The sequence below is a fragment of the Choloepus didactylus genome, chromosome 12 (assembly GCF_015220235.1).
Source record: "Choloepus didactylus isolate mChoDid1 chromosome 12, mChoDid1.pri, whole genome shotgun sequence".
In the NCBI taxonomy this organism is placed as follows: domain Eukaryota; kingdom Metazoa; phylum Chordata; class Mammalia; order Pilosa; family Megalonychidae; genus Choloepus; species Choloepus didactylus.
This window is the reverse complement of record NC_051318.1, coordinates 61,817,638-62,394,353: the sequence shown is the minus strand read 5'-3', so window position 1 is coordinate 62,394,353 and position 576,716 is coordinate 61,817,638. Positions and strand designations below refer to the sequence as shown.

Below are 576,716 nucleotides of genomic sequence, written 5' to 3'. Positions count from 1 at the left end.
GATAAAAAAAACAGCGGCATGACAACATGTTCTTTCATATCTTTACTTTCTTTATCTTTTTCTTCCCCAAAATGTAATGAATTGTATTTTTGAAAAAGATATGTTCTTGATGATTTCACTTTCAATAAGAGCATAAAAATCCTTGAGGTGATTTATGGCAATTTATTTTTTCCATATGGAAAAGTTCATTTGGCTTGAACGTTTTTTCCAGACCCTGGTAAGACTATTAATGATTTAGTATTTTACTAGAATACAAACCCACAAAACCCATAACATGGGAAAAGCTAATTATGATAATAAAAGTCAAACATGCATAATTCCATTAAGAATAGTCACTGCTCTTCCTGTCAATGGGGTGTCTCAGACTAATGACACAAATCCTCAAGTATTATGACACTTTACTTTTTTTTACAGCTCCTGTTCATTGGGAGAAACTTACCTTTTAGAGTGAAGCAGACTATAGATGCACTGTTTACATTTAAAGTTGAAAAAAACTAATCTTCCACTTCTCATCAAAATGATTATTGCTATTGATGTCACTTCACTGTATTACTTCAAACAGATGTGCACATGAAACAAAGCCTTGCACATGCTGTGTCATACTGTGCTTCCACTGGTAAAAAGTTTCCCCTTTTTTGGCTTTTAGGGGGTGACTTTTTAATCCAGGCCCAAGTATGGGACCAAAAAAATTATGTTACTGGCTCTTCCTTTCTACAAGGGGCAGGTGTTTTCTAATTATACTCAACTATTGAAACAAAATTTGTATCCACAGAACAAACAGGAACCATGGTGTAAAATGTTTTGTACAGAAATTCAGAGGTATCCCAGGGTTTCATCAGTAAAATGGACAGTTAAAATCATCTAGTCCAAATGCTAGCTACTGAGGAATCCCCAAAGACAGAGGCTTCCAGCAGGAAGAGCACTGCCTCGTAAGATAACCTATTCCACTTATGAATAAACCCAACTGTCAGAAAGTTATCTGTTGGCTGAATTACTTTGTCACTCTTATCTCTTGGAATGAATTCTTCTATCTAAATATAAATTAGGAAGGAGCAGGTAGACATAGACACTTTGATGCTGTCACAGTGGCAGAAAAATTAAGCAGATAGAGCAAATGTCAGAAGAGAAATAGGAAATACATCCAACAAAATATTAAAAATTGTCTAAATTTTTATTATCAAAGAGATGAAAATTAATATAATAAATATCATGTATCAGGTCTAGAATCCAGGTTTTCTATATCACACTAAGGGACTCTTCCCACATTATAACTGAATATTAGGAATCTACGGTTAACATGATCAAAAACATCCCATAGCTGTATAAGTACTGCTGTGCGTGCACATGTGCGCGTGCGCACACACACACACACACACACACACACACACACACACCCCTCCTTGTAGGGAAAGTGGGAGGGAGCAACAAAGGATATAAAGAAAAGGGGACAACAGGGGGTACCCCAGGAAATGACATCAGAATTTACCCATGTGACCTTGTTTAATTCAAAGGAGAAAAAGGGGTTCTCAGCATCAAGGTGAGTTTATGCTAGATGCCTGAAGCTGTCCTTTAAGCCTCTAGAGAAATCACTTTTGCAAAATTAGCCAAAACAAGTCCAGAAATTCACAGATGAGCAAAGTAGGAAATCTTAAATTCCCATTAGGAACCATTCTCCTTTAAATTGGAATCTTCAAGAAATTAGCAATCTTCACAATAGCAGTGAAACTACCAATGCCTTCTTCTTACTCACAGTGTCACCACCACTTTGAGACTCTTCAAGCAGAGCTCCAAAACTGATTTCCAATAAAACAATCAGGAACATCCTGTATATCATTGGTACCTAAGTACTTGCAATCCTATTTAACACTTTAATGTGGTCTGCCCTACAATTTCAAGAGGAGCATACTACTGAAGATACTTTTGTTATCATTACCTTAAACTGTATTAAAATTCTTAACTGTTTATACTATGTATTTTACCTTTTCTTTATGCATAACTTAAACTTTCCCAAAAAATGACTTAAGGAAAAATTTTTTATGATACTGTGTGATCTTTTTCCAATCTTTTAAGCAGGAAGTAGGTGTCCATTGAATAGAATGGAGGCTCAAGACATAATAATATATTCATGTATGACTCAATTTAGGTTAGCTTAATTGAGAGTACACAGATTTTCATTATTTGGGTTTGCTCACGGTAAATGATCATAATCATGGTAGAAGTCATGCAATAATAAAATTTCTTACAGAAGAAATTTCTTAGGTACTAAGTATTTCTTACTACCTAAACTAAAAATACTGTACTACCTAAATTAAAAATAGGAATATCAATGAGGAAAAATTACTTGTTGAATACAAAGAGCATAGTGTCTTTCATCAAGTTCCCTGTGTGAATGAAAACGCCCACATTTTACTTTAAAATCAATGTAAATAAAGTAGAGCTAAAAATCAATATAAGCCGAACTAAAGAGACTGGAGAATTGTGCCTCTGCAATTGTGACTAGATGTGTAATAACCTGGGGGAGTAAAAAATAGACATTTCTTTACAGGAGGCAAGAAAAAATGTGACACAAAAGCCAGAGGCTATGCTGAGTCAGTGAAATTGTCCATTATTTAAACTATAGGTGGTGACACTCATATAAACTGGTGTAGCAAGATGCATTCAAAGCAAGTGATATAAGTGGATTTAATGTGAATTCACTATGGGATTCTGTACAAGGGAAGGTACAGCTGTGTCCAGCATTAGGAAAATATGGTATGGAAATTCCAACCTTGAAAGAAGACAGATTTAAGAATTCTTACATTGAATCCACAATTTCAATCCTGTTTATAGGTTATTAACAACTTGGCAGAAAAATTTGGGAACTGAGATTCTTAAATTAGAAAGAGAAGAAAAAGGTGGCAGTGGGAAGGAAAAGAAAAAGGAGACAAGAAGATGGAGAGGAAAGCAGATGTGGTGGAAAGGGGAGAGAAAGAAGGAAAAATTGAAGACTGTGGAGACGGGAGTTCCCTAGGAGATGGTGAAACAGATAGAAACCAATGTTGCCAGAAAGTTGGAATTACACTAAGGGAAATCTCCAATCAAGTCTTCCTGATTCCAGACAAAAATGTAAAATAGAGGATGATCGTGTTCACCAAACCCTCATAAAGCCCCTTATCAGCCTAGATGAATCTAGCCTATATTTCAGGGATTGGCAAGCATTTTGTAAAAAGGGTCTTAACGTAAATATTTTCAGCTTTTGTGACTACTCAACTCTGCTGTTATAGTCTGAAAACAGCCACAGACAATATGGAAACAAATGGGTGTGACTGCACTCCTATAAAATTTTATTTACAAAAACAGGCAGGAACTGGCCCACAGTGTTCCAACCATGCTGTATTGCTTTGCTCCCTCTAACATTTCCCACTAACCATTGCTTCATCACCAGTGGCACATTGACTCTTCATTTTTACAATTATGCTGTCTTCAAAACTTACCTCCCCTATATCTTCTCATCTTTCAGTTAAGCTTTCTGTATTTCAGGTAGCAACTAGATACTAATAAAATGTAATAAAATGTCCCTGCTTAACAGCTCATGGAAGATAGCTATAATCTGGAGGATACCCTGAGATCATTCTATCACCACCAGAAACATCTTAAGTGAACTGTGCCCTGCTCCCACCCAACTCCTACATCGTTTTTCATTCAGTCTCGGACTCTTCCTACCCAATTCTCCTCCTACCTTCCCCCTCTGCTCTCATAGGTGTCATATCTGCATTGCAGTCTCTCTCAGCCTACTCTTTCTCTCTCTCCCCTGTATCTTTCTCAAGCATTTCCCCCCTAACAAATCTCTTGCACTTGGAATTCTGTCTTGGAGTCAGCTTCTAAGAAAATTGAAACTTTCACAGCTGGTGCTGAGAGTAGTCCAAGAGAGCATGCAATAAATTGAGGTTATGGGACTGGATCATTCACCCTTGACTCACTGGCAAGGAGGACCCCAACCTGAGTGGAATATGAGACCAGGATAGTCCCTGGCACAAGCTGGCAGCCCAATTGCTGAAGAGTTCACCAGTGGTAACCTGTAAAAAGGTCCCAGTAGAGGATAATACCCTTGCCAATGTGATGATTTACACATTCAAAAGATACAGGGAAATAATATATACAAAGACAGTGGAGATGGCTTCTTATCACTAAATCAGATTGACACCCTGCAGAGGGACAATGAGAAACTGAGGATATTTAAGAGGTTACCAATGAGGCTAAGTTTAAGGCAAGAGAGGACCACTGATAGCTTCCAGAGAGGCTACTATCTCCTGGAATGAAAGTGTGGACATAGCTCAGAATCAAACTCAGAGTCTGATAGTATAAGGCAAGGTACTCCAGAGATGTTTAAATGCTCAGGCAAGCCAAGTCTGTTATACTCATGTCAAGGCACCAGTGGGGAAAACCTGGGAGCCTGACACATGGGATGAGAACATCTGGGGGATGTCCCCTAGGATTTTGGCTCTAGATTCCTCTAAACCCTTATGACTGTAGGTAACTCACCTTTTCCCTTTAAGAGCTAGCACTTCCCCTCATGCAGAAAAACGATGCAGAGATTGCTCCCCTGCAAGGCACGAGATAACTCCATAGAATCTCCCCATACCTCCTCACCTGGATGACAGGCTGAGTTCAATCCCAGCATCACTCAGCTTGGACAATCCTGGGTCTGAGAAGAAAAGAAAAGAGATTAAATCCTGAAGGAAGCTGGAAGAACTAGAACATACTATCAGGAGCCAGAAAATTATACCTGGGATTGAATATTGAGGGTCCTTGATCAAGAGGGTTAAACAGAAGAGTGGATACATAAGAACTGAGGGTACTTTTCTTAACATACAGAATTTAACATTCTGGCAAGGACCCCAGGGAATGGGGCAAATTTTCAGGTAGGGTGACTCATAGAAATCTGGAGAAAGAAGTGATACACACTGAGCAAAGTTGAAATGCTGGAGAAACCATGGCAGACAGTAGAGGAAGAAGAGACTGAGGAAAGAGAGCATAGCAGAATGGATACATTACATGAAGTCAGAAGGTCCATCAGAAGATTATGTTCCATGGAAGGTCCCAGGTGACTCTCAATTCACCAAAGACCATAAGAAATGTGCTGGTGAGAGGGATACCTGCCTCACCAAGAAGATGCTTCGTTGCTCCCCTCTGCAGGGTAGGGATGAAGATAAGAGAGTAGTCACAAAGTGTCACTTATTAATAACCATGAGATGATGGGTCCTGAAGCAATAAAGGCAAGGTTGTAGCACCTAACTGTGAGAAGCCAGGGGCTGCAAGTATCATAACAACTGGTAAGGTCACTGCCTAAATGGCTTGATTATAAGGATAGAATGACGGTAAATCTAAAACAAAATTGCACACTATAGATGCCATTTTCAAAGATCCAAAGGATGCAAAGAGCAGTGGTACCTGTCACATCTTTGTTTAATTTCTCAATCTAGACCCTGCATAAATGAGATGGATTCTGGGGAATAATTTTAAACTACTACAAATTTACCAAGTAGTAAAATATAACATATAGCATTACATAGCATGTAATACAGAGATCTGGACATTCCACGGAACATCACTTTGATGACATCATGCTTATCAAACAAAATGTACAAGAGGTGGCTAGCCCACTGGAGGCCTTGGCAAGACACATGTGATCCAGTGTGGGAGAACAACTCTATGAAGACTCAGAAACCTACCATTGCCACCCAAGTATGTCTGTCTATGTCCTAATCTCCAGAACCTGTGGGAAATATATTTCCTTAGATGGTAAAAGGAATTTGGCAGATGTGATTAAGTTAGACCATTTCAGATGGACAGATTATCCTAGATTATCTGGGTGGCTCAATGCAATCACAAGCTTCCTTTATAAGAGAGAAGTAGGAAGTTCATGTCAAAGAAAGAAAATGCAGGGATAGTACAGGCCGGTTTGAAACTGTGATGAAGAGCCATGATCTTTTTTTTTTTTTAATTCATTTTTATTGAGATATATTCACATACCATGCAGTCATACAAAATAAAATGTACATTCAATTGTTTACAGTACCCATTATATAGTTGTGCATTCATCACCAAAATTAATTTTTGACATTTTCATTACCACACACAAAAAAATAATAACATAAATTAAAGTGAAAAAGAACAATTAAAGTAAAAAAGAACACTGGGTGCCTTTTTTTTTTCTTCCCCCATTTTTCTACTCATCCATGCATACAGTGGACGAAGGGGAGTGTCATCCATATGGCGTTCCTAATCACATTGTCACCCCTCATAAGCTACATTTTTATACAATCGCCTTCAAGATTCATGGGTTCTGGGTTGTAGTTTGATAGTTTTGGGTATTTACCGCTAGCTATTCCAATTCATTAGAACCTAAAAAGGGTTGTCTATATTGTGCATAAGAGTGCCCTCCAGAGTGACCTCTCGGCTCCTTTTGGAATCTCTCTGCCACTGAAGCTTATTTCATTTCTGTTCTAGTTTGCTAATGCTGCCAGAATGCAAAACACCATAAATGGATTGGCTTTTATAAAGGGGGGTTATTTGGTTACATGGTTACAGTCTTAAGGCCAGAAAGTGTCCAAGGTAACACATCAGCAATCAGGTACCTTCACTGGAGGATGGTCAATGGTGTCCAGAAAACCTCTGTTACCTGGGAAGGCACATGGCTGGCATATGCTCCAAAGTTCTGGTTTCAAAATGGCTTTCTCCCAGGACATTCCTCTCTAGGCTGAAGTTCCTCAAAAATGTCACTCTTAGATGCACTTGGGGTATTTGTCCTCTCTTAGCTGCTCCAGAGCAAGAGTCTGCTTTCAACAGCCGTCTTCAAACTGTCTCTCATCTGCAGCTCCTGTGCTTTCTTCAAAGTGTCCCTCTTGGCTGTTGCTCCTCTTCAAAATGTCACTCACAGCTGCACTGAGTTCCTTCTGTTTGTCAGCTCATTTACATGGCTCCACTGATCAAGGCCCACCCTGAATGGGTGGGGTCACGCCTCCATGGAAATATCTCATCAGAGTTATCACCTACAGTTGGGTGGGTCACATCTCCATGAAAATCTAATCAGCACCAAAACATCTGCCCCACAAGACTACATCAAAGAATATGGCTTTTTCTGGGGAACATAATACATTCAAACTGGCACATTCCACCCCCTGGACCCCAGAAAAACATATTCTTTCCAAATATAAAATACATTCATCCCACAACAATATTGCAGAAACTTAAATCATTTCAGTAACAATAGTTAAGTACAAGATCCCATCAAAATCTATTATAGGCGTGGTCGGTCCTAAGACATAATTCTCCTTTAGCTGTGGCTCTGTGGACTTAAAACAAATTATGTGCTTCCAATATACAAAGAAGGGAAATTCATAGGATAAACATTCCATTGCCATAAGCAAAAACTGAAAGGAAAACAGGGTTCACAGGACCAAAACAGTTCCTAAAACCTGCAGGACAAACTCCATTAGATTTCAAAGTCTGAGAGTCATTAACAGAATGATGTTGCATCCTTGGGGCTAGAGAGAGTGGGAGTCTAACCCTTCCTAAGGGTCTTTTCAGCAGCCCTTTCCTCTTCAAATGCTTGGGTGAGTGCTCCAACATATCCATACCTTGGGGAGACCACCTTCTTGGCCCCACCCTCCTCAAACATTGGGGCAGCACCTGGATTCCCTTCCATCTCCGGGGCACAAGCTCAACCCCTTCAGAACAGTGTGGTGGCAGCCAGGCTCTCCCCAATTCCCTGGGAATGTGCTCCACCCTCTTAGGGCTTGGGGTGGCAGAACATTTCCTGAGCATAGAGGCGGAAGGCCCACCCTCGACCTCCAGGGCAAACTCACCCTTTCCATGCATGTGGGCTGCTCCGCTCTCCCAACCTGAGACCTTTTGACTCCAGACCTCAACCTCCATGGCTCTGTCTTTGAAGACACTTTTCCTTCAATTTGTTCCTTTTCTGTCTCCTCCAGTCCAGACCAGCAATGGCTCTGTCTATAAAGATCTTGCAAAAATTCTGTTGGCTTTGCATGAAGCACACAAGCATCAAAGCCATCTGACAATAGGACTTTCCACAAATTCTTTCTGCTTAACTCCTTTTCCAATCTTGGCTTGTACTGAAATGGTGGCTGGGTTCCATGTTTGGTTACATCCTCACGTTGGGCTGTAGCTTCTGGGATTCTACCCCCTGGAAGCCCATAATTTTTCCAAGCCATCAGCTTCTGGTTTCTTTGAACCCAAGAGTTTAGTTCTAAGTTTATCTCTCTCCGCTTGCATTTTACTATAAGCTGCAAGGAGAAGCCAGGGTACCTCCTCTACACGTAGCCTGGAGATCTCCTCAGCTAAGTATTCCAGGTTGTCACTTTCAAATTCTTCCTTCCATCTGACACCAGGACTCAATTTGGCCAAATTCTCTGCTACTTTAAAACAAGGATCACCTTTCTTCCAGTTCACAACACCACATTCATCATTTCTGTTCAAGGCCTCATCAGAAGTATCTTTAGAGTCCATATTTCCACAAACAGTCTCTTCAAAGCAGTTTAGGCCTTTTCTATCAAGTTCCTCACAATTCTTCCAGAATCTTCCCCTTATCCATTTAAAAAGCCATTCCAACATGTTTGGTATTTGCAAACTCAGCAGCAAAAGCACCCCACTCCTGGTACCAAAATCTGTTCTAGTTTGCTAATGCTGCCAGAATGCAAAACACCAGAAATGGATTGGCTATTATAAAGGGGGGTTATTTGGTTACATGGTTACAGTCTTAAGGCCAGAAAGTGTCCAAGGTAACACATCAGCAATCAGGTACCTTCACTGGAGGATGGCCAAGTGTCCAGAAAACCTCTGTTAGCTGGGAAGGCACATGGCTGGCATATGCTCCAAAGTTCTGGTTGCAAAATGGCTTTCTCCCAGGATGTTCCTCTCTAGGCTGAAGTTCCTTAAAAATGTCACTCTTAGATGCACTTGGGGTATTTGTCCTCTCTTAGCTTCTCCAGAGCAAGAGTCTGCTTTCAACGGCCATCTTTAAACTATCTCTCATCTGCAGCTCCTGTGCTTCCTCCAAAGTGTCCCTCTTGGCTGTTGCTCCTCTTCAAAATGTCACTCACAGCTGCACTGAGTTCCTTCTGTTTGTCAGCTCATATATATGGCTCCACTGATCAAGGCCCACCCTGAATGGGTGGGGTCACACCTCCATGGAAATATCTCATCAGAGTTATCACCTACAGTTCGGTGGGTCACATCTCCATGGAAATCTAATCAGCACCAAAAACGTCTGCCCCATAAGACTGCATCAAAGAATATGGCTTATTCTGGGGGACATAATACATTCAAACCAGCACAATTTCCTTTCACATCCCCCTTTTGGTCAAGAAGATGTTCTCCATCCCACAGTGCCAGGTCTAGATTACTCCCCGGTAGTCATATTCCATGTTGCCAGGGAGATTTACTCCCCTGGGTGTCAGATCCCATGTAGCGGAGAGGGCAGTGATTTCACCTGCCAAGTTGGCTTAGCTAGAGAGAGAGGGCCACATCTGAGCAACAAAGAAGCATTCAGGAGGAGGCTCTTAGGCACAATTATAGGGAGGCCTAGCCTCTCATTTGCAGCAACAGTCTTCCCAAGGGCAAGTCCTGTGGTAGGGGGCTCAGCCCATCAAACCACCAGTGCCCTATGTCTGTGAGCACATCAACAACCATCAAGGTGGGGAAGCCCAACACCCCTGCATTCTCCACCAACTCCTCAAGGGGGCTCTGCATATTGTTTTCATTGTTTTTTTTTTTTTTTATTATTAACTCTTTCCTTAAATCAACTATATCAAAAAAAATTCTTTTAAATATACAATAAAAGAACATTTCAGAGACCATAACAAGGGAGTAAGAAAAAGACAACTAACCTAAGGTAACTACTTTACTTCCAACATGTTCCTACTCTACCCCAAGAAAGTAACCTAATATAGCAACATTTCTGTGAACTTATTCCTACCATACCCATCAGAAATTAACAGACCATAGTCATTCCTGGGCATTCCCAGAATGTTAAATTTACCCATGGTAGTTTACCTGTTCTTATTGGGTTATCATTCCCTCTTCCTTAATTGCTCTGTATCACTAGTTCCCCTATATTCTACATTATAAACCATTTGTTTTACATTTTTCAATGTTCACATTAGTGGTAACCACTCAGCATTATGTCTTCAAGGTTCATCCATGTTGTCACATGTTTCACGACATTGTTCTTTCTTACAGCCACATAGTATTCTATCATGTGTATATACCAGAGCCATGATCTTTTAACCCAATCTTGTTGGTGAAAACTTTTGACTGAGTGTTTCTATGGATATGTTACTCACCCAACTGTGAGTGAGAACTTTGATTAAATTATTTCAATGGATATGTGACCCTGCCCATTTGGGTGGGTCTTAATTAGATCACTGGAGTCCTTTAAGAGAGCCCACAGAAACAAGGAGCTCAGAGAAGCTGAGAGAGACATTTTGGAAAGAAGCTAAAATATGTAATCCAGAGTTTGCCCATGGGAAAAGCTAACAGCCAACACAGACCCAGAAGCTTGGAGACACTGGGAGATGCAGACAGAAGGATGTCTGGAGATGCAAAGCTAAGAGATGAAGCCCAGAGTTTGCCCTGGAGAAGCTAAGAGAGGAATCCCAGACATTTTGAGAGAAATGTCCTGGGAGAAAGAAGCAGGGACACATAGTTGCTGAGAGAGAGGAGCGAAGACAGAAGGCCAGAGATATTTTGGAGAAAGCCATTTTGAAACACAACCTGGGAGCAAAGGACCAGCAGATGCCGCCCACGTGCCTTCCCAGCTGACAGGTATTCCAGACACCACTGGACTTTCTTCAGTGAAGGTATCCTCTTGTTGATGCCTTAGTTTGGACACTGTTATGACCTTAAGACTGTAAACTTGCAACCTAATAAATTCCCTTTATAAAAGCCAACCCATTACAGGTATTTTGCAAAAGGGCAGCTTTTGCAAACCAGAACAGATGGAAACGGGTCAAAAAGGAGAAAAGATTTACATCACTGGCCTTGAAGCTGAAAGAAGGGAAGGGGCCATGATCCAAGGAATGCAAGAATCCTCTAGAATCTGGAAAAGGCAAGGAAACAGTCCACTCCTAGAGTCTCCAGAATGAACACAGCCCTGCTGGCATCTTGATTTGAGCTCAGTGAAACTGATTTCAGACTCTAACCTCCTGATCTGTAAGATAAGAAATCCCTGTTGTTTTAGGCCATTAAGTTTGAGTTAATTTGTTACAACATCAATTGGAAACTAATACACCATCCCAAGTGAAAGACAAATTCCTGCATCTTACATCCCTACTCTGAAAAAGGAGGTACAACACCTGGTGAGTGAAATAAGTCAAACACAGAAAGACAAATATTGTATGATCTCACTCAAATGAAATAATTAGAACATGCAGACTCATAAAGTCAGAAACAAGACAGGTTACCAGGGGTAGGGGGAGGTGGAATGGGGAGTTAATAATTAATCGGTACAGAGTTTCTGTTTGGGCTGCTGGAAAAGTTTTGGTAAGAAAAGTAGTGATGGTAGCAAAACATTGTAAATATAATTAATACCACTGAATTGTATGATAGTGGATAAAATGGGAAATATAAGGATGTATATGTTATGTATGTTAAATGAATGGTGATGGGTGTATGTTCACTGTGTATTTGGATCCCACTAAATATATTTGGAAGAGTAAGGCAATCATTTTATGTCAATATTGCAATACACTGGATATTTTGCCCTTTGTAATAATTTCACCTTCTGATGCAAAACTGTAGATGTCATTTTTAAACAGAGGTGGGGATACATGGTTTTTCAAAGTTCTTTTAGGGGGTATATGCAAAATAGACTGAAGATGATGGTTGTTATGGAGTAGCAGTCCCATAGCCTTTCTCATTGGACACATCCTCTCTGAATGTTAAGGGGAAAAAAAAAAAACACAGAAAAGCAGGAACAGTTTTCCTTTCTATATCTACTGACCAAGAAAGACAAAATAACAAAAAGCTAGTAGGTCTTGATCTTGATAGGTGAATTTACTGAGGTTATGTAAATGAATATCCTTGTTCTTAATAAATATATACAGAAGGATTAAGTGTTCAAGTAGCATTATATATGCCACCTACTCTCAAATATTTAGAAAATAGATGACTGATCAATATATCGATAGATGATAGACAACAGAGAGAGAGAAAAAGAGATAAAAAAAGAATTGTGGTAAAATGTTAAAAATTGGTAGTTCTGGGTATTTGGGTAGGGGCATATTGGAGTTCTTTGTATTGTTTTTATATTTTTTGCAACTTTCCTGTAAGTTTGAAATTATTTAAAAAGAAACAGTTAGAAAAGAAAAGAAAGAAAAGAAAAGCTAGTAGGTAACCAGTAACAAATTAATGGATATTTTTTATATTCATCAAAATAGCATTTACAAGTAACTAAAGATTTTAACCCATATAGACTTGATGTATCTTATCTGCTCACCTAGAATGTGTGCAGGTCACATAAGGATCCACAGAAATGCTTTGCACAAACATCACAGCTTCAATCACAGAACCGCACAGTGCTGGATAGGTTCCTTTGACCTTTCCAAAACAGTCTTTTGCTGTAGTGTGACTAGGAAAATACCCAAGAAGCCCATTTAAATAGGACACCTGGGAAAGGGTATGTACCTTCTTGGAGCCAAGAAGGTAGCTTAAATAAATGAACCTGCCTAGGGGTTAGACCAGAGGGAGGTGTTGGAACTGTGGCCAGATGAAGGCTGTGTCCTCTGTTAAAAAGGGGCAGCTGCTACTCAGCTTTAACCAATTGCTGATGTAGCCCATGTTGCCAGAAACTTTTCACTTTTCAGGAAAAGCTGGATTTTTAACGTGAAATGTTTGAATTTTTAATCCAATTCTAAATAATCTGCAAGCCAAACTAAACACAAATATGAGCTGAATTCAGCACTTAGACATCTAGTTTGCAAGCTCTACTACACTGCCACTCAAAATGGGTCCCAAGTCCAGGAACTGTTACATTCCACAATGAGATGAGATGTAAAAAAAAATTTTTTTTTTTTTGGTAGCTCATGAGAGGTGACAATGTGATTGGGAAAGCCATACGGACTACATTCCCCTTTGTCCAGTGTATGGACGGAAGAGTAGAAAAATGGGGGCAAAAAAAAAAAAAAAAAAAAAAAAAAAAAAACACCCAGTGTTCTTTTTTACTTTAATTGTTCTTTTTCACTTTAATTTTTATTCTTATTATTTTTGTGTGTATGGTAATGAAAATGTCAAAAAATCAATTTTGGTGACGAATACAGCACTATATAATGGTACTATAAACAATTGAATATATGCTTTGTTTTGTATGACTGCATGGTATGCGAATATAGCTCAATCAAAATGAATTTAAAAAAATGGATCAAATTCATAGGCATAAAGTTGAGAAAAAAAAAAAAGCCAGAAACAAAAGGCAGTATATTGTGTTTTTATATATAAAGTTTATATTTACATAAAACATATTTATGGCGTTTAAAATCAAGATCATGGTTTCCATTGAGCAGGCAGTGGGGAGATAAGCTGGATGCTTCTAGAGTCCTGGTAAGGTTTTTTGTTTCTGTTTTTTTTTTGTTTTTTGTTTTTTTTACTCTGGGTAAACGTTACATCAGTACATGTTTGCAGCATTAAATTCATTAAGCTGTACATTTCTAAAATGTGCAATTTTCTGTACAGATGCACCAGTTGAAAAATAAAATGTTAGAAACAAACAAAATTCCAAGTGTACCATAGTAAATAAGAAATAACTGTGAGTAGCCCTTTAAAAATATCAGCCAGTCATAAATGAGATCCTGATTTAAATGCTTTGCCCAAGATTCACATTATACCAAACTCAAAATTGAGACTTTCTCAGTAGTGTAGCCACATTCCTCAGGAAGCTGAGAAACGGTATTTTTATCGAATGCTTTGTTTTGCAATGTAGCCAACAGCTTGTATAAACATGGCAAAGTGCTTCCTACACGTGAACTTTTGGAATGTTTTGCCAAGCAAAATGGCTGCAGGTTTCTAATAGTAGAAAAGTTTTTCCTAAATGAAAATGCATAATTTGGGTTTAATAAGACTTTTCAATATAAGCTGTACATGCAAATATGAATTTTCTCCTTCATTGTGTTTACAGCATAAGATAAGCTGTAGACCAATTTTATATAGCTATTTTATACGCAAATAGGTTATTTTTGCATGTCTTTGGTTTTATAGGAGACAGGCAAGAAAATTTCAAATAAGGCAGTTTCCACTCTAGTCAGAAAATTGACTTTGCCATTTAGTTCATTTTGCTTTCTGTGGGCATCTTTATCTCTTGACAGCTGATGAAAAATATTTAAACATTAAAGGTTTGATAAATCAATACAATTTATAAGCAATCTTATTCCAAAGTGAAATGGGCTCATTTTAGCTTTGGGAGCACAAGGTGAGAAGGTCAGTTCAAGTTCATCCTTCATTAGAAACAAAAAGCATCTTCTATATGGATAATTCCCAGGCTTCCCACATGGACAGATATGAAAATGCTCCTATAGTAATGATACGTCAGGACCATGGGAGGATCCACCTCATCCATGGGGAGGGGATGAAGAGTTTATGATTGTTGGCATTAATGGTCACTAAAGGGGCTGAGAAGATTCTGACATGAACAGACTGATACCTGAGCCAGAACTTTGTCATTGGCAAGATGGGCAGATATGAAAGGACCTATAGGCCTGGCAGAGCCAATACAGGGAGCAGGCTTAGATCCAATGATGCCCCAGCAGGGACAAAATCTGCATTGGCCAGTGACACACTGAAGGCAATAGGCAGAGACTTAAGTAAGTAGGTAGCTTGTGTCAATGGCTGGCCTACAAGTAGGCACAGCAGAGCACAGGGTGGAGAAGAAGGCAGTAGGTCCGCAACAGGTAGAGGTTCAGGCAGGCAGTTTACCTGGATGTGACGTGGCAGCAGGAAGCTGAGATGACTGAACAAAAGGCAGTATCCAAAACCAGAGCAGATAAAGTTCTAAGCAGAAGTTTAGAAGTACAAGAACTGTACCACTTACTAGAGCAATATCACCAAGAATTCTTAGCATGTGCTTCATACTCAGGGCTCTTCAAATCCCTCCTAAAGAGGATCAGGTCTGCCAAGGAAGAGATGGCCAAGGGGATGGCTGAAAGACCCCAGCTGTGAATTTGGTGGGACACTGTAGCAGGAAGTCAGACATGATGTTTAGAAGAAGGAAGAATGTTGGAGTGGAAAAGAAAAGGTACTGTTAAACCTCAATATCTTCATCTGGAAAATAGAGAATACCAACTTCTAGTGTTTTTAAAAGATTGAACATAAATTTAGAACTCCACAGATGAATATGAATCATACTTTTCAGCTACTCATGAAAATGTGCAATGACTGAGGACATTCTCTGAACTTGGGCTTTTTCCACAGATGAACATTCACTGAGTCCTTATCATTGGCCAATCAGTGTCTTAGGTCTTCTACACATATTATCCCATTTACTTCTCTCAACCTGCTGAAGTAGGTTGTAGTATCAACTCCATTTTACAGTTATGGAGACAAAAAAATAGAGAAGTGAAGTGAGTTGCCCAAGGTTATACATAGTAAGTGGTAGTGTCACCATTTGAACACAAGTCCAGGAGTCCACACTAACAGCTTAAACATAATATCATATTGCCCCTGTGGGAAAAAAATTTAGTGAAATCTACAGAAAAGCAAGAGTTGGTCCATTCAATACCAATTTTGAATATCTGTGGTAAACCACAATGAGACACGTAGAGAAAGTAGTCAAATGACAGCACCCTATTCAATGAGATTGTTTTAGCTAATTGTTTCTATGGCTGTGCTTCTGTCATGGAGCTATATAAACACAGATGTGCTGGAACGGGAAGTTTATGGACAGAGACTTTTTATTACCTAGCATGAACAATGATGGTGTATGGTGGCATCATTTCCAGGTTGTGGTCCTCCCTGGCTTGTAGCACCAGAGGCATCAATTTCACCTTTTTGTAAGTTCCAAGACAGCCAGAGTCCACTGGATTGTCTGTGATGAGCTGTTACATTGTCCCATCTGTTGTCCTCTTCTATGAAGATACTCTATTCATAGAAACTTTAAATATCAACATATGGCCTCAGAGATGTAGAAGGTTTAATGTGGTTTCCAAGGGCATCTACTTGATTAGATTTTTGATGATAAGTCATCAAAAATAAAATAAAAATAGGAATGTGAGCTTCCTATCAACCAAGAAGGCAGTGTAACATGCTTCAGGGTGCCATTCTCCCTCAGAATCTTTAAACAATTAGCAAAAACTGGCAGAACCATTGTGATGGTTGGCTTCACGTGTCAACTTGGCCAGGTGATGGTACCCAGCTGTCTGGTCAAGCAAGCACTGGTCTAACCATTGCTGCGAGGAAGTTTGTGGCTGGTTAATAAACCAACAGGCTGGTTTATTAAATCATCAGTCAATTGGCTGCAGCTGTGACTGATGACCTCAACAAAGGGCGTGTCTTCCACAATGAGAAATGCAGTTGGCTGGATTTAATACAATTAATCAGCTGAAGACTTTTAAGTGAGACAGATAGAGGACTTTCACTTCTTCTTTGGCTGACCAGCAAAGCGTTTCCTGAGGAGTTCATTGAAATTGCCAGTTCGTTTCTTGAGGAGTTCAGTGAACACATTTGTCAAAGATCCCAATTCATTTCCCAATTCATTTCCTGAGGAGTTCGTCAAAGTTGCCAGTTCATTTCCTGAGGAGTTTATCAAACATCTTCATTGGAGTTGCCAGTTTGCTGCCTGCCCTATGGAATTTGGACTCGTGCATACCCACAGTTGCATGGGTCACTTTTGTAAATCTTATATTCATATTTTGTAAATCTTATATTCATAGATATCTCTCATAGATTCTGTTTCCCTAGAGAACCCTAACTAATACAACCATATTCCTCAGAACTCCAGAAAAGTTAAAGGGCTTCAATAACTGGATGTTAAATTTAACTCCCAAATTTAAACACAAAGAAAATATGAAAAATATATACAGAATGAAATGAGAAGGGACACAAAATGGTATAATACAAATGCCTAGAAAAATGCAAACATGCACAGAGTCAAGAAGAAAAACAAGATCTCAACAGACCAATAACAACTAAAGTTACTGAATCAGTAATCTGAAACCTCCCAACAATAAAAACCCAGGAACAGATGGTTTCACTGGTGAATTTTATCAAATATTTCAAAAAAGAATTAAACCAATCCTGCTCAAACTGTTCCAAAACACTGAAGAGCAGGATAAGACACTTCCTAACTCATTTTATGAGGCCAACATTACCCTAATACCAAAGCCAGATAAAGATATCACAAGAAAAGAAAATTACAGACAAATATCCCTCAGGACTATAGATGCAAAAGTCTGCAACAATTCAAGCAAACCAAATCCAACAGCTCATTAAAAAAAAAAAATTACACACTATGATCAAGTGGGATCTATCCAAGGAACACAAAGATGGCTCGACATAAGAAAACCAATTATTGTAATATACCCCATTAATAGAGGAAGGAAAAAGCATATGATCATCCCAATAACACAGAAAAAAAAAATCTGACAAAATCCAGTACACCTTCTTGGTAAGAGCACTTAGAAATCCAGGAATAGAAGGATACTTCCTCAATATGGAAGCTAACACACTCAGTGATAAAGGACTGAAAGCCTAACCTCTGAAATCGGGACAAGGATGCCACTGTCACCACTTTATTTAACACTGTACTAGAAACTTTCGCCAGAAACATTGGCAAGAAAAAGAAATAAAAGTCATCAAAATTGGAAAGGAAGAAGTAAAATTTGCCCTATTTACAAAGGTCATGATCCTTTATATAGAAAATTCTGAAAGATCTAATAAAGAAATCCTGTAGAGTGGTAATGTACAAGATCAACAAGCAAAAATCTGTATTGATTCTATATATTAATAATGAACAATCTAAAGAGGAAATCAAGGAAGAAAATCCATTTACAGAAGCAACTAAAAGAATCAAATATTGAGGAATAAATTAAACCAAGGATGTAAAGAACTTATACATGAAAAACTCTAAAACATTGCTAAAAGAAATAAAACAAGGCCACAATAAATGGAAAGGTATTCCATATTCATGAATTAGAACACTGAATATTTTTAAGAGGTCAATTCTACCAAAGCAATTTACAAATTAATACAATTCCAATCAGCCTTCTTTTCAAAAATGGAAAAGCTGATCATCAAATTTATATGGACATATAAAGGGGCCCCAAATAGCCAACACTATCTTGAGTAAGAAAAAAATGGAGGACACAAATTTCCCTATTTTAAACCTTATTACAAAGCTATAGCAATCAAAACAGAATGGTATTGGCACAAGGACAGACATATAGAACAATGGAATTGAACTAAGCATTCAAAAATGTACTCTCACATCTATGGCAAATTATTTTTTAAGGGAATTTTATTGAGATATATTCACACACCAAATAATCCATCCAAAGTATACAATCAATGGCTCACAGTATCATCATATACTCATGCATTCAACACCACAATCAATTTTAGAACATTTTCATTACTCCAAGAAAAAAATAAAAATAAAAAAGAATGCTCATAACATCCCATACATCTTATCCCCTCCCATTATTTATTTATTTTTTTGTCTTTATTTTATTACTCATCTGCCCAAACACTGGGTAAAGGGAGTATCAGTCACAAGGTTTTTACTATCATATCATATCATGATAAAAGCTATATAGTTATACAATCATCAAGAATAAATTCTACTGGATTACACTTCAATAGTTTCAGGTATTCCCTTCTAGCTATTCTAATACTCAAAAACTAAAAAGTAATACCTATATAATGCATAAGAATAACCTCCAGAATGACCTCTTGACTCCATCTGAAATTTCTCAGCCACTGAAAATTAATTTTGTTTTATTTCCTTTCCCCCTTTTAGTACAAGAAGGATTTCTCAAGACCACAGTGCCAGAGCTAGGCTCATCCCTGGGAGTCATGTCCCACATTGCCAGGGAGACTTACACCCCTGGGAGTCATGTCACACATAGGGGGGAGGGTAGTGAGTTTATTTGCAGAATTGGTTGAGAGAAAGGTCACATCTGAGCAGCAAAAGCAGTTCTCTGGGGGTGACTCTTAGGCACAATTGTAAGTAGGCTTAGCTTCTCCTTTGTAGGAATAAGTTTCATAAGGGTAAGCCCCCAGATCAAGGGTGTGACTTATTAAATTGAGAGTCCCCAATGCTTGTGAGAATATCAGGAATTCGCGAGGTAGGGAAGTTTAATATTTCCACATTTTTCCCCAGTCCCTCAAGAGGACTTCACAAATATTTTTTATTTTCTGCCCAAAATACTCTGGGATGGTATCAGGGTATTACATTAACCTGTACAGAAAAACAAGATCCCATTCCCTATTCTAAATTAGATTTAATTATGTTGTCTAAATAAACTGAACATACAGGTTAAATTAGTGTGCTACAGAAAATATAAACATACCAAATAAACATATTGTCCTTTGGTCTCACGCAGAAGTTGAAGTTTTAAAATAGAGTCAATATCATCCATTACCCTGTACTCTGATTTACCTTAGGCCTAACCAAGCCCATTTCATTCATATCACTAATTGAAGTGTAATCTCTTTTTTCAGCTTCGTTAACAGTTGCTGTATGGAATAATGTTGACTTTCAAAATTGCAGAACTCTAACTCTGAGTCTCAGGTGTTAAACAGATACCCAAAGTTCCAGGGAACTACTATATTATACACAAAGAGCTCAGCATCTCAGAATTTAGAAATAACAGCTAAATCTCAGAAATTGATGTGACTGCTGTAAGTGCTTTCAATCTAGGAACCTTTACAATAAGCCTTATTGAACATCCTGTACTCCTTAATCGCCTATTGCCCAATCTCTGCCCACATTTTATCCCCTGATAGCTATGCTCTCAGGTTCAATTCTCAGTGTTTCCTAATTATAGTTAGTTTATATTAGTGAGAACTTACAATACTTGTCCCTTTGTTCCTGGCTTATTTCATTCAACATAATGTCCTCAAGGTTCATTCACCTAGTTGCATACCTCACAACTTCATTCCTTCTTGCAGCCACTGGATATTCTGTTGTTTGTATATAGCACAGTTTGCCCTTGCATTCATCCATCAATGTAATGTTAGGCCACCTCCATCCATTGCAAATCATGAATAACTGCCATAAACCCCACTGTGCAAACGTCTATTTGTGTCCCTGCTTTCAGTTCTTCCAAGTATATATCAAATAAAGGGACTGCAGGATCATACGGCAACCCTATACTTAGACTCCTGTAGAGCCACCACACTGCCCTCTAGAGGGGCTGAACCATTCTACTTCCCCACCAATGGTGATTAGGTACACCCCTTTCTCCACATTTTCTCCAGCACTTGTATCCCTCTGTTTATTTTTTAAACAATTTTATTCACACAACATGCAATCCATCCTAAGTGAACAATCAATGGCTCCCAGTATAATCATATAGTTATGTTTTCATCACTACAATCTATATGAGAACATTTGCATTACTTCCACAAAGAAACAAAAGGAGAAGAAAAAAATAAAGTAAAAATTTTTAAAAATAAAGAATAAAAAAATGGGAAACAACAACAACAAGAATCCCATATCCCTCCCTTATATCCTCCTCTTATTGACATTAAGCTTTGGTAAACTACTTTTGTTACAATTAATAGAAGAATATTACAATATTACTGTTAATTATAGACCCTAGTTTGCACTGATTGTATTTTTTCCATATACCATCCCAATTTCAACACCTTGCAATGGTGGCATTCATTTGTTCTCCCTCATGTAAAAACTTTCTTGTATTTGTACCTTTAATCATCATCATTATCCACTACATTATCCAGTCCCAGTTTTTATCTTCTATCTTTCCTTCTGTTGTCATACAAGCCCTTAGCCTCCCTCTTTCAACTATACTCACACTCAGCTTTGTTCATTATACTTACATTATTGTGCTACTGTCACATCCTATTGTGCTATCCATTTCTGGATCTTTACAATCAATCTTGTTGAACATTCTGTACTCCCTCAGCCTCAAATGCCCAAACTCTACCCTCTTTCTATCTCCTGATAACCTATGTTCTTAACTTTACTTCTCATAATTTGCTCATTATATTTAGTTCATATTGGTGATACCATACAGTAGTTGTCCTTTTTTTATGACTAATTTCACTCAATATAATGTCCTCAACTTTCATCCACATCATTGCATGCATCATAACTTTATTCCATCTTATAGCTGCATAATATTCCACCATATGTGTGTGTGTGTATACCATAGTTTGTTTATCCACTCGTCCATTGATGGACATATAAGCTGTTTCCATCTCTTGGCAATCATGAATACTGCTGCCATAAACATCAGTGTACAAATTTTCATTCATTTCCTTGCCTTCAGTTCCTCTGAGTATATACTGAGTAATGGGATTGCTGGATCATAGGGCAATTCTATACTTAGCTTCCTGAGGAACTGCCAAACTGCTTTCAAAAGCAATTGCACCATTCTACATTCCCACCAACAGTGAATAAGTGTCCCTTTTCTCCACATCCTCTCCAACACTTGTAGTTTTCTGTTTTGATTTTTTTCATAATGGCCATTGTAGTAGGTATGAGATCATATCTCATTGTGGTTTTGATTTGCATTTCCATAACAGATAGTGAAGTTGAGCATCTTTTCATGTTTTTGAGCCATTTGTATTTCCTCTTCAGAAAAGTATGTTTCTATGTCTTTTGCCCATTTTTAAAATGGGTTGTTTGTCCTTTTGCTTTTGAGCAATTATTTTTGACAAGAGTCCAAGTCCATTCAATGGGGAAAGAATCCTCCCTTCAACAAATGATTCTGGGGAAACTGGATATTCATATGCAAAAAACAAAGGTAGGCCCTGCCTCATACCATATACCAAATTCAACTCAAAATGGATCAAAGATTTAAATATAAGAACCAAAACTATTAAAATTCCTAGAAGAAAATGGGGCAACATCTTCAGGACCTGTGTTAGGCAATGGTTTCTTAGACTTTATACCAAAAGTATGAGGACAAAAGAAAAAATTAAAATATGAGACTCCATCAAATTAAAAAATTTTGTGCATCAAAATAAAAAGATAACCAATGGAATAGGAGAAAATATTTGAAACCATTTATCCAGTAAAAGTTTAATATCCAGAATATTTAAAGAAATCTTACAACTCAACAACAAAAAGACAAAAAACTCAAAAAGACTTGACTAGATATTTCTCCAAAGAAGATATACAAATGGCCAAAAGCACAAGAAAAGTTGCTCGACATCATTAGTCATTGGTCATTAGAGAAATGCAAATCAAAACCACAATGAAATTCCATTTCACACCACTAGAATACACAAATCCCTAAAATCAGAAATAAAAGTGGGGATAGTCCTACCAACATACAGGGATAAGATGGATGATGAGAGGGTGATGGACAGCTGTACCCCAACAGATTAGATAACCCAGATGAAATGGGGGCAGATTCCAAGAAACAAAATGCCCAAACCGACCCTCAAGGAAAAGGAATTTTAATGGAAAATAACAAGTATTGGAGAGGATGTAGAGAAATAGGAACACTTATTCATTGTTGCTGGGAATGTAAAATGGTGCAGCCACTGTGGAAAACTGTTTTGCAGTTTCTCAGAAAGTCAAGTATAGAATTATTCACAATTTGCAATGGATGGAGGTGGCCTAATACTACATTGATGGATGAACGCAAGGGCAAACTGTGCCATATATATACAACAGAAGATCGAGTGGCTGCAAGAAGGAATGAAGTTGTGAGGTATGCAATTAGGTGAATAAACCTTAAGGACATTCTGTTGAATGAAATAAGCCAGGAACAAAGGACAAAGAGAATTACCCAAAAGAATTAAAAGCAGGAATTCAAACAGATATTTGTGCACCAGTGTTCAGAGAGGAATGATTCCCAATTGCTAAAAGATGGAGGCAACCCAAGTGTCCATCAACAGATGAGTGGATAAACAAAATGTGGTATACACATACAATGGAATATAATTCAGCCATAAAAAGGAATGAAGTTTTGATACTTGTGATAACATGGATGAACCCTTAAGACACCATGTTGAGTAAAATAAGTCAAACCTAAACTCAAAAAGACACATACTGTATGATCTCACTGATATGAAAAACTTACAAATTCATAGAGCCAGAACTAGAATACAGTTTACCAAAGGCCAGGGTGGAGATAGGGAATGAGGACTTAATGTTTAATTTGTACAAAGTTTCTGTTTGGGGTAATGGAAAAGTTTTGGAGATGGATGGTAGTGACATAGCAAAACATTGTCAACATAATTAATACCACAGAATGTGGTTAAAAGGGGAAATTTCAGATCATACATAAGTTATCAGAATAAAAATTAAAAAAAAAAAAAGCTTAGGACTGTACAACAAAAACAATGAACCCTAATATATACTATATACTATGGACTATAGTTAATAGTATAATTAAAATAAGATTGTTTTATCAATTGTAAGAAATATACTACTCTAATGCAAAGTGTTTATAATAATAGGGAAAACTGTGTGAGGGGGGTTATTTTGAGAACCCTGTATTTTCTGTATGATTTTTCGGTAAACCTACAACTTTTCTAACAAAGAAAGACATAAACATATAAACAAATAAAATGCTAATAGAAGGGGGAGAGCAGCAGCCTGACAGCCATGATATATCCACAATGTATTTAATACACTTTGATGTAATTCTTTTCAGTTTTACATAAGTAATTCATGATCATTCCAGGTGAATCAGAGCAAAACTTAAAAATCACCCAAGACATTACCAACTAGAGATTATCATAAGAAGCACTTTATTGTTTAGCTTTCCAGAATCTTAACCTATTCATTTAACTTTTAATAAAAATATAAACATACTTATCACATTTTACAGTCTTCTCCGTAACTGCCTTTCTCATTTACTAGCATTTTTAATATCATTCAGTGTCAATGATACAGAACTACATTTTTAATGGTGACATTTTTATGTTATGGGTGTTCAATAATTTATCTTGCAGTCCTCTATTTTGGTTATTTAGGTTATTCTAATTTTCCTTTGTTATTTATAAGAGCTCTTCTTACATTTACCCTGGCATGGATAAATATTGTTATTCGGTTTCTAGTTTGTCCTTTACCATGTTTTATTGTTGCTTTGCATTGTTTTTAAATTTTATGTAGTAGAATTTCATGAACATTTCAATTGTGAATTCTGCCTTCAGTGCCACGCTGAGAAAACCTTTCAAGAAGCCCTCAGGATTATATAAATATTCATAGACATGTTCCTCCAATGTTTTTATGACTTCATTTTTTTTTCATTTAATATGGTTTTTGTTTTTGTTTTTTTTTTGTGACTGGTTGTCTATTCATTTTTCTTATTGAGATTGTTCACATCCATACAATTATCCAAAGATTGAAAGTGTACAATCCATTGCCCATGGTACCATCATACATCTGTGCATCCATTACCACAATTAATTTTCTTTTTGAATTTTTAGGAAATTTTCATTACTCCAGAAAATAAATAAAGACAAAAAAAAAAAAAAAAAAAGGAAATTTAAATCCTCCATACCCCTAACAAACACCCCTCCCATGCCATTATTGACTCACAGTATTGGTATAGTACAATTGTTACTGTTGATGAAAAAATGTTAAAATACTACTAACTATAGTATATAGTTTGCAATAGGTATACTTTTCTCCCTATATGCCCCTCTATTTTTAGCTTCTAGTTACAGTGTCATACATTTTTCTAGTTCATGAAAGAGATTTCTAATATTTGTACAGTTAATCACGGATATTGCCTACCACAGGATTCACTGTTTTATACATTCCCATCTTTTAACCTCTAACTTTCTTTCTGGTGACATACATGACTCCGAGCTTCCCCTTTCCACCACATTCACAGACCATTCAGCACTGTTAGTTATTCTCACAACATGCTACCATCACCTCTGTCCATTTTCAAATGCTTAAGTTCAACCTAGTTGGATATTCTGTTCATAATAAGCAACCGCTCCCCATTCTTTAGCCTCATTCTATATCCTGGTAACTTATATTTCATGTCTATGAGTTTACATATTATAATTAGTTCATATCACTGAGACCCTGCCATATTTGTCCTTATGTGTCTGACTTATTTTACTCAATACAGCATTCTCAATGTTTCTTCATCAACCATTTTTTAAGATGGTTTTGTTCACACCCCATACATTCCACCCTAAGTAAACAACTGATGATTCCCTGTACAGTCATGTATTTATGTATTCACCACCCTCACCACTATCTATATAATGACGTCTCCATTTCTTCCACAAAGAAGGAAGAAGAGTCAAAGAAGGTAGAGAGACAAAAGAAAGAGAAAAAAATGACAGCTAGAAAGCAACAAAAGGAAACTTAGCATTAAACTAAAGTAGAATAAAGAGTCAGACAACATCATCAATGCCAAGAGTCCCATACTTCTCCCTTTTGTCCCTTCTTACATGCATTTAGCTTTGGCATATTGCATTTGTTACATTAAAGGAAGTATAATACAATGTTTCTGTTAATTATAGTCTCTAGTTTAAATTGATTGAATTTTTCCCCCAATACCACCCTATTTTTAACACCTTGCACGGTTGACATTCATTTCTTCTCCCTCAAATAAAAACATATTTGTAGATTTTATCACAATTGTTGAGCACTCTAGGTTTCACTGAGTTATAGAGTCCCAGTCTTTATCTTTCCTCTTTCTTTCTGGTGTCCCACATGCTCCTAACCTTCCTCTTTCAACCACACTCACAGTCATCTGATGTGAGCAGCCACCTTCCGGATTTGGCCTAGTAGACAAGCTGCAGCCTGCCCTTGAGTTCCCCCCGCCCATCGAGTGGTGCCAAGATGGCGCCCACATCCTGCTTCCGGCTTCTGATGTATGTAACCACCCGCTGTATTCACCAATCATGCTTGTGTGCGTGGCGTTAGCCCATTGGATACACGCAAGGTTTATAAGAAAGTTCCCGGGCAAAGCTCGGGGAGACAGCCCACAAGGAGCCGTACCTGACGGCCGCATCGAGGTTGTTCTCCCCCGAGGTGTCTCGCCCCGGGTGGAACCTGTAAAGATGATGATTGCCTAGTCCCATTAAAAGTTTATCTGCTTTACCACCGCGAGTCCTGAGTGATCACAAGTGCTCCGGGTAAGACGTTGTCCGCACCCTCTCTCCCCTTATCTCTCTGGTCCCCGTCGCCGGCCGACCGAGGACTCGAGGCGGGGCGGAGAAGCGCCGGACAAGTGGTGGCCCGTACGGGGAACTTCGAACCCGCAACCTCATTTGCGTTCCCCTCGCCCCGACGGAGACGTGCTCCCGGGATCCGTGGTTTGACCTCCGCGACTGATCACCGCGAGAAGGTAAGCACCCCCTTTCCATACGAGGACTAGGGCCCGTGGGCGTTCAGGTAGCCCCGGGGACTCGGAAGAGCTCTCCGAGTGATTACAAGACAGTGCCGGCTGCAAGCATGGGGCAGTCCGGGAGTTCACCCCTACTAACCCCCTTAAAGACCCTTTTGAAACAGTGGGGTATCTCAGTTAAGAGAAGCTCTCTCCAGCGATTTTTTGATGATGTGGCCACTTTTGCCCCCTGGTTTCCTTGTTCTGGCAGCCTTAATCTGCCCTCTTGGATGAAACTTGGTCGTGATATAGACCGAGCGCGCCAAACGGGTGTCTGTTTGGACCCGATTCTAGTCCTTATATGGGAGACTGTTCGTGCAGTACTTGAGTTAGAATCAGCCACAGGCCTAACTACGCCTACCGCCTTGTTGCAGGCGCGACATGCACTCCAAGAGGCTCAGTCTGTTTCATCTGCGGAGGGCTCCCATAAGGGCAAGCCGCCGGAGTCGAGTGCTAGTTCTGATAATTCTGACTCAGAATCTGAAAGTGAGGCAGATGAAGGGCCGGAAGCGCCTCCGCTGATTGACCTAGAGGGGCCTCCTGTCTCACCCACGCGGCCCTCCGCCCCACCAGCAACGGCTGCTGCGCCTCAGAGGATGCACCTGCATCCGGTGGATGGTTTCAGCGGTTCCGTAAAGGGCCCTTATAGAGGGCTCCCTCTGGCGGACATGCCGAGTACATACCCTAACCTTCCCGCGCAATGCCCAGAATCCCCACCCGACTACGCGGACCCTCCGCACCCTTCACCCAATAGGAGGCATTTTTGGAGGTGGAGCCCTTTTACCACATTCAGACCTTTTGGCGTTCTTGGCGGCTATCGACCGCTGCTCAATGAACCCGAACCAGCCTCCGAGATGTTCCCAGTCATTATCAATCAGCAAGCTCGTAATCATGAACCCTATGATTACAAGCTCTTGAAGGAGCTGAGGCAAGCCGTCCATCAGTACGGCCCTAACGCCCCTTACACCCTGAATATGGTTGAAAACCTCTCCGCCCTAAATCATACACCTGCAGATATCCTTCAGCTGGCTCGCTCTTGCTTGCCTCCTGGCAGGTTTATCGATTGGAAGGCGTGGTTTGAGGAGTTAGCTGAGGAACAAGCCGCAAGAAACGCTGTGGCAAGGCACGGCGGGTGGAATGCGGATATGCTTTTAGGGAAAGGTGCTCACGCCCAGAATCAGACAGGATACCCCCAGGAGGTTTATGCCCAAATTTTTCGCTGTTTCATAGGGGCTTGGAAAAAATTGACAGGGGAAGGAGAGGCGCAGGCTTCGCTTAGCGGCATACACCAGGGTCCCACAGAACCTTTTGTAGATTTTGTAGCGAAAATGCAGACTGCGGCTGAGAGGATTTTCTCAGATCCAATGGTTGCAGAAACTGTGGTTAAGCAGATGATTTTTGAGCAATGCAATAAGGAGTGCAAGGTTATCCTGGCACAGAATAAGGGAAAGAGCTTGACAGAGTGGGTTCGGCTTTGCAGGGACGCTGGCAGCCCGTTAACTAATGCGGGGCTGGCTGCTATGTTAGCCAGCTCCTTACAAGTAAACACAAAGGACCCCAGAGCTTTAGAGGTAAAGCCAAAAAGATGCTATGGCTGTGGCCAGTCTGGGCATTTTAAGAGAGACTGCCCCAATAAAGATCAACCGCCTGCCGTTCAGCACCTCCGCGGGCCACGTGCAGTCACTAGGCTGTGTGGCCGCTGCCACAAGGGGCCTCACCACGCCGAGGACTGTAAGTCAGTCTTCAATGCGCAAGGAGTACGCCTTTCTGGTCGTCCTGAGCAAGATTCAAAAAACGGGCAGGGGGGGTCCACCCTTGCGGTGGGCCCCCAAACACACCAACGGACGATGCGGCCCCCATCCAGACCCGCGCATCTCCCGGATCAGCAGGATTGGACCTCCGTGCCACCTCCGGGCTCGTGCTAACCCCAGCTATGGGAGTCCAATTGGTGGGGACCTCTTTCAGGGGGCCCCTTCCAGTAGGAACCGTGGGGCTTATATTAGGGAGAGCATCCATAGCGTTAAGAGGATTAACAATTGTGCCAGGTGTTGTAGACTCAGATTTCACGGGTAATGTCCAGGTTATGGTGCAGTCTCTGCAGGGCACTCTGGTCATTGCAGAGGGCGATAGGTTGGCACAGCTTCTGCTCTTGCCCAGCCTGCATTCAGTCTTTCCAAGCAAGCCAGGACAGAGGGGGAATAAAAGATTTGGGTCCTCCGGAGAAGTTTTTGAGGGTCTTCAGATGTCCCTAGAGTCTCGACCCATGCTGACTCTTAAAGTACAAGGCCGAGCCTTCCTAGGTCTGTTAGATACTGGAGCCGATAGGTCGATTATAAGACAGCAAGATTGGCCCCCCGCTTGGCCAACGAACCAAGCGGAAGACACCATCAGAGGGATCGGCCAAATCTCAGCGCCCATGGTGAGCGCCATTACTCTCCATTGGGAGGATGAGGAAGGGCATCAAGGCAGTTTTCAGCCTTATGTGCTGGCCCTGCCTGTTTCGTTATGGGGAAGAGATATTCTAGCTCAAATGGACGTGACTTTAACCACTGGTTACTCTCCAACTTCTAAACAGTTGCTGAATAGAATGGGATATGTCCCGGGCAGGGGGCTGGGAGCCTCCTTGCAAGGGCGCGTGAAGCCCATTCAGGCTGACTCTAACCCCGGTAGACAAGGCCTGGGTTTTTCCTAGGGGCCACTGAGGGTGCATACCCGCCTACACCTATAAAGTTAACATGGAAAGTTAAGGCTCCAGTCTGGGTACCTCAGTGGCCCTTACCTCAGGAAAAACTTTCAGCATTGCATGCTTTGGTGTCAGATCAGTTGGAGAGGGGGCACATCGTCCCTTCCACGTCACCCTGGAACACCCCTATCTTCGTCATCAAAAAGAAATCAGGTGCGTGGAGGCTTTTACATGATTTGAGGGCCATAAATAGTTGCATGGAGCCTCTAGGACCTGTCCAGATGGGGTTGCCCCTTCTCTCAACTCTGCCGGAGCGGTGGCCTGTTGTTGTCATAGACACTAGAGATTGCTTCTTTTCTATCCCACTTCACCCTGAGGATGCCTCAAAATTTGCTTTAAGACAGACAACGGCCCGGCTTACGTTAGCAAAGCTTTTCAAAAGTTTTGTGATGTTATGGAAGTTAACCTAAAACACGGCATCCCATACAACCCTCAGGGGCAGGGTGTCATCGAGAGAGCGCATAGGACCATTAAAGAACTATTGCAAAAGCAAAAGGAGGGAATAGGTCATGGTCTGTCCCCCAGGGCCCAATTGTCTGCCGCCCTATTTACATACAATTATTTAAATGAAAACGCATCAACCATGACGCCTGCCCTACAACATACCACCCCAGGTCCTCCGCATAGAGGCCTGGTCCGTTGGAGGGATGTTCTGTCGGGGCAATGGAAAGGTCCTGACCCAGTGCTCAGCTGGGCCAGAGGCTCTGTTTGTGTCTTTCCCCAGGAACCAGGACGCCAACCAGTGTGGGTACCGGAGAGATTGGTGAGAACCGTGCAGTCGCCTGAGAACACCAAAGAACTGCAGCCTGACGGGTCGTTAAACCCCCAACGTGACCTGTTGGATCCAGTCCTCAACTCGCGTGATGAGCGGTCAAATGATGTCGACGGTGTCGACCACTCCCCAGCAGACCGGGAAGAGGGCCAGGAATATTGACCTTTTTTCCCTCCTGGTTCTCTTGGCCTAATCTGACCAACTGGGTTCTTCTTGCTGTGGGGTTATTAGTAGGTTTGATCATTGTTAAGAGTTTGCTGGAGCGTTTGTTTCAAAGACAACAGCAATTACGTGTTACCGCCATGATGGCCATGTCCTCTGCCTGTAACCCTCCTGATAACTATAGTCCCTCTGCCCAGCACCCATCCCAACCACTCGAAGCTGGGCATTCGGGGGTAAGGTTCGCAGCTAAGTATATGAAAAAATCTCGTATATAAACATTCGGTACCAGTGGCCCTAATTTTTGTCTCAGGTGGACCTCTTACGCAGAGTCCTAGTTGTGGCCAGACGGGACCCTTGGCGTTTGCACAGAGGCTCCTAGTGACGCCCTCGGCACTGGCTACCTTCTCCTAATCCTCCTGTCCCCCAGTTGCGAGACTGAGTACTGCAAGGAGGGCCACGTGGTTTCCGGCTCACGGGTTCTCCGGTCTCTATATGAAGTGAGCATTCTGGTCGGTGCCAGAGGTCCCACCTTGGTATGGCCGGGACCTAGTCCAGACTCCCCAAAGCACCAAAAAATACGTTGTGGGCCATCTTGGTCCACGGGAGCACATTCATCACTGGAGACACTGGGGCATAAAAAACAAAAAAGGGGGAGATGTGAGCAGCCACCTTCCGGATTTGGCCTAGTAGACAAGCTGCAGCCTGCCCTTGAGTTCCCCCCCGCCCATCGAGTGGTGCCAAGATGGCGCCCACATCCTGCTTCCGGCTTCTGATGTATGTAACCACCCGCTGTATTCACCAATCATGCTTGTGTGCGTGGCGTTAGCCCATTGGATACACGCAAGGTTTATAAGAAAGTTCCCGGGCAAAGCTCGGGGAGACAGCCCACAAGGAGCCGTACCTGACGGCCGCATCGAGGTTGTTCTCCCCCGAGGTGTCTCGCCCCGGGTGGAACCTGTAAAGATGATGAATGCCTAGTCCCATTAAAAGTTTATCTGCTTTACCACCGCGAGTCCTGAGTGATCACAAGTGCTCCGGGTAAGACGTTGTCCGCACCCTCTCTCCCCTTATCTCTCTGGTCCCCGTCGCCGGCCGACCGAGGACTCGAGGCGGGGCGGAGAAGCGCCGGACAGTCATCTTTGTTCAGTGTACTTACATTGCAGTGCTACCCTCACCCAAGATTGTGTTCCAAACCTCTCACTTCTGTCTTTTCCTATCTGTCTGTAGTGCTCCCTTTAGTATTTCCTGTAGCACAGGTATCTTGTTCACAAACTCTCTCATTGTCTGTTTGTCAGAAAATATTTTAAACTCTCCCTCATATTTGAAGGACAGTTTTGTTGGATATAGGATTCTTGCTTGGCAGTTATTCTCTTTCAGTACCTTAAATATATCACATCACTTCCTTCTGCCTCCATGGTTTCTACTGAGAAATCCACGCATAGCCTTATCAAGCTTCCTTTGCATGTGATGGATTGCTTTCCTCTTGCTGCTTTCAGGATTCTCTTTGTCTTTGACATTTGATAATCTGATTATTAAGTGTCTTGGTGTAGGCCTATTCACATCTATTCTGTTTGGGGTACGCTGCACTTCTTAGATCTGTAATTTTATGTCTTCATTAGAGATGGGAAATTTTTGTTGATTATTTCCTCTATTATTGCTTCTGTCCCTTTTCCTTTCTCTTTTCCTTCTGGGACACCCATGACACATATATTCATGTATTTCATGTTGTCCTCCAATACCCTGACATGTTGCTCGTATTTTTCCATTCTTTTCCCTATCTGTTCTCTTGTGTATAGGATTTCATGTGTCTTTTTCTCCTGTTCCTAAGTGTTTTTTTCTGCTTCTTCAGATCTGCTGTTGTATGTCCCCATTGTGTCTTCCATCTCTTGTGTTTTGCCTTTCATTTCCATATATTCTGCCAGCTGTTTTTTCGAACTTTCGATTTCTACCTCATATTCACCCAGTGTCTTCATTATACACTTCATCTCTTTTGCCATAACTTCTGTAAACTTTTTGAATTGATTTAGCATTAGTTGTTTCAATTCCTGTATCTCAATTGAAGTATAAGTCTGTTCCTTTGATGGGGCCATAACTTCATTTTTCTCAGTGTAGGTTGTAGTTTTCTGTTGTCTAAGCATCTGGTTTCCTTGGTTACCCCAATCAAGTATTCCCAGACCAGAATGCACTCAGATCTCAGAAGGGGGCAATATTCAGTAACAGGTCTCCCTAAGGGTGTGTCTTAGAAGACTGACACACCTTGTGAGGTCTCAAGCCACTGTGCTTTTCCTAACCTGCCCAGCAGATGGTGCCTGTCAACCTGTAGCTCCTGACTGGTGGGAGGAGGTGTTGCCCACTTAGTCCTTAGTTTCTGTTTTGGCTGTTATCCCCCAGGCTCTGGGGTCTGGTTCTGAATGGGAGGCCAGTAGTAGGGCTGGGCACCACCTCCTTCCTCTTAGGGAAGATACACCCCCTAGGAGGTGATCATCAGCATTTAAATAGGCTCTTTGTTTCTCTGACTCTGCTATCTCCACCCTTGTCTGGGTCAGAGAGCTGTGAACTGAAAATGGCTGCGGCTTTCTCCACTGAGCTGCCCAGGTTGAGAGAGAGAAAAAAGGACAAAAAGCCCACCTTCAGGGCCAGTCCACAGTCCCCCCAGCTTCACCCACCAGCCAGAGATAGCACCCGGTCCTCTGGGCTCCCCTTCTCAGCACAGAGAAGTCCACCAGCTCTAGGGTTAGTCGTCCCTAAAAGCCTCTGTCTGCTTGTTGGGGATTTGTAGCTTGTATTGAGCAGTCCACATTTGTTAATCAAAACCCCAGTTGGAGCTGGACTGAGGTATATTCGCTTGTTCAGAGAGTGCTGCTATCACAGTGAGATTTTGCAGTTTGGGCTGCCATGGGGGAGGTGCTCTTGGCAGGGGTCCGCAGTCTTTACTAACAGATTTTATGCTGCAATCTCAGGCATTCCTCCCAATCCAGGTTGGTGTATGATATGTGGACAGTCATGTTTGTCCCCCAGCAGTTATTCTAGATTATTTATTAGTTGTTCCTGGTTGTTTATTAGCTGTTCCAGGGGGACTAACTAACTTCCACGCCTCTATGCTGCCATCTTCTTTCTTCAGTTCCATTTAATAAGTTTTTGAAAGAGTAGATACTAGCATAATCTTGGTAATTCACATATCCCAAAATGCCAGAAAGCTTGCTTTCTAAAAGAATACTGATATGATTCTGCTTTGCAGCAGACAAAGGCCCTTATATATTACAAAAACTCAAAATAGAATAGGTTGGACTTTCTTCTATATAATAAACAGTGTGGATTACATTTCTACAAAAGTTGATACATGTGCATAACATAAAGACATGGAAACACTATTTATGGCACAGCTGTTCAGACTGGACTGTCTGTTACTGGAAGCATATCGATACCTTGCTCCAGTTGCAAGGACTGGATTCAAATGTTCTGTTCTCTGTCCTGTGCCTCCCAGTCAGGACCTCTGAGGAAGCCACACCTTCCCACCAGATGATTCTTATTCTGAACTGATTGTCTCCATAGCTTCACCCATTTCTTCAGAGGATGTGAGGGATAATTTTACAGCAGGGAATACATGGGTCCAAAAGAGGAAATAAATACCACGGCTGCTACTCCCATGGTAGGGTGGGCTACATTTCCAAACCATACAATTTGGCTACAGAAATTTTTTAAGAAGAAGCTAAGAAATCTGGCATGTCATGTGGAGATGGCAAAGCCATTAACAAGAGTCTACATGCCTCTCCTATCACTTATTTCATTCCAAAGCAATTTTTGAGGTCCTACAATGCCTTCGCGATTAAACATCAGTAACTTTAAAATCTGATTCATTAATCCATGGCCACCTTTAAGATGTCAGTCAGTGAAATCACTAACTTCTCAGTTTAAAACGTTTTTCCGCTTAGAAGAATCTGTTCATTACAGTAGTTAACAACCACTCAGTTAGCAAAGAGCCTTAAGACAACACAGAGGACAAGTTAATGGTGTAACAAATCAGTTGTTAAGCTAAATGGTCAGTTTGCACCATACACTATTATTGCTTTATTGAACCCAACTTAAAGATTTACAGCAGTTACATTTTATTCCAGGTACAAGATGCACAAATGAAATACAGAGGGGTGCAGTTTTGTTTTATGCTGCTTTCATTAAGAACCCAATTGCATGGCAAAATCAGTTAGTATATATCTCATTCCATGTGACAGCCAATTTTCCACTGAGATTGGAAACTCTTAGAACTTTTTAATCCTTGATCTGACTGGGAGTACAAGGGATGGGAGTTATAGCATGTTTTTAAATTGTTTAAAGTAAAGTATCTGTAGGGACAAGCACTTATTCCTGGCTCCTAAGCAATGAAAATTCTGTGGTTGAATGGGGCATAGCCTCAACTCTAGATCTACTTTGATGATGAAATCTGTCAGGGACATATTTATTGGTCCCACACACTAAGGCATCTTTTTTCCCTGTGAATTTCTTTTCAGAGAAAATGTGTAATGTTATAAGCATACATGTCACCAAGATAATCTGTGACACAGTTCGACCATCTAATGGCCCAAAGCTGATCTCATCATGATTCATTTAATAAATATTTTTTGAGCCCTTACTATATGTCAAGCACTTTTCAAGGACCTAGGGATATAGCAGGTACCAGTCCTCATGGAGTTTACATTCTTGTGGAGAAGACAGATTTCAGCAATAAATAAACATACTAAGCAAGATACTTTGTGCAAGTAGTAAGTGCTATAAAGAAAATAAAATATGCTCAAGAAGACTGGTTGGATGGATGTCAACAGCCAATGCCAGGAGTGGAAATCTGTTATTTGGAGGACTGTAGAAAATCAGTCAATCAATCAAGGGACCCACAAATAAAAAAAAAGAAAAGTATTTCACTGAACACATATAAAACATTCTTTCACATACTTTCAAAGCTCTGCCTGTTACTTTTTCATTTCTCTTACCAAACTTTTGAAATAGCTGGGGTTTTGGAATAATTGCTTGGTTCAGATCTAAAAAAAGCTATTAAATCAATCCTCCAGAGGATAATGCATTTTATTATGCTATAAGGGCATAAGGTAGAAGTTCTTTAGCTTATGAACTAATTCTAGACCTCAGCTTAATATCATTTAATATATTTATCTTCTACAGCTACAATACCATGAACTGACTTTAAATTTCTTTAATGGCACTGAAATATCTCAAGATAAACTATCAGACCTTGAGCATTGTGTTTAAATACCATGTGACAATCCTAACCTTCCAGACTGGGTCCTTACAAGCTAGAAAAAATTGAAGAAGAAAAATTTTTAAGCCTGTGTCCAAAACTATACAAATATGAAACATTTTAAGAATGAACTCTTTCAGGTTTTATTTTATTTTCAGATTGTGATTGGCAAGCTAAACCTTTGCTTTGACCATATAAAGACTATTTTTGTAAGACTTACTAGATCATGTGTAGTTCAGAACATATGGTATATTTGCATATATGTAAATAACATCCTGTTAAGATTCTTTCGTCTCTTGTTCCAATGGTACTTTTCCCAAATACGGAATATAATGTTATTACACCAATTAATCCATTTATAAAACAGGCACAACAAATCAAAACCCATTGTCCTTGCCCTCATAGGACTCACTGAAAATTAAATGAGAACTTCCTGTCATCATTGTCATGGCCTTGGCCTCAGCATGAACGAATATCAGCAGAGGGCAGGAGGTCTATCAGTCAGGAGCCCAGCAGGAAACAAATGGCATACCCTAAAAGATAGTGTAATAAATGGGACATCTTAAAGGTGGGAGCAGGTTAAGGGAGACAATAAAGCATGGTAAACAACTAGCAACAGCAGGGAACTATTTCCACTAGGTTTGAAAGGGCAAAGGAAGCATATTATTTACCTGTTGCTGCTTTACCAAATTGCCATAAACTGAGTTGCTTAAAACAACATATATTTATTAATCTTAGAGTTTGTGGGGCTACAGTCCAAAATGAATTTTACAGGCTCAAATCAAGGTGTTGGCAGGGCACACGCCCTTCAGAGGCTCTAGGAGAGAATCCATTTCCTTGCCTTTTCCAGCATCAAAGAGCTACATTGCTTGCATTCCTTGGATCATAGCCCCTTCAATGGCAAAACATCTCTGTCTGACTCTGTTTCTCTCTTTTGTCACATGGCCTTCTTCTCTTCCATATGTAGTCAAATCTCCACCTGCCTCCCTCTTAAAAGGATACTTGTCATTGCATTTAGAGCCCACTGGGATAGCCCAGGATAATCTCTCTATCACAAGATCATTAACTTAATCACATCTGCAATGACCCTTTTCCCAAATAAGGAAATAGTCACAGGTCGGGAGATACTAGAACTAGAACACTGATATCACTGGGGGTCATTATTCAGCCTACCACAAGGAGCGGGCTGGAGCTGTTACTGGAACCCAAGAACACCTGTAAGAGTAGAAAAAGGCTGCCTGGCAGGAACTGTGGCTTTGGGAGTAGAATACTGCTACTTCCAAAGAGAGCCAAACAAGAAAAGAGTCTGGGAAATAAATACCCCAGTATCTCTCTTGTCCCACCTTCCAATCTCCTGCCTGTGTGTCCCACAGGCCAACACTACTGGAAACTAGAGGGCAAGGGAGGCTAGCTGATACAGTCCATAAACATCAGCCACTTAAGTAGAGAAAAGGGCAGAGAGGGACAGAAGTGTGGATCTCACAAATCAAATAGAAAATATCCAGCAGAGACAGAAACCAGGAAGAAGCTGACAATAGTTCTGAGACCACATGTAGGAATGAGGACTCCCTCAAGAAACTAGAGATGGACCAGATTACCGTGCCAAAAGAGCCAAAGCCAAGCAACCTGGATCCAGAGAAGTGAGATTCAGATCAGTATCCACAGTAAGGAATCAGCCTGGAAAATTATTCTGGAATTAAGGAATAATTCACAAGGCACCCATGGATTTCAACCAGGCATTAACTCTGCAAGACTCAAGCCAAGATGTGTGAACCTTGGCCAAGATTTTTGACTCAGAAGTTGGAATTTATAAAGAAAATAAAGAATGTATTGGTTTCCATTTTTTTTATAAGAACCCAGTGCTTCTCACCTTGGTTTAGATTAATACTGTCATAAAACAGTGTTTGGGGCCTCCTCTTTATTTTCTGGAAACACTTAAGCTGAAATTGGGGATGAGGGATTTAGGGAAAGGACAGCTTGGTTCCATTTGACGTAACATTGACTTTAGGGCCAAGAATCTACTTGCTTATATCAAGAACTGGATGACTATCATCTCCAGGCTCTGCAGAGATCCAACTGATGCTCCTAAAAGCTATGAAATTCTGAGGAAGATTGACCTGGGTGGTTTATATTTCAGTAGCAACAATATAAAGACCCAGAATAAGAATACCAACCCCTTAAGCAAGGGAAGGAAATGCTATAGTACAAAGGCACTCATTATAATAAATGAATTAATTATAATAATAAATGAATTAAATATTAACCTTTTGAAGAATAATAATCATTGCAATTTATTGCTGATAGTAGGAATTCTAGAGACTACCTTACCACATTCTACTTTAGAAGTTAAAAAATTATTTGGGGATTAAAGAGTGAAGAAATGTGACTTATGGATGTTAGCTAAATGATTTGGCCTATGGATCCAAAAGATGTGCCATTTAATCAATAGAGTCCCAAATCACTTCGATTTTATTCTTTCCAAGTTGATCACTGTATGACTTCTTACACAGAGAATCGTAACCACAGCGGGACCCTCCCGACCCAACGCCTGGATAAATAGTACCATTATTATTTGCAAAGCCCCAAGAGAACTGTGGACAGGGACTCAACACTCAACTTGCCACACAATAGACTCCTCCCTCATCTTCTTCTGCTGCTTGTGTTTGCATTACCTGCCATCATTTTGTTCAAATGGAGGGCCTGGACGCTATTATTAGTGGCCCAAGATCTTACAACAAATACAGACTCAGTAGAAGATTCAATGATTAGAAAGAGGTAGATGAAACCACAGATTTGGTAGGAGGAAGAAAAAATATATCTGGTGAACGTGAAGCCTCACCAAGTGCAGACACAGCTATCCTATTTAGAAAAGAGGAAGCAGCAAATAGTGTTGTGAGGTTCCTGACAGGCTTTAAAAACAAAGGTACAGAGATTTTCCAGTTAAATCCCTAGATGCCTCATTCCATGATCCTTAGCCAGAATATCATGACTTTTTCTCTAAAAACTGTAGTGCCACCACAGAGACAACTTTTGAGTCCCCTTCATTCCTCCTTATGAGCTCATGGGTGGACGACCTTTTGATCTCATCATGAATCTGAATCATGAATTTGAACTCAAGATTTGAATGGCAATACATTCCAAGATGCCATCTTCAATCAGTTACCATTAATGAAAGAGAGGATAGGTTTGATGAAGAAACTATCTTTACATACATGTTGCACACTGGTCTTGGGCTACTGGTTATTGTTGGAATTAATCAATTCCTAGAATGCAGACAGCAAAAAAGACCCATGCAGAAAACAGAAATGGATGCATCAAATCAGAACGGTGTTGCTATGATATGGAGCCCTCACAAAATTTTGATTCAGATTGATAAAGTTTTACCCAGAAGACTGTCCAGAAAAGGGCACAGCAGAGATCAGTGTCTTCTGTTGGATAAGTAGTCTTTGGGGCAATGATTCAGTCCTTCCTTAACTGCCTGGTATTTTTCAGTTTGGAGGGAATTAGCAAAGAGGAGCCCTACGACCATAGACAGTAACTACAACTGATATATGGTCTGAGCAATGGCCAATGGCAGTAATATTGTTGAAAACGCACCGCATTCACTTCTGTAAGGTAGCAAATTTGCAGTTTTTAAATGACTAAAATCTGGGTGTGCATATAATGTATGTAAGCAGTGGGTCTCATCAGAAGCATTGCTGTATACCTGGAATGTGCCCTTAGAATACTAAATATAATGCCTTGTTTCTCTTCCTTATTGACAGTTTCTGATATTTTCTTTTCCAAATACAATGTACACTTGTCCAATGTGATGGTAGATTTCATGCCTAGATTTATATGAAGGAAGACAATTTACATCTCCCTACAAATAGCTACAAATCTGCGTTGAGGACATAAATTATCCCTTTGTCACGGCGGTAGTGGTTGTTTTACAACTAGTATTTTAAAGGCATAAGCACAGCAGCCGCTTCATAGCAGTAGAAATCCTGATTGTTTTCTCTTGCTGTTTAGTTTAATATGCACATTGAGAAATCTTCCCAAGTGCTCAAGAAATTTGGGGACCCTTCTAGCAATAAAATTGTACAGTATGAAATTTTCTACTGACTTTGCTATATAAATTCCATCTTTTTTTTTTTTAACAGAGAAAACAATACTAAAATAATGCACACTGGAGACAAACTCTGGGCTAAGTGGAAAACATTCAGGCTCATGATTACATAAAAATTAATTAATGTACTTTTTTTAATTTCCAGAAAGTATTTGTTAGTTTTCATAAATAAATATTACACTTTTCTCCCTCCCACCCTCCCCCCACCACCACCAAGTAGACACAGGGGAACTGTCAGACAGAAATAAGTGCCTCCACAAGAAGTCAGTTTAAAGACTTTGTGTCTAAAATAGAGATCGAATCCATGTGTTTAAATCCATCCTCCCCTTACAGATTACTACTCAAATATCTAAAGAAACATAATAATCAGTATTCATCACTGGAAATAGATGCCATCCACAAGCCAGAAGTTCTAAGGAATTTTTATAAGGTATAATGCAGACTCAGGCAAAGACTTATCAAACTATAGCCCACATCACCATAGGTAATGAAAAAGCCTGTGCAAGGAATAAATGAAAGAATCCTCCAACATAACTTAACCACCTTCCTCCCAATTCAAAACTAAACAGGCATAAGAGCCTCCTCCCAAATGCCTCTTTGTTGCTCAGATGTGGCCCTCTTTCTCTAGCTAAGCCAACTTGGCAGGTGAAATCACTGCCCTCCCCACTATGTGGGATCTGAAACCCAGGGGAATAAATCTCCCCGGCAACGTGGAATTTGACTCCCGAGGAGGAATCTAGACCCAGCATCATGCTGATGGAGAACATCTTCTTGACCAAAAGGGGGATGTGAAATGAAATGAAATAAGCTTCAGTAGCAGAGAGATTCCAAAAGGAGCCGAGAGGTCACTGTGGTGGGCACTTGTACACACAATATAGATAACCCTTTTTAGGTTCTAATAAATTGGAATAGCTAGCACTAAATACCTGAAACTATCAAACTACAACCCAGAGCCCTTAAATCTTGAAGATGATTGTATAAAAATGTAGCTTATGAGGGGTAACAATGTGATTGGGAAAGCCATATGGACCACACTCCCCTTTGTCCAGCGTATAGATGGATGAGTAGAAAAATGGGGGCAAAAAAAAAGGCACCCACTGTTCTTTTTTACTTTAACTGTTCTTTTTCCCTTTAATTTTTACCTGTATTATTTTTTTGTGTGTGGTAATGAAAATGTTCAAAATTTAATTTTGGTGATGAACACACAACTATATAATGGTAATGTGAACAATTGAACGTACACTTTGTATGACTGCATGGTATGTGAATGTATCTCAATAAAATTGAATTTAAAAAAAAAAATAGAATAGGCCTGAGCTAAAAGAATGTTACCAGCTCACAGAAGGTCGTAATAATTCAGTCACTCTAAAGCTTCAGGAAGTGGCCAGATTCCAAAATCTACACAGATCATGCTGAAACATCTCTGGCTTCCACCTGGCATGTGCAAAAGGGTAAGCTGAATAAACAGGAGGCACTACTGTTCCTAATTAGGGTGGATTTGTCTGTTGAAGAGGGTAAGTACCTTCAAGAGAAAAAGGAAGGAAAGTGAGAGCTGCAGGAAGGAATTTTGCCTTTGGGGTTCTGCCTTCATAGGAAATCTGACTTTCTGCCTGAGTATCAATGGATTTCATGTTTATCCTGAAAACTCAAAAATTTTAATAGGTTTTATCTAAATATAGGTCATCTTTCTTCATTTTGCTTTATCCATAAGTCTTCAACATAGTGATTTTTTTTAAATTTCCTTGATTATTTCCCCTTTGGTTCCCATTTCACTCATCTAATTCTTGTTATACACATATTAGATGCATAGCCTCCACTATTTCTATGAATTTTTGAGGAATTTTTTGAGTTTATCTTCTAATAGGGCAATTTAATTTTCAATAGGATACACTCTAAATTCCACTGTTGCACTTTTAGACAATCACACTAAAAAAGTCTTTCCTATTCTTATATTGCTCCTTTTTTTATGTCACCAGCTATTGCTTTAGGAAAGCAATGTCCACTCTCTCTGAGAAAATAAAGTATTATAATATTTTTAAATTTTCTTTATAAATTGTATTAGTTTCCTAGGGCTGCCATAACAAAATACCACAAACTTTTTGGATTAAAACTTGGAAACCTATAGTCTCACAGTTCTGGGGGCTACACAGATGAAATCACGGTGTCTACAGGGCCTGCTCCTTCGGAAGGCCTAGGGAAGAATCCTTCCCTGCCTCTTCTTATCTTCTGGTGGTCCCGGCAAACCTTGGCATTCCTTGGCTTGTAGCAGCAGCATCTAACCGCTGCCTCCACTGTCACTTGGCAGCCTTCTTATAATGACACCAGTCATTGGACTTAGGGCCTACCCTGATCCAGCATGACCCCATCATAATGTAATTAATTATATCCGCAAAGACCCTATTTCCAAATAAGGTCACACTCCGGGGTTCCAGGTTGTTCTAGTTTGCTAATGCTGCTGGAATGCAAAACACCAGAAATGGATTGGCTTTTATAAAAGGGGGTTTATTTGGCTACACAGTTACAGTCTTAAGGCCATAAAGTGTACAAGGTAACACATCAGCAATTGGGTACCTTCACTGGAGGATGGCCAATGGTGTCCAGAAAACCTCTGTTAGCTGGGAAGGCATGTGGCTGGTGTATGCTCCAAAGTTCTGGTTTCAAAATGGCTTTCTCCCTGGATGTTCCTCTCTAGGCTGCAGTCCTCAAAAATGTCACTCTTAGTTGCACTTGGGGTATTTGTCCTCTCTTAGCTTCTCTGGAGCAAGGGTCTGCTTTCAATGGCCATCTTCAAACTGTCTCTCATCTGCAGCTCCTATGCTTTCTTCAAAGTGTCCCTCTTGGCTGTAGCTCCTCTTCAAAATGTTACTCTCAGCTGCACTGAGTTCATTCTCTTTGTCAGCTCATTTACATGGCTCCACTGATCAAGGCCCACCCTGAATGGGTGGGGCCACACCTCCATGGAAATATCTCATCAGAGTTATCACCTACAGTTGGGTGGGACGCATTTCCATGGAAACAACCTAATCCAAACGTTCCAACTTAATCCCCACTAATATGTCTGCCCCCACAAGATTGCATCAAAGAATATGGCTTTTTCTGTGGGACATAATTCATTCAAACCAGCACATAGGTAGATGTGAATTTGGAAGAGATACTGTTGAACTCATGTCCATGTCTGATTGTTGAGCAACATTCTCAAACTATGTATATTATATACATAATTTATGATTAAATTCACATATTTGTTTACATTTAACTATATGTATCTATGTATGTGTGTGTATATAAATATATATAAATGATCATGTATTAAAATCTTATCAGATATACACCATTGTTTTGAATTATAAAATCTGTATTTTGTCAGTAGTGTTCCTCTGTTTGATCATCCTTGCCAGAGGATGAAAATGGGTAATGAGGTTTACTGACTTTTACTTACATAATATAGATTCATTATCCTGTCCTTTTGTTATTAAATAAGAATGAAAATAAGAGAACAAATTATTAACTTCAAAATTTTAGAAAAGATAAAATAAACTTAAGAAAACTACAATGATGTTAATAAAAGACAAAAGTTAAGATGAAATAATTAGAAAAGGAATTCAGTAAAATCAATTAATTCAAGAGCTGCTACTTCGAAGCAGAGAATAAAATAGATAAAACTGTGGCAAGGCTAATGGAGAAAAAATAGAAAAACAGAAATGTATAACCAGAATTATATTTGATTTTGTCTTTGAAATAAAATTATTTAAATTTAATCTCAAGAAATTTGAAAATAAAGAACCTTCTAGAAAAATATGAATCACCAAATGGACTCAGGTAACTCCAAACAGTCCCAATAATAATAGAAAACATTTTAAATGTTTTCAGAGAACTATCCCTCCCCACCTTCATGCATCAGATGTGGATATTTTAATAGTTTAAGAATCTTTTCATTACTGTACTGTTTAAACTGTTCTGGAGCATGGGGGTCAAGAGGGGGGAGGAGATGGTTTCAATTAATTTTTTATTGAACTAGGTAAACCTACTATCGAACACCAACAAAGCAATCACAAAGCAAAAAATACAGACCAATTTTATTTGTGAATATAGATAAATATCCCCAAATATAATATTAGCAAATTGAATACAATAGTAAGGTAGGTATGTTAATTGATAAATAGGTTTACTGTTAGTAGAAAAGGTATACATTCTCCCAATAAAAACCAAACAACACAGAAAAGCAAAAATCATTTGCATTTCCATCACTAAGATATAACCATTATAAACATTTGGAATAGCATTCCTCCACCTTCTCTTTATACACATATATATATATATATATATTTATACACACATATATATATATAGAGAGAGAGAGAGAGATTTAAACGTGTGAATTTAATCACAATATATGTATATAATATACGTAATCTGAGAGTGCTGCTCAACCATAAGACATGGACATCTGCCATGTCAATAAATATAGATCTACACCATTTGTAATGGTCTCATATGATTCAACAGTGTTATGTACCATAATTTACCTAACCAATTTAATGGGTGTTTGGGTTGTTTCCAATTTGGTACTATTATGAATGGCTCTAAAATATACTCCTTGGACATAAATCTCTTCCCATTTTGGTATTACTTTCTAAGTAGGGCTGCTAGATCACACAACATGCACATTTTATATTTTTTTTATTACTTTACAGAAAAGTTATACCTATTTATAGTTCTACCAGCTATACTTGAGAGTGCAGTTGCCTCACAGCTCACAAGCCTGACTATTGTCAGCTATGTGATTTTAGACAATGATTTGACAGGGTAGAAAAGACCAGTTATCTAGTAAGTTTTACTGATCATTTTTACATTTATCTATTCAACAAACAACATACTGAATGCATGTAGGTGCCAGATGCTGAGTTAGAACCGGAGAATTTGAGGATCAACAAGAGAGATGTAGTCGCTGCTCTCAAGAACCATTTTTTGAGGGGAATGAGTCAGACACTAAACAAGTAAGTAAATAAATAAATAAACAAACAAAATAATTACATATTGAAATTACTGTCCACAGGAAATAAAGACATTTCGAAAGTAACAGGAGGACCAACTCTGGGTAAGGAAGTTAGAAATAGCATCTCTAAAGAAGCGGCATTTTACCTGAGATAAGATATAAGGAGTAAACTGTATTACAGGCAGAGGGAACAGTATGAGCAACGACTCGAAGGCAAGAAAGACTTCAAGGTGTTCCAGGAAAGAGAGGATGTTCCCAGGAGGCACACAAATATTCCACCTAACAGTGTCCCATAGCTGCAAGGGCAGGAGAGGGAATCCATGCTTCCCACTGAAAAACTGGAAACTTTCCTTTCTCAGGAAGAAGATATAGCACTGGGCATCATAGCACAGCATCTGGATTTTCATTCCTGAAAGATCCTCACAGAGAGCACAAGCAACTGGTAAACCACAGTCTTTCCTGATGCTAGGAAAGTTACTATTAATCAGCTTTTGTTTTTCCTCATTGACATATAATTGGGAAAGGAGAGCCCCAGGATTCCTGATAAGCAGCATTAGTCTGCATTATAAAAAGAGGTAACTAGAGACAATGGTACCTGTACAAGCAACTCCAGACTTCGTAATACAATAAATTACAATAGAGCAGCCAAAACAACATTTAAATAATCATTAATTCCTATTATTGTGGGTCAAATACAAGCCCCAAAGAATGGAAGATAAATTTATCTTTCAGTGGCTTGTGTGAGTCCCTTGGATGAGGGAGGGGGAGGGGACGTGAAATATCACCAAAAAAATCAATATCTTTATTGATTAATCAAGCCACTGTGATTTATTGGGCATTCATTCATTTGTTTGTTACAGTTATTTCATGCATTGCCTCTGGCTGTGATAAATGCTCTGGCCTCCTCTTTGGGAAAGAGGGAGGTTTTTTTAGCAACTCTTCTTGCAGCAGGGGCTCTCCAGATGCCTGCATATTTGGTTCCATGGCAAGTGAAGGTGTACAGATTCCTGCAAAGAATGTTCTTAAAGAATCAGATTTATCTGATTTGAGGAGCCCAAACTTCAGTGTGCACACATATCATCTCTGGATTCCTATAAAAAATGCTTACAAAGAAGCGCACAAAGCTAAACAAAAGCATGCTTGAGATCCACGGCATAATGATATGTATAGCCATGGTTAGACTTTACTGCTCTAGAATGGACCTGGCATTTTCTGTATGTGCATGTTCTCATTAGGAGACCAATAGCCCAATTCCTAAATCTGCTAAGTTTTACAAACATTATGTAACTTTATTTTTATTTCCCAAGATTACTTTAAACGTCATTCAGTAGACATAATCCTCCTCTGCCCCTGGATGAAAACTCTGTTTGCAAAGCTTTATTGCTTATTCTTGGGCAATAGATAAACTCTGTTTATTTTAAAAGGTTAACATAGTAACAAAGTCAGTAAAAAGAATGTCCAGTCCAAGGTATCAAAACGCCAGACTTGAATTATTACATCTTTTGCCTCCCTGCAAAGGAAGGAAGTAGGGCCCTTCTTCTCTGTAATTCCTCCTGAGGATTTAAACCCCTAATTGACTCGATACTGCTGTCTGTCTCCTGGCCAGAGATGAAGCAGCAGGGAAAGGGAATGGCCAGTTTTTCCTTGGCTGGGCAGCTTCCCATGCCCTAGGCCTGCCAGATGGTGAAAGCTGACATCCCCAGGGAACCCAGCAGATTGCTAAAGATGACTTTTTTTCTGGAGTGTTTTCCTGAGATCTCCAAAGATTCCCTGCTAAATCCAGCTTGCCTACAATTGCACTTGCCCAGACCATATCAATATCTACTCTAAGAGGCCACTTGGGCTCCCTCCTCAGTCCCTGGTGCACTTCAAAACACTTTTGACTAATGCTCTCTCCTCCAGGTGGTCCTAAGTAGAGAGAACCCAAAAGGACCCCATTCCTACACTCTCTGCCATGTGGCTCATTTCTGGACCACAGGAAACATTGACATCTCCCTTCCCTGGCATATGCTGGGAGTGCACACCAATCCCAACACAGCAGCTAGGGTGACAGTCATCTTACTTTGCATGAAACTGTCCCGTTTTTAGGACTGAAAGTTCCACATAATGGGAAAACTCCTCAGTCCTGAACAAACTAGGGTGGTTGTTACCCTTCCAGAAGCACTTTCTTGGCTATGCCTCCAACTCTCACCCTCCAGAGTGCTTCAATCAGACGAACCCAAGGCTATAATCTACTTGTGATTTCTCAGGCAGAAGCCATGCACTAGTCATCTATGTCTCCCAACCATAAGGGATGCCTTTCAAGCTCATGCTGTGGTTATGATGAGGCCACAGCTAACATCATACCTAATGGTGAAAGACTTAAAACTTTTCCCCCAAAATCAGGAATAAGACACGGATGTCCACTTTCACTACTGCTATTCACTATTGTACTAGAAGTTCTTGCCAGAGCAATTAAGCAAGAATAAGAAATGAAGGCATCCAAACTGGACAGAGCAATTAAGCAAGAATAAGAAATGAAGGCATCCAAACTGGAAAGGAATAAGTAAGATTACCTATATTTGCAGATAGCATGATCTTATATAGAGAAAACCCAAAGGAATCCACAAGAAAACTATTAGAGTTAATTAATGAGTTCAGCAATGTGACAGGGTACAACATCAAAACAAAAGCAACCCCCCCCCCCAAAAAATGTGTTCCTATATGCTAACAATGAACAATCCAAAGAGGAAATTAAGAAAGTCATTCCATTTACAATAGCATCAAAAAGAATAGACTATTAGGAATAAATTTAAGGATACAAGACATTCAAATATTGAAAACTACAAAACCCTGCTGAAAGAAATTATAAAAGAACTAAATCAATGGCAAGACATCCCATGTTCATGGATTGAGAGAGTTAACATCGTTAATACATCAGTATTACCCAAAGCAATATACAAAGGCAATGCAATACCTATTAAAATTCCAGCAGTCTTTTTTGCAGAAATGGAAAAACTGATCTTCAATTTTATATGGAACTGTAAAGAGCCCTGAATAGCCAAAATGATCTTGAAAAAGAAGAACAAGTTCAGAGAATTCACACTTTCCGATTTCAAATTGTACTACAAAGCAGCAGTAATCAAAACAGTGTGGTACTAGCACAAAGATAGACAAATGGATAAATGGAAGAGAATAGCAATTACAGAAATAGGCCCACAAATCTATGGCCAACTGATTTTTGACAAGGGTGCTAAGTACACACAATGGGAAAAGAATAGTTTTTTCAACAAATGGTGTTGAAAAAACTGGGTATCTACATATGGAAGAATGAAGTTAGACCTCTACCTCAAACCATATATAAAAATCAACTCAAAATAGATCAAGGACCTAAATATAATAAATAAAACTATAAAAGACTAAGAAAATATTACAGAATCAATTCTTCATGACCTGAAATTTAGCAATGGATTCTTAGATATGATGCCAAAACCATGAGTAACAAAAACGAGATAAATTTGATTTCATAAAAATTCAAAATATCTGTGTATCAAAGGAAATTATCAGGACAGTGAAAAGACAATTTACAGAATGGGATAAAATAGATTCAAACCATATATCAGATAATGAGTCAACATCCAGAATATACAAAGAACTTTTACAATGCAACAACAAAAAGACAAACAAGCCAATTTTAAAATGGGCAAAGGATTTGAATTAAAATTTCTCCAGAGAAGATATAAAATGGCCAATAAACACATGAAAAGATGCCCAACATCATTAGCCATTAAGGAAATGCAAATTAAAACCATAATGAGATACTATTTCACACCCTCAAGGATGTCTAGTATTTAAAAAAAAAAATGAAAATAAGTGTTGGAGAGGAATCAGAGAAATTGGAACTCTCAGGCATTGTTTGTGGGAATGTAAATAATATAGCCACTGTGGAAAGCAAGTGACAGTTCCTCAAAACTTAAATATACAATTACCATGTGACCCAGCAGCAATCCTACTTCTAAGTATACACCAAAAAAAAAAAAAAGAGTGAAAATGGGGTAGCAAATAGATACTTGTACACTAATGTTTATAGCAGAATTATTCATAATAGCCAAAAACTGGAAACCACCCAAGTGTCCATCAACAAATGAATGGATAAACAAAATGTGATACATACACACAATGGAATATTATTCAGCCATTAAAAATGATGTTATGAAACATGCTGCAACATGGAAGAACCTCAAAAACATTGGGCTCAGTGAAATAAGCAAGACACCTAAGGACAAAAATGTGTGATATCACTTATAAGAGATGACTAGAAATAGCAAATTTGAAGAGATAGAAAAGCACACTAGCGATTACAGTGCGAGGGTCAATTAGGGGAGGAGAGTTGGGGGGAGTGTTTGTAAAAATATATATTTTTTTAATCTCACTTGAAAAAAAAAATGACAAAACTCCCCCCAAACCATCCCCCCAAAAAGCTCAATTAAGGACCCTTTGAAGACCCTTCCCATTGTGTTTGGGAATAGAAAGTAGCATCCCCCACCACTCACTCAAGGGGACACATCTCACACTTCCCTAAAAAGTGTTCATCATAAGCTCAGAAAACCCGTTTGATTTACAAGATTACTCTGGGAGTTGAACTGATGTGTTAAAACTGTGAATTTAATTCCATTTCAGTTCATTTAAGTGGAAACTTTTCATCTTGTTTCATTTCTATGACACAGATTCAGTATTCACATTCAGCAGGACATAAGCAACATGAACTTCTTTGCCTCACTTTTGACCCCCTCCTGAAAAAGCCTCCTGCTCTCTGAAGTTGTACTTTCTACTTTCCAGCTATCTATCAATAGAAATGGACCAACCTTGAGGACTGAAAATGTATCACTAAGACTCCAATCAAAGGGCCTCCACATATGACACAGAATGACTCAACAGACCCCATGGGTCATCATGGCACTAGAATGACCATGGCTAGTGGCTGGACATGGAGGTTGAAATGAAACGTGGCCCCGGGACAGAACAGGTAGAGACACTGCTTATGTGGATAACAATTTGTTGCCCCATCCAGAGTTTCATAAATAACTTCTACTCCATAGACCAAGGATTAACAACACTTCACATTCACAGTGTTACTCTGCTCAGTTGAAGTTGTACTACAAGAAAAGAAAAATGTCTTTCAGCTACTTTTTCTCCTGTGTCTGGTAAAATAGCTCTTCCATAACTGTGGTAATATTCGGGTCTATGGGACTAACTTGCAAGTTCCCTTAACATTCTACCCTCAGTCAAAGGTTGTACTATTTCTTGTAATCATTCTTAATATAGGTATGAGACTGTTTGTCCCATGAGCCCCAGAGTCACACCACAGATCCAGTCTGAAACAACCCCTGTAGCTGTTCAAACCCCAAACCACAGCATTCCTCAGCTCTCTCTTATTCTGGGCTCACAGCCAACTTCCTACATTTCATGACTTTTTCCTTGCAACCCTACACATCTGTTTCTGCTTTAAGATTTTTTTTTTCTAATGGGCTGATTGCCCAAATTCTTCTAATCAGGACAGAACAATCCAATCAGGAAGAACAATTCTTGCTGATTTTTCCCAAGTTCTCCTTGCTTCTGCTTAGAAAAACCTCAAAGTTGGTTTCTAACTATTAACTTCAGCATCATTATCAAGGGCTCCCATTTGCTTTTCCAACATTTGCACCTCCTCCCTCAGGAAGCCACCTCTCCAGACATCTTATTTGGTCACATAGTTCTTTCTGGGCAGCATTAACGCAGAACAGGAAATGAGCAACTAAAATACATTTTCAATTCTTCTGGTCCCAGTCCAATGAAGATCAATTCAATTTCACATATGAGTTTATGAAGGGTGTAATATGTAAAAGACCTCATGCCAGAGTTAATACGCATAGTGGTAGAAAATGATTCATTTTCCTCCAACCATCATTAATACAAGCTGATGCCATAGTAACCCCAACCTACTCCTCTACTTGACAGGAGAGAGAGTAGGACTCTTTCCGTGCCATACACCTCAATATGTGAAAAGATAAAAGAAAATGCCCCCTGGAAAGAGACTACAAGTTAAAAACAGTGGGTTACAGAACTTTGGTATAGATGGCATTGCTTATTAATGACCTCTGAGTGGAAACATCTCCAGTAACATGAGAGGAGAAAGTGTGGACTGCAGCTGATTGGTGGGCCAGCCTATTTACTCCAACCCTATACGCTCATTTCCCTAGAGAGGGCTTCCTTGACCACCCACCACCCATGGACTGGTCTTTATATGTCCCTTCCTATATGTTCCTATAGCAATTCTACTTGCCATATTACAGGATCTATCATATTTTGTTACTGTTTGTTTAACACCAGTTTACTCAACTCCGGTATGGCCTTTGAGAACAGGGCCTCGATTGCCATTACATTCCCCACTGCTGTGCATGCTTCCTGAAAAGTGGTACACATGCAATACTATTTGGTGGATGGATGAATGAATCTATGACTGATCACCCTCACATGTGTTTAGGATGCCTGAACCAAATTTTTGCTTCACCATGATCATTTGATTTTGAGGGTAGATAAGTAAATAATATGCTATTGAATTTATCCAATTATCCCTCACATGCTTTTTTTTTATTTAAAATTCAGTTTTATTGAGATATATTCACATACCATACAATCATCCATAATGTGCAATCAGCTGTTCACAGTAGCATTATATAGTTGTGCATTTATCACCCCAATCTATTTTTGAACATTTTCCTTATACCAGAAAGAATCAGAATCAGAATAAAAAATAAAAATAAAAAAGAACACCCAAATCATCCCTCCCATCCCACCCTATTTTTCATTTAGTTTTTTGTCCCCATTTATCTACTCATCCATCCATACACTGGATAAAGGGAGTGCAATCCACAAGGTTTTCACAATCACACTGTCAGCCTTGTAATCTACGTTATTATACAGTCGTCTTAAAGAGTCAAGGCTACTGGGTTGCAGTTTGGTAGTTTCAGGTATTCACTTCTAGCTATTCCAATACAATAAAACCTAAAAAGTGTTATCTGTATAGTGTGTAAGAATGTCCACCAGAGTGACCTCTCAACTCCATTTGAAATCTCTCAGCCACAAAGCTTTATTTTGTTTCATTTCGCATCCCCCTTTTGGTCAAGAAGATGTTCTCAATCCCACAAAGCTGGGTCCAGATTCATCCCCGGGAGCCATATCCTGCATTGCCAGGGAGATTTACACCCCTGGGAGTCAGGTCCCACATAGGGGGGAAGGCAGTGAGATCACCTGCCAAGGTGGCTTAGTTAGAGAGAGAGAGCCACATCTGAGCAACGAAGAGGCACTCAGGGGGAGAATCTTAGGCACAGTTGTAAGCAAGTTTAGCCTCTCCTTGCAGTAACAAGCTTCATAGGGGCAAACCCCAAGATAGATGGCTCAGCAAATCTAGCCGTCAGTCCCCAGCATTTGTGAGAACATCAGCAACAATCCAGGTGAGGAAGTCCAACACCTCCGCATCCTCCCCCAGCTCCTCAAGGGGGCCCCGAATATATATTTTTCTTCTCCACCCAAATTACTTTGGGATGCCCTCACATGATTTTTTAAAGTTGCTTGTTCTATTAAATGAAATAAAAATAAAACATGAATCAAATTATTATGCTGAATAAATCCTGATACCTGTATTTAGTTTACAAATAATCACTTAGTTCGCGAGCCCCCTAAAAATCTAATAATTTGAAGTTAAATTTGGATGAGTATAGTTCTCCTTAGACTACAGTTTCCACCATATTTAATTTTGAAAATATGCTGAAATAGGAGGCACAATTAAGAACCAAGGTGTAACTACTTACCATTTTCTTAATGAGTGGTTTCTCGAACATTTTATTACACCTCTTCAAAATTTCAACTATTAATACTTTGTTTCAACATGTTCTGAAAAACAAAAATTAATACTGGCAATCCCATGAAAATGAAAACAAGAGGGCCTTCCACAAAAGTTCAGAATCTTTTTAGACTCACAACATGTTGCATTCCCTGGCTGTGTCCTCCAATAAGCCAGGCATCTGGGCCTTTTTAGCATCTCTACCCGCCTGACAGGAAAAGAATTACAGCCCATGCTCACTGCCAGAGTCACTCCATCAACAAACAGGACAAAACTGCTTTCAGAGACTGAACATGCTTCAAAAGAGGCAAATGTACTTCATTACCCCTTTTAATGTCTTTTTCCACGTTTCTTTCTCCCCACTCTTTCAGAAGAGCTGAGGAAATTTACCCTAACCCTAAGGCATTTGCATGTTTGTTCATTTTAGACCCTGTCCTATACTCTCAAAGTGTCAGGAGCAGCCAGCATTGATTTGAACCCATTTTATGAAGATACATTTTCTCCCTGCTTTTGGTTTAGAAAGGCACTACTTTCCTTTAGTGGATGGATGATGTGTTTAATGACCTATAGCAGATGGTTTAATAACATCAGCTTCACTTGAAGTTTCCTCACATGTTGAAAAAGCCATCCTAAAGACATTTTTTTCTCCTACTTTGTTTGGATCTAATCTAGCTAAGGACTGGAAGAATTTCCTCAAGATTCAGGTCAGTGGCTACCAACATTCCTCAGCCAACCAGAAACAGTCATCCTTGATTGAAATTAACACTGTATTTAAAGATTAAAAGGTGTTACTCTTAGGAGAAAGTTGTTATTTACATTTGTTTCTGGATTGGATTCCCTCCTTCTGGTCTAAGAGTGTTTTTAACATATTCCTCCATGACACTTCTCATTCCCCAAGTATGTGCCTTAAAGAACCATCCAGCTCTCACCTGAAGGTACTTTCAGTATGTGGCAGGCAACCACTGAATGATTTTCTACTCATCAAAGACATTGCTTAAGGTCATAAACCACAAGTATGTGGGATTTGGAAAACCATCTGGTGGCCCCCACAGATATGCCCCCATCGGGATGGTAAAATTTATTTTTGTTACTAACTGTAATAATTATCTGTATGATAGTAATGTGAAATCAATAAAAATAGATTATGTTGAGCAGCAATCTCATGATATAGTAGGGAAGGTCTTTTTAAAAATTCCTGCATCATTATTCTAAGAGCCAAAGAACAACCAGCCTGAAATCAGTGCATGTCTTACCAAAATCGTTGAGTCAGCAGGATCAACTTTAGTCCAACTATTATTCTAACGGCAAATGATATTCTGTGGAACAGGATGTCCTTAAGAGGGAGTCTGTACATTTATGATGTAAGTTCACCCATCTCACAGTCTGAGAGTCTCCATTAGCAAAAATCAGGATGGAGTCCCAGAATGCAGAAAACCCTCCTTACCCACCACTCACAGTCTGGCCACCATCAACTATCTGGGATCATCAAAATAAGTTTCATCATGCCCATCCCCTCTGGATGCCCAGGATGTCCATGCTATCACTCATCTCCAAAATCTAATCACCATTGACTCTCTTCTACCTTGTCTCTCCTCAAACTTCCCAAATCTTTCTGTCATTCTCATTCTTAGGAATGACCTTTCTTCAGATTTCGCTGAGAATTGATGTCATCTAAAGAGAACACCACAAGCTCCCACAACCACATCTACCCAATCTTTGGCATTGAGTCCATTTATTCTGCCTTCCCTCCTATTCCTGCACTTTCCTATGCCTCTAATGGAGGCAAATACCTACACTTCTGTACTGGATCCCATTGCCTCTCATTTATCCAAGATAATCACTCTACCAATTTTCTCCTCTTTCTTCTGCATCAATTTATCACTTTCACTGATTTTTCCCACTAACATATAAAATACTGTTGTTTCTCCCACTTTAAACTCCAGCTACTGATTTCTTTCCTTCCCTTTACAGTAGAACTCATCCAGTTAGTTGCCAACTTATTGTCTCTAACACCTCTCTCCTGTTGGCTCTTAGTTCTACTTAAATGAGGCTTTTACCCCAACAACTTCAAAAAAATTGTTCTTATTAAGGTCACTGTGGGGACTCAGGGCCCAGGCTTCCCCTCCCTAATGGGGAATGAAGTCCCATAGCATAGAGCAGCCTGAGTGACCAGGACAGAAGTTGAAGGTCTTCAGACCTCCTCAGGGAAGAAAGTAAGTACAAATGGTATCCTATACAAAGCATTGAAACTCCCCTCCCCTGATCATTGTTAATAACAAATCTCCAGAACCCTGTGTCACAAGACCCTGCTAAAGCTGTTCTCATAACCAATGGAATGTCTTTGTCCTAAACTCTTACAAGCTGTCCCATCACACCCCCACCCATGTGTAGCACAGACTTCCATTTTCCTTGGCCAGCCACCACTGGGAAGAATCTTCTCCTGTTCGTAAGGCCTAATAAACCCATGTCTATCTCTGCCTGGTGTGTTCTTTGGTCTTAGGGCTATACCAACCCAAGTCCAAAAGCTGGGTGGAACAGTCACCTACCCATGTGTTCTATCATATGGTCCAAAGCTTTGGGGATCATCCTCACCAGTAAATAAGCCTTTTGTGCGATTTGAAAAACACTGAAATAATTCATTGCCCCTCTTCATAAATTGAAAATTACCTCTCTTGCACCTCCCCTCTATCTGTCATTTGTGATCTTTCTACAATTGTAATTTCCTGTACAAAAATGTTACACAGATTAGCAGATAAACAGATCAATGAATATCACCCTGAAAAACAGAAAAATGAAATTACCCCATCCAGTGCTTATTAGTGCAAATACACAATGAAGGTTTTGGTGGGGCACATGAGTCAGCCTATGTTGGTGTATAAAATTCTTCCTGCCATATGGGACAGTCATCAAAAATGCAACATTAATTTATTTGAACAGATTTGTGTCATTTTCCCTCTTAGAAAAAGGACCAGAAAAAAAAAAAAAAAAAATACCTCTTTTCTCAAAAATATCCCAGGCCTGCAAATGACTATTATACTAAGGATTTATCCTTCAGGGTTAAACACCATTATCTAGGAAGGACAATTAGTTACCTAGCCAATATATTGACAGAGATTACTTAAAGCAATTAATAAACCATTGCCGCCCATTAATACATATCAGAGTGTGGGGTCAGAGGAAGTAAAAACAGTTTGGGAGAAGGGAAGAACCCAGTGGGATGAGACCACAGCGTGTGTGTGGCAGCATGGCAGGGGTGGGAGGGTTTGGCTGGCAGGGTATTTGAGGGACAGACACCTTGAAGGGAAATGAAAGAGAAATGTTGAAAGAAGTGGGCAAAGAAGCCCTCAGCTCCCTGCACACCTTTACCCAAGGGTAATTTTGCTTGTAGGATGTTTGACCTTTCATTTTTTTCCTCTTAAGACGATCATCACATTTTTGTCATCTGAAAATACTAAGTTTAGACAGAAACTACATCCTCCAAAATCCTTCATAATGTCTTTTTGAAGAAAATAAAGTGATAGTAAGAGAGGTTATATTTGTTGACTCAAATTGGCTTCCAATTATCCTTTTTCCCTTTCAAATGTTTCTTGCCTAAGTTTTAAATGTATCATTTCCCCCTCTATTTGTTCTGTTAGCCTCACCTCCATTTATTTTGTGCAAACTTTGTCTTTTTCTTCACTTTTGACAAAAATTCTCCACCTTTATCTTAAGCCTTCTCTCCCTAGTTTAACAAATTCCCATTTATTTATATATATATTTCTTTTTCCTAAATTACCTATACTCCTTAAGCAAGTGCTTGCATAAGGTCAAGTGGTCTTAATTGTTGGTATGTTGACTGTTTTCACCTCTGCTGGTCATAATAACTCCTGAAAAACTGGGTGGAGGCATTACAGACAACCCTGGGATAAGGGCAGGGGTTAGCCTCTGAGGACTGCAGTTCTTGCCCTAAATCCTAGTAGAAATGTTAGAGCTGAGATCTTACAATGGCAAAGGGGAAGGGAAATTTAAAAATCACTATCGTAGGTCAACTGCTTCATCATGCAGTTAACCAGATCCACGCTCAGAGAGAGAGAGAATTTTTCCAGAGTTTAAAAGCTAATCCCTTACTAAATTGTTACTAGGGAATTTTTTCTCCATCAAAGACCCGAGAAGCAGATTCTGAGACAAGGATTCCTATACAAATGATAAGAGTAAGGAAATGTTCTCAGGAGAAGCTGGTGGGGTCATTAACTCAGTTCCTCCTGGTGTGGATCTCCCAGGCACCTTTGGCTCTACACATATGCCCAGGGGTGAGTGGCCGCAGGAGCCTAAAGGCAGTTGGAGATGACCTGCAGGTGCAGGCTACTAGAAGTTAAATACCCTGGAGCTGGGGGCAAGGGCACACAGAAACAGTAAAAGGGATCCAAGGGGATCTGGGCAGAGCACCAACAGTATCTGCTACAAGAATTCTCTAACTCCACAAGTGTCATCCCATAGAAACCTGGCGAGAGATGGATATTTTTCCACCTTCCTACCTTCAAAAGGCTTTTGAAATTACCTTACAGTATTTTACTTTTTAAAATAGTCATACTACAGATACAAAGATGGCAGCATAGAGAAGAGTGGAAGCTAAGTAGTCCCCCTGGAACAACTACAAAAAACCAGAAACAACTAGTAAATAATCCAGAATAACTGCAGGGGGACAAACGAGACCATCCACTCATCATACACCAACCTGAATTGGGAGGAATGCCCGAGAACACAGCATAAAATCTGTAAGTAAAACCTGCGGAACCAAGTCGTGGGACCCCCTCCCCCATAGCCCGAGCTGCAAAGCCTCGTGGTGCCAGAGAGAAGCTCTCTCCCAGCAAGCAAATATAGCTCAGCTGAGCTCCAAATGGGTTTTAAGTAGCAGGTGATCTGCTCACTACAGGTACGCATCCCCAAAAAACAGACAGAGGCTTTGGGTGGCGACTGACCTGCGAGAGCCGGAGGGTCGCCTTGGACTGGGTCTGAAGGGGACTATCTGTTTCTTTTTCAGCTCAGTGGAGAAAGCCCCAGTCATTTTCAGTTTTCAGGGCTGTGAAGCGGAGAAGGGTGGAGACAACACAAGCAGAGAGAGAGACTATTGAAATGCTAATGACCTCCACCTGGGAGCTCTGTCTTCTCTAGGAGGAAAGGGGTGGGGCCCTTTCCATTCAGAACCAGACCCCAGAGCCTGGGGGAACACGGCCATACCTCCTCACACCAGACAAGAATTATAGGCTAACAGGCATCACCTGCTGGGCAGAAAAGCACAGTGACCTGAGGCATCAAAGGGTGGAGCAATTTTCTAAGACACACCCTCAGGAAACCACATACTGAATATTTCTTCCCTCTGGGACCTGAGCCTGTTCTGGTCTGGGAAAACCTGATTTGGACAACCAAGGAAACCATGCCTAGACAACACAAAATTACAACCTACACTAAGAAAAACAAAGTTATGGCCCAGTCAAAGGAACAAACGTACACTTCAACTGAGATACAAGAATTTAAACAACTAATGCTAAATCAAATAAAAAAGTTTAGAGAAGATATTGCAAAAGAGATAGAGGCTGTAAAGGAAGCACTGGGCATGTATACGGCAGAAATCAAAAGTTCAAAAAAAAACTAGTTCTATGGAAATGAAAGGCACAACACAAGAGATGAAAGACACAATGGAAACATACAACAGCAGATCTCAAGAGGCAGAAGAAAACACTCAGGAACTGGAGAACAAAACACCTGAAAGCCTACACGCAAAGGAGCAGATGAAGAAAAGAATGAAAAAATATGAGCAACATCTCCGGAAACTCAAGGATGAAACAAAGTACAATAATGTACGTATCATTGGTGTCCCAGAAGGAGAAGAGAAGGGAAAGGGGGCAGAAGCAATAATAGAGGAAATAATTAATGAAAATTTCCCATCTCTTATGAAAGACATAAAATTACAGATCCAAGAAGCACAGCGTACTCCAAACAGAAGAGATATGAATAGACCTACGCCAAGACACTTAATAATCATATTATCAGATGTCAAAGACAAAGAGAGAATCCTAAAAGCAGCAAGAGAAAAGCAATCCATTACATACAAAGGAAGCTTAATAAGACTATGTACGGATCTCTCAGCAGAAACCATGGAGGCAAGAAGGAAGTGGTGTGATATATTTAAGATACTGAAAGAGAAAAACCACCAACCAAGAATTCTGTATCCAGCAAAGCTGTCCTTCGAATATGAGGGAGAGCTCAAAATATTTTCTGACAAACAGACAATGAGAAACTTTGTGAACAACACACCGGTCCTACAGGAAATACTAAAGGGAGCACTACAGGGTGATAGAAGACAGGAGTGTGTGGTTTGGAACACAATTTGGGGAGATGGTAGCACAACAATGTAAGTACACTGAACAAAGGTAACTATGAACACGGTTGAGAGAGGAAGGTGGGGAGCATGTGAGACACCACAAGAAAGGAGGAAAGATAAAGACTGGGACTGTGTAACTTGGTGAAATCTAGAGTATTCAACAATTGTGATAAAATGTACAAATATGTTCTTTTACGAGGGAGAACAAGCAAATGTCTACCTTGCAAGGTGTTAAAAATGGGGAGGCACTGGGGGAGGGATGCAATCAGCATAAACTAGAGACTGTAACTAATAGAAACATTGTATTATGCTTCCTTTAATGTAATAAAGGTGATATACCAAGGTGAATGCAGATAAGAGGGGGGGATAGGGGAGGCATGTTAGACACTTGACATTGGTGATATTGTCTAATTGTTTATTCTACTTTGATTTAAGGTTATTTTTCCTTTTGCTGCTTCCTAGCTGTCTTTTTTTTTTTCCTCTTTCTTTTGCCTCTCTACCTTCTTTGACTCTCCCTCCTGCTTTGTGAAGAAATGTAGATGCTCTTATATAGATAATGGTGAAGGTGGTGAACACATAAATGTATGACCATGCAGAAAACCATAGATTATTTACTTGGGATGGAATGTATGGTGAGTGAACAAAACCATATTAAAAAAAAATGGGTTGATGACAAAACCTCGAGGGCAATATACTGAGTGAAATAAGCCAGACACATTAGAACAATTATTGCAGGGTCTCACTGATAGGAACTAATTATAATATGTAAACTCATAGACATGAAATATAAGGTACCAAGATATAGGATGAGGCTTAAGAATGGGGAGTGGTTGCTTAGTATGAGCAGAATGTTCAATTAGGGTGAACTTAAATGTTTGGAAATGAACAGGGGTGTTGGTAGCAAGATGTGAGAATAACTAACAGCGCTGAATGGTGTGTGAATGAGGTGGAAAGGGGAAGCTCAGAGTCATATATGTTACCAGAAGGAAAGTTGGAGGTCAAAAGATGGGAATGTATAAAACTGAATCCTATGGTGGGCAATGTCCATGATCAACTGTACAAATACTAGAAATCACTTCCATGAACCAGAACAAATGTATGACAATACAATTAGAAGTTAATAATAGAGGGGCATATAGGGAAGAACTATATACCTATTACAAACTATATACTACAGTTAGTAGTATTTCAACATTTTTTCATAAACTAACAAATGTACTATATCAATACTAGGAGTCAACAATTGAGGGGGGTTGGTTAGGGATAGGGGAGGATTAGAGTTTCCTTTTCTTTTCTTTTTTTTTTTCATCTTTCACTTTATTTCTTGTCTGGAGTAATGAAAAGTTTCTAAAAATTGAACAAAAATTAAGTGTGGTGGATGCACAGCTGTACGAGGGTACCCAGGGGCAAGTGATTGTACACTTTGGATCTTTGGATAATTGTATGGTATCTGAACAATCTCAATAAAAATGGAAAAAAAAATAGTCATACTACAATTTCATCTTAATCATAATATTTCTCTGCTGTGGCCCCCCTGCTGCTTAGAGATTTAAGTCCAAATTCTTTAGCCTGACATCCAAGGCCTTTGAAAATATTACCCTAAAGGCCATTTAAAGTCAACTTTACACAACTCAGAAAAATGCTATATTTGAGGCAAGTTTGTTTGTCATCCCTTTTACATTTGACACTATTCTGCCTCCATGCCTGTCTCATGCCAACCAGCCTCCCCGCACTGCCTCCTATACGTCCATCAATCTGAATCCATCGCTCAAAATCTCACTCAGACTACGTATTCAGCACAGTCCTTTCCAACCACTTTAGTCTAGACATGTACCTCCTTCTGAGTTCCCATTACAAGTTTTATCTCAACTATGCCTTTGATAAGACTACTCTGAAATCTTTCCTCTCATGTTTTTCAGCTATTTTTAAATCTCTCTCTACTGTTCAAAAGTCTGGAGTTTCTGTCTGGTTTCTCCATATATACAATAAACTTCTCATTATATTCCCATTAGCATCTGTAGAGCCCCACATACAAGATCATAATAAGTATTGATTTTATTTGAATGAAAATGACATTATATTTCTTCCTTTAGGAAAATTATTAAAATACCTACATCTTTTTTTCATTGTATCTTTTTTTTTAATTTAATAAATTTTATTTTGAAATAAATTCAATCTTACAGGAATAGTTGCAAAAACAGTACAGACCCCACACATAGAACTTCATCATACCCCGACCCCCCTCCCCCGATACCCCGATCCATCACCTTTAAGATCCTGTCACACCACCATTTCTTTCTTCCCTCCCTCTCTCCCTCCCTCCCTCCCTACCTATCATCCATCATCTATTGCTCTGTCCTCTGAACATATGAGAGCAAGCTGCACATATCTTTGAACAAACAGTATAATTCACATATACCTTTCCCATGGACAAGAACATTCTTTTATGCAATCTCATTAAACGCAGCTAAGAAGTTCAAGAAATTCAGCATTGATACAAAGCTTACATTCTACATTTTCTTTTTTTTTTTTTCCTTGTGTCCCATCTGTGTCCCTTTGAGCCTCCTCTCCTCCATCCTCAGATCCTATCCAGGATCATCCTTGGCATTTAATTGTCATCTATTTAGACTGTTTTTTTTTTTTCAACTGTGGAAACATATATATAGCCTAAATCTTCCTGTTCCACCCCCTCCCTAGCACTCCATTAGTGGGATTAACCACATTTAGAATGTTGCAATGCTATCACCTTCCCACCATCCATTACTAGAAGTTTCCCTTCACCCCAAACAGAAACTCTACTCTCATTTCTTAACCCCTCATTGCCCCTTCCCCCACTTCTTGGAATCCCTACTCTACTTTTCATCTCTATGGTCATATTCTCTGATACTTTCTTTGTGTTTACCGTGGGGCTTAAATTTAACATCTTAAATCTATAACAATCTTGTTTTTCTTTGATACCAACTTAACTTCCATATGACACATAAACTATGTTCCTATACTCCATCATTCCCCCATCTTTATGTAGTTCTTGTCAAAAATTACATATTTTACACTGAGTCCAAAACCACTGATTTATCATTACAGTTCATGTATTTCAGATCCTGTAGGAAGTAAATAGTGGAGTTATAAATCAAAAATACAGTAGTATTGGTATTTATAGTTACCATGTGATCTTTACTGGAAATCTTTGTTTCTTCATGTAGTTTCAGTCAATTGTTTAGTGTCCCTTCCTTTCAGCCTGCTCATTCCCTTTAGCATTTCTTATAGGACTGATTACTCATGATGAAGTCCCTCAACTTTTGATTATCTGGGAATGTTTTCATCTCCCCCTCATTTTTATCCTCCAGGTGTTTGTGAATTCTCTAAGACACTGATGGTTATTGACTTCTATTTGTATTCCATTGTGGTCAGAGAATGTGCTTTGAAGAAATTCATTTTTTTTTAATTGAGGCTTGTTTTTATGTCCCAGCATACGGTCCATTCTGGAGAAAGATCCGTGATCACTAGAGAAGAATGTGTGTCCCAGTGACCTGGGATTAATATTCTATATATGTCTGTTAAAATTCTCTATATCTCTCTCTCCTTTCTTTGTTTCTCTGTCAGTAGTGCTCCCTTTAGTATCTGAAGTAGGGCAGGTCTTTTATTAGCAAAATCTCTCAGCGTTTGTCTGTAAAAAATTTAAGCTCTCCCTCAAATTTGAGGGAGAGTTTTGATGGATAAAGTATCCTTGGTTGGAAATTTTTCTTTGTCAGAATTTTAAATATGTCATGCCACTGCCTTCTCACCTCCATGGTGGCCGCTGAGTAGTCACTGCTTAGTCTTATGTTGTTTCCTTTGTATGTGGTGAATTACTTTTCTCTTGCTGCTTTCAGAACTTGCTCCTTCTCTTCAGTATTTGACAGTCTGATCAGAATATGTCTCAGAGTGGGTTTATTTGGATTTATCCTATTTGGAGTTTGCTGGGCATTTATGCTTTACGTATTTATATTGTGTAGAAGGTTTGGGAAGTTTTCCCCAACAATTTCTTTGAATAGTCTTTCTAGACCTTTACCCTTCTTTTCCCCTTCCGGGACACCAATAAGTCTTAAATTTGGATGTTTTATTTTATCTATCATATCCCTGAGATCCATTTTGATTTTTTCGATTTTTTTTCTCCATTCTTTCGTTGTTTCATTTTCTGTTCTGTGGTCCTCGAGGAGGCTGAGTCATTGTTCAGCTTCCTCTAATCTTGTATTATGAGTATCCAGAGTCTTTTTAATTTGCCTACAGTTTCTTTAATTTCCATAAGATCTTCTATTTTTTTATTTACTCTTGCAATTTCTTCTTTATGCTCTTCTAGGGTCTTCTATATATCTTTTATATCCTGTGCCATGCTCTTCTTCATGTCCTTAATATCCCGTACCATGCTCTCGTTGCCTGTCTGTAGTTCTTTGATTAATTGCGCCAAGTACTGTGTGTCTTCAGATCTTTTGATTTGGGTGTTTGGGTTTGGGTTCTCCATATTGTCCGGTTTTATCATATGCTTTAAGATTTTCTGTTGTTTATGGTCTCTTAGCATTTGCTTTACTTGATCTTTAATTTGTCAGAATTGCAGCTTGGTGGCGTACACTTTCTCTAACTAACCAGCAGAATACGTCTGTGAGTCACCTATTCCCCTCAAGTCAGTTCTCCCCAACTTTGTGGTGTGTGGGGATCTGATTCTTGTGGGGTCCAATTGGTGCACTTAATTTGGGTGTGTTGTTGGTGCTGTCTGCCCTGAATGAGGAGTGTGTATCTGAACAGTTAGGGAGGAAGGGCAGCTTTAATAATCAAACTTCCCAGGTGTTTCCGGAGATTTAAGGCTGTTCTCTGCTGCTGACCCAAAATTCCTTGGTATTGGCATAGGTTCCCTGGAATTTCTGAGTGGTTCCCCCTTCCCTGATGTTCTCTTCCAGGACCTCTGCTGAGGGAGGGAGGGACGTGCCACGTCACAAGTGCACGCCGGCCTCCAGGGAAGCCCTGGGATGCTGGGCTGTGCAGGGGCATTTCCAGCCCGCTTCAAAGATGGAATGGGACGTGTTAACTTCCCCCTTTCCGCACAGCTATGCCCTCCCAGCTCCGGGACAATCAGCCGTGGGTGTAATAAAGGCCACTGCCCACGGCCGATATTGTGGCATGTGAGCGGTGCTGCGGGAAAGACTCCCTGTCATGCTGGGTTTCTTGGCACAGCTCTGTGCTGTGGGTTCGGTCCTGGGCAGAAGTGCCCCTGCCTGCCGGGGAGATGGCTGCAAGTCGTGCATTTTTTTTTCTCCTTTTGGCTCCCCTTTGCTCCCCTGGGCCCGAGACAATCAGCAGTGGGTGTGGGAAGGGGTATCCTCCACACCAGACACTGAGGCATTAGCCCAGCCCACTCCCGTCTTATCTGCAGCTGCTCCCAGGCTTCTTTTTTTTTTAAAGAACTAGTCTGTCTCCAAATGCCAACCCACCATTTCCCCACACCGCAGCGTGGCTGAGGGACTTTCAGCCAACTCACTCACTCATTTCAGAATGCAGACTCCTGGTTTCACCAAATGCATGTTCCCTGTAGATTTAGCAGACCTTGTCTGGCTGGTGCTACACTGGAAGTGGTGTTCTCGGTCACTTTCTGGTTTTTATCTAGTATTTTTCACTGAGGTGTTTGTTTGCCCTGTCTCACCTAGCCACCATCTTAGGTTCTCCAATACCTACATCTTGAAGAGGAGAACTGTCTTTTCAATATGAGACAAATGTAGGTTGTTAAAGACTAAGAAAAGTAATCCTACGAAGAGAAACAACTGGAAAAAAATGTATTCATATATAAATAAGCACACAAAAGCCAATACCTTTCCATATGCCAGGAATAAACTGATTCAAAAATATAATGGAAAAAAGATTGTGAATAATCTTAATAAGAAATTTACATATCTTAAGAAAATTGTGACTATGACATTTTACTGAGAAATGTGAAAATAGATTTGAATAAATAACAAATGAACCATGTACCTGAATGGAAAGACTCAGCAATACAAAGAGCTCTGTAATTCCCAAATTAACTTATGGCTTAATTTTTGGAACTTGACAACATACTTCTCAAGTTAATCTGAAAGAAAACATGGATACAATATTCAAAAAAAGACTTTCAAAGAAAAATATGAGCATCTGCCCTGACAGGTATTAAAATATACTTATGATAAAAGTTAAAAGGTTATTTAAAATCTAAATTGACAATATGCCTTTATGCCTTCTAAATGTGTCAAAAGCTAAAATATACTGTACAATTTAAAAGAATAATAATAATAAAGTGAATTAATGAATAGCCGAAAGAGAAGAAATGAAATCCAGAAAATAGAGAAAATGTCTCTTGGAATTAATAAAGAATACTAATACTTATATTAACACCAGATACAGTGGCCAAAAACTCTTTATGGAGAGGGCTATTAAACATTTAATTTTTTTGGCATTCCTATGAAAAAAATCACAATAAGTCTTCAGTAAAATATGCCACATAGATCATGCAAATATTCCACAAGAAAATAATCCTGAACATTTGAAAGAATAGGTGCTTATCAGTCATGTTGCAGTGCAGGAAACAGAAACCACAAGATATTTCTAGCAGAAAGATATTTAATAGAGGATATTAGGCCCCTTTGAAATCTTTGGAATGGTTGGGGAAGTAGAAATCAGAGGACCACAATTAGGTTTTTTATTTAATTAAGATCATGCCAGAGCAGGGAACTTTGCTACTGACATTTTACATGCCCACATCCAGGCGCTGCCAGCCTCTACACATGATGGTGTCCTGTAGTCCAGCAACGCCACTACAGAGTCCATCAGCCCCCTCCACATTCCAGAGCTCAGGCTGTGAATCTAATTGGTACAACCCAATTCACATGCAGGGATCAGGGACTCTGTACAGAAGGGGGTAAAATGGAGTTGGAAAGATCCTTTGTAAACATAACCATAAATAAGACAAGTTCCTAAAGAAGAAAAATGAGTGACATATTTTTATGAAAAAAAAGTTCAATCACACTTCTCATTAAAGAAATACAAATTAAAATCAGAATAAATAAATTTTTCTTCTAATTTTTTAACAATAATTTCTGAGAAGAGTAGTGAGATGAGAATTTTCATGCACTACAGAGGATAAATAGATAGAACTCATCCAGACAGCAATTTGGCAATAGGTATCCAGAGCCTTAAAAATGATTATAACATGAAACAGTAATCCACTTCTAAAAACTGACCCCAAGGAAACAATGTGGTATCTAATTTATGATCAGTAATATTGGCAATGGAAGAAAATAGGCAGCTTTATTTATTGCAAGTGCGAAAAATTAGAAAATAACTAGTGCCCAAAAAAGAACAATAGTTAGTGAGTTATATAGCATTAATAAAATAAGTTCTTACATAGCTCTGCAATGATATTGGAAAATGTTAAGTGAAAACAAGTAGGACACAAAAATACTTATAAAATATTAACCTAAATTTTTAGCTATTCACAAACTTAATGTAATAGAGAGAAAGGACTGGAAAGAAAAACATAAAAGAGCTCATTTTTTTATAGTTAGGGGATGAGAATGATTAAAGATAATCCTCATCTTCTTTTCAATGCTCTATGTTTTCCAAGTATTCTACAAAGCAACTACCATTTCTTCAGAACCATTAAAAATAAATGCAAAGTTATCACTGAAAAATGAAATTAGTCCTTTAAGAAGCTAACTTTTGGTTTTTCCTCTTTCTATTTAGCATGAAAATGTTTAAAGATTTTTTAAAAGGTTAAGGATTTCATCTCAATTTCCAATTGGGTCTTAACATGCCCTTTTTCTTAAAATGTACTTTTGAACATGTGGTCAGGAGGGAGGAAAATCTGAAGCTTGGCAAAAATACTGTATAAAGTTCACTACTGTTGGGCTTCAGTCATCAGAACTCCTCACAGTCATCTCAATGTGTGGTTCTTATCAAGTAGCAAAAACTATGGTCAGCAAAACTAGCAGACACATTTCCTTCCACATCTATTTCACCAACAATGTCAAGAAATAGCCCAATTTAAGTTTCTACAAAAATTTGTAATTTTTTTCAAGAAAGAGAAAGTAGATTCCCCCATGATAAGATCATACTTTCTTCTTATAGTAAAACTCCCATGAAAATATGAATCCACAAGATGTCACATTTTGTTAAGTGATCTCATTAAGAAAAAACTTTGAGAAAATGGTGACTGGTAATCCTTCCATTTTCAGAGATTATTTCACACGAACTGGGTGGAGGGAGGATGGTTGAACAAGAAACAAAAACAAAACTGAATAAAGAACATTGCTTTATGCAAGAAGCATGTCATCACTAGAAACCACACAGCTCACCCACCCCCTTGAGGATTCAAAGCCGTTTCCTTCTTCATTGCAGGCTTTCCCACTCTTGCCATCATGCGTTCACAGTGCCCTCTGCAGTTCTGTATTTCCCCTGTAGCACCAGAACTAGAAACTCCACATACTCATTCCCTTCATTCCTGGTGTCCTCACGATTGATCAGTGTCCAGCTGGTTTTCTTCAGCCCTCCAAGTGCCTGCTACGGTGTGGGCTCCCAGGGAATCTCAAGAAAACCTTTGTCTTTCAGCCATATCTTTATCAATCTCCAAGGTCATGGCTGAGCCTTTTCCAGGCCATTCCTGTTTTTGGCCTCCTTTCGTTATTTACATACCAATTAATTCACATAACTAAAAGAAAGACAAGAATTTCATCCAATTAATTACATTTTACTTCATTTTCTTAAGTTTCTTTTAAGAACTGCCCATGTGATATATTCCAGAGACTCTGTCTTTGGCTGAGGCAAGAGTCTAATAAACACAGAGACTCAGTTACCAGCCTGGGAACAAGATGGATAAATTTGCTCTCAACTTCAGTCCTGGCATAGGTCCAGAATCTGTTCCTGTAGCATTCAGAGAGTTTGTGTGTAGTTTGGCTTACGATTTTGCCTTTCGTAAAAAACTGAGATGATTTTTTCCATGTATAGTGTTACAACTGTGAGGACAAAATGTAGTTTTCCAAAACTTCAGTCTTCTCATTTTCTAACATACTTCTGAATTAAACCTTCATAGTTTATTGATCAAAACCACTCTTCCTACTTATGTACAATTGTAACTATATATTGCTACACTAACGAAACTTAAAACTATGGTATAGTCTCATTGGAACAAAAGAAGCTTTCCTCGTTGTGTGAATTTTACCTCAATAATAAGCCTCTGTGCACCAGACTGATTAGATTTCTTTAAATAAGTGGCTGCCATTGCAAATCCAAAATAATAGATGGCTGACATGTGATACTAATAGTAGCCAATAAAACAGCTACAGAAAAATTTTCCCAAATGCTTTATAAATTGATTATCTATAACACCCTATGATAAATTGACCCATAATGTCATTTGATGGCTATTTATTTAAGCAGAAATTCAGCCTGGGGAATTTGAGAAAGAAAATCCCAGCACTGCAATTATGAAGGTAATACATTTCACAGTCTGCTAGAATGGCAGATATTAGTGTGGTTTCATATGCCCCATTTTAAGCCACAGGCCCTAAAAGAAGACATTTACTAACACTAGTTTGGTCAGGAGATAAACCGATTCTGAGTAGAAATTTGATAGTTTGTCTAGCAGCACCTCAAACATCAACCAACTCCAAATCAACCCATACACACACACACACACACACACACAAAATCATCAATAGGACCAGCATTTTCCCAGGCTCCTAGGGTCAAAATGAGTTACCCTTTTCAGTGCACTCACAATTCAATTATCACCAATTCCAGTTCCTTCTTTCTTCTTCTTGTCTCTCTTTTATATCCCTTTTATTGCACTCCCATTGCCCTAAGATAATCCAAGCCATTATTCCCCACTCTCAATTCCCCACCTCTTCCACTAGGCCTCTCTGCTTCTAATCTTTCCCTCCATTCTCTGACTTCCACATGAATTTTCTGTAAGTTCTGCTTTACTTCAGTGAGTCTCTATTGCCTAGAACAGCCATTTTCCAATTGTCTTTCCGCTGGGACATTCACATGTGATATACTCTCATGAGATGTGTAGTCTGGGCATGTGTATTAGTCAGCGTTCTCTAGGGAAATAGAACCAACAAGAGATATCTGTAAATATGAGATTTATAAAAGTATCTCACACAACTGTGGAAGGTGCACAAGTCCAAATTCTGTAGGGCAGGAAGCACAAGTCCAAATTCCATAGGACAGGCTGCAAGCTGGCAACTCCGATGAAGGTCTTTGATGAACTCCCCAGGAGAGGCTGGCTGGCTGAAGAAGAGATGAAACTTCTCTCTTCTCCCTTAAAAGTCTTCAGCTAATTGGAATAAATCCAACTTAATTGTATTCTCTCATTGAGGAAGACATTCCCTTAGTTGATCCTAGATGTAATTAGCCACAGATGCAATCAATTCACTGACGATTTACTAAACCACAAGGCTGGTTTATTAACCAGCCATGAAATATCCTTTCAGTAACAGTTAGGCCAGTGCTTGTTTGACCAGACAACTGGGCACCATCACCTGGCCAAGATGACACAGGAACCTAACCATCACATCCTGGTACTGTGTTCTTTACCTCTGTACTATTATGTCCTCCCTCTGCCTCCCACCATAATTGTTTCCTCTAACTTGTGCACTCCTCTTTTGTTTTACTTTCATGGTACCCCTCACCTATAGCTGTATGTTGATATTCATGTATATATTGTGACAGGCAGACTTCAATGATTCAAAGATGCCCCCCAGTGATTCCCGCTTCCTGGTATTCACATACTTGTATAAAGGTTGGACCTAGTGACTTGCTTCTTCTAAAGAATAGAATAAAGGAAAAATAATGGCATGCCATTGGTAATTAGGTTATAAAAGACTGTGACTTCCACCCTGCTAGCAGACACTCTCTCTTGCCTTCTTGGCTTGCCCACTTTAATGAAGCAAGATGCCATTTTGAAGAAGCCCACATGGCAAGAAACTAAGGGTAGCCTCCACCTAAACACTAGCAAGAACTGAAGTCTTCAGTCTAACAACCCTCCAGGAATTGAATTCTGCCAACAACCAAGTGAGTAACCTTGAAAGTGAATACTTTATCTAGTTTAGCCTTCAGATGAGACCACAACCTTGGCTGACACCTTAACTGCAGCCTTATGAGAGACCCTGAAGCACAGGAGCCAGCTAAACCATGCCCCTAATTCCTGACCCATAGAAATCTTACAGTTTATCATACAATAATAAATGTGTGTTGTTGAAACTGTTAAGTTTGGGGGTAATTTTTTGCACAGAAATAAATAAAATGCATTTATTTTAATTTGCCCTGCTTATCTATAACCTCTCAAGGGCAGAAACTCTGGATGGTAAAACTGCCCAATGTAAATGCTAATTTCAGAGGGCTTGGATGAGTGATTTTATGAGCTAATCTTCCCAACTGTTTCAGAGAGTATATATCATTTAACTTTCTCTAAATGGATTAATTATATACAAAAATTATACTACTCTTTAATGTCAGATCCTATGTTTTGATATTTTCCTATTTCTTCACACATTTGCATTTCTTTTTTTGTCTTAGCAGAAATGTGTTCCTGTCATCTGACCTTGATATTTGACCCAACAGAAATAGCATTATTCATGGGAATGTTAGTGCTTGTCTTACTCCCACCCCAATTCGTCTCTATTCTTACCCTGAGATACCCACACAAATTTATTCACATAATAATCCTTGCCTAGTTGAATAGTAATTTATCTCTTATTCAACACTCTAAAACAGTACCTGGAATTTAAGTCTCTCAATATATTTCCAATTATATCTTATTAACAGGAGTTAAATAATAACACAATCATGCAAAAGATTATGTAAAGTAGTATATTAGCCAAAAAAAAAAAAAAAAATGTATTTCTATGGATTCAACAGAAAGAACAATGATTGTCACCTGGAGTGGTTTGGGATTACAAAGAAAGGCTTAAAAATGAAGGCAAAAACCATTATCCATCTAAAAAAGTTGTCTACCTTTTCAAAATCTTGTTTATTCTATCTGAATAAAATTATTCAACTTTGCGACTAGAGTAACAGTGCCATTGGTTCTTTCTGTTTGGTTAGTCTTTCAGTTCTTATTTATGGGCCAATATTATGGTCTTAAGATTAATTTTTTAAAGCACTATAGTAGTGGATCTATAAAAACCCATAAAAGTGTAATAAATTTTGAAACACTCTTTCCTAGGAAACCTGGATGATAGAAAATTAGCTCTTTAATTCCACATGCTCTTAATTTCTCAAGGTACTTGGTTAAAACAAAAGAATAGAATGGGCCTCCAGAAACTTGTGTTCCAATTGAGAGGCTTCTGGGAGGGAAGTGTTCTCTGAGATCAGATAAGTGGCAGGTTTCCTTAATGTGTTTGGTTGCCTCACTAAGAGGCAGTACATCACTGGTTGTTAAGAACATGGGATTTGGAACCAGATCTAGTTGTAAATCTCAGCACCACAACTTACTTGGAATATATGGCCTAACCTCTCTAAGCCAAAACTTTTCCATCTTTAAAATGGGGATCATCAAACTGGCTCATGGGTTTGTTGCAAAATTTAAAGGAAATAATGTCTCTAAAACACGTAACACGACTATACACATTCAATAATTCTTAGCTGTCATTATTATTTTAGCTGTTCTATCTCCTCCACTGTCTTCCAGGGCTGTTCTATAGGATAAGCTTGGGAGCTGAGCTCCACCGCAGAGTAGTGGGATTGATGTAACCGGTCCCTGGAGACTCACTGCCCCTCTCCCTTACTTCACATAGGTTTCAACAGACCACTTCTGTCTCCTGCTGGCCAGGAAAAAGAGGCAAGACAAACGTGAATCCCTGTTAACTAATATCACTATTAAACAGATTGCTCACATCTTGGCCTATTAATCCCCTTCTGGAGGGCTCGGATCTCCTTTTTACTTCACTCACTGGCCCCCTGCACACTGGGCTTTGTCTTTTCAACTGGGGTCTGTTTCTAAGTGGCTTCCATTCACTGACCATGGACGCAAAAAATGCAAGTGTGCATTTGCTCTGCCCTGTTCTCATTCTGGAGCTAGCATAGCTGCAACCATCTTTAAACCTTAGCATATATTTAATTCTGTGATTTCTTAAGCTAAGTCGTATAATCCTCATTGAACACCGAATAAGGCAGAAAGACAAAGGACTTGAAAAGGCATTTATTTCTTTAGCTTTTATTCAGATTTGCAATTGAGTTTTTGTAAGTGATGGACATACTCTGGTAAAGCACCTTTACTCTACTTGAAAGGATTCTAATCCATTCAAGGCCCCTTCGTGATTTCAAATTCAACGAGTGAAATTGTTTTCACCCAACCACAAACATGGAATCTGATCTTGGAACCTACATAGCAGGCTGTCAAGAGCATTTAGTTGAAGCTTCTGGGAAGTTGTATAACATAATCCCCAGCTTGGCTATTAGGGGACAACATTTCCTGATATACTTCTATTTCTGTTAATTTTTTTTGTTCCAATAGCCATCTCCTAATTATCTTTTTATTATACAGTATTAGTATACTTGGGTTTGAAAGAATCATCGCCATCCATTTTCTAAAGTGAAAAGTAATTTTGCTCATAAATACAGAAGTTAAAATCAGCCTCTTGGGACTCTATTCAATAATTCTCTTCCTTGCCCTGTCATATTGGATCAAAAGACTTAAGCAATTTTTAAGCATCATGCACTGAATTAGCAGGATAACACATTTTTCAAGGATCTAATAGAAACATTAGTTAACATATGAAAATTCTTGGAGAACCTTTTGATAAAGAACCTAAAAAAAAATTGAAAATTAGTGGTATTGGTGAGACATGGAGGTTAACTTGGGTAAAATACACAATGATGCTTCAGTCTTAACTAAGATGGGTGAGATCTGACACCAAGATTTTTTGAAAATTTTATGAGGAAATATGTTAAAAGATTGAACTACAACTCAGATTATTGGTATCCCATACATGTACCATTCAAATATGACTAAAACAGGTTTTGCAAAATGTATTGATACAGACTTTGAATAGTTGTCTAGCTGGAAGTCAAACCAAGCTTTTGAGGATGAGACTTTCTCTGGAAAAAAAAATTCCTACTGTCAGTCTTCCCAGGAAGGAGTTGATCATGGGATGGGAAATGAGAATTCAGTGCAGCTTGGATTGGAATTCTGTCTCTCTGGGTCTGATAGTCAGAACAGCTGGTAACTCTAAGGCCTGAAGACACCTGGAGTACTGCTAATGAAAGAGAGGCAGGTGGAGGTGGAATGCCGGCCCCCACAACAGGGACCCAAGGCAGGAGTCAGTCAGAGTGTGGGGTCTAAACCTGTGTAATTGTTTTACATTATTATCTGTCTTGACTCTCCTTTTCCCTATCCCCACAACTTCAGGGGCTTCAGTAAAGTTTAAGTTTGATCTTTACTGACAACTATAGGATAAAGAAGCGCTTTATTTACATTATGACAGAGCTTTCTAAAGAAAGAAAGGGTCATGCCCCTACACACACACACACACACACACACACACACACACACACACACACACAGCAGAGGGATTGTAGCAGAAGTGATTCCAGTCAGAGAAGGAGCAGCAGTGAGGAAGAAAGCAAGGAGGGTGGAGCCAAATAACATCAGTTGCCCATTAGTGAACTTACATGAGCACATACAATTTTAACTGTTGTTTTGACTAAGTTAATCAGATGATTCAATTTAAACTATGACTTTAATTTTCTTTTCCTATTAAAACTAACCAATTGTTTACTCAAACTTACTGTAAAGAAAAAAAAAAAGTCATTTTATGTTTTGTGTAGACTTAACCAGTGAAGATCATGAATTGTAAAGAGGAGATACCCCTTAAGCTTCTGAAGGTTAATCACACTTTTCAAGTCCCTCACACCCCAGGGCAAGATTTTTTTCCCTGAGGTTTTAACTCTTTCCACTGCCATACTTCTTCTATCATTACCTGAGACGAATTTAAACAAAGTTGGTGAAATTGCTATCTTTGAATTCCCAACAGGAATTCAGTGAGAGCTCAAAACCTATATCCAAGGAAACTGTCCTCCTGCCTTGAAACAATTGAAAGCTTACGCTACTTTTTCACTCAAATTTCTCACATTTATTATCCCATTTTCCCTCTCAACATGAAACATATTTGAAAACACCAAAACAAAGATATTTAACTTATGTTCCCATCTTATCTCAAAAAATCTATTAGGGAAGAATTAGAACTTCCAATACTTTATAATTAAGAATAGTTTATTTTCAGAAGATAAGATGCATGTATCAGTTTGCTTATGAATCTAGTTTAGATTAGTAAAAGCTTTCAGCCAGGACAAGAGATAGAAGGATGGAATGAAATATCTTACTCAGAGGGGTTTATATGTTGCATATGTTTCATCTTATTTCTTGTACTTCCCAGCCTACAAAATCTGAATTAAAAATACATGGGCAAAATTTAATGTAATGTAAACCAAAGATTTTGTAGACATCTTATTATTTCTCTACATATGCATACATGGCTTGTTCCTCAAAACATAATTATTTTAATATGTTCAATAGCCTGCAAAATAAAACCAAGTTAAGCATTGAAATACTGATGGAATTAGAAGGGCAATCCAATTCTCTGTATCAAAAATTAAATGTGGTCGATTGTTCAGATGTTTGGTGCAACTAAGAAGTCCATCCACCTTTAAATTGCTTCCTTCTTTCAGGTGCTGTACTTTGTTTTGTTTTGTGTTTCCTATCTAGAAGGAATAGCCATTCAGTGGATACCAAGCCTCTCTTTATGTTTTGCATCAGATCAATTGCATTCCCAGCACTCAATAAATAATTCCTCAGGAATAATTTGGCAGTGAATGGCACCTGCAGGCTAGGACTCTTCATTGTATAGTAAAGCTCAGTGCCGAGTTAAAATCATCTTAGATCCTAACATAGCAGTATCTGTGTACTACTAAAGTTTTATTTTCTTAAATCTTAACTTTGGGAATCAATTCCTTCTTGCTGTCCTAGACAACAGTTAGGGGAGACTAACCTGTGTAGTACACAAATTTGGTATAAGTGCCTTGACATTTCAGAAAGTGAAGGAGAACTACCAAGCAATAACTCAAGTCCTTCCTTCTCCCAGGTTATATGCCTATATTCAGATTAAATCTCACAGAGAAATCTTGTTTTGGTATAAATGATCACTTTGTTACATTTGTTGCTAATTTACCCCTTTCTATTTTGTATTTGCAACAATTTGAAGTTTTTGTAATGGGCTAGATCATCCAAGTAATTATGAAAGCCCAGTATGTAGCAAGCACTGTAGTAGAAGCCAGAGAAACCTACCAGACAAGACCCTTTCTCTAATAGAGCTCACATTCCACAGAGGGGAAGACAGGCCGCAAATGAGTAAACAAAGAGCAAAAACTAATGTTAGGAAATGTTAATGCTGTGCAGATCACAAAACAGTGCAGTTGCAAAGGAAGATTGGGGCAAGGCATTTAGGACGGGCTTTACACAAGGCCTCTGAAGAGCTAAGACCTGAACGAGGGAGAAGTGGAACCAGCGAAATCAGAAAAGAGCAGCCCACCCAAGGAGCTGATGCAAAGGTCACAAAGTATGATGCAGTGGTCAGCCAAAAGAAAGATCAGAGGAGGTCCAGAGGGCTTGGAACATGGTGGAAGTTTTGAGCTTAAAAAAAAAAAACGGGAATTTATTGACTCATGATTTTGAGGCTAGGAAAAGTACAAAACGGAGGTAACAGCAAGGCAATGCTTTCTCCCCACAGTTTAACATTTTGGTGCTGGCTGCTGGCGAACCTGGGGTTTCCCTGTCTTGTATCCCTGCTTCCAGTTATGTGGTGCGGTTCTCTCCCTTCTCTTCCGGGATCTGTCGACCTCCGGTTTTGGTTCCTCCCCTTGACTTTCCCTTACCCTGGCTTCCAGTTTCTTTCTCTTTATAAAGCCTCCAGTAAACTGGATTATGACCAACCTCATTCAGCTGGGCCACACCTTAATTTAAAATAACACCCTCAAGAGGTCCTATTTACCATGGTTCACACTCACAGGAATGCAGATTAAGATTAAGAACATGTCTAGGTCACAGGGACCGGAGCAAGCTGAGCAGCTTGCCTGTGAGATGTGAACTCAGGCCACCGCCCTCAACCTTCCCCCTCCCCTAGAAAGCATGGGCTGCCCTGAGGGGCCCAGGTTCCCTCCCAGGGGGTGGCTGTGAGGGAAATGGAGGTAAGAGGGAAAAGCAAGCCACTGTCTCTTCACAGCCCCAGAGGGTGCCCGCCTCCCCAGTGGCCTTTCAGGAATCTCCATGCAGGGTTGGAAGCCACATTTTAATGGTCTCCAAAGACAACTTCATATCTATATAATGTAACAGAAAGGGTGAGAAAATATTAGGCAAACAGAAGTGTGCAGTATATTAAGCAAGACGAACAGCTCTGGAAGCTGTTGTGGAAGCCCTAGTTCTTCAGGAACTTTGGACAAAATGCAAAGAGTATCTTGATAAAGAAGTACAAGGTTTAAGTAACCAACTGAAAAAGGAACAAATTTTAGATGCACAAAGACCAGAACAATTTTTCACCAAGAACCAACAACTCAAAGAATAACAGAAAGTCCTTCATGAAATCATTGAGGTTTTAGAAGATCAGTTAAGAGCAGGATTAAGCGACCACTGTTCAGTAACTGAAGAACACATGTGGAAAAAAACAGCAAGACTTTGAAAATATCCAGCAGCAGAAACATAAACTTATCACAGAGCTCATGGATTAAAAGAATACTCTACAGAAGAAAATAAAAAGCTTTCTGAACAACTGCAGCAGAAAACTTGGAATGATCAATAGCATCAAGCAACTAATCTTGAATCTGAGGAAAATGTTATTCCAGATTCATCAATAACAGCTTTTTCATTTTCTAGAGTTAACCAGCTTCAAAGAAAGGAGAATCTCCACATCTGATATGTAGAACAAACATACTGAATTGGAGCACTCTGTGTGTGCAAATGAATTGAGGAAAGTTCCAAAGTCTTCAACTCTTTCACAATATAACCCTAATGAAAGTGAAATTCTGGAGGCTGACACTTGTGATCAAGGTCCATCTTCCACAACTAAAACTTACGGAACAAGCAGTTATCCCACTGATAAGTCATCTTTTACATTAGCTATATTTATTGCTGAAACACTTGGACTTAGTGTTCAAGAAGAATCTGAATCTCAAGATCCCATGAGTTCTCTTGGTGATAAGCTCTACTGCTGTCTGGAAGAAGATCACAAGAAACAACCTTTTGTAGAATCCACAAGAAATAGTGAAGATGTTAAAGATTTTCAGATTCTACCTCAAAGAAGTATTCAAAGAAGAATTAACTACTCAGGTATTATCTCCTGTAGGTGAAGCTACCTCTAATGTGAAAAATAGTCTAGGTTTGAATGCAAGCTTCTCTTTTAGAGATTGTGAAAAAACAGCCCCTTACTGCAGAATTTCTAATTTACAAAATTTCAGAATTTCTTTCTTTCAGAATTTCTAATTCCAGATCAGAGAAAACTAAATCAAATTCTGAAGATAACGTCTTTTTCATACATCATAATTTACGGTCAGAAGTGAACACGATCATTAGCCAGTCATTTTCTAAGAAGAAGATGCTTATAAATAAAAATATAAATGAGTTCACACATGCACAGGATAATATTGATAAACATTTGGTAGCTCCGAAACCACTGAGAGGCAGAACATCCAAAAGGAAGAAAACTGAGTAAGCAAGTGAACAAGAAGTAAGTTGCCCAAAAGGCTCTTTTAATAAAGAAAATGCTTTTCCTTCTCCAAAAGAGTCATTTTTCCATCAATGGAGACTATGTGATGGATCTGTACGACTGGCTTTCAACAATTCAACATCAGGAGAGAAGCCAAAGAAGTGAGACTTCTAAAAACAGAACTAGGCAAGTGACTCTTTATGAGGCTTTGAAACTCATTCTGAAGAGTTCTTCCTCAAGTCATAAGGCCTTGAATGGGAGCTGCATGTTAACCACAGATTCCCCAGAGGATCCCTGTGTACAAGAATGCATCCTCCAGTCCTTGAGTAAATCCTCTCCAGATAATAAAACACCATTACAAATAAAAGATTTTGTCTTCAAAATCCCTCTATGTCCACATGAATGTTTCGAGACAGAATCCTTTTGATGACATGAAGAGTGCTGCTTCTCATGAGCCAATAAAAATGAAAACCAGGTCAGTCCAGGGAGCATTTGCCTTCAGTTAAAATCCACATAGAATTTCTAAAACAAAGTCTATACATAACCATGAAAATAAATCATTTGAAAATATCCAGAGGAGTATAGACCCAGTAGCAGACATTTCTCAGTATAAAATTGATATTACTATAATTGATGTAAGGGATGGCAGTCAGTCAAAGTTAGGAGGAGGAAAGACAGTGGACATGGACTCTACATTGGTTAGCAAAACTGTGCTTTTAAAAATGAAGAAACAAAATCAGAAAAAAGAAATGAGATCAAATGGAGGAAGAAAAATGAAGGACAGCTTGGAAGATACATTTGAGCAGACAACACATAAAGAATATTAAACCCATTTGGCAAATAGGTTCCCCCAAGTAACAGATGAAGAGGAGGAATTGTCAGCAGCCCCAAACACCCACAGTGAAAAACATGATGAAGTCAAACAGAAAGCATTTGTGGAGCCATATTTTAAAGATGATGAAAGAGACACTACCCTACAAAATTTTCCCCATGTTGAAGAGGTTCCAAAAAAGGAAGAGAGAAGAAAATTGCTTGGACATACATGTAAGGAATGTGGACTTTATTATGCACATACACAAGAATGAGAAAAGAAGTTGGCTTCCTGCTCAAAACACTAATTCTGCTACATTCCACCCAACATATCAGAGAATTTCTGTGAAGCTAGTTTTCCTTCCACTCAAACCTTTACGGAGAGGGGAAGATCATGATCCTTGCCTGTTCCTGTTTGCTAATGCTGCCATTATACAAAATAGCAGAAATGGATTGGCTTTTATAAAGGGGATTTATTAGGTTACAAAGTTACAGTTCTAAGACCATAGAAATGTCCAGACTAAGGCATCAACAAGAGGATAGCTACACTGAAGAACGGCCAATGGCATCCGGAATACCTCTGGCAGCTGGGAAGTCACAAGGCTGGCATCTACTGGTCCTTTTGCTCCCAGGTTGTGTTTCAAAATGGCTTTCTCCAAAATGTCTCTGGGCTTTTGTCTTAGCTCCTCTCTCTCAGCTCCTGTGCATCCTTGCTTCTTTCTCCCAAGGCATTTCTCTCTAAGCATCTAGGGGTCCTCTCTTAGCTTCTCTGGGGAAACTCTGGGCTTCATCTCTTAGCTTAGCAACTCCAAACATCCTTCCATCCACAATGCCAAGCATCTCTCAGTGTCAGAAGTGCCCATGTTGGCTCTTGAGTTCTCATAAGTAATCCAGTGAACACAAATCAAGACCCACCCTGAGTGGGTGGGTCCACACCTCCATGGAAATAATTTAATTAAAGGTATCATCCACAGTTGGGTGAGTCCCATTCCCTTGGAAACACTCATTCAAGAGGTTTCACCCAACAAGATTGGGTTAAAAGATCATAACTTTTGTAAGGGACATAATATATCCAAACCAGCATATTGTCTTCATCCAAAAAGATGGCAGCCTTACAATGCAAGGTTTTCTCCAAAAGGGAAGGAACAGAAGACATAGATGTAAGCAAAAACTTGAGGACAGAGGACAATTTTTTTTTCCTTTTTAGTTATTTATACTTAAAGTTGGTATTAAACCTGATTTTTTTTTATCTTCTGTTAAAAGAGAGGGGAGCATGTCTAAATTGAGGTATACAAATCAGTTCACCACAACAAAAAAAATCAAGATTTCAACCATTAAAGGAAAAAAATATATCACAGGCATTTCAAATACAAATAGAAAACAAAAACATGGGAACACTTCTCTGGGATGAATAAATGAAAATTAATATAATTTTGAGAAATAATTTTACACTGTTTACAGAAACAATGATAGAACATTTGGTGAAGTTTTGGTGAAATTGGTAATACTGATTCAATGCCAATGAAATGAATTAGAATATTCTCTTTGTGGAAAATAAAATTACAGTATGCAGTAGAAGCCCTGAAGATGTTTATATTACCTGAGTCAAATTATTATTTGAGAGAATATCAAGAGAAGTAAATGATAAAAACATACAGACATTCACTGCAGCATTGTCTATTAAAATAAAATAATAAAAACCTACTTATTTCCTTAACAGTAAAGGAATAGATTAAGGAAACTATACGCATCAAAGTGATAAAATATGCGGTCACTAAGGATGATAACTTGAAGAATTCTTTTAAAAACTTGGAAACAATATAGCATAATGGTTGAAAACACAACCATTCAAATCAGACGAACCAGAGCAGGAGTTGAAGTCTGTCTTTGTCAAATATAAATTCTGTGAATGAAGTTTTTCTCAACTCTAAAATAGAAATACCACCGTGGTAACAGTGTCCATTAATTGAGCACTTGCTGTGTATCATGTATAGTTTCTAAACATATATACGGATTTAATCCTCTCACAAATCCTCTGAAACACTGCTGAGATCAAAAGTACAGGAAACAGCTACCTCACAAAGAAGTGCAATCAATCACCAGAACCTGGAACCTAGGAGCTTGGAAGAGAGCACTTGGAGTTGGAACTCCAGTTGTTCAGGTGGGGCTGCCAGTCAGCTGGTGCCACCTCTGGGGATATGATAAGCCTGGTTTGGAGAATGCTCAAAGAAGCTGAAGGCTGGAGGCTTTAAACATGGAGTTCATTGCCACTGCTGTGACCACACTGCCAAGAACAGGAAAAAATAAGAAACCTCTTCTTCCCATTTTCTTATCTTCTAATTTCCCTCTAGTCTTCTTATTGACCAAACCTATAAGCAAACTGGCAAAGGCATCTGGGAAATGTAGTTTACAGGGTCCCTGCCCCAGTATCACAGGAAAGAGTAAAAAAGTATACATGGAGCTGAAAGATTGAATACATTTATTAGCATGGGTTCCTCAGAAAGCAGAGCCCAAGGCAAAACTTATTTACTGCTATTTTATTAGGGTGTTTAATTCCAAGGAAACCAGAGTGAGGGAAAAGCAGAAAGAAGCACAAAAAGAGGGAGGAGTGTAAGGAGGGTGTTTCCAAGCCGGCTACCACCCAGTATCATATGCACCTGGTTACTCCATCTCCTGGACTGTCTTCCAAGAAACCTCATGAACTACTGTGTCTCGGGGGGGGGGAGGGTGGAATTTACCAGCCAGCTTCTGTCCCCTGTTGGTCCCCATTGCTTATTTGGCATAAATTCCCCCACATTCCACATCGTCCACGCATAGGGGCAGAGTGGGTCTGCAGAGTCTCACTCCTCAAGGGCAACAAGAAAACCCAGGACAGGAGGGGACAGGGACATGGTGCAGGCATGAGACGAGGTACTAATGGATTGTGCTCGAGCACAGACAGTGGCTTCAGAGGGGGCTAGTTAGTGCCACACAAATTCAGTTTCACAGTGGCTGGAGTAAAACAAGTGGCCAAAGGCTCAGAAGACAGTTGAAGCCAAAAGAATACCAGGTGGCTCATCTGATATATCTGATATAGAAATAACAAGGAGCATGGATTCACATAGGTGCATGCTATGTAACATTTGAGTATATCCAACACCAGGTTTAGCTAAGGGAATCATATAATTCATCACCCAAACTGGACAATTTTGTCTAGGGATAACACTAAGATGGACAGGCCTCTGGGACAGCTGCCATAAGTTGGTACTGCCCCTAGCCAGTATGAGTGACCTCTCTAGGCACAGCTAGCATAACTATGTAAGAATTTAAAAAGTAGGTGAACCATAGGAAAGGATTTTTTAATAGGTACACTATTGTTTTTTATAAAATTTTAAAATTTCTTTTAATTTATTAAGCTTAATTTTTAAAAATTGTTATTAGACAGATAAAATTGGGGAAATGGCATTCCATATTTGCAATATTCTGTATTTATTGACATCCTTCGCCTTTATATTAAGAGTTGTACAAATATATCTTCTTGCTGTGGGTATAATTCAGGAACTGTCCTATTTTCTCCCCTCCTAGTGATCATCCCTCTTAGCTCTTACTGTACTGAAATTCTAGGGGTTTCTGAATTAGGCAAAGGAAAAACTAGCATAATCTGTTCAAGGCATTCCCCATGAAAACACTGTCCTTTTTACCTCTACTAATTACAACTAAGCAAAAAAAGAGCGCAAGCAGAGATTCCCAGGGTAGCAATGGTAAATCAAAGAATTGAGGTGGGGGAGCAATGTGGAAGCCCTCCTGCCCACAGGGCTAGTTCCATTAGCAGCTTTGACTAAATAGATGACCCCATCCTTATTAATACTTTCCTGTCCCTTCTAAATTTGTTCTTTTAAAGGCCACACTTGGCCTTCCATGTTTTCATAGGGGCAGGTGTTCCTGATATGATTTCAGGGAGTATAAATCCCTTTTTTAAGTAAAAGAAGAATAGGCCTGGCTGGAGCACTAACGGATTTCAGTAGGAAGCCTCCAGCCCACTATGCTGCCTGAACAGCCCTCAGCTGGGCAGCATTCACAAGCCCAGATGCCAAGCTGTGGACAGTTGTCTCCGGGAAGCACCATCTGGTTCCATGGGAATCTCCCCAGGCACTTGGCTGGCACCTTAGGTGGCCTTGGGGTCTGCCATGTTGGGAGGCTATCTAGATTTTCTTGACACTTCAAAGCTCATTTTCCATCAGAGTTAGCATTTGATTAGATTTTTTTTCTTTGAGGGCAATGCTAGACAGTTGAGTTCTTTTTTAACAGGAACTTACCAGAAGTAATATTGAGCTCAATTATCTCTCCTCACTGTTGGGAGAATCACATTTCTCCATTAGGACAGCCAAACACAGTTCTTCTCAAAGTGTATGTTGCTGACTCAAGTTTCCAATCAAGGCTTTAAGGAAAAAGGACCCAATAGTCACATAAGTTTGGAAAACGCTGCACATCACATCCCCTTCTTAGATATTCTCCAAACAAATTAGGCAGCCAGGGCTCTGAGAACTCCTGAAGTTAAAAATAATTACTTTAGCAAGTTTTAACTCAGCATGTCCCGTATTCAGGAGAACATGGATTCCAATTTAATTCAGTTGCATTGTAACATTGTAATTGTGTAACTTGCTCACAAGAGGAAATCATCAGAATACACCAAGTTGCAATCAATCATCACAGGGACTTGGCAGCCTCAGGGCAGCTAGCGTGGGCTACACCAGAGAGGACAAATATCTTTTACTTCTTTTATTTTCTATTGTTGTCAGGATACCACATGTATTTTATGAGCTGGGCAGAATTCATTTATTCTTTTTCTCCATTCAACAAACATTAACCATGTCCCTGCTAGTACCAACATAGTACCAGCTACTGTCTTAACTTGCCAGGGCTTCTGTAACAAAGTAGCATAGGCTAGTTGGCTTACACAACCAGAATCTACAGTCTCAAAGTTATAGAGGGCACAAGTCCAAAATCAAGGTGTCAGCAGGGCAAAGCTTTCTGTGACGTCTGTGGCATTCTGGTGGTGGCTGTTGGCAGTCCCTGACTCAATCTCTGCCTCTGTTGCATGGCCACCTCTCTCCCCATCTGTCTCCTCCCACTGTGTCTAAATTTTCTCTTCTTATAAGACTCTAATTATATTGGCTTAAGGCCCCCCTGATTTTGTTTGGCCTTATCTGGACTAATAAGTTCTTAGAAGATCCTATCTACAAATGAGTTCACACCCAGGACTGGGGGGCAGGAATTGAACATGCTTTGTGACAGGCATTGTTATGTTAAATCCATAACAGATACATGGAAGCAATTCAGATAAACTTTGCCACTGCCCCCATGGAGCTTATACTCAAACCAGAAAGGTGCACATTAAATAAGTAATATAATGAAATACAATGTTTATTATAACAGAGTTAGGATTCACCACGGGGTGTTTCCTTTAGAAGGCTTCAATGCTCAGTAGTCTAGAGATGAGGTAAATCCTCTCACAGGAATCCAAGGGCTGTGATAAAATCCATCAGAAGGTAGGACAGGACAAAGGAAGGAGCACTGAAGCAAAGATCAAAGATAAGGAATAGATCGTGAGAACTTGTTTGGAGTCTAAACACAAAACTCATGACAGCCCACCATCGGGTTTGACAACTCAACAAAATTCTGTGCAGCACTAGGGAAAGATTATCTTAAGAACAGCAACCATTTCAAATAGCACATAGAAGATAATGTTATGAATTTTAAACAGAATAACACTTTATTTCACATAGGTACTAGTAATAATGCCTTATTCACAAATTGGCATTCAATTAATTGGATAAATAACAGAATATTTCATCTTTGCACATCAAGGATCATTCGCAGTTTCACAATTTTTAAAAATTAAAAAAAAAAAATCCACCAGATTCTATAAATTGAGGAAATAAGGAAAATAACATTTGTTGAGCTTGTTAAATGCCAATAAGCTTTCTAGGAATTATGCATTCATTTAATTTGTGCATTCCATGAGAGTAGTGAAAAAATTTACTTAGATTGCTTAATATATCCCTAGTACCTGGCACTGTGCTGGTACTAATAGGGGCATGGTAAATATGTGTTGAGTGAAGTAAAGGAAGAATAAATGAATTCTTCCCATCTCACAATTTAATCCTCAAGATAAACCCCTGAGGAAGAGACTGCACCCCCAAATGTTTTCATGAAAATTACTGCCTTGAATTTTTTCTTAGATTATGCAATCTTTGACAGACTAGTGGTTTGTGATCAATTAAGTGTTCCTTAACTTCTTGTAAACCAGCTCTTAGATAAATGTTTATTTCATATCTCTATTCTACATGAAGAGAGCATTTATTAAGCACATCCATTATCACTTGTCAATTGTTTCAAATTTCTAAGAGACTATATAAATTCTTAGCAAGGATATATAGAGTCCTAAATTAAATGCAGACAAACAGTGTACTTTAAAGTTAATTGTGAAAACACATAACAACTCTCTTACTCCAGGCCTTAGGTAATACCTCACCTCTTTCTTCACTTGAGCTGGGGTTGAGCCACCAGCTACTGTGGGACTGGACTGACAGATTCAGTGCCCAGGTTAATGGCTGCTCCTCCCTGCTGGCCACAACCTACCCTTGCCCATCCCTGCCCTAACTACTTACAAGAGTGGTTGCACACATGCACACACCACTTCCCAGTTACTTTATTTTAGGCAAATCACTTAGACACTTTAATTCTTAATCTTAAAATTAACCATAGGGATTCAAGGGAAATCAATGAGTAAGAAGGGAATTGTTATAGCACAAAAATAAAAGCAACTCAGTGAATAAGTCAAGTCAATATCCTGCCATATTGCTAGTTAACTCTCCTGGTTTTATTTTAAAGGCCTCTTGACCTTATTTATGTAGCAGTGTCTCTCCATCATACTACGTCCTTAATGAGGTTATTTCTCTTGCATACTCAATAAGATTGTGCCTTAAGTAACACATCCTTTATTCTGAGAAATGCCTGAGAAGGCAACCACTTTGGTAGTTAAGGGAATTACCCTCATAACCACAGAAGTGGGACTTTTTATTCCCTAGAAACTTGTGTCCATATCTCAAGCTTCAGAGCTTCCTGAACACCACAATTAATGATGGATTATTTAGCAGGTATATTAGAATCCTTGCAAATAACTGTACACCAGTTAATTATGTTGAATACTTATAAAGAAACCTGGTTTGACTTTCTTAAAAATCCCACTACAAAAATTATATACAGGGGATAGCAATTAAGTGACCATATTGTATCAATATATACATCAACTATCTCTAGAGTGTCAAAATGACTGGTTTGAGTAAAATCTCTTATTTTCTCTGTTCTGTATGAAAGAAATGTATTAATGAGCAGTGAAATGACTCAAAGTCAGGCAGCACAAAGACAGGGGGAAAAAAACAAAGGATAAGGATAAATCCAATCAAAGTTATTGCTCCCTGAAAATCTGAGAGTTGACAGTATAAAAGGCAGGCTCTGGAAAGACTGTTTTGTTGTGGTTGTGGTTGTTGTTGTTGTTTTCCCATGTGTCTTTATAGGACTGCTCAAGATTAACAAGAGTATAAAGATTATGACGACCATGATTATGAAGATCACTCTCCTTTGAATGAGGGACAAAGAAACAGAGGTGTAGGGGCCTCCCTGATCCCCTCTTCAGGGCAAGCAGCAATTCCCCCTGTGTGAATGTGAGTTAGTCGTGTGAAACCCATACTTCAAGGAGAATAAGGCAAAAATCCAGGTTATTTCCTGCAAATTCGAAGTGTTCTCTGTCTTTTGTTAAACAGTGCTGATCAGCAGCGGCTGCAGTCATCTCAGTCGCCTCCCATGGGGTTAGTGACGTCCCCACGATGAGTGCGACGCGGTGCACAGGAAGACGAGTGCATGGCTGGGTGGAAGCCTGATGCTCCAAACCCAGGAGCAGAGGCATTCATGGGCAGGAAAACTGACAGCTATAGAAAACCGACTGGTTGTGGAGACAAATCAATAATGATTTCATAACGATTTTAAGAAAATTAAACCCCTATTAAAGCTCTAAAGCGCTAAGTAGCCATGGAGGGGCCAACCTGCTAAATGAACTCGTGGGTCTTTTCCCAGCCCTGAGCTTCCTGATTCTGCATGACCATCCTCTGACCTCTTATCAGCTCATTATCTCAGATGACAGGGTTGGGGCCTTCACTGTGTAAACAATTGCTTAGAGAAGAGAAGAAAATGGGGGTGGACCGGGATATCTTTTATTTGTGTCTCAAGGCTCTGGAAGGATTACCGAGTGAAAGTTCTGGGACTCTGGCAGGGCCCTGGCACCAGCACAAACAATGTAGCCCAGGGGCATTCTCACAAAAGAAGGAATGACACAAATACTTTGTAATCAAGAGTGAGGCTTTTCCCCCTCCACATGCAGTTATCTAACTTATCTCCTTCAGTCCCCAAATGGTTATTTTCAAGACATACGCTGGACAAGTGAATTTTAAAAAAATCCAAACAAAATTCGACACTTAGCTACCTCCCCAATGGACATATGAAAGACATTTAATAACATTTTAATTTAATTAACATGCTATTGAAATCCAGCCTCATGAATTAAAGCCTTTGTTTTTATCAGAGCAGAGATCTTAAGGTACATAAGTGTCTTTTGGTTGGAAAATCTTTTCATTTTTTCCATCCAACTCCACAGTGAGGAAATGATGTAACTCCCAAAGGCAAAGGATAGAAAAATATATCCCTAATTGTCCTGTCTATTCAGAGACCCTCAAGATGTCAGAGCGTGTCCCTTCCCATGTTCACAGCTGTGCTGGCTCCAGCTGTGTAGGGCTTGGAAACTCACCGAGTGCAAGGAGGGAGTGGGATCAGGACCAGAGAGGATGGGGGTGCTGACACTGTGGGGGGGGGTGCTCTTTTAGAATACTGTATGATTTCAACTCTATGACATTCTGGGAAAAGCAAAACTAGGGAGACAGTGAAAACATCAGCGGTTGCCAGGGGTTTGCGGAAGGTGGAGGTGGGGAGGGAGGGATGAAAAGGTGGAGAATGGGGCATTTTTAGGGCAGTGAAACTCTTCTGTATGTTATTGTAATGGTAGCTACATGACATTATGCATTTGTCAAAACCCACGGAACTGTAAAAGACACAGTGAACCCGAATGCAAACTATGGACTTCAGTTAATAATAAGGTAACAATGTTGACTCATCAATTGTAACAAATGTACCACAATATATCAAGATATGAATAATAGGAAAAGTGGACCAGGGAGGTAGAGAGGGGATATATGAGAACTCTGTACTTTATGCACAATTGTTTTGTAAACCTAAAACTGCTCTAAAATGAAGTTTACTAAAGAGAGAGACTGCATTTGTCCTGCCTGTGCCTGCTCTGGTCCTGGGTGTTCTGCATCAAGCATCCTCAAATAGGATGCAAAGACAAGCATTGAGATCTTATGTTATGCCTTTCACACCTTACAAAGCATTCCTCCTGTGTTACTCCTCTGATGAACACAACAATCTTGTAAGGCAGTCAGGACAGGTATTTTTTGTGTGTGATGAACTTATACAGGCATTTTTTAAATGCTAAGTTATTTGCCCAAGATACTACAGCTAGCTAGAAAGAGGCAGAGTGTGTGCATGAACCCAGACCTCTGCTGCTTGGTCCAGTGCGGCTTCCACTGCAGGCTTGCATCCCTCACTCCTCTACCAGTGGAGGCTTGAATCATTTCTTTTGAAACAAATGAAAACTGAGTACTTATCATGTGGTAGGATGAATAGTGGGCCCTCAACATGCCCCCATCCTGATCCCCAGAACTTGGAAAAAGAAGCTTTGCAGAGGAGAGATTAACCTGGATTATACCCCAATGAAATCACAAGGATCCTTAAAAGAGGAAGGCACAATAGTCAGGGAAAGCAGAGAAGGCAATGTGACAAGAGAGCAGAGGCAGGAAAGTCCATGTGAAAACAGAAGCAGATCTCAGAGAAAGGGAGAGAGACTGGAAAATGCAGCATTGCTGGCTCTGAAGATGGTGAAAGGAACAATAAGCCAAGTTACGCAGGCAGCCTCTACCAGCTAGAAAAGGCAAGGAAACAGATTCTTCCCTAGAGCCTCCAGAAGGAACACAGCCCTGCCAATATCTTGATTTTAGCCCAGTGAGACCTGTGTTAAACACCTTACCTACAGAACTGTAAAATAATAAATTTGTGTTCTTTTAAACCACTAAATGTCTGGGATCATTAGTTCAGCAGCAGTAGGAATCTAATACGCATAACATGCCAGCTATGTTCCCATAAAACTGAACCCACAATTGTCATATTGACCCACTAAATTTGACAAAAACTGCCAAATGATAATATTTTGACTTACTATAAATATTCAGCTAATATTTATTGTGTGCTAAGTATGTGACATTTTCTACATCCTTTATTTGTGCATCTGTGTTTACGTGTATCTCATTTTACCCTCACAATAATCCTAATTATTTAACCTGTTAGTGTCTTACTTTCCCCAACTGTAAAATGGGTATAATGAAAGCACCTGTCTTATACACATTGTCATGGTAGCTGGCCTCCAAGATGACCCCCAATGATCCCTCCCTCCTGGCATTCATATCCTTGTGCAGTCTCCTCCCACATGAAATAGGCAATAGGATATTGCAGAAATGGCATTACAACTTCTGAGGCTGGGTCATAAAAGTCCTTGTGTCTTCCCTCTTGCTTTCTTGGATCACTTACTCTGGAGGATGTCAGCTGTCCACAGCCCTAAAGAGAGGTCCACATAGTAATCACTGAGGCCTCCTGCCAACAACCAGCACTAACTTGTGAGGCATGTGATTGAGCTGCCTCAACAGCAGATCCTCTTGCCCTGGTCAGGCCTTCAGATGACTGCAGCTCAGCTGTCTCACCTGTAATCTCATGACAGACCCTGAAACCAGAACCACCCAACTAAGCTGCTCCCCAGCTCCTGACTCTCAGAAACTGTGTGAGATAATCATTGTTTACTGTTGCTTTAAGCCCCTAAGTTTTGGGGTCATTTGTTACACAGCAATAGATCATTAATACAGAAGTTATGAGAATAAAGTTCATTAATATTTGTGAAGTGTTGAGAATAGTGCATGGCACGTAGTAGATATTAAGTGTTTGTAAAATCAATTCCTTCATTTAAAATATGGATAATCTACTTAGAGCTGAATCCTGATAGGGAAATAGTATTACAAAGATGACAAGCACCATGAGCCTTGCACCCAAGTAGCTCACACTGAGGAGGAAACAGGAGAGGAGGAATAAGTACATGAACAATTGATACGTTCTGCACACCACAGCTATAAATGCATTTGGAAACAGTCACATGTATAGAAGACTTAATAAGCCATTAAAATTTACACATTTCTGTAAATTTATATCAACATAAAATTTTGCAACAATTAGAATGAATGTGGTGAGTGGTTTAATTTTTCTGTAATTGTTTTTCTCCCACTTCTACTTACATATTCCCTTAGTTTATACACCAAATAAATTAAGAAAGGGTTTTGTATCCATGTAATAATAACTTGCAGTTAGTGTTTTCAAAGAGGTTTGAATATTAAAATTGCCTTTATTAATTTATACTATTAATTTCTGCATTCTCTGTCTTTACCAACCACGTGTTGAAGCCATTAAGAAAATATCCTAAATCACTGAAGAGGTAAAATAAGAAATCTTTTTAAAGGAACTCAAATTTGTACTTTATTTTCCTTTTACCTTATGAAGGATTCAAAAGAGAATTCACCATACCAGCCTTTATCAAAATGATGTTGGAAAACTTAGACCATCTATTTTTCTGTGAAACATGGATCAAAAATTATCCAGGTGCTTCTAAATGAGATGGAAACACCATCTCCATATATCTCCACTCCTTCTGTGCCAAGATACCCAACAATTTAGAACATGGATCAGTGCAGTAATACTTCAGGGTTGTTTTTTCTTTAATTCTCTGCCACTGAGAATCTTTTTTGCAAATTCTGCAGTTGATAGAGCCAAAATTTAAATATCCTTCGAGCTACTAAAGAGTATATATTGAGTACTTATTTCAGCATGTTGAAATGCTTTAAGGAAAAAATAAGAACACCTGTAACTCTACAAGGACAATCTCTGGTTTCATGGAACACTGAGAATGTCAGAGCTGTTGGCTCATATAACATGAGCCTGCAGTTAATCTGATGTCTCCACTCAAGTTAAAATGAATTGCATAACTGAGCACCCAAATACTTTCCGTATAATTAAGCCAATGAGTAAGTCATACACTGTGCCCTTCCAGTCATCCTAACTGAGCTCTCAACTCACAGCCCAAAGCTTTTAATTGCATAGCTAGCTGCTATTTTCACTTGCGGCCCTATGTTGAGTAATTACAGAGAAGATACTTAAACCTAAGAGAACTCTTGCAGGGCTACACTCTGCCAAGAGATGTGCAAATCATCAGAGGGGTGTGTGTGTGTGTGTGTGCATGTGTAGATAGAGATAGAGATGCCACCTTAGCCCTATAGACTCCCAGATACCTCCTACAAAGCTGAAAATTTAGATCAGTGGAGAATTCCTGGGCAGAAAAACTTGACCCTAACCAAATGATGGAGCAATCCACATGCAAAAAATAAATACAAAATAACAGAGAATCGTGAAAAGGTCTGGCATATTGGAGAGCAGTGGGACGTTGGGAGGCAGGAGCTGGATGTATGGAGTGGCTTCAGTGGGACCGTGATGACTGTGTGTGAAGCCAAGGAGGCTGGATCCTAATGTGGATGTAGTGGCAAGGCAAGAGTGTTTAAGCATCTGTGTCTGTCTATTTGACTGTGTGTTGGTAGGCAGATCAGATTTGTTTCTTGGAAAGATAATATTGGCAACAGATGTACCAGGGAAAAGAGAGATTAGAAGGTAGAGTGAGAAGTAATGAAGTCTTAAGCTGACTAAGTAATCACGAATGGTATGTAAGTAAATAGAAAGAAACTATATAAATTCATTTTTGGGTAATGAAAAAGTAGGCCCTATTAAACTAAATAAACCAGAGGAACTGGAAAGAAGAACGAAAGGAAGAACGAAAAAAAGTGAAGGAGGGAGGGAAGGATATCAATGGAGAAAAAGGAGAGAATGGAGAGAGACATTTCAAAATTTAAAAATCAAGTATATTTGGTGGTCAGTGTACTTTGAGAATAAGTGAGAAGACAGAAGCCAAAATTATGCCTTGATAATCTGTTTGAGACCCAGCCCAAGAGAATAGTGAAGGTATCTGAAGGAGATGTAGTTGGATGTGTACTCAGCAGTTGAAAACGTGGGCCTGGGCTTGGGAAAGATCATGGTTGAAAATAAAAGTTTTATTAATCAACAGAATATAGAAAACTACATTTATTAAGCACTCACTCCCTTCCAGGAGTTCTGCTATGTACTTTACATGTGTGGTCACATTTAATAAAAAATCTCATTAATAAAAAATTACCTTTAGAAATGAAGGACCAAGACTCAGGAGGATAAGTAACTTGCTCAAAATCATAAAGTAATTGGCTATGTTTGGATCCAAAATCAGTAGAAATTCTGTTTAATTTCCACTTATTACAGCTAAGCACTTCAGAAAACCTATTATTCCTTCATGATCAGGGCAAGTAGTTGCCAGTTAAAGCAGGGGATTATCAAAAACAAATGATGCATATAAACTCTAACTATTTCATTTATATACATGCATATTTATATGTATATGCCCAAGCATATGTATATGTATTAATGTATGTAACAATCTTCAGATGTTGCTGCTCTTTTTGAATGTGAGCCCACTGATGGAGACCTGCACCTTCTTTCCCACTAACTCACACCCATAACATATCATCTATGATTTCTAATTTGTGTTTCTTAAATAAGAAAAGAGAACCTAAAAGCATTTGTAGAGCAATATGACTGCAGATGTGTTTTCCAATATTTTTTCTTTCATTGACCACACCTAAATTGACAACAATTTTTAGGAGCTCATTTTTATCAAGTCTTTCCAAAGCATTCAACTTAATTTTCATAAGAAACACTGCTTTTTTGTTTTGTACTTGAAGTTTACTGGTTTATTTAATGTTTAATTAAATTATTTCACTACAGCATTTTCAACTTGGATTAGCCAGCTTGGAAAATAATTCAACTATTAGGAGCAGAAATGTGCTGGCATGCATGAAAATAGTAGCCTGCAGTGAACAAGTAATGTTCAGTATTGCTTGGGCATTGGTCCTCATGCACGGCAGGGAATCAGAGCATCAGCTAATCCGGTGAGGCAATTAATCAAAGATCTGTTAAGAGAGCTCAGACTGTAGTTTTATGCCATGAGAATTAATATATGGGATGACAATCCTAAATTATTTCAATAAACATTTTTGAACACATAAATCATTGTGGATGAAAGAAGAGCAAGACCTGACTCTGGCCTCTTGGGGAGTTTAAAATCTAATAATTGAACCAAAAGACCCTCAATCACAAAGGAAGTCAGCAAAATGATACTATTTTTTGCATATTGTGAACACTGCCAGGCACTATGCCAAGGGTTGTTCATTTGCTATTTCATAATACACCTTGTATGAGGTACTAGTAACACCTTTGCTTGTCATGCAAGGAAAATGAAGCCCAGAGAGATTAACCGAATTGCCTGAGGTGACCTACTTGGTAAGCAATGAAGGCACATTTCAAAGGCTGACCTCTTCATCACAATCATGTGTCAAGAACCGACCACATGCCAGGAACTGGATTGTGTCATTCATACATTTTATCTAATTTTGATCCTCAGATAATCCTTGAATATGTATATTAATAGTCCCATTTTATAACGTAGCCCATGTCACCAAAATATGAAGTGGCAGAGATGGAATTCAAATACAGGTGCTGTAACATTAGATTTCATGTTTTGACTCTATCACAGTCTCCCAATATTATTTATAAAGAACCAGTTACTAATCTGTGTGGGAAAACCCTGAAGGTAACAGAGAAGCAAATAAATTTTATTTATCTAACTAAAAGGATCAGTTGTGATGTTTCATAGAATCATGGGGTGCCGTAACACTCACATTAGTTATCCCTATTCTAAATACTGCAACATGAGTTCTCATAAATAAAAATAAGTTTAGACAATTTTGCTGACATGATTATTACCAAAAAACTAAAAAAAAAATTATAAAAGCAAAATGGAAAAAGTAAAACCCATTTGTAATTCCATCATCAGATATAATAGCAGTATTTTCTTATATTTTCTTCCAGATTTTTGTGTTCTGTTTGCGTGTATACAGGAATTTCTTCTAGAGCTAATTTTGTAATGTAAATTGACAATAATATAATTGAACAATTAGAGAACTTCATTATACTATGTGGAGGAGTGTTTTAGTGACTTTGTGCTTTGTTTATCATCCTTAAGGGTGATTAATGTGAGGAGAACTTGAAATAAATTCTTATAGAGATGGGAAACATTTCTTGGCTTCCTTCCTGTATCTTTCTGGCTGCTGCTGCTGATTTTCCTTGGCGCATTCCTCTTCCTCTAACAACTAAATGTTGGTTTGCCTCTGGGCTCTGAACTGAGCACTGGACTCTTTTTACTCTACATTTTCTCTCATCCTCTCTGACGTTTTCCATATTACGTATGATCTGATCTCCCCCACCTTTGTATTTCTAGTCCATTGCTCTCTTCTAAGAAACAGAATCGATATTGACAAACATCTCCTTGACATCTCTACTTGGCTATATCAAATCCATCTCAAAAGCAACTCCTGATACTCCCCTCACACCTGATCCTCTTCTTATCTTCCCTCACCCACACCATTCATTAAGCCAGAACACTGAGAGGCATTTGTGACGTCCCTTTCACTTATATTCATAGCAATCCATCACAACATCTACAAGTAATTCCTTCAAAATCCACCGCTAACTTGCCCATTTCTCTCCAGCTCTACTGCTTCTCCTTTTGTTCAAACAACTATCATGTCTCAATCTAGGAGACAGTCATGTCTTGTCATTTCCACTCTAACATTCTAACACCTCTTTTCCATGTAGAAACTGTAGCGATCATTCTAAAATACAAAACAGATCAAGTCTCCCATTGCTTAAAACATTACATGCCTTCCCATTGCACCTAGAATAAAATCCAATCTTTTTTACGTTTTCAAAAACGTTTCATTGTAGTAACCTATACAGAGCACAAAATTTCCCATTTTAGCCACATTCAAGTGTACAATTCAGTAGTATTAATTATATTCACAGTGTTGTGCTAGTATCACCAACATCCATTACCTTCTTTTTCATCACCTCAAGCAGAAGCTAATCACTCATTAAGTTATAACTCCCTCTCCTCTCATTCCATAACCCATAAACCACCATTTGTCTCTATGAAGTTTGCTTCTCCCAGGTATTTCATATAAGTGAGATCATATAATATTTTTCTGTCTGTGACTGGCTTTTCTCACACAGTGTGATGTCTTCAAGGTTCATCCATGTTGAAGCATGTTATCAGGACTTCATTCCTTTTTACAGCTGAATAATATTCCATTGTATGTATGTATCACATTTTGTTTCTCCATTCATCTATTGACAGACATTTGGGTTGCTTCCACCTTTTGCCTATTATGAATAATGCTGCTATAAATATTGGTGTACAAATATCTGTTCCAGTCCCTGCTTTCAATTCTTTGGGGGTATATACCAAGAAGTGGGATTGCCAGGTCATATGATAATTCTATTTTCAATTTTCTGAGGAATCCAAACTGATTTCCACTGTGGCTATGAGCAATGTGTAAGGTTCCTATTTCTGTGCATGCTCACCAACACATTATTTTCTGGGTTTTTTGTTTTTTGTTTTTTTTCATTATAGCCATCAAATTGTGGGTGTGAAGAGATATCTCATTGTGGTTTTGATTTGCATTTCCCTGATGACCAGTGATGCTGAGCATCTTTTCATGTGCTTATTGACCATTTAAAAAAAAAAAGTATATCTTCTTTAGAGAAATATGTATTCAAGTCCTTTGCCCATATTTTAATTGGGTTGTCTTTTTGTTGTTGAGTCATAGCAGTTTTTTTACATATTCTGGATATTAAACCCTTATTAGATATATGGCTTGCAATTATTTTCTCCCATTCTTTAGGTTGTCTTTTTACTTTCTTGATGTTGTCCTTTGATGTGCAGAGGTTTTTTTTGACAAAGTCCACTTCAATTTTTCTTTTGTTGTCCATACTTTCAGTGTCATATCTGAGAAATCACTACCAAATCCCAGGTTATGAAGGTTCCCCTCTAGATTTTCTTCTGGGAGTTTGATGGTTCTAACTCTTACGCTTAGATCCTTGACCCATTTAGAGTTGATTTTTTTATATAGCATGAAGCAGGGGTCAGCAGTCTTTCACATGTAGATATCCGGTTTTCCCAACAACATTTTTTTGAGATCACTCTTCCCTCAATTAATGTACTTGGCACCCTTATCAAAAATCAGTTAGCCATAGATGTATGGGTTTATTTCTGAATTCTCAATTCTATTCCATTTGTGTATGTGTCTATCTGTATGCCAGTACCATACTGTTTTGATTACTGTGGCTTTGCAGTAAGCTTTGAAATCAGGCAGTGTGAGACCTATAACTTAGTTCTTTCTCTGCAATACTGATTTGGCTCTTTGGCACCCCTTGTAATCCCATATGAATCTGAGAATCAGCTTTTCCATTTCTGCAAAAAAAGGATGCTGGGATTTTGATAAAGACTGAACATCCAAACATGATCTAGAATGTTTTGCATGATCTGGCTTCTCCTGTGTTTCCAACCTCATCTCACTCCATATTCCCTCATTCACCCATCTTCAAATATCTTTCCAGTTCCTAAAATACACTAGGCTTTCTACCAGGAAAGAGAAAAAGCAATTTTATATTATCAAAAGTTGAATGATAAATTCCCATATGTTCAATGTGTTATAGACCCATTTCTTTCTCCCTACTCCTTCTATGATGAATGATAAAATCCTGAAAATAATGCAAAAGACAACCACAGAAGAATTCTGAAAAGTAGTAGGAAGCAGGCAAATTCATTTAGAGCCCCAGGACTGGAGGAAAAACTTAGTGGCAGGGCTCCTTGTGTACCCCCAATGGAAGATGGATACCCAGACCTAATGTTTTTAGACCCCAATATGGCAGCAGAAGCCAGTCCAGGTAGGCTCCATCCTGCCTCAGGGGCGAAATGAGTCCTTTTGACAACTTCAGGCAAGCTGGGAAGAACAGGCAAGGGGGGTTCCATCAGGAGGCCCATTAAAAACATGCAGCCTGAGGATCTGCATCCTTCCCTGGCTGGGCCTGAGACCCTGCCCCCCCCCCCACCCCCACTCCCACTGAGAGAATCCTGGTGGCCCATCCTGGGAAACCCCTTCCATTCCCTCCGGCAGCACCAGCAGGTACCACCGGAAGCCCCTGTAGCAACAGAAAAGCAGGTCAAAATAACACCACAAAGGCTCTGAAAATTAAACTGTCGTTAGAACCACAGCCTACAAATTTAGGCTAGGCGATGCATACTAAATGAGATAATAGCTTGTTAAAATAAAATATTTAAATAGGAACCTGGACATGTCCAGGATACAGCTGCATTCTTTGGTTCATGGTTCCTTCTTCCATCTTCAAAGATAGCAGCATAGTATATTCAGATCTCTCTCTGACTCTCCAATCCCTGCTTCCTTCATTACGTCTCCTTCTCTGACCGTCTGCTTCCCTCTCACGAGGACCCTTGTGATTACATTGGACCTGCCAGGAGAATCCAAGGTAATCTTTCCATCTCAAGATCTTAAATTTAATCACACATGCAAAGTCCCTTTACATGCCAGGTAATATATTCACAGGTTTCAAGGTTTTGGGGGAAAGAGGGGACATTTTGCCTACCGCACCAATAGACTCTGAAAAATCATATATATTTATAATATACTCAGAGCAACCTCTATGAAAACTATCCAAAAAGATACACTCAGAAATACTATAAATTGGGCATCTATAGGTAAAAAAAAATGAACCTTGATCTAAACCTCACACCGTATACATACAAACTAACTCAAAATGAATCATGGACTTAAATATAAAACCTAAACTATAAAACTTTTAGAAAAATTAGGAGAAATTCTTCGGGATTTAGGGCTAGGCAGAGTTCTTAGACTTGAGCCTAAAACACAATAAGAGTACAAATTGATAAATTGGATCTCATCAAAATAAAAAACTTTTGTTCTGTGATGGCTTATGGGAAAAGGATGAAAAACCAAGCTAAAGACTCAGAGAATATATTTGCAAGCCACACATCCAACAAAGGACTAGGTATCTAGAACACACAATGAATTATCAAAACTCAACAATTTAAAGAAATCCAATTAGAAAATGGGCAAAAGACATGAACAGACATTTCACTAAAGAGGATGCATAGATGACAAGTACATGAAAAGATTTTCAACATCATTAGTCCTAAGGAAAATGCAAATTAAAGCAACCATGAGATATAACTACCCCTCTATCAAAGTGACTAAAATAAAAAAAATAATGACACCAGCAAATGCTGGCAAGAATGAGGAGAGACTGCATCATTCATGATTTGCTGGTGAGAATATATTTACCGGTAGTTTCTTACAAAATTGCATACACAAGTACCACATGACTCAGCAATTGCAATCTTAGACATTTATCCCAGAGAAACGGAAAACTATGTCAAGCAAAACCTTGCACATGAATATTCATAGAAGCTTTATTCATAATAGCCAAAACTGGAAACTTTCCAAATGCCCTTCACTAGGTGAATGGTTAAAGAAACTGTAGAGTCCATAGAATACTACTCAGCGACCAAAAGAAACAAGCTATTGGTATACTTAAGCTGGATGAATCTCCAGGGAATTATGCTGAGGGGAAAAAGCCAATCCCCAAAAGATACATAGTGTATGTTTCCAACTAATAATATTTTGAAATGGTAAACTTTCAGAAATGGAGAACAGATTATAGCTGCCAAGAATTAGGCACCTGGGTGTGGGGGATGGGCAGAAGGGAGCCAGGTGTGGTTATAAAAGTGCAACAGTTGGAAGTTCTCAAATGAAAAAGATACAAAATTAAGTAGAAATTATTGTTAGAAAAGAAAAACATTCTGGATAATTTAACTCTTCAGTGAGTATTTTGAAGTGATTTTTTATCAGTCTACTAGGTAAGTTTTACTAGACTGTGACAGCCAACCACCATTTTGCTCTATAGACAGAGTGCATTTACATGACAGAGTGCATTTACATCTGTTAAATTCCTTCCAATATATGTGTTTGCTCTCAAATAGAAGCAAACCTTAAATAAAAGTTGTGAAAGATATTCTTCTGAAACTCTCATAGCATTTATTATATAAATATTAATACTGTATATGCACTTTAATAAATGATTTTTAATTTAGAATCAAATCCAATAAAATGTGTCATTTTTGCTGCTCCAGCCTCGGAAATTGTTCGTGCAGATCTGAGAATCCTTATAACCACTGGGAACTTATTTTACCTCATGCTCCACATGGGGAATACTTGTTCACATATTCCCTTATGCATTTTTTGTATTATTGAATGAATAGCAGTTATGTCTATGTCTTTAATTATGTCAAACTGAACAAAAATATACTGCCTGTACTGACATCATTACCGGACTCGTTAATTAATCTGCTACTACTGTCACAACTCTATATATGGATGAGTGCCAGTTTAGAAATTAGTTATTTAAACATACATTCTTCTAAAATTGTAGAATTTCAAGTCTTTTATTAAATGAAGTCTATTTTTAGCATAAAACAATAAGCTCTCATTATAGGAAATACTGATAAAAAGATGAAAGTGCAAATAAATCCATAAATTTTTCTAACAATACTGCATTGATCTCTATCATTCAAGACTGTTTTATGCATCTATGTATATGTATCCATAATTATTTTAATAAAAATTAAATAGTATATTACATTTGATAGATTATGTTTTCAAGTAACAGTACATTATAAACATCTTTCCATCTGAAGACAATAATTTCTGCACATCCTCATTAACTTATTGTATAGCATTCCCATTGTGTGAATGTACCTTTTTTTATTTAACCTATTTTAAACCTAAATTTTACATTTAGATTTTTTCCAATATTTTTCTATTATTAAAAGAACCAGAGCTAAGTAGTTTACACAACAAAATTTATTTCTTTAGTATGAATTCCTGAAAGTGGAGTTGCTTTATAACTTATTGACACAATACCTAGCAGAAAGTGTGTAGCAATTTATAATATCAGCAATGAAGTTTTTAAAAAGGCTTGGAGGATGCTGGACTCTGTTCTTATCATCACTATATTCTTACTGTCACTGAATATTATACATTTTTTCATGTTTGCCAATTTGCACGTTAAAATAGTACGCTTTGTTTTTATTGCCATTAACTATTGATTAAGTTGAATATATTTTCACCTGTGTAGTACTTTCTCAATACTGTTTTAGTGATTTGTCTGTCTTTATGCTTAAACCATTTTTTTAGTGACTTTTAAGTGTTTTATGTAATAAAGGTATTAACCTTTCATCACATTATGAATAATTAACTTTCAATTTTAATTAACTTTTAATTTTCATTTTCATATTTGTATATTTATAGTGTACACATATATTTTCTATTTTGTGCTGTCAAATTTGTCAACCTGATCTTTAGATTTCTTCTTTGGATAAGTAAAGTCCTTCCTCACATACAGGTTATGTGAATATTCTCCTGCATAGAATTGGGAACTGGAATCTGCACTGAAACATCACATAGCTCAAAGCCATCATTTTACAGTTAAGAAAAGTAAGATCGTTGAGAGATTTCATTAATTTCCCATGGCCACACCATTAATTTCTATTCGTGCCAGGACTAAAATCTAGGCCTTTTGATTCCTCCAGCTATTAGAGAGTTAAGTAGATAAATCAGTTCTTTTCCTTTTCAAAGAGCATGAATGGAAGCACCAATTAAAGGAAAGCCTTGATGACCATTTCCCATACTCTACATGAAATTCAGGCTACACTTCTAATCCTCTGGATGGTCCCTGATTCATAGAGACCTGAGCATACCACATAGTATTTCATGGGTAAAATAGGGTCTCCTGATGGTCACTAAATTGTGCCTATAGCTACACATGGGATTTTGTGAATGACCATCTCAGCTCCCTCAAATCAGGGGAAAAAAATAATAGGACAACTTTACTAGTAGTTGACCACCAGGCATCTACATGAATGTTTGGTGGATTAAGTCTAAAGTAGAAAAAGCAGGGTATTAGTCAATAAGGAGAAGGGGGTTATAATAGTAGAATAGAAGCAGTCCTTAAGGAGTGGCAAAACTGATGTGTTTACAGGGCTAACACTTGCTCATTTGGTCTTGGCAAGCTACTTCTCCCAGATTTCAAACCACTGAACTTCCTTAAGGCTGGTCCACAGGGAAGTACTTCCACGTATCTTCTTTCCTTCAGGCTAATAATTTTAAACTGCAGGTCTATTCTTGGGATTCAGGGATCACCTGAGGCCAACCTCCTGTTGCCCTTGCCAACCAGCTACACAATGGATGTCAAGCAAAGACTGCATGATATTTAAAAACGAGACACACATTAAACACCAAGAACAGTCCTATTTTTCAACCTACACATCTCTGCGTTGTCTGAAAGCTTTGGTGATTAAGATTTATTTAATTTACATTAGAGCAACTCCCTCAGTAAAAGCTGAAGGAATTTGAAGATAATGACAGCACTGACAGTTACTCCTCACTGAAATCATCTAACATGAACAGTCTCAATGTTTAAGTGCTTTTCTGAGGAAAAGAGCTCAGAAGGTCAGGGTCAGAGACACTTCCCGTTTATCAGGATTAGCCACCCCTGTCCAAGAACTTGACTTTAGAGCGCTCGATTATCCAGCCAGAGAAGGAAATTCTCCAAAAGACTATTATGAAGTGGGAAAGTGTTTTCACTGTGACCTGGTTAAAAACCGAGGCCAAGTGAAAGGCACACACAATGAATAGAGAAAGGGCCAAGATTGCAATGAGTTATTGGAAAGAAAGAAGGGGACACCAGGTACCAAACAATTTAAAAAATAAAACAGGATGAATCAGGTACTTTTTTGTTAGTATACTCTATGTGTTATAAATATGGGGCATTTTTAAACATGTTCAATCTCTGAACCAAACAAATTATTTCCTCCTTCCCCCAAAATACTACACTGAAAAAAAAAAAAAAATCCTTCTCTGAACCATTATCTTTGCACATCTAATTATAGTATTCACTACTTAGTGCTGTGATCGTAACCATATTAAGGAGATGAAGATCCTTTTTGCTCTGTAGGGAAGGGACAAAAAGGTCTGTTCTTTTTTTTCAGGAAAATATAGATTGCCAAATGAATGCGACTTGCAATAAAATACAGCTTTAACTCTGCTGGAAACTGGCCCTATGACCCCTTGCCTCCCAGATCTGCACCACCACACCCACAGGCATCCATTTCATGTTTCACCCTGGCGGGCCCCCAGGATACCACAGCTACAGAACTCCCTCCCATTAGCTGCAGGAATCCAGAATATCCATGGCAACCGGTCTCTAACCCCAGGGAGAAGGCTGCAGAATTGAAAGGCTCCATTCTGTTTCTACATCCACAGCTCAGTGAATTGACAGCCTGGTGGTTCCCTTGGTTCCATTAGATTAGGATGCACTTTTCTCCCTTCATCTTTTTACCTGTGTAGTTCTCAGCAGAGGTTAAAGAATTTTTCAAATGAGTATATTCCCCCTCTCCTGCCACCTCTGCACTCCTCCAGAAGCAAACTGCTTAAACATTCCTTGATTTACAGAATTTTTTCAAAATAAAACATCATTCTGCTATTGGTCTTTTTTGCCCTCCTACCAAAACATCCCACGTTTGCTGTGCATGTTGTGCAAATTACCAATAGATATCTGAATTCAAGCAAACCAAGTCCTTTGTGTGACAAGATCTTATAAAAACTGGCAGAGAGATAATAAATACATATAATTTTCTCATGAAATTAAGTTGTAGCATCAAATAACTATAATCATGTTTAAGTGATTGTTTGTGCCACAGATATTTAGATGGGGGAACAGATTGCACAGCACTCTCGCTGTTTGCCAATGGAGCCTGAATAACTAATTTGCACTCCATGCCCTGGGGAATGGCAGCTGAGTCCCCAGTGGATATGGGGAAAACGTGACAGAAGCAGACCATTTGGTCTGCAAAATCAAAAAAGGGGCAGAAATATCACCAATCTAGGGTTACCTGTTATATTCATAGCTTCTTAATAATAGGTTGGCAAAAGGAGTCCATCAATACTTCTTAGCCCTTTTGGGAAAAGCGAACCCTTTATAAAGCCAATGAAAGCCATAGATTCTCCTCCCAGGGAGATGTATAGATGTGTGAAATGGGCAGTTTAATGTGACATTCCCTGTTGTTCAGAGTTTTGGCAGAAGCCTCAGTAGACGAGAATACAGTCAGTATCAGGAACCCCACATCCTAAAGTAAGAGGTCACCCCCTTAAACAGTAACTACTGGAGAACCGGTATCTCCGAATGAACCTAAGGACTTCCTAACGACAAGATCTTATAAAAACTGAGACCATGAGCAAAGATGGTCTTAAGAAATCAATTTCAAAGTTCTCAACTTCCTCATATATTTTTTCTTAAAATTATTCTGCCTGAGATAGTGCCTTCCCTTTCACAAAAGCCCGTGCCTCTTGTTTCACAAGAAGGGCGAATGTCTCACCCATCCCTAACTCAACTCCAATGTATTGCTTGGGTTGTGAGCAACTCCAAGATCCCAAAGAGACGATACGCATGTCCACATGTGTCAAACTGTTTTTGGTCAAAGCCTCAGGTTTGAGTCATCACAGCCTAATTTGTATGATTTCAAAAAGGAAAAGGTGAAAAGTTCTAAGTATACTGATAACAGAACATTATATTTTGAGTAAAAGTAATATATGGATATATATTAAATAATATATATGTATATATTATATATATATTTATATATATATAAAATAAGTCAATTATATTTTCTTTAACATTTGTTCCAACTGGTAGGAGAAATATGTTTTACCTTTTGCCAAAAGTTTACTGAATACTCTAAACCTCTATTTGATTTTTACTACTTACTGTCACTCACTAAACCTCTTCTTTCCTCAATTATTCTCTGATGCCATGTATTTATTTTATTTGGTATTACTTAATGGAAAGTTTTTGTAGATTTTACTGCAAATAATGCACTGAAGCATTTTAGTGCAGATTTTGTAACTCCTTACAATAATAATCATGGCCCAATACTTTTTCTCTTCGCTGTTAATTTCCACTCATCCTCCAAAATGGAAAAAAAGAAGAAGAAGAAAATATTCACCTTTCTCTCTTTCAGAGGCATACTTCTGAAAAAAATTTTACTTTTATGGCTAGGAAATATTTTTTAAAATTTTTAATGTTTTTCTGTTTTGATCAAGTATTAACCACTGTTGTGATAACACACTTGCTAAGAAATTTTCTAAATATTTAGTACCTTGTGATCACAGGAAATTTTAAAAATTAAGATTTAAATGTGTGTTTTTTTCTTCATTAGAGAAGTTGTGGGTTTACAGAAAAATCATGCATAAAACTCAGGATTTCTAGACACCATCCCGTTATTAACATCTTGCCTTAGTGTTGAACATTTGTTACAATTGATGAGAGCACATTTTTATAATTGTACTATTAACTATATCCATGGCTTAACTTAGAGTTCACTGTGTAGTGTAGTTCCATGGATTATTAAAAAATCTTTATTCTGTTACCATATTTACAATCTTACATTTCCCCTTTTAATCACATTCAGACATATATTTCAGTGCTATGAAGTATGTTCACAATATTGTGATACCATCACTGAAGTTAAGGCTTAAAATGTACAGGGTTTCTATCTGGAATGATAGAACTGTTTTGGCAATGGATGGTGGTAAATACATATTTTCATTGAAGGAAAATGTGACATGGAAAAGACTTGCAACTTTCAAAATATGTTCCATGAGAAAAAATTATTTGGGTAAAGTGAAATGGAAATAAGTGTTCAAGAAGGGAAAGGAAAACAATGTAAATTTTCCGTTAAAAAAAAAGTTTTTCATTTTGTTGTGATGCAGATAAAGGGTGGTGGTGGTTTATTTAAAATATGATAGTGGGTATCAGATCATAATGGTATTTAAATTCTATCAGGTACATTTACAAGAATACTGTAGCAGTTTTATTTTAAAATATTGTTATTTAGAATAAGTCAGAATACATCCTTTGTAACTAGTTAGATTTATTATTAAAAATTTTAGTTATCAATGTAAAAATGGGGTTCACAAATTTCCAAATAAATTTAAGGGCTCTGCAAGCCAAAGAGTATGAAGATCAGTGCCATAAAAGGTTGTGAAATCTCTCTCAGCATCAGCCCACAAGCAACTGCCAGGCTATGTAAGAGAAAGCAAAGAGACAGAGAAGTAAGGAGTCTTGGGGGAGAGTTGTTGGAGTGATGGGCTTCTTCCCACTCATCCCCATGGAGGAAGAGGAGAGGATTTTCCTGACCTGAACAATTAAGGAACTAAGGTTCTGACTGCTGCAGAGAAAAGAGACAGAGCAGTGCTGGGAAGGACGCTCTCCTAGAATTTGGCAAAGCAAATGCCGTGTGAATTCTCTATGGTCAGAGGTAGACCTCACAGGAAGGATTAGAGCTAGGTGACCTCGTGCTGTGATTTAATGACATACCCCACAAAAGAAAAGTTCAAGTCTTAATTCGTGCTCCTGTGGTGTGAACTGATTTATAAATAATATGTTTGAATATGTTGTGGTGAGTCAGGATGTGGACTTATTTGTGAACAGGATCTTCGAGGATCCCGTTCAGGTATAGCCAAACAGAATCAGGCTTTATAAAAGAGGAAATTCAGAAGCAGTCCCCAGAAGCCAAAGGAGGAAGCTGGAAGTCAGCAGAAACCAGCAGAATAGATACAAGGAGAGAGATGGCCCTATGATGAGAGAAATTGATGCAAGGCTAGGAACCCAAGGATTACAGCAACACTACACCCTTCAGGGAGAAAGCATGGCCTTGCCACTCAGGGAGAAAGCATGGCCTTGCCAACATCTAGATTTTGGATTTCTAGCCTTCAAAACCACGATACAATAAAAGCCAATGTGTGGTATTTTGTCATAGCACCTCTGGCAAACTAAGACACCTTGAGAGAAATTCTACGAAGAGAACCCCGGAGGAGTTACAGAGTGGAGCAGATGACAGGAGCCACAGGGTGATGGGGGAGTGGGGGGAAATGAGCCATATGTAGCTGCTAGAGGAGAAAAGCCCAAAGCCAAGGGAAATTCACCCAGGCAGTTTACAACCATGGGGAGGTCTCTAAAAAATACATAAAAGAATCCTATTAGAAAAAGAGCCAACTTTTCATATCTCTCACAGCCAGAGATCATTAACGCTAGATGATAATGAGCTATAGGTAAAATCACTTTTTCTCTATACCTCTTTTCAAAAATAGCTGGCCAATGAATGAAAAATAGAGAAAAAACTACTCACTCTTTCCACGGGAGGCACTAGTTGGGATGGAAAGAAACTTTAAATTGGATTGGAATTTGGTGTTATATGACTATTAAATTGGACTAGACTTTTTATTATTTAAGTGCAACCAGAAAAACCTTGAATCCTACTTCAAACTTTTTTCAAGGAGTGGAGACTAAGATGAAGCAAATGAAGAGGTATTGGTTATTGGATTATGGCCACATCTCCCATTAACAAGTAGGAAGCAGGAAAGGATAGAAGTGAAGAAGGTTATATCTATATGTTAAGTGTTGGCTAAGAGGCAAGATGGCATCTAATTTCTCTTTGAGGTGGAAAGTGAAGTCACTTGATAAGAGTCAGAGGAAGGAAAGATAGGGCAGGAGAGGGAAGAGAAGTAGTATTTCTAGAGCAGAGAGAACATTTTGATTTTAAAGATTCTGTAAACAACCAGAGAGAAAGCAAAACATCAGTAAGCAGTATTGAAGATCAAATTGAGGTTGGTGACCATGAAAAATGTTGTGGCAACAGTATTCACGGTTGTGCGATTCTTCTCCCAGCTCTGCTCAGCACACAGATGTAGGAGTCGGGGTTCCACCAGGCATGTGGGATGGAAGATTCACCAGTAAGAGACAGAGGATATTGGTCAGACAGCTTATCCAGTTTATCACAAATATCAGATTTTTATAGTTGTCCTTTAGTTTTCCTTTTAATACTGGCTGCCTCGGTGTAAATTATACACTAACTCCTTTATTCTCTACAACAACCATGGGGTTTTTACTTTATAATTATAGATAAGGAAATTGAAACTCAGAAATATTACATAATTTGACTAAGGTCACCCAGCTAGCAAGAAACAAAGTAGTAATTAAAATCCATGTTGTGTTATTCCAAGTTCAATGGGCTTTTCACCACCACATCACTATTGCTTCTCCCTGTGCTTGCTCTTTCATTCTATGCCTCTGTTAAATACCACAGTTTAGGATTGAAATAGCCTGTAATAGAGAGTTGCAAGGAGAAAGTCCAAGTTGCTGATGAAAACTTAGAATGACCAGCTAGGATTTCTAATTTCTTCCCTAAGTTTTATGAATCAAATCAAATAAAGACTTCTAGCCTTGCAGACTCTTAAAACAGAAGCCTGGTGGTTTACATTCCCTTCCCTTTCCTTTGTCTTACCCCACTTTCTTATCCTTGTAAGTGTTCTTGCTGAAGAAACAGAGGACACAAAGAACTAAATCCTTAGACGATCACTTTGAGTTGCCTGCTTCTGCTATGAGCCCTTAATTAAAAAGAACAGGGTCAGGTCTCAGAGTTGGAAAATCCCAAATGACAGCAGTCAGGGCTGCTGCTGTGCTGCACGATTTCAGGGGCACCCCTCCTATCTTCCATAGGAATGGTGTTCCCTGGAGGTGTGTAACATGACAGCAACCCTACTGATCTGCCTTGGCATTACTCAAGTGTTGACATTACGGATGGGAGATTTCCCAGATTGGTCAATTGGAAAATATTCTGATCCTCCATTTCCAGAATCTGTATGTTCTTTTTTCCTTCTTGATCCATATATTTTCCTTTCATAACATTTACCTGATATAAAATCCCTTAATACCTATCCTCCTTTGGCAGCTATGGAGTTATTGATACATTGTCCTTAATTAGGCTACCCCAAAAGGGGCAGAACTGCTGGCTGCCCTCTTTCTTTCTTTTCTTTCTTTCTTTCTTTAACTATAGGATTAGAGCCCCCATGTTAGTTTTTCTTTTAATGCTTATTTTTTTTTAGTCATGCACATCACCACCCAGAAAAAAAAACAGATTCCCCAGCTCTCCTTGTAGCTAAATACAGTCATATAACTAAGTTTTATCCAGTAAGATAAAAGTGGAAGTGTGGTAGGTGACTTCTTATTTAAAGGAAGATAATGCAAATTGTCCTATTATTTCCTCCTGCCTGGAATGTGAAGGTGATGTTCAGATCTCCAGCAGCCATCTTGGACCATGAGGTAATCTTGAAGATGGAAGCTATGCTGGTGCCAAAGATGGTGGTGCCAAAAGGAGTCTGGGTTCCTAGGAGTTTCATGAAGCTGCCTCCCCCAGAATTCTTTTATGTGAAAGATGAAACCTTTGTGTGTTAAACCCACTGTGTTTTAAAGTCTTTATTACTTGCAGTTGAACCCAATCCAGGTGATCTCAAGCATAGACTTCCATTTCACTAATACTGACTAAAACAATAAATCTTGTTTACATCTGAGATATGTTATGAATGTTTCAAATTTAAAAAACATATGTGAGAACAAAAACTGAACAAGGCATATCCAGAGGGGGAAGTATTTTCCAATCATTTTATCGAATAAAACTCTCTCCCCACAATTACCTAAACACTGCTTTGGCGTTTCTGTCCTTGCCCTGGCTCCTCCAAGCTATTTATAACAAATTTCCTTTTCCCAGGTCTTTTCTATTTGCTGAGTCCTACCCCTCAGCTGACAGCTCCTATTTTTAGCATCCTTTCACTGACTCACTGACTCACTGACTCCAACCTGCTCTGCCTACCAACTTGTATTAAATTTTCTTTCTTTCTGAGCCAAAGTTCCTCCACCTACCTTTCTTCTCCTCCCCAGCTTTACTGCTGGTCATTATGTATACACTAACTAGATGGTATTTGATCCTGAAATTAGTATTTCTAAAGCTCACTTTAATATTTGATAATCTCTTCATTAATTGGGATTCAGGAGGTACAATTCAATACTCAAAATAAATTGGCGTGAAAAGTTTTTCTCCACAAGGATTGACCATCCTTTCAGTTGTTCTGAACTGTTTTATTTTGTTTTTATGTCTTTGCCTAAAATGCTCAAACCAGTTGTTCAGAGGAGTCTGTCATGAACACTGGCATTAAAAAAAGAGGCTTACTAAATTCAAGACATTTTCTCTAGGCCACTTAGTAATTTAATGCTGGAACAATGTATCTAAGTATAAGCATATCTGTGTCAGGGGTCCCCTAGATAAGGTCCAGATAATAAATGAGCAGTTTATTATGAAAATAACCACAATAATCAATATAAGTAATATAAACCCAACTAACCTCTCATTTTTCCTGTAAGCCTAGGATGGGTACAGATTCCCTTCTCTGGAGGACTCTACTTTTAACTCTGTAGCCAACCTTACCCACAGCTGAAGAGGAGAAAGCAACCGCTAGAAAATACTCACAGACAGGAACTCTATATTTAATTTCTGATTTTCTGAAAACTTATAACTTCTCTAATTAGAAAAAAAATGTAAATCTGAAAACAAAAATAGGGTGGTATATGGGAGCTCTGTATTTTATGAATGACTTTTCTGTAAACCTACAAATTCTCTGATAAAAAGAAAGTCCTCACAGAGAACATACACATCCCTCCCCATGGAATATAACAGATGTCACCCTCATTGCCTAGAACCACAGCTACACTTCAGCCCCAACCTTCCTTTCTAAGAGCTCTCAAATCTACCACTTCCCTTCCTTTTGTCAACATTCCAGTCCTTAAATGTGAATGTGCCCGGGCTCCTTCCTATTGATTCTTAAAATATCATGTTCATAAGCCATTCCTCTGTGCATAACCTTGAAAAGGCTTCCCGTTGCCTAAACCCGAATACCTTAACCTCCCATTAAAGGCTCTTCCTGGTTTGATATTCTTCTCTCCAGATTTATCATCCCCTATTCCATTAAAGAGATCCCAGACTTTGACCAAATTGATTTTCTTTCCCTCTAAACTATTTCTACTAGAGTCATAATTTGCTGCTGCCTGGAAAGCCTCTGATCTTTCTTCTCACTCACCTGATATATTTGAAAATATTTGCTATACTGGGAAGCATCTATATAAATAAAAGAAAGGATTTGTTTTACTTTGTTTTATTTTAGGTATAGTTTTGTGAGAAAAACACAGGTCTTCCCAATCTACCACTTTGATGCATACATGTTCTCCCTAATAGCTTGTTTAATTACCTGGCTGCTCAACTAGACTTCAATCTCACTAAGGATACGGTTTGTATCTGCGTGTTTATTGTTGAATTCCTAGTACCTGAGAGAGTGCTTGACACATATGGTAAATGAGTAAATGTTGAATGTCTGTAACTGCTTAATAAGTTGCAGAAGTAGAATTAGAACCTAAATCTTTGACACAATTTCCTTAGGTTTGTCCCTTATCTGTAAAATAGAAAACTGTGTTTTCATATAATAAATATAACTTCTGCATCCAACCTGTACTTCCTCCATGAAATTTCCTTGAAATATAGTAAAATACTTCTATTCCCCACATGAATGATGACAACAAAAAATAAAATACTGGGATTATAAAATATTCAATACAGCTCCTTGTATATACTAGGCCTTAAATATTTGGGGAAGGAATGAAGGAGAGGAAGGAACAAAAGAATACAGGACAACAAATAAATTATGGAATAAAGAAAAAAAGATGTAACAGACTACTTGTTGTTCCCCATACTTACTCTTGCTTATTGCATAATTATAGAATTTTAGCTGGGTACATTGCTGCCCATTATAGACTAATTCTAGCTTTCTTGAAGCTAGGCATAGCCATGCATTTAAGTTCTGGCTCATATGTAGACAAGTTTTGTGGGACAACTTCTTGGCTCCTTCCCCAAGAAACATGTGAATATCCTTTGCTAATTCTTCTGCATCCCTGCCTTTGTTCTGCTGTTTGGAGGGTGGTGCCACCATCTTGGACTACATCTTAGGGATGACAGAGAGGTGACTGGATCCCTGAGGACTTTGTGAAGCAAAACCACCACATCAGCCCAAGATCACTTACTTCCAGCCTTTTGTGTGAAAATATACCCCACTTTATTTAATAGTCTTTATTTGGCACAGAGGGAGGCTCTGCTATGCACAGGAAAGTCTAAATCTTAACCTACAAAGAAGTCAAGAACAAAGGGATAAATGTAGCAACAAGTGAAGGAAAATAGGCAGACACACAAATATGATCCCTGCCTTTGAAGAACTTATAAGCAGTCTAGGGGCATAAAAGCTCCAGAATCCAGAACTGCTTACCTTATGGGATAATTATGAGGTTAAAAGGAGAAAATGGCTACCTAGATGGTGCTTTCCCAAAAACAGCAATGGAGAAATTCTCAAAGAGGAGGAAATTATGGGGGAGATACTGGTGGGAAAATGAAAATTGCCTTGAAATAGTTGGTCAAGCAGAGGATAAACTATAAGCTGGAAAAAAAGCTCTTAAATTATGCTTTTATCTCTGACTCTTCACTTCAGATTGGTCTCAAACTGGTCTCCCAGTAAAATCAATTTAAAGCAACGGCCTTTGTTCCTGGAGTATTCATGAAAATAAGTGGGTCTAGCCAGCTGCTCTGGGGTCTTCACTCTTCAATTACTCTCGGGAACCAAACTGCCTTCTCCCAATGCTGCTTCTCCTTGAGAATTTTAAAAGTGAAACCTTGACCCACATGTTTGGTAAAATGCCAGAAAATAGTACTTCAAAGGTGGCAAGGTGGAACCTAAGGTTTACAGCCATTCTTCTCTTTAAATTCACCAGAGTGGACACAAATTTGGGCAAAATCTTTCAACCTTCCACAAAACACAGATAGGCTGATTGAAATAACTACACATCTGAGGAGCACAACTACCATAAAGATAACGAAAGGTCTCAAGCAGAATTAAAGGAACTGATTAAACAAGAATTTAAAAATAAGAATGTTTTTAAATTCCTTTTAGAAGATAAGAGAAGTTATTAGTAACATGAAATATAAATAAGAAGTCATCAAAAAAAAAGCCACTGGAGATATTAGGTAAGAAAATTATGAATTGAAATTTAAAAACAGAGAGATAGGGTAAATAGCAGGATGGAAATAGTCAAGGTACAAATTAGTAAGCTGGAAGATTAGACTGAGAAAGTTCCTCAGAAGCAGTAAGAAAAGATAAGGAGATAGCAAATAAAAAGAAAGCTAATAGATATAGATGATAGAAGTGCCAAGATCCAGATAAAAGGAATCCCCAAAAGGGGGGGAAAGGATAAGAACAGAAGAACAGATTTTTAAGATATAATGCAGATAAATATCCCAGAGTTAAAAATGAAAGACCTAAAATCGAAAGTGCCACAGCATGCCAAACAAGGAGATAAGAAAAACTTACATCCAAACACAGTATAGTGAAATGTAAGAATATCAACAAAGAGATACTCCTACAAGTTTCCAGGGAGAAAAAGCAACAAAATAACAAAAACAAACTAAATAAGATGTTTCATAGCAAAATGAAAATGAAGTGATGTTTTTAAAGAAGTAAAAAAGGAAATATCTTTGAATCTATAATATTATATCTAAGCAAATTTTTATTCAACATGTGAGCATAACAAGAACATTCTTAGGTACATACACAAGGCCTCAGAAGTTTGCCACTCAGATACACATTGCAATACTCTTGGTGGAAAACTCAAAAAGGAGAAAATATTCGGGAAATGCTACAAAACATGGGAAGAATGGGTGATCAAATGCTGTGGTAAAGCTAATTGTTAGTTTTGAAGTTTAAAAAGACAGGAACACTAAAGAAAATAATAATACAAATTATATCCATAACAACCCAGAACTAAAATTCTAAACAGCATCAACACAATGTGTGTATAGAATGGGATGAAACCAAAGAGACATGAGAGTATGTCTTCTGGTTAAGGGCAAGATACAGATATTGACACATTTTTAAAAATCAATAGGGTAAATAAATATGAGAATGGGTCATAACTAAACTTCCATTAGAATTAAAAAGAAAGAGAAAGAAAGGTCAGTGAATGGAAAACAGAGAAAAGATGACAAAATAAATCCTAATAAATACATTTAACTTTCAATAAATATTAATGGTTAGACTCACCAACCAAAAGAAAGAGACCCTCTGATTGGATTAAAAATAATTCAAGTCTGTCTACTACACAACTCAGATTAAAACAAAACATAAAACTTGAAAAAAAATACAACTGGAAGACCAACAAAATATTAACCAAAAGAAAGCTGGGTTCCTTAGTCTCAAAGATGAAAATAGATTGTAAGTGAAAGGCTGGAGAAAGATATTCCACACAAACAGTAATGAAAAAAGAGCTGGGTTAGCTATACTAATATTAGACAAAATAGACTTTAAATGCAAAACTGTTAATAAGAGACAAAGAAGGACACTATATATTAATAAAGGGGGCAATCCACCAAGAAAAAATATTAATCATAAATATTTATGCTCCTAACCTGGGTACCCCAAAATATATGAGGCAAACACTGGCAAAACTGAGGGAGAAACAGTCATCTCTATAATAATAGTTGGAGACTTCAATACACCAAAACCTAGACAGAGGATCAATAAGGAAACAGAGAACTCAAATAATATGATAACTAAACTATACCTAACAGACATACCTAGAACATTGCACCCCAGAACAGGAGAATATACATTCTTCCCAAGTGCTCATGGATCATTCTCCAGGATAGACCATATGTTGGATCACAAAACAAGTCTCAATAAATTTTAAAAGGCTGAAATTATACAAAACACTTTCTCTGACTATAACAGAATGAAGCTGGAAATCAGTAACAGGTAGAGAACTGGAAAATTCACAAATCCATGGAAGTTAAACAACACACTTTTAAAAAATCAGTGGGTCAAAGAAGAAATTGCAAGAGAAATCAGTAAATAATTTGAGATGAATGAAAACAAGTACAAAACATACCAAAACTTACGGGATACAGCGAAGGCAGTGCTGAGAGGGAAATTTATAGCCCTAAATGCCTACATTAAAAAAGAAGAGCTAAAATCAAAGACCTAACTACATATCCAGAGAAACTAGAAAAAGAACAGCAAACTTATCCCAAAGCAAGCAGAAGGAAAGAAATAACAAAGATTAGAGCAGAAATAAATGAAATTGAGAATAAAAAATAAAATAAAACAAAACAATGCAGTCCATTAACAAAACCCAAAGTTGGCTCTTTGAGAAGATTGATAAAATTGACAAACCCTTAACTAGATTGACAAAGAAGAAAAGAGAGAAGATGCAAATAAATAAATTCAGAAATTGGCGGGGGGGGTACATTACTACTGACCTCACAGAAATAAAAAGGATCATAAGAGAATACTATGAACATATGCATGCCAACAAATTAGACAACTTAGATGAAGTGGATAAATTCCTAGAAACACGTGAACAACCTACTCTCACTCTAGAAGAAAGAGAAGACCTCAAGAGACCAATTACAAGTAAAGAGATTGAATCAGTCATCAAAAACCTCCCAGCAAAGAAAAGCCCAGGATGAGATGGCTTCACAGGCGAATTCTACCAGTCACTGCAAGAATTACTACCATTCCTGTTCAAACTCTTCCAAAAAATTGAAGAGGAGGGAACACTCCCTAACTCATTCTATGAAGCCAACATCACCCTAATACCAAAGCCAGATAAAGACACTACAAGACAAGAAAATTACAGACCAATTTCTCTAAAGAATATAGATGCAAAAATTTTCAACAAAATACTTGCAAATCAAATCTAGCAGCATATTAAAAGAATTATACACCATAATTATACACCCCAATTTTTTGAACATTTTCCTTGTACCAGAAAAAGTGAAAATAAGAATAAAAAATTTCTGATGGATATAGTAGGAACAAGTTCACAGAAATATTGCTATATTAGGTAACTTTCTTGGGGTAAAGTAGGAACAGGTTGGAAGTAAAGCAGTTATCTTAGGTTAGTTGTCTTTTTCTTACTCCCTTGTTATGGTCTCTTTGAAATGTTCTTTTACTGTATTTTTGTTGTTGTTGTTGTTGTTGTTTTGTTTTTTAATTTTTTTTTCCATATAGTTGATTTAAAAAAGAAAAAAAAGTTAAAAAAAACAAGGAAAAAAATATGTAGTGCCCTCTTGAAGAGCCTGTGGAGAATGCAGGGGTATTGGCCTACCCCACCTCGATGGTTGCTAACATGACCATAGACATAAACCACCACATTAACAAATCAAATGGGGAAAATGGCATGATCATCTCAATTGACACAGAAAAGGCATTTGACAAAATAGAGCATCCTTTCTTGATAAAAACACATCAAAGGATAGGAATAGAAGGAAACTTCCTCAACATGATAAATGGCATATATGAAAAACCCAGAGTTAACATTGTACCCAAAGGAGAAACAATGAAAGCTTGATCTGGAACAAGACAAGGATGCCAACTGTCACCACTGTTATTTAGCATTGTGCTAGAAGTTCTAGCTAAAGAAGTTATGCAAGAAAAAGAAATAAAAGTCACTCAGATTGGAAAGGAAGAAGTTAAACTTTCACTATATGCAGATGACATGTACCAAAAATCTACAACAAAGTTATCAGACCTAATAACAAGTTCAGCAAAGTTTGTGAGATCAACACACAAAAATCAGTAGTGTTTCTCTACATTAGCAATAAGCAATCTGAGGAGGAAATCAAGAAAAAAATTCAATAGCCACTGAAAGAATCAAATACCTAGGAATAAACTTAACCAAGGATGTAAAGGATAAAGGACTTGTACACAGAAAACTACAAAACATTGCTAAAAGAAATCAAAGAAGACCTAAACAAATGGAAGGACATTCTATGTTCATGGATTGGAAGACTAAATATCATTAAAGTATCAATCCTACCCAAATTGATTTACAGATTTAACACAATCCCAATCAAAATTCCAACAGACTACTTTGCAGAAATGGAAAAGCTAATTATCAACTTTATTTGGAAGGGTAAGGGGCTGTGAATAGCCAAAAACATCTTGAAAAAAGAAGAACAAAGTTGGAGGACTCACACTTCCTGACCTTAAAGCATATTCCAAAGTCCATTGGTCAAAACAGCATGGTACTGGCACAAAGGTTGATATATTGACTAATGGAATTGAAGCGAGAGTTCAGAAATAAACCCTCATATCTACGGCCAATTGATATTTGATAAGACTGCCAAGCCCACTCAACTGGGATAGAATAGTCTCTTCAATTAATGGTGCTGGGAAAACTGGGTATCCATATAAAAAGGAATGAAAGAGGACCCCCTATGTCACACATTATATCAATATTAACTCAAAATGGACTAAAGACCCAGATATAAGAACCAGAACCATAAAACTCCTAGAAGAAAACATAGGGAAGCATCATCAAGATCTTGTGGTAAGAACCTAAGATGGGGGAGAAACTAAGATGGCGGCTAGGTGAGACAGGGCAAAAAAACACCTCCGTGAAAAACACTAGATAAAAACCAGAAAGTGACCCAGAATACTGGTTACAGCAATGCGCCAGCTGGACGAGGTCTGCTAGTTTCACAGGGGCTGTATACTTCATGAAACTGGGAGTCTGCATTCTGAAACGAGTGAGTAAGCTGGCTGGGAGACCTGCAGCTGCGCGGCAGTCTGGGGAAGCCAGAGTTTGGCATTTGGAGACCGACTGGCTCTTTTAAAAAAAAGGGAAAAACCCAGGAGCGGCTGCAGTTGCGATAGTGGGAACCACGCAGTAAAACACAGCAAGAGGGGGCTGGGCCAGCCTCTTGGTGTCTGGCCTGGAAGATAGCCCACTGTAGACACCCTCGGGCCGGGGGAATGGAGGGGAGAGCCGGAAGCAGAAAGAAACCCCGCGGCTAGCAGCTGGCTCCCCGGAGGGCTGGATAAAACCCTGCCCGGGGCTGTGCCCACAGCCCACAGCCCCTCCAGTTGTCCCGGAGCTGGGAAGGAGGAATTGTGTGAGGAGGGGGGTGTGGAGACGTCCCGTTCGGCCATCTTTGCATCAGGCTGAATGCGCCCCAGCACGGCCTGGCAGCCCAGGGCTTCCCTTGGGGGAAAGTGCACACTGGTGATGGAGCATGGCATTCCCTTGGCAGAGGCCCTGGAGGATCACAACTGGGGGGGGGGGACACTCAGAGAACCCAGGGACACTACGTCAAGTCCGGTGGTTTGTGGGACAGCGAGAGAGAGGTCTGGGGCTAAAATGAAATGAAGGCTTAGACTCTTGGGGCAGCCTTGAATCTCCAGGAATCTGGGGGATTTGCATATTAAAGCTGTCCTTCCTCCCTGGCCACCCGTACACACGCCCCACATTCAGGGTGGACGGCTCCAGCAACACACCCAAACTGAGTTCTCCAACTGAACCCCACAAGAATCATTTCCCCACACACCACGGGGACAAGGTGGAGAAATGACTTGAGGGGTATAGGTGACTCACAGACGCCATCTGCTGGTTAGTTAAAGTACACCATCAAACCGTGTTTCTGAAAAATTAGATTGGTATTTTTTTTTTTACAACTTGAAAGAACCCTATCAAGCAAAGCAAATGCCAAGAGGCCAAAAACAACAGAAAATCTTAATGCATATGATAAAACCAGACTATATGGAGAATCCAACTCCAAACACACAAATCAAGATATCAGAAGACACACAGTACCTCACACAATCAATCAGAGAACTACAATCGAGGAATGAAAACATGGCAAAGGATTTAAAGGACATCGAGAAGACCATGGCCCAGGATATAAGTGACATAAAGAAGACCCTAGAAGAGCATAAAGAAGACTTTGCAAGAGTAAATAAAAAAATAGAAGATCTTATGGAAATAAAAGAAACTGTTGGCCAAATTAAAAAGACTCTGGATATTCACAATACAAGACTAGAGGAAGCTGAACAATATCTCAGTGTCCTAGAAGCCCACAGAATAGAAAATGAAAGAACAAAAGAAAGAATGGAGAAAAAAATCGAAAAAATCAAAATGGATCTCAGGGATACAACAGATAAAATAAAACGTCCAAACTTAAGACTCATTGGTGTCTCAGAGGGGGAAGAGAAGGGTAAAGGTCTAGAAAGAGTATTCAAAGAAATTGTTGGGGAAAACTTCCCAAACCTTCTACACAATATAAACACACAAAGCATAAATGCCCAGTGAACTCCAAATAGAATAAATCCAAATAAACCCACTCCGAGACATATTCTGATCAGACTGTCAAATACTGAAGAGAAGGAGCAAGTTCTGAAAGCAGCAAGAGAAAAGCAATTCACCACATACAAAGGAAACAACATAAGACTAAGTTGTGACTACTCAGCAGCCACCATGGAGCTGAGAAGGCAGTACCATGACATATTTAAAATTCTGAGAGAGAAAAATTTCCAACCAAGAATACTTTATCCAGCAAAACTCTCCTTCAAATTTGAGGGAGAGTTTAAATTTTTCATAGACAAACAAATGTTGACAGACTTTGCCAATAAAAGACCTGCCCTACTTCAGATTCTAAAGGGAGCTCTACCAACAGAAAAACAAAGAAAGGAGAAAGAGATATAGAGAATTTTAACAGACATATATAGTACCTTACATCCCAAATCACCAGGACACTCATTTTTCTCTAGTGATCATGGATCTTTCTCCAGAAGGGACCATAAGCTGGGACATAAAACAAGCCTCAAGAAATTTAAAAAAAAAAAAATTGAATATACTCAAAGCACATTCTCCAACCACAATGGAATACAAATAGAAGTCAATAATTTTTGAACTGTAACTCTGCTATTTACTTCCTACATGATATAAAACACACAAACTCTAATGACAAATCAATGGTTTTGAACTCAGCGTAAAATATGTAATTTTAGACAACTATATAAAGGTGGCGGAATGGAGGAGTATAGGAACATAGTTTATGTGTCCTATTGAACTGAAGGTAGTATCAAAGAAAAACAAGATTGATATGGATTTAAGAGGTTAATTTTAAGCCCCACAGTAAACACAAAGAAATTATCAGAGACTATAACCATAGAGATGAAAAGTAGAGTTTGGGTTAAGAAAAATGGGGGAAGGGGCAATGGGGAGTTAAGAAATGAGTCTAGGGTTGCTGTTGGAGGTGAAGGGAAATTTCTAGTAATGGATGGTGGGAAAGAGCATTACAACATTCTAAATGTAATTAATCCCACTAATGGAAGGCTAGGGAGGGGGTGGAATGGGAAGATTTAGGCAGTATATATGTTTCCACAACTGAAAAAAAAAAAAAAAAAAAAGACAGCCTAAATAGATGACAATTGAATGCCAAGGATGAACTTGGATGGGATTGGAGGATAGAGGACAGGTGGCCCAAAGGGACACAGTTGAGACAAAAGGAAAAGGAAATATAGAATGTAAGCTTTGTATCATTGTTGAATCTCTTGTACTTCTTAGCTGCACTTAATGGGATTGCATAAAAGAATGTTCTTGTTCATGGGAAGTGTATACGTGAATTATAGTGTATGTTCAAGGATGTGTGCAGGTAGCTGTCATATGTTCAGAAGACAGAGCAATAGATGATGGATGATAGACAGGGAGGGAAAGAAATAGTGATGTGACAGCATGTTAAAGTTGGTGGATTGAGGTATCGGGGGAGGGGGATCAGGGTATGATGGAATTCTGTGTATGGGGTTAGTACTGTTTTTGCAACTGTTCCTATATCTTTGAATTTACTTCAAAATAAAAAAAAAAAAAAAAGAAAGAAAGAACCTAAGAAGGTGGCTAGGTGAGACTGGGCAAAAAAACACCTCCGTGAAAAATACTAGATTAAAACCAGAAAGTGACCCAGAACACCAGTTCCAGCAATGCAACAGCCAGACAAGGTCTGCTAAATCCACAGGGGCCGTGCATTTGGTGAAACTGGGAGTCTGCATTCTGAAACAAGTGAGTGAGCCAGCTGAAAGTCTTGCGGCCACGCTGCGGTGTGGGGAAATGGTGGGTTGGCATTTGGAGACGGACTGGTTCTTTAAAAAAAAAAAAACCCAGGAGCAGCTGCGGATACGACGGGGAGAACCATGCAGTGAAGCATGGCAGGAGCGGGCTGGGCCAACGCCTCATGTCTGGCATGGAGGCTAGCCCTTCCCACACCCGCTGCTGATTGTCTCGGGGCCAGGGGAGCAGAGGGGAGCCAAAAGGAGAAAGAAACCGTGCCCCTTGCAGCCATCTCCCCAGCGGGCTGGGACACTCCTGCCCGGGGCCGGACCCACAACCCAGAGCCACGCCAAGAAACCCAGTGTGATGGGGAGTCTTTCCCGCAGCACCACACACATGCCACAATATCGGCCGTGAACAGTGGCCTTTAGTGCATCCACAGCTAATTGTCCCGGAGCTGGGAAGGCGGAGCTGTGCGAAAAGGGGGAAATTAACATGTCCCATTCAGCCATCTTTACAGCAGGCTGGGAATGCCCCTGCATGGCCCGGCGGCCCAGGGCTTCCCTGGCGGGCCGGCGCTCACTTGTGATGTGGCACAACCTTCCCTCAGCAGAGGTCCTGGAAGAGTACAGCTGAGGAGGATCCACTCAGAAATCCCAGGGACCCTACGTCAATACCAAGGACTTGTGGGTCAGTGGCAGAGACAATCTGTGGCAAGACTGAAATGAAGGCTTAGGCTCTTGCAACAGCCTTAAATCTCCAGGAACACCTGGGAGGTTTGATTATTAAAGCTGCCCTGCCTCCCTAAACACCCAGACACACACCTCACATTCAGGGCGGACAGCACCAACATACCCAAATTTAGTGCACCAATTGAACCCCACAAGAATAAGATCCCCACAAACCACAAAGACAAAGTTGGGGAGAACTGACTTGAGGGGAATAGGTGACTCATGGCACCATTTGCTGGTTGGTTAGAGAAAGTGTATACCACAAAGCTGTAGTTGTGACAAATTAGAGATCAAGTAAAGCAAATGCCAAGAGGGCAAAAACAACAGAAAATCTTAAAGCATATGATAAACCCAGACGAATGGAGAACCCAAACCCAAACACCCAAATCAAATGATCAGAAGTGACACAGTACTTAGTGCAATTAATCAAAGAACTAAAGACAGACAATGAGAGCATGGCACAGGATATAAAGGACATAAAGAAGACCCTAGAAGAGCATAAAGAAGATATTGCAAGAGCAAATAAAAAAATAGAAGATCTTATGGAAATAAAAGTAACTGTTGGCCAAATTAAAAAGACTCCGGATACACATAATACAAGATTAGAGGAAGTTGAACAACAACTCAGCCTCCTCAAGGACCAAAGAATGGAAAATGAAACAACAAAAGAAAGAATGGGGAAAAAAATTGAAAAAATTGAAATGGATCTCAGGGATATGATAGATAAAGTAAAACGTCCAAATTTAAGACTCATTGGTGTCCCAGAAGGGGAAGGGAAGGGTAAAGGCCTAGAAAGAGTATTCAAAGAAATTGTTGGGGAAAACTTCCCAAACCTTCTACACAATATAAATACACAAAGCATAAATGCCCAGTGAACTCCAAATAGGATAAATTCAAACAAACCCACTCCAAGACATATTCTGATCAGACTGTCAAATACTGAAGAGAAGGAGCAAGTTCTGAAAGCAGCAAGAGAAAAGCAATTCACCACATACAAAGGAAACAACATAAGACTAAGTAGTGACTACTCAGTGGCCACCATGGAAGCAAGAAGGCTGTGGCATGACATATTTAAAATTTTGAGCAAGAAAAATTTCCAACCAAGAATACTTTACCCAGCAAAGCTCTCCCTCAAATTTGAGGGAGAGCTTAAATTTTTCACAGACAAACAAATGCTGATAGATTTTGCTAATAAAAGACCTGCTCTACTTCAGATACTAAAGGAAGCCCTACTGACAGAGAAATAAAGAAAGGAAAGAGAGATATAAAGAATTTTAACAGACATATATAGAACATTACATCCCAGGTCACCGGGCACACATTCATCTCTAGTAATCATGGATCTTTCTCCAGAATGGACCATATGCTGGGATATAAAACAAGCCTCAATAAATTAAAAAAAAAAAATTGAATTTGTTCAAAGCACATTCTCTGACCACAATGGAATACAAATAGAAGTCAATAACCATCAGAGACTTGGAGAATTCACAAATACCTGAAGGGTAAAAATGAGGGGGAGATGAAAACATTCCCAGATAATCAAAAGCTGAGGGACTTCATTATCAGTAGATCAGTCCTATAAGAAATGCTAAAGACAGTTGAACAGGCTGAAAGGAAGGGACACTAAACAATTGACTGAAACTACATGAAGAAATAAAGATTTCCAGTAAAGATCACATGGTAAATATAAATACCAATACTGCTTATTTTTGATTTGTAACTCCACTATTTACTTCCTACAGGATCTAAAATATATAAAGTGCAACGATAAATCAGCAGATTTGGACTCAATGTAAAAAAATGTAATTTTTGACAAGAACTACATAAAGGTGGGGGAATGATGGAGCATAGGAACATAGTTTATGTGTCCTATGGAAGTTAAGTTGGTACCAAAGAAAAACAGAATTGTTATAGATTTGAGATGTTAAAGCCCCATGGTAAACACAAAGAAAGTATCAGAGAATATGACCATAGAGATGAATAGTAGAGTATGGGTTATGAGAAGTAGGGGAAAGGGCAATGGGGAGTTAAGAAATGAGTGTAGGGTTTCTGTTTGGGGTGAAGGGAAATTTCTAGTAATGGATGGTGGGAAGGTGATAGCATTGCAACATTCTAAATGTGATTAATCCCACTAATAGAATGCTAGGGAGGGGGCGGAATGGGAAGATTTAGGCTGTATATATGTCTCCACAATTAAAAAAAAAAAGACAGTCTTCATAGATGACAATTAAATGCCAAGGGTGATCCTGGATGGGATCTGAGGATGGAGGAAAGGAGCTCTAAGGGACACAGATGGGACATAAGAAAAAAAAAAAGGAAATACAGAATGTAAGCTTTGTATCAATGTTGAATTTCTTGAACTTCTTAGCTGTGCTTAATGGGATTGCATAAAAGAATGTTCTTGTCCATGGGAAACGTATAAGTGAATTATATTGTTCTTCAAAGGTGTGTGCAGCTTGCTCTCATATGTTCAGAGGACAGAGCAATAGATGATGGATGATAGATAGGGAGGAAGGGAGGGAGAGAGGGAGGAAAGAAAGAAATGGTGGTGTGACAGGATGTTAAAGAAGGTGGATTGGGGTATCAGGGGAGGGGGGTCGGGGTATGCTGGAGTTCTGTGTATGGGGTTTGTATTGTTTTTGCAACTGTTCCTGTAAGTTTGAATTTATTTCAAAATAAAATTTTTTAAAAAATGGATCTTGTGGTAGACTTTTCCCAAAAGCAAAAACAACTAAAGAAAAAATAGATAAATAGGACCTCCTCAAAATTAAAAACTTTTGTGCTTCAAAGGACTTTGTCAAGAAAGTGAAAAAGCAACCTATTCAATGGGAGAAAACATTTGGAAACCACATATCCCATAAGAGTTTAATATCCAAAATATATAAAGAAATCCTACAATTCAACAATAGAAAGACAAACAACCTAATTAAAAAATGGGCAAAAGACTTGAATAAACATTTTTCCAAACAGGAAATACAAATGGCTAAAAAGCACAAGGAAACATGCGTGATATCACCAGCTATTAGGGAAATGCTAATCAAAACCATAATGAGATATCATTTCACAACTGCTAGAACGGCCATTATTTAAAAAATAGAAAACTACAAGTGTTGAAGAGGATGTGGAGAAATAGGAAAACTCATTCACTGCTGGTGGGAATGTAAAATGGTGCAGCTGCTGTGGAAGACAGTTTGGCAGTTCCTTAGGAAGCTAAGAATAGAACTTCCATATGATCTGGCAATTCTGCTACTAGGTATGTATCCAGAAGAACTAAAAGCAGGGATTTGAACAGACATCTGCATACTGATGTTCATAGGAGCATTACTCACAATTGCCCAAAGATGGGAGCAACCCAAGTGTTCATTCACCAATGAATGGACAAAAAGAAATGTGCTATATATTTATGAGGAAATATTATTCAGTGATAAGAAGGAATGAAATCCTGATGCATGTGACAACATGGATGAATCTTGAGGACATTATGTTGAATGAAATAAGCCAGACACAAGAGGACAGTAATGATATGACTTCGCTGATAAGAACTAATTATAATAAGCAAACTCATAGAATTAGAATCTAGAATATAGGTTACCAGGGGACAGTATGTGTGTAAAGAATGGGGAGCTGATTCTTAATTTGTCCAGAATTTCTATTTAGGTTGATTGTAAGTGTCTGGAAACGCATAGTGGTGAGGGTAGCACATTACTGTCAGTGTAATTAACAGCGCTGCATTACGTTCATGAATGTGGTGGAAAGGGGAAGTTTGGAGTCGTGTATGTTACTAGAAGGAAAGTTAGGGCATAAAACCTGGGACTGTACAGCCCTTGTTATATAGTCCTTGTTGTGGATGATGGACTGTGGTAAATACAAACATAAGAATTTTCTTCTATGAATTATAACAAATGTATGACACTAATTCAAGGTGTTAATAATATAGTGGTATATGGAAAAAAATACACCTAATGTAAACTATGAACTATAATTAACAATAATATTTTTGTATTCTTTTATCAATTATAGCGTACCACACTAATGTAAAGTGTCAACAAGAGGGGTGTATATGAAAACATTATATTTTTTACATGACTTTTCTGTAAACCTACAATCTCTCTAATTAAAAGATAACAAAAATTTTTAAAAGAACATTACACTAAGTGAAAGAAGTACTACATATTGTATGATTCCATTTATATAAAATGTAAATATAAATACATTTATAGAGACAGAATTAGATTAGTGGTTATGTACGGTTGGGGAAGGATAGAGGGATTGAGAGGTGATGGCTAAGGGGTATGGGGTTTTTCTTTTTAGAGTAATGAAAATGTTCTAAAATTGATTGTGGTGATGGATGCACAACTCTGTGTTTATACTAAAAACATTGATTGTACCCTTTGGATAGATTGTATGGTATGTGAAAATGTATCTCAATGAAACTGCTTAACAATAAAAAAGCTGGGTTCACCATCTTAATATCCGACAAAACATGTTTGCCTAATGTTATGCAGAAAGTATAACCCAAAACCATGACTCAAATCAGAACTATTGGACTGTCTATTCTCTGAACCTCTGTCTATGCTATAAGCTCCTTTGTGTAAAACTTCCAAAAGTGGGCAAAGATGAAAGAAAACTATAATTCCTTTAGTACATCAAATTATTTCTACACATTCCAGCAAAATCTCAAGATACAGTCAGACATCAGGACATTGATGGAGGGTAATTTTTGGATCATGTTGCCCAAAATCCATTTTGACAATATCTCAGAAACTGCCCTGAGACAATGGCCTCTTAGCTGTCTGATTGATTCAGAATAAGGATAAGGGAGGACTGCTCTTCCTAATTGTAGCTTTTATGCATATCAATGCACCCTCACAGTGGAATGCTATGCTTATCACATGTGCGAGATTTGACAGTGAGCTCTCTGAGAATAGGGACAATGGGACAAACACTGTGAGTTAAATTCAGCCACAGTACCTACAGAGAGGACTTTATATCACAAAACACTTTTAGGATATGAAACATACCTCTCAATTAAAAAAACTTTTTAAAGTGTTAAAAGAAGAAAAATTAACTCAAACATTAGAACAAGAACTATGGTACAGTTACGATAAAGAAAAGGGCATATTATGTATCATTGTGAACACGTAGGATACAATTTGATCCAAGAATAATTGTAGAATACTAAATGATTTTCATAACAATTTATCTGAAGCATTTTTAAAATTGAACCAAGAATTAAACACAGTTATAAAAGAAATCAACAAATATCAGTGGAACTTCAACTTTCAAATATACTAACCTCAGAATTAGAAAATACTTTGTTCACTTTCAAACACTGGCCAAACACTAAGAGATGGAAAATTTTTTAAAAAATCACCACTTGAAATTTCCAAGTTTCAATAGCTGGACATTTGTTTTCAAAAAGTCAGATCTTAGAAATACAACTACATCTTGGGAATGGTTGACAGAACACTTCCAAAACAAATTTGGTTGTCCCCCCCACCCCCTACTACATCACCAATAATTTTGTTTTCTCTTGCTGTCATCAAAGCTATGTGTGAATGAGAAAAAGCTTCTCCTGCATGGAACCTGGTTTCTCCTTCTGCTAGATGCTGCAGTGAAGTCATCAAAATCTTGTTTTTACGATGCCACAGTCTGTTGCCATGAAAATGATTGCAATGTCGTAAATTCGGCATTTCAATTTTACAGCAGGATCAAGGAGGAAAAGATGACAAGGCTGTTTGAAGGGAATGGTACAAGTGATTCTGGTAATCAGCCAGAGGTAGGTGGAAACAGTAAAATGCACAGGGGGAAAGAAAACAGATATATGGGGCCAAATCCTTTAATTTAAGCCACAAAACTGCCTCCAGCCCCACCATGAAGATTTTAACATATGTCCCTTTTTACCATTAATTACTGTGTGTTCAATTGCAAAACCAGTGTATTTATCTGCCCTTCGTGAGCCAAAGCATCTGTTCTTTAAATTCAACACCAAAACTTTGAACCACAGCTTGATTTCCTAAGATATAGTCACTAAACTTTTGAGAAGAGAAGCCCTTAAAATGCTATAGTTACAGTTTTTCCCTACCTAATTACAGTATTTTCAACCTCACTTTTAGCAGAGATTTTATATCACTTTGAGGAGGTAAATGAAGGAAAATTTGTGATTCAATTTAAAAATAAATTTTGAAGATCCAAAAGAAAAGCATTATGTCTAGATTCATGAATCCTCAAAAGCAATAGTCTGCATTTAGCTCTCTCCGGTGCATATCACCAGGCCCTCCTTATTTGATATTAATGTTTTGATTCCTATCTCTTTATATTTGTATAGAGAAAGGCAGTGTAGTGTGTGTGGCGGAAAGCACTTTGGGAATCAAGGAACCTGGGTTTAAATACCAGGTCCACCACTTACTCTCCACACAAATTTAGAGAAGTTATTTCCCACCTCTGAGCTTCAGTTTCCTCATCAGCTAAGTAGGACTAATAGACTATCCTTCACAGCATTAGTGGGAGAAATAAGAGTTCACCTAAGCACCTGGCATATAATACACACTTAAGAAGTATAAGTACCTTCCTGACTCCTGGTCCTTGATCCCTGTTAACACATTCTAGTTTCTAAAGTCGTCTTGTATTAGTCAGAATTCTCCAGGGAAATAGAACTGACAGAATATAATGTAAATATATATATAATTTAAATATTATGAGATTTATTATAGGAATTAACTCATGCAACTGTGTGGACAGGAAAGTCTGAACTCCAAAGGGCAGGCAGCAAGCTGGGAACTCTGATGAAGACTTTCAGTGAATTCCCCAGGAGAAGCTAGCTGGTTAAAGTAGAGATGGAAATTCTTCCTTGTGACTGCTGAAATCATCACTTTAGCTTTTAAGGCCTTCAACTGATTGAATGAGACTCCTCTCATTGTTGAAGGCAATCTCCATATATGATTGTAGATGTAATCAGCCATAGATGCAATCAACTAACTAATGATTTAAAATCATGAAACAGTCTCACACTAACACTCAGGCCAGTGCTTGCTTGATCAAACTGGATGCATAACCTGGCCAAGTTGACACTGAATTTAACCATCACAGCTCTGTAACCACTTCATCATTGAGTCTAGTTTGGTTTTCCATCTTCTCAGTGTAAGTAGCATCTTTGACTTCCATGACTACACTTTCTCAGTTTTTCTTCTTTGTCTCTGGCCATGCCATCTCTCTTCAGACTCAACCTTCTCTACACCACTGGAGTTCTCAAGGCTCCTCAGTGTTCATCATGGCCATCATCTCTTCCCATTCTATACAGTTCCTTTCCCCAAAGTGCACAGCTTCAGTATCATGCATATATTGAGAAGTCACAAATACAAGTATCTCCTTAGGCCAGACCTTTCTCCTCTGAGCTCAAGACCCACCTACATAGATATAGTTCACTTGGCATGCACCTCTGGATGTTTTAAATATACTTTAAATTCAACTTCTCAAAACTACATTTAGGATCTTCTCCTAAACTTGACCCTGTTCTAGTGTCTCTACATCATCCAATGATGTACAAGCCAGAGACACCTGAAAGTCAAGCTGGGTCTCTCTTTGTTCTGCATACCTCAAACCTTACCCATATCCCAGACCCATCAATTTTATCTCCACACCACTCTCAAATCCATCTGTTTGACTCAATCACTTTGCCCACACCATCAAATCATGGTTACACCATCACAATTGCCTTCTAATGGTCCTCTATACCTATTCTAGTCTCCCATGTAATCCGTTCTCTATTCTGCAACTGGAGCAGTCTTTTCAAAATCCAAATCTGATCATATTATCTTCTCACTTACAACCCTCCAATTGCTCCCAGACTTGCTTGCAATAAAAGTTCAATTACAAATAGGGCCCACCCACCCATACCTGCAAGGTCTGATTCTTGCCTCCTTCTCCTATTCCAGTCACTCTGACTTTTTCAAGTCCTCAAATGTATCTGTTTCTTCTCACCTCAGGGCCTTAGCACATGATTTTCCCTCTTTCTCAGAGCTCTTTCCATGTTTCATTCCCCAGCCCTTCTCCTGGCTATCCCCCACTAATCCTTCCCAGACTCCAGCTTTGGAAGGAAGTATACTATAGTATTTTAGTCTTTCTCAGGATCATGTTCCTTTCCTCCAGTGGACATATGTCAATTTAAAATTACGCAATCATAATTACACCTGACACCTACACCAGACTATAAGCTACATGAAAATAGGCAACACATTTATTTTCCCATGGTATCTTCAGCTCTTGGCAAGCTACCTTCTACTTGACCAGCACATATGCTCAAAAGATATCTATTGAATTTATGATTGGTAATATGTTTGCAATTCATTGACTGGTTATCACAAGTAACATTTCAAAAATTCTATCTTATTACCCAGCCATTCCACACCTAGGTATTTCCTCAGGAGAAATGGAAAGACAAAGAAATGCCCACAATTAGACTTGCATGTAAATGTTTATAGCAGCTTTATTCACAATAGTCAGAAAACTGGAAACAATCTATTGCACAGCAACAGGTGAATAGATAAAATATGTTATATTCCTTTAACAGAATACTAGTCAGTAATAATATATCCTCAAAAATCTCTTTTGTTCAAAAGATATTCTGAAATGAATTATTGATACATACAACATAATGAACCCCAAAACCTTTATGCTGAGTAAAAGAAGTCAGACACAAAAAATGTGTATCTACCATATGATTCCACTTGAATAAAGTTCTAGAAAATGCAAACTAATCTATAGTGATGGAAAACAGGTCAGTGGTTGCCTGGGTACAGGGAAAAGTGAGCAATGATTGCAAAGAGGGACTAACAACACATTTGGAATGACAGAAATATTTGCAAACTTGATTATGATCACCATTTCATTTGTGTAGAACCATGTTGAAAAACATCAATTTATCCTTTAAACATGTGAAGTTTATTGTTTGTCAATTATATCTTAATAAAGTTGAAAAAATAGTGTAAATTCCATAGGAATAATTAAGAGCTGAGTGCAACTAGTTCAGACTTAATAACCATTATGTGTATTAAAAGTATCAAAGGAAAGCCTCAAAAAAAAAAAAAAAAATAGTTCCAGGAGTTTGCTAACTATAACTTCATTATTTAATCATTCAACAAGTATGTTTTGTTTCTACTAAAAACAGAAAAAATAAAACAAGAAATTCTACAACTTTTAACTAAAAAACAACTCCTCTAAAAATAATATCCCCGCTAAAAAACTTATGAGTGAATTAAAGACAGCAAACAAAATACTTTATTTAGATATATATTTGCAGGGGGTTACCAGACAATATCATGAACTAAGTCCCAGGATCTTTGAGAATATGTTATACATAATAGGCTTGGAAGATGGCATGGCCAGAATTTAAAATTAATCAGGAGAAGCATATTTTAAAAGGAAGTATTTCTTAAAATAATAATAGTAAACAGCTCTCCCACCCTTGAACTTTCCCTTTAGTTTTCATGGGACTCTAGCAATCTGTGTTTAAGTAAAAGCTCTGAGCAATTTTTGCTACAGGCAAAATTTTACATTCTCTTAGTTCCATGATATGGAGGAGTCAGCCATTTCAAATTTTGCAGACTAAATAGAATATTAATGGCCCTAATGATTTTTAAATACTATTTGCAAGGTGGTTTAAAATGACTATGTCACAACAACAATCAATAAGATAATGAATGTGAAAATACTTGTACATAGCAAAGGGCTACCCAAGCATAAGTAAAACGATGAAAATATTTTAGAAAAATACTTTTCAGATGAAAGCCCATTTGAAAGAATAGAATGGACAGTACATAGTTGTCATTTATTCAAGAAGAGGAAGTATTTAAAGTAAAAACCAGACTAGAGTAGGCCACTCAAGAGATTGAAAGCCCTTACAGTCAGTTGGTTTAAAACAAGGAGAGATGATTTCCCAATTAGGAAAATAAACCAATCTGAACGCATTCTACTTTTTAAACATCCAGAGAAAAATGTTCCTTCATTATCTTCAGTTGTGATAAGCCAACATCTAGAACAGTGTTTACCAAAATGTTTTCATAGAACTGTTCTACATGAAGATTTCAAAGTCAAATAAGTCTAGGGCATGCTGACTTAAACGAGGTTAAAAAGGTCATTAGAGTCATTTCCATAAACTTTACTATGATAACAATAAAAGAAAGAAGATAACATGAAGAGAGGAATACATTATGTAGCCTTTTCCAAACTTACTTGACTACAGAATAATTTTTGTCTCAAGTCCTCTTGTGGGTCTAACTTGGTAAATCCTGATCTAGAAACACTGAATTTATTGGTAGAGGTGATTATGGAATTCAGGAACCCAGATGAAGACTGGAGCTAGCTAGGAAAAAAAAAAAAAAAAAAAAAATATATATATATATATATATATGCAGGTATAACTTTGACTCCACTGGTATGAGTGAATGAGAAGATTATTGATTACCAAAGCATTGCATAAAATCTGGAGTTAGGTTACAGAGAAACCTGTGAGAAACCTGAGTCTACAGAGATGGGCTTATTGTGGGAATAAAAGGATTGACTTATGTTGGTCATAACTTCTATTTAGTGAAACCCAACTTTTGTGAAAAAACCTAAGCTCTGATTAAGGCAAATACCAAAGCCCAGAATGTGATGAAAATTCAAGAGCCCAGTGACAACTACAGGTAAGTGTTTCCCAAGCTGGTATTCCTGGAGCCCTGGACCTCCTGCATGAGTTCTCTGGGAGATCTGTCCTACCCAGTCCCTGGGTGCCTTGCACGAGAGGGCATAGGTCCACCACCCATCAACTAGTTCCCTCTATTCCTCACCCCCACCCTCCCCATGGCCTGGAAAGTCTTAGCTACTGTCTGAACACCACGCTGGAACCTGGAGGCTCTGCGAAGCCATACTCAGGCTCAGGGCTCCTGTGTAAGGTTGGACCACGTGTGCACTACATGAGGGCCTCTGGCCAAGGGAACGAGGCAGAGCTGAATTGCAATCTGCATTGGGCTCTACAAAAAGAGTTGCCTGGCATTGCGCTGCTTCACTCTAGAGGAAAGGGGCTTTTGACGTTTTCAAGGCTCTGGCCAGCCATCTGAGCCTGGACTTACAGCCTCCCTCCATGCAGAGGTTGTGCTTAATTCTTTTACCCAGAGATGGAGCCTCTTCCTTATTCTCCCATGAGCTGGTAAGGCCCTGCTCAGACCCATCTGCCTTGGCTCCTCGCTTAGTTATTTCTATTCAACTGCTTGAGAAGAGCCTTGTGGCTGTGGTGACATGAACCAAGGACTTCTCTATGGGTGAGGACACATAATCAACTGAATCTGAACCGTTCACCTGTGAACGCTAGAAAGGCTTCCTCCTTTCTACTCCCCTCCTCAGGGCAAAAATGGCAGAAGGACTTCAGAAAAAGAAACAGGATGGCTAAAAAGTGGAAATACAACAGGATGTATTTCAAAAATAGGGTCCCCATTACAGAAACTACTGGCCTAACCCAGGCCCTGGATGCAAAGCTGGGCATGGTGTCCCCTTGGCCCACTCGACATGGCCAGGGAGAGGCGGAAAGGATCCTATAACACTAGCAAGGCTTCTGGCAGTGGGGAGGGGGTATGAGTTCTCTGAGAAGGGGATTAGGGCCTGGGCAGGCACACAATAAAACATCTACTAGTATTTTTCCCTAGACTTGAGGATAATCATACATTTTATATAAATTAAATAAATAGATTTTATATAAATTATTTAACTTTCCATCATGGATTTTATATCCTACCTCCTTGAACTATAACTTTCATGTGCACCTTCTTCGAGGTTAAATTCTCCTTTCAGGTGTAGAACTGAGAGCTTTATAAGCACCTGGGTAAAAATCAGGATCCTGAGATGTGTATGGGAAAAAGAGTTGCAATTCGTCATGATTTATGCCTCTTTTCACTTCTTAATGGCAGGCACACCTTTTGAAACCTTTGCACATTGATACTCACTTGGTCATCCAGCAGCAATCTATAAAGGTAAACATAAGCAAAGGTCTCAAGGAGGAGGATAACTTGGTGAGGAGTGATTCCCTCCGGCTCCTTCCCCAATTCCTCTGTCAGCCTTTACTCCTGCCGAAGCCACAGAATGATCTGGCCGCAGCTGTGACTCTCAGAATACTATTCAGGGAAGGAAAACAATTCCATTAGATACTGACAGAGAGATCAGCTTTACTCTTTCCCAGTTCTATGACATATCTCCATACACATGTGTTGAACTAAGGATGATAAGAGATTGGAAGGGCTAGAAAGAAAGAAAAAAATTCTCTCCTGCCCTCACCAAGAATCCCATGCACAGAGGCCAGAACAGAATTACCCTGACCTTCTAAAAATATGGTTTAATAGCAGATGCTGAAGGAAAATGAGTCATCAAAAGATGTTACAGTGGCGCTTCTGACAACACAAATGAAATCACAGAGGCAGGCAGCTTCGATGGGCTTCTTTGGAGTTCCAGACCCAGTTCCTTCAGAGAGAATTCCCAATGCTTATTTCTTCCATATTAGAATTAGTTTAACAGTGATTTCTAATGCTCTCTCTGTGTGCCAGAACATTTTTCATTCATTTCCAAGATGTTTGGCTGTTCAGGAAAGGTTTCACTGTAAGACAACAAAGACCACCACTCCATAGGACCCAGACACCACTTACTGTTTTTCATTGAATCCTCAACAGATTTCTTTCCCCAGGTGCTGCGCAAACCATTTGCAGCTGGGTATTTTCCTACTTGTTAAACAACATTGTCTTCCCAGCAGAGCAGACTCTATTTGATAAATGGTGGCAGAGGGCTAAGGTGGAAGCGGATTTTGATTGCCTTGATTGCAAGTATCCTGGAGTTTAAAAATGACCTAGATGGCTTAACCCCTTCTTTTATTATCTGTCCTATGGTAAATGATATAACAGAAAAAATCATATTTATATACAATTAGACAATGTACAGAAGAAAAAATGGATGTTTTTCCCCAATGTTTTTGGAGCACTGTGATCATATTTAGGGTCCCTCTTTGAAAACTATTTTATTACAGAAATCTTTCAGCAAAAAAAAAAAAAAGAGTTCAAACAATATAGATGTAAATGAGGTAAAATGTCCAAGTCCATTTTTCACCACTCTCCCCCTCCAATTTTTCTCCCCAAAGGTAACCAATTTTTACAGTTCAGTTAGGTATTTATGTTTCTAGTTGTTTTTTCTATGTATTTACATAAATAATGGATTCTTCATGTTCTTTTCATTTAACAGTACATCCTTAAGTCTTGCCATGTCAGTTTCTACAAGTCTGCCTCATTCTCTCTAATGTCTGTAGAGTTGTTGTGATTTGATGTAATAGAAAATTATTGTGTTGTCAGGGTTAAAAAGAAAAGAAAGTGTATTATTTGCCGGGGTTGGGCATAACTTTTTGAAAAATTGAATGGTAGCTTGCAGAGGTATGTTTAAAACACTCATCACTGAAAAAAAGCCTTGGCAAAATGAACCACAATGCTCACTGCACCCAGAAGAAGCCTTGCCATGGACCCTAGATCATAATCTGGCAAGTCTTGGAGGATGCTTTTTGGGTAGAAATCTTCACAATACCTCCTTGAAACTTGTCCATCATCTCCAAACCCGATAATGCTTTACATATACCCTGTGTTATCCTGTGACCTCTTAACACAAAGGGAAGATCGTTGAAAAAGAAAGAAAACCAGAAAAGAAGAGCAACGTTGAACGGTAAGGTTGACTTTCCGGACAGGGCTTACTGTTTTCCATAAACATTGGATGGTTGGGCTATCTTTCATTAAATTAGGCATTCGCGATTGTTATTCACCTTATTACAACATTGGTCTCTATTTTCCCCTGTTAAGTATTATTCTCTTGCCTTAGCAACTTTTTGGTAACCAAGTTACTGCAGCAGAAATGCATCATGACAGCTTTCTAGTACCATCTTTCTCTTTCTAAGTAAAATGCGCCTGTAGTGTAAGGGGGAAAAAAAAAACACAACTAATACTACCCTGTAACTCCACAGGAGCCTACACTTTTAAGTGAAAGGATAATTAAGCTTCTCCCCAGGATGTAAGAACATGGTCATTTCATGTCAGCTTATAATGAATGAGCACTACTCTTTGATCAATGGCATCAAAGGCTATTGATAGAACCAATAATATGGATGTTTGAAAATTTGCATTGACTTAATGCCTGATATCAATCAACCTCTCACCATCTCTATTTTCCTTCCACTGCTCTTGCAAACTCGGATATCGTTCAGAACCTGAATTTCCAGGGCCTCCTATATAACAGGGGAATGAGCTCCATGGGAGAGTCTAGCAATCTACAGTCACTGGATGTGAACCCATCAAAAACTAGAGTGGGTGATTTTACCATCAAAAGAAAACTCCCTCTGCAAGAAAATGTCAAAACTCTAGTGGTCATTGCATTTTGAGATGGCCTTATTTTGGGAACTTTCTTTATGTTTCATATCTCTTACAACCCACTGTGGTTATTTGAGGACAATGGCACACGGTGGCAGCATGGCCTTGCTGCTGAGAGTAAGTCTGAATGCAACTCAGGCTTTCCTCCACATTCCATTTGTTCAAGTAACTTTTCCAGGGCTAGGCAGTCCAGCCAATTATCTTAGAAACAAGCAATTATAACCACATTCACAGCTCCCTAAAAGGGTGAGTGCATTCTAGAAACAATTTCTCATGAAAGAAAAAACAGTAATTGAAGGATTGGCAAGGCTATTGCAACAGACCAAGACCTCTGGAAAGACATTTAATAGTGTGGTGTGCACACACACACACACACACACACACACACACACACACACACAGTGTACAGTCCCAGTCCCACTACAGGAATTTTTCCCTTCCATCCAAATCCACTAAATATTTTCAAGGAAAAAAAAAAAAAAAACATAGCAATAAAAATCAAAACTGAAGTGAAACATAAGGCTGGCATTCTGGGTTCTGGTCAAACATTACTCCTTAATATCCATAAGGATATCTGTTCATCTCTCTCTTGCATATTATTGAACATATGTCACAATGTAAAATATTTTCAAAGCATTATAATAGCATTATATAAAAGCATTATAATACATGTGGAAGTGCTTTAAAGAAAGTAAATTGATTTATCAACATACGGTAATGTTAGTCCTTCTTGGAGCCCAGTTCACATCTTTCTAGATAAAGCAAAGTACCAGCTAGGAGTGGCTCTCGGAGACAACCAAACCATCCTACTTACTTAGCTGTATTACTCCAAATGTCTATACCAGTCCCTAGATCTCAACCTCAACTGAACATCGTGCATACATCAACACTCACGTGCAGCCTACGTGCACATATTTAAATCCATATCACAATGCTTTAGCCCTAATGCCCCAAAGCTGTTTGTCCAGCACCTGGTAGTAAATTCTTTGAAGATAAGTAAATCTTTACTTATCTTACTTACTTACTGATCTTTATGTTCCCATAGCACAGAGTACAGGTTTTGCACATCATCAGCAGCCTGTGGCTAGTTGTTGAATTGATTAAATATGTGACATTCATGATAGTTTTTCAGATATTGGACTTCTGAAATGACATGTAAACATATGCTTCGGGAAGACTGGTGAAAGCACTGTTCACAAACATTTACTCTTACCCAAAGGAAATTTATAATATAAAATATCATGTATGATATTATGTAAAATATAACAAATAATATATATATATTTCTTTCCTCTAGGCAAAAGTAAATGTTTGTGAAATATCTACATATTAGATGTAGATACATGGATATAGACACACATACATATATATAGATATTTGGTTCTGGAACACAACAAAGACAAACCTTTGTGGGAACCAAAGGGGACAGCTGACCTTGCTGCTTTGTTTTTCATGCACCCAACCAGTGAGTATTAGGATAGAGGGGAGACAAAAGGTAATTGAGCTGGGAGTCTGGGGAAGCATTTTGTTAAGTGAATAAAAGGCCGTGGTGATGAGTTCTGCTCAGCTGAGGAGGTTTCCAAAATAGATCTCCGGAGAACCTGGAGTGAACCTAGATAGAAAGGCTTTCTTTCTCAAAATGCATGAAATGCTGTTTAATATTTGCCTCTTGCCTGCACGAGCAACCCCGGTTTTCGGTTTGGCCCGCCGAGGCCCAGCCCGGGGTGCAGCGGCTGCCTGGACGGCTGCGTGGGGCCGGAGCGCCATCTACTGGCCGAAGGTGCAAGGTGCGCCCGGCCCGTCTCCCCGAGCGAGGGCTCAGTACAAATCGTGCTTCGTTTAGTCAAGAAGGCTTTGGGAGCGCGGCTCCAAAGAGAAATGACGACTTGCAACGCTTTCCAGCCCTCCCCTAGCTCTCCTCACCCAACTCTCCCTGGGAAGAAAACGAAGAGGAAAAGAAAGGGACCCGTTCCCTTAGAAACTCAGCGGGTGGCGGGATTTTGTTTGTTTGGGTTGGGGAGAGAAGGGAGCTGGGCTGCCTCAGCAAACCAGGATTCACACGAGGCTTAAACCCATGCTGGGCGCATCTCCTCCAGCCCCTCAGCGTGGCAAACTGAGGAGGTGGCTGGTTAACTGGAACAAAGGGACAGTGGGACACGGCTGCAATGTGAAGCCCTGGTCAAACCGTGCCCTGAGGGGAGGTGCCGTTACCCCCAAGAGGAACAAAGAACCCCACCTTCCTCTCGGTCTCGGTTTTTTGTTAGATTAAAGGACTCCTCCTGTAGGGCACCCCCAGTGTCTCCCAAGGCTACCCTAGAGCTGACCAGCCCCACAAGACTGTCTGTCTCTCCACAGAGGGGGCTATTTTCAGGTCCTCTACCCAACCACACTAGAAACCACAGAATAACTTAATCTTTACGGCCTGCGTTGATTTCTGACCTGAAGTGGGTCACTGTATCACTGACTCTTCATTATGAAATCTCCACTTCCAAAGAGTCCAAAGAACCACAGAAAGATCCACTTCAAAGAGTGACACAAGAGAAGTCTAAATTCACTGGCGGACCCAGTGTAACGGATTACTTCTGTGAGGCTACGGGTATTTGACTTGCCAAAACCAGAAGCCTTTCTTAAGGCACATAAAGCACAGTAGGGTCTGGTTAGCCTGCGTGATGCCAGCAAGGTAGTTTGCATCAGGTTTTCAGTCTGCTCTTTCCCCAACACTCCTTCCCCAGCGAAGTCTGAAGTCAGCTCTATCACCCACCTTGGTTTTAAACAAAGGCTGGCCATATCTCTGACTCCACGGAGAAGAGGCAGCCAAGAGTGCTGGTTACTTAGATGAGAATCCTTTTAAAAGAGAAAAGAAAACATATGTTTCTAAGCAATATAATGACTGTTTTACTGAAAACGAGGCAGGGGTCCTGCATTAAATAAATCCTGTCCAGGTTATCTTCATCTTGGAAAATACTCTTAAAATAAAAGTAATAGCATGAAATAAGCCAAAGAAGCATACTACTAGTGTATCTTTTAGCCTTCCAAAACTTAACAGAAGGCACCATGTTATCTTGGGTTTGAGTTTTAAATTACTTATGACCCAGGTATGATCTCTATGTGAAAGAATCAAGCAGGAATGCATTACTAGAAAGATAGTTATGACAGAAAGTTATAGTGTATCTATGACATTAAGAACCTTAACACCTATTGGAAGACACCATGCATCTTCCTTCTTTAAAAAACTTTGCAAAATTTAAGATGCTCTCTTTTTAGAAAACTAAATCCTTACCTTTGCAGATTCATTTTATGAAGCAACACCTAAGTACTGATGTGCAGGTGGTGATGATAAAATGGAAGTGGTGGGAGCAGAGAAGCGTGTGTCCTGACATATGTATCTGTATATGTTCTTTTCATGTTGCCCACACCTCTCTCATTAAAGCATAAACTCCTCCTCAGGAGACTTTGTTTTCCTCCTTACTCCATGGTCCAGATTCCTAACACAGTGGAGAAGCAAGTACTAAGCAATGCCTTACTCCTGCAAGCTTGGCCACCCCCCCCCCCTTTTTTTTCCCTATTTTATTGAGACATTTTCACACACTATACAAACTATCCAAAGTATACAATCACTGGCTCACAATATCATCACACAGTTGTGCATACATCCCCATGATCAGTTTTAGAACATTTCCATTACTCCAGAATAGAAATAAGAATAAAATAACAAAGTCCAAATCCTTCCCTACTCCTTATCCTCCCAGCAACCCCCCATTATTGACCCATGGTATTGGTATAGTAAATTTGTTACTGTTGATAAAAGAATATTAAAATATCACTGTTACCTATAACAAGAGCTATGTTTTTACCCAAATTCTCCTGTTATTTTTTTTACATTTGTAGTGGTTCGTGCAGGAACTTATTTACATACATTACTTTAAACAACCACTTTCAATCAAATTCACCTGTAATATGTTACTATATTTTTAATTCCAGGAATGAGCTATCCATTCCCAAACATTTGAGTTCAACCTCATTAACAATTCTACACCTATTAGATAACTGCTCCCCCTTCTCCAGCTTCCATCAATCTCTAAGTACCCTATAGTCTACCTTTTTTCCCCATGCATGTCTTAATTATATTACTCATCTAGTCATAGATTGGATAAGGGGGGTAATGGTCACAAGGTTTTTACAATCACACAGTCACAATAGAGTTATATAATCATTATCAAAAATCAAGATTACTGGGTTTCAGTTCAGCAATTTCAGGTATTTTCTTCTGGCCATCTAATACACTAAAGACTAAAAAAAAATATCTTTATAATGATTCACTGGTGATAATCATTTGTTAAATCCTAACTTCTCTGTTACAATTCCTCCCTCTCATTTGATAGATCTCAATCTTTGAGGTACTTGGGGCCTGACCCAATTTTAAAACAAATCTGCACCAAAGGGGAAAGCATAAAAAAACTCAGTTGGCTCCATGAGGAACTTAAATTACCATCTCAGATTCAGAATCAGGTAGCTCAAGAACAAGCCCAGAACAACTGTGTTCTCGGTGTGGCTCCCACTTAGGAACTGGAGCCCCAGGGATGACAGAGGTCATTCCTGTTGGTTGGGAGTCCCCTCTACCAGCCCCAAGGTTGGCACTGCTAAAGATGGGCTCTGGCTATAGGCCTTGTGCCTAGATTCTGGCACTTCACCCTACATTCCCATCACTCCTGAGCATGGAGTTTTACCTTGCACTCCATCTGGGTCACTGAGTTCTGTTCTTGAATGATGACCAGCTACCTGCTTACTGGACTGCTAAACACTGAATGCCCTGTCTCTTTGACTTGGGCTCCTGACCACCTTTATCTCATCTTGAACTCCACGGTTGAATTGTTGAATTGATTTTGACTGATATTGCTGTATCTTCCTTGCACATCTTTGTATGCCCAAGTACCTGGCAGAAAGAAAAGAGGTACATGTACAATAAATGTGGAAAAAATGGATTAATTACTTAATGGATGACCCACTTTTATTTCCCAGTTGCCAACATCTCTTGAGCAGGGTGTGAAGCTCTCTAGAACCAATCAACCTCTAAAAGGTACATTGTATGCCCAGTCCCAGGGTTCTCCTGCACCCTTCCTTCCAAGGCTGAGAAACATAAAGAGAATTAAGACATAGTCTATCCAAGAAGAGCACACAATATAAATAACACCTTTACAAAATCGCAAGCAACTTGAAAAAGTTTTAGGCCCACAGATATTTCTATTTACCTAAAATTTCATTATGCAATACATTATTGCATTGTACTGCACACACTTTCATGATTTCATATTGTCAAACTTACCACGGACATGATTATCCCTCCAATAGCTGAGGCCATGCTTCTGGCCAGTATAGTTGAGGAGAGCAGGCACCCCTTCCCCTCCAACAGGCCCTAAAGCAGAGGCCCATCTGCCCTCCAAATTGTTCATTTCCCCAGGAGGCTTCCTGGAAACCAGACTGTGCAAGGGAATTCCTGCCAGGCAGGCCCCAGGTGTGGAAAGAATGCATAGATGTCGCCAGTACCTCACCCAGGAGGGATAGGGCCAGCTGGGCCCTGCCAAGAAGGATTCAGGATGAAGACAAAAAATTAATTTAAAGAAGGGCATTTCTGGAGTAAAGGAATCATATTGGAAAGATGCATGGGACACTTCCCTAAGACTTCAGCTGGCAATCAGTGGGAGTGAATATTGGAGAGACATGAGACATGCAGAGACATGAGAAAAATACCAGGGAGGGGCAACTCAAATAATCCCTTTCTTAAAAGAGATATTTCAAACCAATGACAACTAGAGAGTTCCTTACATGAACAGTATCCTGCATGTGTAGTTAGCCAGTTTTCTACTGACTCATACCCTCTTGATTTCCCTATTCCCACCTCACAGGAAACTCATGTGAACTCCATACCTACGCTTCTTATGACAAAGAAACTGTGACCATCCTAATATGCTTTCAGCAGGAGCCTACAAAGTGAATAGCATAATTTGAGTGGCAGCCAATCAGGAGTGTCTCTTCAATGAGTATGTAGAAAATGAGGGTTGGCAGATTTAGCAAATAAAAACACAGGCTGCCCAATTAAATTTGAATGTCAAATAAACCACAATTTTCTTAAATTTAAGTATGCTCCATGCAATATTTGTTATTTATACTAAAAAATTACTTAACCTGACATTCAAATTTAACTGGGCATCCTTTATTTTATTGGGCAACCTTATATGGGGTCCCAAATTGTTAGGATTCTGACAGCTTTGTGTCTGAAAAAAAATCTATGTGCAAATTCCCATAAGAGAGGCTAAAAATTAGCTGCTGTTAAATATATTATAAAGGACTAGGAAATCATTGTTTTGGATGTTATGCAAAAGATCTTCAGGGGATGAGGCGCAAACACAGCCAGCCAGCTAAGAATGCATGTAGGTCAGCTTTGTTAGATCAAAAAGCCTAGAGAAGGGAGAGGAGAATAGGGGCTCTGGAGGGTTCTGGGTTTGCCTAATCTGGACTCCTGTGAGGGTCCAGGGAGACTCCATGTAAGAGAGTCTCTAGCTGTCACTGGCTTGAAATGGCTCTTCTAAGAGATATTGGGTGAAGAGTACAATGTAGGTCCCAGGCTCTTGCCTCTGTTGTGACCCAGAGTGGGGGGTGGGGTGCCGGTTTGGATGCATTATGTCCTGCAAAACGCCATGTTCTTTGATGCAATCTTGTGGGGGCAGATGTATTAGTGTTGATTAGGTTGGAATCTATTGATTCAGTGTTTCCATGGAGATGTGACTCAATCACCTGTGGGCAAGGCCTTTCATTGGATTATTTCCATGGAGGTGTTGCCCCACCCATTCAGGATGGGTCTTTATTGGATCACTGGAGTACTTTAAAAAGAGTGACACAAGTCCAGATGCTGCAGCAGCTTAGAGAGACATTTTGGAGACGACTGTTGAAAGTAGACTTTTGCTAGTCCAGAGTTTGCCTGGGAGAAGCTAAGAGAACACCCCAAGATGCCTAGAGAAAAATGTCCTGGGAGAAAGCCATTTTGAAATAAGAACCCCGGAGCAAACACCAGCACATGCCTGTGCCTTCCCAAGTGACAGAAGTTCTCTGGACACCATGGGCCATCCTCCAGTGAAGTTACCCTATTACTGGTGCCTTACCTTGGACAATTTATGGCCTTAAGTCTGTAGCTTTGTAACCAAATAAACCTCCTTTAAAAAAGCCAATCCATTTCTGGTGTTTTGCAAAATGGCAGCATTCGCAAACCGGATCGGGGGTATGGCTTTCTCGCAGATACTGGGGACTAGAAGCTTTAAACTAAATGATATGAAAAGCAGAAGTGGCAAGGAACATTTAGAGAACCTGAGGGCAGCTTTTTATCATCCAAAACATATGGAGGTGCATGTCTTGCTAATTGTGGTTATGCCCAGGGAAGGGATAGCTATGGTGGTCCCTCAAAAGAGAAATTTATGAACCAGGCAGAATGATGAGGTGCCATATAATTTCTTTTATGCCATAACAATCATCTCCACTCAAATCCTGTCAAAATTGTCTCCTCTTCTGGTTTCCCTAGTCTTAATTAAAGGCACCATCACTCACCCAATCATCCATTCAGACCTCAGAAAGCCATCTTGGACTCTCAGCCCCACTCTCACTGCCCTGCAAACCTAATTCGCTTTCCAATTTGCCCCTCTCTTTCTGCCTCTCTGCTCCAGCTCCTTAGCTGGACCATTGCCATAGTCTTCTAAATGGATCTCCAACTTCATCTGATCCTGTTGAAATGAGCCTGGAGACATAGATATGTCTAAAACCCAAATCTAATAGAGACTCTGCTTAAAGCTTTTTAACAACTAACTCCTTGCTTAGACTTCTAGGTTGTACTATGGAGGCTCATATAGGCTCAGGGGAGCCCATTGTGCCCATCTCTTCTCAACTCCGCATTCAACGACACCATGTTGGTAGCTTGAAACTGGTCAAGGTGGGAGTATTTACACCACAGGAAATTGACATATGCTACAAATCAAGACTTAATTTTTTTTTTTTTTAATGGAGAGCTTGTTAAACATTTACCAGCCCATTACTGCCTATACTGATTTGGAGACATTCAGCTATAAGAAACACAAAATCCAATCCATGATAGCTTAAACCAGTCATTCTCCAAGTGTGGTCTTGGACCAGCAGCATCAGCATTATCTGGGAACTTGTTAAAAATGCAAATTCCCAGGGTCTACCTAGACCTAGTTTTGGTAGATTGAATCATGTCTCCACTAAGGTATGTTCAAATCCTAACCTCCGGTCCTGTGGGTGTGAACCCATTTGTAAATAGGATATTCAAAGATCCTATTAAGATGAGGTCAAACTGAAAGAGGGTGGGCCTTAATCTAGTAAGACTGGCATCCTTATAAGCAAAGAAAATTTGGACTTGGAAGGAGAAGCCTCAGGTGGAGACAGAAAGAGATATGTTGCCAACTGACTGAAGCAGAGAATGGTTGTCAGGAAGCCAGCACCAGAATGCTACCAACTCTGGTGAAGGCACAACCTACCAATACCTTAATTTTGGCTTTCTAGATTCTGAACTGTGAGCCAATAAATTCCTGCTGTTTAATCCAGTCTGCGGTATTTGTCATAGTAGCCCTGGCAAACTAAGTTGAATCAGTAACTCAGAAGTAGGGCCCAGCAATATGTGTTTAAACAAATACTGCAAATGATTCTGATGCACACTAAAGTGTGAGAACTACTGATTTCATTCAATGCTGGGGATAAACTGGGGATCTTATTAAAATATAGATTCTGATTCAGGAGGTCTGGGCTGGGCCCTGAGATTCTGCATTTTTATCAAGCCCTCCTGATGATGCCAATACTGCTGGTTCAAAAACCACAATTTTGAGCAGCAAGGACTTAAACCACAAAGACATTTGTAATTTATTTATGAAGAAGACTAAAAGCAGGTGGTTCGGGACTAGTTCAGTGGCTCAGTGACATAATCATGCACCCCATCTTTCCATCTGCTCCAGTGGTGTGCTGGTAAATGTTCAACAACTAGCAGGGGACAAGGAGGTGCTGATATGTACCTTTTACCTCTTTCCGTGGTATAAATACTCCCAATACGGTTAATATCAAGCTATCAAAGTGATACCAACTGGTTGCAGAATTCCTGAAAATGTAACAATCAGATCTTGCAAGCTGGTATGATCCAGCCCCAGTACACCACTGGATATAGGGCTGTGATCCCAGGGTAAATGGAAGGGTAACCATGTTGAAGATGATAAAGTAAGTGACTTTGAAGATGTGGGAACCTGCATATAAATAGTCATGCATCTATCAACAGAGCCCCAAAATATTTGAAGCAAATACTAAGAGATGAAGGGAGAAATAGACATTTCAATAAGTGTATAATATTTTTTAAGTCTTCTATTTCCTTGTTGATCTTTTGCATAGTTGTGCTGTCCACTATTGAAAGTGGGGTCTTGAAAGCACAAACTTATTGCTGAACAATGAATATTAAGTGGAAATTCATGAAATAGAGTAAAGAAAAACAACAGAGAAAATCAATGAATGCAAAATGAAAAGATCAACAGAATTGGCATAACTTTTGATAGACTGATGAAGAAATAAAGAGAGAAGGCTCAAACTGCTAAAACAAGAAATGAAAGGACCATCAGAGCCAACTTTACAGAGATAACAAAGATAATAAGGGAATACTATGAGCAACTGAATACCAACAAACTGGATAGCCTATATGAATGGATAAATTCCTAGAAATAAATAAACTACCAAAACTGGCTCAAGGAGAATAGAAAATCCAAAAAGACCTGTAACAAGTAAAGAGATTAAATGAGTAATTTGAAAACTGCCCACCAAGAAAAGCCCAAGTTCAGATGGCTTTCACTAGAATCCTACCAAATATTTAAAGAAGAATTAATACTAATTCTTCAACTATCCTTCTGAAAAATATAAAAGAGTAAGGGAAAACTTTCCAACTCATTCTATGAGGCTAGTATTCCTCAATACCAAAATCAGACAAAGATATCCCAAGAAAAGAAAACTACAGGCCAATATCCCTTATGAATATAGACTCAAAAATCCTCAACTAAATACTTGCAAACCAAATCCAGAAACATATGAAATGATTATACATCATGACCATGACCTGGAATTTATTCCAGGGACACAAATTTGTTTAAACATATGAAAATCAATGTCATATACCATATAAATAGAAAAAAAGGACAAAAAATACATGATGACCTCAATAAACACAGAACAAGCATTTGACAAAATCCAACACCCTTATACACTAAAAACACTCAATGAACTAGGAATAGAAGAGAATTTCCTCCATAGGATAAAGGGTATCTATTTAAAACAATAATAATAATCTAAAATCAAACTTAATGGTGGAGGCCTGAATACTTTCCCCCCAAGATCTGGAACAAGATGAGGATGTCCGTTTTCACACTTCCATTCAATATTGTACTAGAGGTTCTGTCCAGGACAATTAGGCAAGAAACAAAAATTAAAGGATCCAGACTCTAAAGAAAGAAGCAAATTTATCTCTATTCTCAAATGACATGCTCTTATACACAGATAATCCTAAGAATAAAAAAAACAAACAAACCAGTAACTACTAGAGCTAATAAACAAGTTCAGCAAGGTTGCAGAATACAAGATCAATATACAAAAATCAACTGTATTTCCACATACTAGAAATGAACAATCCAAAATGAAATTAAGAAAAATATTCCATTTATAATAACATCAAAAAGAATAAAATACTTAGGAATAAATTTAACAAAAGTAGTGCAAAACTCATACACTAAAAATTATAAGACTGGGGAGAATGAGAAGTGACTTCTAATGGGTTTGCGTTTTCTTTTGGGGATGATAAAATGTACTAAAATTAGATAATGACGGTTGCACAACTCTGTGAATATACTGAAAATCGCTAAATTGTATACTTTATTTTTTAAGTTTTAGTCACACACCATACAATCCACCCAAAGTTACCGTATACTTTAAAAGGATGAATTTTCTGATATGTAAATTGTATCTCAACAAAGCTATTTTTTAAAACAGGAACAGCATTCACTCTACATGTATTTAAAGAGCAACGATCAGGTAAAAAGGAACGTTTACATAAGAATAGCTGAGTGCTTGGTAAAAATGTAGATTCTAAAGGAAAAGGGTACAGGAAGACATCAGAATCTACATTTTTTAACAGATCTCCCAGCAATTTTTATGGACACTCCCACTGGAAAGCAATTCTGTGTAGAGAACATAAAATGTAGAAGATAGAGTACCTGCCCTTGAGGAGGTTATAAAACAAACTGGATAATGTGTTTGCAGTCCTGAGTTGCTGTGTCATTAGTCTCTGCCTCTGTAGTTTCCAGGGGTAATTTAATAAAAGCCAAGACCAATCGGGCAGTTTAGGCAGTTTACGTATCCTCAAGATGCCCCACAGGGAAGGAAGACCAACCTCAGAGAGTACATTTCTGACCTAAACTTACATATCCACAAGAAATCCTATCATAGTCCAGCATAATATTTTGCAATCCCGTCACAATTTCAGGCCCCTCTGCTTAACTATTGGCAATTTGTGTTGTAATTGTTAATGACATGTAGGGCAAGAATGCTATCATCAGAAGAGCAGAAGGATTCAAAACCGTCAACTAAAATTCAGAAATAAATGTGTTCCTCAGTCCTTGACTATTTTTTCCTTGTTGGTGGTGTTTGGAATCCTGTGACTTTCAGTACATGCCCCAAACATTGAATATCTCAGCCCCAAAGACATGCCATATATTCCTTCTTCATGTATAGAGTCACTGTATCAAATGAAAATGAAAATTTTCTAACGTCTAGATAAACAATGCATATCTCTACCCTGCATATAACTAAGGTAAAAACACACATTCTAAGAAAATTGAGGAGTGCACCTTTACCTCTGAGTGGAACAGTTTAACAGATAAAGAAACAGAGTTATAACACTATTTAATGCAAAATGACAGGAGGGTGAAAGAATGCCTACCTTTTGAAAAATCAAGAAGGAGAACTTTTTCCCAGATTTGCTCTGATGCCTCTTTAAGTGGAAAGTCCATACTTTTCCCCATTTGCAAAAGATATTTCCTCTTTTTAAGCTTCCCCATCAGATAAAACATAAGTATAAATGCAATTACCAGTTGCATGGTACCAAATAAGAGCACTCCCATAACGCAAAGTTCACTTCCACCTGCAGAAACCAAGTACATAAAGGAAAAGGTGACATTTTAGTTAGGAGAGATGTACCATTACTTCAGGATAGTGCAATGAGCACAAGATTTGGATTCCAAGCATTTACTAGCTTATTGGGTATTTATTAGCTATATGAAATCACGTAACTTCACTAGCCATCCTATATCTCTATTTCCTCCTTCGTAAAATTGGGATACTTTCAGGGATTATTCTGAGGATAACTGGATTTAGTGGATGCTGTGGTACACCTCCCAGATCTGAGCCCCACTCCCCCTCCACACACACACACACACACACACACACTTAAGACATTCCCTTAGCTGCTGAGCATGACTGACAGCTCACAGAAGCTCCCCCTCCAGAGACTGATCTAGGCTGAAAAGAGATGCCTGTGCCCAAGACCCCACCTCCTATGGCTTGGGGTGGGGGTGGGGGGGTGGTAGGGGAGGCAGCAGCCTGCATCAAATGGGAGAAGGCACTACTGATATCCAGAACCAATTCCCTGCAACTCTGCAGAGCCATCCTAAGTCCAGAGCTGGTTCCAAGATATGGGGGTTGTGTCAGCAGAAGCCTTTGCCCTAAATTCTTGGCAGCCTAGCTCCTCCCTCCACTCAATCTTGCTTCCTTTACTCCCCTCCTCACCCCTGCAACCCTACTCCCCTAATAAACTACTGGCATGCAAATCTCAGAGTCGACCTCCAAGAATCCTGCAACCAAAGAGACTATGTAAACAGACTGTACTTTGCAAACTGTGATGTACTACTCAAATATTTTACATCTGTGGGCGCATTAGGAAGTAAATCTGTAAGGAAATAGCTGCAGTGCATGCCCAACAGCTAAGTGGCAGAACTCCCACTCTCTTCAACACTCTTCACTTCAACACTTTCCTCTAACTACTAAACAGGGCTCACAAACTTCTCAGATTCATTCTTTCATGCCTCAGCTGTGAAAAGCTCCAGGAGCAGTTTGGGCTGCTGTGAGCACCCCTTCCTCCATTACAATTTCAGGGGCTGATGCTTCCACTGCTGTCCTTGGATTTACCAACACCTTGGTAATCCCTGCCGCAGCCTTTGCAGCATATTCCACCATCACTGTAGGGAAAGACTTGTGATAGCCCACAGTACAGCTGGTGCACCCTACCCGCAGGGACCATGGAGTTGCTTTGAAGCTGCTTTCATTTTCCTGGGAACTCTGCAGAGAGCCCTCCCGATGAGTGAAGCTGCCTGGGTCTCGGGTGTAAGCAAAGGCAGTATGGCCATGGGGTATTTTTTCCCTCTCCCAGGCCAAGCAGCAGCCCTGATCCTCCTTCTGCCCTTCACAGCTGGCCAGAATGGGGGCGTCCATGCTGTTCATGATACTAGCTTCTCTCCCTTCCGGAGATTGTCTTCCCCCATTGCTCTTTTCAATCAGCCACACTTCCCCATAGGCCTCCAAGGACAGGTTAGACTCTTTTTTTCTTGAGGGTTTGTACTAATTCCTTTTAATCAAGCATAAGCTCTCAAAAGATAGAGGCAGGGTGGATGTTCCAGGAGAAAGAAACAGCATGCACAAGTGTGAAGAAAAAGGTACATAGTTTGTCCTGCAGACGAAGTTCATTCGCGTAAGGGAGTACTGGAAGTAAAGGCCAGGAAAGCACATGGTTGTCAGATTGTAGAGGAACTGGAAAGCCAGGAGTTTAGAATTTGTACCACAGACTAGTAGTTCCCAAACTGATGTCCATGGAACTAATCCCATGAGATCCAATGTGGGAGAGAAAACTGCTGGGATTGAGGGAGTGTTCATTGGCCATATAAGTATGGGAACCACCACATCCAACATTCCCTGGAGATTCATAAAGCACATCAGCACGTTAGAGCCTCTTAGAAGCCCTGTGGTGAAAACTACCATCCCCACAGCAGCAGCATGTTTTACTTTATTTAATCCAGTGTTTTCAAAACTATGTATGTTATTTTAAATGCAATTTTATTGAGATATATTCACACACCATACAAACCATCTGAAGTATACAATCACTGGCTCACAGTATTATCAAAACTATGTTTTTTGTAAAGTAAAATGGTTGTCCTACGTTGGTCATTGTTGGAAGAAGACCCTTTACCCAGAAAGGCTTGTCCAGAAGACAAAAATCAGGGATTTTCCAAGAAAAAGGAACACACCCTACAAGGTTGCAGATAAGCCACACCTGGTGATAAAACTAGTTTGGGTCCAGTAGAGACAGCTTATCAGAAAGGAAAGGCATACCACAATAATCAATGTCTATCTGTTCCCCACTTTGTAAGACCCACCCCCCTCCCATGTAAAATGGAAACTTAATGCCAGCCAATCAGAACATCTTCTCACTTGCTTCCACTTTCACCCTATATGATCTTCTCCTTTCCAACCCCTTGGTCTGAATGGGATGCTGCCCAATTCATGAATTGCTCAAAAAGCTGTGAAACCCTAAACTGCATGAAAAGTTTTTCTTTTATCACGTAAAGTCTTTGTTTGATTAAAGGCAGTTGCCACACTGTATGGGAACATGCTTTGGGAAGTGCTGCTATAAGTTAGGTATTGGTAATTGAAGCTGTTTAAAAGAGAAAACTGACATGACTAAATTGATGCAACTGGAAAATTAATCTGGAAGTTCAAAATGTATTGGAGAAGAGAAGGGAGGCAGAGAGATGGATGAAGAGGCTTTGGCAATAAGGGAGAGAGGTGTACAGACCCAGACCATGGGGGCTGCAGTGGGAGTGGAAATAAGAGTGAAAAAATAAGAAACAGTGTTGGCCAGAGTTGGCAGATATTGCTTACTGACAAGATTTAGGAAGATGCTGAAAGAAAGAAAGAAGATAAGGTTTAGTGCCTTGTTTCTCATTAAAAGAATAATTTCATGGCTCAGAGAAATAGAGAAGTCAGAAAAAGAAAGGGGATGAATTGATTTCATACATGGAAATTTTATTTTCTTGATAACAGGGATCTTGCTACTTTTGTTGTACTACTTTATCCCCAATGCTTGACACATGTTAAGTTCTCAATAAATGTGACTGAATAAACTAAAAGAACCCCAATAAGAAACTTTAGGAAGTAAGCAAGAAAAAATGTGGGACCTCTGTGCCTGGGTAAAATATCAAGTCTATGAAAAAGACTGCAGATAAACTAAAATTGAGTCATCTTAGTCTTTCAGTTTCTCACTCTAAATTCACATATAAAATAGGATATTAGGGGTCCTTATGTCCAAAAAGAGAAATGATGGAGAATGGAGGTAACCCTTTTCAAACACTAAGTGAGTTACATTTTTAAAGAAGACAAATGGGGAAATAAAACCATCAGGAGAGATAAAAATAGTAATCAGTGGGGCGTGGGGTGGAATGGAAAATGCTAAGGTAGTGAATGAAATGATACCAAAGGAAAAAAAAAAAGAGAAAAGGCTAAAGCAAAAACCCTAAAGGAAGATGTGAATTTTAAAAATATTTTATGTGCTTATATTCTTAAAGCTTATTATTTTTCATGTGAAAAAATACCCTCCACCTCAAAAAAGGGGAGGAGAATAAAAGAGCTTTAAAAATTGCATGCTTCAGGCTTGTGGATATCTATTGTCTGCCAGCATCAGGCATGGTATTTACTTCAGGCCATATTCAGCCATGTACAGTATTTCAAAACTGCCACCTAGTAATTTGAAATGACAAGAAAAATAATATAATGGATGCATGCCTGATTTCTCCTTCTCCCATCCCGCAATGAGGGCACAGGGTCTGAAGGCTCTTGGTTATTCTCTCAACAGAAGCAGCAAAGATTTTGGAGAGTGAAGTGAGGTGTGCTTTCTACTTGGAGGTTTCCTTAGACAACCCGAAGTTCACAGACTCATTCCCCTGAAAGGAAGGTGCACCCTATGCGGCATTAGTGTAAGGCAGGGAGGTGAGATGGGCTGTTTCTATTTTCCCCTGTGTGGAGTCCTTTTCCTTTCAGGGAGGTGTTCATAGCACCATGCAGAGTACCATAAAGTACCACAACCAAAGCTTAGTCACTGATTTAAAACTTTGGGAAATGTCTTATTCGGGATTGTTTACAATATGCCCCATTCTACACTTCCCCCAAGTTTCTTTCACATCAGACACGAAGCCCAAAGTAGAGGCAAAGCTATGTGTTTAACAGCATTCATTCACTCACTCCTTCATTCTTTCAACAGGTGTCTGAGTGCCTACTGTGTGCCAAGCACCATGATAGGTACTGGGAATAGAGTAGTGAACAACATTGACCAAAGTCCTTGGCCTCGTGGAGTTATGTTTTTGTAGGTGGCAACAGGCAGAAAACAAAATAAATGCATAAAATACGCATGCTAGACAGTGATAAGTGCTAAGAAGAAAAACAAAGCATAGAAGGGGATAGGGAGTATTTAGAGAGGTTATAATTTTCAACTGTGTGGCTAAGAAAGACCTCAATGAGGAGGTGACAGAGCAGCGAAGACCTGAAATTGGTGAAGGAACAAAACATGAGCGTTCCTGGAAGAGAGTATTTCAGGTAATAGAAGCAGCAAGCAGGTGCCCACAAACTTCTTCTGAGAATGCAGAATGAAGCCAGCCCCTTCAGAGACGGAGTTGTGGGCACTTGGGAACCCTGGCCTCAGAAGAGTCTTCACTCGCAGGCAGACTGTGGCGTGGCCAGATGTAACGTGGGGTTAGTGAGTGTGTTTCCCCTCCACCCACAGCATGTCCTCAGCTTTACTTGGAGGGCCTCATCTGCCCCCAACTCCCCTAGCCTCACCCTAGCTCCAACATTGGGACCATTATTTGGGGTGATACCTTCAGAATCTGAGAAGAAAAGCAACAAATTCTTCACCTCTAAGATCAAAAGGCTCCTTCCCAGTGTAAGACAGCAAATATTTTAAAGGAGACATGCAGGGTGCTAAAGAATAATTTGCAAAATATTAAAAACATGACTCTCATGCCAATATAAAATTAACACTTGTCAAAGATTTTATTAAACTCATTCATTAATGAGGAATCAATAAGATATTAAAACCAGTTCAAAAGAGAATTTGAATAACATGACATAGATTGGTTATCAGGAATGCTGAAATGAATTTGCTAATAGATTTAAAACTGGTTACTATCTTATAGGACAATAAAATATAATGTTTACAGTTATACTTTCTATTGGTAAAAACTTATGTCTTGTGGTCAGAATTCATTTCCATTACTGTGACAAGAATCATTTGATTACTAATAGTTTTCAACAAATTAACTTCTTCCCTGACAGTGATGTAAAACACTCTAGTTAATAGAAAGGCAATCAAAGGTGCACAACTTTATAGAATCATTTAATCCCCAGATAGTCCACTAGATCAACTTCTCAACTTTGGTACTACTGACATTTTAGGCCAGATAATTCTTTAACGTGGGGGCTGTCCTGTGCATTATAGGATGTTTGGCCTCTACCCACTAGATTCCAGAAGAATCGCCCCCTCAACAGTTGGGACAACCAAAAATGTGTTCAGAAATTGCTAATCCCCACCCCCTCTAGTTGAGAACCAGCAGACAATGACTAGCACTCCACTGAAAGGACATCCAGTAATCTCTTTTGCCCTTTTCTAAGTCTTGGACAATGTTTCCTGACAAGCCAGAAGCAATTTTTCCCCTACATCTTTCCTCCTCACCCTCTAGAATAGAAAAGACCATCTGATCTGGGTAAAAGTGGAGAGAGGTTTTAAAGAAAGCTGGAGGCCTTCTGAACCTCTACTTCTTGAGCTAAATTCCAGAGCTAGAGTTGGGGAAAGACAATAGAACCCCCTTTAAAATAAGGGATCCAAGAGAAGAGAAATCTTGAGCCATAGTTCCCACATACAATTAAGCTTCCCAAAGAAGTTCCCCACCCATGTGGTACAAAGTAGAAATAGCAGAGGCTTATCTAGGCACAGAAGATTTGAAGGCAGCCCCTTGAAATTTCTAAGACCTAGGAATTCAAAACCAAAACAGGACCTAGAAGTTTGGTGAGAGAGGCTGTTCCAAATTAAGTAGGATTTTAAACTTGGATTTGGGTGGAGACATCAGGTATGACAGAAACCAGGAGTCAGAAGCAATAATGCAGGAAACAAGACAGTTTATTTCTTACAGGTCCTGGAGGGGGAGAGAGGTGCCACAAGAGGACAATAGGAAGCATGAGCAGCTTGGGTTCGGGTGGTGGTGGGAGGGGGGTCGTCAACCAGCAGGTAGGAAGCACACAGACAGGCAGAGAGGGACCCATGCGCTTGTGCCTTCACTGTAGTCGAGGGTGGAGGTTCCTAGATTTCCTGTGGAAGTCAAGGATTGGTCAGTTTAAAGCAAATGCATGCAGAAAGGGAAGGGACCTAGGAGCCTATGGGTGGTGGAGATAGTTAGCTTATCATCTTGGGCCAGCTGTGGATTCTAGGTGAGGTGTCTGGGTGGGAACAGTTGGGTACGGGTGACTAATATCCACTGAGGCCTGGACATAGAAGTGGGTAAATAACTAAAGCAAACGTCAAGAGGCCCTGAAAAAATGGTTGCTGAGGCAGCACAAACATAATGGAGGCTCAGGACAGAGGCCAAGCAAGAAGGCCTAGATTGGATCATGAAGCTGATACAAGGGAGGCTGCCTCAGGAGGATGTACCATGGACAGGCCCTACTGGGGACCAATGGGGACAAACTGCATGTCAGAAGACCATCAGCTCCAAGAAGTTGAGGGGAGCCCAGTCAGGACTTGCCAGCCCTCGTATGCTCTCAAGTAAGCACCCACATTGTGTTGAGATCCTGAAGGAATGGGTTATAAATTGGCATAGGACAGAGTCAGCACAGAGAAGAGGACAACTCTTCCCCCTCCACCAGTACTACCTACCCTTCTTTCCACCATGGGAAGGAGTGAACAAAAGGTAAGTTGTCTTGACTGTGACAAGGTTAAGTCTGGAGGTTACTAGATTTACTAGATTGAGTTTATGCCATACCCAGAATGGGAGTTCAGTTCCCCCCAAATAAAATTTTATGGACAATAAAGTTATATTTTTGCATATTCAAGTTTGTAACTTTAAACTTTGTTCCAGTGCAGGAATAGGAAATCTAGTTCCTGGACTGTCTACAAACCTGAGGCTTTCCCTCAAAGGAAATGGAGCTTATTATGCAAAAAGTAACACTTAAGAGAATGAACAATACCAATGGAAAAAATCTGGTCTCTCTAAAGCTGAACCATCCTCCTAAACTGTAAGAGACATTAACCACTGCTTGTGACATGGTTCTAAACTACCTACAGCATAAAATACCTACAGCATAAAATCTAAATAACAGCTGGTAATTTTCATAGCATAATTTCTTTGTCGTGCATTTTACAAACAAATGAGTTGCTTTCAGAAAACAAATTTCTAAAAAACAAATATTTCAAGGTTTTTAGGTTGAGTTTCAATTCAGTAGCAGTGTAAATCATTTATTAATTCAATAACTGCTCATTGGGCATCTTATGTGCTAGATGCTGTTCTAGGCACTGGGGATAGAGCAGTGACAAAATGAATTAAATCCCTGCTCTTCTAATGCCTATCTTCTAGAGGAACATATAGATAACCTCAAAACAAATAAATATATAATCAGATAGGCACCATAAAGAAAAATAGAGCAAGGTCAAGGGACATAGAGTACAACATTTTTAGAATGAATTTTCAGGGTAGGCTTCCCTAATAAGGTGATGATTGAAGTGAGTCATCAAAGTGAGGGAGGAAGTTATTGTCTATCAGGAGAAAGGATATTCCAGAGAGAGGGAATAGTAGATTCAAAACCCCAAAGGTGCGGCCACTTGTCGCAACTGCGCCATTAGCTGGATTCGCACCTGTTTTGCGCTTCATCTTCAGCACCTGCCAGAACCCTCCTTTTAAAAAATATATAACCAAGAGGGGGATTCTGGGAAGATGGCGGCATAGAAAGAAGTGGAAGACTTAGTCTCCCCCAGAACAATTCATAAATGAACAAAAAACCAGTAAATAACCTGGAATGGTAGCGGGGAGACAAACGTGACTGTACACTCAACTTCCACCAACATGAATTGGGAGGAATGCCCAAGATCACAGCATAAAATCTGTAAGTAAAATTGCGGACCCACACTGGGAGGCGAGAACCTAGAGCCGGGAGCCCCTCCCTCACAGAAGCCGTGCCGTGCACTTTCTCAGCCCAGCCCCAAGTGAGGTTTTAATAATAACTGCTCAATACAGACAGCGAATCCTCAACAAGCAGACAGAGGCTTATGGTGACAACTGACCTTGGGAGAATCGGGGGAAATATTCTGTCTCTCGCTCTCTCTCTGTGGAGAAAACCTCAGCTGCTCTCAGCCCACAAGGAGTTGCAGTAAAGACAGCCTCACACATTCTGTATTCTGAAACGAGCTGAGAGCCCCGCGGCACAGCCAAGTGGCCCAGGGCTTCCCTAGAGGGACAGCGCACACTGATGACGTAGCACGGCATCCCCCTCGGCTGAGGGAGGATCACGGCTGGGAGGGGGGATGCGCTCGGAGAACCCAGGGGCGCTACGCCAAGTCCGGTGGTTTATGGGACACCGAGAGAGAGCTGCCCTTCCTCCCTGGCCACCTGTGCATGCGCCCCACATTCAGGGCGGGTGACTCCAGAGGCGCGCCCAGGCTGAGCTCTCTAACTGAACACACAAGAATCATTTCCCCTCACTACGCGAGAACTGACTGGAGGGATATAGGTGGCTCACAGAAGCCATCTGCTGGTTACTTAGAGAAAGTGTACGTCACCAAACTGTGCCTCTGAAAAATTAGATCGATAGCCCTTTTTTCTGATACAACTTGAAAGAACCCTATCAAGCAAAACAAATGCCAAGAGGCCAAAAACAACAGAAAATCTTAATGCATATGATAAAACCAGATGATATGGAGAATCCAGCCCCAAACACACAAATCAAGATTTCAGAAGAAACGTTATACCTTGCAAATTTAATTAAAGAACTACAATCAAAGAACGAAAACATGGCAAAGGATTTAAAGGACATCAAGAGGACCATGGCCCAGGATATAAGCACCATAAAAAAGACCCTAGAAGAGCATAAAGAAGACATTGCAAGAGTAAATAAAAAAATAGAAGATCTTATGGAAATGAAAGAAACTGTTGGCCAAATTAAAAAGACTCTGGATATTCACAATACAAGACTAGAGGACGCTGAACAACATCTCCGTGTCCTGGAAATCCATAGAACAGAAAATGAAAGAACAAAAGAAAGAATGGAGAAAAAAATTGAAAAAATCACAATGGATCTCAGGGATACGATAGATAAAATAAAACGTCCAAACTTAAGACTCATTGGTGTCCCAGAAGGGGAAGAGAAGGGTAAAGGTCTAGAAAGAGTATTCAAAGAAATTGTTGGGGAAAACTTCCCAAACCTTCTACACAATATAAACACACAAAGCATAAATGCCCAGCAAACTCCAAATAGAATAAATCCAAATAAACCCACCCCAAGATAGATTCTGATCAGACTCTCAAATACTGAAGAGAAGGAGCAAGTTCTGAAAGCAGCAAGAGAAAAGCAATTCACCACATACAAAAGAAACAATATAAGACTAAGTAGTGACTACTCAGCGGCCACTATGGAGACGAGAAGGCAGTGGCATAACATATTTAAAATTCTGAGAGAGAAAAATTTCCAGCCAAGAATACTTTATCCAGCAAAACTCTCCTTCACATTTGAGGGAGAGCTTAAATTTTTCACAGACAAACAAATGCTGAGAGACTTTGCCAATAAAAGACCTGCCCTACTTCAGATTCTAAAGGAAGCCCTACCAACAGAGAAACAAAGAAAGGAGAAAGAGATATAGAGAATTTTAACAGACATATATAGTACCTTACATCCCAAATCACCAGGACACTCATTTTTCTCTAGTGATCACGGATCTTTCTCCAGAAGAGACCATAAGCTGGGACATAAAACAAGCCTCAAGAAATTTAAAAAAAAAAAAAAAAAAAAATTGAATATACTCAAAGAACATTGTCCAAACACAATGGAATACAAATAGAAGTCAATAATTTTTGAACTCTAACTCCACTATTTACTTCCTACATGATAAAAAATACACAAACTCTAAGGACAAATCAGTGGTTTTGAACTCAATGTAAAATATGTAATTTTAGACTATATAAAGGTGGGGGAATGAAGGAGTATAGGAACATAGTTTATGTGCCCTATTGAAGTGAAGGTGGTATCAAAGAAAAACAAGATTGATAGGGATTTAAGAGGTTAATTTTAAGCCCCACAGTAAACACAAAGAAATTATCAGAGAATATAACCATAGAAATGAAATTAGAGTTTGGGTTAAGAGAAATGGGGGAAGGGGCAATGGGAAGTTAAGAAAGGAGTATAGGGTTGCTGTTTGAGGTGAAGGGAAATTTCTAGCAATGGATGGTGGGAAAGAGCATAACATCATTCTAAATGTGATTAATCCCACTAATGGAAGGCTAGGGAGGGGGTGGAATGCAAAGATTTAGGCTGTATATATGTGTCCACAATTGAAAAAAGGAAAAAAAAAAAGACAGTCTAACTAGTCGACAATTGAATGCTAAGGATGAACTTGGATGGGATTGGAGGGTGGAGGCCAGGTGGCTCGAAGGGACACAGTTGAGACATAAGGAAAAGGAAACATAGAATGTAAGCATTGTATCATTGTTGAATCTCTTATACTTCTTAGTTGTGCTTAATGGAATTACATAAAACAATGTTCTTATTCATGGGAAGTACATACGTGAATTATAGTGTATGTTCAAGGATGTGTGCAGCTAACTCTCATATGCTCAGAAGACAGAGAAATATATGATGGATGATAGGGAGGGAGGGAGGGAGGGAAAGAAATAGTGGTGTGACAGCATGTTAAAGTTGGCGGATTGAGCTATCAGGGGAGGGGGTCAGGGTATGATGGAATTCTGTGTATGGGGCTAGTATTGTTTTTGCAACTATTCATGTAACTTTGAATTTATTTCAAAATAAAATAAAATAAATAAAAAATAATATATATATAAATTATATATATATTATTATTTTTATTTATTTATTATTTATTTATATCCCTCGGTTATATATATATATATATATATATATATAAATAACCGAGGGAAAAAACCCAAAGGTGCAAGTGTGACCAGCTGGTTTAAAGAACAGCAAGGACACCTCCAGGGCAAGGGCAGAAGGATGGGAGGAGTTGAGGATAGAGAGGCCGCTGAGGGACAAGATTATGTAGGGCCTTGCAGGTCATGGTAAGGACTTGGAACCTTATTCCAATGAGATGAGAATCCACTGGGGAGATTTTGAAGAAAATGTGGTATGATCTGACTTACTGCTATCTGTAGAAAGCAGGGATGGAAACAGGCAGACTACATAGGAGGTTTTGCAATGGTCTACCAAAGAGATTATGTTGACCATAGTGGTAACAATGAAGTTGGAGAGAAGATGTCATATCTAGGATATATTCCAAAGGTAGAGTTGACAGAATTTGGTGATAGATTCCATGTGAGATTTGAAGGAGAGAGGAGTCAAAGACAATACCCATTTTTTTGTTGTGAACTTACCAATTATTGAAGACTAGGGGAAAAGCAGTTTGACAGAAGCATCAAGAATGTGCTTTTGTTATGTTTAATATAACATGGCTCTTGGAAAGTCAAGTGAAAATATTAAACAGAATTGGATATTTGAGTCTAGAATTCAGGAGAGAGGTCAGGGCTGAGCATATTATATATATGGAAGGCATCAGCAAATGAATGGTATTTAAAGCCATGATCCTTTAAAAGTTCTTCAAGGGTAACTTTTGTCTCAAAGAACTTCCAATTTATGAAGAAATGTCAAATTGCAGCCTAAATTCAAACTTATAGAATATATATTTTTGAATCTTTTATATCTGTGAAGAAACATTTCAGCTAGATATGAAAAATTTCATTTCTATGATGACAGCTTATATTACAGTTAGGAAAAGTAAAAAAATCCAGATTTACTGGCATCTCAAAACAAGAAACTGACATTTCCCTTCTTATTGCTTTATTCCATTGTATGAAACATGAAAATATTGGTACTCAGTTTTCTGAAGCAGACTCTATGAAAAGTTTCACAGATGCAGTTGTTAAAATCATTCATTAAATATGTGTGCTATTAATAGTCACCAGTTAATGGAATTGTTAAAACAAATGGAAGACAATAAATTTAATGATCTTATATGCTTTGATACTGCTCTTTGGTTGAGTTGTAGAAACGGTTTACAAAATTTACTGTACTGTTAATTCCTATCAAGATTTCTGAAACAAAAGGAATGTTTGGCAAATATTCAATAATCAAAGAAAAAAATGGCAATGTGATTTATGATTTCTCACAGATATCACTGAATATGAATGAGCTAAATTTGAACCACCAATGACAGGGAAAGCTTATTTGTAACTTAGCTAGACACTGTGCAACAATTTATTTTGAAATTGAAACTTTTCACAATACAAATCAGTAATGCTTTTACATATTTTTTGAGCATGAATCGATATGCAGAAATTTTAATTGTAATTGACAGCATTATGTAAATTGGCTATAAAAACTACAGGAAGAATTTGAAGAACACTGTGATATTGACAAATTTAGGTTTGCTTTTCAATCTACATAATACCCCTTGAATTCAATGTTTAACAATACTGATGGCACAAAAGAATGAATTTACTTAACTTGGACACTTTCAGTTTTGAAACTCATATGCCTTGGCTTGGAAGACTTGTTAAAATCCACTATAAATTATTCACGGTTGGTACATATTTTATGCATTTTTTAATCTATAAGGTAAGAAAAATAGAGAGGTCTCATTCAATGATGTGAGTTCATTGATTCACAACTGAAATTTTTATCATTTTCATGAAAATATAATTCAAACAACTCATCAAAAGATGTTTACAAAAAACTCAGGGACTGAGTGGACTTTCCTTATCAAGAATAAGAAAACTCAAATGAACAATCCCACTTAACAGAATTCTGCTTGACCAAGGCCTGTTTCACCTAGATGTCTCTAACATCCTCACAAGTCAGGAAAGAACCAGACATCATGACATCAACACTGAATTGTTTATACCTATTCTGAAGAATAATACATGAAAGAGATTATCTGGAAGATTATTTAGATATCTAATATATTCAATAGATTTGAAAGAGAAATGGCTTAAGAAATAGGTACTTGGCCCTGACTTTATCATTGATGGGTGCTACTTTACCTCTCTGAAATTTTTCTTTTTTCTTTTTTTCTCATTTAAAAAAAAAAAAAAACTTGCAAATAAGCCTCTGGCATTCAGCCACCTTTGTGTGGAAATACTCCAGTAAACATCCATCCTGAGATAGCTGCAGCTCTCTGGAAGTTCCCCTAATAAATGCCTAAGAACTGAGCACCCTGACGTCTAGTGCCTCTTTCTTCAGAATCCCAACAGGCATATTGTGGGGTGCTTTGGGGCGGTCTTGGCTGGGTCTCTCCCTATTTCTTCTTTCAGGGAAAGTCCTGCTTCTGGTTCAGCAGGACACAGCAATATGTGTGTGTGTGTGTGTTTGTATGGTGAGAAAAAAAATTTAAATAAGCATTTATTCCAGTAACTTCTGTGTCTATAGATGGACATAAGTAATTTTGGAGCAGACTTTCCTTTTCATGGTCACTTGAGTTACCCTCCTAGTTACACAAAACCAAGGCTAGTAGGCACCTATTACCTCAGGGGAAGGATAGAACCTTGTAGAACCTAGCAAAGACTTCCTCTAGACATATCCCTTTATATGCAGAGTCAACATTTGTAGAGAAAGTGGACAAATTTGCAGAAGGGTCTAGGAGCCTTCCCTTCTTGAAGTTCAACATTATTAAAATATTGAGGATGAATCTGACGATGGTCTGATGGTAGAAAAAGGAATCCAAGGGTCCTAGTGGGCCTCTCCAAGAGGGAAGAGGTGTCTGCATGGGTAATACATTCCCTCAAAGTGAGGGCCTGTGGCCTGGGGAATACAGCTTGTAACAGCATAGCATGTGGCCTAGCCTAAAAGATCCTCAAGATTCATCCAATTATGTGAGTCCAATTCAATAAACACAGAAAAGGTAAACTGGGATTATAAGCACGGAGGCCCACTGTAGCCTATGTAGAGATCTGAAGCAGTCAATGGGTTGCTGTCTCACTGCAGCAGGAGAGAAAGACACAACGGATAGCACCATAGTACCCCTAGAAACGTGTCTGGCCCAGAGAAGGAAAGCAATAAAGATTATAGGGAGGGAGGCAGGCAAGAATAGATGTGGATCCAATCAACCTAAGCAATAACAGCTTAAACCAAGACCCACTATTGAACCAATCATGTTGTGAACTGATCCTTGTAGACTGAAAAAGCCCCTGGGGGGTCTTTAACAATTCAAGGGAGAGTAGATTTCAAGAGAGATAGCAGACTTTCTGCTAAAACAGAATTCTGTGACCCATGACATTCTTTGAAATTTGCTAACTACTTGTTAAATCGTACTTTGAGAGTTATCGCTATGTTAAAGTTCACAATAAAATGCATTAAAAATATTTTAAAAAATAAATTTGGAAAAAAATAGAACGCTGGGGTCCTAAGAGATTTGAGAAAGTTAAAGGGCTGTGACTGTATTTGTAGCCCAAGGTGGTGAAGCAACTATACCAATTGTATTCATGAATAAATATTTAAAAACAAAATCTTGTACAAAACACAAACTTCAGTAAATTGCTGCTTTATACTTATGTTCATCTTATGTTGGCTAAATAGTCATTCATTCAATAAACATTTATCAAACACCTATTAGATACCAGGTACTATTATACCAAGTTGAGTAATGTGCTGCCAAGCCCTCAGGGGGGTCACAGTTTAACAGGAGAGAGAACAATAAATTACAACACATCTTGGTAAGACTATCATTGGGAAATGAACAAAGCATTGGGAAACCCAGATCAGTGTTTCATAGAAGAGGTTTTACTCCCTATTTCTTTGACCACTAACCAATCGCTTTCACACTCCCTTCTTTTCTGCTTTGATCATAGGGAAGGAAGCCACAGAAGGAGAGAAGGTCAAGCAGGGTGCTCAGCAAGGTCAAATGGTCAAGTCAGATGAAGATCCATAGTCACTGAATTGAGTATTAAAAGGTCACTCACTGGTGAATCATTCAAAAACTTTTTTTTAATACTACAGTCCTCGCATTTCAGTGAGTTAGGACCCAAAATAAAGGTGCCTTTGTGTAGAATCTGAAAAAGAAGTTTTGCTTATCTTTTAGAGTATTATACAAATAGTAGTTGCTATTATTCCAGCTCTGGCTCTCTTTCACCTTCACTCTAGATTCAGAGCAAAGAGAATAACCTGCCCTCTGCCTTTGGAAACCCCCTGTGTTTCCAGGACAAAGGGAAGAACGGCCCACCCCACACTGTGGGGTGGCGGGACAGAGAGCGCTCCCTTGGCCCCCCTCTGCCTAGTTTACATATTTGTGTAAGTGAAGAAGCCTCTGTCTATGGAGGCAAGGCATTAGGAGGGTTCATCCTTGAAAAAGACCAAGGAATTCTTTCTTTAACTCATCCTGTAAACACTCTTCAACCTGGCAGCCAACCACACAGGACTGTGCACCTCTGGCTTCCCAGAGTCAACTTGGTGCTTCTGAGAATGAGAAAGATGCAAAATGATTTCTGATTCTCCACTTCCATCTTCCCAAAGAGCTGTTCCTTTGGCTTCTCTCTATTATTTTCTCTATCTTTCACAATGAGGCATTATAGGAACTAAAAAGTGGGAAAAGGGGCTTCAGGACTTGGAGCTTTACAGACAGAGGACATGATGAACAAAAAAGTCACTTGATGAATATGTTCACTCATCTAAATTTACCTGATTGTAATGGCAGCTGCCCACTCAATTTCCCTTTAAAAATTCACAAATGTATGTGGCAATAAATGTAGGTCCACTGGCAGGCAATCTGTTTTTACAGACTGCAGGAATCACCATCTAAAACCTATAAACTGTCACAGTCTGTCATCATTGCAAAGATGCAGCCATTATTTAAATTAGGCTGTGAATGATTTTTTTCTCTGTGATGGCTTTTTCAGATGGTGATATGTCATAAGTAAGCCACAATAAACTGGCACTAAACATTTTCAACCCATTAGTCCTGCCCATAATTTGGTGCTTTCAGGAAAACATGAACAAAATATAAAAAAATTTTGTCTCTGTTTATGTCTGCTCCCTAAAAGAAAAACAAACAAACAAAACTTCTAAGGAAATATTTTTGACATAATTACCAGAATATGAGTTGGGAATTACAGCTTCTTCAGATAAAATAAATGAGCCTCACTTGCTGCCCAGCTGTGATAGATTCTTGGTCAGAAGTCTCTCTTTGAATCAGGGTGAAAATAATCCCTCACATTTATTTAGTTTTCAAGAGTTAATAAAGCCTTAAAGAGCCAGAATCTCATTTGAGTGTCTCAATAATTCTATGCATTGGTAGAGTGCATAGTCACATCATTATTCTCATTTTACAAAGAGGAAAGCGAGACTCAAAATTTTTGGTGACTCACCCAAAGTTACAACAGTTAATAAATAATAGAGCAACATAAATACAGGTCTTGTGCCTTCAGAGCTGAAGGTCTCCCTGCTGAGGTCTGCCGTGGAGTCTTCTCTCTTTAACCTCTTGTTTGCATAATAATTCATTTTCAAGTATTTCAAACAGATAAGCAGTCAGAGTTCAAGAGACAGAATCTTAGTACAGTGGTTCTCACACTTCATTGCACATTAGAACCACCTGGGTAGCTTTTAAAACTCGATTCCCAAGCCACACCCCAGTTCAAATAAATCAAAATATCTGGGAGTGGGACCAGATGTCAGTATTTTTTCTTAACTCCCAAGAGATTACAATGAGCAGCCAAGTGCACTGTTGCCCAAAAATTGCTAGGCATTAGAATTCCCTGAGAAGCTTGTCAAATAACAGATGTCCCATCTTACCCTGGAAGATTTGATTCATTAGACAGGCGTAGAACTTAGGTACCTGAATTTTTAACAAGCTCCCCCAGTGATTCTGATGCACACCCAGTTTTAGGGACATTCCTTTAGGGATTAAGAAGATCAGCTTTTGAATTAGATGGATCTGGACTTGACAGCTCTGCCATTTACTTGCGGTGTCACTCTAGACAAGTTATTTAAATTTGTTTCCTCAAATATAGAGAGAAGGTACGAGTACTTATCTTTTACAGTTGTCTTGAGGATTGATTTTATGCAGTGATTCTCAAAAGGTGGTCCCTGGATGAGTCTCATCACCTAGGATCTTCTTAGAAACACAAAGATGGTCAGGCCCACCCCAGACCTGGTGAATGAGAAAGCCTGAGAGTGGGGCCTCACAGTATTTACCAAGCCCTCCAGGTGATTGCTAGGGAAGCTGAAGTTTGATCACTGATTTAATGCTTATCAGATGGTTAGCCAAGTGCCTCCTACACATAGTGAGTGTTCAACAAATGTAAGATATTGTTATTATCAACACCATTATCATCCACATTCTGTGAAAGGGTTCTAAAGCATGGTAAAATAACCTCAAAAATCACAGCTGGAAAAGAAATAGCAACCAGACAGGAAGAGCAGGCTAAGAAAGTCAAGATTACCAGTACAAATATCAGCACAAATGGTCTTTGTCCTCAGGAACCAGTTAACATTCCTGGGTTCCTGGAGAATTGTGACATCTGACAATATCATTTCCCTCTTTCAAACCCCACCAATATTTTTGATTGCCCATAGGACAGAGCCTCAAATGTGGCCCTTCCTTCCTCACCAGACTCGGATTCAGGGCTCTCCGCCCCCACCCCGCCATGTCCCTGGCTTTCTTCCAGCTTTTCAAATGAGTCATGCTCCTGTCTACCTCCAGATTCCTGAGACTTGCCCTGTTAAGAATCATCATCTCTCTGGAAGAGAAAAGGATGCAAACCAGTCAGGAGGTAGTCCATTAGTTATTCAAAATAGGCCTACTGAGTTCTCACTCTGTGCCAAGTGCTGGGGCTATGTGGGTGCATAAAACAGAACTTATCCTTAATTGAAAATACATTGTCCCTAACTTAAGCAGACATTAAACAAATATTCACAAATAAATAGATTGCTGTGTGCGTGCCTAGTTCAAGAAAAGAGAATACAACATACTATGGGAGATCATAACAGGATATATAACAACATGGTCCACCAGGGCAGCAGATGGCAGTGGGCTTGGGGAATGACTCCTGAGGCAATGTTTAACCTGGAACTGAAGATGTGTAGAAGTTAGACAAGAGGAAAGAGCAGAGGGTGAGTATGTTGCCAACATCCCAGGCAGAGGGAGTAACAAGGGTAAAAATTCAGAGGTAGAAAAGAGAAAGCACTTCCAAAGATGGTTTGTCCAGGACAAGTCTGCGTGGATGAACTGAACCTCTGTCCACTCTATTCTCTGTTATCAACATCAGAATTAAGTGTGGTGACTTATATCAATATTAGTTTTATTTTCTGTATTTGTCTAAGAACCTAAAAAACTGTTGCTAGGTCATATTGCTAAAACTCTGTGAAACTAACAAGTGAATGGCCGGTGAACAACATCTAAAGTCCTTGAAGGGTTTGTGATTCTATTTGGATTCCAGATCCCATCAAAAATCATCAAAAATTAGACAGAATGAAGATGCATGGAGAAGAAAGGAGATGAAAAGTTAAAAGAAATTTTATTATTTTTGCCTTAAGGAAAGAAAAATGAAGAGCAATTTTATATTGGTCTTCTGTATCTGAAAGGCTTTTATATATAAGAAGATGATCTGTTTTTTCTTCATCTCCATTGAGAACAGAGGAAGAAGAAATGTGTTTAAACAGCAGTATTAAAATTATAGATTTGATAAAAAACAATTTCTTGACAACAGAGTTAAATTTTAGTGATGTTACAAAGGGAGACTTAAATAGTTTCCCTGAAGGCATTTCAAAACAGGCTAGATTTCTCTATATCAGAGATAATTTACCTGGAAGCAGAATGATGAGCTACATAATTTCTTCAAGTAACTTGCTATCCTATGAAGTCATTCCAAAGGAAAGATTGATACAAATAAATTGAAACAACAGTATCACCTAGTGGAAAGCTCAGCAATAACACTCAATATAGTCAATTCATGATTGAGTAATCCCTACATACATTAAAACATTAAACTAATTACTTTTTTTTAAACCTAGATGTAAACCAGTTTCAAGATTATATTTTCCCATTCATGTCTCTCTCACACACAGACACACACACACACACACACTCAAGGGAAAAACCAACCCCAAATCATCAGGCTGTCTGAACCCCCTAGAGGGAACAGGCAGATTTTAAGTATTTCAATAGTCACAGTTTAAAGGCTAAACCCAAGAGAATTGGCAATGTTTTAATTAAATTCCTAACCACCACTCTCCTAATGCCTATCTTGGGTTTCCCAGACTTGAAGTCAAGTACAAATCCCTCTTGCTGAGATGAAGGATGATTACTGATTAGTAGTCATCAGAAAGCTCAAATGATTGATCTGCCTCCTTTAGTCCCTTCTAGGTGACCTCTCTTAGACATGGTCTTATGAGAAATGTCACATTGTTTTAGGCCTTCCTCATCTTAGATCCAGAAACCCAGAAATAATGACTCAGGACTGACAGGGTTCTTGTGCGAATTGAATGAGATGATGTGTATGACTTGCATGTAAAAACTGCATGTGCCAGATACCAATGTATTGCCTCTCAGATCCAAATCTACCTCTCATTCTGTGCTCTGCACTAAGGAAGCTGGGCCTTATGACCATCTCTCCTTTGCAGCACACATAATGCTGAATTTGGACATTGTCACTGGAGGCTGCCAGAGGACCCTGGAGTAGGAAGGGGTTTCTCCTGGTTCTGGTGTGCCCATGTAGGCAGTCTCTTGCAGCTCCTGCAGCACTCAACCCTTGCAGTGTGCCTGGCTCCTGCAGCATTAGTCGGCCAGCAGCACATGGCACCCCTCCTGAGCAGCTTTCCTCAACATCCCCTTGGATGGCTTCTCGGTGGTGTGTGACTAGACTGGCACCTTCCCATGCATGGCTTCCCTGGCACCTCCTTGGGGGACTTCACAGTCTCAGCCAAACTTCTCCACCATCCAGGGAGATATAACCATGCCTTCTCCAATGAAGTCTGGATCTTAGCCCTATCGTCAGGGTTGAGGGACAGGCTTTTCCGGATCTATTCCTTCCTTGGTGCCCTCCCTCAGCCCTGAGTGCCAGTTCCCTATATCTGCAATTCCTGTGTTCTTTAAAGATCTCTTTACTTCTTACTAGTCAATCCCCATAGCTTCAATCCCTTGACACAGTTAATAAATCTTTATATTAAATGTTTCCTGTTCAAATTACTGTATGGTTCATTATTTATAATGGCCAAAAATGGAAGCAACCCAAATGTCCATCAACAGATGAATGGATAAACAAAATGCAGTATATCTGTACAATGGAATGTTAATCAGCTATAAAAAGGAATGAAATTCCCATGCATGCTACAACATGGATCGAACCTTGAAGACAATGTGTTGAGTAAAATAAACCAGACCCAAAAGGACAAAGATTCTATGGTTCCACTTATATGAAATACTTAGAATAAGCAAATACTTAGAGACAGAAAGTAGATTACAGGTTACCAGGGGTCAGGGGTGAGAGGAATGGGAGTTAGCGCTTAATGAATACAAACTTTCTATTTAGGGTGATGAAAAAGTTTTGTTACCAGATGGTGGTGATGATAGCACATTTTGAATGTAATTATTATCACTAAATTGTACACAGGAAAGTGGTTAAAATGGGAAATTCTGTGTTGTAGATATGTTACCAACATAAAAATAAAAATAAAAATAAAAATAAAGAAACAAAAAAAGACAAAATATGATAGGATATATTAGAATATAGCACACTGTAAACTAAAAATGTCTCAAACATGGGAAAAAAAAAGGAAAAGGAAAAGAAAAATACCGTGTGGTTTATGTCTCCTGATTGGACGTTGACTGATATACTATACAATAAATGGCAACTAGGGGAAGATCCACATTGTGGGATCTTGTTTATATAATTCAGGGGCTCCTTCAAAATATGAAATTATTGATACAAAATTAGGTACAGAATCGAAGAAGGAGCTCATACAAATGAGGGGTCCTGAAGCACTGACTTCACATTAAATCCTCCACTGATAGCAACCATGTGACGAGTATCTTGAATACATATGTATTCCAGTGACCTTCTTCCTTGATATCTTGGTATTTGGGAAGCAGAATTAGTCACCAGAGAGGTAGAGTGTTTGGGGGAATAGCTTCTCCAGGAATGTCGAGGCCTGGTTAAAAGTCTGTTTTTGTGCCGTTACACACACCCCCCTCCCCCCCGACACACACAAAACAAATGTATACAACTCCATCTCCCTGTTGATTCTCTTCTCACTCTTCAGCGTATGTCTTTTCTATTTCTTTTCTCTTTGCTCTTCTAGGAACAACTAATTGTTTCCTTACTTATGTACATAAGAAACTTCAAGCATATCTTATAGGATTCACCAAGCTGAAATGCAGATATTTATCAGTGTCTCTCTCCCCTAGTACCAGGCACAAATAAGATATTCAGTAAGTGTTGTATGCACTGTTTATAAATGGAACATTGTTTACTGTTTCCAAATTGAATTAAATGATGCAAATTTCAAACATGCCTCAGATTATTCAGTGCCCTTCAAATCACACTTTGTGGATGATTGATTATTCTTCCTATTCAAGCCTCTGACAATGAAATTATTAAACAAAATTAGGTACAGTATCCGAATTTGAGTTCTATTGCATAATGCATGTGTAAATCTAATAAAGTAAATTCCCCCAAGTCAAAAGAGATGATGCATCTCCGAGTTGAGCATAAACTAGCTATTAGAGAGTATTTTTGTTTCCTTTCTGCTAAAACAAATACTATTCACTAGGGGAGCTTAAACAATGGGAAGTTACTGGCTCACATTTTTGAGGCTAGGAGAAATCCCAAATCAGGCATCAGTAAGGTGATGCCTTCTCCCCAGAGACTGTGGGGAGAAGGCCCAAAGGCATTCTGGGGCTGGCTGCTAGTGACCCTTTGTCCTTGGCTTTTCTGTTACATGGCAGTGCACATGGGAGCATCTTCTCCTTTCTCTTCCAGGCTCCACTGACTTCCAGTTTCTAGCTGCTCCCCATGGCTTCTCTCTCTGTGGCCTTCCCTATAAGATTTCCAGTAATAGGATTAAGACCCATCCTGATTCAGTGGGGCCACACCTTAACTGAAGTACCCTCATCAGAAGGCCCTATTTACAACGGGTTCACACCCACAGGAATGGATTAAGATTAAGAATATGTTTTTCTGAGGTACATAACTCCAAGCCACCACAAAAAGCCAAACACATCTGCAGAATATTTTGAAATGGATTTCATTTAAATTATGTTAATATAACAGTTACATTCACAATGAGTCATTTTCCATATTTTATTCTCCCATTAAAAAAAACAGAAACCCATTTCCTAGAAAATCTAGATCATTTTGTCAAGAGTAAATGGTCCAATATTTTCCAGTGATACTCGTTAATGACTTTATCAAACACCAATGCTCTAAAATGTTGTGATTTCTTCCATCCACTTACCAAGTTTTCAGCCCATCCATACAACATAATACAATACTAACCACAGGTCTAATCTCAGAAATCCCTCACTCTAATCTGTCAGTCTTTTCTTTCTCCACAGTGTTTGCCCAAATGAAGCCAAACTTCTCTCCTGTCATACATTACTCTCTTGGTTCCTACAAATCCCTAAATAGGTTCAGATTCAGCCAAGTCACACAGGTTTCTTTCAGGCACCCATAAACATCTGAAATCATGACAGATAAATCTGATTTATGGTCCATCTGGAGGGAATGTGATCAGAATGTTTCCTCAATTCCATTTCTCCTCCATAAGCCCATTAGACCAAAATATCCTAGCTCTGGCTTCCTTCCCAGAATGACCACCTTTTTCTGGTCAGAACTAGAGAGTATGGCTAGAGAAAGAGATCAGGAGCAGAGCTGGAGAATATTAAAACATTTCTTCTCTTTTACTTCTCCAAAGCCCCTCGACTGGAACCACCATCATGTGGACTTTTGGATGGGGATAGCACTTGGTGGATATAGATAAAAATCCATTGGAATGGAAAGGGACATTTCCCTAATTCATTGTGTCCAGGCCCCAAGGAAGAAATAAATTGCTAAGTGCTATAAGTTAGTTTAGACATGGGAATCCAACAAGAAATCATAGGAAGTTACACTCTGGCTTTAGTTAAGGTTCTCTTCATCATAAATTTTACACAATAAAGGCCATAAGTGTCCAGCAGAATTCTAGCCAAACTTCACTTTCTTCTCTCCACTTCTCTCCTCATTCATCCCCAACCCTTTCAATCCCCCAATCTTTAAACATTCCTCCTTTTCTGACTCATTCTTAAATTGCTTATCTCAATGACACCAATATGAAAAGCACTCATAATTTGAACAAATGCAAAAGAAACCACATCATAAGACTTTCTGACACTTGGAGATGATGCAATGTAGATAAGCCTGGCAGTAGCTTGCTGACTCAAGAGCATGGTAAAGTCACGAAAAGGACAAATTCCGCCATCAGACCATGCAGCGTTTGAACCTCAGTTTTACCACTTACTAGTTGTGCGGTTTTTCTCACTTGCAAAATGAGGATAAAACTGAACTTTACCTCATAGAATTATTACAAAAATTAATTGAGATAATGCAAGTAAAATTGCATTAATATAGTAAGTTATCAATAAGTGATAGTTATCGGTGTTAGTTATTTTTGTCATCATTACTTCAGAAGCCTTTCCTTCACTCTTCCCATTCTCACATCATTTGGAACTTATGAAGTTATGCCATTGTCAGGAAGACATGTTAGCAAAAGAGTGAACTTGACAGGAGGATGTTCTCTGCTAATCTCAATTGACTGTGATCATATTTTCATATTTTACTTCTTCAATTACAGTGTAATTGTTCATTGATCAGATCATTCTTCGGTATCTTCTCAGAGTTGTGCAATGACAAACTGCTACAAGGGGTCACAGTATTGGCTAGAAACACCATGTATTTTACAACTGCATTTAATAAAGTTGCATTTACGATTCATGAATCACTTCCATTTCTGTGTTTTGGGGTTAGGAAAGGAGTATATTTTCAGTTTCTCTGTGTGTGTGTGTGTGTGTGTGCATGGTTTTGTTAATTATTTGAGAAAGCTCACTGATGGCAGAAATTGGGGGTTGGGGTAGGAAAGGGCACAGGTTAGAAAACAGTTTCATAGTTTCTAGCTGATGTGATCATTTAAGCACAAGCAATTAAACACTTTCATTATCTCAGTTTCATTGCCTCTTACTTTTTATACTCACGGTCAGCTTACAGACTTAATTGTAACCAAAACCTATATAACTTTTTGTGAGTTTTTCCTGCCTTATGACATGAACAACTAAAACCAATTGACTGTCAAGTATTCCAATAAATGCCATTGAATAATGAGAGGCAGAGTCAAGGGTATTATCAAACCTCTTCCATGCATTGAGGACAGGGCCCATCGAATAGTGTCACATGGTTATCTTCTTTAATTCTGAAGGGAGGAGGAGCTCTCCAATTATCTATGAGCCTGTAGTAATGTTGAATAATAGACACAAAAACATATTGATACTAGGTAACAGCCAAAGATAATCTCCCTTTCCCTCCCCTTTGTGTTTTTGGAGAGGAAGGATCCCTGCTCACTGGATGAGACTGGAGAAAACTAACAGAAGCAAAGAAAACTGGATAGCTTCTCAGGAGGAGCGTTGAGGAAAGTTTTGGAAGATAAGTAGGAGTGAAAGACTCCAGCCGTGGCAGAATTAAAGAGGAGAGGCAAAGGGAATCTAAGGAGTGGAGCTGTGATTCATAAATTAGAGCTCTTTTTCTTGGAATTTTTAAATATTTGGCTGCTAGAGCTCAAAAGCCACAGGAAGATGAAATCAAACTACACAGGGTCTCTGGCTTATATTTGGGATACACTGCCCCAAGTTTAAAATAACCACAATTTCCATTAAAGTATGACTTTGTATACATGAGAAAATTGTGCCATTGTAGCCTTGGTACATATAGTGTTTACTCTTTCCAGAGATACATTAAACTATATTAAAATATTATTTTTCAGATGTTACGCTATTATCTGGGGGCCAAAACATCTACCGTGCATGGTGCATAAAAATTCTGTGAAAAAGAAATACATTAAAAATGTATTGCCAGCCTAGATAATCTATGGACATGTTTAATTTAGCATACTAGAAGATGTCGCCTAAGCAACATTTTACAAAATAATGAAGAAAATCCTAAACACAGTATGATCTTTCAGGGCAGGGATTGAAGGGAATGGGAAAGACAGTTATACTTTTTTTTTTTTAGCAGGTGGTTAAATGATTCAAGTCAAGGTTCAATGATTTTACCTGAAGAATATTTGACTCTGAAAAGCAAAACCAGAATTCTCTTCCCACATATCTTACTTAATTTATCTGGAGTTCTGGAAAACCAATTGCCACCCAAATCATACAGATGAATGGAGCGTTAGAGGATCTAGTCTAAGTTCTTCATTTTACAGACAAGAAAATCCAGCTTTTAAGAAGTTAAGGCACTTACTTCAGGTTAACAACCAGTGAGGAGTCAGAATTTACCTGGTTGGCCACAGACAAATGCTGGCCAACATGGCCTCCTTGGCCACCAGGTGCTCCTCCCGGGGAACCACAGCAGGTTAAAGGATCTGGGAAGCCCTTAATTCACTGTTTCCCAGATGTACTTGACCATGAAAGCTCTTTACCTTTTAGCACCTATAAACATTCTCCAGGAACAAATTTGGGGGACTCCCTGGGTAGCACAAGTATCCCTGCTACAAAGTCTTGGGGATTAGATCTCACAGATGCTACCAACAATTTTGTGGTTATCAACTGAAAAACGCCATGGATGAAGCCAGTTCTATGTGATTTGATATGTACGTGAATAAGCTCGGACCAGTGCAATAAAATGCCTACTGAAGTGCAAGAATTTGCTCGTGACATCTGACTTGACCTGTCACAGGAAAAGTTAACCTGCACAGTAAAATGGTGTGCGCAGCTGTCTTCCCTTCAAACAATGATGTGTCTGAGAACTGTTACTCTCTCTCAAAATGGTGTTTTCTTTGGAACAGACCCTTTAAGACAGAGGAGTCTGCTCTTAATAACTCTTTTTCCCACTTCCTTCAGGATTAGGAAGAGCAGAGGAACAGGAAAACACAATTGTGAGCAAGTGTATTTTCAAAATTTGCACTTCTATGCAATCCTTTCATTGAAAGAAACTGTATGTGAAATGTATTTTCTGATACTTTGACTATCTAGGACAATTTGTTCAGGGGCATATACAACTCACAAGTTAAGCTTCAAGAGAAATGGAAGGAAATTCAAGCATATTATCTGACTCAGGTCTCTAGTACATCACTTGCTACCTTGCACTGTGACTTTAAGTATAAGCACTATTAAAGTACTAATGAATACCCTAATTATGTACGCTTTAATAGAGTTATTAAACAGTGAATAGTGATTTCTTCCTATAAGTACCCTATTTACTATGGAAAGAGCAAATTAGGGAGCAGAGAGGACTGGAACAGAGTAATTGTCTGATAGACAAATTAGAACATAAATGTGTAAAGAAAATTGAGTATGTGCAAGCTAGTGGAACTCAACACAGGAAATGCCCTCGTTTCATTTTGTAAAGCCCTCTGAGACTTCTCTGTACACAGAGCATAAATGCTATGTTTAACTGAAGTGATTATTACTGAGTAATATCGTGTTTTATTGAAAATTGCACTTGTTATTTTTCAAATTAACTCAGTTTGAGAAGTTAGCATCAGACCGCATAAGAATTTTACTTTGTAAAAGAAAACTTTATTAGCAGCATTTGAACAGCTCTTATAAAAAAATACTACTCTCCAGTGTTTGCAAAACCAGCATTATTATTAAGAAAACCAATAAGTCCAATAGCAGATCTTTATTGTTTTCATACAATCAGAAAAATCACCCAAAAGATATCATTTCCCTTGGTGAATCTGCTCTAGTTTGGGACCTTGAAGGCTCAGAGACTGGATTTCATCAGCACACTAACCACAGATCCATTCTCATGGGTGGACTCCTGAGACGGTTGTTTAAAAATCAGAATTGGTTTTTAATTTGTATAGAAAAACAGAACTGTCACAGGTCTTGAATATTTGAGCTTCTATAACAAGCCTAGTCTCTATGACAAAAAGCTAAATCATAAACTGAAGAGCACATTGAGGGCACAGTCGTCAAGCAAGGGAAGGACAATGAATGTGGTGTTGAAGGGTGCGTGTCCAACACTGACAACACATCGAGCTCACAGTGGGGAAAGACATATCCCAGGGGCCAGAACCGTTGAATTCTAGTGGCCTGAACTCCCTGTATCTAGTTATTTTTTAAAAATAAACATTTAACTTTAGAACAGTTTTACATTAACAGAAAAATTGCAAAGATAGCACAGAGAGATCCCATATACCCTGCACCCAGTTTTGAACTGCTGACATTGATATGGTACATTTGTTACAATCAATGAACAAGTATTGATACAGTATTAACTGAAGTCCATAATTTATCCAGATTTGCTTCATTTTCACCTAATGTCCTTTTACTGCCCTAAGAAACCACCCAGGATACATTCCATTTAATCATGTCCCTATAGGCTCCTCTTGGCTCTGTTTCTCAGACTTTCCTTGTTTTTGAAGACTTTGACAGTTTCGAGGAGCTGGTCAGGTATTTCTAGAATGTCCTTCAATTGGGATGGGCCTGAGGTTTTCCCTAATGATCAGACTGGGGTTATGTGTTCTTGTAAGGAAGAAGACGGAGAGAAGCACCATTTTCATCACAACCTAACAGCTGATCATCTGGCTGATGGAGTGTCTGTCATGTTTCTCTACTGTAAAGTTATTCTTTTTTCTCCCTTTCTATACTGTACTCTTTGGAGGAAGTCACTACGAGCAGCCCACACTTAAGGAGTGTGGCGTTATGCTCTGTATCTTTCAGGGCACAGTGTCTACATAAATTATTTTTGAATTCTTCTCCATGGGAGATTTATTTCTTCTCCCATACACATTTATTTATTCAATCATTTATTTATATCAATATGGACTCATGGGTATTTATTTTATACTAGGGGTTATAATCTAATACTACCTTTTTAAATTTGTTGCTCAAATTCTTCCATCTTTGGCCATTGGGAGCTCTCTCAGTTTGCTTCCTCATACATTTGACATACACCAATCATTTTGAAGTTTTTGAGTTTTTTCTTAGTACTTCCTTACTTGTAAGCACTACAAGATGCTCTAGGTTCATCTTGTATATGTCCTGCCCAGTCCCACAATTAACTAAAAAAAGCCCTGGTTCCTTTTACTGACGAGTGATATTAGAAACTTAAAATCTGGCTACTGGGACTGCTAGTTGCTAATGGTGTGTCATTGCTTCTAGGCCCTCACAGTTGATGGAGCAAGGACATATGTGTGAATACTAACTCGAGCATATACACATATCTATAAATGCTTCTAGATTTATAGCTAACTCAGGTATTAGCTAAACCTGAGTTCATGTTGATGTCTTCAATTCTAATCCACTACCATATGTATCATTCTAGCCTCTTGTCCTTGGTTATCTAAAATCTCCCACTCCAACAGTAAGAAATCTGGCTCCCACCATCGATTTAATGAAGTATTCTATTCCAACCTACATGTATAGCTTGATCACAACTGTTAACCTGCTCCCCCATAAGAAACAACTCTATCAACTAGAGTACAGTGCTTACGTAGTTTCTTTTGCCTTTAGTTTTACAGACTCGACTCATTTCCAGTCTTCCCCCACCCCCTTCAGTGACACTTCTTCACACATTTGTAATACAATTAGATTGTCACATTCTGCATTCCATCTTTTTTTTTTTTTTTTTTTTTAAATCATCATTTTATTGAGATATATTCACATACCACGCAGTCATACAAAACAAATTGTACTTTCGATTGTTTACAGTACCATTACATAGTTGTACATTCATCACCTAAATCAATCCCTGACACCTTCATTAGCACTCACACAAAAATAACAAGAATAATAATTAGAGTGAAAAAGAGCAATTGAAGTAAAAAAGAACACTGGGTACCTTTGTCTGTCTGTTTCCCTCCCCTACTTTTCTACACATCCATCCATAAACTAGACAAAGTGGTGTTTGGTCCTTATGGCTTTCCCAATCCCATTGTCACCCCTCATAAGCTACATTTTTATACAACTGTCTTCGAGATTCATGGGTTCTGGGTTGTAGTTTGATAGTTTCAGGTATCCACCACCAGCTACCCCAATTCTTTAGAACCTAAAAAGGGTTGTCTAAAGTGTGCATAAGAGTGCCCACCAGAGTGACCTCTCGGCTCCTTTTGGAATCTCTCTGCCACTGAAGCTTATTTCATTTCCTTTCACATCCCCCTTTTGGTCAAGAAGATGTTCTCCGTCCCACGGTGCCAGGTCTACATTCCTCCCTGGGAGTCATATTCCACGTTGCCAGGGAGATTCACTTCCCTGGGTGTCTGATCCCACGTAGGGGGGAGGGCAGTGATTTCACCTTTCAAGTTGGCTTAGCCAGAGAGAGAGGGCCACATCTGAGCAACAAAGAGGCATTCAGGAGGAGACTCTTAGGCACAAATACAGGGAGGCTTAGCCTCTCCTTTGCAGCAACCGTCTTCCCAAGGGTAAAACTTATGGTAGAGGGCTCAACCCATCAAACCACCAGTCCCCTATGTCTGTGGTCATGTTAGCAACCATGGAGGTGGGGTAGGCGAATACCCCTGCATTCTCCACAGGCTCCTCAAGGGGGCACTACATCTTTTTTTTTTTTTTTTTTCCCCTTGTTTGTCTTTTTTCTTTTTCTTTTTTTTTTTTTTTTTTTTTTTTTTTTAACTTTCCCTTCTTTTTTCAAATCACCTGTATGAAAAAAAAGTTAAAAAGAAAACAAACATACAATAAAAGAGCATTTCAAAGAGACCATAGCAAGGGAGTAAGAAAAAGACAACTAACCTAAGATAACTGCTTAACTTCCAACATGTTCCTACTTTACCCCAAGAAAGTTACATAATATAGCAACATTTCAGTGAACTTGTTCCTACTACAACCATCAGAAATTAACAGACCATAGTCATTTCTGGGCATCCCCAGAACGTTAAATAGCTTATCTGTTCTTCCTGGATTATTGTTCCCCCTTCCTTAATTGTTCTCTACTGCTAGTTCCCCTACATTCTACATTATAAACCATTTGTTTTACATTTTTCAAAGTTCACATTAGTGGTAGCATATAATATTTCTCTTTTTGTGCCTGGCTTATTTCGCTCAGCATTATGTCTTCAAGGTTCATCCATGTTGTCATATGTTTCACCAGATCGTTCCTTCTTACTGCCGCGTAGTATTCCATCGTGTGTATATACCACATTTTATTTATCCACTCATCTGTTGAAGGACATTTGGGTTGTTTCCATCTCTTGGCAATTGTGAATAATGCTGCTATGAACATTGGCGTGCAGATATCTGTTCGTGTCACTGCTTTCCGATCTTCCGGGTATATACCGAGGAGTGCAATCGCTGGATCGAATGGTAGCTCTATATCTAGTTTTCTAAGGAACTGCCAGACTGACTTCCAGAGTGGCTGAACCATTATACAGTCCCACCAACAATGAATAAGAGTTCCAATTTCTCCACATCCCCTCCAGCATTTGTAGTTTCCTGTTTGTTTAATGGCAGCCATTCTAACCGGTGTTAGATGGTATCTCATTGTGGTCTTAATTTGCATCTCTCTAATAGCTAGTGAAGCTGAACATTTTTTCATGTGTTTCTTGGTCATTTGTATTTCCTCTTCAGAGAACTGTCTTTTCATATCTTTTGCCCATTTTATAATTGGGCTGTCTGTACTATTGTCATTGAGTTGTAGGATTTCTTTGTATATGCAAGATATCAGTCTTTTGTCAGATACATGGTTTCCAAAAATTTTTTCCCATTGAGTTGGCTGCCTCTTTACCTTTTTGAGAAATTCCTTTGAGGTGCAGAAACTTCTAAGCTTGAGGAGTTCCCATTTATCTATTTTCTCTTTTGTTGCTTGTGCTTTGGGTGTAAAGTCTAGGAAGTGGCCTCCTAATACAAGGTCTTGAAGATGTTTTCCTACATTATCTTCTAGGAGTTTTATGGTACTTTCTTTTATATTGAGATCTTTGGTCCATTTTGAGTTAATTTTTGTGTAGGGGGTGAGGTAGGGGTCCTCTTTCATTCTTTTGGATATGGATATCCAACTCTCCCAGCCCCATTTGTTGAAAAGACCATTATGGCTCAGTTCGGTGACTTTGGGGGCCTTATCAAAGATCAGTCGGCCATAGATCTGAGGGTCTATCTCTGAATTCTCAATTCGATTCCATTGATCTATATGTCTATCTTTGTGCCAGTACCATGCTGTCTTGGCAACTGTGGCTTTATAATAAGCTTCAAAGTCAGGGAGTGTAAGTCCTCCCACTTCGTTTTTCTTTTTTAGAGTGTCTTTAGCAATTCGAGGCATCTTCCCTTTCCAAATAAATTTCATAACTAGCTTTTCCAAGTCTGCAAAGTAGGTTGTTGGAATTTTGATTGGGATTGCATTGAATCTGTAGATGAGTTTGGGTAGAATTGACATCTTAATGACATTTAGCCTTCCTATCCATGAACATGGAATATTTTTCCATCTTTTAAGGTCCCCTTCTATTTCTTTTAGTAGAGTTATGTAGTTTTCTTTGTATAGGTCTTTTACATCTTTGGTTAAGTTGATTCCTAGGTACTTGATTTTTTTAGTTGCTATTGAAAATGGTATCTTTTTCTTGAGTGTCTCTTCAGTTTGTTCATTTCTAGCATATAGAAACATTACTGACTTATGTGCATTAATCTTGTATCCCGCTACTTTGCTAAATTTGTTTATTAGCTCTAGTAGGTGTATCGTTGATTTCTCAGGGTTTTCTAGATATAAGATCATATCATCTGCAAACAATGACAGTTTTACTTCTTCTTTTCCAATTTGGATGCCTTTTATTTCTTTGTCTTGCCGGATTGCCCTGGCTAGCACTTCCAGCACAATGTTGAATAACAGTGGTGACAGCGGGCATCCTTGTCTTGTTCCTGATCTTAGAGGGAAGGCTTTCAGTCTCTCACCATTGAGTACTATGCTGGCTGTGGGTTTTTCATATATGCTCTTTATCATGTTGAGGAAGTTTCCTTCAATTCCTACCTTTTGAAGTGTTTTTATCAAAAAGGGATGTTGGATTTTGTCAAATGCTTTTTCAGCATCTATTGAGATGATCAATTGATTTTTCCCTTTTGACTTGTTAATGTGTTGTAATACATTGATTGTTTTTCTTATGTTGAACCATCCTTGCATGCCTGGAATGAACCCCACTTGGTCATGGTGTATGATTTTTTTAATGTGTCTTTGGATTCGATTTGCAAGTATTTTGTTGAGGATTTTTGCATCTATATTCATTAGGGAGATTGGCCGGTAGTTTTCCTTTTTTGTAGCATCTTTGCCTGGTTTTGGTATTAGATTGATGTTAGCTTCATAAAATGAGTTAGGTAGTGTTCCATTTTTTCAATGTTTTGAAAGAGTTTGAGTAAGATTGGTGTCAGTTCTTTCTGGAAAGTTTGGTAGAATTCCCCTGTGAAGCCATCTGGCCCTGGGCATTTATTTGTGGGAAGATTTTTGATGACTGATTGGATCTCTTTGCTTGTGATGGGTTGGTTGAGGTCTTCTATTTCTTCTCTGGTCAGTCTAGGTTGTTCATATGTTTCCAGGAAATTGTCCATTTCTTCTACATTATCCAGTTTGTTGCCATACAGTTGTTCATAATATCCTCTTATAATTTTTTTAATTTCTTCAGGATCTGCAGTTATGTCACCTTTTTCATTCATTATTTTGTTTATATGGGTCTTCTCTCTTTTTGATTTTGTCAGTCTAGCTAGGGGCTTGTCAATCTTGTTGATCTTCTCAAAGAACCAACTTTTGGTGATATTTATCCTTTCTATTGTTTTTTTGTTCTCTATGTCATTTATTTCTGCTTTAATCCTTGTTATTTCTTTTCTTCTACTTGGTTTAGGATTGGTTTGCTGTTCATTTTCTAGCTTCTTCAGTTGATCCATTAGTTCTTTGATTTTGGCTCTTTCTTCCTTTTTAATATATGCGTTTAGTGCTATAAATTTCCCCCTTAGCACTGCTTTTGCTGCATCCCATAGGTTTTGGTATGTTGTGTTCTCATTTTCATTCGTCTCTATATATTTAGCAATTTCTCTTGCTATTTCTTCTTTAACCCACTGATTGTTTAGGAGTGTGTTGTTTAACCTCCAGGTATTTGTGAATTTTCTAAGTCTCTGATGGTTATTGACTTCTAATTGTATTCCATTGTGGTCAGAGAATGTGCTTTGAATGATTTCAATCTTTTTAAATTTATTGAGGCTTGTTTTATGTCCCAGCATATGATCTATTCTGGAGAAAGTTCCGTGAGCACTAGAAAAGTATGTGTATCCTGGTGATTTGGGATGTAATGTCCTGTAGATGTCTGTTAAATCTAATTCATTTATCAGATTGTTTAGGTTTTCAATTTCCTTATTGGTCTTCTGTCTGGTTGATCTATCTATAGGAGAGAGTGATGTGTTGAAGTCTCCCACAATTATTGTGGAAACATCAATTGCTTCCTTTAGTTTTGCCAATGTTTCTCTCATGTATTTTGTGGCACCTTGATTGGGTGCATAGACATTTACGATTGTTATTTCTTCTTGCTGAATTGCCCCTTTTATTAGTATGTAGTGGCCTTCTTTGTCTCTCAAAACATCCCTGCATTTGAAGTCTATTTTATCTGAGATTAATATTGCTACACCTGCTTTCTTTTGGCTGTAGCTTGCATGAAATATTTTTTTCCATCCTTTCACTTTCAATTTCTTTGTGTCCCTGTGTCTAAGATGAGTCTCTTGTATGCAACATATTGATGGTTCATTTTTTTTGATCCATTCTGCGAATCTATATCTTTTAATTGGGGAGTTTAATCCATTTACATTCAACGTTAAAACCGTGAAGGCATTTCTTGAATCGGCCATCTTATCCTTTGGATTATGTTTGCCATATTTTTCCCTCTCTCTATTAATATCCTTTATTGTACCCATACCGAATCTCTTTAGTACTGAACCTTTCTCCAAGTCTCTCTGTCCTGTCTTTGTTTCTCTGTCTGTAGGGCTCCCTTTAGTATCTCCAGTAGGGCAGGTCTCTTGTTAGCAAATTCTCTCAGCATTTCTTTGTCTGTGAAAAATTTAAGCTCTCCCTCAAATTTGAAGGAGAGCTTTGCTGGATAAAGTATTCTTGGCTGGAAATTCCTCTCTCTCAGAATTTTAAATATATCGTGCCATTGCCTTCTCGCCTCCATGGTGGCTGCTGAGTAGTCACTACTTAGTCTTATGCTGTTTCCTTTGTATGTGGTGAATTGCTTTTCTCTTGCTGCTTTCAGAACTTGCTCCTTCTCTTCTATGTTTGACAGTGTGATCAGTATATGTCTCGGAGTGGGTTTTTTTGGATTTATTCTATTTGGAGTTCGCTGAGCATTTATGATTTGTGTATTTATGTTGTTTAGAAGATTTGGGAAGTTTTCCCCAACAATTTCTTTGAATACTCTTCCTAGACCTTTACCCTTTTCTTCCCCTTCTGGGACACCAATGAGTCTTATATTCGGACGCTTCATATTATCTATCATATCCCTGAGGTCCATTTCGAGTTTTTCAATTTTTTTCCCCATTCTTTCTTTTATGCTTTCATTTTCCATTCTGTCATCTTCCAGGTCACTGATTCGTTGTTCAACTTCCTCTAGTCTTGTACTATGAGTGTCCAGAATCTTTTTAATTTGGTCAACAGTTTCTTTAATTTCCATAAGATCATCCATTTTTTTATTTAGTCTTGCAATGTCTTCTTTATGCTCTTCTAGGGTCTTCTTGATTTCCTTCATATCCCGTACTAGGGTCTCATTGTTCATCTTTAGTTCTTTGAGTAGCTGCTCTAGGTGTGACTCTTCTGGTCTTTTGATTTGGGTGCTTGGGCTTGGGTTATCCATATCGTCTGGTTTTTTCATATGCTTTATAATTTTCTGTTGTTTTTGGCCTCGTGGCATTTGCTGTCCTTGATAGGGTTCTTTTAGGGTTTGTAGACCAGTTGAAGTCCTTATCTCTAATTTATCAGATCTACAGCTTCGTGGAGTACACTTTCTCTAACTAACCAGCAGGTGGCGTCCACGAGCCACCTGTTCTCCACAAGCCAGATCTCCCCTGCTTAGCCTTTTTGGTGAGTGGGGGAGTGAGTCTTGTGGGGCCCAATTGGTGTCCCAAGCTTGCGTGTGTAGTTGGTGTTGCCTGCCCTGTATGTGGGGCGTGTTTCTGGGCAGTCGGGGAGGGGGGGTGGCCCTAACAATCAAATCTCCCTGATGATCCTAGAGTTTTAAAGCTACTGCAATAGTCTAATCCTTCAGTTCAGTCCTGCCACAGTTTGTCTCTGCCACTGACCCACAAGTCTTTGGTATTGGCGTATGGCTCCTGAGACTTGCAAGTGGGCCCCTCTTCCAGGCTGTGCACCCCGGGTCCTCTGTTGAGGGATGACTGTGCTATGTCACAGGTGAGTGCCGTCCCCCCAGGGCAGTTCTGGGCTGCTGGGCTGTGTTGGGAGGCTCCCAGTCTGCTCAAATGATGGCTGAATGGGGCTCTGTTAATTCACACTGCTCCCCCTTCCCAGCTCTGGGACATTCAGCTGAGGTTGCAGGGAAGGCTAATGTCCACGCCCAGTTTTGTGGTGTGTGCCTGTTATTTGAAGCACTTCCGTCACACTGGGTTGTCTGGGGGAGCTCTGGGCTATGGGGCTGGCGATGGGCAGGAGTGTTTCCTGTCCACCAGGATGGTGGCTGTGAGCGGACACCCCCCTTTTCTTGGGAAGTTGTGTTGTTTAGTGAATTTTCTCAGCCACTGGATTATTGCCTTTTGTCTCAGAGCTCTCTTATTTCTGCTCTTGACTTGACGTGCCCAAATTTCAATTCTTTGAAGCTTTCTGTATTGAGCTTCTTAGAGTAATTGTTTTAGAAAAAGCAAAAAGGATTTAAAAAAAAAAACAAAACAAACAAAAAAAAAAAACCGGCCCTCCTCAGAGATCTAATGGGTTATTGAAATGCTAATAGACAAAGCAACCAGGGCCATTAAGGAAAGGTGCCCTGGGCAGAGAGATCAGCCTTGCTTCGGGATTTGCATATGCGCCTCAAGGCCTGATCTCCGCCCTTCCCCTTTCTGTGTTCACCAGAACTCCAAAAATCCTCTGCTTTTACTTTGGAGCTTCTTGTGTTGTTTTCCTTCTATGCCCGTCTCCTCTCTGCTGGGCTGGCTGCTCTCAGAGTCTCTGGTGTCTGGCCTCAGTCTATCTATGGTTGGAGTTTGAATCAGTAGAATGAGTTTCCGATGAGAGCAGCCACTGCAATTCTCCCTTCTCCTTCCTGGAGCTGACAGCCCCTCCTCCCCCGGGACTGAGCCTGGCAGGGAGGGGCGCGGGTCCCCTGGCCGCAAAAACTTACAGATTTCGGTGATCTCAGCAGTTCCACGTTTTCATGAGTGTTGTATGAAGTATGCCCAAAGACAGATTGCTCTGTGGTGTCCAGTCCACGCAGTTCCTGGCTTTTTACCTACTTTCCTGGAGGAGTAACTAAAACATACAGCTCACCAGTCTGCCATCTTGCCCCGCCTCTCTGCATTCCATCTTGAGACCCCCAAGTTCCTAAATGATTTTTTTAAAATTTGCATGTATAAAGGTTCACTCTTTGTGTGATAAGGTCCTATGGGTGTTGACAAATACTGTCATGTACCCGACATTAAATTATCTTAACACCCTAAAAAATCCCCTGTGCTTCACCTATGCAGCCCTTTCTTCCTTTCTTGAACCCCTGGTAACCACTCATCTTTTACTACAACTATAGTTTGCCTTTTCCAAAAATGTTATATAATTGAAGGCATACAGCATTTAGCCTTTTCACAATAAGTTCAGTTAGCAATATGCATTTAAAATTCATTCATGTCTTTTCATGTCTTGGTAGCTCATTTCTTTTTATTGCTGAATTATATTCCATTGTGTGGATGTACCACAGAGGGTCCATTCAGCTATTGAAGGACACCTTGGTTGCTTCCAGTTTGGAAATTTTACACACACACCCATTATATACATATATGCACGTGCAGGTTTTCATGTGGGTATACATTTTCAAATCAGCTGAGTAAATACCTCAGAGTGTGATTGCTAGATCATACAGGACTGTTTAGTTTTGTAAGAAACTGCCAAATTGTCTTTCAAAGTGGCTAAACCATTTCCATTCCCACCAGCAATGAGTAAGAGGTTCTGTTGCTCTGCAACCTCATCAGCATTTGGTATTGCCAGGTTTGGGGGTTGCAGACATCCTAGTGGGTATGTAGTGGTATATGGTTTTAATTGATAATTTCCTAATGACAAATGATGTTGAGTATTTTTTCATATGCTTATTTGCCATTTGGATATCTTCTCTGGTGAGGTTTCTGTTCAGAACCTTCGCCCATTTTTAAAATAAGTGTTTTTTTCTTCTTCTTCTTCTTATGGTTGAGTTTTGAGTTCTTTGTTTATTTTGGATATGAATCCTTAATCAAATATCTGATTGCAAATATTTTCTCCAAGTCTGTGACTTGTCTTTTGATTCTCTTTAAAAAGCATTTCACAGAGTAGAAGTTAGATTTTGATCTCAAAACTTTCTTTTCTAATATCTGCACTTAATTCTAAAATTTCTAAGCACTGCTTTTTCTTGTGTTCCACAAAATTTGATAAGTTGCATCTTCATGTTCATTTAATCCAAATTAAAAAAAAAATTCCTCTGGAAACTTCTTTAACCTATGGATTCTTTAGAAGTATGTTGTTTAATTTCCAATATTTCGGGATTTTCCAGTTATTTTTCTGTTACTGATATCGAGTTTAATTCCACTGTGATCTGAAAACACACTTCTTATGATTTATATTCTTGGAAGATTTTAAGGTGTGTTTTATGGCCCAGAATGTGGTCTTTCTTGGTAAATGTTCCATGATAGCTTGTGAAGAATGTGTATCCTGCTGTTTTCAGATATAATGTTCTATAAATGTCAATTAGAGCAAGTTGCTTGATAGTGTTGTTTAGGTCAACTATATCCTTACATATTTTCTGCCTACTTGATCTATCAGTTACTGAAAGTGGAGTGTTGAGTCTCCAACTATAATAGTGAATGTCTGTTTTTCCTTTCAGTTCTATCAGTTTTGTCTTTTGACACTCTTTTATGTATTCTAAAATTAATATAGCTACCATAGCTTTCTATTCATTAGCATTACCTTGGTATACCTTTCTCCATGCCTTTACTTTTAACCTATCCAAGTCTTATTAATAAAGCAGATTTCTTATAGACTGCATTAGTTAGGGTTCTTTAGGGAAACAGAATCAACAAGAGATATTTGTAAGCATAAGATTTTATAAAAGTGCCTCATGCAACTGTGGGTATGCATGAGTCCAAGTTCTGTAGGGTAGACAGCAAAGTGGCAACTCTGAAGAAGGTGTTTGATGAACTCCTTAGGCAGCAAAGTGGCAACTCTGAAGAAGGTATTTGATGAACTCCTCAGGAAACGCTTTGCTGGTCAGAAGTGAAGGTCCTCTAACTTTCTTGTTTAAAAGTCTTCAACTGATTGGATTAAATCCACCTGATTGAATTCTCTCATTGCAGAAGACATGCCCTTCACTGGTGGAATCAGTCACAGCTGCAGCCAATTAACTGATGATTTAATAAACTAGGCTTCTGGTTTATTAACCAGCCACAAATGTCCTTGCAGTAACAGGCCAGTGTTTCCTTGACCAGACACCTAGACACCATCACCTGGCCAAGCTGACACATGCCCCTAACTATCACATAGACTTACATAATTGGGTCTTATATTTTCATCCACTCTCACTGTCTTTTAATTGGTATATTTAGACCATTTACATTTAAAGTGATGATTAATTTAATTGTATTAATTTATACCATGTTTGTAACTGTTCTCTATTTATTGAATTTATTCTTTGGTTCTTTCCCCTTCCCTCTTTTTCTTCCTTCTCTGATTTTAACTGAGCATTTTATGATTGCATTTTATCTCTTCTCTTCTCGTATCAATTTTACTTCTTTTTTAAAAAGTTTTAGACATTGTCTCAGAGTTTTGAATGTACATTTTTAGCTAATCTAAGTCCACATACAAATAAAGCTATATTGCTTCATATGTAGCAAGTAACGTAACAGAGTATTGCCAATTTCTTCCTCCCATCTTATTATATTGCTGTCATTTCCTCAGTTTTATTTGTCAAAGAATGTTTTTATTTCTCTTTCATTCCTGAAGAATAACTTCACTAGCTATAAAATTCTAGGTCGGTATTTTTTTCTTTCAACATTTTAAATATTCCACTCCACCCTTTCCTTGCCTACATGGTTTCACCCAAGAAGTTCACTGTGATTATTATTCTTATTCCTCTGTAGATGAGGTATTTTTTTCCTCTGTCAAGATTTTCTCTTTGCCTGTTTTTCTGCAGTTTGAATAGTATATGCCTAAGTATAGTGTTCTTTATATTTATCCTGCTTGTTTTCTCTGTATCCATTTTAACAATAAAGACAATCTTGCTAATTGTCCTAATTAAGGTTCCCTCCCACCTGGATGTGCCAAAACCTGCCTCACATAGTTGATTTTCTTTCTTCCATCTTTCTGAGACTAATCAATCCTCTTCTTATTAACCTAATCCTCCTTTAGCTATGCCCATATATTCAGTTAGATCACAGTCAAAGCTCTCAAATCTGGGGGCTATTCTGTCTAAAATAACATTACAGATGACAGGAAAAGATGGCTGATTTCACTTCAAAGAACATCATATTTCCTTATTTATGATGTTTGCCGTGCCCAGGTGCAAAATGCTATAAATGCTATAAACTGAATATAATACATATTTATTTATGATAAAGCAAGAGAGTACCTTCACAATTTATAAAGTGTTACTCTGTATGTTATGATTTTTTCCACCTAAAACTGTGAATCCGTAAATAATCTCCTACTTTACAGACAAGAAAACTGACTCAGAGAAGTTAAGGGGGAGATTTCTGAGGCCCCAGTATCTAGCAAAGAGCCAAACCCATACTAGGCCATCAAGAAACACTGAAAGCTGAATTATACATATCTGAGATTTACCCAAGATCAATTCACATGTTTTTATAATAAGGTAATGATGATGCTAGTTTTTTTTTTTTTTTTTAATACACAAAATCCCATCTGGATCTTGAGATGCCCGAGAAGTTTAGGCCTGGGGAAACTAAGGGCTATGACACTATTCTCCAACCTGTAGTGGGGGTGATCAGTTCATCCCACACAGAGATCCAAGTGCATCCTGGAGGAGCTGCCTCCTAAAATGTGTCCTGAAGGACCTCCTATGGCAACAGTGAGCCCAATAGAGCAGGCTGAAAAAGGACACTCCCAGTACCTTCCTCAGGACACTCTGACACCCACTCCAGTTGCTACCCAGGCCTCCTGTCCAAGCAGCGTTAACTGACTCTCATCTGTGTTATCTTGCCTTCTGTGACTACTTACAATATAAATGCTCGTGTTTTCTAACTGTTATAGACTGCAAGCTCCTTGAGGACAAAGACTGTATCTTTCCATCTCTGAGTACTCACCACCTAGCTTGAATAGGCACAAAGTGTTCGTTGAATGAATAAATAAAAGTGGTGGAACCAAGACACAGATCTAAGGTATCCTACCCTACATCTAGTGCTTTTTAAAAATATTTCACAGCTAATGAGAGTGACACATCAAGAAAGAGGATTAAATACTTCATGTCATGAGATGACAGATCCCCTATTCCTAAATATTCCTCAACTAGCACAGTAAGAAAAAAACTTTGGTGTAACAGTCAAAAAAAAAAAAAAAAACCACCGGGCAAGTCAACATGGATATAAAGAGACCATACCGTGGAGCTATGGCAACGTCTGAGGTGGCGGCGGCGGGGCCTGCAGCGGTGAGGTAGAAGCCCGCATCGCTGGTCGGGGAGCTGACCCAGCCGTCGGTGAGCGAGCTGTCCCCGGCCACCGTGCGCAGCTGCGGCAACATCCCGCCCAACAGCCCCGCGCTCAACATGCACGTGGTCAAGAGCCACCGCCTGCAGGTGTGCAGTATGGTAGAGAAGAGGGCGGCCTGTTCCAAAAGCAATGGCTCCTTTCTCATCGAAATACCAGACGCACCGGCCTCCTGTTACTGGGTGGAGCAGCAGAGCGAAAGGCTACAGAGGAGTCCTGTGGCCTAAGGAAGGCATAGTAAACTCAACAATAAGGAAAGTTTTGAAAACTGTACCGATATTCTACTATTGTCCAGTTGAAGGATGCCCTAGAGGCCCTGACGGACCATTTTCTCAATTCTCTCTTGTAAAACAGCACTTTATGAAAATGCATGCTGAAAAGAAGCATAAATGTAGTAAGGGCAACAATTCTTATGGTACTAAATGGGACTTGAAAAGACACACGGAGGATTGTGGCAAGACCTTCCAGGGCACGTGTGGCTGTCCTTACACCCAGCAGAACTGCCTTGCAGTCACACATCTACCGAACCGCCATGAGATCCCTGCTGAGCACAGGGATCCACCTGGTTAAGAAAAGGAAAACGGAGAACTCCATGAACAACCAGAAGTTGTCAAAAAAAGACCACAGAATCACTGATTGATAAACCAACCTCTAGACCAGACACTCAAGAATTAGAAACTTCAGAAATAAAGTTAATAGCTTCCTTTGAAGACTCTTGCAGCTCTAATGCCAGAAAACAGACTCTTAAAACATCTCCAAGATATCCTCAGAAGTTGTTTTTACCAAAGCCCAAAGTGGCTTTGGTTAAACTGTGTTATGCAGTTTTCTTCTGTGCCTTTGACTCTTCGGCCCAGACTGTGGTAGTGGATCCTCAGGGCTCTGCCACAGGTGCCGTTCACTTACTCCCTTTGTCCACAGGAACGCTGATCCCCGGCCTAGATTCAGAGGCTTGCTCCCATAGGGAGAGCCTGCCTCTCCCAAAAATTGTGTATCCCATTGCTGTTGAGCCAATCAGTACAGGTGTTCAAGTGAACTTGAATAAAAATCCACCTACCACTTTACGACAACTAGGGAACACATGTCAGAAGAACAGCATTTCCTCCATCAATGTGCAGACAGGTCTGTCTTATGCCTCACCAAGCTTCCTGCCTTCTGCACAGTGGGCTTCCCCAGACTCCTCGGTATCCTCTTATTCACAAACTGACTTGATGTTTGGTTCTCTAGTTTCACTCCCCTTCAGTGTTCATACTCAAAATATTGTTACCCAGTTCTAAAGTAACTTCATCTATAGCCACTCAGACCGATGCTTTTTTTAGATGCGTCCTACCAATCAGGTGGGATCTCCAGAGAAACGCAAACCTGTGGAGTGCTAAGTGCCATAGATGACCAGGTACACGTGGACCAAGCAGTACTGTGTGCAGACCTTTTTGAGAATGTCCATTCATCCTACAGGGTTTCTACAGGCAATATGATAAGCAACAGTTGGGTAGCAGATACTGTAATTCATGGTTTGTTACCTCAGAATGACCCTAAGACTTTAAATCAAGATACTGAGAAATCTGCACCAATTATAAACTTCAGTAAGCAAAATAGTATTCTTCTTTCACAAAACATGACAGATAATCAGGCCCTAACTATAGATATATTAAGCAATTTAGAAAACATCTTGTCAAGTAACCTGCCGGGTCAGACATTGGATAATTGCAGTCTTCTGTGACACAAACACTGAACCCGACACACAGCTCCCATCTGGCCCAACCCAAAATCCTGGAATAGAAGAGTTCTTTTCAGCTTCAAATATCCAAACTCAAATGGAAGAGAGTGAACTCAGCGATATGAACACTGAACCAGTCTTGGAATCCCTGGACATAGAGACCCAAACTGACTTTTTACTTGCAGATACCTCTGCTCAATCCTACAGTCCTACTTCTTAGGACTTGAAATGTTTGATACAGACACAGACAGACTGAATCTTCTTTTTAGACAGCAGCCCTCATCCGCCTCTGGGAAGTATTCTGAAACACTCCAGCTTTTCCATGAGCACTAATTCATCTGACACAGAAACCCAAACAGAAGGGATTTCCCCTTATAAAACCCACCTACTCTAGAAAGCAAAGTTCAATTGAACAGCACAGAAACACAAACCACGAATTCTGGTTTTGAAACCCTGGGGACTTCATTTTTCACCAGCAATGAAACTCAAACAGCCATACATGACTTCCTGCTAGCCGATTTGGCCTCTAACACAATGGAGTCTCAGTTCAGTTCTGTGGAAACCTAGATGTGTGCAGAACACAGTCTCCAACTTCTAAGAGAGAAGTCCACGTGCAGGATGGCATTTACAGTTTTCATCTGGACTATTGAATGTAGTTGTTTATGCAGTTGCTTGGATTTTTTGTGGATCTTTGCCTTTTGTACTTGTAAACATGAAATTTGTGTATAAATGTGAGTGTATTCTAAAGTGTATGACGCTGATCTAAAAATGATTGTTTTTGTGTTGCCTCCCATTGCCCCTTCAAAACCAGCCTTTCCTTGTAAAAAAATAAATGTTATTTCACACCTTTAAAAACAATATTAGCCATTTAGCTGACACCAAGCTTAGCAAGTACTAGGGTAAAAACTTTTCAAATCTTTAAACATTTTATGTTGGAGTATAACATACTTAAATTGCACCTAAAATATATTTTTAACATTACTTGTTAGAAATTCCTGTTTCCCGACAGTAACCTGTAAAGTGAATTTAAACCATAATGTTTCATGGTTTGAGACCCATGTTGCCTACATCTTCATCTGCTTTGCCATCTCACTCTTCTAACTTGAAGACACAAAGGAAAACTGTAATTGTCTCTAACTTTTGAAACAGCTTTCATGTAGTCAACTTCTCTACATACACTATTATTGATACCAATGTAAGTTACAGTATTTTATTCACAGGAGGTCATGGCTGTACAATTATTGTGTAAAGGAATAATAGCGAGGGCTTACACATAAATAGTGATCCTCCTAATTGAAATAACAGTAAACCATCCACAGCATGGAAACACTGGTGTGTGCCCTACTAACATCCTGCTGTCTACAGTAGTAGTAGTTTAGAGTGGTGCCCCAGAGCGTCTTCCTAAATTGCACCCTCAGGTTGGATCTGAGCTTTATCACAACATTATGTTTAAAAAAAAAAAAAAAGTGGGAAGAAAAAAGGATTTCCCCTAAATTTCTACGTGTGGCACTTCTGCTAAGCTTAATAGGGCAAGAATGCAATCATCAATGATTTTAAAGTGACCCACCTTCCTACACCCACCACTCATCTCTTTTCCTTGAATGGTTTCTGAAAGACAGCAGTCTGGCAAGGGAGGGTAAAAATTACAGAACAGAACCACCTAAAATACAGTAGTCTGCATTTTGCTTTATTTATTTTTAAGAAAGTTATACCAAACAGTCTTCTTCAAAAAGAATAAAGAAGGTGAAGACCTACTGTGTCAATCATCAGGAACATTTTTTTTGCTTGTAGATGGGAGCATGGTCAAGTATGCTTTCAGGGTTTTCTGTATTTAGGAGATTCTGCTTAATTGTTGGCCAACTTTCAAAAAAGAATCAGTGCAGTTTGTAAGCATTCTAAGTTTACACAGAAATGCACTGTCCCTTCTTTTGCATGCGCTTGTGCTACCGAAGGCTAAATCCTCAAAGGAAAACTAGCAAGGGGACTAAATTCCTTAAAGTAAATTGATGGTGTTACTAGTAATTCATATTCCATACATCAGATACAGAGCAAGTGTTGGTAATGGGTAAATAACATATCCGGGGCAGATGAACTGAACTTGGTAGATAAAAGAGTTTTCTTTGATCACAGCTGCCTATGAATATGGGTTTCAAAACAAAGCCCTAACTTAGAATTTCATTATGATTTAGACTCATCACTGCCTTAATGTTTAAACATCTATTTAAGACCTCTTAATAAAGGAGAAAAGCATGTTTGTTTATGGCTTTTTGTAAATATAAATGCATTGATCTATGGCTTAAACAACAACAACAACAAACCACTTTGTTTCTGTGATGGTGTTTGTTAATCTAGCCAATAGAATTATTTGCAGAAAAATGGTGCATGTAGTACAAGAACTGCTCTCCCCCAAAACCTTAGTTACCTGAATTGTTCTAAGAGAAATTGTAACAACTGAAATTCAGTGATTAAAAACACGAAAAGAATTCTTAAAAAAAAAGACTATAGCACTTAAACTTACATTGATTCTTTCTCAAAATGTTAAATTACCAACTGTACTGCTAAATAGTTAAAAGTTTTAGCCCAAAAGTTAGCAAAAAGATGCAGTACTCTTTTATTTGATCGCAAAGATACCTAAGAATATTCAGCAAGATATACTTTATGTAAACACATTCCTATCACATCAATAAAGACACAATTCTTAATTATTTGAGATCTAATGCAATTTGAAAATTTTATATTTTCTTATCCTCTTTATCTCCCTTGCTATATCTATGAGGGGGCCTAGAAAATAAAAGAACAGAATGCAAATCTGTCAGTATGATTACCTTTTTCTTTTTACAGCAATCCACTGGGAAAGAAGTTGAAATTGGTAACCAACAATGTGCCTTCATAAATGTTTTCTTAAAATTGCCTTTGTTGTTCCTGATTCTATTACTAAGAATTATAAATTTTTAGTAGTAATAATCCAACCCATGCAGATCTTGTAAAGGACTCTAACCACAGGCTTCTTCTCTCCTACTAAAAACAAAAGTAAAACACATAAACCAAGGAAACTACAGCAATGTATTTATTGGAAATGAATAAAACATTATATTAACGTGATGATGTAACAATGTATGAAGCATAACTGGTGCAACATTTAAAAAATCACAAATGAAAAAGAAAATTCATTTTCAAAAGAAAATATTGTATGCAAGTCACCTTAATCTCTGCACATGACAATGCAACTCATAATGTTGACTCTAAACATCCAAACTAAAATTTACTTTAAACTGAGCAACAGAAAAAAGTTTATTTTCCTAACTTGAAGATTCCTTGGCTACCACCTGCGTGTCACACACATAAACTGGTAATTTTCATCACCAGACTGTAACAAGATATTTGTTATATTACTGGCAAGGAAAAAACCCTCCAACAAGTAAAGAAATTTTCAGTAAATTCTAGCAACAAATCCGGTGGGGGCTCCTACTAAATGAGGTACCTAGAATCAGCATTTTCTTGTCTACTGAAACAGAACCTAGAAGTTACATTAACTTTACTAGTAAGACTTTATTGTCTTAAAAAAAAAAACTGCCTGGAGTAGAGAACACGCTGATCTGTAACAAGATCCATTATATTGACACTGAGTAACAGTATAAAGGTGGGTGTCAGATGCTTGTCATCTGCTTATCAAGGTTTTCTGAAACCTTTAGTGCTTTACTCTTTTACTCTACAATAAATTTCAACTTTTTGTGTAAGAAATTCCCTTTGAAGGAAACTAACCCAGATAATTCCACCTGCAATAATACAATTCCTGCAAAAAGCAGTGTTATTAATATTATTTGGAAAGGCAAAAATACTGCATTCACTTTCAGAGGCACTATCATAGAATCATCTCTGAAACAGAGAATGGTACATGTACTTTGAAAATGACTTTCCTTCTATCCGCCCAGCATGCATGAACATCCTCTAATAAGCTGTTTCTAGGCTGAGGAAGTTGGGAGTCCAAATGCAGAATCCTGGATTTTATATGGGAGGGGTGCCGTATCCCCTTCCTTTCCAATGGACTTCAACAACGTTTGTTAAATATTTCACAGTTCTCATAGGTTTTCACAAGAAAGGAGAATATGACTAAGAGTTTATTAGATTCTATCAGTTGGTGAAAAGAAAAGAAAGGAGAAAAGAAGAGGAGAGGAGAAAAAAGAGGGGAGGAGAGGGGAGGGGAGGAGAGGGGAGGGGAGGGGAGGAGAGGGGAGGGGAGAGGAGGAGAGGGGAGGGGGGGAGAGGAGAAGCAAGTCATTTTTAGAAAACCAATCACAATTGCATTTCCTTATCCTTTCCTTTCCTTAATTAGGAGTTCTCACCACTTGGTGAGAAAATGTTGAATCGTTGCCACTGATAATAAAATGGAGTCAGTTTACAATTGTAGGAGTAATTTAAATAAAACGCAGAAAGCTAATCTAGACAATGTGGGTACTAAATTAAATTTCTGAGGCCTGCTATTATTAGTTTGAATAATAACAGTGGTCTTATTTGCTAGAAAATTAGCAAAGTTCTCCTAATTAGGCTGGGTAGACTCAGCCATCGGGTCTTGGCTGCTTCTTATTTTGTCTAAAGTAATGCCTAACCAGACTCAAAATGTAGGTGGAGGCAACATGCTAGTCGGCACAAGGCAGGAGGGGAGGACGGACTCCACCGTCCTGTAAAACCCATAGGAACGTGACTGCCAGCCAGTCACTTTAAACACAATGTCAGTAGACTTTAAGACAGTTACACATAAAGTTAAATAAATGTTTCCACCCCTCCCCCTCTCTACCATTGAGTGAAACATGCTGTTCTTTGGAGAAAAATATACATTCATTTTTTTTCAAGTATTTTTCAATATACAAAGATGTTCTAACTCTGTTCAACTACAAAGACAAAAAGATTTCACACATATCCAAGGGGAATTTTACTCTATAACTTCCCTTTGGTGTGGATTTCATGAAGTTCTGACTAAAAAAAATATTGCTCTAAATAAACATCTACTCATTTTATCCGAAAGCATGAATCCTTTGTGTCTGTTTTGTAGATACATACACCCCCAGCAGCACCCAGCCTACTTGTGTACAATGGCTATGGATTCACACTCTAAGGAGAGGGAGGTGCACGTGCTCTGACTTGGGGCTCAGCACCAGCATTAGGGGGCTCCTTCAGCTTTGGTGTCCAGCCTCTGGCCAGCAGCGGGCAGATGCTCCCTTTCTCTAGTCTTCTACGTAGCACTTTCTGCAGAGATGGCACTTCTTACATTATGGCTTATTTCCCATCTTGGCTTTGTTGTTAGGGTTGCAGTTTAGGTCTCTCAGCAGCATTTCGCAATTGGCTAGAGCATCTGCTGGCAGCAACTTCCGGATTTGCTCCACTGTCTTCTGATAAGCCATTTTCTCTTGTTCCAGGGTCCGGATTACAGACTTCATTTTGGTCTCTCTGGTCAAAAGATTTTCCAGGTTTGATTCCAAAGTCTGGATTTTAGCATGAGCCGCCTATTTGACAAAAACAAAAATCCTACAAATCAAAATTCTGACAATTCTGGTTCTTCATTGTAGCAGCAGCCAGAGACACTCTTCTCTTGCTATCTTTATATATATGTAACAATTACATCAAACTACTTAATAAAATTTTATGAGAAACAAATACTCTGAAAACCTCCATAAAATTAGATTTTTAGGTTTCTCAAAAATATAACAAAGATACTGATGCAATGTTGTCCCATCTCACAGGATACACTAATAATGCAACACAAAGTCATCACCTCCCAAATGGGGTCCTTACTCTACACACACTGCTAATCTCCTGGAGTGGATAGGATCTGGAATAGCTCAAGGAGAGAGACTAAATTGCAGACTAAACTAGGCTTCTCTAACTGAAAATGCAGGGTTTCCTAAACACAGACTTGGGATCCTGCCAGTTTTTAAGGGTGTCAGGAGTGACTGCATAACTTAGGAACCCAGAAATAATGACTATATAGAACTGTCAATGACAAACTTTGCAACAATTAATAAAAATCATTACAATAGGATACACACAAACCCATGTTCCCTACTAAAAAACACTCAATTACTCTCAAATGAGGGAGAATACATCAACTGTTTATTTTTCTTTTTGAAAACAAAGTTGGCTCTTTTTTGAATAAGGAAGAAGACAGAATTTTCCATGAGCAGAGCTGATGTAGGATGAAGTGAGGAAGTTAGCACTCCTATTCTTAAGGGGCAGCTACTCTAGAGTTTGCTCATTTCTAACCTTCTTCTTGCCCACCTGGTTTTGCCAGGGGGCTAACCATATAGAAGCAAAGAGATTTCCTGTTTTCTGGTTTGGGGCAGGTGTGATATTAGGGAGGAAGTGAAGGTTAAGAATAAATCAAGTACTTAAGATCTAACCCATCACCCTCCTCACAGGCTCACCATCTGACTCCCACCCCCCTCACTCCTCAGCCACGCCCCTCAGGATCTGCATACACGGTACACAACATACTAAGTTACAGAGTAGAGGCTCAATACTGCTTTGTAATAAATTATTGCATTTGTAAGTACAAGTATATAAATAACTACATAGTATTGTGTATTACCAAATAGTCAAACTCTTTGATAGCACCGACTGTGTATTACATATTTTCATTCAATTATCTCAGGAATATCCCTTTCTCTTTCCATTTCTGCTAGGCAAGTCTTATCATTCTCAATCAGTGTTCTACAAATGTCTTTGAACTGTTTTCCCTACCTTCTCTCCCCCTCCTAACCTATCCTCACCAACGTTTCCAGATTGATTTTTCTAAAGCACTGCTGTAAAGTCTTGAGAGATTCCCTCTATCTTCAGGGTTAAAGCCATGCTCTTCTGCTTGATAATGAAATTTCTTTACAATTTTGCCTCCATCATAGTTATTCCACCTCTCCCCAACATAAACCTTAAACTGATGCTAAACTACTCTGCTTCACTGCCACATCCTCCTTGTACATCAACCCTTCCTGCCTCCCCTCACCCCCCACCCAACTTAAAGACCCTCCTCATTCATTTCCTTCACCAAACCTTCAGAATCCAGCTTGAGCCCCTACTCCCTCACGATTTTCCCAATTTCTCATATTCAATTCTCCCCACCTTGAACTCATCCAAATATGTACTACATCCAATAGGTATTTGAATTGCCATTTAACTATTTTGGGTGTAAACATTTTATCTCACAAGTGATATTTAGATTTAACATGCATTTATAGCCCCTAAAGCACTTGGATACAGTCTAATATATAGGCCGTTGGTCAGCAATGGTTAAATTCACCTACACGCCCCCATCACTACTGTGTGTGCAGGAGGCATTCAAGTGCTTTTTTGGTCAACCTATTTCTGTTTACCTGTAATTTTTCTAGGAGTTCCATGTTTTGTCTTTTCAGCTGGCTATTGGCCCTCTCCAGCTTCTCCAGAGGCTCGCTATCATCACAGGCATATGAAGATTCCTGAAGTTCGTCTTGCAACACGTGGTATTCCACCTCATAGGCATGTAACTGTTTAGAAATATCCATCTCAAAAACCTATCATAAAAACACCATGGATTAGTCTGGCCTTCAGTATGTATGCAATCTGGTAAGTTTCATATATATATTTCCAAATGCTTATTAATGAGGACTATAAAGGTATGCTCAAAGGAAGAATAAGAAGTCTGACTGTCAATATAAGGAAAAGCAGATTTTTAAGCAATTGAAACATTCTCATAATGAGGACAAGTCACTAGAATAAATTAACGTTCAACCAAAATATTCATAACCTACTATCTCCCAAAATGTAATATTCCATGTAAACAACATTAGTTATTAAGTAATTATTATCTAAGTGAGAGATCATATTTGCTGAATAGTAGCAAAATTGAATAGGTTTATTTCTATAATAATGAGGACAAAAGTACTTCTAATTTAATTGTCAAGAGCAAATAGACCTTATAATAAATATTTACATTAATTTGTTATTCCATGTGAACATCTTAGGAGACACTTACAAATTCTACCATACAGGAGAATCTTCAAAATGCATACCCAGAGCACTGTACGTAGCTGTAAGGTTTAATTAGGGCTGCTGCATCTCTCCCATATTACTGCCACAGAGGAAGACAGACAGTAAGCTTAGAAGTTAGAGGGCAGTTAATCCTCCTTAAACTAAACTTGCTGGGGGGAAGGTGAGGTGACAGCTGCTGTTTAAACAATGATGTCTATCCTAACACTATGGGGAGAAAAGAAACCATAAAAACTGCATTATTTCTGATTGCTCTGCCTTGCTATGTCAAATATAATTTCCCTTACTACTATCAGGAATTTTTAGAATTTAAATAAGGAGACTTCTAGCTTACCAGGTCAGTCCACTCAAATAAGCATTATTTCTGAAATAGACCTACCTAATGGGTATGGACTGCAATGGAATATTACACAACCATTAAAAACATTGGCATTGATCGTTATTTATTGGCATGGAAAAATGTCCAATACTCTACATATATTTTAATTAAAAATCAAGTTATATAATAGCATGTATAGTATGATTCCATTTATGTAAAAATGTTATGCCTGTTTGAATGTATTATGTCCCACAGAAAAAGCCATATTCTTTGATGCAATCTTGTAGGGATTAAGTTGGAACATTTGGATTAGGTTGTTTCCATGGAAATGCGCCCCACCCAACTGTGGGTGATAACTCTGATTGGATAATTTCCATGGAGGTGTGGCCCTGCCCATTCAGCATGGGCCTTGATTAGTTTACTGGAGTATTATAAGCCCAGACAGAAGGAGTGAGCTTGCTACAGCCAAGAGGGACACTCTGAAGAATGCCCAGGAGCTGAGAGAGGAGCTGCAGTTTGAGGATGGCCATTGAAAGCAGACTCTTGCTCTGGAGAAGCTAAGAGAGGACAAATGCCCCAAGAACAACTAAGAGTGACATTTTGAAGGGGAGCTGTGGCCTAGAGAGGAATGTCCTGGGAGAAAGCCATTTTGAAACCAGAACTTGGAGCAGATGCCAGCTACATGCCTTCCCAGCTAACAGAGGTTTTCCGGATGCCACTGGCCATCCTCCTGTGAAGGTACCCAATTGTTGATGTATTATCTTGGACACTGTAACTGTGTAACCAAATAAACCCCTTTATAAAAGCCTGTCCATCTCTGATATTTTGCATTCCGGCAGCATTACCAAACTGGAACAAATGTATACATATTTCTATGGGTATATAAACTAAGAGGGATGAGTGAAAGAAGTTTAAAATGTTATCATCTCTAGATGTTGAAATTTGCAGTTATTTTTATTTCTTCTGTATGCTTTTTTGGATTATTTGCATTTTTTACAATGACCATAAATAAAGCTCATCAAGGTCTCCTTCAATATCAGCAGTTTATTCCATAGTTCAACTCTAATTGTTATAAAATTCTCTCTAAAATTGAGTCCGAATCTGCCTCCCTTTAAATTCTATCCATTAATTCTAGTAATGATCTCTAAAGCCAGGCAATTTCCTTACTAATTTTAGAAGAGATGTGATCTGATTTCAAATCAGATGTCATCTCTCTTCTAAAAGCACAATCTCAAACTGCTTGCCAATCAAAAAGTTTTGCTGAAAAATACATAAATAGGTAAATAAAAGCTACATTTTTCAGCTTATAGAGAATTTTAAAATGTAAACACTGTTCAGATTTTGTAACTGCCCTATATATTTGGAATTATTTCAGAATAAAAAGTTTAAGAAAAAATTAAAAAAAAAACTGTTCATAGATATTTATAGAATATGATTTAAATTCCAGCTAATGAAAAGAAAAAAAAATCTTATTTGTGATAAAATAATATCTCATACTTTCGTGTGAATTACAGAGTAGAAATTTCTTTAATTGGTTACATTTGCTCCCAAAAGTAAAATGAAAAAGTAATAGAATTAATCATTATTATTCCCATTTCATAAGGGAGTTGAAACTCAGAGAGATTGTGGCTTGCCCAAAGTCTAACAGGTAGTGGGTGGCACCAGAACAAGGTTTCAAATCCCCCTTTTCTTGATCTAAACTTGAAATTCTTTCTGCTACCCCAAGTGCCTCCAAGAAACTGTTAAACTTACTAATGCTCTTAAAGCATGACCATCTTACCTACAAATCTCATTTTAGACTTGTTCATTTCACCTGAACAACATCAATATATAACTACCACTTACCTGGTCCCTACAAAGATATATAGCATGCCGATTACTCTCCATTTGTTTATCAGAGCCATTCTCTGTCCTCATCTACTCTGTATGCTCTGGGAGGCTGACACCTGTGAACTTTTCCCAAACTTTCTCTCCACCTGGCTTCTGGTTGGGAATGGCCCATGGGAAGTACCAGCAGATCAGAAGGAGGCAGGAGAGGCTGGGGTATTTCTTCCCTGCTTGGCTCTACAAGAGCACAACCACCACCAGAGGCCCCTTCTCCATAGTTCGGGCCCTCTCTGGGCCTGGTAATGCTCTTATGTCCTGCTCTCCCTGCTCAGCACCGGGGGTATGAACATCTCCTTGTTATTAGTTCCTGGGCACCTTGACATCCATTTATTGGTTTCTTTCACCCTGCCCACACCTCTGTAAACGGTGTGAATCAATGGAGGTAGACTGTTTTGTGTAGGGGCCCCAACTGATACATAGAGTCTCCTCATTTAAGCCCACAACACCTCTTGGGTAGATACTGTTCCATTTTGGAGTTGAGAAAACCAGGGTGCAGAAAATTAAGATGATGTGTGCAAGCCAAACAGCTACTAAAAGAGCTAGAAGAGGATGCCCCAAACCCAGTACTTTCTAATCCCAACACCTATGCTCTTTCCATATGTACTTCATTGTGTATTTTAAAACAGAATATTAAAAAGGCTGAGTACGTGTCATTTTCTTCTCAGCCGTTCCTAACTCTGCCAGTTCTATCTTCAGTCTCACTATTGGTTTAAATGGAATGGATTCCTGAAAAACTCATTATATAGCACCAACTCACTTTTCCTGTGCATACCCAGATAGACAATACCACAACATAGAAGTTTTGTAATAGTCTCATTTCTATATAAAATGATCAGACCCAAAAAGCTGAAAAATTACTACCTGTCAAACAAAACTACACTCTTATACTGAAAAGTGTAATATGTAATCAGTGGAGGGACTGTGGTATAACCCTATATCTTATTATTATTGAAATCATACCTGCATGATAATTTTTTCCATTTCAGCTGTATTCATATCTGGTAGTGTGCTTTTAAGAAATTCAACAATATTTTCAAAGTTTTCACATTCCATTATAAGTGATTCTTGGCTGCTTAGTAGGCTGAGTGCAACCTTAAATATAACTTCAGTTCCCTGAAGAAAAATAATATCTAAAAAAGAGATAATTTTCATGATCAAAATTATGCATCCATTATAGTTAAAAGTATGCTCTTGGTGGTAGTTTTTTTTTTTTTTTAATTACTGCAGCTGGATCAGAAAACATTTTGCAATAAAACTGATCAAAACTACCTGAATTTTTAAAGAATTAATATGACTGAACAAACAAATGTTTAACTATTCTGCTAACCTATTTCAGAAACCTCAGAAAAGGACAAAGTGAAAAAAAAAGACAAATAATATATTTGTTTCTCTGTGTATTTCTCATTTTTAAGGGCAGATTTCATAGGGATGATATAATTGATTAAGTAAACCTCAGAGATATTTATTCAACTGCTATTTACATTTTTCTTCACAAAAGGAATAAGAAACAAATCAACCTAACCAGTTAGTGCTATTTAAACTCTCATTACTCTAATTAAAATGTAAATGAGCCTGTTAAGATGCAATTGAACCATACTAGAGCAAGACATTAAAAACAAAAAAGACTTTAAAAGAAAAAGCAAAGCAAATATACAACCTAAATCAGAAGTGGTAGAGAAAAGGAAGAGCTACCCTAACTCTGAACCTGCTGCTTAACAAACACAAACATGCAATCATTCTGAAAAGTACGCAACACTTTTTTTTTTATCTTCATTTTATTGAGATATATTCACATACCACGCAGTCATACAAAACAAATCGTACTTTCGATTGTTCACAGTACCATTACATAGTTGTACATTCATCACCTAAATCAATCCCTGACACCTTCATTAGCACACACACAAAAATAACAAGAATAATAATTAGAGTGAAAAAGAGCAATTCAAGTAAAAAAGAACACTGGGTACCTTTGTCTGTTTGTTTCCTTCCCCTATTTTTCTACTCATCCATCCATAAACTAGACAAAGTGGAGTGTGGTCCTTTTGGCTTTCCCAATCCCATTGTCACCCCTCATAAGCTACATTTTTATACAACTGTCTTCAAGATTCATGGGTTCTGGGCTGTAGTTTGATAGTTTCAGGTATCCACCACCAGCTACCCCAATTCTTTGGAACCTAAAAAGGGTTGTCTAAAGTGTGCGTAAGAGTGCCCATCAGAGTGACCTCTCGGCTCCTTTTGGAATCTCTCTGCCACTGAAGCTTATTTCATTTCCTTTCACATCCCCCTTTTGGTCAAGAAGATGTTCTCCATCCCACGATGCCGGGTCTACATTCCTCCCTGGGAGTCATATTCCACGTTGCCAGGGAGATTCACTCCCCTGCGTATCTGATCCCACGTAGGGGGGAGGGCAGTGATTTCACCTTTCAAGTTGGCTTAGCCAGAGAGAGAGGGCCACAACTGAGCAACAAACAGGCATTCGGGAGGAGGCTCTTAGGTACAACCATAGGGAGGCCTAGCCTCTCCTTTGCAGCAACCGTCTTCCCAAGGGTAAAACTTATGGTAGAGGGCTCAACCCATCAAACCACCAGTCCCCTATGTCTGTGGTCATGTTAGCAACCATCGAGGTGGGGTAGGCCAATACCCCTGCATTCTCCACAGGCTCCTCAATGGGGCACTACATCTTTTTTTTTTCCCTTGTTTTTCTTTTTTTTTTTTTTAACTTTCCCTTCTTTTTTAAATCAACTGTATGAAAAAAAAGTTAAAAAGAAAACAAACATACAATAAAAGAACATTTCAAAGAGACCATAACAAGGGAGTAAGAAAAAGACAACTAACCTAAGATAACTGCTTAACTTCCAACATGTTCCTACTTTACCCCAAGAAAGTTACATAATACAGCAACATTTATGTGAACTTGTTCCTATTATATCCATCAGAAATTAACAGACCATAGTCATTCCTGGGCATCCCCAGAACGTTAAATAGCTTATCTGTTCTTCTTGGATTATTGTTCCCCCTTCCTTAATTGCTCTCTATTGCTAGTTCCCCTACATTCCACATTATAAACCATTTGTTTTACATTTTTCAAAGTTCACATTAGTGGTAGCATATAATATTTCTCTTTTTGTGCCTGGCTTATTTCGCTCAGCATTATGTCTTCAAGGTTCATCCATGTTGTCATATGTTTCATGAGATCGTTCCTTCTTACTGCCATGTAGTATTCCATCGTGTGTATATACCACATTTTATTTATCCACTCATCTGTTGAAGGACATTTGGGGTGTTTCCATCTTTTGGCAATTGTGAATAATGCTTCTATGAACATTGGCGTGCAGATATCTGTTCGTGTCACTGCTTTCCGACCTTCCGGGTATATACCGAGAAGTGCAATCGCTGGATCGAATGGTAACTCTATATCTAGTTTTCTAAGGAACTGCCAGACTGACTTCCAGAGTGGCTGAACCATTCTACAGTCCCACCAACAATGAATAAGAGTTCCAATTTCTCCACATCCCCTCCAGCATTTGTAGTTTCCTGTTTGTTTAATGGCAGCCATTCTAACCAGTGTTAGATGGTATCTCATTGTGGTCTTAATTTGCATCTCTCTAATAGCTAGTGAAGCTGAACATTTTTTCATGTGTTTCTTGGCCATTTGTATTTCCTCTTCAGAGAACTGTCTTTTCATATCTTTTGCCCATTTTATAATTCGGCTGTTTGTACTATTGTCACTGAGTTGTAGGATTTCTTTATACATGCAAGATATCAGTCTTTTGTCAGATACATGGTTTCCAAAAATTTTTTCCCATTGAGTTGGCTGCCTCTTTACCTTTTTGAGAAATTCCTTTGAGGTGCAGAAACTTCTAAGCTTGAGGAGTTCCCATTTATCTATTTTCTCTTTTGTTGCTTGTGCTTTGGGTGTAAAGTTTAGGAAGTGGCCACCTAATACAAGGTCTTGAAGATGTTTTCCTGCATTATCTTCTAGGAGTTTTATGGTACTTTCTTTTATATTGAGATCTTTGGTCCATTTTGACTTAATTTTTGTGTAGGGGGTGAGGTAGGGGTCCTCTTTCATTCTTTTGGATATGGATATTCAACTCTCCCAGCACCATTTGTTGAAAAGACCATTATGACTCAGTTCAGTGACTTTGGGGGCCTTATCAAAGATCAGTCGGCCATAGATCTGAGGGTCTATCTCTGAATTCTCAATTTGATTCCATTGATCTATATGTCTATCTTTGTGCCAGTACCATGCTGTTTTGGCAACTGTGGCTTTATAATAAGCTTCAAAGTCAGGGAGTGTAAGTCCTCCCCCTTCGTTTTTCTTTTTTAGAGTGTCTTTAGCAATTCGAGGCATCTTCCCTTTCCAAATAAATTTGATAACTAGCTTTTCCAAGTCTGCAAAGTAGGTTGTTGGAATTTTGATTGGGATTGCATTGAATCTGTAGATGAGTTTGGGTAGAATTGACATCTTAATGACATTTAGCCTTCCTATCCATGAACATGGAATATTTTTCCATCTTTTAAGGTCCCCTTCTATTTCTTTTAGTAGAGTTATGTAGTTTTCTTTGTATAGGTCTTTTACATCTTTGGTTAAGTTTATTCCTAGGTACTTGATTTTTTTAGTTGCTATTGAAAATGGTATCTTTTTCTTGAGTGTCTCTTCAGTTTGTTCATTTCTAGCATATAGAAACATTACTGACTTATGTGCATTAATCTTGTATCCCGCTACTTTGCTAAATTTGTTTATTAGCTCTAATAGCTGTATCGTCGATTTCTCAGGGTTTTCTAGATATAAGATCATATCATCTGCAAACAATGACAGTTTTACTTCTTCTTTTCCAATTTGGATGCCTTTTATTTCTTTGTCTTGCCAGACTGCCCTGGCTAGCACTTCCAGCACAATGTTGAATAACAGTGGTGACAGCGGGCATCCTTGTCTTGTTCCTGATCTTAGAGGGAAGGCTTTCAGTCTCTCACCATTGAGTACTATGCTGGCTGTGGGTTTTTCATATATGCTCTTTATCATGTTGAGGAAGTTTCCTTCAATTCCTACCTTTTGAAGTGTTTTTATCAAAAAGGGATGTTGGATTTTGTCAAATGCTTTTTCAGCATCTATTGAGATGATCATTTGATTTTTCCCTTTTGACTTGTTAATGTGTTGTAATACACTGATTGATTTTCTCATGTTGGACCATCCTTGTATGCCTGGAATGAACCCCACTTGGTCATGGTGTATGATTTTTTTAATGTGTCTTTGGATTCGATTTGCAAGTATTTTGTTGAGGATTTTTGCATCTATATTCATTAGGGAGATTGGCCAGTAGTTTTCCTTTTTTGTAGCATCTTTGCCTGGTTTTGGTATTAGATTGATGTTAGCTTCATAAAATGAGTTAGGTAGTGTTCCATTTTCTTCAATGTTTTGAAAGAGTTTGAGTAAGATTGGTGTCAGTTCTTTCTGGAAAGTTTGGTAGAATTCCCCTGTGAAGCCATCTGGCCCTGGGCATTTATTTGTGGGAAGATTTTTGATGACTGATTGGATCTCTTTGCTTGTGATGGGTTGGTTGAGGTCTTCTATTTCTTCTCTGGTCAGTCTAGGTTGTTCATATGTTTCCAGGAAATTGTCCATTTCTTCTCCATTATCCAGTTTGTTGCCATACAGTTGTTCATAATATCCTCTTATAATTTTTTTAATTTCTTCAGGATCTGCAGTTATGTCACCTTTTTCATTCATTATTTTGTTTATATGGGTCTTCTCTCTTTTTGATTTTGTCAGTCTAGCTAGGGGCTTGTCAATCTTGTTGATCTTCTCAAAGAACCAACTTTTGGTGATAGTTATCCTCTCCATTGTTTTTTTGTTCTCTATGTCATTTATTTCTGCTTTACTCCTTGTTATTTCTTTTCTTCTACTTGGTTTAGGATTGGTTTGCTGTTCATTTTCTAGCTTCTTCAGTTGATCCATTAGTTCTTTGATTTTGGCTCTTTCTTCCTTTTTAATATATGCATTGAGTGCTATAAATTTCCCCCTTAGCACTGCTTTTGCTGCATCCCATAGGTTTTGGTATGTTGTGTTCTCATTTTCATTCGTCTCTATATATTTAGTAATTTCTCTTGCTATTTCTTCTTTAACCCATTGATTGTTTAGGAGTGTGTTGTTTAACCTCCAGGTATTTGTGAATTTTCTAAGTCTCTGATGGTTATTGACTTCTAATTGTATTCCATTGTGGTCAGAAAATGTGCTTTGAATAATTTCAAACTTTTAAATTTACTGAGGCTTGTTTTATGTCCCAGCATATGATCTATTCTGGAGAAAGTTCCGTGAGCACTAGAAAAGTATGTGTATCCTGGTGACTTGGGATGTAATGTCCTGTATATGTCTGTTAAATCTAATTCATTTATCAGATTGTTTAGGTTTTCAATTTCCTTATTGGTCTTCTGTCTGGTTGATCTATCTATAGGAGAGAGTGATGTGTTGAAGTCTCCCACAATTATTGTGGAAACATCAATTGCTTCCTTTAGTTTTGCCAGTGTTTCTCTCATGTATTTTGTGGCACCTTGACTGGGTGCATAAACATTTACGATTGTTATTTCTTCTTGTTGAATTGCCCCTTTTATTAGTATGTAGTGGCCTTCTTTGTCTCTCAAAACATCCCTGCATTTGAAGTCTATTTTATCTGAGATTAATATTGCTACACCTGCTTTCTTTTGGCTGTAGCTTGCATGAAATATTTTTTTCCATCCTTTCACTTTCAGTTTCTTTGTGTCCCTGTGTCTAAGATGAGTCTCTTGTATGCAACATATTGATGGTTCATTTTTTTTGATCCATTCTGCGAATCTATATCTTTTAATTGGGGAGTTTAATCCATTTACATTCAACGTTATAACCGTGAAGGCATTTCATGAATCAGCCATCTTATCCTTTGGTTTATGTTTGTCATATATATTTTTCCCCTCTCTCTATTAATATCCTTTATTGTACCCCTACCGAATCTCTTTAGTACTGAACCTTTCTCCAAGTTTCTCTGTCCTTTCTTTGTTTCTCTGTCTGTAGGGCTCCCTTGAGTATCTCCAGTAGGGCAGGTCTCTTGTTAGCAAATTCTCTCAGCATTTGTTTGTCTGTGAAAAATTTAAGCTCTCCCTCAAATTTGAAGGAGAGCTTTGCTGGATAAAGTATTCTTGGCTGGAAATTTTTCTCACTCAGAATTTTAAATATATCGTGCCATTGCCTTCTCGCCTCCATGGTGGCTGCTGAGTAGTCACTACTTAGTCTTATGCTGTTTCCTTTGTATGTGGTGAATTGCTTTTCTCTTGCTGCTTTCAGAACTTGCCCCTTCTCTTCTGTGTTTGACAGTGTGATCAGTATATGTCTCGGAGTGGGTTTATTTGGATTTATTCTATTTGGAGTTCGCTCAGCATTTATGATTTGTGTATTTATGTTGTTTAGAAGATTTGGGAAGTTTTCCCCAACAATTTCTTTGAATACTGTTCCTAGACCTTTACCCTTTTCTTCCCCTTCTGGGACACCAATGAGTCTTATATTCGGACGTTTCATATTATCTATCATATCCCTGAGGTCCATTTCGATTTTTTCAATTTTTTTCCCCATTCTTTCTTTTATGCTTTCATTTTCCATTCTGTCATCTTCCAGGTCACTGATTCGTTGTTCAACTTCCTCTAGTCTTGTACTATGAGTGTCCAGAATCTTTTTAATTTGGTCAACAGTTTGTTTAATTTCCATAAGATCATCCATTTTTTTATTCAGTCTTGCAATGTCTTCTTTATGCTCTTCTAGGGTCTTCTTGATTTCCTTTGTATCCCGTACTATGGTCTCATTGTTCATCTTTAGTTCTTTGAGTAGCTGCTCTAGGTGCTGTGTCTCTTCTGATCTTTTGATTTGGGTGCTTGACCTTGGGTTATCCATATCGTCTGGTTTTTTCATATGCTTTATAATTTTCTGTTGTTTTTGGCCTCATGGCATTTGCTGAACTTGATAGGGTTCTTTTAGGATTTGTAGACCAATTGAAGTCCTTATCTCTAATTTATCAGATCTACAGCTTCGTGGAGTACACTTTCTCTAACTAACCAGCAGGTGGCGTCCACGAGCCACCTGTTCTCCACAAGCCAGTTCTCCCCTGCTTAGCCTTTTTGGTGAGTGGGTGAGTGAGTCTTGTGGGGTCCAATTGGTGTACCAAGCTTGCGTGTGTAGTTGGTGTTGCCTGCCCTGTATATGGGGCGTGTTTCTGGGCAGTCAGGGAGGGGGGGTGGCCCTAACAATCCAATCTCCCTGGTGATCCTAGAGTTTTAAAGCTGCTGCAATAGTCTAATCCTTCAGTTCAGTCCTGCCACAGTTTGTCTCTGCCACTGACCCACAAGTCCTTGGTATTGGCGTATGGCTCCTGAGACTTGCAAGTGGGCCCCTCTTCCAGGCCGTGCACCCCGGGTCTTCTGTTGAGGGATGACTGTGCTATGTCACAGGTGAGTGCCGTCCCCCCAGGGCAGTTCTGGGCTGCTGGGCTGTGTAGGGAGGCTCCCAGTCTGCTGAAATGATGGCTGAATGGGGCTTTGTTAATTCACACAGCTCCACCTTCCCAACTCTGGGACAATCAGCTGAGGTTGCAGGGAAGGCTAATGTCCACACCCAGTTTTGTGGTGTGTGCCTGTTATTTGAAGTACTTCCGTCACACTGGGTTGTCTGGGGCAGCTCTGGGCTATGGGGCTGGCGATGGGCAGGAGTGTTTCCTGTCCACCAGGATGATGGCTGTGAGTGGACACCCCTCTTTTTTGGGAAGTTGTGGTGTTTAGTGAATTTTCTCAGCCACTGGATTATTGCCTTTTGTCTCAGAGCTCTCTTAGTTCTGCTCTTGACTTGACCTGCCCAAATTGCAAGTCTTTGAAGGTTTCTGTATTGGGCTTCTTTGAGTAATTGTTTTAGAAAAAGAAAAAAGGATTAAAAAAAAAAAAGGGCCCTCCTCAGAGATCTACTGGGTTATTGAAATGCTAGGAGACAACGCAATTAGGGCCATTAAGGAAAGGTCCACAGGGCAGAGAGATCAGCTTTTCTTTGGGATTTGCATATGCGCCTCAGGGCCTGAGCTCTGCCCTTCCCCTTTCTATTTTCACCAGAACTCCAAAAATCCTCCGCTTTTATTTTGGAGTTTTTCGTGTTGTTTTTTTTTCTATGCCTGTTTCTTCTCTGCTGGGCTAGCTGCTCTCAGATTCTCTGGTCTGGTCTCAGTCTATCTATGGTTGGAGTTTGGATCAGTAGAATGAGTTTCCGATAAGGGCTGCCACTGCAGTTCCCCCTTCTCCTTCCCGGAGCTGACAGCCCCTCGTCCCACGGGACTGAGCCTGGCAGGGAGGGGCGCGGGTCCCCTGGCCGCAAAAACTTACAGATTTCGCTGATCTCAGCAGTTCCACGTTTTCATGAGTGTTTTATGAAGTATGCCCAAAGTCAGATTGCTCTGTGTTGTCCAGTCCACGCAGTTCCTGGCTTTCTACCTACTTTCCTGGAGGAGTAACTAAAACATACAGCTCACCAGTCCGCCATCTTGCCCCGCCTCATCCCAACACTTTTGTATGGAAGTTCCTCTCTGTGTATGCCATTTCCATATCAATAATATAAAACGGGGAATATTAAAAAAAAAACTGCAAAATATTTACTTAAAATATGGTCATTCTTTTTCTTCATAATCTTTCCCTTTCCTGACAGTCTCTATCCTTTACTAAACTCAAAACATCATTCATATCCTCAAAGAAGAAAGATTACTGGGGAGATTTGTTTTTTGAACTCTGATATCAAGCTCCCAAGGGTAAGTCAAAGGGAGATGCCCTGAAACATTCTGCTTTGATAAACCCTTCTCTGAGAGTAGAAAAAAATATAAATTGAAGGATTTATAAAAGACCTATCGAAAAGAACCCAAGCTCCAAAGCAATCACATATATTCAATAAATTAAAAAATGTGGTGAATGTTTGATTCACTGCATCTTGGTTTTATCTTTTAACTGCACTTTACCTATGGATTTTATTACTGCTAAGGTAGTGTTTTTCAAACTTTTAAAATCACAGCTCCCAATAAGAAAGACACTGTATACACCTATTACATGTGTTCTCAAAATTGAAGTTTCTCTAAATAATTTTTTTCCTTACTATCTGTAATACTCCCTGATATTTTCACTGTATACTATTCTATTTCATCTTTTTAATGCTACCAATGACCTACAATTGGGTCAATGCTCACAATTTGAAAACAGCTCTAATTCAACAAATGCACAGCTATGAATACTGACTACTTTGACCATGGTTACCAGATAGTTGAGCAGAACATAAAATTGGGGGAAACTCTTCTGAGAGCATTAAGGTCACAAACAATATCATTAGAATAAATCTCTAGTGAACCCTTGGGTGTTTTTTGCTGTTGTTGTTTTGCTTTTTAAATTACTGACTTGGACAAACCTAATACAGACTTGTGGATAGATGTGATGGTCCCCAAAGAGGACCCAAAGCATATCATGCTTTCTTTTTATTCCACTGCCTATCACTTTGATTGGAGAGTAACAGGTACTCAACTTGCCCCCAGGCTATACTGCCTGAGTTTAGTGCTTTTCCCTGACCCACACAGATTTAGAGACTGGCTACCACCACTGCATTGGCATGAAAAGATAGTCACTTAAGCAATGAAATAGGAATTAAAGTTACACTATTAACAACAAAAAGTCAGAATAAGAATATTCCATTAGAATTAACATTAATACAGGTAATTCTGATGGACCTAGTCGGAGAGAGATGTTTCTCTGCAGAGGCAGGAAAGCAGTGTATAAAAATCTGGAAAATTATACAGAATGGATCCTTGGTTCCAAGTTTTTAAAAAGTTCTCTGATTTTCAGGTCTAAATGAAAATAAGAGCTCCGTTACAGTTTACTCTCTTTCCCCTTTAATTTGAATTTTGTTTCAGACCAATAAGGTTTCAAATTCTATCAAACAGAGCTAGGTATGTTTATTAAATTCCACTAGCAATTTGCTATTCTGTGTAACACATGATAAAACAATCAGGGTACCATATGGCTAAGAAATATAGTTCTTGGAAAAAATAACACTTTCATTTGGTCACAGGCATCTCTTACCAAAAACTCTGGCTACAAATCCTAATGGAAACTGAGAGGCGAACAATGTGAGGAACCAGGGGGCAGCATAAAGACTGGGGCTGATTTCATTCTCTTCAAGATGATTGTAGAGATCTCTGTGGTAATCATGAAGGAGCCTTGACAGCTGGTACATCTGAATCTAAAATTAATTTGGGGAAGAAAAATAAAATATTATGTATTTGTCTGAGTGTACATAATATGCATCAGCTTTCATTTTATTATTCTAATATTTAGTAACAAATTTGCACATATTAGATAAATAAGTACTATTACCTCATTTTTCTTTTTATCTTAGAGTTGATATTAAATTCCAGTTTCACTTAACTGAGGTCATAGAGCAAGTCACCTGAAGTCCATCTAAAACCACTGAATAAGTTTCTCTCATGTGTTTTGGTGTTACATACATACTAGGAAATGTATTTTTCCTGTTATAGGAAGGCATTCCTTTGGGAATTTAATCAGAACCGTCCTGGCTCAGGACTCTCAAAGAAAGCCCATTCTAATTTCACATCAATTCAAGAAAACTCCATTCTGAAGACTACTACATTCAGTGGTAGATGCTTGCTGGGCCAATCATCTGATATGCGGTGAAGCTATTGCTAGAATGAAGACACAGAATGTTAAGGGGCTGGAAGCTTGAGATATCATTACTAACATACAAGGCTCTCAGCAGCACGTGGCTTTTTCATAACAAAGATTAAAACAAAAAGTTCAGTCTTTTCTGAATGCTACCTGGATTAAAAGAAGAAATTATTTAGTTTTGCTACTGAGTTGATTACCAGAATTTCAAAAAGAAAAATTATAAAGACAGCATAAAGTGACCTTTAAAGCTCACGTCTGTGGTAGCTAAGAAAAATAATAAACAAATAATAGAAAAATAATAAATAATAAAACAATGTGTGAATTGTACAAGAATTTAAATTTCTGTCCACACAGTTAACAGTTGAGTGGTGGTTCCTTGGTTAGTCATATCAGCTTGACATTTTGGTGTGAAATACATACAGTATTATATTAAATCCCGAAGAAATTCTTTTGCTAATAGAAATAGTCACAACATCACCATTAATTAAATAGTTACCTCTGTAAGTGTTAACAAGTACAAAAAAAAACTGGTGGGGGGGGACAGAAGGGTATAGGAAAAGTGTATGTGCATGCTTTTGAAGGTAAGCTGGTATCAAACCAAATATAATTCTTATATATTTAGGATGATAAATTTTAATGCCATGGTAATCACAAGGAAAAAAGATGAAAAATACATTCAGATAGAAGTGAGAAGAAACGTAATATGGTACAACACACAAAAAATCAAATAAATATAAAAGTGGGCATTAATGGAAATGAGGGACAAAAAAGGTATAAGACTTACAAAGGCTAAATAAATAGCAAAATGGCAGAAAAGACCTATATTATCAGTAGTAACTTTGAATGTGCATGGAAGGACCAAAAACCTAGATTTCTCATTACTTTTTATGCATTTGCATTGTAGCACCTGTAGGTATAGAAGTGGGTTACATCTCAAATAACACACGATAATAATACAGGCAGTAATAAATGCCCAAATGGTTACCCTTGCCACTGGTCTTTACTTCTTTATGCTGCTTTGAACCACTATCTAGCATCCTCTCCTTTCAGTCTGAAGAACTCCTGTTAGCATTGCCTGCAGGGAGGTCTAGAGGTTATGAATTCCCTCAGCTTTTGTTTATCTAAGAATGTCTTAATTGCTCCCTCCTTTTTGAAAGAAAGTCTCACCGGACATAAAATTCTTAGTTGGCAGTTTTCTTTCAGCACTTTAAATATTTCAACCAACTGCCCTCTTGCCTCCATAGTTTCTGATGAGAAATCAACACTCAACCTAACTGGGACTCCCTTGTACGTAACATGTTGCTTTTCTCTTGCAGCTTTCAAAAGTCTCTCCTTGTCCTTTGCATTCGATAGTGTGGATCAATACATGACAGGGTGTATTTTTCTTCATGTTTATCCTATTTGATGTTCTCTGGGCTTTTTGGATGTGCATACTCATGTCTTTTGCTAAGTTTTAAAAGTTCTCTGTCATTATTTCTTTTAATATTCCTTCTGTCCCTTTCTCTCTTCTCCTTCTGAGACTTCAATGATGTGTATATTGGTGCACTTGATAGTGTCTCATAGCTGTCTTAGGCTATTTTCACTTTTAATTTTTTTTTTCTTTCTGCTCCTCAATCTGACTCATTTTCAAGTGTCTTGTCGTAGACATCACTGATTCCTTCTTCTGCCAGCTCCAGTCTGCTCTTGAAACCCACCTGTGCATTTTTCATTTCAGTTATTGTGATCTTCAACTCCAGTAGTTCCATTTGGTTCCTTTTAAAAATTTCTCTCTCTTTACGTAGACTCTCATATTATTTGCTCATTGTGTTCAGTATGTCCACATTTTTGTCATCTTCGTTGTTATTTTTCTGGATTTTTATATTCTTCCTTTGGATTGGCCATCATTTCTTGTTTCTTTTTGTTTGTTTGTCTTGTACTCTTTTGTTACACACTGTACATTTTAATAGGTTAAAATGTTAACTCTGGGATTTATTCCCTGAGATACATGTTTCTTGGTTTTGTAACCAGCTGATGATTAGACAGATTTTCTTGAGTTTCAGTCCTCCCATCAGGAAGGTCTGCCCAAGGCGAACGCAGTGTGCAGAGATTTCCTTTCTTTCTGGGCTCTGTCTTGTCCTGCTTTTGCTCGTTAGCTGTTTTGTAATTCCCCTGTTTATAGATAGAGTTGGGTTGCCTTCTCTGTTTCCCAGGAGACAGACCTCCTCTCTCCTGTGTGTTTGAAGCCAGCAGGCCTTTGTTCCAGACTGCCTGCCTCTATAGTTTTTATACTTCTTTTATTGTCTCTTGCTGCTTTTGCCTAAAGGGCAAATTCTAGGAGGAAGATACAATGTAGAGGGCTTTCCCAGACAAAACAGGACTAGGGACACACAAAGGGGGTGCAAACCAGCTCCAAAGCACCCTGGGAAGGGGATCAGGAAGGACGCCAAGAGTTTCTCCAACAGCTCCCCAAAGCTGAGCTTTCCTAGCCTGCCCAGCAAATACAGTGTTTCAGCTAATTGTCCTCCACAGCCCCGAGGAAGCTCAGCATCTTCAAGCTCCATGCTCCTGTCCAGGAGGAGTTGAAACAATAGCTGCCCTCAGAGCTGGGCCCCAGAGAACCAAATTCACTAATCAAAAGCTGTGATCAACTCCCTTTATCCAGTGTATGGACAGATGAGTAGAAAAATGGGAAAAAGTAAATGAGTAATAGGGGGGATAGGAGCATGGGATGTTTTGGGTATTCTTTTTAACTTTTATGTATTTATTTATTTTTTGAGTAATGAAAATGTTGAAAAATGGACTGTGGTGATGAATGTATAACTATATGAGGATTCTGTGGACAACTGATTGTACACTTTGGATGACTGTACAGTGTATGAATATATCTCAATAAAATTGCATTAAAAAAAAAAACAAAAAACCCAGCAGTGATAAGTGATCAGCTGTGTCCACCCCTGTTCTTGGGGAAGAGGATTTTTATGTCTCTCTCTGTCACCAGCAGCTAGCCAGGAGGCTTGCTGTGAGGTTGGGGAATGGGCACCAGCAGCCACTACACAGAGAGTTAAAGTAATTTACTGTTCTTTGCCATAATTTACCAGCTTCTTCCTACCACTCTTCCCTGGATGCTGTGCAGTGTTCTTCTGGCCTCTGGAGTTTCAAAATAGTTGTTTCAGATAACTCCTGCCTGTTTCATAGTTGTTTTGGTAGATGGACTGAGTTCTGGAGCTGTCTACTCTGCCATCTTACCACAATTTTCCTATTTTCAGATTTTAAACAAAAAATCCTTTTCTACTAAAAAGGTAAGGAAAAGGGAACAAAGATTATTTGCTAGTTTCTGCACATAACCCATGGATTTAGGGGCTAGATACTTGCACCCCCACCAACTCTCTTGAATTGCTCACTTTTTCTCTTCAGAAATTGTATGGAAAAGTTTTTCTGCATATGGATGTCATACACCTATAGGTTTAGCATAATCCCAAATCCCACAGTAAAACAGTGAACTAAAACATGCCCCTACATTTAGCCAAGTTCTAAAACAGTGGTCACCAATTTCTTTAAATCTGGGTTGCCATTTAGAAGAGGGCTGCTGCTAAGATTTCTGGTTTAGCAACTTCACGCATTCCTCATGAAGAACAGTTTCCTCACCTGCAGCGACATCATGTCGGGCCTGTACTGCTTGCGGAAGCCGAGGTCGTACATGAGGAACTTCAGCATTTCAAAGGCTTGCTCTTCACTCATGTGCAGAAGCAGCACTCCAGCCACAAAGCTGATCCCCTGACAGTATCCCACCTCCTTGTCCAGCAAAGAATAGGCTTTCAGGAGGTTAAAGAGCGACAGTTGCCCTGCCCCCAGCTGTACTGAAAAGTAGGGGTGAGTAGGAAATGTCCTTCCTGCAGAGGAAAAGAAATATTTCTAAGAAGTCCTGGTTCTGTGGTGATCAGAGTGAAATTATAGTCTAGTGACCCCTAGGAATAAACACACCCATTTTTACAAATAGGGAGAGTTGGGCCAAACAGTTAAGAATCTCTACAGCAAGTCCTAAGTCCTACCTGCCAGACTATCAACCCATCTCCACATATGTGATATAGGAGCAAACATTTTATGCTGAACAGTACTTCTTTCTAGCCAAAACAAAACACAGATCCATTAAGCAAACCAAGGACAAAGCCAGGAGAAATTCCAGGAGAATATATAATTTATTTTGACTATAAAGCAAGGCAAATTCTAAATTCACCTAAAGGCCAGCCTCTACCTGAAATCAGACTTCCATAAGAGGTATCATATTACTTAAAAGGAAATCTAGTAGCACAGGGATTTATTCCTGCTTTTCTCATATTATGACACTAGAGGATTGTATTGTTTGACATTCAGTCTGTCAAGCAGGAAATACTTCTTTTTTCAAACATCCTTTGCTCTTTTTCTTAAATTACTGCCATGGGTCATGTTGAAACCTATTGTTTTTTCAATATATGCAAAAAGGACAAGGAAATTAAAGGGTCAAGCTGATTTCAAATAAATTCCCATTCAAATTTCACCTTTGGGTATAAATTTACTATGGAGATACTTCAGCTAGCAAACAAAGTCAGTCCTGAAACACTGAAGACCTCATACTGAATACTGAAACAAACCTATCTTCACTACCAAAGCTGTAAATCACCAGCAAGTCGATTTCCTTGTGTCAAGAAAATGAAAGGGGAAGTTAGATTCATTGTAAAGCAATGACTCATGTGACTTAGAACTAGCAAGAATGCCTGACTTTAAAATGTTTTCTACCACACATGCTTAAAGGTGATTTTTTTCCCCCCAGGAACTGATTAAGATTAATTCTGCAGAGCAAGTAAGGGGAAGAATGAGAAAATTAGAAAGCTGAGGAAACACAGATGGCTACAAGTAAAGTCAAATAAGCAATTTTTAAATTTACAATTTTACTTTCTCACTTAAATATTTTTACTGAAGAAATCTATAAATACACTGTCTATGCAAGCAGTTTCTTCTAGCTTCATTTTTTTCTAACCAGTCTTTCCCTGGTTTGATCTCATCATCTCCCTCTCTTTTTAAGGACATGTGTCTTTACTATCCCTGATTTCATAACCCCAATTTATGGCTCTCATCACCATTTTACATTTCCAGAACCACAGCTCTGCCAGGGGCCATAAAGACTGTCTAGATCAGAGCCCTTACTGAATAGAGAGGACTGAGATTCAGGAGGAAAGTAATTTATCTAAGACCACAGTTAACAGTAGAATCAGGACAAGGATTCAAGTGTTCAGTTTCTCTCTAAAATGTCCGTTTTAATTCTATAGGACTCAAAACATATGAACTGAGTTGGGCCCTTTTTCAACAAAAGCTGTCTGTCTTCCGAAGCAACGGTAGTAAAAACTAGATTTTGGCCAGTGATTTTTATATGCCCTAAAGATAAAGAAATTCCTCTTTTCCCATAGGCTCAAATAAGCCACCTTAAATGTATCAACTTTTAGGAATACAGAAGAAACAGAAAAATGTCAAGGTACAATATTTAATTCAATAATTTAGATTCTTTAAATAATAAAATATATACTATATGCTAATTTAGGGAAAAATTAGAGAAATATAGTTTCAAAAATCATTATCATTTTTGTTTTCCACACATTATCTGAAATTCAGCATTTAAAAAAATTGTTTATGACATTGTCACTGGAAATTCTGCCCTAGGCCACAAGTACCCATTCACATAACATTAGGACAATTAATTTTCCATTCATCCTACAGGGATGTATTCATGATTTCCACAACATAACCACGTATTGCCCTGCTTTTTAAATGATATACTGAGGCCTGTTTCCAGCAATATCCATACTTACAATGCTGAGGTATTATGTCCAGGAACATTAGTGCACCTTTGCTAAATTTTTTGGTCCCCCTTTTAATGTATTTTATCAGGAGGCCTATAAAAGCTTTCAAAACAGGACTGATTGAGATAACAACTGATATCTATCCCAAGTAACAGTTGTTCAAAATATAGGAACTACAAGCATTCCATAACGTGACTTTATAATAATATAACTATAAGGTAATGCCCTTTTCAGAGGGAAAATTCGTGGGTGAAAATTTCACTTTGGTATCTTTAATCAGATCCAAAGTTAACTTGCCCTCAGGAAAGGAAAAGTTCAGCAGTCCAGCACATTCAACATATCCTCTTTATCAACACCAAAAAATTCAACAAAAGACCCATTGTTTAGTAACTCATAATCAATAGGACAAACATACCTAAGTCCACGAGAATAGCATGCTGCTGAGCAGTGAGCTGCTTTAAAAGTTCTTTATATGATGTGTCAGGAGGTTGCTGTTTATTTGGCAATCTGTGTCTTAGACGATATTGTAACGCTAGGAACTGCCAAATTTCTCCTCGTCGACTCTTGGGAACTCCTACAATCCAAGAGATAAATAAACAAGATGTTGAATTCTGAAATTAAGTTGCTAAATCATAGCTGATTAAATAAGTGAAGTTTGACAATAACCACCTGTACTGTACTGCATAGCACCCTAAGATCACACAGTACGATCTTCTGACAGAAACATCAATTAACAATTTCAATCCTGTAGCTGTTGACATCTTCCCAAAGAAAACCCTTGAAAGACAACCATGATGATAATAGCAATATTAACAAAAACAGCAGCCAACTTTTATTGAAAGCCTAAGATATTTACTGAGGGCTCCTAGATACTAAGCATTGTATATGTGCTTTAGTTAATAACCCTATGAGGAAGGTAACTTACTCTTATCCCTACTTTACAGATGGCAAAGCTGGGGCAAAAACAAATTAAGTAACAAAAAGTGGGAGCCCATGATTAGGACTCAGGCAATCTAGTTTCAGAGGCCAAATCCCCCAATTTCAAAACATATTACAGCCTACTCTTTTTTGATCTGAAGCTAGTAACAAGTACTAGTCTTTGTAGTATAATTTCTAAATATTTGTAATCAATAACTAACTTTTAAAAAGATAATTAAATAACATAAATTGGTCACAAAAGAATGAAATAATAACAATGGTAAATAAAATATGAAGGTAAGACTGGAATGCTACAGAACATCCTTCAGCCTTTGAAAATAAAATACTTAGCATATGTCAGAATGTAAACTTTGTATCAATGTTGAATTTCTTGAACTTCTTAGCTGCACTTAATGGGATTGCATAAAAGAATGTTCTTGTTCATGGGAATTGTATATGTGAATTATAGTGTTTGCTCAAGGATGTGTGCAGCTTGCTCTCCTATGTTCAGAAGACAGAGCAATAGATGATGGATGATAGGGAGAGAGGGAGGGAAAGAAAGAAATGGTGGTGTGACAGGATGTTAAAGTTGGTGGATCAGGGTATTGGGGGAGGGGGTCAGGGTATGCTGGAGCTCTGTGTATGGGGTTTGTATTGTTTTTGCAATGGTTTGTATAACTTTGAATTTATTTCAAAATCAAAAAAAATACATAGCATATGTAATGAAATGTTAACTCTATTATGCTTGAAAGCCAAAAGATATCATCAGCAGCTCAAAGGCTAAAACTATGATTTTATGCCAAGGGACATAAGCACTGGGAGGGACGGAATTCAATTTTGTACAGTGCATGCAATTTTATTTCATTCACTAAATGTGTTTTGGTTCAGACAGCCTGGATCTGTAATAGGTTCCTGAATTCTAACTAGTTAAGGGACGGTTTAATAGCAATAATAACTTTAGACTGTAATGCCATAAAATGGAAGCATTTTTGTCCAAAAGGTAAAACTTGAGCTCTCTGACATTATTTATAAGGCTCTTCACAATACGGCTTCAAATTATCATTTTTAGCTTCATTCCCTACTATATCTACCATACAGAAGCTTACGGTGATTTTCACATCTCCGGGTACTTGCTCCTACTGTTGCCTTTATGGAATTCCAAGCTTCCCCCACTTGACTGCCCAGGGTATTTATTTCTTTTTATCTTTTGTGGTTGAAATCAAATATCATCTCTTCCACTGACGCTCTCCATAACATCTCTAGAAGGAGTAATCACTCACTTTTCGCACACTATTTGATTCGTGCTGTAACACAATAAACTCTAAAATGTACACTTAGACGGTGAGAGTAGTGAGTATATTTCTCTATATGATAAAATCCTAGTATAACACCTTGCTTCTTAATAAACATTTATTGAATGAATAAATGAATAAATGACAATATATCAAATTACCATTGAGAGAGTAATTTTCATTAGTCCAATAAATGCACCATTAAAAACATGAATGGGCTGCTGTATTATCTATCCAATGCCAATTATGTAAACAGCTAATTCACTTCAGTTAAACATTTCCTGAGTATACATAGCTAACGGTGTCTAGAGCAACACACTGAGGATATATCATCATCACTGAAAGATGAAGAAAGCAGCTTCCACTCTCAGGAATATTTGTCTCATTCATTCATCCATTCACTCTGTAAATAACTTGTGCAAAGTGCTATCTTAGTGCTAGGTGTGCAGTGATGGGGAGAGAAAACATTAAACAAATACAACGAAAATACATTGCCAATTGTGGTAAGTACTGTTAAAGGGAAAGAACCAAGAGAAAGAATAACGCAGCATAACTAATTTAGTTTGGGGTGCAGGGCACTCAAGAAATGCTATTTGAGCTGAGACCTAAGGGATAAGAGAGTTATTTGGGCTAGAAGTATACAGCAACTGTTTCAGGATGGAGATGTGTGAAGACGCTGGGAGACATGGAGGAAAAGAGAGAGAAAAGAGGAGTGAGAAAAAGAGGGCATGGAAAGAAAGGGGGGTAGAAATAGGAAGAAGGGAGAGAGGTAAGGAAGAAGGAGTGTAGGGGTGGCTGGAGCATTGCATGCAAGAAATAGCCTAGGACATACTGGGACTCAAAGTAGGTCAGTGTTTCTGGAGAACAAGATTCCATGTAAGCAGAAGCAGAAAGTGAGATGGGAGCGGTGGAAGAAGGAGAGATTGTGGAGAGCCTTGAGCACAATGCTAAGAAATTTAGACTGCATTCTGGAAGAAAAAGGAAGGTGAACTGTCCTAAAACATCTTTAGAAGTCAGGCCAAAGACTGATGTGATCTGCATCTCATACACATTCTGTTAACCACTGTTTTGTCTCCTAAACAATGCATTCAAGGAAAAGCTTTAGGATTTCCAAATCTTTAAGGAAAATTACCACTATGTTAGGTTTGTCAATGCAGCATCTTACAAATTAATCAGTACTTAACCATGCAACTTTTTAAGACAAGATTCATTATCAAATTTCTTTGGATATTTTGGGATTTCTACTTTATGCCCTGTTTATTCAGGCCAAGGAGATTCTCATTTTAAAATGTTTACTTTGGGTCACAGAAACTGTATCCAAAATATTCATATTAGTTTTCATTTTAAGTTAAAAATGTTTAAATTATCAGACATTGTATATGGTATAGGAACAATGAAACAAAAAATGCAATGTAATGGCTCAATAAAAACAATTCCTAAAAACTGAATGAGCAGATGGAAGGAAAACTGATTAATTAATTAGACCATAAATCTCTCTAAACATAAACATATATGCATATATGAACATGCACATAAATACATGCCTATATGTACATAAATACCTCTGACCAAATTTGGAAATGAGTCAGGTGTGTAACCAAATTATTTTTATGGAAGTGACCAAAGATTTGTACCAATCTGGCACTCTCTCCTTGGCCAACACAATGCATAACTGAACAGATGGGTGAAGTAGGCAGAAGTAGGAAAGTTATCTGTTAACCCCTTAGGGAAGATCTCTATTAACACCATTATCTTCCCAATTATCAACTGAGTCATTAAATCCAGGCAGAAACAAATTACTTTTATTTTATATAGGCAAAGCACAAAGATAAAATTATTTCTGAGTTGTACAAATCAAAAAAGCTTTGAAGCCTTTCTCTTAGGAAAAAAAAAAAAAGACCATTAGGATGATCCAGAATACCTTCTTTAAGTGAAGTATAAACATCTTCCATATCACATCTGATTTTAGCTCTGCAGTTTAACAACTTCTTATCCCAGGTTATTAAGACCTCCTTCTGACACATACCAACTTCTTCATAGTCTAACTTAACTTTTCTGGACTGGAGTTCATCTCTGCTTGCTAAGAAAATGAAGAGAATTTATGTAAGACCAATGTGTTTTTAAAACATAGTCTTTCAAAACATTTTATTGTACTGGAGAACCATACCAAATGACTTTTAGGAATCAACCACTGAAACTTTCTCAAAAAGAAAATTTCTAAGGAAAAAGCATTGAGGATTCATGAAAGATTCTCGAACTCAAGTCATGTGAGGAAATATCAGGAAGACCTTGAGGAAGTTTTACTCTGTGTCTTAAAGATGGGAACTCTGCAAAACGTAAGAAACAAACCATGTATGACAAGTTATGAATTTCAAGTTTTTGCAAATGTGATAGATAGCCTCAGAAGTGACACCCTGTATAGTTTTCGACACCATTAAGGTGTTAATATTTTATATATGACAGATGAGAAAACAATGCCTCAGGCCAACCTTGGTCTGAACGTGACAACCTGACACTTCTATAACTATTCCCAGAGGTACCAACACTGCCCTTAACAACACTAGGTATGTATTCCTGTGTTCATTTTTACTAATCTTAAAGAAAAAAACCTCACTTTATTGAAGTTGAGACTTTCCATTTTTTAATTCATATAAAATCATATAAAATCCTTTCATGTGATGCCCCAAATATACAGGCTCATTAAAATAAATGCCTATAAGCAACCACTACCACTACAAACTAAGGAGTATATTTATTCGCTTTCAGTAGGATCACATTGGAAATATTCACTTTCCACAGACAGGAACCTCTCAGTAATCAACCCCCTTACCTTCTGCAAAACAAATTTTGTCATACATCCCAAAGTCCTCGACAGCACAAAAACAAGGGTAGAAGAGACTGTTACTCTTTACTCAATGTGTCTGAAACTATTCCAAAAACAGTTAAAATATCTTATAACAGACTATTAGTCAAGCTGAGAACTAAAAATCCCAGACATAATCAAAAGATCAATTACACCAAAAAAAATTCCTACAGGATGCCACTAGATGGCTTTCTAACACAGCTTAAGCTTTGATTCTCAATATGCTTTATACTTCTCTACAAAAACTAAATAATTTTAGGAAAAGAGCTGATTCATTAAAGTTAATAATAAATATAATCCTATATATAGCTTTACTAATGATTTCCTTCAAGACTGAAAAAGCATATTTCCTGAGACTTTTTTCTCTCCAACCTCCTCTAGATCATTAATCATTCAAAAAAATAAGCACCTACTACCGGCCAGCATTAGGCCCTGAGGATACAATGGTGAGTGAGAACAGTTAATACCTGGTTAAGTGGGCAACAATAAGGCACCATCAAGAAATGACATCCATTGGCGAGAATTTTAATGGGTAAGATTATTTTTTGTCTTTACCATAGAAGTACAGAAATAAATATAGAGCTGATAAAAGTTTCTGAAAATATATTCTAAGAATATATTCTTATTCTTTCCAATTTTATAGCATAATTGACCTCACAATATACATGTAGTCATTTGTATTAAATCATTCTATATCCTCATATTAGCACACAGAGTTGAGAAACACTGTGACATATTGGGAAAACCCCAAGTACCATGATGAAAAAAACTGAATTTTAGTGCTTGTTCTGCCAGAACAGCACTGTTTGACTTCCCCAAGCCAGTCACTAACTCAGCTCTAGAAAAAAAGATTGGGCTAAATAATCTCTGTGTTCATTCCCAGTTCAAACAGCCTATGATTCTAAAACCACCTTTTGAAATTTAATATAAGATTCTAATCATACATATACTTCCAACTGTTAAAGAAATATGAGTTCATGCTTTAAAAATTTTAAAAAATCCTAACCATCTTTTTTCCATCCTCTTTTCTGTTTCTGAGTTATTTCAAGAAGCAATCAATTGCTTTAAAATCTGAATACAATTCCTTTCGAAATCTATGAAATCTTGAGTGGGCACACCCCCACACAAAACTTTTAAAAGCTAAGCCAGTAACACTTAATTGCAGCTGAGATCATTTTAAAACTGTATTTATTTCCTAGGGTTATTTAAAATCGTATGTACTTTCATTCTACTAAGAAAATAGTAATAAAAAATAATTTGTGCCCTTGCACAACAAATATATAATAAATAAATATTGCCAAAATAAAAACTTTTTGAATATAATAGGTATAGTAAGAGGAATCTTAAGATAGATGATAAAGACAGGAATGTGAACATCTGTACTGAAAACGCTCTCTTGCAGACCTCACAATGAAAGCAACTGAGAGGAAAACCTAGATTGTACATTTGTTGTAAAGATCAAAGACTCTGCTTAACCTAAATCTTTCACTTCACAGAAGTAAAAAAGGCCATTTTAGGTTAGGTGATTTGATCAAAATATTGTGTTGGTACATTTTTCAGAGATTGGTATGGTTTTGGTATCTCCTTGTTCTATTGGTGATAGTGTAAATAACATTCTTTCAAAGTCTGAAAAACAATTTTAAAGCAGTTGGTATTCAGAAACTGAACAATGAGACACCATCAACAGCACAATACCTATATAAATTATCCTATTACGAATGTAATGATTATACTGGCTTTTTAAAAATAGACAATTAAAAAAACAAGCAACAAAAGATAGGAACCTTGATTTGATAACAGATAATTAGACATTTGTATCAGATCTATGAAAGAATTTATCTGAAATAGGCATATTTCTATTATGAATTTAATGAACCTAAAAATTGAGAATCATGTTCAAAAAGATGGTATGCTTTTCATATTTAAAGTTTTTCTTTTAAAGTAATACACAATGATATTGAACTTTTAGTCATATCAAATACATTTGATTTCATACTAGCTACAGTCTATTTACCCAAATATATTCTAAGAACTTTTGATGATTTAAATCATAAAACAAAACTGCAAAATATGTTGAGCTGACCTTTCCCATGTCTTAACCACCTCATAAAATGGAAATAAACATGTATAATCAGCAAATATTGTAGTCCAAGAATGAATACAGTCCAAGGGTGAATGTGAATGTATGTGTTGGGGGGTTAAGTTTAACCAACACCCTTAAATCATAGCATCGTACCATTTAGCCCTGTATGAATAGCTAACCTTCAAGTTTCTGGTTTTCTTTTTCCATTCGAAGCAACAAGATCTGTTGGTGTATAGCTTTTCTCCACAAACTCCTCAGTTTTTCTGATTTTTTTCTTTCTTCAACCGTTTCTGGGTCATCATCACCAGATAGGAATACAACAAGCGGTTCCTCCTCCATCGTTGGAGCAAGAGGGGACAGTGGCAGCAGCTCATTCCTGTCCAGTCCATCTGCATAGAAGAAAACAGTGAGAGGCATTCCTTAATAGTAACCCAGACTACAGAAGTCTTCTCTAGAACTGACACTCTCTCACCCTACAGACCACATTTAAAGGTTTTCACAAAGACCTTTCCTAATAACTGTTAGTTTCTGGAACCAATGATTTAAGCAAATGCACTAGACTGAATTCCCCTTCCAGATTCCTCTCTCACAGTGAAATGTAAGTATATGTCATTTCACCACTTCTTCTTTCAAGACAAAAAAACCTATGAAATAGGTGCTTCAAAATGAACTGGTCTTTCCCTGGAGTCCAATACTTCTGCAATTTCTCTATATATATTCTGTGACTGTGCAAATATAAAAAGACCAAGTGGGTAGGTTTTAGTCACCTCCTAAGGTCTAAACCTATCCCCAGAATCCATCAAGAGCAAAACAACTGAGCAAGGCCCAGCATGTCTTGGTTCAGGATGGTACCAGCTCTGCCCTCTCGTCCTGCAAAACTCTCTTGCCTGACCTGATGCTCACTCTCTCCTTCATGCCAGGCCAGCCTTTGCACTGCTGCAGTTAAGTTCCTACTAACAAACATGACCTCTCTCTTAAAACATTTTAATGGTTACTTATATCCCAAAGAACAAAATCCAAACTACTAGGAATGGCATATAAATCCCATCATACTTTGGCCTCAGTTCTCAACCTCCTATCCTAGGTCCTATGCAGCATTTCTCATGATTCTAAGACCTGCAAAGTTCTTTCAGATAACTCTAGTGCTCTGCTATTCCCTCTTTCCAAAACACTCTTCCCCCAGCCATGAGATTCAATAAATATCTAAATTCTTTGTGACACTTTCTCTGACCACCCTTGGCAGAGTCAAGTTTACCTCTGGAAATGCAAGTTTTCTTTTCTTTATTAATTGACTTCTGTCCCTACTTTTGTAATTTACTTCCTCAAATTTTCTTTTTTTTTTTTTTTTTTTTTAACTTTACTCTATGGTTCTTTTTCTAGTTTCCTGAGTTAAGTCAAACACCTAGTGCATCTGATTTTTGGCATTCTTGTTTTAGATGAAATATTCAAGGCCATGGATATCCCTCTAAATGCTACTCAATTTGGTATGTAGGACCCCGATTACCATATTTTTTTCCTTCTAGTTTTTTAGGAGTATCATTTTTTATTTCTAAAAACATTAAATTTTTAGTTGTCCTCTAATTCTTGATTTCTTGATTTCTTTCTTTCTTTCTGGGGCACTGGATCAGAGTATATAGAATGAATTAGATTGGAATTTATTTAAAAATCTTTGTGGCTGAGTATAAAGGTAATTTTTGTGAACACACCATATACATTAAAAATGAAGAAATATTCTCTATAGAGGGCAATGTTCTGTATAAATATTAGCTCAAGCTACTTAATTATATTTCTCAAATATTATCTGTATGTAATTTCTCTATATTTAATCTTCTGAGAGGAATACGTTAAAATCTCCCATTAGAGCTATTTATTTATTTATTCCCAAAATTCTGCTGTGACATTTTCTAGATCTCAAAGGTATCTAATTAATGTGTGCTCTTATGATTGTTACATCTCATTATCTATCATTAACATTTACTTCCCCCGGTTTTGATGTTTTCGCTTTAATTTCCAGGGAGTCTAACATTCAAAGAGAGTTGCCCCTGCCTGCTTTCTTTTGGTTTACATTTGTCTGGTGTATCATCATCCATTTCTTCACTGCTCAGCATTTTATGTCAGTCTAAGTGTGACGCTCCTAAAAGAATATGTTGCTTTTCCCATGATAAAAACACCTATGACTTCTTTTCTATCACTATCATAGCTCCTTATGCTTTGTGGAGTATGCTCAAAATTGGTTTCAGACACTCACTCTTTCATTGACTCATTCATTCCTTCAACCACAGTTACTGGATGTGTTTTATGTTCTGATGGTATCTGAGAAGTTAACCAGCTGATTAACTGATACAGAAAGTGAAGTTATTTCTCCACTGTAATCATTTAAATTGCTTTATATACCAAGCATTTGCATCCCATCCCCTAGTTTGGGAATAATTCTTCAGTGAGTTCCGCACAGACCTTGCTGCTGCATTGCTGACGGAGACTTGTTCATGGGAGAAGCAACCCTGAGGAAGATGCGCTGCCTCCAGGAGACACGGCGAGGAGTGACGGGGGTTCCCCCAGCATTTAGGGACTCATTGCTACAGGTCGATGATGTTCTTTTCCTCCCCTCTCCATCACTGCAGAAAGCAAATAAATACGTAACTTGTAAAAGAACTGCAAGGTGTTGTACTTTACAACACAATGGTAGCAGAAGCCATTCACAAGATCTGCCAAGGGCAAGCACGAGCGGTGAGCAGCAAGGAGCAGTGCGGGACCAGGCGCCTTCCTCTGCCCTGGTGACCACACATGGGGACACAGTCTGGGCATGACAAGCTCACCTGTTTCTACTCATTCCACAGTAGCCAGCCATTCTGAGTCCTAATATGTTGTGGAGGAGCACAGGCAGCTTAAGTCATGAACTTCTGCATTGCTAATGAACTAAAAGTAATATTTATTCTAACCAATGCAAATATTCCAAAAAAGGATCACTAGTGAGCTTTTCTTATCTCTCTTATATGATAGACTGATGGACACAGCTTCTAACTTCCTGTGACTTTTAAAATCTGCCTCCAAATTATTAGCTACCAAGAGCTGGACCATGGCAAAACAGTAACTTGGATAAAGACAGAATGGTCAACCTTGGGATTATTGTTGGTGATATATTAAGGAGAAAACGTGGTCCAATAAGATTGGACAGGTCAAGTTAAAGCAGTACTTCTCAGAGACTATCATATGCCCACAGAAACTGTAACTCTCTAAGAGGGGAATAGTGTACAGAAACCCCCTAACTTATTTAACTTATCTGATCCAAGAATCACCTCCTCCATTTTTCTGGGGGTGGGGTGTCATGCCTTTCTAGATTAGTGTTTCATGAAACTGACACTGGGAAGTGCCAGTCTGCTCCAAGAATTTCATTTCCTAAGAAAGACCACTCTAAGTTATGCTAGGCCTATCTGCATTAAAGGTCAGGACACAAACGTACTTTTATGATCAACTACATCAGCAGCTGGAAAGACTTGTTGCCATTAGCGTAAGAAATATGTCACACTTTTAAGTCCCAAAGTCTCTGAGTTTTCTTAAGAGAATATCAATATTTACAGGTAGTGATATCAAAAATGAAGACAAAAGATCCTCAGGATGTTAAATACTCGAGCCAGAAAAGAATAAAGTATATAAATAATTAGAATAAGCAAACTCAGAGAGTCAGAATCTGGAGTATAGGTTACCGGGGGCAGGGGTCGGGTTAGGAAATGGGGAGTTAATGCTTGAGTTGTACAGAGTTTGTATTTGGGCTGATTATCAAGTTTCAGTAATAGATGGTGGTGATGGTAGCACAACATTGTGAATGTAATCAACAGCACTGAATTTTATACATGAATGTGGTTAAAAGGGAAATTTTAGGTTGCATATATATGCTACCAAAATAAAAATATAGGATGTTATATAGGAACTCTGTATATTTTCTGCATGACTTTTTGTAAACCTGCAACTCCCGCCCCCAAATATATATATAGCTCTGAATTGTTACACATATAGCAACTATTATGATACTTCAGAAAACAGCTTAAACATACATCTCAATACAGTCAAAACCCCTTTGTTATATATCCTGGATAAATCTCCTATTAATATATTCATTGCTCAAAACCTCCTGCAACACTGAATAAATATGTTCATAAATATTCCCTCTTTTTAATGCACTTCTGGAAATGGCAATTTTTAGAAATTTTAGTATTTCACTTTTAGAAATTGTGATTCAAATGACCTATATATGATAGTCATACTGAAAAACACTCTTGAAGTACTCTGTATCTTCCCTTTTGTAACACTATCCTACTGGCAGTTATTTGCTAAATGCCAATGGGTATATTCTTAGCTCTTAGTGTAGCAATGGGCAAATAGTAAGCACTCAAAAAATATCCATTGACTACATTAATTTTTTGTAAAACTACATGAAATACTAACTCAAATTTAAGATACATGGGTAAAAAGTATTGGTTAGTCTAATATGTCAGGAATAAATAAAAGATAACCTTCTGAAATAAATAAAAGATCTACCTTTATTGGTAAGCCATGACTTTTAAGTTCTAATGGCAGAAAGTTTTGATACCTCTATATCCCAAAAGGACAAGACTGAGCTGTTGGTGGCACTGGGAGATATTGACAATGATAATACAATTAAGAAACAACATAAAGCATTCTTTTTTTCAAGAAAGTGTCACTTCTTTCCTACATAAGAGCATCTAATTTGTAATTTAAGCCCTGAAAGGGAAACGAAATGCTTACGTAGAATTACCTATTTCAGTGCCACATGGCGTAAGTGTTTAATAAATATTAGCTCACTTGAGTTTTTTAGCAGTTCTAACAAACACAAAAATTAGAGTAAACCAAAATCAAAGAATTCCAAAATCTTTATGTTTTAATCCTGGAATTAAAACATCTTTTTGAAATCTCCTTCCAATTCACTGTTAGGGACATATCAAGTGTTTAGAAAGTACAAAATATAAAACTGAGTACATAAAACATGTCACTTTAATTACTGCTTGTAAAATACAAGTGTTGGGGAATATGTTATAAAGCAGGTGCATGAAGAACCCTTATGTTTACCCACTATTATATTATATACCCAAATAAACTATCTAATAAGAAATTTTCCACCCATGTCTGGAATTTACAGGCTGTTAATAAGCCAAAAGTTAGCAGACAAAATATAAGATAATGAATACTAAAATGAAGAACTTACATAGATTACTGACTATTTCAATAAAAACAAAAAAATTGTTTCATTTAATAACAGAAGATACATATTAAAAAATCAGGTTTCAGATAAGGGTTTAATAGTAGTTAGCACATGTATGCAACTTACAGCAGTTCACTTTTTAATGTACATTTAGTCAGCTATCTGATCTTCTTAAGGTAGTATTTCAAGGATCAAAACAATTTGAAACATTCTTGTGAATCAAAATTCCTATATTCTTACTTGGAAACTATACAGGGGTGAGGGGGAAAAGTTATTTATTTCTACTACAACATTCATTAGTTTTCACTTCAACTTCTTTTTTAATTAAACGAGCAGTAAGGTAAGCACAATGTCTATTTTTTAAATTGAAAATGAAAACAAAACAACAGATGGTGTTTACTGTAATAATAATAATAATAAAGCTAATACTCACAGGAAGTACATACTACATCCCAGGCACTGTTCTCAGCAATTTTGCAAGTCTGAACTCATTTCATCCTTACAGTAACTTATGGGGTAGGTTTATTACTATTCCCACTTGTAGTGAGAAAACTGAGGTAGAAAGAGGTTAAATAACTTGCCCACAGCCGTAAAGATAGTAAGTGGAAGAGCCCATATTCAAACCAGACAGTCCAGAATCCAAATTCTCAGGCACTGTAATTTATCATGCCAACATAAATACTATTTGCAGCAGTCATTTTTAGGACCACAAAAACAAAGCTGCCATGACTTCCAGCATCCTCTGTCTTTCTGGTAGTTTCTAATTAGCATTCATTCTTTTGGTCAGTGCTTCTTTTTCCAATTTCTAATGAAATAATTTCATTTATTTCAGCCAAAAAATAATTTCAGAGTACTACTGAGTGCTATTTATGTAAATGTCCTATTTCCTTTTCTTTGGTTTTGAAAATGTGCATGCTGTTTTATTTTTAAATAGAAGGAACAAATCCACAACACACTGACATGTTGTAATATTCATACATTCATCTATTAATCATGTTTACATTTTTTAAATGATAAAACAAGTTACAACCACATCCTTTTTTTCTATATATCTTTCTCCATGTTTGTATATATTTTGCTTTATAAACATGCGCAATAGAATATTTCTTTCCAAGAGACATATTCTGGAAAAGTATTCCGTGCCTGCATTTTTCTATCAGAAATTTATGAAATTAAAAGTGAAAGACTGGGAATGAAGTACAACTTAGAGAACTTACAATTTTCATATTGGTATATTCCATATATTCTGTGTCACCAGTCACCAATTAATCAAGAACCCTGTCTGTGAACTTGAATGAGTGTTTTTAATAAAGGAAGGAAATATCCCATATTATGTATCACCTTATAGGCTGGGAGGGTTTTTTCCAAGCCTTTCTGTAAACACATCTCTCAAAAGCTATGGATATGATGTGAACCTCCGAAAGCTTCTAGAGAACCTCTTTTATTTTTAATGCAATCTTATTGAGATATATTCACACACCATATAATCCATCCAAAGTATATAATCAATGGCTCACAGTATCATCATATAGTTGTGCATTCATCACCACAATCAATTTTAGAACTAGATAACCTTTTAATATACTCTTGAATAAGAATTTCAGGCCTTACCACATTTACTATTTAAAATAACATTACAGTCATTATATTTCCTATGTTAACACAGAATTGTTAATGCATACTGGTCTGCTTTAATAAGAATCAATTCATTAGAAACTGTACAGAATGAAGGTGTTTTAGTGAGCCGTTACAGAGATTCAAAACGGAGAAGCTGAGCCCACTTATAAGTGGGCCTCGAGTCTCCCCTAGAGAACCTCTTTGTTGCTCAGATGTCACCTCTCTCTCTCTAAGCCCACACTACAGGTGAATTCACTGCCCTCCCTACTACGTGGGACACGACTCCCAGGGATGAGTCTGGACCCACCATAATGGGATTAAGAAAATCTTGACCAAAAGGAGGAACTGAAATGAAACAAAATAAAGTTTTAGTGGCTGAGAGATTACAAATGGAATAGAGAGGTCACTCTGGAGGGCATTCTTATGCACTATACAGATATCCCTTTTTAGGTTTTGGTATATTGAAATAGCTAGAAGGAAATACCTGAAACTGACGAACTGCAACCCAGTAGCCTTGATTGTTGAAGATGATTGTATAATCATGTAGCTTACATGTTGTGACAGTGTGATTGTGAAAACCTGTGGCTCACAGTCCCTTTATCCAGGGTATGGACAGATGAGAAGAAAAACGGGGACAAAAACTAAATGAAAAATAGGGTTGGATGGAGGGGGTGGAATGATTTGGGTGTCCTTTTTTACTTTTATTTTTTATTCTTATTTTCATTCTATTTGGAGTAATGAAAATGTTCAAAAATTGACTGGGGTGATGAATGCACAGCTATATGATGGAACTGTGAACAGGTGATTGTACACCATGGATGATTTCATGATATGTGACTATATCTCAATAAAACTGAATTAAAAAAAAAAATTACCAAAACAAAACAAAACAAAAGGATGCAGTCTTGTTTTATTTCCCTTTTAGACAGCAGTTACTACTTTCACAAATGGGACCTCTACTGCTAGGACTAGCTTCATAAATGTGTCGTCCTGCTGAGCTGTACCCCAATCCCTCTAGCACCCATCCCAAAACTATTCACATCATAAATTCCAAGTAAATGAAACCAAATAAACATACACATTTTGGCTAAATCTATAGTTAATCATAATGGATTACAACTCAAGAGATAGGCAACAATACTTGATTAATGTGATAGCAACTATTTAACAGAAGGCTGAAAAAGCTTTGTCTTTCTAAATACCTCATGAAAGGCTGCACAGAAAAAAAGTAATGGAACTACTTTTTTGTAGAGGATCCACAGTGCAATTTAACTTGTAATCATATCAGGATTGCTAGTAGTTTATGTAAATTCTAGCTTTCAACTGGTACGTATCTGTAATACTACGGAAAATTTTTACTAGTAAAATAAAACTAACATTAAACTATTCTAGTGGAAATCAATATATAGTATTTGAGCTATGAGTCAGAGCAGAAAGATGAGTCAGTGGAACAATGTTTCAAAAATAAAGAGAACAAGAGTTTGATTTCCTAAACCCTACACTTTGCAGATTTTCTTAAAAAAAATTTAGGTTCTGTACATCAAAATTTTAAGTATCTCTGGATAGCTCATTTGCTTATTCACATCCTTGTAACTTAAGATAAAGAAAATCATATCAAGCAAAATATCAAATCTCTCTGGGACTCAATCTACCCATGTATGAAATAAGGAAACTGGAGGCTAGATGATCTCTAAGGTAACAAACAGACCTAATTCTATGCCTATAGTAGCTTAAAAGAGCACAAGACAAAATGAACCCTTCCAGAATGCTAATTTAACACTTATAATACTTAAAAGAAGTATTATTTAAATTGTCTTAAACGCAATCCCTCCAAAAAGTGTAGATCAATTACAAGTTTCAAAAAAGTCACTTTTTATATTATCGATGTGGCCAAAATAATTGTCTGAGAATTTTTTTCTCCTTGGAATATCTTGTTCTGGTCCAATCTTTAATGCTAGGTTTTACTCCAGCTAGAAAGAAATCTAAATGTCACTGGTCACAAATCGGTTGAAGAGTACATTTTTCTTCGGGCTCATGGTATAAAGGTAGAAACTGGAAGAAAGCAGAGAACAACCATTTGCAGTTAACTAATTCAGCAGTGCTTCTGGATGTTTACCACAAAAAGCATGACGGTCAAGAGGAAGAGATGCCATCATGCGTGTGGTCAGTCTTCCATAAGAAGGAACTTGGTGTTTTCCTGTGTCCAGACCAGGGGGAGGGCTGGAAGGACTCAGCAGTGTCTCAAAGTGACCAATTTGACAGGAATTAAGATGAAGAGAAGTTCATTAACATTTCTTCTTCAGGTTAAACCAGATTAGATTTATGTTTATTTTAGGGTGCTCATTTCTGAATCACCTTGTGATGTGCAATAAATTCATCATATGTACATAAGTACCTCCAAACTAGCAAATTCACTTCTATGAATTCAAAATTAAAACAAGGTTTTGATTGACGGCCACAGCACAGTTCTGAGGAAATGTCACAAAATAATGTAGAAACAGGATTTCTGCTTGTCATCAACATTTTTATGGTTATTCCTGATCTCTGATTGCAAAAGGGGTCACATTTTTTCCTACTATATCGCATCATAGACCCCGAATGATGGCATGCATTCAGGAGACAACCAAAAATGCTTTTTAACTAATGATGATATTCAGTTAGAAGCATCTATGTGTTTTTTAAATGAAAATAGAGACCTCTAATCACCTTGATTCTGAAGCAGTGTCCTGTCTAGTACAACAGGAAAACAAGAAATGGCATTAGCACACACAGAGAAATAGATGTCCAAAATCAGGATTAGAAAGGTATTTCTGGAAGTTCATCAATAATTTTTCGATAAGGTTATTTTAATAATGAACCATAATACTATTAACCATTGTACTATTTTTATCAGTGAATATGAGAGAACTATAGAATCAGAGTATGAGAGAACTATAGTACCACAAAGTACTTCAGCAAAATCATATTTTCTCATTGTAAAGACATTTAAGAGAAGAAAAGTAATGCCTATGATTTACTTTCAATCAATGAACCTCAATACAATTTTTTTTAAATATAGATTTAAAACATGAGAAGCAATTTTAAGGAGTAACAAGGATGCCTGTTGATAGAAAGGATTATATTTGATTAATAGATGTTATAAAATTATACCATATCATCATACACAATTATAGATTTAGCTACTAAACAATAAAATAACACTGGAATTTTAAAAATTAATTTGAAAGTAAAGCAAAAAATATGTCTATTCCCTTTCCTTTATCATTTCAATGATGTGCAAAGAACCCACTAATCAACAAACCATAGTACTAAAAAGGTCTCAGCTCCTTTTACTCAGCCTGCTTAAAAACAGTAACCTGATGTTTTTAATAATTAAGGACATTCATCTTGGAGAAGGATGTCTAATCTGAATTTTAAATTTCAAATTACTCTGCCTTTAAAAAAGTAGTATTTGTTAGTCTATACACTACCTTACCTTATATCTTATTTGATTATGCATATTTAGAGATTAAATAATAATGCTAATCAGATAGGTCAGTAATGCTAATAAGAAAGGTTAGCTACCTTATTAGCAACTAATAAGATATTAGGGAAAAAAACAGTTATAATTCATAGTATTATACTTCGTAGTATTGTGGAAAGGAAATTATAATTCATATTATTGTGAGCCTCTTGCTCTCATTATTCTGAATAGTTCCAGATATGACAGTGATCATGTAAGCATGAGGTTCTCTCTGAAAAAAGTGATAGAGATATAGTTTAGAAAGCACTGGATTAAGATCAGGCTATTGAATATTCTTGTAAGGGGCCATGATACATGCAACCTATTCACAAATGGCTTCGAATACAGAAATACATAGGTATATATGTGTGTGTATGTATACATATGTGTGTATGTGGGTGTGTATACATACATGTAAATGGACAGAGAAAGACAGTTAAGCAAATGTGGAAAAATGTTAAAAATCAGTGAATCTGGTAAAGGATTAACAGGAATTTCCCATAATATTTTTTCAACTTTTCCTTCAGTTTCAAATTATTTCAAAATGCAAAGAAAAAAAAACTCTCTCCAAGAATGTAATATGAAAATTTAAGTCTTAGTGATTAACTAGTTGAAATAAGCCTATCAAGAGTGTATTTTGCCCAACAATTTTACTACTGTGTAGACACTCATCAAAAATGCTTATGAATGTATAGCTAAAACCATGAACAATAATATTCAAGACAGTACTGTTATAATAGCCAAAAAAACTACAAACAACCCATATGTCCATCAGCAAGAGAATGAAAAAATTATGATATATTAAACTTAACACTATACGGCAATAAAATGAACTAAACGGAAACATAAAATCAGGAACAACTCTCACAAATTAATATTCAGTGAAAGTAAAAGAATACATGCTGTATCATTCCATTTCTATAAAGTTCAAAACCAGGTAAAACTGATCTACGGTATCTGAGGTCAGGTGGGAGTAGTAGTGATTGGGTGAGAAAATGAGGGGAGCTACTGGGGCACTGGTCGCATTCCATTTATTGACTTGGGTGGTGGAGACTTGGTGTGTTCACTCTGTGATAAGCCACTGTGGTGTACTTTTCTATGAAAATCTTTGTTTTTTAAAGTACATTTTTGGTCTATTGACATTGTGCTGTCAAATTACAAAAAAGTGTGGTGCTCTCTGATTTTTAAAATTTCCCAGAGACAAGAAAGCATTACAAAGTATAGAAAATAACATGATTTTTAATGATCTTACAAATTTACAAGTTCTCCAGGTTTAAATAAAGCACTTCACATAAGCTAACTACAAAAAGGTGAAGTTTTTCAATGCAAAACTAATGTATCATTTGCACTGACTTGAACATCCTTCTATTAGAATGTATAGAGGGCTATGGGAAGCTATTAGCAAGAATACGACATACAGCTAGGTAGAAACTAGTGAAGACAAATGTACTACCTTATATTAAACATTATAAATAAACTTTTAAAAAGAGAAGTCACAGTTTTTACATTCTACATCCTAATTGAAGCTAACCTTTGACTTTCTCAATCGCTTTTCCTAATCGTCACTTTGAGGCATGGCTCTGTTTGAGAAAGGAAACTGCAGTTTTCTAGATGCTCACTTTAACATAATAAGAAACTGCAAATGGGTTTGATAGAAAGTGTTGTATTTTTATTGATAGGTAGTACTACAGAGATAAGGAAAATTGATCTTTTTATATGTGTGCATTTTTGGTTCTCTAAATTCATTGCCTATTCTATATACACTATGATATTTTTGTAGTTAATCACCTTTACGGTCCTTTAAATCTTCTCTGATGAGGCTGTCACTGAAAAACTTGGGAACCAATTCTTTACCAACTTTCTTCAATAGAAATCAAATTCAATGTTTGAACACAACTTTGTACTAATTCAGAGGAACGTTCACATTCAAAATTATGTTAATCCAATATTAATTTTCTTGGCGTGAAAAAAATTGTCACATATAGATTAAAGATATGCAGATGTAATCCAAGGATTGGTCAGATTTAACCAGCTGCTGAACATTACCAAGTTATATGCTAACTTTTAGGATTCCCTAACTCTAGAAAAAAGGAGCCCAAAAGAATACTCAGGACTATTTTGGTAGCACACAAGCTGGATGACAGCACGCATTCCTCCCCTTGACCATAAAAGTTGCCAATTATCAAAAAATTAGAAACAACCCAAATGTCCATTAGCATGAGAACAGATAAAATGTAGTATATTAAATGGAATACTGTACTGCAATAAAAATGAATGAACTAAAGCCATATATAAAAACAGGAAGGACACTCACAAATTTCTAAATCACTAACCCTTCTACAAAAGTTCCCAACTTAGCCTACCATTTTCCAAAGGGTGCCAACACCCAACTAAGAATTTGAATGATTAGTAAGATTTCATGTATTACTTCAAATGAAAAAAGGAGGCAATTCTCAAGAAAAAAACAAAACTACTACATCTAATTTTGTTTAGCTAAAACAGCAAGAAACATGATTTAATGGGCTATCCATTGTCAATATGGAGGGCAAAAACAAAACAAAACAGAATGCCTATAAGATTAGAGAGATTCCTTATGCTCTCTGCAAGGGGTGCTTTCAACATGAACTTGTACCCATTATGACTCACACTGAGATTCAGAAAAATAAAATCATTGGAAATGCCTAAGTAATGTATTTATATACTTTATATATGCCTAAGTAATTTTATGTACTTAAAAATAAAAATATGTTATATCCATCACTTTAGAATAATTGTTTAAATCAGTGGTTTTGAGTACCATGAGATTTGTCCAGGGAGGCTAAGAAAAAGAGCAAGGTCAGGGCAAGTTTGCTTAGTGTGTGTTAGCACCAGATCTTATTACAAACAATACAAAACTTAGATTTTGAAGTCCAAGGCAAAGAAACAAACAAATGGTAAAAAAAAATGTAATTCAAAAAGTAAGATAATCATGTCATCAAATGTCTTCAAACTACTGGTTTAAAATTACTCTAAATAAAATTATTTGGAATTGAAACCAATATTAGAAACAGATTAGAACAAGCACAATGTAAAGATGCATAAATGTCACTCCAAAATTAATTAACCACTTTTAGTAACATTTATCAGTACATCACTGCAAAATTTTGCTTTGCAAAACAGAGGACACTGATCTCACCTGATGTCATTTTCATACTGTGGGGACAGTCTACCTGAATTCTGGTAAAAGCTTTTCAGGAAAGAGGGGGCAGTGAAGGAAGGGGCAGAGAAGGAAGTGTGGAGACTTGGAAGACTGGAGGAAGAATTTTTCTCCTTGTGCATGCGTCGAACTGGTGGAAGAATGCTGAGTACAGAAAATACAGCAAATTTGTCTTAATGTTTATTTCAGCAAAATCTTCATTCACTATGTAAAAGCATATAAACAGGTTCTTGTATTACTCTCATCTCTCTTTTGAAGGGTTGGGGCTGGATCTTATATGGAAAGAAAGGAGCATGCACTTCTCTACTTAGATGACCATAGCCTAGTTTCACTTTTCACAAATTAAATTCCTCATCTATGCAGTGTTTCCAACCACCTGTTTTTGTCTACAAAGAATTCTGAACACTTTTAGGACAGAAAGTTGTTTTCACATGCGAAAGACACTTCAAGGGGAAAAAAGTAGAAAAGCACAAATAATTACAGGAAACAAGTTCCAGAAGGAAAAAACTGGTTATCAGTGGTTCAAAGACTTAACTATTTTCAAGAAATTCAAGAACAACATGTTTTGCTTTTGGAAGTCATCATAATACCTTTAGATTAACAAACATTAATGTCCCTGTTTTTTCCTGAAGCCCGTGAAATTGTGCTGCTATAATTTTACCCAGAGCCCTTAGTCTCCTACAGAGTTTTTTTAGAAAAACATTTTTCTATCAAGTTTTTACAGTGATACAAATGGCATCCTTTTATATTGATGGAAATTGTTTGAACCAATACGTAATAGAATGTATTTAGTGGGGAGAAAAAAATAGGGAAGAATACAGGTATCATATACAGCCTAAAATAACTAATGTTTTAATTCTTGAACATATTTTTTCATGGGAAAGAAGAGATTAACTGCCTTGAATAAATATGAATGCAGTGGTCATAAAATATCTTGCTATACGTATAAACACTTCATCTCTTTCACCAAAAAATCTGAGGAATACTTAATTCTATTGATCTTCCTTCTTTTCATACAGCTTACATTTTTAATTTTTTTCTCTCAAATCATTCAGAAAACAACAATGGAGATAAAATTGTGTTCTTAAAGGAAATGCTGGTAAATGTTCTAACAATTGATATAAAAATCAGCCTCCTCTTTTTTACTTAGAGGTCCATTTTTTTTTTTTTACCTCCAACTGGCTTCCCTGTCAAATAGTGTTTTCCATATCAAACTCAAAGGTAAAGAGGAGAAACAAAATTAGTTCCAGGATACAAATTCTGATTTGTGCTACATGGTAAGAAGTAGAATTATTCTACAATTCCAGGTTTATCCCTTTTACTATTTCAAACAATTTTCTTAAATTACTTCTAAATAGAACATAAGATAATTCTAATGGACACTTCCTGTGAATTATGGTACATCTATTTTCCTTTATTGATACTTTATTTTAGTAAAAAATTTATAACAATTTTCATGTTTTGCTTTAATTTATTATGTAATAGAGCCAAACGGTATTTTATTGGAATATCTTTTGTACATTTAACAGGAAGTTCTAATTGCTTGTTATTTCAGAATCTGCTGACTTTGTTACTTTTTTAGCCATCATCAAGAAGATGCTAACTTGTGTTGTCAGCAGGTTTTCAGACAAAACAATCACATGATATCTTGTTTCCTCCTATTTCTGAAAGAAAAAAAGGTTCCAGCCAAAATGCTTTAACTCTTCTCTTCATGTGTGCTTTCATTTTGCCTTGTTTCCCTTAGGAATTGAGGTTCTATAACTTACTTCGTTTTTATGGTCTTTTAAAATACTAACTGCTGGCTATAGTGAAGCCATAGAAGATCTTTACTTCACCGTGATCAAAACAGAGCAACATGAGATTGTGTTTACCACGCTGGAGAGACTCAGACTCACCTGCACTGCTCGCTGGAGCTCTGCCTCAGCACAGGGGAGCGCACCCCGTGAGCCCTCCCATCCTGTGAAGTCAGCTTTCTCTTGGAACTGGAGGGTGGGTGGCTGAAGGTGTGTGCCCGCCTGCGGAACTGCAGGGAGTCAGAGTCCTCTTCAGGGAACGTCTGCCAAGCCGAGGACAGAGGGGAGGCTGGAGGGGTCCCGGGTGGGGAGTCTCCTGGGGAGCCGTCCTGAGAAGCAAGCAGAAGTGAGATCTTCCTTTCCTACCAGGACATGTCAGACCTGCTGAAACACACAGTTCCAAAGTGACAGGGTGCCTCTTCTTCCTCCTGAGTCATGACAGAACTGTTTTGTTTTTTTCTTTTAACTCAAACCATGCTAAAGGCTAATCAGTTTCACCACAACCCACTTCTGATAAGCAGCTATAAGGCGGAATCCATCAAGACAGCCAGAAAGAGAAAGGGTGATAAGAAAAGGTAATCTTTCCCCTGACGCTTTGTGGTAAATGCTGTAACTACTGTACCTCTCATTGTTGCCTGAAAGATGAAAAGAGATCATGACCAAGAGGGTGGAGCCTGTGTTTATGTATCTACTAATTTCCGTGACATATCGGTTACATGCTTCCTGTACTGTCAAAACAATATTACACTCCGAGTGTCCAGGTCTCAGTGGCAAAGCCTTCAGAAAAATAAAATAAAGCCTGTTAAGTACCTGCCTTCACTGTGGATGTTCCTATTGAACTACATATTGCCTGAGGAAAATTTTTTTAAAAAGAGACATGAAAAACAGGAAATGAATGAAAAGTGGGCTCTGCGGATTGCATCTCATATTGCAAGGGGGGACATAATAAATCTTTGAATTTAGATGGTATGCTGTTTATATTTTCTAGAACAGGCATTATTTTAGAAATGTTTAGCTTGATAAACATAGGTTAGGAGTAAAAGACTCATAGCTGGTCTAAATCCTCAATTCCATCAACCAAAAGCTTAATAAGAGTACCTTAATGTTTTTTAATTAAAAAAAAAAAATACGCCTCAGTTAGATGTTTTCTATCAGAACGAAGAAACAGGAAACCAAACCTACTGAGAAAGGTCTATGAGATAAAAACAAAGGGCCTAATGTTGCAGTTTAAAAGGTAAAATATGAAAAGGAAAAAAATAAAGGGGAGAGAACAAAAGAAAAACAGAGCACTCTACAAGTAGAGTAATTACATGGCTAATTTTTATAGGGCTTTGAACGAACAGTTGCTTGAATAGTGTCCTCCAGTGCATAATAACTCCAAAGAGTAAAAAGCCTAATCAATAGTGCACGGCAAGCCTGCAAGGGACATGTTCTGCCCGAATGTGAGAGAGCCTCAGCCAAATAATGCATAACTTGTTAATATCAAGAACCTTCAACAATACTTATTCCTCAAATATTTATTTTTTAAAGAGCTATAAGGGACTCATAATAAAATAAATAAGCATGCATATTACCATATCAGTGTTGGTTTCTGTTAACTCTCAATTAGTACCAAAAACGGGAATTCTAACTAGATACCTTCTCTGAAGCAACACTGTTGGACCGTTCAAAGCTGTCCATACTTCCAAGCCGACCTCTCATTCTGTTAGCTCCCTGAGTAAAGAGAATAAATTTAAATCGTTCATTTAAATCATTTTTATCTCAAAACTATGAAAGGCAGTTTCAGGTTGCATCTCTATGTTTGCATTAAATTGATCCTTTTGTGATTCACCCCAATTTGTTGGCAGCACGGTAAACAGAACTATTCACAAGCTATTTCCATTATTTCTCAATCAGCCTAGTTAGACAACTAGATCTTCAGACCAAGTTTTCTGAGATTATTTTAGTTACAAGGTTAAAGTACTATTCATCTATAAGATCAAGTGAATATTTGGTGAGAGACCCACCAACTCCGTGTTTCATACACATAAACGCAAATGTGGAAAGTACAACAAAATAAACCAAAAACTTGCAAAGAAAATGACTTAAAATTGTCTCTATACAATTCGATTACAAACTTCATAATTCACATTACAGGGTTATAATAAACACAGGCTCAAAACAAAACAAAGCAAAAAGAAAACTACATTCTAAAATTTGAGTTTTGCTTCATTAAGCCATAATTCAAAACCATTTAAATAAATCATTTCACTCTAGAAGCCTAGGTATCAGTCTGTCTTGCTTTAATATTGGTGAATGGTTTCACGTTTTTCTTGGCACAATGGTCTTTTAGTATGGATTTCACAGATGGTATAATTAGAGGAACTTAAGAGATCATCTTGTGTATTCCCTTCATTTTACAAAGGAAGAAAGTGAGGTCAAATATTGAAGGAAAGAGGATAGAAAGGCAGGTTGGAAGTCTCATCATAAGCAAAGTCTTAAGAGATAAACGCCCCAAATGAGGAACTCTTAAACGCAGGAAAGAGTTCTAAAAGGAATGACAGGAAATATCAGCAAAAGAACACAATACCTAGTATTTGAATAGCACTTTATGGCTTTGTCTCCACACATTCTTGTGTTGTTTGGGGGCAGGGTGGGGGAGGGGAGATTAAATTTCCCTTTAATTTTTAATCAAAGTAAGACTCGCAAAGTTTCAAAAGTCACACTGTGCTACCAACCCTATAATGAAAAGCAGCATTCACCACCCCCTCTCTCACACCCTGAATCAACTCCCATCTAAAATTATTTATACTGATGCTTCTGGTAATTAACTTATATGGCTATTTCTTATATCTTTTGATTAGACACTGTCTATTGATTTCTTATTTTGGAAGACGAGACTTCAGCATTTTTACTTCACTACTCACCCTATATACACTTCCCTCCTTCCCTCTTCTCTCAATACTTTCTTTTTCCATAAACCAAAAATACCCTTTATTCCACACATATACTTTTTGGTAATAAACAATTGTATATTTTTCCCATAACAAAAACTATCCTTCTACAACAATATTTTAAATATTTTACAGCAATATTTATAAATATATGTATATAGTAACACATAACTACACATGCATATAGCAACACATAACTACATATGAATATAGTAACAAAAATAAATACTTTGGAAGAACTGAGAGCAGGGACATGAATGGACATTTGCACACTGGTGTTTATGGCAGCAGTATTTATGATTTGCAACGGATGGAGGTGGCCTAAAGGTATATTAACTGATGAATAGAATGGTGAACTGTGGTGAATGCATACAATAGAATACTGACTGGCTGCAAGGAATGAAGTTGTGAGACATGAAACAAGGTGAATGGATCTTGAGGACAGCATTTTGCGTGAAATGTGCCAGAAACAAAAAGACAAACATTATAACACCTCACTAATATGGACAAACTATAATGTGTAAACTCTGAGAATTGAATCTTAAGAGCACAACTTATTAGGGGAACACCTATTGTAATGGTCCCTAGATTGTAAGCTCTTACAGCAGTCACATCTATTCCTGAGTTGAAGGGTTATCTCTAAATTCTGAGATGCTGAGCTCTTTGTTATAACCCGGTTGGTATCTAGAACTTTGAGGATCTGTGACACCTGAGACTCAGAGCTAGAGCTTGGCAGCTATGAATGTCAGTAATAGATCAAATAGCAACTGTTAAAAAAAGCTGAAAAAGAGTTCAGACTTCAATAAGAGATATGAATGAAGCGGATCTGGTTAGGACAAAGGCAAATCAGGCCAAAGAGTAAAGGATGATATTGATTATGTTTTAAAACTTCTACTTCTGTGTGAGACCAAGGGAAGAGATGTTTATTTGGTGCAGAATCTATATTTTCTGTAGCACACTAAATAATTTAACTTATATTGTCAGTTTATTCAAATACCATAATTACCTGGAACTTTGAATAAGAAGTGAGATCTGGTAGGTTTGTACAGGTTAGTGTGAAACCCCAATACATCCCAAAGTAATTTGGGCAGAGAATAAAAATGTATTTGCAGGGCCCCCCTTAGAAACGGGAAAAATGCAGAAATTTTCAACTTCCCCACCTGAGTAGTTACTGATATTCTCATAACCATTGAGGACTGCTAATTTAGTAAGCCAAGCCCTTGATCTTGGGGGTTGTCCTATGAAGCTTATTACCGCTAAGGAGAGGCTAAGCCTACTTGTAATTGTGCCTAAGAGTCTCCCCCAGAGAACCTCTTTTGTTGCTCTGATGTGGCCTCTGTCTCTCTAAGCCTTCCAAGCAGGTAAATTCACTGCCCTCCCCACTACATGGGACATGACTCCCAGGAGTGTGAATCTCCCTGGCAACACATGACATCATTCCGGAGGATGAACCTGGACCCAGCATCATGAGACTGAGAAAGCCTTCCGGACCAAAAGGCAGAAGAGAAATGAAAGAAAATAAAGTTTCAGTGGCTGAGACATTCCAAATGGAGTTGAGAGGTCACTCTGGAGGGCATTTTTATGTGCTATATAGATATCCCTTTTTAGTTTTTAGTGTATTGAAATAGCTAGAAGGAAATACCTGATACTGTTGAACTGCAACCCAGTAGCCTTGATTCTTGAAGATGACTGTATAAATATGTATCTTACATGGTGTGACTGTGTGGTTGTGAAAACTTGTTGCTCACACTCCCTTTCTCCAGTGTATGAACAGATGAATAGAAAAATGGGGACAAAAATTAAATGAAAAATAGAACAGGATGGGAGGATGGGATGTTTTAGGTGTTCTTTTTTACTTTTATTTTTATTCTTATTTTTATTGGAATAATGAAAATGTTCAAAAATTGATTGTGGTGATGAATGCCAACCATATGACGGTACTTTGAACAACTGATTATACACTGTGGATTACTGTACGTTATGTGAATATATCTCAATAAAACTGAAAAAAAAAATACTAACATCACAAGTTGTGGTTACATAAATATTTTGTGTTATATTATGACTTTTAAATACTGTTTGCAGCTGAGCCACATATTTTACTATGATGACATCCTTATCTAGTACAATTTTTTGTTTCTTTGTTTTTCATGGAGTTAGCTGTCTCAGCAATCACTAACTTATTGCCAAACTCTCCAACAGATCTCTATATGGTCAACATAACATAATTGTCAATTACAATTTTTTTCTTTTTCTTTGAACTTTCCATTATAGAGTTCTGTGTCTTCCTGTCCTAACCTGGACAGGTTGCAATTTAGGCTTGCTGTACATATCTTCCTAGTATTTTCCTTCACTATTAACCTGGAAACATCCTTTGACCCCCTTGCATGATGGAATTTCTGTTTCTTGTCCCTGTCTTTCTCTTTCTTAGCTTACTTCCTCATTTTGGTAGACCACATTCTCCAGGTGCTTTCTGAGAAAGGGTGATAGGGAAGAAACTATTTTTTTTTTTAATTTATATGTCTTAAATGTTATCTATCTTTACACTTCATAAATAGTTTGGCTGAATATAAAACTGTTGTTGGAAATTTTCCTTCAGAATATGGAAGCACTGCTCAAGTATCTTTTGGTAGAGAAGTTTAATGCCATTGTGATTATTAAGCTTTTGTGTGTGACTTGCTATTGTCCTTTGGAACAGATTCTAAGTTTACCCTGGGGAATTCTGAAATTTCACAGTGCTGTGCCTTGATGTGGCTGTTACTCAACGTATTGTGCACTTACTGAGCCCATTAAATCTGGAAATTTGTGTCCATTACCTCTGGGAATTTTTTTATTATGATTTCTTTGAAACTTGACTGCATGTATCTTCTCTTTCTGGAACTCCTACCATTTGGTTTTTGGGTCTCTAGACTGATCCTTTTAACCTATTATCCTATTCTCCAGTTTTCCATATACTTGTCAATTTTCTGAGGGATTTTTTCAACTCTCTAGCCTTCATAGCCCTCTATTAAATTTTTTTATGTCTACTATCAGAAAGTTTAAAGAGTTTTCTTGATCCCAAATGACTGTTTTATATTTATGATATCCTATTCTTGTTTCAAAAAAGCAATATTTATTCTTATCTGTGTGTATTCGTTTCTCAGCTGCTAAAACAAATAGCAAACTACGAGACGGCTTAACAACAGGAATTTACTGGATCATGGTTCTGAGGCCAGAAGTCCAGAATTGAGGCATCAGCAAGATGATTTTTCCTCCCTAAAGACCATGGCATTCTGGGGTTGGCTGCCAGTGATCCTTAGGCCTTGGCTTTTCTGTCATGTGGCAAAGCACATGGCACCTTCCCTTTCTCTTCTGGGTCCCATGACTTCCAGCTTCCAGCTGCTCTTGGTGGCTTCTCTCTCTCTCTCTCTCTGAATTTCATTTTGCATTTAAAGGACTCCAGTAATCCAGATTAAAGACCAACCTGATTCAATTGGGCCACACCTTAATTGAAGTAACTTCCTGAAGAGATCTCATTTACAATGGGGTCCACACACACCAGAATGTGAACCAAGACCAAGAACATTTCCAGACTGGGGTACACAAGTCAATCCACCACAACGTGTATATTAATTACAGTTTTCTATATCTTTGTTGGCTCCTTACATTTTTTTCTGTTTCCTAAAAGTTCTTTTATTTTCTGTTTATTTTCATCTATCTTTTATATTTAGAGGATTTCCTCAAATGCTTGGTGATCTCCAACTGTCATCCTGTAAAGAAAGGCTGGGCTTTCTGACTGGTGCATTTTTCTCTAGAGTGACCAGACAGGCACCCAGCCATGGGTGTCTTCTTTGGAGTGGATCAATTTCTCCAGAGAAGAGCCCTCTAATCTCCTACCTAGGGGGTGGAGGGTCAGAATTGGGGAGCTGGTGGGAGAGGGAGAGGAATGAACAGGATCACCTGTACTCTGGAAACTGAGCTGGGTAAGAGGACTGAGTGGTCTCAACATTTGGTACAAACTTACTTTATTTTTCCGTATGGTGTCTCACCCTCACCTTCTGCTGTCCTGGTGTCCCTGAGTCAAAGCTTCTCTGGTTCAATTTGTGTGAGGCATAAACCTCTAATTTCCTTCCATAGTCAGGAAGGCAGAGTCACCTGGCTGCTCAGATTCAGAGAGGAGAGCTGGTGGTCTAATTGCATCTTATTCCTATTTTCTACCAGTCTTCCAGTTTTTAGTCCTACCCACTCCATTCCTGTCTTATAAGGTACAAGGCATTTAAACTCTTGAGCCTCTGGGGGCAATGTGACAAATCAGTTTGTTTCAAATGGGTATACACTTCCACAGGGAATTTCTCCACTCTGCCAAGACAGATATCACTCATCCACCCACCTACTGTCATTCCCCTCCTGTTCTCTATTTCCTTGTGGGTTATATCTTTTTTTAATTCTTTACTGTGATTTTAGCAGAATTTTAAGGAAGAGCAGATATAAATGGACATGTTCAACCCACCATGTGGCAATCTTTTCCTATAAATGGCCAGATAAATATTTTAGGATTTGTGGGCTACATATGGTCCCTGTTACATAGTCTTCCTTGGTTGTTTTTTTGCTTGTTTGTTTGTTTGTTTTGTTTTGAACAACCCTTTAAAAATGTAAAAAACATTCTTAGTGCACAGGCAGCACAAAAATAGGCTCAGGGGTAGATGTGGCCCAGAGTGTTTGCCAATCCCTACAGTATTATTTAATTCTGACAACTAACTGAGTATTATTTCCACTTGAGTCAGTAATTCTATCCTAAGTTAAAAAGCCAAAATAATACTGAAATGCACAAATGGAAGTTAGGCAACATGGACATTATAAAGCAATGCTTCCATTATATATAACATGAAGGCAATTAAACCTTATCCAGATTAGCAAGTTATAATTACTCTAATTCTGAAAACTTCAGAGCTTTACAACTAGAAGGGATGTTAAAAAAAAAAAAAAGATAAAAGAATATCTTAGATGTGACACCAAAAGCACAAACAACAAAAGAAAAACATAGATAAACTGGATATCATCAAAATTAAAAACTTTTGCTTTTCAAAGGACACCATAAAGAAAATGAAGAGGCAACACACAGACTGGAATAAAATTTTTGTAAATCATATACCTGTAAGGGATTTATATCTAGAACTCTTACAACTTAATAATAAAGAGACAAATAACTCAATTTTAAAAAAGGGTACAGGATCTCAATAAACATTTCTGCAAAGAAGATATACTAATGGCCAATAAGCATATGACCAGATGCTTAACATCACTAGCCATTAGGAAAATGCAAATCAAAACTACAATGAGATATCACTTCATATCCATTAAGATGGCTATAATCAAAAAGACAAATAAATATCAGTGAGTGTGTTAGTTTGAAACTGTTATGTGCCCCACAAAAGGTCACGGTCTTTTAATCCACTCCTGTGGGTGCATATCTGTTGTAGGTGGGACCTTTGGTTAGGTTATTTCAATTGAGATGTGACCCAGCCCTTTGAAGGTTGGTCTTAATCCTTCTACCGCAGTCCTTTAAGAGAAATGAAATTAAGAGATGCTCATAGAGAAAAAGCCCCTGGAGGAGCTGAGAGAGAAAATCACTGAAGCCAGAAGCTGAAAGCAATGAAACCCAGGAGAGAAGGATCAGGAGACGCTGGCTATGTGCAAAATAGAGGCTGTGTACAGGCATATATCAGATATATCAGGGTTCAGTTCCAGACCACTACAATAAAGCATGTATCATAATAAAGTGAGTCACACAAATTTTTTGGTTTCCCAGTGCATATAAAAGTTATGTTTACGCTATACTATAGTCTATCAAGTGTGTAATAGCATTATGTCTAAAAAAATAATGTACATACCTTCATTAAAAAATACTTTATTGCTAAAAAATGCTAACCATCATCTGAGCCTGTCATCTTTTTGCTGGTGGAGGGTCTTGCCTCCATGTTGATGGTTGCTGCTTGACCAGGGTGGTGGATGCTGAAAATTGGGGTGGCCGTGGCAATTTCTTAAAATAAGACAACAATGAAGTTTGCCACATGGATTGACTCTTCTTTCTCAAAAGATTTCTCTATAGTATGCAATGCTGTTTGATAGCATTTTACCCTCAATAGAAAATCTTTCAAAATTCTTTCAATCTTCTCAAACTATGCTGCTGCTTTATTAACTACATCTATGTAATATTCTAGGTCCTTTGTTGTCATTTCAACAATGTTCACAACATCTGTACCAGAATAGATTCCATTTCTTTGTTCATACTTAAGAAGCAACTCCTCATCCATTCAAATTTTATCATGAGATTGTGGCAATTCAGTCACATTGCCAGGTTCCACTTCTAATAGTTCTCTTGCTATTTCCATATCTGCAGTGACTTCCTCCACTGAAGTCTTGAACCCCTCAAAGTCATCCATAAGGGTTGGAAAAAACTTCTTCCAAACTCCTATGAATGTTGATATTTCAACCTCCTCCCATGAATCACAAATGTTCTTAATCGCATCTAGAAAGGTGAATCCCTTCTTGAAGGGTTTCAATTGACTTTTCCCAGATCCATTAAAGGAATCAGTATGGCAAGTTTAGCCCTACAAAATGTATGTCTTTAATAATAAGACTGGAAATCGGAAATGACTCCCCTGATCCACGGGCTACAGAATGGATGTTGTGTTAGCAGACATGAAAACAACATTGAAGTCCTAGATGAAAGTCCTAGATGGCATCTTCTTCCAGTATATGGCTGTTTCATCTAGAATGAAAATCTGTTGTTTAGTGCAGCCACCTTCATCAATTATCTTAGATAGATCTTCTGGATAACCTGTTGCAGCTTCTACGTAAGCACTTGTTGCTTCACCTTGTATTTTTTATGTTATAGAGACAGATTCTTTCCTTAAACCTCATTAACCTACCTCTGCTAGCTTCAAACTTCTCTTCTGCAGCTTCCTCACCTCTCTCAGCCTTCAGATAATTGAAAAGAGTTAGGGCTTTGCTCTGGATCAGGCTTTGGCTTAAGGGAATACTGTGGCTGGTTTTATCTTCTATCCAGACTAGAAAAACTTTTTCCATAACATCAGTAAGGCCACCTACCCTATTCAGACTCCAATTCCCCATATTGGGCACTCTGGCACTGATAGCATACTCTGGGCCACTTAGCTGCAGGGAAACGTTCCCCACCTTCTCAGCTCCAACTTCCCAGAGGATGCTCTCCCATGCAGATGCCTTCCTTTCCACCCTATGGTTCCTACATGCTACTCTGGGACATTCCCTCACTCCATGCCCCATACAGGCTCAGTTGCTTCCCCTGCCCCTCAGCCCCCAAAACCTACCTTACTTGGTCTCACCTAAAGGCTCTAGAATTGAATAGCTCATGATGAGGTGAAGAAAGGGGAAGGGGCCCTATTTTGCTTATTTAATAAATAGAATAAATAAATTTACTAAGTGGAATATATAAATTTCCATTAAATTATACTTACTATTTTCAGCATTTCCTACCAATCCTAAAAGAGGGTGGGGTAGGGCTCTTTATAACTTTACATGGCAAAGGATAAGAAGTTCTTATAGTTTTGGGCATCAACAGTCCATTTCCCCTTTCCACACATAAATCTCTATAACTAAATCTCTATTGCTCCAGTTCAGATACCAAAGGCACCAGAAAAAATCTAGATCTGAGAATGAAACTTATTTTTAAAGATTATTTTAAATAAGTGTGAATAAATCAATCATTTTTGTTTTTTAAAGGAAACCTTCTGTGAACCAGTTGAGAATGAAATAAAGCAGTTAAAAAACACAAAAATTAATATCTAAAGGATCCTCCATTTAATCTTACCCTTGAGAAGATATTTTCCAGGGAGTTGGTTAAGGATCTCTTAGCTTTATTTTTCAGAATGTCAAGTTTGAACCTTCCACTGCTTGTTGCATTCTCAGGGATTGTACTATTTGAAATAGTCTACAGAGAGAAACAGATAAATTTTAGTTTGCAATTTTCAAGGTTAAATGAGGCTTTAAATACAAGTTTAAAACTAAGCCATTAAAAAACATAGGAATTCTTCAGTATCTCTATTAAAAAGTAATAATTTAGGTTTCACATTGCAAACATAGAGATTATAAGCAGAAACATGTAATTTTTAATATTTTAAGCAAAAAAAAGACAGAAATAAGATCCTTCCTTCATACCTTTCTCTTCTACTAATACATTCCTGCTCCATCGAACAAAAATTAAACTTGAGATAGTAAGTTTCATTGCTGTTATTCTGATTAACAACTATAACCATCCCATTCCAATTTACATATTCTATACCCCAATTATCAAGACAAACACAGGAAATAAGTTTCAAAGAACAAAGCAGCTTCCAGAAAAGCTGGATTCTGCTAATGACTCTGTTATAATCCCATTATCATGTGTGAGTAGGTCATTTATCTTTTACATCAAATATTCACTTACAATACTGAACTGTAAAAGAATCTACTATGTGTCTGCTATATATATATATATATATATATATATATATATATATATATATATATTCTCTTTTTCAGCTCCTCCCTCTTCCCTCCTGTCCTATCCATCCAGTAAGTCACTAAGTCCTAAAGATTATGCCTCCTAAATAGCTCGACTCCGTCCCTTTCTGACATCTCCAGTGCTCCAGTTTAGGCCTCTCTCCTGAGACAAAATAAATATTTCAAGGCAGACCCATTCAATCTATTTTTGTGCCCATGCTACTTCTGAGTCTTATGCCTACTTACAGCATTGTACTAATCACACCATATTTTAATTTATTTGATAACATACTGGTTTCTTCTGCTAAACAATCAGATGGAAGAAAAGAGCTATTTTTATTAATCACCACTGCCTGGTACATAATTTGCACTCAATAAAGGTGTGTGCAATAATTAAACGAATCACTTCTCATATATTCTATGACAAAATTCTCCTAATTGGAGAACGGGACTTCAGTCTTAACACTCCAACCCCCTCCTCTACCAACTCCCCTCACAAGTGACAGCAGAATTATCTTCTTAAAGCACAAATCTGATCTCTTCACTCCCTTACTCGGACTTCAGTAAAAAAGCCTGTCCTAGCACTTTAGGCCCTTTGTCATCTCACTGCTGCCCATTTTTCCAGCCTTCTTTCCCACCAATCCCCAAAGGTACCCTAGAAACTAGTGCATTTGCTTCAAGGGCCTGCATAAAACATATTTGATCACTACATGCCCTTGTGCTCAATGTTCCTTTCTGAAAACACACGTCCCCAACTTTTCTGATTAGCAAACTTTCTCTGCTCTAAAGCTCCTGCCCTCCCCCAAATCTCTTCATCTTGAATTCTTTATTTCTACCCTTTACCCTTATCTCTCCACTCAAACTCCAAAGCAAAGAAAATGTAGCTACTTTTTAAAGAATACAGTTTTATTGAGATATATTCACATACCCTACAATGATCCAGTGTACAGTCAATTGTTCACAGTACCATCATGTAGTTGTGCATTCATCACCACAATCAATTTTTGAACATTTTCCTTACTCCAAAAAAAAATTAAAATAAAAGTAAAAAAGAACACCTAAGACATTCCACCCCACCCCCAGCCCACTCTACTTTTCATTTAATTTTTGGCCCCATTTTTCTACTCATCTGTCCATACACTGGATAAAGGGAGTTTGAGCCACTAGGTTTTCACAATCACACAGTCACACCATGTAAGCTACATAGTTATACAATCGTCTTCAAGAATCAAGGCTACTGGGTTGTAGTTTGACAGCTTCAAAATGTAGCTACTTTTGTGCTCCTTGCACATTATTTATAAAATTCATTTACTGCCTCTATTATAGGTTTCTATTTATCTGTTTGCCTTCCTCTTTAGGATGTTTGAGTTCTTCTTGGGAGGGAACAATGCTTATCCATCTCTTTTTTGTCACCATTAGCACAGAGCTTAGCTCATAAAAGGTTCTTATGCACTTGTTTAATGAGTTTGTGAAGGAATGTGTACTAATCAAGTAATATGTGTTTTGTTCTAAATATAGTGAAATGACAATATAACTTGAATTAGTCTCATTAAGAGGTAAATACGTCATAATCCTCTTAGATGCTGTGGCTAATGGACTTGCTTTATCCTATGCTGCTGGGAATACATTCTAAACCACATGCACAAAAACACCATCCTTCAGTCTGCAGCTAGGGCTGCTGTTTGCATGCTACAGCTGCTGCCTGGGGAGCCTCACTCTTTACCATTAAAGCTGCTAAGCTTTTGAAGAAATAAAATGTTCACACGAAACTGATATAAAATAATGGATTAACATTAAAAAAATGTATGTTCATTCTAAATCATGAACATTTGTTACTACTGCTTTTGTACCAAAAACAACGTTTTTACATTTTAAAGACATCATTATTTTATTTCAATGTGCTGATGCCTGCTAAAATTCCCTATAAAACTTCTAAAATGCTGGGGAATAAAAGGTCTGATAGGACTTTAACCTGAAGGGAGATGAGAGCACAGAGTAAAGAAACTCCTTCCACATGTTCTGTGATATTTTCACTGAACATATAAACAAAAATAGTAGGTCAAGGAGAAAACCTCTTCTCACCGATGGGCCTTCCCCAATATGAACATGTGTCCTCTGCTTGGTTTCACACAGCTGCCTCAGATGTAAAATCACAAGCTCATTTTCTTCCTGGTCACTGACTGGCTTCATTTTCTGTTGAAAAGACAAACCAAGAGCACACTATAGAAGTACAGCTCTTTTTTTTTTTATTTTATTCTCACTTGGTTTGTTCTGTCTAGCAGACAAACATAAAGCTAAGATTTTAATTGCTCTTAGCAGCAAAAGTAACAGTGGCTATGAAATAGCAGGATATGATAATATATCTTTGGCTTCACATAGACATTAAAAGGAAAGGATGAAAAAGGGAAACACACAAAAACAGCAGTAAATTCTCATTATTTGATCTTCTTTATGAGAACCACAAATAATGGTACCTGAACTCGTTCAAAGATGTCAGCTTGCTCATTATCTGTCAACGAGGAGAGATGCCTCTGTATCACCAGCTTGGCTCTTGGCGGGTAGAGACCTAAGGAAAATGAGGGAGGGGAATATGTTAAACAGTGTCTAGCAGCAAAGATACAAATGCTCATAATGAATTGCAGCTCACCCCTTAGCCAGCAGGCTCTGAATTTCTCTTATTGAAATCCTCAGAGATGTGTTCCTATCTGCAAGAAACCTTGGACCACTACACTGAAATGATTAAAACTAAATGGAAAACTCCTCACCAAAGTCAACAGCCCCCTGACAGTTGTCCCACAGTTAGCACTACTAATATTTCCCACATGTTACCGAATCAACAGCACAGCCATATACCATTTAATGTGCTAACAAACTTAGCCACAGTAGAAATTCATAGCTGAATTAACATTATCCTAGTTTATGGCATGGAATGATAAGCTAAACACTAGCCATGGCCAATACCTCTATGCTAAAAACTTAACATTTAAAGAAGAATAACTTATAATAGTATAAGACAGAGCTACAGCTTAGACATGATCCTTTTCCTCTCAAGCAGCTATTGTTCTGTGGGAATAAAGCTTCAGGGACAGCTTTAGTGGGTATTTAGTGACATTTTTAGTGTTACTATTTTGCCAAAATATAGTTTACTTCTTCGAATCACAATATTTATAAATCTATTGTGTTCTTAAACATAATTTATATTAAGTCCTCAGGCAAAATTTTTTTTCCACGAAAACATTCATTTTTTATAATTAAAAAAAGAGAAAACTTAATTCATATTTACAGTGATTCAAGTGGCCATCCACTTTCAAGGAACAGATCTACTTTACATTGTTAGTTGCCACATATGGCACTGCTACTACACTTTTTTTTCTAATTTTTTTTAAATTGTAGAATATAACATATATACATAAAAGTGATAACTTTCTAAGTGCAATTTAACAAGTAGAGAGCAAATCTCAAAGAATATTATAGGTTACAATTTTGTAGTTTCAGTTATTTCATTATGAAATATAACATACATGCAGAAAATGTAATATCTTTTTTGTATATATGTTATACATATATGTTTGTGGCAACCCGTGGCCTGAGCAAAACAGGCCTGCAGAGCTTTGGTGCACAGCAGTCTGCATGACTTAGGCAACTAATGTTTAACCTATTGTCTTTGTAAGCCAGTAAAGAGAAAAAGGGTAAATTGACCTTAAAAATGTAACTTTATGGAAAGCAGGCAGGAAGTGAGAGGCTCTTAGTCTCACAAAAAGAGCAAAATATAATTGTTCAAGTGTTACTCTAGTCCTTCCTGCACCACCCCCCAGGTCAGAGTGACCTGTTCCTGCTTCCCCCACGTTTAGGAATGTTTTTGTCTTAAACTCTCATAAAAGGCTTGCTGTCAGTATAACCTGATTGGTCTCTGGAACAATGCATATCTCTGAGACACCTGAAACTCAGAGCTAGAGTTTGGCAGATATGAATGTCAGTGATAGTGCATACAGCCACTGTTAAAAAAACAAAACAAAAAAAAGCAGAAAAAGAGCCCAGACTTCAATTAGTGATATGAATGAAGCAGGTCAGTTAAGACCAGGGCAAGCCAGGCCAAAGGGTAAAAGTCGAAACTGACTGTGTTTTAAAACTTCAACTTCCATATGAGACCAAGGGAAGAGATATCTATTTGGTACAGGATCTAAATTTCCTAAACAGTACAACTCTACAGTCGATTTGTTCAAATACCACAACTGCATGGAACTTTGAATAGGAAGTGAGATACGGTAGGTTAGTATAGGCTGGAGTGAAATAGTGACACATCCCAGAGTAATTTGGGCAGATAATAAAAAAATATATTTACAGCCTCCCCCTACCCAGCCCCGAGGATCCGGGGGAAGGTGCGAAAGTGTTGGACTTCCTCACCTGGACTGGTGTTGATGTTGTCACAAACATTGGGACTGGCAGTTTGATGTGCTGAGCCCTCGATCATGGGACATGCCCTTATGAAGCTCGTTACTGCAAAGGAGAGGCTAAACTTGCATATAATTGTGCCTAAGGGTCTCCCCCTGAGTACCTCTTTGTTGCTCAGATGTGGCCTTCTCTCTCTCTAACTGAGCCACCTCGACAGGTGAACTCGCTGCCCTCTCTCCTATGTGGGACCCGACTCCCAGGGTTGTAAATCTCCCTGGCAATGCAGAGTATGACTCCTGGGGATGAATCTGGACCCGGCATCGTGGGACTGAGAGTATCTTCTTGACCAAAAGGGGGATGCAAAATGAGACGAAACAGTTTCAGTGGCTGAGAGATTTCAAATGGAGTCGAGAGGTCACTCTGGTGGACATTCTTATGCATTATATAGATAACACGTCTTAGGTTTTAATGTATTGGAATAGCTAGAAGTAAATACCTGAAACTACCAAACTCCAACCTAGCAGTCTGGACTCCTGAAGACAATTATATAATAATATAGATTACAAAGGGTGACAGTGTGATTGTGAAGACCTTGTGGATCACACCCCCTTTATCTAGTGTATGGATGAGTAGAAAAATGGGGATAAAAACTAAAGGACAAATGAGTGAGATGGGGGGATGATTTGGGTGTTCTTTTTTCACTTTTAGTTTTTATTCTTGTTCTGGCTCTTTCTGATGTAAGGAAAATGTTCACAGATAGATTGTGGTGATGAATGCATAACTATGTTACCATACTGTGGACAGTTGATTGTATACCATGGACGACTGTATGGTGTGTGAATGTATCTCAATAAAACTGAATTTAATAAAAAAAAAAAAAAAAAAAAAAAGGCTTGCTGTACTCTTTGCATCGCTCAGTCGTCTTTCCTGCGAATGCAATTCCTGCCCGGCCTGAGAGAGCCGTCATGATCTCTCCATGACTTCTCACCCTGTAGGTAAGCCCTGAATAAAAGTTCATCTATCAGAAAATGCTTGCTGTCTTCTTTGGCATCTAGATTGGCATGGCCCTCTTGGGCTGCGACAATGTTAAAATATGATTTAACAAGTAGATATTACTACATTTTGATTAGGAAGAGGACATCTAGCTATGTATCATATTTAATACACTTTACACAGATAGCCTGGCATTTTAAAATCACTTGTTACTACAATGATCTTTCTCAGGTTATAATTAAATACTTTCATTACATGACTTTAAGATGTAATTTGAACTTGTTCCATGTACTCATTATATTTTATACACATAGAATAAGACAAAGTAATTCACTAAAAATACTTTCTTATAATCTATTTTGCTAGGTGGCATCACAGAATTTTAAAATAAAAAATATGACAATCTATGCACATTGTGCAGTTTTCTAATTGTGCATATTTCTAAGAAAATATGAGGTGAAAGATAATTGGAATGAACTAATTTGATCACTTTTTTTTAAATTAAAGAACTATCTAAAGATGTCTGTGGATAGCAGAGGAGAGAATCACTTCAAAATACACATTGTTTTAAAAGAACTGGAATTCATTTCATGGTTGCCAGGAGGCACAGTGCTGGCCCCTCCCGGGTACACTTTAAACCACTGTGGGAGTCAGAATGAAGAAAAAACTTCTGAAAACTTCCCAGCTCTGCTTTTCTTTGTGTAATGCACAGCAAAATGCTGTGAAAATCTCTGTCATCACAAACAGAAAATGTCAGGCACTAAAATTAATTTTGGTGGTGGGATGCCCTTGACTATTGTAGCATATCATCTGCTGGCAAAGTCTCCTTAAGAGGCTCCCAGACAATACATTAAGATTATGATTCACGTGATTGCTTTTGTTTTGTTTTGTTTTATTTTGTTTCCTATGCAAGTGACTGATTATGCCTTATAAGGTAAGAGACTTAAAAAAAGAGAAGAAAGGAAAAGAGGGTAGTTATTTGAAATATGTAAATAAATTCATAGCCCAGGAAGTTTCTTTAGTCTTCAATTTCAGTAGAGGAGTTGGAAACAGCTGGAGTTTTCTTTTCAAATTCTACATGCCCCTTCTGAATCTAATTTGACTTCTTCCTTTCCCCCAATTTGAAATCACTGACTAGTGAATTATTGATATTGAGAGACATGTATATATTAGCCCTCATGCATGTTAGTGCACGAATAAAAGATTGACGATAACTGTTCCACCTCCATGATACTTAGCATCACATTCAGTTTCTGATTCTAAGGCTTGTCCTTGGGAGATGAAGTTCCTCTTAGACACTGCATCCTCACTGCACTTTGGTCCTCAGAAATGTCTGGCTTTGCAGAGGCATAGTTGATCAGCGCTCCAGATCAGCACACTTACTTATTCTTTTTACTTTTTCAACAAAAATATAACTCTTTATTAGTGCAGCCACGCATACTGACAGAAATTCTATAATTCTGAGTAAGTGAAATGAAATACTAGCATCTAGGTACTTTAAAATATCTTCTTCACTAACTTTCAATTCCTATTAATTTGAGTTTAATCTAAATGTGGCTTTTACTTCCAGCTTTATACTTTGTACCTATGCATAAAACAAGCTGCAAAATCACCCTGTGATCTCATTCAGATGAAAAAAGAAACCTGTTTTGGAAACAAACAAATGCCAAGAGGCTTCAGGGCAGCTTGACACTGAAAGCCCCTGCCTTCTCCCAGAGATGGTGTCCAGTTGCTTTGGACACTCCAATCCTGTCTCTGCAATGGGAATGTGGCACGTTACTTACATGCTAGGAGTGTCAGTGTCTTAGTTTCCATGTGTGTAAAATGAGTTAAAAACTATCTAATCTACCTGGTGGGGTTTTTAAAGGGATTGAAAGAGCTAATACAGGCAATGCACATGGTTGAGTCCTATAGATTATCCGCTTTCTTGTTATTACTTTTCTTCTAACTATTAGAACATTGCCCTATCTTTCACTTTCTTGGCCTGATGTCAAAGGTAGGAAAAAAAATTCACATTGGAGAGTGTCGTCCAAGGTCTTAGGAAAACAACGACTACTGTATCCCCATGGTAGTATAAAGTCTTTTTCCAGTCAACAAGATAGACCCTTTCTTTTACTCCCTTCAGATATATGCATACCCTGAGGCTAGTGAAGCTTAAGTTTCAGGATACTTTAAAGACCTAGAAGGGGCGTAGCAGAGCTATATTCATAATTTTGTGTTCTTTTTCTTAAAAAAGTCTTTAAAATTGTAAAAACTCCAAGCCCCACAAACTGAGATCCAGCCCTATAAACATATAAACAGAGCCCTTCCCATCTGCTGTGGCTGCCTATAGTCTTAAAGCCTATTTCTGACAGAGACTGCCTCCTTGTGTCAAAGTTTAAAATGTCTTTTCTGAAATAGAAGATATATTTTAAAGCACACTAAACTTAAAACAGAAGTACACAGTTTCTTTCTTCCCAAGCTTTTAGCTCTGCTTACATAGAAATCACTTATTTCTATAGTGTGAAGTTTGAAAAATAAAACCCAAAAAGGAATATATTACTCATAATTATTCTATTAATCATAATTAACAGTGCAGGCCTATTTGCTGCCAGCTGTTTTTTTTTTTTTCTATAAACACTTACTTCGCTTTATTTTAAATTACCCAAATGTAAGTTCTAAAATATTAGAACATTATAAAGCTAAATCTGCTTTGCCTGCTATCCCCAATCTTGGTTACCTCCTTCATTCTCTAGAGCCATTAGAAGTTTGCCATGTATCCTTTCAGTCCGTTTTACATTCTTTCACATACGTATACATATATTGATAGAGAATACATGGTATTGGCAAGTGTTGCAGACAAGATCCACTGAACGCTGCTAGAATCTGTGGGTAAAGGTTTGAGTGAAAAGACACTTGTGTAGATTCAAACTACTTTCCTAAAACATTTATTGATTCCAGGGAGAGATACAGTAACTTTATAGAGGAAAATCCCAGAGAAGACTTCTTGACGAGGTACTTAAGCCCAGCATCACCAGTAATAAAACCTATCAACATCAACAACTCCATACAATGTACCGAGGATACAGCACCTTTTCTGTGGCGCTCGTGCCAGAGGTGCAGGCCCCAAGACAACCACGAGAAGATGCTCGACAGGCTGAACTGAGGGACATTCAGCAAAACAACTGAGCCATGCTGTTTGAGAATGTCAAGGTTATGAAACACAAGGAAAAACAGCAACAGTGACAGACTGAGAAGTCAGGGAGAAATAACAATTAATACAACATGGGATCCTGGAACCAACACAACCAGAAGAGACATTAGTGGATAAACTGGTGAAGTGCAAATGAAGTGTTTGGTTAACACCACTGCACCAGTGGTAACTTCCTTTCTGATTGTGGAACCACGGTTATATTATTTGTTAACAATGGGAGAGGCTGGGGGAGAGAGTAGGAAATTCTTTGCAACTTTCTATAAGTCTAAAAGATTGAAATAATTTTTAAAGAACTATATGGTATTATTCTATGTATTTTCCTAGATATAGCATTAAAGTATATGAATTATTAAGCAAATTACTTTTTTACACAACAGCATATTCTTAAGATGTACCCAAGATGACATACAGCTCTAATTCATTCCCATTAATTGTTCCATTATATGAACATACTTCAATTCTCCTACTGATGGACATTTTTATTTTTAGATTGTTTCCAATTTTCCATTATTTACAAACAGTACAACCTTAAAGATGTTACCTTCTGCACCTATATAAGAGTTCTGTTATCAAGCCATGGAACTGTTGAGGAACAAGGTATGTGCAATTTTAAAGTTAATGGGCTGCTATTAATTGTTCTTCAAAATGCCTGCATCTATTTGCACCAGATCTGCATTGCATAAATGTACCAATTTCTCTGCAGTTTGACCAGCAGTTAATCTGATGACCATGTTGTTTCCATTTTCATTTCTCTGAGTTTAAGCGTCATCTCATTTTCATTATTGGGCATTTAATTTCCTTTCTTGAGAAATGCTTTTTAAATATGTATAATTTTTGCAACTTCCTTCTGGGTGGATTTATCATTCTTTTATAGATTAAGACATTCTTACAAATACTAGATACTAATTTGCTATCTCCTCATTAGTTATCATTTAACTTCCAAATAAGCAATTTTTGTTATGTAAAAGCTTGAAGTGTTCTTCAAATTAAATCTTACAGTGTCTTCTTTTAATGGCTTTTACTTTTTTTGTGCCTTACTAAAGCCTTCCTTCTTCAAGCTACATAAAAAGCTTCTTCCTTATTTTAATTATTTTAATATTTTGTTTGTTTATGCTGAGTACTTTGATCCATCTCGAATGTATTTTGAGTTAGGAAAAGCGATACAGATCTCACCCCCTTTGTATAGCTAATTGATCCAACCCCATTTCCTGAGTAATTCAGCATATCCCCATAGATTTATAATGCTCTCTTTATCATATGAAGGAATGTTTATAATTATAAATGTTTTATATGTGTTTGAAAATAATGTGCAATCTGTAAAATTATAATTATGAGTCCTAAAAATCTGACTATTATGTTTAAATAGTTCTCTATCACATAGTTTAGTGGATACTCCGTAAGCAGTGCTTAAGGGTTTTGCCATGTGCTGATGAGTCTGCAGTCTACTGAGCAGAACTCTTGATATGCATTTACAGTGCTTTGACCATTCTCTGTTTTACTCTGTATTGGTACTCTCTCCCATCTAATATAACACCCATCATATTAAATTACATGTATCTGTTCACATGACTCTTCCTCTCTACACTGTACGCTTTCTAAAGGCAAGGCCCATGTCTGAATCATTTGTGTATCCCCAGTGCCGCCCAGCACACTGCCTGGCACATATGTAAAGGCTTAACAAGTGTAGATTAAATTGTGATTCTTATGCTTTTCTGTTAGTAGGGTTGACAGGAAGACAGAGGAGGTGAGTCACAGGGTCAGCCTTCCACTTCTCCCTCATGCCTGTCCTTCCTCCTCAGAAGCCAGTTTAAAAAAACAAAAACAAAAACTGCTTTATAATATCACCTCTAGTATCTCTCCATTAACAAACACAACTGGAAGGCCAAACAAATTCCAATACAGTTCTAAACCTTTAGGGGAAAAGGAACTCATCATTGAGGGAGGGAAGAAAAAGAATTATAGTCAACACTCTGTGATGGCTTTGCCTCTGTTCATTCCACAAATATTTGATTAGTTCTCACTGTGTACATAGCAGAATCGTAAGAACTGTGGGAAAGACAAGTTTTGTCTTTTTCCTTGATTTTTCCTATAGAATGAAAAACAAGAAGACACACACACACACACACACACACACACACACAAGCCAAGCCCCTAGGAGAGTCTGGCAGCTCAAATTTGACTACACATGAGAAATAATTCTTCGGGCTTTTGGGCTCTTGTTTCCACCAGAAACAAAGAACCATTTAATGACAGCAGGGACTTTCTCATTTCCCAAATGCCAAAGCAAACTTCCCTCTTGCCAAGGCTAAGTTACAGTGTACCTTCAATCCTTTCACACAGCTTATGCAAAGAGTGCATAGGGCAGGCCTCACACAGCTTCACCTGGGTCTTGGCATTCTGCAGGGCAGCAGCCGTACTGAAAGCCTGTTTCAGAGTCAGCATTACCTCTTCAACCTACAAGAAGAAACAAAGCTCAGGTCTCAAGACGGTTGCTTTCAAGGCAGCAAATCAAAAACCCAAAAGCAATGTGAGCCCTGGTTGATGCTGACTAAATAATAGAATTTTTATGACTATAAAGCTGGCAGAGAGAAAATGTCAAGATTTGAAGCTAAACCTTCTCAATGAAAGCTGAATGCAATAAATGTTTTCTTTTTAAAAATTATTTTTAATTGTGCTAAAATATAACATTTTAACCTTTTTTTAAGAGGACAATTCTGTGACATTAAGTGCATTGACAATTATAGTGTAACTTTCACCACTATTTATTTCCAGATTATTTTCATCATTCCAAACCGAAACTCATACCCATTAAGCAGGAACTCCCCATTCCCAGATCCTCCTCTCATCCCTGGTTACCACTATTCTGCTTTCTGTCTCTATGAATTTGCTTATTCTAAGTATTTCATATAAGAGAAACCATACAGTATTTGCTGTTCTGGGCCTGGCTTATTTCACTTAACATGATGTCTTCCAGGTTCATCCATGTTGTAGCATGTACCAGCCCTTCATTTCTTTTTATGGCTGAATGATATTCCATTTTATGGATACACCATATATTGTTTATCCACTCATCTGCTGATGGATACTTGGATTGCTTCCACCTTTTTGTGGCATTGAACATTGGTGTTCAAATACTGTCAGAATCCCTGCATTCAATTATTTTGGGTATATACCTAGGAGTGGAATTGCTGGGTCATATGGTAATTATAATATTTAACTTTTTTAGGAACTGCCAAAATGTTTTCCGTAGCAGCTACAGCATTGTACATTCTCACCAACAATGTACTAAGATTCCTCTGTCTCTAAATCCTGGCCAACCCTTGCAATTTTCTGCTTTTTCAGAAATAACCAACCAACTGGGCACGAAATATTATCTTCTAATTTCAATTTGAATGTCTCTAATGGCTAATGATATTGAGCATCCTTTCATATGTTTATTGGCCATCTGTATATCTTCTTTGGAGAAACGTCTATTCAAATTTTTGGCCCACTTTTTAACTGGATTGTCTTTTTGTTGGTGAATGGTAGGGGTTCTTCATATATTCTGGAAATTAAACCCTTATCAGATATGTGATTTTCAAGTATTTTCTCCCATTCTGTAGGTCATCTTTTAATTTCCTTGATAAAAGTCCTTTTGTGCACAAAACTGTTTAGTTTTAATGAGGTCCATTCAATTTTTTTCTTTTGTTTTTTTGTGCTTTTTGGTGTGAAATCTAAAAATCCACTGCCTACTACAAGATCCTAAAGATATTTCCCTATGTTTTCTTGCACAAATTTTATAGTATTAGGTTTTATATTTAGGTCACTGATCCATTTTTTAATTAATTTTTGTAGAAGGTAAGAGGTAGGTGTCTAAATTCATTCTTTTGCATGTGGATATCTAGTTGTCCCAGGACCATTTGTTGAAGACTATTTTCTCCCCAATGAATGGACTTGGCACACTTGTTGAAAATCCATGGACTCTCTGGACTCTCAATTGTATTCCATTGGTCTATATGTCTCTCCTTATGTCAATATCCCACTGTTTTAATATCACACTGTAGCTTTGTAGTAAGTTTTGAATTCAGTAAGTTTGAGTCTCTAACTTTTTTCTTTTACAAGATTTTTTTGGCTACTAGGAGCCCCTTGCAATTCCATATAAATTTGAGGATTAGCTCGTCCATTTCAGCAAAAAAGGGGCTTCCAGAATTTTTATAGGAATTGTATTGAATTTGTAGATCACCTTAGGCAGTACTGACCTCTTAATATTAAATCTCCCAATTCATAAACATGAGATGTCTTTCCATTTATTTAGGTCTTCTTTAATTTCTTTCAGAAGTGTGCTGTAGTTTTCACTGTACAAGTCTTTCAACTCCTTGGTTAAAATTATTCCTACGTATTTTATGCTTTTAGATGCCACTGTAAAAGGAACTGTTCTCTTGATTTCCTTTTCAGATTGTCCATTACTGGTGTATAGAAATCCAACCAATTTCTGTATGTTTATCTTGATGGTATCCTGCAACTTTCCTGAATTTATTAGTTCTAGTCCCTTTCTTGTGGTTTCTTTGGGATTTACTGTTTAGAGAGGATCATGTCATCTGCTAATAGGAATAGTTTTGCTTTCAATTTTCCAAATTGGATGCCTTTTATTTCTTCTCCTTGCCTGATCACTCTGATTAGAAAATCCAGTACAACGTTAAAAAGCAGTGGAGACAATCCTCATCTTTTCTCTGATCTTAGGGGGAAAACTTTTAGTCTTGGAGTATGATATTTGCTGTGGGTTTTTCATAAATGCTCTTTATCAGGTTGAGAAAGTTCCCTTTTACTCCTAGTTTTCTGAGTGTTTTTATCATAAAAGGGTGTTGAATTTTGTCAAACCCCTTTTCTGCAACAATTGAGATAATCACATAGTTTTTTCCCCTTCATTCTATTAATGTTGTGTATTACATTGATTAACTTTCTTATGTCAAACCATCCTTACATTTTCCAGGAATAAATTCCACTTGGTTGTAATAAATCCTTGTAATATACTGTTGGATTCGGTTTGCCAGTATTTTGTTGAGGATTTTTACATCTATATTCATAATGAATATGGGCCTGTAATTTTCTTTTCTTGTGCTGTCTTTATCTGACTTTGCTATCAGGGTAATACTGGCCTCATAGAATAAATTAGGAAGTGTACCCTCCTCTTTAGTTTTTTGAAGGAGTTTGAGAAGGCTTGGTGTTAAATATTCTTTAAATGTTTGGCAGAAGACATCAGGTCCTGGACTTTTCTTTTTGGGACGTTTTGGATTACTGACTCAATCTCTTCTTCAAGTTCGGTTGATATTTTCTATCTCTTCTTGCATCAGATTAGGTAATTTACATGTTTCTAGGAGTGGGTCAGTTTCATCTAGATCTTCTAATTTGTTGGTATTCAATTGATCATAGTAGCCTCTTAACATCCTTTTTATTTCTGTAAGGTTGGAAGTAATATCCCCACTTTCATTCCTGAATTTACTATTAGTGTCCCCCCCTCTTTTCTTTGTCAGTCTGGTTTGTCAACTGTATTGATCTTTTCAGAAAACCAACTTTTTTTTTCTGTTTTTTTTCTATTCTCTATTTCATTTTTTCTGCTCTAATCTTTACTATTTCCTTCCTTGTCCTAACTTGGTTTGTAGTTTGCTCTTCTTTTTCTAGTTTCTTTAGGTGTGAATTTAGGTTATGGATTTGTGATCTTTTTTAATGTAGGCATTTAGAGCTATAAATTTCCCTCTGAGCACTGCCTTTACTGCAACCCCTAAATTTTGTATGTTGAGTTTTCATTTTCATTCTTCTCAAGATATTGTCTAATTTCTCTGGTGATTTCTTCTTTGATTTATTGGCTGTTTAAAAGTGTGTCATTTAATTTGTACATATTTGTAGTTTTTTCCAGTTTTATTCCTATCATTGATTCCTTGCTTCCTTCTACTGTGGTCTGAGAAGATACTTTGCATGATTTTAATATTTTTTAATGAAATAAGGCCATTTTAATGTGTGTAATATAATACTGATCTGTTCCTTGAATGGTACTTTTGAATCTCACTGATTACTCTCCTACTACAGACAGTTTAATTAGTCTATCAGTTCTTTGCTTCGTTAAGTGGTTTATCAGATAAAAACCCTAAGGAAGTTTTGTCTGCATTACATAGGAAGCAACAAAATAAGTTCAACATTTACTTGCATTAATAGGTATCCTACTTGTTTCACATTTCTGGATAAAATTTAGTGTAAAAACAAAACATGTTTAAACTAAGATCTGGAAAAAAATGAATGAGGAACAATGGTGGGGAAATTCATGCAAAATGAATGAGGAACAATGGTGGGGAAATTCATACAGTTTCTAATTCACTGTCATTCCACTTCTGATACGCAGCACTAATAAGTTCCGACATGGTGTTGTCCAATAGCTGGGTCCCTTGCTCTCCAGCAAGCCAGCAGCTTGAAAACTGCCAATTACTTTATTCCTGCTTTTCTACTAACTCAGCCAATAAGTTTGACTCTAGCTTTCTAGTTTCCAGTTGCTTCCTTGAAGCCAACTCACACTCCTTAAACGACCTCTCAACGGTGTCCCTGTCTTCTCTGTGACACAATCACTAAAATAAGGGCGTGGTTTGTCCATATTCTATAGGTCTCAGATCAAATTCTAAAACTTGCATGGCAGAGCTCTGGAATACTAAAGATTGTGTCTGAACTTGCTTTGATATTCAGAACCATTTGCCATGCTTGGTAAACAATTTTTTAGATTGTTTTCCCTCTTCTCTTACGGCCTGGCTTAATTAAAGTATTTAATCTACTTGTGATTTGATTATATGAGGAATCTGGAATAAAGAGAAACTTTATTGTTCTCATTTTACTGAAAGATGATATCAAATACTGAGCATCAGGCATTATTCAATTATATGTCACTATATTACCAACTCTTAAAAAGGGCTTTTAAATAATTTTATGTCATTCTCTAAATAATGAATTTTTCATAAAATGTTACTTTAGGCTATAATTAAAAAATAAGGACTTCTAATCCTTGAGAATAAAAACACTACATGTTTAATGCCTTGGCATCTTGGTTTCATTTACCTTGTTACATATTCAAACCAATTTTATTGAATTAGGCAGACATTCATTTACATTTTCTTGTTTCTCGTTTATATAAGGCACTGAAGGGGTTAATCATCTGTTTAGTAACATAAATAGGCTTCATATAGGTTTATTATGTTATTTAACCATAGTACCTTGTAAAAGGTCCCCAGAGGAATTACTGAACTCTCAGGTTTTCTTATCTATTCATAAATGAACAAGAAGCCATTTTAATGGTGTCTGAAATATGACTACCAGGTTTTCCCAACCACAAATATTACTAAAAACTTTGACTTCTAAAATTTTAAATGTTCTATTTTCTAACACCCACCACTTTTTACAGATGGCCTATAAATTCTATCATGGAACCAGAACAACTTAGAGTTCAGATTGACACACTATAAATAAACAATTATTTTAGTCTAGATACAAAGGAAAAACCTTACAGGTCATGTCAGTTGGTTAAAAGTGAAGGAATGGGCAAAGATAAAGCAATCAAATGAAAATAAAAAGAAGTAAGTATTCTTGACAGTACCATCAGACAAAACATCGGTACCATCCTCCAAAAAAGCATCAATTGGGACAAATAAGGCCAATTTACAATGTTAAAGGGAAAACCCATAATTAAAATAGTGCCCATATATGTTTATACACCAAATATAGGTATTTGATAGCATATTCAAGTGTGTCCAAGAAAAATGGTTTACGAACTTCAATTTATTTAGCCTAATTCTCTGGGAAAATTTAAGTCTTCAAATCACCCAAAGAATGGCATCGATCCTATTTTTGACAACTGTTAACAAGACAATCATCTTTTTCGTGGTTAATCACCCACACATTGCAATGTTCTCTATATCTGTTAGATTTTAAGCCCATTTACCTCATGTCCTATGCCTCTTGTTCCTAGGTTAAATGATCCCAACTTACTTCCATTTTTCTTCAAATAAGAAATTTTCAGAGATTATTACTCTTCTATGAAATATCTGCAACTTTCTTCATCTCTTAAAATGGAGACCCCAAACCTGAACCTCTCTCATTCACTCACTTACCCTCCCCACTTTTGCTTGATCCTTAATTATTAGATAACTATTTTAAGAGCATACTCAACATCTGATGCAACAGAAAGACAGCTTCCTAGACTTCTACATCATCATCTATCAACACACTCTAGTACCATGCTCACTTCATTAACTATTTGCCACCAGGTACTAGTGCAAATTCTGGGTCATTTTTTCCCTTTGGTTGTACTTTTGCCTAAATACTTTTTGCCTGCATCTGTGGAGCATATTTTTATTTGTTCATAAGTAGTAGTGATTTATGTTTTTTTTTTCCCACACCTTTTAAACCAATTTTGGAGAAAACACTTTTTTTAAAAAAATGATAGTTCCTACAAATCTCAAGCATTGATTAAATAAGACTATACCTCTGCCTACAGCAGTAGAAGTAAGGAAGGATGGGAGGAATGGCAGAAGAGAGGAAGGGTGGAAGGAAAGAAAGGAAGAAGGAAGAGGGTGAGGGAAAGAGAGAAAGAACTGAGCATCTAAATTTCCATGTAACCCTCCAGGGCCCATCAGCACACTATACCTATTTATAAATTCATAGCAACTGCATTTCATCACATGCTACAAAGAAGCAAAAGAAAATGCTGATTGTGTGTTCTTTGCATTCAGAGAAGATAAGCCAGTATATGTGGTTTTGCAATACCTTGTATTACAAAACTGCCAAGTCTACATCAATCCTAACACTGTTTAGACCTATAATATTTAATTGACTGCTTTTGTTCTGTAGAGTTGCTAAAGCCATCCTCTATTATGCAGAAAATTTACATTTAATCTTTCTTCTAGCTTGTAGTTCTCATGCCTCACTATTCAGTAAAGAAGCAAACTGATAAAATTAGAGTAAACAAAGTTTCAAAGATTCTAGCACAGGCCTGTTCTGAAGAATGATGATGCTAAAACAGAGATTGTGGTACAGCCTCAATGTAACAAGAAGACATTCACAGCCAGTGTGGTCTGTTGCCTTAGTCACTGAGCTTCTTAAGGGGAAAAACTGCAGCATGTTCCCAGACTTTCTCCTGTGATTTCCTGCTTCCAAAACTCATTCCACATGCCTGAGGGCTAAACAAAACTAAAAACAAGAAACAAACCGAAACAAAACCTATAAATGAGATTGGAAATAAGAAGGGTTTACATAATCATCTTTTCAGTGCAGGTTATCCAGTAAGAAATTAACCACTTGCCTGATAAGAGCCATGCATTCGTTTAATCATTCAAAATACAGTTATCAAGCACCTCCTATTCTAGAAACACTGAGCAGATACAACATGAACAAGGGATGGTCCTAACCTTGTGAAATTCCCAATCTAGTGGAATAGTTGGTTTGTATATACACAAATTAGTGTGAGGAATGGCAGGCCTGTTAGAGACCTATGGACAAGGTGTAGGAAGTTAGTCCTGAACTAGAGGAGTCAGGAAAGGCTTCAGCAGGATATTATATTTAGGCTGGGTCCTGAAAGATACACAGAAGAAAAAAAGATGTCTTGGTTTGCCCAGCTGCTCTGACAAATACCACACTATGGGGTGACTTGAACAACAAGCATTTGTTGTCTCACAGTTTCAGAGGCTAAAAGTCTAAAATCAGGGCTTTGGCAAGACCATGCTTCCTCCCCGAAGTCTGTAGCATTCTTGCGCTAGCTTGCAGCAGTCCCTGAGGTTCCTTGTCTTGCACCTCTGCCTCCTGTCACACTGCCATCTCTCATTCCTTTTGTCTGCTCTTCTGGTGTCCCTTGAGTTCCAGCTTCTGGCTACTGTGTAGCCTTCTCTGACATCTGGCTTCTCATTTCTTCTCTTTATAAGGCCTCTAGTAATATGGATTAAGACCCGTTTGATTCAACTGGCCATACTTTAACTAAAAATAGCATCTTCAAAGGTCCTATTTACACATGAGTCCGCCCCCCACTCCAGGCATGCGGTTAAGATTAAGAATGCATCTTTGTTGTGGGACATAAAGCAATCTCCCACAGAAGGCGGACAAGCATTCCAGGTTAGAACAGGGCCAGGCCAGTCCTGCTTTACAACCAGCAAAGCACTAAGAAGTAGGAAGCGAACCTGGGTAACTAAAGCACTGCACAACCACCCTGTTCAGGAAAGGGTGGTCCCTTGAGGCCAACACGGCCACTTCCCCAGCCTGACAGTATAAAAGTCAGCAAGGCCCTGTTTTGGGCTTCCTCTGACACAGCAGACTTCTCACTTCACGCAGCAGTGACCTTCAAATTTCAGTTGCACTCCTGTGAGCAACGAGGGGCCTTCAGAGAGCTGCAGACACTCACGTATATTCCTGATCTCTTGTGTGTCCCAGGCACTAATCATCTGCTGGGTCAGTAGAAAGCCAAAATAAAAGCAACGCCACACCAATCTTCACACCAGCCTTTGTGGTCTGGCTTCGTGATTAGCCTGTGAGACAGCTGCACATGCAGTCACAAGAGGGCACGGCATTCAGGGCCAGGTGGGGACAGCAACAGGTGAGCCTGGAAAGCAATGTGCAAGGCCCTCACCCTCCTGCTAAGCAGTCTGAACTTTGTCCTTTCAATAATGAGGTATAAAACTGGTTTCTGGTCAGGAAACAGAGAAATAAAACTAGCAAAGTGCATAGATGAAATACTAAACCAGTGGAAGGGAGACTGGTTAGGACACTAATACAATAATGCAAGTAAAGAAGATGAATGACCAGAATCAGACAGCAGGTAATGAGGAAGGAGAGATGGATATGAGAGACATTTCTAACCTGGAGTCAATAGGATTTGTTGAGTAGCTGGACATTGGAAGTGAAAGAGAGTGGATTACGGTTTCTAAATTGGGGAGCCAGGTAGACGGCACTGCCAAATTTTAAAACATGAGATATGGAATAGGGTTTAGAAAGGTAGGAGAGTAAGGGATCAAGACAATGGTAGAAGAATCAGCCTTACATAGGAGAAGGGACAGAGGAGAGAAGGAGTGAGTGGGGTTGGGGATGGGTGTGGAATGGAGCATGAGAGGCAGATTATCCTAGAGTATCCTTTTCTACCTAACTCTTCATTGTTAATATTTTCTAGTGTTCTGTCTGGTTCTCTTTGGTTTTCTTTCTCTGTTTTCCCCCTGTGTACTCATCTACCTCCATGCATTCAACTATCAGCTACATAATGACAACTCTCAAATGCCTATCTCCAGTCCTTAAGTGAATACGCAGTGATCATTCAGATATTAATATGTGGGTATTTCACAGGTAACTATCCTCAGTGAAAATGGAACTCCATAGGGTGAGAAACTCCAAAGTGAGTGGAGTGGTATATTCCCTAGAGAAAAAGGTTGCGAACCAGAGGACACCTGTCAAAAAATACACTTGTACCAATTCACTCCCGCTTCATTATCCTTGATCTCACCCTGCCCACACTGGGAATACGAAAGGCAGCAGTTAACTGGAATATGCACTGAAGAAATGAGAAGCTGTCTGGCTTATTTGTATATGTCTAAATTGTGTGTGTTTCCCTAGGAGAAATGCCTGTAGGAAGATTACACACCTAAGGAAATATTTTTCTGTATATCTTCAAAGAATGGTGATGTATAGAACTAAGGGTTTGTGTTAAAATGGTTAGGGGAGAAAAAGTAAAAACTTTGAGGAAAAAAAATAACATTTTTTGTCATTTAAATGTATTTCCAAGCCTGCTTTACATATTTCCTCTCAAACTCAATTGCCCCATAAAAGAGGTGATAGAAGTGCTGGAATTGACTTTTAAATTCCAAAGAAAGAAAATAAGGCTTATCACCAGACCATAAAGAATAAAAAAATAAAAAAATCTGAGACTGGGTAAATGAGATAAAGGAGAAGAACAAAAATACTTTTCTACTCTGCTGATATGAGCAATACCTACTCTGAGATGGTATAGGAATTAAGAGAATAAACATTCAATGGCCTTCCTATCTTATGTGAACAACGGAAAAAGTAACAGCTTTTTTTCCTATTATTAGTCTTTCCCTACCTTTTAAAAATACTCATAGCAACATGACTAGATTTTGTAAACTAGACTTTAAAACTTATTTTTGTTTTTCTCCTCTTGTGCTGCCTTGAAGGGCAAATGCGTATTTTTAGATGCCCTCTTCTTCCCCACTGACAGCTGTTTTACAAGGACTGGGTTCATAAGAGATGCGTCTTCTGTTAGGCAGAAGTGTTGGCAGGAGAATGCAGTGGAAATAACACCACTTACCAGGGATTCGCTTGCACACTGGAACACATAGCAAATATACTGGCTCAGCCCAGGCTCCAGAGATTCCCGACAGATAAATCCAAAGTGATCAACATGCTTTATACCCTAGAGGAGGAAAGAAGAAAGTAATTATGGGAATATGTCCTTCTAATCCACAATATAGAAATCGCTTTCACAGTTCCATGAATCTCTTTTCACTGCTCTGGGGTAGGGGACATAATGTTTAACAAATTTGTATGGGAACCTTTCTGTACATAAAATAAAGGGAGAGACCAACTCAGATTGTTTTGTTTCTGTGACTCACGGCCACAGAAGGAAAAATACTGAAGACATAATCCACTATATCTTAACTAAAACTGATACTCCATCTTTGGAAGTAATGGAGTTTCCAATTTAGAGGTCTTCTTAGAACAGGGAGCATGATGATTCCTCATAAGTCCTGTTCTTGTCTATATGAAGATTAAAATCTGAGAACTAAAGCTACCAATGCTCTAATTAAAGGGCATGCAATTCCTTAAAGTATGCATGAAAAAGTAGTAGAGTATTTGCCTATTTACAGACCCTCAAGGAGCTGCACCTGTTAGACCAATATGGTAAAGGAATTATCACAGGTGTCAATTAACCCAAATTCACAAATAACCCACTGTACTTCCTGAATGCAGGCTAAATAACCTCAGTTACACTTAATAAAAAAATTCTGAATCATCTGTGACTTCATTCAGACTGAATACATATATACAAATTTGGAAAAGGTACCTTGTTATTTTTTCTCAAATTATTATTTAAATCATGTTGTCAAAATAATCTGAACATATGTACATAAATGCTCAATTTGTTATAAGAAAGCATGTAGCATAAAAGAAGTCCCTGAGACACATACAGGAATGATTGAGAACTGTACCTTGTTATTTTAATAGCAAGAACAGTGCTTTGAAAAGCCAGACAGACAAAATTTAAAATTGAAATCATTTAATCCAAATGAAAAGAAAACAGGCTTTGGAATCAGACAGATCTGTGCTTAAGTCTTGGTTTAACCAATCTACTAGCTGTGAGATACTGTGCTGTGCTGCTAATAATTACCACAGAGCTTTCATCTCTTATCATAAAATTAATGACACCTGATGTCAGGAATGTTTCAGATTGAAAACCCAAGAAATACCTAGAAGAGTTCTCGGAATATCTGGTAAGTGGTAACCACTATTCTTGTTATAATAAGCCCAATCCATCTAATGGATCTAGAAAATGAAGTCAACTTGAGTAAAAAGAAAGAAAAATTCAGTAAGGATGAGCGAGGTTGCAAATCATAAGGTGAAAGTCATCTTGATCAGGTCCAACTCATTAGGACAGAAGAATGTCTTCCACTAGCTTAGTACTAAATGGGAAAATTCATGGCCCTCATTAGCTCAGCGAGCCTTCAGGCAGTGGCAATGTTTTTAGTAAAGAAAACTACCCCCTTAGTCCGAATGCTTGCCAGGAGAACAGTTTTACAGCTTTTGAAGAAAGAAACTTTCATAAGCGTGTTTATGTTAAAAAGCACACCTGTCCCTGGATGCAGCCACCTGTCAGTTCAAACCTGTGGGAAAGAAGTAGTAAGAGCAGAACCCCACAGTGAGAAGTGAGGGACAATTGACCGGATAATTATTCTGATCAAAGGTCTTCCCACAAATTTCCCTCATGCTTTTGTTTAATTCTTTTTCTGGACCAGAATATCAGAATACATAGCTTGCCTTCAAAAAAAAAAAAAAAAAAGTCAAAAAACAAAAATCATGTTTGAACTCTCAATTTTTATATTTGGTTGGCTGGTTCTCTCTCTCTTGGAGGTTCCATGAGCATTGCTAGTTTTCTTACTGGGAGGCTTAAACTACACTTGGTTTAAACCCCACTCTTTCCCTAGTATAGGCACAGGACCTGATATATAGAAATTGCTCATTCATTCAAGTTCATTCAAACACCTATGAGCTAAGCTCTATCTGAACATATTTTACTCTGAATCCCCACAGAATAAGACACCACCCAGTCTCTGCTCTCATAGAGCTTACAATCTTAAAGGGACCAACAGTAAACAGGTAATTCACGAGAAAGCTTAATTAACATTTTTTTAAATTAAAATGAATATTCTTTCTACCAGATTTCTGTCTTTTAAATATGAAGATGTTTCCTCTCCTTTAGAAAATGGCAATATATTCCTCCTATAATCAGATGCTGTCACTCTCCACAGTTATTAGAGTAGAACCTTTTTTCTACACAACACAATTTCATGTCTCCACATAATAGAAAAAAATATCAAAACAAAATATCATAAGTGAAATTGCATTAGCAAAGGCAAACCATTTAAAAGACATACAAAAACTCTCTAGTCATTTTCAAAGTGAAGAATATCTGAATATGATACGTATGGTAATGTTAACTCCAAAATTAGAGAGAGAGAGAAAATAATAGGCAGTCATTTTTTTTAACATTAAAAACAGGTAGAGGCCTTGGCAAGATCCAGCTCCTTGATGGTACATCTAAGTCCTAGCAAGGAAAGAAATCAATTCTTTTAAGTTCCAGAAAACTCCTCAAAAGTATCCTTGTATTTTTTAACCTTCCTGCATTCAGATTTAGAATCTCTTCTATCTGATCTTCCTCTATTCCAAGTTCTTCAAAAATTCTTTATATATTTAGAATATATTTATGTAGTACTAACTTTCGCATCAATTTTCTAAATTATTACTATGGTCCTTAGGACACTAGTTTATGCCTAATATTATAATCTTATACACATTCAGCCATAGCAATGATACCAAAAAACATGTGATTATACCATTTGTGAATTAAAAATATATAAAGGAACAAAAATATATCAAAAAAACAGGCACTGCAAAATATTTTTTTTAACATTTACATTGATAATAAATTGAAAATACTAGTTCTCCTTTTACTACCTACTGTGGTATAATGAGCAAACATGTCTCAGTTACTCCCACAAGTTCCACTGCCCAAGATTCTGTGTAACACTAACTGAAGGTATTTTCTAAAAAACTCACCACCACAAAAGTTCTATCAGTGGAAGAAACCTGATGAAGAGATGCTACAAAGAGAAAGAGCTGATGAAATGACGACAAACCATGAACCTGGGCAAGAATCTTGTTACTGGCTATTGGGGATTGAATCATGCCCCCCACAAAAGGTATATTCAGGTCTTAACCAGTGGTCCCATAGGGGTGATCCCATTTAAACTAGGGCTTTTGAAGATGTTATTAGTTAAGGTGTGCTCAAATTGAATGGGGGGGGGGGGTGGTTTAAGCCAATATGGCTGAATTCCTTATAGGCAAAGGAAACTGGACACTGAAAAAGATGCCACAACAAACAGCCAGAAGCTGAAAGTCAACACAACCAGAAAGAGGAAGGAAAACATTCTGCTATATGCATTGCCATGTGATGGAAAAGTCAAGAAACCTCAAAGATTGCCACCAGCCAGAAGACACCAACCCTGGGAGGAAGCAAGCCTTTTAGTCTCTGAAATGTTGCACCAATAAATTCCTGTTATTAAGCCAACCCATTGTATGGCATTTGTTTTAGCAGCTGCGAATCTAAAAACACTGGCACAGACACAAAAACATGAGCCCTCTGAGTTTAAAACTAAATCTCTTTAAGAAAAAACAAACAAATTTTAATCTGCAGAGGTTTTAACCCAGCTATTTTGTGGTTAATTTACAAACAAGATTTAGTTTCCATACATACCTGAGAACAAGAAGAGATGTCTTTAAAATTCTTTTCAAGGACAACTGATTTAGTGTCTGGACTGATAAGGTTAATCTCAAATCGTCCAACCTTAAAAATAAAAACATTCCAATTAATTTCAATTTATAAAAGTCTAGCATTTGACTTTATACTTAAATATGTAACTAATAATATAGATTCAAATGCTATATACAGATCAGATATATCTATTTACTGATGCTCCAACATCCAAACTGACAAAGGTTTCAACCCCAAATATCGACTGCCTCAAAAAGCTGCTTCCCTTCTGTCTAAAATTAATGAAAATTAAGTTAATCTTAATTTACAAGACAGAAGAAACCAATTTTTTTCAGATTAGAAAACTGTCTTTTCAAAAAATATGCTCACTTCCTGATTTTTGCAAATTACTTATTTATAATTTCTAATCATACTTATCCCAAAAGGTCAACCAAATATATACAAGTAATTGGACTAAGTTGAAATTTTAAAAACTAAACAATCACTCAGAAAAAATAATAGCAAAGACTATGACTAGCTAAGAAAAAGGACAAGTCTGACAACCCAAGAAAGAGGGAAAATACACCTATGAGTGTCTGGACTTCTCTTCATTTCTCTCTAGAAAACCCCGTCTTTCTCTTCCATGCCTACTCATACACACCCAGATTATCATCTTTAAATCCCCTATAACATTGGCTTGCTGCTGTTATAAAAATATTGCATTTATTTAAGAATCAGAGGAGGGCAGGGCAAGATGGAGGAGTGGTGAGGTGTATGTTTTAGTTACTCCTCCAGGAAAGTAGGTAGAAAGCCAGGAATTGTGTGGACTGGACACCGCAGAGCAATTTGACTTTGGGCATACTTCATACAACACTCATAAACACATCGAACCGCTGAGATCAGCGAAATCTGTAAGTTTTTGTGGCCAGGGGACCCACGCCCCTCCCTGCCAGGCTCAGTCCCGTGGGAGGAGGGGCCGTCACTGCTGGGAACCAGAAGGGAGAACTGCAGTGGCAGCTCTTATCGGAAACTCATTCTACTGATCCAAACTCCAATCACAGATAGACTGAGACCGTACACCAGAGAATCTGAGAGAAGCCAGCCCAGCAGAGAGGAGACAGGGATAGCAAGAAACAGCAAGAAAAGCCCAAAAAGAAAAGCAGAGGCTTTTTGGAGTTCTGGTGAATATAGAAAGGGGAAGGGCAGAGCTCAGGCCCTGAGGCTCATATGCAAATCCCCAAGAAAAACTGATCTCTCTGCCCCCTGGACTTTTCCTTAATGGCTCTAATTGCTTTGTCTCTTAGCATTTCAATAACCCATTAGATCTGCAAGGAGGGCCCTTTTTTTTTTATCTTTTTTTTTTTTTCTTTTTCTAAAACAATTACTCTAAGAAGCCCAATACAGAAAGCCTCAAAGACTTGCAGTTTGGGCAGGTAAAGACAAGAGCAAAACTAACAGAGCTCTGAAACAAAAGGCAATAATCCAGTGGCTGAGAAAATTCACTAAACACCACAACTTCCCAAGAAAAGGGGGGCATCCGCTCAGCAGACTGGGAGACTCCCTACACAGCCATGCAACCCAGAACCGCCCTGGGGGGACGGTATTCACCTATGACATAGCACAGTCATCCCTCAACAGAGGACCAGGGGGTGCACAGCCTGGAAGAGGGACCGACTTTCAAGTCTCAGGCGCCATGCCAAGGACTTGTGGGTCAGTGGCAGAGACAAACTGTGGCAGGACTGAACTGAAAGATTAGACTATTGCAGCAGCTTTAAAACTCCAGGAACACCAGGGAGATTTGATTGTTAGAGCCGCACCCCCCGCTCCCTGACCACCCATACACATGCCCCATATACAGGGTGGGCAATACCAAATAAACACGCAAGCTTGGTACACCAATTGGACTCCACAAGACTCACTCCCCCACTCACCACAAAGGCAAAGCAGGGAACAGGTGGCTCGTGGACACCACCTGCTGGTTAGTTAGAGAAAGTGTACTCCATGAAGCTGTAGATCAGACAAATTAGAGATACGGATTTCAATTGCTCTACAAATTCTTAAAGAACCCTATCAAGTTAAGCAAATGTCAAGAGGCCAAAAACAACAGAAAATTTTACAGCATATGAAAAAAACAGACAATATGGATAACCCAAGTCCAAGCACCCAAATCCAAAGATCAGACTATGCACAGTACCTAGAGCAACAAATCAAAGAACTAAAGATGAACGACGAGACCATGGCACAGGATATAAAGGACATGAAGAAGAGCAAGGGACAGGATATAAAGAACATCAGGAAGACCCTAGAAGAGCATAAAGAAGACATTACAAGACTAAATAAAAAAATAGATGATCTTATGGAAATTAAAGAAACTGTTGACCAAATTAAAAAGATTCTGGATACTCACAGTACAACACTAGAGGAAATTGAACAACAAATCAGTGACCTGGAAGATGACAGAAAGGAAAATGAAAGCACAAAAGAAAGAATGGGGAAAAAAATCGAAATGGACCTCAGGGATATGACAGGTAATATAAAACATCCAAATATAAGACTCACTGGTGTTCCAGAAGGGGAAGAAAAGGGTAAAGGTCTAGGAAGAGTATTCAAAGAAATTGTTGGGGAAACCTTCCCGAATCTTCTAAACACCATAAATACACAAATCATAAATGCTCAGCGAACTCCAAATAGAATAAATCCAAATAAACCCACTCTGAGACATATTCTGATCACGCTGTCAAATACGGAAGAGAAGGAACAAGTTCTGAAAGCAGCAAGAGAAAAGCAATTCACCACATACAAAGGAAACAACATAAGACTAAGTAGTGACTACTCAGCGGCTACCATGGAGATGAGAAGGCAGTGGCACGACATATTTCAAATTCTGAGTGAGAAAAATTTCCAACCAAGAACACTTTATCCAGCAAAGTTCTCCTTCAAATTTGAGGGAGAGCTTAAATTTTTCACAGACAAACAAATGTTGAGAGAATTTGCTAACAAGAGACCTGCCCTACTTCAGATACTAAAGAGAGCCCTACCAACAGAGAAACAAAGAAAGGAGAGAGAGACATGGAGAAAGGTTCAGTACTAAAGAGATTTGGTATGGGTACATTAAAGAATATTAATAGAGAGAGGGAAAAATATATATGACAAACATAAACCAAAGGATAAGATGGCTGATTCAAGAAATGCCTTCACGGTTATAACGTTGAATGTAAATGGATTAAACTCCTCAATTAACAGATATAGATTCGCAGAATGGATCAAAAAAAATGAACCATTAATATGTTGCATACAAGAGACTCATCTTAGACACAGGGACACAAAGAAATTGAAAGTGAAAGGATGGAAAAAAATATTTCATGCCAGCTACAGCCAAAAGAAAGCAGGTGTAGCAATATTAATCTCAGATTAAATAGACTTTAAATGCAGGGACGTTTTGAGAGACAAAGAAAGCCACTACATACTAATAAAAGGGGCAATTCAACAAGAAGAAATAACAATGATAAATCTTTATGCACCCAATCAAGGTGCCACAAAATACATGAGAGAAACACTGGTAAAACTAAAGGAAGCAATGGATGTTTCCACAATAATTGTGGGAAACTTCAACACATCACTCTCTCCAATAGATAGATCAACCAGACAGAAGACCAATAAGGAAATTGAAAACCTAAACAATCTGATAAATGAATTGGATTTAACAGACATATATAGAACATTACATCCCAAATCACCAGGATACACATTCTTCTCTAGTGCTCACGGAACTTTCTCCAGAATAGATAATATGTTGGGACATAAAACAAGGCTCAATAAATTTAAAAAGATTGAAATTATTCAAAGCACATTCTCTGACCACAATGGAATACAATTACAAGTCAATAACCATCAGAGACTTAGAAAATTTACAAATACCTGGAGGTTAAACAACACACTCCTAAACAATCAGTGGGTTAAAGAAGAAATAGCAAGAGAAATTGCTAAATATATGGAGATGAATGAAAATGAGAACACAACATACCAAAACCTATGGGATGCAGCAAAACAGTACTGAGGGGGAAATTTATAGCACTAAACACATATATTAAAAAGGAAGAAAGAGCCAAAATCAAAGAACTAATGGATCAACTGAAGAAGCTAGAAAATGAACAGCAAACCAATCCTAAACCAAGTAGAAGAAAAGAAATAACAAGGATTAAAGCAGAAATAAATGACATAGAGAACAAAAAAACAAGAGAGGATAAATAACACCAAAAGTTGGTTCTTTGAGAAGATCAACAAGATTGACAAGCCCCTAGCTAGACTGACAAAATCAAAAAGAGAGAAGACCCATATAAACAAAATAATGAATGAGAAAGGTGACATTACTGCAGATCCCGAAGAACTTTAAAAAATTATAAGAGGATACTATGAACAAGTGTATGCCAACAAACTGGATAATGTAGAGGAAATGGACAATTTCCTGGAAACATATGAACAACCTAGACTGACCAGAGAAGAAACAGAAGACCTCAACCAACCAATCACAAGCGAAGAGATCCAATCAGTCATCAAAAAGCTTCCCACAAATAAATGCCAGGGCCAGATGGCTTCAAAGGGGAATTCTACCAAACTTTCCAAAAAGAACTGACACAATCTTACTTAATCTCTTTCAAAACATCGAAGAAAATGGAACACTACCTAACTAATTTTATGAAGCTAACATCAATCTAATACCAAAACCAGGCAAAGATGCTACAAAAAAGGAAAACTACAGGCCAATCTCCCTAATGAATATAGATGCAAAAATCCTCAACAAAATACTTGCAAATTGAATCCAAAGACACATTAAAAAAATCATACACCATGATCAAGTGGGGTTTATTCCAGGCATGCAAGGATGGTTCAACATAAGAAAATCAATCAATGTATTACAACACATTAAAAATTTGAAAGGGAAAAATCAAATAATCATCTCAATAGATGCTGAAAATGCATTCAACAAAATCCAACATCCCTTTTTGATAAAAACACTTCAAAAGGTAGGAATTGAAGGAAACTTCCTCAATATGATAAAGAGCATATATGAAAAACCCACAGCCAGCATAGTACTCAATGGTGAGAGACTAAAAGCCTTCCCTCTAAGATCAAGAACAAGACAAGGATGCCCGCTGTCACCACTGTTATTCAACATTGTGCTGGAAGTGCTAGCCAGGGCAATCTGGCAAGACAAAGAAATAAAAGGCATCCAAATTGGAAAGGAAGAAGTAAAACTGTCATTCTTTGCAGATGATATGATCTTATATCTGGAAAACCCTGAGAAATCGACGACACAGCTACTAGAGCTAATAAACAAATTTAGCAAAGTAGCGGGATACAAGATTAATGCACATAAGTCAGTAATGTTTCTATATGCTAGAAATGAACAAACTGAAGAGACACGCAAGAAAAAGATACCATTTTCAATAGCAACTAAAAAAATCAAGTACCTAGGAATAAACTTAACTAAAGATATAAAAGACCTATACAAAGAAAACTACATAACTCTACTAAAAGAAATAGAAGGGGACCTTAAAAGATGGAAAAATATTCCATGTTCATGGATAGGAAGGCTAAATGTCATTAAGATGTCAATTGTACCCAAACTCATCTACAGATTCAATGCAATCCCAATCAAAATTCCAACAACCTACTTTGCAGACTTGGAAAGCAAGTTATCAAATTTATTTGGAAAGGGAAGATGCCTCAAATTGTTAAAGACACTCTAAAAAAGAAAAATGAAGTGGGAGGGCTTACACTCCCTGACTTTGAAGCTTATTATAAAGCCACAGTTGTCAAAACAGCATGGTACTGGCACAAAGACAGACATATAGATCAATGGAATCAAACTGAGAATTTGGAGATAGACCCCCAGATCTATGGCCAACTGATCTTTGATAAGGCCCCCAAAGTCACTGAACTGGGTCATAATGGTCTTTTCAACAAATGGGGCTCGGAGAGTTGGGTATCCATGTCCAAAAGAATAAAAGAGGACCCCTACCTCACACCCTACACAAAAATTAAGTCAAAATGGACCAAAGATCTCAATATAAAAGAAAGTACCATAAAACTCCTAGAAGATAATGTAGGAAAACATCTTCAAGACCTTGTATTAGGAGGATACTTTCTAGACTTTATACCCAAAGCACAAGCAACAAAAGAAAAAATAGATAAATGGGGACTCCTGAAGCTTAGAAGTTTCTGTACCTCAAAGGAATTTCTCAAAAAGGTAAAGAGGCAGCCAACTCACTGGGAAAAAAATTTTTGGAAACCATGTATCTGACAAAAGACTGATATCTTGCATATATAAAGAAATCCTACAACTCAATGGTGATAGTTCAGACAGCCCAATTATAAAATGGGCAAAAGATATGAAAAGACAGTTCTCTGAAGAGGAAATACAAATGGCATGAAAAAATGTTCAGCTTCACCAGCTATTAGAGAGATGCAAATTAAGACCACAATGAGATACCATCTCACACCAGTTAGAATGGCTGCCATTAAACAAAGAGGAAACTACAAATGCTAGAGGGGATGTGGAGAAATTGGAACTCTTATTCATTGTTGGTGGGTCTGTATAATGGTTCAGCCACTCTGGAAGTCAGTCTGGCAGTTCCTTAGAAAACTAGATATAGAGTTACCATTCGATCCAGCGATTGCATTCTCGGTATATACCCGGAAGATCGGAAAGCAGTGACACGAACAGATATCTGCACGCCAATGTTCATAGCAGCCTTATTCACAATTGCCAAGGGATGGAAACAACCCAAATGTCCTTCAACAGATGAATGGATAAATAAAATGTGGTACATACACACGATGGAATACTACACGGCAGTAAGAAGGAACGATGTCGTGAAACATATGACAACATGGATGAACCTTGAAGACATAATGCTGAGCGAAATAAGCCAGGCACAAAAAGAGAAATATTATATGCTACCACTAATGTGAACTTTGAAAAATGTAAAACAAATGGTTTATAATGTAGAATGTAGGGGAACTAGTGATAGAGAGCAATTAAGGAAGGGGGAACAATAATCCAAGAAGAACAGTTAAGCTATTTAATGTTCTAGGGATGCCGAGGAATGACTATGGTCTGTTAATTTCTGATGGGTATATAGTAGGAACAAGTTCACAGAAATGTTGCTATATTAGGTTACTTTCTTGGGGTAGAGTAGGAACATCTTGGAAGTAAAGTAGTTATCTTAGGATAGTTGTCTTTTTCCTATTCCCTTGTTATGGTCTCTTTGAAATATTCTTTTATTGTGTGTTTTTTTTTAATTTTTTTTTAATTTTTTTAGTTTTCATACAGTTGATTTAGAAAGCAAAAGCTTAAAAAAAAAAAAAAAAAAAAAAGGAAAAAAATATGCAGAGCCTCCTTGAGGAGCTGGTGGAGAATGCAGGGGTATTGGGCTTCCCCACCTCAATGGTTGTTAATGTGCTCACAGACATAGGGGACTGGTGGTTTGATGGGTTGAGCCTCTACCAAAGGACTTGCCCTTGGGAAGACTGTTGCTGCAAAGGAGAGACTAGGCCTCCCTATAATTGTGCCTAAGAGCCTCCTCCCAAATGCCTCTTTGTTGCTCAGATGTGGCCCTCTTTCTCTAGCTAAGCCAACTTGAAAGGTGAAATCACTGCCCTCCCCCCTACATGGGATTAGACACCCAGGGGAGTGAATCTCCCTGGCAACGTGGAATATGACTCCTGGGGAGGAATGTAAACCCGGTATCATGGGATGCAGAACATCTTCTTGAGCAAAAGGGGGATGTGAACGGAAATGAAATAAACTTCAGTGGCAGAGAGATTCCAAAAGGAGCTGAGAGGTCACTCTGGTGGGCACTCTTACACACAATATAGACAACCCTTTTCAGGTTCTAATGAATTGGGGTAGCTGGTGGTAGATACCTGAAACTATCAAACTACAACCCAGAACCCATGAATCTTGAAGACAATTGTATAAAAATGTAGCTTATGAGGGGTGACAATGGGATTGGGAAAGCCATGAGGACCACACTCTCCTTTGTCTAGTTTATGGATGGATGAGTAGAAAAATAGGAGAAGGAAACAAACAGACAAAGGTACCCAGTGTTCTTTTTTACTTCAATTGCTCTTTTTCACTCTAATTATTATTCTTGTTATTTTTGTGCGTGTGCTAATGAAGGTGTCAGGGATTGATTTTGGTGATGAATGAACAACTCTGTAATGGTACTGTGATCAATCGAATGCACGATTTGTTTTGTATGACTGCGTGGTATGTGAATATATCTCAATAAAATGAATATTAAAAAAAAGAATCAATATAAAGCAAAATGCTAGTGATACTAAGAATCATCGTCTGTTCTTACTCTTTCTACCATGATTCTACGATGCTCCTTTAATTGCTTCTTTCTCCTCTCCCTTTCCTGGTCCCTTATTTCTTACAATTCATTCGATGTCTGTCTCAAACCCCTTCTCTACTTTCCTTTGCTCTCTTTCTCCACCTGACTTAATCTGCCTCTGAGAGTGAGAGACAGAAAAGTTGGATTATTACTTATCTAAATGGCCACGGGGGGGGGGGGAGGGGACAAAATGAGGAACTGGGAGGGGCAGGACAGCCAGCTGCCCCTGTCTAGGAATTTATGATGAAATACCCCGATAGCACCCCGTCAGGGAAAGTACCTGAAAGAGCATTGTTCTGTTCTTCTCTGAGTCCGAGGGCTGTACGTGACTGGGTGCACTTGCATGTCTCCTTCGTGGCTGTGTTTTCTGGCTGCTCTCGTGAACTCTCCTTTGCATGACTCCAGTGACACTGCTGCACCGAGACCGAAACTCCTGCTGTTCATCAAAGCCATAATCTTCCAAAATCCGCTCGGGGAAGCAACCTCGAGAGCTGGACAGCCCCGGCTGGCTGGCCACAGCTGGTAGGCCCGAGTGGGTATTGATGATGCCACCCACTTCCTCGAACAGGCTGTCTCCGGGTGAAAGGGGCCCTCCAGCCTCCAAGCTCATCGGGTCATCACCAGGACCCCCGCTGCACTGCTCACCCTGGATCTTCAGGCGCTGCTGTTCGTGCAGGCTGAACTTCTCAATGCAGTCATCGATGAGGCTCGACGGGGCCTTCTTGTGGGTCACTGTTACCTTTCCACAATATAAGACTTCAAACTTCTGAGAGTTGTAAAAGGCGTCCTCATTGTCTTTGTTGGGTTTGGCATCCTCTTTCATAGCAGCTTTAGATAACTGCCTTATGCTGCCGATAACATCAGGAACCTGGAAAAAAAATTTTAAATCCTCATTTATCTGAATGTTTAGAAATCATTTGTGTTTACCTAGACCTGTTATTATCACACAGAATGAATTCTCATCCTAAATGATAAAAATCTAAAACTAATAAACCCTAAGCAAGAGAAAGCATAAAACTTAAATTACACTATCCAACCTAAATGATTTATTAAAGGTAAAATTGAAATTCAGTGATAGCAGTAGTACCCTTTCCTATTATAAATTTGTTAATTTCCCCAAAGCCACTGCCAATCTTTAATAAATCATAATACATCCTTTTACTTTTAAAGTTTACTTTCGGTTGAGAGGAGTAATTGTTCTAACAATGAGGATAAAATATATTTCTGAATGAAGAGATTAAACCCAGACACTCCTCATCAGCATTAACCGTCAAGAACATACAAATTAAAACCCCAACGGGATCCCACTACCCACCTATTAAAATGGCTAAGATCAAAAAACCTCATGCCAGCAATGCAGAGAACTCTCATACACTGTAGGCAGAAACGTAAAACGGCACAACCACTTTAGAAAACATACTGGCAGTTTCTTAGAAAGTTAAATATTAGACCTAACTCATGACTGAGCCATTCCACTCCTGGGTATTTATCTAAAAGACCTGAAAACGTTATGTCCACACAAAAGCTTGTACACAAATGCTCATAGCAGCTTTAGTCACAATAGCCTCAAACTGGAAACAATCCAAATGCCCCTCAACAAATGAACAGATAAACAAAATGTGGTACATCCATACAATGGAATGGTACTCGTCATTTCTTCCCTGGAATCCTGCAACAGCCTTTCAAATGGCTTCCCTTGCCCCCTTCAACCTACGCTCAACAGCCGAACTCAGCCTTTTTAAAAGATCCTTTTTAAAGTCATGTTATCCACCTGCACACCCTCCAATAGCCCCTCATTTCATTAAGAGTAAAAGACAAGGCCCTCAGCATCTCCACGTGATGTTTATGTAGACTATTTGCGCTACAGCTACTCATTCTCCAGATGACCCTTCAACAGTAGACCTGGATTTTAGTCTTTTCATCCTTACCTCAGTTTCTCTGACCTTACTACTATGCTCGCCCTTCCTTGCTTTTCCTTGAACGTGCCAGGCACCCTGCTCCCTCAAGGACTCTGAACTCCATGCTCCTTTACTACAGATCTGCATTGCTCACTGCCTCACCTCACTTAAATCCAGGCTTGGATGTCACCTCCGAGGCAGCACCCCCTCCACCTCCACATTCCCTGGATTTTTCCCTGCTTTATTTTTCTCCACAGCACTTACCACCTTTAACATTTTGTATAATTTGTTTATTATGTAAGCTAAAATGTAAACTTAAGGAGGGTGGTGATTTCTGTCCCCCCCCCCCCCCAGTTTTTCATTTTTGTATTCCCAGGACCTAGAATAATTGAAGTACATTCTCAATATATGTGTTGACCAAAAAACACTTTTTTGGTGATTTTTATCTTTGGAAAAAAGAGAAGATTATCTAATATTAAGAATTGCTTCACATTCAGCTATATGTTGTGTATCTTCAAATCTTCATACACTGATTCTGAAATCAGAATTTCTTCTCTTTCACATAAATATTTGGGATACACAGTCAGTTTAAATTACAAAGCTTTCAGCGTGCCCATCTGAGTATTTCCAATGAAAGAATAAAGTCCAAATGCTATAGTTTTAGATGACCTACCATGAACACGTCTCAGGGAAGAAGTCAGGTGTTTTGTCCTACCACCTGACCAGCAACCTCAGCTCTCTATGTGATCTACCCCACCCGACAAGAGCCAAAGCTATACAGAGTGAGAAAGCCCGCATTCAAGCCTCAAAAAATAAAATTACTCCAGTGGGTTGGACAAAGTCTAAGATGGAATGATCCCTTCTTCCTCACTAACTGTATTTCATTAAATACTTTTCCATCTGATTTTGCAACCCAAGTGCTTCTGAATTTCCAAATGTGTTTCAATATTGTGCAGAATAAGAAATACTATTGTAGGATTTTTTTCCCTTGTTACAAATATTTAAATAATTTTGGTGCCGCATCCAAGTTATATTCTACAATTGAGACTAAAAATAAAATCAATTCAACATTAGTTGTGTCAAGTACTCTAAATTACATGTTTATCGTTTTTTCTTTATCATTATATTGAGAGCTCTTAAGTGAAGAATTGATTAGTGTATGAATTTCTATAATCTCACCAGACTTTTCCTGGCGACCACAGGTAAAGGTTCAACACCTAATGTAATTCAGGGAATGGCCCAATTTATATAAGGAAAACGTATCATCTTGAATTCTAATCTGGGTAGGTAATTAAAACTTCCAATAATTACAATATTTTGGAATTTCAATAATTTGAGTTATTAACTATAAACGTATAGTTTTGCATCTTAAAACTTAGATACAGATTTTAGCTGACTCTAATACCTTCTCTGAGGTTGACTAACCACAACTTTCAATGACCTTGTCTGCAGAGAGTCATTAAACTACGAAACTCACAACATTCAGCTCTGTTTTTGCTTATCATTATGTAGACGACCCAATATAAAATTTAGCATTGCACAGCCCCTGCTATATACTCAGAGCCCATACCAGAAGGGACACATTGTTAAAGCAAGGACAGTAAAATATCCATAGTGGGGAAATAAGTTATCAGGGAACCATGAAAACCTTTTATTGAGGCATTTATTTAAAGTCTCATTTGGAAGCAGTGCAAGAAAAATAAAATCACTATCCAGTACTTACACATACACACAGTAATTTGGGATATTAGCATTCTCCTATGGCACAGTGTTAACTGACATATATTATATGTACATTTATAAATATTTTAAAATCTATTTAAATCTTCCTTGCATGTACTGTATCTTTTCAACATCTCTTTTTCCTTTACCATTACACTGTAAGCTTTAGAAAGTGAAATGCTGAGTTGTGATTTTGTGTCTCACTCGGGCTCTTCCCTGTGGAAAGTGGTCTGTGCTCAGAAGTAATTGCTCAAATGCCATCAGCAAAGAGAGGCATAGAAATCGCAGTGGACAACTGCCTAGACACTAGTGAAGTCCTCCAGGACTGAGATGGCAAGGAATGCTAATTTTATCAGTATTCAGAACTGCCACAAGCCATGGAGCCTGAGGAGGATATACAGCCAATTCAAGGTGAGGTGTTTATTCTGTGGCAACACATAATCTTTAACCCAAAACAACTAAGAAAAAGACTCCGTCAAACTAGGGAGGGAGAGGTTTATAATTCATTCCCAGTTTAGCCAGTAATTTGCTCAGTTCCTTTGAGAAGTCTCGTTTTACCTCGGCAGCTAGGCTTTCCTCACCAACAAAATGAAGGAGGAACTAGATAGATGGTCGATAAGGTCTCAGTATGGTTCCAAATATTTGTGAGTTTATATTGATGTTAATATAGGAGCAAGATGACATACATTTACAGGAAATGGAAAATCATGTATACTATTAAACCAGAAATACTGTAAGTCATTGAAATTATTTCTGCTAACTCACAATAAATCCAACAAACAAAGGAATGGTGGAGCTTTCTGCAAATGCTTCATGTTATTTGGAAAAAGCACAGTGCAGCCTTTAGCTAGTATTTTGTTGTTACATCTTGCAGAAAGAATTTAGATTCAAGTATTAAGATTCAGACATTAAAGCAGTTGTCAATCTAGCGAAAAAAATTGTCACTATTTTTTTTGATGTCACACTGTTGTTTCTCATTAATTACAATTAGGCATCACATTCCAAGAAATCCAATGGTATTCTAAAAGTTACATTTCATCTAACTTCAAAAACAAGCAAAAAAAAAAAACCAAAAAAACAAAACCTGAGTTCCACAACTACCAAACTACCACACACTGATATTTAAAGGCCAGAAAAACATCAGAGAAAAATCTGAATAGTAAAATGTACTAAGAAAAGATACCTTTTGGTCAGGAAGCCAGTTCAAAATCAGAGTTGTTTTTCAGGAACATCAAATATGCCAAATAATTGATATAGTTCTCAGATGTAGCCCTTTGTTGCACTTAGCAAGAAGTTCTCCTTCTTTCTAAATAAGTTGTCAGTAATTTTACTGTATTCGTTAAAGTTCATGTTATCACTATCCAGCCAATTATAAAACTCCCCATGAGTAACCGTTATTGCTTCAAAAGTCAAGAATTTCCTGACTCTGCAATCAGGAAATGCATGGATTGTTCAGGACTAATAAGCAAAGGTTTTAGATTTTTAAAAAAGAAACACTTAATTTTTATAACCATTGTCTTTCTTATTCTGTTTAACTGCAAATGTCTGAGAATTATTGGCTATGAAGATAGACGAGTAATCTATAATACAGTGTCTTTTTTCCACCAGAGTTCATTGATAAACAGATGAATTTCCATAAACTTTAAAAAAGGATATAAATATGAACGTGAGAATGAGATCCTTAAAACATATTTATAGCAAATAATAATAACTGCATCAGTTCTTTGTCACAACTGCTATGAGCTATAAATACTTAATTCATTATTAATCTTTTAATAATAATTATAGTAGGCACAGGGAGATTTGAGTAAGTATAAAAAAAGGAGAGTTGAGGGGAAACATTAGGGAAAATTACAAGTAAACTGAAAAAACTATCTAGTGAGATCAACTAACAATTTAAATAAGTCTTACCCATATAGAGACAGATAGTAAGGAAAAGGCACTTAATTGTTTTGGAAGTAATACATGCCTTTAAGGGAAAAGTAGATTTTCTTTCTAGTTCTGTTTTGTCTAAGAAACTATTAAGATTAGCTTCCATGAGGAAGATAATGGAAGTATAATAAAAGTATTTTGGCAAATGACTAATTTGGTCACTCTATATTACCATTTCTATTTGACTTTCTACAATCTCATTTTCAACTAATGAAAATAAACAGAAGATAGATATAAGCCATGAAATATTCCCTTATATTAAGGAAACACCAATCATTCCCAAGGCCTCATGAGGTATTTTCAGCCCAGCTACCTTGGGAGCCCACCAGTCTATGCTGTTTTTAAGGTCAGGCTGCCTAACAATCTCAATAAGAAATAAAACATTATTTTTAAATCATTTTACTTTTATCCTTAACTACTTCAGAGAGATACTATGTATTTGGTTAAAATCTAAATTATTGTTTTAAAGAATTTTCCACAGCAAAATGAAGTCTACTTGTCACTGGGTCTAGATTCTGAATAGAGTAGAGACACAGTGATTTTAAAATCACAGAATTCTAAAACAAAAGGCACCCTTTAGGTATCACTGGTCCCAACTGTCCTGTTTTACAGATGTGGAAATAAACTGCTTACATCTAAATTTTAAACTAATAGAGAGGAAAATGAGATTACAAGAGACCAGACTATTTGGGGCCAAAGAAAGCAAAATCTCTGAGTTAAACCAGGGTCATACAAGTAGTTTTGTTTTTGAAACTTGGCTATGAGCCAAGACAGTTTCCTCTCCAGCCCAGGCTTGAGACATTTTCAGTTCTCAGATATTCTTTGCTCGGCTCCAGAGCCATTTATATTTTGGCTCTTCTCTAACCCTTGCTTTCTTGATGGCCTCTGAATTGCCACTAACACCAGAGATAAATTCCTTAAATCTTTCTCACCTCTCATTCTGTCTCACAAATCTTATCGCTGAATTCCTTCCATGAAGATGTGACTTGTGCTTTCCTACCCTACAGACACTAAAAATTTGCAAAAGTGACCAGATACATGAAGATAACTCACAGGAAAAAAATCTGGGGAATCACACAATTTGGTTACAAGAATGGAATCTCCTTACAACTGACTGAGTTTCGTGCTAAAGAGATGGAATGAGACAGAAAATGGGGTGGCTGGTTAAGAAGTTGGATGGCAAAGAAGCAGACAAGAGAGTTCTTTCCAAATTCCCTTTCAGAAGCAAAATCAGTATTTTAAAAGGGAAGCAGTCCATAGCATGGCATATCCGAAAAGCAGCTAGAGGTCCCCATTCCAATACCTACTATTATTTATAGAAAAGACACAAAACCCTTCTCAGCCTCAGGGTTTTCATTTGCAAAATGGGAGTCACAATGCTAATCTCAGAGGGAAGCTGGGAAAATTAAATTAAATGTGCAAATGTGTCTGGCACAGTGATGGGACAGTGAAAGCAATCAACAGTCTTTAGTTAAATCTAAAATCTGATTCTCACTAAGTAAGCAAAGATGAAAGAAGTGAGAAGTTTCCTGCCTTCATGGAATCTTCATCATAGTGGGCGGAGAAAAAATAATAAACAAGGTAAATACAATATAAGGGATTTTAGATTGTAAAAATTGCCAAGGAGAATAACAATGCAGGGAAGGGGGAAAGAAAATTTGGAGGGAATGGCAGAGTAGTTGCAATTTTAGAGGAAGGCCTCACTGAAGGAACTGCAAGGACCCAGTGTGGCAGAGTAAGTGAGTGAGCAGGAGTGGAAGGAGGAGATGATTGAAGAGGCAATTGTGAATGGGCGGGGGCGGTGGTGGGGGTGGGAGGTGGGGGGTAGAGGGGTGGTCCAAATCGTGCAGGGCCTTGAAAGGACTTTGACTTTTACTCTTGGTGAGAAAGAACGCCGCTGGTAGGGTGCTGAGTGGAGAAATGACATGATCTAAGTCCTGTTTTGAAAGGATCCTTTTGGCTGCTGTTTGGAGAGAGATGGTGAGAGACAGAGACAGAAAGAAATATAAAGAGAAATATCTCCAGAGACTAAACTTCAAGGCACACAGTGCTTACAGTTTGGGAAATGGAGAGAGATGAGCAAAGGAAAATACAGTAAGCGCTGGAGTAAAACCAGGTGAGAATACTATCTTGGAAACCAAATAAGAAATGTTTCCAAGGAAGAGGGAGTGATTAATATGAGATCACGGGTGACGTTGACAAGAAAAGTTTTGGTGGAGTGCTGAGGGCAAAAGGCTTATTGGAGTCGGTTTAATAGAGAACTGCAGGGATGAAATCCAGAACAACAGGTACAGACAATCCCATAAGGGGCAGTGGCTGAAGTGCAAGTGAGTCAAGAGAGGGTTCTTTCAGAGATGGAACAGATGACAGCTTCCAACGGAGAATCTCTAAGAGTGAAGGGGAAATTGATCTAGAGAAAGAGGGTAAAGTTGCTGGAGCAATGTCCTTAAGTAGACAAGAGGGACAGAATCTAGAGCACAACGGAAGAGGGTGAACTGAGCTAGAGGTGTGGACAATTAGTTCATCTACCGGGGAAAAGGCAGAATATAAAGGCACAGACACGGGTAGAAGAGCTGGTGAGAGCTTGTAGAATTTCTACTCTAACTGCTTTAATTTACTCAATAAAAGAAAAAGCACAATCATCAGCTGAGGTGAGGAAGGGGACAGAGATCTCACAAAGTATTGAACATTTAATTTAATTTGAAGCTGACTGTGGGAGAACTTGTGAGGAGAGCCCTCAGCTACCCTTTCTGTGCTCTGATGACAGCAAAATGTGACCCTTACAACCCCTACATGGGAGCACTTGCATTTCTCAGAGTATCTTAGGAGAAAATCAAGAATTGGCCAATAATTAGAAGAGAGGATTTTACCCTGAAATAAAACCAGGTAGGTAAACTACTTTCTCTGCCCAGGATAAGACTGGGGGCTATCCTATATAGTTATAAGAAATACATTTCAGAAAAAAACTTGCATATAATTAGGCAATAAAACACTCTTCTGTACCTTACCAAAACTAGATAGCATAATTAAATATACAGTTTGATAATAAAGTACTTGAGAATCATTCTATCCTTCTGTTAAAATTAGATACAATCAAAAAGGTAAAAATAAAAGTTAACAAAGCAAGAAAATCGAACTCCTTACAAATGTGTAATCAAGAAAGCTGATCTTCCATTCTATAGTAATAACATGGAATAAGGACATCTCAGAAACACCCTAAAAAGCTTTATTAATTAATTTTACTTATTTATTTATGCCAGCAGTATGAGAACCCCTGGTTTGGAATACTACACATTCCTCTATCCAACCACAAAGCACTTTCAATGTGAGATCAACCTACTACCTGCTTATCAACAGGATGCCTTCTATTCGCCAAATTAGTCCTATTATTTGCTTAATGCTCATATTTTTAAAACTATACACTTCAATACCATTTGTATTTACTCCAACAAACACTAGAGGGAGCATTCCCTCATGAACCGTTTCATCTAAGCAAAAAAAACTCAAAAGGTTTCTTATAATTATTGGGAAAATGCCACTGTTTATAAAATACATTACTACTGCTTTTATTTTAGGCTCATAAAATTAAACACTGCCAAGTAAATTGTTGGTATTTTAACTGGTTAGACAATTTTGGGAATGAAATTAATGTCAGTGAAATAAAGTCCAACTGCAAGAAATAGGGTGTAACAAAATCAGCATTCGATGACATTTAATCTGTTATATATATTTCACAGAAGACATAATTAACATAATAAGAAAAATACATGCTGGCCCTGTATTGTGACACTTGAAAGCATGAAATCATCTAAACAAACTGCTAACTTAGACACTTAGTAGTTTTAACATATGAGATGTCGGAATTTCTGAGACGAGGACCTTGTGAGCAAGGCTTAGTTGTGCAACAAAATAAGGTCTTGGGAAAAGGCACAAGGGAGTGAAGGCTAAATCCAGAGGGACCTGGACATGACAAGCTCCAGTCGAGATCAGGAGATAAAGCTGTAATATTATCAGTAAACAAAAATCACCAAGGATTTCTCAGAAACCTATTTTTGTCCTGGCCTTCCATGTTACTTCAGATATTTATCCACCCCAACAGATGTGGCACCTTGCAAATGAAAATAATATGGCATTTCTGAACTTTGATTCAGTGACATGGGTAAAGAAACATTATCAGTAATTACTGAATGGGCTTATGTTTCCCTTCTTCAAAGAATAAAATTCCTAACTGCATGCCACCCAAGGATACAAAGGAAAATGTACATTCACCTCACTCCAAACCTAGGCTGGAAGGGAGGTCAAGAGCTAGCAGCCCAGATTGCACTCTCCTCGGCTGAAGGAAAAGTGCTGGTCTCCACAGAGTAACTGTTCTCATTGGAGACCTGCACCCTCCACTCCTCACAGCAGACTTGAGCTTCATGAAACAACATGAGGCATAACTGAGGTGCCTGATACAGATGCTCCCAGAAAAATTAAAAATGAGTACTATGAAAATGAGCAAGACTTGCCTTTCTGGCCCTCACTCCTTTTTCCTATTCAGGACTATAAGCAAGCATCACCTAGAAAAGGATCTGATCAGAAGAGGTTTTTTCCACAGCTGATACTGGCTGTTTAAAGATTCTCTTCTTTGCATCTTTAAGACTCCTCTCTCCCCTTTCTGTTGGTGTGATCTGGCTAAATGACACCAAGGTAACAATTCAGGTGACTCAGACAGATTTTCCTGTCATCTCTGACTCCAAGAAAACGATGACAAGCTTGAGCTTTTTCGAGTCCTGGAGAAAGAAGGTACTCCTTCTAATATGCCTCACAGATTTCTAGCTTGGAGTCAGATTAATAAATGTAGTACTTCTACAAGGAAGAAACTTGTACCACTGAAGGCTCTGAAATGTTGTTTGAAGTCACTTGTAAAAGAATACACTCTGTCATGACCAGCCTTTACTCAGCCCATACAAGGCCTTAAATACCCATATTCTGTGCCCAAATGAGATCTCCCCTTCCCTTGAACAGAACTCAATCACACCTTTCAATTAACCGGTCTTTAAATTTTTCAGTTTAAATATAATTAAAATAGCATATTAATGACATGATGTTAGTATTTCCAGTAAACTTTAGTAACTCAGTATACCAAAGAACAACAAAGACAAAAAAAGTATTTTTTTACTTATTCAATTTTATGTGTCAAACATTTAACTGCAAAATTTTAATTTCTTAAAGGAAGCACTCACTTTAGAATTTTAAGTAGGATTTATGGTATTTTAATATTTTCATGATGTAATAGCCTCAATTCTATAATATTCAAAACACTTCCTCTTATCTATATTAAACAAATTGATAATTACAGCATGCAGCAATGCTAGCATTGCAATTAACATGACCAAAGACAAAAGAAATTAAGGAACTCTGTTCAGTGTCATTAATAATTAACCTGTATAGTGTTATAATGTAGCCAGAATTCAATTTTATTAAAATTCCAAAACAAAGGACCTATCTGAGCTGCATCTTGCCAAAATTCACAACTTCAAAGTCAGAAACCAAATTGAAGCAAACTAGCAGCCAAAGAAAAGAGTAAGATGATTCTAATGAATCATTTTTGAAAGATTTTTCAGCTGTGATCGACACTGCTTTGTCTAAATAGCAACCACCTTAATTTAAAACAAATTGTTCTGGTGGACACCATCAATCTTTGCCCTCTCCTCCTGGCCCAATAACCCCAGCCCCCACTAAGAAGGCCACCATGAAGGGTGATGAAATCCAAGCTGGTCCAGCGAAGGTACAGGGGTAGGCATGCCACCAAAGCTAGATCAGTCTAAGTTGCTCCCTAACATTATTAAAACAGAAGTCAAGACACAGATGTTTTCCATCTGAGGTCTCAAGCTATTGCAGAAGTTACTCTGGTACCCCAGGTGGCTAACATTTCTTCTCTGGAGAAGACTAGTCTGTAAGTAACACAGAATGAAGCTGAGGGGCAAAGAGAATTAGAACGAAGATAGGGAGAAAGGAGCCCTAGTAAAGTCGAGTCTCTTGTTGTAGACATCCCTGGGGGTGCAGCTAATAAGCATTTAGTTTCAATTCTGGGAGCTATGCCAGAGTCCTTTCACATGGGTGGTAGTTTTCACCTTCACCTCAAGAGTTCCAACTAGTACACAAGTCTAGAGGAGTGAAATAATATAGTAGTTAAGAAATTAGTTAATAACAGGATTTGGAGAGGAATGAATCAGAAGAAAAACAGAGCATCAGGTGTACATACACACACCTGTGCACGCACAGATACTCCCTTTCCGCACATAGATATACTCCCTTTCTTAAGGAAGCTGACACACACAAATCTTAACATCTCCTGGCCGAAACCACAGGAACTCCTCTCAGCAAGAGAAGCTAAGAAATAATAATCCTCATTCTGGATGGCCACATGCCCAGTTTAAAATTACCATATGAGAGAGAACAGACATCACGAACAATTGTCAATTATGCATCAAAGAAAAGGAATGTTGGAGTTTTTCAAAAAGAAAAGATGAGCATAGAGATGCCACAAGAACATCTACGATCATCAATGAAACTTATAAATTTTTCCAAATAGAACCATATTAGCCCACTGGTTTTGCATTTCTACAGAGATAGCAAAAGGATCCACAGCCCACACAATCAAACAACACAAATGGCCACCTAAAACTTATTTCAACCTGTAATTTATCTCTGTATGTTATTCTGGTGCAGTCACAGAGCCATGGGATTAATTAATAAATACTATTAAAATTAATTAAATTTCTTATTTATGTTTCATCTTGGGAAATATGGTTTCCAGTCATTTCAATAAGCCACACACAAGGAACAGTACCATGTTTTAATTAGCCATTCATTCTATTACAATAATTTACTACTAAGCAGCTGAGGATTAACTACTGGTTTCTAAAGCTTTTCATTATATATATCTCTGCCTTCATAAACAGTGTATACTAGGTATAACTTAAATTTTTCTGGCCAATTTGAAATGTGAACATCATGCCTTCAGTTAACAGAGTAGGGTCCTCCAATACATAACCAGCTGCTAAATAAATATTAGAAACAATTGTCTACCTTTTTATAAAAGCTCAAGTCCTACAAGAATAGGGCTCAACAACTATAGCCATCTGTTTATTTTTGTAGACTTTGTTCTTCAGTTCTATAGAAAAGAAAGTAATAAACAACATCCCATGGGCCCTACAACTGTATCTTCAAATAGGAATGATCAAAAAACAAAGACATTCACTTACTCTCTTAATATCCAAGTACAATTTCATTAATAAAGACTAGTCAGAACTTCGAAAAATTTAAATTAAAAATATTTTAATGATATTCCATTATATTAAAAATATACAGGTACTGATAAAACCAGGTTTAATAGAGATCATTCGAAAACTTGCTACAATGAATAGGTAAAAGTAGCATTACAATAGCATATTAATGACATTAATATACTTCTATTTGTTAAAAAACATTTATTGCTCTAAGTTTCTCTTTTGAAATATGAATGGCTTATGATTTGATATTCTCATACCTTAAAAGTTTCAAAGCCATAAATTACAATTATTATATTAAGGAGTGGTACTATGATTGTATCTAGTATTTTGTTAGTGAAAAATTCATCAACGTGATTTTTCTCCTTTCCCTTTGTTCACCCTTGGCCTCTGACTTTCACATAAGCCAACCTGTCTAATGAACATCCATCAATATATTTTTAAATATTACGTTAATAAAAGTTGATTAAAAGTATTAAAAATTCTTCAAAAGCATATTTTAAATATATATTGATTAAAAACTCTTTTCAAATGTTTTGTTTCCAAATTATCAGTATCTGAAAAATACTGCCAGAATCACATATTCATACTTACGTTGCTTCCTCTTGATCCCTAAATTTTCATAAAACTCCACAGTCAGAAAAAGGAAACAAAAAGATTCACTGAACTAATGACTTGAACAATAAAAACACTAAATGGTGGAAAAGATTTGTGATAGTGCTCAGTGATACAACCAGAAATTTGGGGATGACAATGAAATTTTTTCTTTTATTAACTAAAAATATAAACATATGAAATGGATTTCTACAGCACCTTTCAAAGCTTCCTATCCATGCATCCATTAAATTTCCGGAATTTCCTATATCGCATGCTGACTGCATAACTTTACTAATTAAAAAGTCTTAGCTTCCTTAACTAATTAGTTAATTATCTTAACTAATAAGGTAGAACAACAACAGAATATAAACATCTCAACATATAATACCATGACTAAATATAAGAGCAGAGACTTTCACAAACATCCTTTATGAATTACTCAAAAGTAAACAAGAAAATTAAAGCCTGGAGAAGAAAAATGACTGGCTCAAAGTCACAAAGCTAATTATCTTAAACAAAGTTTGCTTGCTGACCTCATTAAATTTTAAGGAGTATGACAGCAGGGAGATGTCTATTTTGTTTACCATTCTATACTCTCTTGTGGCACAGTGTCTAATATGAGTTCTGTACTCAATAAACACTTGTTGATTGAATTAACTGCTTTAGGAATTCAATGGCCTCTTGTGTAATATGGAATCTCATTACCAAAATATCTTTTTTCATTTATATCTATTACAAACACAGAATCTACTAAATTGCTGCAGAAGAGTAGACATTAAAGATATATTAATTGATTTTAGAAACGTTCACAAAATGATTCATCAGCTTCAAAGATGACCTTTTACTCTCCTGAGTCAGCCAGAACTCCCAAGCAACAGATCCATCAACTAAATACACATTCATCATTATTGATAAAATCAAGATATCTAAATGAAAGTTAGTGTTTAAATGAATCATTTCTGTTAATCTGACTCTTCTATTAAAAGGCAGATAATTTAAAATCTAAGATGTCTGTCACTAAAATGGTAATGAACTAGGTAAGCAAGATAAAAGTTTTTTAAAGACTTCAGGGGTTGTAACACTGAATTTATAAACAATTGACTCCCCATTTGCTTCTTTCCATCACCTCAGCATTTTGTGGTCCTACATTTAACTTTATCTACTCTTTGTGAAGAAAGGAAAAAAGCAAGTAATTCAATTCTTCTTATAATATATCACAGTTTCCAAAGTAAGCTAACGCAGTCTCCAAATTTTCTGGTGTTCCACCACTGGAAGAGTTTTCACTATCAACATCTAAATGAATAGAAGAGAGTTTCTGCTGTAGAAAGATGTTTGCCTTTCCTTTCTTTTACTTCAAAATGCCCTCTTTGTAATATTCTCTGCTCAATTGTGATACGATCAGAAACATAAAAAGTGGGTTTATCCCAGGTATTCAAGGGTGGTACAACACAAGAAAATCAATATTATCACATTAAAAAATTGAAGGGGGAAAAACCACACCACATGATCATCTCAACTGATGCAGAAAAGGTAGTTGACAAAGTCCAGCATCATTTCTTCAAAAAAACACTTTGAAAGATAGGAATAGAAGGGAACTTCCTCAACATGATAAAAGGCATATATGAAAAACCCACAGCTAACATTGTACTCAATAGTGAAACACTGAAAGCTTTCCCTCTAAGAAGAGGAACAAGACAAGGATGCCCACTGTGACCACTGTTATTCAACATTGTGCTAGAAGTTCTAGCCTGAGCAGTTAGGCAAGAAAAAGAAATAAAAGGCATTCAAATTGGAAAGGAAGAAGTAAAACTTTTACTATTTGCAGATGACATGATTCCATATATAAAAAGTCCCAAAAAATCAAAGCTACTAGACCTAATAAATGATTTCAGCAAAGCAATGGGATACAAGATCAACACGCAAAAATCACTCATGTCTCTGTATGCTAATAATGAGCAATCGGAGGAGGAAATCAAGAAAAGAAAACTCATTCACATTAGAAAGTAAAATATTCAAATATCTAAGAATAAATTTAGCCAAGGATGTAAAGGACTTGAACACAGAAAACTACAAAACACTGCTAAAAGAAATCAAAGAAGACTCAAACAAATGGAGGGACATTCCAAGTTCATGGATTGGAAGAATAAATATTAAGATGTCAATTCTAGCTAACTGATATACAGATTCAAGGCTACTATGCAGAAATGGAAAAGCCAATTATCAAATTTATTTGGAAGGGTAAGGGGCCCTGAATAGACAAAAACATCTTGAAAGAGAAGAAGGAAGTCGGAGGACTCACACTTTCTGACTTTAAAGCATGTTACAAAGCTACACTGACTAAACAGCATGGTACTAGAATAAAGATAGATATATTGACCAATGGAATCAAATTGTGAGTTCTGAAATAGATCCTCATACCTATGGGCAACTGATCTTTGACAAGGCTGCCAAGTCCACTCAACTGGGAAAGAACAGTCTCTTCAACAAACGATGCTCGGAGAACTGGATATCCATGTGCAAAAGAATGAAAGAGGTCCCCATCTCACATCATGTATAAAAGTTAACTCAAAATGGATCAAAGACCTAAATATAAAAATGAGGGCCATAAAACTTCTAGAAGAAAATATACGGAAGCATCCTCAAGATCTTGCCAGGTGTTATCTATACAAACAAAAGCTAAATGGATCCTCTCCTCGGAGAGCACAAACTCTAAAACAAATACAAGTATAAACAGACACAAAATAAAATAATACAAGGAATCAAGTGCTTTATAGGTGTGTGTTTATAATGCCAATCTATGAATATGGCTATGAAATTAATAAATAAAATATTAGCAAACAATAGTGTACTAAAAGAATGAGATATCACATAATATTTCTAACAGAATACAAAGATAGCAGACCATTAGAAAATCTATTGATACATCACAAGAATAAGTCAATGAAGTCACTGAATCTTGACAGATACCAAGAAGGTAAAAGTTGACATTTATTCCTGTTTAACAGAACTCAGTACCTAGGAGTAAAAGGATGCTTCTTTAAATGATAAATATGTAGATGCTGAAATAGTAGACATATTTCTATTAAAGTGAATAGAACAGCATATCATCACTCCTAATTTCACATTGTTTGTGAAGCTGAACATAGTGCAGCATGAGAAACAGATACAAAAGATGTAACCACCAGAAATTAGATAAAATGATTATTATTTGCAATGATATGATTGTCTATCGAGAGACCACCCACAAAATTATCAAGTAAAAACTATCAGAATTAACAAGATGCCAAAGTATGCAATATATACACAGTAATGAAATTTTCACTATACACCTCCAAAAGCAGTTCCAAAATACAATGGACATGAAAATTCCATTTAAAATAGCAAAAGCAAACGAAAGAGCTAGCCAAGTTCCTTTTAAAATTGTGCAGAGCTTATGAGAAGAGTACTAAAAATTCTACCAAGGAACTTGAGAAAATATTTAAATAATTAGAAAGCTATCCATGATTTTTAATGTAAAGATTCATTATCTTAATTCTTCTGAAGTAAATATATGGAGGCAATGCAATTTGAAAGAAAATACAAGAGGAATTTCTTGACAAAATGATTCTAAAGTTGACCTGGAATAAAAAGTAAAAGAGACCAGCCAAAATTTGGGGGTGGGGGGGGACATCATGGGAGTGGTTGGAAGGAAACTTTCAGGGGGAACTTAGCAAGCAAATATAAAATGCACAGCTGAAGCTGGAGGGTCCTGGATGAGCCAGAGTGCAGAGAGCCTGAGAAGTCTTCTACACGTTTCTAAAAGATTTCCTATAAGCAGAGAGATTAGTTAGGAAGACATTGCTGCAGGTCACATAAAAATTAATAATTAGAAGAAAAACTACCACTACTCTAAGTGGTAGAAACTAATATCTCATTTTACAGATGTGGAAACTGAGGCACAGAAATATTAAGCAGCTTATCTAAAGCCACACAGCTAGTAAACACCAAACTCGATTATGAGAAATCATCAAATATGAGAAATCTTCAGTTCATCGAGTACAATGCATTATTCAGCAAATAATATTTGGACTGTGGATTAACAAAATTTTAAAGTTAGATTCTTTATAACACACATCAAAATATTCCACATGAAGTCAATAATTAAGTGAACATATAAGAACAACTAGAAAAATAGATGGAAGGATAAAACAACTAAAAACAAAAAAACCCCAGGGAAGGATATTTCAAAATAAAAAAGCAATGGAAGGGAAAGATCGATACATCTGACAACATAAAAATTTTAAAGCTGTGTAAGTAGAAAATATCAAACAAAAGTAAAATGCAAATATATTTAAAAATATATTAATGATAGATGTATAGAAATACAAGTGGTATCACATATGAATATATACCTTAATCTTTTTCCTGCTTTTATGTATACATACATCAGATATATATATATCAGGTAAAGGATTAAGATTCTTAATATGAAAACAAATATTATAAATCCATAAGCAAAACACAAACATTTCAGCAGAAAACTGAACAAATAACTCATACAGAAAACTCACAAAATAAAACTCCTTGGAGACAAAAATTGGGGGACACAGCAGTACATGTAGAATTTGTAACAGGGAATGTTCAAGCTAATATTTTTAAAGTAACCTGGAACAGAGTGTTAATAATGCTCTGTTAATACAAGTGATCTTTATAGGCTATGGAAGCTCACGTAGAGATCAGCAACTCCTTCCAGCCAAAGTCCTCTTCTTAAAGAGCCTATCCAACCTTGGTCAAAGAGAAATGAACCAGGGGAAACAATCTGACCCAATTTTCTCTTCCTCCTTTTGGTATTGGGACATACAGATGAAATCAACTAAAAGGGCCCAAAAGTCATGTAGAATTGGGGTCAGAGTTAGTGTCATGGAAACCCAAAGCCACGAGTAATTCAAATTATGGAAGTGATACAGACTAAGTGCCTTTCTGAAGATTAAGCAGAGAAGAGAAACCACAGAAACCCAGAGAAAAGGAGAGGGAGAAGAAATTGCAGCCTAACAACTACTACCTCAAAAATGAGGCCCAACTATGCTTCCTACAGATGGTTAAGATTCTTCTTTTTTTTTTTAATAATTCAATTTTATTGAGATATATTCACATGCCACACAGTCATACAAAGCATACAATCAATTGTTCACAGTACCATTACATAGTTGTGCATTCATCACCAAAATTAATTTTTGAATGTTTTTATTACCACACACATGAAAGTAATAAGAATAAAAATTAAAGTGGAAAAGAACAATTAAAGTAAAAAAGAACACTGGGTGTTTCTTTTGTTTTGTTTTGTTTTTTGCCCCCATTTTCCACTCATCCATCCATACACTGGACAAAGTGGAGTGTGATCCACATGGCTTTCCCAGTCACATTGTCAGCCCTCATAGCTACACTGTTATATAATCGTCTTCAAGATTCAAGGGTTCTGGGTTGTAATGCGATAGTTCCAGGTATTTACTGCTACCTATTCCAATTCATTAGAACCTAAAAAGAGTTATCTATATTGTGCGTAAAATGCCCACCAGAGTGACCTCTCGGCTCCTTTTGGAATCTCTCAGCCACTGAAACTTATTTCATTTCATATCCCCCTTTTGGTCAAGAAGATGTTCTCCATCCCACGATGCTGGGTCTAGATTCCTCCCCAGGAGTCAAATTCCACGTTGCCAGGGAGATTTACACCCCTGGGTATCAGCTCCCATGTAGCGGGGAGGGCAGTGATTTCACCTGCCCAGTTGGCTTAGCTGGAGAGAGAGGGCCACATCTGGGCAACAAAGAGGCATGCAGGAGGAGACACTTAGGCACAATTATAAGCAGGCCTAGCCTCTCCTTTGCAGTAACAGTCTTCCCAAGGGCAAGTCCCATGATTAAGGGCTCAGCCCATCAAACCATCAGTCCCCAACAGTCTGTGGGCACATCAGCAATGATCGAGGTGGGAAAGTCCAACACCCCTGCATTCTCCCCCAGCAATGTTCACATTAGTGGTAGCAAATAATATTTTTCTTTTTGTGCCTGGCTTATTTCGCTCAGCATTTATGTCTTCAAGGTTCATCCAAGTTGTCATATATTTCACAACATCGTTCCTTCTTACTGCTGTGTAGTATTCCATTGTGTGTATATACCACATTTTATTTATCCACTCATCTGTTGAAGGACATTTGGGTTGTTTCCATCTCTTGGCAATTGTGAATAATGCTGCTATGAACATTGGCATGCAGATATCTGTTCGCGTCACTGTTTTCAGATCTTCGGGTATATACCGAGAAGTGCAATTGCTAGATCAAAGGGTAACTCTATATCTAGTTTTCTAAGGAACTGCCAGACTGTCTTCCAGAGTGGCTGTCCCAACAACAATGAATAAGAGTTCCAATTTCTCCATATCCTCTCCAGCATTTGTAGTTTCCTGTTTGTTTAATGGCAGCCATTCTAATTGGTGTGAGATGGTATCTCATTGTGGTCTTAATTTGCATCTCTCTAATAGCTAGTGAAGCTGAACATTTTTTCATGTGTTTCTTGGCCATTTATATTTCCCCTTCAGAGAACTGTCTCTTCATGTCTTTTGCCCATTTTGTAATTGGGCTTTCTATACTACTGTCGTTGAGCTGTAGGATTTCTTTATATATGCAAGATATCAGTCTTTTGTCAGATGCATGGTTTCCAAAAATTTTTTGCCATCAAGTTGGCTGCTTCTTCACCTTTTTGACAAATTCCTTTGAGGTACAGAAACTTCTAAGTTTGAGGAGTTCCCATTATTCTATTTTTTCCTTTGTTGCTTGTGCTTTGAGTGTAAAGTCTAGGAAGTGACCTCCTAATACAAGGTCTTGAAGATGTCTCCCTACATTATATTCTAGAAGTTTTATGGTACTGTCTTTTATATTGAGGTCTTTGATCCACTTTGAGTTAATTTTTGTATAGGGTATGAGGTAGGGGTCCTCTTTCATTCTTTTGAATATGGATATCCAACTCTCCCAGCCCCATTTGTTGAAAAGACTGTTATGTCCCAGTTCAGTGGTTTTGGGGGCCTAAGATTCTTCTTACAGTAAATTTCCTCTAGTCTTAGTTGGCCTTTCAATTAAACATTACTAAAACAGAAGCTTTAAAACAGTGGAGTGATGTGATTAGCTTTGCGTTTTCAAATATCATTTCTATTGATACATATTTTGCATGATCAAATATCGCTTTTTTCTACACGTGAAGAAACACAAAATGTGGAAAAAATTAGGTGAGGCCTGGGAAAGAGCTGTGATACTTGAGTTGATGAATGCTAGAATGAGATACAGGGGGGAGAAGAGCAGGGAAAGGAAAAAGACCAGTCAATGAAATAAAAGGAGCATCAAGAGATAAACAATATGAGTTCAATACCATCAAATGCAGCAAAAAGTCAAAGAGAAGGAGACCTAAAAGAGGCCCTTGGATTTAGAAATTAGGAGAGTAGCAGTTTATCCCAGTGAAAACAATTTCAGCCAAGTCAGAAATCAGATAAAAGTTTGATGAGTGAATGGGAAGGAAGTTAAGAAGCTCTGTTAAGAACAGGGCAGAGTGTAATATAGCTCTTGCAAGAAAATAGGTGGTAATGCAGAGAGAGAGAGAGAGAGAGAGAGAGAGAGAGAGAGAGAGAGAGAGAGAGAGAGACCAATCTAGAGAGGGAGGCTGACTCAGCGGAAGGCAATCTTTTTAGGATAGGGAACTCGGTCACTTTTGTAGTGGAGGCTCCCCTTACCTCTTTCCACCTAGGACTGCCCTTGTTAATACCTCACCTGCAGTCTCCCCCCCTTCCCCGAAATCCAGCCTACACAATACAACCAGATTAATCTGCCTAAATCAAAGTTTGTAGCCTATCATTCTCCTCCTAAATTTTTTCCAAATAAGTTTATTCAGTGATTACCAATGTCTATTAAATGAAGTTCCAACTTGGAGACTTTGTATCCAGAGCTCCCAAAACCGATCCAGGCTTCTGTCTCTACCTTCTCTTCAAACCTACACTGGGCTGCTTGCAGATTCCTCAACACAGCCCGAACTTTGTTGTATACACCTCTGCATATGCTGATCTTTCTACCTAGAAAAGTTTTCTTTTCAATCTCTTTTAGAACTGTGCTAACACAATGGTTTCTAGCCATGAGTGGCTGTTGAGCCCTTGAAATGCGCTTAGTATGATTGGGAAAATGGTTTTTTAAGTTTTAATAAATTTGCATTTAAATTTTAAAATGGATGCCTGATTCAATTATTGAAAAACTTTAAAGTAGGACTGGAACAAATTGGGTATGTGTATCTACTTTTTCAACTGTAAGTTATAAACTTTAAATATAGATCAAGTATTTCCAATGAAATTTTAGCATCTGATTTGAGATGTGTTAGATGTGTAAGATACATGGCAGAATGTGAAGACTTGCTATGGGAAAATGGAAAATATTTCATGAATAATTTTATAATGTTACATGTTGAAATGGTAATATTTTGGATATGCTGGGTTAAATAAAATGTTATTAAAATTAATTTCAGCTGTTTCTTTTAACTTTTTTTTATTCTCTACAATTTCATTTATTGGATATTTTTACCATTTACATAAAAATTTCTATTTAGCATGTAAGGTTTAAAGAATAATAATAAACCAAACACCATATACCCAAGTCTCCATTTAAGAAATAGTTCATTACTAACACCACTGAAGAATTCTAAGTGTCTGTACCCCAGTGAACTTTCTTCCCTCTTTTTCCACTATGCTGGATTATGTGCTTATCATTTCTTGATTTTCTTTATACCATTACTACTTACATGTATACTTTAAACAATATTTTATTTTGCCTATTTCTTTATGGAATTTTATTGAGATATAATTACATAACATACAATCAAAATGTACAATCTGTTGTTCACACTATCATCATATAATTGTGCTTTCATCACCACAATCAAACTTTGAACATTTTCGTTACCCCCAAAAAATAAAATAAAAAAGAACATCCAAAACACCTCATTCCCTTCCTCCCCTCATTGTTCATTTACTTTTTTTAATACAGTTTAATTGAGATATATTCACACACCCTACAGTCATCCACAGTGTATAATCAATTATTCATAGCAATATCATACTCTTTTAACTTTCTTTTATGTGGTTATAGAAAAATTTAAATTACATACGCGACTCACATTTTATTATCAGACAGCACTGCTTTGAACACCTATCCTCTATTTACCTCACAAGGCCAAGTTAAATGTCATAAACTCCATTAAAAACATACACTGAGTTCTTTCACTTGAAACGATCTCACTCTCACTCCCATTTATTGCATACATTAGGCATTAAACAAATATTCATCGAATAAATTGCTAAAACACTTTATTTTTACCCTCATGGTGCTTATTATGTCATGACTTGTAAATAATTTGTCTTCTTGCCTTGTGTCTCCTACAAGATTCTAAATTCCTTGTTTAGTACTCTTTTTTATTTCATTATAAATTTCCTGGGCACACAGCCCATCAGCTTCCCTGAACCAGTTTTTTTTCTCTCGTACTCTCCAGCCCCTAAGCCATTTATCTCCAGTGAGCTCACATTCTCCTTTCTGGACACCCCTGTGGCACTGCATCAAATCAACTGACAGTTACTCTGCAGTGCATCAAAAATTTTACCTAACTTGAGATACTTCAAAGGTGAAGAAGAAAAAAAATACTAAAAAGAAGGAAGCTACAGCATAAGACATGAACATAAATCAAAGATTTGGAAATTCAGTTACAATGAATTTCTACATAGATACCAGATTAAAAGGTTTTCTTGTGATTAATCCCGAAGATTGTAGGCTGACTCAGAAAAAAGAACCTGGGAAGGATTATTCCTTCAACATCTAAAATTTCAACAAACAAAAATAATCCTCTGTGAATAATGTAAAATAAATGTCTTACATTGTAGATAGAATATAGGAGACCTAAAGATAAACAGCAGCTTGTAAAGGGGGAATGATAGTCTAGTAAGAATAGACAAGACATTGAGGCTGATCTTAACAATATGGGGATGCTCAGCTGTGACTATGGTTCGTTAATTTTCTTTTGGTATGGTAGGAGTATATTAGAAGGAAGGAAGTTATTTCAAGATATTTGTTTTTCCAAAACATTGCTTTGCTTTGCTTTGCTTGGAAATTTTTTTCATTATTACTTGATAAATAAAGTAATTTTAAATTTAAAAAAAAAGAAGAAAAAAATCCTTAAATTTTTTGAAAAACTGTTATGGTTAACAAAAACCTAGGAAAAATCTTTCCGAAACCTTCCCTCCATTAAATTTCCTGAAAACTATAAATATTGGATAAAGTCATATGCTCTGTGTTCTAGTTTGCTAATGCTGCCAGAATGCAAAACACCAGAGATGGATTGGCTTTTATAAAGGGGGTTTATTTGTTACACAGTTACAGTCTTAAGGCCATAAAGTGTCCAAGGTAACACATCAGCAATCAGGTACCTGCACTGGAGGATGGTTACTGGTGTCTGGGAAACCTCTGTTAGCTGGGAAGTCACGTGGCTAGCATCTTCTCCCAAGTTCTGGTTTCAAAATGTCTTTCTCCCAGGACATTCCTCTCTCAGCTGCAGTTCCTCAAAAATGTCACTCTTAGTTGCACTTGGGATATTTGTCCTCTCTCAGCTTTTCCGGAGCAAGAGTCTGCTTTCAATGGCTGTCTTCAAACTGTCTCTCATCTGCAGCTCCTGTGCTTTCTTCAAAGTGTCCCTCTTGGCTGTAGCCCCTCTTCAAAATGTCACTCACAGCTGCACTGAGTTCCCGCTGCCTGTCAGCTCATTTATATGGCTCCACTGAGCAAGGCCCACCCTGAATGGATGGGGCCACACCTTCATGGAAATATCTCATCAGAGTTATCACCTACAGTTGGGTGGGGTGCATTTCCATGCAAATCTAATCAGCACCAAAACATGTGCCCCACAAGACTGCATCAAAGAATATGGCTTTTTCTGGGGGACATAATACATTCAAACCAGCACACTCTCTTTTAGCCTAGTGAATAGAATGTGAAAAACATAAAACATCACTAATAAATCTTCCACACAAACTGCATCTAGAGAACATCAGCTGGAGATAAGATGTCCACAGAGAACCAGGATGAAGCCAGAAGAACAAAGTCTTCAGCCCTGGAGGCCCTTTTGCCCATGTTTTCCCCTGACTAACATAATTCCATTCAGTGTTCCCCCCTCAGGGAAACTTTCCTCCAAAGCACTTTCCAACTGGTGCTCTACCCCAGTGACCAGGAGCAGCAACCTGCTCCTCCAAACTGTCCCCAGCATACACGCTTCCCCTACAGAGCACTTACACTAGATTTAGTTCCCAGTAGCTGAGTCTCCCACGGGTTCTAGAATTATCTCATGTCTCCTTACCAACCCCTTACAAAAGGCCTAGTACATGGCTTGTAGTCAATATACATTTGCAAATGAGTGAACAAACGAATGAGCAAACAAATAATGGAAGGAAAATATGGTGGTTCTGCGTACCTCCTGTGCCGGTTTGAATGTACTGTGTCCCCCAGAAAAAGCCATATTCTTTGATGCAATCTTGTGGGGCAGACATAATAGTGGGGATTAAGTTGGAACGTTTGGATTAGGTTGTTTGCATGGAGATGCGCCCCACCCAACTGTAGATGATAACTGATGGGATATTTCCATGGAGGCGTGGCCCCACCCATTCAGGGTGGGCCTTGATCAGTGGAGCCATATAAATGAGCTGACTCAAAGAGAAGGAACGCAGTGCAGCTGTGAGTGATGTTTTGAAGAGGAGCAAGCTTGCTAGAGGGGAACGTCCTGGGAGAAAGCCATTTTGAAACCAGAACTTTGGAGCAGACGCCAGCCACGTGCCTTCCAGCTAACAGAGGTTTTCCGGACGCCATTGGCCATCCTCCAGTGAAGGTACCTGATTACTGATGTGTTACCTTGGACACTTTATGGCCTTAAGACTGCAACTGTGTAGCCAAGTAAGCCCCCTTTTTATAAAAGCCAATCCATCTCTAGTGTTTTGCATTCCGCAGCGTTAGCAAACTAGAACACATCCCTAGATCAGAATACAAACAGGGTCTTGACTTAGCCCAGAGTGTTTTCTTTTGGGAAAAAAAAAGTATAAATCAAATTAAGAGTGTTGCCTGAAAAGCAAGTGCCTGCTCCTAAAAGAGGAGCTTCTAACTACGTTTGCAAAATTACTATTGATGTAAAACACATAAAACAATTTGCAAGTGAATACCTGGAAAAGTTAACTCTAAATAATGTTTGCTGCGGACTTACTGTGAGCACTTTCTAGAAGACAACAGATACCATTATTGAGTACTTACTATGTGCTAGGTACTGTCCTAAAAGCTCTTTATTTTATCGCCTTTAATCCTCACAACCAACCTATGAGGTAATTCTATTATTATACCCATTTAACTGGTAAGAAACTCTCCTAGATTCAGCAGATTTATTTAACTCACTCACAGTCATGTTAACTGAATCCAGGCAATGAATATGGTATTTTCCAGTCTTGAGAAAAGGATGAGATCAAAGACTGTGATTATACTAAAAAGTAGTCAGCAAACACTGGGTTTCTATGAAAGTGCCGGCTTATGATTAACTGTGTGCACCATAAAGCCCCCATTTCTTGCTATGATCTTGAGCAATTTAAAGTATTTTTATAAATACATTCAATCTAATTATGTCTTCTAAGGTTTATCCTAACAAATACTAAACAGAAAACAAAAGGGTTAATAAAGTCATTAGTATACTACTGCATTATTAAATATCTCTATCAATATCACTATCAAATGGTCAAGCTGCTGATAACACCATCTTAAAAATACAGTAAATTCAAACTACCACATTAAAGTGTTGGGCAATAAGTTTGGACCAAAAAACCTATCACTTAACATCTTTGGAAAAGAGTGCACCATAAAAATAGCTTTTATGAACACATAATTCTTCATATTCTTTGTGAAAATAACACATGCTGTGAAATGAAACATAACATAGTTTTATATACATGCTCATTGTAAAATAATAAAACCATAAGGACAAGTACAAATAAGAAAATACTCTTCCAGAGACAACCACTGCTGAAATTTTATGAACACACCTCCAAACATTTCTCTCTGCACATATAGTTAACATAGGTAGAAATAGGATCATTTTAAACACAAAGTTCTGCGACTTCATTACTTAAAAACATGACTTAGACATTTTTCCATATCAATAATTACATAAATTTATTATCATTTTTGAAGTGCTTTCTTGAATAGCATTTCTCACTCCTTAAAATTGTGGAAAGACCCTAAAGAGCTTTTGTTTGTGTGGCTATCTCTACTGGTATTTACCATTTTAGAGATTACAACTGAGAAATTTTAAATAATTATTTACTAATTCATTTAAAATAATAAATCCATTACATACCTTCAAAGATAATATATTTCTAAGAAAAATAAATTTTTCAAAACAAAAAGATTTTGTGAGAAGAGTGGCATTGTTTTACACTGTCGCAAATCTCTTCAACATCTAACTTAGAAGCTAGCTAGCTAGATTCTCACATCTGGTTGTGCATTCAATCTGCTCAGATATGTTACTTTAGTTGAAGTATATGAAGACAGTCTGGCCTCACACAAATATATACTGGAGAAGGGGGAAATATTTTAATAGACTTTTCAGATAATTATGGATATTCTTCTTTGATATTATACCGAAACCCAAGCTATAGCTTCTTAAAGGTTAATTGTAATGTGGCATCGAAAACTAAATTAGTGAACTTTCTTTACTCTGTCCCATTAAAATCCATTTTTTAAAAAACCTTTTACTTCAAATGGATCTCTACCAATGCATGACTTTGTGACCCAGGTGCTGGTATTTTAGAGAATATTGGTTCACTGAATTACTCAGATTTTTCAAATGTTGACACATTTCATTCACTAATATCAAAATATCACATTTGTCAATATCACCACCAATGTCATCAAAAAAGTCTTCAGTACTGGCAAGCTTTAAAGCTCACAGTGGCAAACAGAAGTTTTTCTAAAATTGTAAATATGGTCAGTTGTTTCATTTGAAATGTCAAGCTCACTTTGTTCATTTTTAAGAAAATGTACGCCCAATACCTATGACTCAAACTATGGTTTGTTGTCCATCATTCTTTCAAGTAAAAACGGTGTTCCATAAAAAAAACTGGCTAGTTTAGCTCACAACTTGTATTAGATTAGTTTTCTATTGCTGCCCTAATAAATTACCACAAACTTATTATCTTACAATTCTGTAGATCAGAAGTCCAGTAAGTATCTCACTGTACTAAAATCAAGGTGTTGGCAGATTGGCTCTAGGGGAGAACCTATTTCCTTGTGGTTGTAGGACTAAGGTTCCCATTTTCTTGCTGGCCATCAGCTGAGGGTGGTTCACAGATTCTAGAAGGTGCCCACACTCCTTGGCTTGTGGCCTCCTTCCTCCATCTGCGAAGCCAGCAATGGCAGGTCAAGTCCTTATGTCTCAATCACCCTGATCTCCTCCTTTACCTTCCCTTCCACTTTTTTTTTTTAACTTCTTTATAAAAGCCTATACTTTGAGACATGATGGAAAACTTGACAGATACACATAGAAAAATAAGACATGATCACAATTTAGAATGAAGACAATTTAAACAGAGTTTAAAGTCTACTCAACTAACATACAAGCGCAAGTACTGAGAGTGTATCTTGTGCTGAAGGGCTGAGAGAAATGGGTATTAGTATTCCTTTCCTTCTTCCTCGCCCTCTCCTTCAATAGAATCCACACCAACCTCCTCATACTCCTTCTCGAGGGCAGCCATGTCCTCATGGATCTCAGAAAACTTTCCTTCCTCCATCCCCTCCCCCACACACCAGTGGACAGAGACACGCTTGGCATATATCCAGTCGAACTTGTGGTCCAGGTGAGCCCAGGCCTCAGCAAGGGCTGTGGTGTTGCTCAGCATGCACACAGCTCACTGGACCTTGGCCAAGTCTCCACCAGGTACTACAGTGGGAGGCTGGTAGTTAATGCCGACCTTGAAGCCGTGGGACAATCCACACACTGGATGGTGTGCTTGGTCCTGATGGTAGCAATGGCAGCACTGACGTCTTTGTGAACCACGTTGCCACGGTACAACAGGCAGCAAGCCATGTATTTACTGTGGCGAGGGTCACATTTCATCATCAGGTTGGCAGGCTTGAAGCAAGCATTGGTAATCCCTGCTACAGAAAGCTGTTCATGGTAGGCTTTCCCCATAGTGATGACTGGGCATATGTGGCCAGAGGAAGGTGGATGCGGCGATATGGCACCAGATTGGTCTGGAATTCTGTCAGATCAACATTCAGGGCACCATCAAACCTGAAGGAAGCAGCGATGGAGGACACAATCCGGCTAATTAGGCAATTAAGGTGGCGTAGGTTGGGCGCTCAATATCGAGGTTCCTACAACAGATGTCATAGACGGGTGATGTGGGTGGTGAGGATAGAGTTGTAGGGCTCAACCACAGCTGTGGAAACCTGGGGGGCTGGGTAAATGGAAAACTCCAGCTTGGACTTCTTGCCATAATCAACAGAAAGACGTTCCATCAGCAAGGAGGTGAACCCAGAACCAGTCTCCCCACCAAAGCTGTGGCAAACCAAGATGCCCTGAAGACCTATGCACTGGTCAATCAACTTCCGAATTCTGTCTAAGATGAAGTCAGTGATCTCCGTGCCAATGGTGTAGTGCCTGTGGGCATAGTTACTGGCAGCATCTCCCTTGCCTGTGATGAGCTGCTCAGAGTGGAAGAGCTGGCGGTAGATGCCAATGCAAACTTCATCAATGACCTTGGATTCCAGGTCTTCAAACACTGCCCTGGGCATGTGCTTTCCAGTGCCTGTCTCACTGAAGAAGGTGTTTAAGAAGTCATCTCCTCCCAACATGATCTTGTCACTTGGCAACTGGCCACCAGGCTATGACGTGTTCCAGGCAGTAGAGCTCCCAGCAGGCATTGCCAATCTGGACAGCAGGCTGGCCGATGTGGATGGAGATGCACACATGCATGGTGGCTACAGGTTAGGAGGCAAAGATAGCAGGAGCACACATTGGGTCCCAGTTACCATCCCCGATAAGCTAAGACTCCAGGTAAGTAATGCACTCCCCTTCCACTTTTAAAAACTCAGGTGATTAGATTAGGCCTGCCTGGAAAATCCGGGATAATCTCCCCTTCCCAAGGTCCTTATCAACCTTAGGCACATCAGCAAGGTCACTTTTGCCATGTAAGGTAAAAGACATACAGGTTCCTGGGTTAGGGTGAGGACATATTTATGGGGTCGTTTTTCTGCCTAGCACAAAACTCAGACAATTGCACAAATGATTTTCCTCGAGACAACCATATTGGATATTCAGTTCCAATTTTGTCACACATTATATTAAGAAGGTGTGTCCTTCAAGGTCAAGATTAAATAAAGTGAATAATTTTTACTGTTTCATCAAAGACATCCTTAAGTGGAACTGCCTTTCTTTTTTTTCCTATTTTTTTTTTTTTATTGTGAGTTCTTAATAGTGTAGGACTACAATGACCATTAGTAAAGTTTGATGCCACTGTTTTGATTCATGCTAAGGAGCCAGCAGTTTTAGCTCCCATTCCTTTTGCACTATCAGTGCAGATGTCAACATAGCAAAAAAGGCACATAATAAATAGCATTACTATGAAAATAGTTTTGACTTAAAGACTCCATGAAAGCATCTCAGGGAACCCTAGAGTTCAGCAAACCACACTTTAAGAACTACAGTTCTAGAGTATACTGCCATGCCCACAAGTAATAATGTATTATAACACTGACCTAAGTTACCTCCACTGAATTCAATTATCTTCTAAACTTAGGGACACATAGGTTATGTTATACATTAACGCCTTCCAGAATCATTCAGACAATATGGGCTCTAGTCCCAGCTCTTCAATTTATGGACTATGTTAGACTAACAAAATTTATTATTAGCTTCTCTTTAGAAAAAACTCTTTGAGTTTAAAACTCTTTGCTTTCAAGTTCTTTTCATTTATATAATGGGTTGATGATACCTAAATCAAAGGATTGTTGTAAGAATTAAATGAGAGCACATATATGCCTGGCAGATAGTAAGTGCTCACGAGATAGTAACAACTGTTGCTCACTGTGTATTCTGCATTCCATTATTTGGGGTGTGTGTGTGTGTGTGTGTGTGTGTGTGTGTGTGTGTGTAATTAGCAGACAGACTACAATATTTCAGACTTCTAACTTTTCAGCTTTAAAGCAACAGGCTTACCTGAATCCTATGTTTGTGACAGCTAGAACCACACCCTGTTAGGGGTAGTCACCCTACAGACAGATCTTGCTTCTGTCAGTTAACTACCTGCGGTCAAAATGAATTATAGGCAAACTTGACAGGACACTTTGAAAAAACACAAGATCACTAATCATAAGATTTACGTTTCATATTAAAGTTAGTCACAACCACTTCCTCTTTCCTTTTCCAGAGGCAAGCAGTAACCTTTTATTTATTTATTTATTTATTTTTTGCCTCTTCAGAAAAACACTGTATGTAAAAACAGTCTAGTTCACAGAAAAGCTTGGCTTTTTCCCACTGTTATATTTTCAGAGTTGTTGTTTTTTTTTTTTTAATATCCTAGACTATGAGAAACAAACTGGCTAAATAAATCCTGTAGAATAAAAATATCATATTTTGACAGATTAAATAATTCCAGAATTTTAGGAAATCATTCATCAACTCATGCATAGTAATTCTTACAATTTATAAACCCAGTTAAAAAATAAACCTAATCAATTATGTTATAGTCTGATTGGCTTCCTACCAATTATAGGTATCAAGACAATTGTGTTAGAGAGGGACAAGGACCAGCAGAATGTAAGGAGAAAAGGTCTGAAAAATAATAAGATAAAATACAAACAATTGTGGGAAATTTTTAACAAATCAGAAGTCTGGGGCCCCAGAAGTCAAAGAAAGTGTAAGTCCAGAAGATGTGTTACGAAGCCAAAAACTTAGAAATGAAAAGATCAAGGCAGAGATAAAATGGAGAGTCAAGTCTCAACAGTTAAAGGATCAGGAGATTAAGTAGAAATATATATCCAGAATGACCAGGATGCAGACTCAATTTAGGCAAAGCTTTCTGTCAGTAACCCAGCTGTTACACCAGGGGACTCTTTCACCGCCACCTTTGCAATCTTCATTTGCCTTTTGGATTCCCGGTATCATTCACTAACATAAAATGGTAGTCCTGGAGTTAAAACACAATCAATAAAAAATTAACTAGACTCTAACTCTAACAGTCTGCCTTTAAACAGTAATTCCTCAAGGCTTGAAGTAAAAGCTTAAGGATGCTGCATATGAACTTCAAAGAAATTTAGACAAAGACCAGAAAATTACAGCAGATGTCAAGGTATATGAGCCTACCATGGTCAACTCTTACTTTAAACATTAGGATATCTGAGCAGATACACAATATGCAAACTCAAAAACTCATCTTTCTCAAATTCTATTTGGTTTTATGCTAGGCTAACATATAGTGTATTATAGATATATATTACAAATGTTACATTACATAATATAGATTGTATATTATCTTTGGATATAAATCCAAAGAGAGCTTCCACAAGTTCCCAACACCACATCTAACCACCTATTTACATCTGTGCCCATAAACTCTGCCTTCTCTCTTGGTACTCTAAATGAACATGTTTAGAGAGGCCACCGTCTCCCTATCCCACTCCATCCACTCATGTAACTTGTACATCAGGTGCATCACCTCTTTCAAACTTAAGGACATTGCTCTAGCAATTCTCCCCTCTTTCCTACATGATCAATTTTCCCTTCTTTACTTTATCTTTTCCATCAGTTTACAAACATATTATTTTTTCTCCCATCCTAAAAAAAAAATTTATCTTTACCCCACTTCCCTATTTAGCTACTACCCAAATTCTCTCCTCATATGTGCAATTTAAACCTTTGAAAGAGTTGCCTATGTTCACTGTCTCCAATTTCTCTTCTCCCTTTCCTTCAGGAACCCACATCAGTCAGGCAATTGCTTCACCACTCCACCGAAATAGCTAGTAGGATTTCTATATTGCTAAAACCTATGGTTAATTCACAGTTCTTATCTAACTAGACCCATTGGGAGCATTTGACACAGATGATCATTTCTTCCCCCTTAAAATACTTTCTTCACTTGGCTTCCAGGACACCACACTGTCCTCCCAGCTTTTCTCCATTTCTCTGGCTCTCCTTTTTTAGTCTCCTCTGCTTACTACTTTCATGTCCCAGAACTCCAATCCTTGGAGCTACCCAGGGCTCAGTGACTGGTCCTCTTATCTTCTCTTTACACTTGTTCCACCTAGTAATTTCATCCACTCTTGCAGCCTCAAACACCTTAAATAATACCAGAATGTTGATGATTCTCAATGATTCCCAATGATGAGTTCCATCATCTAGAGCCCAGATCAATCCCCAGAATTTCAAACACATGTACCAACTGACTACTTGACATCTCCAAATGGATGTCTAACAGATATATCAAACTATTCATAACTAAAGTACTGGTATACCTCCTCAAACATGCACCCCACCTTAGTCTTTGTCATCAGTAAATGGCAAATTTATTTTTCCAGTAGCTCAGGTCAAAAGTCATGCTACCATCCTTGACTCATCTCTTTCTCACATAGTCTATTTAAACCCATCAGCAAATTCTGTTGGCTTTACCTTCAAAATTATCCAGAAGGTGACCACTTTTCATCACTCCTACTGCTATCAACCTCTTCGAACCCACCACCATATCTTGCCTGGATTATGGCAAGTCTCCTAACTAACTGTCCATGCCCCATTTAAACCCTTTCTCAACACAAGCAGCCAAACTTGGATCACATCTCTCTTCTATTCAAAACCCTCCAACAGCTTCCCTTGACATTTAAAGTAAAAGCCAAAAAAGTCCTTAGGAATGGTTTAAAACATGCTGTATTTTCTGATTCTCTACCATTTCTCTGAACTCATCTCCTACCACTCTCCCCTTGTTCCTGCTTACTGTTTCTCAACAGACCAATATATTCCTTCTCAGGTTCATGAACCTCCTGCTCTTCTCCACCTCATCAGATCATTAGTCAACTGTCAACCTTCTCAATGAAACTCCACTTGGCTACACTACCTGAGGTTGTGTCTTGTCCTGTATTTGTATTCTCTCATGGCCTTAGGAATCCACCCCTACCCTCACCCCCACCCCCTTACAGGAATTCTAATGCCCCTCTATTCTCTATGAAATAGACTTTCTCTCCCTCCCACTATGCTCTATTTATTGTATGACTTAAATCAGGTAATTATTTGCCCAGGCAGCTTTGACTTAATTGTTTCTTACACTGCTTTTGCTGCCTGCAAGCTGTTTCTGTCTGCAGGCAAGGCAAGTTCTTGGGGATGGGCGGGGGGGGGGGGGGTGTATCAGTCAGAGAGGAGTTTCCTGGTTCAGTCTTTCAGGCTGCCACCCAAAAGGATGGAGGGGCATATAGGCACCATAGTATGTGCAAAGCGGTTACTCCATTACCTCAGGAATAGGGTTAGGGGCCCACAATGGGAGTACATGCTGGCTTCATACCGCACCGGGGAGGGGCTAGCAAGGGTGCCGCAGGCTTCTCCTACTATTTTTTGAAAGCTGAATTTTCTTGATTTGACACTTTCCCAGTGACTGAAACCCTTAACTGTTTTCCAGAGTTCAGAGGATGATAGCTCTGCCAGTTATTGCAAGTTGTTCAAAGGTTCTGTGGAGGAACAGCAACCTGAAGTTTATGCCACCATCTTGGTCAACCAACCAACTGGATGTTTCTTAAAGGGTATAAACAAAAGTCTTTCTTGAATATATCAAGATATTTACTTGCCTAGAGAAACAACATGAGTCAGTCTATCACAATGATTTGGCTTCTGAAAATAACTACACAAGCTGTTTTGAAACACAGGATTATTTAATATAACTAATAATTATTGTCTTACAAATACAGCTTAATAGTTTACAAAGTGCTTTTCAACTAATTCTAAGTTGGCCCTTACTTTATGGGAGACAGGACAAGTATAAGTCACTTAAGAACTAAAGTCCTTCAACTAGTAAATGAAAGCTGATACTCAAATGCTGATTTTTTAAACTCACATTGAATGGCATTTCGGATCCATTTATTTTAGCTCAAATTCATATTACCAGGAAATAACCTAAGTTTAGTAGAATCACAAGTTAGGGTCCGCAAAATTTTAGATCTTGCCATAGCCCTTGTGAATTCTAAAAAAGAAAACATCATGAAACACAAGAGGTCACCAAAAGCTATGGCATTCGTGACAGAACAATGGTAATTGTGGCAGTCTTATTAAATCTGTATGCCAGCATTTAGCTGTGATCATGGAAGAAAGAAGGAAAAAAAGAGAACAGAAAAGAAAAAGAAAGTTCTCAGAGAGAATGACCTATATGTCAAATGCTTACCAGAATGCACACTTTATTTAATAACACCAAGAATTATACATATTATTTCAAATACAATAGAAGCTAATATGCCAGCCAGTCCTTGAAAACATTTATACATATTTAGCAAACTGTTTTGTTTTGTTCTTGTTTTACTTCCCATTATAAGCCTTCAATCAAATATGTATTTGGCAATGCTTCTGAGCAGAGAGCAATGTTACTATGTTTCCAATACTCTAACATAGTGCAGATGTTGATTTAAAGGGAAACAACATAGGAAAAACCTGTATCTAATTAATTTCACTCAACAAACCTCTACTGAGCATCTAATATTTGCAAAACTCTTGCTAGATTCCCCAGAGTATACAGTGGGGTGGAAATCATTGCTGTTAAAGAGAACACATTCAGTAGAGAAGTCGGCAAGTACACAAACAACCATTTACCATTCAGTGTAGGTGCTAAAAACATAAAGTTTTCATTTAGAAGTGTTATACACAAAATACAAGTTTCATCAAAGTTTTAATATGGTTTCTAAAAAGAACATTGTTGTTCCTTTAAGTATTAAAGTGTCCAAAGTCTGATGACAAAGGGACAAAGGTAGAAGTTTTCTGAAATCTAAAGACATCAGAAACTGTTACTTCCCTCTATTTACTCAGCAGCAGGTAAGGCTAGTCCTCAAAAGGGAACACCAAACCTCTACCTCCTCCCTGTCTACTCCTCACCAAGGAGGCTGCTGCGGATCTTAACTTTGCAGGGTTATCCAAAACAGATTAACATATGAAAGGCTGTTCAAACTAGAAGACCTTCTTCACAAACTTTATTTTTAAGTAAATAGTGAAATGCACAGGTCATAATATGAAGTACATTCCACGGTCACTGGATTACTGTAGACTAACAAAGGCTATTTATAAGTATTCCTTGTCTCATTCTTATGAGTTGCTAGAAATAGCAAACTCAAACAGTTTATGAAGTTCACAATCCAGAAAACTATAAGCAATACCTTGGTATGTATCATGGCTCCAGAACTAGTTTATTTTTGCATCCTTCCCATTTTAATGGGCTGGTTTGTTTAAGCTTCCTTATTTATATACAGTATCAGGTGGTTTTTGCAACCCCCTGGCTTTTGAGCTTCCCTGCAGGGCACCTCGTTTGTCTCATGACCTGCTATTAATGTAGTTCCTGCTGTCAAGCAAAGTTTTCCACAGCGTTGTTTCAACTGCTTATAATTTATGCAAAGGGTAAATGCTTAATTCAGTTCCCTTCATTAAAAACCACAAGCTGCAAATTTCACACCTCCACAGGTAAAAAAAAAAAAAAACAAAAAACAAAAAACAAAAAACAAAACAAAAAAACACAACAACAGCAAAGCCTCCCAGACAACTCTGTCCATTATGCTAAAATAATAAAGCACTTTTCTTTCAGATTTGAATGCAGTTAATGGAATTTACATATCAACCTTTTCTCTCTCAATGGCTGTTTCAAGAAGGGGTAAAAGAATTGACCCAAACACCATCATTGTCCACAGGTCTAAAAGCTTTTCAGATGTTGTTAAAGCTCAAGTTCACCTACAGAGACAAACCTTCCTGCAATAAGTTTTAAGCAATACAACCTTATCTCACCAGGGAAAAATCAAAGAGTTTCTTAAATAAGGACCAAAAGGGGGATACTCTAAACATTTTACAGTTTTCTATGAATAATGATTTCCCAGTAAAGTCATTTTAGGCAGAATTTCACAAGTTTGTCATGTCCTATAACTAACTGCCAACAAATTAAACCAACTAAGGTCTACAATCTCTAAAATCCAAAAGTATGAATACCAAAAAGAAAACAACAATGATAAGGAAAACAAACACAAGCTCATAAAATAGATTTTGTCACAGTCGCCACATCCCTTTACATTTATTTATAACATAATTAAGAGGTCATGTCCTGAGAACATGGGTATTTATTTTCATACAATGTTGAAAAAAAAAAAAATCCTGATGACAGAGTAAGACATTTTCAGTCATGAAAGGATTCAAAAGTTTACCCATATATTCATTTTAGAGAAGTTATTTGAAGATATGTTCCAGCAAAACAAAGGAGTAAATTAAGATCAAGAGTAGATCCAACCTTGAAATCTATAAAACTTACTACAGTGTAATCAATCTCAACTGAAACAGTGTACAAAGGGCTCTAGGTGAAGGGAATCTAGTGAAAGAAAGGATTTCACAGATTACTTAGCATGCTTTACATGTGACGAGAATTTAAGGCTATGACTTATCAGAGAAGGCAAAAAAATTTTAAAAAGGTAAATAGTGACTCAGAGAAAACCAAAAAGCTATAAAAACATAAGAAGTATAATTATGACACACTGGCACCATAATTAGTATTTACACAGTCACAATAACATAAAACCCTTTAATCATTAATCATAATCCATTCACCAAAAAATCAGCCTACAAAGTATGAAATCAATTATTCATATGAAATACAATGTAATGACATCAATCTTATCAACAGAAAAATAAAAGTGTAGATGCCAGAATCTGGAAAGTATACATGGAGGAAAAAGAGATAAAAAGGAAAAGTGGTAGAATTAGCACAGAAATTTAAGAGAAACTGTCTAGAGTTGATAGAAGAGGAAATAGAGACTACTAACAGAGGATATGAAAAAAAATAATATAATTATACTGTGAGGAGAGGTAAATTGGTCTACATCTCCAGAAAGACTTTGTTCCTTTACAATGTATCCATAAGTGAACCATTACCACTCCCAGAAAATTCAGTCCAAGTGAACAGTATCATAATCTACCAAAGCTACTCAAGCCATAAATATCTAGGAGTTAGCCTAGTGTAGTGGATCAGAGATAGCCACAAATTCTTCATAACCCTCCCATTGAGAGGGGAAGGCTAATTTCCTCCCTTTGAATCTAGGCTGGTCCTGTGATTGCTCTGAGCAATAGAAGTAGTCGAAATAACATTCCATGATCTCCAAGCCCAGGCACTTAGGCCTGGCTGCTTCCAGTTTCATGCACTGAAAACACCCAACAGCTATGTTTGAAGTCAGACTACCTTGGGACCACCATGCTGTGAGGAAGCACAAGCAAGCCATGTAAACAGGCCATATGGAGAGAAAGAGATGTGTGGTCAGCGCCCAGATGTTTCATTCATCCCAGCACAGACTCTAGACATGTGAATGAAGAAGCCACCTTGGACATTCCAGTCCCAGCAGATGTCATATGGAGAAGAAATGAACTGTTCTCACCAAGACATGAGCAAATTGCAGAGGAGTGAGAAATAAATGTTGTTGTCATTTTAAGCCTTTTAGTTTGGGGTGAATTTTTTATGCAATAAACAATGTAAAAGTATCTAGAAGTAGGTTACTGGCATAACAAAAGCCTAAAACATGGGGCATTACCCTTAGGAGTGGGCAACACGTGGAGGCCTGAAGGAATGAGAGGAGACTGTTGGTGGAAGTTGGGAGAGCAGGGAGGAGATTGCTATTGGAGGATGGACAAAAGGGGACACAAATTATATATGGCAAAACAATTAGTGAAACCATTGTTAACAATAACATGCATGAAAGAAAGAGTACCTAAAGAACTTGTGCATGAGGCTAAGGAGATTTCCAAGCAAAATGGCTTTTTTCACCTACATATGATAAAGTAAGGGAGAAACAAGATAAGCTAAGAAGGAACTGTTTCATTTTCAATCAGAAATTAGAAGAAATATAAAGATGTCAGGACTTAATGAGTCCAAAAGTAAAGCTACTTTCATCTGCAGTCTCTCTCAGCAAGACTCTCAGAGTTAAAAATAGTTTCAGGTGCCCCAATCAAGATGGCGGGTGAGAAGCCTCAGGGCTCCATCCCACAACAAAAGCTTTTTTAACTGTTTTCTGGAACAGTAAAAAAGATGTTTCTGCTAGTTTGTACTGGTTGTTCAAAGCTTTTGTTGGGAGAGGGACACTCGTCTCAGGCTCACCATCCCATCTATTTTCCTTCTAGGTCCCCATGACCTACTAGTCAACGCCATAGGTCTCTGCAAGTCAGACTACTTTGATTACTTCTTTGACTCTCCTGTCCATTATGGTAGTCTGCCTGCCTTGTCTCTGGAGATTAGGTGCTGCCACTGAATTCTGCAAACCTGGGACCTAATCGAACCTACTATATTTAAGGATCCAAGGATCAGTGACAGCAGTTCCCACAGTAATATCTGACCTACAGAGGAAAGCAATCACAGAGCTCTTTGGTGATGATGGAGTTTAGATCACAGCTTGAGGCTAAAACATGGGAACATCTGTGGTCCTTTCTGCTCATGTATCTTGTCTCAGTCATGCATATGTGGCACTAGGAATTCCTCCATTTACATCAAAACAAATGTCCTCTCTTCTCTAGGAAACAGTTCCCTCATGACCCTGGACAGTGCCATCCATGTCTTTCAGCCAGAAAACCCTTGGCCCAGGCAGCCTTCATTTGACTGTTCTCCTACAGCACTCCATAGAACTCTGAGCTGCGTTCTACATGCAGGCAAGTTCTGGGATGGTGAGCCTGAGACGAGGGTCCTGGTTCAGTCTTCGGTCACCATTAGATACCTTGAGATGGATATATTTGCTCCCAGTATGTGAACAAGGGTTACTCTGCTCCCTCTGGAACCAGGTAAAGGACTGCAGTGACAGGGCAAGTGCTCAATCAAGAAAAAGTCAACTTATAAGTGGTCGGATTTCCTGGAGCCCTGGCTGGTCCTTCCCTCACCCCTCCCCCACTCAGTGCAGAGTGACCCATTCCCAGTGCAGACCCTTGGCATTCAAGGAAAACTATGTCATAACACTAGTTGGATACAAGTTAAGGAACAGACACTTGAGAGTCTATGTTCCAGCAATAACACATTAAAATATCAAAATGTTCAGGTTTCAACAAAATATTAAAAAACATACAAAGAAAGAGGAAGCAATGTCCATGGCAAAGGAGAAGATTAAAGCATTAGAAACCACCAAAGAGAAGAACCAGACATGGAACAAACCAGACAAAGACTTTTCAAAAAAATGGTCCTAGAGGGTAAGCCTACTTATAATTGTGCCTAAGAGTCTCCCCCGAGTACCTCTTTGTTGCTCAGATGTGGTTTCCCCTCTCTCTAAGCCCACCTAGCAGGTGAACTTACTGCCGTCCCCCCCTCTACATGGGACATGACTCCTAGGGGTGTAAATCTCCCTGGCAATGTGGGACATGACTCCCGGGTATGAGCCTGGACCTGGCATCATGGGATTGAGAAAATCTTGATCAAAAGGGGGAAGCGAAATGAAACGAAATAAAGTTTCAGTGGCTGAGAGATTTCAAATGGAGTCGAGAGGTCACTCTGGAGGCATTCTTATGCATTATGTAGGTATCCCTTTTTAGTTTTTGGTATATCAGAATAGCTAGAAGGAAATACCTGAAACTGTCAAACTGCAACCCAGTAGCCTTGATTCTTAAAGACGACTGCATAACTGTGTGGCTTAGCTAGTGTGACTGTGTGACTGTAAAAACCTTGTGGCTCAACTCCCTTTCTCCAGTGTATGGACAGATGAGTAGAAAAATGGGAACATAAAATAAATGAAAAATAGGGTGGGATGAAGGGGAAATGCTTTAAGTGTTCCTTTTTACTTTTATTTTTATTCCCATTTTTATTTTTTTGGAGTAAGGAAAATGTTCAAAACTTGACTGTGGTGATGAAAGTACAACTATATGATGGTACTGTGAACAGTTGATTGTACACTGTGGGTGAGTGTATGGTGTGTGAATATATCTCAGTAAAACTGAATTTTTTAAAAAATGGTCCTAAAATATGTTCAAAGAGCTGAAGGAAAATATGGACAAATAAAAAAAGGAAATCAGGAAAATGACAGATGAACACAAAGAGACTACCAATGGAGAGATACAAATTATGAAAAGAAATCAAAAAGAGCTGAAGACCACAGTAACAGAAATTAAAAATTTTCTAGAGGGGTTCAACAGCAGATTGAAACTGGAAGAAGAAAGACAATGAACATGAAGATGAGACAATTGAAATCATCCTGTCTGCGGAACAGAAAGAGGAAGGAATGAAGAGAAGTGAACAGGGCCTAGGAACCTGTGGAAAACCATCAAGCATACCAAGACACACATTGTGGGAGTCCCAGAAGTAGAAGAGAAAAGGGGGCATAGAAAATATTCAAAGAAATACTGAATTTCCAAAATTAAATGAAATAAATGAATATCATCATCAAAAACATTCAATGAACTCCAAACAGGAAAAAACCCAAATAGACCCACACTGTGACATACTGAGCTCATAATTTTGTATTGTTCCCTCTTTACATTATTTATAAACATTTTCCTCTGTTTTTACACTCACTTATGAAACAAATATCTATTGAAAAAAAAAAAAAATGAGGGAGAAATTCGGATATTCCCAAATAAACAAAAGCTGAGAGAGTATATCAGCATTAGACTGGCCTCACAAGAGATGCCAGAGTTCTGTAGGTTGAAAGGAAAGGACAATAAGACAATAGATCGAAGCTGCATGAAGAAATACAGACCTTCAGTAAGGGTAACAAAATGGATAAATATAAATGCCAGGACTATTGTATTTATGGTATGTAACTCCAGGTTTTACTTTCTACAAGATCTAAAGGGCAAATGCATGAAATGTAACGATAAATCAGTAGTTTGGGACTCATTAGGTATAAACATATATTTTGTGGCAAGTACTACCTAAAGATGGGAGGATGGAAGGGTATAGGAAACATAGTTTGTGTACACAATTGAAGTTAAGTTGGTATCAAAGCAAACAAGATTGATAACAGATTTAGGATGTTAAATTTAAGCCCCATGGTAACTACAAAGGAAATATCAGAGAATATGTAAGCCTAAGATAGAACGTAGAGTACAGGTTGCCAGGGAAGGGGACAAGGGTAATGGGGAGTTAATACATAAAGGGTGTAGGGTTTCTGTTTGGAGAGATGGGGAAGTTTTAGTAATGGATGGTGGTGAGGGGGCTGTAATATTGTGAATGTGATTAATCCTACTGAATGGCACGCCTGGGAGTGGTTGAGATGGGAAAGCTTATGTTGTATATATGCTCACAATTTAAAAAAAAAAAAAAAAAAAAAAAAAAGAAAAAAGAAAGAAAAAGAGAAAGAGAAAGAGAAAGAGAAAGAGAAACTAAAGAGACAATGACAGTTAAATGCAATCTGTGATCCTGGACAGGATCTGAAAGGGAAGGAGCAAACGCTCAAAAGCACATTATTGGGACACAAGAAAAAAACTGGAAAATAGACTGTAAGCTATATATCAACATTAAATTTCCTGAACTTATTAACTGCATTTAAGGTGGTTACAAAAGTCAATACCCTTGTTCTTAGGATACATGCATGTAATTATTAAGTGGTCAAGGAGCATGTTGTATACAACCTACACTCGTGTTAGGAAAATGGACTGATACATAGGTAGACAGGCAGACAGAAGGACAGATGGACAGACAGACAGATGGATAGAGACAATGATATGGCAAAATGTTAATATTGGTATATTTGGATATCTGGGGGAGAGGAGTATGTTGTAGTTGGAGTTTGTATTATTTTTGTAACTGTCATAAGTTTTACAGTATTTCAAAATTAAAAGTTTTTAAAAAATTAGTCTCAGAACAAAGATCAAATCTAACATTCTGCCTACAAAAATTAAGCTCCAGGTAACTATCAAGTAACACTCTTTTTTTAAGACTCAAAGACCTAAGACACTGCCTCCTAGACCCTCTCAGCTAGAAAAGGGGCTTCCAAGAATCTTCAGAGTTTTATCCCACAGAAACCTGATACCCAGTTGAAAGTACAAAAAAGCAAATCTCAAAGGTATTTCTGGGTGTGGCTTTTGCCAAATAGAGTGGACTATAATTAATATACAAGAAGCCCTCAAAAATTTTGTTAGCTATACCAGCTAACAAAATATAGCGTGGACTAAAATGAAATGAGAAATTCCAAAATCAAAAGTGGTCTCTGGGCTCCCAAACTCCTAAGGGCAGGAAGCAGGCTAGAAAAGCTACTCGGCTGCAAACACTGGCCATTTCTTATTGAAAAGGAAGGATGCCACAAAGGGAGAACCACAGAAAACCATTCACAGTGCAAACTGGACCCTCATTAAGGTACATTCCCAGACTCCAAAACAGGGATAAATGGCTGGATTTCAGAACTGCTCTGGACCAGTAACTATTTTATGGCTCCAACCCCACTCTTGCACACCCATTCTGAAGAGGGATGTCTACTGTGTTCGTGTAATAATTGGTGGCCAGAGTGCAGACAGTTGTGGATTCAGTATGTACACAACTTCTTTAATAGGAGCAACTTCCCCTCCCCTTGAATCTGGGTTGCCTTATGACTGCTCTGACCAGCAGAATGCAGTAATGGTCTGGGACTTCTGCACCCAGGCATTATGAAGGCCTTTAGCTTCTACTTTTGCAATCTGGGAAAAGCCAGACCCCATGTAAGAATTCAGACTTCTATGGAACCACCATGCTATGGAAGAAACTAAAGTTAACCACGTGGAGAGACCACCTGGAGAGAGAACCTAGCCAGCCTTGAGATGACACAGCAAACTCAGCTAAGATACCAGACAATGAAGAACTCATCCTGAAAATTCCAGCTCCAGCAGCTGCCACATGGAGCTCATCAAAGAGATAAGCCACCCTCACCAAGACTTGACCAGATTGCAGAATAATGAGCAAATAAATGACTGCTGTTGGTTTCAGTCATTAATTTGTGGGATGGTTTGATAGGCACCCTAGATAACCAAAATGCATAAATTTCTCACTCTCTTTTCATCCTGCCCCCCCCAATATCCAAGCAATCATTAAATCCCATCTTTCTGCCTCCTTAATGTTGCTCTAACCAGACCCCCTCCTCTCTACTCCCACTATTTATATTCTGTCTCATTATATTTTGCATGGACTACTCCCATAGCTTCCTAATGACAACCCTTCACCCATATACTCCCCGACATACTCCATTCTCCACATTACAGGCAAAATATTTTTTCTAAATGCAAATCTGATGTCATACCCATGTTTAAAATCATTAACAGCTCTCCATCACACACAAGCTAAGTCCAGATTCCTTGGCATGACATTTAAGGCCTTTTGTGATTTCGTTTCAGATTTGGTCTCCAGCTTCATGTTGCATCATCTCCTACTGGCACTGAGCACTCTAGAAAAAGAATAAGGTCTAGAATGAAAAACCCAAGACTAGGCTCTAAATCTCAAGATGCATATATATGCTGCCACTAATTAACCAGGTGAACCTGGATGAGTCACTTTAAGCAGGCTTCCTTTACATTATAACATTATTGTTGGATAGGAACTCAATAATCTCTTGCTGTCTTATCCATCTCTAACATGCTATAATTCTCAAAACCCTTTTTAAAACTTAGCCAGAAGAGAAGGAAAATTATTTAAAGGGGAAAGTCACATGCACCAATCTTCCACTGCTCTTGCTGTACCCTCAAACTTGCTTGAGAGATTGTCTCCAGGATCAGATCCCCTTATCTGTTCTTAAATTACCCCTTTCTTCCTCTGAAGTCATAATATCTTCACAAACTCCAAGCTTCCTTCCTATAACAACTCCCATGACGGTGGGGGTGAGCTGAGTGGGGTGGACATCTGCTGCAATTTGCATGCATGAGCTGTTTGTAAGTCAAGCAGTCAAGGACTTCCTCTATAACTCTTTTCAGTAAGTACATAATACTAAATGATCTTGACAGTAGGCAGCTTTTTCAGTAGCTGAAAGTAGGGTACAACCAGAAAGAACACAGTACTTCACTCAAACAGGCACAATCAGTTCTTTTCTATCAAGAGTTATACATAAAAAATGCAATACTCTGGCAATGAGAAAGTCTCCAGAAATAATTAGCAGAGACTACAGATTAATATATGTTTTCTCAACCACAGAATACAGCAGGTTTATTTTTCAGACAACAACTCAATTCAGTTGTTAATTGAGTATGATACTGTCTGTGGTTTTTTCAAATATTTCCATTAACATGCTGAGGAAGTTTCCCTTTATTCCTATTTTTGAAGTGCCTTTACCAGGAAAGGGAACTGGATTTTGCTAAAGCCTTTGCTGCATCAATTGTGATATTCATGTTACTTTTACCTTTGTTTGTTGATGTGATGTAGTACATTAACTGATTTTCTTATGTTTCAGCTCTCTTGCATACAAGAGATAAAACCTACTTGATCATGGATGTAACTCTCTTGATGTACAGTTAGCTTGAAATTTGATTTCTTTGTTTTTTATTTCTTTTTCAGCTACTTGAGAATAAAAGCAGCAAGTTCACACTAATTTTTAAGTGTGTCAATCAAACTAGAAACTGTAGGAAAAACTACACTGCAAACTTCATGACACAAATTTATTTCAGTCTTGGAGGCTAGAACATTTGTCAAATTAATGAATTTGTGTTTGAAATAATGAAAAGTAAACATTATGCAGTAAGGAATTACTCAAATCATGAAAACCTATAAACTTTTTCTCAAATGACCTCTTCAAATAAAAATTCTCCTTGGCATCTGCTAATACATGGATCTTGAGCTGTTTCTCCTCCTTCTCCTAAGAAACTATTAAAATTACACTACGTGTACGCTGAAAGATATATAATATTCTGCCAACAGATGCCCCAAAGCCAAGCAGAAAGATGACACATATTCCAGTAGAATCATTCTTACAGATTGGAGAGGAGGGGTTTAAGTAATTTTATTGTTAAGCAATTTAGAACACTTTTATATTCAATAAACAAGATGTATTCTAGAATATAGACTAAAATCTGCATTAATCTTAATATACAACAAGGCATCAAAGTAATTTAGCACTTGTGGCAGACAGCAAGGGATTTATCCCCAGACTCCTGAGGTATATACTTTCACTCTCTCCTGCCCTTAAAAGCTCTGGCAGAAAAACTGAAAAGGACTCAAGAGAACATTTCATCATTCTTTCAAAACAAGAACTAACCATTCATATAATAATGATGGCAATTTAATAAATACTTCCATTCTCAGGTAATAGCTTCAAAGAAAAGAATAAGGTATTTGAAGTTTAACAATTTGACCACATTCCCCATTTAAAAGACCACTGCCCTACCTCACTTTACATATTTCATTTGGTATGGAAAACTTAACCCTTAGTAAACTTTAAAACAAATGTATCACAGTCTGTGATGAAAATACTTCTAATAAATCATTTTGTATGTCCATTTTAATTCAAGCTAGCACAGAATAAAAGGTAAAACTTATAAAGAAGGTACAAGTGAGAGAGATATAGGAGACTTTATATCTAAAAACACATACCGCCTAAGCACAAAACGGGGAAATGGAGCTCACAGAGAGGTAAAGCAAATGGCATCTGAACATCTTCTGTTCCCTGCCAAAATAAGAGGAAGCGGTGAAGCATGCGAGACATCAGGCCCAGGTTACTTAGCTTCACAGTCCAGTCTGACAGCATGCCTGGCATTTGCAGTCAAGGGGAAAGAACACTCAGCCCCCGTGCTCCAGGGCCCTTCTCTCAAGGACTATTCCAGGCACGCAAGCGAAAATAAACCAAACAAGGAGAATGAACTGCTTGTCAACCAAGTCTGACGACCTACTCCTGTACATGGCCAGGTACCAGAAGACCCAGGGTAAATGATTTTGAATTCCTCACCTTCCACCTGATCCTCAATTTCTCATCATTATTCATTTTATTTTTACATGAAAAATTTGTGGAGGTTTTTTAATGAGGGGGCGGGAAAGGGAATTAAGATGATTGGTTCTAATTTCATAGTAATAAAATCATTTTACTATAAATTAATTTTTCACCAGTACTAAACAAAATCTTTTATTATACGCTCAATTATTATTTTTTAAACATTATTCATATTTCTTTAACTTCTGCATTCTAAATACATTATAAATGAGCATTATTTTATTTTGCACATTATCATATAATTACAAACATTGTTTTTGACTCAATAAATACCTTTTAGAATAAAAACAGTAAGTATACTTTTATTAAACAACTCCAACATTTCACAAACTCAATAATAACTGACACATATACATGTCAAAGAAAGACTTTGTTAATCTCTATTCTGTATTTTCTTGATATAAACTCCAATTACATTAGTTTTGTAATTATTATATTTTCTCTTCCTGGTTGAATTCTACAGCACCATTACAAAAGAGAACTTATTTAGCCCAATTCCCCATTTCTTTTTGTGTTTACTATAAAGGTTTTATTATTTTTTTAAAAACTCAAGCAAACTTACAAGAAAAACACAGACTCAAATAGAACAAAGATAATTCTTAAGTAGTAACATAAACATGTTTAAATTTAAAATGCAAATTAAATTAAGAAGATGCTGATTTTAGAAAAGATTATAAAATAATACATACTGCTGGAGAAGTTTCAGTGAAACCAAGCACCTCAATCCACAAGTAATTCAGAATAGGATTTTGGTAAAACAAACTGGCAAAATGCTTAAAATTAACATTTTTAGGAATCTATCTCCCTAAAACGAATCATAAACACAGAAATACATTTGGGTAAAGTACTAAATTATTTTTTAAAAATAAGTCAGGGGAAAAAATTTTGCAGCTGTTCATCAGAACATTATTTGTTATTGATATTATTATCAATAGGAATGATATAACTGTACCAGAAGAAACAGTCCCATGAATTAAATTATATTCAGTCTGAGAAATAGTATGCAATCACTAATTTTTAAAAAAAGATGACAAAATAAGAAAAAGCAGAATATAAAACTATATTATTACAACACATTTTAAAATAAACTTTATTTTAGAATACTTTCAGATTTACAGAAAAATTACAAAGACAATATACAGAGTTGCCATATAAACCAACCTAGTTTCTCCTACGATTAATATCTTACACTAGTATGTACATGAATCACAACTAATGGACCAATCTTGACACATTATTATTAACTAGAGTCCACACTTTATTCAGATTTCCTTAGTTTATATCTAATACCTATTTTCTATTCCAGGACCCCATCCAGGATACCACATTACATTTAATCATCCGATTGGATCCTTTTGACAGTGACAGTTTCTTGGACTCTCCTTGTCTTTGATGACCTTGACTTTTGAGGAGGACTGAACAGGCATTTTATAGAATACCTCTCAACTGGGATTTGTCTGATGTTTTTCTCATGATTAGAATGAGGGTACAGGTTTTTGGGAGGAGAACCACTGAGGGTAAAGTGCCATTTTCACGACACTTTTAATAGAAAGCACAAAAAAGGAACTTAACAAAATGTCAACAATAGCTATATTTGGGTAACGAGGGACTAATGATGATTTTTTTCTTCTCTACATTTATCTAAATCATTATAAAAAAAAAAAAAGATTTCATTAACTTCTTTAAGATCTGAACAGGAAACACCTAAAGAGAAACTGCGTAGCTAACAATTAGAACAATGATAGAAATGTGTCCGTTTGTTGTCCCTCCTCACATGCTCAGAAGCTGGGATGGCCGCACTTGTCGCCCAGCTGCTGCCTGTTCTCCATGTCACCAGCATCCATGCAATTAACTTGACAGCTGTCAGATGATTCCTAGGTACTGGCACATCCATTTAGGCAGGGGGTTGAGAGAGGCAAACTACTTGGGGATGGCTGTTGTCCCCCCAACATCTTTCTTATATAGGCACCGTCATGTATCTAATACCCTTACGGATACAAAAAGGGCAAATCTGGCTCATTAAATGAAAAAGTCAAGTGGCAGGATAGTATAAATGTTACAAAACCATTTTTACAGAAAGGTACAATATATGCATCTCCAGTGAATCCTATTATGTGCACATTTTGAAAAGTCTAGAAGAGTATGCATCAGTCTACAATGCCTTGAGGGGAGAACTGAAAAGGAATTTGTTTTTTATATTTTATTTTTTATACTTTTGTATTATATAAACTTTACCATACTCATCTTTTATTATCACAAAAACAGAATGTAAGGGATAACACAGAAAAGTTTTAAGGCAAAAACTCATTTGTTTGAAGAGTTACGTTAAACACTATATACAAAATAAGGCATAGTTCCAAAAAGCACACCAAAAAAGAAAAAAAGAAAGAAATTTTAGTAAATGTCTCAAGTATGACTCCAAGATTACAATTCTTCATTTATCTTTCAAAAATGTAAACACTATTTTGTGCTCTGCTCCTTTTAAAAACTGAAATTAAATGCAGCTAATTGTCTGAATTTCTGGCACATCTCTCCCCTCCCTCCTCCAAAACTATCATTATTTTAAAAAGGATGTCCGTGACAAGCACTAACATTGGAGAGAGATTTCTCGCCTATAATTGAATTAGTTCACTTAGGCCTTTCAAACAGCTGCAGAGTCTGAAAGAATCCAACTGTGAGGGCCATGTGCCTACATGTTCCTTTGCTTTTTAACAAGCAATTTGATACACTTATCTCTAGAGGTTAAGAAACCCATCCCGGAGTCCAACCCAGGCTTGTAACACTAAACATCTTAACAGCCACTCAGAGAACAAACGCTGTGCTCCTTATAATTTTATTATTTACATACCTTACTTATTGCCAAGATCACTGGGATGTCACCTGGATTTGAAACATGGCAAAGGAATTCCAATTCCCATCATAACTCGACTTCTTTCAGTTAAAGCACCATGGGCCTACCTTGGTTTGAACACACATGAATACGCCATCTTCAACAGCACATTTTATGCCTTTTCTACCATTTCTACTTCAGGAAACAAAAAAAAAAAATGAAACATTGGAAGGTAAGTGTTGATGAGGACAAAGGATCAAGAGGAGATTCAGCACATCACAGTGGCTGCCCTAAGACAACCCAGAGGCAGTTTCAGGCTATAGAGTCTTTGGAGAATTCATTTTCCTGGGACATAGTTCTATTTACCAACTTTGCAATGATTCCTGGGAGAACAGAATAAACCAAAGTGATTTATTAGAAAAACAAAGAGCTCAGGAAAGATTAGATAGTGTTCCCCCCATCAGATAGGAAAGATCCTGCCTGACAAGATGTTGTCTCATGTATGGGATTTGTTTATCTACAAGCAGAGCTTAGGACTGCTTAGGATAGAAAGAAGGAACCTAAGACCCTGGACGTTGGAACATAGGCCGAGCACCTGACGGTCAGTTAAGGATCTAGCGTGCTCGCTCAGGTTCATGTGGAATCCTAGCCATATAGCTCATCAATATCCCAGAGATACCGGAAACCCAGCATGATAGTTACATATCATTTCAGAAGTTATTGATAAACTAAAGCATGTAAGACACAGAGCTGGCCAAAGCTTCAGAAGTGTTTCTGATCTGCATGTGCAAAGAGGGCTAACTACTTCCAAGCCTTGCTGTCAACCCTAGTAAGTGAGAACTAACTATCAGTTCCAGCTCACTCTCTTTCAAGCATTCATTCACTGCTCAGCACATCTATTCACTGAACAAATGTTTATGTCAATGTTTACTAATGCCAGGGCTTTGTGCTAGATGCTGGATTTAGAAAGATTAATATTAAACCATAGCCTCAAGAACATTAAAGTCTCCAGAAGGATATCCTGTTTCCCCCAGACAATCCCTTCTAAGTCTCTTCCTCAAATTGTGTGGAAGATTACATTTCTGAAATCTAAGAAGACGGCAGCAACAGGGGAAGCACAGTTTTTGGATCATCCCAAATCTTCACATAAAAACAGAACAACTGATATCAAACCAAAAACTGTCGGACAAACTCATGGGGGCAGGAAAGTGCGATCCTGCTGCATGCATGCTTATATATAGTACATATATTTGGAGAAAAGCCTAACGACAATTTGCCTCTTGTGGATTAGAGAGAAAAATTTATTGGTTGAAAACCCACAGGAAGGAATAGGTTAAATGAAGTATGGTATATCCATTTCATTAAATACTATAAGCCGTGAAAATGATGTTGTTGAAGGATGTTAATGACATAGAAAAGGTTGAGCATATATTATGAAATTTAAACGTAGGTTATAAAAAAAAGGACAATATTTACAACAAAATTAGGTGAGATGGTGACCCTGAAATCCCAAAATGCAAATGGTTTGGGACAAACCACATAAAGCTATAAGACCTGCATACTGTCAGCATCTCGGAGGAAAGACACAAAGGAGAAACAACAGGGTGAGTGCTGGGACTGAGGACAGGAGAGGCCCCCAAACAGCCAACGGGCACTCACTGGAGAGCCTGCTCAGCCAATCTGAGGTCAGCAGTTGCAAGTGGAAGGGGATTTGTCTGCTCCAACACAAGTGGGTGAGAGGAGTCCACAGCAAACTCTAAGGGGCCAAACTCTAGAAAATTCTGGAAACCAATGTCCCAAGACAGAAACTCACCCTGACAAGAAACTACTGGGCATGCAATCAAATGAGTGGGACAGAGAAAATAGAGAAAAGAGAAGATCCAGGTAAAAGGGAAAGAGGGGAACAAGCCAGGAAATCTCAGGAAACAAGCCACTGCATTTTTTAACAACTTTATGAATATATAATTCACCTACCATAAAGTTCATCCAATTAAACTGCACAATTCACTTGGTTTTCAGTATATTTACAGAGTTGTACAACCTTCACATTCAATTTTTAGAACATTTTCATATCCCCAAAAAGAAATGTACCTATGACCAGTCACACCTCCATCCCCACCACCTTCCTGCTTCCCCCAGTCCTGGCAACCACTGATCTAATTTCTGTCTCTATAGATTTGACTATTCTGGGTATTTTATATAAATGGAACCTAATAAATTCTGGTCTTTTGTGGCTGGCTTCTTTCACTTAGCATAATGCTTTCAAGATCCATCCACCTTGTCGGGTGTATCAGCACTTCATTCTTTTTTATTAACCAAATAATATTCCACTGTATGGACATAAAAAAGCACATTCTGTTTACCCATTCATCAGCTGATCAACATTTGGGCTGTTTCCACTTTTTGGCTTTTATGAATAATGCTGCTATGAACATTCATGTGCAAGTTTTTGTGTGGATATATGTTTTCCTTCTCTTGGGTAGATACCTAGGTGTGGAACTGCTGAGTTATATGGTAACTCAACGTAACATTTTTAGGAACTGCTAATCTGCTTTCCAAAGTGGCTGCACCATTCTACGATCCCATCTGCCATGTATGAGGGTTCTAATTTTGCCACATCCTTACCAATACTTGTTCTTTTCTGTCCTTTTGATTACAGCTGCTCTAGTGGGTGTGAAGTGGTACCTCATTGTAGTTTTGATTTGCATTTCCCTAATGACTAGTGATGTTGAGCACATGTTCCTGTGCTTATTTATCATTTGCATATCTCCTGTGGAAAAATATCTAGTCATTTGGAAAAGTATCCATTAAAATACTTTGCTTTTTTAAAAAATGGATTATTTGACTTTATTACTGAGTTGTATATAGTTATATATTCTGGTTATAAGTCCCTTCAAATATTTGATTTGAAAATATTTTCTCATTTTGTGAGTTGTCTTTTTACTTAATTGATGATGAAAGCAAAATTTTTCATTTTGATGAAGCCCAACTTATCAATGTTCTCTTCTGTTCCTTATGTTTTGGAGGTCATATCTAAAAACTATTGCCTAATTCAATGTAATGAAGATTCACCCCTATGCTTTCTTCTAAGAATTTTATCACTTTAGCTCCCACACTTAGATCTTTGATAAATTATGAGTTAATTTTTGTGTACGGTGTGAAATATGGGTCCAAATACACTCCTTTGTATATGGATATCCAGTTGTCCCAGCACCATTTATTGAAAAAACAATTCTTTCTCCACTGAATTGTTTTAGCACCTACTCAAAACTCAGTTGACCATAAATGTTAGGGTTTATTTCTAGACTCCCAATTCTATTCCACTGACCGATACATCTATCCTTTTTTGAGTACCACACTGACTTGATTGTTATCATTTCAGAGTAAATTCTGAACTGGGGAAGAGTGAGTCCTCCAACTTTGTACTTTCCAAGACTGTGGCCATTATTCTGGGTCATTGCCTTTTCACATGAATTTTAGGATCATGTCAATTTCTGCAAAATAAAATAAAATCTTTAAAAATCCAGTATGGATTTTAATAAGGATTATGTTTGTTGAATTTGTAGACCAATTTGAAGGATACTGCCATTTTAATGATATTAATGCTTCTGCTCCTGAACACAGGATGTCCTTCCATCTATTATTTATCTCTTTAACGTCTTTCAATAACGTTTTGTAATTTTCAGTATGTCTTACATTTCTTTTGCTAAATTTATTCCTAAGTATCTTATTCTTTTCAATACTATTGTAAATGGAATTGTTTCCTGAATATCACTTTGGACTTGTTTATTACTAGTATCTCAGAAATACGATTGATTTTCATATGTTGAATCTTGTGTCCTAAAAACCTGCTGAACTTGTTCATTAGTTCTAATAATTTATTTTTAGTTGATTTCTTTGGCTTTACTACATACAAGATCATGTCTTATGAGAACAGAGTTAGTTTCATTTTGTCCTTTCCAATCTAGACGGGTAAAAACTGTTTATAAGAAGGAAGAGGCTGGCATGACTACTGAAAGTGGGAAGTGCCAGATGGAAATTTCAGCTCTTAATCATTTTACCTAGAGCAAACTCCACAAATTATATAACCAAATATATTAAAACATCAAGTTTTTCAGAAAGGACTACTGATCAGTTACCAGTCTTAACCTCAAGAAAACTTATTGACAGTTACACTCTGAATATATAATTGTATGTGCACATAATCATATAATGTGTGTGTATTTTTTAAGGCTAGAAATGTATGTATCATAATCTTAACAATGGTCATACCACAGTGATGACTGGTTTGGGACAGTATGTTTCCTCTTTGTTTAATTAGTTTTTAAATTTTCTACAACAAACATGCACAATTTTTCTAATTTTAAATTTGTAATTCCTTTTGAACATCCTGTTCTCACTTCTGCCCAGGAAAGTCATCAAGTGCCTCAATTTAAGAATATGGAAATAATGACTGGGTTTATGACTCTCTTGTTATTCCACTTCAGTAGTCTCAATTCCCTTCCAGTGTGGATTTAGTCAAAAAGACTCATTAGATTTTTATTTTTTTTTTGGTATTTTTTTTCCTTCAAAGTACTCATGTTGTTAGATAATTTAAAGTATCTGGGTTCCTTTTGAAGTTTTGCTAATTAATTTTGTGTATTTCAGTTTGAAGTACTCAGTTTGATTCAGATTGATCCTTGGCAAAGCTTCATAGTAAAACAAACAAAACCATAAATATAATTTTATGAATGAACATTCTCTGAAATCCCAGCTTCTCTTAAGCCATTTATGTAACCTCAATTAATAAATTTAGCAAAACATTTTCTAGATAGCTATGAAAGTTTCTTCAAATATTAGGATGTCAAGATAGTAGTAACAATTTACACCTGTTATATCACCTGTAGAGGAAACAAATGTGAATGAAAAACTTGTATGTTTTCACACACTTCACAGAAGTTATAAAAGTTTTCCCTAGGTTTGAGATTTTTAAATTTCTTCACCAAATTCATGGTCGTTTATCTTATGCTGATTGGCTAATGACATTAAAACTCAGTTTCCTTCTTTGTACAAAGAAAATAACCTTCTCAGAACACTGTGGTGAGGTCTAAATGAGCTAATGTATCAAAAGTTCTTGGAACAGTGGATGCTCACAATAATCATTCAATAAATTGTAGCTCCAAATAGTAATATTTAATGTACTTCAATTGTGCCCCATTTCAAAGTTTTTCTGTATTATGCCTATCTCACCTTTTCACATAAAAGTTCTTACGCTTTCAGTCTCTCCTCCAATATGCTCTGCCTAAACTCAGCCACCACAAAGCAACAGCAGTCCCAGTGTGGACGCATCTCACTATATGCAAATGATAAAACTGTGTTTCTTCCTCTGTCTCCTTCTCTTCAGCTGTTCCTTAAATATTACAACACACTACCCTAATGAACTATGTACCAAATAAACTAGTAGCCAATGAAGACTAAGGTCAAAACTATAAATAAACTCTACACATGCTATATTTGCTTCAAAAGATGGGTCATGCAACACCACACAGAATAACACCACAAAGTAATGTCATCTATTTTTGGTTAACAGAAACTTAAAGGCCTGTCTTTTCTTTTTTTCACAGAGACACCACATGGAAATTAAAAGTCAAAATAACTACCTTAGAAATACTGTAGAGGAAAATTCATAACCTATATTCTAAGCACAGACATAAAATACGTCACCAATCTCAAATGCCAGACACCTCATACAGACCATGAATCTAAGTGGCAAAGGCTACAGCAGTCCACAGAGATAAAGAAGCCAAGAATACCGTGACATGCTACCACATATTTTACAACAAATGACTTAAATGTTCTTCTCCATGACTGTTCCTTTGCTTAACTGAGTCTAAAAGGGAAGCACATGGAAAATATGGCAATAATTCAAATTCTAATGCAGAAAAAAAGAATGGAGTAAAATAGAAAATAGCATTGTTTCCACCATCACAATGTAAAATAATCAAATGAAACTAGTTGCCAGTTAGTATCAAACAGGAGGGCTTACCTAAAACTTAACTAAAATGACTGATATTTCTAGCCATCAGGATCCCTCTTATGGTGGTTTGAAGCTGTTATGTATCCCAGAAAAGGCTACATACTTTTAATTCATTCCTGTGGGTGCAGACCTGTTGTAGGTGGGACCTTTTGATTGGTTATTTCAATTGTGGAGTTGCCGCAAGGTGAGTCTTAATCCTTTTACTGGAGTCCTTCATAAGAGATGAAATTCAGAGAAGCTAGAATAGGACCCACAGAAGCTCAGAGAGGAAGTGACTGGAATCAGAAGCTGAAAGCAATAAAATTTGGGAGCGAAGGACCAGCAGACATGGGCCACGTGCCTTCCCATGTGACAGAGGTGTCCCAGATGCCAGCAGCCTGTCTTCAGAGTCCAGGTATCGTCTTGTTGATGCCTTGAGTTGGACATTTCTATGGCCTAAGAACTTTAAATTATAAGTTAATAACTTCCCATTGTAAAAGCCAACCTATTTCTGGTATATTGCATTCTGGAAGCTTTAGCAAACCACCTCTCACACCCACAAACATTTGAGAAAAAAAAAAAAACTTTTCCCAAAATGCTTCAAAGCCAAGGGCCATTCAACCAAAGTGTTTCAAAAGAAGAGATACTGAAATTGTTGCATAAACCTGTAGTGACTGACCTCTATTTATTCAGTCAAGCAACCATGGGATGCCTACAGAGTCTTTTAAGAGCCTTAGGAATCGTATATACTCAGAGGAACTGAAAGCTAAGGCACAAATGGACATTTGTAAACTGATATTTATTGTGGCATTATTCACGATTGCCAAGAGACGGAAACAGCCCAAATGTCCATCAACAGATGAGTGGATAAATACTGTGGTACATACACACAAACTGTGGTAAATACACACGATGGAATACTATGCAGCTGCTAAGACAGAATAAAGTCACAGAACATGTAACAACATGGGTGAACCTTGAGGACGTTATGTTGAGCAAAGTTAGCCAGAAACAAAAAGACACACACTGTATGCTCTCACTAATATGAACAAACATTAATGAGCAACCTTTGAAAGTTAAAGCTGAGAACACAGGTTATCAGGGGACAGAAAAAGGGTAGAGATCGGACATTCGATTATGAAGAAGTCTAGAATGTTCAACAGGATTGACTGTATAGATTCAGAAATGGATAGCACAATACTGTGTGATGGTAAGCACAGTATTGTAAGTATACTGAACAAAGATGTCTGTGAGTAAAGTTGAAAGAGGAGGGTTAGGGGCATGTATGACACTAGAAGGAAAGATAGACAATAAAGACTGAGACTGCATAACTTAGTGAAACCTAGAGTGGTCAGTGATGGTGACTGTACAAATATAAAAATGTTTTTACATGTGGGAGAACAAATGAATGTCAACCTTGCAAGGTGTTAAAAAAGGGATGGTACTGGGGAAAAAATACAATCAATGCAAACTGGAATCCATGGTTAACAGTAACACTGTAATATGCTTCCATTAAATGTAACAGAGGCAATATACCAAAGTTAAATGTGTATGAAAGGGGGATATAAAGGAGGGGTATGGGATTCTTGGTAGTGGTGTTGTTGTTAGACCTTATTTTTTATTATACTGTATTACATTTTAATTTTTTTATCTTTTATATTGTTCTTTTTAAAAAAAATTTTTTTGGAGTAATGAATATGTTCAAGTGCTGATTGTGGTGATGAATGCACAACTATATGATGATCTTGTGAACAATTCATTGTACACTGTGGATGACTGTATGGTATGTGAATATATCTCTATAAAATTGCAGGGAAAAATATAAACAGAGGAGTATATGTGCTGGAGAAAACATGGAGAGAGAGATGTACCTATTTACTGTTGCTGGGGAAGTAGAACAGTATAGCCTTTCTGGAGGTCACTGTGGTGGTTCCACAAGAAGCTAATTATGTGGGTGCCATAAGGTCCAGCAACCTCATTATGGGGTATATACTTGGAAGATCTGAGAGCAGGGACACAAATGGACATTTGCACACTGGTGTTTATGGTGGCAGTATTCATGATTTGCAAGGGATGGAGGTGGCCTAAGGGTACACTGACTGATGAACAGAATGGCGGACTGTGGTGTATGCATGCAATAGAATATTGAGAAGCTGCAAGAAGGAATGAAGTTGTGAGACATGCAACTAGGTGAATGGATCTTGAGGACAGCATGTTGAGTGAAGTACGTCAGAAACGAAAAGACAAATATTATAATGCCTGATTAATACGGACTAACTATAATTTGCAAACCTTGAGAATTGAATATCAGGGGAACACTTACTGTAATGATCCCTAGATTGTAAGCTCTTAACAGCAGTCACATCTATTCCTAAGTTGTAACCATTATCTCCAATTTCTGAGATGCTGAGCTCTTCGTGTATAAGCTGGTCAGTCTCTGGAACTTTGGGGATCTGTGTGACACCTGAAACTTGGAACTAGAGCTCAGCAGCTATGAATGTCAGTATTACCTCATAGAGCAATCATTAAAAAAGCTGAAAAGGAGTTCAGATTTCAGTTAGAGATATGAATGAAGTAGATCTGGTCAGGACTAAGGCAAATTAGACTAAAGGGTAAAGGACAATATTGACTGTGTTTTAAAACTTCAACTTCTGTGTGAGACCAAAGGAAGAGATGTTTATTTGGTGCAGGATCTATATTTTCTGCAGCACACTAAATAATTTAACTTGTACGGTCAGTTTATTCAAGCACTATAATTACACGAGACTTTAAATAGGAAATGAGATCTGGTAGGTGTGGACAGGTTAGTGTGAAATCCCAGTACCTCCCAAAGTAATTTGAGCAGAGAATAAAAATGTATTTGCAGGGCCCCCCCTGAGGAACAGAAGAAAAATGTGGAAATATTAAACTTCCCCACCTGAGTTATTACTGATATTCTCACAAACATTGAGGATTAACAATTTAGTAGGCTGAGCCCTCGATCTTGGGGCTTGCCCTTATGAAAACTGTTATTGCAAAGGAGAGGCTAATCCTACATATAATTGTGCCTAAGAGTCTCCCCCAGAGAACCTCTTTGTTGTTCAGATGTGACCTCTCTCTCTCTCTCTCTAAGCACACTTGGCAGGTGAACTCATTGCCTTCTCCTCTACGTGGGACCTGACTCCCAGGGATATATAAATCTCCCTGACAACACAGGGCGTGATTCCCAGGGATGAGCCTGGACCCAGAATCGTGGGATTGAGAAAATCTTTTTGACCAAAAGGGAGAAGCGAAATGAAACAAAATAAAGTTTCAGTGGCTGAGATTTCAAATGGAGTTGAGAGGTCACTCTGGTGGACATTCTTATGTGCTATATAGCTATCCCTTTGTTGGTGTTAGTGTATTGGAATAGCTAGAAGGAAATATCTGAAACTGTCGACCTGCAACCCAATAGCCTTGATTCTTGAAGACGACTGCATAACTGTGTAGCTTACACGGTGTGACTATGTGATTATGAAAACCTTGTGGCTCATACTCCCTCTCTCCAGTGTATGGACAGATGAGTTGAAAAATGGGGACAAAAACTAAATGAAAAATAAGATGAAATGGGGGAATGGAAATCTTTAGGCATTCTTTTTTACTTTTATTCTTTTTTTTTTTTTTTTGGAGTTAAGGAAATGCTCAAAAATTGATTGTGGTGATGAATGCACAACTATATGATGGTACTGTGAACAGTTGCCTGTACTCTATGGATGACTGTATAGTATGTGACTATATCTCAATAAAACTGAATTTTAAAAAACTCACTCATAAAATCACTACCCAAAGATAATAACTGATAACATTTTACTGTTTTCTTCTGTTCTTTAACTTTTCTTTAATGCATATGCAACTGGAATTACTGTATATATATAGTTTAAAGTAATGCTTAATCGCTTAATTAAAGGATATTGGGATATTCTTGCTTTGACTGTAAATGAGGTCATATTTTTTAAATAAAATACTAGCTAATAAGAGAAAAAAATCCTTAGGAATCGAAAAGGATCCTGTATTTTTTTTCCTAAGCCTAAAGATCAATCTGTCAGTTTGCCAAGATTCACTTACTGAAAAGACACTAGGTCTAGTTACCAGAAATAATAGAAAGGTAACCTTAACGTGAGGGCAGGGGTATAATAGAAATCTGGTGGCACTTATGGGAGAAGAAGAGAAGTTCATAATGTACAATGAGTAAATAAAAGGGTCCAAATTTTTGAGTGTGCAGAAATTTGGGCTATAATCTCTCAAACTCTCAATTCACCCTGATTTTGCTTTCCCTCATGTAAATAATAATGTTAACCACTTCACACACAGCTTGTTTCAAAAATAAAAAAAATGGGTTAGGTAAGCAATCCTCTTATGGCTTCTGTATAAATAAGTGACCAGAAAGACCTTTTTACTGCCACCCCTTACATAAGCCCAGTGGCAAAGTAAACTATCTTTAATTTGACTCAGTAAATCTCAAAAGAGGAATACAGTCATTAGGCCCTTCCAGGTCACCAATTTGGAAAGTTCACATTAGAAAGTTTACATCAATATTAATTTGGAAAGTTTACATTGGCATGTAATGAAATCATTTTAGGATTAATTCCCAACCTATTAACAAACCTACTTTCCAACTGGTGGCTGCAGAGAAGTTCATCCTCCGAACCCACATGTTTAAGAATATCGCAACTCATGTTAAAGAGACATATTTACAAAGTTTCATTCCCTCAACAAATATTTATTCTGTGGTCTACTACACGAAGGGCATTGTGCTATGTGACAGAATGATGAACAAAGCCAGCACAGTCCCTAGCCATAAAGAGGTTATAGTCTAGTGGAGTATACAGACAGAAAAACAGGCAGTTACCATATGGTGTGGTAACTGCAATGAGAGAAAGGCAAGGTGCTATGGAAGCACATAGGAGGGTCAGAGAATGCAACAGGGGGGACCACTCAGAAAAGGCTGGCTAGCCAAAAGCTGGTATTTGGGGCTGGGGTTAAAAGTAATTGCCTCTACTTGACATGCTGAGCCCTCTGTCCTGGGGCTTGCCCCTATGAAGTTTGTTACTGCAAAGGAGAGATTAAACCTGCTTATAATTGTGCCTATGAGTCTCCCCGAGTGCCTCTTTGTTGCTCAGATGTGGCCTTCTCTTTCTCTCTCTTTAAGCCAATTCGGCAGGTGAACTCACTGCCCTCCCCACTACGTGGGATCTGACTCCCAGGGGCGTAAATCTCCCTGGCAAAGCAGGATATGACTGCCGGGGATGAATCTGGACCCAGCATCTTGGGACTGAGAACATCTTCTTGACCAAAAGGGGGATGAGAAATTAAACAAAATAAAGTTTCAGTGGCTGAGCGATTTCAAATGGAGTCAAGAGGTCACTCTGGTGGACATTCTTACACACTATATAGACAACACTTTTTAGATTTTAATGTATTGGAATAGCTAGAAGTAAATACCTGAAACTACCAAACTCCAACCCAGTAGCCTTGACTCTTAAAGATGACTGTATAACAATGCAGCTTACAAGGGTGACAATGTGATTGTGAAAACCTTGTGGATCACACTCCCTTTATCCAGTGTATGGATGGATGAGTAGAAAAATGGGCACAAAAACTAAATGAAAAATAGGGTGGATGGAGGGGGGTGATTTGGGTGTTCTTTTTTATTTTTATTTTTTATTCTTATTCTAATTCTTTCTGGTATAAGGCAAATGTTCAAAAATAGATTGGGGTGATGAATGCACACCTATATGATGGTACTATGAACAGTTGATTGTACTACATGGATGACTGTATGGTATGTGAATATATCTCAATAAAACTGAATTTAAAAAAAAAAGTAATTGCCTCCAAAAGGTGGTTTATATTTTAAATGTAAAAATGGAACCTAAATACTTTAGATGTCATAGGCAATGACGTCAAGGATACAGATGCTATTGTGCTTAGGGGAAGTAACTAACATCTATAGATCAGCTGGCATGCCTCTGTGCCCAGTAAGAGGTGTCTGGTCATGGGTGAGGTGGTATGGCTAGATGTAGACGAGCACAAGGGTCATATACAGCATGTCCAGTAGTCAATGGACAAGCTGATCTCAGCCTTCAGGACAGTTCATGAGCAAAACAAACACCCAGAACTGGCCTTCTTATGGAGTACCAGGTATTCTACAGAAGGATGAAAATTCTTCTTAAATACCAGAAATTGATCAAAGGTTAATATTCAGTAAGCAGAAATTATACAAAAGTCTCATTTTTCAAGCCCCAAAATTGTTTATTCCACCTCTGCCAGAGTCTGTGTTATATCTAAAATCACAAGAGTAGGCATAGTATTTGAAAAATAGGAGACTAGACTGTTAAGTTTTAAAGGGACAGAGTTCCTTCTGCCAGCAGGCAAACAGCATGAACACTTTTTATTACACTGTCAAGATTTGAGTTTTATGGCTGACTGTGCTGGTTTGGATATATTACGCCCCCCAAAAAAGCCATATTCTTTAATGCAATCTTGTGGGGAAAGACTAATTAGACTGTTGATTAGGGTGGAACCTCTGACTGAATTATGTCCATGGAGGTGTGGACCCTGCCCATTCAGGGTGGGTCTCGATTAGTTCACTAGAGTCCTTTAAAAAGAGCCAGCACAGGCCCAGATGCTTGCTGACACTTAGAGATGCTTAAAGATGCTTGGAGATGCAGACAGAAAGACATTTGGAGATGCTAAGCTAAGAGATGAAACCCAGAGTTTGGGAGCACAGGACCAACAGATGCCAGCCACCTGCCTTCCCAGCTGACAGAGGTGTACCGGACACCATCGGCCTTCCTTCATCAGCATCCTCTTGCTGATGCCTTAGTTTTGAAACTTTTATGGCCGTGGAACTGTAAATCTGTAATCAAATAAACCCCCTTTATAAAAGCCAATCCATTTCTGGTATTTTGCATAACGGCAGCATTAGCAAACCGGAACAATGACCTATATCTTCAGCATGTACGAAGACTGATTCAGGGTCCCTGAGGCCTGTACTCTACAGAGGTTCACGTTTGTGGAGTGCCTCCTTCCAACAGATACACACGTTAGATCGGATACAAAGATACCACAGGATCTCAAATTACCCTAACCATACACATTTCCTTTCCATCAGAGCTTCCTCCAGAACAGTGTTTCTCAATTGGGGTCCCATGAGATGTTAGTAGACGTTCCATAAGAGATTGTGCTTAAAACAACAAAACAAAAATTGTTTCTTGAACTTCACATGCCCCCTATGATGCCTGAGCTTTCATTCACGGACAGTGAGCAAGCAAACCCATTAGCAACTTCCTTAGAAGGCATGCGGCCCCACATGACAATGCACTTCACATGTTTTAGTTCAATCCCAGTTTTTGATGTAAGATAGGGAGGATTCTAGGTGTACACAATTCCAATCAAGTTCTGGATGATACCACTAAAATAGGTGACTTTATTAAACAAAAACCAGTTCACTCTAGAATATTTTTTAACCGTGTGACATTCTGGGCAAAGAGCACATAAATCTCCTTCTGTATACAGAAATCCAGGGGCACAGCACACCACAGAAGTCCTCAACAAAGTTAACTAAAAAGTGAGTTGTCTACAAAGTCAGACTGAAAAATTCAGACCATATCCTGTAAGCAAGAGGAGCCATCCACTGCAAGTGTTTTAGTAAGATGAAAGAATGGAAATACTTTGGGAATATTAATCTCATCATGAGAGGATCAGTTAAAGAAGAATGTGTGTGTGCAGTTCGTGTATAGTGTGTTTGGTGTGTGGGGTGTGTGTGGTGAGTAGGGAGTGAGTGGGGAATACGTGGGGGTGTGCAGATGTGTGTGGTGTGTGGGATTATGGGTGTGGTGTGTGTACTGTGTGTTGTGTGTGTGTGGGATAGATTGGAGGGTAGTAAGGGGAGTGTTTGGTGTGGGGGGATGGTATGTGTGTGTTTGTGGGGGGTGTGGGCACATGTATAGGTGTGGTTTGGGACTATGAGGTGGATGTGTGCAGCAGGTGTGCTAAATGTGCAAGCATGTATGTGTAGTATGTGAATGTATGTATGTGTGCATACATGTGTGTGTTGTGTGTATGTGCATGTGCACATATTAGAGAAAGAGAAAACTGAAGCAGATAGACCAATTAGGACGGTATGTCAATAATCCAGACATGAGGTGCCCCATCATTGGACAAGGATGTGAAAGCAGAAAGGAAGAAATGCATATAAAGGCCATTAAAGTAAAAAATGTGAAGATTGTTTGAATACAGGAGTAGAATGAAAATAAGAAAATCAAAGGTAAAGTTTGAGCTTTGAAGATAATAGGTCACTGCATTATTACCATAAATTGATATGGGGATGTCAGGAGAAATATCCAAGATTTAAAATAAAATGACTTGGTTTTAGACATACTAAGTTGGAGACATACTAAGATTGTAGACATCTGTCAGCACTGGCAGCTGGTAAGCTGTTGTGGTGTGGTCCTGCTGAGAATGGGAGACACTAAATAAAGTATTGAATTGATGAAATTTCTATTAGAGGTAATTCAGTTATCTGCAAAAACAAGTTTATCAAATAATTTTTTACACAGGATCACCATTTTAGAGTACTTCTAATCTCCTCATTGTTGACTTTAATGCTTTAAACTGTACTGGTGAATATATGAATATAAAATGAGCTCACAAATGTGATTCTAGCAAATAGTGATAATGTTTGCATCACATTAATAATACAAAACTGATTCAGTTGCTTGAATTTGTTTTGGGCTTTCGGCTTTTCAAGTATTTTCTTATACTAATTGGCTTTTCCTTTGCAAATATTCTGAGGAAAGCCACACAACTTGTTTGGACCAAGCATATAAAGGCTGGTCTGTCTTTAGGAAAAAATTTCTTAGAATATAATGTTTTATTTGACCACTTCCTTGTATTTTATGAATTTGTACAAAATCATCTGAACCAAAAATATTATTAGTTGTTAATTCACATTATTTCTGGAAATAATATGAAGTACTCTGTTGTGAAGTAAAGAAAACAACAGTCCACATAAATACCAAGAAAAGAAATGAAACTTTTAAAGAAAAGTTTAACAACTATGAAATTCAAGGGTCAAGGGACTTATTTGGCTATATGACTTACCAGAAATTTTGCAACATACTTAGATTTGTAACTAAACTCAGAAAGCACTTGCTTATACAGAGCAAACTCTCCAGAAAGTTAAACAAATACTTAGTATAAAACCTTTATCCAGAAATTACAATGACTATTGAAACAAAAACCGTGGCATTACTTCCTCTATTATCTTACACACTAAGATGCAGAATTTGTATGAATAAAAATAATCACTGGTTCATTAGTTGTAGTAAATGCACCACAACAAAACTAAGATGTTAACAACAGGTGAAACTGAGTGTGGGGTATGTGTCCCTCTCTGTATTATCTTCAAAACTTTTTCTGTAAATCTAAACTGTTCTAAAATTAAAATTTTATGTTTTAAAGAAGTACTTTTTAAACTTTTCCATTAAAGATGACATTTTGCTTAATTTAATAAACCAAACATATACTCAATAAATATGTTCTGAACAAGTGACAGTTCCTTGCTGTACAACTTACAAAGGTGATAAAGACCTGGATCTTGCACTCAAGGAGTTTACAGACCAGGAGTGGAGAAACGAGACAAAGGGATACTGAAAGAGCAATGCATAGAAGTTATAAAGCAACACACACACACACACACACACACACATACACACACACACACACAACTACCTCTATAAACTATCCTGCAGAGCTAGCTCTCCCTCACTCCTAGATTAAATCTCGGGTAGACCCCACAGTTACATGCTCACTGTCGGAAAATATAAAGTCCTTATATTGAAAGTAGGCTGAATTATGTATCACAGGGGGAAAAAAATGCTCCCAAAATCAACCCATTCCTGTGGATGCGGATCTTTTGAAGATGTTCTTTTTACTTAAGGTGTGGCCCAACTGAATGAGATTGGGGCTTAATCCTATTACTGGAGTCCTTACGAAGAATAAGCCACATGGAGGAGTAGAAGCTGAAAATCAACAGAACCTGGAAGAGAAAGGAGAGGACATCACCATGTGACAGAAAAGCCAAGGAAACCAAGGACTGCCAGCTAGAATGCTACCAAACCTGGGAGGAAGCAAGCCTTCCAGTCTCTGCAACCATGAGCCAATAGATTTCTGTTACTAAGCCAACCCATTGTGTAGTATGTCATAGCAGTGGATAAACTAACACAGTCATTAAAACAGTCTCAATTCTGCAATTAATTAATATACATAGTCCATGTAATAACCAAACTCTGAACTTCATTCAAAGGGAAAGTGTGTCCCTCTGTTTTAGTTTCCTAGGCTGCACCAGCAAATATCATGAAATGGGTTGGCTTAACCAATGGGAATTTCTTAGCTCACAGTTTTGAGGCAGGGAGAATGTCCTAATCAAGAAATCACCAAGGCAATGCTTTCTCCCCAAATTTCTGGGTCTGGCTGCTGGTGACCATTGGTCCCTAGCAAGGCACATGGCAGCAGCTCCTGGTCTCTGCCTTCAGTCTTGCTTCCTGTGGCTTTCTCTCTTTCTTTCTGAATTTCATTCTCCTATAAAGGATTCCAGTAATAGGATTAAGACCCATCCTGACTGAGGTGGGTCACACCCTAACTGAAGTAGCCTCATCAAAAGATCCTAACTACAATGGGTTTACACCCACAGGGATAGATTAGATTTAAGACCATGTTTTTCTGGGGTATATACAGCTTCAAACCACCCCCCCCTCCCCTGGCACCTGCCAGCAGTAGGTACAAAGCTTGCAGTGGGACGGGGAGAGGAGAGGAGGCTCTGCCTCCTCCTTCCTTTGGTCAGCAGATGTCCCTAACCCCCACTGGCCACCAGTTGTTTCTTTCTCCAGGATTGGAGAAAATTAAAGGGCAGGGAAAGTCATCACTACCCAGCTAATATCTGCATTGGTTCGCTATGAAGAGCCTCCAAGTGATTCTCTCATATGTGGATCCCCTTTCCCATCCTTCACAAGGGCAAATGCACTTGCTAAGCCACAGATTACCTTTGGCCCACTGTCAATAGGAGGACAGATACTTTCCAACCACCCTACTCTACTCCCTGACCCTGCCTGCATGAGCCAGCTTCTTCCCCTTTAGATTTCTCAGGCATGACTCACACTGTCTCCACAAGGGCCAGACTCTCCCTGCCAGCCTCTCACTGGGATGGAGCTCACAATGCTCTAGAAACGTTATCTCCCTCTAAATTCCAAATCTCCTTTCTACCCTTCCAGCCTCATTTATAGGCTGAAGGTGAGTGCTGAGCTGGCATCCAAAAACCTGGGATCTGACCCCCTTGGTGAGTCCTGCTTAGGAGATGGAGCACCTCTCTTTGGACTATGAGAAGAGCAGTCTCCTAGGGCGTCAGCTAAAACTCAATCCCATTTTATCAGCATGTTACACCTATAACAAAAGATAGGAAATAACAACCATAAAATAGTATCACTGTATGGTTTTAGGATAGGATGTTGCCTCTAGCATAGGGTACTAGAAAGGGCTTAATTGTGTGCCTGGCTTTGGGGCCATACCTTAAATACGTGGAGAACAGGGGTAGTACAGATGGGGCTGAGGAGGAGGGACACATCCACTGAAAGAAACAGTCTCCTTCAGGGTTCGATTTGCTTTTTTTTTTTTCCAAATATATGGGAACTTATTTTAGCTGGTGGTATTAATTCTTATTCCAGTGATTTGTATGTTAATAATCCTTGTTAAAGAAAATTCCCCAGCTGACCGCCTGGCTTGTTCACCTTTTAGTTCCAGTTCTGCTGACTGACAGACAAGCTCAGAAATCTACAGACCTAGATTCAAATCTTGCCAATTGTTTGTTATATGATCTTTAACAAGTCACTTAATCTCTTCCACACCTGTCAATGTGATAATAATACTAACAACACCTCAGGGCTGTTACTAAAATTAAATGCTAAGTGAGCATAAACCCCAGTATATGGACAAATGTTGATTAATTATTTTTTATTATTACCATTATCATTATTAAAGATACTAAAAATTAAGCATTTCTACTGGAATCATAAAATGTTAGCCCTGTCAATGACAGACTTAAAAAACATCTGGTGCAATGTATTTGAAAGAATAAAAAGTTATTCTGATTTCTAGACCTTTTAAAAATTCAGCCAATGTTGGAATACTTGCATTGTGCTATTGTCAGTACTAAGCCCCAGAGATATAACACTGAAAATTCCATAGTATCTATCCTTACAGTCTACTGGAAAGTCAGAATTTGAAGAAAAACTGTAATAAAATGTGTGAAAAGATCTGTCTAAATGAGGATCCAGATGGAGGGACAATTAATTCTCAACCAGAAGAGGGCTGGACCTGGGACAGTTACCTGGAGCAAGTGGCATTTGAGTGGGATCCTAAAGAATAAATAGGCATCTGCCAGGTGAACAAGGGGAGAAGGATATCTCTAGCAAAGGAACAATCATAAGCAATGAAAGACAAGAATAAAAGCCCATACATTTAGCTATTAGTGCAAAACTTCTTGGTTAATTAATCTAAGAAGGGCCCCTTAAAGTTTTCAAAGAAATCTGTATTTTTGAAGTAGAATACTTGTCACCTAAATGGATATTTAATTGACAGACTTTCAAGCAATGTTAAAGTGAGATGAAAAGATATAGGTAACAAGCATACACAGTATTGTCGTAAACAATTGCTAGCAATTTGTCCAGAAGAGCCAGTTCTTCCTTTCAAGTTTGATTTTTCTTTCATTTTTGAAATCAAAGATTTTCTGAAAATTCTAAGTGCTCCATGGTAACCATGTTCTTTAACCACTCCTATCCACTCTCCCATAAGCACCAAGTTTACCCCATTTCTCTCAAAGCAGCACATTTCCCCTGTTCTCTCAAAGCAGCAGGCTGGTGTTGCTAAAAGTGGAGAGAAGACTGGCCTGGATGGGGAAAACTGCTTACATGTGGCATCACTTGGGGATCAAAGCTGGGGGTGGGGGTCACTGATCTATGAGTTTGTTTCCTATAGCTATCTGCCACCCCCTCACACACTCTCACACACACACACACACACACACACACACACACACAAATGGATAACATACAACTGAAAGCATTTTTATAGTAATTCAATTTTGAATATGACCTTTACTTAAGGACTCCCTTTACTATGCAACTAATTTTTCAATTCCCTCAAATAACTGCTATAGAAAGTTTTGCTGAAGCTCATTTTTCTGGCCAAGGTCTGTTGCAATCTAAGAGGTGTTTTTAAGCAATCATCTGGCCTCTTTACAACTCTGCCCTCTTCCCATTCCAGAGCTGGAGAAAAAAGCTGTTGAAGCTTTATGCAACTTGCCCACACCCTATTCCTTGTATTCCTGCCTAAAAATGCATGTATCTAATTATGACTACAGATTTTACCAACTTTTTAGTCTTAGTAGTCTATTACCAGTTTTAAGAAAATATAAGCCAAAGAAGGTAGTTCTGATTAGTCACGTTCCAAAGTTATAGGGGAAAGGCTATAGAAAATAATATTAAAATGGGGAAAATATTCCCCTAAATATTCTGATATGCTTATTTCTTAAACTACAATTTAAAAAAAAATGATTGAGAACCACATGGTAGGAAAAGGGTTTCTAACAACTGACTGTTCCCTAAACGGTGAGACTGAAGGGGGTCATCATATTAACAGTAGTTTCCCTGTCACCAAAAAATCTTTACTGAATGTTTACTATATACATGACACCATGTTAAATGCTATGAGGAATATAAAAATAAATTTTAAGATAGAGTGTCTCTTCTCAATGGTGATAAGACATATACACAAATAACCCCAGTAGAAAAACAAATATAAGCACTAAAAGAACCTTATGCGACTGGCAGAGATTACAGTTTCTAGAAGGATCAGAGAAAGCCCCATGCAGGATGTGGCATTTCAACTAGATTTTGAAGGAGGAGGAGATTTCACTGGGCAGAAACTGGAAAAAAAATACAACATAAACAAACACAAAGAGGAAAGAAAATAATGTATTTGAAGAATGGCAAGTAACATACTTTGGATAGAAGGTAGGAGAGCCTGGATCTAGACAATTCCCCAGTGACAGACTAAGAAGTTAGACGCAAAAAGCGTCCTGAAGGGATCGGGAATGAGCACTGCACAGAACAGTGGAAGTAGGAACGGAAGAGAGACAACTTTTACCCAAGAGACACTTGGCCCCCGAGAAGTCCCAATGAATGAGGGCTGCCACAGCTCAGCAGCTGCCCTAGCCTTCCAGTCACATGGCCTTTGTGACTCAGGGTGGTGGAAGTAGTCAAACACATGGGCTAATTTACTACATGTAAATCATAAAATTGGAGTCAGAGAAGTTTTAGTCTTTAAAGGATCCTAATTTCTTTTTGAGGGCTACATTCATGGGTATGCCAGTTTAGATGTATTATGTCCCCCAAAACGCCATGTTCTTTGATGCAATCTTTTGGGGGCAGACGTATTAGTGTTGATTAGGTTGGAATCTTTTGACTGTTTCCATGGAGTTATCACTCAATCAACTGTGAGTGAAACATTTGACTGGATAATTTCCATGGAGATATGAACCCTGATGATTCAGGGTGGGTCTTGATTTAATCATTGGAGTCCTATATAAGAAGCTCAGACAGAAGGAGCTGATAGCTACAGCCAACAAAGATATTTTGAAGACGGCCGTTGAAAATAAGACTTTTGCTACTCCAGAGTTTGCCTGGGAGAAACTAAGAGATTTCATACCCCAACACCTGGAGAGAAATGTGCTAGGAGAAAGCCATTTTGAAACACAACCTGGGAGCAAAAGAAGAAGATGCCAGCCACGTGCCTTCCAAGCTAACAGAGGTTTTCTGGACGTCATTGGCCATCCTCCAGTGAAGGTACCCTATTGTTGATGCCTTACCTTGGGTACTTTTATGGCCTTAAGACTAACTTTATAACCAAATAAATCCCCTTTATAAAAGCCAATCTATTTCTGGTATTTTGCATAAAGATAGCATTAGCAAACCGCAACAGGGGGTAATCAACAAAATCTGTATGTGTGTCTTCCTTTGTAGTTAGAAACTACATGGGTCTCAAGTCAGGTTTTGGTGAAGTAAATACTTCAGAAATTTAGAAATGCTTAAGGCAACATCAAATACAGACACTACTATTTTCACCATATAAGTAGGAGTCATAATTCAATGTCTTTTAAAACTTCCATAATCAGAAGTAACAAAGATTTTCAATAACTACACATAGTTATGCCCAGTGAGGTCCTTGTAAATTCAGCCCAACAATAACTTAGCAGATTAGGCCTAATATAGTGGGATATGAAGATAAAATGGGGACAGAAAGAGAACAATCTAAAACATTCAAAAAAAAAAAAAAAAAACAACCATAAAGCTGGGAATTATTCAGATGGAAAGAGTGCAAAAACTTTAGAAAAGAAATATGGGATACATGAAAGTCGAATAAAGCCTTCAGAAAACTGGTCTTGAGTGAATACAAAACAGTAAGCAGATATTAAAAGTGGGGAGCAGATTTACACCTGGTTATCAAGAGTCCAACCCTGCACATGCAGACAGTCAACAAATAAAAACCTCTCTCTTACTTTAAAGTATAAAGGATCAACAGAAACCCTGCTCCCAAATCCACAACGAAGCCTAATAAAATCTCTGCAGCCTTTGCCACATTTGTTTTGCAAGTTTCTTTCAGAGAAGTGATAAACTGGGGACAACTGGGTGGCACCACCTCAACATATGATGATTATGTTGCTGATGCAGATCTCAGAAGGGCACAGATGACTTCTTACAACAGAGACAATAAAACAAACAAACCACCTTCTTCTTTCTTCACAAAGCCTTTTCTGACCATCTTGGACAGATACAATTCTCCATCACAATTCTCCATCCTCAGAGACATCGCTATCCCTGGCTTGGGTCTCTCCGGTTCCATTTTCAGCTCCTTAACTGTGTGATCTGTCTTATACCCCAATTAAGTTCACAGAAGTTAAGAGTTATGTCACACTCATCTTTGTATCCTCTTGGGGCCTGGTACTGAGAAGGCTCAGTCATTTCTTGTTGGATTAGAAACTCTGTGGCTAAATTTTTCCTTTGGACTATATTTATACATGCTTTCCTGTTACAAAATGTTCTATAACAGAAACTCCCGAATAAATGTTTTTTTGCTAAGAACAATTACCTTTCAAAGGAGCACCAATGATACTCTATTTGGTTGTGTGTGGAGTCTTCAAAAGGGAGAAAAAACATGATATGAATCAGTATACTATGGCTGGTCAAAGAGAACTTCATATTTTCAATAAAACAATTTTAGGCTTAAAAAAAAAACACTTGCCTCACTTCCTTAATACTTAAAAAACAAAGGGAAGCACTTAAAAAGTTACAACTTTCTTAGCCAAAGACAGCCATATTCTAAACATATAAAAGATATTTGTTTGCTCTAAAGCTAATTACTGTGACAGCTTAATTGCTGGCATTGGGATAAATATTTTTGTCACCTATTGAAATACACATAGACCTTATTTCAAGAGGTTGTATTTCTAAAATAATGAGCAAAGATGATGCATCCATCTGGCCCCTGACCTCATGGAGTTTCTTGACATGGTGACACCCCGCAAGACACCCCCCCAAAAAAAAAAAAGAATACAGTATTAAGGAACTGGCTCCAAAGAAAAAGTCAAAGTAGCTTAGGCTTGAATTTGAGAAGCCATTGCCTCTGTGACAGCTGCAAAATGAAATCACTGTCCTCTCTCATAACCAAGAAGAGAAGCTGTTAACACATAATCCCAGATCCTATTTATCTCCATCTTAAAAACCTTTGATAACAAATGTTCTAAAAATGATCATGGTAATGAATACACAAATATGTGATGATACTGTGAACAACTGATTGTATACTTTGGATGGACTGTATGGTATGTGAATATATCTCAATAAAATTACGATTAAAAAAACCTTTGATAAACACACAGCTTGGTGTCAGGCAAAGATTCATTAATCACTCAAGCGGAAAATTAATTTTGGAATCATCAAAGTAAAAAACTGGAAGTTTAAAAATTCCTACATTTTAAAATACTGAGAAAGTCTACTAGAAATTGTTCATTATCAAAGAAAATACTTTTAAAAATTCAATCCTATATAATGTTTAAATTGACCTTTTAAAAAACTGCTGGATTTCCATTACATGTTTATTAAGGTTTGATAAAGGTGCTGGAATGCAATATATCAGAAATGGGCTGACTTTTAACAATGGGGATTTATTAAATTACAAGCTATAATTCTAAGGCTGTGAAAATGTCCAAATTAAGGCATCAACAAGAGGTCCTTCACTCACAGATTTCATTGGTCTCAGCCTGTGATTCCAGTAGCTTTCTCTCTGAACGCCTGTGGGTTCTTTTCTAGCATCTCCAGGGCATTTCTCTCTCTAAACTCTCTCCAAATGTCTCTTCCTTTTATCCTCTCATGAAGGAAGCCAGTAAAGGATTAAGACCCACCTTGAATGGGCTGGGTCACATCTCAATTGGAATAGCCTAATCAAAAGGTCCCACCCACAATAGGTCTTCATGAACAAGAATGAATTAAAAGAACATGGCCTTTTCTGGGGTACATAACAGCTCCAAACCAGCACAATGCTTATTGAATTACCTTTCATAACTGTGCTATAAGGATTATGAAAGGATTATCTTAGGGGGAAGGGGGGATTTACTTTTCTCCTAATAAAAATGGGATCTGAGGCAAAAACAAAACAAAACAAAACAAAAAAATTTTAAAAATCCTCTTCAATGCATTCCTAAGTGTCACAGAAAATTTAAGAAATATCTATGAAAACAAAATAAACTAGGAAATTCAAACAAGTATTCAGTACATTTGGATTTTTTTAAATTAATTTTTACCTTAGTTTTCCATTTGTTTTTAATATCTAGCCACCAATTTTCCTTTAATTTCCCTTATCATTTTTATTCAAAATAAACTTCAATAAAATCAGGCCAGTTTTAGAGCTTTATTTTCTACCAGTTAAGCTGAATGGCCCACTCAAAAGAGAAAACATACTGTAAAGACATTATCCCAGAGTTAATCTTGGAGGGAAAAAGTTCTAAACAGCAACACGCTATAAATTGGAAACTGAAAATATTAGCCCAAAGTAGTCACAGACACATCAATAGAAAGTTGCTACAGTTTTAATGTAATATATATACAATGATTTTAATTTATCCAGATATAGGTATCTATTTAAGTTTGACTTCTTTGTTTAAAGCTAATTGTATGTTTTAGAGAACTACCTCAGTAAATTGCTAAATAACTTCTTTCCAAATGAAACTGGCATAGTAACAGGCAGTAAAAATACAGGGAGGCCTGTTGCAAACATGAGGTGATTTGCTAGAGCCAGTACCTTGCTACCGAAGCTGCAATTTATTTTAAGAAAAAAAGAGTTTTCCCTTAAAACTAGAAGGAAAAAAAAAAAGGCAAGAAATCAGTAAAAAGAAAGAGATGGAATAACAACATTAAGTTAGAGGGGGGAAGAAACCAAAGCAGGTAAGGAAATTAATCAATTCCAGACATTTTAACTCCTCTACCGATTCTAAGCATTGGAGGATGGAGAAGGAAGACTTCTGTATAAGAACATAAACAAAAGCCGCCATTATATAATAACTCCATAGCTTCTTTTTCTGTTTAGTCTCGATTTTAAAGACTTCCTAGTATACCTTCTTTTGGGGTCCTTGCTCTATTTTAATATCACAAATTTTATTCTCTCTCAATAAACAGTAACTGCAAAAAATTATAGATGGAAATTGCTCCTAGAAAATCATTTTGTAAATTTAGAAGCTTTTAATAATATTGAATTTTTGGTTAACTGTTGTTTTTTTTTTTTTTTTTAATAATTTTAGATAATGCCTAAGTCACAAGTAAAGTTTCCTCCTTTTTTCAAAACTAACAGAGTGAGTAGTGATTCCTATTATTAAGTGATTTCACAGGAAACATGCATCCAGCTAATAAATGGGAGGGGTTCCCCTTTCTGTTAGGATTGGCTTTGCTAACTCTTTTATTCTAGACGTAATAGGATAAACACATATAAACCAAATAATGCTTGTTCTTATTCACCTCAAATTGAAATTTACTTCCTAGTAACACTAGTCTAAGATTCTAGGAACTATTCAGACATCAGCTCAACTTCTTACTTGATGGGGAAAACAGATACAGGCTTGGGAAAGCGTCTTGCACAACCCAAGGTCTGTTAACAACCATAAAAGGCTACTGATGTCCAACCACTAAATGAAAAGGAAAACATCCCCAAACCAAAAATTTTTAAACAAAAGTAGAAAGAGCGAACATCTGCAAAACACTCACTTTTAAGTACTCATGTATATCAACATGATTAAAGAAGAATTTTCAGCAGCTCATCAGTCCCACCACCACCACGGCCCCAGCCTGAAGTGTGACACTTGCTCCTGTTTTTGTACCTCACTGGGCACATGTCCTTTGTCCTACATTTACTCTCTGAAATTATTCCCAAATCTCTCTCTCCTTCCCTGGACTTACTAGATCTTGTAAGAACTGGGACCACTGACCTTACTCGTCTTTGTATCCATCACAGCATATACAGCAGTACTTTATTCAGTATCGAAGTGAAACATCTTTAAAACATATATTTTTATTCTCTTTTGTTCTGTGTTGCTTGGAAGAGAAAAATATTGCTAAATTGCTTTTCTCATTAATGTCTGGAAATTAACTTTGTGAACCATTCATCGATTTCTGACGCTTCCCTAACAGCTTTTCAACAGGAGGAAGCACAGAAACAAATAGAAAGTAAAACTATAAACCAGGAAAATAAAGTCAAGATGCTAGCATTTAATACCTGGTATCCTCCACAGGTATTGAAACTTACAGGGAATATGAAACGCAGCCTGCACTCATGGAGCCCTTCAGTACTCGCAGGTTGGTTGGCTGGTTGACTATGGTTTGCAGAGTTGTTTCTTTTGAGGAGAAAAGGGGGAGGTGAGGAGTAAAGCAAGAAAAGTTCACACATAATAGTATAAATGCTTCATTTCATGAGACAAATATTAAACATATATCTGCTTTTTTTTTACCGTTCTAAGCTAAGATATACTGTAAACTATCAAATCCGGCTTTTAAGGAAAGAAAACTGAAAATTTACCTTGGAAAATTTTATATTTTTTTTCATATCCCTCCAGCACATTTTCTACGTTCACCCTCACTTTTAAAATCATATATACATGGAGAACCTAATATGGCGGCTAGGTGAGACAGGGCAAAAAAACACCTCTGTGAAAAAATAGATAAAAACCAGAAAGTGACCCAGAACACCAGTTCCAGCATAGCACCAGCCAGACAAGATCTGCTAAATCCACAGGGAATGTGCATTTGGTGAAACCAGGAGCCTGCATTCTGAAATGAGTGAGTGAGCCAGCTGAAAGTCCGGCAGCCATGCTGCGGTGTGGGGAAACGGTGGGCTGGTGTTTGGAGATGGACTAGTTCTTTAAAAAAAAAAAAAAAAAAAAAAACCCAGGAGCGGCTGCAGATTGGACGGGGAGAGCCGCGCAGTGAAGCATTGCAGGAGCAGGCTGGGCTAACACCTCAGTGTCTGGCGTGAAGGAGAACCCTTCCCACACCCACTGCTGATTGTCTCGAGACCAGGGGAGCAGAGGGGAGCCAAAAGGAGAAAAAAACCGCATCCCTTGCAGCCATCTCTCTGGCACGCTGGGGACACTCCTGCCCGGGGCCAGACCCACAGCCCAGAGCCACACCAAGACCCAGTGTGACGGGGAGTCTTTCACGCAGCACTGCACACATGCCACAATATCGGCCATGGACAGTGGCCTTTACCACCCACAGCTGATTGTCCCGGAGCTGGGAGGGTGGAGTTGTGCAAAAAGGGGGAAGTTAATGGATCCCATTCAACCATCTTTGAAGTGGGCTGGGAGCGCCCCTGCACGGCCCAGCGTCCCAGGGCTTCCCTGGAGGCCAGCATGCACTTGTGATGTGGTACGGCCCTCCCTCAGCAGAGGTCCTGGAAGAGCACAGCTGGGAAGGGGGAACCACTCGGAAATCCCAGGGACCCTAAGCAAATACCAAGGACTTGTGGGTCAACAGCAGAGACAATCTGTGGCAAGACTGCAGTGAAGGCTTAGACTCTTGCAACAGTCTTAAATCTCCGGGAACACCTGGGAGGTTTGATTATTAAAGCTGCCCTGCCTCCCTAACCACCCAGACACATGCCCCACATTCAGGGCGGACAGCACCAGCAACACACCCAAATTTAGTGCACCAGTTGAACCCCTCAAGAATCAGATCCCCACACACCACAAAGTTGGGGAGAACTGACTTGAGGGGAATAGGTGACTCACAGATGCCATCTGCTGGTTAGTTAGAGAAAGTGTAAGCCACCAAGCTGCAGTTCTGACAAATTAGATATCAAGTAAAGCAAATGCCAAGAGGCCAAAAACAACAGAAAATCTTAAAGCATATGATAAAACCAGATGATATGGAGAGCCCAAACACAAACACCCAAATCAAAAGATCAGAAGACACACAGTACTTGGCATAATTAATCAAAGAACTACAGACAGGCAACGAGAGCATGGCACAGGATATAAAGGACATGAAGAAGAGCATAGCAGAGCATAAAGAAGAAATTGCTAGAGTAAATAAAAAAGCAGAAGATCTTATGGAAATAAAAGAAACTGTAAGCCAAATTAAAAAGAGTCTGGATACTAATAATACAAGATTAGAGGAAGCTGAACAACTCAACCTCCTCGAGGACCACAGAACAGAAAATGAAAGAACAAAAGAAAGAATGGAGAAAAAAATCAAAAAAATTGAAATGGATCTCAGGGATATGATAGATAGAATAAAACGTCCAAATTTAAGACTCACTGGTGTCCCAGAAAGGGAAGAGAAAGGTAAAGGTCTAGAAAGAGGATGCAAAGAAATTGTTGGGGAAAACTTCCCAAACCTTATACACAATATAAATACACAAAGCATAAATGCCCAGTGAACTCCAAATAGAATAAATCCAAATAAACCCACTCCCAGACATATTCTGATCAGACTCTCAAATACTGAAGAGAAGGAGCAAGTTCTGAAAGCAGCAAGAGAAAAGCAATTCACCACATACAAAGGAAACAACATAAGACTAAGTAGTGACTACTCAGTGGCCACCATGGAGGCGAGAAGGCCGTGGCATGACATATTTAAAATTCTGAGAGAGAAAAATTTCCAACCAAGAATACTTTATCCAGCAAAATTCTCCTTCAAATTTGAGGGAGAGCTTCAATTTTTCACAGACAAACAAATGCCGAGAGATTTTGCTAATAAAAGACCTGCCCTACTTCAGATACTAAAGGGAGCCCTACCAACAGAGAAACAAAGAAAGGAGAGAGAGATATAGAGAATTCTGACAGACATATATAGAACATTACATGCCAGGTCACTGGGACACACATTCTTCTCTAGCGATCACGGATCTTTCTTCAGAATGGACCGTATGCTGGGACATAAAAACAAGCCTCAACAACTTAAAAAAAAAAAACTGAATTTGTTCAAAGCACATTCTCTGACCACAATGGAATACAAATAGAAGTCAATAACCATCAGAGACTTGGAGAATTCACAAACACCTGGAGGGTAAAAATGAGGGGGAGATGAAAACATTCCCAGATAATCAAAAGCTGAGGGACTTCACCACCAGTAGATCACTACTATAAGAAATGCTAAAGGGAGTTGAGCAGGCTGAAAGGAAGGGACACTAAACAATTGAATGAAACCACATGAAGAAATAAAGATTTCCAAAGATCATATGGCAAATATAAATACTAATACTACTGTATTTTTGATTTGTAACTCCACTATTTACTTCCTACAGGATCTAAAATACATAATAATATGTATTTTATTATATATATATATGAGTAATGATAAATCAGTGGTTTTAGACTCAATGTAAAATACGTAATTTTTGACAAGAACTACATAAAGGTGGGGGAATGGAGGAGTATAGGAACATAGTTTATGTGTTCTATTGAAGTTAAGTTGGTATCAAAGAAAAACAAGATTGTTATAGATTTAAGATGTTAAATTCAAGCCCCACAGTAAACACAAAGAAAGTATCAGAGAATATGACCATAGAGATGAAAAGTAGAGTACGGGTTCTGAGAAGTGGGGGAAGGGGCAATGGAGAGTTAAGAAATGAGTGTAGGGTTTCTGTTTGGGGTGAAGGGAAACTTCTAGAAATGGATGGTGGGAAAGTGATATCATTGCAACATTCTAAATGTGATTAATCCCACTAACAGAATGCTAGGGAGAGGTTGGAATGGGAAGATTTAGGCTGTATATATGTTTCCACAATTGAAAAAAGAAAAGATAGTCTAAATAGATGACAATTCAATTAAATGCAAAGGAGGATACTGGACAGGATCTGAGGATGAAGGAGAGGAGGCTCAAAGGGGCACAGATGGGACATAAGAAAAAAAAAAAAGGAAATATAGAATGTAAGCTTTGTATCAATGTTGAATTTCTTGAACGTCTTAGCTGCACTTAATGGGACTGCATAAAAGAATGTTCTTGTCCATGGGAAAGGTATATGTTGAATTATATTGTCTGTTCAAAAAAAAATCATATATACATAATTGGAAAACCAGTATGGTGTTTGCTGATTTGAATATATACTAGATTTCTTCAGAAAAACAAACAAATCAGGAATTAATGTATAATAGTTGCCTTTTCTCTTATAAACAAAAGCAATATTCTTCCTTTACAAGCTAAATCTCTCTATATATAGAGCCAGGGGACTGAACACAAGAAAAATAAAATAGTCAATGAGGAGAACATTCTTCCAAAATGGATTTTGGCAACACAGTTCCCTGGATTAGCTCATCTTGTTCACTTTGAAATGGAAGCACACTGTGTCTGAACCAACACTGCAAGTCTTCGCCTTCTTGGACAGAGGCTTGCCATAAACACCTTCAGAGCCCTTCATCATTCATTTTCTGTGGCTCCCATATTTCCAACCATATGGCTTTGGTCTTTAGTAGAACAGGGTCAACTTTCAGAGCAGTAATGATGATGGCAGGCTCACTGCTTAAAAACCCATGCATCCTGGAGATAAAAATAAATTAACTGTGGAAACTATCACTGTTGAATCAGCCAACTATCATAAAATCTCTCCCACCCTATACTCAGATTACCATGACACAGAGCCACAAGAGATGACAACCCTGGTTTTGTATGAACAGCTTTTTCATTTTCGAAGTGTCAATGAGAAATAAAACCCATCACATTATGTTTTTATATCATAAAATCACATGGTAGAGAAAAGAATGAAGGCCGTAACAGACACCAGAGCCGTATACATAGCTTATGAATATCAAAAAATATCAACAGTAATTTGCTCCAACGGCATTTTAGGCTTCTGTGTATGTGTGCACACATGCATATTATACACGGGCACTTTTTTTTTTAATTAAATTCAGTTTTATTGAAATATATTCACATACCATACAGTCATCCATGGCGTACAATCAACTGTTCACAGTACCATCATATAGTTATACATTCATCACCACAATCTATTTCTGAACATTTTCCTTACATCAGAAAGAATAAGAATAAGAATAAAAAATGAAAGTAAAAAAGAATACTCAAATCACTCCCCCCATCCCAACCTATTTCTCACTTAGGTTTAGTTCCCATTTTTCTACTCATCCATCCATACACTAGATAAAGGAAGTATGATCCACAAGGTTTTCAGAATCACACTCTCACTCCTTGTAATCTACATTGTTATACAATTGTCTACAGGAGTCCAGACTACTGGGTTGGAGTTTGACAGTTTCAGGTATTTACTTCTAGCTATTCCAATACATTAAAACCTAATAGGTGTTATCTATATATTGCATAAGAATGTCCACCAGAGTGACCTCTCAACTCCATTTGAAATCTCTCAGCCACTGAAACTTAATTTCGTTTCATTTTGCATCCCCGTTTTGGTTAAGAAGATATTCTCAATCCCACAATACTGGGTCCAAATTCATCCCCAGGAGTCATATCCTGTGTTGCCAGGGAGATTTACACCCCGTCGAGTCGGGTCCCACGTGAGGGGGGGGCAGTGAGTTCACCTGCCAAGGTGGCTTAGTTAGAGAGAGGAAGGGGGCCACATCTGAGCAACAAAGAGGTACTCAGGGGGAGACTCTTAGGCACAATTATAAGCAAGTTTAGTCTCTCCATTGCAGTAATGAGCTTCATAAGGGCAGGTCTCATGATAGAAGACTCAGCACATCAAACCACCAGTCCTAATGTTTGTGACAACATCAGTGTCAGTCCAGGTGAGTAAGTCCAACACTTCCACACTTTCCCCCAGCTCCTCAGGAGGGCCCTGTAAATATATTCTTATTCTCTGTACACGGGCATGTTTTATACATGTATTCATAAACACAGAGGAAAACACTGCAAACATACACACGACATTTATTCACAGTAAAAATCACGTTCCTTATTGATGGTCATGGATGGGACAGAGCAGATATGTAATCCATGAATCTGTATATCTTTTCAAAGGTTTATCATTTCCCTATACCATCACACAGTCTGAAATACAAGCATCTTTGACCATCCTGAGTTTGGACAAATTATATTTGGACAACAAGGGACACCTGTATTCCAGATTGCTGAAAAAGACCCACCCTCTTCCAAGGCCAGGCTTTCCATTGGCAAGCTCCCTCTGCTGCTGGCTACAAAGTTTCTGTTTTGCTTTGTTTTTAACCTTATGACCAATGACCAATGAAAAATCAGTTCTACTTCACTGTTCCCTAGAATTTAGAGCAGTCTCTACAAAAACTGTATGTAAAACATAATATCTAATATTCCCTACTCTGTTTAATGCCAATGCTCATTTTCTAATACTATTTTTCATTTTAATCAAGAGTATATCATGCAGAATAAATCAGCTATAATTATGTAAAAATCAAGCAAGTAAAAAGTTTGGGGACGACCAAATTTTAATACATATTCCTGAGTATTACTCTTGTATAAATAGCCTGAAAATAAAAAAAAACTCAACTCTCAAAACTGAGGTATTACATAACTTTTCAAGAAGGGTCCACTAACTATATGTATGGTATTAAGACTATACATTTTAATGGAAAAAATCTAAGAGTATTTTGAACAACATAATATCTTAATTATTTTTTTTAGCATATCCTGATGGAATGGATGGTCTAAAAGGGAAGATTATCACACATATACACAACACATACACAAACACACACACCAAAAATTAAAACAGTCAAGTTTCTTACAAGCAAACCTAAGAGAAAACATTAAATAGATGGGGGGAATTATCAGATAAAAATTTAAATGCTTTTTAAAGGAATCACTAAATGAATGAGCCAAGTGGTCAAAGGGACAGATTTTAGGGACAGCACTTTGAAAGAGGAACAATGCAATCCTAAAGCTACAAGGCAATTACAGACACCACACCAGAACTCTGCCATCGTGCATCACCAGCTTTGAACCAGTCTCTCCTAGTCACCACTTTTATTAGGCAACAATCTCAGAGAGACAGATTGAGTGGGGAGGTGCTACACTGCATGGGAACAGATTTTCACTACAAGCCCCAAGAGTAAATTAGAAAGCTGATGATGCCATCAATACTACCTTCTAAAGCACAATGTAAAAGTGACTATAGCTCCCTTTTAATCAAACTGATAAATCAAGTCAAATATCAATGTTTATGGAAACTGATCACTAAAGAACTCCTACTTGGCAATTTATTGTCAAGTTCAATATCCTTCAGCAAAACTAAGCCTCCCTTGTAGAGAGATCATCATTTATTGGAAAAAACAATCAAGCCAAGAATTCTGTGTTCTAATCCCAATTCTGTAACTAAAGCAGCTATGTGATCTTCAGCAAGAAACTTAACTCTCAGACTAAAGCTTATTTTCACATTTGTATAATTGAGATAAAAAGGTTTGCACTGATTACTTAACAGGACACTGTAAGATTCAAATGAGATGATTTATATGAAAGTGATTTGAAAACCATATCCACATATATTAGCTACTACTGTGATTTTCTTCTAAATTTAAAGCAAAATTAAGAAAGACTGTCAAATGGAAATACTCTGATTTTAATGATGACTGCTTAAGTATTAAATTGTTATCCCATACCCATCCCTAAAGAAAAGTATAAGAACTGCCCAAACATGAGCAGAGATATTGAGGAATATCACATCACCAAGGGAATCCATGGAGAAGTAAGGTATCATAATCAAAACCCATCAATATTTTTATCATTTTTTATATGAAATGTTTACAAGTTCTTTATCATTAATATTTCATATCCATGGCATCCCTATCCATGATTTTCCCTTTCAGAAAACAAAGCAAAGAAAGTTAAATATTTATGAATGTCTTACCCTACAAAAGTAAGTTGATACAGAAACCAACAATCTACAGAAGGCAAAGCAAACTTAATCATAATCTCCACCACTAAAAATAAACCTTATTTTGATCTAATCACAAGGAAGAGTCCAGTTCTACAGTTCAACTAATAAATATGAAGTCCTACTACGGAACAGAACTTCTGGGGTGGCCTTAAAAAACAGAGTGACCCAAGGAAGACCCAGAGCTTTCAGCATCTTCTAATCTGATTTTGCACATCTAAGGCTTCAGTGCTTGGTAGATGGGGTCTACTCTCCAAGACTTTCATGTCAGGGCATTGAGATTTCTGTTGGATAAAACAGTCTATATGATTTTTCCTTGGGAAATAAAAAAAATCTTTGGTGAAATAAAATAAAAGGCATTTAATGTAAATGATCCCAAAATGCTTTTTAAATTATTTATGTAAATCTACTACAAAAGAAAAAGGGAAAGGGGAAGAGCAGAAGGGAAGAAAGGAGAAAGGAAGAAGGAGGGAGGGAGGGAGGGAGATTCAGAGAGAGGGAGGGAGGACATGCACATACCTAAGGCAAGTTAGAAAAGTTTTAAGAAGAAAAAGATAAGAAAATTGAAATAATATCTGAAATTACTCATGGACCAAAACAGAAAACTTTAAGACACTAAGATACAAAGAAGAACTTAGAAAAACCTCAGCCTGAGAATTCACACTACTTTCAGAGCATTAAGTATTCCTGAGGAACTTGAATAGAATGAATGAATTTTCAGATTAATTCTGTAATCTACATAATAAAGTATTCCAAAAAATACCCTTTTGGAATAGAATGAGAAAAATAAAGATACTTCACTCTAAATCTCCAGAGGATTAAGCAGGAAATTTATTTATCTACTACAGCAAGCAGCCTGATGAACATGAAAATAAAAATTATGGCAAATGTATCTGACTGTTGAGAATCCAGGTATACATAAAATATTTTCACAGTACCTGACACTATATCTCACCACACATTTATCCTGTAATCACTCCTGGATAAAGAGATGAAGAAAATTGAAGGCTTTAAGTTGGAAGACATTCCTTTCTCACTGAAACACACTTGACTTTAAAGGTTGGCAATTTTATATTCTGAGAAATGGAGTTTGTGTAGCAAGGTCCCATTTCTTCAAAATGAAACAAATGGCATTTATGTGAATTCTGAATTAAAGAGGCCATGTTTCAAAACTGTCCACATTGCCCCCTCACCCATTTAAGCATGCACTCCAAAATCTCTTTTCTTTCCTAATAGCCTCCAACTTCTTTCCAAACATAACCACAGGGTCACTACTTGAATTTGGAAAGCAGAATGAGAAAATGACATAATTGGGAGAGAGGACATTAGAAAGGCTTCTCTTTTCAAGTATTGTTGCTTTACACCAGCTTAGTACTCCAGACTAAACAGAGAACAGATGGAGAAATCACAACTTACCAAATGTTTATGATAAGTGCAGATGGCTGTTTCTGTTTTGAATCTTCTGTTCTCTTACTCACTATTTGACTTCTCTAGATATAAACACTTGCTCCCTAAGCCTTTTGCATGTGTAATGAGGGCTCCCTTTGGTATATATAAACCTATGTCTCCACCCATCCCTTTCTTTAATATTAATGGTCATGGCAGCTCTATCCCTGAGTGTGTGTGCTCACACTTGCCTTCCCACACACACCCCTCCACCCACAATCCTTCTAACCATAACCAAGACAATCATTGCTGATTCCCAACAATAAGGTAAACCAGAGCCCTGTGGCTTAAAATGACCTGGACTCAAACTCTGCTCCATGGTGGTGGATGACCCTGGCAAATGGACACCTGAGGCAAGCTTAGGCTAAGCTATTTCTGGAGGTGTCCCTGACAGAATAAAAGGGAGACAGACCTGCCAACAGACTTTACAACAGCTTTACTAAATAACTTCAAAAGATCAATTATAGAATATCACCTAGAAATTGTAACATATAATTTTCTAGTTGAAGAAACTAGTAATAAATGTACAAGTTATAATTATGAGCAATCTGAGTTTTAGCTTTGTTTATATGCCCTTTTCATTCTTGAGAACACTGAGGAAACAGAAGTCATAAGTCATAAGTCTATCTATAAAGATACCATATGAGTGGTAGGATTATAGGAAAGTTTTTTGTTTGCTAAATTTTCTAACTGATCACTCAGTCTAACGGTCACTCATTAATCTAATGACCAGAATTAGGCAACATCTGTAATGCTAAAAATAAATAAAAGGAATTTTATGTTGCATTCCTGTCACCAAAGATCTTTATTAAGGAACCATTTATTTGCATGTAGTTCAGAAGTAAGCAAACCCTTGCCTTGTTATTCAGTGATAAAAAACATTTGTTGAGCATCTGCTGAATGTGGGCTTGTATTGAGGACTCAGACCCAAGAGAAGAACATAGCAGGAGATATCAGTCTTTGCACACAGAAATTCAACATGAAGTATTAAGTACTAAAACAGAAGTATTAAGAGGAACCAAGAAGAGAGAGAGGAGACTCAGTCCAGGCTAAGGGTTAAGACTCCTTAGAAGAAATGAGGTTGCTTAAACTAAGCCTGGAAGAATGAGTAATACTTAACCCACTGCAGTGGGAAAGAGGAGAAGGATACCAGGCAAAATCTGGAAACTGTTGAAAAGTGACAGAAACCCAATGCAAACTAGCTTAAGCAAATAAACAGAATTCATTTTTCCTTGTGTAACCAGAACGGACCAGCGTGGAATTGGCTTTAGGGACAACCAGGAACTCTCCTCTGTCTCACAGCTCCCTGTGAGTTGGCACCACTCTCTCGGCTGCAGAAGCACTTTCAACTCTAACCAAAGAAGACTAGCGCCAAGTGTGAAATATCCAGGAAGAGTTCCATCTGGCTTGACCATTCCTGTGGTCAAGGGGTAAGTGTATTAACTGACCCAGATGAGGTTCTATGGCCCTAGGGGCCAAGTTGAATTGTGACTGAAAGTTCACTAAAACCACATGTTCTGAGGAAGCAGTTTTCTAAAACCAGCTGAAGCCCTGAGCAGACAAAACATAATATCCACCACATGGCAGAATATCAACAAATTCCCAGAGGAATGAAACATCATGGGTGGGGCTGAGAGGAGTATTGGGGATTATAAATAGGTGGTGCCACCAGAGCAGTCTGCTAGCACTCTAAAGGAGGTAAATTTGGGCTGGGAAAGTATGGGAACCTATAACCTCTTTTACATAAAAATGAAAATGGCACAAAGCAAGCAATTCTGAATGTGTAGTTAATACTTAAACAAATCAACTATTTACAGGTAAAGAAGCAAAAGAGAGAAATTAATATTTTGCAGTGTCTGATACACTTTCTACATCTCATAACTATACCATAATCTTCATTTTACAGATGAGTAAACTGAAATTGAGGATTTAAACAGCCTGCAAAGGACATACAGCTAGCAAGAAGTGGCCTGAGCTTTAATTAAAAATCATGCCTATATTACAATAGTTCATATGTTCTTTGCATTGCTGCCTTTCAAAAGGATTACCAAAAAAAAGCTGAAAAAGTAAGCAAAAAAAGGTCCTTCTTACCCTTATCACCTCAAATCTCACCATCCATGCCATTCAATAAATAATGAGTGCCTATTTTGTAAGAGTTATATTCCTCATCGTGCCAGTGACCTACATGTTGCCAACCATTCACTGGATCTTCTCAGGTGCCAGTGGCATTACTTAGCCTTATTCATACACTGTGAAAAACACAGGAAGCTATTCCTATCCACTTATCCAAAACATAACCTGAACCATAATGTCTTACTGTCTAATACTCTCTAAATATGTGAGAAAGCAGGGGTTTTTAAGGGGCTTATAGATTCCTTACGCCATCTAGTCTCCTTCTGCCCTAGAATCCCATCCAAAGCATCAATGCACAGATAGCTTACATCACAACATTAACACAATCAATCCACCTTCCTCTTACAGAGAGTGAATATTCAAGATACTTTTCCCTATCACATATGTTGAGCATAAGATAAAAGCAATGAATAATCCTTAACCCATTAAATAAATGATCTGCAAGACAGAGAGACCTTTCCTAACATACTCCATATTACAAGATAAAAGAGATTCAATAGCAAATTGATAAGCTTCAAATAGAAAACTAAAAAATATTTCATATATGAGATACTTAGCAATTTTAACAATGCAGACTCAACCTAATGAAGAATATGATGAGCTGCATATTTTTAAATCTGAAAATAAAAAACTTTAGAATAATTTGACAAACCTAAAAAATGGTATTTTCATCACTACGAGTTATATTTGCCAATTTAGAGAGGGGAGAGAGAAAAAATTTAATTTAATTAAAACTTACATTATTACAGCAATTAAAAGAAAAAACCCAGTAATATCAATAATATAATCAGAACATCTTTGAATAGAGAAAGAATGGGATTCCTTCACAATAACTCAAAAGAATATTTCCATCGATAAGTAACTCTGTAACAGAAGTTTCTAATCTGACCTTTACAAGCTTTACAACATATTAAAATGTTAAAATAAGCAATAATCTCTATCACAAGGACATCATGTTGTTTTTCTTGCTTACTTTTAAAATGTGAGATTAAAGTATCACAATGCAACTAGCTTGAACAAGCCACAGAAAATAGCTATAATAAATTATTCCTTATGCATTTGTACATCTAAATGAAGTTGCCAGGATGACCCTCCATTTGGCTGGAATAACTAGCCTGTTTGGTGGGGCTGGGTGTAAGTTTGGCAAGACTGGTTGAGACCAGGAGGCACTGTGTGTGACCAGGGACAACAAGGTAGGGTCTAAGAAGGCAGCCTCTTGATCAAGGAGATTTGTTATATACTGGGAGACTTAGCAAATAAGTAAATATATTGAGGCTGATGAAGCTAGCCAGGGTTCTCAATGACAGAACAGAGAGTAACAAATTAAAATGAGGAGTCCAGAATAAACTGTGGTGGGTTGGATTGGAATTGAAAGTATCTATCCAAATTGTGGTTTCCAGTACAAATAGATAATTTTAACAAATTAAAAGCTCATGGTTTTTAAGATACAAGTAAGAGAAATATATAGGTAGAGAAACAGATGTAGATAAATGTGTTTGTATAAACCTACATTTATGTTATAAATCTGTCTGCTGACAGAGAAGCTATAACACCCCAGTAACAATGAGCACACTGAGTATCCAGATTTTGGTTTCTAAATACCATTCTGCACTAAAAGAATCTGGGGCTCCTTAGAGAAATGACTGATTCCCAGGCTGAGGCAGGATAAGGATAAAATGAGTCTAGAATATGTTTTGTGCCAGAAAAAAAGGAATTGTTAAAAGAATGCTGTGGGGATGTCAAAAGGGCAGGAGCCAGCTTAAAGAAGTTTCCACTGGTCAAATATGGGACAATTTGCCCTCCAATATAATAAAGACAGATTATAATAGTCCATTGACCAAAACAGAAATTCATGAATCCCTACTGATATAAATAAATGGATAAATTAATAAGTAAATAAATTAAAAGGGAAAGCTGTACTTTATACGGAATGTCAATTAATGCATGAAAAAGGAATGTTGGTGTTAGAAAATTACCGTTTCTCAACAATTACGGTAATAATGATTTTAGGCAAGAATCGTCAATGGATGCTAGTGGGTAGAAGTTTGATGAGAAACAGGATATATACATAATCATAAAGTATTTCCCCCCACAAAAAAATCTATTATTGACAAGTACAAAATTCTGATTAATTTTACAGTGGAGAAACCTGGCAGACACTATCTTAACCCAGGGATAAAACTTAACATCACCATGTGGCCCTCTCTCTCTAGCTAAGTCAACTTGGCAGGTGAAATCACTGCCCTCCCCACTATGTGGGATCTGACACCCAGGGGAATGAATCTCCCTGGCAACGTGGAATATGACTCCTGGGGAGGAATCTAGACCCGGCATTGTGGGATGGAGAACATCTTCTTGACCAAAAGGGGGATGTTAAAGGAAATGAAATAAGCTTCAGTGGCAGAGAGAATCCAAAAGGAGCCGAGAGGTCACTCTGGTGGGCAGTCTTACACACAATTTAGACAACCCTTTTTAGGTTCTAACGAATTGGAATAGCTAGCAGTAAATACCTGAAACTATTAAAATACAACCCATAACCCATGAATCTTGAAGACAATTGTATAAAAATGTAGCTTATGAGGGGTGACAATGTGATTGGGAAAGCCATATGGACCACACTCCCCTTTGTCTAGTTGATGGATGGATGAGTAGAAAAAATGGGGGAAGCAAAAAAAAAAGGCGCCCAGTGTTCTTTTTTTACTTTAATTGCTCTTTTTCTTATTATTTTTGTGTGTGTGGTAACAAAAATGTTCAAAAATTAATTTTGGTGATGAACGCACAACTATATAATAGTACTGTGAACAACTGAATGTACGCTTTGTATGACTGCATGGTATGTGAATATATCTCAATAAAAATGAATTAAAAAAAAAGTTAACATCACCAGTACCAGGACAAATGAACATTTGTGCTTCCAGGTATAATGCGCTATGAACAACATACTTCTGTGTATTCCTCCCCAAAACACATAAGCTGAATCTAACCATGAGAAAACATCAGTCAAACCTACATTGCATTCTACAAAGTAACTGACCTCTTCAAAAGGTAACTCATGCTCTTGAAAAATGTCAAGGTCTTGAAAGAGAAGAAAAAACTAATAAACTATTTCTGATTGAAAGAGACTAGATACATAAAAATCACATGGGTTGGATGTGTATCCTGGACTTATAAAGGGTACTGGAGGAAACTGGTGAAATTTGAATGGGATATGTGGATTATATGGTAACAATGGATCAATATTAATTTTCTGATTTCATATTAACCACTTAAACTGTGATTATACATATAGGAGTGTCCTTGTTTTTAGGGAAAACACACACAAGTATTAAGGGTATAGTGAGGTATCATATCTGCAACTTACTATCAAAAAATTTACAATAATATGTAGAAATGTAAAGAGATAAAATTAGAAGGCAAATTTGGCAAAAAAAAATGTCAGCCAACAGGGAAATCTGACCAAAGGGCTATGAGAGTACTATTCTTTCTATGTTCCTGTAAGTCTGAAATTATTTCAAAACAGTTGTCAAAAGTCTAGTTGACTACAGTACACACATTGCCTGGGTCCAGCCAATAGATAAATTATTCCCTTGGTGTAAATCCCCTGAAGTGACGGTCTCATTATAGACAGTAACAAATGTGGCATTATTTCTAGCTCCTCGACAAAACACCAATATGCAACTATTTAAATTTGATGCGCTAAAAAGTAGCTATCTTTTAAAGGGAGGCAATCCTCCAAAAGGTAAACTCTCAGAGAATAGCTAACTAATTCTATAAAACTGAGAAGGCTGTTAAATGACCTGACCTTCCCAGTGAGAAGTTGCTGCTACTCACTGTGAACTACTTGAAGATACATTAACTCTTTCAGATTGCTGATAGAGGGTTGCCTAGAAGAACAGAATTGTGGTTGGAATTATTACTAAACCTAGTTTTAAAAATCCTTTCTAAAGAAATTTATGGAAAATATATCTGCAATGATTGCAATTTGAGGAAAATGTTTGTAGCCTGGACTATAACTCAAAAAAGCAAAAACTAACATGGCAAAAAAGGAAATCTGCAGATTCTACCATCACATTCCAATATGCTGTTGTGCCACATACTTCTGTTCATCACTGGTATATCTGATAATCAGAATGATGGTGAATTGCTCTTTCAAGGAAAAACTTCCACTTTTTGAGTTCTCAAAATCAAGCTTCCCTCTTGATGTTTTGAGATTCCCATGAACTAGATTTTCCTAATAACTGCTAGAATCTAATAAATGATAAAGAATAACACTAATAAAAGCAGATGAAAAAATGTTCAACATCGTTAGTCATTAGCAAAATGCAAATCAAAATCACAATGAGATAGCAATTCACACCTACTAGGATAGCTGTTGAAAAGAAAAAAGGAAAGTAAGTATTGGTGAGGATGTGGAGAAATCTGAATCCTCCTGCATTGCCGATGAGAATGTAAAATAGTGCAGCTGGTGTGGAAAACCGTTTGGCAGCTTCTCAAAAAGGTAACATTTGAACTACCATATGACCCAGCAATTCCACTCCTAGGTTTATTCCCAAAAGAATACAAAACAGAGACTCAAACAGATTAACTTCTTCATCAATGTTCATAGCAGCATTATTCGTAACAGCCAAAAAGTAGAGATAACCCAATTGCCTATTAACAAATGAATAGATAAATAAAATGTGGGGTGGGTGTGTGGGTGTGTGTGTGTGTGTGTAATGGAATTATTATTCAGCCATAAAAGGAGTGAAGTTCTAATATATGCTATAGCATGGATGAACTTGAAAACATTATGCTAAGTGAAATAAGCTAGACACAAAGGACAAATACTGTATGCTTTCATTTATGTGAAATATCTAGAATAAGCAAATTCATAGATGCAGTAAGTAGATTGGAGTTTACCAGGAGCTGAGAGGAGGAGGAAATGGAGAGCTATTATTTATGGATACAGAGTTTCTGTTTAGGGTGATAGAAAAGTTTTGGTAATGGATGGTGGTGACGGTAGTACATCATTGTGAATGTAATTGATACCACTGAATTACACACTTAAAAATGGTTTAAATGGCTTAAAATTTTTAAAATGGTTTAAAATAGTAAAAATCTTGTTATATATATTTTACCATATTTTTTTAAAAAGTTAATAAGTATCTCCGTGTATTTTTAATATGACCATATTAAAAATACATTCACAATGTAATTAATACTACTGAATTATATACTTGAAAGTGTTTAAAATGGGAAATTGAGTTGCATATATATTCCTACAATAAAAAGTTTAAAAAAATACATTCACAAACGATTCTTTTGAATAATGCTTATATTCAATTTTCTTTAGAAACATTTTATTAACTATGCCTTTGAATATTAGGCACTTCTGAAATACCACCCTAACAAAAATATAGTCTCCTGCAAATGCAAAGGATTGAAAAGAGCTTCATCCTAGATACGCAGAGGCGCAAATCCAAACACTGTCCTTCAAAGCACCAGTAGCTTAAGGAAGCATAATCAACAAACATTTACTGAATTCTATACCAATGGTAGATCTAAAAGGAAAGAACATGCAAGACCATAAAGCACTGAAAATTCAAGTTATAAACAGTAAAACATTCTGGAAAACTTCCTATAATATTAAGATCTTTCATCTAGAAATATGGCATGTCTCTTCATTTATCCTTTGCAGCAGTTTAAGATCAATCTCATCTATGAAGATAAGCAGTCCATGTCCCTTATACTCATTTTCTAGAAAATGTTGATATCATTTCCTACAGTTATGTACCTGTGTGATTAAATAGGGCATATGATAAAAGCATTTACTATTTAAGGTAATTTTAAGTGGAGAACTACATTTTTTTAATACAAAATGTGTAACACACTGTTATATATTATTATGTGGAACATATATTTGGAAAGCAAAGAGCTAAGCTGCTACAGCTGAAGAGACACTCAAGCAACAAAACTATCGATGCTTCTCTTGGAAAGTCCTATAAATACGTTTGCCAGAGGGGTAGACTCCAGAATTCATTGTTTTATATCCCAAAGGTAATTCTAACTTCTTGATGAAGACTATTTTTAAGGGAAAAATTGTCTAAACTTCTTATATAAATTTTAGTTCTTACAGCATTTTTGCTGGCTTTATTCAGCTAAGGCTAAGTGTTGTGATAAAATTTGTAATTTTTACTTTTCAAAGTGTCATATTTTAATACTTTATCATCAGCCTAAATATATTGCTTATGCTACTTACAACTCTGTAAACCTAATATCCTTGACCTTTTAACCTTGTGTTTTTACTTTCTGATGCAAATCACACTGCTCACTCCAAATCTTGGCATAAAGAGATAATTTCTTCACTTCTATTTGCTTAAAACACACCCATCAATTTACGCTTCTTCTGTCAATTACTATTTTTGCTTTGCTCACTGTTTTAGAAAACCAAGTAAGTTTTTAAGAGATTTAATCATCTGTGGTAGGTTGAATAATAGGACCCCCAAAATAGCCACATTCTAATTCCCAGAAGCTGTGAATGTTACTTTATATGACAAAAGGAACTTTGCAGATATGATTAGGTTAAGGATCTAGAGATAGGAAAATTATCCTGGATCATGTGGTGGGTCCAATGTAATCACAAAGGGTTTTCAAAAGAGAAAAAGAGGCAGGAGAGTCAGAGGATTGATGACCACATATAGAGAGGTCAGAGTGATGCAATTCCTGGAATAATACACAATTATTAGGCAATCTTTTTTTTTTTTTTAATCTACTCTGTGTCAGGCACCAGTGATAAAAAGGATGACCAATATAAATATATCAAGGCACAAACCCCCAGCTTCAAGCAAATGAAAAAGAGAAATGCAAGTGAATAAACAGTTACAATAATGTGTTAAGAGCTATAATTGTGAACAAAGAGTGTTTCAATTGGGGATGGAGGGTGCACAAATGAAATGGCTAACTCCTCAAGGTGGGGCTCAGTCAACTGAGAAGTAGGACACTGAGCCTCAGGCAGGACCAGGCCATATTGTGAAGTGGGCAGGAAGCCATGCACAAAAGTGGACTTCATCCTTCAAGCAATGAGAAACTAGAGAGGGGTTTTAAGTTGTGGAGTTAATGACACAATTAAATTTTTAAAATAACACACTGCCTATAATGTGAAGGGTGTTGAGACTGGACTGTAAGGGTGAGAAGTAAAGAAATAAAATTAGAAGATCAAACCCATTATCAAGTGTCCTATTTTATTTTATATCACCATATTTTAATATTATTCAGTTCACAAACATTCATTGATCATTTACCCTGCATCAGGCAGGCACCTGAAGATAAAAAAGAGAACAAGATATGATTCATGCCTTTGATATATATAAAATGATAGCTCTGTCTATACAATATACAAAATGCATTGCAGCTTTCCCTACTTTTAAGGTGCTTATCGTATTTCCATGAGTAAGCACCAAGTTCATGCCACAAGAAACAACAAAGTATTATAAATTATTATAATTGTTACAAATTATCATCATTCTTACATGACTACTATTTAAAAATGTAATCTAATCAATTTCAAAATTGGAATTGAGAAAATTACATTCTTAGAAAAAAAAAGTTTCAAAAAAAAAGATTCTCTCCCCATCCCCCATCGTGGATACTTTACAAGATATTACAAGATATTTATAATACCTCTAAGAAGTTTAAATTCCAATTCTTATATCCCATAACCGAGGAAGATCTATGTGCTACACCTGTATAGATGGCATACAACACTTACTTTGTTGGAAAGTTATGTAATCATGGCAATTTATACTAATTTAAAATTGCAAGCTTTAACAGGAGTGGTTAAATACAGAATCAGAATGACAACTATACAGTCTTCCTCAATGTCACCAGTAAAAATTAATCTTATTCTCTGTTCCCATTGCAGTTTTTTCCCCTGAATTGTGACAGCCAGCACAATCCAATCTGTATTACAGCCTAATTGTATACATGCCTGTCTCATCCATAAGATGACAGACTAGACTCTTTTACACATCTTTGTATCCAACCATATGGTGTATCTATACTTAATAGTTATGTTCAATATATGTGCTGAAGTAAACTGAGCTAAATATACTTAATAATGATTACTCATAATTTCATTTTTGGAAATGGTTCTAGGAAATACTTGGGCAATTTGTGATCATCATAATATATACAACATAAATAGATTTATAGCACTTCCTCAATTATACAGTGTAACCTCAAAACAAAAAATCAGGTCTCAAAGAAGAAATGGTATTTAGTCAGTTATGACAAATGTTCTTTTAAATTTCACCCCTTAAAACCTCAATTTCTTCATCTGTGAAATAGGGCTAATAACAAAACCTATTCACAGTAACATTTTATAACTAAATAAAATAATCAAAGGATAGTGTTCAGTAGAGAATCTAATACATAGTCAGTGCTCAATAAATGTTAATCATTGGAGTTATTATTATTACTGTTACCATTATTAAGATCTATTAATAGTCAATGGTAATAAAATGTAAGCAATGCTAGGATGGGATGGGGGGATGGAATGTTTTGGGTGTTCATTTTTACTTTTACTTTTATTTTTCTTCTTATTTTTATTTTTATCATTATTTTTTTTTTTTTTGGAGTAAGGAAAATGTTCAAAAATTGATTGTGGTAAAATTGATTGCTTACATTTGGGTTTGTCTTATCCCAAAATAGAAGACAAACCTAAAATCACTTAAATTAGGTTCTGGAATATAATCTAAAACTGACATTTAAATTTGAGCATAACATATCCCAAAGTAACTTGGACAGAGAATAAAAATGTATTTGCAGGGCCCACCTGAGGAACTGGGGGAAAATGCAGAAATATTAAACTTCCCCACCTGAGGAATTACTGATATTCTCACAAGCATTGAGGACTACCAATTCAGTAGGCCAAGCCCTCAATCTTGGGGCTTGACCTTATGAAGCTTATTACTGCAAAGGAAAGGTTAAGCCTACTTAAAATTGTGCCTAAGAGTCTACCCCAGAGAACCTCTTTTGTTGCTCAGATGTGGCCTCTCTCTCTTTAAGCCAACTCAGCTGGTAAACTCACTGCCCTCCCCTCTATGTGGGACCTCACTCCCAGGGGTGCAAATTTCCCTGGCAACATGGGACATGACTCCCAAGGATGAGCCTGGACCCAGCATAGTTGAACTGAGCAAAATTTCTTGACCAAAAGGCAGGAAGCAAAATGAAACTAAATACAGTTTCAGTGGCTGAGAGATTTCAAATGTTGTTGAGAGGTCATTCTGGAGGGTATTCTTATGGGCTATATAGATACCCTTTTGTAGTTTTTAGTGTACTGGAATAGGTAGAAGAAAATACCTGAGACTGTAGAACTGCAACCCAGTAGCCTTGATTCTTGAAGACTGTATAACTATGTAGCTTACACGGTGTAACTGTGTGATTGTGAAAACCTTGTGGCTCACACTCCCTGTATCCAGTGTATGGACAGATGAGTAGAAAAGCGGGACAAAAACTAAATGAAAAATAGGGTGCGATAGGAGGGATGGAATGTTTTGGGTGTTCATTTTTACTTTTTCTTTTATTTTTATTCTTTTTTTTTTTTTTGGAGTAAGGAAAATGTTCAAAAATTAACTGTGGTAATAAATGCACAACTTTATAATGATGCTGTGAACAACTGATTGTACACTGTGGATGACCGTATGGTATATGACTATATCTCAGTAAAACTGAATTTTAAAAAAGATCTTTGATCTTAATAAAATAGAAACCATTTCTTGGAAAATACACTTTAAATACAGAGTGAAACCATCAGTACACAGTCCAGAAGTAAGAGTTACTTATAAAAACAATAGTCTATCATTAATCCTTAAGCTAATTTATACAGATATAACCTATTCTTCCATAAAATCTGCTTTAGAAAATTTTGATAAATAAAGGTGATTATGTTTAAAAAAAAATTTGAGCTTAACAGATTTGGGGTGAGGGAGAAATCTGAAGAAAAGAGAGTAACAAGGGACAGAGGAAAAACCAAAAAAATGGTTCAGGACCCCACACCGCCCCCACTGAGAATTCTTCTCTGCACACTAGTCTATGCTAAAAATAGCATCACCACTTAGCCTGATTAAAAGCACCAGTCACATAACTGCTACATGTACTGTGCTCTGTTTACTTTGTGAAGTTTCACAGTTCCCCTGGTCTTAGATAAGTAATTAGTTACTTCCCCTTGTAGGACCCTTGTTGGGTACGGGCAGATGGAAAAATGAATGCACACAGTAGTGAGGGAATGTCACTGACAAATAGTTGCATAATTGCTCACCCAGCCCACCTCCTCTGCCATTAAGAAATTAGGAGTCAAGATTTGTCATGGAGTTTCTAAAGTTTAAAAATGGAGCATTGAAAAAATAATTCTAGACACAAAGGCAGCTGGATTTGCCAGATATCTGGCTTTGAACCAATGTTTGAGCTTTCCATCTGAATTTATAAAACATTTCAGTATTTTGGTTATAATCATCTCCAAGTGTTAAATGTAACAATAAATAATTTTTAAAAATTATGTAGAAGTCAAAACACACTACAAAGTGTGGGCAAAAGCAGGTAAACCATCAGAATCTAAGTCACCATGACTTATCTAGAATACAGAGGAACTAGCTGGGTTCCCCTATCAGAGAAAAATAAAACATAGCAAACAGTGCCTTCCAGACGCCATCCCAAAGCTGAGGCTGCAACGGAGGCAGAAGACAGAGGACCTGTTCCACATTCCCGTTTCTCTACATCAGTGGTTATCCACAAGGGGAATATGAAGACTGTTAATCAGAATTACCAGGGAGGCTTTTTTCCACCCAAATTGCTTTTCTGTTATCATGAAGAGACAATATATTCCCCACTTTACCTCCAAGCTGAGAACACTGCTCTGTATTTGCCGCCATTGCCTGTCCCTACTCAGAATCATCGCCATCAGCAAGTGGCAGAGACAGAGAAAATGTGGCTGAAGGAGTAGCTTGTCTTCCTCTATTAGTTATCTCAGATACACCTGCCTCGCTGAGCCACCTGCCTCAGACTACCCACCACTCTGAAATCCAGGTAATAGAAATTAAAGGAGACAGAGACGTGACAATTAAGTAACTTTCAGAGTTTTCATAAAGCCATTTTATAAGCAGATAAACTAAAAAACAAAACACAAGCACCTGAAAAAAACAGTAGCTGCTGGAGTGATATCAAAGGCAAAAGAGCCACTGATGCTGGAAAATATACTTAGCTGTTGGGGAAAAGGTAGAACAACACAAATGTATAAATCAAATGGCACTATTTAGTATAAAATTAAATACTGTGATTATCAATTTAGGTAAGAGGATAATAAAGTGCAAGGGAATGAAAAAAAGGAACGGGATCGAAAGTTTAATATTTCACATTGCAAATAATTCAATTTCAATTTTTGTCGGTTTCATTTCTTTACTTTATGTAACACACTGATGAGATTTGGAATCCTGGATTTTAAAAAATTATAGTACAGTCTCCACTTTTTTGTAATTCATCTTAAGACTTATAAAGCAAACTATGAGAATGAAGAATGGATAACCTATCGCTGGCTCTGCAGGGACCATTTGTCACTATAATCAGGATAATTGTTTATAAACCTGTATCTTCACTTCTGTGTTGACGTTGTATTGACTAATTAATTTAGAGTGTAATATAATATGGCTGTAGGTTTTCATAATCTCTCCTGATTTTTTTTAGTATTGAAAGGAAATGATATTAATGGCTACCATTTACTGATTGCTTACCATGAGTCAGGCACTTTTCTAGTCTCTTTATACCCATTACCTCTAACCCTCACTACATCGTTGTGAGTAGATACAATCATCTCTAGTTTCCAAGTAACACTAAAAAAAGTAGCCACTTGCCTAAGTTCACATACACCCAAAGGAGGAGCTAAGTGTTGGCCCCAGGCCTATCTGAACCCTTAAGTCCAAGCTTTCTGCTCACCCTATGTTAAAACTGGTATTTTCTAATAATATTTTAGAGACCTCAGAAATTATCATCATATAAATAGCTGCCATATCAGTTACACATCTCTACAGAATTTGAAACAATCTCTGCATTCAATGTACCTTGTACATTGGTATTCCATGCAGCACACAGGAAAATGCATGGCACTGTTCTTAAAAATGCTCAAGAAGTAGTTATTGAAAAATTATTATCTTAAAATGTGCAGAACAAGATATATCCACACGATGGAATATTATTCAGCCATAAAAAGGGATGAATTACTGATGCTTGCTACACTGTGGATAAACCTCGAAAACATACTATGTGAAAGAAATCATATACTAACGGTCATATATCATATGATTTCATTTATATGAAACATCCAGAATAGGTAAATGCATAGAAACAGAAAACAGATTGGTGGTTGCCAGGGGCTGGGAGGGAGGAATGCTTAATTGGCATGGGGTTTTATTTTGGGGGATGGAAATGGCTAAATGTTTTGAGTTTAGATAGAGGTGGTGATTGTCACTTGATGTACGCTACTATGGCAGAGAACTGAATATGAGTCATGCACCTTGAACACATTATTAATTCATTTATACCAAAAGGATAATGACATTTGATGTTGTATTTGCAACATAAGACCACTTTAAGTATCCAATGATATAATAGATGCAAAAATGCTTTTTAAACTGTAAAATTCTCTCTAAATGTAAGGTACATTTTGAGCACTAAAATCAGCAATCTCACAATAGTCATTCACCCAGGAAGTATTTAGTAGGGGTTATATTCATTCCACCCAATTTGTTATCTATTACTATTATGAAAGCAAAGAAAAAGTAGATTAATAAACTTACAATTTACCAACATCCAGTATACCCTGTTGATTGATGACAGAAAAATTTTCAAGTCTAAATGGAATTACCACCATTTCCCCAGAAAATGAGAGCAGATAAAAAGATGTGAAATATTGCTGTCATTTTATTATCACACTCATAACCTAGTTCAATGATTCCTGATGCAATAGGCCTAGAAATCTTTGCTCTTAAAGTTCTTCAAGGTGATTCTAAGTTAAAGTTGCTTTGGGAACCACTTCAGTAGCCTTTCCTTCATATAATTATTGTCCTTAATCATATCCAAGTGCCAAAAATTATATGATACATCCAGACTGCAGAGATATTAAAGTATGGGGAGAAAATGTTACCTTAGAAGTAGTGAAACTGCAGGCTCCTGCCATTATTTTAGGATAACTTGTACCACTAGAGGGTGCTGAATTTAGTTGTACTATAGCTATTTTGAGTAATCACCTCTGGACAATCCATAGTTTTTAAAAAAATTCAGAAACAAACCTTGTTTTGTTTTCATTTTTATAATCAGATAACTATTACTTTTGTAGAAACACACTACAATAATACACTGATCATAATTTGTGTCAAAATAAATGGCCCTTTATAGTATCAGGGCTAGTGGGTCAGGTGCTGAAAGATTTTCTATAATCAAAATGTCCTCTACCCAGTCCTCTATTATGACCTTGGGAAAATCATCACCTCTGTCATTAGTACTTCAGTTGTGCAGAGAGGAGATTGGGATAGATTATTTCTAAAGTTCCTTCTAGATATAAAGTTCTACTTTAATGTCAATGCTCTTAAATTGTTTCTTACATGTAGTCATCATGCCTCCAAACAGACTACCAATTATTTAAAGACAAAGGACAAAGACTTCAAATAACTTTCTGTAGGGTGTATACACACACGCACACACACATGGAAGTGCTTGGTACAATCCTGGACTGGATCTCTCCTTACCCAGCCATGGCCTTTACTTTTCAAATTACCTGCTCTACCACTTGGTTCCTCTCCTCTTGGGACATGAAGGTACATGCCCCCTCCACCTTCCAATCCCACCTACCCTGTTCCCCATCACACACCAGGACCTGTATCTCAGCACTCCTCCTCTCGACTACAGCCAGGGAGATGGAACATCCTCCTTTACCTACTTACCAAGTGTGATGGTAAGGTTGATGTGCCAACTCTCTTAGGTTATAGTGTCCAGTTGTTTGGTCAAGCAAACACTGGCCTGATTGTCACTGTGAGGATATTTCATGGATTTAAATCATTAGTTGGCAGATTCAATCTACGGCTGGTTACATCTACAATCAACAAAGGAGACTGCCTCCAATCATTTGAAGGACTTAAAGCAAGAATTGATTTCAGCAGTCAGAAAGAATTTCTATCTCTACTTCAGCCAGCCACCTTCTCCTGGGGAATTAATTGAAACCTTCATTGGAGTTCTCAACTTGCTGCCTCTGCCCAAAGGAATTTGGACTTGCCAATCTCCACGGTCATGTGAGCCAATTTCTATAATAAATCTCATAATATTTACATATATAAAATATATATATTACATATATATATATATATATGTATGTATATATGTATATATCCTGTTGGTTCTGTTTCCCTGGAGCATCCTGACTAATACGCCAGGTCTCTTCCAAGTCTCCTGACCTCTACAAATGACGAGACGATTTTGTTTGCCTAAATATGATCACACTTGTTTTAGTGTAGCTTTGTTCCCATGATTTGTTACTGTGCATAGTGCTATACAGATATTCGCAAACAGAGGACATTTGTACTACATATTACACACTTCACTTAGCATCCCTTTCCACCTGCAGTAATGTTTTCCTACGATATCAGAGGTTGAAGAGTATAAACTACCTTTCCCAGACTCCTTTGCAGCCAGGGTTCTAGAGGCACTCCATACTTAGAAAGTACAATATTTGGAAAGCACAAGAGAAACAGAGGCCATTCTTCCTGCAACAGAGGGCAGCTAAGGAGTAAGCTCCTGCAGATACAAATGTCTGTGGAGATGTCTGTCTTACCACCAGCATCAGTGCAGCGGGTAGCTATAACAGTGGCAGCAGAAGTGGTTCCAGTGGCATCAGTGGATTCCAGAACTTCTGATCATAGCCTCAATGGTAAGACACAAATGCAAGCGTCTAATCCTGGCCCCTCCAACAATTTTGTAATTTCCTACAGTAAATCTGCTCCATTTGAAAAACCAAAGTGGTATCTCTTTCCTGCGCTGATCTCTAACTAATGCAATGCTCAACTTACACTGTTTACATATTCAAAGAAACAACAACAACAACATGTAATTTGGTAAAGCTGGTTTACTCGGAATCACCAAAATGCCAGGACACCACTACAACACAGCCATCTTGTCTGAAAGGAGTGTCTAATGTTAAAACTACAAATTATTTATTATATATATGCTAATATTAAGTATGTGAATCAATACTATATAATACTAATATAATAACTATACAATAATATATTATATATAATTATTTGCAGTTCAAATGTGTTACACACATATAATTCTTATCTGTGAGTATTTGTGTGTGTATATAGACAAACAAAAAGATAAGAATTTCACAAGCTGTGCTATGAGTGTTACTTTCACATTTCAGGAGTCAATAAAAGAAGCACCTGGTATAAAATTTCACATCACCTACTATTTTTCAAGGACTGGTTTAACTCATTATTAAAGTGGGGCTGAGGGAAATACTAGAATTTATTATTAATTAAATAGGACCTGGGGAAGTGTTTTAGATCCACTGCAGAAAACTGCTTATTTGTTTATATTAATTTACTTTGTTGTCACCATTATTTCTTGTTACTTCTGCAAAAAGTCTACTTATTTCACATGCCTTATGGCTTACATTTTAGCACTTCAACTATTCAGCCAAAAACCATATGTAAAAGAAAATTATTTAAATTAATACATTCACTATAGAACATAAAGTGCATTGTAAAAGATGGGAAATAAATGCAATATAGCATTGCATCTGACTGGAAAGAGACTTAAATTCCATCTCCTTCAGTCAGTCACTTGATTAACTTTTACTACACATTTAATCCATGCCAGACTCTGCACTAGGCGGTAGGAATACAACAATGATTAAATATGGTCCCTGTAGAAGATATTCACGTGGTCTCAAAATATCATCCCAACATAACAGAGAAGAAAGATACCTTTACATGGGAAGATCTGCCAAATCCAACCTTAACCAAGTTATCAAATGCAGCATCACCAATAATGGAACACATGATTTATGTGCCTCTTGATGTGATGGAATCGAACGAACACAACCTTGTGTATACAACATTCTTGCCAAAATGTTTAACCTGAATCTAACAGAGAATATACTCAAACAAACTCAGGCTCTGGGACATTCTATAAAAAAAAAACTGGCCTATACTCTTCAAAATTGTCACTAGTATGAAAGAAAAGGCAGTGGGGGTTTTTCTAGATTAAAGGAGATTAAAGAGGCATGATAACCAAATGTGAGGCATGTTCTGTGATTGAATCATGAATTGAGGGAATAAAATGTGAGGCATGTTCTGTGATTGAATCATGAATTGAGGGAATACAAACTGCTATAAAGGACATTTCTGAGAAAAGTGGAAAAATTTGAATATGGACTGTATATTAGATACTTTTACTATATTAATGTTAAGCTGTCTTGGCGGGAATAATGGCACTGTTGGTATGTGATTAAGGAACATGTCCTTATTTTTACAACATACTTGCTGAAATATGTTTATGACTTACTTTCAAATGGCTCAGTATTTAATAAAAGAGGTAATGCAAATATCCCCAAATGTTAACAAGTGGTGAATCTATGTAAAGGGAACATGGTGTCCACAGTACAATTTTCTAGCCTTTATAGTCCTCAAATTTTTTGAAATAAAAAGTTTGGATTAACTCTTGTTGCTTAGATGTGGCCTGTCTCTCTAAGCCAACACTGCCCTCCCCCCTATGTGGGACATGACTCCCGGGGTATAAATCTCCCAGGCTACATGGGACATGACTTACAGGGATGAGCCTGGACCTGGCATCATGGGATTGAGAAAGCCTTCTTGACCAAAAGGGGGAAGAGAAATGAAACAAAATAAAGTTTCAGTGGCTGAGAGATTTCAAATACAGTTGAGAGGTCATTCTGGAGATTATTCTTATGCATTATATAGATATCCCTTTTAGTTTTTAGTGTACTAGAATAGCTATAAGGAAATACCTTAAACTGTTGAACTGTTGAACTGCAATCCAGTATCCTTGATTCTTGAGGATGACTATGCAACAATATAGCTTATATGGGATGACTGTGTGATTGTGAAACCCTTGGGGCCCACATTCCCTTTATCTGGTGTATGGACAGATGAGTAGGAAAATGGGGGACAAAATGTTATGAATAATAGGGGGGGAAAGGAGTATGAAATGTTTTGGGCGTTCTCTTTACTTTTAATTTTATTCTTTTCATTTCATTAAGTAATGAAAATGTTCAAAAATTGATTGTGGTGATGAAGGCACAACTATATGATGATACTGTGAACAACTGATTGTACACTTTGGATGATTTTATGGTATGTGACTATATCTCAGTAAAATGTCATTTAAAAAAAAGTTGGGGTTAAAAAAAGATTTAGACCCTGCCCTCCAGGAGCGTACAATGTGATGTCACTAACTACGTCATTATGGCCTTCAGTTTCCACACCTAGAAAACAAAGAAACAAACAAACAAAAAAAAAACAAATTCTGTTTTTGCATGATATTAGGAAACTATGCTAACGAGCATGCCCAGTGCTCAGAAGTATGCAGTCAAACTGGATCTCTCATGCACTGCTAGCTGTCCTGTAAGTTAGCAAAACCTTTAGGAAAATTGAAAGTAGGTGTACAGAACCAATAAAATCAACCTTAGTCCTTCCGAACCTCCACTGCTAGTGGTCTCCTTCTCATAAGTAAATTTCTACCTATTCATGTAGCTCAATTATTTCTAAGTTTGCCAGGTGCCACCGTCCACTGACTAAAACAAATAACCTCTGTACCCACACACACTGGACTATCTTGGTTCCCAGCTAGGTTACACTTTGTAACATCTATACTGCATTTCTGTAATATTGTACTATTAACTGCAAAACATACCACCAGCCCAACCTGACTCCCATCCACTTCAGCTGCTGCCCTGTCCACCTCTGGCCCTGCAACACAGGCCTTCCAAAGAGCCAACTCACACTCTGCTTCTTTCTAGACATAAAAATTACCTGGACTAATCTGAGATCAAGCAAGTGGCGGTCAAACATTTGTGGTTCTGCTACATCTAAAATTCCTACCACTGCCTCACAAAATAATATTGGGCCCTTAGCTTTTATTGAGGATTATTACAGAAAGAGTCATATTAAAAATGCTTCTGTAAAAGTGTTGTCACTCAATGTCACATCAAGTCCCAAATGAGAAATTTCATTTAGAACTGAGTGGCAAGAAAAACGGTTTCCTCTGAGGAACTGGTACTCTCCTCTGCTTTCTGATAACTTATCAGATGTACCTGCTGTTGGGAAGCTTAAGTGACAAGTCTGACACTGAATAAAAACTACTTTAACACTCACAGATAACATACTAGCTCCCTTCTCCTTTCCTAGGTTCTGACCTTCCATTTTTATTTATTAAGAGCCTTTATCAGAAGCTACTCCCATGCCCTTTTAGAAAGAAACGCAGTATAAATAAATTCAGCATAATCCCAGCAAGCAGCACATGGTTAGTAATCAAATAATCATATAACATTCTTCCCATATTCACTGTGGTGGCTGGAGGGGAAACTAATCTCTCCTCTGCCACCTCTGTTTTGACTCTCCCTCACTACTGCTTCTCTAGATTGTACTATAATTTTCAACTGCTCGATGTATGTTAAACAAAATTATTAAACATTCTCTTAGTTCAGTAGTTTCTAAACCAGCCTGGTTTTTTGTCTCAGAGAATTATTTCTTTCAAAGGACGTCTTTCACAGAATCCCAGTATACAGATCAAGCAAAGCCAGCTGCTCTGGCATTAGTTGCTGAGTGAGGCCTAAGAACTCCAGATGCTAACCCCTTGGGTTCCTTCTCAGGTTTCCCCATCACACCCACAGGCTCCGAACCAGCCTGGAAACTGACACTTTAAAGGAGAAAATAGTCTTTCATTTGACATTTTTAGATAACTACAACAAAAACATTATCTCCTGTTATCCAGATTACTTCCCTCCTCCACTTCTCTCACAAATGAGGAACCGAAGTCCCTTTAAGATGGAATATATATAGTTCAACCTCCACCAGCGTCTCTGGTGAAAATTTCTAGGGCAATTTATAATAACTTTTATGGTGTGGTTATGTAATGGAATGTGGGTTAATGTTTAATCATGACACGTAATTGATGGGGCCTTAGAAAACCATGAAATAAAAATATTTCTATAAACCACCTAGTTTATTGCTTTCACTGCTATAGTTAATAAGGGTTTCAAATTATACTCCCCCATTTTTTAATTGGTGAAGTTTTAATTCAGCTTTCTCAGCAAATATGATAAGTTTTAGGAAGATATGGCTCATAATTTTATAAAAATATGCTGATAAAACATATGTTCGCAGTTTCTGAGCACTAAAGGCAAGACTTTCTTTTATTAGCATATTTTGGGTCATGAATTCCAATATAGGAGCTGTGTCTTCTATAGGGGAGGTACAAAAGTCAATCTGATTTCCAGTTTCTGGGCAGACAATAGCATTTACTGAGTAATCTCAAAATGAAACATCAGGTGGGGCATTAAAAATTGGTTTTAAAACACCTGGAAGGATAAACATGAACATGTACATTACAAATGTAAGCAACTAAAAAATAATACAGTCAAACCTCAAGTAACCGGGGTAGTAACAGAAGTAGTCAAGAGGAAAGCAATACAAAACTAGTCAAAATACAGCCCAAGAAAATTTTACATATTTAAAATTACGAACTGTACTTAAGGAATTAATTTACAGATGCCATCCACAGATAGAAAACGAATTCAAGTACAGTAGTTTAAAACACCAATCACTATTTAGTTTGCATGAAAAGAAATGGCCAAATATCAAAACAGTCTGCATTATAATTTTCTTGGCTAAATTCTACCATATGTTTTTAAATTAATTTATTTGTTTTACAAATAGGAGCTAAGCTGGACCAATACACCATCCTAGGTAAGTAGTAGACAAAATAATAACTATTGATTCTTAAATACAGCAGTTGACAACAGTGCAAATGTGCACAAAATAATAATAGTTATTATTTTATAGAGCACCTTTATGTGCCAAACATTCTGTAGGGCACTTTAGTTTTCTCTAGTAGATAGATGCTATTAGTTCCATTATACAGATGAAAAACCTAAAGCTCAAACAATTTAAAGGATTTATCCAAAGCCACATAACCAGTGATAGAGTCAAGTTCTGAATCAAGATCTCTTGAGGCCCAATGCAATTCAAACAAAATTCCACAGGAACATAATAAAATGAGGCATGCTATACTTGGGGGAGGGGAGGCAGAGAATAGAAGGGCAATGTATAATAATTTATGAACTTGCTAAACATTCTTCCCCAAATTTAACAACAGCCAACATCTCAACATTACATGTGAAATAAAGATGAAAAATATACAAAAAAATGTTAATAATTATAAGTACAACCAGGCAAAATGCAACTGGGGTTTACAAAGGATGTAACGCTTGAATGGAAAAAGTGTATTCAAAGAAAATAGGGGAGCTGCTTCGGCACTTAAAGGCAAATCAAAGCATTGAAAACAGTGTTTTACACTTGAACAAAAGAGGGCAAAATTACCAGATTGCTCATTAACATTTTTAATTTCCTGGAAAAAAGCCAGACAATGTCTGTGTGTGTTGTGTGTGTGTGTGTGTGTGTGTGTGTGTGTGTGTTTAAACTTAAATAAGACTTCCAGGAAGATGGCAGAATAGGAGAGGCAGAGCAAACTTCTTCCCACGGAAGAACTAGAGAAAAGGCAGAAAACAACCAGAAAAGTGGTTCCAGGGTATGAGCAGCCAGAGAAGGACCTCTACAATATATACGGGGTATCTGGATGAAAAAAGCAAAGAAATTACAAACGAAGGGATGGGGTGAGTTTATTTAATAGTGACCGCCTCCCAGACTGGCAGCTATGTGCCGGCTGGAGCAAGAGAATGAGGAGCTCCACAATCCCGCAGTCCGATCTCAGCAACCAGCAGAGTAGAAAACCCTTCTTCACCCCGCACCCGGGGGCTCCCGTGAGGGAACTCGGGAACCAGTGGACTTGGGTTGGCCGTGCACAGAGACCCTGATGTACCACTCAGTGCCTACCCATCAGCCCTGAGGCAGGCAGCTGCATGGACCTGCCTCAGGAGAAGAGGGGACACAGGAGCCCTCACCTCAGGAGAAGAGGGGACACAGAGCTGAGCAGAGCCGATCCGACAATCAGCAGGTGAGAAAGACAGAATGCGTGCTGCTGCCCGTCTCCCTTCTCCACAGAGGCCCACAGCGTGCATGGGCAGAGAGGTGGGGACAAGGGAAGGTGCCATATGAAAGCACCAGGAGTCCCTCTCCCACCACAGAGGCCCATAGGCACACAGCAGGCATGGATCTTGTGGGCCGACTAAGGTGCACTTCTTAGCTGGCTAAGGGCTGGGGAAGGTGAAACCTGCAGCCCCATAGTACAAGATTGATCCACTTGGGGGACTGGGAATCACCAGAATCACTGTTCATTTAAGCGAATTCTCTGCCAAACTAGACACCACCCATCCCCCTCCCCCAAGGGCTGCCAGTCTCCAGGGTACATGGAGAACTGCAGCACTGTTTGGATTTCCACCTGGTTTGGAGCCTGCCCAACATGCAGCCACAGTCAGGAAAAAGTGGGCTAGAGGAGAAGAGGTGGCCCAAGGATGCCATCTGCTGGGAAGACAGGGAAAGTGCACACAGGCAAGTTGCAGTTCCACCAAATGTTATACAGATCTCCAAAAAGTCTTGCATCTCACAAAATAACCTTATCAAGGTAAGCAAATGCCGAGAAATCAATAGAAAATCACAAAGCATATGAAGATCAAAGAAGATATGGCCAAGCCAAATGAAAAAAATAAAAGCTGGAGGACACACAAAACTTGGAACAACTAATCAAAGAAGTACATACAAATCTCCAAAACAATTTCATTGGGTTGACTAAAGACATAAAGGACATCAAGAAGACACCAGAAGAGCATAAAGAGGAATCTGAAAGAGTAAATAGAAAAATAGCAGATCTTATGGAAGTGAAAGCTACTGTAAATCAAATTGAAAAAATATTAGAAACACATAACAGCAGATTTGAAGAGGCAGAAGAAAGAATAAGCGAACTGGGGGGAAAGCAATTGAATGAGAAGACACAAAACAACAAATAGTGAAAAAAATCGAAAAATTAGAAATGGATCTCAGGGAAATGATGGACAACACGGAAGCACAAATATAAGAATCATTGGTATCCCAGAAGAAGAAGATAAGAGTAAAGGGCTACAAAGACCATCTGAGGAGACAGTTGGGGAAAACTTCCCAACCCTTATAAAAGACATAAGTACGTAAATCAAAAAAGCCCAACGATTTCCAAATAGAATAAATCCAAACAGATCCACTCCCTGACACATATTAATCATTGTCAAATGTTGAAGAGAAGGAGAAAGTCCTGAAGGCAGCAAGAGAGAGGCAATTCACCACATACAAGGGAAACAACATAAGACTGAGTACTGACTACTCAACAGGCACTATGGAGGCAAGAAGGCAGTGGCATGACATATTTAAGATTCTGAAAGAGAAAAACTGCCAGCCAAGAAATCTTTATCCAGTGAAGCTGTCCTTCAAAAGTGAGGGAAAGTTTAAAATTTTCACAGACAAAAAATGCTGAGAAAATTTGTTAACAAGAGACATGCCTTGAAAGAAATATTAGGGAGTTCTGTCAGCTGAAAAACAAAAGAAAGGAAAGAGAGGACTGAAGAAGGGCACAGAACTGAAGCGTGGTAGTAAGGGTAATATTTCTATTTGCTAAGGCTGCCGTCATGCAAAATACCAGAAATGGATTGGCTTTATAAAGGGGATTTTTTAAGTTACAAATTTAGAGTCCTAAGGCCATAAAAGTGTCCAAACTAAGGCATCAACAGATGACACCTTCACTGAAGGATGGCCGATGGAGTTCGGAAAACCTCTGTTAGCTGGGAAGGCATGTGGCTGGTGTCTGTTGATCCCAGGTTGTGTTCCAGCTCCTCTCTCATCTCCTGTGCATTCTTGGTTCTCTCCCAGGACATTTCTCTCTAACTGCCTGGGAGTCCTGCCTTAGCATATCCTGGGGCAAACTCTGGGCTTCATCTCATAGCTAAACATCCTTCTGTCTGCATCTCCAAGTATCTCTAAACATCAGTGTCAGCAAGTGTCTGGGCCTGTGTGGCTCTTTTTAAAGGACTCCAGTAAACTAAACAAGACCCACCCTGAATGGGTAGGGCCAAATCTCCATGGAAACATTTAATCAACAGGTCACAGCCTAATCAAAAAGATTAATCAATCTGCCACCACAAGATTGCATTTAAGAATATGGCTTTTTTGTGGGGACATAATATATCCAAAACAGCACAGGTAACTTAAAGGGAAAAAAGAAAAAGAGGGGAAAAATAGATTTGACAACTAAAAACTGAAGGATGAGAAGGTTAATTCAAGAACTGTCTTTATAGTAATAACTTTCCATGTAAAAGGAGTAAACTCCCCAATTAAAAGACACAGACTGGCAAAATAGATTAAAAAGTATGATCCATTGATATGCTGTTTGCAAGAGACTCATCTTAGACCCAGCGACACAAAGAAATTTAAAGTGAAAGAATGGAAAAATATATTCTATGCAAGCTGTAACCAAAAGAATGCAGGAGTAGCTATACTAATATCAGACAAAATAGACTTTAAATGCAAAGATGTCATAAGAGACAAAGAAGGACACTATATATTAATAAAGGGACAATTCATCAAGAAGAAATAACAATCATAAACGTTTATGCATCCAATCAAGGAGCTCCAAAGTATATAAGGCAAAGACTGGAAAAACTGAAGGGAGCAACAGGAGTTTCTACCATACCATTAGGATTTCAATACACCACTCTCTTCTATAGATAGAACAACTAGACAGAGGACCAATAAGTAAACTGAGAACCTAAACAAGGAGATAAATGAATTAGACCAAACAGACATATATAGATCATTGTATCCCAAAATACCAGGATATACATTCTTCTCTGGGGCTCTTGGAACATTCTCCAGGATAGATCATATGCTGGGGCACAAAACAAGTCTCAATAAATTTAAAAAGACTGAAATTATTCAACGCACTTTCTTTGACCATAATGGAATGTAGCTGGAAATCAATAACGACCTAACATGGAGGTTAAACAACACTGTCTTAAATAATCAGTGGGTCAAAGAAGAAATTGCAAAAGAAATCAGGAAATATCTGGAGATGAATGAAAATGAGAACATAACATATCAAAACCTATGGGATGCAGAGAAGGCAGTGCTGAGAGGGAAATTTATAGCTCTAAACACATACATTAAAAAGGAAGAAAGAGCTGAAACCAAAGACCCAACTGAACAACTGAAGAAGCTACAGAAAGAACATCAAACTATCCCTAAAGCAAGTAGAAGAAAATAAATAACAAAGATTGAAGCAAAAATAAATGATGTGGAGAACAAAAAAAAAAAAAAAAACAACAACAACAAAAAAAGTGAGAATAAATAAAACCAAAGTTGGTTCTTTGAGAAGAAAAACAAGATTGACAAACCCTTAGCCAGACTGACAAAGTCAAAAAGAGAGAAGACCCAAATAAACAAAATCAGAATTGAGAGGGAGGACATTACTATGGATCCCGAAGAAATGTTAAAAATCATAAGAGGACACTATGAACAGTAGTATGCCAAGAAACTAGAGAAATTAGAGGAAATGGACAAATTTCCTGGAAACCCATAAACAACCTAGACTGACACAAGAAGAAATAGAAGACCTCAGAAAACCAATCACAAATCAAGACACTCAGTCAGTCATCAAAAATCTTCCTATAAAGAAAACCCCAGGTTCAGATGGTTTCACAGGGGAATTTTACCAAACATACCCAAAAGACATACCACCATTCCTGCAGAAACTCTTTGAAAAAACTGAATAAAAAGGAACACTTCCTAACTACTTTTATGAAGCTAACATCACACTAATAACAAAACTAGATAAAGATACTGCAAGAAAGGAAAACTACAGGCCAATCTCCCTAACGAATATGGATGCAAAAATTCTCAACAAAATACTTGCAAATTGAATCCAAAGGCACATTAAAAGAATTGTACACCACAAACAAGTGGGTTCATTCCAGGCATGCAAGGGTGGTTCAACATAAGCAAATGAATCAGTGTATTACAACAGATTAACAAATCAAAAGGGAAAAATCAAATGATCATCTTGATAGATGCTGAAAAAACATTTGACAAAGTTCAGCATCCTTTATTGATAAAAACACTTCAAAACATAGGAATCGAAGGAAACTTCCTCAATACGATAAAGGGCATATATGAAAAACCCACATCCAGCACAGTACTCAACAGTGAGAGAATGAAAGCCTTCCCCCTAAAATTGGGGACAAGACAAGGATGCCCACTGTCACCACTATTAGCCAACATTGTGATAGAAGCTCTAGCCAGAGCAATTAAGCAAGAAAAAAGAAATTAAAGGCATCCAAATTGGAAAGGAAGAAGTAAAACTGCCATTATTTGTAAAGGATATGATTGCTTATTTGGATAATCCTGAGAAATCGACAACACAGCTACTCGAGCTAATAAACAAATTCAGCAAAGTGGCAGGATACAAGATGAGCAAAAATCAGTAATATTTCTATATATTAATAATGACCCAACTGAAGAGGCAATCAAGAAAAAAAAAATTTCATTTGCAATAGCAACTGAAAGAATCAAGTATCTAGCAATAAACTTAACCAAGGATTTAAAAGACCTCTACACAGAAGATTACAACACTTTACTAAAAGAAATCAAAGAGGACCTAAACAGGTGGAAAGATATTCCATGTTCATGGAGAGGAAGGCTAAACATCATTAAGACATCAGTTCTACCCAAATTGATCTACAGACTCAATGCAATTCCAATCAAAATGCCAACAACCTACTTTGAAGACTTGGAAAAGGTGATCAAATTTATTTGGAAGGGAAAGGGGCCTTGAATTGACAAAAACATCCTACAAAAGAAGAATGAAGTGGGAGGACTTATACTTCCTGACTTTTAAGTCTTCTATAAAGCCACGGTGGTCAAAACAGCATGGTACTGGCACAAAGACAGAGATATTAATCAATGGAATTGAACTGAGAGTTTGGAAATAGACCCCCAGATCTCTGGTCAAATGATTTTTGACAAGGCCCCCAAATCCACTGAACTGGGACAGAATAATCTCTTCAACATAGGAGGCTGGGACAAATGGATATCCACAACCATAAGAATGAAAGAGGACGCCTACCTCACACCCTATGCAAAAATTAACTCAAAGTGGGTCAAAGACCTACACTCCTCAAAATCAAATGCTTCTGTGCCTCAAAGGACTTTGTCAAAAAGCTAAAGAGGCAGTCAACTCAATGGGAGAAAATTTTTGGAAACCATATATCTGATAAGGGACTGATATCCAGCATATATAAAGAAATCCTACAACTCAATGACAAAAGTACAAACAGTCCAATTATAAAATGGGCAAAAAATATGAAAAGACATTTTAATGAAGAGGAAATACAAATGGCTAAAGAGCACATGAAAAAATGTTCACCTTCATTAGCTACTAGGGAAATGCAAGTCAAAACCACAATGAGATATCATCTCATATCTATAAGAATGGCTGCCATTAAACAACCAGGAAACTACAAATGCTGAAGAGAATGTGGAGAAATCGGAACTCTTATCCACTGCTGGTGAGAATGTATATGGTACAGCTGCTACGGAAGACAGTTTGGCAGTTCCCCAGAAAACTAAATATTGAATTACCCTACAACACAGCAATTCCACTTCTCGGTATATACCTAGAAGATCTGAAAGCAGTGACATGAACAGACATTTGCACACCAATTTTCATAGCGGCATTATTCACAATTGCCAAAAGATGGAAACAATCCAAGTGTCCTTCAACAGACAAGTGGATAAACAAAATGTGGCACATACATACGATGGAATACTACACAGCAGTAAGAAGGAACGAGGTCTTGAAACGTGACAACATGGATGAACCTTGAAGGCATAATACTGAGTGAAATAAGTCAGACACAAAAGGAGAGATGTTTTATGATATTACTAATATGAACCCCCACCCCCCCGATAATGAAAATCAGTCTTAAAATGTGGAATATAGGGGACTTAGAGATAGAAAGAAATTAGAGAAGGGGGAGTGATTACCTAACATGTACAGACTTGTTAACGAGTTTGAACTTAAAGGTATGGGAATGGACGGGGTGATGATAGTTCGTTAATGGGACTATAAGTATCAGTGCTCTAGTGAAGGTGAACATGAATCAGTATCTCACAGATTAGCACTACAAATATAAATAAGTTCTTGCATGATGCACTTCTAAGGTATGACATTAGTACGAAGAGTCAATAATAGGCACATGGGAAAAACTACCTATTGCATACTGTGGACTATGTTTAATAGGAATACCTTACTAGTATGACACCAATATTAGGGATAAATAATTGGGGGGTGGGGTGGGGAATAAGAGTTATAGGGTGTTTTGGGTCATGATAATTGTCAAGTCCCAAAATCCAGAGGCACCAGTCTCTTCAAGAACATCAACCAGCTGCATCCCGTTTCCCCATACTGTTGAAACCCCTTTTCAACATGAACAAGTTAGAGTGGTCATTGCCTAGATATCCCTGAAGATTGAGACAGTGATCAAATGAGAGGGAGGAGTAGCAACAGACAAGATGGGATTTAACAAAGGATTATGCCTAGTGAATCTTATATAGATTTTTTTTTTTTTAGTCTCTAGTGTATTAGAACAACTAGAAGGAAATAACTGAAATTGTGGAACTGTAACTCATATCATACTTTGAAATTTGCTCTATATCTACTTGTTAAACTGTACTTTGAAAGTTATCACTTTTTTGTATATATTTCACAATAAAAAATGTTTAAAAAACTTAAATAAATGTCAAAAATGCTATTAAAAGGTTTAACACCAAAGGGCTTGAAATGTCTTTCTGAGATTATAAAATGAACAGGAAATATTTAAAAGTTAATACAACTTTTCAAGAATGTTGTTATTATAATAAACGAAATATACATTTAGGAGGAAAGATAGAATTTCTGGCATTAGATTATAATAAAGACAGACAAAGGCAGAACAATACAAAAGAAAGGAATAATCACTGCCCCTTTCTGTACAGTATTGGCTCAATAAATACAGGCTTAACAAGCCCAAAGAATGGCATTTAGGATAATATTGGCATTAGTAGATTTCAGTCTTTTCTGGCAAAATCACAAGCAAAATTTCAAGAAAATTATTTTAAAATGCATTTAAAATCTTATTGATTTGAGTGAGTTTTATTCTTTCTATTACCAATATACCTGGCACAAATCAGTCATTCAATAAACAACTTCTGAATTAATTAAATCTGATATTATTTTGCTTTATGAATAGTGTAAATAAGATTTTTGGGAAGAACGTTTTTTGTTTTCAAGTCTCTGTATGCACTGAGAAGCAAGAGTTAAGCTGGTTAAAAGGTATTTTTGACTATTCAAATCCAAATCCCCTAGGGTATCTAACAAGCAATAACTATCATATATTATAGCCTCTATTTTCAATAAGATAATTAAATTATATAATTAAACTTAAATTTAGATTTTTCACCAATTCATATTTTCTTCCCCAAACACTGACAATAATTGAGTTCTACTAAGACATATTGAAATCCTGTTATTCATTCAATTTTCTTAAGTGAAGAAATTTCTTAAGTAAAGAAATGCAAATACTTTCACAGGGAGGAAAAAACATTTTCTATTTAAAAATTATTCTTATTCAGTAATTGCACAGGGAAAATTATGTTTGTATACCAGTACCTGAAATGACCAACAATAAAGCAAAAATGAAAATAAAAGTAACATTTTGTGAAACACAATTATTTCTAACAATTTTTCCTACAATAAATATATGTTGTGATATTTTTAAAAAAAGAGTATGGTCAATCATTCTGAAATGTAGTTTAAAATATCTACTCATATTATTCAATAGAGTTCTTTCCAGGATTTTAAAACAAAAGATTGACACAAATGATATTTGACACAAACATAGATATTCTATTCTGATATTCTTACAAGGCTTCTCCTACAACATATAAAAATATTGTTCACATACATGCAAAATTGCTTCAAACTTTTATTTAAACGATTTTAACTAAAAGGTATCATTTCCAAAAGTAAACACAGATTCTACCTTGCTATATTTATTCAGTTTCCACAGAAAACAAATAGGAGCTGGAATAGGCAGCTTCAAATTAGCCGATTCAAATTAGCAGATTGTTTTTCAAGAGAATTTATGAGGTGGAATTTGGCATGTTGGTACAGGATGACTCCAGATACAAACAAGCAAGACCTAGCAAGAATCTGCAAGTCCCCAGTTCTTTTTCCCAGGTTTTAAAATGATTTTATCTAGAAGTATATATATATGTATTCCTTTCCTTTTGAAATACGATCTGTAAAGCACTTTGCATAAAAACATTAGAAATTATCAAATATAACTTTTATAGGTATCAGATTCCTCTCTCTAATCCTTGTTATATCAAAATTAGAAAATTATAAGTATTCTCCAGGAAAAAATGAAAAATGAACATGTAAATACTTTCTGTATTTAAATGTACATCTATAAAGCTGTTGTGTTTGTTCCCAGTCCTGTGTACTCACTAAATATCTACTATAATTGCATTAATGTAATTAAATATAATATAAGCTGACAAAACATGAGTTCGAAATGAAACAAAACTTGCATCTTAAGAGGCTAAGTTGACTGCTCTGTAAAGACTAAATAAAGGCAAGTCACTACAAAAAACTGCTGTCAAAGAAACAACCATAAAAGAAAATGGGAAACACTGTAAAAGTCCTGAATGACTATAAACTCAGGCCAATTCACAAGTCTTTACATTGTGGCTCACTTTAGAGATACCTTAACTTTTGAGAATGTTTTGTGGGTGTCAATGAGGCTAAAAACCAGAACAGGCCCCCCTTTCACTAGGGCACGCAATATGCAAAGAAAGGGCACTGACCTGGGCCTTACCTCAAAAAACTAGCAAACAGTTTGACTTAAAATGTTGAAGGAAAAAAAATATTGAAGAAACATATCCTTTCTGATACGCCACTTAAACCAATATATTAACCCACCAACCACCTATCCTAACTGATCAAGTAAAAAAATCTATATTCAACTTCTCTTCCGGTATAGATTACAGGGATTAGAGAGGGGAGGGGGAAGAGAGAGATATTTATAAGTATATTGGTGTGTGTAGCAATAGATTATTAGCCTGCTATCATATACACCTTTTATAGTGTCCGATTTACCCCAACTGCATTAAAAATAAATAAATAAATAAAAGAGCCACAATTGCTTAAAACCGGGTTCACACTGGGTATCTGTGTGACACCTGAAACTCAGAGCTAGAGCTCAGCAGATATGAACATCAGTATTAACACACACAGCAACTTAAAAAAACAAACAAACAAAAAAGCTGAAAAAGAGCTGTGCCAGTTTGAATGTATTGTGTCCCCCAAACGCCATTATCTTTGATGTAGTCTTGTGGGGCAGACGTTTTGATGCTGATTAGATTTGCTTGGAATGCGTCCCACCCAGCTGGGGGTGATGACTCTGATGAGATATTCCCATGGAGGCATGGCCCCACCCATTCAGGGTAGGCCTTGATCAGTGGAGCCATATAAATGAGCTGATTTAAAGAGAAGGAACACAGTGCAGCTGTGAGTGATGTTTTGAAGAGGAGCAAGCTTGCCAGAGAGGAACGTCCTGGGAGAAAGCCATTTTGAAACCAGAACTTTGGAGCAGACGCCAGCCACGTGTCTTCCCAGCTAACAGAGGTTTTCCGGACGCCATTGGCCATCCTCCAGTGAAGATACCCGATTACTGATGTGTTACCTTGGACACTTTATGGCCTTAAGACTGTAACTGTGTAGCCAAATAAACCCCCTTTTTATAAAAGCCAATCCATCTCTGGTGTTTTGCATTCTGCAGCATTAGCAAACTAGAACAAGAGCCCAGACTTCAATTAGAGATATGAATGAGGCAGATCTGGTTAACACTAGGGCAAACTGGGCCAAAGGGTAAAGGTTGAAACTGTGTGTTAAAACTTCAACTTCCATGTGAGACCAAGGGAAGAAATGTTTATTTGGTGTAGGATCTATATTTTCTAAACACTATAACTTCTACAGTCAGTTTGTTCAAACACCATAATTACACGGAACTTTGAATAGGAAGTGAGATATGGTAGGTCTGTATAGGTTAGAGTGAAATAGCGACATATCCCCAAGTAATTTGGGTGGAGAATAAAAATATATATTCAAGGCCCCCCTAAGGAGCTGGGGGAGGATGCAGAGGTGTTGGACTTCCTCACCTGGATTGTTGCTGATGTTCTCACAAACACTGGGGACTAACGGCTTGACATGCTGAGCCCTCTGTCTTGGGGCTTGCCCCTATGAAGCTTGTTACTGCAAAGGAGAGGCTAAACCTGCTTATAATTCTGCCTAAGAGTATCCCCCTGAGTGCCTCTTTGTTGCTCAGATGTGGCCCTCTCTCTCTAACTAAGCCATCTTGGCAGATGATCTCACTGCCCTCCCCACTGTGTGGCAACGCAGGATGACTCCCAGGGATGAATCTGGACCCGGCATTGTGGGATTGAGAACATCTTCTTGACCAAAAGGGGGATGTGAAATGAAACGAAATAAAGCTTCAGTGGCTGAGAGATTTCAAATGGAGTCAAGAGGTGACTTTGGTGGACATTCTTATGCACTATATAGATAACACTTTTTAGGTTTTAATGTATTGGAATAGCTAGAAGTAAATACGTGAAACTACCAAACTCCAACCCAGCAGCCTTGACTTTTGAAGACAATTGTATAACAATGTAGATTAAAAGGGGTGACAGTGTGATTGTGAAAACCTTGTGGATAGCACTCCCTTTATCCAGTGTATGGATGGATAAGTAGAAAAATGGGGACAAAAACTTAATGAAAAATAGGGTGGGATGGGGGGGATGATTTGGGTGTTCCTTTTTATTTTTATTTTTTATTCTGATTCTGATTCTTTCTGGTGTAAGGAAAATGTTCAAAAATAGATTGGGGTGATGAATTCACAACTATATGATGGTATTGTGAACAGCTGATTGTACACCATGAATGACTGTATGGTATGTGAACATATCTCAATAAAACTGAATTTTTAAAAAATGGGCAAAGACTTGAAGACATTTGTTCAAAGAAGATATACAAATGACCAAAAACACTTGAAAAGTTGCTCAATATCATTAGCCACTATGGAATTGCAAATGAAAACCACGATGAGATGCTATTTCATACCCACTAGAAATGCCACTATTAGAAAAACAAAATTATAAGTGTTGGAGAGGAAGTGGAGAAATAGAAACACTCATTCATTGTTGGTGGGAATGTAAAATGGTGCAGCCACTATGAGAAACAGTTTGGTGGTTCCAGAATCACCATGAAGACCTGGCAATCCCACTTCTTGGTAAATACCCAAAAGAACTGAAAGCAAGGACTCAAACAGATATTTGCACACAATGTTCATAGCAGCATTATTCACAATTACCAAAAGATGGAAGTAACCCAATGTCCATCAACTGATGAATGGATAAACAAAATGTGATTTATACATACAATGGAATATTATTCATTTGTAAAAAGGAATGAAGTTTTGATACACAGAACAACATGGATCAACCTTGAAAATACCATGTTGAGTGAAATGAACCAAACACAAAAGGACAAATATTTTATGATCTCACTGATATGAAACAATAAGAATAAGCAAATTCATAGAGTCAGAAAATAGAATACAGGTTATCAAGGGCTGGGGTGGGGGTATGGAATGGGGAGTAAATGTTTAATCTGTATAGTTTCTATTTGAGGTGATGGAAATGGTTTGGTAACAAATGTGGTTTTAATAACACAACATTGTGAATATAATTAAAACAACTCACTCATATATGTGAATGTGGATAAAAAGGGAAATTTTATGGTATATATATGTTACTAGAATAATTTTTTAAATATCATAAGACCATACAACACAAACTCTAAACCTTAATGTAAACTATGAACTAGAGTTACTAGTGTAATTAGAATAATATTGTTTCATCCACTGTAACAAAAGTATTACACTAACACAAAGTGTTAATAATAGGGAAAACTGCATGTCTGAGGGGGGAATATGGGAAATGTATTTTCTGCACGATTCTTCTGGAAACCTACGATTCTCTAATAAAAATTAAAAATAAATAAAATAAAGACAAGGCACAGAATAGAAGAATATATTCACTATATATTATATATATATCTACCTGTGTGTGTGTATATGTGTGTATATATATACAGATATACAAAAATGACTCATATTGAGAATATATAAGGAACTCCTACAATCAATAAGAAAAAGACGAACAACCCAATTATTTTTAATAGGCAGACGACTTGAACTTGCACTTTGCAACTGGCCAATAAAGTACATGAAAAACTACTTAGCACATCATTAGACATCAGGGAAATGCAAATTCAAATCTTCATGAGATACCACCATACTCCCACAAGAATGGCTAAAATGTAAAAGCTGACAATACCAGATACTGCAGAGAATGTAAAGCTACTAGAACTGTCACAGATTGCTGGTGGGAGTGTAAACTAGTCCAACACTTTGAAAACCTGTTTGGCAGTATGTACCAAGCCAAACAAACAATATCCTATGACCCAGCAATTCTACTCCTAGGAATATATGCAAGAGAAATGATTACCTATGTTTAGCAAAAGACATTTACAAAAATATCCATAACAGCTTTATTCATAGTAGCCCAGAACTGGAAATAACACTAAGTCTGTCAACAGTAAAATGGATAGCTAAATGGTAGTATACATATCACAGCAATAAAAAAGAGCGAACTCCTTCTATATGCAACAACATGAATACATCTCTCAGACAAAACAATGAGCAAAAGAAGCCACACAAAAAACAGGGCATATTGTATACTTCTTTTTATATAAAGTTCAAGAACAGGCAAGACTCATGTATGGTGACAGAAATCGGGATAATGATTTCTGGAGGGGGGACAGGTATCAACTGGAAGAGGGCAGAAGAATATAGTCTTGGTGCTAGAATGTTCTCTATCTTGATATGGATGGTGGTAACATGTAACATGTATAATACCTCTTTAAGGATGGATGGATGGATAGATGGATGGATACAGACAGACAGACAAGTTGATCTTAAGGTTAACCATGGCTAGCTTCTCCTTTGGCATGTTTAATTGTGATGTTTAATGGACATCCTTGCAGTTTAAGATGACACTTTTAAAATAAAATTCTCTCCTAATGATGAAAAAAAGGAAAAAAAAAAAAAAAGGTTAACCATGGTTGATATTTGGGCCAGATAATTCTTTGTTGTGGGGGGAATGCACTATGCATTGCAGAATGTTTAGCATTATCCCTGGTCTCTACCCACTAGATGCCAAGAGCATCCAATACCCCAAGTTATGGCAACCAAAAATGTCTCCAGACATTACCAAATGTCCCCTGAAGGGAAATCACCCCTGGGTTAAACTGGTCTAAATAGGAGAATGTGGTGAATGTTTCTTTCGAGCTCTATAAAACATGAACCAGAGTACAATCAAAAAGACCATGACTTAAGCATGAACCTTTGACCTATGAGAAGAATTTAAAAGTCCTTCACTGTACCAGGCAATATTCAATAAAGTTGCTCAATCATAAGAAGCACCTGGGAGGCTTATAAAAATGATTTCCCAGGTGCTTTCCCTACAGATTGTTTCAGTAGACCTGGTAGGGTGGGGGCCTTGAAACCTATCTTTTCTAACAAACACAAGTGGTTGTTATGAACAAGTAAGTCTGAAAACAGTACTCTAAGACAGCTATATTTAACATATGGAGCTTAAATAGAAAATCTTTTGGTCATATTGCACGACAAAGATCCTGCATAATTCCACAAGCAAAATAAAATAGGATTCTTTTTTTTCGCCTACTTAAAAAAGTCTACTAAAGCTGAAATACTGAACATAGAAGTTGTCTAATATTTCAAGAAAGGCCAAGCGAGTGACTGTGAACCCTTCTAGAGAGCTGTGAGACTGACACCATCTCCAAATGGCAGAAACCTTGCCTTTCAGACCTAGGACATCTGATCAGAAAGAGAAAGCCTTTTGTAAATTTAAACTGGGCTCCAGTTTCCAATAATCCTTTCGGCCATTCTTTTGCCTTGACAATCTCCCTACTTACCTCCACCACTACTCTCTCTCTTCTCAAGATCTGCCCCTCCTGTAACTTCCAATTTTCAACAAGTTAACCTAATTACCAGCACACTCATTTGGCACACCTGCTCCCACCAGCAGGCTCTGAGCTGGTCATACTCTGGGATCAGTTCCAATCACAGGAGAAAGCAGCTAATTTTCTTTCCAGCCTAGGGCAGGGATTGCCTTAGCTTCAAGGTCATATTCTCTTCATTAGTTCTTTGTGTTTAGTTCTCAACTGTTTCTCAAACTGCCCAGCATTTCCCCTCCCATAACAATGACCTGATACCTGCTCGTTCCCAATTTCCTGTTGGCTAATCTGATTCCTGACCTCTTATCTTAGCTTTACTCAACTGTGTTTCTGACCGGCTTGTTCCGCTTCTCTTTCCATGGTTCCCTTGTAGGTGTGGGTTCCTATGTCTGGTCACTACAATTTAAAAACAACTCTAAAAACAATAACAACAGCAATAATAAACTGCTCTCATTTGGTCACTTACTTTGTTCCCAGCACTGTGCTAAATGCTTTACATGAATTATCTCATTTCTTTTTCGTAACTCTGTGAATTATTTCCCTAGGGTTCTCTAGGAAAACAGAATCAATGAGAGGTGTCTCTGATTATCAAATTGTAAAAGTGACTCACGCAACTGTGGGTATGTATGAGTCCAAATTCTGTAGAGCTGTCAACAAACTGTCAACTCCAAGGAAGATGTCCGATGAACTCCTCAGGAAACGAACCGGCAACTTTGACGAACTCCTCAGGAAATGCTTCACTGGGCAGCCGAAGAAGAAGTGAAGGTCCTCTATCTGTCTTGCTTATAAGTCTTCAACTGATTAATTGGATTAAATCCAGCCAATTGCATTCTCTCATTGTGGAAGACATGCCCTTTGGTGAGTCATCAGTCACAGCTGCAGTCAATTGACTGATGATTTAATAAACCAGCCTGTTGGTTTATTAACCAGCCTCAAACGTCCTCACAGCAATTATCCTTACTTTACAGAGGAGGGAAAGAGATAGATTAAGTACTCTGCTGATACTCCCAATTCCATTTAGACTCCGTACTCTGGCACTGTATGGTCTTGCTTTTCCTCCAAAACACGTACATACTCTTTTACCCACTGCCTATATCTCTCCTTGTCTAAAGAAATATGACATCTTTTATCCAGTTCTCTATTGAGGACCTATATGCTCTCTCTGTACTCTTGCTCTTAAAAGTGGTAGTACCATTTGCTCATTTTCATTATTTAGCATTTTTACTGTATGTCTTTTTAAACGAGAATGTAGACCTCTTAAGGCCTGGGTCAAATGTTCACTTCTCTTATCTCTGGATAACACAGCACAATCCCACTTGGAAAGCAAATGCTCAAAATACAACAAAAATATAATATATATTTTGCTAAGTGATATATATTTCAACAAAACCTTTTAACGAGTACACGATATATGATTGTCATTGTGCTAGATGCTAAGGATATAAAATGGCACTATCCCCACTTTCAATGAGTTTACAAATTAGTGGTGGAGAGAGGCTTGCAAATCAACAATAAGAACACAAGACAACTGTTGTAATAAAGCTATAAATAAGGTGTATGGCAGCATAAAAAAAGACACGATCTTCAACTCGGGGTGGGGATAATACCAAAGACTTTACAGAAAAAAAAAGTGGCTTTTGAATGGAGTTTCCAAGGATGAGGAGTCCATGACCCCAGAATGGTGGCTAAGAGGAAAGACCAACATGGACAGACAGAGATGGGAAAGGCTGGGTGTGCAAAAGGAATGGGGAGAAGTTCATCTGCTGAAAAGTAGAGCTGGAGTACACAATGGGGTAGGGGAAGGGGTAGAGCTTGGGCACTCTATAATGAGCATCTGGGCTGGGCATAAGAAAGGAGAGAAACAAAGACTGAAGTGAATGGTTGAGCCAAATTTGCCCCATCAATGAATACAGAGTCTTAAAGACTAAAAACCAGCATTATCAGAGATTAAGCTATACCTGTTCATAATGTTTCCATGAATGGTCAGCAGGAGTTTTCATCATCATCTTCAATACCATCATGATCACTTAAGCCACTAGTTTACAAAAGAGTACATATAAAAAATTTTCGGTTCGATTGGGGGCGACTGAGTGTGTCCGTATCAGGGAATGCATGCAGCAAAGCAAGCAGGAGCTCAAATTCAGTTTAACAATTTTATTTTAACCTTTTAGAAACTACAATGCATTGTGGGCTATTGTCTTAAAAGAAATGCAAGCAAAAAAAGGTTTAAAGACTATTGTGTTTATTCGTTTCTCACGTCATTGCCAAAAGGACTCCAAGTGAAGGATTATCTGTGTTTTTCAAGTATTATACGTTCTCCAGCTCCCATTTCCATATATAATGGAGCTATACATTTTTTTAATGCTACAGCTTCGAAAAATTACTAGGCGCTATAAACTTTCCAGCCCTACCAAGATGTTCTTTCAAAGCATTTCTAAGCAACTTGGAAATCACAATGAAGCCATTTAAAGAAAGTTTTAACTTGATTAAACCCATAAATGCCACATTCTCAAAAGGAACTTAAGAATGGTAGAAAAGCACTGCCATTAAAATTTCCTAATCATTGAGGTCTTCATTTCCTATACACAGGGAAGTCTCAGACAGATTTACACAATGGCATTTCATTAAAGAAAGAAAACCTACCAAAATGTTATCATCTTTCTCAAAACTCTCAAACCAGGCCCATCACATTCCACATTCCTTGAGACAACCAGGAACTACGAGCATTCCAACAACTGTGTATTCTCTCGACAGCTTCCCCTCACATTTAACGTGCTTGCTACTATCATCATTTAGCTGTCTCTGTAGAAATCACTGAAACCGCTTATTTCCAGTTCCTAACCCAATATCCTTACACTTGATTAATCTCAGTCAGTATTTGCTAATGGCCATGGCAGTGCTGATGACAATGGTAGGTGACAGGTAATTAAAGCACTCAGGAGATTCTCCTGGCTCCCACTGTCTTTCTTAGACCTTACCAAGTCAAATAAGGGAAATCATCATCTAAAACTCCTACAATTATACCATTGATACTTTTGTTTTTCTCAGATCAACTAAATTTTAAATACAAAAGTATGGATAGCAAATTGAACCAGAAGAACAGATGCATATGTACCCATGTTCTAAAGTTTAATATGATACCAAACTGAATCACCAAATTATATACTACTGCAAAAACAAGCAAACAGAAGAATGCTATATTTATATCTTGCCTTCTTTCTGGAGAAGTCAAATCAGAAACCTATCTCTTATCAGATGGAAGAAGTAATATGTTGGCTCCCTCCAAGATTCAATTTTCTCCTTCCACCTCTCATAATCCTATGAGGGTAGAGATTGGAGAATAAAAGAAAGATATGGCAAAGCAAAGCAAAATTGCCCCCCAAATGCCAAGAACATCCTTTTCTAAAATGAGAGACTCACCACCTTGGACATAATGCCTGGCTGCCAATGCAGCCTCAAATGACCCCAAATAAAGCTTTAATTACATTAATTAGAGCAATTTCTTCCTGCAGAGTATCTCATTTTTGGGGGGTCCTGAGCCTTGGCAGCAGTACCCTCATTGGCTCACCCCCATCACTGATCATCTTACCTCATCACTGTTTATAACACTGCTTCTAATTATGCTGCAAAGTGCATCCTTGAATCATCTCTTCTCCAAGATTTCTCCTCATCTAAAAACAAATGTTATCCATTGGTACTATGTAGCTTCAGCAAAGTATGGGTAAGGAACTACAGAACATAACTTTATGATCAGGGACTTATCTACTACCTAATTTCCCATGGAGCTGCCTAGTTATTGATATGTTAAAGTGATATTTTAAGTGCTGTTTATGTGACAGATTTTCCAATAACCATCAAACACCCAAGCATTTGTTAACTATTAATACACTCATAATATTGTCAATAGGCCTGCAGTTAGAAACAGTGTTTTGGTAACTTTATCTCTTCAGAAAGAAAACATGCCATAGCAATTTGACCACAGCTGGTGTCAGGAAGCAACAGAGTACGATGTCAGCTATGATATTTTAATAAGACTGTGCTGTCGTTACTCCTGCGGTTCTTGCCTGTTTCCTGAGTATCCATATTAGTCAGGGTTCTCCAGAGACACAGAAACAACAGGAGATTAGATAGATAGATAGACAGACAGACAGACAGACAGGAAACAGATAGGAAGGGATTGGCTTGTGCAACTGTCGGGGCTGGCACGTCTGAATTCTGCAGGACAGAGGCTGGAAATTCTGGGAGGAGTGATGTTGAAATCTTTAGTCTGAGTCTGCAGGGAGGCCAGTGAGGAGTGGAGGGTCTAGTCTTGAGGCAGAATTCCTTCTGATCCTTAAAACCCTAGGGTCTCCCTTTTAAGACCACCAACTGATTGGATGAGCTCATCCATACTGCTGAGAATAATCTCCTTTATTTAAAGTCAACTGACTGTAGACGCTAATCCCATTTATGAAATACCGCCACAGTAAAACTAGGCCAGTAATTGACCAACAACTGGACACCATAACCTAGCCAAGTCTTCACATGAAATTAACCATCACGGTCCATCCTTGTCAAACTGGCACTCACACAAATCTCCTTAAACCATACTTAATCTCCAAATAAAGACAATACAGTTATACTTCTATGTATCATGATACAACTGTCATGTGTACAACCAAAAATGCACTAACTCTTTCCCAAGAAGAAGGTGCAAGTCCTTGCATGATAGTCACACTTATCCTTGATATCCCATAACTTAAATATTATGCATAAAGTTAATACAATGTATGTCATAAAGGATAAGAAAGGGAAGAAAAAAAAGACAACTGCCACACATGGCCATGCTCACACACATACACAAACATATTCATAACAAAGAAGGAAGAAATACTCATAACAATTAGTCTTTATTTCTGCAACTTGTCACATCGTCATAGCTGGTATATGCAAAGCAGGGTTAACTTCCTCAGAGGTGAAAGGGCTGCTTCCTCAAGGGAGGCCATTATAGGTTTATATGGCTAAGAAGACTCAGCAGAATTTAGGAGTTCATTGTCTCCAGCTTCATCATATCTGCCCATATGTTCCCCTCCCACCTTCCAGGACCCCATTCTTTCTCAATCAATTCCCTCACTTCAGTAGCACCCTGCAAAGTTGGGAATTCAATCTGCATAAATTCAGCTATTGAATAATAAGACTGCATTTAGTTTTCATAAATCTCAACTCTTTGGCTACAAGAGATAAGAGTTTCTATTAAAGCACACATAGAAACTTTCATGTCATTTCTGTGGCACTTCAACTGAGAATTTGAAGTCCTGGGCTCATTTTTTTCTTTCACCACTTTATCCAGCATATTTAGGGACAACCAGCCAATATAAGTATACTAGTTAGCTTGACAAAAATGTTCTAAAGCATCAAATATATGGCTACCCACTCTTATAGGTATTGGAGTAGGAAGAGCCAATGGTGATATTTTACTTATCTCTATTGCCAGTTCACGTCATGGACTATCAGTACCCTCTTGATCTTTGGCCACTGAGTCATTAGTAAACAGGTACTGGTTTCTGAAGTTAACAAAAATGCTGGACCTCGGGTTTTTGTGACAACCTTAGGGGCCTTGGATCCCCTAATCAAATGGTTCCCAAAATCAAAGCTGCATTCAAGTGGCACATCTCAATTATCTGTTTTTAAATAGAGATTTCCAGGTCCCACCAGGGATATTCTGATTCAGTATACCTAGGGAGGGGCCCAAGAATCTAAAAGACACATACAATTTTTTGAAACTCTCTCCAGAGGTTACATAGAATTATACCTTTCCAATCCTCCCCACCACCAACCCTCACTGCAATTGTTAAGTTCACTGGCCTCAATTTTGCTGAAAATGGTTGCCAATGCTTTAGGAATCACACTCACTGATGGGAAGATGCCATACCTCTCAGAAATATTATGTCAAAAAAATTAAGTTTGTGAATCACTGCTAACATAGAGCCCTCTCATTTTACAAAACAGAACTCCTGGTTTCGCACCTAAAACTCCACACCTCCAACCAACCTTCCTCATATCTACGGATGGTACCAAATCCACCTATTTGTAATAAAACAGCAAACTTGTAAGTCATCCTTTATTGTCATCTCCACAAGCGGCCTGCCCCAACCATCTCTTGCTTTTGGCTATAAATGGTAGAAAAAAGCAACTCAACCCACAGAAACTGAAATAGTTGGCAGGAAGAGTGGCAATCAGGCTTGTTTCCACGTACTCAGCTACCACACCATGTAGTTGTTTTACTTCAATTGGTCTCACTCCTCCACAAAATCATAAGACACATGGAGCAGGGAACATGTTTGTTTTCTACACCACTCCACATCAGTGTCTAATATAGCAACAGGCATAATGAGCACTGATTTACTAAACTGCTGCACAAATGAATGGATGGTTGAGAGAATGAGTAAATGAGTGGATAAAGGAACTTAAAGACTAATGCAGATTGGGAATATAAGAAAATTCATGATCAGGAGAGATTAACCAACTGCTCATGTTCACATGCATAACTAAGGAGGAACTGGGTCTAGATCTTCCATCTCCTGTGTCCAGGCTGGCTTCTCCAGCTAGAGGTCTGTTACCTCTGCCCCACAGAGATACAGTGTGATTTTGTGGAGGAGTGAGACCAATCAAAGTAAAAGGCTAACGCAGACAGGGTGAATGCAGGAAAATCCAATCCTTCTCCGTTTTGAACATGTTCACATACAAGTCTCAAAAGAAGGGACCAAGTCCTGCTTGAGTTTTCACTTGCTGTTTGGTGGCCTTGCAAAGGAGAAAAGAATACAAATCAATAATTAGTATTCTTTTCTCTTTTGCATTCACCCTACCTGCATTAGTCTTTAAGTTCACTGACAGCCGAACCAAAAACTGAAAACAAACATAAACACCTTCACAGTATCAGGTACTAAGGACATTCAACAAACACTTTTTTTTTAAATCAACAGTTTTTTAACAAACTAGTCAACTCAAAAGTCTCCACCGTGAATTTTGGGGATTCAAGTCGACATGGTGGCAGCATGACTATTAAAAATGAATTATCTGAAAAACATAAGCAGCTGAGAAACAATTACAGGGACTACATATGTCAGTTCCCACTGCCAGTGTCCAGAATTAATTCTGCTCTCAGAAGAAAAATCATAGCATAGCAAACAAGATTTCCAGAGAAACTATTAATGGATACAATCACAGCACACAAATGCTATTACCCCAACTGGTTCCTAAGTAAACAGGGTAAAGTATTATTACAAATCCAATGCTAACAATTCTCAGCTCTCATAGTCAATATGTACATTACTGCTTGTCCCTCTACAGAAGAGACTTGTTAGTTTATCCTTCACTCCAGGGGCTAAAAAAAAAAAAAGAGAGAAAGAAAAAGAAAAAGAAAAAGAAAACCTTAGTAAATAGGCAAACATATTATGTAACTACTTACACATTTGCCTTTTGCCTTCATCAGCAGTTAAATTTGCTGTTTTGAACAATGCATCACCAGCTACAGCAATGTCTTTAGGCAAGCTTACTAATGGAGAGCAGATTTTCAAAGACTATTTCAATCACAAATAAAGCCTGATGACCAAACAGAGAAACTGACATACAAAACACAACCCTGCTTCATGAATGGAGCAAAATTGAACGCCGTTTAGGACCCATTACTGGAAGAAAAGTCTCCTACCCCATGAAAGGACCAAATGCTGAAGAAAACGTGGAGATGGGCAGTGCCCTTAGGGAAACTATGAGCTGCAGAAAGAGCAAATGCCTTTTAGGGGCTGAAGGTGGGGTGGAGGCAGGAGCCCATATTTATAAAACATATGATTCTGGCACTTTTAATTTTCCTAGAAAAATAAAATCATCTTCCCTTACATAGCTTTTTCCTTGAAAACACAAATCCCACCCTGGTAATATTGCAGAGAATGAATGCCGTCTTCCTTGTAACTTGGTTTCTGCTCCAGTGGCCACTGAAAACTGTAATCAATCAACCGCTTTTATGAAAAAACAGTAGATAAAATGAAAACAGAGGCAGTGATTATTCCATCTCAAGGCCATGCTGCTTTAATCAAATAAAGAAACCCAGAATACAAATCCTGTATCTTTTTATCAGTCAACAGCCTGCTGAGGACATAGGCTACAGCTGATTTGTTGTTTTCCCTATTACTGGCCTCACCCTAGTGGAGCTCTGCTCTTTTCAGTCATTTTCCATTTTGATTTAAAAAGAATTTAAGACACCTCTTGGGACTGTCCTGCCTATTTGTGAGGATGAGGCTTAAAAATCAGGGCCTAATCAGTTTATTCAAACACCATAATTATATGGAACTTTGAATAGGAAGTGAAATCTAGTAGGTTTGTACAGGTTAGTGTGAAATCCCAAATACATCCGAAAGTAACTCGGGCAGAGAATAAAAATATATTTCCAGGGCCCCCCTGAGGAACTGGGGAAAAATGCAGAAATGTCAGACTTCCCCATCTGGCTTACTCCTGATATTCTCACAAACATTGAGGACTAACAATCTAGAGGGCCGAGCCCTGGACCTTGGGACTTGCCCTTATGAAGCTTGTTACGGCAAAGGAGAGGCTAAGCCTACTTATAATTGCACCTAAAAGTCTCCTCCAGAGAACTTCTTTGTTGCTCAGATGTGGCTCTCTCCCTCTCTCTCTCTCTTTCTCTCTAAGTCCACGCGGCAGGTGATCTCACTGCCCTCCTCCCTACATGGGATATGACTCCCAGGGGTGTAAATCTCCCTGGCAACATGGGACCCAGCATCATGGGATTGAGAAAATCTTCTTGACCAAAAGGGGGAAGTGAAATGAAACAAAATCAAGTTTCAGTGGCTGAGAGATTTCAAATGGAGTCAAGAGGTCACTGTGGAGGGCATTCTTATATCCCATATAGATATCCCTTTTTAGTTTTTTGTGTGTTGAAATAGCTAGAAGGAAATACCTGAACCTGTCAAACACCCAGTAACCTTGATTCTTGAAGACTATTTCATAACTATGTAGCTTACACAGTGTGACTGTGTGACTGTGAAAACCTTGTGATTCATACTCCCTTTGTCCAGCGTATGGATAGATAAGTAGAAAAATGGGGACCAAAACTAAATGAAAAATAGGGTGGGATGGCGGGGATGGAATGCTTTGGATGTTCTTTTTTACTTTGATTTTTATTCTTATTTTCATTCTTTTTGGAGTAAGGAAAATGTTCAAAAATTTATTAAGGTGATGAATGCACAACTATATGATGGTACTGTGAACAACTGATTGTACACTGATTTTATGGTATGTGAATATATCTCAATAAAACTGAATAAAAATAAATCAGGGCCTAAGAAAATGGTCAATTTTAAATTTGGGGAGTAAAAACTTACAAAAGCCATTTTCAAGCACTGCACAACTAAATAGCCTTCCAAATGAGATCATGTTTCCATTGAGAAACCTATAGTAATACCATATAACTGAAAAATAATCTGGTTATTGCAAGGATATATTCATAACACTATACTTGATGATAATTTTCCAGTTCCCTCAATGCTTGATTTGCATTATTTAAAGAGAAGCCATGGAGATGTCCATTCTCAGGTTGGTGGCTTCAGTAAAATACCTGTTATAATAGAGAAAAACTAAAAAAGCTCATCTCAAATTAATCTATGAAATGTTCTCATAAAATACATAATTTACTTATAAAATATGCCTGCTTAAAATCCCATTTAATTCCATAAGCAGCATGACACCGCTAAAATTAACATCCATAACAAAAAATAATATTGTACAAACAGAAAACAATCAACGGTTTTTAAAGATAATGATAAGAAATATGGGAATATATATATATATATATTCCTTGCTTGTAGACTTTATAAACTCTACCCATGTATTTAAACTCCTTGAGAGCAGGGACAAAATTCTTACTTGGAATGACATCATTCCAACTGGGATGAATCTCCACTATAGACCTAAGTCCTGGAGACATAACAGTGAACAAATTATCTCTCCCTATGAACTTACATTTTAGGGGTGGTGACAGAACCCCCCAAAACTGTAAAAACTAATAATAATAATTTTAGATGTGTAAGTGCTAAAGGCAAAGCAAAAGGCTGGTAAGAAGTAAAACATGGGAGCCATACGTGCTTCTTTTCCTACTCACAGAAAGAAGACTCCTATGGCTGAAATGTAGAGAACATGCAGGAGACGCACAATCAAAGATAAGACTGGAGAAAACCTAGCTGCAGGACTCGGGCAAGATGGCGGCATAGAGAGGAGTGGAAGCTAAGTAGTCCCCCTGGAACAACTACAAAAAACCAGAAACAACTAGTAAATAATCCAGAATAACTGCGGGGGGACAAACGAGACCACCCATTCATCATACACCAACCTGAATTGGGAGGAATGCCTGAGAACACAGCACAAAATCTGTAAGCAAAACCTGCGGAACCAGGTTGGGAGACCCCCTTCCCCATAGCCCAAGCTGCGGAGCCTCGTGGTGCCACAGAGAAGCTCTCTCCCAGCAAGCGAATACAGCTCAGCTGAGCTCCAACTGGGGTTTTAAGTAGCGAGTGTGAACAGCTCACTACAGGTACGCAGCCCCAAAAAACAGACAGAGGCTTTGGGTGACGACTGACCTGGGAGAGCCGGAGGGTTGTCTTGGACTGGGTCTGAAGGGGACTATCTATTTCTTTTTTGGCTCAGTAGAGAAAGCCCCAGTCATTTTTAGTTTCCAGGGCTGTGACTCTGGGAAGGGTGGAGACACCACAAGCAGAGCAAGACCACTGAAATGCTAATGACCTCCACCTGAGGGGTCTGTCTTCTCTAGGAGGAAAGGGGTGGGGCCCTTTCCATTCAGAACCAGACCCCAGAGCCTGGGGGAACACGGCCATACCTCCTCACACCAGTCAAGAATTATAGGCTAACAGGCGTCACCTGCTGGGCAGAAAAGCACAGTGACCCAAGGCATCAAAGGGTGGAGCAATTTTCTAAGACACACCCGCAGGGAAACCACATACTGAATATTTCTTCCCTCTGGGACCTGAGCCTGTTCTGGTCTGGGAAAACCTGATTTGGATAACCAAGGAAACCATGCCTAGACAACAGAAAATTACAACCTACACTAAGAAAAACAAAGTTATGGCCCAGTCAAAGGAACAAACGTACACTTCAACTGAGATACAGGAATTTAAACAACTAATGCTAAATCAATTCAAAAAGTTTAGAGAAGATATTGCAAAAGAGACAGAGGCTGTAAAGGAAGCACTGGACATGTATACAGCAGAAATCAAAAGTTCAAAAAACCTACTAGTAGAAACTATGGAAATGAAAGGCACAACACAAGAGATGAAAGACACAATGGAAACATAAAGCAGCAGATCTCAAGAGGCAGAAGAAAACACTCAGGAACTGGAGAACAAAATACCTGAAAGCCTACACGCAAAGGAGCAGATGGAGAAAAGAATGAAAAAATATGAGCAACGTCTCCAGGAACTCAAGGATGAAAGAAAGTACAATAATGTACGTATCATTGGTGTCCCAGAAGGAGAAGAGAAGGGAAAGGGGGCAGAAGCAATAATAGAGGAAATAATTAATGAAAATTTCCCATCTCTTATGAAAGACATAAAATTACAGATCCAAGAAGCGCAGCGTACTCCAAACAGAAGAGATATGAATAGGCTTACGCCAAGACACTTAATAATCAGATTATCAAATGTCAAAGACAAAGAGAGAATCCTGAAAGCAGCAAGAGAAAAGCAATCCATTACATACAAAGGAAGCTTAAAAAGACTATGTGTGGATCTCTCAGCAGAAACCATGGAGGCAAGAAGGAAGTGGTGTGATATATTTAAGATACTGAAAGAGAAAAACCACCAACCAAGAATCCTGTATCCAGCAAAGCTGTCCTTCAAATATGAGGGAGAGCTCAAAATATTTTCTGACAAACAGACAATGAGAGACTTTGTGAACAAGACACCTGCCCTACAGGAAATACTAAAGGGAGCACTACAGGGTGATAGAAGACAGGAGTGTGTGGTTTGGAACACAATTTTGGGAGATGTTAGCACAACAATGTAAGTACACTGAACAAAGGTAACTATGAATACGGTTGAGAGAGGAAGATGGGGAGCATGTGAGACACCACAAGAAAGGAGGAAAGATAACGACTGGGACTGTGTAACTTGGTGAAATCTAGAGTATTCAACAATTGTGATAAAATGTACAAATATGTTCTTTTACGAGGGAGAGCAAGCAAATGTCAACTTTGCAAGGTGTTAAAAATGGGGAGGCACTGGGGGAGGGATGCAATCAGCATAAACTAGAGACTGTAACTAATAGAATCATTGTATTGTGCTTCCTTTAATGTAACAAAGGTGATATACCAAGATGAATGCAGATAAGAGGGGGGGATAGGGGAGGCATGTTAGACACTTGACATTGGTGGTATTGTCTGATTCTTTATTCTACTTTGATTTAAGGTTATTTTTCCTTTTGCTGCTTCCTAGCTGTCATTTTTTTGTTTCCTCTTTCTTTTGCCTCTCTACCTTCTTTGACTCTCCCTCCTGCCTTGTGGAAGAAATGTAGATGCTCTTGCTTAGTATGAGCAGAATGTTCAATTAGGATGAACTTAAATGTTTGGAAATGAACAGGGGTGTTGGTAGCAGGATGTGAGAATAACTAACAGCACCGAATGGTGTGTGAATGAGGTGGAAAGGGGAAGCTCAGAGTCATATATGTTACCAGAAGGAAAGTTGGAGGTCAAAAGATGGAAATGTATAAAACTGAATCCTATGGTGGGCAATGTCCGTGATCAACTGTACAGATACTAGAAATCACTTCATGAACCAGAACAAATGTATGACAATACAATTAGAAGTTAATAATAGAGGGGCATACAGGGAAGAACTATATACCTATTACAAACTATATACTACAGTTAGTAGTATTTCAACATTTTTTCATAAACAGTAACAAACGTACTATATCAATACTAGGAGTCAACAATTGAGGGGGGTTCGTTAGGGATAGGGGAGGTTTAGAGTTTCCTTTTCTTTTTTTCTTTTTTCATCTTTCACTTTATTTCTTGTCTGGAGTAATGAAAAGTTTCTAAAAATTGAACAAAAATTAAGTGTGATGGATGCACAGCTGTATGAGGGTACCCAGGGGCAACTGATTGTACACTTTGGATCTTTGGATAATTGTATGGTATCTGAACAATCTCAATAAAAATGAAAAAAAAAAAAGGTGAAAAAAAAAAGATAAGACTGGAGAGACAAACAGGTCATACCATACAGGATCTTATGCTAAGGAACCGGATATTATTCAAAGGAAACCTGATCTGATTTGTATTTTACAAGGACCACTCCTGATGCTCTGTGGAAGAACAGATTATGGGAGGGCAAGAGAAGAGCAGGATGATAATGGTTGAGAGGCAAAGCAGTAACCCAGCCAAGAGATGACAGTGACCCAGGGGTGGTGACGGTGATAGGAGAGAGGCAGACAGATCAAAAATAAGTTTTAGAGGCAAAATCAACATGACTTCCCTCAAGCACTAAAATTGGGAAGTGGGTAGAAAGTAGGACTCAAATATAAATCCTAGGTTCCTAGCATCACTAACTACACATTCAAATGCAGATTCAAATAAGCATTTAGATACCGAAAAAAGCTGAAGCTAACAATAAATTGGGGAGTCATCAATAAAAATGTATAAAGTGGGTTTCAGAAATGGCAAGGGGTTTGGAATCCCAAAGGTGGCACTTACTACTTATGTCTAGGAAAATTACTTAACTTGAGCCTTAGTTTTCTCGTCTATAAAGCAGGGATAAAAATACCTATTTTTACGGATTGTCTAGCACAGGTATCAGCAAACTTTTCCTGTGAAGGTCCAGATAGCAAATAATTTAGGCTTGTGGAACACAGGGTCTCTGTGGCAACAACTCGACATTGCCACTGTAGCATGAAAGCAGCCAAAGGCAATACAAAAACAAATGAATGGGGCTGCGTTCAAATAAAATAAAGGCCGTAGTTTGCCAACCCCTGGTCTAGAGCAGCAGTTCTCCAAGTGTGGTCCCAGGGCCAGCAGCATCAGTATCATCTGGAAACTTGGCAAATTCTCAGACCCCAGCCACACCTACTGAGTCAGAAACTCTGGGGGGTGACCCAACAATCTGTGTTAGAAGGAACACTCCAGGTGATACATGCTAAAGTTTGAGACCACTGGTCTAGAAAATAAATAAATAAAAACTGCATAGCTATTAGTATTAATACATATCAATTGTTATTATATTATAATTAACCTGGCCCTTAGACATTTAGGGTTTAGTTCTTAAAGCTAAAGTCAAATGCTGGGTAATTGTGGTAGATAAAACAAAAGAGAGATGGTAAAACCTGCAATCTATAAAGTAGCTTTTGGTAAGAATACTTGACATATTAAAGATTGTTTTTATATACTCTTCATTCTAAAGAATTCCTATACTATTTCATATATTAATTAAAATGGATTTAATTTTGTCATGTTCATGCTTTACTTACTAAAATGAGCAATACAATTTCAAATATAAATCTTCAACCTAATTTCCAGCAGAAAAAAGACCTAATGCCAATTAATTTCCAGATCCCTAGTGGCATAATAACGATCAGTTAATAGTTCTTACTGCTATAACCAGCACACTTTAAATGAACACAAAATAAGCAAATTTACCAAACACCATTATTATTTTAACAGAGTAATCTGACCATCGGAAAAGTTTAGGGCAATGGGGTTGGGGCGGGGCAAGGGGAGTTAATAACATAAAGGGCTCTCCAGAAATAGAATATAATACCACCAGTTTCCATACTGTATTAAAATATTGCTATTAGAAACTGGACATAGATATGCCTATTTGAACCTACTCAAATTTGATAAAAGTATTAAGGATGAATATAGAGGGGCCATGCCCAACACCTACCCCACCCACTAGGTGATGTTTAGGCCAACAAGCTTTTGCATAATTCCATACAAAAAAAAAACAAAATAAAAGCTGTACATAATGGTTAATAGCCCTGGAAGGAGCCAACAGGAAGGGGCAAAGACCAGAAACTAGACCCTCTCTCCAAAGAGGGAAGACCAGCTTCCATGACTGGAAAGCAACCCAATCAGGACACAATATTTTAAAAATTAGGCAACAGGCACTGGGTGGTCTTGAAAATGGGTAGTAGGATTCAGGGTGGTCCAACACAGAGTAATGGGGATCTCCAAACAGATATAAAGAGCACACTACTGAAAATCTAGGAGCAAGAAATACTTGGAGAAGCAAGAAAGATGGCTATTCATTTAATTTCAGGTAAATTCAAGAAATTCTCTCAGGCTACCCAGCCAACAGCAATTAAATGGCTGAAAGCTAGGCAAAAGGAGGGTCCAAAAGACTGGAGCCACCTACGGCCTGGTAACAGATTTCCTTATTGATTTGTAAAAGACCTATGCTATATTATACAATACATTACTGAAAGGTATATGAAGATACAATTGTGAGATTCAAAAGACTACTTGATTAATTTGGACAGAGAATAAAAATATGGAGCCAGGGGAAAATGCAGAGGTATTGGGCTTCCTCACCTGGATTGTTGCTGATGTTCTCACAAACATTGAGGACTGGCTGTTTGATGTGCCAAGCCCTCTATCATGGGACTTGCCCTTATGAAGCTCTTCACTGCAAAGGAGAAGCTAAACCTGCATATAACTGTGCCTAAGAGTCTCCCCCTAAGTACCTCTTTGTTGCTCAGATGTGGCCCTCTCTCTCTAGCTAAGCCAACTCGGCGGGTGAGCTCACTACCCTCCCCCCTATGTGGGAGCTGAAACCCAGGAGTGTAAATCTCCCTGGCAACGCAGAATATGACTCACGGGGATGAATCTGGACCTGACATCATGGGATTGAGAACATCTTCATGACCAAAAGAGGGATGAGAAATGGAACGAAATAAAGTTTCAGTGGCTGAGAGAATCCAAATGGAGTCGAGAGGTCACTATGGTGGGCGTTCTTTTGCACTATATAGATAAACCTTTTTAGGTTTTAATGCACTGGAATAGCTAGAAAGAAATTCCTGAAACTATCAAACTGCAACCCAGTAGCCCTGACTTTTGGAGACAATTGTATGGCAATGTAGCTTACAAGAGGTGACAGTGTGATTGTGAAAGCCTTATGGATCACACTCCCTTTGTCCAGTGTATGGATGGATGAGTAGAAAAATGGGGACAAAAAATAAATGAAAAATAGGGTGGGGGGGGCTGTTTTGGGTGTTCTTTACTTTTTTTTTATTCTTAGTTTCACTTTTTCTGGTACAAGGACAATGTTCAAAAATAGATTGGGGTGATGAATGTACAACTATATGATGGTACTGTGAACAACTGTACACTTTGGATGACTGTATGGTATGTGAATATATCTCAAAAAAAAATTGAATAAAAAAAAAAAAAGACTACTGATTTGCTCAACTAGAAGCACTGTGTTTGACCTAGAATCTGAAATCAATAATAAACTACTCACAAGTAATATAATAACGGTAGTACAAGGTTCCATGGTTCCAACTTTGAGAATTTTGGAAATCCATGTGAAAATTCACAAAACTCATAAAACGAAGACTATTCAAATTAAGGGGATCCACAAAAGGAAAACTGGAGCAGCAAATTTAGGATCTCTTTTTGGCAAGAAGATCACATTACTTAGAGATCCTCTTTCCAACCCCAACCTCTTGCAAGAAATGCAACTTAGAAGAGATCAGAAACTTAAAATAATAATAATAATGACTCCCATATCCCTTTGGTGGGAATGCACAGTTATGTCAAGATGATCTGAAATTAAGCCAACCCAAATTTTAATCTCTTATTTTGTCCCTTTTTGTCATACGATCATAGACGGAGACATGTTAGACAACATCTGAAAGAGTTTTCCAAATTTGTGTCTTGTTCAGAACCCTTTTAAAGGTAAATTAAGGTTTTTCCCCTAATATTAACATAATTACTAATTTATTTAAATATGTTCCCAAAAATCTAGGTGTAAATGCCTTACGCTTATAGCTCTAGTTTTTAAACAGCTTGAAAGCCAAAATAAATTTACAAAATAACCTCAAATACAACTATAAAACTAGTAACATTTATATTAACAACTCAAATGCAACATGATGAAACATGTTATTTTCCAGAACAACATGACTATGGTACCAACTGCTACAGTAGTTTCTTCAGAATACTTATGCTACTGTATATACCCTATGTTTTGTTTCTTTTTTTAAACATTTTTCTCTACTTGAACTTCTGCAAAGCCATACAGCATCAATCAGGTCATTTGGGCTTTACCTAAGTTTAAAATTTACATATTATGTCCATCTCTGTTCTTTTCTCTTTAATCCAAGGTAATTAAGATAGCACAACTTGGTGCCATTGCTTTCTTGTTTTATTGTATTTCTTTTATAATGAAGGTAAGATGCCTTATTGTTATACTTCATAGTTTTACATCTTATAATATATAATATACTTTATATATTATAATAAATAGCACTTAATAATTTACTTTATAATTTTTATACTTTGTAATATTTATATATTTTATAATTCAATGAAATATATTCAAATGCAGGGTAGTACTTATTCTCAAATACTTTTCATTTTTTTATTCTAAGCAAAAGTGGTTCTAAAGGTTACAAACAGACTCATAAAGCTTACTTCACTGCTATTTATGAAGACACTAAATAAAAGATAAACCAAAGTTCTATTTTACCAGTCTAACAAACCATACATACTTTTATATAAAAATAAAAGTACATACTGGCATAACTATATTCAAGCTTGCATTCAGCATTAATTATATTCACAAATTTAATAACCATAATTAACTGTGGGGATTTTTAATATAACAGTGGAATAAGGTGACAGCATAAAAGTTCATAACACTGGCAACCAAAAATGAATTTTTCAACAAGTAAACTTGAGAATAGCAGCTAGGAGAATAGGTTTTAAAACCTATCTACCTGGATTGGAATCTGATTCTACCAATTCAAGCCTTGGGACCTTGGAGAAATCATTTATCCTTTTTATGGCTCAGTTTTCTCATCTGTAAAATGGGGGAAATACTGGTACCTATATTACAAAGCTATTGTGAAAATAAAATGTCACCCAGAAAGAGTTCAATAAATATTAGCTTTTAAAGAAAATTCATTAAAAAGGTACAGAATACAGTTTACGGTGGCACTACATTACAGCATTAAAGTAACAAGCCAATGACATTCTTAGCTGACTCCTCCTAATGAGTTATTAAATTTGTTTTAATATTCTATGCAAACCACATTTCAAACACAATCCTTTTCCTGATCAGTAATTCTGAATATACTACTAAATTAAATAGCAACTGATCTGTTCTTCATCTTACAAGGTGATATATCTAAGTACTTACTACATGCTGGCTTGGTTCAGATATACGAACACAGCCCAAATGAAATGAAACTCTAAAACAACCATTCAGAGATTTTTAGCAAAACAATCTCTCTGAGATAAAAAGATAAGTAAACATAATTATTTGCAATAATTATTCAGGCTGGCCATCATCTTATCCACCAAATTGCCCAAATGTCTATTTCTTTTTGCCTGATTTTGTTAGTAGCCGATATATCAAACATGCTGATATTTTTCTGATTTCCGTCTTTTGTCTGTGAGGCAAGTAACACACCAGATAATCAAAAAAATTCACAGAAATCATCAACTTTCCCAGCAATTCATTCAATCACTTCACATTTAGAAAATAACATTTGAATAGGATATCCCTTACTGAATACTGTTTTTGCTCAGGATGTAAATAAATGAAGATTTTTCACAAAACTATCACAATTTCACATTAGGATATATATTCCCCAAAAGTGAATTAATTATTCCCTCTGAGAACTTAAAACTTTTGGCTGAAAAGTAAAGTTTTCATGTAACATACGGATAATAGCAAAACCATTAAGCCAGAAGATGAAGAATTTTTTAAAAATCATCTGTGGTCAGACATTCTCTCTCCTCACACTCACCTTGAACTTTCAAGTCTGAAATCAACGCAAAAATAACCAAGGAAACGGAAGAGGTCGCATACCCAACCAAATGAACAAAATAATTTAGGGCAGTGGTTGTATCTGGGCACTTGTTAGAAATGCAAGTGGTTAGGCCCCATCCCTAATCTACATAATCAGAAACCCTGAAGGAGGGGTCCACAATCTGTTTTAACACGGCCTTCAGCTGATTCTGATACACACTCAAGTGTGAGAAGTACTGGTGTAGGAAAGTCAAACAATGATACTGAACAACCTCAATCTTTATCAAAAAGCTCACTCATAGCTGGGAGGCTCTGGGTACACACTTTCACCTTTCCCCCAAATATCCTGGCAACCCAAACAGTGGTCAAGATTCTACCTTGGAGCAAGGTTAGTTTAACTTCTGCCTTAGACTGGGGGAAGGGAAGAAATCAAAAAGTGATTACAGCATGACAAGATGAGAGTTATCTACCAGTCCAAATTAGTACAAACTACCCAGAAATTACAGAGAAATGTAAAAACTTCCAGATTTCTATTTCTCTGGTTTTCTGGCGAGTATATTCGCAAAGCCACTGACCACTGATCATTAGAAAGGAGAACTAATAAAGTATCTTCTTGAAACACAATGACAAAAATTCAGTTGTAAACTGGTTATCTGAATAACGCTAAAAACATAATTGATATTTTAAGAGTAACAATAAAGCAATAGATTCAGAAAACTTAGAGTTTGAAGGAAGTGGTGTCAAATCCATTTTAAAAAAATTTTAAGAACACAATATGTAAAATCTCTTTGAAAGTACATTCCTGCAAACTTCAAGAAATATATACATAAGAAAAATCAATGAAAACTGTTACACCAACCATGGTTTCGCATTGTAAAAGGTCACTTGTTCTATAATTACAAAATATAATCACACTGTTAAATATCATGCCAAACGATAATAAACATCTTCAATCTCTAAGAATGCTGATAAACTCCAAACAACTCCTACTTTTTAATAAGGAAAGTGAGACACTGACATACAGCCACAACCCAATTTATGCCAATGGGATTTTAAAGAGTATGTAGGGGAGATGTAGGCTCTTTTCCTAGTTCAAATACCCAAGTTGGGCTGAAATGTGGTAAGCCTGTCATTCCTCCTGTGCAAGAATACACAGGCTTAAATAAATGAGTTCCAATTGGTGTTGGCACATATTTGACATAGAACTGGCTCTTAGCTCCCGACCTCCACCTCTCTTTGCACCTGGGGGAAACAGCTCAATATTAGGTCACTCTGGCTGAGTGCTTCTCTAGACATACATGCATAAGTTGACTGACCTACCAGGAAGGTGTGGAGCCAGAAGGCACAGCACTACAGATTCCCCCACAACAGACCTCAAGCTATTAGCACAGAGCTCCCAGCTTTAAGGTCACATTTAGATCTATTCCCCAAAAGATATGTGAATATATTGTGCAAACCATTATCATTTTATATATAAAAACCTCAATCCTCCAATTCTGCACTCAGCATGAACTTTACCATTTGGTCATGATGACTATAAGTCCCAGTTTGCCCCAAATGGTCCAGGTTTATATTTGTTCTGCTGGTGAAATTACTATTGGTGCCCCCTTCATAATAAAAAATGTCCCATATTAAACAATAAATTATGTGACCATCCTACACATAGGCCCATTCCAGAAAAGGGACAGGCATGAGAGACAAACCAGACGGAAGTTTATTTGGGCATGATTGCAGACCTACTGCTCTCAGCTAACCCTGAAAGCTTAGGAGATTCTTGTAACAATGACCTTAAAATTGAAGTAAATAATTCTACACTTCAAACGTAGAATTCAGGGGCAAGGCAAATAGCTGGTCTTCTTCCTTCTTAATTCAAGGGTGCCCAGAACAGTCCAGAGCCTATTCCGTATGACGCTGCTGCTGAATGATAGTAAAGTCATGAATTCATCTCTTTTAACAAGCCCAGGTGCAGAATAAAGACTTCCATGAGTTGTATTAGTAAATTCTTCAAAAACAAGGCCTGTAACTCTCCCCACTACAAGAGCTGTATCAAGTCCACTCAGATGCTCAAAAGGAAATGTGGCCACAGCAGAGTTCTGGTGCTTGCACTCATCCATTCAACAAACATTTATGCCAGAGACTGAAAGCAACAGTCCATGGGTCATTGAATCCAACCCTCAGATGTGTTCTGTTTGGCCCAGAGGATTCTTAAATGCTTAAAATATTTGCCAGCACTTTAAAATGTGGAGTCCTACATAAAAATCCATATTTCCAGCTTCTTTTGGAAAATCAGAAGCTATGGCAACACTGGGCTTTAGTTCAGTCAATGCAATTTCCAACTGGAGTAGAATGGCACCTTGAGAAAGGACACCCACTATCCAGTCCTCCACCATCCACACTCAACCCTATTCCCAGGTATCTGAATTTATAAAGCCTGATTTATGGCTAGAGGTATCCCTGGGGGGACCACATCTGACTGCTCAAATTAATGATCATCTGTTAGGGGTTCTATAGGTTCTGAGCAAATGGGAATCCCATATCTTTAGGCAAGGACTCAACTGGGAAATGGAGATAAGCAGGAAAGCTGTTTCTTTCCTTCTTTCTTTATCAGAAAAATCATATGGCTTCCTCTGCTCCCACTGGACTAAGAGGGGCAAATAAGCCTAACTGGTTTATTATTAAAATAGTGCATTGATCCCGACACCTAAACATATAATGGAGGTAAACAAAACGGGATGTTTTGAGTTGACTTCCCACCAATGAGACAGGATGGGACTGTACCACCATAGTTGAAAATTCAAGGTGCCAAAAACAAACTTTACACTATCAAAGAAATTAGCAATGATGTGTCATGTATCAGAGCTGGAAAAAAACAGCTTTAACATAAACCGTCAAGAATCACAAAACTTTCCTTTAAGTTCTGGGAAAATGCAACTTCCCCCTTACTAAGAAAACCAGAAAAATCTTAATATAATAAAGATTGTGATAACTTTCAGAAATAAATCGAGAACATGCTGCACATATGTGAAAGCAAAAAAGAAAAGTTTTGAACAAATAAATATAACATGAAATTCATTTTGATCATGGTTAGGATCTAAAAATAATTTGTAATCAAGTATTTCACCATAACTGTAACAGTGGATGCATAAATTAAAGTTGTTCTCTTCATATTGGAAGTTATTGAGGTTATGATATTAAACTACAAAATAACTGATGAAATCTAAGACAATTAACTTTTATTTTAATTCAGCTACAGACTTTTTGTGAAAAACTACTGGACAGTCTTTCAATTAGAGATATTAGAATTAAAAACTAAGAAAAAAAATTAAAGCCTTACTTAAAGGAGGTTTTTCTCATCTGACGATTAATAATTTCCCAGCTATCAAAAGAACCAGCAGTGTAACCTGAGCCTTTATTTAATTATATTTAGACAACACTATTTTTTCAAAGTACTTAGCAAGCATTAAATAATTAACCATTTTTAAAACAGCATGTTTGGGGCTTTTGCTATGGTAAAAATCTCTTCACACATAAAACAAAAAATCCTGTGTTTCAAAGAACAATCACTGTTGTAACGTTTTGTTTAGTTTCCTTTAGCCGTTAGGTAAGGAACGTACCTATTAAGCAGGTAAAAGCGGGCTGTGGTAACAGAACACCTTGATTTAGTAAACTGTGGAGAAATACCATTAAAAGGTTTTTTTGACATCTTCATAGAGAAACCACTTCTATACGCTGAATTTTAAATGACCCAAGTATGTATTGATTCCGTCTACAATGGAGTGTGTAGAAATGTAAAACAAAATAAACAAAACAACAAACCACCACCACCAACACCAAAAAACTACTGAACAAAAAAAAAAAAAAAAGGAAAGAAAGAAAACAAAAAGAGAAAGTCTTTCGACTCAACATCGAAACACAGAATCGTATTTTGCAGACAATCGGACAATGTCTAGCAACTTTTCCCTAAACTCTGCTCGGAAATTGCCTCCCGGACCCGAGGCCCCCAAGTGACAATCAAACTACCGGTCAAACGGGTTAAGGTGCAGGACTCCACCGAGACCAAAAGCGGGGCCTCTAGGAACCCAACCCTACCCCACATTTCCTCCTACACACACGGACACACACATACACAGACATACACACGGCGAAGGTAATCTCGGGTCACACCCCAGATGCGCGCCTCTCCCTGCGTCGTCCTCCCGGCGCACCAGCTCCCGGGACCTCTCTCCGCCTCTCTCTCCCTTCTTCACCTCTCCTAGCCTGGCCCTTCCGACCCCACGTATTCCGGCCTCACGCCCAGGCTCCGAATGCCTCTTTCCCGATCCCACGTCCGAGGCGTAAGGAGTGCAGGAGCTCCAGCTGCGCCACGTGGAGAGCGCGCGCCAAAAGCTTGACTACGGTCAACTAGAAAAAGTGGGGTCCCAGTTCCTTGGTCCCTGCTACCCTTCCCCCGAGAGCCAGTCCCGCCCCGCGCCCTTCTCCGCGTCTCGGACAGGGGCTCTTGCCTGGTTGGGATCTGTGGCGCGGAAAACATGGCAGGCCATCTGCGACTCGGGGTCGTCGGGTTGCGCCTTGATCAGGTAGGCAAAATAGGTAAGGTCGTGGCTGTTGTGGATGAAGCGCGAGATATGCTGCGCCTTGTGCTCGAAGATGAACACGGCGGGGTTGGGCTGCGCGGCCGCTGGGCTGGCGCCCCCAGAGCGCCCGGCGTCGGGCGCGGGGACGCAGCGCAGAAAGGGCGCGCTTAGCACCAGGAACACCTCGCGGGCCGGCGGTGCCCCGCAGCCGCCGGCCTCGGGCTTCAGGCTGCGCCGGCGGATCTCGGCCATGAGCCAGGGCAGCATTGGCAGCGTGGTCCTGCGGTCCAGGCACGATGCCCCCACGTACCAAAGCCGGAACCGCTTCTCGCCCGGCTTCCCCGGGCCCGGCTCGGGCTCCAGGGGGTGCGGGAACGGCTCATCCTGAATGCAGCTGAGGGTTTCCATAACTCGTGCTTAAGGAAGGAACCGAGGTGGGCGGCCAGGCGCGCCGCGCCCCCTAATCCACACTGAAGGCGGAAACTGTGCCAACTCCCGCACGGGTTCCCGTGCCCGCCTCAGCGCTGCGCGACCACGAATTCCGCGCCTTAGCGACCCTGCCCCATGCGGCACTTCCCCGGCACCGGTTGGAAGCTCGAGCGGCGGGCACTGAGGCGAGCGCGGGGCAGCCGTCCCCAAAGGAGAGGACGGGTTAAATATGTATCCTCCTTTCTCTGGCTGGTACCTCGGGAGCGGACTTCCCCCTTCCTTCGCCGCGGGTCCGTTCAGTCAGAGAACGACGTCAGAGGCCCCACGCCACCGCCTCCAGCCACGGCCGATCGCTGCCTTCTCCAGCGCTGCAGATCCGCTGCGGCCGCCGCTCCCGCCTCGGGCATGCACCGGGAGGCTGGGCGGGGAGAGGGGTTGTAGGCAGGAGGCGGGGGTGATTTGGGGCGGAGTTGACTCCTACCAGGGTGACCGGCTGTCACCTGGAAGGTCGGGGCTGCTGGGCTGCGGCGTGGTCAGTCCTCGGAAAGGGCCTGCGAAAACTATTCCGATGGAAAATAACAAAAACAAACGTGGCCTCCCGGAGGCCGCTCCTCCTCTTGCCGCCGCAGCCCAACTCGCTGCCCCTCCTCCTGCTGTTCCCGTCCCTCCCTCGCTCCTTCCTTCCTTCCAGGCTGCTGCTTTACTCGCGCTTCTACCCCGCCTCCCGTCTGGCGGGCGGCTAGCGACGCCTACCAAAGCGTATCTGTGAAATCGCCTCTTCCTCCAGCCCCCGCCCGCCCCTGCACCCCACGCCTGGGGCAGCTCTCCTGCGCCTGGCTCGGGCACTGCCCGGACCTACTCGGCCTATCCCAGCTCGCCGAGCTCCCTGTCTTCTCCGGGATGTCTCTGCTGCCCCCTGGAGAGCGGGCCATTCCCAATGGGGCGCTGGAATTTTTTTTTTTTTTTAATTAATAGTACTTGCTCAACTCCGACTCCTTCTGTAGCTTACATATTAGTTTTTGAATCCTTTTTCTTAATAATATCAAAAAATACTCGTGTTTTTAAAAGAATATTATGAAAGTATTTTTAATTCCAACTTTCACTTTAAAATATAACATTGTATGACAAACATGAATATTCCCAGTCCTTAGTACAGCCAGCTTCTTAAAATATTTTAATTTTTATAGCTATCCTTGCTGTTTCAAAAAGTATATGAAACTGTTAACAAATATACATACATTATAAGAAAATATAAAATAAGATAAGAAATGGAAGGGGAGAATAGGAAAAATAAAATGAAGTTAGGGACAATATCAATACCCAAAATACATACCATGATTTTTTTAGAGTTTGGGCACAAATTTGACTTTGAATTTCCCAGCACCCATTGCAGAGATAGTGTAGACTTTTCTCAGCATTTTATATGGAGAAATGCATATTTTCAAGGAACTCATAAAACATCAGCAATAATTTGACCGTTCTAATCTTAAAACAGAAAGGTAGAAATTAATTATTTTTCCCATTTTAATAAATTTCACTCACAGTCATTCTCTCTTTACTTTTACTGAATTATAATTCAAAAACTTGGATTAAAAGTAAACAAAATAAGTGGGGAAGGTACTGAAGTCTCCTGTCTCCAAATGCTTAGAGGAAGAATGAAGACCTAGGTTTCTCAATGTTTTTTAGTTGCTTATCAAGCCCTGGGACCATTTTCTCCTATTTATATAAAATCAATATGGTCAACTACCATTTATTTCTGCACTGAATTTCTGAAAGTCCCCTTCCCCCCATCCCTGCCATGGGTCACACACAAGCATCTATGCTCCAAGAGAGAGACAAAATTAATTGCTTACATTAAGTCATTTGGTTAAACACTCCATCAAATATTCGTGCAAAATAGAACCATGTCTTCAAAAGCAATGAAAAGTTCTTGGAACATAGACTGAAACCTTCTAGAACCTTATCAGAAACTCTCCAAAAGGGAGTCCATCTCCTTAGGTCAAATATCTAAGGCATATAAGAGAAAGAGAAGAACAAAGATATGAGGAAAGTATGGAAGTCTTGGGGGTTCTACCAAATCAATCACCTTGTCAACCAGAGTGAATCTGGAACCTGAATAGACAATTTCTATGGGCATGAGTAAGTGAAGTAGCAAAGAGCAAACTTTCATCTATTGACAGAAAAATGGGAGAGCTATCTTTAAATTACATGACAACCTAAGTACGACTGCTTCCTGCTCTAGGATCCTCCTAGCCCTTTCTTTGTAATGTTTCTGTGGTGTTTATCTTAGTTTACATTGATAAGCGTTATTACTCTTTATCAATATCTGGTCCTTTCTGCATCCTGACACATGGGAAGATAGCTCTTCCCTGCCGCCTTGAAGTTAGGCACAGTCATGAGATTTTGTTTTGGCAGTGAAAATGAGAAGTAGCTTGGGTCATATTTGAGTAGAAGCATTTAATTGCCAGTAGTTGATGTTCTGTTCCACTCTCACTCTCCAGTCCACTCTTCCCGCCTGTAGTCATCGTGGAAATATGTCCATATGGAGGTGTCTTATGATCAAAGTAGCCCCAACTGCTGAGCCAACATACATAGGACAGCTGCCCTGGAGAATCTCCCAGACACACGGCAGACTTCTCATGAATGAAAGTAAACTTTTCTTCTGTTAAGACACTGAGATTGTTTGGGGTTGTTTGCTACCTAGTGGTTAATCCTGTCCAATAAAATTGTTATATTATAGTATAAATCTCGTTTTATAATTATTTACACATTTGACTTAGTACATGCACGATCTAGGTAGTAAGCGATTAGTCTGTTACCACCATTGTATCACCTACAAGAGCATTACATAATTGCATGCAGACAAAAAGAGCTCAATTACGTATTTGATCATTTGAATTTAGAAAGACATAAAAGGACAAGATACAACTAAAAAATGTTTAGTAGAGAATACACAGAATACGCAAGTCTATGATATTTACTAAATGGTGGGGCCATAAATCAACCTCTGACACCCAATCCCTCCACTCCTAACCCCACTCATCCCCCAAAATGGCCAAAGAATATGCTCATGAAAAGCATGTCCAACAACCTGCTAGAAATTCTTCTGAGTAACACTTGTAGACACCTCAACCTGTGAGACCCAAAAGTGAACACTTTTTTTTAAGAAAAGTGCTCCTCTAATATCCTTTTCTTAATTAATGGTGTCGACATTAATGAGAAGTTGTAAAATACAGTCAAATCCTAGTTAGAGTTTATAGAACAGGAGAAATTATAAGGATCTCGTGGTGGTATAACACTAGAAAGGTTTGCTACAGCCACTGAAGCTTGTTTCCTTGCTCCCAGGCTTTTTCTCCCTCTCTCCCATTCTGTGTCCCCTGACATCTCCTTGTCTTCCCTGCTTAAAAATCTCTAAATGATACATTTCCTAAAGCACAAAACACTAGTCTTTCTAGTGTTATCTCTGCCACTCCCCTCTCCCCTACTCTACACGCATTAGGACAACCTCTCCATCCCCAAACTTATCACATGCTCTTGACCTTCTAGGACTTCACAAACTTCTCATCTCCCTGGATTGCCCTCTCATCCCACCACCTCACAACCTGAATTTCCTCCATCCCTCACTACTTGAACACTTGCTTGTTTTTCAAGATCCAATTCAAAAATGAAGCTATTTCCCCAGCCAGAGATAGTGGCCTTTCTCTTTTTTTTGCTCTTGTTTTTATAATTATTGGATGATTGCCTGTCTCTCTTACCATAAAGCAGAGATATCTTGAAAAAGGATCATTTATTTCATCTTATATTCTCCTCCAGGAAATAGGACAGTACCTGACTCTCACTAGGTACTTAATAAATATTGAATGAATTAATTGAATTAATAAATGGAAAATTAGAACTTAAGAAAATAAAAATTAAAGATTGAACCAGCTAATTTATAAAATACTAAAAAGAATAGAATATCTCCTAAAAAATACACTGAGTTCTGGCTAGAGATGGCCAGCAGACCATGATGAATAAAATTTTGAGATATTTATAGGGTTCTTGTTCTCCATTGTTCCTTGTTTTCTGTGACCTTCCCACAGCCCAAGCAGCTGAGCATTCCATCTTCACAGCTTCAGGGAAAGGATGACACAGCAGAATGCAGATAACAAAAGAGTCCATTCTTTTCTTTCATGCTTCAAAAGCTAAGCACTGGCAGAGACAGAAGACTTAGAATACACGATCCAAGAGTCTGTTCATCTTACTCAAAATACTAAAGAAGTTTTCCCAACTTGGGGAAATGAAGAAGAGTGAGGGAATAAGAAGGTTCAAGTCCTGTGGATCCCTAGAGAGGGGGATCTTAGCTAAAGGACAAGATACAACTAAAAAGTCTTTGGTAGATATTACTTAGACTATGCCCTAAGCTGGGTCAGTGGAGGGACCCACAGAACCTCACATCAGAAGGTAAGCTCTGTGCTACCCTTTCCCAGGAATGGCCCAGAAAAGCTGCATGACCTCAGCATTTCCCCTTGTCCGTCCTGGAGAGAAAGCAGAAGAAGCAAGGAGGCCTGTAGACAGAAGGTCTAAAACTGCCCCAGAAAGTACCAGGTACCTAGGAGAAGAGCATACAGATCAGCCAGAGTCACCAAATTGAAGAGGTCTTGCCATCAGGATGAAGAGGACAAGGCCTTGACCACACTGGGTGCTGCATTGGCTAAACCTACAAGGATGTATAGTGAAGGTCCAGAATGGCATATACAGGTCTACTGATCATCTAGTCCCAGTCTGAAGCTGGGAGGCAGAAGCCTCCAGAGAGACAGAGAGAGAGAGAGAGAGAGAGAGAGAGACAGAAGCATATATCTGTTCTTGGGCAAGGTAGAGAGGAGATGACATAGAATTAATAATATAATTAAACTGTTAAACTGGTCTGACTTTATAAGGTCATCCCCCTACTCATAGTCCAAATATATAAAAATGATAGATAGGAAAAAAATCACTACATAATTTACTATGAAAACAAGAAAGGGAAATTTCCAGAACTGAAATTTTGAGCCAAAACCAGAGTGGTAAGTGGCAGCTGAAATCAATGGCTCATGATGATATTTGACCAGAAATAGGCCTTGGTAACAAGGGACTATATTTGAATTTCCTTGAGGGAGTAGAGATGAAGTTACAGGCTAATAGAAGTTGGGAGCTAAAACTGAATTCTCTGATTAGAGCCAGGAGCCCCTGAAAAGCTGTCTCATCTACAAAACAGAGTAAAAACAAAGTCAGCCATCCTGGGGAAGCTGGGAGGAATCTGCCACCATTAAGAAATTGAAATATCAACCCTGCACCATACTCAAGACACAGTCCAAATTAACATTATGTGAATAGTGGGAGAAAATGAAGTTAAGAAAATAACAAAAAGAGCACTGAACTAGTGAAAACAGTTCTCTCTGCGCATGTCTGCAAACCAGTCTCCAGAGGATCTCTCTTTGTTTTCCATTGTTTGTCCCATTCTTAGCCAAGTAGAAGACTAGACCAAAGGGCTGGTGTAGGTTCAAATAGTGGCAAGAATGTTAACTTGGAATTGGTTAAGGTCAGTGATACACATCCCAGTGCCGTGTATAAAATCACATGCAAGTTCTACTTACATTTTTAAGAGTTTCTTCCCTTATTAGAGTGCTTCCTCCAAGAGTACTTTCAAAGATGGCCTTCATTTGGTGAGGATTTTGAAGACTTGTATGCTTGAGTACATCTTTATTTCTACAAACCATTTAAATATAATTTAGCTGGATATAAAAATCTATTTTTGAAGTTGTTCAACTTCAACACTATGAAAATAAGTTATGGGGCAAAAGGAGGCTTAAAAACTTAGCATAGTTTACCATAATCTAAATAAGAAAATCCTGATGGCTCCCTCTCCCCACTAAATAAATAAATTAAATATCCAGATCTAAAATTCTAGATTCCTTTTTTGCAAAGTGTGGTCTTCAGACCAACAGCATTGATATCACTAAGGCCTTTGTTAGAAATGCAGAATTTTAGGTCTACCCAGTTCCAACCCACAGCTTTCAGAAAGGATCAGTATTTTAATAAGATCATCAGGTGATCAAAGGCACATTAAAGTTTGAGGACCACTGCTCTAAAGGATAACAGCAAGTGAAAGGTTAAGGAGACAGTCGGGAGAGGTGGGCACATGCTAAATTTCTAGTCTTTTTTAGAGAAGACATGGAGATCAATAAGCTTATGAAATTGGTAGGGAAATAAACATATGTATGATCTTAATAAATAAGGGGTAACCACAAGAAAAAGAGATTTAGAATATATGACTTTCAAACCAACAGAAGAATGTTTGATCTATCCAATGAAAAAGGAAAAGGAATAAAAAAATAAATAAAGGAAAAGAAACAAAAATAAACTGTGGTAAATATAAAACTGAAATGAATATGGCCAAAGTAATGGTAACTATAATAAATGTAAAGTAGTTACTCTAACAAATCAAAAGATAGAAACTGAAAGATCCAGCAATTTATTGTTTACAAAAGTCACTCTTAAAAGTATGTAGTTACAGTGAAAAATAAATAAATAGAAGAAAAATATCAGGCATATATGAATGAAAAGAAAGCCAGTGTAGTGATTTCAATATCAGATTAAATAGAATTTAAGGCTCAAGAAGGGAGTCATGGAGAGATATTATTTATTGGTAATAGAATCAAGAAGATATTATTATGGGATAGTATATGGAATAATAAAATCAATACAATTTAGGGTCTATATTTAACTGTAACATTGTAATATAATTCCATGAAATGTAACAAAGACAATATACAAAAGCTAAATGTCAAAAAAGAGGGGAATATATAGGAGGGGTTTGGGATTCCTGGTGTTATTGTTGTTATTTCTCCTTTTTATTTTATTTTATTTTTATTATTATTTTTTATTCCTTTTTTTTCCCTCTTCTTTCTTTGTGGAAAAAATGGAAATGTCCTTACTGTGGTGGTGAATGCATAACTATGTGATTATGCCAGGAATCATTGATTGTTTGATTAGGATGGATTGTATGGTGTGTGAATAAAACTGTTTAAAAAAATAAACAGAAAGATATAAATGCTGGAGAAAATGTGAAGAAAGGGATGTACATATTCACTGGTGGTAGGGAAATAGAATGGTGCAGCCCATTTGGAGGGCAGTGTGGTAGTTCCACACATGAGGCCAAGTTTAGGGTTGCCTTATGATCCTGCAACCCTGTTATTAGGTATATTCTTGGAAGAACTGAAAGCAGGGACATGAATGGACATTTGTACACTGGTGTATATGGCTGCAGTATTTGTGATTTGCAATGGATGGAGATGGCCTAAGGGTCCATAGACTGCTGAATGAAAGGGAGAACTCTGGTGTATACATACAATGGAATATCGAGTGGCTGCAAGAAGGAATGAAGTTGTGAGGTAAGCAACCAGGTTAATGAAACTTGAGGACAGTATTTTGAGTGAAATAAGCCAGAAATGAAAAAACAAATATTATAATACCTCACTAATATGGATTAAATAAAATGTGCAAACTCTGAGAATTGAACTCAGAGCATATGTTTTCAGGGAAAGGCTTATTATAAAGGTTCCAGATTGTAAGCTGTCACATCTATTCTTGAGTTGTTACAGTTATTTCTAAATTCTGAGTTGCTGAGCATTTTGTGTATCATTCCCTGGAGCTTCCAGTATCAATGTCACACCTGAGATTCAGAGCTACAGTTCTGCAGCCATGAAAGTCAGCATTATCCCATACAGCAACTGTTAAAAAAGCTGAAAAAGAGATCAGACTTCAATTAGAGATTGAATGAAGCTGATCTGGTTAGGACTAAGGCAAATCAGACTATAGGTAAAGGACGATATTGATTGTGTTTTAAAACTTCAACTTCTGTGTGAAATCAAAGGAAGAGATGTTTATTTGGTGCAAAATTTATATTTTCTGTAGCACGCTAATTTAACTTGTATGGTGAGTTGAGTTTATTCGAACACTATAATTACATGGAACTTTGAATAGGGAGTGAGAGCTGGTTGGTTTGTACAGGTTAGTATGATGCCCTGATACATCCCAGAGTAATTTGGGCAGAGAATAAAAAAGTATTGGCAAAGTTCCCTTGAGGAACTGGGGGGAAATGTGGAAATATTAAACTTCCCTACCTGGGGAATTACTGATATTCTTGCAAGCTTTGGGGACTACCAATTTAATAGGCCAAGATCTCTTGGGGCTTGCCATTATGAGACTTATTCCTGCAAAGGAGAAGCTAAGACTACTTATAATTATGCCTAAGAGTCACCCCCAGACTCTTTTGTTTCTCAGATGTGGCCTCTCTCTCTAAGTCAACTCTGCAGGTAAATCTACTGCCCTTCCCCCTACACAGGACATGACTCCCTGGGGTGTAAATCTCTCTGGCAATGTGGGAAATGACTCCTGGGGATGAGCCTGGACCCAGCCTCAAGGGATTGAGAAAATCTTCTTGTCCAAAAGGGGGAAGAGAAATGAAACAAAATAAAGTTACAGTGGCTGAGAGATTTCAAATAGAATCGAGAGGTCATTCTGCAGGTTATTCTTATGCATTATATAGATATCTCTTTTTAGTTTTTAGTGTATTGGAATAGCTAGAAGGAAATACCTGAAACTGTTGAATTGTAATCCACTAGCCTTGATTTTTGAAGATGATTGTGTCACTTTATATCTTTTATGGTGTCACTGTGTGCCTGTGAAAACCTTGCAACTGACTCTTCCTTTATCCAGTGTATGGACTGATGAATAAGAAAATAAAGAGAAAAAATAAATAAATAAAAGCAGAGGTTAAGGTGTATGAGATGTTTGGGGTGTTATTTTTTATTTTTATTCTTATTCTTTTTTTTTTTTTTTTTTTTTGGAGTAATGAAAATGTTCAAAAATCTATTGTCTTGGAGAACCTAAGATGGCGGTTAGGTGAGACAGGGCAAAAAAACACCTCCATGAAAAATACTAGACAAAAGCCAGAAAGTGACCCAGAACACCAGTTCCCAGCAATGCACCAGCCAGACAAGTTCTGCTAAATCCACAGGGACTGTGCACTTGGTGAAACCGGGAGTCTGCAATCTGAAACGAGTGAGTGAACCTGCTGAAAGTCTGGCAGCCGCGCTGCAGTGTGGGGAAACCGGGGGTTGGTGCTTGGAGACAGACTAGTTCCTTTAAAAAAAAACACAAAAACCCGGGAGCAGCTGAGGTTAAGACAGTGAGAACCGTGCAGTGAAGCACAGCAGGAGTGGACTGTGCCAACATCTCGGTGTCTGGCATGGAGGATAGCCAGCTGCTGATTGTCTCAGGGCCAGGGGGGCAGAGGGAAGCCAAAAGGAGAAAGAAACCACGCCCCTTGCAGCCATCTCCTTGGCGGGCAGGGGATGCTCCTGCCCAGGCCTGACCCACATCCCAGAGCCATGCCAAGAAACCCAGTCTGACGGAGAGTTTTACCCGCAGCACCACGCACACGCCACAATATCAGCCGTGGACAATGGCCTTTGGTGCACCCATAGCTGGTTGTCCCGGAGCTGGGAAGGCAGAGGGGGAGATTAACACGCCCCATTCAGCCATCTTTGCAGTGGGCTAGGAGTGCCCCTGCACAGCCCGGCAGCCCAGGGCTTCCCTAGTGGACCGGCACACACTTGTGATGTGGCACGGCCTTCCCTTGGCAGAGGTTCTGGAAGAGCATGGCTGAGATGGGAGACCTGCTCGGAAATCCCAGGGACCCTACACAAATGCTGGGGACTTGAGGGTCAGCAGCAGAGACAATCTGTGGCAAGACTGAAATGAAGGCTTAGACTCTTGCAACAGCCTTAAATCTCCGGGAACACCTGGGAGGTTTGATTATTAAAGCTCCCTTGCCTCCCTAACCACCCAGACACACGCCCCACATTCAGGGCGGACAGCACCAACATCACACCCAAACTTAGTACACCAATTGAACCCCACAAGAATTAGATCCCTACACACCACAAAGACAAAGTTGGGGAGAACTGACTTGAGAGGAATAGGAGACTCGCGGATGCCATCTGCTGGTTAGTTAGAGAAAGTGTACGCCACCAAGCTGTAGACCTGACAAATTGGAGATTGATATTTTTTATATCCGGAAAGAACCCTATCAAGTAAAGCAAATGCCAAGAGGCCAAAAACAACACAAAATCTTAAAGCATATGATAAAACCAGATGATATGGAGAACCCAAACCAAAACACCCAAATCAAAAGATCAGAAGACACACAGTACTTGGCACAATTAATCAAAGAATTAAGGACAAACAATGAAAGCATGGCACAGGATATAAAGGACATGAAGAAGAGCATGGCACAGGATATAAAGGACATAAAGAAGACCCTAGAAGAGCATAAACAAGAAATTGCAAGAGTAAATAAAAAAAAATAGAAGATCTTATGAAAATAAAAGAAATTGTTGGCCAAATTAAAAAGACTCTGGATACTCATAATACAAAATTAGAGGAAGCTGAACAATGACTCAGCCTCCTCAAGGACCACAGAACAGAAAATTAAAGAACAAAAGAAAGAATGGGGAAAAAATTGAAAAAATCAAAATGGGTCTCAGGGATATGATAGATAAAATGAAATGTCCAAATTTAAGACTCATTGGTGTCCCAGAAGGGGAAGAGAAGGGTAAAGGTCTAGAAAGAGTATTCAAAGAAATTGTTGGGGAAAACTTCCCAAACCTTCTACACAATATAAATGCACAAAGCATAAATGCCCAGTGAACTCCAAATAGAATAAATCCAAATAAACCCACTCCAAGACATGTTCTGATCAGACTGTCAAATATTGAAGAGAAGGAGCAAGTTCTGAAAGCAGCAAGAGAAAAGCAATTTACCACATACAAAGGAAACAACATAAGACTAAGTAGTGACTGCTCAGTGGCCACCATGGAGGCGAGAAGGCCGTGGCATGACATATTTAAAATTCTGAGAGAGAAAAATTTCCAACCAAGAATACTTTATCCAGCAAAACTCTCCTTCAAATTTGAGGGAGAGCTTCAATTTTTCACAAGCAAACAAATGCTGAGAGATTTTGCTAATAAAAGACCTGCCCTACTTCAGATACTAAAGGGAGCCCTACCAACAGAGAAACAAAGAAAGGAGAGAGAGATATAGAGAATTTTAACAGACATATATAGCATCCCAGGTCACCAGGACACACATTCTTCTCTAGTGATCACGAATCTTTCTCCAGAATGGACCACATACTGGGACGTAAAACAAGCCTCAATAAATTTAAAAAAAAAAAAAATTGAATTTGTTCGAAGCACATTTCTGACCACAGTGGAATACAATTAGAAGTCAATAACCATCAGAGACTTAGAAAATTCACAAACAACTGGAGGGTAAAAATGAGGGGGAGATGAAAACATTCCCGGATAAACAAAAGCTAAGGGGCTTCATCACCAGTAGATCAATCCTATAAGAAATGCTAAAGGGAATTGAGCAGGCTGAAAGGAAGGGACACTAAACAATTGACTGAAACAACATGAAGAAATAAAGATTTCCAGTAAAGATCACATGGTAAATATAAATACCAATACTACTGTTTTTTTGATTTGTAACTCCACTATTTACTTCTTACAGGATGTAAAATACATAAACTGTAATGACAAATCAGTGGTTTTGGACTCAATGTAAAATATGTAATTTTTGACAAGAACTACATAAAGGTGGGGGAATGGAGGAGTATAGGAACATAGTTTATGTGTCCTATTGAAGTTAAGTTGGTATTAAAGGAAAACAAGATTGTTATAGATTTAAGAGGTTAAATTTAAGCCCCACAGTAAACACAAAGAAAGTTTCAGAGAATATGACCATAGAGATGGAAAGTAGAGTATGGGTTACAAGAAGTGGGGGAAGGGGCAATGGGGAGTTAAGAAATGAGTGTAGGCTCCCCTTTGTCTAGTTTATGCGTGGATGAGTAGAAAAATAGGGGAAGGAAACAAACAAACAGACAAAGGCACCCAGTGTTCTTTTTTACTTTAATTGCTCTTTTTCACTTTAATTATTATTCTTGTTATTTTTGTGTGTGTGGTAATGAAGGTGTCAGGGATTGATTTTGGTGATGAATGTACAACTATGTAATGGTACTGTGAACAATTGAATGTACGATTTGTTTTGTATGACTGCGTGGTATGTGAATATATCTCAATAAAATGAATATTAAAAAAAGAAAAAAAAGAAATGAGTGTAAGGTTTCTGTCTGGCGTGAAGGGAAATTTCTAGTAATGGATGGTGAGAAGGTGATAGCATTGCAACATTCTAAATGTGATTAATCCCACTAACGGAATGCTAGGGAGGGGTTGGAATGGGAAGATTTAGGCTGTATATATGTTTCCACAACTGAAAAAAAAAAAAGAAGACAGTCTAAATAGATGACAATTAAATGCCAAGGATGATCCTGGATGGGATCTGAGGATAGAGGAGAGGAGGTTCAAAGGGACACAATTGGGACATAAGAAAGGAAAAAAAGGAAATATAGAATGTAAGCTTTGTATCAATGTTGAATTTCTTGAACTTCTTAGCTGCACTTAATGGGATTGCATAAAAGAATGTTCTTGTTCATGGGAATTGTATATGTGAATTATATTGTTTGTTCAAGGATGTGTGCAGCTTGCTCTCATGTGTTCAGAAGACAGAGCAATAGATGATGGATGATAGGGAGGGAGGGACGGAGGGACGGAGGGACGGAGGGACGGAGGGAGGGAAAGAAATAAACAGTGTGACAGGATGTTAAAGTTGGTGGATCGGGGTATCAGGGGAGGGGGTTGGGGTATGCTGGAGTTCTGTGTATGGGGTTTGTATTGTTTTCGCACCTGTTCTTGTAAGTTTGAATTTATTTCAAAATAAAATTTAAAAAAAATCCATTGTCTTGATGACTGCACATCTATATGACAGTACCATGAACCACTGATTGTACACTTTGGATGATTATATGGTATGTGAATACATCTCAATAAAATTTCATTAAAAATTTAAATGCATCAAAGGGTGAAAGTATTTGGATAAATATATACCATGAAAACATGGACCAAAAGAAAGTTTGAGTCACAATATTAATTTTAGATAAAACAGAGTTCCCAAAATGAAGATTATTAATAATAGATTGACATTGTACCGTGCTAAAAGGATCAATTCTGAAAATCCCAACTGATGGAAATGATAATTGAAATAGACAAATCCACATTATAGTTGGATACTTCAACATTCCACTGTCTGTAGTTATTTAATAAATAGGAAACTCAAAAGGGCAAACATAGATGGCATGAGTAGAATTTTCTACTTCCTTGATCCAGTTGCCGTTTATAGAACAGCTCGCTGAAAAACAACATAATATACAAACTTTGACTGGCCAGAAGCGATTAGGAGATATGATAGCTAAATTCATGTGGTGTTCTAGATTGGATCTTAGTACAACAAAAAAGGATATTGGTGATATGGCCTGGCAAACTCACTTCTACATATGTACTTAATAGAATTGGAAGCAGGAACTCAAACAGACATTTGCACATTGATGTTCGTGGTGGCATTATTCACAACTGCAAAAACGTGGAAACAAACAGTAGTTTCCATCAATGGTTGAATGGATAATCACAATGTGCTCTACACACACTGTGGAAAATTATTAGGCTTTAAAAAGGAATCTGGTACAGGATACAACAAGGATGAACCTTGAAGACATCATATAGAGTGAAATAAGCCAGACACAAAGGAATAAATATTGTATGATCTAATTTACATGAAATAGAGAATCCAAATTCACCAAGTCAGAAACTAGAATATAGGTTTTTTCAGGGGCAATGTGGGGGTGGGAAGTGGGGAGATAATGCTTAGTTGGTGTGGAAATTCTGTTTGAGGTGATGGAAAAGTTTCTGTAATGGATGTTGTTGATGGTGGCAAAATATTGTGAAAATAATTAACACCATTGAACTGAACCATTGAAAATAGAAAAATAGGAAATTTCAGAATGTGTGTGTATGTACCAGAATAAAAATGCAAAAATATATAGAGAGAACTGTACAACACAGAGGGAAATTTAATGTAAACTATAGACCATAGTTACTAGTATAATTATAATAATGTTGTTGCGTCAACTGGAAGAAAGTCACCACACTAATGTAAAATGTTAATAATGGAGAAAAGCACATGTGAGAGGGATATATGGGAACTATGTCCTATTTGCATGTTTTTTTCTGTAAACCACAGCTCCTTTAGTAAAATAAAATTTTAAAAAGGAAAAAAAGAGAATATACTATTATTTTAAAAATATATGCATTTAATACTATTGTTCCCAAAAACATAAAGCAAAACTAGATGAATGACAGGATAAATAAATACATTACCATTTTTACATGGAGACTTTAACAAATCATTCTCAGGCACTATAAGATCGAATAAACAAAGTATTGTCAAAATTATAGATTTTAATTAAATGACTTATAAGTTTGAGTTCATACATGTGTATGTGTATATCCAGTGAATAAATGAATGGAAAATACAAACCTTTATAGAGCACCTGTGAAAGATTCACAAAACTGATTAAGCACTAGGTAACACAGAAAATCTATAAATCCAAAGAATTGCTATAATATAGACCACATTTTCTGATTATTATCCAAACAAATTAGAAATAAAAAACATGGTTTTATAAATTCATATATCTGAAAAGTAAAAAAAAAAACATAGTATTGAATAATCCTTGATTTAAAAGGAAATTATTAGATAAATTTTAAAATATATGGAATTAAATAACAATGAAAGCAATTTATGTCAAAACTTATATAACACAGATAAAGGTATTGGTTATAGTGCCTTTATCAAAATGAAAAAAAAAAAGAATGAATGAAAATAAATGTGCTAAGGATTCAACCAAGAAAAAAAACAAGAGAAAAACTTGGTTTGGAAAAATAATAATAATAATAATAATAATGAAATAAGGGAGAAAGTAATAAAGGTAAGTCCAAAAATCAGGAAAATAGAGAAAGAGAAAACAGAGAAGGATAACAAAATCACTTTTCATATCTATTGATAATCTGGATTTTTTCTTGAAGGAGTTGCTGCTCATATCTTTTTCCTGTTTTATTGAGGTCAAATTATAGAACCTATCTGTATGGAAGATGGTAACATTTGACCAACATACCATTTTCAGATATTTTTCTCAGTTTATCATTATCCTTTTTGCATCCAAAAGAGAAAATACAGATGTTTTTTCAAACACACATGGAATAATCACAGAAATTATCTACATCTTGTCTTTTGACATTGTGTAAGGTGTCTTGACAAGATTTTAGTAAGTCATTTACTTCAACCCATACCCCAAACTTAGATGCTACTTCATAATGCTCCTGATAGATGAATGAGTGGCCGGTTTGATAGAAGTTCTAGTTTTTCGATTAGGAAACTGAAGCACAAGTGGGTAATGACTGTAACATTGTAGAGAACAAATAGAATACAGAGAAACTGATTGCTAATCAAATGCACAATGCTTGGCAAACAGAGGGTGGTTGATAAATGTCTGATGAATGAGTGAATTTAAACGTATTCTTCAATGCCAAAAAACAGAATCAGTTAGTTTTAGAAATCAACAGTTTTCTATCGAAAAACATATCTTTCTCCCACCATAAGGCTGGGATAATTTTACCAACATTCATTTTTGTCTTACTGCATAATTGGAAAGTATATTCAATCCAGGTTTAAGTTAAGTCAAGTGGTCTGGAAACTCTGTTGTCATAAAACCTACTGAGGGGTAAAAGAAAGCATAATGTTTAAAATGATCATTTATTTAATACATGCTTTCAGGCCAGACATCTCCACATCAAGCAGACAAATGAGATAAACCACAAGGTGGGAAATACTGTATATTAGAATGAGGGTATTAGTGTGCAGAGAACAAACATTTCCTGAATTATATATGCTTTTATCATTGAGTGAAACCTTAGATTTATGCTTCCCATAATTATATGGATAAAATTGATATTATTGACTATGCTCTCTTGAACCTAATGAAAACCTTTTGCAACAAAAGTTGTTATTAATGCCACAATCTAAGTGTCCTCCTGTGAAAATACTTCTCATTAAAGTACCGTTTCTAGTGGGTGCTTAGACACTTAAAAATAAATCTGTTATGTCAAGTTTTTCTTGCTGATTTTAAAATGCACCATTCAAGCTACTAATATAATGGATATTGAAATGAACAAATATACATACAATTTTTTTTTCTTAGAAGTATATCATGCAAAAAAATGATTTTCTTTCAGGAAGCAGCCATTGTCACAAGTTTATTGTGCATGGATATTAAACAGAAATAATAATAGCCACTTTTTGTTGATTGCTTATTCCACACCAAGCAACATCACAGTAATCACATAATTGCTATTATCCACATTTTACAAATGAGAAAACTGAATCATATGGAGATTATGAAACTTTTTCAGGGTCATACTTTGTAGGTGGGAGAATTTTGGTTCAAACAAGGACTGCTTCTCAAGTTTGTACAAAGTGTACTCAGATAAGTGCCATACCAAAGATAATAAAAGACAAGAAGAGACTAGCTGAACTAGAATAATAGTTACTAGAGAAACAGACATTACATAAAACTTAAAGACACTATTAAAGGGTCTTTAGGAATTAGGAATTACTTTATTTACTTAAGTGACTATTTATTAAATACTTACTATGTTCCAAGTTCTGGAAACATACTTGCCACCCTCATGGAGCATGTCCAGTAAGAGATGCAGATGAGTCAAAAGGCAACTACAATACTGTACAGTACATAGAATTGGGATAGCATCCATGTCAACCCTAAAATAGCGCTAAAGTGTATGGCATTGATTCCAGCACCATGTGGCAGATGGAATAAAAAATATACTTGAGGAATTTTTGGATTTGAGCAAAGAAATTTGCAAGCAGAAAATTTAGAGTGTCAGCTGGCTTTTACTGTGTATAAGAATGAAGTTCAAGAAAGAAATGAACTCAGAAAAGAACTGATCAATTTGCAAGCAGAATTTCAAGAGAATAGAGAGAGGCTAAAATTTGCCAGTGTGGGAAATAAAACTATTTCATATCTCCAGCTTCTCAGGCAAATCAAAGACTCACAAATTAAAACATGGCTTAAGGACAAAGACTGAATCAAAAGTATGGCTGTAAAAAACTTTTAAATCACTTCTACAAAACCTTGTGGCTCACACTCCCTCTTTCCAGTATATGGACAGATGAGCAGAAAAACAGGGGCAAAAAAAGTAAATGAATAATAAGGGGGGATGGGTTGTTTTGGGTATTCTTTTTTACTTTTATTTTTATTATTTTTATTATATTTTTGGAGTAACGAAAATGTTCAAAAATTGACTATATGATGATACTGTGAACAATTGTACATTTGGATGAGTGTATGGTATGTGCCTCAACAAATATCTCAATAAAATTGCAAGGAGAAAAAAAAATACTTCTACAGCATTAAAGTGGTGCTTCCTCAGCTGAACAAAATGCCTTCTTAAAAGGTTAAACAAGTAGTTCCACAGAATCTTCATCCCAAAGTAGCAGTAAGTCTACTACTACTTTGAGAAGCCTGGCTTGAAAGTAATTGTAGGTGTGGTTTTGGGAGCATGGAATGAACTTTAACCTGATATATAGAAAGCTCTCAAAGTTCTTAAAGAAATTGTACATTAGACAGCCTGAACTAACAGAGACCATGAATATTCAGATTTGAAAGAGGTTTCTGGGACACTAACTTCATGCAGACAAGAAGCAAGCTAAGGAAGTTGCTCAAAGGACATATATTTCAAACCCCACTTCAGAAGGAGTCAGTCAGGGTCCTATCAAAAGAAAAATATCTCATAGGGCAAAGCCAAGAGCTGTAGAGTATATATAATGTAACCAGGGCCTATTGAAGGAAAATTTTCCATCAACAGAGTGGAAGGTACTGGCAGCATTTGCACTGCACCTACAGGGATATGGCAGGGAATTCCCCACCCCCTACCCCCACCCCCACCCCCCCAAAAAAAGGAAAAAAGAAAGAGAAAAAAAATACTAACAAAATAAAGGGAAATAGAGAGAAAAAGAGGATAAAGATGAACAAGTTTTAAAATGGTGCACTACCTCTCAAGGTCTCCCAGCAGATGCCAGTGGGAAGTGGGAAGCTGAGGATGCTGAAAAGGCTAAAACTGAGATTAGCCCATGCTGGTCCTACAGGTCCTTCAGGAATATACCAAATGGGAGAAGGGGGCGGGGGGGAGGACACTCACAACATGCAAAGCTCCAAAGAGCTTTCATGATTGAGAAGATATATCACTAAGCCCACAGGTGACATATTCTGACTCCATGTGGAGAGAACATGAAAGCTTGCATGTGTGTGAGACCATCCCAGATGTCATCCTATGAGTCCCTTCCTTTGGCTTCTTCTTTTTTTTTTTTTTTTTTTTTTTTTGACACAATTTAAGTTTAATGCTGAGTTACTGTGTAGAAAAAGACAATGTAGGCATGATTCAGAGCAGTTAGACAACAAATATGAAGGCATATGGGGAATACTGTAATCTCTGTATTTTGTTTATATTTTCTTTTTAATATATGCACATAAGTGTGAGGCCATAAACCAGAGAAAAATTAAATTCCTAGATAAGACAACTTGCTGCCCATAAGTGCTTCTTTTTTTTTTATCATCATTTTATTGAGATATATTCACATACCACGCAGTCATACAAAACAAATCGTACTTTCGATTGTTTACAGTACCATTACATAGTTGTACATTCATCACCTAAATCAATCCCTGACACCTTCATTAGCACACACACAAAAATAACAAGAATAATAATTAGAGTGAAAAAGAGCAATTGAAGTAAAAAAGAACACTGGGTACCTTTGTCTGTTTGTTTCCTTCCACTATTTTTCTACTCATCCATCCCTAAACTAGACAAAGTGGAGTGTGGTCCTTATGGCTTTCCCAATCCCATTGTCACCCCTCATAAGCTACATTTTTATACAACTGTCTTCGAGATTCATGGGTTCTGGATTGTAGTTTGATAGTTTCAGGTATCCACCACCAGCTACCCCAATTCTTTAGAACCTAAAAAGGGTTGTCTAAAGTGTGCGTAAGAGTGCCCACCAGAGTGACCTCTCGGCTCGTTTTGGAATCTCTCTGCCACTGAAGCTTATTTCATTTCCTTTCACATCCCCCTTTTGGTCAAGAAGATGTTCTCCGTCCCACGATGCCGGGTCTACATTCCTCCCCGGGAGTCATATTCTACGTTGCCAGGGAGATTCACTCCCCTGGGTGTCTGATCCCACGTAGGGGGGAGGGCAGTGATTTCACCTTTCAAGTTGGCTTAGCCAGAGAGACAGGGCCACATCTGAGCAACAAAGAGGCATTCAGGAGGAGACTCTTAGGCACAAATATAGGGAGGCCTAGCCTCTCCTTTGCAGCAACCGTCTTCCCAAGGGTAAAACTTATGGTAGAGGGCTCAACCCATCAAACCACCAGTCCCCTATGTCTGTGGTCATGTTAGCAACCATGGAGGTGGGGTAGGCGAATACCCCTGCATTCTCCACAGGCTCCTCAAGGGGGCAATACATCTTTTTTTTTTTCCTTGTTTTTCTTTCTTTTTTTTTTTTTTTTAACTTTCCCTTCTTTTTTAAATCAACTGTATGAAAAAAAAGTTAAAAAGAAAACAAACATACAATAAAAGAACATTTCAAAGAGACCATAACAAGGGAGTAAGAAAAAGACAACTAACCTAAGATAACTGCTTAACTTCCAACATGTTCCTACTTTACCCCAAAAAAGTTACATAATATAGCAACATTTCTGTGAACTTGTTCCTACTATATCCATCAGAAATTAACAGACCATAGTCATTCCTGGGCATCCCCAGAACGTTAAATAGCTTATCTGTTCTTCTTGGATTATTGTTCCCCCTTCCTTAATTGCTCTCTATTGCTAGTTCCCCTACATTCTACATTATAAACTATTTGTTTTACATTTTTCAAAGTTCACATTAGTGGTAGCATATAATATTTCTCTTTTCGTGCCTGGCTTATTTCGCTCAGCATTATGTCTTCAAGGTTCATCCATGTTGTCATATGTTTCCCGAGATCGTTCCTTCTTACTGCCGTGTAGTATTCCATCGTGTGTATATACCACATTTTATTTATCCACTCATCTGTTGAAGGACATTTGGGTTGTTTCCATCTCTTGGCAATTGTGAATAATGCTGCTATGAACATTGGCGTGCAGATATCTGTTCGTGTCACTGCTTTCCGATCTTCCGGGTATATACCGAGAAGTGCAATTGCTGGATCGAATGGTAGCTCTATATCTAGTTTTCTAAGGAACTGCCAGACTGACTTCCAGAGTGGCTGAACCATTCTACAGTCCCACCAACAATGAATAAGAGTTCCAATTTCTCCACATCCCCTCCAGCATTTGTAGTTTCCTGTTTGTTTAATGGCAGCCATTCTAACCGGTGTTAGATGGTATCTCATTGTGGTCTTAATTTGCATCTCTCTAATAGCTAGTGAAGCTGAACATTTTTTCATGTGTTTCTTGGCCATTTGTATTTCCTCTTCAGAGAACTGTCTTTTCATATCTTTTGCCCATTTTATAATTGGGTTGTCTGCACTATTGTCATTGAGTTGTAGGATTTCTTTGTATATGCAAGATATCAGTCTTTTGTCAGATACATGGTTTCCAAAAATTTTTTCCCATTGAGTTGGCTGCCTCTTTACCTTTTTGAGAAATTCCTTTGAGGTGCAGAAACTTCTGAGCTTGAGGAGTTCCCATTTATCTATTTTCTCTTTTGTTGCTTGTGCTTTGGGTGTAAAGTCTAGGAAGTGGCCGCCTAATACAAGGTCTTGAAGATGTTTTCCTACATTATCTTCTAGGAGTTTTATGGTACTTTCTTTTATATTGAGATCTTTGGTCCATTTTGAGTTAATTTTTGTGTAGGGGGTGAGGTAGGCGTCCTCTTTCGTTCTTTTGGATATGGATATCCAACTCTCCCAGCCCCATTTGTTGAAAAGACCATTATGACTCAGTTCAGTGACTTTGGGGGCCTTATGAAAGATCAGTCGGCCATAGATCTGAGGGTCTATCTCTGAATTCTCAATTCGATTCCATTGATCTATATGTCTATCTTTGTGCCAGTACCATGCTGTTTTGGCAACTGTGGCTTTATAATAAGCTTCAAAGTCAGGGAGTGTAAGTCCTCCCACTTCGTTTTTCTTTTTTAGAGTGTCTTTAGCAATTCGAGGCATCTTCCCTTTCCAAATAAATTTGATAACTAGCTTTTCCAAGTCTGCAAAGTAGGTTGTTGGAATTTTGATTGGGATTGCATTGAATCTGTAGATGAGTTTGGGTAGAATTGACATCTTAATGACATTTAGCCTTCCTATCCATGAACATGGAATATTTTTCCATCTTTTAAGGTCCCCTTCTATTTCTTTTAGTAGAGTTATGTAGTTTTCTTTGTATAGGTCTTTTACATCTTTGGTTAAGTTGATTCCTAGGTACTTGATTTTTTTAGTTGCTATTGAAAATGGTATCTTTTTCTTGAGTGTCTCTTCAGTTTGTTCATTTCTAGCATATAGAAACATTACTGACTTATGTGCATTAACCTTGTATCCCGCTACTTTGCTAAATTTGTTTATTAGCTCTAGTAGCTGTATCGTCGATTTCTCAGGGTTTTCTAGATATAAGATCATATCATCTGCAAACAATGAGAGTTTTACTTCTTTTCCAATTCGGATGCCTTTTATTTCTTTGTCTTGCCAGATTGCCCTGGCTAGCACTTCCAGCACAATGTTGAATAACAGTGGTGACAGCGGGCATCCTTGTCTTGTTCCTGATCTTAGAGGGAAGGCTTTCAGTCTCTCCCCATTGAGTACTATGCTGGCTGTGGGTTTTTCATATATGCTCTTTATCATGTTGAGGAAGTTTCCTTCAATTCCTACCTTTTGAAGTGTTTTTATCAAAAAGGGATGTTGGATTTTGTCAAATGCTTTTTCAGCATCTATTGAGATGATCAATTGATTTTTCCCTTTTGACTTGTTAATGCGTTGTAATACATTGATTGATTTTCTTATGTTGAACCATCCTTGCATGCCTGGAATGAACCCCACTTGGTCATGGTGTATGATTTTTTTAATGTGTCTTTGGATTCGATTTGCAAGTATTTTGTTGAGGATTTTTGCATCTATATTCATTAGGGAGATTGGCCGGTAGTTTTCCTTTTTTGTAGCATCTTTGCCTGGTTTTGGTATTAGATTGATGTTAGCTTCATAAAATGAGTTAGGTAGTGTTCCATTTTCTTCAATGTTTTGAAAGAGTTTGAGTAAGATTGGTGTCAGTTCTTTCTGGAAAGTTTGGTAGAATTCCCCTGTGAAGCCATCTGGCCCTGGGCATTTATTTGTGGGAAGATTTTTGATGACTGATTGGATCTCTTTGCTTGTGATGGGTTGGTTGAGGTCTTCTGTTTCTTCTCTGGTCAGTCTAGGTTGTTCATATGTTTCCAGGAAATTGTCCATTTCTTCTACATTATCCAGTTTGTTGCCATACAGTTGTTCATAATATCCTCTTATAGTTTTTTTAATTTCTTCAGGATCTGCAGTTATGTCACCTTTTTCATTCATTATTTTGTTTATATGGGTCTTCTCTCTTTTTGATTTTGTCAGTCTAGCTAGGGGCTTGTCAATCTTGTTGATCTTCTCAAAGAACCAACTTTTGGTGATATTTATCCTCTCTATAGTTTTTTTGTTCTCTATGTCATTTATTTCTGCTTTAATCCTTGTTATTTCTTTTCTTCTAGTTGGTTTAGGATTGGTTTGCTGTTCATTTTCTAGCTTCTTCAGTTGATCCATTAGTTCTTTGATTTTGGCTCTTTCTTCCTTTTTAATATATGCGTTTAGTGCTATAAATTTCCCCCTTAGCACTGCTTTTGCTGCATCCCATAGGTTTTGGTATGTTGTGTTCTCATTTTCATTCGTCTCTATATATTTAGCAATTTCTCTTGCTATTTCTTCTTTAACCCACTGATTGTTTAGGAGTGTGTTGTTTAACCTCCAGGTATTTGTGAATTTTCTAAGTCTCTGATGGTTATTGACTTCTAATTGTATTCCATTGTGGTCAGAGAATGTGCTTTGAATAATTTCAATCTTTTTAAATTTATTGAGGCTTGTTTTATGTCCCAGCATATGATCTATTCTGGTGAAAGTTCCATGAGCACTAGAAAAGTATGTGTATCCTGGTGATTTGGGATGTAATGTCCTGTATATGTCTGTTAAATCTAATTCATTTATCAGATTGTTGAGGTTTTCAATTTCCTTATTGGTCTTCTGTCTGATTGATCTATCTATAGGAGAGAGTGATGTGTTGAAGTCTCCCACAATTATTGTGGAAACATCAATTGCTTCCTTTAGTTTTGCCAGTGTTTCTCTCATGTATTTTGTGGCACCTTGATTGGGTGCATAGACATTTATGATTGTTATTTCTTCTTGCTGAATTGCCCCTTTTATTAGTATGTAGTGGCCTTCTTTGTCTCTCAAAACATCCCTGCATTTGAAGTCTATTTTATCTGAGATTAATATTGCTACACCTGCTTTCTTTTGGCTGTAGCTTGCATGAAATATTTTTTTCCATCCTTTCACTTTCAGTTTCTTTGTGTGCCTGTGTCTAAGATGAGTCTCTTGTATGCAAGATATTGATGGTTTATTTTTTTTGATCCATTCTGCGAATCTATATCTTTTAATTGGGGAGTTTAATCCATTTACATTCAACGTTATAACCGTTCAAGTATTTCTTGAATCGGCCATCTTATCCTTTGGTTTATGTTTGCCATATTTTTCCCTCTCTCTATTAATATCCTTTATTGTACCCATACCAAATCTCTTTAGTACTGAACCTTTCTCCAAGTCTCTCTGTCCTGTCTTTGTTTCTCTGTCTGTAGGGCTCCCTTTAGTATCTCCAGTAGGGCAGGTCTCTTGTTAGCAAATTCTCTCAGCATTTGTTTGTCTGTGAAAAATTTAAGCTCTCCCTCAAATTTGAAGGAGAGCTTTGCTGGATAAAGTATTCTTGGCTGGAAATTTTTCTCACTCAGAATTTTAAATATATCGTGCCACTGCCTTCTCGCCTCCATGGTGGCTGCTGAGTAGTCACTACTTAGTCTTATGCAGTTTCCTTTGTATGTGGTGAATTGCTTTTCTCTTGCTGCTTTCAGAACTTGCTCCTTCTCTTCTGTGTTTGACAGTGTGATCAGTATATGTCTCGGAGTGGGTTTATTTGGATTTATTCTATTTGGAGTTTGCTGAGCATTTATGATTTGTGTATTTATGTTGTTTAGAAGATTTGGGAAGTTTTCCCAAACAATTTCTTTGAATACTCTTCCTAGACCTTTACCCTTTTCTTCCCCTTCTGGGACACCAATGAGTCTTATATTTGGACGTTTCATATTATCTATCATATCCCTGAGGTCCATTTCGATTTTTTCAATTTTTTTCCCCATTCTTTCTTTTATGCTTTCATTTTCCATTCTGTCATCTTCCAGGTCACTGATTCGTTGTTCAACTTCCTCTAGTCTTGTACTATGAGTGTCCAGAATCTTTTTAATTTGGTCAACAGTTTCTTTAATTTCCATAAGATCATCCATTTTTTTGTTTAGTCTTGCAATGTCTTCTTTATGCTCTTCTAGGGTCTTCTTGATTTCCTTTATATCCCCTACTATGGTCTCATTGTTCATCTTTAGTTCTTTGAGTAGCTGCTCTAGGTGCTGTGTCTCTTCTGGTCTTTTGATTTGGGTGCTTGGGCTTGGGTTATCCATATCGTCTGGTTTTTTCATATGCTTTATAATTTTCTGTTGTTTTTGGCCTCGTGGCATTTGCTGAACTTGATAGGGTTCTTTTAGGGTTTGTAGACCTTTTGAAGTCCTTATCTCTAATTTATCAGATCTACAGCTTCGTGGAGTACACTTTCTCTAACTAACCAGCAGGTGGCGTCCATGAGCCACCTGTCCTCCACAAGCCAGTTCTCCCCTGCTTAGCCTTTTTGGTGAGTGGGGGAGTGAGTCTTGTGGGGCCCAATTGGTGTACCAAGCTTGCGTGTGTAGTTGGTGTTGCCTGCCCTGTATGTGGGGCGTGTTTCTGGGCAGTCGGGGAGGGGGGGTGGCCCTAACAATCAAATCTCCCTGGTGATCCTAGAGTTTTAAAGCTGCTGCAATAGTCTAATCCTTCAGTTCAGTCCTGCCACAGTTTGTCTCTGCCACTGACCCACAAGTCCTTGGTATTGGCGTATGGCTCCTGAGACTTGCAAGTGGGCCCCTCTTCCAGGCCGTGCACCCCGGGTCCTCTGTTGAGGGATGACTGTGCTATGTCACAGGTGAGTGCTGTCCCCCAAGGGCAGTTCTGGGCTGCTGGGCTGTGTAGGGAGGCTCCCAGTCTGCTGAAATGATGGCTGAATGGGGCTTTGTTAATTCACACTGCTCCACCTTCCCAACTCTGGGACAATCAGCTGAGTTTGCAGGGAAGGCTAATGTCCACGCCCAGTTTTGTGGTGTGTGCCTGTTATTTGAAGCACTTCCGTCACACTGGGTTGTCTGGGGCAGCTCTGGGCTATGGGGCTGGCGATGGGCAGGAGTGTTTCCTGTCCACCAGGATGGTGGCTGTGAGCGGACACCCCCCTTTTCTTGGGAAGTTGTGGTGTTTAGTGAATTTTCTCAGCCACTGGATTATTGCCTTTTGTCTCAGAGCTCTCTTAGTTCTGCTCTTGACTTGACGTGCCCAAATTGAAAGTCTTTGAAGCTTTCTGTATTGGGCTTCTTAGAGTAATTGTTTTAGAAAAAGAAAAAAGGATTAAAAAAAAAAAAAAAAAAAAGGGCCCTCTTCAGAGATCTAATGGGTTATTGAAATGCTAATAGACAAAGCAACCAGGGCCATTAAGGAAAGGTCCACAGGGCAGAGAGATCAGCTTTTCTTCGGGATTTGCATATGAGCCTCAAGGCCTGAGCTCCGCCCTTCCCCTTTCTGTGTTCACCAGAACTCCAAAAATCCTCTGCTTTTATTTTGGAGTTTTTCGTGTTGTTTTTTTTTTTCTATTCCGGTCTCCTCTCTGCTGGGCTGGCTGCTCTCAGATTCTCTGGTGTCTGGTCTCAGTCTATCTATGGTTGGAGTTTGGATCAGTAGAATGAGTTTCCGATAAGGGCTGCCACTGCAGTTCTCCCTTCTCCTTCCCAGAGCTGACAGCCCCTCCTCCCACGGGACTGAGCCTGGCAGGGAGGGGCGCGGGTCCCCTGGCCGCAAAAACTTACAGATTTCGCTGATCTCAGCAGTTCGACATTTTCATGAGTGTTGTATGAAGTATGCCCAAAGACAGGTTGCTCTGTGGTGTCCAGTCCACGCAGTTCCTGGCTTTCTACCTACTTCCCTGGAGGAGTAACTACAATATACAGCTCACCAGTCTGCCATCTTGCCCTGCCTCCTTGGCTTCTTATTTGCATCCTTTGCTATAATAAAACTATAATTTTAAGTACAGCACTTTTGGTGAATTCTGTGAGTTGTTCTGATGAATTATCAAACTTGAGGGAGTAGTGGGAATCCCTGAATTTATAGACAGTTGGTCAGAAGTGAGGGTGCCCTGGGCACACGAACTTGGGACTGGTGTCTGAAGGATTGCCCTTAACCTGTGGAGTCTGGCCTCACTCCAGGTAGCTAGAATTTAATTGATTTGAGTTACTGCAATATTTGCAGTTGGTGTCTGAAGATGTTGGAAATTGCATGTTGAAATTTTTGCAAACCACATAGTATATAAAGCATTTTGACAAACTCCTGGAAAATTTTAACTCACTTCTTGTCAAAATTTCAAGGATGCAACACAAACCTCTGGAATAACATATCTTCAGGGAGAACTTGCCAAAATGATCAGTAAATTAAGATAAAACACTGAAAAAGGTGACCTAGGAAATTCATTTATAAACAAGTGGGTGGGAAAAAATGAAAGAAGTAGAACATGATGGCTGAGGAGAGAAAAGAATTCCAAGAATCAGTGGGACAGCCTCAGGATTATATAGCTAATAAGTTTTCTTATTATGTGTGTTATAATGTATATGGAAAAATTCACTTAGACAAAGCAATATTTCTGTGTTTACGGTCTACAACTTGAGAGGATTTTTAATCTCTGTTTTGGTTCTTTGAACTGAAAATGTACCTTTGATTAAAATTCCGTTACTCTCTCAGCTACCCATTATTATATTCTTTGTTTTAAATTAATTTTCCCTTGCTGACTAAATGATCTATGATTCTCCTTTTTTAAAAAAAGACAGTGAGACTTCAGAATTAATTGGTGAGTATATAAAAAGTCAGAGGACTTTTTGTTTATTCTCTATGCACTAAAATCATGGCGTAAGTCTGTTCTCAAATTCCATTCTTCAATTACTAACCAATCTCTGTGGCTTAACCACCTAATACAATGCATGGATCTTATTTGAATTATGATTCAAACTGAAAAGAAATTACAAGGTATTCAGAGAAATATTAACACTAATTGGATATTTATGATAAAAAATAATTGTTATTTTTTAGGTGAGAATTACATTATGGTTCTTAAAAAGACTAATATATATATTTACAGATAAAATATGATGCATGAGATTTACTTAAAAACAGTTGGGGAGGTGAAAGTGGTTGGAGGTATAGGTAAACAACATTAGTTATTTATTGATAATTGTTGGAACTCAGTAATAGTTACTTTAGGTTCATTATACTACTGTGTCTTTTTTATTTCTGCAAAATTTTTCATAACAAAAAGTTTTTTTTTCATTCCTAAGAATTCACCATGTCTTATAAAAATCAAGACATTAACATCTTTAGCTTAGAGAAATATATTTATTTTTACTCCAGTATCAGAGATCAAGATACATCAGAGAGCAAATTTTATCACGCTGCCTGGCTAAATCATAATACTGCTATACTTGAAGTGTACATTAAGCCAGATGATATGCTTTATATATTTTGATTAGTGATACATGATTTGGTAAGCAGCTTGCTCCGTAATTATACTGGCAGTAAAAAAGCTTGTTTGATTCCAACAAATTTCCAAAAGTAGTTTTACCCCAAATCATTTGGAAATACTAATTTGACTTAAATGTTATACAAAAAAAAAAATCTTTAAAATATTTTTAAAGAAATTTCAGGAAAGATAGAGCAGAGGGATGTGTTAAAATGAATACAAAAAATAATATAGACATAAAAAAAGCAAAAATTCCCAAGTTATGATATATATTTGAAGCCAGGAATTATGGATTTGCTTGTATGAAACTTGAATAAAGTTTAAATACTGAAATAAAACAATAAAAACAGGTGGCCATACAGGAGGGGCAAGATGGCGACAAAGAGAGGTGTGGAATTTATTTAGTCCCTGGAGCAGCTAATAAACAACCAGGAACAACTAGTAAATAATCTGAAACAATTGCTGGGGACAACAATGACTGTCCACACATTGTACACCAACCTGGATTGGGTGGAATGCCTGCGATTGTAGCATAAAGTCTGTAAGTAAAAACTGTGGAACCACGCTGGGAGCCCCCTCCCTCCATGGCAGGCTGAGCTGCAAGACCTCGCTGTTGGAGAAAGCAGCATTCCCAGAGCAAGTGAATATAGCTCAGCCTAGCTCCAACTCAGGATTTAATTAACAAATGTGGACTGCTGAATACAAGCTATAAACATAGACAAACCCCTAACAAGCAGCAAAGTACTCTGAGGTCACTCCCAGAAGAGATGGAGCTGAAGGAAAAAAAAAAAATTAACAAAAAAGACAAGGAAAAATACAGAGGCTTTTAAAGACGACTGATCTTAGAGAGCCAGAAAACACCTATGCCCTGGGAAAGGGAGGCTAGAAGACCGGATGTTCTCTCTGACCGATGGGCAAAACTGGGGGGCTGTTGATTGGCTCTGAAAGGGGGCTTTCTTTCCCTTTTTCTCTCTCTCAATCTGAGTGGCTCAGTGGAGAGAGCCTCAGCCATTTTCAGTTTGCAGTGCCCTGACCCAGACAGAGGTGGAGTTAACAGAGTCAGAGAGACAAAGGAGTAATTCAAATGCAGAAGATAGCTCCCTAGGGGGTGTACCTTCCCTAAGAGGAAGGAAGTGGGGCCCAGCTTTAGTGCCAGCCCTCCCTTCAGAACTCAGACCCCAGGGCCTGGGGGAAAACAGTCAAAACAGAAACAACCTAAGTGGAGAATTAAAGGGGCCACAACTCCTTATACCAGTCAGCAGCGATAGGCTGATAGGCACCACCTGCTGGGCAGCTTAAGAAAAGCACAGCAGCTAAAGACCTCACAGGAAAGTCTGTCAATTTCTAAGACACACCCTCAGGGAAACTTGACACAGAATATACCCCCATTCTGAGACCTGAACTCCTTTCTGGTCTGGGAAAATCTGATTGGGTTTACCAAGGAAACCAGATGCCTAGACAAAAGAAAACTACAAATTACACTAGGAAAAATGAAGATATGGCCCAGTCAAAGGAACAAACTTACACCTCAATTGAGATACAGTTTAGATACTGTTTCACTTTAACGAAAAAATCAGTTAAAGATTTTCAAACAAATATGCTAAATCAATTCAAAAACCAAGTCAGTGAATTCAGGGAAGATATGGCAAAAGAGATGAAGGATATAAAGAAAACACTGGGCAAACAGAAGGTAGAAATCAAAAGTTTGAAAAAACAACAGGCAGAACCTATGGAAATGAAAGGCACAGCACAAGAGATGAAAAACACAATGAAGACACACAGGAGCAGATTTCAAGAGGCAGAAGAAAACACTCAGGAACTGGAGAACAAGACACCTGAAATCCTACACACAAAAGAACAGATAGGGAAAAGAATGGAAAAATATGAGCAACATCTCATGGAACTGAATGACAACATGTAGCACATGAATGATCATATCATGAGTGTCCCAGAAAGAGAAGAGAAGTGAAAAGGGGCAGAAGCAATAATAGAGGAAATAATCAATGAAAATTTACCATCTCTTACGAAAGACGTAAGATTACAGATCCAAGAAGTACAGCACACCACAAACAAAATAGATCTGAATAGACTCATGCCAAGACACTTAATAATCAGATTATCAAATGTCAAAGATAAGAGAGAACCCTGAAAACAGTAAGAGAAAAGTGATCCATCACATAAAAATGAAGCTTGATAAGACTATGTGCAGATTTCTCAATAGAAACCATGGAGGTAAGAAGGAAGTGGTGTGATATGTTTAAGAAACTGAAAGAGAAAAACCACCAGCCAAGAATCCTATATACAGCAAAACTGTCCTTCAAATATGAGGGAGAGTTTAAAATATCCTCTCACAAGCAGACAATGAGAGAGTCTGTGAACAAGATACCTGCTGTACAGGAAATACTAAAGGGAGCACTACAGACAGACAGGAAAAGACAGGAGTGAGAGGTTTAGAACACAATTTTGGGTGATGGTAGCACAGCAATGTAGGTACACTTAACAAAGATGAGTGTGAGTATGATTGAAAGAGGAAGGTTAGGAGCATGTGAGACACACGAAGGAAAAAGGAAAGATAAAACTGGACTGTATAACTCAGTGAAACCTAGGGTACTCAACAATTGTGATAAAATGTACAACTATGTTTTTACATGAGGGAGAAAAAATGAATGTCAACCTTCCAAGGTGTTAAAAATGGGATGGTACTGGGGGAAAAATACAGTTAATGCAAACTTGAGACTACAGTTAACAGAAACATTGTATCATGCTTCCTTTAATGTAACAAAGACAATATACCAAAGTTAAATGCCTATAAGATGGGGATACAAGGGAGGGGTATGGGACTCTTGGCATTGGTGACATTGTCTGACTCTTTTATTGTATTTTAGTTTAATTCTATCTGTTGTTGCCTTTTAGCTGTCTTTTTTTTCTTTCTTTTTCTTTTTTCTCTTTACCTTCTTTGACTCTTCCTCCTTTGTGGAAGAAATGGAGATGTCTTTATATAGATAGTGGTGATGGTGGTGAATGCATAAATACATGATTATACAGGGAACCATCAATTGTTTACTTAGGACAGAATGTACGGTGGGTGAACAAAGCTGAATTAAAAAAAATGGATTGATGAAGAAACATTGAGGGCACTATATTGAGTGAAATAAGTCAGATACAAAAGGACAAATATTGTATGGTCTCACGGATATGAACTAATTATAATATGCAAACTTTAGACATGAAATATCAGTTACCAGGACACAGAACAAGGCTAAATAATGGGGAGCAGTTGCTTATTGTGAAAAGAATGTTTAACTAGGTTAAACTTAGGTGTTTGGAAATGGACAGAGATGATAGTAGCAAGTTATTGTGGTAATAACTAACAGTGCTGAATGGTGTGTGAAGGTGGTGGAAAGGGGAGCTTAGAGTCATGTATGTCACCATAAGGAAAGTTAGAGGTTAAATATGAGAATGTATAAAACAGTGAATCTTGTGGTGGACAATGTCCATGATTAACTGTACAAATATTAGAAACCTCTTTCATGAACTAGAACACATGTATGTCACTATAAATAGAAGTTAATAATAGAGGGGTAGGAGGCGGGGCAAGATGGTGGACTGGTGAGCTGTATGTTTTAGTTACTCTTCCAGGAAAGTAGGTAGAAAGCCAGGAACTGCGTGGACTGGACACCACAGAGCAACCTGTCTTTGGGCATACTTCATACAACACTCATGAAAATGTCGAACTGCTGAGATCAGCGAAATCTGTAAGTTTTTGCGGCCAGGGGACCCGCGCCCCTCCCTGCCAGGCTCAGTCCCGTGGGAGGAGGGGCTGTCAGCTCCGGGAAGGAGAAGGGAGAACTGCAGTGGCAGCCCTTATCGGAAACTCATTCTACTGATCCAAACTCCAACCATAGATAGACTGAGACCAGACACCAGAGAATCTGAGAGCAGCCAGCCCAGCAGAGAGGAGACAGGCATAGAAAAAAAACAACACGAAAAACTCCAAAATAAAAGCGGAGGATTTTTGGAATTCTGGTGAACATAGAAAGGGGAAGGGCAGAGCTCAGGCCCTGAGGCTCATATGCAAATCCCAAAGAAAAGCTGATCTCTCTGCCCTGTGGACCTTTCCTTAATGGCCCTGATTGCTTTGTCTCTTAGCATTTCAATAAACCATTAGATCTCTGAAGAGGGCCCTTTTTTTTTTTTTTTTTTAAATCCTTTTTTCTTTTTATAAAACAAGTACTCTAAGAAGCCCAATACAGAAAGCTTCAAAGACTTTCAATTTGGGCAGGTCAAGTCAAGAGCAGAACTAAGAGAGCTCTGAGACAAAAGGCAATAATCCAGTGGCTGAGAAAATTCACACCACAACTTCCCAAGAAAAGGGGGGTGTCCGCTCACAGCCATCATCCTGGCGGACAGGAAACACTCCTGCCCATCACCAGCCCCATAGCCCAGAGCTGCCCCAGACAACCCAGGGTGACGGAAGTGCTTCAAATAACAGGCACACACCACAAAACTGGGTGTGGACATTAGCCTTCCCTGCCACCTCAGCTGATTGTCCCAGATTTGGGAAGGTGGAGCACTGTGAATTAACAAAGCCCCATTCAGTCATCATTTCAGGAGACTGGGAGCCTCCCTACACAGCCCAGCAGCCCAGAACTGCCCTGGGGGGACGGCATTCATCTGTGACATAGCACAGTCATCCCTCAACAGAGGACCCGGGGTGCACAGCCTGGAAGAGGGGCCCACTTGCAAGTCTCAGGAGCCATATGCCAATACCAAGGACTTGTGGGTCAGTGGCAGAGACAAACTGTGGCAGGACTGAACTGAAGGATTAGACTATTGCAGCAGCTTTAAAACTCTAGGATCACCAGGGAGATTGGATTGTTAGCGCCACCCCCCCCCTCCCTGACTGCCCAGAAACACGCCCCATATACAGGGCAGGCAACACCAACTACACACGCAAGCTTGGTACACCAATTGCACCCCACAAGACTCACTCCCCCACTCACCAAAAAAGGCTGAGCAGGGGAGAACTGGCTTGTGGAGAACAGGTGGCTCGTGGACGCCACCTGCTGGTTAGTTAGAGAAAGTGTACTCCACGAAGCTGTAGATCTGATAAATTAGAGATAAGGACTTCAATTGGTCTACAAATCCTAAAAGAACCCTATCAAGTTCAGCAAATGCCACGAGGCCAAAAACAACAGAAAATTATAAAGCATATGAAAAAACCAGACGATATGGATAACCCAAGCCCAAGCACCCAAATCAAAAGACCAGAAGAGACACAGCACCTAGAGCAGCTACTCAAAGAACTAAAGATGAACAATGAGACCATAGTACGGGAGACAAAGGAAATCAAGAAGACCCTAGAAGAGCATAAAGAAGACATTGCAAGACTAAATAAAAAAATGGATGATCTTACGGTAACTAAAGAAACTGTTGACCAAATTAAAAAGATTCTGGACACTCATAGTACAAGACTAGAGGAAGTTGAACAACGAATCAGTGACCTGGAAGATGACAGAATGGAAAATGAAAGCATAAAAGAAAGAATGGGGAAAAAAATTGAAAAAATCGAAATGGACCTCAGGGATATGATAGATAATATGAAACGTCCGAATATAAGACTCATTGGTGTCCCAGAAGGGGAAGAAAAGGGTAAAGGTGTAGGAAAAGTATTCAAAGAAATTGTTGGGGAAAACTTCCCAAATCTTCTAAACAACATAAATACACAAATCATAAATGCTCAGCGAACTCCAAATAGAATAAATCCAAATAAACCCACTCCGAGACATATACTGATCACACTGTCAAACACAGAAGAGAAGGAGCAAGTTCTGAAAGCAGCAAGAGAAAAGCAATTCACCACATACAAAGGAAACAGCATAAGACTAAGTAGTGACTACTCAGCAGCCACCATGGAGGCAAGAAGGCAGTGGCACGATATATTTAAAATTCTGAATGAGAAAAATTTCCAGCCAAGAATACTTTATCCAGCAAAGCTCTCCTTCAAATTTGAGGGAGAGCTTAAATTTTTCACAGACAAACAAATGCTGAGAGAATTTGCTAACAAGAGACCTGCCCTACTGGAAATACTAAAGGGAGCCCTACAGACAGAGAAACAAAGACAGGACAGAGAGACTTGGAGAAAGGTTCAGTACTAAAGAGATTCAGTATGGGTACAATAAAGGATATTAATAGACAGAGGGGAAAAATATGACAAACATAAACCAAAGGATAAAATGGCTGATTCAAGACATGCCTTCACGGTTATAACGTTGAATGTAAATGGATTAAACTCCCCAATTAAAAGATATAGATTCGCAGAATGGATCAAAAAAAATGAACCATTAATATGTTGCATACAAGAGACTCATCTTAGACACAGGGACACAAAGAAACTGAAAGTGAAAGGATGGAAAAAAATATTTCATGCAAGCTACAGCCAAAAGAAAGCAGGTGTAGCAATATTAATCTCAGATAAAATAGACTTTAAATGCAGGGATGTTTTGAGAGACAAAGAAGGCCACTACATACTAATAAAAGGGGCAATTCAACAAGAAGAAATAACAATCGTAAATGTCTATGCACCCAATCAAGGTGCCACAAAATACAAGAGAGAAACACTGGCAAAACTAAAGGAAGCAATTGATGTTTCCACAATAATTGTGGGAGACTTCAACACATCACTCTCTCCTATAGATACATCAACCAGACAGAAGACCAATAAGGAAATTGAAAACCTAAACAATCTGATAAATGAATTAGATTTAACAGACATATACAGGACATTACATCCCAAATCACCAGGATACACATACTTTTCTACTGCTCACGGAACTTTCTCCAGAATAGATCATATGCTGGGACATAAAACAAGCCTCAATAAATTTAAAAAGATTGAAATTATTCAAAGCACATTCTCTGACCACAATGGAATACAATTAGAAGTCAATAACCATCAGAGACTTAGAAAATTCACAAATACCTGGAGGTTAAACAACACACTCCTAAACAATCAGTGGGTTAAAGAAGAAATAGCAAGAGAAATTGCTAAATATATAGAGACGAATGAAAATGAGAACACAACATACCAAAACCTATGGGATGCAGCAAAAGCAGTGCTAAGGGGGAAATTTATAGCACTAAACGCATATATTAAAAAGGAAGAAAGAGCCAAAATCAAAGAACTAATGGATCAACTGAAGAAGCTAGAAAATGAACAGCAAACCAATCCTAAACCAACTAGAAGAAAAGAAATAACAAGGATTAAAGCAGAAATAAATGACATAGAGAACAAAAAAACTATAGAGAGGATAAATATCACCAAAAGTTGGTTCTTTGAGAAGATCAACAAGATTGACAAGCCCCTAGCTAGACTGACAAAATCAAAAAGAGAGAAGACCCATATAAACAAAATAATGAATGAAAAAGGTGACATAACTGCAGATCCTGAAGAAATTAAAAAAACTATAAGAGGATATTATGAACAACTGTATGGCAACAAACTGGATAATGTAGAAGAAATGGACAATTTCCTGGAAACATATGAACAACCTAGACTGACCAGAGAAGAAACAGAAGACCTCAACCAACCCATCACAAGCAAAGAGATCCAATCAGTCATCAAAAATCTTCCCACAAATAAATGCCCAGGGCCAGATGGCTTCACAGGGGAATTCTACCAAACTTTCCAGAAAGAACTGACACCAATCTTACTCAAACTCTTTCAAAACATTGAAGAAAATGGAACACCACCTAACTCATTTTATGAAGCTAACATCAATCTAATACCAAAACCAGGCAAAGATGCTACAAAAAAGGAAAACTACCGGCCAATCTCCCTAATGAATATAGATGCAAAAATCCTCAACAAAATACTTGCAAATCGAATCCAAAGACACATTAAAAAAATCATACACCATGACCAAGTGGGGTTCATTCCAGGCATGCAAGGATGGTTCAACATAAGAAAATCAATCAATGTATTACAACACATTAACAAGTCAAAAGGGAAAAATCAATTGATCATCTCAATAGATGCTGAAAAAGCATTTAACAAAATCCAACATCCCTTTTTGATAAAAACACTTCAAAAGGTAGGAATTGAAGGAAACTTCCTCAACATGATAAAGAGCATATATGAAAAACCCACAGCCAGCATAGTACTCAATGGGGAGAGACTGAAAGCCTTCCCTCTAAGATCAGGAACAAGACAAGGATGCCCGCTGTCACCACTGTTATTCAACATTGTGCTGGAAGTGCTAGCCAGGGCAATCTGGCAAGACAAAGAAATAAAAGGCATCCGAATTGGAAAAGAAGTAAAACTCTCATTGTTTGCAGATGATATGATCTTATATCTAGAAAACCCTGAGAAATCGACGATACAGCTACTAGAGCTAATAAACAAATTTAGCAAAGTAGCGGGATACAAGGTTAATGCACATAAGTCAGTAATGTTTCTATATGCTAGAAATGAACAAACTGAAGAGACACTCAAGAAAAAGATACCATTTTCAATAGCAACTAAAAAAATCAAGTACCTAGGAATAAACTTAACCAAAGATGTAAAAGACCTATACAAAGAAAACTACATAACTCTACTAAAAGAAATAGAAGGGGACCTTAAAAGATGGAAAAATATTCCATGTTCATGGATAGGAAGGCTAAATGTCATTAAGATGTCAATTCTACCCAAACTCATCTACAGATTCAATGCAATCCCAATCAAAATTCCAACAACCTACTTTGCAGACTTGGAAAAGCTAGTTATCAAATTTATTTGGAAAGGGAAGATGCCTCGAATTACTAAAGACACTCTAAAAAAAGAAAAACGAAGTGGGAGGACTTACACTCCCTGACTTTGAAGCTTATTATAAAGCCACAGTTGCCAAAACAGAATGGTACTGGCACAAAGATAGACATATAGATCAATGGAATCGAACTGAGAATTCAGAGATAGACCCTAAGATCTATGGCCGACTGATCTTTCATAAGGCCCCCAAAGTCACTGAACTGAGTCATAATGGTCTTTTCAACAAATGGGGCTGGGAGAGTTGGATATCCATATCCAAAAGAATGAAAGAGGACCCCTACCTCACCCCCTACACAAAAATTAACTCAAAATGGACCAAAGATCTCAATATAAAAGAAAGTACCATAAAACTCCTAGAAGATAATGTAGGAAAACATCTCCAAAACCTTGTATTAGGCAGCCACTTCCTAGACTTTACACCCAAAGCACAAGCAACAAAAGAGAAAATAGATAAATGGGAACTCCTCAAGCTTAGAAGTTTCTGCACCTCAAAGGAATTTCTCAAAAAGGTAAAGAGGCAGCCAACTCAATGGGAAAAAATTTTTGGAAACCATGTATCTGACAAGAGACTGATATCTTGCATATATAAAGAAATCCTACAACTCAATGACAATAGTACAGACGGCCGAATTATAAAATGGGCAAAAGATATGAAAAGACAGTTCTCTGAAGAGGAAATGCAAATGGCCAAGAAACACATGAAAAAATGTTCAGCTTCACTAGCTATTAGAGAGATGCAAATTAAGACCACAATGAAATACCATCTAACACCGGTTAGAATGGCTGCCATTAAACAAACAGGAAACTACAAATGCTGGAGGGGATGTGGAGAAATTGGAACTCTTATTCATTGTTGGTGGGACTGTAGAATGGTTCAGCCACTCTGGAAGTCAGTCTGGCAGTTCCTTAGAAAACTAGATATAGAGTTACCATTCGATCCAGCGATTGCACTTCTCGCTATATACCCGGAAGGTCGGAAAGCAGTGACACGAACAGATATCTGCATGCCAATGTTCATAGCAGCATTATTCACAATTGCCAAGAGATGGAAACAACCCAAATGTCCTTCAACAGATGAGTGGATAAATAAAATGTGGTATATACACACGATGGAATACTACACGGCAGTAAGAAGGAACGATCTCGGGAAACATATGACAACATGGATGAACCTTGAAGACATAATGCTGAGCGAAATAAGCCAGGCACAAAAAGAGAAATATTATATGCTACCACTAATGTGAACTTTGAAAAATGTAAAACAAATGGTTTATAATGTAGAATGTAGGGGAACTAGCAATAGAGAGCAATTAAGGAAGGGGGAACAATATTCCAAGAAGAACAGATAAGCTATTTAACGTTCTGGGGATGCCCAGGAATGACTATGGTCTGTTAATTTCTGATGGATATAGTAGGAACAAGTTCATAGAAATGTTGCTATATTATGTAACTTTTTTGGGGTAAAGTAGGAACATGTTGGAAGTTAAGCAGTTATCTTAGGTTAGTTGTCTTTTTCTTACTCCCTTGTTATGGTCTCTTTGAAATGTTCTTTTATTGTATGTTTGTTTTCTTTTTAACTTTTTTTTCATACAGTTGATTTAAAAAAGAAGGGAAAGTTAAAAAAAAAAAAAAAAGAAAAACAAGGAAAAAAAAAAGATGTATTGCCCCCTTGAGGAGCCTGTGGAGAATGCAGGGGTATTCGCCTACCCCACCTCCATGGTTGCTAACATGACCACAGACATAGGGGACTGGTGGTTTGATGGGTTGAGCCCTCTACCATAAGTTTTACCCTTGGGAAGACAGTTGCTGCAAAGGAGAGGCTAGGCCTCCCTATGGTTGTGCCTAAGAGCCTCCTCCCGAATGCCTCTTTGTTGCTCAGATGTGGCCCTGTCTCTCTGGCTAAGCCAACTTGAAAAGTGAAATCACTGCCCTCCCCCCTACGTGGGATCAGACACCCAGGGGAGTGAATCTCCCTGGCAACGTGGAATATGACTCCCGGGGAGGAATGTAGACCTGGCATCGTGGGACGGAGAACATCCTCCTGACCAAAAGGGGGATGTGAAAGGAAATGAAATAAGCTTCAGTGGCAGAGAGATTCCAAAAGGAGCCGAGAGGTCACTCTGGTGGGCACTCTTACGCACACTTTAGACAACTCTTTTTAGGTTCCAAATAATTGGGGTAGCTGGTGGTGGATACCTGAAACTATCAAACTACAACCGAGAACCCATGAATCTCGAAGACAATTGTATAAAAATGTAGCTTATGAGTGGTGACAATGGGATTGGGAAAGCCATAAGGACCACACTCCACTTTGTCTAGTTTATGGATGGATGAGCAGAAAAATAGGGGAAGGAAACAAACAGACAAAGGTACCCAGTGTTCTTTTTTACTTCATTTGTTCTTTTTCACTCTGATTATTATTCTTGTTATTTTTGTGTGTGTGCTAATGAAGGTGTCAAGGATTGATTTAGGTGAAGAATGTACAACTATGTAATGGTACTGTAAACAATCGAAAGTACGATTTGTTTTGTATGACTGTGTGGTATGTGAATATATCTCAATAAAATGAAGATTAAAAAACAAATAAGTAATAGAGGGGTATACAGGGAAAATATACCTATTGCAAACTATGTACTACAATTAATATTTTAACATTCTTTCATCAATATTAACAAATGTAGTATACCAATACTGTGAGTCAATAATGGAGGGGGGTTGGTTGGGGTATGGGAGGATTTGAGTTTTCTTTTTTGTTTTTATTTCTTTTCTGGAGTAATGAAAATATTCTAAAAATTGAAAAAAAAAATCATTGTGGTGATGGATGTACAGCTTTGTGATAGTACCGGGGGCAAATGATTGTGCACTTTGGATAATTATATGGTATGTGAACAGTATCAATAAAACTGAATTTTTTTAAAAAGTGGTCATGTTTTTAAAATATCTTATTTTTATTATAAATTACATGTATGTTGTGAAAACTTTGTTCAAACAATATCATTTATATGAAATAAATAGAGATAAATAAACAAACATAATTTTGTTTACTCTTAGTTCAAGAGGTCACACATCTAGTGGACAGTAGAAATATTTTGTCTAGTCTCCACAATATTTTTCTTCTTTTTTAAAAAGCATACTTATTATATGAAATAATCTCTGTCAGTTAGAAGAGAGACACCTACTATCAGCTCCAGGGGATAGAATCACTGTGTGGAGTGTAGCAAAGAGCATAACAATGCCTGCCATCAGGAAATCAATCCTAGGGTACCAACTCATACCACAGTTTGCAGATGTTGGGATCGCAAACAAAAGTAGGTCCTGCCCAGTCACTGGATGGAACATTGAGTCACATAAAGAAGAGAGAAAGAAAGGTCAGCTTCACCGGTGGGCATTAATCTTCCTTGACTAGCAGATCTCAATCCGTAGCCAACAAAGGGAGATTACCATAGATTGGAGATTGTGTTGGATTGAATTGTGTACCCCATTTTGGATATGTTCTTGGTCTTCGTGCTTATTCTGGTGAGTGTGGGACCAGTAAAAATAAGATCTCTTTAAGATGCTACTTCAGTTAAGGTGTGATCCAATTGAAGCAAGTTGGACTCTAATCCAGATTACTGGAGTCCTTCACAAGCAGAGTAAAAATCAGACAGAGAGAAGCCACAGGGAGAAGCCAGAAGTTGGAAGTCAATGGAACCCAGAGGAAAAAGTGGAGACATCACCATATGCACTGCCATGTGATGAAAAAGCCAAGTAACCCCCAAAATTGCCAGCCCCTCACAAGTTATTGACCCCAGGAGGAAGCAAGGCTTCTTTCCTCTGAATCATGAGCTGATAAACTTCATTGTTAAAGCAACCCGTTATATGGTATTTGTGTAGTATTTGTTGAAGCAGCTAGGACACTAATACAGAAATATCTACGTACACCCCTCTACTGCTTATGCCGTAATGGAAGGATGCCACTTCCTCATCCACAGGAATAGACACAGAACTAGACTCTCACATCTATGGCCCATTTATTTTGACAAGTTTGCCAAGTCCATTCAATGGGGAAAGAATAGTATCTTCAACAAATGCTGAAGGAACTGGATATTCATATGCAAAAGAATGAAGGAGGACCCCTACCTCACACCATATACAAAAAATTAACTCAAAATGATCAAAGACCTAAATGTAAGACCCAGGGCTATAAAACTCCTCAAAGAAAATTTAGGGAAGCATCTGCAGGACCTTGTGTTAGGCAATGGTTTCTTAGACCTGACATTAAAAGTGCAAGCAACAAAAGAAAAAATAGATAAATGGGACTGCATCAAAATTTAAAACTTTTGTTCATCAAAGAACTTCATCAAGAATATAAAAAAGACAACCTACAGAATGGGAGAAAATATTTGGAAACCATATATATAAGGATTTAATTTCCAGAATCTATAAAGAAACTGTATAATTCAAGAACAAAAAGACAAAAACTCCAACAAGAAAAAAAATGGTCAAAAGACTTAAACATTTTTCCAAAGAAGATATGCAAATGGCTAAAAAGCACCTGAGATGATATGCAACTTCATTAGCCATCAGGGAAATGCAAATCAAAATCACAATGAGATACCTCTTCACACCCACTAGAATGGCTACTTTTAAATAAATGAAAAATAACTAGTGTTGAAGAGTCTGTGGAGAAAGAGAAACACGCATTCATTGTTGCTTGTTGGGTAAAATGGTGCAGCTGCTGTAGAAAACAGATTGGCAGTTCCTCAGAAACTTAAGTATAGAATTACCATATGACCCAGCAATTCTCACTTCTAGGTATATGCTCAAAATGATTGAAAGGTGGGACTTGAACAGATATTTGCACACCAGTGTTGATAGCGGCATTATTCACAATTCCCAAAAATTGGAAACTCAGTTTTCAAACTCAGTGTCCATCAACCAATGAAAGGATAAGCAAAATGTGGTATATTCATACAATGGAATATTATGTAGTCCTGTGACAACATGGATTAACCTTGAAGACATACTGAGTGACATAAGCCAGGCACAGAAGGACAAATATTGTATGATCTCACTTCCATGAAATAATTAGAATAAGCAAATTCATAAGAGTCAGAAACTAGAACACAGTTTACCAGGGGCTGGGAAGGGCTCAGGAAGTGGGAGTTAAATCTTAATTGGTACAGAATTTCTGTTGGCAGTGATGAAAATGTTGTGGTAATAGATGATAGGGTGAGTTGAACATTGTAATTAACACCACTGAATTATATATCTGAATGTGGTTAAAGGGGGACATTTTGGGTTATGTGTATGTTATTAAATAATTTTTTAATGTGCAAAAGTCTTGTTCTTTGGAATTTAAGAAGAGTAATTATTTTAATGTAATTATTGGACTGTGGCTGAATTAAGTTTTGCATGCTAAATTAGGATAATCTAGAAAAAAAAAATCACCAGTAACTACAGTTCCACTTTAGAACTGTTTTCAAGATAGGTAAAACCCTGCATTATTTTCTTATGCAATGTGAACTGAGAAAAAGGGAAAGAAAATTCTATATTATGTACTTGGAATTTAAGGGAGATTAATAATATATAAAGTATGTTGCTTCTGGATGAGTGGACCAATACTTATAACAGAAGGAGAATTGGAAAAGTCACAAATGTGTGGAAAATAAATAATATAAACTCAATCATGGGTCAAAGAAGAAATCACAAGGGAAATTAGGAAATATCTTGAGGTGAATGATAACAAAAACACAACATACAAAAACTTATATAGTGCAGCAAAGTGCAGCAGAGGTGAGGGGGGAATTTATAGCTCTAAACACATATCGTAAAAAAAGGAAGAAAGATCTCAAATCAGTGACCTAACCTCAGTCCTGGAGTAACTAGAAAAAGAAGAGCAAGTTAAATGCAAAATATACAGAAAGAAAGAAATAATAAATGTTAGAGCAGAGATAAATGAAATAGAGAATAAAAAAATAATAGAATAAATGAAACTGGTGGCTTGGAGTTATGTACCCCATAAAAGCATGTTCTTAAACTTAATCCATTCCTGTGAGTGTGAACCCATTGTAAGTGGGACTTTTTGATGAGGTTACTTCAGTTAAGGTGTGGCCCCATTCAATCAGGACAGGTCATAATCCTATTACTGGAGTCCTTTATAAGCAGAACTAAATTCAGATAGGTAGAGAGAAATGGTCAACTTCCTAGAAACACATGAACAACCTACACTGACTCAAGAAGAAATAGTAGACCTCAACAAACAAATCACAAATAAAGAGATTGAATCAGTCATCAAAAAAACCTCCCAACAAAGAAAAGTCCAAGACCAGATGGCTTCACATGTGAATTCTACCAAGCATTCAAGAAAAAATTAGTACCAATCTTGCTCAAATTCTTCAAAAAATTGAAGAGGAGGGACAGCTACCTAACTCATTCTATGAAGCCAACATCACTGAAATACCAAAGCCTGATAAATATACTACAAGAAAAGAAAATTCAGACCAATCTTTCTAATGAATATAGATGCAAAAATCCTCAACAAAATACTTGCAAATCAAATTCAACACCATATTAAAACAATTATACACCACGACCAAATGGGTTTTATCCCAGGTATGTAAGGGTGATTCAACACAAAAAAATCAATTAATGTAATACACACATTAACAAATCAAAAAAGGAAAAACCACATGATCATCTTGATTGATGCAGAAAAGGCACTTAACAAAATTCAGCATTCTTTCATGATAAAAACACTTCAAAAGGTAGGAATTGAAGGAAACTTCCTCAACATGACAAAGGGCATATCTAAAAAAAAACCTACAGCTAACATCATAATCAATGATGAGAGCCTGAAAGCTTCCCCTCTATGCTCAGGAACAAGACAAGGATGCCCACTGTCACCACTGTTATTCAACATTGCATTAGAAGTTCTAGCTAGAGCAATTAGGCAAGAAAAAGAAATAAACAGCATCACGATTGGAAAGGAAGAAGTAAAACTGTCATTATTTTCAGATGACAGGATCCTATATTTAGAAAATACTGAGAAAACCAAAACAAAGTACTTGAGCTAATAAATGAGTTCAGCAAAGTGGCAGGATACAAGATTAACACGGAAAAATCAATAGTGTTTCTATGCACTAGCAATGAGCTATCTAAAGATGTAATCAAGAAAAAAATTTCCTTTACAATACTGTTTTGGTTTGCAAAAGCTGATGAAATGCAGTATACCAGAAATTGACTGGCTTTTAACAATGGGGATGTATTAGCTTACAAATGTACAGTTCCAAGGCCATGAAAATGTCCAAGTCAAGGCAACAACATGATGGGATATCTGGACTCTGGAGACAGGCTGATGGCATCCAGCACACCTCTGTCATGTGGGAAGGCACATGGCCAGCATCTCCTGTCCTTCTCTCCTGGGTTTCATTGCTTTCAGCTTCTGGCTTCAGTGGCTCCCTCTCTCACCTTCTCTGATGCTCTTCTCTGTGAGCTTCTCTTAATTTTATCTTTATATATTTTATCCTCTTATGAAGGACCTTGGATGAGGTGGATCACGTCTCAATTGAAATAACCTAATCAAAAGGCCCCACCTACAATAGGTCTATGCCCATAGGAATGGATTTAATTTAAGAACACACTTTTCTGGGGTACATAACAGCCTCTAATTACCACAAATAGCAACTAAAAGAATCAAATATTTAGAAATAAATTTAACCAAGGATGGAAAGGACTTCTACACAGAAAACTACAAAATATTGCTAAAAGAAGACTAAATAAATGGAAAGACAATCTGTGTTCATGGATTGGAAGTTTGAATGTTGTTAATATGTCAATTCAACCCAAATTTATTTACATATTTAATTTGCAATACCAATCAAAATTCCAACAGCCTACTTTGCAGAAATGGAAAAGCTAATTATCAATTTTATCTGGATGGGTAAGGGGTCTCAAATAGCCAAAAACACCTTAAAAAAGAAGAAGAAAGTGGAAGGTATCATGCTTCCTGAATTTAAAGCATATTATAAAGCCACAGTGGTCAAAACAGCATGGTACTGCCATAATGATAGACATATTGATCAAGGGAATCAAATTGAGAGTACACAAATAGAACCTCAGATCTATGGTCAATTAAATTTTGAAAAGGCTCCCAAGTCCACTCAACTGGGTCAGAATAGCCTCTTCAATAAATGGTTTTGGGAGAACTGGAAACCATAACCAAAAGAATGAAAGAAGACCCCTACTCACACCCTATACAAAAATCAACTCGAAATGGATCAAAGACCTAAATATAAGAACCACTACCATAAAACTCATAGAAGAAAATGTACAGAAATATCTTCAAGATTTGGTGATAAGTGGTAGTTTCTTAAACTTTACACCCAAAGCATAAACAACAAAAGAAAAAATAGATAAATGGAAACTCCTCAAAATTGAACACTTTAGTGATTCAAAGGATTTTGTCAAAAGGGTGAAAAGGAAACTGACTCAATAGGGAAAATATTTGGAAACTACATATCTGATAAAGGTTTGATATCCAAAATATATAATGAAATCCTACAACCCAATAATAAAAAGACAAACAATCCAATTAAAAAATGAGCACAATACATCAATAGACATTTTTCCAAAGAGGAAATAAAGGTGGCTAAAAAGCACATGAAAAAAATGCCCATCTTCACCAGCTTTTAGGGAAATGCAAATCAAAACCACGAGAGATACCATCTCACACCTACTAGAATGGCCGCCGTAAACGAACAGGAAACTAAAAGTGTTGGAGAGGATGTGGAGAAATAGAAACACTTATTCATCTGCTGGTGGGAATGTAAAATGGTATACCCATCATGGAGGATGGTTTGTTGGTTCCTCAGGAAGCTACATGTAGAGTTGCCTTACAACCTGGCAATCCCGCTACTCTGGGTATACCCAGAAGATCTGAAAGCAGGGATGTGAACAGACATTTGCACACCGATGTTCAGAGCAGCATTATTCACAACTGCCAAAAGATGGAAACAATCCCAGTGTCCATCAGCAGAGGAATGAATAAACAAAATGTGGTTTATACATATGACGGAATATTATTCAGCAGTAAGAAAGAAGGAAGTCCTGAAGCATGCGCAACATGGGTGAATCTTAAGGACATTGTGTTACGTTAAATAAGTCAGACACAAAAGGAAAAATATTATGTGATCTCACATAAATGAATTAAATATGACATGTCAACTCACAGACATAAAATATAGAATATAGGTTACCAGAACATAGAATGAGGCTAAAGAATGGGGAGCAGTTGCTTAATAAGTACAGAATGTTTAACTAGGTTGAATTTAAACATTTGGAAATGGATAAAGGTGATGGTAGCCTGTTATTGTGAGAATAATTAATAGTACTGAATGGTATGTGAATGGGGTAGAAAGGGGAAGTTTAGAGTCATACATGTCACCAGAAGGAAAGTTGGAGGTTAAAACATGGGAATGTATAACACAGTAAATCTTGTGGTGGACAATGACAGTGATTAACTGTACAAATATAAAAAAGTTCTTTCATGAACAAGAACAAGTGTACGACACTATTACAAGGAGTTAATAATAGAGGGGTATATGGGGAAAAACCTATTGCAAACTATTGACTATAATTAGCAATATTTTAATATTCTTTCATCAACAGTAACAAATGTACCACACCAATACTATTAGTCAATAGGGGGACTAAGGGGTGTGGAAAGATTTGGGTTTTCATTTTGCCTTTTGTTTCTTTTATGGAGTAATGAAAATATTCTAAAATTGATCATGGGGATGTATGGACAACTATGTGATGATACTGTGAGCCACTGATTTTATACTTCAGATGGTTTGTATGGTGTGTGAATATATCTCAATAAAACTCCATTAGGAAAAAAAAAAGAGAAAGAAGACACAAATAATTAAAACCAGAAATTAAAGGTAGGGGGCATTACTGTCTCCCCACAGAAATAAAAAGGATTATAAGAAGATACTATGAACTATGAATACTATGAATTGTGCCAACAATTTAGAAAACTAAAATGAAATGGAAAAATTCTTAGAAACACGCAAATTACCTAAACTCAATCAAGAAGAAATAGAAGACCTCAATAGACAAAAACAAGTAAAAAGATTGAATTAGTAATCAAAAAACCTAACAACAAAGAAAAATCAAAGCCAGATGATTTCATTGGTGAATTATGCCAAATATTCAAAGAAATACTAATACCAGACTTTCTCAAACTCTTCCAAAAAATTGACGAGTGGAGTACATTTCTCAACTCTTGTCTTTATCAACCAAAGCCAGATAAAAATATTACAAGAAAAGGAAATTACAGACAAATTAACCTTTGAATATATATGTAAAAATCCTCAGCAAAATACTAGCAAATTGAATCCAACAGCACATTAAAAGAATTATACACTAAGATCAAGTGTGAGTCATCCCAGAATGCAAGGGTGGCTTAACATAAGAAAATCAACTATGTAATACTGCTCATGAATAGAACAAAGGAGAAAACCCCACATGATCATCTCAACTGACGCAGAACAGACATTTCACAAAATCTAGCACCCCTTCTGTTTCAGTTTGCAGGGGCTGCTGGAATGCAATATACCAAAAATGGATTGGCTTTTAACAATGGGGATTTATTAAATTACAAGTTGCAATTTTAAGGCCATGAAAAATGCCCAAATTAAGGCATCAACAAGAGGATAACTTCTCTGAAGAAAGACTGCTGGCATCCGGGGTTCCTCTGTCAGATAGCAAGGCACACGGCTAGTGTCTGCTGATCCTTCGCTCCTGGGCTTCATTGCTTTCAGCTTCTGATTCCAGTGGCTTTCTGAGTGTCTGGGGGTTCTCTCTTAGCATCTCTGGAGGATTTCTCTCTCTGCTCTCTCCAAATGTCTCTGCCTTTTATCCTTTCGTAAAGGACTCCAGTAAAGGATTGACACTCACCTTGAATGGGCTGAGTCACATCTCAGTTGAACCAACCTAATCAAAGGTCCTACCCACAATAGGTCTGTACCTACAAGAATGGATTAAAAGAACATGGCCTTTTCTGGGGTACATAACAGCCCCAAAATACCATACCTTCTTAATAAACACAATCAAAAGACTAAGAAAAAGAAGGAAAGTTCCTCAACATAATAAAGGGTGTGTGTGTGTGTGTGTGTGTGTGTGTGTGTGTGTGCATTTATAAAAAACATCATACTCAATGGTGAAAGACTGAAAGCTTTCGCCTAAGATCAAGAATAAGACAAAGATATTCACTTTCAACACTGCTATTCAACATTGTTCTAGAAGTTCTACTCAGAACAATTAGGCATGAAAAAGAAATAAGAAGCATTCAAATTGGAAAGGAACAAGTAAAACTTCCCCTACTTGCAAATGGCATAATCCTATAGAGAGAAAATCCTGAAATTTCACAACAAAGTTATTAGAGTTAATAAACAAATTCAGCAATGTGGCAGGGTACAAGACCAACATGCAAAAATCAGTGGTGATTCTATACACCAGTAATGAATAATCTGAAGAGAAAATCAAGAAAAGTATTCGTTTAAAATAGCAACAAAAAGAACCTAGGAATAAATTTTACCAAGGATGTAAAGGACTGGTACATAGAAAATTATAAAACATTGCTGAAAGAAATTAAAGAGCTAAAGAAATTGGAAGACATTCTGTTTTCATGTTTTAGAAAACTAAATATTGTTAAGATGTCACCTATGGTCAATTGATTTTTATAAAGGAGTCAAGTCCACTGAATGTGGAAAGAATAGCCATTTCAACAATGGTGCTGGGAAAACTGGATATCCATGTGCAAAATGATGAAAGTGGGCCCCTACCTCATACCGTATATGAAAGTTTAACTCAAAATGGATCAAAGGCCTAAGTATAAGAACCAAAACTATAAAACTCCTAGAGAAAGACTTAGGGGAACATCTTCAGGACTTTGTATTAGGCGATGGATCATTAGACTTTACACCAAAAGCACAAGGAACAAAGAAAAAAATTGATAAATGAGACTTCATCAAAACTAAAACAGTGCATCAAAGGCATTTTCAAGAAAGAGAAAAGACAGCCTACAGAATGGGAGAAAATATTTGTAGACCATATAGCTGATAAGGGTTTAATATCCAGAATATATAAAGAACTCTTATACCTCAACAACAAAAAGACAAACCAATTAAAAAACGGGCAAACAACTAAATAGACATTTCTTCAAAGAAGATTTACAAATTGCCAGTAAGCACATGAAAAGCAGCTCAACATCATTGGCCATTAGGAAAACAGAAATCAAAATCATGAAATACTAATTCACGCCCAATAGAATGGCTATTACTTAAAAAAAAAAAAAAAGAAAGAAAATATCAAGGGATGGTAAGGATGTGGGGAAATAAGAACCTTCTTATATTGTTGGTGAAACTATAAAATCATGTAGCCACTGTGGAAAATGATTTAGCAGTTCCTCAGAAAGTTAAAAATGGAAATGCCATATGACCTGGCAATCTCACTTCTAGATATACACCCAAAATATATCTACACATTGATGTTAAAAGCATTATTCTTTTTTTAAAACTCAGTTTTATTGAGATATATACACATATAACACAATCATCTGTGGTGTACAATCAACTGTTTGCAGTACCATCATATAGTTGTGCATTCCTCACCCCAATCTATTTTCTGAACATTTTCCTTATACTAGAAAAAAGTAAAAATAAGAATAAAAAATAAAAAGTAACAAAGGACACTCAAATCACCCCCCCCACCACACTATTTTTCATTTGATTTTGTCCCCATTTTTCTACTCATCCATCCATACACTGGATAAAGAGGTTGTGATCCACAAGGCTTTTACAATTACACTATCACTCCTTGTAAGCTACATTGTTATACTATTGTCTTCAAGAGTCAAGGCTACTGGGTTGCAGTTTGATAGCTTCAGGTATTTACTTATAGCTATTTCAATGCATTGAAACCAAAAAAGGGTTATTGATGTAATGCGTAAGAATGCCCACCAGAGTGACCTCTCAACTCCATTTGGAATCTCTCAGCCACTGAAACTTTATTTTGTTTCATTTTGCATCCCCCTTTTGGTCAAGAGGATGTTCTCAATCCCATGATGTCAGGTCCAGATTCCTCCTCGGCAGTCATATCCTGCATTCCCAGGGAGATTTACACCCCTGGGAGTCAGAGCCCACGGCGGCGGGGGGCGGGGGGGGCAGTGAGTTCACCTGCCGACTTGGGTTAGCTGGAGAGAGACAGTCACATCTGAGCAACAAAGAGATACTCAGGGGGAGACTCTTAGGCACAATTATAAGCACGTTTAGCCTCTTCTTTGCAGTAATGAGCTTCATAAGGGCAAGTCCCGAGACAGAGAGGGCACTGCACACCAAACTGCCAGTCCTCAATGTTTGTGAGAACATCAGCAACAACCCAAGTGAGGAAGCCCAACACCTCCACATTTTCCTCCAGCTCCTCAGGGGGGCTGTGATGGTTAGGTACTTGTGTCAACTTGGCCAGGTGTTGGTGTCCAGGTGTCTGGTCAAGCAAGCACTGGGCTAACGATTACTGCAAGGACATTAGTGGCTGGTTAACAAACCAGAAGGCTAGTTTATTAAATCATCCGTCAATTGACTGCAGCTGTGACTGATTATACAATGGAGGGTGTGTCTTATGCAATGAGAGAATTCAATCAGCTGGATTTAATCCAATCAGTTGAAGACTTTTAAGGAAGAGAGGGAGAGGACCTTCACTTCTTCTTTGCCTAGCCAGCAAAGCATTTCCTGAGGAGTTCATTGAACACCTTCATTGGCTTTGCCAGTTTGCTGCCTGCCCTATTGAATTTGGACTCATGTATACCCACAGTTGCATGAGATACTTTTATAAAATCATATATTTATAGCTATCTCTTGTTGATTCTGTTTCCCTAGAGAACCATAACAAATACAGGGGCCCTGCATAGATATTTTTATTCTTTGCCCAAATTACTTTGGGGTGTGTTGCTACTTCACACTAAACTATACAAACCTACCAGGTCTCATTTCCTATTCAAAGTTCCATGTAATTATGGTATTTGAACAAACTATACAAGTTAAATTGTTTAGGAAATATAGATCCTGCACCAACTAAACATCTCTTCCCTTGGTCTCACATGGAAGTTGAAGTTTTAAAACACAGTCAGTATCATCCTTTACCCTTCGGCCCGATTAGCCCCAGTCCTAACCAGATCTGCTTCATTCATATCTCTAATTGAAGTCTGGACTCTTTTTCAGCTTTTTTAACAGTATGTGCTAATACTGACATTCATATCTGCCGAGTTCTAGCTCTGATTGTACGAGCTTACAATCTAGGGACCATTACAATAAGTGTTCCCCTAATAAGCTGTGCTCTAAGATTCATTCTGAGTTTACACATTGTAGTTAGTCCATATTGGTGAGGCATTATAGTATTTGCCTTTGTTTCTGGCATAGTTCACGCAAAATGCTGTCCACAGGATCCATTCACCTCGTTGCGTGTCTCATAGCTTCACTCCTTCTTGCAGTTGCTCAATATTCCACTGTATGCCCACACAATAGTTCACTACTCTGTTCTTCAGTCGATATTCGTTAGGCCACCTCCACCTATAAGAGCGGCATTATTCTTAATTGCCAAATGTGGAAGCAACCCAAGTGTCCACAGATAGAGGAATGGAGAAACAATGTGCTACATCCATTCAATGGAATACTATTCAGCTGTAAAAAAGGAATGAAGATCTGATATATGCTACAAAATGGTTGAAACTTGAAGACCTCATGTTGAGTGAAATAAGCCAGATACAAGAGGACCAATATTGTATGCTCTCAATTATAAAAAATAATTAGAATATGCAAATTCATAGAGCCAGAAATTAGAATACAAGTTAATAGAGGCAAGGGTGGGGATGGAGAAAGGGGAGTTAAGACTTAATTGATACAGAGTTTCATTTTTGGGACAATGGAAAATTTTGGAACTGGATGGATGGTGGTGATGGTATTACAACATTGTGAATGTAATTTTCACCACTGAATTGTATACTTGAAAGTGGATAAAATGGGAAATTTTAGATTGCATACATGTTACCAGAGTAAAAAAATTTAAAGGCCTATAGAATGGTACAACTCAGAGTAAAACCTATTGCAAACTATTGACTATAGTTAACAATAATATAATATTAATAATAATGGCTGATCAATTTTAACAAAGTTTCCACTCTAATGCAAAATGTTAATAAAATGGGAGGAGGGTTATGGGAATTCTGTACTTTCTTCATGATTTTCCTATAAACTTACAAATGCTCTAATAATAAAGAGTTGTTTGAAAAAACAATTTTGCTTAAGTGCATTTTAAAAATAAGGCACAGCATGTTCCAGGTTTCAATCCCTTTAAATTAATGATTGTTTTGATTTACTTTCCACATAAAGCTGATGCTTATGTTAACCTGTCTCAGTAACAGAAGACATGAAAATATTTGGGTTTGCTTGCTGATCTCAAGGACAGTCTATTTATTTTTGAAAATTAAAAGCTTATTAATACATTTCCAACTTGAGAATGATTGGTTTTCCAAAATTTACATTTATATCAAGCATTTGAAACTTGAAACGCATTTCCCACAGAAATGTCATTATACACAGTGGTTAATACCCTAGACCAAAGAAGTGGATTAAACTAAGAAACAAAAATAGATATTTCCAATGAAAATGGCATAAAAGCTTATTATGAAAAAAACAAACAAAAAAAACTCCTGCCTTTTAAATTCAAAATATATTTAAACATGCAATTTAATTTTATTCTAATCAAATCCATCGCTCTCAGTGTTTGAACTAGGGGCTCACCTTTGGCCTCTTTGCATATAATTTTTTTTTGGGGGGGGAATAACTACTATTTATTTTTATTAAAATAATGCCTTCATTGTAACAAAAAACAAACAATAGAAGAAAGCAAAACACACATGCAAAACCTAAACTCAAACAGCCAGAAAATTTAATAATCACCAAGAATTCACCCCCGTCATCCTACTTACCCGCTAAGGTGTGCCCCTCCTCTGTGCATACAGAGAGAAGACTGGAAAGAAGTCTTAAATATGGAACTACATAAGCACAACTCGGTGATTACACTGAGAACCAGTGATTGTACATATTGGATGGCTTGTATGGTATTTGAATAAAACTACTTTAAAAAATAAAAATAAAGGAATTACATATTTCATTTTAAATAAGTTTCCATCCGATTGTATTTGAATTTGACAAAAAAACAAAAATAAGAGAAACTTCTTGTGTTTCTTTGCAAGAGATGTCAATCAGTTCCTTAAAAAAATTCCTCAGTTCTGTAATTTCCCTTCTATTGCTTCAGCACCTCTCCTTTGAACCCTTTCGTTACTGAATTCTTATTTCATTAAGTATTAACTCCTTAGCCAAAAGACATGCAATTTTTCCTTTTCCTTGGATTACATCATCTTTCAGACAGGGTTTAGCTCACTATGTATGATTTTTTTTTTTTTTTTCAATAATCTTGGTGGAGCTGCCATTTATTTCTTTTTGTTTTGTCATGCTCAGTTAGTGTGGGCAGCTCTCCCATGGTGCAGGTGAACTCTCCGAGACCCACCTCCTTCCCCTCTGAACGAGACTTCCACGACCTGAGCAGGGTGGGCCCTGTGAGGCCGTGTGGCTTTGCTGAGCTTCCTGGACTCCTGGTGCTGTGGGACGTTGCCGAGTGCCCTGTACAGGAGGCTCTCCTCAGGAAGGGGCCACGTGACCACGGAACTGTGCCCCCAGCTCAGCCTGGAGCCACTCTCCCCACTTCTGCTGAATTTCTCGGGTGATGGAAGATAGCTGGGTGGTGTATTCTCTGAGGCTGCCCAAGGTGCTTCTCAGTTGATTAGGCCAAGGCTGTAGGTCGTTCAGTCCTTTTTCTAATTTCTCAATATCTGGAAACTTTGTGGCTCCATCAGCGTCTGCCATAAGGATTTTTTCTCCTCGAGAACTGAATACACCCATCCTAATAGCTCCGCCTTTTCCACGATTCTTCACCAGCGTTATTACTCGTACTTTGTCACTTCTATATTTCCGGGAATATTTAAAAGCTACCTTTGAAGTCTGGTCCTTGCTGCCATCATCAACTACTATCATCTCGTAAGTGAACAAAGGATCCTGTTTCTGTCTCTTCTCTAGGTAGCCCAGAGCTTCATCCATCATCACAGGCAACCGTTTTTCTTCATTGTATGAAGGCACAACAACAGAGAGTTGTTTGGTAGGTGAGTCCCAGATGCTGGGTAAAGTTTCCTTCTGGGCTCTGGCATTTAATAAGAACTTCTCTTCTTCATGTAGATGAAGGTGTGGCATTTTTGTAGCAGTTATAAATGCAATAAAGGAAATCTTTATCTTGAGACTGAAGACATGTCAATCAAGCAGAAGAGTGGACCTCCTTTAAACGTTGATTGTAACAAGCTGACTGCACTAAGATACCAGCATCAGCACAGCGGCTGCCAGCGCCGTGCCGACCACCGCCAGCTGCAGCAAGAGCGGCGCCATTTTCCAGGCCCCGAGGGCCGCGCACACGCGGAAGCCCTCTTTGCATATAATTTTAAACCTAGAAATGCTAATCTGCAATGGGGTGGGGTGGAGGTTGGAATGGGTTGGAGCGGAAGCTGGGTGGCAGATAGAAGTCTGCAGAGTTTGAGAAAGCAAGTATGCTGTTTAACACAGATGGGGGTTTCTACCTGACTTCTGGGAGTACAATGAGGTTGGTACCCCACAAGATAAGAAAGGGATAGAAAAGAGGGCTTTGTTCTGTCTCTCATAGTCCTAGAATCATTATGTCAGTATCTAGAAAGTGGGCAAAAGAGTATATCTGTGGACGGTCGTCAAGCACAATCAACAAGGCAGCAAAATCATCAAGCTGGTGGAAGCCTGAGTACATAGGTGGGCAGCAGCAGGCAATGGAAGGGGCTACTTACAGCAGTGACATCTAACTGACGACAAAGGAAGAAAGTGAATTCACATAAGAGAACTGAAGAAACGCTGACAGGGGTGAAGAGAACACACTTTTCCAATATGGAAGATAAGAAAAGGAAACAGAGATAAGAGGTAGAAATGAAGTTTTCTGCAGTGGTGCCAGCCAAAATTTTAGATCCAGGCTGGGGTAACCATTTCTTCAACCCAGTTATGTCTAAGCTTGGCATGCATTACAGGTTTGTTTATCCTGCTTTGGAGAGGCACTTCACAAATCAACCTGTTTCATAAATACTATACATTTGTTAAATTAAATAAGAAAGCATTATAGCATAAAAGGAAATATAAAAACTTTTCAAAAGCTTACTCAAAAACAAGAATTTTACCCCAGGCATGTAAGTCTCCCTGGCAACATGGGACTTGAATGAGTCTGGCCCTAGCATCTTAGGATTGACAATGTCTTCTAGACCAAAAGGGGGAAAAGAAACAGAGCAAAATGAAGTTTCAGTGGGTAACAGATTTAAAATAGAGTTGAGGGATCATTCTGGAGGTTACTCTTATGCAAGCTTCAGCCAGATATTACAGATTGCCACATTATGCCAAGCCCCAACCAACAGTATTCCTGAAAATCCTAAAGAATACCGTATCTAAGACTCTATAAATGTTTTACCTAGTAAGTTTATTTTTTCAGAAAATTAAGGCCTCCAGATTGTGCCTATGCCAAATAAGCCCTGAAACCAGGAATATCAACCAGTTTTATTCCTCTACCCATAAGGTCAACACCCCTTTCCAGCACAAAGAAGTTGGAATGGTCATTGCCCAGCTATCCCTGAAGATTGAGAGAATGATCAAATGAGGGAAGAAGTGTAACTGAGAAATTAAGATTTAACAAATGATTATGACTACTGACTCATTATATAGATATTTCTTTTTAGTTTCTAGTGTATTAGAATAGCCAGAAGGAAATACTGGAAATTATTGAGCTGTAATCCAGTAGGCCTGATCTTTGATAATGATTGCATAGCTATATAGCAAAAAAATTAAAAAATAAAAAACAAGTATTTTTAAAATCATATGTGAGTTACAATATATGCATCTATAATTTTTTTAACTGTTCTTTCTCTCTCTCCAGATACTCTCCCCACCAATGCTTACAACATGGTATATACATCCTTTTCATAACTTTCTTAATTTTCATTTAAGTATTCAAATGTCTATTAATGCATTTTACACCATGTAATAAAACATAGCAGTAACGTATTGGAAATATCTTAAAAGGCAAAATTTTAACAGCTGTATAATCATAGTATTCACATGCCAAATTTATTTGACCATTTCCTTATTGACAAGTATTTGCTGTTTCCCTATTGGTTTTTTTTGCCACTATAAATGCCAAAATAAAAATTTTCATATGTATATAAACGTGTGTGTGTGTGTATATCTCCTGTGTTAATCAGATTTATGCTCATTTGCTGTTGTAACAATCCAAAATCCTCAACAGCTTACCACAGTAAAAGTTCATTTCTAGCTCACATCACTGTCTGATGCAAGATAGGGTCTCTTGTGGGGAGTTTGCCTCCAGTAGTGATTCAGGGATCCATCCTAGAATTCTGCTATCCTAGAGTCCTTCATTTCCAGCAGCTAGGTTGGGAGAAAGGTTGGGAGAATGACATAGAATAATGATTTACAACCAGGACTGAATGTGGCTTAGGACACTTCTGCCCATATTCCATTAGCTACAACCCAGTTTTGTGGTCCCAACCTAACTTTAGGGAGACTGGAAAATGTGTCCTCCTGTGTGCCCAGAAGAAATGGATGCACATTTAGCAAATTTTTGCCAAACATCTTTACATATTGGTCCCTTTATTTCTAAAGATGTTTTCGGGGACTGAAATTTCTGGAACAGATATAATATGAAGTTGCTTTGCATAAAGCCAAAGTAACTCCCTTTTACACCAGTATTATGAGAATATGCTTTCCTATCAGCATTAGGTGCTATAACCTTTAAATTTTTGCTAATGTTATGGGTATAAAATTGTATTTTTAAAACATTAATTGTATGTCTTGGCTACCAGTGAGGTTGATCATATTTTCTTATTTATTGGTCATTTAGATTTTCTTCTCTGTGAATTCTTGCATACACAACTTTTGCATTGCATCTGCTTTTATTACAGATTATAAAAGTTCTTTGCATTTCATAAACATTAATACTTTATCTTATGCAAAGCAAAATTTTTTATCCCCAATTATCAACTATTGTTTGTTGAGACTCAGCACCATTCCCGCTCTTCTATGTCCCCCTCAATAGGCACTAAAATCCCAGCAAACTTGGATTCCAGTATAATTAGCATCCTGATTTAGCTTCCACCAATGAGGCTCATGTGTGAGATTACGAAGGGTGAAGAAAGCAAGAAGCCTTTATTTCCAGTCACATGCTTGACAGATGCATGATCAGATGGCAGACATGGGTGTGCAGTGGCTTCCAGGTGATGTCATGCTTTGTGCTATAAGCAGCAGAGATTATTGGCAGTGGCTTTCCCTGAAATTCCTGCACTACTGGATTTTCTGAAAGCCAGCAATGATTCTTCCTGACTCTTGCTCCCTCAGTCTTTTTGACCGTTTAGTGAGTATCAATTTCTTGTATAAAATTTCTTCCTGCTTAAAATATCTAAAGCGTTTGTTTTCCCAACCCAGAACTGACTTACACATTGTTCCGGTTTGCTAAAGCAGCCGGAAACGCAATATGCCAGAAATGGATTGGTTTTTACAGTGGGGGTTTATTAGTTCACAAATTTACAGTCCTAAGGCCATGAAAATGTCCAAATGAAGGCAGCAAGAGGTAGATACCTTCTCTGAGGAAAAGGCTGATGGTGTCTGGAACACCTGTTAGCTGGGAAGGCACATGGCTTAGCGTCTGCTGGTCCTTTGCTTCCAGGTTGTGTTGCTTTCAGCTTCTGATTCCAGCAGATTCTGTGGGTTCACACTTAGCCTCTCCAGGGCAAACTAAGCTTCACCTCTCAGCTTACCATCTCCAAACATCTGGGACTCTGTCAGCTCTGGGCCTTTTCTAAGCCTCTCCGAGCTCTCTTCAAAATGTCTCTGCCTTTTAGCTTCTCATAGAGGATGCCAATAAACTAATTAAGACCCACCTTGAAAGGGCGGGGCCACTTCTCCATGGAAATAATCTAATCAAAAATTCCCACCCATAATAAGTCTGCCCCCACAAGATTGGATTAAATGAACGTGACTTTTTCTGGGGGTACATAATAGATTCAAACCAGCACATACATCAATCTAGTATTTGTCTTTGTTTATGGCCCATTTTTCCCCACATATAATTTTTCTTTTATTTTTCAATATATTGATATTTTATATTATAATTTATGGGTTGCTGTCTGGATTTAAAGGGTCTTCCAAAGCCTTAGGTTACATAAATTTTTTTAAAACTTCTAACATTATTTTGTTTTCTTGTTTAAGTCATTAATCCATCTGGAATTTACTTTTGAATATATTTTGATTGCTAGCATCATTTATTAAATTTAACAAATTTAAGTTTTCCTACCCCACTAAAATACCATCCTTGTCCCAAATATCACAACCTATTTCTAGGCCACTTACTCTATCCCAGTGATCTATTTGTTTATTCCTAAACCAATGCTATACAGTACTGACTGCTGTGGCTTTACAGAATATTTTAACAACTGGTTTATAAATTTAAATTCAGTGGAGATCGCTTAACACAATAACCTATGTTACCAGGCTAAACCAGTTGTATACAGAACTTGGAATAAAACTTATCTTGCAATCTGCATGTATTTGAACTTTATACAAATATTAATAACAGAAACCACTTGAACATTAGGATAATATAAGGCAGCAATGGTCAAACATAATCTGATTCCAAATGTCTGACAAAAGCAGCCTCACTCCTTTCTGATTGCCTTTAAAAATAAATGAATATTATAAAATTGAATTTGTAAAGCATAGTTATCCAAATCAAATACTACTTTTCTCACTTACATATACTTTATGTATTGGACTTCATATAAGATTTTGTTTATAAAATGGGTTTTATTACCAGCAAGTTTTTAAACTATTAATCCAATATATAATTTTAGAGTATTCACAATGGTATTACTAATTACCATTAATTCCTGTTTATCTGATTTATTTTTTTTTAATAGAAAAACAAAAGTGCAAAATTCACTCAATAAATATCATTCGATCCTTATGCAGTTTTGCTGCAAAAAGTGAAGTTCACGATTTTAGAATGATTTTAGCAGTTTATCAACAAAGCAATCAGTTTTCACACAGTTTCAATAATTGCTGCGATTTCCTTGAACTGTCTGCAGAAACTCTGGAGAGAAATGAGAAAAATAAAATTAATTTTGCTTTCAGAGAATATTTCAGTAGTTATTTTCATTATATCTGACCACCAAAAGCTATAAAATCTATTAGGTTTGAATTTTAATGCTATATCCTTAACTATTATTGAAGGTTGCTATAAAAAGCAAACAGGTGCAATTTGGAACTGCCCACAAAAATACTATTGTAGAGTTGGATAATTAGCTCATGACTAAATTTTCAAAAGAGTGCATGAGAAAGTTCTTTTAAGATCACACCAGGAAGATTTATTAAATACCCAGCCCTGTCCTAGATAACTGAAGATAAAAACAGAAATGACAGGTTGGTTCCTTGGCTTCAAGCCACTTTAACTAGTAAAAGATTGCAAAACCAGGGTGGCAGCTGCTATTTTATTTAAGGTATGGGTTCAGTTACAATAAGAAAGACCCTACATCTACAATGGTTTACATGGTAAAAGCTAATTTTTCCCTCATATAAAAATTTGAACTTATATGATGGCTCTTCTATACAAGTCATGTTTTTTTAAAAAAGGTGGAATCACACAATTTCTGTTTTCCTTTTTTTCCTCCTGTACCTGCCAGGAAGTAGGAGGCAAATTTGAAACTTAACCTCGGTAATTAGGACAGCCATTTAATAATTTACATATTTGTATTCTCCTTATTTGGTCTTACTTTTTATTTTGCTACTTAAGTATATGCATTTTGTTTTAACCTATATCTAAATTAGTCATAGAATGAAGCAGGGTGTAACTATTTCCTAAAAATATATCTTGGCCAAATTTGAGCAACCAATAAAGATATACAGAAAATTTCTAGAGGTGGAATCAGAGTTCATGAATGCTGTACAGAAAACAAGAATTAGGTCAGCATTGTAAATTATAAAAAACATTGAAACCTATATTCTTTTTTGAAATTGATTTGGTCCTTATATTCAGAGTTGAAGGCTATAACATATCACAATATACTACATTTATTTCCTTTTAATCAAGGCCTAATTCTTGATTAAAAATGTTAAATTTGTGACCATTATTTTTGTTCTAAAACAAGGATATCTGTTATAAAGGAAAGAAAACAAAGGGAAAGAAATCCCTTAAACTGTAGCTCATAAAAGAAATCAAAACCATATTTTATAAGACACCTTTCTTAAAAAGAAAACCTAGGACCGCTATATTTTTAGTTAGCCTTACAGAGAATTCCCTTTGTATTTCCATTTCATTCACTATGATTGTCTTAGAATAATTGCCTTAATATAACTACTGTGGGGATACTTATATGTTCATTTAATAAATAGATTAAAACAAACAAGCAAAAATGAAATTCTACAGGACAGTTAAATTAGTCAATGATGACATTTCCTTGTATATATATTCAAAAGAAAATCCAGTTTATTGCCCACCCCGTTTTTTTTCCCCATTTATAGCAAAGAGGTGGAATGATAACATGACTCTAAATTGCTCAAATCTCTAGCCCATAATACCAGTCCCAAGCATTGATGCCCCATCTTCATTTTGTAAATATTAGTCAGAAAATTCAGTGTCAACACTATTTAAAGATAGGATTAATTTAGTTTAACATTCTTGAATATTAAGCCTAAAAGGAGTAAGAACAAAAAAGTTAAATGCAAAGTAAATGTCCTTCCAGAGAAGATGATAATTTACCAAATATACTGGCAGAGAAGAGTGCTGTGAAAGTGACCAAATATCACACTACAAAAATTCAGCACATTATGTAAAAAATAATTTATCAAATACCCATAAAAAACAAACTCAGATTTTTTTGTGTCTGTACTAGTAAATCTAAAGAACATCAACTTGCAAATACAAAGAATTAAAATTTTCCTTTAAGAAAAATTATGTATTTCTTAAGCAGCAATTACAGAAAGATGAACTAAAACTGAATGAGTTAAATCACAAACCTGAAACTGTGGAATTGTCATTTCAAAGGACTTGTTCTTTACTTGGCCTGAATGATCTGCCACTTTTAGCATGACTGCAACATAAGGATATTTAAGAGATCTGCAATTGTCGGAACTTACAGCCATACCCAGTTTCCATTGAAAATCTATCAGCTGAAATAAAACAGTACAAAACAATACATCAGTAATGACACTGCCTTGAATGCAGATATTTATTCAATGTTATGGCTGTCACACAATTTTTAGTTTCAATGCTGGTCATAGTAAAATAAAATATCTTCATTTTAATATTGCTAGAGGAGTAATAATCAAATGAAAATGAAGAGGGGCAAGAAGGGATATAAAGAGTTAGAAAATAATACTGTCACAATTACATTTAAAAAAAGCAAAGAAAAAAAAAAACTAACAAATCTCCACTGATATGTAATGGAAGTAGAAGGAAGACATGACAGTACCAGTTATCCTTAAAAGGCTTTTTTGCTCCTGCAAGTCAGGGGACTCCAAATGCTTTGGAGTGTCTCTTACCTCACTTTCCTATTTCATATATGCTTTTCCCATTCCACACCCCAAAGGTCCTAAAATGGCAGACTGGTAACAGCATCTACATATTTACAGAGGCATACATTGAGAACCATTCCCATTTCTTTCCTCTACCTCAAACCCTACAATACCATAAATATTTGAGTGATCAGATGGTTTTAGATTTCATCATTGTTCACGATGAAGGAAACATGCTAAGGCAATGAGCTATGCATTTTACATATATTAAATGGTTCAGTGATTCACCATACCATTATAGGTTATTATTTCCATTTTGCAGATCACAAAATCAAATTTCAGAGAGCTTAGGTAATGTCCACAAAGTCGCACATTTCTGGAATCAGTATTGAAACCAAAGTCTGTTTGATTCCAAACATTACTTGCTTGTTGACTGGTGGCCACTTGAAAACTTTTTATCTGATTCCTGTCAATGACTGTTCAGCGTTGCCATGGCATAAGACAGGACTGGATAGATGCAGCTCTTAATACTGACTAAAACATAAGATCCCTGGGCAGAGGAATTTGTCTGTCTTGTTCCCAAAGCTTAGACAGGTGCCTGGTACAGAGCAGACACTCAAAAAAAGACTTGTCAATTGACTGATACCCTTCTTTTCCCCCAGTTTTTTTATGCATTTAGGGCAAAAAGCTTAGCTTGCTAATAAACATCTTTTTTTTTTTTTTTTTTTTAAATAAAAGGTGGGATGGGTGTGGAGACCAAAATTTCCTCTTGTCTCCAACAGGATTTGGACCAATCTTCTACAGCACTGGTTGGTGCTGATAAAAGGTTAACGTCTTCAAAAAGTAAAATGTTATAAATCCATTTAAAATAAAAGTTCTACATATAAAAAGAGAATGGATAGTAGGGAAATCATAAAACAACTAAAAATGGCTAATAAACATATGAAAAGCTGTGCACCTTCATTAGGAAACAGGGAAAAGAAAATTAAAACTATGATGAGATACCACTGCACACCTACCAAATGACACAAATTTAATTCTGACAATTCCAAGTGTTGCCAAGGAAGGATGTGAGCAATGGAAGTATCACATGCTGTGGGTGTTAAGTCTAAACTGGGCCAACCTTCTGGAAAACAGGCTTTATCTAGTAAAATTGAAGATACACATGTCCCGTGACACAGCAATTCTACTAGGTAAATAACCCAGAAAGATATGCACATATATACATAGGATACATATACAAGAATGCTCCTAAGCTCCAGCAATCCCATTGCTAAGTATATACTCAGAAGAAATGAAAGCTGGGACACAGACATTTGCACACTGTTCATAGCAGTACTATTCACAACTGCCAAAAGATGAGAACAAGCCAAGTATTCATCCAACAATGAGTAAATAAATAAATAAAATGTGGTATATACATAACAATAGAATATTATTCAGCAATTAGAAGGAACGAAGTCCTGAAGTGTGTGACAACATGAACCTTGAAGACATAATGTTAAATGAAATAAGTCAGATGCGAAAGGACAAATATTGTATGATCTCACTAATATGAGCTAATTATAAAAAGTAAACTTGTAGAGTTAAAATCTAGAATACAGGTACCAGGAAATAGAATGAGGGTAGAGAATGGGGAGCAGATGCTTAATGTGTGCATAATTTTTAACTAAGTTGAATTTAAATGTTTGGAAATGGATAGAGGTGATTGGTAGCACAATATGGTAAGTGCAATTAACAGCACTGAATTACGTGTGTGATTGTGGTTGAAAGGGGAAGTTTCAAGTTGAGTATGTCACTAGAAGGAAAACTAGAGGCTAAAACGTGGGACTGTATAGCAGAGTGAACCCTGTGGTGGATGATGTCGGTGATTAATAGTAAAAATATAAAAATGACCTTTCATGAACTAGAACAAATGTATGTCACAACTACAAGGAGTTAGTAATAGAGTGGTATATGGAAAAACTGCACCCATTGCAAACTATAGACTATAGTTAACAGAAATATTTTAATATTCTTTCATCAACAGTAACAAATGTACCACACCAATGCTAACGGTTAATAATAGTGGGGGATAAGGGGTATGGGATGTTTTGGGTTTGTTTGTTTTTTTGGAGTAAGGAAAATGTTCTAAAATTGACTGTGGTGATGAATACACAAGTACGGGATAATACTGTGAACCACTCATTGCACACTTTGGATGAATTGTATATGTAAACGTATCTCAATAAAACTGCTCAAAAATACAAAAAATAAAAAAGAATCATCCTAGTAGCTTTAATAATAATAGCCCCAAAATGGGAACAACCCAAATGTTCACTATTAATAAAATAGATAAATGAAATGCTATTCAGCAGTAAAAATGAACTTCAGCTACACTTAACAACAAATATCTTGAAAGACAGACATCAAAAATTTATGTCATTCTATTCACATTAACTTGAAAATGTAATACTATATTGTTTAGGGGTGCATTCACAGGTGGTAAATAGGTTATACTGTTTAGGGGTGCATACCGAGGTAATAAAACTATAAAGATACGTAAGAATATGGTCATCACAAAATGGTAATGATTACCTCTAGGGCGGAAGGGAGAAGTTTGACTGGAGAGCTCCTGGGGTAATCTACTTCCTAGCTTGATTATGGTTACACAGGTGTTCACTTTAAAATTATTCATTAAAATGGCCCATATTTTATGTATTTTCAAATACAGATAAGGAGCGGAGGGGATGAGACAGTGAGTTCTTTATTTCTAGTTGAGAGTGAAATTTTATTGTAGGTTAGAGAAATCAAATGAAAGTTTTACAGAGGGGATAAGCCTTTAACTCAATTTTGAAGAGCAAACAGAACTTAAATTGACAGGAAAGTGTGTCATTCTTATAAACACAACACCTAGCAAACAGGAAATGCTTAGTAAATGTTAAACTGGACCAACTAAAGATGAGAATAATCAAAGTCTGCTTAAGGGATAAAGCATTTACCTGTCTTAAAGTAGAATATTCTTGTAAGAAAGTACGGCAAATAAAGTTGACAAAGTGATTAAGAGGTCAGTAATTCCTTGCAAATTGTGTGCTTTTCCAGATGTTTTCAAAGTACTTTCATATACTTTATTCATTAGGGAAAACATATCACATTGAGTTATTTAGACTTTTCCTGTTGGCAATGAGGGCGAACTGAAAGTTTCTGAGTAGTGAAATGTTATAGAAGTACCCACTGTGAAATTTTAATCTGGGCAGCAGAGCATAATAATCCAAGTATGAGGTTTTAAGTGCCTGAACTAAATAGGTGATGAGGAGAGTTAGATACTATGAAAGATAAATCATTAAGCCCTGACGATTGTCTATGTAGTTATGGAAATGTCAAAGATAACTAAAAAATCTAGGCCCAGATGACTGGAAGATGCTGGTATTATGTATCAATAAAGGTTTACATATTTTAAGACCAAAGGTATCATCAAGAGAGGACGCTAGGGATATGAAAATAGGAATGCTCATTAAATGGCAAACAAGCCAAGGAGAGAAAAGAGGGGCTCATTATTAGAAATATCCAGTTGCACAGTGATATTCAAAAATTTAACTGGGCGCTTCTTACACTTATTCAGCCTACACAATAACTTGATGGAAGAATTTCCCTTTTTAATGTCTGCAGTAAAACAATAGAGTAAAACATTGCCTGTTTGACTCTTACAAACTGAAATAAAATGCTGGATAATCTACAGCATTTCAAGCAGAAAAGTAATTAAGGAACACAATGTTGGAATCTACTATTATAACAACAAAATTGGCACATGAGTAAATGGGGTAGACATGGCATCAAGAAACTTATTCTGCAAAATTACTATGCATGAAAAAAGAAAGCTGGGATGAGGGTTATGAGATCAGGATTTCCAAAATTCTAATTCAACATTTAAATGCAAATTAAAAGCAAACCTTACTAACAAATGTGGTTTAGCCTTAAATAGGAATTAACTGCTTAGGAGATTAAAAAAAAGAATAGGAAAGAAAAAAAAAGTCAGAACACAGGGCACACTTACCACTACAGAGAATATTAAGAATGAAAAAATGTATACGGTAGTCCTCAAATTTTTGTAGAATGAAGAAAATTATTTAAAAAAGGAAACGATGCAAAGAAAAGCTCGTTGTGAAAAAGAAATGTAAAAACATCCAGAAATAAAATGAATATAAAGAAGAAAAATATCAGAAAGTAAATATATGTGGTTAAAAAGAGAAATTTTAGATTGTATATATATTACTAGAATAAAAACATAAAAAACCATGGACTGTACAACACAAACAGTTTAAACAATGGGCTATATTAATAGTACAATTATAAAAATGTTTTTTCATGAATTGTAACAAATATACCACACTAATGCAAAGTGTTAGTAAAAGGGTGTTAGATGGGAACTCTGTATTTTATGCATGATTTTTCTACAAAGCTACAATTTCTTTTGTTAAAAAAAAGCAAATATAGATAAAAGTATCAAAAACTGTAGACAATCACACTAAAATTTAATTTGATATGGTAGCTAAAGTTATTAATGATATAAAAACATTAAAAAAATGTCTATAAAGAAAAAACTTGATAAAGGCAATTTCTGTTTAAATTTAATTTTTATTTTTCACACCACCACATAGAATAAAATTAGAAAAATAATCATGTACAACTCCACCATCCTAAAAACTATTTTTGTTTAACTGAGTCCTCACTTGTAGTCTTTTATCTACATATATTTTAGAGCTAGAACCATGAAATGTACACTTTTGGGTTCTCTCCTTTTGAAATTAAATTTCTCAAATGGAAACTTGCATGTTACACCTTCTGCATACTGTAGTGTTATCAGGAAAAGACAGAGATTAAACAACTTACCCAAGAATACAAACCCAAGTCTTTTTTATTCCAAATTCAAACCTTTTTCATTATATCTAGCCACACCCTGGTTACTATTAGTTATTAAACTAAGATCTAGTAGGGCAGAAAAGTGGACAGGTCTGGGAAAGGGCAAGAAGTAACATTTAGCATCTTCTACATGCTGCACCTGAGTTGTGCAATATGGTAGCTACTAGCAACCAGTGACTATTCAGATTTAAATCGATTAGAATTAAGTTTTAATTTTCACAGTTTTCAGTTGTGCTAGCCACATAGAAAGTGCTCAAGAGCCACATGAAGCCAGTGCCACCCTACTGGACAGTGCCAACACAGAACAATTCTATCACCACAAAAAGTTATACTGGACAATGCTATGCTCCCCCTGTGCTAAGTGTTTTACATACACAGAAATTGCTCCTTTTTTCTTCTTTCCTGATTACAAAATAATAATTTAGCTCACCAGTGTTTTCATTAAAGCATAAATTATTAGCTCCTACTTGAGAATTCATATTTGCTCTAGCCTAAGTGTACAATGTTTGCTAAGTCATTTACCTTCTCCATCTTATTAAATGGCACCCTCAACCATACTTTGATTTACTTTCTTCAGAGCACTTATCATTATCTGAAATTATCAAGCTTACTTATTCATTGCCTGTCTCCTATCAAGGAAATGCAAATTCCATGAGAGCTGGGGCATTATCTAGTTTGCGAAATCTACTAAACAGTATCTTGTACAGAGTGAATGTTCAAATATACATCTGTTGAACTAATATGTTAAGAACCTCTGGGGTATGTGATATCTGGTTTCCAAGATATGCCCCCAAATTCCACTTTTCCCTGTTGCTCCTCACATCAAGAAGTGGAGTTTATCAAGAATCTCAGCTGGTCCTGTGACTGGAAGCAGGAGAGGCCTTCTGGAATTTCTGAGCCTCAATTTTTGGAGAACTGGAAACATTTGCTTCCTTCTTTATGGAATAATTGCTCTTGGGGACTCTCCCTATTGGAACCCAGCCACAATGACGTGGGAAGCCAAGCCACATGGAGCAGCCACGTGAAGGAGAACCAAGCCACTTCAGTTATCAGCTCTAGCTGAGCTCCCAGCCAACAGTCATTATTTACCATGTGAGTGAGCCCCCTTGGACTTCCAGCCCAATTAGGCCTCTAGATAACTGAAGCCCCAGCCAACACGATGGGAAGAAGAAAACACCACCCAGCCAAGCACAGTTAACCCACAAATCATGGAAGACAAAAAAGTTTAAGGTCACTAAGTTTTGGGGTAGTTTTTAACGTAGCAATAGATAACTAAAACAGGACAAACACAATCAGTTTAAAATAACTGTCAATAAACTTTATATGATATATTATCTATCAAAAATGTATCCTCATAACTATATAATCTGAACTATGTAACTTGTGGAAATTTTAGTAAATACAAATAACCAAAAGATATTTCATATTTGCTTAGTGTAACCATTCACCTCTGTGATGTTAATACCACCAATAAAAATCATACAGATGATGATACTGTGAGCCATTGACTGTATATTCTGAATGGATTGTATGGTGTGTGAATACATCTCAATAAAATTGCATTAAAAAAGGAAAAAATCGTACAGGAAAATAAAGTCTTTCCACTAAACACATTCACTACCAGTAAGTTCACAGTACAATTGCCTGTAATGCCAAATATCTGTCTTCCTCCCTCAGAAGTTTTCCATCCTCACTTCATTTTTTTAAAAATTCATTTTATTGAGATATATTCACATACCATGCAGTCATACAAAACAAAGTGTACATTCAATTGTTTACAGTACCATTACATAGTTGTGCATTCATCACCAAAATTAACTTCTGACATTTTCATTACCACACACACAAAAATATTAAGAATAAAAATTAAAGTGAAAAAGAGTAATTAAAGTAAAAAAGAACACTGGGTGCCTTTTTTGTTTTTTGTTTTTCCTTCCCCCATTTTTCTACTTATCCATCCATAAACTAGACAAAGGGGAGTGTGGTCCATATGGCCTTCCCAATCACATTGTCACCCCTCATAAGCTACATTTTTATACAATCATCTTCAAGATTAAAGGGTTCTGGGTTGCAGTTTGATAGTTTCAGGTATTTACTGCTAGCTATTTCAATTCATTAGAACCTAAAAAGGGTTGTCTATATTGTGCACAGGAGTGCCCACCAGAGTGACCTCTTGGCTCCTTTTGGAACCTTTCTGCCACTGAAGCTTATTTCATTTCCTTTCACATCCCCCTTTTGGTCAAGAAGATGTTCTCCATCCCACGATGCTGGGTCTAGATTCCTCCCCAGGAGTCCTATTCCACACTGCCAGGGAGATTTACTCCCCTGGGTGTCAGATCCCAATTGGGGGGAGGGCAGTGATTTCACCTGCCAAGTTGGCTTAGCTAGAGAGAGTGAGCTACATCTGAGCAACAAAGAGGCATTCGGGAGGAGGCTCTTAGGCACAATTATAGGGAGGCCTAGTCTTTCCATTGCAGCAATAGTCTTCCCAAGGGCAAGTCCTGTGGTAGAGGGCTCAGCCCATCAAACCACCAGTTCCCTATGTCTGCCTCACTTCATTTTTAATGATGCCCTCCATTCTCCTAGTGACTTAAGTTTGAAACTTCAGTCTACTTTGATTTTTTTCCTCTTCCTTAGGCAAAACATACATAAACTGCTAGGTACTCAAGATTTTAATTCAGCCAATGCCACTGACAGTTATTTCCTCTTTCCTAATCTCATTGCTACAAACCTACTTATGGTCCCCTTTTAAAATTTTACCTTGAATTTTATTGCAGCCTAATTGTTCTCTTGGCTAGTCTTTCCCAGCAGCAATCCAGACCATACATCCTAAATACTGCCTACAATTTAACCAAATCTGTTATCACAGCTCAAAATCCAGTAATGGTTCTCCACTGCCTCATGAATTAAGTGCCATTCACTGAGCACTAAAGTCCACTCACAGAGTACCACACAACTTTCTCTCTCTACTCAAACTGCATCCCTTCTTTAGATGATCTTTCAGCATTTATACCTTTGCTCATGCCATTCATTCCTTTTGGAATACAACTTCTAAACATCCACCTAACATTCAAAACTCCTGTCAAATTCTACCTGCTCTGTGAAGTATTTGTGGTTTTACTCAAAATTTCCTTGAATCTTCATGGCACTTCTTATATCCTAGCACTTATAACATTCTGCCTTGCATAGTAGTCACTTGTAGATTTATTGCCCTTCCCCACATCCACTAGAACAGAAACTCCTTAAAGGCAGTTCACGCATCTTTAAATGACATGTACAACTTAATACAATATACAGAACAAGAAAAAGTCATATAACTGAAGAACTGCTATAAGAACTGCACAAAATTTCAAATCAGTCTCAAAAAATAGAAGAGTGAAAATGGTTCCAGGTATTGTGCTTCAAGAAAACACCTTTCCTTCAATTTATACCCTAACACTGTTAAGGAAACCAATGAGAAGAGTTATAATTAGACATCTACTATAAAAAAAGAATTATGAATTACTTCAAAACAATGATTACAAGTATCAGAATGTGAAGTAATGAATAATCTTAGATCTCTGGTGCTAGGCAATATAGCACTATGGTTTGTTAAATTTAACAAGCTCAGGCTCTTAAGTCAGACAGACCTGAGTATGAATCTCAGCTCTGCTACTTCTAGCCATGTAACTTTGAACAAATTACTGTGTCCCTATGCTCCATTAATTGAGTCAATAATTATCTACTAAATGATACTATATGCCAGATTCTCTTCTAGGCATTGGGATGTAACAAAAAATAAAACAGTTTCTGACCTCAGGGACTTAACATTCTAGTGGGGAAGAAAGACAATAACCAACAAAAATATAATGACATTGTAGTAAGTGTTATGAAGGAAAAGCCATATAGCTGTCTGGAGGTTAGAGTCTTCTGGACAGAGGGAGGAGCATGCTTGGCATGTTCAGGGAACTATAAGGTCCTTGCGGCTTGAGTGGCATGAGCTCAGAAAAGAGTGGTAAGAGATGGGGGACCAGTTTCTTAAGGGACCTGTAGGCCAAGGTAAACATTTAAGATTCTTCTAGTGTGACAGGAATCTCTTAGGTTTTGAGCAGGGAGGAGACACAGGTTACAAAAGGCTGATGGATGGCACACTGACCCTAGAGGGAAAGCAGGGAGACCTAGTTGGAAGGCTATTGCAGTGGTCTAAGCAACAGGATGAATGGCTTGGACCCAGGTGGCAGCAAGGAGAAATGAATTTAGAATTTATTTTTGAAGGCAGAGAAAACAGTATTCTGACGGATTATATGAGGGGTATGAAAGAATGAGCTTTCCAAAAGTAACTCCAAGGTTTTGACCTTGAGCACCTAGATAAACGGCAGGGCCATTTACTAAGATGAAGAACACTGGGAAAACTGGTTGAGGGTGGTGATGAGAATCAAGCTTTGGTTTTGAATATATTAAGTTTGAAACACCTGGTTTCCAAGGGAAGCTGGAAATTAAGCAACTAAATACTGAGCCTGATATTCAGGGGAGATACCAGAGCCGGAGATACACATTTTGGATCATCATCATACAGATGGTATCTAAAGCCACTGGACTGATGAAAACACTCAGGAAGTGAATAAAAGAAGAGGTCTGAGGAATGTATCCTGAAATAGACCAACAGAGATTATGAAGAGGGTCTAGCAAAGAAGCCTGAGATAGAACAACCAGTGACATAGGAAGAAAACCAGCCGAGTAAAGTCCCAGAGGCGAAATGAAGAAAGTGTCTTAAGGAGAAAGTAAGCAAGTGTGTCAAATATTGCTGAGGTCAAATAAGAATAGGACTGAAAATTGACCACTGTATGTGGTAGCTTGGGGTGACCTTGACAATAGTAGTAAGTATAAAAGCCTTAGTAGAGTGGGCTTTAGAGCAAATGGGAGGTGAGGAAGTAGAGACCGTATAGACATCTTTTTCAATGATTTCTGCTTTAAACAAAGAGATACAGGAGGGTAGCTGAAGGTGGATGAAAGCAAAAACTTCTTTTTCAAGATGTCACTAGTGCATATTTGGTAGTTATTTAGTAGAGAGGAAACGTAAACCATGGAGGGAAAAAAGTGATAATTATAGTCCTTAAGTTGGTGATGATAGGACCAAATTTACAAGTAGATGGCTTAGCCCTGTCAACAATGCCTCCAAAACTGCAGTAGGGAAATGAGGAAATTCTTTACTGGTTGAATATATTTTCTTGATTATGTAACTAGCAGGGTTATCAGTTGAGGGTGAGGAAGAGTACTCAAGGTTTGAGATAGAAGTGGGTAAGAGAGCTGAAGAGTGATTAAATGAGGATAAGTGCATTCACTCCATGGAATTATGACAATTATATGACAATCTGCAGAAATCTTAGAACAATTTTAGTGCTCAAATATTATTGAATAATATGAAAAACAAGATGTAAACTGAAAATATATTTAGGAAAATGTACAGACTATTATTTACTAGCATCAATAACTTTAAGGATGATAGTAGAGTTTAAACAAATCATAATTGACAAAAGAAAATTTTGAAAACAGAGCCTTGCCCAAAATTATGTCTGACATTTCCTTTATGAATATAACTTAGTTGTTTCTCCAAGGTAATGTTAGCCCCAAAAAGCTCTCGAGGATTTTACTCTCATTAACAGTTCCTCAACCTCTCTTTTATTAACCCTTGTCAAAAAAAAGATACTTATTTTCCATTAAAGAATTTTCATTTCAGTATTATTCTTGTAATGTTCACTCACCAAGAATTATTGCTAAAAGGCAGCACACTTGCTTGTTTTTGAGGTCAAACTGCCTAGGTTCATATCTTAATCCGCCATTTACCACCTGTGTGACTTTGGGTAAGTTACAGATATTTCGTGTTCTTCTCATCTACAGGTAAGAGTAACTACCCTTATTGGATTGTTATGTGGATTAAATAACACATATGAAGTGCCTGGAGGTAGTGGCTAGCACATAGTAAACCAATAAATTTTAGCTGTTATATCACTAGCAGTAATGTTGTTGTTATTAGTAGTAATGACATTATTTAAAAGACTAACTTGCAATTTTTCAGAACTCTCATTGAAGATGTGGTCTTAATCTTGCTACTTCATATACTGGTGAGAAATGTTTAAAGACAGAAAAAAGGCACTATAGCTTAAGGAATTCAAACTAATATCAACCCTAAATATTAGACATATCTTATAGACAAAAAGCATGTATTACAAATATAAATTACTTAGAGCTGGATATTGGATCTTTTCCTCTTTAATACCCTTGTTTTGCATAATCATTTTGTCTAATGTAATTTTAAAAAAACTTATGAACTATGAATAAATGTTCAATTAAAAAAACTATAATCTAGTGTAACTCAGTTCCCCATTAAGCTACTGTATTTACTTGAATAAACACATGACAATGTTAGTAAATGGAAAAATAATTTATGACAGGCAGAATCAGTGTACTGACTCTGGGTTCCCCCACCTCCAGGAATCAACAGTAACAGCAAGATAAGTTGAAGAGAGATGACAGAGAGCAATCAATGGACATCTCTCTCAGCTCCTATTTATTCATTATTTTTTACCTTAGCCCTTTCTTATATTTTGTAAGACCTGGGCAACTTCTGACCTAAAATACTCTAGTATCCTTCTTCTGGGAAAGGCATTATAAATTATTTGTCCAAATGTAGCTTATTTGCTAAAACAGGAAAGGAAATTTGGAACAAAGAAACAGGACTAAACTATAATAAAATAAATTCTTATATATAAATTCTTATAATTCAAATTCTTATTCTTAGAGTAAAAAAAGCATACACTGAAAGGTAAAAGTTATACTGTCCTGCAAAATAGTTGCTTTTTACAGAGTAAGAAAATTTCTGCTTTTCAAATTTTGATAATTTCTTCTACACTCATCGAGTTCTAAATACTGTGTTCCTAGTTTCGAATCAAGGAAAAATATTTGGTCTGGGGTGGGTCAGGTGAAGCTGGTGCAAAGCGGAAGGCGCAATGCAAGGAGGCCGACTGAAGGCCACAGGCTTGGAGACACAGGTCCTGGGCTGCGGAAGGGCTGGGAAAAGCTCACGGTGGCTTCTGCCTCTGGTGGCAAGCGGTAGGCTCGGTGCAGCCGCCCCCCCAGGGCCCAGGAGAGGCCCGTTGGGGGCGGGCGGGGAGGCTACTCACTCACCTGGTTGGTGACCTGAAACGGCAGGAGAAAAAAACAATTTAGAAAAAGATTTTTCTGCCTTCAGAGCACTGCCCCTTCCCGGCCCGGACTCACTTGAGACTTGGCGTCCAGCAGCGGCTCGCCAGACCCCTCCATGGGGGACAGAAGTTCGGACACCGAACTCGGACTGACTTCCCTAAAGCCAACACTTCCGCTACCGCTTCCGGCTCCTAGCGGGTTGGCGCACGCAGCAGACGTGGGGGAGTCAAAACAAAGATCTTTGAGTAACTTTTATCCCCTGTCTAAATTAAATCTCATTTTTAGGAGAAAAGTACTAACACAAAGGTGTCTGTGATTTAAAAACAGCCCTAAGATTTGGGAGATGCCCTGTAAGAAAAGGACCGTTTGACTTTCAGATGTCGCTCCTCCCACCCATTCTTACGCTCTAAAAGTGGACTCGTCTGCCCAGGAGCCATCGCATCGCCTGTGCGCAAGCGCAAACTTGCCAAATTGGAAACAGCTGAATAGTCGCAGTCATCTCTTCAATTGGAAGTTTTTCCTTCGAGAACTATAGTTTTATGAGGTGCTTTCGCCATTCGGATTTACTTCACTGACCTAACTGTTGGGGGGTAAAGAAATATTTTCAGTATCCCCGCTGCCACTTCTACTCCAACTCCGATCCTGACGACAGCAATACCTTCTCAACTGGTCTTCCCACTTCCTCCCTATTTACCTCGGACTCAGTCTACACAAAGCATCCAGGATGATTTTCCTAAAACAACGCAAATTTTAAATCTCACTGTCCTGTAATGTGGAAGTCCGGAGTAGGTTTAAACTGACCAAAATCGATGTGTCGGCAGGGCTGCGTTTCTCACTAGAGGCTCTAGGGGAGAATATAATTCTAGACTTATTTAGGTTGTTGGCAGAATTCAGTTCTAAGCGTTTGTTGAACTGAAATTCCCTGTTTCCTTGCTAGCTTTTGGACAGGGGCTATTCCTAGTTTCTAGAGACGCCTCCCTTTCTTTGGCTTCTGCTTGGAGCTTACACCTATCCCTGGGTCCAGGATGATGCATTACTATTTTTGTCCCAGTGTCCTTTGTTGTGGCCACAAAGGGTATAATTTTGTGCTTGGCGGAGAGTCACTAGCAGCAAATGGAAGAGATGGGGACATATACCTTACGGGAGACAGAGGTAAGGATGATGCAACAAGATTTGTTTGAAAAGAAGCTGGAGAAACAAAAATTATACTATACTATACTATACTAATACTATACTAATACTATGCTATACTATACTAATCAGTGGGTGTGGTAGGCAGAATAAGCCCTCCGCCAAAAGGTTCCCATCCTAATGCCTGGAATCTCTGAATGTTATGTTACATGGTAAGGAGAATTAAAGTTGTAAATGGAATTAGGGTTATTAATCAGCTGATTTTAAACGGAGCTAATCCTGGATTATCCAAGTGATCTTAATGTAATCACAGTGGTCCTTCAATGTGGAAGAGGGGCATAGAAGAATTAGAGGCGGAGAGAGAGAGTGTGTGTTAGAGTGATGCCATATGAGAAAGACTCAGCCAGCCTTTGCTGGCTTTTAAGATGGAGCATGGTGCCACAAGCCAGGGAATGGAGATGGCTTCTACAAGCTGAACAAAGAAAAGAAGCAGATTTTCCCCTTGAGCCTCCAGAAAGGAACACAGCCCTGACGACTCCCCAATTTTAGCCCAGTTGAGACCAATTTTGGACTTCTGTCTTCCACAACTATAAGATAATAAATTTGGGTTTTTTTTTAAACCACTAAATTTGTGGTAATTTATAGCAGCAATAGGAAACTAATACAGTGGAGGATGACAATTAATTGCTGGATACTTTAGAGTCACAAAGGCTTGCATCTAAATCCCTTTCAACCAGTCAGTTGTGTGACTTCAGTGAAGTTACTTAGCCTTCTGAATACCGGCTTTCCACTCTAAAATGGAGCTATTAATATTTGTCTCACAAGTTTTAACTAAAGTGTAAAGGAGATAATGTATGTAAAGCATATAGGAAAGTTCCTGAATATGTTAAGTGCTCAATAAATATTACCTGCTATTATCATTAACGTGATATTTGATCATCAAAAGAAGCCTACAAGTTATATATAGCATATATTATCTCCATTTTAAAGATGAGAAAGCTAAAGTTTAGGAATGTCATATGACATCACCAAGCTAAAACTTCAAACTGTCTAGTTTTAATATATAGTGTGCAATCTAATATCAAAATATCCCTTCAAACGCCCAGTGTACCTGCAACTATATCCTTCACAGCTGCCTTGTGTTGATTGAATGTTCTATTTGTATTTCAGGCTATTCAAGAATATGTGTGATTGTGTGTGTATGTGATTGTGTGTTTGTGTGTGTGTGCGTATGTGATTGGGGGGGATGGGTGGGTAGTGGCAGTGATCAATGGGCAGCATAAGCAAAGATGCAGAACTGGGAATTACATGGACACTGATACTAGAATCATAGAGGTTTTAGAGCTTAAAGCAGAGTTCACAAACTCTTAGCCTTTGGTTCAAATCTGGCCTGCCCACATATTTAAGACAAAGCACACACACACACACACACACACACACACAAAGAAGAGAAAAACACACAGTAAATCAGAAACTCGGAGTGTGTATGTGTTTAGATAGGTTTTAAATGCTCCAATTTGCCACGGTTCCCCATCCCTTCTTGCGTTTCATCTAGTCAATTCATACATTTACCTGAATCCCACAAGATACATGTTTTCAACCTTTGGTTTGAAGAGACCTTACAGAACCTCTTATTTAAAAAACGAAAAAACTGAAATCCAATAGGTTAAGTGTCTGGCTCACAGAAGCACAGCTGGATTATGGTAGTCATGATTTCTGATCAAGTGGAGACTGAGGACAGATTAGGGCAATTTATGTATGGCTTTTTTATGTTCTTGAGCATGGTAAAAAGGCTATGTTTTAGGATGGTAGTTTGGCACTGCAGTGTAGGGAAGACTGTACAGAGTATTTACACATGCAGCAGGAAGACTTCTTGGACATAATGCTATTAAGATAAATAATATAAGATAGGGAATAGTCAAGGTGGTGTGCCATGAATGAGTTACAGGTATAGTGAGAGACTGATTCCCATAGCCTAGAGACTGCTTGGTGGGCCTGTGTCTGGAGAATTCCTTGGGCTAATCATGACTGTGATGACAAACTTACCCGATTGTTAGGTGTAGTACAAATTCCAAATTTGATCAATTCTGAAATGCGTATTTTTTCACATGTAACATCTCAAGGAATTGTACTGCTCTTTACATCAGGTGGCTTCTTACACTGATGGCCAGCCAGGCCACAGTTGTGACAACTGTTTTTGCACATGTCTGTATGAACTTGGTCATAGTAGTTCAACATGTCTTTTGAATTATAGGAATTGCTGGCTGTATACAAACAGTTTAAATGCCATTTAAATGCCATTTTCAATGTCTATAAAAATATTATACTATGATTTGGGTATGGGAATACTCATGGAGACAAACTATCAGTTTGTAAACTTGTATTAGTGAGGCACAACGATTTTTAATTTTGATGATGTTCATTTTATCTCTTTTTTTGTTGTTGCTCATTCTTTTGTTATATCTAGGAATCCATTGCCAAATCAAGGTCCTGGAGATTTTCATCTATATTTTCTCCTGAGTTTTATGGTTTTAGCTCGTATTTAGGTCCTCAAGCAACACTGAGTTATTTTTTGTATATTGTATAAGATAGAGGTACAACTACATTTTTTTTTTTTTTACATACGGATAGTCAGTTTTCCCAGCACCATTTGTTGAAGAGACTATTATTAACCCATTGAATGGACTTGGCACACTAGTTGAAAATCAAGTGGCTGTAGATGCAAGGGTTTGTCTCTGGATTCACAATTGTATTTGGTCTATGTGCTTATCCTTATACCAGTTACACACAGTTTTGAATACTGTAATTTTATAGTAAGTTTTAAAATCATGGAAAAGCTACTATTTAAAACTATTAGACTCTCTTGCATGCTGGGTTCCAGGCAGGGGCTAGAGTTGCTGCTATATGCAAAGCTGGAGGAACATGTCTGGAACTCCACAGTACCGATGGAGGTACTCAGGCAAAGCAGGAAGATGGTAGAAGTCAGGTTGCTTCTGGCAGTTGCTCCTACAGCTTTACCCACACTAGCAGAAGAATTTCATGAGGAATTTTAAAGAGATATTTTCTTTGTTGTGTGGTCAGCCACTGAGTTTCCCTTTTTGGGTATCCTTTCCTAGACCTTTCTTCACGCAGCGTCTAAATCTCACCAAGTTCTGGGATCACTGCCTGGATATTCTCTCTCTTACCTTATTTTCTCCTTTCTCATGCAGACCAATTTGGTTTTCTCTCAATTCTTCCAAACCTTACATACATTTCCCAAGGATATCCCTTCCCCCCAATATTAAATTATCAGGATCTTATAAACTTATAAGGCAGGGTGCATTTGTATGTGTAGAATGTATAAATTTAAAAATTATTTTTTCTGACGCATTAAAATGCCTTTTTCTGGATAAAGTGTTGTCAAAAGGGCCTTCAATGGGAGTGTAAATTTGAAAGCAATTTGGCAGTATCCTTTAAAACTTTAAGTGCAAGGGAATTGAAGAATTTGGCAGAAAAGTGTTTGAAGTGTTAGGCTATGTTGGATATGAAAAGTGGAAAAGAAAGAGGAGTCAAAAGAGAAGGAAGATTCAAGAGATTGGAAATCCTTCTAAAGTGAAAGAACAGTATCCAAAAGAAATGGGTGGGAGAGTTGGAAGTTCCCTAAGAAAAGCAAGCTCAGCATGATAAAAATTTTTCTTTGCCCACTCCCTAACTGCTCCTCTTTCTAAATTCCTTCTATTGGGAACAGAGTGGCAATATGCACTCAGTTCCCTATGCCAGATCCCTGAAGTCATCAATGACTCATCAAAGGGGTACTTCCTTATCTCTTTTATTTGTGCCAGCTTCTTCATCTCCATGGCCATTGGTTTAATGAAGTCTCTCCTAATTTCTTTCTTGTAAATTTTTCACGTTATTGACAAATTTTGTTTCTTTATATCTGATTATACCATTTGTTCCTCAAATATTTATTGAGCATCTACTATGTATCTGGCACTCGTTAGGCCTTGGAGAAACAAGGTGAAGAAGGAGGAAAAGGAGGAGGGGGGAAGAAGGGAATAAGACACTGGCCCTGGCCTCATGCAAATTACAGTCTCGTGTAGGCAAGATATGAAAATCCTGCTTAAAATCCTTCAGTGTTTCCCCTGTTTTTCAGGATGAAGCCTTTGATCCAGTTGCTCCTGCTTATTTCAGCTCTGCAATCACAATGCATACTCCCTTCTTTAAAGCATCCTCCTTTCTGCCTGGTTAATGTCTGGTGTCTCTTAAGGGGTGAAAACATGTATCTACCTTCTTCAGGAAGCCTTCTGGACACTCCCCTCCTCCTTTACCTACACTTCTCGATAGTTCTACTACACCTCATGCTTACCACTACTATATACTTATCAGACTTTATTGTGATTCTTCCTTCTCGTGTTCACCTCTACGCTTAGCTTTGTGTCCCCAACACATAGTAGAATCTGATTCATAGTAGGTACTCGACATTTTTGTTCAAACTGAATTAACTAGATATATAGAAATGCACCCCACTCTGCAATAGCTGAGGTCCACACATCATTTCTGCACCCTGACAAAAGAGCGACTGGCACAAAACTCCCTCTTTGGCGCCTTCTAACCTTGCTGCCTTTCGGAGGGCAGCGACCCGGCCCTGTCCCTCCCTCGCAGGATGGGACTCGGCTGCACGCCCCCTAGCGCCTTCGGCTGACGCTGCAGGAATGGGAAGGTGCTGGCGAACACGCGGCTCCGCACCACCGGGTAGCGCACGCGTAGAGGCGAGCTCTGGGCTTGGATAAGGAGAGTCCAAGCGTGAGGGGAGCGGGTCGCAGATTCAGAATCTCTTTCTTCCTGTAGTACGGTGGTGACTCCCGTTCTTTTTCTCCTCGACCGGACCTTAATTTAAAATATTACGCTTGAAATATAGCTGGGCAAGGAGAAAGGAAGAGATTAGGGTTGCCAATCTTTTCTTTGTCCTTCGACACCCCTCCCGGGGCGGTGGGTTGGACGGTGCCAGGTCAAGGCGCGCGGGGGCGGAAGCGGTGGCTGCGGCGACGGCGGCGGCTGCTGTCAGAATTGGAGAGGGGCTGGACCGAGCGGCCATGGAAGGTCAGCGCTGGCTGCCGCTGGAGGCTAATCCCGAGGTGAGCGCGGTTTGGGTTAGGGCCTGGAACCGCTGGTTGGGGTTTAAAGAGCCGGGCTGCTGCTGCAGCTACAAAAGGGCAGTTTATCTCTAATTCGTGTTCTCTGTTTCATTTTCAGGTCACCAACCAGGTGAGTGAGGTGTCTGTCGCTCGGGACCCCGGAGTCCTTTCTGCCTGCTGGGTCAGCTTCCCTGCCCGCCTCCATCTCCACGCTTCCTAGGTGTCTGAGATTTAATTCCGTACGGGCTCCTCTTGTTCTGCTTGGGGCGGGTCCGCCTCTTTGACGGCTGTCTGCCTTCCATCTGGGCTCCTGGAGATGCTCCCAGCTGTTTCAGCCCTTCCCCTGGTCCCATTTCCCAGTCATCCCAGTTTCCTGGGGCTTTGGGGTGCGAGACTTGAGGGCTGTTCATCCTGTTATCACTAATTCTCTTCCCTCTTCGTTTTGCCCCCTGCTAGTGCAGATTCCATGTTTTTCCTTCCCCTCTACCTTCTGGATGACTAATTTACCTACACTTCCTGACTCCAAGCTTTGTAACTCGCCCACTCAATCCTTGTAATTTCATCCGCCGCCTGCACTATGAAATCATCTTCCAATCATCTTCTCTTGTCCCATCAAGTCACTTCTCTTAACCTGTCACGCCCCCTTTCCCTCCCAGTGTTTTAAAACTGGAAATTTAGTTGATTTACACCTTAGAAAGCCCAATATAATAGTTCCCATTCTTTGACACTTACAACCCGTAAGTTGGGTATTAGAGGTTAGGGTTTGGTGAGAGAACGAGGGTACATCTCCTAGCCACTCTATTAAAGGAACAGTAAGGACTCCCAGGTATAAATTTTTGATTTGCCCAAATGTGTCTTTTCCTGTTTTCCATTCTAAACTGCTCTTTTACTTTTTACTACCTTCTTAGTGTATCATAATCCTCCTTCTCACTAAGAAATAAAGATTCATCATGTACTTAAAAACTTAAATTTGGCTCTCAAAGCTTCTAGCAAATTCCTTATATAAGGAAAGTTAATAGAAATGCTATATCTTAATGGTAGCAGCATACCCTTCACCTTCTTATTCAGTTTTCTTAAATGTTTTTGAAATTACTATTTTTCTTCCAACTGTTATCTCTTTAATGATCTAGAACTGTGCAAAACTTCAAATTCAACATATATCTTTTATATTATTCTTATGGCACCTTTTCCTATTAATTTTCTTTTTTTCTTTTCCTGCTTTGAAATTCACTGTTCTTTTTTTTCCGTAACACATTTTGTTGCCTTTGTCAAGAAGGAGAAATCTTCAGATTGTTCAGATTGTAGAAATCAGTATTTACAATTTCTGATTTAGTGCCTCAGGACGTGAGCATATTTCTCTCAGATCTAATCCAAAACTACTTTTACACCTTTGTGAAAGCTTGGTTGACCGTGTATCTTGGGGTCTGTTTTCCTCTATTCTGTTCTATTGATCTGTGTGTCTGTTTTGCCAGTACCATACTGTTGTGATTACTGTAGTTTTTATAGCAAGTGTTAAAATCAAATATCTTGTATCCTTCAACTTTACTCTTCAAAGATTAAAATAGTTTAGGCTATTGTACTTACTTAATCTTTCCATATAAATTTTAGAATCAACTTTTCGATTTCTTTAAAAATCCTGCTGTGATTTTGATGGTGAATGCATTTATTCTATAGATATACTTTGGGGAGTATTGACATCTTAATATTGTCTTGCAATCCATGAAGATAGTACATCTCTCCATTAAAACTTCTTTGATTTCTTTCATCAGTGTTTTGTAGTTTCAGTATTAAAGCATACAGATCTTACACATATTTTATTAGATTTATACCTAAGTATTTGATGATTTTTGGTGTTATGAATGCTACTGTTTTTAAAATTTCAATTTCTGATTGTTCATTGCTTTATATAGAAATACAATTGATTTTGTATGTTGACTTTGTATCCTGCTACCTTGCTAAATTTACTTATCAGTTCTCTGGCTTTTTTTTTTTTTTTTTTAAACTTTCTTTTGATTTTCTCTATAGATACTCATGTTGTTAGTGAATAGAAAGTTGTATTTCTTCCTTTCCAATCTGCTTTTTATTTATGTTTCTTACCTTATTGCACTGGTTAAGCTTTCAATACAAGTTTGAATAGGAGTGGTAAGAAAGAACATTCTTGTCTTGTTCCTGATCTTAGGGGGAAAACATTTGCTTTTTCACCATTAAGTATAATGTTAATTATAGGTTTTTGGTAAATGCTCTCTATCAGGCTAAGGAAGTTCCCTTCTTTTCCTAATTTGCTGTGAATTTTTATTATGAATCAATGTTGAATTTTTTAAAATGCTTTTTTCCCCCCTTTCTGTTGAGATAATCATTTAAGGAAGAAATAATATTTATTGTACATAAACTCTTCCAGAATATAGAAGAGAACAATTCACACCCTATTTTATGAGACCGGTATACACTGATACCAAAACTAGATAAGGACATTATAAGGAACACTGCAGCCCAATAACACTCATGAATAAGAATGTAAAAACCCTCAATGTTAACAAAGAGAATCCTGTGGTATATAAAGATTAATATACAATAACCAAGTGCAGTTTATTTTGGTATTGGAAGGCATTCGTCCTGGTATTGCAAGGCTGGTTCGCCATTCAAAAATCAGTCAATATAATTTACCATATCGACAGACTAAAGAACAACACTATTTTTAGATTATATTCTTTGTTTTAATGAGATATAAGCTTGTATAACTGGAAAGTTATTTTCTGTGATTTGGCTGTCATTGGATCTTGTTTCCAGGTGATCTTGATAGACTATGAAACACATTTAGTCATTCACATTAATTAAATAATATATTTGAGTTCCTTTTATAGTACCCTGTGTTTGATCACTACATAGGTGTACATTGGTGATTAAAACATACCTGATTTTTTGCTTTTCAATCCAGTGGGGGAAGACAGACAATAAACAAGCAAACAAACAACTAATTAGCAATTGTTATAAGTGCAATGAAAAAAATAAACAGAGTACTGTGATGGAGACCAGTAGGGAAAACTTAATAAATAGTTTGGATGGTGACAGGAAGTCTTTCTGAGGTGACTTAAACAGAGAAAAGATGTTAGTTAGTACCTGATTCTTTCCTTTGTCTGGCATACTTTAGTGGTGGTTCAGTTTGTTTTAAATTTATTTATTAAAGAAATAATGTACTTTTAAAAAGCTCAGGAGACTGGGCACATGTAAAAAGTAGTTAGTTTTAACCATTATTTTTGAGGTCCTTTCTTTACTCTGTATGTACTAGTGGCAGAACCAAGAATAAAATATAAGAAAGTAATTGACTTAAAATTTGGAGAATTAATAAATTAAACCACAGATTTATTAATCCAAGCACAATATTCATCCCCATTCTATCTTACTTCCTCAGCTTAATGGAATTGTAGACTTACTTGATCTTGACTCCACTCTGTCACCATCTGGTAGTTGTATGTGTTATTATTGTTCTCTTAATTTGAGCAAATACTGTCTTATGCTCTGATAATGCCTAGTGTTGTATAAAAATGATCAACATATGTCTACTATATGCTGATCATTATCAATTGTTAGACATTAAATAGTAATCTATGTCTCAGTAGATGTGTTAAGTAGTGATTTCTTTTGTTGGTTAGTATGCTCTCACCTCCTTCTAAGGATATTTTGTCATGCTACAGGCAGGACATATCTAGAATAAAATCAATTTACTGATAGAAAATTTATTTAAAAATTTTAAGCTCTGCCTTATGTAGTGGCAAATATGTATTTAGAAGGGTAAAATCAGCTTGAAGCTGATGGAAAGTTATAGATAATTTAGCATTTAGAATTATAATTTAAAATAATTATAACTTAAAAAAAAAGAATTGTAACTTTAAAAAGTGAATCACTTCTTATGACCTTATTGGATTTTTATCTTGATTGTTTTTTGTGATTTGACTATAGCACAGCAATACTGTATAAGTTTAAAATATTATGTTTTAGACCCAATTATTTTTATATAGAAATCCTTGAAATATTATTAATTATGATTTTATTGAGGAGGCAAAATATTTTCTAGCATAATATCCAAAGGGAAGTAAATTCACTTTAACATGACTACTCTATTTAGCCTGGATGCTTAGAGTTCAAAAAAAAGTTAGTAGTGATCTGCTGGATTATTATCATGAACATGTAAATATTCTCTAATTTGTGGATCCTATCTTAAGGAAAGCACCTGTATTACCCTGTCCCCTTCTAGCTTCCATCTCATCTTTCTTCCTTTCTTTGTAAACTTTCCACAAAGATTGTCCATAGCTGATGTCCCTACTTTCTCATCTCTTAGTCTCTTCTGAATTCACCCTTACCTAGATGTATTCACTCCTGCCTAGCTTGTATTTGTTCCTATCTAGTTTGCTTCTGTCCCACCATTCCACAATCACTGCTCTTGTCAAGTTTACTAGCAACCTCCATTTTGCCAAATCCAGTGGTCACTTTTCTGTCATGATATTTATTAACATCTCAACAGCGTTTGGTAAAGTCACCTAATTCTGATTTTCCTCCATGTTTCCTGGCTGCTTCCTAAATTCTCCTTTGCTAGATCATCTCCTTCCCAACTTTTAAGGAGCTTCTGAGAGTTTATTCCTAGACTTCTAATCTTTGCTATCCATATTCTCTCCCTAGTGATGTTTGTGTTGTATAACTTTAATACCATTGATTGTTGCGTAGTTGATCTCCACATTTCTCTAAGCCCTGACTTCTCTACCTAATTGGAAACCTGTGTATTTAACTACCCCTTTGACATTTCTGTCTGGCTGTCCTATAGATACCTCAAACCTAACATGGACATAACAGAAATCTGAATTTACATCTTCCCACCTCTCTCCCAAACCCATTTCTTCCCCAGTCTTCCAAGGGCACTGCTCTGTATCCAGAGCTCAAGTCAATGTTGTTGACTCTTTTCACCACTATGCTGTTTTGGAGAGGCCATAATGTAATTGATGTGATTTCTTGGGTTTGAATCTCTTCTCTGCCATCTACCAGCTTTGAGACCATGGACCTAAACTTCTTGTCCCAAGCTTCTTAATTTCTAATAATCTCTTCAAGCTCATAAAATTGTTGTCAGGATTAAATAAGTTATTACATGTAAAGTATATGCTCCATGAATGTAGCTATTTTTAATATTCTTTTCTTGCCTTCACTCCTTAGATCCAATTTAACTCCACCTCTTGTAGACTCTCTATTCAAAGTATATCCCTAATCTGACCATTTTCTCCATTTCTGCTACCTCAGCTCAACCACTATCATCCTTACCTTGGACAGGTGCAGTAGCTTCCTAACTGGTTTTTATACTTTTCTTTTTGCCTTCCTAAAATCTATTCTCTATGTATACCCAAAGTGGTCTTATAAAAATGCAAATCACATCTTGTGACTCCCCTATTCACAATACTCTAGTAGTCTTCCATTGCTTGTCCTTAGAAAAGAATTTAAGCTTCTTACCTTGGCCTTACAAGGAGGTACTGCCCATGTCTCTGACTTCTCCCACCTCTGTCCCCTCATGCTGTGGTGGAGTCCTCAAATACCAAAGCTCTTCCTGCTTCACAGTCTTCGCACTTGCTCATCCTTTGCCTGAATCATTCTGCTCCAGGTTGTCTTATGGCTGCTTCTTTCTTGTTATTTATGGCTCGTCTCAGAGTCCTCCTCATGAGTTGTTCCTTGACTACTTAGCTGAAGTATCTTCCCAAATCTGTACTGTCACTGTGTCTTGTTTTATTTTCTTCATAGTATTTATCACCCTGTGAAATAATCTTGTTTGTTTATGTGTTTACTTGTTTTTCCTGTGTCATACCATGGGAATGTAAGTTCCATGAGATCAAGGACATTGTTTGCAGTTCCAAGAATGGTGCCTGGACCAACGGGGGACTCTCAACTGTTTATTGAATGAAAGAATGAATAGATTTTATCTAGCTGCTTTGCTGCTCCAGAAAGTCCTCTCAAAATTGTCTTTAACGTGGTCATGAATACTTTGCCTGAATATTTCAGTGAGTAGTAGTCTATCTTGTAAGGTCATTTAATTTTTTACTATGATAATGAGTATAATATATAATATTATAAGAATTATATTTATTTTTATAGAGATAAAATCTGCTTTCCTGTGACTTTCTCCAATTGTCTGTCAGTCCTTTCATTGAAACCATATAGAGTAAATCTAATTGCTCATCAGTAATGTTACTACAAATATCTGGGAACAGTAAGCTTAAGTCCTCCCTGTACATGCCCAGATTCTCCAGCTGTGATGTCTTCCAAAACATCATCATTCTTGCTCACCTTCTTTTGCTCCTCCTTCTGTCATTGTATTTCATAAAATACAACTCACAAACTGATACCATATTCCACACTTAATAATCTGTGTTGAGTACAGTGGGCTATTACTATGTTGTTTTGAATGATACTTCCTTTGAAGTAGACTAGCATAGAATTAGAAAGAAATATCATTATGGTTTTGACTTGGATTTCCCTAATGGCTAAGAATGTTGAGCATCTTTTCATGTGCTCATTTGCCATTTGTGTATCTATTACTCAATAATAGACAATAGAAATGTCTATTCAAGTTCTTTGCCCATTTAAAAATTTTTTTTTTTTTGGTCTTTTTTTTGTTGATTTGTAAGAGTTCAAGAGTTCCTTCTGTATTCTTTTTTTTTTTTTTTTTTTTAAAAGTTTTATTCACACACCATACATTCCCTCCTAAGGAAACAATCAGTGGTTCCCTGTTGTTCCAGTTTGCTAATGCTGCCATTATGCAAAATACCAGAAATGGATCGGCTTTTATAAAGGGGCTTTATTTGGTTACAAATTTACAGTTCTAAGACAATAAAATCATCCACACTAAGGCATCAACAAGAGGATACCTTCAATGAAGAATGGCCAATGGTATCTGGAACACCTCTGTCAGCTGGGAAGGCATGTGGCTGGTGTCTGCTCTCGGGTTGTGTTCCAAAATGGCTTTCTCCAAAATGTTTCTCTCAGCTTCTCTTGGGGCATTTTCTCCTCCCTTAGATTCTCTGGGACAAACTCTAGGCTTCATCTCTTAGCTTAGCATCTCCAAGCATGTCCAAGTGTCTGCAAGCATCTGGGTCTGTGTCGGCTCTTAGCTTCTCTCTTAAATACTCCAGTGAACCAATCAGGACCCACCCTGAATGGGCAGGGCCACACACCTCCATGGAAATAATCTAATCAAAAGTATCACCCGCAGTTGAGTGAGTCACATCTCCATGGAAACACTCAATCAAAAGGTTCCACCCTGGTCAAAAGACTAAGAAATCTGTCCCCACAAGATTTCATTAAAGAACATGGCTTTTGGGGGGACATTATATATCCACACTGGCACACAAGTATAATCACAGTTATCCATTCATCACTACACTCTACATGAGGACATTTCCATTTCTTTTGCAAAGAAAGAGGAAGAGAAGAAAAAAAAAAAGATGACAAAAAAAAAGTAAAGTAAAAATAAAATAAAATACAATAAAAAGGCCAGACAACAACACCAATGCCAAGAATCTCATACCCCTCCCTTATATCCCCCTTTTGTGGACATTTAGCTTTGGTATATTGTCTTTGTTACAATTAATGGAAGCATGTTTGAATTGATTGTGTTTTTCCCCAATACCATCCCATTTTCCACATCTTGCAAAGTTGACATTCATTTGTTCTCCCTCATGAAAAAACAGTCTTATATTTGTACATTAAATCACAATCATTGACCACTCTAGATTTCAGTAAGTTATACAGTCTCAGTTATCTTCTATCTTTCCTTCTGGTATCATACAGATCCCTAAACTTCCTCTTTCAACTGTACTCACAGACATCTTTGTTCAGTGTACTTACAATTGTGCTACCATCACATAGTATTGTGCTATCCACTTCTGGTTCTATACTGTCAATCCTCTTGAACATTCTATACTCCTTCAGCATCAAATGCCCGATCTCTACCCTCTTTCTATTCCTGATATCTTCATTTCTACACTCTTCTCCAAATCTCTTTCTTATACTCTTTTTTCCTATTTGTCTGTAGTACTCCCGTTAGTATTTCTTGTAGAGGAGGTCTCCTGTTCATGAACTCTCTCAGTGTCTGTTTATCTGAAAGTATTTTGAACTCTCCCTCATTTTTGAAAGACAGTTTTGCCAGATACAGGATTCTTGATTGGCAGTTTTTCTCTTTCAGTATCTTGAATATATCATACCACTGCCTTCTCACCTCCATGATTTCTGCTGAGAGATCTGCACTTAGTCTTATCTAGCTTCCTTTGTATGTGATAGATTACTTTTCGCTTGCTGTTTCAGAATTCTCTCTTTGTTTTTAACATTTGAAAATCTGATTATTAAGTGTCTTGGAGTAGGCCTATTTGGATCAGTTCTGTTTGGGGTATGTGGCACATCTTGGACCTGTAATTTTATGTCTTTCATAACAGATGGGAAATTTTCATTGATTATTTCCTCTATTATTCTCTCTGCCCCTGTTCCCTTCTCTTCTTTTCTGGGACATCTATAACACGTATATTCATGCACTTCATGTTGTCATTCAGTTTACCTGAGACACTGCTCGTATTTTCCCATTCTTTTCCCTATCTGTACTTTTGTGTGTAGGATTTCAGATGTTCTGACCTCTAGTTCACTAATCCTTTCTTCTGCCTTTCCACGTCTGTTGTTGTATGTCTCCATTGTGTTTTTCATCTCTTCTGTTGTGCCTTTCATTTTCATAAGTTCTGCCATTTGTTTTTTCAAGCTTATGAATTCTTCCTTATGGTCACCCAGTGTCTTCTTTATATCCTTTATCTCTTTGTCACATTTTCTTTCACCTTGTTGACTTGATTTAGAAGATTTGTTTGAATATCTTTAATTAGTTGTTTCAACTCCTGAATCTTAGTTGTGGTGTTAGTTTGTATCTCTGACTGGGCCATATCTTTGTGTTTCCTGGTGTGGCTCATGCTTTTTTGCTGTCTAGGCATCTGATTTTCTTGATTAGTTTATTCTGGAGGTTGTTTTCTCTCTTTTGCCTAGGGTTTTTTTGTTGGTTGTCTTTGATCTCTGTCTTTTCTTTCTTTCTCTCACTGGCCAGTTGTCAGATTGGCCCTGGTCCCCAGTCTTTCTCCCCAAATCAGGCACCCACCGTGGCCTGTCACAGGATTGGGAGGTAGGCACTGGGTCTCCCAGGAAGTTCACTGTGTGGTAATACAAATATGCAGGCTTCCAGTGGTGCTCTGTTTTCCACTGACCAGCAAGACCTGGGTTTGTTTTAGAGCCATGCTTTAACAGTTGGGTCTTCCGTATTTCTCCACCAAAACAGGGCTGGATTTCCGTGTGAGCAGGTAGACCAGCTCCTGTGGTCCTAAGAAAGGGTCTGGAGCATCTTTTAAAAAGTTTTTCAATTCCTTTGCACCTTCCGGACTGTCCAGCAGATGGTGCTGTTCAGTAACTTAATCATCCTCAGAGGCTGCTTTGCCCCTGAGGACAGGCTGCATCTACACAGGTACGCTGCAACTGCAGAATTCCTATGCCCCCACTTTGGCAGCCAGAATCTGGCTCAGTGTGAGGCTCCATTGTGGCACAGTAGTTCCTTAGCTGACCCTGTATTCCAGCCATCTCCAAGGCAAGGAAATGGCCACCAGCTGCTACTTTTGTCAAGGGTGGGGAAAGGGCTTTCAGACCCAGGGCTGAAAACAGTCTCTGTCCACATTTTCTCAGTCTTTTGTCCCTCATTGACCTGGGCCTTGAAATGTCCTCCCGTGTCCCCTGGTTCTTCAAACAGTGGCTGTATGTCTCACTGCTGTGAGAGATTTTATAGACTGTGTCCCTGGTGGGAGGGGTCCTGTCTGCTGATTCTGTGCCTTTCTCATGCTGAGACCGAGTGAGGGGGAGGGAGAGGACCAGCTGGTCTGGGATGGAAGATTCCTACCTGATATTTCTTCTCTTTCCTCAATTTGGCATTTGCAGGATCCTTCTCCAGTCTGTATCCTCCTCCAGAGTTTCAAACAATTCAGAATTGTCCTTTTTTCCATTGAATCTCTGGAGAGAAGTTTTCAGTAGCTGTTTCTGGTGCCAAGCTGATGATGTCACTGTCTTTATGTATTCTGGATATTAAACCCTTACCAGATATTTGATTTCCAAATTTTCTCCCATTCTGAAACTCATTTTTTTTTAAATACCCACATAAAATGTCATTTTTTCCCATTTATTTCATTTCATTTCATTTTTGTTTGTTTTATTTTTATTAAATCTCTATTAAAATTCATTTTGCTAATTTCCAGGCTTTTAAGCTCTCATTTTCTCATTTAATTATTTGTTATCCTTGTTCTGCATCCAGTAATAACTAGACCTAAACTTTTACTAGTAATATCAAGCTGTTACTAGATAAGTTTAATTTCTATGTTATATTTGAAATCATTAATAAATAAGGCAGAATATGTGATTGCCCTGAGAATACCATTAAAGCCCAGAGAGAGTGGCTTTATAACAAATTTGAAAGCAAAGCGTATTTTATTTTCCTTTTTTTTCCCCAAATAGTCTCCTAAAAAATGTGGAAATGTTAACTGTGTGTTAGTTGCAGGGGCTGTTTTAGTTCCCTGGCTGTTAAAACAAATACCATACAATGGGTTGGCTTAAACAATGGCAATTTATTGACTCACGGTTTTGAAGCTAGAAGAAGTCCAAAATTGAGGCATTAGAGGCCATGCTTTCTCCCTGAAAACTGTGGTGCTCTTGGGCTGGCTGCCAGCAATCCTTGTGTCTTTGGCTTTTCTGTCCTTTATCAATGCACCTGGTGGTGTCTTCTCCTTTCCCTCCTGGGTTCTGTTGACTTCCAGCTTCTGGCTTCCTTTCTGTGTCCAATTTCCTTTACTTGTAAGGATTTAAGCCTTTTTGGATGAAGGTCCTCTCTCATTCAGTTTGGACACACCTTATCTAATAATATTTTTGAAGGTTCTGTTTGCAAATGGTTTCACACCCATAGGACCAGGGGTTGGGACCTAGTCATGCCTTTTTTTTAGAGAAGTAATCAGTTAAATTTTTTTTACGTTACTTTATTCCCAATGTTTAAACTAGAAAGACTGGTATTTGGAGATTTAAAAACCATGTAGCCTGCTTGATGCAAATTGGATTCTTCTAATTAAATGTATAAAGATGGCTTTGCAAATGCATACATAGAATAATTTTCTTTGTGAGTTTTCTGGAGAGATTTTTTTTGGTATAATTTTAAAACTAATCTTGAGTTTACGTCTAGTTTGTATCAGTTCTCTTAATTTATAACTTACATATAACTATTACAAAAGTAAAACATTAAAAATACTGTGAAATAACGAGTTGGGTTCACATCAGCTAAGTTATTAACATTTTAGAAAATTTCCTTCTGCTCTTTCTCTATTTGCAAATGTTAATTTTAAACAATTCTTTTTTAAAAAATTATAAAAGTAGAACATCTTTGTGATTTAAAAAAAAGAGAGGTTTTTAAAAGTTTAAGTTCATCTTTCTTACCCTTTTTCCACTTTAACTGCTGCTTTTATTCTCTTTTTTTTAACTGCTGCTTTTATTCTTTTTATTCATTTGATTATTTCCAGTATAAGTCTGGCTTGGAGCAATCTGGAGTCATAGGGTATAACTAATATATTTAATAGATATGAATTGAATTGAAATTCTTTATATCTATTTCTTTTGATTGGTGATATGAGTAAAAAATTAGGAAAAGTATGATTCTGGTTTAAAGCCTTTACTATTTAATCATTGTGTCCTTAGTCTCTTTAGTTGATGCCTTTGGATCTTGGTATTTTTTATTCTTGTTAGCTTTGGCTGATATAAAATGAGGGCCCTTTACTTCACAGTGACTTAGGGTGGATGGTGCTTTTCCTTGAGGGTATGCCTTTTTAGGGCTGTTAATCCTATGTTGATTGTATTGAGATTTGCTTAAAAGAATGCCAGGTTTTAGATTATGGATTGTTCCTACCTCTTTTACTTGGCACCAAAAAACCCAAATATATATTAAATGTTTATTAAAAGAAATTCTAATTGGCATATGTAGATTACCAGGTGGTTGGATGATCTAAAATGGAGATATAATATTTGGCTCAGTTCAACAAATATTACTTCGGTATCTTTGTGGGCTTGCCAGATACAATGCCAGGCAATGGAATTAAAAAGATAAGATACAGTTTCTTTCCTTGACTTTGCACCCAATTTTAATCCTTTTTGATTTCCAGAAATAATTGAATATTAGGAATGGCATAGACTGGGAATGTTGGAGGAAGTGGGAAAGTGAAACAGAAAAAGTTTGGAGAGCTTTAGTGAACTTTCTAAGTTTTAACTATTATGAATAGGAATCAAATGAAGAATGGATATAGTGAAGAGGAATCCATTGATCTTCATGACCCCACACTGTTGTAGGGCATGTAACTTGATACAGGAATGAAACTAATATAACAATAATAATGTTGAGTATATTCTGCCATGAGAGGAATTTTAGTTCAATAAATTTCTTATGAAAAATATCTAAGAACTTATTTTTGACCAATGATGTTATCACTAAGTAGAGTCCCTTCTACAGGGAGAGAAATGGAGGGATATAGAGACTAGCCCTCTAGGGGCTTGTCTTATAGAACCAGATTGTGTGTGAGATGAATAAAACTGTATATGTAACATGGCATAATTTCCATTGGCTTTGTAAGACCTCATTTTGATGATCTAAGTATATGTGATATGATTGTTCTTCAGGAAGAAATACCCAAGACAGCTATTTTTATTTTTAAATTTCAGGTAATGTAAGATCAATAGATACTATAATGTATTCTTGAGGTAAGATATAAGATATCTTCACTATTAGAGAAGTTGTTTTTTCTTTATTAGAGAAGAAGTTCTGCGTTACAGAACAATCATGAATAAAATACAGGATTCCCATACATCACCCCACCACCATCACCTTGCGTAGAACATTAGTTACAATCAATGATAGCATATTTTTATAATTGCACTATTAAACTAAAGTCCATGGTTTAACTTAGGGTTCACTGTTTGTGTAATGTAGTTCCATGGATTTTTTATTTTATTTTATTCTGTGAACATATATACAATCTAACATTTTCCCTTTTAGTCCCATTCAGATATATATTTCAGTTATTGGTAATTGTGTTCACAATGTTGTGTCACCATCACCATCATCCAAAACATTTCCGTCATTCAAAATAGGAACTCGGTACATTTTAAGCCTTAAATTCCCATTCCCTACCCCCACCCCATCCCCTGGTAACCTATATTCTAGATTCTGACTCTATGAGTTTGCTTATTCTAATTGTTTCAAGTCAAATCACAATCATATGATTGTGAGATCATACAATATTTGTCCTTTTGTGTCTGACTTATTTCATTCAACATGATGTCTTCAAGGTTCATCCATGTTGTTGCATCAGGACTTGCTGCATAATATTTCATTGTTATGTATATACCACATTTTGTTTATCCATTTATCAGTTGATGGACAATTAGGTTACTTCCATCTTTATTGCAATTGTGAATAATGCCTCTGTGAACATGGGTGTGCAAATATCTGTTTGAGTCCCTCCTTTCAATTCTTTTGGGTATATCCCTAGTAGTGGGATTGCCAGGTCATTTGGTAGTTCTATACTTAGCTTTCTGAGGAACCGCCAGACTGTCTTCCACAGTGGCTGCACCATTTTACATTGCCACCAGCAATGAATGAGTGTTCCTATTTCTCTGTATCCTAACACTAGTTATTTTCTGTTTTTTGTTGTTATCGTTGTTGTTTTTAATAAATGGGTGTGAAATGGTATCTCACTGTGGTTTTGATTTGCATTTCCCTGATGGCTAATGATGTTGAGAAAAAATAATGCATTTTTGATATGATTTTTGTTTCCTCTGTTCCTTTTTTTCTGCCATCTAAAGCCTATTTTGTGATAGATGCTTTTTTTCCCATCTTAAACTTCATTCAGTAGAGACATTGATTAATATTGTGAAATTGGCTGCATAATGTTTTTAGAATTTTTACTTATATGATGTGTTAAGGTCTGACATTTTATTCTTCTATGAAATCATAAGAGTTTCAAAAAACCATTAATCTTTTGTTACAGTTGCTTTGTCAGATATAAGAGAAGCATTGAGGTCAAGTGGGTTTCAAGAGGTCAGTTTACTTCTGTATCAAACATTTGCTGCTGTTTACACAAGTCACTTGGGCTTTTTTGGCCTTGTATCACTCTTTGTTCATTGATATAATTCTTGATATCTATCAATCTATCATCTGTCAATTGATCAATCTATCAATCTATTATCTCTCTTTCTCTCTCCCTCTCTATCTTTCTACTTCAGTCATCATATTTGGTAAGCAAGATAAACTATGTTAATCTTCTAAAATAATCCTTTATTTACTAGAACTCAGATGCATCTCCTTAAAACCAAGTACAGGAAACGAGCTTAACATATAAACCAAGCCAACTTGTATGTATTTTTTCGCATGCTGGCTTAATAGGTTTAATCCCAGAGTTATGGGTTTTGCAAAAGGGGGTTCTGCCTAACATTTTATGAATATTAAATGTTGATTGATATAAATAAATAGCTGTCTCTTCCTACCCTATTCATGGAAAATCTGCTTTACTTCATTCTTATTGAATATCAGTAATATTTGTATTTTGTATCTTCCGTTTAATGTATTTGGTCCATGATACATACTTCTTGATTATTTCCCTCTTAACACCATATTGGTTTTTCTTTTACCAGTTAACACTATGTTTTCTGTTTTTTGTTTTTTCTTTTACCAGTTTCTCAAACAATTAGGTCTGCATCCTAACTGGCAATTTGTTGATGTATATGGAATGGATCCTGAACTCCTTAGCATGGTTCCAAGACCAGTGTGTGCAGTGTTACTTCTCTTCCCTATTACAGAAAAGGTATTGTTGTTAAGTAAGATACAAAGTTTTTGATAAATACAAAGTTCTGTTTTATTGTTGAATTTAAAATACCCTCTTCTTTTAGAATAATGGTCCCTTTTGCATAAAATCAGACAAATCTAGGCAGTGAGGACATCTTCAGTTCTAGTTTAATCAAAGATATATCTGGATTTAAATTTATAGATTGGCAGTAAAGTCCTGGGTTAGTCTTTTAAAACTTGGGTAATTTTCTCCTTCTGTAAAATACAGTTCATTTGCCTCATCCGTGTTGTATTTTTAAATTGCTGGTCTCATAACCAATGCCTTCTTTTCCTTGAAAAAACAAGCCTGAATGAAGGGAGATGCTCACCATACAGTTTTTCTCTTCTATTTTATTTTCCCTTCTGCTTTCTTTTGGATCCTGGCCATTTCTTTTGTCTGTTTGGGATTATAAAAGCCCAAACCACTCTTCTCACTCTGAACTGGTCTTAGAAAGTAATTTTTTTTCCTCCAGTTCCTTGTTGATGTATCTTCAATAAACTCACCTTCCCACCAAAACACAAAAAAACAAACAAAACATTTTTTAGTGTACAAGTGGTCAACTGTGTTTAATTTATAAATTATATACTTTAGAAATGTTAAAGTCTAGAACAATGTTAAATGTTTCTTAGAAAATATATGAATAAAGGTCTATTCACATCTCCAATATGTAAAATAAATGACTATTCTTTAGTTTGTAAAAAAACGAAACAAACAAACAAACAAAAAAAAACAAACCATTTTATGGTGGTGGAGAAACTGGTGATGATAAAGGTTATATTATTTTCAGGTAAACCTGATATGGATGGGAATTAGTAAGCTTAAATACTCTTTAATTGGCTTATATAGGACATGTTGGGGATTATAAATAGCTATTTTGGGTCTCTGAATTTAAATTTGAATCTCTTTATATTTCAGTCCATACTTTAACAATGATTTCACGTGTACACATAGAGCAGAGCCAGAACTTATAAGTGCATTTTAAAACCACTTTTGAATCTGTGTCTTTGTGATTTTTATTTTTAAACTTAGAAAACAATAGAATAAACTTAGTAGTTGTTAAAAAATGAAGTAGTAGCCCTTTCTTCTGTGGAATCTCATGGGGGCTGGGACCCTGTACCCATATCCTGAAAAATGGAGGTCGTTTAAGGCCCTCATCGCTGCCCAGTACAGCAGAGCTCATGTCTGTGTGCTCTCTGCACCACCCACTTCCACTTGGGCCAAACCAACTGCACTCCTGAATGTCTCCGCAAATTTCCTGCTGCACTTTTCCAGCATTTGAGGGTGATGATGGATTCTGCGTGTTTGAAAGCAGTGCCTCTGCTTACTGTGTGATCAATGAGGAGCTGCAGGGAAGTACTCCAGAGGCAGCAGCCCAGGGTGAGCTTTGCTGGTAGCGACATAGTCCTCCAAGCCAGTACCTGGGTGTTCCCTACCCTGGGCATCATGCGACACAACAAGCAGGCCACAGAGAATGTGAAAGAGGTGAATTCTGGGGCTGCTGGATGTTCACTTGAAGATGAGGATTTTTCTTGTGGGAAAATGCGTGACACTGGTTGACGTCACAATTGTCTGCAGCTTGTTGTGGCTGTACAAATAGGTCCTAGAATCTTCTTTCTGCCCAGTTTCCTCCAATACCAGTTACTGGTTCCTCACCTGCATTAATCAGCCCCAGTTCCTTGCTGTTTTGGGGGAGATGAAACTCTGTGAGAAGATGGTCCAGTTTGATGCTAAAAAGTTTGCAGAGTAAGCCCAACACAGCAAATAAATTCATTAACCTCCTCCCACCCCCCACCCCCCACCCCACGAAGGACATGACTCCCAGGAGAATGAATCTTCCTGGCGACGTGGGACATGATTCCCAGGAATGAGCCTGGCCCTGGCAGTGAGGTATTGAAAATGTCTACTTGACCAAAAGGGGAGAAAAAGAAAGATAACAAGCTGAGGTCACAGTGGCTGAAAGAGTCAAGGGACTATCCTGGAGGTTTCTCTTAGACAAGCTCCAGCTAGACATCCCAAATGGCCACAGTATGCCATGCCCTTACCAAAAGTTGTCCCCAAATACCTAAGTCCCTACCTGAGATTCTATGAAAGATGCACTAAGATTTTTTGTTTTTTTTAATTAAAATTTTTTTTTAATTAAAAAAAAATTTTTTAATGCGATTTCTCACTAAATTTTATCTTTCAGAAACTTAGATCCACCAGAGTGTTCCTATACCAGACAAGTCCTAAAACCCAGAGGCAACAGCCTCTTTAAGATCAACTATCAGATGTGGCCCCTTCCCCATACTGTCAACACCCCCTTTCAGTATGAACAAGTTAGGGTGCTCACTGCCTAGACACCCCTGAAGACGGAGAAAGAGATTGAGTGAAAGGAAGGGGTAGCAACAAACAAGATAAGATTTAACAAAGGTCTAGGAATACTGAAACTTTATATAATTATATATGTATGTTTTCGGATGCTGGGGTGTTGGAATGGCTGGAAGGAGGTAAATGACATGGTGGAATTGTAGCATCCCTTGGGATTTGCTGTATTGCTGCTCCTTGAATTGTGCCTTGAAGGTCTTCACCTTTCTGTATATACCTTGTGTTGCAGAATAAGGAAAGAACTGAAACTGTGGAACTGTAACTCATAACAATTTTTGAAATTACCTATATGACTGCTTATTGAGCTGTACATCAAGAGATGACAACTTTGTGTATGTATGTTACATTTTACAATAATGAAATGGCTGAAGTTGTGGAACTGTGACCCATGACATTCTTTGAAATTTGCTCTCTCACTACTTGTGAAATCGTACTTTGAAAGTTGTCACTGTGTATATGTTAAAGTTCACAATAAAAACAAAGAAAAGTTTGCAGAGAGCCTGCCTAAGGACACTCCATGGAAAGAGAAACGTCCATAGGAGGAGAAGCAGAAGCCCTAGGCTGAGCAGAAAGAGAAGTAAAAGGTAACTGCCTCTGAGGAGGAGATGGGTGAGTGTGAGCAGTCCCCTTTGCTCACCTGCCCAAGAGTACCTTTGTGTTGGATGACTTTAAGTGCAAGTACTCCAATGAGGACACACTTTCTGTGGTGCTGACATGTTTTGGGGAGCACTTTGATAAGGATGGCTGCTGGTCCCTGTGATGTGCTGAGTACCACTTCCCTGAAGAACTCACCCAGACTTTCATGAGCTGCAGCCTCAACACTGGAACGTTGTAGCGATTGGGCAAGTTGAGGAAGAATGCCTTTGCCAGTGTCGTCATCTTTGGAACCAACAATAGCAGCTTCGTTTCTGAAGCGCGAGTCTTCTGAGGCCAAGAGTTTAACTTTCCACTGAGTCCAGGTTGGCAGGTGGACCATGAGGTGACGTGGTGGAAACTGGATTCTAACAGTGAAGAGACCTAGACGTTGGTCCAGGAGTATTGTTCCTGGAAAGGGGCGTCCCAGCATGTGGGCCAAGCCTTTAAACAGGGAAAGATCTTTAAGTGAACATTTCTCACCATTGCCTAGTTGCCTGCACCTGCCCTTCAGGGAAGTGTGGGGGTCATTAAAGGAAACTGAACATAAAAAAAAATTAAAATGAAGTACTTAAATGTTTGGGAAGATGTGGCAGAAATTAGATGGTGATGACTTAGGTTGTCTGACTCTTCAGGAATATAATGGAGCCAAATCTCATAGAAATTAAGAAATAGGCTTTGCTCAATCCTAAAAATTCTAGGATAATTTTCTGCCTGTAAAAACTAATTAGCCTCAGTTCAAAATAAATAACACTGAAAATCTCTACTTAAGCATTCAACAAAATAAATTATTTAATAAAAGAAGAGGTATTTCTTCATATTTGCTGTTATATATTATATATATATTATGTATTAAATATATATTATATTCATAGAATTTTAGAGTTAGAAATTTTTTAGTTATGATGACCCAGCATTAGACCAAGCCCTTAATTTTATTGGTGAGATTGTGACTATTTTGAAGTTGCATAGCTAATTTGTAGAAGAGGAAAGTCTATTCTGTCTTATTCTAGTGTTTTTTTTCCTTTTTGATTACTGAAATAACCCAGTTGATAACTATCCCAGGGCCCCAATTTTAAGGAGCAGTAAAAAACTGAAAAAATCAGCAGCTTTAAGCTAGGTTTTTTTAGCTGTGTGATACAAATGTGAGTTTTTGATCTGAATTGGAAATTTGATTTTCATGATCTTTTTTTTTAAAGAATAAATTGGATTTGATCTCCTTAATTTTGTGGGTCATCAGTATTAAAGAAAAGCTCATGCTTATTGCTACAAAGAATGCAATTCTTTAAGTATTTATATAAGTATTTATGTATAAGCAAGTGTATACATAAGTATCTACTTGTCTTAGTTTGCTAATGCTGGAGAATGCAAAACACCAGAGATGGATAGGCTTTTATAAAACGGGGGTTTATTTTACTAAACAATTACAGTCTTAAGGCCACAAAGCATCCAAGGTAACACCTCAGCAATCGGGTACCTTCACCGGAGGATGGCCAGTGGTGTCCGGAAAACCTCTGCTAGCTAGGAAGGCAGCTGGCGTCTGCTCCAAAGCTCCGGCCTCAAAATGGCTTTCTCCCAGGACGTTCCTTTCTAGCAAGCTTGCTTCTCTTCAAAACATCACTCCCAGCTGCACTCTCTTTCTTTCCCCCAAGTCAGCTCATTTATATAGCTCCACCGATCAAGGCCCACCCCGAATGGGTGGGGCCACGCCTCCATGGGAACATCTCATCAAAATTATCTCCCACAGCTGGGTGGGGCACACTCCAAGCAAATCTAACCAACACCAAAACTTCTGCCCCACACAAGACTACAAAGATAATGGCATTTGGGGGACACAATACACTCAAACTGGCACACTACTTATGTAAGTAGAGAATATAAATATAAACGGCACCTGCCACTTTTTTTGATGACTCTTATAATTTGATAACTTCCATTTCAGCTCGTAAGTGACATATTAAAAACTTACCTAAAGGATATTTAGTGAGTGTTTTAGGAGATATTCAATGTTTTAGTTTTTTAAGTTCTAATTTTGAAACTGAATATGGAGTTGTAAATGACTTGAACATAATAATAGCAAAGGAGCTGTCATGAATACGTCATTACCCTTTAAATAAATTTAATTATAGTGTTTAAAATGTGTGCTTTATAGTTGTTCTTACAAACAGTAAGTCATTGTTGAAGATTATGTTCATTTATTCTCTCTGTTATTTATACTACTTGTCCCTAGCAGTTTCTTAATCATGTTTTCTTTCCCTTTTTTTCTTTTTTTCCCCTATACTTGTTATCATTTTAGGATTCTTTTTCCCTAAACATTAAAACTTGAAAAATTGTCAAACCTCATTTTGCCTTGTCAGCGAGGAATGTTGATTTTAAAAAACAACAAACTAAGCTGTATAAACACTTCAGCATAAGCCTTAACTATATTGAACGTTTCCGAAGTTTTTATCAGTTGAAGTTATATGAATGAATTAATGTTGATCTGTTTTGGGAATGTTACTTAAAAATTTGATTTAGAAGCACATGCATAAAAATCATCTTTTAAAGCATAGATACATTTATTGTTGGAAACCAGTTTCTTAATTATAGGTTTTCTATAGACATCATTTGTTCTATTGCAGGGATTGACAAACTTTTTTTGTAAGGGGCCAAGTTAGTAAATATTTTCCACTTGCAGGTCTCATAGTCTCTGTACAACTGTTCAGCTTTGTCTGTAGCATGAAAACAGCTATAATAGACAATATATAAATCAAACTTATGAAAACAGATAGCAGGCCAGATTTGGTTCCAAGGTTATAGTTTGGAATAGCTCTATTCCAATATAGCTCTACTGGAATCTGAAAATTTTAGGAAAACAATAAAAGCATCTTTTGAGTCTCCTCACTCTCCTCCTATTTCTCCTCACAAATTTTTTTAACTCCTTTTTTTTAAAATTCATTTTATTGAGATATAGTCACATACCATGCAGTCATACAAAACAAAGCGTACATTCAGTTGTTCACAGTACCCCCACATAGTTGTGCATTCATCACCAAAATCAGTCCCTGACACCTTCATTACCACACCCGCAAAAATAACAAGAATAAAAATTAAAGTGAAAAAGAGCAATTAAAGTAAAAAAGAAAAATCCTTTATTATTTTTAACCTCTTTTTTTACAGTGAGGAAACTGAGGCACAGAGACATTAAGTAACTTGACAAAATCACACAGCTAATAATGCAGGAGCCAGGATGTGGGCCCAGACAGACAGCTGTAGAGGTCACCCTCATGTTATTATAGCATGTTACTTTTACAACCAGTTATTGTAGGTAATGGTGAACATTTATTATGAATATAGTTTGGTTATAAATATAGTGTGTATGCTGTAGATATAGTATGATTTTTAAAAAGGAAAAATACTTTTATCAATGATAAACAGTACAGAAATGTAAAAAATTGAAAGTAAAAGATCTCCAGTAATCTCTTGGTCCCAGAGATAACCTCTGTTAAAGTTAACCTCTTTCAGACTTTTAAATGTATAGCTAAAGTAAATATTTTAAAAATGTAAATGGGAATCCTATTAATATTTACTGACCTATAACTACTTTATAATTATGGACAGATTTCTAAGGCAGAACGTATAAATCCACTTTTATCATTTTAAGGATGCTTGTAAGTGTTCTATTAACTATGCTATAATATGTTAAATCTCCATTGACAGATATTTCAAATTTTTTCATTTTTATGTTCTTAACATATTTATACAAATTTTATATATATATATATATATATAATTGCACGTTTTTAAGCTTATGTGATGTTTCATACAAAGAAAATTGCTTATTGAAAGATATGCAGGTTTAAAATGTTTAAATACATTGCTGTATGCCCCTAGAAAGTTTGTACAAATGTATACTTTTAGTAGTAGCATAAAATAATCCCTTTTCACCCATACCTTTACCAACACTGGGTACTGTTGCTCTGTTTCAATCTTTGCCAGTCTGGTAGGTGACAGATTAATTCTCTGACTTTAACCTTTTTTTTTTTTTCTTAAGTATGTTTAGTCATTTGTATTTTTTCTTCAAAAACCATTTGAGTCTTTTTTTTTTTTTTTGCTTAATAGTTTTTGGTGTGTGAGCGAAGTTGTAGGTTGCGGAAGTCTCATTGATAAAATATATAAAATACACACTTCCAGGCCCTGGTTTCCTATATTCTAAATTCTGAGTGTACTGGTTCGAATTATTTCACATCAGTGAGATTATACAATATTTGTCCTTTTGTGTCTGGCTTATTTTACTCTACCCAATGTATTCAAGGTTCATCCAGGTTGTCGCATGAATCAGAACTTTACTCCTTTTTACTGCTGAATAACATTCCATTGTATGAATCTATACATTTTGTTTATCCATTCATCTATTGATGATCATCCCAATGATGTCCTGATCCAACATCGAGGTCGTAAACCCTATTGTCGATATGGACTCTGAAATAGGATTGCGCTGTTATCCCTAGGGTAACTTGTTCCGTTGATCAATTGCTTGGGTCAGTTAATGATGTTGAAGTATGTTGACTGGTAAGGTCTGAATGCATAGCCATTCAGAGGTTTGTTTGTGCTCCGAGGTCACCCCAACCGAAATTGTTAGCCTAGGTTGTGAGTGGTTGTTCCTGTTGGTTTGTGGGGGTTGCAGTTAGGCTAGTTAATTGAAGTTCCATAGGGTCTTCTCGTCTTATGGGTCTTTCCCTGCCTCTTCACGGGGAGGTCAGTTTCACTGATTGGAAGTAGGAGACAGTAAAATCCTCGTTGGGCCTTTCATACAAGTCCTTAATTAGAGAACAAATGATTATGCTACCTTTGCACGGTCAGGGTACCGTGGCCGTTGAACATGTGTCACTGGGCAGGCGGTGCCTCTAATAATTATTATGCTAGAGGTGATGTTTTTGGTAAACAGGCGGGATTTGTGTTTGCCGAGTTCCTTCTACTTCTTTTAATCTTTCCAGCGTGCACGCCTGTGTTGGGTTAACAATGGGTGGGACTTGAAAATGTTTAGTGGTGTGGAGAAGTCTGGTTGTTAATAATCAGTGGTGGGTCCGTTCTGATATAAGCTTGTGCATGGAGAAATTTATTCTTGTTACTTATATTAACATTATTTCTTCTATTATCATAGATTGGTCCAGTAGGAATTTAGGAGTTGGGGGCTCGTTTTGGAATTTTAGGTGGTGTCGTTGTTGAGCTTGGACGCTTTCTTTACTTGTAATTTTCTATTATTTTTTCAAGAGTAACTGTTCTAGTTGGTGTGAAATGGTATCTCATAGTTTTGATTTGTATTTCCCTGATGGCTAATGATGTTGTGTATCTTTTCATGTGCTTTTTGGCCAGTTGTATGTCTATTCAACTCTTTTGCCCATGTTTTTAAATTAAATTCAGTTTTATTAAGATACATTCACATACCATACAATCATCCATGGTGCACAACCAACTGTTCACAGTACCATCATATAGTTATGCATTCATCACCCTAATCCATCCTTGAACATTTTCCTTACACCAGAAAGAATCAGAATAAGAATAAAAAATAAAAGTAAAAAAGAACACCCAAATCATCCTCCCATCCCACCCCACCTTTCATTTAGTTTTTGTCCCCATTTTTCTACTCATCCATCCATACACTAGATAAAGGGAGTGTGATCCACAAGGTTTTCACAATCACAATTATAACAATTGTAATCTACATTGTTATACTATCATCTTCAGGAGTCCAGACTACTGGGTTGGAGTTTGATAGTTTCAGGTATATACTTCTAGCTATTCCAATACATTAAAACCTAATAGGTGTTATCTGTATAGTGCGTAAGAATGTCTGCGAGAGTGACCTCTCGAGTCCATTTTAAATCTCTCAGCCACTGAAACTTTATTTTGTTCCATTTCACATCCCCCTTTTGATCAAGAAGAGGTTCTCAATCCCAGATGCTGGGTCCATATTCATCCCCAGGAGTCATATCCTGCGTTGTCAGGGAGATTTGCACCCCTGGAAATCGGGTCCAACATAGGGGGGAGGTTTTACCCATTTTTTAATTGGGTAGTTTGTCTTTTTCTTTTTGAGTTGTAGGATTTCTTTATATATTCTGGATATTAAACCCTTTTTGTATATGTGGTTTCCAAATAATTTCTCCCATTGAGTAGGTTGTCTTTTCACTTTCATGATAACGTCCTTTGATGCATGAAAGATTTTAATTTTGATGAGGTCTCATTGATCTGTTTTTTCTTTGAGTCCTTTTTAATGTGTTATTTTTCACATGTAGACCAATGACTTTTTTTATTTTTTTTAATAGTATGAAGTCTTCAGAACAGAAGAGGAAGAAAAAATTAAATCTCAGGGACAGGATGTTACCTCATCAGTATATTTCATGAAGCAAACAATCAGCAATGCCTGTGGAACAATTGGACTGATCCATGCTATTGCTAACAATAAAGACAAGATGCACTTTGGTAAATAATTTTTCATTACTACTATTCTTCTCCCTAAGATATAATTTCATTGAGCAGTAGGGGGTGCTGTAATTCTTTCTTTCAAACTAGAAAATAAAGCATTTCCCTTTTTCATTTTTTATAATGGGAATATATATACTGTTAGAATAAATATTAATCCTTCCCATTCTTTTATATTGTTGATAAGCAGGAGTTTAGCAAACAAGTAACTTAAGCCCTATCATTTATCACAAGATTCAGTTTTTTCTTTACAAATTGATTGCACATTGTCTTCTGCCCTATTGTAACTTCTCATTTTTGCTTCTTCTTTTTTTTTTTTTTTTTTAATTTTCAAAACATGAGGTATAATTATCACAAATCTTTAAAGTTTCTTGTGGTCTTTATGAAATGCTTATATTAGAATTTAAAATTGATTTGTATTGAATCCTTATATTTTATTATAATTCCCAACTTACCAATGAAAGGGTTTTACCTGACAAATAGCATGCTTTTAGCATTTTCATATATCGGTCTCTTTGCGGTATCAAGCCTTGTAATGTTCTCAATTTTGTCTTCTTTAATAACTTCAGAATCGGGTTCAACCTTGAAAAAATTCCTGGAAGAATCTGTGTCAATGAGCCCTGAAGAAAGAGCCAGATACCTGGAGAACTATGATGTTAGTACCTTCATTCTTTCTTGATGTCATGTATGGGCAAAGTTTTGTGGGACTGCAGATTCTGTTTGCAGGTTTGTCTTGAAACTGTAGTTTTGAGCAGTTATGGATTCTGTTTTATCTCTTAAAAGTGCCTTTTGTACTTTTCAGGTAACATTATCTGAAATATCTGTAAATGTTGAGAAATTGCCACTTCTTTTCTATATCCATTGCTGAATGAGAAAATAAAAGCAGTTTGATTTACACAGTAATAAAACATCTTATGGTTGGTTATTTCTTACCATTCCCTCCCTGTAGTAAATATATGCCTGACAGTAGCCGATGTGTCTTTCACTGGGAATTTGGAAAAGGCTGAAAACGAATAGAAAAATAAAGGTTCAAAGGTAGACATCAGACCATACTCTAACTATTGTATCAGTGTAATAGTTTTTTTGAGTGTGTGACGACAGTGGCCATTAATTTTCATTTTAAATAAATGATTACACAACTTCATAGAATTGTTTAAAAACGGTTATTAAGCTTTATTATTTTTGAATTCTAATTTCCTTTGAAGGATTTTTTACCTTTTAATAATATTAACTAGATTGTAAATTCACCTTGAAATTAGAGGCACAGTATATTATATTGCTTATTTGGCTATGACAATGCCGTGTGCAGAGTTTGTGTCCAATAAATTAATCAATTTGATCATGTTGTTTTAGCATTCCATTATACTCATGATTATTTTAAATTATCTTTACTTTAAAAACCTGCAGATTTCACAAAACATCTTTATTTTACATGAAATTAAACAATATAAAAATCACTTTTAATCCCACCAATGACAGGTCACCACCATTAACATTTTTTGTAGAGAATATATACCTATATACACATTTTTTTGGACAAATTTTAATCACACTATAATACTCTTTCATAACTTGCTTTTTTCATTTAACCTATCACAAACATATTATATACCAGTAAGTATATATTGACATCATCATTTAATGGCTCCATAGCTTTCCATTGTATAGTATTTTACTTAATAAATAATTTATCAGAAATTTAATATTTTTCCCTTTTCAATATTTAAAAAAAATTGCAGGATACATCTTTGTAGCTAAATCTTTGCAAATATCTTTAATTATATATAATTAGCATGTAAATATATAATCTCCTAGAGGAGAAATTGCTGGATCAAACAGTTTGCATGTTTTTAAGGCTTTGATACTTACTGCACATTGCCATTCATAAAAGTTGTACTTTTACCTATAGTTTACTAGTGTGCCCATATCTCTGCACCCTTGCTAATAGTGGGTATTATAAGAGCATTTTTTTAAATTCAAGAAACCAAATTGTCTAGCGTGTGGTAAATACATGCTTTTTGTTACACATGTCTAAACTGCCTATTGAAGCTGCATGATTAAGCAAAATGCTGCAGAGGAGCATGTAATATGGAGAAACAGACGAGATAAGCTCCTTCAGTCTCCTTCTGTAAGGTGCCCACTTTATTCTAGTCTTGATTGAATAAAGTATTAGTTCTAACAATTAAATACATTAAGTGACTGCTACTTAGATCCAGAAATAAATAAACAGCTATTCATTTCCTAAATCCTCAGAGATTTTGTGGGTTGGAAAGTAAAGCAGTTCATTTGTTTACTAATATGATTTTAAAATATCTAGTATTAAATTGTGTCTTAATTTCCACCAATTTGTTGTTTTCTTAACATGGCTTTAGATGTTAAAATTTACCTTTGTTGTTGGTTGTCTTCACTTAAAAGTTGGATTTAGTGACATTTCCTATAAATACTTCGTATTCTTATTACAGGCTATTCGAGTTACCCATGAGTCCAGTGCCCATGAAGGTCAGACCGAGGTATTTAACATTTTTTCAAAACTTTTCTTGTTATGTATAAATGTAACTACAGTGTTATTGTGTATGAAATGTCATTTTAGAAATTACTTGGATTTTTTTTCCTTCAAGCAAATTTGCTTATGCCAAAGTAGTCATAAAATAGCACAAGAACTGCGGTCGCAGTTGATTCGTCTGGGGGAGGGTGGCGGCCGGTTGCTAAATCCTAGGCTCCCAGGATTGCTCCGAGGGTACCGGCGGCGGGGGCTCTTTCCCGGAGGCGAGGGCGAGGCGGGGGACTTGGCCAGGTCCCCGGCGGGAGGCGTGCAAGTATGGAGGGCGGCGAGAAAGGAACAGGCGGGACACGTTTCTTTTTGGGTGATGAAAACCAAGAGAGTTTATTAGGGGAGAGTACAAGCTTATATTGGGCGGTTTAGAGGGCGGGGTAGCTATAAGGGTTAAAGGCTTGGATTGGTTCTGAGAGGACGCGGAAGCTGTTTGTCACGGGCAGGAGTTGCTCTGGCAACGGTGCATGCGCACTGGCGGTGGGGGAGTTGCTCTGGCAACGGGGAGTGTCCGGGCAAGATAAGGGGGTGGGGAAAAGGCGGTTCCCTCCGGCAAGCCTCCCCTAACACTGGTATTTTGGGTGAGGAAATGGGGCCTGCCTCCGGCCTCACTTTCCCAGGCCCGGGGGGCTGTGGAGGGCGCACTCACCCGTACCCACTACCCTCCCCAGGGGTGGATCCGGTCCCCCAGCCCAGGCCCGCCAAGTTAAAGCACGTAATCAGTGTCCCGCAAAGAACATGTTTTTAAAGACTAATATCATGCTACTTTGACATCTGCCATCTCAGTTTGCTAATAATTTAGACAGATTGCAGATTGGATATTTGCTTTGGCAGACAGGTAGCCTGCATCTTCCTTTGCAGATTCCTTTGACTTCGAAGTATTTTGAGAAGAGTATCTGCAGTGTAGTACAAGTAGATAGCCTATATGATTTTTTTAAAACTGCAAATTTTATTGAGATATATTCATATACCATATAATCCATCCAAAGTATACAATCAGTGTCTCACAGTGTCATCACCTGGTTATGCAGTCATCATCACACTCAATTTTAGACCATTTTCATTGCTTCAAAAAGAAAAATAACAGATAGACATAAAGAAAGAAAACCCAAAATACCCCTTACCCTATCCACCCCTATTATTGACCCCTAGTTTTGGTATGGTACCACTAGTACTGTTGATGAAAGAATATTAAGGTATTACTGTTAACTATAATCCATAGCTTGCAATAGGTAATTTTCCCCCTTACACCTCTTTGTACAAATGTCATACATTTGTACTAGTTCATGAAAGAACTTTATATTTGTAGTGTTGATCAGTGACCTACATGACTCTAAACAATCCCTTTCAACCAAATTCACCTACAGTTGAGCACCATTACTTATAATCCCAATAACGGGCTACCCTCATCTTTATCCATTTCCAGACATTTAAGTCACCCTCATTAAAAATTCTGTACAGATTAGGCAACTGCTCCCCATTCTCTAGCTACTGTCTATTCTACATTTTATGACTATGAGTTTACATAGTCTAGTTAGTTCATATTAGTGAAATCATACAATAACCGTCCTTTTGAATCTGACTTATTTCCCTCGGTATTATGTCCTCAAAGTTCATTCATGAAGCATATGAGGTACTTCAGGACTTCATTCCTTCTCACTGCTGAATAGTATTCCTTCGTATGTAAATACCACATTTTGTTTATGCCTGTATGATTTTGAAGACTCATCAGCACACCCAGCTTCCAGCAAAAACTGCATCACTCTCTTTGCTCAGTAAAGCTGTTATTGGACAGTGTGGCAGTTGTCACCTTTAGTCAATTCTTAGACTGGGATTCCTCTCGTCTCCTTCCCTCTCCTTTTTTTTCATTCAATTGAGTTTCCTCCTTCCCTTCTTCCATTGTGTCTTTCCTTTCTTCCTTCTTTCTTTTCTTCGTTTCCTCCAACCCTCCCTCCCCTACTCTTGGGGAAAGTTTGTCAGAAGGTATTTTAGTCAAAATGAGTAGAATTAAATTAAAGTCATTTGATGTATTTACAGCACATTTAGGTATTTAGCACCTGAAAAATGACCGATTTTCTTCTTTCTTATCCCAGGTATGACTTGAAACCATACTTCATCATATACAAAGATGGCATTGCCTTTGTACTTTAAAAATACTTGAAAAAAAATACCTGGCTTTAATACGTTGACCTAAAATATTTAATCTATCTTCAAAAATTTTTTTGAAGGAGAAAACAATTTGATACTGTGATATAACTGCAGTTTTTCTTAGATGGACTGGATAACTGTGAATGTTTATATTAAAACCATTTAGGAATCGTGGCATGAGTTTTTCCTATAACTATATCTTCTTGGTTCCTCTCAGATGATGCTTTCAATGTTATAAACTATTGCTTTTTGGCTAAGTTTATATATACATAGAGACATAGGTAAATGGCATGTCTAAATGGCTTTAACACCAAATTGGAAATTAATGAGTGTCCTGTTTTTTGTATTGCTTTATATGATGCTGAGCTTGTTCTTTATCTCCATTCTGCTTTGCTTTTTTGTTTGTAAAGTCATAGTGATAAAACTAGCAGTGATGGTGATCATCAACATGAGATTATTGTAAGGTATAAAAACAATTATTTGTAATGAAGCAACTAAATGTTTTAATACATGTTCACTTAAAAAATATTAGTCTTTGGGATACCATCTCTTGCTCCTTTTTGCCTCATCCAAATTATGTCTTTACCCCTTTTTTAGAATATGTTCATGTCTCTTTTTTCCAGACCTTGACTCCTTCATTCTTTCTAATCTTAGATGCCTATTAAAGATCACCTGGATGACCCACCAGTATTTTAGAATGCACTTGTCTTTATTTGAGATTATCTCATGTCTTACACTTTCTTATCTTTATTTTTATGTTTTTTTAATAGTTCCACTGTCCATATCCCCCGTTATCACTAACTTAATACAATTTTTTTGTAACTGTTTCCTGGAAGATCAGCTTGTTATGTAGATTTTCAAACTTTAATCTTTTTTCTAATTCTCATTCATTTATACAATTCTGCTGGATTACCTTTTCTGAACTGTAACCTGAATCATTTTGCTACTTAAATTTCTCTAGGGGTTCCTTAGTGCATACAGTAGTGATTCTCAAGGTGGGTGGGGATAGAAGTTATGATTTTCTGGGGGGCTCTTTCAAACTATGTTCCTACAAGAATTAATCTCTTCTGCTCCTTCTTCATCTCCCATAGTTGAGAATCACTGCTAGTGTGAACCGTTTTATTCCTGTACATTGTAGCTCTAAAATGTATTGTGATGACAGAAGTGTTGAGAACCATACCCCATGCCTGAGCAATAAATGTCAGCCTCTTTAGTCTAACTGCATTCAAGGTTTTCCAAACCTGTGTCTAACTTTTCAACAATATTTCTCTTTAAATATTTCTCTCTAACCAACCTTCACTTTATTGTTACTATGCTTTACCTCTTGTATTTCTCTCTGTTTAAAAATATTCCTTCTTCCAATCTCTGCATTTCCTATGTTCACTTATCCTTCAAGACTTGGCTTAAATACTACCTTCTACATGAACATGTCCTGATTACTAGACCTGGGTATACTTTATCTACTCTATGAACCCTTTTATGGGTCTTCCTACTAATTGCATTTTAGATATTTTCATATTCTTTTATTTAAGACATATAATTTTTACATTTTAACATCTCTTAAATTAGGATGTATCTTAAAATTGATGTCATAGTTTTTTACTTGATGTTATTCCCTTCTTAGTGGTCTATAATATCTTATAATTGATAGTGCTTTAGATATGATCAAATATGGCATCATATCTCCTTTACTATGCTGTAAACTCTTAGGCTTAGGGTTGGTGTCTAATTTATTTGGGAATGCTCCAGACTATCTAGCACATCTCCTTGTACATAGGTACAACACATATTTTTAAATTCACTGTTTAGCTCAAAACTATCCTTAATGGTGTAGGAACTACAAAAGAAGGCTAAATCTTAGTTAACTGTAGTCCCAGGAGTAAACAATACATATCCACTAGCCATTGTTCCTTAATAGGGTGCTGTTAACATTTTGGGGAGAAGTAAATTCTTAGTTGTGTAGGACAGTTTTGTGCATTTTAGGGTAGACTATAGTAGCCTTTAGTCACTGTATATTAGTAACAACACCCAGTCACTGAGAGAACCAAAAACTGTACCTATACATTTCCAAGCCCAGTGCCACCCAGATTTAAACCCCATTTCAGATTCATCTACCATTTATGGGCATATGAGTCTTAGGCATATTATCTCCATTGCTCTCTTTAGTCTAGTACACGGGATTTTGTCAGTTCCAACAATATACCTAGATGTTTCCCACCTTTGTACTTTCTAATGATCCAATACTCTTCCTATTCCACCTCTTTGTATAGCTGACTCCTCATTCTTCAGGTTTCACCTTGAAAGGAATTTTTCAGAGGCCTTCTTTCATCACAGTTAAGTAGGTGCACCTCTGTTATTTTTTATCATAAAATCCTGTTTGTTTTTCTTCTTGGCACTTTATAATAATCTCTATAAGTTTTTTTTAATCTTTTTTTATTGGTTTATTCTGCTCCCTTACCAGAATTTAAGTTCCATGAGGGTATGGGCATTCTTTTCAGGTTTACCACTGAATCCCCAGGGAAGTGCCTGGTATGTACTAGGCATGTGTGAAAATTACATAGCAAAAAGCTAAGGACCCCAGGTTCTATGCTTGCATACTTACTTCACTATTTCCTAGCAAGATATTTCCTTCACTGTAGAATGGGGATAATGGTGTCTACCTTATGGAATTGTTGTGAAGATTAATGAGTTAATCATATAAAGTGCTTAGAATAGTACCTGGCATTTCATGGACATTCAGTAAATATTAGGTGGTAATTTTATTGCACTAGGCCTTCAGAAAAATGAATATGAATGTGGAGGATGAGGCTGAAGTAATGGGATGAAGCTAGATCAAAGGAATGTTTGGATTTTATAGGCAATTGGGAGTCACTGAACATGGTGTATTTAGTTTTCAGAACATTGAGATTATGGTGTTTATTGGGTCATCTGTGTGGTTCCTGTGTATAGTTATATATAGGAGTCCAAAGCTCAGGGAAGATATCTAGAGTCTTTGGATTTGAGTAGTGGTTAGAACCTTGAGCATTCTATAGTAGTTGGCCAACAATAAATCTCTGGGTGTGTGGATGTTAAGGGAATGGATAGAGGAAGGGGAGCCAGTGTAGAAAGTGTAATAGCAATGGCATTTCTAGCTGATATCATTGGTATTCCTTCTCAGAACATTTCTATGGGAATGGAGGAGGCAGAAGCCTTACTGCATGCAGAAATTTGTAGACTAAAAGAGAAATCTGTAAGATGAATCACCAAAAACCAAAAGCCTGTTAAGAAGACAAGCTGTAGTTTGCTGACTCCTGAGATAGGGTAATTGTTTATTTACTGGTATGTTTTTTCCCATCCTAACATAACATGATTGTCTGGCAGACTTTGGCTAATCTAGAAATTTGAACAATTGTCCCACCTCACTTATGCTTCATTAACTTGGACTGAAAGGTATTGCTTTCATTTTTCAGCTTAAGGTTGGAAAGATCAAAGAGCAGATTGGAATATGAGGAAAGAATGAGGAAATTAAACCATTAAAGACGGAGAGAGGTTTTTTCCTTCTTTTCCTTTGATTCTATTCTTGCTACAACCACCATTTTGTACTCTATTCTAGATAGGGAAAATAAAATATTATTACTGGACTTGTTTCTCAAAATAATATTATGATTTATATCATTTTCCTGGGATGGGAAACAGACTGAGTGAGAAATAGTAAATTCATAGCTTTTTACTTCCTCTTTAATTTTATTTTCCTATAGTAGTTTCATGATTTGGTTTTGAAGTGTTATGTTAGAGAAATTAATAAGAGATATAAAAACATATATAAAGCTAAACTTTCAATAAACTAAGGTAGTACCACATGTATGTTAAGGTATTGCTTGGACCTACATTAAATATAGTTGAATGTTTTGATGGAGAAGTAATTACTGATTTTGAAATTATTATAATTAGGTATATGTGTGCTCAGAAGAAAACAATGTGCAAATGAATGTATATACCCATTCCAATCAAATTCTATCAGAATGACTGATTATAGAATAATAGGTTGTGGGATGGGGTCCAGGCTTCCATTAAAGAAATCCAGCAGATGAAAAGATCTTATTTTAAGGCTGGTCTATGCAGAGAAGAACTAGAATTCTATTAACATTCTAATAAAAATTCTAATTAAAAATTATCAACAAGTATTAGTGTTATAATAATGGAAGCAATCTGTAAATCAAATGTGAAGGCAAGAAGAAAATATCCAAAATCTAAAAGGATATTTTATTTGCTTTCAGATTCCACTTTTACTTCATTTAAAACTCAGTTTCTAGATTTTGTGATTTGTCCGTATTAACCTAGGAGTCAATCCAGATATGAGTAGAATTTTCCTGATGATTTATTAACTTTTTTAAAAAAGTAAATTTATTGTACTGCCCAGAACCCTTCATGTAAATTTATAGTAATAATGAAAAATCACAAAAACTGACATATTGTTTTACCTATTTTTTAAAATAAACATGCCCAGTATGGAAAATAGTGTGAAAAACAGTTTTAGCATTTACATATATTTACTTCTGTATTCTTTTTTTTTTTTTTCAAGTGTATTTTAAAAACAGTTGAGATCAAACAGTTTTGTGGGTCTTTTTTCTCTTAAGGTGTTATCCATATGCATTTTCTCATTTCATCAAAACCTCTTCATAAATAATCCTTCATGACCATATACCATCATGTGAATAAACCATAATTTTCTGTACCAATTTCCTTAACTTCTGATGTTAATATTTTCAGATTTTCAAGTTAAAACTAAAACTTCATTGAATATCTTATTTATCCAAGTATTCACTTCAGGTTCTTTCTTTAAGATGGTTTCTTGTAGCTGAAATTACTGCGTCAAAGGGATGAATGTTTTAAGGTTTTTGTAACATAATGTGAAATTGTCTTTCTTCCATTTGATCAACCAGGCAGCCTGTCTGAGCACCTACTATTCCAGGCACTGTGCTAGAAGCTACGTAGACAAAAATGAAGAAGTAGAAAGAGTATCCAAGAATCTTTTACTTTAGTGGAGAGAGCAGCTAGCCCTTTTCAGTGTTGAGTTCTATTTTTAAATTTTTGTTTGTTTGATAGAAGGAAATAATATATTTTATTGCTAATGATCATTCAGTGATCTTAGTGAAAGTATATAGAATGAATTTAAATCAAGAAATATTATAATTAATTTACAATAAAATATTAGTCTATTTTGGTTAGTATTGTTGACCAATAAGGTTTATTTGACCATTGAATAAGCAGTGGGTTAATTCTGATTTCAAGTATGTCTACACACACACACACACACACACACACACACAAACACACACACAATTAAAGACATATATTGTTTCAGTTTGCTAAAGCTGCCAGAATGCAATATACCAGAAATAGTTTGGCTTTTAACAATGGGGATTTATTAAGTTACAAGTTCAATTCTAAGGCTGTGAAAATGTCTAAATTAAGGCATCTACAAGAGGATACCTTCTCTGAGGAAAGGCTGCTGGTATCCAGGGTTCCTTTGTCACATGTGAAGGCACATGGCTGGAATCTGCTGGTCCTTCTCTCCCAGGTTAGCTTCTGGTTTCAGTGGTTTTCTCTCTCAGCTACTGTGGGTCCTTTCTTTGCATCTCTGGGGAAACTGGGATTTCATCTCTTAGCTTCTCTGAGCTCTCTGAGTTTCATCTGTCTTTTATCCTCTCATAAAGGACTCCAGCAAGAGGATTAACACCTACCTTGAATGGGCTGGGTCACATCTCCATGGAAACAACCTAATCAAAAGGTCCCACCCAACAATAGGTCTGCCCCCACAGGAATGGATTAAAAGAATATAGTCATTTCTGGGGTACATAACAGCTCCCAACCAGCGCGCGCGCGCACACACACACACACACACACACACATATTTTTTGTTAAGAAAATCTTTTGGCCTAACCAGTACAGACTTTCAGTGGGGGAAAACAGTTTAAAGTTTCATCTTTATTAGATTTACAAGTATAGTTTGCATGGCTTCATTTTACTGTGAAGTATATTTTTAGTTACTTTTATCATGTTAGAATCACAAGGTAATACCAGAAAGCATTCCAATAAGCCAGTAATAATGTATACACAAATAAATCAGGGAGGTCACATATTTATTTCTCTTCTTTAGGGATTTATTTCCCTTTCTTCTTTCCCTCCCTTTGGAAGAAACTATTAGGAAGCAGTCTAGTTCTTATGTAATATTTAAGTTCCTGATTATCTTCAGAGAAATCAGATGGAAACAGTAAATGGAACTATGATGAAAAGTGTCATGCAATTTAAACTGTATAGTGTAGTTTTATTAAGATCTGAAATTGCAACTTCTGACTTTTCTTTATTTCCCTTTACTTTTTGTAATCCATTTTCTTTATTCTGTTCCAAGAAGATTTAAGTAAATCTTTTTTGGACAACTTCATGTTATTTCATTCTTAAAATTGAGAAATGCTATGTAAATTCTAATCTAGTTCTTTATACTTTTGTCTGTATCTCTCCTCTTTTTTCTTCTTCTTCTTTTGTATATCCTCTCCTGGTTAGAGGCATGTTTAGTGAGTATGTGTGGAGTAGAATGGGAAAGCTGAGTTTGAAGGAGGGAGTATAAATTAGGATCAGTCATAGTGGGAAAAAATTGAGAGGGTTCTTTTTGATCCCCTGCTTTCAAGCACTGACACCTTGTCTCCATGAATGTAATCTGCTCTTCGTCTTTATCTAATGTCATGAAAAAATAAATGATGTATAAATGGATTAAATTAGTTGTTGAAAGAGTAAGGAATATAGATACTATCCCGTCTTATTTAGACTTTACTTTTTTTCTTAGATTACCCATTGTTTTGTCCTAAAATGGATCAAAATACTTTTTTCTTCTTCCTTTCTTTTTGCTTTTCCTTCTTTCTTTCTTTTTGGCTGTCTCTTTGTCTTTCTGTGTGTGTCTCTCTCTCCTTCCCTCCCTCCCTCCCTCTCTCTTTCTTTCTCTCTCTCTGACTCTTTGTCTCTCTCTTTTGCCAATCTCAGTGTTTTGGAAATGGAGAAAATGAAACTTTACTTATTTTAAAGGAAAATTTCTAGACTAAATGCCCCAGTTTACCTCTCCAGATCTGACCAGTTCTAACTCTTCTATCTAAAATGTCTTCAAACACCAATAGACTTGAGGTTGTATTTGGGTATGTTGAGGTTTTTCTATTTGCTTTGTTTTAAACCATAATTTCCAGAACAGAGGATAATGTTAGGATTTAACATTTTTTCATTTGTAAAAAATGAGATCCTTATTTGGGGCTGCTCTACAATTTTTTTTTAAATTAAAAAAAAATCTAGGTAATTAGTTTATTAGTTTGGCTAGCTTAATGATGGTAAGCTTGAGTGGAATGTAACATATAAAGATATTAGGTCTTATTAATAGAAATTTTTAATATGGGCAATTATAAACAGGATTGAGAAAACACAATTCTTAAAACAGTAGGGGTAAAAAATCTTTCAAGAATATCTTTAAAATGTGTGGACATCTTGATTTATTAGGTGAGCAAAATGGAACTTGCTGTTATCAGACTTTCCCTGGAATATGTAGTGGTATTTTGTGTATTTTTGATATTGAGCCCATTTTACTTTGACTCTGCCAGCTGAACATGGATATTGTATAGGAAAGTTTGCATCTTTTGCATGAATCTGATTTACTTTCCTATTTTAAATTTGGAACTTAATTTTAGTGTAAGCCAATGTATTCTACTGAAATTTACTCTGAAATCTTGGAAACCCAGTTAGAATCCATTTATAATTTTGATTTTAAACTTTTGACATTTTATATATGTGTATGTACATATCCTCATGCATATGCACACTTCCTCACACATGTGCACACAATTTATAATCTTCTTTTCATAATTTTTGGCAACTTTTTCCTTTCTATGTGTCATTTTTTAGACTCAGTGGTATTTCTAAAATCTGAAATGATGTGCCACATTCAAGTAATAACTTAAATTTAAGTCATAAACAAGCACGTGTTTCATCAACAGGTAAATAAAAGGAATTATATAAAAAATAATGAAGTTGAGTTATATTCTTTTCAGTATTTTATTCCCATTTCTACCCTTGAAGGTAAGAAGATAGTAGAAAGGTAGTGCACAATATTCTTTGCTAGAGATACACAAATATAGGCATGCAACTCAAAAGGATTCTCACCTTGAGATGAGTGGGATTGCTGAAAAGATTGTGTGGGCATCATTTCTGGGTGCTACAGTGTCAATGAAGGGGTTTTCTTGGCTGCTCTTAAATGTCATTTAAGGGCGAACTAAGTGGAGTTTGTTTGGAATGCTTATCAGTTTCCAAGTATTCTCATGTTAATTCTCATTGCTTTTGAAGGTTTGTCTACTATCTTATGATAATAGTTACTGTTTACTGAATACATTGTATGTGTTAGACATTACTATTTACTTAATGCATTTTATTTTGTAGGCATTAGACAAGTGCTGTGCTTACACTATTCTACTCCTCTCAACTCCAAACAATAGATATTATCCCCATTTAAAAGATGAGGAAACTAAGGAGTTAGTAACTTTCCCAAAGTCACATGGATAGTTAGTGCTGCCCATGCCCTTAAGGCAATAAATTGTACTGGTAAATCAAAATTGCTGAAATAAGCAAACAAAAATTTTAAAAGTGAGGATTTTTAATTTTAAATTTTGTTTTGTCCTAAATGCAAAATTATCCACAGCTAATAATTTAATGCCAATATATAATGAGTTACAAATGACCATTCAGAGTTGTGCTGAATACTTTGTTCTTAGATGCCTTTATATCTAAGTCAGTTCTTAGTAGATATAGTAGGTTTTTCCTTATATTACATGTGAAGTCTTACTCCTAAACCAACCACAGTTTTTTGGTAATTATGGTTTGTCTACTTTGTAAAACAATTATTATTTTAAGTAGTTACCAGCTAAGTATCCCTTCATGTTTGGGAACTTACATATTTATAATGATATTTTTCTTAATAACAGGATGTTGATTTAAATGAGAAAATGTTTTAGGGGTAAACCAAAACTTACTTTTTAAAAATATTCTAGTATTTTAGAAAAACCTAGATTTAAGTACTTATGATAACCTACTAACTACTTGATTTCTTAATAGAGAAGTATTTTTAGGCAGCCTCCTTCGCTTTATTTTAAAGGTCTTAATCATTTCCTTGTAGCTTTCATGGCATTTCTAATTTTTTAGTTATTATTAAACAATTTAAAGAGTAATCTCGTCATTTTTTCATATACACGGCAACTTGTAAAGAAGGAAAAGGAAAGAAAAATGTGAAGAAAAAGTAATTTGGCCTTTTAAACATACACTCTCACTCCCCCTACATCTTTTTTTAATAGATCTGGATCATTTCTTTCTAGCCTTCATAGCATTTCTAATTATTTGGGTATTAAATGGTTTAAAGAGTAATTTATTCATTTTTTCATATTCACAGTGACGTATTAACTGTAAAGGAAAAGTAATTTGGTCTTTTAGAACCCCCACCCCTTATTTTCCTGAACTAGGAATAAGTTTGAAAACTAGTAGATGTGAATAGTGTTCTATTAATACATAAATTTTAATAAATGTTAATATAGTTTAATAGATTTAATAGATATTAATAGATTTGCCTCTGTGAGTCAGTTAAGTTAATGGACTTTTAATGGGGGGGTGCAGTATAGCTTTGCCTTGTAATGGAAATCATGGATTTTGCCTCTGGCTTTGACTGTCACTAGTTATGTGGCTTTGTGATAGTCAACTAATTCCTCCTACTTATGAATATTTAAAAAAAACACAATCATGATGCTATGGACTGCATCCACATGGATTACTCACTGTCTTTTTTTTTTTCAATGGAGAGGATTTTAGTAAAAATCCAAATTCTTAAAACTCTCTTAAAATGAATGCCCATATCAAATTCCTTCCTGCCAAGAATGCAAGAATCATTACATTCCTTTGAATTCTTTCTGAAGAGAAAAACATTTACTCCGCTTTTAAAAATTCCTGGGGTTTCTGTAAAGCATATTCTAGGCTTTTTGGAACTATAATGAAGAGTGGAGTATACATTGCATGTAAAGTGGTGCTTTGAAGTTACATTATACTGCTGCAATACCCACATAGTCAGCAGAGGGGGTGCAAATTCACTGTTAATATCTTGGCAGACATTGATGTCGTTAATAGTTTTAATGAAATAAATACTTTTTAGAGATTTTCAACTCTTCTACCAGGCCTGAAAAACTAGTTGAGGAAGTGAGCTCTTTATTTGATCTCTTCTGAAAGACTCAAGAATAAACTATAGATATTTTATCTTTTCTTGCAAATAGTTATGGAAGGCAATGTGAAAAACTGGCTGCCTAATCTCAATATTTGGCTCACAGTTTAAATTTTTACCTTTGAAAGCAGGACTAAATTAACTTAGGTTACTTAAGCAATTGTACTGATAGCTGATATTTTAAGGATTTAAAAATAGGTTTATGTGTCTTTAATACTTGTAATTTTAAGAAGGATGCCTAGGAATTTTAAGATTCCATAATAGCACACTTCATATCAAATCCCTTTCATTTCTTGAAATAATATTGCTCAAAAGTCATTCTTCCTGAATTATCATATAAACTTTCATTAGACTTGAAAATATATATGCTATGAAATGCTATTATTTATACCATGAATTAAGTTATATTTAGAAGTTGTACAGTTTGAGATAATATGTATATATTATGTTCATTTAATATTAGGAGATAGTAACAAATATTACTAGAGTGAAAATTTAGAATCACTGATGCTAATACTTAGCATCTCAACATATTCATTTACTTATTAAAAGAATACTTATTAAGCTGTCATGGGGCAATAAGATAGTGGATAAAATGCTTTGCCTGAATTGTTGTTACAAATAAAACTTGTAGTAAAACAATGTAGTTATGATTAAGACAGTTATAGTAATATACCCTCTTCCACAATAAAATGTTGTAGAACATTAGCCAGATAGAAACATGCACACACAGACCTGGATCCTTGCTGTTTGTAATTCATTCAGCAAGGTATGTTTTGAATCTATCATCTTTTTTTTTTTTTTAATCTTTTTATTATAGTAACATACATACAACTCAGAATTCCTCATTTTAACCACTTTCAATTATACAGCTCAGTGTTATTAATTACATTCATATCTGCTACCCAAACTTTTCCATAACCTGAAACAATCATCCTCTCTTCTTTCATTTCCACCTGTTATACAACTTTAAATTGAAAAATACAAATGAGCTACAATCACCCTGAAACAACTGACTATGTTTGGGCAGAAGTTATAGTGCATAGGTATGTGTGATTCATAGTTAAACTGCCTTGCTTCAAATCTTGGCCTCTTATACCTAAGCCAAGTTATTCAGCTTATGCATCAGTTTATTCATCTTTAAAATAGGAATGTTCATAACTATCTACCTTATAAGATTATTGTAAGGATGACATAATTAAGGCATCTTTAGTTTAGAATACAGTCCGCAATAGTGAGCACTTCAGTGTTACTATTATTATTGTTGACTAATGAACATATAAAGATATTTGTTCACCAGAGCATGGTTTATAATTGTAAGAAATCAGAAACAAACAAAAGGTGCAATAATGTATTTATGATACATCTATTTAAGGAATAATATGTTGCCATGAAAAACTATGTAGATATATACTTATTGAGGTGGATAAATGTCAAAATATATGGGTAACAACAACAAAAAAAGGCAGCATGTAGAGTACAAACAAAATAGCTAAACATTTTAAGAAGTTGATGAAGACCAAGCATATGCTAGCATGAGAGTATACAATCCTTGTAAGCCACCTGAAATGGGGAGGTCATACCTGTTCTCCATGTACCTCCTTGGGTATTCATAAGAAAAACAGGGAACAAGACAGGAAGGGAGCAGCTGCTGCTGGGGCAAAGGCACAAAGCCCCACCTGGGTCCCTCTCCCTCTATAACAAAGCCTAAAAACACTGGGTCAGGAAACCATTACTGTGAGATGGGAACAGGAGAAAACCACTCCCTTGCAGGAGGGGCAGTACACAGTTCTGTTAGAGACCTCCTACCTTTGGAGGAGGGAAGGATTACTGAGAAAGCCTCATCCTTGGCATTCAGGGATGTAAGGCCTGTCTGTGACTGAGGCTGAACCAGGCCAACAAAGAATGCCTCTGCACCCCCTACCATTAGGCTAGCAAGCATCAGGAAAAAGTATCAAAGCATGGGGGTAAAAGAATTGAAATCAAGGGCTCTGTCAGATATTTGTACACCAGTGTTCATAACAGCATTTAAATGAATATGAATATGGAGGATGCGGCTGAAGTAATGGGATGAAGCTAGATCAGAGGAAGGTTTGGATTTTATTAATTTAATTAATATCATTGAGTAGTATACTGGAAAGTAGTTAAAATGGGAAATTTTGAATTGTATACTTGTTACTACAATAAAAAGCTTAAAAGAAAAGTTGCCCCAGAGGCAACAGCATCTCCAAAAACATCAACCAGATGCATCCCCCTTCCCCATAATATTGACACCCCTTTTTAATATGAACAAGTTAGGTTGGTCACTGCCCAGATATCCCTGAAGATTGAGACAGTGCTCAAACGAGAGAGGAACAGCAACTGACAAGATAGGATTTAGCAAAGGATTACAAATACTGAACCTTTTTATGAATAATTTTTCTTTTTAGTTTCTAGGGTACTAGAATAGCTGGAAGGAAATAACAGACATGGTGGAACTGTAACATATAACATGCTTCGAAGTTTGTTCTCTAGCTACTTGTTAAATTATAATTTGAAAGTTATCACATTTCTGTTTCTATGTTATATTTCACAATAAGGAAATAACTGCAATTGTGGTATTGTAACCCATAACATGCTTTGAAATTTCCTACGTAACTACTTGTTAAATTTTACTTTGAAAGTAATCACCTTTCAGTATATATGTCATACTTCACAAAAAAGAAATAACTGAAATGGTGGAACTGTAACCCATAACAATCTTTGAAATTTCCTCTCTACCTTCTTGTTGAATCGTACTTTGGAAGTTATCACTTTTCTGTATATGTGTTATATTTTACAATTAAAAAAAAAAGGGTGCCAAGAGCATGGACAGAGACCTTTTGTGAGGTGCAGGTTCTGAGCGAAAGCCTAAAGCTGTAGGTGGAACAGAACATTAAAGGAAAGTAAAAGACGTATCCAGCAACCCATCTCTCATTCTAAGCACAAGAAAATGCTAAATAACTTTTAAACTGGTGGTGTACTGAGGGTACCATAGCAACAACACCCAAACAGCTCAAGCCTTGACTAGATTGACTCCAACCTGCACACTGAAGGCCTAGCAGAAGCATGAATATTCCCAGGCCTGAATACTGTTTATCTCAGTCTGTGTATGTACATGAGATAACTGGCATTTAACCCAAAATTACAAGACAGAAAAGCAAGAAAACTAACATAATGTCAAAAGACAAAGCAATTAACAGAATCAGACTCAGATATGATCCAAATATTGGAATTATAAGACAGAGAATTTAAAATAACTATGATGAATATATTAAAGGCTCAAGTGGGAAAGGTGGACTAAATGCACCAATGGGTGGGGAATATCAACAAAGAGATGGACACTATAAGAAAGAATCAAATGGAAATGCTACTAATGAAAAATACAGTACCAGAGATGAAGAATGCAATTAGCTGGTTCACCAAAGACTCAACAAAACTGAGGAAAGATCAGTGAGCTTGAAGATAAGTCACTAAAAACAAAACAAAACTGAGCCACAAAAAGAAAAAATAGTAAAAGCAACAATAAAAACAGAGCATCCAAAAGCTATGGGGCAAATTCACCTCAATATGAATGTGCAATTCCAGAAGAAGGGTGTTTGGGGAAATGGGGCAGAAAAAATACTGGAAGAGCTAGTGGCTATTTCCAAAAATAATTAAAGATATCAAACCACAAAGTCAAGAAGCTCAGAGAACACCAGATAGGATCAATATTCCCACCCCCCCAAACACACACACATATGTGCGCACACACACATACCTAGAAACATTATATTAAAACTGCTGAAAACCGAAGATAAATAGAAAATACTGAAGGCAGAGGATAAAGACTTAATAGATACAGAGGAACAAAGATAAGAATTACAACAGACTTCTCATCAGAAGTTATGCAAGCCAGAAGACTTTAAGTGCTGAAAGAAGTCAATGGAACAAAAATATCTTTCAAAAATAAAGGAGAAATATACTTTGAGACAAACAAAAATTGAAAAAATTCATTATCTGCTGGCTAATACTACAAGAAATATAAAGGAATTTCTTCATGCAGAGCATTAGGATATTAGATAGAACCTTGGAACTTCACAAAGAATTGGGAGTCCTGGAAGTGGAATACGTGAAGGTTAATAAAATTGAATCCCAGACCTGAAAGTCTAGTCCTTTGAACATGTCCTACTTCTTTCCTTTTTCTCACATGGAACTTTTTGTTAAGAATACCTTTCTCATTTTACCTGTCCAGACCTTTCACTTTCTTACACTGTATGACTTCAGTTCTACTTCTGGCTTAGTATTAGCTCCCTCCCTAGATTCTTAGAAAGCTTTTGTTTTCTCCACTACTCATTAGTTACAGAAAAGTGATAGCATTCAAAGTACAGTTTAACAAGTAGTTAGCAAATTTCAAAGAATATTATGGGTTACAGTTCCACAATTTCAGTTATTTCCTTATTGTAAATATAACATATATACAGAAATGTGATAACTTTCAAAGTACAATTTAACAAGTAGCTGTAGAACAAATTTCAAAGAATGTATGGGTTACAGTTCCACCATGTCAATTATTTCCTTCCAGCTATTCTAATATCCTAGCAACTAAAAAATAAAATTTTATATAAAGATTCAGTATTCATAATCCTTGGTTAAATCCTATCTTGTCTGTTACTACCCCTGTCTCTCATTTAATCACTTTCTTGATCTTCAGGGATTTCTAGGCAGTGCCACCCTAACTTGTTCATATTGAAAAGGGGTGTTGATATTATGGGAAAGGGAGATAAATTTGGTTGAGATTCTTGAAGAGGCTGTTGACTCTGGGTTTGGGGACTTAGCTGGCATCAGAAGACTCTGGAGGATTTAAGTTTCTGAAAAATAAACTTAGTGAAACATTTATAGAGTCTCAAATAGGGACTCAGGTATTCTTTAGGGTTTTTGGGACTACTGCTGATTTGAACGTCTCCTACTGTGCCCATTTGGCATGTCTAGCTGAAGCTTCCATAAGCATAACCTCCAGGATAGCCTCTTGACTCTATTTGAAATCTCTTAGTCACTGAAATCTTATTTTGTTACCTTTCTTTTCCCCTTTAGTTCAGGAAGACATTCTCAATCCTTTGATGCCACAGCCAGGCTCATTCCTGGAATCTGTGTCCTACATCAGCAGGGAGACTCACTCACCTGAGAGTCATGTCCCACAGAGTGGGGATGGTGATGAATTTATTTGTAGAGTAGGGCTTATAGTGAGAAAGGCCACATCTGAGCAACAAAAGAGGTTCTCTAGAGGTGAGTCCCAGGCATAATTATAGGTGGGCTTCGCCTCCCCTTCAGAGCCATAAGTTTCACCTGAGCAAGCCTTAAGAGCAAGGGCTTGACTTATTAAGTAGGGGGTTCCTAATTTCACATAGAATATATTCTGTCCAAGATAAACAATCATTGTCTCACATTATCTTCACTTAGTTGTACAGTCATCATTACTCTCAATTTTAAACAATTATCATGACCCAAAACACCCCAAAGATCTTATCAGCCCCTAATAATTTATCCCTAGTATTTGTGTGGAACTAGTAAGGTATAGTTCCTAGTATGCAATAGGTAGTTTTTCCCATTTGCCACTCTGTTGTTAACTCTCTGTACCAGTGTCATACCTTAAAAGAATATCATGCCAGCACATATGTATATTTGTAGTGCTGATCTGTGGGATTCATGCCTTTAAACAACCACTTTTGATCATGTTCACCTTCAATTCGGGACTGATACTTATAATCCCATTAATGAACAGTCATCACCCCTGTCCATTTCTATACTTTTAAGTTCACTCTCATTAACATGTCTATACATATTAGGTTATCATTCCTCTTTCACTAGCTTCATTTTATCTCCAGGTCCCCTATAGTCTACATTATACAACACTGATTTTACATTGTTCAGGGAGTTCATATTAGTGGTAACATACAATATCTCTCCTTTTGTGTCTGACTTATTTCACTCAGCATTATGTCTTTAAGGTTCATCCATGTTTGTTGCATGTTTCAGGACCTCTTTCATTTTTACTGCTGCATAGTATTCCATCATGTGTATCCCACATTTTGGTTTATCCACTCGTCTGTTGAAGGACACTTGGATTGCTTCCATCTCTTGGTAATTGTGAACAATGCTGCTATGTTTCTTATTTCTTCTTGGTGAATTGTCCCTTTTATTAATATATAGTTTGTCTCTTATGACATCTTTGCATTTAAAGTCTATTTTGTCTGATATTAGTATAGCTGTCCTGTTTTTTTTTTTTTGGTTGTAGCTTGCATGGAATATTTTTTTCCATCCTTTCACTTTCAGTCTCTTTGTATTACTGGATTTAAGATGATTCTCTTGTAAACATCATATTGATGGTTCATACTCTTTAAACCATTCTGCCAGTCTCTATTTTTTAATTGGGGAATTTAATCCATTCACAGTCAAAATTATTACTATGAAGGCAGTTCTTGAACCAGCCATCTTATCCTTTGGTTTTTAGTTGTCAAATCTATTTTTTCCCTTTTTCTCTTTTTTTCCTTTAAGTTACCCTTATTAATACTCTTCAGTTCTGTGCCCTTCTCCAGACCTCTCTCTCCTTTCTTTTTTTCTCAGCTGATAAAGCTCCCTTTAGTATTTTTTGCAGGGCAAGTCTCTTGTTAACAAATTCTCTCAGCAGTTATTTGTGAAAATTTTAAACTCTCCCTCAGTTTTGAAGGAGAGTATTCTGGTTTGCTAATGCTGCCATTATACAAAATACTAGAAATGGATTACCTTTTATAAAGGGGATTTATTAAGTTACAAGTTTACAGTTCTATGGCCATAAAAGTATACAAACTAAGGCATCAGTAAGAGGATACCCTCACTGAAGAACAGCCGATGGCATCCAGAACACCTCTGGCAGCTGGGAAGGCATGTGGCTGGTGTCTGCTTTCCCTTGCTCATGGATTCTGGTTTCAAAATAGCTTTCTCCAAAATGTCTCGGCCTTGTCTCTCTTAGCTTCTCCAGAGCAAACTCTGTGCTAGCATCTCCAAATGTCTCCAAGCATCTCTAAGCGTCAGCTCCCAGGCATCTCTCCAAAAGGCTCTCTCAGCTGCAGCACTGAGTTTATTCTGTCTGTGAGCTTTTATAGGACTCTAATGAGTTAATTAAGACCCACTGAATGGACATGGTAACAGCTCCATGGAAATAATCTAATCAAAGATATTACCTACAGTTGGGTGAGTCTCATCTCCATGAAAACACTCAATCAAAATTTTCTACCCAATGAAATTGGGTTAAAAGATCATGGCTCTTTTTGGGGGACATAATATATCCAAACTGGCATAGAGAGCTTTGCTGGATAAAGAAGTCTTGGCTGGCAATTTTGCTCTTTTAGAATCTTAAATATGTCATACCATTGCCTTCTTTCCTTCATGGTGCCTGCTGAGTAGTCAATACTAGTCTTATGTGGTTTCCCTTGTATGTGGTGAATCCCTTCTCTCTCACTGCTTTCAGGACTTTCTCCTTCTCTTTAACATTTGACAATCTGATTAGTATATGTCTTGGAGTGGGTCTATTTGGATTTATTCTATTTGGTGTTTGTGAGGCTTCTTTGATTTGCATATTTATGTCACACAAACCTACATAAAAATGAGTTTTATTTTAGATCAGTATTGTTTCTACAGACCAAAAGTACTAAGTAGGATCATAGAATTTTCAAGATTGAAACAAATCTTAGAGATCATTCAGGAAAAACCCACTCATTTTCCTAAGAATGGGTCATGCTTACTGATATCCATTATTACTAAGCAAGGACTTGTGTCACTATTTTTACTGCTTCTCACTGTAGTTATAGTGATTATAATTTTGTCATGCTGCTTTAAATAAAAATTTTCATTTATTTAATGTACTGGTGTTATTCATTGAAGTGGATATTTATAAAATTATCATTTGGATTACTATTAATAAGTTAGTTATTGTAATTATGTGTATTTTATAGAAAACTCTTGGGCCAGATATGGCTTTTATGGTACAATTGTGTTTAAAAATGAATTCCCAAAATACCTAACCATAAGAAAATTACTTCTTTGTAAGAATCTCATTTAATAAGTTAGCATTAAAATCTTTCTCTCAGTCTCTTAGGCTGTATAGTGTAGTGATTAAGATCTTTGGATTCTAGAACCAGATTGCCTTTGTTTGAATCTCCCATCCTGTCACTTGCCAGCAGTATGACCTTGATTAAGTCATTTTACCTCTTTGTGCTCTGACTCTTCAGTTGTAAATTGTGAATAATTAGAGTACCTTTCTCAAGGGTTACTGGGAGATATATGTAAAGCACTTAAAATAGTGCCTGGTTCACAAAAAGTGAAGTTTATTTTACCTAATAATATTGTTTACAATTAATAAGCTATAATAGTTTCCATTTTACTTGTCACCCTGAGTAAGAGAATCGTTAATGCAAGTCTTCAGCTTCAAAGTAGTTCATTTCACTTCTGTGGATCTTAAAATGTTTTTTTCCTTAGAGTTTATTACTTTTAACGAATTCATTTTACTGTACCTTATCACAGTGTAGTTTTCTTCTACCCATGAGTCTGTTTTTTGTATGTGTAACATGTTTATGTGTGTTACACTTTTTAAACAATTTAATGCAACGATTCCATTTTAGTGTCTTTCAAATATTCAGTTTCATAAGTCAGCACTATGCAAATGAAGATAAGTGAATCTTTCAGATGTGCACTTAACAAAGATACGGCATATAACCTGAAACATTAGTTATTTTTTCCACTTTACTCCCTTATAACTGATGTTCATATACAATCCCTTACTAGATTATGGTTGATTGAAAGTACCAGACCATATGAATACAAGTATGACCATACGTTGCTTTTAAGACTAAATGATCACCCAGTAACGTGGTCTAAGTAAAATGTTCTCTTTTTTAATTATGTAGTCCTCCTCGCCATCCTCATCACAGCCTCATTCTAGCCACTGCAGAACGAAGGCCTCATCATTGTGTCACCATGCATCCCTGCCCTGGGTCAAACGTAACCATGTAGGCCCTGCAAAGGCTACCAGTCCATCTCTCCGTCTTCGTCGCTGGCGACCCTTCTTACGCCTACCATCTTTGGGTCTCCATTCTGTTGTAAGTGTAGTCAATCTTCCATCTCTTCTTCCAGTGACAAGGGCAGTCCATTTTTCCCCTTAAACATCTTCAGTCTTCAAGGTGCTTTTCTCTTGGTTCACTTTACCATGAGCTTTTTCTCCCCAATAAGATTGCAAGCATACCTCATGCTTTGCAGTCTGTGCCTTTCACCAGTGGCTTGGTGCACATCCATCTTTCCACTCCATATGCTGTCAGCGTAAGGGTGCCTGCCTTTTGAAGAGTACTGGTTGACATTTCTGATAATGTTTAAGTTTCTGTCAGTTGTTAAAGTGAATATGTATTCTCTTACACTTCATCTTTCTGATTTCTTTTAGTTGACACAGGTCAACAAATGCTATATACCTTCTGAGTTCCTTGCCATCTTTTTTTTTTTTTTTTCCCCCTCGTGTTTCTGAACATGACCTTGGTCTCTTACCATGCTCTGGGGTCACTTTACTTACTTCATCCTCAATCTAAATCCTTCATGGTATAAGGTGTTTCATCTCAGCTATGTTATTCCCTGAGGTGGCTCAGGTACTTGGCTTAATCTTGATCCAATCTTCCCTGCCTATTCAATTTCTAAAGATCTTTTTCAAGTAGGAGGTGAAGATTTTCTCCTTGTGAATTGTAGATTTCCCACAAATTTTATGATTTCTCTTTCTTAGATTAATATCAGCAAACTATTAAAAAGTACATTTATTCTTGTAAACTTGCTAATTATCTTAGATGTTGAGGGTGATGACAGACACTTCTAATAATTTTTGTAATTTAAATAAACTGCAGAATAAAATAAGCACAGCTCTTGTAATTCTGTTGTGTTAGAATGTTAAAGGCAATGACTGTGATTTGGCAGAGCCTGCCTAGAAATACACCTGAAAGCTTTGTTTGTGTGGTGCATTTATAAGGAGCTTGCCATTTCTATAAATCATTGTGACTTGAAAATGAAGCCAGAATAAGTCTGATTACACATATATTTAATGATTTTAAAACATTATAAATTGGTGTCAAACATTCTTTCTTCCCCCATGTTTAAGCTTCTAGAGCTGTACTCAAACTATGAAGTGAAGTCTTGGTACTTTTCTTTAAATATCTGCTTTCCCCGGATATCAGTATGGTCATCAAAATAGCTTCCATTTGTGCTGAGTAGCAACATACTAGTGTCTCGCTCTCTATATATTTCATTACCCTCATTGGGTCACAACATGCATTTGTCATTTTTTGTCATTCATCCATTTGATATTTATTGCTTTCCTACTGTGCCATATGCTGTTTGGTACAGTATAGAATATAGGGTGAATTAGAGGATCAGAGTAAAACCCTAATTTTGTAAATTCTGAACTGGGCACAATTGATTTTATTCTACATATGAATAAATTCCTTTGTATCTTGAAAACATTCTAAATATAAATAAACATGTCATAAAATTTGGCATTTCCAGTTTTACATGTTTTTATGTAATGTTATTCTTGCTTCATATTATTCTGTTGCCTCATAGCCTCAAGTATTTTCTTAGCATAGTGGTTAAGGACATGGGTTCTGGAAGCAACAACCTGGGTTTGAATCTAGATTCAATCACTTGCTAGCTGTGTGACCTAGAGCATGTTACTTAATGCCTTTGTGGCTGAGTTTTCTTGAGAGTAAAATAAGTATAACCATATTTACCTACCTTATAGGGTTTATATGAGTATTAATTGATCAAAACATGTAAAGCACTTAGAACAGTGCCTAACATGTATGCACCATACAATTATAAATTAAATTTAAACTGTATTGTTTTATTATGTAAATTAATATTATTGGATTTAATATTGGATATTTATAATTAAATAATATTTATTATTAATTATTAATTTCTGTCTGATGTGTCATGTCACCTTTTTATTCTTTGAAATAACTAATTAGGGAACTTTATAAAAATTAATATATAAAAATGGAGGCAAGTTCTAGCCTCTGTTTTCTGCCTTTTGTATAGTTATTTGTTGGTCATTTTATGGAAAGAGAAGACACTGGAATTTGCTTTTTATTTGTTGTTATTATTCTTAGTGGAATGAATTTTAAGCAATTGGATAATTGTAGATTTTAGACTCTCAGACTAATTGAAGTTGACCGAGGAAGAAAGTTCATAATTGGTACTGAGGTTTCATGGAAAGGTTAGAGGTTTTGAGCTTTACTTATCTTTTATAATAATTTGAAGGCTTCTTATGGTGTCTTGAGCATTTTGTATTTTTAATAATTGCTTTCAGATAAAAGGTACTATGACTCACAATTTTGAGCCACTAGATGTAGTAATTGTTTACATTTGTGATGATGTGGTATTAATATTGTGATAATACATAATGTTAATATTGCACTTTACAGTTTCAAACATCTCATTTAAACCTCAAAACTAATAAGAAACCCGAGACTCACAGGTTTTCTGACTCTAATTATACTACTATAAGTTCTAGCATGGTTGTCTTTACTGGCAAAATATGAAAAGTAGAAGCTGCAAGATTAAGAACTCTTAAGAGATGGAGTTAAAGCAATTGCTAATTTATGGGGACAAAACTGCTTAAGAGATCTAAAATGCTTGGTATCCTGGTGGATAGTTTTCTTAGAATGAGTAAAACAAGACCCTTTCCTCTTTGGACAGGGAGTTCTTTCTAGCATTTTTGTTATAGAATTGAATTTATACTTTGTAGAATTATCTAGGTGTGGCCTTGAAACATTGAATTCTTTTCTGGTCATTGGTAAAATTGTAATATAGGATTGAGTGAGCACTAATATTCTTTGATTCTCTGATCAGGGAAGTAAGGGAACTCAAAATCAGGTCATGAGAAATAATCAATGAACCTGGAGCAAAATTCCTCCACTCCACTGTCTTTAAGTATTTGAAGAAACATCAACTTGAAGAGGGATTAGACTTTTTCTAAGATGACAGAAATACAGGGAGACATTTTAGCCTCAGTATGAGGGATAACTATAACAAAACTGTCCAGAGAGTGAATGGACTGTCTCTTGAGACTTTAGTGACTGTTTTCTGTTAAGATGGGGAGACCACTACTGGAGCAATAGTTAACCTTGATTCCTAGCAACTTTGGAATTGTTTAGTTCTAGGATGACATTTAAAAGAACTAATTTGCCAAATCAGTTTGTAGGTTTTTTTTTTTCATTGATAATTTGGGGGAAATAATCTTTGAAGAATAATTTTAGGTTAGATGAGTATCTATAGATACCTTAGAAGAAGCATTCTGTAAATCCAGGATAGTAACATTTATTATATATCTTCCAATTTCTGCATCAGAAAACTTCATATTTCAACTAAAAGTTATGTGATTACTTGAAAGTGAAAAGAGTATGAAATGCTGTTACTGAAAGGATGTTAAGTAATATGAAATATAATTTGATTTATGCCTATTTTAAAAATTTGCCCTCTAAAATTTGTGTTCTTGCTTTTAACAGTGATTGTATTTTATTTCAAACTATTTTTATTTGATTTGTAGTTAACACATATTTGTGTTAGCTATGTAATTATGGCATATTATAGAAAGTACCAGTTAATCATGTATTGACTTTATATAACTTATTTGAATGCCTAAAAAATGTAGCAGAAATTGGTCATGCAAATTGAATTTGGCACTTTTTAAACATTTTGGATCTAGATGAATAAAGATATGCTAAGGCTATTTATATTGCGTTGTTCAAAAAATGAGATGATCAAATTCAGGTTGTTAAAGGAACAACTCAATTTCTTAATGTCTTAAAATTTAACTTGAAAAGAGCTTCTTTAACTATTTTTCCAATTTATTAAAATTTTAACTTTCTTATTTCAAATTTGAAAAATTAACAAATCATTTCCATCATTTATTTTGTTCAAGAAGTATGCGTTATGCATCTACTATGATCAGGCATTGTGCTAGGTACTAGGGCTTCCAAGGTAAACTAGACTTTGTGGTCTTTAGATCAGTTGAGACAAAGATACACGTATCTTTAGTCAACATTTTCCATGTTGATGTATGAGTACATTGTCACGAACATAGGAATGGTCACCCTTTATCCACTGTGTCAAAGATTAAGCCTTGCATTATATTGGATAAATGTTCTCTGTCATTTGATATTACTTGTTTGTGTTTATTTTGTACTTAATTGATTTGTGTAACTACTAACATATATAATATATATTTTTCCCTCCTGTTCCAGGCGCCAAGTATAGATGAAAAAGTAGATCTTCATTTTATTGCATTAGTTCATGTAGATGGGCATCTCTATGAATTAGGTAAGAACTATTTTAATTTATCCTGGGGAGAGGAAGGGTAAATGAGAAGGTCTCTGTTTATCATAAATAGGATTGTTGCTATTTATTGTGTTTACTTAAATTAATCGACTGTCCTATAAAATCGAGTTGGCATAATGACAGTTTTCCTTTTAAGATTTTTTTACTAGGAAAAATAAAATTTTTGTGATTTTCAAGCAACTTATAGTTCAAGAATGTTTGCATACCACCATTGCATTTTAGGAAAGCAGGAAAGTAAAATCCATTACAGAAAGCTCCTGTGAATCACTGCAACAATCTTTACTAAATTGCTGAGTTAGTTATTATTAATATCTGGATGAACCAGCTTGAATCTGAAACTAGTTTTAAATTATAGTTTAATATTCCTATTTCCTAGTTTTTGAATTCAGTAATGAGTAACACTGGTTTTCAAGCTTTTGTACTGTCCCCATGTATCCTATCTTAATTTTGAAGACATTACAGGAGCCCATGTTTTCTGGCAAGAGTTCCCTAAGGCATGTGTCAAAGTACTCTTGATTAATTACTTGGTGTTTTGACTTCTGCCTGCACTTATTTTTTAAAAAGTTTAGCTACAGGTGGAACATTTCAGGGAGTATTGGAGGACATCCACATAATTTTAACTGATTTATTCAGACAGAAGAAATTTCTTACATTTCTTTCATAATTTATATGAAGTACTTATTACAAGTCCTTCTTTTATTTCCCCCTGAGACCTTATTGGGTGATAAAAGGCCAAATAAATAATCAAAAAGGGAGTCCTTTTCAATAATTCTAGATAACATGATTTTTAGTTCTCTTTCCACTTTTTCTGTCTATACATTAGCTTGCCATTTTCATTTTCCTTAACTTATTTAAAGGCAGAAGGATTCTGAAAGAACTTGGCTTGTGACTCTAAATGTGACCCTAAAATTTAGATGGATTATGTGATTGGACTAAGGCAGCAGAATCATATACTTTATTAAAAAGAAATGCTCTGTTAAAGGGGATAAGGAAAGGAAATAACATGGCCTTTATAGAAAAGTACAACACTAAGGATAGCTTACCATAGCAGAGTGATTTGCATAGTAATCAAGCTAAAATGAAAAGAAAATGTTATGGGAGTATGAGATATATGAAGAATTGTTCTCTTTTGGAACATGTAATGATGAACAAAAAAAAAAGACTTAAAATTTGTTTGAAGTTAAAACATCAGAAAAGAAAGGGAGAACTACTGAGGTCTTGTTTGGTTTATATATATTTTAGCAAGAAGAATGATCTGTATTCCTGATACAGAATTAGAGCCTGTTCTGGTTTGCTAATGCTGCTGTTATGCAAAATACCAGAAATGGATTGGCTTTTATAAAGGGGATTTATTAAGTTACAATTTTACAGTTCTAAGGCCATAAAAGTGTCCAAACTAAGGCATCAACAAGAGGATACCCTCACTGAAGAACGGCCGATGGCATCCGGTACACCTCTGTCAGCTGAAAAAGCATGTGGCTGGCATCTGCTGGTCTTTTGCTCCCGGGTTGCATTTCAAAATGGCTTTCTCCAGGATGTCTCTTGGCTTGTCTCTCTTAGCCTCTCCGGAACAAACTCTGGGCTGGCGTCTCTTAGCTAAGCATCTCCAAACATCCTTTTGTCCGCATTTCTAAGCATCTCTAAGCATCAGCTAACATCTGGGCCTGTGTCAGCTCTTTTTAAAGGACTGCAGTAAACTAATTAAGACCCACCCTGAATGGGCAGGGTCAAATATCCATGGAAACATTCAATCAAGAGATCACATCCTAATCAAAAAGATTAATCAATCTGCCCCCCCAAGATTGCATTAAAGAATATGGCATTTTCTGGGGGACCTAGTATATACAAACCAGCACAGAGCGCTATTGGGATTAGATTCTATAAATGAGTTTAAAGAATGTTAGAGTTCTAAAGAATAGCCATATCCTTTGAAATGTTATAGAGAACAGGGATAGTTACAGGACAGATGAAAGTGGACAGTTGCTTGTTCACTTTGTGGGAAACTGACAGTAACCCTGATGTGGATTCCTAAAATAATTCAAAGGGAACATTGAGCAAGAGGAATTTTGAGTTGCTGAGTAGAAAACAGTAATTTAGAAAACAGCATATGGTTTTTAAGAAAAAATCATTTCACAGCAAACTCATTTTAAAAAATAAGGCTAGATGATTTGGTAGACATGCATGTTAATTTCTACAGGACAGTTATTTAATAAAGAATCATAGTAATTTTTAATATTTCCTACTAGATTGTAAGGTTAACTGATGGAAGGGACTGAGTTATTCATCTTTTTGTTATCATCCCATCCTTTTTCTTAGGGCCTTATGTAGTTCCTGGCATGTTACAGTGGGAGAAGTATATATTTTAAAATAGATTTAATTATTCCTTATGGATAAATTAGAGCAATGGGGTTTGAAGGTAAATTCAGAACTAACTGATAAATCAGATTAAAAAGCTGTTAACTAATTAATTATTGTCTACCTGAAATACCAGGAATACTTTAAAAACTCCAGTTTGAAACAATTTTAAATTTTCATGAAAGTTGCAGAAATAGTATACAGAGTTCCCATATACCTTTTACCCAGATTTCCCAATTATTAATAATTTTAAACAATTTAAAAATAAGTTGCAAACCTGATGCCCCATTATCCCTTATTGTATCCCTTAGTGTGTATTTCCTCAAAATAGTGGGTACTCTCCCACATGACTATAGTATGATTATAAGAGTCAGGAAATTGGCATTGATCCAAAATTACCATCTAGTCCTTAGATGCTATTCAAATTTTGCTGATTGAAAAAATAATGTCCTTTATACGTTCAGGATCCAATCCAGGATCATGTGTTGTATTTAGTTGTCATGTTCCTTTGCTTCAGCTTGGGAACAGTTCTTCAATGTTTTCTCATCTTTCGTGTCTTTGACATTTATTTTTAAGAGTACAGAGGATATTGCCCTTCAGTTTGTCTGATATTTCCTCATGATTGAGGCATGTTTGGCAAGAATACCAGCGAAGTGATGCATATTCTTAGTGTATCGTATCAGGAGAGACACGATGTCGATTTGTCCCATTACTGGTGATATTAACTTTTATCACTTGGTTTAGATGGTATCTGTTTGGTTTCTCCACTATAAAATTCATTAACAAGTATATTATACTTATTAATTAATAAGTAATGAGTAAGTATTTTTCAGGAGATACTTTGAAACTATGTAAATATATAGTTTCTCATCAAGCTTTTATCCACCAGATTTAGCAGCCATTGACCATTCTTGACTGATTGATTATTACTATGATGGTTGCCAAATGGTGTTTTTTAAAAAATTCTGTCATTCCTCCAACATTAGAAGCTTTTCTTTCTCCCCTAATCATTCATTTATTCATCTATGTCAGAATGGACTTAGGGATTGTATTCTACTCAAAAGGTTACAATCCATTATTATGATTTATTTTGATGATCAAATTGTCCTGGATTTGGCCTCAAAGAGAGCTCTTTGAAGAGGCCCTTTTGTCCTTTTGACATGTCCTTTTCATTCTCTGAGCACTTTCTTATTTTCAGGTGCCACAAGACGTTCCAGGCTCATTTTTTTATTCTCCCTGTCCCAGCCTTTGTGTTTAGTCACTTCTCCAAGGTGCCCTGGCTCCTTTTAATGGAAAATTATATTTAGAACCAAAATCTGGGTGCTAGGTGTTCTTATTGCTACTGAGGTATAATTGCTTCTGAAATATTTGTATTTAATACATATACACAGACACAAGTGAATATGGATATACATGCACACACACAATTATGTTTCTCTATTTCTATTTATATATTTAAAAAATTACTTTATACAAATATTTCTAATTCTAATCTAATACTAGAGTTTATTCTAATATTCCTCTCCAATCTGTGACTCCCTTCTCTGAAAGTCAGAAAACTGACTCCCAGTGTCCTTTGTGCATTTTCTTATTTACCCATTCTCTCTGTATATAAACAAACTGTTGTTTGGCCACTGCAGCCAAAAGTTCAGTCCCAGACACCTGCTCCAAGCCCCCATATGGCTTGCTGATCTAGGCCTACCCCTGACATAGAACAACAGCTCTCCAATGTGGTAGCTACCTTCTTTCTGGTGTTTTACTCTGCAAATTTCAGCTGCCTCAGCCTCCTTGAACTCTGCTCTTTGTCTCCTCAGTTCTTTGAACTTGTAGTACTCCCCTTGGGTTCACCTTCCTGGTAAATGCCTCCAAGCAGAAAGGAGATGTTATTGTAGAGCTTACTTATAGTTCTGGGCTGTCTTGTTATTCAACATCTGAAAACAGCTGTTTCATGTATCTTGTCCAGTTTTCTAGTTTATAGTGGGAGGTCTAGTCCAGAAAATGGGTCCATCATCACCTGAGGTAGAAGTTGCCTAAGTATTTTTATTTCTCACAATAGGAGATAAGGATTTAGCTACTCTTTGCCACGCTCTGCTTATCTCTCCCTCCCAATCTCAACCATACATGCCTTTTTCCTGTTTTCCCAATGTTGTTATAGCTGTTTATATTGTGACCATAGAAACATTATTCTTAGTTGGGCCATTATTATTGTTCTTTTCTTTTTAGCTTTCTTATTTCTCCAGAGTTAGTAATTATTAAGTTTTCTTTCAAAATATGGATAGCATTGCTCTGTTGTACTTTAGCTTCCTGAGTTGCTGTTGAGAACTCTAAAATTATGATGATTCCTGATCCTTTGTATGTGTCTTGTTCCTCCCCCTGCCACTCCCTTCCAAACTTTTAGGATCTTTTCTTTGTCCCAAGTGATCTGACATTTTACAGTGATACATCTTTGTTGGGATGTGTTTTTTATCAATAATTTTGGGACTTCAGTGGGCCCTTTCTATCTGGGAACTGCTGTCTTTTGATCTCAGAAATTTTCTTTCTTTGGATTTCTCTTCTGTTTTCCTTTATTCTCACTTTCGGCACTCTTATTCAGATGTTGGAACTCCTTATATTTTCTCTCCTATTTTTCATTACTCTGTTTTTCTCTTATTCTGGTCTCTGATTTTTCTGTAACTGTATATTCAAACCCATTTCAAGTTCTTAAATTCTGCTATCGTGTTTTTAATTTTCAGGAGTTCTTCTATTTTCTGAATTTTATAGCATTTAAAAAAATAGCATTCTGTTCTTTCATGGATGTAGCCTTTTATCCTTCTAAGGGTAATAATAATTTTTTTTAAGTTTTCATTTCTGAATGGTATGTGTTTTTTTAAATTCCACCATTCCTGTTATAAACTGTCTTGATTTATGAGATATACTTGTTCCTTGGCTATCGGCATCAAAAAGCTGCTAGAGGCTCTATTTGTGGTATCTCTTGCCTTTTGTACAACTTTGCTGCCTATAGCCTTCCCTGGGGTCTTGTGATCAAATCATCTAAAAGACAAGATCAGAATGAATTGGTAGCCTGTCAAAGTAGCTACAGAAGCTACTATCTTCTTTCCTATTCAGCCTACAACTGGTACAGCCAGTTGTGATCTAGGTTGCAGGGTCATGTGACCCACGCACAAGGTACATACAGCTTTTCCTGCCTCTGAAGGTTTAACAGAATCCTCATGGATTCTTCTCCAGTACATACATTTACTTGAACTTGAAGTTCCTGGGAAATGATGTTGTTATGGCAATGGTGTTTGGAACAGGAGCAGTTTTCAGACTACAGATCTTAACACTTTTTGCAATTGTTTTTTCTGTAAAGGACCAGGTAGAAGATATTTTAGGTTTTATGGACTACATATAATCTCTGTTGTATCTTTTTCTTCTTTTTTTTTTAATAACCTTTTAAAAATGTAAAAGCCATTCTTAACTTAAGGATGGTACAAAAATAGACCAAGGGCTGGATTTGGCTTGTGGGCTGTAGTTAGCCAACCCATGGATTAGAATAACAATAAAAACCATACCTACATAATTCATCTTTGTTCTAAACTGCTATTATGACAAAATAATATACAGTTTGACTTTGCTTGTATCCTTTTGATGTTTCAAGATCAATTGCCTAATAATCTTATGTCTATAATACTGCCATTTGAGATTAATTACATATTACTATATATTACTTTAAATGACAACTACTTATGAAAGGAAACCACTCTTAGAATTTATTAGCCTACTAGAATCTAATGAGCGATATCCAAAAGTTAGTGATAGGAATCGGAAAAAAAAAATTATTTATTTTACACACACACACACACACACACACACACACACATATTGGTTCAGAATTTGGCTAAGGAGGGAAAAACCTACATTATTTGTACTTGATTCTATGTAAGAATTAAAAGATAAAACAGTTCAAAATAGGGTAGCACGTAATGAATATAACTGGTTCTTGTAAATGCAGAATAAACTACTAAGGAATAAGCATCTACCATAAAGTGATATTGTAAGGAGATGTTTTACAATATATTACTGAGAAATATACATTGTAGTTTAGAAAAATAATATAAGTTCATTTAAATATGGACTGTATAATATTTCTGCATAATATTTGGTTATAAAAGAATATTTTCTTTATGGATCTTACAAACTTTAGGTATTAAGTCCCAGATACTTGTAAATGGGGATAAGCTTCTTTAGGATGTTGAATATTTATGTCAGTGTAAGCCCAAAAATGAGGATCACAAATTCTGATGATACAGTTTTTAGAAATCAATGTCAGTTTAGTGTGTACATATTTTAAACATGGAGACATGTTTTGACTGTTAAGTTTTAGTCATATTTTTCTTTAAAAGTAGTTATCTACCAGTCTATGTGTATCAGTATGTACACATATTGATTCAAAAAATTTTATTGTGTTTAGAAACCATGGCATTATAGAAGGTTATGTTTTATGGAAATTGAACTTGTTTTTGATAAAGTACATTTGAGATTATACATTTGGATGTAGAGAATCAGTTAACTTGGGGTTAGCATGAGTTTATTTAATTCTGGGCTTTTCATTTTTTCATAGTATTGAAAAAATACTAGTTATTCAGGGTGATTTTAATTTTGGTTAATTATTTTTGGTGATCAGTAAAATATCCTAGGTTATTTAGATTGCTGCTCTATGCTACTGTCTTGATATTATGCAGTTAGTAGTAGTAACAATCCTTGTGGCTCCCTTCCATTGGGGTAAACATTTTCAGTCTTACTTTTAAGCTTTTTGATTTAGCTTTTAAAAGAAATTTCTGAGGGTAAAAACTGAGTGGTATCTTTTTAAAAACTGAATCTTATTAATTTTGCTTATTCTTTCCAGGAAATTAAAGCCAATATTTGTTTCTAATAAATTCTGTTCAGAAAGATAATTTAAATCTTCAAACATGGAAGCAAAGTTCTAATAACGCCTAATATTAAAAAATATATATTCTAGATAGCATTTAAAATACTTTAGGGTCTATTATTTTAAATTTCTTTTAAATTTTCTTGTCTCACTCTGGGAAGAGGAAAATAGAAGTTGTAAATATATCATCCTGTATAAACAACTATGCATTCAACTATTTGTTTTCCACAGATGGACGGAAACCATTTCCAATTAACCATGGGGAAACTAGTGATGAAACTTTATTAGAGGTAAGAATGAAACTTGTTTGGCCCACATTAATTATTATTAATGTTATCATCTTTGAAACATCCCTAAAGATCCCCTATATGACATTTTCTGTGTCTATAGATGCTTCTTTGTCCTTGATTTCTTTAGAAAATCCAAAAAGAAAAATTTGAATTAGTGTTAAAAATCTACATCAAATAGAGTCTTTCATGCTAGAAGTATGAATAAATGTCAAATTTGAAAAGGACCAAAATGGTATTTATAGAAAGTTCAAAAACATCAAGAGCAAAAGAAGAGACATTTGGGTGAGGTCTGAGAGGGTGTCAAACGGAAGCTTCCATGTTCTCTCCATGTGGAGTCAGAACGTGTCACCCTCCTGGCACACCAATGTCTTTATCAATTATGGAAGCTCCCTGGAGCTTCAAGTGTCTTGAGTTTCTATGAGGTTTCATTATGTAGGCATGATTGGAATCAGTGTCCATGTAGGTGAACTCAGTCTCTATCGCCCACCCCCCCCAACCCCCAGAGGTCAAGAGGTTAGGCTGACATGACCTGGCTCAAAAGCCCTAAACCCCTAATCACCTGGCTGGTCTTCCTGATATGGCCAGCCCAGCATCCTAAGACTACAGCTCTGGCTGCCCCTTGCTGGTGATCTCCTTAGCATATTAACTATCAGGTGTGGTCCTGGGCCCACCCTGAGTAACAAAAAGCATTCCTTATCATGAAAAATTCCTAAGTTTTAGAGGTTACTCTCCTAGAAGGCTGGACAAAGGCCAGACCTCTTTTGAGAGACCAAATTTTTCCTATACAGTACTGAAAAAGTCTTTCATCATATCCCATATTTCAGTGAATCCAAGATACCACTTTGAATGTAAGATGATCCTGATTTTAGAGATTTTAAAATATGAAAAAGTATAGTTTAGAACCAATGAAATATATAATTTTCACATTAAAAATTGATGCATTATAAGAAAGAATACTTAGTATATCTTATACTTTCATACTAAGCAAATTAGACCACTGTTCATTCTTCTATTGTTCTTTAAATTATTTTTCATTTCAATATAAAATTAGTATGAATTACTAAAAGATGAAATGCTTATTTATCATTTGTAAGTAAAACACATTTATAAACTGAAAAATTATACATTTTTCCCTTACAGGATGCCATAGAAGTTTGCAAGAAGTTTATGGAACGTGACCCTGATGAACTAAGATTTAATGCAATTGCTCTTTCTGCAGCATAGCTTGTCAATAATGGAAATGCCAAATACTTGTATTATTTACAACAAAAGTTAAATTTCTGCTGCCATACACTAACTCAAGATTTTTGATATTTTCATTAACCTGACTGATTAAACTTTATGTGCATTAAACTTTGATTTAATCTGTGGTTTATAATCTTTTTGCTCCAGGTTAAAGCTACAATTCTTTTCCTTTTCTTTCTTGTGAAAGATTTATCTTGTTTGATGATTAGGAATAACTTCCTTGTTCTCTTTAAATTTAATGAGCTCATGTATTGGGATACAAGCACAATTTCCATCTGCATAGGATGCATATGTATTATATCACATATTTTAATATTTATTTAGCATACATTTTTTGGGCATCTCCTTGTAATGAGCTGGACACTGTTCTAGGTGCTGGAGTTGCAGCAGTGAACACAGTAGACAAGGTCCATAATCATGGAGTTTATGTTCTTATGAGAAGAGACAAACATATAAATGATATACATCAATGATCGATGCTATGTAGACAAAGCAGGATTTGTGTTAGAGAGTGACTGAGTTGATACTTCAGATTAGATGTTCTTCTAAAGGTCAGGGAAAGCTTCTGTAAGGTGGCAACTTTGAAATTGAGATCTGAATGACAAAAAAGTAGCCAGTCATACATAAAAAGGTGGTGGAGAAGAGCAGAGGGAGTAATTAATTCAGAATCCTTAAGGTGGGAAAAACTCCCTGGGTTGGAGACACAGAGAGAAGGCTGGTATGGCCACAGCATAGGAGTAATGGGGAAAGTAAAAAGAGATGAGTTCAGAGAAGTAAGAGCTTACTGATACAGGAAAAAGCATTTGGATACATTGTAGGTGCAGTGGTGAGCCTCTGAGGATTTTAAGCAGAGGAGTGATCTGATTTGACTTATGATTTTAAAAGATTACTCTGGCTATTCTGTGGGTAACATATTTGGTATGCGCAAGAATAGAGGTAGACACCCACTCCATTGGGCTACTATGATAAATACCACATGGTATTATGTTAACCACATACTGGTTAGCAAGAATTTATTGTCTCATGGTTTTGGAGGCAAGAAGTCTGAAATCAAGATGTCAGCAAGGCCATGCTTTCCGCTGGGGTCAGTAGCATTCTGACAATACCAGCCCTCTGTCACATGGTCATTTCTGTCTCCTCTCTGGCATCTTCTGACTTCTGGCTTCTGCTTCTGGCTCCTTATGTCTGACTGCATCTGAATTTCCTCTCCTTATGAGGCCTCCAGTCACAGGGATTAAGGTCCATCCTGATTCAGTTTGGCCTCATCCAAAGTAAGATCTCACAAGTGAGACCATGCTTTAATGATGGCATCTTCAAAGGTCCTATTTACAGCTGGTTTCATACCACAGGGATGTGGATTAAGATTTAAACATGCCTTTTGCAGGGGACATGATTCAATCCCCGAGAGATGGTGATGACTGAGTCATAAAAGTGGTAGTAATTTAGATGGAAGTACGTGAGTGAATTTGGGTGTGTTTTGAAGAAGGAAGGGCTTCTTAAAGTTTAGGTGGAAAGGCATGTATAGAGTTGTGACAAAGCCTAGGGTTGGTATGATGGCAGTGTTCTGTTTCTTTTTTGGGGGTGGTTATACAGCTGTATACATTTATCAAAACTCATTGAATTGTACATTTAAAATATGTTCTTCATGTATATACATTTTACCTCAAACAATCAAACAGAAAATCAGGGTTTGGAATGAGAAACGAGTATAGAAGTTAGGAGAAAGAACAGTTTGGGCCATAGTGAAATTCTAGACCTATTATTGGGTGTTGATAAGTTTATACATGATTCACTGAGTTAGTGTAGATTCCTCGGGAGATAATATGAAAGAAGTGGTATTTTAGAAAAAGTAATACGGCAGTGGCTTACAGAACGGATTAGATCTTTGTTATTCAAAGTGTGGTTGCCTCAGTATTACCTGGAAGCTTGTTAGGAATGAATAATTTTAGACCCCATCCCAGACCTGCAAAATCAGAACCTACTTTTTAAACAAGATCCCCAGGTGATTCATATGCACACTAAATTTGGAAAGTGCTGGATCACAGAAAAGAGACTTAATGAAGAAGGTAACTTTGGAAGATATATAAATTTACCACCTTTATATGGTGAGAAGGGTCTGGGTGAAGAGACAGAAATAATATGAGATAATTCCATAAACTGTATGTAGAGAATGCTTTTGTCATGCCATAATAACAGTGTTATACTCTTCTGTTACATTGTTTGCATTTTGTATTGAATATATTATCTTTAAATTTTAAATATTCCTAAGCAATTTTCTGCCTGTGGCCTTGCTGAATTTATTCTCTTCTATTATTTCATAGTAGATCCCAAATCAATACCTATTACCAAGAACTTACATAGCTTCTCACAGTTTGCTATGAGGAATACAAATTTATACTGTAGACTGTTAATGGGCTTTTGAAAACAAGCAGGTAAAATTAAACTTTTTTTTTAAATTACAGATATTTTGACTGGGGGAAATTACAGAACTCAGAGCCTTTTTTTAAATTCTGTGTATTAATATTTCCTATTTTTTTTTTAATGGAGCAACATTTAACATTAGCATTCTTTTGAACACACCTCAGGGAGATATTCCCTTGTGGAACATAACTTGAAAATTTTCTTGCTTCTTTCTTCTTAGATATGTATCTAGAATTTTAGTCCTTTCTCCACTTTGTTTAGTCACTTTCTTAAAACGGTGTAGACCCAATTAATGTTTAACTGCGTATGGAAACTTGTAGAGAGACACTAAAGGCTGACTAATTTGTGAGTCATTCTGTATACTGCTGTTAATGACCATGATATATCTGGGGGAAATGGAACTGAAATGAGAACTGACACTTTATATATCTGCTTGGTGGACTTTTAGGATTTAACTAAGTAACATCTTTCACTGAGTGTAATGGTTTGCTTTAAATCATTGAAACAGAGGAGCATTTATGAACTCTGTAAGATTTAACTCCTTATATTTTCCATGTTAATTGGTGACTAAAACAGAAGTTATCTGTATTCTGTTGTGAATGTCTTTAATGTTTTAAAACCATCTTTGTTTATAAAAAAAATGTGTAAACGAATCAGATTTAAATTTATTTTTTCCATCTTAGATTAGTATAAAGTGCTTATTAGGTGAGCTTTATAATTGGGCTGTGTATAACATACAATCTGTTTATTTCACTTAATGAAAATAATATAGTTTAAGAGCGATTATTGTCTACTACCATCACTATAGGCACCTATAGGCTTCAGATTCCTACGTTGGTGTTTATAGGAAGTTGCAAAGAGACATTTTCATCACTTTTTTAAAACTTTTCTATTTACAGAAATGTGTGTCTTTTAGGGGAAGCTTACATATATATATGTATGTATATGCATGTATGTGTGTATATATATATACACACACACACACAATCATAATTACATACACAGACACAGACACACACGCACCTTGCAAGGGCATGTAACTCCAGTTTGAAGTCTCTGTGTATCGTTTAAATCTTCAGCTGAAGTTAAAAGTAAAACCACTTTGAAAAGTTTATAGTCATTGTGTAAAGTTTTTTAGAGCTAATCTAAAGGGATGTGAACACACATAAATAAAGTTTAATACTTAATATTTTTTCTTTTAAGATTCTATGTTAAGATTTTAAAATGAGTTCCCTTGTGCTCTCAACAAAATTACTGACAAAAGCAGTGTGGAATATACTTATTTTTTCAAAACCAGTGAATAAGTTTTATCACTTCCTTTGCTTCTGATTTCAAAATCTGTCCTCTTTAAAGTGTATATACATATACAATTGTGATGTAGATGACAGCCTCATACAGGGTATTTATTTTTTTGGTGCCAGTGGTGCCAGTGGATCAGACCAATCCACCATGCCTTGGTTTTATATATATTATTACTTGTTTCTGCTTTTGAATAAAAGCTATTCTAAATCTTTCTGTTGATTTCTTTGCTTAGGAGTAGTGGCTCTCAACCTCCTGTTTTTTAAACATACTTGATTGGTGAGGGTCCCAAATAAAACATTTCCATAGTCCACATACAGATATTATATGGGCCATGATATAGACAACAATGGTTGTATATTATAAGCAATTCCTGATTGTCTTACTGATTGGTGGTTGGCTGGGAACTCTTGGTTTAAAGACATTAAATGTACACAACCTATACTGAAAGCTATTTTGCAAAATGAATTATTTAAAGTAATTAAACTTCGGAATATATATTGAAGCTCTTGTAATCTCACAAGACAGATATTAGTATAATTGAATTATTTAAACTAAGAATCCTAGTGGTCAAGAGTAAATCCCAAATTTCAATATGTTACGAATGACAAGTGAGATTGTTTAATTCAAAACTGTTCCCTTTATCAGCATGTAATATCGTTGGTATTAAAATAAATAGCAGAGTTATATTTAATAGTATATCCTGTAAAAGCTAAAGGATGAGATCTCTGTATCCTGTAAATGTTCTGTGATGACTAAGAGGAAAACCAGTTGCTTGAGGCTTTGTTTGTATCCTAAACATTAAAAGACTTGAAGCATATACAAAGGTTATAAATTAGACTATTCTTAAAAAATGCAGTAAAACCTGTCTGCTGAAAGGCTGCATTGCTTACTGAGCATTTAACTACCTGTAGTAGAACATGACAAGATGATTATGATAGAATTTTCCTTTAGGGCCTAAGCAGTAAAAAGCTATTTTTTTCAAGAATAGTCCTTTCTTTATTCTGCCCCAAATACTAAGTATTTGAAGTCAGAAGTCTATCCCTGCCACCCCCTCC

General features: G+C 37.5%; 4 protein-coding genes and 5 pseudogenes across 9 annotated transcripts; 5 read left to right on the top strand and 4 right to left on the bottom strand.

Annotated features, from left to right (window-relative positions):
- Nucleotides 1-37,049: 37,049 nt before the first annotated feature.
- Nucleotides 37,050-38,904, top strand: LOC119506864 (annotated as a pseudogene).
- Nucleotides 38,905-76,029: 37,125 nt separating this feature from the next.
- LOC119506863 lies at nt 76,030-78,631 on the top strand (annotated as a pseudogene).
- A 109,466-nt stretch (nt 78,632-188,097) lies between these two features.
- Nucleotides 188,098-190,403, top strand: LOC119507401 (annotated as a pseudogene).
- A 2,482-nt stretch (nt 190,404-192,885) lies between these two features.
- Nucleotides 192,886-431,107, bottom strand: TBC1D4 (TBC1 domain family member 4). 5 transcript variants are annotated; one of them, XM_037799767.1, is made up of 21 exons: nt 429,987-431,107; nt 284,797-285,384; nt 276,118-276,207; nt 272,395-272,499; nt 262,403-262,535; nt 253,978-254,069; nt 253,586-253,696; nt 250,833-250,952; nt 241,710-241,784; nt 240,174-240,400; nt 238,258-238,422; nt 234,287-234,310; nt 227,200-227,360; nt 224,925-225,134; nt 221,721-221,879; nt 218,005-218,163; nt 215,404-215,648; nt 211,177-211,336; nt 201,016-201,185; nt 197,198-197,374; nt 192,886-195,337 (listed from the first exon to the last, which is right to left on the bottom strand). In XM_037799767.1, the coding sequence occupies exons 1-21, from the start codon at nt 430,464-430,466 to the stop codon at nt 195,104-195,106; spliced, it is 3,885 nt and encodes a 1,294-aa protein (XP_037655695.1). In that variant the 5' UTR covers nt 430,467-431,107; the 3' UTR covers nt 192,886-195,103. The 5 variants fall into 5 exon arrangements, with proteins under 5 accessions (XP_037655695.1, XP_037655691.1, XP_037655694.1 ...); XM_037799763.1 differs by lacking the exons at nt 234,287-234,310; nt 238,258-238,422; XM_037799766.1 differs by lacking the exons at nt 234,287-234,310; nt 238,258-238,422; nt 429,987-431,107 and adding an exon at nt 359,332-359,347.
- LOC119506707 lies at nt 312,680-330,887 on the bottom strand (annotated as a pseudogene).
- A 52,591-nt stretch (nt 431,108-483,698) lies between the features above and the next one.
- LOC119506862 (dolichyl-phosphate beta-glucosyltransferase-like) lies at nt 483,699-484,827 on the bottom strand. The gene is made up of 2 exons (XM_037799918.1): nt 484,754-484,827; nt 483,699-484,684 (listed from the first exon to the last, which is right to left on the bottom strand). Exons 1-2 carry the CDS (start codon nt 484,825-484,827, stop codon nt 484,033-484,035), a joined length of 726 nt encoding a protein of 241 aa, XP_037655846.1. The 3' UTR covers nt 483,699-484,032.
- A 4,688-nt stretch (nt 484,828-489,515) lies between these two features.
- COMMD6 (COMM domain containing 6) lies at nt 489,516-504,315 on the bottom strand. Its single transcript, XM_037800297.1, has 4 exons — nt 504,181-504,315; nt 504,088-504,099; nt 491,527-491,679; nt 489,516-489,604 (listed from the first exon to the last, which is right to left on the bottom strand). Exons 1-4 carry the CDS (start codon nt 504,220-504,222, stop codon nt 489,554-489,556), a joined length of 258 nt encoding a protein of 85 aa, XP_037656225.1. The 5' UTR covers nt 504,223-504,315; the 3' UTR covers nt 489,516-489,553.
- A 5,925-nt stretch (nt 504,316-510,240) lies between these two features.
- Nucleotides 510,241-575,870, top strand: UCHL3 (ubiquitin C-terminal hydrolase L3). 2 transcript variants are annotated; one of them, XM_037800482.1, is made up of 9 exons: nt 510,241-510,350; nt 510,469-510,480; nt 525,155-525,283; nt 534,610-534,766; nt 535,336-535,421; nt 537,229-537,276; nt 563,046-563,121; nt 570,635-570,693; nt 571,834-575,870. In XM_037800482.1, exons 1-9 carry the CDS (start codon nt 510,309-510,311, stop codon nt 571,915-571,917), a joined length of 693 nt encoding a protein of 230 aa, XP_037656410.1. In that variant the 5' UTR covers nt 510,241-510,308; the 3' UTR covers nt 571,918-575,870. The 2 variants fall into 2 exon arrangements, with proteins under 2 accessions (XP_037656410.1, XP_037656411.1); XM_037800483.1 differs by lacking the exons at nt 510,241-510,350; nt 510,469-510,480 and adding an exon at nt 510,534-510,570.
- Nucleotides 526,401-529,016, top strand: LOC119507316 (annotated as a pseudogene).
- Nucleotides 575,871-576,716: the final 846 nt, after the last annotated feature.

Excerpts from the sequence above, each read along its gene's own strand:
- TBC1D4 (XM_037799767.1), bottom strand. The coding sequence starts at position 430,466 with ATGGAAACCCTCAGCTGCATTCAGGATGAGCCGTTCCCGCACCCCCTG. Across the intron at positions 221,880-224,924 it reads AGAAAACCAGAAACTTGAAG|CAAGCAGAGATGAACTCCAG; the intron begins GTTAGCTATTCA and ends TCATTTTCTTAG. Across the intron at positions 218,164-221,720 it reads TTATACTTCACTTAAAGAAG|GAGTTCCCAAGAGTCGACGA; the intron begins GTATTCTGGATC and ends CTTGGATTGTAG.
- COMMD6 (XM_037800297.1), bottom strand. The coding sequence starts at position 504,222 with ATGGAGGGGTCTGGCGAGCCGCTGCTGGACGCCAAGTCTCAA. Across the intron at positions 489,605-491,526 it reads TGACAATTCCACAGTTTCAG|AGTTTCTGCAGACAGTTCAA; the intron begins GTTTGTGATTTA and ends ATTTCTCTCCAG.
- LOC119506862 (XM_037799918.1), bottom strand. The coding sequence starts at position 484,827 with ATGGCGCCGCTCTTGCTGCAGCTGGCGGTGGTCGGCACGGCGCTGGCA. Across the intron at positions 484,685-484,753 it reads GTGCTGATGCTGGTATCTTA|TCTCAAGATAAAGATTTCCT; the intron begins GTGCAGTCAGCT and ends ACATGTCTTCAG.
- UCHL3 (XM_037800482.1), top strand. The coding sequence starts at position 510,309 with ATGGAAGGTCAGCGCTGGCTGCCGCTGGAGGCTAATCCCGAG. Across the intron at positions 537,277-563,045 it reads CCCATGAAGGTCAGACCGAG|GCGCCAAGTATAGATGAAAA; the intron begins GTATTTAACATT and ends CTCCTGTTCCAG. Across the intron at positions 570,694-571,833 it reads GTGATGAAACTTTATTAGAG|GATGCCATAGAAGTTTGCAA; the intron begins GTAAGAATGAAA and ends TTTCCCTTACAG.